Consider the following 518,365-nt stretch of genomic DNA (forward strand, 5'->3'; position numbering starts at 1 on the left):
ATCCCAATTCAATATAGATTTTTTTTACACTTCACACTGCTGCTCAATATGTATTTTGCTTACCCATTTATTTGTGATGCATTTTCAAAAAACATATACAACATGAAACTACGTATTTTTGCAAAAAATGTAAAACTCCCCAGTGAACAAAATATTTCCAAACAATCTGAATTTGAGGATTTTGTTTTGGCAAGGACTAATGCAGTTATGCAGTGGCTACCATGTAGTCAATATGACTATGTCGGTGCCAATATGAATGAAATCACTGGCAAGTGCAAACTTATTGTTTTTTTTTTCTCTTGAGATGAGTTTTTTACTTCTTACAATTTTCAAGAATTTATATTTTGCAGGATACATAATGTATCTTTTAATAATTTTTTGCAGGCTTCAAATAAAATGTGTTTGGGAAGGAAACATGTACACTACCGAGTAGGTAATATATCATACAATATGGCACCAAATTAAATAAAAAGGAATCATTAAATAAAAAAAGATTAGTTGAGAATAGGATTCCAGAGTAAAATCCCAGACCATAATTAAATGATGATTCAATTTAGTTTTCCAGGGGAAAGTTTTTAATTGAAGGCAAATCTTAATGCTACAGTATATAATCACATTCTAGACAATTCTGTGCTTCCCCAACAGGGGAAGGCCCTTTTCTATTTCAGCATGACAATGCCTCCACACAGACAGTCCTGACCTCAAACCCATCCAACACTTTTGGAATCAATTGGAAAGCCAACTAGGAGCCAGGCCAAATCGCCCAATCATTGCCCGACTTCACTAATGCTCTTCTGGCTGAATGGAAGCAAATCCCTGCAGCAATGCCCCATCATCTACTATAAAGCCTTCCCAGAAGGGTGCAGGTTGTTATAGCAGCAAAGGGTGGACCAAACCTATATTAATGCCCAGAATTTTGGATGAGATGTTGGATGTCAGGCGTCCACATACATTTGGCCATGTAGTGTACAGTTATTCTATTCCAGTCTGAATCCCTGCTGGCATGAAGGGTGACGTTGAAGCATTTATTATTTAAACTGGACACTAATATGATACCAAAAAGGTTGTATGTTGTGCCTAATTCTTTCCAGACATATATGTTGTGGATTGATGGAAAAATACAAAAATGTGATTTTTGGATAACCACCATTGAAATGCAGGAATCCCAATGTGATTTGGCAAACTGTCTTTTTATGAATTTATACATACACATTAACATAATGGGAGATAATGGACTACAATTTGGCATAATAGAGTAACTAGCTGTTAGGGGTATATTTTTAGTAGCTGACTGAAACAAAGGCATTTGGTTGAATGCCAGTACATTCATGTAGATCAACAGCCATTAAAGATGCACCCCTATACACACAGCACAGATGAAAAAGCCATGTCCAAAACGGCTTACATGCCTACTATTGAGTATATAAGTTCAGTACACTGGGTGAGAAAGTAGTTAAGGAGGCAAATATTTCTCTAAATGTAGTGTATTTAAAATCCCCGGATGATTATTTCTGGGCTTTTGCTGAGTGTATTCGAGAGCACACTTTGCAGGACGTAAACCATACTTTTTAGGAGGTCACACAGAGAGGAAGAGGTGGAGCCATTTTTGGGTCCCCTGAATCAGAGAGGAAGAAGCAGCCTTTTTATTACAAGGGCAGAGTATCTTATGACACTTCTGCAGTGTCACTGGAAAATGGTATGGAGGATATTTTTTACACACTGCCCATTATGTACTAAAAAAACATCATAACAACAAAAATGTAGCAATTATGAAAAGGGAACCCAATTAAATGTATATATTTTTATTTCACATTTATTTCACATTTCACACCAATCTTTTTTATTGTTTTGCTCCAGTGGAGGTTTTTTTTAAACCTAGCCTTGCAAGCCAGTCTTATAACTCTCCACATTAAACCTGGTGAAAGCAGTGCAGTTCAGACCAATAAACCCGCCCACTTCTTGGGTCTTAAGTGTCACATGCATGACTTCCAGCACTTCACAGGTCACATGGTCTACAGCAGATTAGACGTTCAAGACTGTAAAAACAATGAGCACAATACATTTTAAACTATGAGAAGAGTATTCAATAAGAACGACAGAGTTCATGTCCGTGGCTCATGGATCATTGTCTCCACTGATCAGAGTGATGTGGCTGGTTTAGGGTCCCACTTCGCAGCCAGAGTCATTCATCACCTACAACGTAAGCACAACATGGCTATCATTACATAACTGCGGTAAAAATTCACTTTGAAAATTCCCTTCCCATACAAGGCGGCTTCCATTTTTATGGAGAAAGAGTAACACCACATAGAAGTCTACAATGGAAATTAAGGCAGGGAAGCCCTGTGTAAGAGTGGTGGAGTCACCCAATTAAGTGACTTTATGTGAGTTTCTAAATTATTTTCAATCACTACATGTAGTTAATAAAGTAGTCGTGCAAATATTGAGGCACTATATGATGTCACTATATGATAGCACTTTTGAGTAAATCAAAATTGTTGCCGAAATTGTTTAACTCATTCTGGACTGGCAGGGTCAAGGAAAGTTAGCCAGGCAGTGCAGTACTTACATCATACAAGGGCATGTGTATGTAGTCACCGCCTTGTCACCTGACAGCCAAAAAAAAAAAGTTTCATTAGAAGAGAGATCTGCCTTTTCCACTTGGTCACAAAATCAAAACATTTATCTGCATCAAACATTGTCAGCATGGTCATTGCACATTGTCAGCACGGTCATTGCTTGCTACTGCAAATTCCTGTTTGAATTTGAATGGAATCTCAAGGCACTAAAGTGTGGAGGGGGTGTAAGCTCCTACTGATTGACTATTGGGTCATCATAGGATAAACCGAATGAGATTTTTAAAAATTGATGTGCACCAGAAGGTATTATACAAGCATCCTACAGTAACTTCTGTTTACCAATATCTTCATCCAGGAATGTAATTAAGTTGTAGAGGTTTAGAGATAGACATTGGTGGTATCTTACGATTGTTGTAGTAGTCATATATTTTCACCACAGCAGGCATCAAGTTGTGCATTCGTATGTCTTCATTTATTTTCAGAGAGAACAGCATGGGCTTCTTCTTCTCCATCTGTGAGGATAGCAAACATTTGGCATGAAGACATTACAACATTTACGTCATGTTTATCCCAGCATCTAAAAACCTGCAGTCTTAATATAATACATTTAGACAACTGGATACACTATTGTGTGGCCATTAATCCCAGTAGACCATATTGCCTCTCATTCTCTTAGGTGGTGTTACCTCATCCAGATAGATGATCACATGATCTCTGTCCTGGTCAACACGCCTCACATTGAGATTATTTTTTAGCTGCAGTAATGGGACAAAGAAACAGTTATTACTCATTTGCACGTGAGAGGACTTAATATAATACTTGACTGAGACTTCACTAAGGAATAAATGTCCAGGTAGAAATCAAAAACAGCAACAAAACTGCATCAGTGAGGGTTTCCGGTGGTTATGTAATGACATGCAACACATTTTCCTGCCAGGCTTCAGGTCACTCAAGGACTGATACCCTGAGAAGGCAAAGTTGATGTCAATCATTACTTAATTACTTAATGGTGATCATATTCACATAAAGCTTTTCTTTCCTAAAGAGGGGTGTTTCTTTCAAGGGGACAGCATAAGCTTATTTATAATAATTAAAAAACAATTACAGTAGGGTTCCAGCAGCTTTACTGCTTTGACCTCTAAAAATGATCTTTTTATGAACAAGGTAATACTGACTTGAAACTTGATATGTTGGGCCATTGCAGTAGGCTTTAGACTCCAAAGGAAAAGTTATGATGGCTAAGTAATAACCAGTCATCGCAGTATGAACTGTACATTGCTAATTACCATACATTTTTCTTGCTATATCATAAAAGACATGGCCTCACTGAGGGAACACTGAAAGTGACCCGACATTTTAGATTTTAGATGGATCCAGCATGCTGATATATAGAGGGAGAGTTAGACTTCCATTTTTTTAAATGGATGACTCATTTCTTTGTAATGCTCACTTTTTAAAATCAGTGATAAGAAAGAAAAGAATCTAAGTAACGTATAATCTGGAGCTTGAAAAGGTGTATTAGTTTATGAAACGTCTGGGCTCATATCATCCTGTTTTGTTGAGCAGTTGGTCTGTAACTCTATCTCTGAAGTTCTAGTGGATATGGACACACATAATATTATAGGATTAAAGAGTGACAAAACATTTCTGGAGGTATACAGACCTGCATGAGTGATCTTTCATCCACAATGAACCCAGACAGGAGGCGGATGTCGATGATCACCATGTTGCTGTTCTCCCACATACCGTCGTATCTACCGCAAAAGTAAAATCTGTTAATTCTCTCTCTCTCTCTCTCTCTCTCTCTCTCTCTCTCTCTCTCTCTCTCTCTCTCAGATTAGTACATACTATGTTGGTAGCAGGCCCTCTTTCTTTTTTCTCTCTTGCTATCGCTCTCTCTCTCTCTCTCTCTCTCTCTACTCCTTCTCCTCTCTCTGAAAAAAACAGAAGCGAACCTCACCTGGCATGCACAAAAACTGTCAGCGATGTCTTGTTTGCACTGTTGCAGACCCCTGTTGCATTGGCACTGATGGTGAAAGAGGAGAAGTCTGGAGGAGGTGGGATGCTGAACTGTAGCGCGATCTGAAAGAAAGAGAAAGACATTTGAGGAAGACAGAAATGATTGGAACATCTTTGTGTCACAGCAGTTACAGAAATAAACCGACCACATATAAACAGTTTCCTGATTTTCAATCATGAGTTTGATGTATAGCAATAGTGATCTGGACCCAAAAGCCATTTACAGTAGCTGAGATCAGGATTTCCAGACCTCTAACTGTTACCCCACACTCCAGTACCACAGGTGGCATTGGGCACAGTAGTGATAATAGCAGAGTTACCGCTACTACAGAATCCAGTGCTGACCTGCACAAATGCACAAGCCTCGCCGTTGGCCTTAATGTTGTAGACTCCAGGCACCTCCTGCAGCTGCTCCTCCTGGTACAGCAGTCTGTTGTGCTCATCCACATGGAACTGACTTTTATATCCACCAGGAGAGGTCACCGTCACTGTGCTGGCACCTCCCTTACTGAAGGTGGCAGCAGCATACAGCGTCAGAGCCTGCAGAGCCACCACTGTGTCCTAATGAGTGAGAAGGAGAAAAGAGAGGGAGGAGAGGAGAGAGAGAAAAAGAAACAAGAGAGGAAAAGATAAATACAATGACAACCTGAGCAAGAAATTACAAATGAGAACACATTTTCTCAAACAAGGGATGTCATGCAGTGTAATTATGCAGAATTTTGATTCAGAATTGAAATAAAGTGTGAAATAAATAAAGAAAAAAAGATGGAGGACCTGTGTGGAGGAGAACCCGCCATAAGGGTTCTGCTGGTGTGCCAGCCAGCGAACAATGGAGGTGGCGTAGCCCAAGTCAAAGTCAGAAAGGGGAGGCCCAGAGAGGAGGGCTAGGAGCACGTAGGAGGTCATCTCCACTGCTAGAGAGCCTTCTCCAGAAGCCCCAGCATTCTCCCAGTGACGGCCTTGTCCTAAAACAGTGGGGAACGGATCAGAACACATCTGTCTATTTGTCCATTTACCCACAGGTTTTGCCTCTTGAATTCATAGCGGTGTACAGAAACATACTGGCACATGTTATAGAATACTCCAATTACATTACAGCCATTTAGCAGATTCAGATCCAGAGCAACTTACACAACAAATACATAGCATTTATATTGTATGTGTTTATTTATTATACAGCTGGATATGTACTGAAGCAATGCAGGTTAAGTACCTTTCTCAAGGGTACAATGGCTGTGTCCTACTCGGGAATTGAACCTGTGACCTTTAGGTTACAAGACCAGTTCCTAGCTCATTATACTACACTGCCGCACTGCCCATTTTCAATATGATTACAGTTTCTAGATTCATGCTTAGCTTTATAAAGCAATGGAACTGAATCACGGTAAGACTATCCTGTGCAAATTCCGATTTGCCAACTGACATATCATCTAACGAAAATGTTTAAGACATTCCTGGAGAGTCACTGCATTAGACATACCTGAAGACAGCTGTAAGGACTGACAACTCTGAACACTTTAGAAATAAGCACCTGTATCTGACAGGGAAACATTGAAGAGCTTCCAGTCCTAATTAATTAAACCTAATTAAACGCCAACCTGTGGTGCTGGAAACTATCAAACATGAGGGTAAGGGGCAGATACCTGTGATTATGGCCACTTTGTCCAGACGGTCAATGAGATGAGCCCTCGTAACACTGTCTCCAGCCAGGGTGAAGGTGTAGGAGAGCAGGGCAGTGGCGTAGGTGCTGTTGATCTGATCTGAGGCCTGTCTCAGACATGCCAGACTCCTGTGCACCATGGGATCCTTACACACAAAAGAGAGGAGCTCTATATTAAAACATATACATCTATGGAAGAATTTCAAGTTTGATAAAATTGTAAAAAATGTACTGTTATGTACAGCATGTCCATTACCATATTCAATTCTCCCTATATTTCACTGAACATGTTTAATAAAATCTGGGCTTGAAATGAAAACCCACTCAGCAATGAACTGCAGGTTAAACTTGCTTTTGTTGGGTTTTGTTAAATACTCAGCAACATGACACAACAAATCCAGACAATCTCAAGGAGCTAACTGTAGCTCCATATTCCTTCCCTGTTTGACGTTTCAACACAGACTCTGGTAGCCAGATGGTTCCCCAAGATTTTCACAGCTAAGTAGACACACAACACAAGGAGAACAGAAACAAGCACGGAACTGTCCAGGCCCACGGCGCAACTCAATTCCGCAGACACATTTTAGCTGGCACCACCTGTGCATGGGTCCTGCTAAACGAAGCTCCACCTGTGCATGCGTCCAACTAAACGTCCATGAGTGAGTGAGTGAGTGAGTGACCACAATTTGCCACGCATAGCCCACGGTGGCAGTCCTGCCTGTGCGCCGTGGGAAAAACAGAAACTGGTTAAAATTGGTTAGGAATGCACAGGGTTAAATTTGTCGCCAACGTTTTTTTAAATTGAACTTTTGATACCTAATGGTCATGCTTGTTTACTAGATTCCTGCTGGTTAATTACTTGTGATCACGCGTGTTTTTTTTTTTTGGTTTTTGACCTTTTACGCATTTAAGTTGTTACATTGTTGTAAATTGATGTCTAGGTTGGTATGGTCATAAGAGAAACTAAAAAGTTTAAAGGTCCTTCTGGGTGAGAGTTGGAGCCGTAGAGACTTGGAAGAAGGATGGAGAAGGTTAGTGATACTTAAGGGTGGGCAAATGCGCAGCCGAATATCTACAATTCAGAGGACAGACAGTACTCGTACCCTGGAGAGACCCTACCAGAAGATCGACTCAGGCGTTTCTCAAAGGATTGTCTCCAACGCTGGAATCTCCAAATTCTTCCTCACCAATTCTCTGGAGAACTGTGTGGGCAGCCGTGAGTACGATGACCACAGGTGCTCCAACGCCACGGAGAAGAGCGCCAACGGGTTTTATTTTAATGGACATTTGTGCACACTTTTTATTTTGTGATTATGTTGGGATAACCGTGCATTAGGGAAGTATTTTGTTAATTGGTAACGAAGGCTTCATGAAGTAAAATTTCTTCTAACACCTACTCATGGGTTTTCTGATTTGTGGGTTTTGTGATTTCTATGGGGGCTCGTGTGTGTTGTTTTAATATCACCAGAGTTAACTACATGGTAACGTATTGCTATAGGGCAGCTCATAGTGAATTGAACATCTACATTGCTAGCCCAGGCCTCTAGACATGAGTCATAACCAGAGTTTGGATGTCGCTGTCTCAAGTCTATCCAGGGAAAAATTTAAATAGTAGTTAAAAAATTTGTTCTTTACCTCTGCTGGTACAGAGTCCCGCGAGGCAGGTGTTACAACTGTATCATCTCAGATAGGATGTTGTGTAACTGCTCTGAATGTATTCTGTATGCCCACAGCAATTTCTTAAATAATTACGTTGAGAGTTTGGAAAAAGGAAATTTAAATTTGTAGCAGTCAACGATTATGAAGTTTGGAAATGCTTCAAACATGAACCATCACCTTGGTAAAAATCTTCCACGGTGAGAAGACATATCAGATTCTTTAGCTTTGCCATTCTGGACAAGTACGAACACCAAAACAAAACAGAATTTCTTTTCAAATTTCTTCAGCTGGATAAGCAATGTATTTGGCTACATATAAAAATGCCAAATGTATCTATACAGTATTATTACTTTTAAGACATAAGAACCAAAGTTTCTCATTGCTGATTTCTCTCCCAGGGGTGTCACGCTGGTGTGTGTGTTTGTCACACACCAGCGTGACACCCCTGGGAGGGAGATGTGGAAGTTCCGGGAATGGACTGTTGTTTTCCGCATGGAGAGAGAGTGCTCACACACAAACATGAAATTAAACAAACAAACACAAGGCAAAAACAATGAACTTGAACAAAAACTAAAATAACAAAAACAAAAGAAAATTAAACTGAGCGGCACCTTTTCAGTTCTCGCTCATAGCTGACCCACTTTTCAGCAGACCAGCTCCTCCAGCTTTTCAGCGGTGGTTCACTTTTGTTTTGTGCTCTGACAAACACGCAATCAAAAACTAAATAATGAAACGCGTTCTCGATGTGAGCTCCCGGCCTGGCCCAAAACATTGGAGAGGAACACACTTTTAAGCACCAGGGCTGATTAGTTAAGGTAACCCAGGTGTGTGCTCTCTCCACTAGCCGGTGCAGCCGAGACCAATCCGCTTCTCTGGCGGACTGAATGCTGAAGTGTTGTTTATTGGTCAAAATTGTTAATACAAATGGGGTACTTCAGAAATAAGCAGTATCAGAGGAGAACAAGAAGAACAGAAAGATATTACATTGAAGATGGCAATCCAGATTGGCTCAGCCAGTGAAAATGCAATGCACTTTGGGAAATAGAGTGTTTCAGGAGGGAAGGGTGTGGCAAGCTGAGTGAGAACAGGTAGGTAGCTCAAATTATTGCAGAGCAGACGGCGGTTTCTCAGCTGGTACAGATTGGTGATAATGTGGACTACCTTTGGTCCACGTTTGCTGGAAGGTACTCACAGTGCTTTCAGTGCCCAGCTCAAGGAGAGCAGCTGTGACATAGGCTGTCAACATCACCTCATCACTGACTCCACCCTGTAAGTGGACACAGAACGTACCATTGCAAAGACTGCGGTAATGATATTCTGATCATTGAGTCAGCAAGAGCACATCCTCATGGGGAGAAAGCTAAAATATCAGATTTCTCTCATCTATGTGCTACTGTATTTGTTTGCAGATGTACCAATGAGTCTGTGCACATGTGCGTGATACTGTGCACATGATTGTGTGTGCGTGTGTGTGTACATTTATGTGTATTCACTTTCAGCTCACCTTCATTCCATTGTTAAAGAGTTTCCCCACAGACTTTATGCAGCCATCTTCTTGTTGCTGAACACTGAGCCATACCTTGGCACTGGTGATGTATTTCGGGTCAATAAAGATATATCGCGTTGCACCTCCAAAAGACTTCATCACAAAAGCAGTGAGCCTGGACACACAGATACAGAACAGCAGATGTCAACTCTAAATTATCATACTAGGGTGGGAGATATGTGTGAGTCTGTGCGTTTTCTAGCCAGTCAGAGCTTCTTAACTATGTCATGGATATAGATGGGTGTAAACCTCTCCTCCATCTGGCTTGCTGTTGTTACCGTAACATTGTGTGTGAACGTGTGTGTGTGTGCGTACATGAGTTTTGTTATTTGTTATCTGCATTGATCAATCACTGAAATTATATAATATAATAACCTGGGAAGCAAGCTATCAAAGTTTTCTAGCCGACCTGACAATGGCAAGCAATCTAATAGTAATCTAAAAGTACACAACGTGCACATATAAAAAAACATGCATGCATAAAAAGCATATGTGCATGAACATGCATGATACAGAATGCATGATCTTTTGTCTGTATGCATATGTTTGTGTTGTCTGTGTAGCACTGTGGGCTAAATCTATGTGAATGAGAGCCTCTGAAAATGCAGAGAAAACTCCTGAAAAGGCTAATAAAGTATTCAATTCAACATATACTCACTCACTAATTCAGGCACATAAACTGGCACATGTATTCACATAAAAACATGTTCACGTAAAGTGTTAATTCTTATAATTTTGTAGTGACTGGTGGTCAAAATATTTTATCATACACCAAATCCATTCTAAACTAAGCTACACACCCAAACACTGGCATGGTTTGGTCGGGAGTGTAGCACTAGGGGCAAATCTTACAACAGGGCTGTCCAACCCTTCTCCTGGAGATCTACCATCCTGTAGGTTCAACAGCAAGATATCGTTCAACAGCAAGATATCTTGTTGAAATGCCAATTAGTAAAATCAGGTATGCCAAATTATGGTTGAAATAAAAACCTACAGGATTGCATTTCACATGTACCTGCTGTGCCACTTTCATGATACATGCACCCCCATCCAGCACTTATTGTACTTTGTATCATTATCTTGATGTTGTAGCTTGTCATGCCTCCTAGTTTGACTTAGCATAGGTTAGGTCAGAGTAATGTTTACTGTGTGAACTGGACTTAATGTGGTCACGGCTTTGAATAACTTTTACAAAATGAGTATAGTACCTTATTGGACCTGTGTTTTGTAGCTGCTCCAATGACCTTTGGTATGGACTTATTTACGTCGCTTTGGATAAAAGCTTCTGCCAATTGAATGTAATGTAATTTGAATACTTTGCGGAAATGTTGAACACAACAGCACTAATTGAAAATAGCATGTAGAGGAGCAATTGCAGAATGAAAACACATTGAAAGGATATTGCTGCAAAAATGCCAGCATGAAATGGTACACAATATCACATTTTTTTATGTGATTAAGGATTACAGCTTTATAAACATGCGCGCACACACATGCACACCCATGTGTACACCATGTGCACATATGTGCTTAATCACACACAAAATTGCACATGCATACTTATACTCTAATGGTGGTTGCTGTGTCTATGCACAGGTGAACTGCAGTGATGGGACTCCCTCCTCAGTGTGAGGCTGAGGAGGGAAACAGAGTGAACACTCAGACTGACCAGGTGTTCCCTGAAGAGTCCCTCTGTCCAAAGGCGCTATAGGAGCCGTCGTTGTGCTTGTACTTCAGCTCTCGCTGATATCCTGCAGGAAACAGTGATTACAGAGAAGCTGGAACCCCTCTTTTCTATACAACTGCTACAGAGAACATAAACCATCAAGCTTCATCTTTGTGTATTTGCAATTTGGGCAAATTTTTAAGTTGGATACCGTGGTGATCGCTCCCCCATCTACTGGTCAGCCAATGAGATATCTGCTCTACTGCCCAACCCTGCCCCTCTCACCACTCTCCAGGAAGGTAATGGCCTTGCTCTTGATCTCTGGTGTCAGCTGCTCTGTGGTCTCCAGGTACCTGAGGATATAGATGTTGGGAGCAAAACGCAGCATGTTCTGCTCTCCACAGCCAAATGGCATAGCCAACAGGCTGTCAAGATTCCTCATGGCACGCCCCATCAAGTCACCTGTCAGAGGGGGTAGACACCTGATCAACACATATACCCAAATCAAGCCCAACAAACAATCCTGCTTCAACCTCAACACACACACACAGTTACATAACTGTATAACCAACAAGCTAACAGTAATTTAAAAAAATCAAAATGGCCATTAAAAGGCAACAAAAAAGTTATTCTCAGAGAATAAATGTGAAAAGTATGAGATTTAAAATGCCATTTGGGAACAGAAGGATGGGAGAGTTTGCTCACCCAGGACTGAAATTGAGGCCTTGGCAGAACCGGTCACAAAAACCTCTGGCAGCTCCAGAGCAATGTCCTCCTCCACAGCTCCCCCTGGTGGACAGAGAGACAACAGACAGGGAGGAAGAATATAAAAACCACACCCAGCTTCGCTGTCATCACTGTACTGTAGTCTCCCAAGAAACAATCCCACATAGCAGCCAGGTTATTTTCTTAATTAAGGGGATGATTCCATTGAAGAGTAAAACAGTTTTGCCAAAATATATTTTAAAAAACTATTCAAGGCTCAATTTTTATTTTGGTTTGTAAAAAAATATATATATTTCTAAGAGCAAAAAGTTTAATTTCACACTAAAACACTACTTATATATAAACCTTGCATGCACCAAACTTTTAATTGATGCTTATTTTCTAATAGTATATATTTATGCAATATGTTTACATGAAAAATGTACAATTTGTTCCATTTGATGCTTTTCTATTTGTAGGAGGGAGGAAAGGGGAGACCTTGAGGACACAGCAGTGCGTTGTGACTGATGGTCTGTTCTGTTCCCTCAGGCTGAAAAAGAGAGAGATCAGGACATTCAGAGAATCAGCCCACATCATAAACACACCCTGCCTAAAACCTCAACATAATACGGTACTCGTCACACTGCTGTACTTGTCCATACATGGTAAAACATGAAATAGTAAATATGCAGACTACAATTTTCATATCAGAATATATGCAATATTTCCACATATAAATGTATATTCTAGAATAATAATGTAATATGCAATATGACGCATGTACGAAGAATGAAGAAAAAATGGTAGTACCGAAAGGAAACCCACACAGACATGAAGAAAACATGTAAACTCCACACAGAAAGGCCCAGGCCTGGATTCAAAGCCAGAACCTTTGTTCCTCCAACAACAAGCGAACTAATCATGGTTCCCTATGTATGGTATGCTTCATTTGACTTATCTAACCTGGTAGTTCAATTATTTAAAGAAATGCAATTTCTAAACTTTTGTGGTTGCAAAACTTCCTGCCTTTTTGGAGGTAATGTTATTCATTTTATCATGCACACGACCATGGTTTGTCAGTTCTTTAATAAATATATGGCTGTGTGGTTTCTCACCTCCACAAGCAGTGTACGGACAACGGTGTCGATTTGTCCCCTCTCAGGCACGGTGACCACCTCATTGCCACACAGCTCCTCAGTGCTCAGGGCTTCTGCACTCACTGTAATGTTCACCCGACCTTAGAGTGCAAAGGCAGAGCCTCACTTAAAAACACATTTTTTGTCACCTCTCAATCAACTTAAACCACAGAGGCAAACTGTGCAGAGAATTTATGGCAGAAATAGTCTTAAAATATAAAAGTCTCAAATCAAAGAGCAAAAATCTGTTAAATACTGTGACAAATATAACTCTGACTGTACATTCACAGAGTGTATATGGTTCCACAATATGCCATGCTCGGGGGGGGGGGGGGGGGTGGCTTGTGGCTGTGCAAGTGGGTTACTCTGACTCACCCAAAGTGGTTGCCGTGACGACCCAGGTGAAGGTCTCACTCTCCTCGCCACAGAGACATCGCCTGTACTGGCAGCCATCGCTCGGCTGGCCTGTGAACTGTGCCGACTCTCTCAGGCTGACATGCACCTGATGAACAGAAAACAAACATACTGTAAGAACAGAAGACCTGATGATGAAAATGGCCTGTCCTGTCTAGAGTCTCAAGCACCATGGCTCATTTTGAATAACTAAAGTGTCTCTGCTGCCCAAAGGTCACCTACAATGCCCCTTAGTCTGCAGACAAAATTCAAGACACTATGAAAGTAGCAGGTCACAGAATTTTATGTTTTACATATTCACTTTCATTATTCTGGTGCCCCTTGTGTGCCAGGATTACCTACTTCTGAATCCTATTCAAAAGTTTCAGAATACTATTTGCTGCATCATCATTTAGTAGCTACTAGTAAAGCTACATTCTGCCAGAATGATTGATACTGTTCTGTTGGCTGTAGATTTCTTGCTAAACCACTAATGAAAAAAATAAGTCATGATGGGGTATTTTCATCAACTCATTCATATATGAAGAATATATCAGACAATTAGCTAGAATATACCAGAAAATCTGGCTTGTAATCTACCTGCCTAATTAACCACAATTACTAGCCAATAAGTGTCTTAGAGGCATATAGAGTGGTTGGTTTATTAATGTTTTACATAAAATATGATATAACACAGTGCAATTTTCAATTATCCACACAATAGCTTTCTTGGTGGTCACATTCAGTCCCCAGGCCCTCACCTACGGTTTTCAGTTTTCTTTTCTTCTTTATTGGTCCCAATACTTATGCTGACTTTGAATAAGGGTATTTGACTCATTGAATGGCATTGTTGTAATATAGCTAAATGTGTTTTAAAAAACACATAAATGCAGACATTGTGAATTTTGTCTGATAGTCTTTGTTTGTTTTGAAATTCCAGTATGATTGGCACAGAAAAAAACAACCAATTTGACACAGCTGTCCCAATACTTAACCACTCAATGTTTACATTCTTTACTGATTTTTGGTTGGGACCACAGCAGACCGTGGTATAGCCATGGCTGTGCAGCGAGCAGTGCCTCACCATGATGCACTTGGAGAGGTAGTTGAAGACTGTGGCCTTCAGTGGGAAGACCTCTTCACGGATGACGGAGTACGGTAGTGTCAGGCTCACAAAGAAGGGCTGGAAGGCTGTGAGGCTTGTGCTGGTGGCCAGGCCGAATCCTGCTGGAGAGGTGCAGAACCCGCTTGCTGCCCATTTGGTAATAGTGTCTGGGACGGTCTGCTCCACTGTTACTCTGCCTGAATCTCTGCAAGAAGGGGGAAGAAGAAGGGGGCACAGGAAATTCAGACTACAGTCTACAGTGTAACCAGAGCCCAAAAAGCCATTCTCTCTTAAGGTATACCTGAAGGATTGATTCAGTTAGATGGAAAATGTACAATTCACCCATAATTATAGATACCTATAATGTGATAACACTACTCATCAAATGAAGTACTTAATAGGACGGAATACATAAGCATAAGAGTGGCTCAGAGTTGAAAGCACAAGACACTATTTGGATATATTGTATATCTTGGGGTCAATCTGGCTAAATGCTCTTCAGGAGGGCTCCTTTGTTTACACACCCTATTGATACCAGGTCCCAAATCCAGGTCTCAGGGAAGAATGTGCGAATGATTTCTTTGGGTGTCTGCTGGTCTTCTTCATGTGGTGATATATACGAAGGCACTGGCTCTGTGGACAAATTTCCACAAAGGGACAAAAAATTGTTAAAGACACTTTCTTAGCTACAAATGAATTGAATGCAATGAAGCACAATGTTTTTAAAATGTTTAATAAAAAAAAAAAAACTTTTTTTTTTTTTTTTTAGATCTGCACATACAGGGAACTAAAAAAAAAACACTGAAAAATCATACCGCCTCTGCAGGGTCTAGGCTCTTGCATGTCTAAGTTGGTCACAAGCTTAATTCCAACTGCCTGAAACCCAAAGATAAAAGAAATCAGCCATCACCACTCCATCCACACTGAGATAACCATGTCTCCATGGCAGAACATAGGAAATGAGGCTTATCGTTGTAACCCAATGTTTTCCAGTGACAGTTCACTGAGTAAATCTACACTGTAGTTTATGAATGCACATACACTGTAGTTTATGTATTATATATTGTTTAAGTTACTTGCTGTGATTTGGAGCTCCACCATGACAAACTGCTAATTGCCTGATTGCCTCCACCTGCCTGAGCCCCTGTAATCCTGAGCAGACTTTTGTGGCTAGGGCCACTAAAGTAAAACAACTCTGTAACAACTTTGTAACTAGCAAGATGTAGGGTCCAGCCACAAAAATCTGCTCAGCATCAGACTTGTGGTTTTACAACAAACAGTTGAAAGTTCTCATCTGACTATGTGTACTGTCAGAGTTCTGTATCTCAAATAAAGATAAAAGCAATTAATTAATTAAGGTTAGGAATCACTACACAGCTAGATTGGCAGTATCACCTTTAACACTAGGTTCTTACCTGAAACATACTTTTGGCATCAGTTTTAATATAGAAATATGGGGGAATACTTCGTTTTCTTCGTTGTATGGTTGATGGTGGAATCATTGTAAGAGTGCAGGGAGGCTCTGGATCCATAACCTCATATGGATATTCAGTCAGTCTTGAGATGGGTAGTTCATCGTAGACCTGGGGGGGTGGGGGGGGGGGGGGCAAGACAGACAGACAAAGATGTTCCTGTCCTCATGTCTCCAGTATTGGCTCAGAGGCTCTGTCATTAGCTACCTGGGACCCAACAGGCCTTGTTTCACTCAGGGTTTGTTTCTTGGTCAGATTTCTGTGGTTTTACCTCCTCCCCATAACAAACCTGGCACACGTTGTCATCAACAGGATATACATCATACCTCCGATCAGCACTCGCTCTTCTGCAGTGCTACTGTATATGCCCTGTTATGTGGAAAACTGCCACTAATTTGTGGAAAAGCAGTAAATGTTGCACCCGGAGTGCTGTTTTGTGGGTGCAGTTGGAAAAGGGTTGACGCATGATTCTTCAATTAAAAGTTTCAGCAAAACAAGGGGAGTATTTTTACATAAATAAAAATCCCAAATTATGGGAAATGTACCAGGCCATGGCTGTGATTGGGCAGGGCTGCTCAGGGTCTCAGCTAACCTTCTGTGCATTCAGCTCCTTGTCTGGTCTCATCAGGAGGACGCTCTGGTCGATGGCCCTCAGGGAGCAAAGCGACCCCGGCTTGGCCTGCACCTGCAGGAACGCCTTTTCCCCAGGGAGCTCCTGGGAGGAGGAGAACTGGAGGGACACCTGAAACAAAAGCATTTGACCATGCACATTTAAACTCTTAAATGGTGTTGAGCTCTTCATTAGAATCTACATTTCCTTCAGCTCTAAAACAGAAGAAATGGGAAACTACCTTACTTTCATTGAAATGGTATGTTAGAGAAGTTTCTGTTTAGTTTCCATCCTGGATTTTTCACTGAGGCTGCTTTGATAAGGGTTAACATTGACAAGTTGATAATCATACAGCTAATTTAGCACAAAAATACAGATGGCAGTGACTGTACTACCTCTCAGTGAAATCTAGGCACGGTGACAACAAACTTCCTGAAACTAAATTCCCAAAATTTATCAGTTTATATTTATATGTTATGGTCTTTTACTGAAGTAGTAAAAAATGTAATACTAAATAAATACATTTGTGTAAATGGACTGCATTTATACAGCACATTTTCCAGCAACAACTGCACAAAGTATTTTACAATGAGTGCCTCTCATTCACCCATTCACACACCAATGGCAATCAAGGCAGCCATGCAAGGTGCAAACCAGCTTGTTGGGAGCAATAGGGAATTAGGTGTCTTGCTCAAGGATACTTTGACACACTCAGAAGACCAGGAATTGAACCAACAACCTTCCAGTTGTCCGTCAATCACTCCACATCCTGAGCTAATGTCACAAAAGTATGCTGAAGTATGCTGAATTTACTAGGAAAGTAGCAGCAGGGCTACTTAACTACACATTGCCATAGCTGCGACCATTGTGTTGGCTCCCTGTTAAATCCAGCAATTGAATGTAAGGTGTTGCTTACAACATGTAGCCTAAATGGCTTAATGGACCTGAACCTTTTTACTCACAGAATGTGAATGGATCTTATGTTCCCAGTCACACTCTGTGTGACCTGATTTCTTTATGGTCCCCACTTATCCTACAGACCAGGCGCAATTTACCTTGTTCTTGAAGCATAACTGGATGGGAAAGTTGAAGCTGTCAGCCACAACCTCTCCATTAGGCAGCACTGTGTACACCACCACCTGGGCATAAGGGGCCAGATCCTCAGTCTGGTGCAGGGAGAAAGACAACTCCCCTCTCTTCACTGGAACAAAAATGAACAAAACATCACAATCTCAACATCTCAGCTTGGCACTGTGAGATGTTTGTCACTGGCGGCATGATGTGAGAATGTGAGAATGTTTTACAATTTCCTGCTTTGAGTATCTCAGAAATTAACCTGTGAAATTTGATTGTTCTCCGTAGGGTATACAATCTTCACCATGCAGCCTCACTGGCAAATGCCCATGCTGCACAATGCTCCCTTTGGATGACACCTGGGTGACAGGAGAAGGGTCATCTGAAGTTAGTTAAACAAAGGAATGAAAATGACAAAATAAATTTAAATGTGAATTCCAAAATATTCATCTGAAATGGGCATTCAGCCTTGTTGTGGTCCTTGTATTATTGCTTACAATACAATGCTAATGAGGAATAAGAAAAGCAAAGTATTGTCCATTTTTGGCAGAAATCAGCTTTCGTACTTTGAATCTTTTTCTCTCCATTCTAGGGTGCTTGCCCAGGAACAGTGCTTTCCAAAATGTTTCACACTTCTGATAAATATGAGCAAAGAATGTGGTATAAAATAAACAATACAGGTAATGAGCTATACTGGACATTCTAAAATAGAAATATAACATTCTTATAAACTAATGCAATTGCTGAGAGAAAAGATTTTCCCCCAATAAGATACAGTAGGTGTCACAATTCATAGCCGTTTTCAGTTCTTGGACGCTCCCTTTGAAAGGATACAACTACACTGAATTGAAGAGGGCTGTCTATAAGTGCAGACCAAAGGATCTGAGGAATCTTGAAAAAATTCTGGATGGAGAAATGGTCAGGGATTCCCCCAAGTATATGCACCACATAAGTCACTGTTCCTTCTAAACATCTCCCCGTTGAAGAGATCAGTTCAAATAGACTAACAAAATTGGATACTATGAAATATAACCTACAGAAGACTGGATATACAGAAGATATTGACGGTTCATTGGTTTCCCTGACTCAACTCCCTAAACTCGATTCACACCATTATTAATTGCATCTTCATGGCCATTTTGGCTTACTAATGTTCTGTAGCTCATGAACATGTTCTTGATCATGCACAGCAGCCATCTGAAAAGAATATGGGTTCAACAACATCCTGCTTGATGGGAGATGAGAACTTACCAGGAAGAAAAAGTCCAGAAATTTCTTTTCACAAAGCCCTGCCTCCTCTGCATGGATAATGCAATTTGCCTGGACCTGGATGTCCTTATCACAGGGAATTGGTCCTTTGTCCTGTTTTATCTGCAGGAAGCTCTTGCTTTTTGAGTGGAATGCATAGGCTGTATGGAAAGCAGTCATATATTTGGGTTTGCTGTCATCTGGTCTGAGTGGGTCATACTCATCATCCCACACATCAAAACAATGTGCCTGTGTTCAGCAAAGGAGGAGAAGACAATTCATTTACAATTCATTTACAAACGGCTGTTTTACAACAAACCACCTGGACATAGTTTCTTGTAACCTGGAATGCAATGGAAGATAAGGCTACCACTGAATGATATGCCATTTTGAAATCCAGTTATATATACATATACCTGTGCACACACACACACACACACGCACACACACACACAAACACACACACATATATATATGTGTGTGTGTGTGAGTGTCTATATGAAGTGGAAATTTGTAAGAGCAAGCAAGCTGAGAGAGAGAGAGAGAGAATAACCTGACCTCAAGAAGGATGTAATTTGTGTCCACTTCACTGGTGTCCAACGAGAAGTTGGCCACACCCTCAATGTCAAGAGTCAATATCCAATTTTTAGTTGTTGATCCATATCGCATGTTGAGGTAGATAAACTTATTGGCCACTAAGAAGGAGTCTGCCGCTTTCATGATGATCTGAAACAAGCAACAGGTGTGTGACTCCCAGTGATGTGAGTCTCTGTTCTCCTTGGATACATCACTCCAACCACAAAGGCTGCATGGCTCTCCTCTCATTTAACAGATCTGACTTCATGCCTCACCATATAGAAATGCTACACACATTCTTTTGAAGGGGAAAATGTTATCTGATCAAAATCTAGAATTAAATGTGCAAAAGCTATGACTAGCCAACCATCCTGCAATGTACTTGCATTCAATCTATACTTTAGCCCACACAGTTCTACAGGAGCACTTGTGCAGAATGGTGATCCATCTTGCACTGACAACCGTTGGTAGCCTGTGGGCACCTATAGGCATTGTGAAGAACAATTCTTGCAGCAGTGTCTTTAATTCATTCCTAACAGAGGTAAGCTGAAGCCAGATCTGACTCCATAGTTGGCTAAAGTCGGAGTCCATTTTCAAGTCAGCTATGTCTAGACTACGTGACATGACCTGTTTTCATAGTATCATAGTCTTTAACATTAACTTTAATGACTGAGCCATATACAGTTTGATTGTTTTAAATCAGGTGTGCAATGCCTCTGATTCCACACATACTGGTCTGTGATTTACCTTTCCTGTGAAGTCTATTTTTTGTTTGAAAGTTGATGAAACATCTTCAAACTCAATCGAAATGATGGTTGTGGTGAACTTCATTCTCCCGTTGCCCTTCGAAATGACACCTAAAAACAATCACAAGTGTCACAACAGTCGAGAGGACAAGATTATGTCTTTTGGGTTTTTCATTGTTTTGCTAATATGGTTTGGCAAACTGCTTAGATGTCTGCCATAGTAATGGGGACCCAGTGAAGTTAATTAAGGCATAGAATACAGGATAGATTTTGTTTGATTTTCTATTTTGTCCAGTCACTTTTTTGCTGTGGCGGGACTTTGACATTCTATAAGATTTAACTTGCACAAAACAGTTACATTTTTTTTTTTTTCATGATTCAACTAATGTGTATCTGCAAAAAAGCCCTTGCTATGTGCTGTTAACAAGGTGAAATGACTCCAGTGGGCCAAGCACCATCAACACTGGGCAGGAAAAGACAGATACATATCCTTTTAGACCAGCTGCTTGTAGTTTCCATTTCACTGTTGTCAGGGAGATTAGTTTCCCCGTGGAGGTCAGAACAGCTGAGACACTGACCCACTTCAAGCGACAACTGAAGACTCACCTCTTCAGGCTGCACCTCTCCTCATCCCTCCCTACCTCCCTGTAATCTCTAATTTAGCTTAGGGTTGTAACTAGGTAGCTGTTTCATAGGTGACTTAGTTAATGCACTCGTCTTTACTGCTTGTATTTTTACATAGACTGCGTTGTTGCTGTTCTCGTTTGTGTTAGTGTCTATCAGTTTAACCTACAGGGTCCAAGTTGAACTTTGCGGCTGTTCCCTGCACTTGGAACGGTACTTCTCTCTAGGGTTTTCAACACACTTGTTCCTGGTTATGGTTATACACTTTGTTGTACGTCGCTCTGGATAAGAGTGTCTGCCAAATGCCTGTAATGTAATGTAATGTGTCTCCCTAGTTGCAGGTACTTCCTGAGTTCTTCCTGTAGTTGTGGTGCAGTTTTACAATAGTTTCTTTTGCTGGACACCACTGAAGATATTTGTCATCTGCCCCTGGGGTCATTTTGCCATTTTGCCAACAGTATTTGTTTTTTTGTTGCCCTGAAGACGAAAACATTTTATTTACTTTCAAAGATGGAGGTTATGCAGAGGTTTTGTGCAGGACAGAGTATAAGAAACCTAAGGAAAAGCAATCAGATTAACAAAATTACTCACCTGTTCCATCTTCCTCCATGGCACTCTCCACAATAAAGTGGCCACCATGATCAAGCAAAGTCAGATTAAAGGTACTCATGTCGATATTCTTTGCAGCACATCCAAACAAGTCAGTCTGTTTCAAACAACCACAAAATGTCAGAGGTCAGAGAAGAAGGGGTGGGGTTTACACATTCTTTAGACCTTCAGGAACTTACATTTTATTTAAAGTGACAATCTCAAAGATTTCAGTTTCGTTCTCTATGGCGGTGCCAATGGCGAGAAGCGGTAATTGCAGGTGTGTTTTTGGACCTCACTTCCCATAGATCCAACCGAATCCAACCAGTGTTGCCTGTGTGACGTCAGTCAGTTGGAACGCCAACTATAACACTTACTATTTACTGAATAAAAAATGGTTGTTATAAAAGTAACGTTATGTACATACTCATTCGTTGTCTAACATTAGGCTAACTCAAGATGTCTTTACACTGCCGAGCCGGGTTAAAATGGCGTAGCAAACCTGGGGTAGAATTAGTGATGATCAATTTCTGCAAACGTTCTTTATCCACCTTTTGCCCGGTATGAACATCTTTACACTGCAGAGAAGAATTTGCGGGATTCGCTGTGGCTCGTGCAATTATGTATCTCGTGCACAATAAGCAGTCTTTTTTGTGAATGATTGTTGTGTGGTATTTTTGAAACAACTGCCTTGCAAAATGTTACCCCTGGTGTTTCTGGTTTTGCTAGCTAAGCTGTTCGAGAATAAAGCTGAGCTGGGTGTTAAATTAGCAATCAGAACAAGAAGAATAAAACAAAAACAAAGGAGATTTCAAAAAGGGCATAAAGGCTGAAGGAACATATGAGGAAGTGTAATAAAATAACAATGCTAATCCATACTGCCGTATTCTTTTATTTAGTTTTCTCCTGCATGAAGTCTTCAGAAATCAGACCCGGCTCTGCTCCACATACCCCGGCTTTATTCTGATCATTATAATATATTGATGAACTCAATGGCGATGTAAATAACGGTAACGTTAAGGCCAGTTCAGATCAATGATTCGCAACGAGGCGAAACGGTTTTAGATGTTTAGAATGTTGCAGAGAAAATTGCAGCGGAGTGAACTGGCTAGTAGCAGAGCCATTGCCTGCCCTTAAAAGACCGTCCTTGTCAAATCGCCAAGTGCAGTTTTAGAACGTTTACAATCAGACGTCTTGGAATTTTGCAAGTTGCACCCAGTCTCGTTGCGAATCATTGATCTGAACTGGCCTTAAGTTAGCTACACTGCAACGTTGCAACAAGGTAGCATTGCATTCGAGAGACGGTTTGCGAGGCCGGTACCGGGCGGTAGCGTTAGCTAGCGTTTGTTTTCTAATTGTTAGCCGACATTAGATTGTATTAATTACATTAGCTAGCTTGCTAACGCAACGTTACCTGATATGAGAGATGGATACTGTGCGCAACATTGTCTAAACTAATGTTGTCTTTCTTGACATGGTCCGGTAGCTAGCGTTAGCTGCGCAAAGTTACATTGTCATTAAATGTAATACGAAATCTACATCAACAAATAATATGATCTCTCATGTTACACAAAAACTTTTTAGGGTTCCATAACTCCCCCAACCCCCCCCTTTCTCTGTTATTGTAACGCATGCAGACACCGGAAAAAACAGTACGCCGCTCACACACAATTGAGTTGAAGAGCGACCCTGTTGTGTTAGTTCCGCCTACCCTGTCTGGTGGACCAACCACTGATGGGTGATGAAAAATGCGTCACTAACTGTGCGCCGCTTGTGATTTTTTCCCGGGAATGTCGCCACAGACACCAAGTTTTTTAATCATGAATTATGATAATAATAATAGTATAAATTAATATAAAAATAGGCTCAGTCACCATTGTGTTACCCAAAGCAGCGATAGATAGTGACTTAAAAGACATTTATTTTAATGAAAATCTTTGAGATTATTACTTTAAGGTACCTCAACTTTATTTTTCACTTAATATACACTATTTCTGCTGTCAAAGCAGCCTTCACAGGGCATTATGCTTTGAAACACCTGACCTCTAGGTTATTACAGTTGTGTTGTTTTTACTACAGATAACAAATGACTGAAATACAAAATAAATGTGTAGATTGTTATTATTATTATTATTATTATTATTATTATTATTATTATTATTATTATTATTAATAATAATAATAATAATAATAAGAATAATAATAATAATATTAATAATAGTAATAATAATAATAATAATAATAATTATTATTATTATTATTATTAGTGTTATTGTTATTGTTGTAATTATTATTATTAGTAGTCGTAGTAGTAGTAGTAATAGTAGTAGTAGAAGTAGTAGCAGTAGTAGATTGCGAAGAATGGGAAAACCCCTCTCAAAAGGTAAAGAGATGTGAGAGATCAGAAGCAGTCAATAAAAGTTGCCCCCCTACCCTACCCGAATCAACATTTCTGTCTGGTCAACAATTCTCTTTGGTCAGTTCTGTTTGGATTAATTTTTGGGAAATTTTATTAAATTCCAGCCAGTACTGACATTATGTTGGGCTTTAAATAGCCTCCAGACGTATTTCAAAACCTAAAAAAAATTCTATATCAAATAATAATTTATTTTAATAATATGGTTTCTCGACTAAACAATGTTCAATAAAATACTGAAAATGGCTCAACAGCATCTCTACACCTATGGAATGGGCTCCTTTGGTAATAAGTGGAATGAAGTTCCGACCTCAGGACTGCATCCTAAAACTGCACAGTCTGCCATGTTTACCACATAGCTTCTACTGTAATTTGCATATCTTTTCATAGTGGACCATGATAGGTCGGACATATTTGTTATATCACAAATTTGCTTATATGTGCATGTTTCCAACTCAGGGAAGTATAAAAAGCTCTCTGTCTACAGTGGAAGAATGTGAAAAAGGCACTCTGTTGACAAGTACCATACAAAAATCAATCTATACAGTGGAAGTCATGCTTCCAAGAGGAGTGAACTATTTTAAAAAACACATTTGAGTGGAGGGGGTCTTTAAATTGCAATATATATATATATATATGTATATATATATATATATATATATATATATATATATATACATATATATAAACATACATACATACATGTGTGTGTGTGTGTGTGATAAATGACAACTTGATAATTGATAATTACATTTTTCTGACATTGTGTCAATGTACACAGTTGAGAAGTGCGTTTGAGTGGAGGACTATTGGCAGTTTGAGTGGAGGACTATTGAAGCACTAATATCTATATCGAAGATATTGTGTTCTCCAAAGATTTGGCATCCTTTTATGATCTCGAACCAATGTGTGACGCTGTCCTCACCTTCATTGTGTACATCATGCATACACTTGGACCCTGTGCAATTGGAAGTGGATCCCTGAAGTAGCTCTCAGGCTTAACGCACACCTTCGTGCTCACTGAGCCCTGGACACGTTTCCCATAGGTGTACCTGAGCAGAAACATGTAGCCAGTGACTTCAGACTCAACAGAAACAGTTAATACAGATCGACAAACCTGTTAAAAGGCACGTTGTGTAGTTGTGTGAGGAACCACATTCCAGGGAAAGCATCCGTTTTATGTGTGGCACCAAGAATTTACAAAAGCTTATTTATAAGAGCATTGGACTGGCGTGGTTGTTGCATCCACCTAAACACATTCCTTTTGGGGATATTTTCAAACACACGTGACAACTCGTGCTCTGGAGTCAATAATAAAAGAATCTAACAAAGAGCTGCTGAAGTACTGTTCAAAAAAGCCCTTATTAAAAACAAATCCTACATGATGCATACATTAAATTTCCTACAGGTGCAGGATGTCTTCAGATATCCTGCAGGAAACTCCTACAGGAATTAAATCCCTGCAAATTTCCTACAGCTGATAGGAATGCTGTGGGAACATACTGTAATGATGAGAAGTCATGCAGGTAACTCCTGCACGAATTAAAAGAGATATACGTGATTTTAGGAAATCCTACAGGAAAGATCACAGTCCTGGGGACTTATGAATCCCCACCTATAGGAATTTTACACTCCTGCATAATTCCTGCAACACACCTCCACAATTCCTTCACAAATGGCTATAATTCTTGAAAGAATTTTTAGGGAAGAGGCTATATGGCAACCTCCCAATCCAACTGAACTGGTTTTTAGAGGATTGGATGTTGGCTTGCTTACACACCCTTTTTAATACTCACATCTGTTTTATTGAAACAAGCATCTGAACCTCACTGCATACAACTTCACTTACTTCCCACAAATCTTTACTTCTGCTTCATTGTCCAGAGTGGATATAACATCAGGGAGTTGTACTGTAACTTCAAACTTTGGCAGCACTGCAGTAAAACAAACATACAAAAACAGCCATCAGGGATTACAAATTATTTATATAACAGGGACTGTTTATATATTATTTATATTTATTTTACTTCTTTCAATATTTTGAGCAGAGTAGACGGTAGTACAGCAAATCCCTGGACTTAAAACTCTATAAATGGTACAAGACTGTCTGGATGCTGGGACTGCATTAGGATTGTTTTGGGATGCTGGCCACACATTAGACATCATGGTCACTCTTTGTGAATATATCAGTGAATATATCAACATGAACACAAAAGCTCAGGGGCTGTGCAAAAAATGTGTTATGACCATATTCCCTGATCTCGAAGGTCTGGAAGCTTTCTTGGCTCCTTTGATTCCAGGTTGTGATCTTATATACACCCAGTGTCGCTTCAAGAGTCGTGGGGAAGGACAGGTCCAGAATTTCATTGTTGGTGGACTGGTTCAACCACTGGGCAATACGATTAGATTCAGGGTCCTGAGGAAAGTAGAGAGATCATTTGGTTATAATTAACATCATATTATTTTCATTCATTTAAATCGCATGACTCATAAAATTATAATAATAAAATCTTTTCATCTATGTACACAAAAACAAGTATGGAATAAATATTTGTCACAAAAGAATGTCTTCAGAGATACGCACAGTATACACTTAGGGTCTAAATTACTAAGACATTTAGCATGTACAAAACCTTTCAGCACACGTAAAACCAATGATATGACCAATGATTGGTCATAGTATTTCTTTTGCACCTGTCTTTGGTTATGTTATTGGTTTTGCATGTGCTAAAGATCTTAGTAATAATCTTAGTGTAACCCAAGAATTTTGCTGTAAAATGCTCTCATTTTCAGAGCGTCTCACCATTAATGCCACAGTCCGGTACTGCAAAAGAAAAACAAGAAAGATTTTTACAGATTAAACACCATTTCCCGTTTCTCTCATATTTTGTGTCACCACCAAACAGAAGCTTTCATATTCTATCATTATTCCTTTATTTGAATGATTTTTGTAATTTGCAAACAAATTGTGATCCAACTAGATTTGTTGATATTAACTGGTATAAATAGTAGCCTCACAAGGCAATAGCAAGACAACAAAGCCATTAATAACATTTTCATATCTTACAATACAGCCAAAATTCAACGATAGAAATTGAACAGTCAGATTGTAATAAATCATCATCAGTGGCCTGCCTTTCCTCTCTAAATCAATGAAAACATAATTGCTTCAACAACACTACAGTCTCAGTAACACTGACAGCTTGGAAAAACAGGGACATTTATAAATTCACTAATTGCACATTGTCACCCTCCAAGTTGACCCCACTTTGGCACAATCCAGATTTCATTACAAATAAAAACACTTTTTTATTTGACACATGGAAACAAAAAGGAATCATGCACCTAGATCACGTCTTTCAAAACCACAGCTTGTTAACATTTCAAGAATTGATCCACAAATATGGTTTCAGTACAGAAAACTTCTTACAACACTTGCAAAGTAAATATGCCCTGCTAAACAAAATATATTTAATAAATAAACCTCTCTAACCCCCGGAATATATCCAGAGATCTAAAAAGATATGTCCAGATGGATGTTTCATCTACCACTTAAACACCCAAACTTAACTTAACTTAACTATCACCAAGAAGGTAATTTTCTCAACTAGTAGAGCAGAAATTCTCTATAACTACATAACAAACATAATGATCTCTTACCACTTCATTGTGAGGCAAAAAGCTGGAATCCAGGGAGACAATATGAAACTTGACTGCAGTAAAAACAAAAATATTGAGTTATTTTGTGTAGATTTTTTCACATCTGCATCAAATAATGAAAGCATAAAATACAAATGATTAACATATGATATAAAATTGAAATATATTCTTCAAGTGATTTGTTGTTTAACTTCAATGCTTAAAATATAAACAAAACATTACTTATTTATATACAGTAAATAGGTATATAATAAGACACTCTTTCAATGCAGAATATCTGATATTGCATTTGTTCTTCCTACAATTGTATGAGCCATTCTGACATAATCTGAATTGTTTTCTGGTGATAAACCACTTGAATATTACACCTCCATTACTGGTGCAGTTTTAACAGTTTCATAATATGACATAACATGTTGCTTCATAACATTCATCTTAAAGGTATGGCTGAACATTACTGGTCTGTCCTGGTTTGTAGATGGGCTTGTCTGTCTGTATGATGGTAAGAAAGGAGCTTGGTTTGATCAGGATTTCAGTCTTCTTGCTCAGAGCTGTTTTTGCCCCGAGCACTATGGTGCAAATGGTTGCCACAGTATCAACGACTACAATGGGAACCTGGGGTCAAGAAGAAACATGAAGAAAGTAATTGAAGGTATTATCAACCTGCAGTGTACATTATGCTATGCTGTCACATTACGTTTCAGAAACAAACAAATGTAAAATTTGCAAGAGTCAAGCCTGTGTGTTTAAAAACAAAAATATCAATATACAATAACTAGTATCTCGTATATTATGTGTTGAAATGTGTGTTTAGTGGACAGGTCATAACTGATGTTTTATATACAGTAATTGACTGAAAAACAATAATATTAAGCTTAGGAATTGGTAGCCCCCCCCCCCCCCCCCCCCCCCCCCCCCCCCCCCCCCCCCCCCCCCCCCCCCCCCCCCCCCCCCCCCCCCCCCCCCCCCCCCCCCCCCCCCCCCCCCCCCCCCCCCCCCCCCCCCCCATTGAAATATGTTAAAGCAGAGAACCTGGAACTGTGCACAGCCGTAATAGTTTGATCTGGCCTCCAATATAGTTGTACTTTTGCCACCTGGCATTTTCAAGGTAACCTCCACATTGCATGCTTCCTTTGTTGAATTTGTTCCATGATTAATTAGGACACACAGTGTCTCAGTGCTGCCTCCTACTGCTGTGGAGGTTACTGTAACCAGGTAGAATCTTCAAGGAGAAGGAAGAATAAAAAACTGAAGTAAATGGAATTATTACAGCCATGCCAACACACATGTGGAACTTCCCATGATGTGCTATTAACACACAGAAACTTTAACTTCAGAGGAAACAAAAAGATTTACAGTGACAATGGAGTCATCAGAAACTTCTGTAGATACAGTGGTACACAGTATTTCCATTTTTGATTTTGTCATTGACCTATATTTTATGTTTCCTGGACTTCCCGTTTTCCATGTACACATTCTATCGTGATGAATAATCCAAGCCTACTGAGGTTCAAGATATGAAAACACAGCAAGGTAACAGTATTACACTGGCTTTAGCCCCAAGCTATGGTTTAAAGACTAAATACATGAGTGTATGGGGTAAGAATTGCATATTTTGGACTGAAGCACAGTGTTTTTGTATGTTTCCGTAAACATAGTCTGTGCATATCTACGGAAAGTGATACAGAGCATATTGAATGAAATGACTAAAACCATTTTTATTATTACTGAGTAATAAGATGCTACACATTGTTGCTAGCATTATCCCTCCTGGCTCAAACCATTTGCTTTGGGAAAAGAAAGAAAATGTACAACTGAATAACAAGCACATTTTATGCAGTTATTATCTCCGCCTGGCAGAGTGTGTGCGTGTGTGTGTGTGTTTGTGTATCTGTCCGCAGCTAATCTCTAACCGGCCGGTAGGGGCCGCAAGTGATCAACAAGTGCTTCGCCTGGCGGAGATCTGCACTCTACTGAGTGCACTCTTCTAGTTATGTATGAGCTTTATATGATGACAATGTATAACCTTTGTGACAATTTTTTGATCTTAGCTTAGTAACATATACTCCATGAGACACAATTCCATTTTCATTCATCTATGTTCCCCAGATTTTAAAAAATGTAATAAAAAGGAATCACATCTGATTCACAACTGCCATCTAATTTAGCAATGCTCACCAGCAATGTTAAATGTTAAAACAAGAACAGTGCCTTAATTTCAGCAAAGGAGTGGGAAAAAAACCACACTTACGGTTCATCTGGACCTCTGGAGTTTGATGTCTGCAGCAGCACACAGGCAATTAGCAGCAGCCCCAGCATAGTGAGGAGTGAAATCAGCAACAAAGGGAAAATTCAATGTACACCAAATTGTCTCCCCCTCTTTCAGTTAGGTAAATATCTTGAAAGAGAACTATTTATACTGAAACAATAAGGTCCAGCCCTCTCATGATCTTGTCCACTGCCACTCCCATCTCCCATTCTGCAATCCTTTTCTACCTCCAAATATGGGAGAAATTCCTGTCACTCCTCCCACAGAAAGTAATTAGGAACACATTGGATATTCTGCAGAAAGCAGAGATAAGACACATTTTACAAACCCAAATCAGAAAAGGTAGGGACGGTATGTTAAATTAAAATTAAAACTGAAGACAGTGATTTGTAAATCTTTGACCTGTATTACATTGAAAACAATACAACAGCACATTATTCGATGTTTTACCTCATGAAATGAATTGTTTTTTTCAAAATAAACACATTTCAATTTTGATTCTTGCGACATATTTCAAAAAAAGTTGGGACAGTACAGCATTGTTGCAGGCCTGAATGGCAGGAATGGATGTATATTTACAAATGAAATGAAGTTGACCAGACAAAACATGAAATATCTTGTGTTCATGCTGTCTGCAATGAAATACAAGGCAAAGTAAATTTAGAAATCACTGCTTTCTTTTTTTATTTGCATTTTCCAAACCGTCCGAACTTCTTCCGAGTTGGGTTTTTACCGGCCTGGCAGTCCTAAGTAACTGTGTAATATGGTCTGGAAATTTTAATTTTAAGATTATATCAAATACAATTCAATACATTTATTGTATTGAATTGTACCACTCTAAGCTCCTGATGGATCAAGCTATACACATTTTCAGGTGGCATAATCATGATTATCCAGTCTCCCCACAACCTGACTGAAGACCATAGCTGACCTTACTTGTTATGTACAAACTCATAAGCTACACAATGACTTGCCAAAAAACATTACAGCTGGTTTAAGGTTAGGGGGGATATGTCCAGTAAAAGTACTAGTCCCTTGTGCAGTGACTCAGCCTGTTAGTCCAGAGATTAATTATTTGTCCTTGGTGATATAGGAGGTCATTTTTATCATTAGTCCTGTCACGCAGTTTTGAAGGCTGCAGATTTAGTGCTTATCGTTTGGCTGTGGTTGCTGCATGTGTTTAGGTGAGGAGTATCTTCAAAACCCGGTGTGTGTTTATGTATGAGAATGTTCTAACGTAAGTCTTATGTGATTATCTTATATATTTGTGTGTGTGCATGTGAGAGAGAGAGTAAAAGAGAGACAGCGAAAGCTTGCAACAGCCAGTGATGTAACAACAGTAAGCAGTAATCTGAGACTTCACAAGGTCCCTGTGAATAATCAATGGCTGAATAAAATGGTATTTGCTACAATAGTTTTTAAACTGCATTATCATCAATTGACAGATAATCTGTTTTCTAGAGGAAAAAGCAGAAAACCTGAAGCTAATTATGTAAAGTTATTAATGAAACTGACTTTTGAAAAAATGTCAACATATCAAAGTTTAAAATGTCCAAAGTTCACTGGATAAATCCAAATCCCTTTAGATCATATGACTGATGGTCATTGTTGGCCTATGGAAAGTAACAGGTGTCGCATATCAACAGTAACCAGGGTAGGGATATTGAGGTCTTCCGATCTAGCAATAATGCTGTTCATAGTTAACTTCTTGGTAGATGCAAATAATTACACCTGTTGCACAGATGTAAACAATGAAGAGAGTAAGAAGACAAAAAAAACATCCAGTACTGTACAACTGCACTGTTGCCACAGAAGTATTCTTGCAACACGTTGATAGTTTGTGCTTTTTCATAGCAACCTATTTTTATGCCACACTGTGGAATTGAATGAAGTTGGGTGAATGCGTCCAATAGATGCCATTCAAACTGATCATTTGATGCACTTGATATGAACATCTCATGTAATGCCTACAAATGGCTATCCTCATACCATTACTACTGAAATCCATATGCCCCAACTAGTTTGCTTCCTAATAATATTTCCCTCTTATGCATATTATGGCATCTAACTTTATATTGTAAGATAAATGTACTGATTACTAGTATTGGCTGTCATTCTGATGATATAGTGTCAGCACTGCTTGTTGCCTAGACCTTTATGTATGTACTTATGTAAGTCCTTCTGAATAAAAGCATCTGCTGAATACAAAAATGTAAATGTAAAACTATAGGAATGAGTGTGCTGAACTGATACAATCTTATTTTCTGTGATGCCTGCTTGAGACTGGGATATCTTTCTCTGATACCAGCTTCAAGGCCTGATAAAGATGGCACCGAAGCAAACAATAACTCCGTCATGTAGGCAGGCTCAAGACCACAACAAACAGCTTCATGCACAGCCCTTCTCAGTTCTGACCTGTCTAAAAGCTATATATTTCCCCTTCCTGGTCTCACATCTTTAGATGGTAAAAAACGGATATAACATAGTTAGGTGTATTTAATTCACCAAGGGTATTATTATCTCTCCTGATATGTTACTCCTGCAATGAATTAACATAATTTGCATGATTAAATCCTGCTTACCTAATTCCAATTTAGGACAGTGGTGGCATGTCACAGTTCATTCAAAATGAGGCTCTCTTGTGTAATAGCATACTCACCGTATCCTTTGGTGTCTTAGAAACCTTACAACTCAGACACCTCTAGCATCTCTCAAATATGCCACAAATACTATCCAAACATTTGTCTCTCCGAGGCTGGATGGTTGTAATTCTTTACCATTTGCATTTTCCCCCTCTGCAATTTGTCCAGAATGTTCGAGGAAGGATGTCAGTTACAGCTGAGGCCAAAAGTTTACATACACCTAGGCTAAAGATATTCAAACTCAGTTTTTCACAACTCCGCACGTTTCATGTTACCATACATTTCTTTTGGCAAGTCAAATAGAGCATCTACTTTGTTCACATCATTTTAAAACAATTGATTAGAGACAGATATATTTCAGCTTTAATTCACTATATCAGAATTCCAGTGGGTCAAAAGTTTACATACACCAAGTTGATTGCCTCTTTAAAAAGTCTGGAAGATTCCAGAAATTGCTGTAATGACTATTTAGAAGCTTCTGATTGGCCAATTGTCATTATTAGGTTATTAGGCTAATTTGGAGTTAATTAGCACCGGTGGCTGTATTTAAGGGCCTACCTTCAGAGCCACTGCATTTTTTACCCTTGATACCATGGGGAAAATCCAAGCAACTCAGCCAAGACATCAAAAAAATTGTGGACCTCCACAAGTCTGGTTCCTCCTTAGGAGCAATTTCTAAGCAACTGAAGTTACCACAAGCATCTGGGCAAAAAATCGTATGCAAATATAAAAATCTTGGAACCACACAGACACTGCATCGTTCAGGAAGGAGGCACAAATTAACTCCCAGGGCTTAATGAACTTTGGTCCGAAAGGTTCAACTGAACCCCAAGACAACAACAAAGAAACTGGCGAAGGAGTTGGAGGCATCATGTACTAAAGTATCTACATCCACCATTAAGACAATCCTACATCACCATGGCCTGAAAGGCTGGCGCGCAAGGAAGAGGCCCCTACTCCAAGACTGGCATAAAAAAACCAGAATGAAGTTTGCAGGTGATCACCAGGACAAAGACCTAGCCTTTTGAAGGAGTGTTCTTTGGTCAGATAAAACAAAAATTGAACTGTTTGGCCATAATAATCAATGCAGTGTATGGAGGAAAAAGGGTGAAGAACATCCGAAGAACACCATCCCAACTGTGAAGCACGGGGGAGGCAGCATCATTTATTTATTTAATGTTTATTTGATAGGGACAGATACATTTAAACACAGATTATTGTCAAACAATATCCAATGCAATGTATCACAGAATTTATAGCATATGCTAATTTCCGATCATGTTGTGGGTGTGTTTTTCTGGAAAAGGGACTGGTGCACATCATGAAGAAGGAGGATTATCTAGAATTTCTGAAGCAACACTTCAAGACATCAGCTAGAAAGTTCAAACTTGGTCACAACTGGGTCTTCCAGCAGGACAATGATCCTAAGCATACCTCCAAAGTTGTAACAAAATGGCTTAAAGACAACAAAGTGAAAGTATTGGAGTGGCCATCACAAAGCCCTGACCTGAATCCCATAGAAAATTTGTGGACTGAACTGAAAAAGCGTGTCCAAGAAAGGAGGCCCACAAACCTGACTGAGTTACACCAGTTGGGTCAGGAGGAATGGGCAAAAATTCCGCCAAAGTATTGTGAGAAGCTAGTGGAAGGCTACCGCAAGTGTTTGATTCAAGTTAAGTAATTAAAAGACAATGCCACCAAATACTAACAAAGTGTATGTAAACTGTTGACCCACTGAAAATCTGATACAGCACATAAAAAGCTGAAATAAATATGTCTCTTATCCATTATCTTGAAATTACCTCTAATAAATCTCTAAAGAAAACTGTAATGCCTCTAATAATAAGTAGATACACAAATTGACTTAACACAGGAAATGTATGGTAACATGAAATGTGTGGAGTTGTGAAAAATTGAGTTGAATGTCTTCAGCCTAGGTGTATGTAAACTTTTGGCCTCAACTGTACTACTAAAAAATCATAGATATTCTTCCCTCTTTTCACAGGCACCAATCAAAATTCTGCCCCTTATCTACAGTTATATCCTCTAAATGGACCACCCCCACGATAGCTGAGTAATCTTTTTAGACCATTTGTTCATGATCTGTCTTCCAGCTTGTGCTCAGAATTTAAAAAGCTTAGCAAAAAGCTTAGTTCATCCCCTTCTGTGGAAACTATTCCCTATGATTCCTTAACTAATAGGCTCTGTGGTGCTATTTTTTAATTAACCAGTAGAGGACAGTATAATTCCAACCGTAAACCAGTGAGGGCCAGAACTGAGGCCAAATCCCATACTACTGATACAGAAAATGAAAAGGAAAAAAAGAAGAAAAAAAAGTGTGTCTATGTGTGTGTGTGTAGGGGTTGACATGATGTTATTATTGGATAATGCTCACAAGCTCGAGGAGTTTGCATATAAAAAGAACCCACCATTGTGTGCATATAAAAACAACACACACAGACAAAGCTATTCCCTATGTAATGGAGAGATTTATTATAAACTGAAAGTATATTATAGTTAAAAAAACTTTTCGCTTTTATGAGAGTATACTTGCAATTAGTTTTTTTCTCCTTCTTATGTGCTTTCATGTGCTAATTCAAAGTGCAGGTTTTGTATGATAGTTATTACTATACTGCAATTGTAGTTTACGTATACTTATAAAAAGTATACTACAACTTAGATTTTACTCTAGTATACTCTGGACTTTTTTTACCATAGGGGCACCCTAGTAGTTCATGAGACCTTCAGTTTTTCATCCAAAGGGGCATCCCAATAGAACATTTCCTTGCTTCATTTTTGTGCTAAGGTCACAAGGAACTTGGGGCAAAAACTAAGCATTTCTCTATCATAGGGACACCAGAGGGGCACTTATTGGACACTTATTGGGCAAAAATTAAGCATGCAAATGTCTCATTAGAATGCTTCTTCAGATGAAATTAGTGATGGTCTCTTGTGCTACTAGGAAGCCCCCATGGTAGGAAAAAAAAACACCCTTCATTTTTGCCCAGAGGTCATGGCATTGGGGCATTTGAGCTGCTCAAGTGCCCCTCTGGTGTGAAATCAGGGCAAAAAAAAGGTCAAAAGGTACTTGGGACATAAGTGTGTGTTTCCTAACATAGGGGCACCCTAATAACTTGGCTGTTGTGCTAGCACCCTAGACTGACACTTGTTTAAAGTGTGTGTGTGTGTGTGTGTGTGTGTGTGTGTGTGTGCATGTGTGTGCGTGGCACGTACCAGTCGCACCATCAGAGAGAGAGAGAGAGAGAGAGAGAGAGACTGTGTGTGACTAATACACACCCAACTCTCAATCCAGGAAGGGCCCCACATTGGTGCATGCAGAGGAGGTGCCCTTTTTTGCCAGTGCCTGGAAATGTCAGTGGGTCACGATTTAATTTCAGATTATGTTCATTTTTATGATTACTTTTGCTCCTAAAATAGGGGGGGGGGGGGGGGGGGGGGTGGTTCTACTCATGAAAACTTCTGCATTAAAAAGTATGGAAATTGAAAAACTGAAGTATGAAATTGAAGGTCAAAACAGTGAATTACATGTCAAAGCAACATTTCATATGCATTCAGTATTTAAGCATATTTCCTAGTGTCATGTTAATAATGATGAGACAGATTTCTGCCATGATAAATTTCTGTATCGAGTCCAAATACAGGCTGTCTTGGAGACAACGGTGAACTCTTGAGGAAAACAGTGATGAAATGGTGATGTAACTGTAACTAATACGCCATACGTTCAACATGTGCTCTCTGTCTCTCAGTTGCGCGTGCACACACGCACTACTATGTACTATTCATTAAGGTTGTTGAATCTTTCTAGTTATCGATTTCATGAACTGTATTGAACAATGCATCACCTTATTGACATATGGAATAAAGAAATAAAAACATTTATACATCCACTTGCTACTTGTATGATTCCAGTGATTACTGCTGACAGTTGTGAGGAACACTCCCATTTACCTTATGAATGCTGACCTGCTTCTTCTAATGAGTATATTCATTGCTTCACGATTTTGCTGGTAAAAAAATAAAATAAAATAAAAAAAACGAGGCAAATGTTTTCATTGTGTTTTGGTTGGCGAATCTGCTTTATAATTATGTATAGCCTATATGCCACACGAAACTAATATTTCCACGGAATTGTTTTTTTTTTTTTTTTACAGATGTCTTTTTAAAATAGCCTAATAAGGCTATTTATCTAAAATGTTTTAGTTGGTTCGCAGATTTGAAAGAAGGCAATTCAACTGTTATATTCTGAGGATATATGATCACAAGTTAATGTAAAGATCAATTAAATAGCCTACGCAGCTAACGGTCTTTGCAAAACGCTCGGAAGCACGAAAAACAGGTTTGGCATAAGTGTCCAGTTTGAGGGACGTATATTTTAATACTCGGATTGATAAAAATTCAAGGACTGTTCCAGGACTTCTGGAAAATATAATTGCCACATCATAAACTGTTAATCAGACAGACTGCGCACTGTTTTTATACGAAACTGTTCGTGTTATTACGGACTCCATAGTTAAAACAGAAGTGCTGTAATTAAATAGTTCAATGTCGGTACAACGATGAATAAGCAGCATTATTTCTTAACTTTTAAACAACAGTTCAAAACAAACTGAAAACCCCGTAGGCCTACGCCACAAATAATGCAGTGTACAATCTTCCAGATGGTGCGACTGGTACGTGCCAATCTTTTTTGAAATTTTTCGTCTCATGAACGTTTCCCACAAGCTTACGAATCAATGTTTTGTTGTTGTTTTTCCACAGAAGTCACCATATTTCCATATAGAAACGTGGACTTGGACGACTCCTGACAAATGTGATAACAAGGCGTGGGCGATGTTACTCTGTACGCGCAAACAGGGGCCTCATTGGACCAATTAAAGCTATTCGTGGAGAAGACAGATATTTCCTCAGAGACGCTGAACTTCGGAAAGCCGGCTTGGTCTACGTTACTACCCCGGTCAGAGGGATTGCGTCAGGTCAAACACAATTCTCAGCTCCCCTGGATAGATACCCATGAAATCGAGGCCTCCGAAACCGCGGTTTGGTTCACTCCGAGTAGTGGACTACGTCAACAGCAACAGCTTAACAGTTATGTGAACAGGAACTCGTTGTAAAATAATAGGCTACTGCTGCTGAATGGTATTTAAAAAAACGGTAGAAACCCTATACTTAAAGCACTTACAGTAGGAAAAAAGACTAAGCATTTCTAAGAAAAAATTTCAGACAAACGCGATAGTCGTAATTAGGCTGCTAAAATGTAAGGCAAATTAATGTTTTGAATGCTTAAGTTTGTAATATTTTAATCACACTTAGCTTTTTCCAAATGTATTTTATGATGCAACCTGTAACCAAAACATCGTGTGTGACTGTGAAGAAAAAAACCGATGTGTTAAAAACAACACAAGGTGGATTTAAAAAAAAAAATTAAACCTCCATGTCTAGTTAATGATAACACATTTTGTGTTACTTTCAACACTGCCTGCGCAAGTCTCCCTTTGTAACACCTAAATTGTATAGGCTATTTGTAACACAAAAGTAGTAACTTTGACACAAAATGTGTTGGAAAGTAACACAAAAGTAGTAACACTTGCGCTATCCAAGTGCGTTGGATATTAACACAGCCTTTTGAGAGAGAGAGAGAGAGAGAGAAAGAGAGAGAGAGTGTGAGAGAGAGAGACGCCGTAAATCCCATAGCAACAGCAACCACAAAAACAAGTCTAAAATAGCGGGCAGTGTTCGTTATTACTATAGCAACAGGAAGACATGGCTGCTTCAATCAGCTTTTGGATTTTGCTTGAAGTAAAAATATGGTATTCTTTGGAAAGCCACCAGAGGTCGGTTAGGCTTGCGATAATGTGACAACGTGACACTGAATCCCTCCTGCCAGGACATAACACGGACATTACGTTTAGTCTGTGAACTGAGGACGTATTATAATTCAAGTTATGTGTAGGAAATAAAAGCACAATTTTTCTGTACAGTAATATTTTATTGCCCCCACCATCACCTCCTCACAGCCAGGTCAACTATAACCAGGGAATCTGATTAATATTTTATGGGTGCAGGAAACTGGATTCAAATGGTGGTTATATTGCCCAGAAGTGAGAATAGATTGTGTCCTTATTATTTCTTTCAAGTTTGTAACCCAATTATAACAATTAAATTACAATAAAACACTATAAGATTATCATAACCTGTTCAACAGATAAAGACTGTGGGTGTGTATCCTGCGCTTTTTAATATTCATATCCGTAAGACACCTCACATGTAAACAATTCTTCGTCGCTGGGCTAGAGCAGCTTGTCTACTGCAATAACCTTAGACTACCAGACAACACAAGAAAAGCACTTAGTATAAGCCAGGCTTTACCTTCGTGTAGTTAAACCTGCAGATCATTCAATGTGTAATAAGGTAACAGAGCTACTGTTCATTAACATTAGACACAATAACAATCTCAAACTCCTGACATTACATCCGATTAAAGAAAGGCTTTAAATCAACATATTAAGCTGGAAACTATTTAGTTAAGGCTAGCCAATGGCAATCCATGACGTGTCTGCCTATTTTGTGACCACCGGGAGTATCAATAGTAGCAACAGTTGGGAGATAAATGGTGGGAAAGCAGTGCACCATACACCATCTTTTTTTGCAAAGCCACATTGCTTTTGTAGATAGTTGGTTAAGTCCTCATGAAAATAGGAACTGCAAATATTAACTGTTGGGGCTATTGTAATATCGCAGTACCTATGGGCCTCCAGAAATGAAACCAATTTCTTGTGGGTCTCTCAGTTTTTTGGAAAATAAAAAATGTAATGGTTTTTCTTAGGCTGCTTAGGCATTTCCAATGTAGCCTGCTTCCACAAAAGTGGAAAGAGCATCAATTAAATATTACAAGTAGAAAGGATTTCACGGTCGTAGCATTTTATGAGGACATTGTATGCAAGTCACCGCGCCAATCAAAAACCTGGGGTTTATCAATGGAGGAAGGGAAAGCAATCCTGTAAAACCTTACTGACAAATGGTGAATTATTCTTTCACCAAACAATAACATAGTGGTGAAGATGCCAATTTTATTTAGAACTTAATATAATTTGGTTGCTAATGGCTAACACTTCAACCCTCCATCCCATTCTAGCATGAGCATGCTTTCTGTTGTGATATCAATAGTGATGCCAATTATATAAATTCAATTAAATATGGCTTTTATTTATATTCTTGGAGGCAATTAAGAATGACAGTAACTGAGAATAAAATAGATTCCAGCCCTGTTAATATAATCTAATCTTATTAGAATATATTTGTAGGGAAAGCTGCATATCCTATCCATCTTAGTTCCTTGCTAAAATCATTTCACAAACAATAATGTAATAGACTGTCATTAGAGGATAAATTATTGGTAAAAATGCAGCTGTACAAAAGCATCACCTTCTTGTAAGCGTAACATAGTTTATCATTTAGCAGGAAAGGGTATAGTCTTGTTGGTAACATTACCGTTCCCCAACAAAATGAACTGCTAGATTCAAACCAGTTGCTGGCAGAACATTATTTGGGCAAAATTATTTGGCTTCTAAACTGGAAAATTCTCATTTGAGCACAACTGATTAACAGTAGATGGTTCCAGACCACACAAAACAAGTGAACGGACTAATGGGAAAAAAATAAACGTAATATGCTCAAACCATCCCAGGATGTCAGTGCAGTCATTGAAGTAGAATATTATTTCAGGCTATTATGGTATTTTTGAAATTGCTTTGTGAAAATACTATCACATTTTTAAAAATCAGTAAGGGATCTTGGTCCTAAAACTTCTCACTTCTCCTCTCCACACTTGGGATATTTACTTGAAACACGTGGTCAGAAAACAGTAAACAAAAATCACAGGGACGAGAGCCAATCGAATACTCCTGCCCAGCCAATAGAAAATCGACTGCCTCACAACTCCATCCAATCTGAAGATGCCAGAAGAGATGATGCAACGAGACTGCAACCACCATCACGCATGTTCTGATTGCAATATTGTGTCCTTCCTCGTTGTTTGTAAATAAGTAGTCCTTTACAGCGAAATCCACAAGGGAGCAACTCAACGTTGTTTAATGAAAATTAAATAATACCGGTAAAATCATATTGTGCCCTGTAACCTCAAAAAACGCAGCGCGCGGTAAATAGTAGTAGTTACATTAGCTGTCTGCTTTCAACGAGCTAACCGCTAACCGAATCTACACCCGTACGACTTTAAAAAACGACTTCTGTGTATTACTGAGCATTATTTTAGCAAAAGCATCGTAAAATATAATCCTGTGGTCCCGCTCTTTGGTGAATCCTTCCTATATAATATCAGGAGACTACCCGATAACAGCAGCTCATGGTCCTAACAGAAATCCAGAACATGTAGCAATCACGACACTAACGCATGAGACAAACTTTTGCAGTGATGAGTGGCGGAGGGATATCGGTGTGTCTCTCCCTGGTCTCTCCATTCCGCGCGTTACGTAGTTGGTTGCTGGGTGTGGGAGGGGATAGATTCGTCTTTCAATGAACTTTCCGACAGTACTGAAAACAGTCTCAATCTGAGTGGAGCGTTGTTGCCGAACTGTCCCTGAATGGGAAAGATGGCTTTTTAAACTGTCTGTTATGAACTCTACGAACACCGTGCATTGCATTTGCAACGCACCCAAACGACACATAATTCCGACAATAATGGCGTAAGTGTATTTTCTTGTTTTATGTTGTTAACTGCTAAAAGGTTATCGTTAAGTAGCTATGGCAGTGACAGCAACGCAGCTAGCTTGCTGTATGGCTTAAAGTTAACTAGTTATTTTAAAGTTACTTTGAAAGAAGCTAGTCAGGTAGCCTCTAGCTGCTGACTGTAAATCATTTAAGGTAACTTACTTGTTTCAAAGAAACAGTGTGGCAATAGCAATACACTGCTGCTAGTTAGACTAGTTAAGTAACGTTAATGTTAATTCTCTTGGCAACTGTTTCCTTGTAGTTTGCAATAGGTTTTTTTTTTAACTGACATAAAAAGTAACGACCGGCGTTGAAAGTTTAGTTGGGATTTAGTTGGCTAACGGTAGTTTGCTATTGTTTTGGTTTTGTTGTTGTCGTTTGACCATGTTTGGCTTTATTAGCTAGCTGACGTTATTTAGCAGCATTTCTTTTGTTTTTTGATCGAGGAACTACTACCAGCGCGCACACTTGGTAGATGGTTAAGTAGTGTCATGCTTGTGATTGCTGTTGCGATTTTGTCAGCCTATTAGTAATAATTTAATAATTAGTAATTTAATAATAGTGATTTAATAATAATTACCTAGTTGTCTAATGAGACATGAAATTGCAGTTAGCCATGTAATTACAAGTTAAGTCTGTGATTCCATACCAAGCTACCGCGAGGCTGCAATTCCGTTAATTTTTTTGCTGCGGTAATTGTCGGTGTGGCAATTATTAATTGGATACGATTCAGCATATTATGATGTAAGTATACGTAACAGTGCTGTCTAGCTAGATTTTAATGCTATCGTAGTGTTGTAGAAGTAATAGGATGGATAATTATTATTTCTGTGTATATGATAGCTAATTGCTCTATGTTTGGAAGGCTGAATATTGCAACTATTTTGAATATATATTTTTTATTCCAGCTTGTATTGTTGACAAGAGGTAAACGTGTTTATATCTCTTTTGCTCGTGTTGTTTTACTTAATTATCCTACTTGACGAGTACATATACAGTATTGACCTTAGGTTTAGATGTTTCTTGGTTGCATTTATCTTGTGTATATTGGTGTATGGTCACATGGAGGACACAAACAGAATGATGTCTGCTTAAGCTTGGCAGGGGTAGGAAAACTAAGTAATTAAAAAGCTGCATGATCCACTGTTATAAACTTACCTTAAGTTCTAATAACTCTGTTGCTTATATTATACAATGGTTTGGTATAACTTTTCTTAAGAAGTCCTGTTTAATCTCATGGACTCGGAAATATGTAAACCAATGATGTACACTTTTTCTCATGAAACTCTGTGACACATCCTTAATTCAAAGAGCAGGTCATATTTAAATGTGGAATTATTTATCCACATCTTGGAGGACTGATACTCACTGACTGTATTTATCCACATAAGTGCTAAAAGCTCAATGTAAATAATGAAGTGCTCTGTAACTGCTGGTAATTTAAGTCCGAGAGGACGTCTGGCTTAATGCACAGTGGATCACACCGTGTCACACTTGGGAGTCTCATTGGCTTCTCTCATTGGAATAAGAGGCTTATATGGAGCCAGTGGGATGATTGAATGGAAACCTTGGCAATACAGTGTAACTGAAAGGAAGAATCTAATTCCTTTAATTCGTTCAGATAAATTAATTAACAAATAATTATGGGAGAGGATTTGCATTTCTGCAAATCCGGCCTTTGTTGCAGCTGCTGATGGATATATTTTGGAGGATTTATGTGATTTTTTCTGAGGGGTTTGTCACTGTTTTACAGTTGGTATGATAGGATGGGTTTATTGTTTCAAATTTTCTGGAGTCTGGTATTTAAACATTGGTAAACTGGGACCCATCTCTCGCAGGTCTCACACAGCTCACCCAGCTCTGTCCTTTGTGGCTCATCCTTCTAATCATCAAACTCCACGTACATTTGGACTTTTGAATCGAAACCGAAGAAACGATGGCGGCATCGGTTCCCCTCTGGAAGACCCGCCTCGTCTGCCCGGTAGACCCCCTCGCTCTCTCTCCCCCACAGGCGAATCGCAGCCAACCACAAGGGCGGAGGGAGGAGGAGCCAGAGAAGAGACATCGCTTAATTGGTAAGTTGCGATGAAGATTTTTTATTTTCCCCTGTTCCAGGTGGGAACCGCACTGCAGCATACTCATTCTCCTCGTACTGTGAGTAAAACCCTTTTTTTGTAATCCATGCAGTGTCACAATATGTATTCTGTTTATTTTGCTTCGTTTCCCATTTAGTTTTGTTGCAGGAGTCATCACATTTGTAAATTTGATTGAAAATATGTACATTTCTTGAAGGCAAACTTCAAGAACGTATTTGGTGAAATAATGGTTGAATTAGCCAAATTATTCTGTTGGTAGAATCAGCAGGAAGGTCTTGTTACGCACTGTTTAAAAATATATGAAAATGCTGTTTGAGAAGTATGTTCAATGTGTGTAACCATTGCTTCATTTTCTACATCTGTTGCAGGTAATGGTCTCACTGACTGGATGGGGGAAGAAGTGGATTTCGCCTTGTATTTCCCTGTCCCGCACTCCTCTCCGTCCCCTAATTCGTCCCTTCCCCCATCACCCCTCCAACAGGACATCCAGGTACCCTCCGACCTGGAGGTCATGACCTCTCTGCTGCAAGAGGAGCTTGCTCAGCTTGAGGATTACTTCCTGTCCGATTCTCTTTCAGAAAAACCTTTGAAATTGGGAAAATATGACAAAGTTTCTCCAGCTGCGGGTCCACAGTCGTACTACCAGTTACCGTATGCGTCGTACACCAACTCCGGCCAATCAGAATCAAACCCACTTCTTGTTACCCTGGCAACTGGAGAACTCGACCTGCTAAGCTTCTGTGGTGGCCCCATTGGCAGATCTAAAACGCCAAGACACACCCCTTATGGTTGCAGCCGCCCTAACAGCAATGGTCGAAAGAGATTTTGTGATGGGGTAAGATTTGGAGAGGCAGTTGAGAGCAGTATCTGGAATTCCAAAGGAAGTAATTCAGTGAACCCCGAGGTAGCAGTTACTAGCGGCTACTACTGCGTAGAGGATGAAAAGGCAGTTGGGAAGGGGTGCCGTTTTGGTAGCATGGTCGAGATCAGAAAATGCGGCATACTTACAAAGGAGGAAAAATCTTACTGTTACACAGAAGTTGGTGAGAAGATTTGCGGGGGTTACACCTTTGGGGATCAGTCACCTGACATCCATCACAAGAAAGAGGAGCGGTTGGCTTATGGTGGGCAGGATGTGCAGAAGATTATCAGCAACAACAATGGCATGGCGATGGAGGCATTTTGTGGCGATAGGTGCACCAACATGGCACAGACCGTTGGCTGGAAAACAGAGATGGAGGAGGGCAGTTTTCTCCATGTTGGTGTGGGCGGAGCTCACCACAGCTTCCTGGGTGGAGTAGATGAACCACTGAAAACAGGAGGTCTGGAAACAGGGTGCCAGCATAGTAGCTTTTCCAATTTTCTGGAAGACCAAAGTTCAGAGTGCCTGTCTGGGGGAGAAGGTGAGGGGCAGGATTTGGGATCTGCTGGGCATGTAGCAGCCTTGGGGCTGACGGAAGGTCACTCTGGTGCTACATTTGCACAAGAGGTCGGTCTGGAAGGTCATGGACATGGACACCAGAGGCAGAAGAAGAGAGACCAGAACAAAACAGCTGCTCACAGGTAAACACTTCTTGGGGTGGAGGGGGACAGGGGGGATGGGGGGACGGGGGGGGGGGGGGGGGGGGCGGGGGGGGCATTGTGATAACCGAGAGCTACACCTACAATTTTTGTGATAAATTCTGGAAGGGCTGAATCTGGCACTTCTGATAAACTGCATTGCTCAAACTTTTCCCATCCTTGCTCATGGTGTTTGCAAGAGACAGAATCTCCAGAATCACTAGTGGGAACCATACCATAGCCTGAGCTCCAAAGGTGCAGTTGGGAATATGTTCCCTTGTATCTATCTTATTTAATCTTTCTCTTGTTCTGCTAAAATAACGAGGAGGCCAGAATTCATTGTTTAATAACCAGCAACTCAGAAATATGGGCCCTCACCGTTTACTCACTGCCTTCTGTATTTTGGGCCCTTCAGGTATCGTCAGCGCAAGCGGGCGGAGTTGGACTCGCTCGAGGAACAGCTTCATGGCCTGGAGGGCCGGAACCGCGAGCTCCGGGACAAGGCCGAGTCGGTGGAGCGCGAAATCCAGTACGTCAAAGACCTCCTCATCGAGGTCTACAAGGCTCGCAGCCAGCGCCTGAAACAGGACGCCAGCCCATGACGGCAGCTTCACGCAAACATGGAAACCAACGGGAGACAGGGAAAATAGTGGTGGAAATATGGGGGTTAGAAGGTAGTGGCATGCTGTAGACGATTTTTTTTTTTTCTTAGTTTGAATTTAGTAGTGCCAGCCAGATGCATACTTTGTATCTTGGCACTGAATGTATGTCCTGAGTATGCTGTTGAAGTGGAAGCTTTTATAATATCTATGTACTGCCTGCCCAGCACTGTGAAGCAATGATATTTTTAGAACAAATGTATTGTACATAGCCTCTTATTTGGGTGACAATCAGTGAAGTCAGGTTCTCGCCTGACCCAACTTTCAGCACAGTAGCACTATTCGACTGGTAGCTGGGTGAATGATACAGACAATCTGCTTTAAATATGCAGGGTTATGGGAGTGTCTCATCTCATCTACTGTATGGCTTGGGATTGTTTGTTGAAATATATTACATGTTCTTTATAGACATATATAGCATGCTCTGTTTTTCAGTCTACAAATCATGCTGTACGTTTATATTGTATATCAGTGTAGGATGTAAAAAAATAAATAAATAGTACCATCATATGAAATGTATTTTTGGTGAAAGTGTCATATTCAAAGATGCTTCTGTAATTTTCCATATGTACAGACGCAATGTAGTTGATCTCTCTCATTTAGTGGTTTGGCTGTATAATTTCTGTGATGTATTTGACTTTCTTCTCCCCTGAATGCCACCAGCAAATATCCACAGATATGTGGGGCACTTATCCATGAAGTTTATATATTGTATTAGTAATCAATTCATGTCTTGACTGAAGGTGTATAGTATATATATATTTTTTCCTTTTAATTTTATCCTGGATGTCAATTGTGATTCTACTAGTGAATGGATGTACATGCTAAATCAGTTAAAGTTTCCTGCATTTAATGTGTTTTAAGTAGCACAGCTTTTAAAAAGTATTTTAGGACGGGAATGCTACTGTTTACGGGTGTTGTCAGACCATTGTTTTATATGATTAAATGTCCTAAAATAAGCACATTGTGTTCCATAAGTTTCTTAATTATTGACCTTTTAATCAACACAATGTATTGTCATTGATTGCACTGGGCAGACGTTATTATTTACTTTTTAAAACGTTTAAAACGTTATTATTTAAAACATTTTAAAACATTTTTTTTACCTCAGAAATGCTAATTCATTTGGGTGATATCATTAGCACATCATCTTATGCCGCAATTTCTAAACAAAGACGGAAGAAAATCAAAAGTATTTTCCAAAATGGAAAATCAAAATAAAGTGAAATAGGCTACAGTAATAAGAATTGCTAAGATTTATGCTTCAATGTATTTCACTTTTAATTATTTGTCTAACTTGGAATGCCGCATGGTGCACTAAGTGATTATGACTAATAGCGATTAATATTACTACATATTTAATTTATTTAATTTATTAAATTAATAATAATAAATAAATAGTAATTAGGACTAATAGCGAAGCCATTGAATATGGCTAGTGCGCTAGTGCGCCTTGAAACACGTGGCAGTGCACAATCGTCAGTTTAAAAAATTCTAATATGCAATACGTTCAGTTGCTATTTTAACGTTGTGCTTCAGATCTGGGTGTATGGTAACACTTCAGCTACATTTTATTTTATATTGCAGAATTATTACGTGAAATGCCAGATCATAGTTCCTTTTATTCTGTATCGAACATCTGCTTTTTTGTACCCAAATAAAGTGACTTGTCAGAAATATTTCTTTAAATCTTCTATTTTTTTTATTTTACTGTGGAGTACTACTTACTAATAATGGTGGATTACACTACTGGACTTGCGAGCTCGATTCAGACAACGACAAATAACTTTAATGTCATTTGAACATTTCCTGTCATTTCAAATGATGTGAAAAGAAAACTAATGGAGCTTAGAATGATATAGTTAATTACAATTGTTATTTGTAACTTTTATAATAATAATGATAATAATAAAAATAACAAAATACAATTAATTGTCGGGTTCTTATGAAACACCAATGATCTTGGACGATAAATTCCTTTGCAGAGGAACCCTTTCGCATGGCAGTTCCTGTGGTTCCTGTGTCGACTTCATTCTTAGGAATTGCTACCGATTGAAAATAAAGTAATTTACAACTTTTTGAATTACAATCTTTTGCAACATAGATTTGGCATATATTATTATTTCATATAATTATAACCGAACCGAAGCTTTCCTAAATGCATCAGGAATGCGTTTTTGAATTCAACAAGCTGGTTTCAACTTTCATCCCCCCATAAACATGAAATAGAGGTGTATCGATTTTCGAGGTCGAATGATGTCACTTCATATATCAGCCTGACGTTCAAGTTGGAGAGCGTATCACCGAACATTATGTGCATTTAAAATGAAATGATCTAAGAACCACAACCTACTAAAGTTAAATTTCTGGAAACCTGTTGATTCGTCCGACTTAATTCAGCGTTATTAGGCCTACTTGGCACGGTCCTGCCAATGGATTGTTTTTAAAGTTTTAAAGGTTGAAATATTTAAATAGGAAGTACGTTATATGTCAAATCATAAAGACATTTTTCTTGTTGAGGCAATATAAATATATTTATGTGATGATGAAACTACTGGATTTGTCAGTTTTGACCACTTATCCTAATCGTATTTTATCAGCACAAGAGCACATATAAAATATTTCAGCGTGTTTCTCTGGCCATATTTTATCTAAAAATGGATATTAGTACATTAGTAATCAATTTACCTTTTATGCTACTTATAAGATTTTGCTTAATCAGATATGATCTATCACTAAATTTGTACGCCAACGTGAAATCGTGTATAAGGGAATAAACAAATATCTGGTAACGTAATAGTTAGGCTACCAGGGAACTTATATTTGATAATTTAATAGCGTTATTTCGTAAAAGATTTATCCTCCAGTGTACATCACAGAACGCTTAAACTTGCTCAGGCGGCGATATGGAGCAGGCAATTTCAAATGAATTTCCGCTATTAACATTTCCTAATAAACTGGCGTATGTCCGGCATTTGTCTACACCAAATACAGCTTTAGAAATAAATTCGTGCCGTCTGTTTCATGTGAGATACAGGCTAGTTCTGTCCAACACAACAGCTATTTAACAGTACATACTAAAATGTTTAGTGTTAAATCAAGTCTTACAGAGTAGCCTACATATGGTCTCTTATGGACCATATACTCCGTTGGAGTTGAAGTAGCACAGGGCATTTCACTGTGCAATATAAACCAAGTTTTCGCGAACACGATTCCATTGATGTCACGTGTCAGGCCGTAGTTTAGTCTATTTAAAAATGGAAACTTTTTTTCTAAAGTAATAATTTCCCCACGTAGCACAGTAAATGAAAGCTGGACTAATTAAAAAGTCCCGAGGTTAGAAGATGGGACACTTATTCATAGCATGCAGACACTTTTCTAACAATTTGGCGTTAAGAGGGTACATTATCACACAACAGACATAAAAGGTGTTTAAGAAAATAAACAAGCATTTACAATTCAGAGGTTGTAATTGTGGCTGGAAATAAAAGTAGTTCACAAAGGGGGACAAAGTTTTACTACGATTCCTATCAAGACTGAGCGCAAAATGGATGAAGCAAATCACAGGCAAATCCCCAAATTCTGAGGAAAACCTACCTGTCTGTCCTAAATCTTGGAAGAAATTCCACCTTCCTGCAGGACAATGAATGAAATCACAAGGAAAAAACAATACTGCAGTGGCACAAGATACTGGCTGAGATTTGATTGTTCTTAACTTTGAAATGACAAGTAAATTTGCAAATAAAATTACACTTCCTCATAAAATCAGGGAGTGAATACTTATACGATACACCTGTTTTATTTTTTTTAAATTTACTTTGCAGTTTTTGCTGACATTTAATTCAATTCACCCGGAGTTCTATATACAAGTTACAAATTAATAAAAAGAGTCAAAATGGACAGGCCATGTTTTATTCAGACAGGTAGAAAGCAAGAACAAAAACAGAACAAATCACAGGCAAGAAGGTGCCATGGTAGGGAATCAGACTTAAGAATTGGCTGACCTGCAGACTGTGCCACACGTCTTGCCACAAATAACCTTTTATCCAGTAGTTATGGGGACAGCCAACCACACTTAACGAACAGATGAAATATAATACACTCACAATAATTAATAAAAGTTGCCGGTAGAATGCTCTGCATTTTGCAAAATCTAAGCACCTGCAATAACTAGTTCGGTAATAACTGGGTTCCGATTCCAGACCAGAGAGCTAAAGCTTTAGCTTTATATAAATTCCTATATAAAAACAGCAAAAAAAACAAACAAAAAAAAAAACAAAAAAATACAACTAAATAAATAAAAATGAAGTGGGTTTGTGATGGACCATAACTCTTTTAATAGGTATGCATACAGCACACAGTGATAACTAGTTATAATGTTAAATGCATCTACACAAGGTGTTTTATCAAAAATAAGATGACAGAAGTACTGGCAGGTGAAATTGCAGCAGTGTAACAGAATGGTAAGGGAACTGGGCTTGCTATGCACTGGTTGTAAGCTAGCTTGGGTGCTTCCACTGTATCCTTGAGCAAGGTACTCCACCAGAATAGTAAATATCCAGCTGTAGAAATAGATTATACGTCAATAGAATGTAAGCTGTGTGAGTTGCTCCAGATAAAAGCATCTGCTAAATGCCTAAAATGTAAATTAAATACTGCAAATTACAAAGTAAATATGTTACATAAGATAACAAGGCAGAATGAACTTATATTAGAAAATCTGATTGCTCTCAGAGGTATGGTTTTCTATATGCTTACAGCCTTGGATCCAAAGGCTTCCTTACAGTAAGGAATTAAGCAAAGCCAGCTGTGTGCATACAGTCTCTTGAGCATACCATTGCAATGGAGATTTTTAATGAGATAAAGCTAACCCCGAATGCTTTGGAATTCTGGTAATGAGTCATTTTTAAACTGACTCATCTCAACCTTGTTTTAAAATCACACACACATATTTATATACATACATATGTTTGTGCATGTGTTTAAATTTTATTTGATGCCAGTTTTAGAATTTAAATTACTTATGTTTGATAGAAACATGAAAAACTGCAGAGAATGGAAGACCAAGTGAGAAAACAACGGTTTATTCTTAAGAACACAGAGTTTCAACCTATAAATACAATAAAACACTTCCCACATTTTCACAAAACGGTTCCATCATCTCAGGCCCAATCTCATCACAAAGTAATTGGTCTCAGAGTAAAAAGTAGGCAGGACATGTTTTAGCATACTAATAAAATGTAATGAGTTAGTGAATCTCGGCAATGGATTGTACGCATTGGAAAAAATGTATATCTGTTTAAACTTGTCACACATCTGAATACAAAACATAAGGCGGTAGGACTGCATGGTCCAGAGTGTCTTAGTCATCCACGCATTAGTGTCTCCAATACCCCTGGAATGGAGGTCAGAGATGGTCATCTGAGCACTTCTAATCTGACAACTGAATGAGGAGCTTGCCTCCGCTGTGAGCTCACTGGGGCCGGAGTTTGTTCATCAGTCTGTTGTACTGACATGCTGAAGATGTGTACTGGGAAATGTGTTGCAGTTTCTCCTCAGCGTCCATAGACAGCAGAGCCTAAGCCACAAATAAGGGAAGAAGTGAGAGGGGCATTAGAGTACAATAAAAAACACAAATATTTTAATAATATAAACACTGAACAGAGAAGGAAGTGCAATCTGATTGTAGGTTCTCTCCCCTTGGATGCCATCTAGTGGTATAATGCACTACAGATTTCTCTAGAAACGGAAGACATACAGATGGTGCTGGAGAAATTATTGTCGTGGTGTTTCTACTGAGACAAGTTTATATGTATGAGTATAAGAATCAGCAGAAGGAAATTTAGAGTTGTATAATGGTAATAATGATGTAATAATGATCATGATGTTCTAACTTCTAGCTTTGCTTTAGCTTGTGTGCAAACAAGTCCTATTCAAACAAATATGGTCTTTGATCCAGTTACAAAACACACACACACACAAACATACTATTCACTAAGGCTGTTGATCTTTTTGGTTAACGATTTGGTGATGAATCGAAAACTCAGAATGTCACCTGCTTTGCTATATGCCTCATCTGTGAACTCCAGGTGTGTCAGCGTGCCTTTAAACTATGGATTATTCCTTACTCAAAGGAAATCTGACATTTCAGGGGTCAGATAAGGCCTCACAGAACAGGCTCTGGATGGACAACTCCCTCCTGCTTTATCTCTCTGAGCGCGATACGGTAACAGGAATTAAGAAGTGACGTCAGTCTAAGCACACACCAAGGACGGTTGTGGTGTACATAAGGGAGACCTGAGGCCAGTGACTGACAACAATTTCCCTGTATGGTCCTGCGGATCAGTCTGAATTAAGATCTGCTGGTGCCGCTCTATCTCTGCAATTCACACAACAAACATATGACGACTAATGAATTGCAGTCAAGGGGGAGTGTCATCACCGTATTTGTTCAGTATCAGGATCAGGAAAACGCCCAAGCAGACCTGAAAGCCAGACCTGTTATTTTAGAAAAGTCTAAATGACCTTTCGTTGGAGCTAGATTTTGTTTCCTGGTCAGCGTACGAACGCACCTGCAATGCCAAAAGAACCCCTTACCTGCCGCAGTAGCTCCTGCTGACTGAAGAGGCAGAGGCTGGTGAGAGCTGCCTGCCGCACGGCATTCTGGGAGTCCACACAGGCGACCTGGAGGAGCAGGCTGGGGGCGTCACACTGCAGCAGCGAGGCTCCTCCCCCTCTGATGCCCGCCATGTTTCCCAGAGCAGCGCAGCAGTGTCGGCGAATCAGAGGGTCCGGATCCCTGAGGAGGGGCAGCAGGACCGGGGCCGCCTCCTGCGCAGACTCCGTCCACCGACCGACCTCCTGCTCACCGCAAGCCTTTGACTGTGCGGCCGGATGCTCTCGGCCTGGCACGGCGGACGGCCTTTTCTTATCCACGTTCACCTTCCCTTCGACAGTAAAACAACCGCCGCCTTCTTTAGCGGGCTCAGAGCCGTCGCGGGAGCAGGCTTGAGCCACGAGCCCCAGCCAGTTGCCCACGGCCCGGCAGGCGGCCCTCCGCACGGCCAGGCTGGGGTCGTGCAGCAGGCCACTCGCGTCCTGGAAGAGCGGCAGCAGCAGCGGGTCGCAGCGGGGCACCAGCGGGTTGACGTTTCCCAGCAGGCTGCAGGCGGCGGCCCTCACCCGGTCGTCCGGGTGGGCAAGGGCCGACCTCAGCAGGGACGGGTCCACGTAGAGGACGGAAAAGGGCGGGAGGAGCGAGAAGCGGGCCGTCTGGGAGACCAGCGAGAGGAGCTCCACCGCCGAGCCGGACAGCGCCTCCGACTGCAGGAAGGCGGCCAGGAGGGAGCTGGCCGTCCGGCCCGGCGTCAGGCCCGGTGTCGGGCCAGTCTCGCCGCCTCCCCGCTCGCTGGCGCTCTGGGGCTTGTCGCCGTCGTCGTCCTGTCCCCCGGGCGGCAGGAAGAAGCCGCAGGCCTCCGTGGCGGAGGCGAAGCAAGGGACCGAGCGCCCAGGGTCGTAGAGCAGGAGGTGGCAGAGCAGAGACAGGGGGAGCTCCAGCAGACAGAGAGGGAGAACCAGTACAAGCTGGAGAATGAGATTCACAACATTTATTGCATTGTTAAAGCTCGGCATGCCTCTGCCTTTTTTATCATCACATAAGTGACTAACAAAAGTGGTGGATACAAAGGTTTGTTTTCAAGGCCGATTCCTTTTTTTTCCCCACAGGATCACTCAATAAATATGAGGAAAAAAGACATTTCTACTCACAATAACAATGGAAATGATATCGACTGTCTTTTTTAAATAAAATATAGAAAATCTAAGTAATACTCACATTTCCTACAGATGATAGGCTGTATTCAATCAAGACAAACTGCAGTTTAATTGTGAATTTACTCATTTGCAACTAGTTTTGTTTTTTGTAGCTTATGACCTAAAAGGAATTAAAATTTGCTATTCAAAGTTAAATGGTCCTGAGGTTTGAGAGAATTTCAGCCTGTATTTTTAAAATTATGGATCAGAACAGGGTCTCCATGTCCAGTTATCTGTATCCGTTAAGAGGGCCGCTTCTCAGAAAAGGCTACAGAATACTAATGAAAATACACACCTGCTGCAGACGTGAGACAATGTCACAACTGTGATATGATTGGAGGATTTTCGCCATTGTTTCATCAGGCACCTCAAGGGCGAATGGGAAGCACAGCAGGTGGCAGCTCATCATTGATAGGCTGTTTGGGCTTGGGTCACTCCACGGGTGTGATAATGTCTCTTCTGTGGCCATTTCCTTCTCTGAGGCACTTTGGGAAAACAATAACAAAGACATCTTAAGTGTCTTTAGTCCATACTCTGCACCACCAGTTTATTCATAGCAGCCAGTAAATACATCTCCTCCGACATACAAAACGCAAGTTATGATAAAAATAGAGGTTACTGACCAATCAGCTGTGAGGAGGTGGCTTAGGGCAGGCAGGGATTTTGTGTTACTATTGGAAAACAGAGGAACGCAGCTGTATGGCTGTCTGATGAAGACAAACAGAGCCAGGGAAAGAAAGATTTGCAGACCTACAGGAGGAGAGAAATTTTTTAAAAATAATTACATTTTAGAAGATTTTACCCCATATAGAATCAAACATGAAAGTATTTTATTCCATACCACTGAGTGATAAAAAATCCTTGTTGGGTGGCATCTCCTCCAATGTAACACCAACTCTGAACCAGAGGAGCTGCCAGAGGCTAGAATCCAGAAACTCTGAGACTGAGCAATTTTCACGCTGCAGAATCACACGAGACCACAATTACATATTTTAAAGCATGTGCCATTAAAGATTACAACCCTATTAAAGACTTTAACCCTTCAGTGCACACATCTTCTGGGGGTAATTTTTCACTACCTGACATATAACAGACTATGGAATGTATAAATTCTTCATATGTCCTAAGTTTGTTGTATCACACCAGCCTAAAGTTTACCATTCGCTCCATTTCAGTCGACCCCCCCCCAGTATTAATTACACTATTTCTGTATTTATTTTCCATTTATTTGGAAAGTCCTTCAAATATCAAGAAGTGTTTTAAAATGAAATTAATTTTAATCATATATAATTGCAGGCATGTATTTATTCATGAAACTGCAATGTATAAGAATGTATATATCATATTACAAATATACTGATATATAGTTTCTTCAAAAACTATCAAATACGTTATGTGGCCTTGCTAATGGTGAATCAACTTAACATTTATTTATTTATTTTTGCCAGTTCCTGGAACTTGCCTCAGAAACAGCCTGAAGGAGCAGTGCCAGGAGGCCATCCCAAAGTCCCCAGCCTTCAGGTAGACAGATACGGTTCTGAAAAAGATTGGGAAACGGGCCTACTGAGCAGCTAATAACAAGAAAAGAGCCCTTGCAGCACTCCTGTTCACCCACTGAAGGGCCTTTTTTTGGTCAGAGACAGAATTTCCCTGCTCATGATTTGTGAGTATTCTGGTACAAAATGGCTGCTGCACCAGTTGATTGCTTCACATTGGCGGTGGCTGAGGTGAGCTTCGCTATAGAGGTTGATCAACATATAGAAAACTCAACCAATCTCCCTATAGCCATGGTAGTGAGAAGGTACTGCATGTTAATGCCACTTAGTTTTCCATTTAATATAATACAAAAAATATCAAAACTGTGCAGGCACACAGTAATTATTTTTAAAATTATTGGCACTCAAGCAAGGAATTACTGGTTAACTAGCTAGCTAGCAAATTTTCACCTATCCACAGTGAGGTGAAATGTGGAATTCTCTGCAACTGCACCAATAAAAGTGCGATTTTTTAACAGACAAATGTTGGACTGTCTCTTACACAGAAACTGTTAATAAAATTGCACTTTAAAAAAAAAAAGATCTTTCAAGGATGTGGGATGTAGGATGTTGGACATTTGTCACTTTCTGTGAGTTCTCCAGGACTTTCCAGGATGCAAAAATGTTCAAGGATAAATGCTAACATTACACGATGATACACATTTTCCAGGCCTTGGCCTTAAATATGGTGTTCTGAAATGCTCATACACACATACCTCCACCGAACTGTGCAGAGCAGCCTCCATTGCGGCTATGAATTTGTCAGCACAAATATCCACAGAAACTCCACGGTAAACGAACAGGGCCAGCACAGATGCAGCCTGAGGCTGGGAAACAGACAGACTCCAGCTTAGGCTGCTGACAGGGAGGAGCGTTCTTAACCGGCACAGTACAGATGCACACCAAAGGCAGGGTTATAGTTAGGGAGCTTGGGGGGAAATTACATGCCCTTACAATACAGTCACTCATGTTAGTGTAGATACTCACTACGATAGGAGCCATGTCAAGGTGGAAAAGAATACTGAGTAAGGTCTTGGCACGTTCTTCTAAACTGTGGCAAGGAGACAGAGAAGGGGTTACTACACAACTCTAAGGGAATACCACAACATTCTACAGCGACTAACAGGTACAGTGCACCTATTCAAAATGTCTTGCCACCGGGGCACTTGCAATGTGTGCAATGTCAGTTTATATATTCCAAATGCATACCTCATTTAAACATTTTACTGGGTGTAACTATTACTGCTATGTAGCCCCTTCCTGGCTCAGTGCTCTAGCTACAACACCACAACACTGTGCTATCTTTTGATAAAGCTTTCAGCCAAACAAAACCGCAATTTGTACAAATTCTACCTTTTTCCAGCTGCTTCCCACTTATAATGTCTTTCCCAGTAGAGTAGCAGTGCTGAAATCACGTCTCCTAGTACTGCTACACACCACGGTTGCTGAGGAGGAAATGGGGATCAATGAGGACCAAACCAAGATCCTACAGCAAGTCCACACTTTTTTGGGGAATTACTCCGCTCCTGTACATCAGTGCGGGGACTTTAAATTGTTTGCGTGGGGAAACAATTAAAAAATTTTCACAGTTAAAATCTAAAATCAGGTTTACCAAGACGTACAACATGGGGAACACATATATGCCTGGGGTGGTGAGGGTGAGTGAAAGAAATGTGGTTTAATTTGTTATTTATACTTTTTAATTTTTTACCACCTTCACAACTGAATTCTCCATGATTTCCTCAATCAGGTCAAACAGGAAGTGAGGCAGTTCCATTTTCAGGGCCATACTCATGGACTCCTCCGCATCCACTTTCCGAGCCAGCAGGTTGCTAAGCACTTTCAGAGGCTGACGGATTCGACACGCCCCTTCCAGCACACCATCCAATAGCTGATGAGGGAAAGAACAGTGTAATGCCTCATTACCACTGAGGTGAGTTCAAACCCAGTTTCCATCTGCCCCAGTCTATTTGAACTAGTGTTGGAAATCACAGTGTAGTAGCATTTCACAACTGCACCTTGATCAGAAGCAAAATTTTACTTCAAGATTTTTTTTTCCAGAGACCTTTTGCCTTTTTTCTCTTTTATCGATCTAATATCCTCCATAGTTAGGCTGCACTTTAAAACCATTCATTTCAACAAAGTCCTGAAAATTAATGGGAATGAATTGGGAGCTGGACAACCAGGAAAAACAACAATGCCATTAACAATCAGCAGGGACAGCTGATGTTGCTAGTTTTCACACTATGCAAATACAATAGGGTAGACCACACAAAATTACTTGTGTTATACCAAAGTGAAATATCCCTTTTAAAACAGGCTAAAATAAGTTTCTGATTGAAAATTAACTGTTGCAAGATGGCAGCATTTATTTCATTCGATCTGGGAACATCGCCTTATCTATCCTTTCCACAGAACTTATGGTTAGTTGCATATAACATCAACCAATTTAAGGCCTATAAGACGGATACGATTTATGCTTGGAATGAGTAAAAACACAGATCATTATTTTTCATCTTGTTCTTCAGTAATACCGTCATTTTCTTTTGTTTTTGCAGGGAGACATATCCACACATATAGCTGGATATTTACCACAGCTTCAAGTAGTGTAACTTTCTCAAGTTCATTAACAGTGCCCAGAACTAAGCATCAAACATCAAACATGCAACTTTCTGGTTCTAAGCCTGATTTCTTAAACCACCCGGGCACCCTCTTACTAAAACAATGTATATAAACATTAACATAATTCAAAGGTCTAGTCAATGGGCAATTTGGGCATGAACACTCCTGGACAAACAACTGAAGTCAAAACGGTTTTGCACCTGAGCTCTGGAAGCAAGTAACCTCTCCCTGAGACGATCCAAGACAGCTTGATCCAAGCCTACAGAGGTCTGATTCTCTGGGTTTGTGGTCTGGACCAAATGCATCCACTCCTCATCACTATCAATATCCTGCACATAAATAAATATGGAAATAATGTGGGAAAAATGAATTTAAAACACTTCTCAGACATCTGTTTTACAGGTTTTTCAGCACAGTCAAACACACACACACTCACAGGCATCTAACCACGCAAACTTTAAAGTACAATATTAGAGAAGATGGAAAACAACCTTATATGTTATACAATTAAAGAAAGAGGGGCTGGTGCATTCTGGGAGGTTCAATTTGAATTGAGATGACTACATTACACCTGCCCTAAAGATTAGATAAACGGCTGCTGTACATTTTGACTGTGCCAAGCATTTAAAAGGTTTTAAGCGCAAACACTGACCTCATTCTCGAGCCTAACAGAACCCAGACTACAGCGGGCCAGGGGCTGCTGCTTCAGGACCTGTCTGGGCCCAATTTCCACAGAGGGAAACTCTTGTGCATAATCTCTGCTGATGGGACCCATCCTGGAAGGCACAATGTGAGTGCATTCACTTATATAGACAGAAGAATTGACCCGCATATGACCGGTAACACTGAAAGAATGAATTTTTTCTTTTAAATTACATTTTGTGTTGCAGTTTAGCAAGGATCATTATACATATACAGTACTGTGCAAAAGTCTTAGGCACCCTAGATTTTTAAATATAATATATAGTATATATTTTGTCTTATGTGTTTATTTTTTGTTTTCTGCACTAGTGTGTCAGTAGAAAAGAGCAATTTTGAGATTACCAAACATGAATTTTCCAAAAAATGAAAATTTACAGATACATTTTTTATTTTGTTAAATAAAGTAATATTTTAAGTAATAGACTTCTTTCCAGATAAAAACTTGATCCAGGGTCTCTGGGATTACCTGGACAGCCAAAAGCAAGCGAAATAGCCAAAATCTGCAGAAGAACTGTGGCAAGTATTCCAAAATGCTTGGAACAACCTACCAGCCGATTTTCTTATAAAACTGACAGACAGTGTACCTAAGAGAATTGATGTAGTTTTTAAGGGCGAAGGGTGGTCACACCAAACACTGATTTTATTTAGTTTTTAATTATTTACTGCTCTTTATATTATTTTTTCGATATTTAGAACCTTTGACTTCATTATTTTTGAAAGCATCTTAGCTGTATAGCATTTTTTTACAGCTGCCCAAGACTTTTGCACAGTACTGTACATGTTAGTCACCATGTATATACGGTACCTACATATGACTGTGTATATGTATACACCCATTGCATACTGGTTCTGTTATTTCACAACAGCCAGTTTCATTTTTGTGTTCTCCTGTCTAGAGTCCCTGGAGTACTATTTAAACATCCAAAGAAAGTATCCAAATACATATTTATGTATGACCTGTACCTGTCTTCCCGGGTCTTAGATGGCTGTGGGTGGTTTGGGAGGGACAGAATGACTGATGGTTTCACTGCATCTTTATCCACAATATTTGGGGACGATGCTGACCAATCCTCAGAAGGCACACTTCCATCTGCAGCAGTTCTCAGAAGTGCCTTGTCGGAACGATCTCCCTTTTCACCACCCAAATGCGTACTTGTTGCAAATTCCTATGAAGTGCAATGGCATTAACCAGTAAACAATGTTACTTGAACACAGCAGTGTGATTATGGTTCTAAAGCATCAGTGGCATAAAGACTTAGTACATAGGAGTCTACCTCCACATCTTGCAAGCTAACACAAAGATGGACACTAAGAAACATCATGTCACAGAAGGTGTCAAAAAACGGTCCATGAGTTTCATGCAATTCATGCCTTCACAACAGGGTCCAAAATTTACACCTGCCAAGTGTAAATCACACAAGCCAAGACTAAGATCCAAGACAGTCTTTAAGAAGAAAAGCCTATCCTTTGCCTATTAATGATCTTGTGTACACTAAATCCTTAAGTGTTCTGTTTCTCATTTAAAATGGTTATTACAGTAGGGAATGGTTATTTTGTTTAGTGAATTGATTGAAAATTACACAGGTGACCACCTAAGATGAGAGCGTAATTTCATTACTTTGGCTCGAAAAAAAATACGTCCAGCTGGTAATTTTGTAAATCTACCCACCACCCTGACAGCTAAGCCAAAAAGTTCATTTGAACCCTGCTTCACACATTTCCAGGAATTCTGAATCTAGCCAAACCAATGCTTGAACCACAATTTAGCTGAACAAGAACAGACTTAGATGAAAGCCCATTCCAGGTTCCGTCCTTTCTGGGCTGTACCTGTTTGCTGGCCTTGTCTTTGCCTCTCAGCTCCATGGCTTTGCGCAATAACTTGCCCTCGCCACAGCGGGGCACTGCTTTCTCCTTGGTCTGCTTCAGTTTCAGAGCCTGCTGGTCCAGGCTAGGAATCACAGTCAGGGGGCTGTCAGAGCTGCTGTCTGATAAAACTGCCAAAAGGAACCAACAGGAAGCCCAGAAAAAAACCACACATAAACAAGATCAAAAACAGGAAACAAAAAAACAAAAACAAATAGGGGCCTATTCAGACTTGAGTTATGTGCACTATGCAAAGTAAAATTAAATCGATAATTCAGAGCTTGAGGTTTAAAGGGTGCATAAGTAAAAGGAAGATAGATGAGATTTATATTTGGGGTTCTCCTCACTCTGACTTGCTCATACTCTGACTTAAACATAAAAAATGCTCAAAAATCTGCCTAAATCTGCCAAGTCTGAAGTCTGTAATGCATTTTTCCTATTAAATTGGAAGGGCCAACTGGCTGAATAAGAACCAAGAGTGGTAAGTCTGCCAACAGCCAAAAAAAAGACATAGGAACTTATCCATAACCTTACTGTGCACAAAGCATTGATCTAGCACAAATAGTTTCTTTGTAGTATGATTCATGAGAATGTAATCCAGTTCAAATGATAAAAACTTCACCTAAAACTCCATCAGCTACGAATGGATGCTCTAAGAGGTCTGGCCAAGACAGTCTCTTCTGGGGGTCTTTTGTCAGCAAGCCTTTTAGGAAATTCTGTCAATGAAAATAACACACTCTTAAAACACCACACACACACGCACACAGTGCCCGTCATGTTTTCTTTTTTTTTTCTGTACAATTTGCTCTGTACAATTTCATATACACTTTCAATAGACTTTGGTTTCACCATGGAGAAATTACAGCACCTTTCATACATAGCGCTGCATAAAAGGGGCCATTTCAGGGCACTATAAGGTTTGGTACAAAATTTTGTTTGGCTTCACTGAGTGCCAGGTGTGATAAATTTATTAAACAAAAATTATTCTGCCAAAATAACAGATAATTCGCTGTCTCCAGCTAATGGGAATGGGTTATTCAGATAATATCTGATAGTTAATTCTGCATTCTGTCTCTCCTATTTACAGCTCACCAGCTGCCATGTGAGATGAGATTGCATACCTATTGCCACTGCTTAGCTTATGCCTTACTTTCTGCGATGTGTCATCCCTTTTCACCACATGCATGCTGGCACTGCAGAAGTTGCTTTGAATCACAGCGTCTTCCTCACGAATAAATAAGATTGTATGTTGCTCTACTGTACCGTGCAGGCCTGGCTCATGGTTTCTGGCCACTTGACTGGATCTTTGACAATCAGCTGAACCAGCTGAAAGATGGAGTTGGTGTAGAACGGCGGTGCTCCGGTGTGCAGCTCATAGAGGATGCACCCCAGGGACCACAGGTCAGCTGTGTGGTCGTACGGCTTCTCCTCCACCAGCTCTGGAGACATGTAGAGAGGAGTGCCCTTGATGGAGGTCAGAACGAGTGTGGAAACACTCATGGCACGGGCAAACCTGCGACAGGACGGGACCAGCCAGAACGCCAAGCAGTTAAGAAAAATCACAAAACAGCATACCTACAAAATCTGAATGTGCCATTATGTCATTTAAACAATAAATCATAAATAATAAGCAGGGTCCCAGGTTTTATCAGATTTGCCTATTCTATGACTTTTTAATAACTGCAAAATGGAATAAATGTACGTTCAATTTATTTCTGCAATAATTAAAATTATTGTTAAATGTGGCCACGCTGATCACAGAAATTCAGGTTGAACACTTTTTCACACATTTTTATCAGAACATGTTTGTGGCTGTCAGAGCAAACACATGCCAGTGATCTTAGGAAAGAGCTCCATTTTGACAAAGCAAATACTCAGGTTAATCACAGAGACAAGTGCACGGAGGTCTATTTTCATGGCAGAAAAAGCACAGTAGGACAGAAGCATTTCCCTCCATAGGAGATGGATATTATGAGAGCAGTGGGTGTGCGTCATGTGTCAACTTCTGTGCAGCTGGATATAAATCATTCCTGGTCACCAGTATTTATTTCTCTCAGCCACCTCTCTCCGAGAAGCAATAGCAAATGGTAAGAATGAACAATACAGAAAAACATGTGAGGCATCCCAACTTCTCCACTATATTATACTAGAAGCTTTCAAGAAATTTTGAATAGATTCACACACCATTGGCTGGTTATGCACCATATAAGCTATATATACAAACGTCATTTCACATGACTTTACAGTATTATAAGATTTCTACTGATTTGTACTTACAGCCTATATAAACACTTCTGGTATATAATCTGAAGTATTTTTAAAGGATCTGCTATGAAATGCCTGGGAACCTTGTCTTATGCAGAATGCTCACAAAAACCCCATTGATTCTTGAGACATACCCAAAATCACACAGCTTCACGACTCCACCTTTTCCCAAAAGTATGTTCTGTGGTTTCATATCCCGATGAAGTATACGATGAGAATGCAAATAGTACAAGGCCGAGACAAGCTGGTAAGCTATCTCACGCACCTAAACAAAATGACAACACAGACTTTGAGAGACACATTTAGGGGGAGAATTTCAAAATGGTGATCAATAAGGATGAGCCTTATTAGACTTATTGCAACTTTGAACCATGGAAAAGACAGAAAATACCAATCTTATTCTTGTGCGGTGCATGTGGTGACACTGGGATAGCCAAATAGGTTACCAAGTAGAAAAAGAGGTATGAAAGTCACAACCTACCTGTGTTTCAGGCAAATTTCCATCATCCTCCAGAATTTGAAAGAGCTCTCCTTCTGCATACTCCGTCACAACAACAACCTGTTACAAATGTGAATCATCAGGGGTTCCGAAGTGCATTTGATTTGATACTTGTATCCAAACTGTAAAAATGTTTACAAAAACATAGACAAAAATGCAATCTTGCCACTTGTCAACTATTTTCCCGAGATGTAAAGTGCACCCAAAACTGTATTACCTCTCTTTCAGTCTCAAAGCTGTCTAGTAACAGAACAATGTTGGGATGTCTCAGTCCTCTCATGATGTCAATCTCTCTCTTCAGACTACGCAGTTCCTTCTCTGACCGGCCCACCTTCGGAATGAACTTGAGGGCCACAACCTAAGAATACAGCAAGGCCATTATAGCAATCTGATTTAGCGCAACCGAATCAAAGGTTAACATGTTAAATGCATGCACAACTAGCTACCGTACAATAGTACAGTATTACAGTTAGTGCTAACATTACTAATATTACTAAACATGGCTAAAATTCTTGGTAAAGGTAGCTATATTTAAGTTAATTTCACCAAAATACTGTTTACAATGCGCAGACGTATTATTAGCTATTGTCATATTCATTATGATCAATATTGCTAACTAACAATTATGTATCAAACTCCACAGCCTCCACCTCCAGCACTTGCAATAATTTGCCCTACCTGGCCACTGAACTTCTTGCGTCCTTTGTAGACACGCCCAAACGACCCTTCTCCTATCATCTCCAACACATGGTAAGTATCCATTGTGGTAGCTGGGTAGTAACGAATCTTTACCTAACTAACAAGAAAATAAATGTTACCTTCAGCTTGCCTGCTACATACGCCGCTAGCTACATGTACAAACAAAAACAAAAGGAGACACTCGGTTGATTAACAAATAACTGGATACTTTATGAAATATAACAGATGTGTTTGGATGAGACACGGTTAGTAACCATAGCTCAGCTTGGTGAAGTCAATTCCAGAGAGCTAAAAAGCTAGCATAGCAATAACAGCTCGTTAGATTACACAAACTCTTGGTTGAGAAATTCGCCTAACCAGTCAGCTGCCGAGTGAACATTAAAAAAAAACAACTTGGCTAAGTTACCTGGTCAGCTAGTTAATAAGCAAACTGAACGAATACTCAGCAAATTATAGTCTAGTTTGAGCCCGATTGCTTAACCTAGAATGTTAGCTAGCTAAACACAAGTGCTTTGTGGTACTAGCAATATAGCAATATAGCTAACTACCAACGTCAAGCTAGTTAATGTTAACAAATGTATATTTATCCAAGCGACTGTAGCTAAAGTTAGGGTAATTGATAGTCAGCTGTTTTAAACAGGTAATTTAACAGACCGAATTCATATATTTATTCCACGAGTAGCGTGTATGTAATTAAAAGATTCTCGAAAATCGAAGTTTACATCTCATCCATCGTTGTGAGATTGCTAGTAGATTAGTCCACTTCGGCATACTGGCTAACTTCACTGTTTTGAGAATCAAAAACCGCCTAGCAACTCACTGGTACATAGTGGAAAGCCTTGCGAGAAAATATAAGAGAAAATTGAAGAATTATTTAACGTCTTCATAGTATTATTGAAAAGTGCAAATATATTATTTGTAAGTCACAGATGTTCGTTCTCTTTTTTAATTCACAGTGTTATTTTTTTTTAAACTAGAAAATAAGCTCAGGCAATTCACAGGATAACTAAAACTGTTTTTTTTTCTACCGATGGCCCTTAACTTAACAACCAATTTTGTGTCTTAGCAACGGCCAAGTGGAGGAAAAGCCGTTAATCGACGATAGAAATTGCATTGTTTTAATGCAGACTGTGTGTGAAATTTAATCATTGAGTAAAACCTTTGTCAGACCTTTACCAAAGAGCATATAGACCTATGAGAAAAAAAGCATAAAGGAATTAATTTTATAAATTCATGCGCAAATCGAGCAAACAAAGAAATTGTTGATCTATATATATATATATATATATATATATATATATATATATATATATAATAAAATAGATAATGGATGGGTAATGGATGGAAGGGCCATAGACTACCTTGCATTAAAACCAGATATTGCATTTGGATGAGAAACTTAAACCATGCAACCAATTCAGAAATTTGTGGGAAATCGAGGTACATTGTTTGTCTCTACAATGTTTGCACGCTGCATTTCTATAATCAAGGGTTAAAACTGCGTGACAGTTAGGTTTAAAGACTACAGAAAATGTATAAATTCTAGAAGTAACGTTACATATACAAAACACAAGATGGCAGCATTTTACTATGGGCTAGCGCAGGGGTTCCCAAACTCGGTCCTGCCCCCCGTGTGTTCAGAAACCCAATAGGAGCCTATTCATTTACCTCGACTTTTATTTGATCCAAAAGTGTGACCTCTTTTTATGTATTTGTTTGTAATGTAGCACGAAATATGTCTTGGAAAATAGTGGCAAAAGTCAGGGTCAGTGCAACGTTCTTGATAAATCACAGGAAACCGAAAAAGCAGCACAAATTGGATTGTTTATTTGTTTGTCTTTAATCTTTAAATGCTCGTTTCTCAGTACGTTTTGGGCTGTTGTTCACTTTCAAACATCATAACTTTACCTCAGATTTAGGTATCAGAAAATTGAGAAGAATAATGTCCTCTGATAATGTCCAGAAAATTTTTCATTTTCTTTTTGAATCGGATCACATGAAAAAATTATTTGCACATATGTTGAAACATTTCATTTTAATGAAAAACCTTTTAAAATTGTTCATATTCAAAGGTAGGCTAAATCAGTTTCTTTCAACTGCCTTTCCTAAGGCTATGCCAAATATTTATCTTCAAATGGCTCTATTTTTTATTCCCCTGTAAAGCTTTGCCTGGTATTTTTTGACCAGTTAATATCAAATGTTGCAAATATCTAGAATATGAATATTAATTGTTTGAATGGATTGATTCTGGTAAACAAGAAGCAAGTTCTGGGAAATGTATTTTGCAAGAAAGAAACATACCGATCTACAAAACCGATGACACTGAAATATACCTTGGACATTATGGATTTTCAATTTCATTTTAATACATATTTTTATGCATGTTCCAGGGATTTAGATATGCTTCTTCCCTTGTCTACTCTGCACACAAAATTTATGAAACAAACAATAAAAGACTTGCATCCTAGGTTAACACTGCCATCTAGTGTTTGATTGTGACATACTATTTTAAAACAGATATTTCTTATATTCATTTTCAATTGGGTGATACATAAGAACTTGGAAAACAGCTTTAATGTTAATCACGAGATCTGAATGACATTTCTTCATGCACCTGTTTCTGTCCCCATTTGTTAATCTTACATTATCTGTTTGAAAGAAATTACACAAGAAGTCAGTTGACATTGAGTTTCTGGGACAGATAGGCTTCTAAAAAATTAAAATCCAGCAAAAACATTGCTGAGAAGGGCACTACACTTGCAGTTGATATACACGTCTAAGACACCAGTAGGTGGAGTATGACCATTCAGGCCAGTGCCACTGGTTAGCAAAGAATAATGTCCTCTGAACAGAGTGATAAACAGACATGTCATACTCATGTGGACTGTTGTCAGATTAGTGTTGGAGTGCACTATTCTGTCTCAATGCCCTATACTTAATTTTGATTAATAGTAATACATTTAGATAGCCATTATAAAACCCATGTAATATACAGAAGAATAACATTTGACTTTATTAATTATTATTTCTACACAACATAAAATGGAATACATACATGCCCTTGAATCATTTTCAAGAAGCTACTTTTTTATTTAATTTTTTCTGGGCCGCAACAGCGGGGCCTGCCCTACAAACGCGAATGTCTGTAAGTGACTGACTGACTGAGCGATGAAGTTACACCATTGGTCGGCCGAGTTATGAAGTTACACCATTGGTCGGCCGGATCACGTGTGTTAGGTCCAGCCATATGCTTGGTTTTAACCTGGTATTGTTTACAATTTCCATAGGTTGCAGAGCATGAAAACACATAAGGCACATCAAAACAGAATAATGATCCTCCAAGATATGCACCCAAATGCTCCACTTTGCCATTCAGTTCCAAACTGGTCCCAAGGTTAGGGTACTGAGTGTATGACTGATCTTTTTGTCTCTGTGAAGGATGGAAAACAGGCCATGTGAGATGAACTGAAGATGGATGTTTCCTTCAGAGGATCCCTTACAGAAATGTTTACTTGAAATCAAAACGTTTCCAAAGCTGCTTGTAGACTGTGTGTAACTCGAACATTGTTCATATCTCTGAATCCTTAATTGTTCCCATGAGCAAATTTACTTTCTCTCATGTCCACTATTGCATTCTCTCTCTCTCTCTCTCTCTCTCTCTCTCACACACACACACACCATTCAGAACCTTAACTTTCAAAATAAACAGCCTGGGTAAATACAATAAATGTCCATCCCCCCATCTGATTGGATGGGACAGAGCGGACAGGCTACAGATCAATGTTCAAGCTGTCCACTGTAGAGGGAACTCAGTAGACTCTTCGGATCTCATATGGTGGCCAAGAGCTGCTACCGTCATCTTTGGCCCAGTTAAGAGTGTCACTGGGGACTGGAGCCCCCTCTGAGTCCTCTGTGGAAAGTGGAGCCATTTTGGGTGTCAGGTCGCCAGTGACTGCCATATAAGAGGTACATGGCATGTAGCCTGTGGTAGAGTATGGTGTGGGGTAGTGTGCATCATCCAGTGAATGGAGGGTGTAGGGCTGGGTGCCAGACAGGGCAGAGCTGCGGGCTGAGGCCCGGTAGTGAGTGGGGCTCCCAGACTCTGTACTGAATAGAGGGGGTGGGGGTGGGGCCGCAGCTGCAGCTAGCCCATCAGAGCACAGGACTTCAGTCTGATTCCCAGTGTCTGTGGTGTTCTGCTCCCAGGAGTCTTTCTGCAGGGGGAGAATAGACCAGTGAGAAAGCAGAACACAGTGTTTCCCTTTATGGGGAGCAGACCTATGAGAGAGGCAGCACATAGAGGCTATAACTTTTCCACTTGCCCAGGATATGTCATACTAGGGGACTAGGGGTTTCAGAATGAGTGGAGATATCTATTGATTGAAGAGAATCCACGTTTACCTTGTGACATTTTATGACACAATTATCGTTTGCGCCTGGGTTGAAATTAATTTCAGGTAGAGAAACTGCATAGTTTGGTTTAAATTTGCTTTTATCATTTCTAAAGCATTAAAAAGGGAGCCATACCAAAAAATAATGTGAAGTCTCTCCGGAGAAGGGCGGCAAGAGAGAGGGCAGTGCCGATGGAGGAAAGAGAGAGCTCCCTCCAGTGGAGAATGGCGCACTCCGATAGTCTCCGAGGGCCTCGGCATAGTACCCGTCCATGTAAGAAGGGTATCCCGTCACAGATGAAGGGTCACACGAAAGGGATTTTGAACCCAGAGTCGCGGCGTAAGCCTCGGCTGGGAACGATTTGCCCGGGTGGCTGAACTCCACATCCGAGATAAATGGCCTCCTCATGCCATAGTAACCAGGAAGCATGTGGGTTCCTGCAGCAGATAATTAAAAACAAAAACATACTTTCATCCATCCCTCATTTTCATTGTATGTTTTTCAAAATTGACTACTATGTCTCCTACACACAAGTAAAGCATTTACAATTTTTTTAGAATTTAAAAGAAATAAAATTCCTAATTTATGTTTTGTGTGATGCTCTTACCTGGCATTTGAACAAAGGCAGACTGAGGAGGACTCATTCCACCCTGTTACAAAAAAGAAAAGAAAAATAGACTGTCATTTGCATTCTCCTTCCAATAACCCCTGTTATTCAATAACTACCCATAATTCCCTGGTTAGACATAAGTCCTCCTGTAGATTCTTTAGTCATAGCTTCACCCCCACCTTGTCAAACAAGATTTAACTGAGCTCACTTATACAATACTAACCCAAGACATTTATGCAAGGTGGGCACATGCAGGCATTGCTATTTGCATGAAGTTGCAGCAAGGTGCTTCCATCTGCATTACTGTAATATTAACGTTTGCGCTAGGATTTTTTTTTATTACTCACAAATGTGTACAGAAGCATTTCAGTTTGTCAGATGGATGATTGCAGTTGTGCCATATAATGGGACGACATAGCTCAGGAGGTAAGAGCGGTTGTCTGGCAGATGGAGGGTTGCTGGTTAGATCCCCTGCCCTGGGCATGTTGAAATGTCCCTGAGCAAGACACCTAACCCCTAATTGCTCTGGTGAATGCGAAGCATCAATTGTAAAGTGCTTTGGATAATAGCGCTATATAAATGCAGTCCATTTACCATTATATATATATATACACACATACATAATGGTACAACTGTAATTCTCTGTAATATATATACATATATATATATATATTGAATGTGCGCATGATGGACAGGGTGTTTAACGACATGTAACAACATAATCTTGCTTTTTTTCACTTTAAATGCTATTTTAAAACATCTTCATTAAATATACAAATGTTGCCAAAATATTCTTTGCTTAACAGGATTTTATTTATTTAATTTATTTATTTATTTATTCGACAGGGACAATACACATTGATCAACATCACTATTATGTGATGTAAATGCGCCAGATTTAGCTAGATCGCTAATTTCCATGAATTAGGTATAAAAAGAAATTTATATCAGCACGTATTCTCTGTGTTCGTAGAATATTTGTAACAAAAGAAGCTGTCATGATTCTACATCAATAGTTATGACAATTCTAAGGGCCCTGACTGACAGGGGCCCTCAAAAAATATTAGAACATAGAATTTTCTGGGGTGGTGGGCCCCAACGTAAAATCTATTCATAGGGCCCAAACCCTTGATGGCATCCCTCGCCTGGAAAAGTTTTTATTTTCTGGACTTTTCCATTTTAAATGGGTTGACATGGACATCTAATCTATGCATCAGAGATGTCCACATTAACCCATTATAGTCTAATGCTATGTTTTTTTGACAATCTGTTTTCATCTTGGCTATTCATTATGATTGGCACATAACCAAACTGAGAGGAAAAAGATGCAAGGTGGTGATGAAATACATTGATAGTTTTTGCATTAGAACATATATATTACTCCACCTGGAATACAAAACAAAGATTGAGAGCTACTGGGGAAAAGACAAAGACATAGATATGTAGGAAATGGGAAAACAACAGAGGGAGAGAGGAAGGGAGAGAGAAAGAGACTGAGAAATAGATGACAGGCTCCCTGCACTTTGCATATTGCAAATGTGACAGGGCTGATACCCAGGCAGGTTTGGTTGGAAGGCAAGCAAAACCTGTGGGTTTGATTTGAATGAAATTTGTCAGTGCCAAGACTTCCCTCTGTGGCCTACGTGTGCCCCCAGCTCTTCTCTGAAGGCTCCATAGGGAAATAAGGCTGTTAAAACTAATATGTATTCTGAGATCAACCCAGTGACTGATGAGTGTGGAGGGGGGCGGGGGGCGGGGGGCGGGGGGGGTTGGAGAGTGTGACAAATCATTCAGGAGATAAACTCTCTGAGGCCTCTCTGAGGTCGGTCGTTCAGGGGCATACAGCTACTTTACAGAGATACCCCCGCCCCCAGCCTCCCCTCTTCATCTGGGTGGAAGGATGGATGGTGTAGGGAACTTAGAGACCATATAGGGCAGATAAGCCTTTGCTTTGCCCAGTTGACCCTTTTAAACAAATTCATTGCTTGAGCTATTTTTATAAATAAATACTAAGCAATGGCATTCATAGATCCAGTTACATATGCCCATTAAGTTTATATATATATATATATATATATATATATATATATATATCCTTTATTTAACCAGGTAAAAGTCTCATTGAGATTAAAATCTCTTTATCAAGAGTGACCTGGCAAAGAAAGCAGCATAAACATTGTTACAACAATAACACAAGAATACAAACAGACAAATAGAACCATCATACAATAGAAATAAGTGAACACAATATCCAGTTAAAATGCAATACAAGGTCAAGGACATAAACAGGTACAATTTTCTAAAACAATTTCATTTTCCTGACAATTTAACTGAAAAAAAACATGTACAGATAATGAACCTAGGTACTCTTTGTGTCTTTAATGAAAGGAGTTCTAGCTCTGTTCAATGAAGAATAATATTGAATAATAACTTCTGATGTATGTCAGAGATATACAACACCACAGTACACACTCTCTGCACTGCCACAAGGGTCCAATGACGAACAGTTTGACATCCTGCCACCCATTTAAACAGTTGGTTTGGTTTAAATGAATTAAATCTGCAACAGAAAATATCCAATCCAAAAAATGCTACTTGTCCACTTTACAAAAGTAATGTGTGGACATTTTATTATGTATATTTATTCGCTACTTTTTCTTATTATTAATTAGCATAACATGAGCTCCAAGTTAGACACATGATATGCATTTATAAAGTTATATTAAAGCAGTGCAGGTTAAGTACCTTGCTCAAGGGTACAGCAGTTCTGCCCTGTCTGGGATGTGAACCTACAACTTTGAAAAGCCCAGTTTTCTCACCAATATACGGCCACTGTCTTCATTTCTTTCACAATAGGAAGCATCCCAATATGATCAGAGCCCTACCAGCTACTCGGCACACTCCGTAAGACTGCAAATTTGTCAGATGAACAATCATTTCACACACTCTACCTGAGCAAAGACAGGTGGATAAGCTCAGGGAGCTGATTATTGACCATGTTATGCTCACTGATTAACAGTGTTGTTGGTAGTGGATCGGATAGGTACTCCCCACCTAGCCTTTTGGAGACAACTCAGAACAAGGGACTTGGAATGACTCAAAGGGCCCAGCAACACTTTCTTTACACATGGGCTCTTATCAAAAAGAGATTGTTTCAGGTGGATGAATGTTGGTAGCATGAGGAGGGGGACAATGATCAGCACACCGCCCTGCACCCCCCCCCCCCCCCCCCCCCCACATCCCTAAGCGTCATCCCATTGTTTGTATGTCCTAGGGCTGTTTATTTGAATTTTTTTATTTATTATGCTACCACTTTGGTCTGCTAGGATTAGATATTTTTAGAAAAGGCACTTCTCAACTTACCACTGAGATGGTCAAAGATAACAAGGCTTAGTCATTAAAGGAACATAATGCAGCAGGGATTTTAAAAAGCAAATCTTATACTTTAGCTCTTCATTTTGAGATTTTTCGCAGACAATAGCCTTTTGCTTTAGAGGAGTGTACAGCCAGCATGGACATGCCTTCAGCCATTGAGTAGCCTTAGCCACTGGTTGTGCTCCAGGCATACACACTTCAAAACGAGAGAGGATTATGTCCATGACACTAGAGCATATGAAAGTTTCATAATACTGACAAGTCATCCAGTCCATCAAGGCTCATCATTTTGCCTACAGTCAATACTGTCAAGCATGGTCCTGCAAACTAGAAGGGTCTCTTATTCTCCTGACAGTCCTGCCAGACTATTTAATTTATTAAAAACTCTCTGTGGAAAAAAATCTTTCTTTCAAATCGAAAAGCTATTTAAAAATAATTTCCAATCATATCCTCTTATTCTGCTGACAGTAAGAGTCAGCCCTTAAAAGTAAAAAAAGAAAAAAGTTTAATCAAATCCCCCTGAATCTCATTGAATCTTCTCTGAGAACTGTGTTTTTGATACAGGAAATGTGGTCTGTTTTTCTTTTCTTTTTAGTATTTTTTATATATTTTCATAGCTGAACAAACCACATGAGAAAGACATCATGACATTTTTTTCCTTAAACATTAGACAATGACACCTGTCGGTCAAGATGAATGGGACCAACAATGACCACACTGTGTTACATAGGGAGGAGGGCAAGATGTCTGTTTTTTATTGCAATGCAATATTTATTCTTAAACAGTATTTTTGTTATATATCTCAACCTGTTTACATCAACATGACATCCTGATAGACTTAGAATGACAATTAAACGCAAGTATTTTTTCAATATACCCTATTTCTCAAACTCTATTTTATTAGCCCCCATAAAATAACCCTGCTTGAAAATGTTATTATAGAATGTGTGTTCAATTTAATCTGACAAGCACCTGCGTAATTCTGAAATGTATCAAATTTAATGTTGAACTTGATAGGTATAGTAAGTAAATTTTGAAAGTGTCGGCTACAAACAGGGCCGGTTCTAGGCATAAACAACATATGCGGTTGCATAGGGCGGTATCCGTTTGGGGGTGGGTGCATCTAACAAAAGAAAAAAAAAAGAATTATTTAAAAAAAATGCACACATTGTGCCCATGATAATTGCCAGTGTCCCCCGTTCTGCAATTCCGCAATTGCTATCTTCAACCCTCCCCGCCCCCAGTCTGCAGTCGCTATAGCCCACCGACACCCACCCTTCCCTGTTCCAAAATCCCAACTAGGGAAGCCGAAAGCCTATAGCCGTGCCTGGCTACAAATGACTTACACTACTTTCAAATGTTTAACTTTATGTAAATAAGGAAGATAAGAAGTCCCAACATTGATCCCTGGGAGGGCCTATGTGCTGCACGCATCCTATTCTACCCTGAAGCCAATTTTGAAACCACTTCAAGATAGCTCATTTAACTCTGTTTGAATTCATTTTGATAATGATTCCCTTATACAGTACAGTAATACCAAATATTTCCAATCCAGTTTTAGTCTTAATACTGCATAGTTTCTTTAAAGAAGAGTTGTTGGTAAATTTAAAATCATGGAGCTTGAACGATCAATTATTCAGTTAAGTGTAACTAAAGTTAAACTGCATAAAAACAAGAATTCAATATCACATGTTCTGAATGGATATCAATAAATACAAGTTGAAAATAGCCATTAAAATGACAGATGGTAAAATTAAACCAAGTTGCACTACTTTCCACAACATTTCCTCACACAAACTAGACAAGCAACCAAGCAAGCTTAAGCACTTATTGTTTGGCCATATAGTACTGTATTCAAATTGTACTGTATGATGTTAAATGAACTGAGATTCAACAGAACTCCATAACTATATACAATATTTCTAGCAGTACTTATACCTCTGACATTTTGGTTATTTCTTTATGAAACACACACGCACAAGAGCCATTACTAACACTGCTTTGTTGTTGCAGTACCATATGCATTTACAAGACATTTGTATGGTCATAGGTACACATGCTACTACAGAAATATTTTGGTTCATTCAAAATCATTAACAAACCCATGTCCTAACCTTTCATCAAGTTGCTAAACACAACCGTAAACTTGCCTCAACCCTCAGACTTACCGTTTTCCTAACCCTAACGCTAGCTGAACCCCAATTTGAGCCCGAAACCATAATTGAAGCCATTGGAACCTTTGAAAACATCAGAAAACCCATTTAAAATTGATGGAAAACAAGGAAAAAATCATGAAAACTATAATATAAATGCAAAATAATATGTCTGAGGTCGATTAAAAAACAAAAATGTTATCCCTAAAAAATATGCATTTATTAGACATTTTGTATGGTCATAGGTACACATGCTAACAGAGAAATTTTTTGATTCATTCAAAATCATTAACAAACCCATTTCCTAACCTGTCTTCAAGCTGCTAAACACAACCGTAAACTTGCCTCAACCCTCAAGCATAACGTTTCCCTAACCCTAACCCTAAGCCTAACCCTAGCTGAACCCTAGTTTGAGCCCTAAACCCTAATTGAAGCCATTGCTACCGTTGAAAACATCAGACAACCCATTTAAACTTGATGGAAAACAAGGTAAATATCATGAATATTATAATAAAAATGCAAAATAATATGTTTGAGCTCATTTAAAAAACAAAAATGTTTTCCCTAAAAAATATGCTGAACTCACATTATATCTGGATCCACTTGTCTGTCTTGATCTTTTCTCTGCCAGGAGGTCTTTCACTGTATGTTTCACCCTGACTCCTTGATAGACCCTTTTGGAATATTCTGCAAAGAAAGCATGTTTTTATTAGGCATATTTCTGAAATTGTTATCTTCAGGTTAGATGGCTCCTTAACACTAAAAGTAATAGAAAGGCTAATGTGATGCAAAAAAAGTCATAAACAAAATATTTTCTGTTGTAATTCACCTTCAAATTCCAAACTCAACTCTAGTATGGTGTCTATAACAGAGATTGCCATTCACCTCCCATTTCTTAAAGTAAATGAGGTCTCCCTAACAACTGCAGACACATTCCACACTTTCTCATCTTTTGGATGGAACAATAATAGCACCATAACCAGAAGGAAATATTACGATAAATGATCACTTTCTATCATGCATTTGGGAGACCCAGATTCAATTTGATATAAATTGTATACAATGGCATTTTATGTAGTGCATACTACTCTCTTCAATGCACATATATTAATGATCATAAGCAAATGAGGCTCCACATCTGTTTACCAATGTGTGTTAGTCACTACTGAAGCCAATGAAAGCTACTGCTTGAAAATTGAGGAAGTAAAAAAATGAGCACAACTCCTGCCACTATAAAGAACTGATATGATTCAAGGGGTCAGTTGGTGTTAAATTTTGTTGTAAGATTAATTTGAGCTAAGACAGCAATATACTGTAGGTCAAAGGTCATAGCATTTCAAAGAAGGTAATCACTTCCATGTCCGTGGTTGGCTATATAAACTCTATACAAGTTTAGAATGTTGTATAAAAAATAACACATGCACATGTTTTTCATCATGCTGACTAAAGTGGTGAATGGGACAGTTCCAGAGCTGTGTCTTGTAGTAGGTAAACAATAAAAAAGCAAAAGCTTATGCTCCCCAACGTGTAAAAACCAGAAGTATATGCTCCCCAATGTGTTTATTTATTAGGGGGAGTAATTCTGAATGCATTATTGTACTTTTTGATATACCATATCCTGTGTCTTAAGCCAAATTCTAAACTTTGAGTATATTCAGTGCTTTGTGTTTTACATAGGTTTCTGTAGAGCAGGTTCTCCAATTTATTTGCCCAGAAAATGATCGATTTTGATCAGGCTGGCTGTCATAGAGGGGTTGGGCTTTGGAAACAGAAGGTTGCATGTTTGATTAGATCAGATGGGGAATCTCCATGTTTTACCCTATAGACAAGGCACTTAACTTGTAAAACAAACAAATCATGTAACAGCATGAGTTTGAGTATTATAAGCATGAAAAAGAAGACTTCACAACAATCACAGCAAGCAAAACAGAATAAAAGAAAACCAGGAGGAAATTTGAAATTTCTGTTGAAGAAATTTGGGCACTGAGCCATGGTCAAGGGTATACCAACTGTACCACAATTTAATAGTAAAGACCATTAATCAGTAAGTTCACTCTTCTGACTAAGTGATATGCCACTGAATGGACTAAAGGTGTGTATGGCACATATAGGTAACTAAAGAAGCCTACTTGGTGATTACAAATTGAGAAGAAAAAATATCAAAAGGAAAAAGAACTGAGACAACAGGCAATGGATAAATGCACAGTAGGTAGATTGGTGTTTGACAATATACTGCAATTGTGAAAATGCCCTGAATATATACACAATAAAGGTCAACAATATCACAGCTTTCTAATAATAATAATAATAATAATAATAATTGACCTTTTGTTATCTTCTGAATGTTTATTTCAAATAAAATATGTGTAACAAAACATGCAGAACTGCAAGTAATTTACTATAAAATCTGGATTATTATAAAATCAACCAAATTTTAAGGCTACCCTCCAAAACAATTTTACATAAGACTAATGATAACTTCCATCACACTACCATATTCATAGTGACTAACAGTGATGTACAAAAAAGAGACAATTTAGCCAATAGCCTACATGCGTCTGTGTCTAGCCATAGATCCACACGTTCAAAAGATTAATCGGTTTCGTGTATTAATGCGCATAGCCTACTGTTCAAGTACTGAAAGTTTTAATCCCCATCTCGTGTTCCCATTTATTACTGTATATAAAATATGCAATGCGTAGGGTACTTTCTTCCTGACCCTCGTAGGTTGGAATAGAATGAAAATGGAAACAAAGGTATTTTAGTGAATTTGGGGAGAAAAAAACTCCTAGTAGGCTATCAGAGTTTAACACCCAGCCTAACCGAGCGGTGGGTGCCCGTGCTGCAGAAAGGGGGGTATTCAAATACAGAACAAACTGCGACTGTCAGCACGTTAATGAAAACAATACATGCAGTGTCTAGGACTTAAAACAATCGGCAGGAAAACTCTTAACTGCGTTTCAAAATAAGATAACATTTAACACAAATTAATGTGTTCGGCAAAATACTGTTAGCTTTTACCCTGCAGCTGTTTTCTTTGTTTGAACCGTTCAACACAGTTGAAACGACATTACTGTCAATTCCCATACAAGATGAGCAGCACATTATCTACATATGTGCCATAGCTGTCGCTGTAGATATAAAGTCTGTTTAAAGTAGCGCTGCCCTGTGATGCATATCCGTGAAAAAGAGGTACTAAATGAAATCAGTTTCATCCATTGAAAGGGCCTCATATATTTGCACTTGTTGTACGTCGCTCTGGATAAGAGCGTCTGCTAAATGCCTATAATGTAATAATGTAATATATTTGTAATTTCATGCAATGGGATTTCAGTTTCTTTCCTGAACTGAAATGGAACTGACCCCAACCCTGCAACCTAGCTATCTTCCAACGACGTTGGAATACATTATATGTTGTTTTTTCACCCTGGGTTGATTTTGCTATAACGTTTAAAACAATATTCTTGGGTAGCATACATCATTTAAAAAGGGACAGGCATCATTTGCCATTTAGTATTCGATAGAAAATTGCATGCAACAAAAAAGCGTTATGTAAAACACCCTACTCTTTTCATGATCATGAATGTGGTTTCAGATTAGTGGCTACAAGATTCCAGTGAAGATTTAAATCAAATTATCGTATCACAAGCATTGGAAATCACAAAAATATCAATTAACCTGCGTTTTGACAATAGTCAGTGATTTATCGTTGTCTGTCTCATAGCCTATTAACAGTTTATTTTGTGACAGCGTATAGCACCAGCCTTAATACCTTTGTATTCTTGTTCTTTTCTGAAGGTGTTTAAGCCTATTGTTTTCACTGTTTGTAACAAATATAAAAAGGGAGTTACAAGGCATTCTCAAAATCTTCGAAATTGTTTTTACCTCCTGTAAAGATTCACTGGGACATTGACGTTATCAAGACCATTGTCAACGGTTCAGCAAACATTCTGAGAATTGTTGTGCTGTCGAGCACTGTTGCCTTCTAAAACCTTCCAGCTGTTGAACTGTCCGTTCTGTCCACAACAGCAATTGTAAAAAAGTACAATTTCTCGAACGCGTTTACTTGACCTTCGAGCCGCTTTATATCTACAAACAGTGTTTACACGAAAAGATCATCTTACCAGTTTCCATAGCACTCTCAACGTTTTTGAAGTTAACCCGTTTGGTGGTGTGCGTAGGCCAAGTTATACTTCCCGAAAATAAAAATAAAACGTCATTATTATACCGAAAACAGAAAAAGAAGCTCTGAATTTCTTCAGAATCCTTTGCAATTATATACCTCTCCAAATCTTACCGTAGAAGTGACCTTCGTCCATTTGTTTAAATGCAAATAATTGGCAGGACGTTTCTATATAATTTGCATCAACATTCTAGATTAGAAGAGAGAAGTTGCCGCCGCTGTTCATGCGGAGCCATGTATAATTTGAGATTATTATTATTATTATTATTATTATTAGTAGTAGTAGTAGTAGTAGTCGTGGTGGCAGCAGCGTCCTAATAGTATTATCATTGTGTTCAGAATTGCAGTAAGCTATTATCACGAAAACCATAAATGTCTACCATAGCCTACCATTCAAAGTGTTATACTAGCCTACTAGCATAAAAAGTATTAAGCTAGACAGACCTCAAGACGTGGGAATAAGTAGCACTGACAATGTCTTGGCATTCAGGCAAATTCAATTTCAGTTCAGTCAATTCAGGAAATTAATTTAAGTTCATCTTAAGCTTTTCAATTGATAAATTGAATTTCATATAATTTCTGGATTGGCTAAATGAATATGAAATTGATCCCAACCCTGTACCCAATACATCACATTCTGTAAAAGCTTGATCATGCTGGCTGAAGTTTTAGCAACGAAAAGGTACCAAAAAGCAAAAAATTCTGATTGCACCTTTGGAGCCAGTCACTAACTCTACGTAGAAACATCATGCAAAAACATATTTTTATTGTTTACGTTCATCGTGATGCATCGTGATGCATAATAGCCTTTTCATACCCTATTCTGCACACCATAAGTGTTGGAATGTGTAGGACTGGCATAAATACATTCAAGACAACTTATTTTCTCTTCTTTTGACTGAGAATGCTAAATCTATTCCTGAGATTAGCAGCGTATCTTGGCCTATCATGGCTGACAGTTGAATGTAAGAACACCAAGAAATATGAATAATGTTCTTTTGTGAACACAATTTGTATGGCCTCTTATTTTGCACATTGGCTCCAAGCCTTTTCCATGAACATTCTGTAGATCATTTGAGCTCTTGGTGGGTTTTCAAGAGCACCTAATAGTAGGTGGAAAACTGTTGCAATGGGCACAATTGCTTTTCTTCTCATTATAGCATGTGATTAAATACCTTTTTAAGGATATTTAAAACACTCTCCTGCATATTTAAAGAACACTATTTAATCTGGACAGACTTCATAAGTGTGGGAGTAGTTCCTTCTATTCACATTTGACAGGAAACAATTGTGAAGTTCAAAATTCGATACTGTACTATTCCGCAATGGTTTGTTCATATTCTGAAGACTGTGGGACGACATGCCTTGAAGGTGGAAAAAATGGTAATTGGTCATGAAAAATTGGCTGTGTACCAAATTTCCACCGGTTTGAGTTATATACAAGGCGTTCGTGGGGTTGTCTTGGGATTATTGTTATAATAATAATGTGGCAACTGAATTTCCTTAGAGCATTATCATCACTGACATCCTAGTCTTAAAATTGTTTTTTGTTGTTGACAATTATTTTAGAGAAAATAAAATAATACTTTGATATCAAAGACATATGCAATGCAAATGCATCTTACAGAGAGATGTTCTGCCTAAAGCAGTTCAGGACCTGTTTCACCAGTTTACCTTCTACTCCACAATATATGTACTCCTTTTCTCACTGACTGCACTGTACATTACCTGGAATAAATTACAGCTAGTTATTTATATAACATATACATTGTAACATTGTTATTTTCGTACAGAAATTAAAGACACTAGTACAGATTATTTTTCCTGCTTTTTAAAATTTTACCATAGTAAAATACATAATCTTGTATTATTTGAGTAATGTAAATGTGATTTGAAATGAAATTTCTACGGATCTTACACCAGGCTGGTGGTGGAGGAGGCTAAGAGATTTACTAGGCATGAAGCTGGGAGCCAGGGTATCTGCATACTGTTATATAATTATGAAAATGCTACAGCCTACATAATACTTGGATATAATTAGTATTTATCTGAGAAAGTGAGAATTTACCTGGATTAATTATAAAAACTAGTATTCCTTTTCGCATAGCATTCTTAGATGATGTCTTAAGAGGTGGCCTGTACTTCTAAGGAAGTGACAGAATGTATTCCTATGTGTATTGTCATCTGGGGTGTCTGCTATTACAGAGTAACATAGATTATTATTCTTTTGGAATTAACACTAAAATATATAGTGGCATGGAATTAACTGAATTTTAATACTGGATTTTTGAATCACTTTTATTTTTTAATTACGTTTATTTTAGTTCTTTATAGTTTATAAACTAGATTCTTCTTTTTATAAGAAAGTATAAATATCCATGAATGATGTGAATTCCATTCACTTTAAGAAAAACATGATCAACTGAGACATGAAAGCTAAATTATTTTATTAAGGTTTCATGTGAGTTCACATGTTTGGCTGTCCGTTAACCTTCTTAGGAAACATAGTAAATAGAACGATTAACCTTAAAATACACATCAGATGCCCATTTTATGTCTGAGATCAGAACCCTATCTCTGTCCTTGTCTTGAGGCCCTTAGCAACGACACATGTATTTCCCTTGCAAATGATTCAGGCTGACAATTGCCTTACTCCTGAACCCCTGGTTTTTTAGGCAAATGCTCATCACTTATTTTTATTTTAAAAATTTTTTCAACTACTACTAAAATATACGGTACATATTGCCATGCATTGACAATATGGAGACCTGAACTCATGGAACCAAGGTGCAGTTGAACAAGGGGCTGACTCACTTCATTGAATCGCTTAATTTCAACACATACCTGCCAAAGAGCCCTTTCAATATGTATTTGCCTTTCTCACTGCTTTGTTGTCCTGTTCAAGGTTTACAGGATCACGTTGAAGGCAGCCATGGTGAAATGAACAGGACCAAATGAACCAAACCTAAGCATTCATTTAAATTTTAGAATCAGATGCTTGGTTGAAACAAAAGCTGACACCCACACTAGCCCTTTCTGGATAAGATTGGGGATCCCTGCTCTAAAATAATGAAAGCACCTAATCAAGAAAAAATAACAGCTTGTTAAAATTCTGGGATTGCAATTGTGGCTGGAATGAAAACCAGCGTACACAGGGGCCCCCAGGAACAAGTTTGACAACCACTGCATTAAAATGTACATAAGAGTGTATAGTTTTCAGACAGTTCATTTAGTCTTTACTTTCAACGTATAATTTTCAGAGGGTAAAAAACAACACATGTACATTTAAAGCTGAAGTTATCATGAGAAATGCCCAATGTGTTCTCACTCTCAGTGTGAAAAACAAGAAAAACCATTATTCAAAAAGCCTTTAAATCACAATGCTGCCGCTGAGTTTTCTTAAACAAGTGGCTGGTTTCATTGACAGTGCTACTTATCCATTCCCCAAAAAATGGGCAGTTTAAGATATGAAGATTTTAGGAGTGGGTAAAAGACCATAAAGTAATGTATCATTTCACATAATTGTGTACTGCATGATCCAAAATCAAATATGCTGCAGCTTTTCAGACAAAAGGACAATACTGCTCTCTGCTGGAAATAATTACTCAGTGCATTGATGTCCAGGGTTGCTGGAGTCTATCCCAGCGTGCATTGGGTGAGAGGCAGGAAAACACCCTGGACAGGCCACCAATCTATCAGAGGGCACACACACCATTCTCTCACACATTCATACCTGCTATGGGCAATTTAGAGTCTCCAATCAGCCTACCTTTGGACTTTGGACTGTAAGAGGAAACCGGAGTATCCGGAGGAATACGTGGAGAACATGCAAACTCCACACAGAAAGGCCTAGATATCAATACTTTTAATGGTAGGCCTAGATTTTACCAGTTTGAATTAATGTCTTCTAGATTGTGCTTTGTATTTGTGAGTAACTTACCATTTTTGTATGTTGAAAACATGTTTTTCATCAGATATAATTTCTTTTTTTGTACTGTATTTGTTATGAGTAAGTGATAATCGTAATTCGTATATAAATGTAGACTATGAAAGACATGCATAAACATAATGAAAATACACATAGGCCTACATTATGAAAAAAACGCATACATGCAGACATGGATTCAATCATTCTTCCTTTACACAAATAACAAATAAATTAAATGTATGTCATATTTTCAAATAGAATTGTTTTAATGGGCTATTGTACACACCAGACCAACTCATTGTAACCTGGCGTGAAGAAGTGATTATCTTGCGCCAGTTTCTATATGAGCGGTTAATGTTACCTACCTATTTTGAGTTTTATTTTTCAGGCGTCTGTGTGGTAACTTTATACACTCGGTTTGTCGTTTTGTTAGCAAGGTAGCTAACTTGGTGAAAATGCTGAAAGCAGAACTGTCTAAAGTGTGGGTGTATTTTATTTGGATTTTGGATTGTGTCAGAAGGATGAAATAAAATACAAATAATGTTTAGGTGTTCTGATCAAAACTAATCTTTGCCACACAGTCTAACAATACAAATAAATAAAAACCATGGCAGCCATTTCTGTTTTAATTCATTTATGTTGAATAAGCTAGCTGTGGCATGACATCTCATTTTCAACATATTCCAATTAAGCGTTTTCTCTTTAAATCTTGTAATGCTACCAATGGCTGTGTAAATGATGATTCAGGCTACCAGTTTGTTTCCTCTTGTTTTCTCATATGGTACTTCTGCCAGCTAGAGGTCGTGATAGTCTCTTTGCCATGCCCCTTCTCAAACCATTATCCCTTTAGCACCAATTCAGTAATCTAAAGTGATGAAGTAATTGCCACTAATTAAACAAAGATTGACTGATAGCAATGTTAACAAGCAACACCCACCTGTTAAAGACAACTGAAAGTAATAAATAGTCATATGGGTGACGAGTCTGGGGGGGTGTGCACTGTGCGGAAGAGCTCCTAGGCTCGATGAACTCCCACTGGACCCAGTGTAAGAAAGACAGCGGAAGACAGAGACAGAAAAACAGAGAGATACAGAGAGGGAGAAAGAGGGGTAGGGAGGTGGGGCACGTAAATGAGAAGGAAAGAAAGAACAGGTGCAGTGAGGATTCTTACTGGGAATAACCAGAAGAGAAGTATTTGAGGCATTGTCCCTCTCCTGAACCTCAACTTTCCTAGCTCCATTTCACAAGCTGAGGGCCACACACTCCTAAGTAAAAGTTGGTCTTAGCAACATTGTAATAGATTTTAAGAGGAAGCTCTCAGCTAGGAGCTTTTAGTGCCCTAGGAGAAGTCTTGGGAATACGACACCAGTAAGTAAGCATCAAAAAAAGCCTGATCTTAGCCCTATTTCTTTCCTACTTACTGCCTATTCTTCTAACTAAGCTTAATAAAATGAGTGAACATCTTTTCAAAACTCTGTTTTACTGCAGTCTGGGAAAGAAAAAAAAAGCTAGGAGTTCTATATACTGTACACTAAAGTATCCAGACGAAGGTCTGGTGCTGTTTTTCATAGTTTGGGTTAAGTGAGGCGGACTGGAGAGTTTAGGACCCAAATGCAGACGGAAACTGAGGTAATAATAAAACAGATTTATTTCAGGGATAAGCACACTCGTGGTCAGTTTAACAGGCAAACGTTTGTGATCCAGTAAATCAAGCAGCGGAGCAACAGTACAAAAGGAATAACAGTTTCGTAATCGAAGTCCAGGCAAAGTCCGTAATCCCGTAAATCAGGTAATGGAGCAACAGTCCAAAGGGTGCAGAAGCAGGTCCGTAGTCCAGTAACAGACGAAGGTCAGTGTACAGGGCAGTCCAAGGCAAAGGTACACAAATGGCAGGCGAAGAATCAGGGTCAAAAAAAAAAAAACAACGAGACAGGCTGGTCAGGAAACGGGCAGGCAGAAACGGGGTTGGGAAACAGGCAAGGATCAAACGAACAGGGAAAACAGAACTAGCAGGTACAAACGCTTGACTGGCTCAGTAAACTGGGGCAACAATCTCACACTGAGTGACTGGTGAACAGAGAATTTAAACAGTGGAAACAGGTGCACACAATTACTGCAACGGGTGAAGGCATGCAAATGCCTTCTGAGTGAGACACCGGCAACAGCTGAGAAATGTCAGTGACAAACCACGGCTCCAAAAAATCGTAGAGAAATAGGAGATCTACGAGGTGAAGGCGAGGCAGGTGACGTAACACTAAGCCCCTTAGTTCCAATGAAGGCAAATCTTAATGTTACAGCATGCAACCACATTCACGACAATTCTGTGCTTCCTGAACAGTTTGGAGAAGGCCCTTTCCTGTTTCAGCATGGCAATGCCCCCGGCCACACAGCGAGGTCCAAGTAGAAATGGCTTGGTCGAGAACAGTGTGGAAGAACTTGAATGGCCTGCGCAGAGGTGTGATCTCAACCCCATCCAGCACCTCTGGGATCAATAGGAAAGCCAACTGCAAGCCAGGGCTAAACACCCAATCAGTGCCCGACCTGACTGCTCTTCTGGCTGAATTTAAGTAAATCCCTGCAGCAATGTGCCAACATCTAGTATAAAGCCTTCCCAGAAGAGTGGAGGTTGTTACAGCAGCAAAGGTTGGAGCAACACCATATTAATGTCCATAATTTTGAGATGTTGGATGTACTTTTGGCCATGTAGTGTATCACTGTACTACTGGCGATAGTAGTGTTACTGCTGCCATCATTCCTACTATAACCAGTACAGCTCTGCATTTATCTACATACTGTAGCTCCAGACTACTGCTAAAGCAAATGTCCTCTTTAGTTCTCTCAATGTCTTCCATTTTTATGTGATTTGGTCAGTTACTGTATTTTACTGAGCCAAATAATATTTTTAAAACCTTAAACTGCTGTGAATCCAGTGCTGTCTGAGGCTATCTTGCCTGTTCTTTGTTCATTTAGCACTGTAACAATTGCAGCTTATTTCATCACCAGAAGTGGGAATAGAGAGCAGGAGGAAGGTTCACCTCTACAGGCTGAAATGCAAACCTCAGTACAAAATACTACATTAATAAACTGAGCATGTCAAGCTTCACAGAGAAGAAGTAGTTCCATTGTCAGTAGTTTTCCTACCTATGCCACAAATTAAAGCAATTTTCAACACTTTTAACGTGACATATAATCCCAAATACAAGGACCCATAAAAATGTGACAATAGCCAATCAAAGGTTTCAAGCACTTTAAAGTATCTCAAAAATGTATTTTCATGGATTATCAAGTCTTAATTGTTTTCTGAATCCCAGGACTTTCAAGGATCGTCAAGTGTTGGAACATTACATTCTGTTGAAGGGAAACCTAATCATACTCGGTAATAGGGGTGGGGGGAGATTATTTGCATTTGTATTTTGTTCAACCAAAAATTATTTGTATCTGCATTTTGATAAAAACTATAAGTGGGCGTGATTTTTACCATAATAATCGCTGGCACTGTTATTGTTGAGATATTAAAGTAATAAAGTCATGGTTTTTATTACAATTTACAATTTCATCAATGATAATCCAGTTTAACAACAGGTAATTTGCTTGTTTAAGAAACAATGACCAACATGTTATGTAGCCATAACAGGCTTTTATAACACTGAGATTAACAAATAGTCAAATAAAGTCAAACATTGGCAAATATTTTTTTAAATAAATTTAAACATAGTCACTGTACACATAGTTATTCTGAACTGCATATTTTATGAACTGCATGAACCCCACCATCACACCTACCTGAGGGACACTGAAGGGACAACAGTTTATGATTGCCAGCTATATAACATATAGGTTATTGCTTTTTAAAGTTTTTTAAAAAGCTAATTACCAATTGTTGCTAACTGTTAAAGTGGATTATTATTGATGTCATTATAAAACCCTGACTTTAATGCTTTACTATCTCAACAATAGCAGTGTCAGTGATTATAACTGTAAAAATCAATTTATCGAGTTCACCGTAGGCCTATATTTTCATTTCCACGTCTTCGCTGGTTTGAGCCGTCATTAATTTAACGGAAGTGAAAAGCCCATGGCAAGACCTGTGGGATGCATCATATGTGTGATGGACTGTTCTAGGATATAATGGGTTATTATTATCTAGTGAAAAACGTGTTTTCAGCACACAAAAATGCCAGGTTACTCACACATACAAAGCACTGTCTATAAGCCATTACTTCAAATCTAGGCCTGCCATTAAAAGTATTGATATCAAAATTGTGCCAAGTTACATGAAACAATGCTCAGTTTTTGCTCAGCACACACCCTACACACATGTACCAGATCTACCCCCAAGATAAACACATAGACCTTTGACAAACATGCAAAAAGGCTTAGTTCATGAAAGATTAAAATTGCAGTAGCAGTACAGTAGCAGACAGATCCTTTGCTATTGTCTGTACAATTGATTCAATATTACTTTAAAGAACTAGCCAATTATAAATAATTGATCAGGTGTGGCATACTGTTTAGAGAACTAGGCTACAATCCAACAGTTGAAAACTCCTTTTGCACTTAACCTGAACTGCTACAGGAAAAAAAATATATGTAATCTGTTCTTGTAGGATGAGTAATTGATGGTCCAACCACTACAGGTGGCCTTTTATCCTTCCCAGGTAGATTGAAAAGAGGTCTCTGGGTTCATGTGATAAAAATAAAACTTTTGTTTGAAACCTCCACTGTTTTGATTTGTTTTTTTTTAACCAAGCGAAAAATGATTGAGACTGTTGTGTGATCACTGATAATTATACTGTGAATAGCTGTAACAATAACACAACCAATGAACTTTAAAGAAGGAAATAATCAATTCTGGAATAGGAATTATGCACCTTGGCATAGAACAAATATGTTGAATTAGGGATAATTGATCACCACACATCAGTTAATGACTGTGTCTAATAATTCTTCAGTCTACCAGCTGGGATCTTTCAGCTGGTAGATGGCAACCTCAACAGTCCATAGAGGCATCATGCACTGGATTAAAATTACCATCCTGCAGCAATGATACATCAGTGTATTGAACAAGTAATATAGTCAATGAAGACAGGGCGGTAGCTTGAGATATGTTTGAGTGACCCTCTGCTGAGGTCACTCCACTGGATACTGGTCGCTGCCAGGATCAGGTTCAAAGTCCTGACTCTCACCTACACTACAGCCAACAGGACGGCCCCCTGCCTTGCACCCCCCCTGCCATCCGGGTAAAGGGTTCTCGCTTGTCCCTACCACCGAGCTTCTCCACCCTAGCTCCCCATTGGTGGAACAAACTCCCTGTCCCCCTACAAACCACTCCCTCATTGCCCATCTTCCACCATGATCTGAAGACGCATCTCTTCAGACTATACCTGGACTAACTAACTATCACCACTGTGCAGATCAGTTCTATCAGTTAAATTCCCCTCTTTCATGCTGCACATGTACCTCTTGTGCCATTAATGTTACATGTACCTTCATCCAGCACGTATTGTGCCTTGTATCATTCTCTTGATGTTGTAGCTTGTAATGCCTCCTAGTTTGACTAAGCATAGGGTAGGTCAGAGTAATGTTCACTGTATGAACTAGACTTAATGTGTTCATGGCTATGAATAACTGTACAAAATGAGTATTGTACCTTATCAAACCTGTGTTTTGTAGTTGTTCCAATGGCGTTCGGTATGCACTTATTGTACGTCACTTTGGATAAAAGCATCTGCCATATAATTGTAATGTAAATCAATGTAATGTTTGGTGCATATATATTGGCTAAAACTCAACTCTCCTTGTCTGTGACCACATCGAATATGGTAAATAATTTTTTCTTTGGGATTAAAATAGACTCCTGTGCCTGGAGAGAAGAATATTTGATGCACCCATTGTTGCTTTAATTTTAATGATTCTTTCTTCATAAGATGTATTTCTTGTAGCATTTCAATTTCATGGCCAACTGACTGCAGGTGAGCTAAGATTTCAAAGCTTTTTACAAGATGTTGGATTACATTTATGTTCCATGAAATTACCTTAATTACAGTTGATGTCATTTATGGCACATAATTGAACAAAAAATAAAAAACAATTCCAAACATTTCCATATTACTTATTGTTAAACACCTGTACTAAAATAAGGAAAAATACAGCAGGGAGAAACAAACAATACAAATTAAAATGCCACAAAATTGCAGGAGATTAATGATTACCAATCCCAAAATGAGAATCTGGTTTATCTCCAGTTCGTGATAGTCGGGTGTAAGCACCAAGGGGTAACTATGTGACATGAATGTCCTAACATTTCTGTTGTAATTGTAATATTCATTACATAAAATATTTTACCATACATTAATTACACAATGGTGTATAATAAAAATACAAATACTGTTGAATTATATTATAGTTAATGTATTCTACCATTACTTTTGCCACAAAGTAATTATTTAAATGTTGTTCAAACTATTTATATGTTTTTAATGTGAAATTCAGGAGCTGCTTTTGTTTTGCCTAGTGAATTTAGCATTAGTGCATTTGTTTAGCACAGAAGTGGATAGTCACCCCAGATCTCACAAGGGATAAAGGTTAAACTAGTGTGATATGTGCTTGCCCTTTGAGTTACAGAAAAGGTATCCAAATATTTGCAAGTGCTTATTTTCTCCAGGTTTACAGTATGTTTAAAACCCTCAGATCGAGCAATCAATATTTACCTGGCTTTCAGAGATGAGAGGTGCCAACATTCTCTCTTCAATAAACAGACATTTCTACTTTAAAAACATAAAATCGGATTGGATTCAATTTGTATTTTTAAAAGTGAGTACAATTTCACTGTCTTTTACCTCTGCAAGTTAAATAAAATTCTCTGTACACAGGAATAACTGTACGAATACCTAACAGGTGGGGAGGGGTGTGGGAGTGTCTCTGTCATGAGGTGGGTGAGGTAGCCATTTCCCTTTGGGTATAAATCATGCTCTTTCACAGTTATTTCTCTATGTCCTGTCTGACAGAGAGGACCGTATGAGACACACTAAGTGTGCGCATATTGGTTGATTATTTTCTGATCTTCCCCCCTCAGTATGCTGGGGCTGCTGCTAATTGCCTGTGTGCTGCTGCATGCTGCAAAATCCAGACAGCCAGATGAACCGTAAGTGTAGCAGTGTGGTTTCTTTTGACTGGTTCTGCTGGTGCACATTTCTCATTAACTTAAATTAAGGGACAAAGTTCACTGTTAATCAGAGTGTGAATTGAATTTGTCTTTCTTTTATGTTTATTAGAGCATTATTCTTGATTGAAACCCAAGTTATAGATAAGTGTTGCAGAAGAGGTAAGATTATTTGGATCAATATATCAGATATGTGTAAATCAGACGAGGAACCAAAGCAAAATATTTTACTGCAGTTTTTTATTTTTTGAGAGCAAATGTGTTTTCTTCTTCCACTAATGCTCAGAATTTGACTTCTCAAATGTGTCTCTTTTATGGGTAAATATGTAATTCCATGAACTCCATCTTCATTACCTTTTTTCTTTCCTTTAAAGGATGTATCTTGTGACAGTGACCTCCCAAACAACAGGGGGGAGCACAGAGACAATCTGTGCCCACATTGTCCTCCGGAAGGGACCACTCTCTTTTATGCTTACCCTGGAAATAGGTGCCAGTAGCACCACTCTCTTGGAGGAATTAGTCACAGCAGAGTTCCATCGCTGTGTGAAGTTCCAGGTTAGCTGATATTACATTTTTCATTTCTATGGTTACCACCTCTTTGTTTAAACTTTTTTTGTAAGCTGCAGAAGAGATATGTAAAACTACAGAATATACCAGAACCTACAGAATATAATGTTCTAAAATGAATGCACACAGAATATAAAGTTCTAAAATAAATGTGTAGATATGGATCTCAAGTTTCTCTTGTGTGGTCTTGAGGGCTGTAGCAGAACATATGCTATTATTGCAGTACAGCACCACATGCCTGTCTCTAGGCACTCTGGTCAGCGTGACAGAAATTAACCTCATGGTTACAATTGTGGCACCGCACTGGGCATGACGGTGCAGGCCGGGCGGCACAGAAATACACAGACTGCAGGTTTGGGGAAAAATAGCCCAACAGGGCCTTTTATTTAACAAAAATTAAGCACAAAAACAAAACCATACTCAACAACTAAAGTTTCTTGTCTAAATTAAATTAAAGTAAAGTAACTGAAATTAGGGGTAACGACAACTGGGAGACAGCTGAGGGGATCCCTCTTCAAAGCAGGAAGAGGGATGTGATCCTGCGTCTCCACCGGATTCTGAAAGATAGGAAAAAGTTACAAACAGGTATTAACAGCTCTGCTGCAGCCCAAAAACTCCTCTCCTCAAGGGAAACAAAGGCCTCCTTTTAAACTCCCAGCCAATTTCCCTGGAGTGGCGACAGCTGTGTCGCCTCATTGATTTCAGGTGCGTTGAGTGCAAAGGAGGGAGTTGGGGAATTTCCAGGTTGCCGCTCTCCAGGGTCCTGTGGCTGGGCTTCATAGAGTGGCGCTGTCCTGGGTCCTGAACAGCTGGCCTGGTGGCAGGTTTGAGCTGATGCATATAAGGCTGGGAGGGGCACTGCGGGGTCATGCCCCGATCCACGCCACACAATGTACATCTTGATTTTCTGACTGTAGACTTCAAACTCTACAGTATAAATCCTGACTATGGTAGTTCCAACTGTGAATGCACCCCTCTGGAATGCTACATACATGGCAGAGTATCACCTAAGGGGAGGATTTCAGTCATTAGAACTGTGTAAGAGAAACTCCTCTGATTTAATAACAACACAGAGTTGGAACTGACTTCATGCTCTTGTGGGAGAGTGAATGGGTAACTGTGCTTTTCTGAACCGACAGGGGATATTGTAGTGATAACATGGTCTTGCACATTTCAATATAGGGCATTACAAAAAGTAAATGAATCAAAATAACGCGAAGGTTGTTGTTTTTAGCACTGTTATTTCACCTGTGAGTGAGTTCTTTTTTATTTACTTAAAGGGGACACCTACAATGAACATTGACAGCTTCTGGGGCAGCACCCAATGCATTGTACTCATGTTTATAGCTAAAGTTCAATTACAACAATAGCCCCTTGATTCTAAATTTGGAGTGCTTCAAAGATTAATCAGGGAAAATATATAGCCAGGATATAAGCAGGAAAAGTCTGGTCCAGGAATCTGGGATAAATGGGTTAGGGAATGACCCTCTCATTACATTCCTCCTCTGTCAATTCCAGGTTCCTCCTGTTAACACTGAAACCGTGGCAACCATTCAAGCCTCTATCAAGGGGGAAGAAACATCTCTGAGCAAAAAGACCAAAATCCTGATCAAACCAAGCTCCTCCCTCACCATCATACAGACAGACAAGCCCATCTACAAACCAGGGCAAACCGGTAATTTTCAACCATCCACTTCCTGGATCATAGTTCATAAATGACTATTGAGAATGTAACAGCCATTAGCAGCCATACAAGTGGTCACCAGCAAATTAGTTAATTGATGCCTCTCTGCAAGAGTATGATTCATATGAGAAACAAAAAATATAACGATAGGATTTCAAGTTATATGATTCACAAAATACAGTATGATTGCTTTGTAGAGAGCTTGAGACAAGCAATATACTTTCGTATTTTGACTCCCAACTGCTAACCTTTTATTATTTTTATTGATCTTTTTTTTTTTTTTTTTGCTGCAGTCAAGTTCCGTATTGTCTCCCTGGATTCCAGCTTTTTGCTTCATGAGGAAATGGTAAGAGTTCATTATGTGTGTTAACAGAAAACACAGGGAGACACTGATGTTAATGTGTAAACAGTAAGTTCAGGATTTCTTGTATTTGTGATAACAAATTAATGTGTTGTAAGTATTTAACTATACTGTATGAGAATGCCACAAGGGACATACCTGGCAGAAAGGATGAGCTCCTTTGTAGAGGTGAAACAAAGAGAGAAGCAAGCATTTGTGTCCGGTCTGTGACTGCTGTGACTGACTTTTCTTCTGTTTTCCTTTTCAGTACCAGACTGTTGAGTTGCAGGTATGGAACCCTGAATACAGGAACAATTTGCATGGGTTGCTCACTCCACATGGGAAATTATATATAAATTAGTTTGACTGTTCATCCATCACTATCTCTCCTTGAAAGTCTGTACCTTAATACTGTACCTCTGTCCTTCTTTTACAGGACCCTAATTCAAATCGCATTGCCCAGTGGTTGAACCAGTCAATCACCACTGGAATTCTGGACCTGTCCCACCCCACAACACTTGAGGCCAAGCAAGGCATCTACACCATCTCAGCCTGGACAAAGAGGGGCATTAAGACCACCCAGACTTTTGAAATCATTGAATATGGTAACGATGTGTTTTTGTGGTCACAGAGATGTTTTATGTTGAATCAGATGTAATGAGGATACTATCAGAATCTGTGTGTCTGATTCAGCAAAAAACCTTGTGCCTTTAAGGCCATGGTCCTTCTTATGAGAATTTTGTGTAAAATGCAAAACATGCAGAAATACTTGGACCACCACTGAGGCATATGTTTGTTTGTTTTTGATTTTAGTTCTGCCAAAGTTTGAGGTTACAGTCCACCTCCCTCATGTCATATTTGACAGAAAAACACCAGTAAATATTTGTGGGAAGTAAGTAAGAGAAGCTGTATCTGCTTATACTAAGATGAAATTTTCTCTCATCTGTTGCAGTAGGAATGTGATCTTAGTCAATGGCTGTGTGTTTTTGATCAGGTACACCTATGGGAAGCCTGTCCTGGGTTCAGTGAAGGCAAAGGTGTGCCGCAAGATTCTGACTCACCGCTGGTCGCATTATGACCGTGCTGTTTGCATGGAATACACTATGAGGGTGAGGAAACAATGATGCAGGTGCAGCACCACTGATTTCACCAAACAACCTGGTGGTCGGGGGTTCAAATGGTGCAATATCAGAGTGAAAACCCCTGTCAAAGCTGTTAACTGGCTCCAATAAAACATTCCAAACAGTAATGAAAACAAAAAAGTACATTAAGGCAACAGTGCATATATAATGCAGTCCATAAGTATTCGGACAGTGAAACTATTTTTTTGTTGAATTTGAAGTGAAGCAATGAATATGATGTTAAAATGCAAACTATTAGCTTTAATGAAGCAATCCTGTAACAAAGTTATTTATTTATTTTATTTTTTTGGAGGACTACAAAACGTGCAGGTGCCTGATTGACCAGAACAGTTGCTATTGTTCAGTAAGAGGGGAAATAATAATGTCAACTGAAATCATCCATAGTACAGCTAGTTATCATTTGTTCAGTTTTCATACCATGTTTCTACCTATTTAGCCAGTACTAGCATGGATAACCAACTAGTAACTTTTAACCTGGTTCTTACGATTATGCTTTGGATATTGCTGACCCCTACCATTGTTTACCCTAGACTGACAAGACTGGATGTGCAACAAACATCAATGCAACAAGCATTTTATCTGCCGATAGAATTTATCAAAGCCTTACTGTGGAGTGTACAATGGAGGAAGATGGAACAGGTGGGAATGTTTGTGATTTTTTCTTTTACTATTCATTTTTATTTTGATCTAAAAGCATTCTCTCAGAGAAAAATCATCTTTCATCAAAATGAATCCCTAGCAACTGTCTGGATGAACACATCAATTTCACAAAAGGAAATGAAACATGTACTGAAATAACTATGAGAAGTACAAAACAAATTTTGAAATTCTGTTTGAGTTGTTACTTGCAGTGAACAGAAATACTTTCAAGGAAGGAATTTGCTTTCCTTGATTTTTTGATATTTCAGCTTCTGTGTTTTTTTTGTTTGTTTGTTTGTTTTTGTTCATTGGCCCAGATGGTATATGTGTGTGATGAAGGACATTTTAGACAAAAACGTTATAATATATATTTTTTTTAAACCCAGAGTAAACTTTTCCTTATAAAAAAAATTACAGAATAATTGCATCCTGCATACAAACGTATTGGCAGTGTTTTTATTTTTATTTAATTTTTTATTTTTAGAAATGGCTTTAAAATTATTTTAAATTAATGGCAGTGAAGGGCTGAGTTTTTGCACAATAATTCAGGATTTTCTGTGCAATGATATTTTGGTCTCAGACAGCAACTTGACAATAACCATCTGGTTTTATTAGGTGTTGTTTTGAAAGGCTCTGGCAGTACGAAGTTCATCCCAGATAAAATTTATATAGCGTTTCAAGACACTCCTTCAACTTTCAAGCCTGGAATAAACTATGACGGAAAGGTAACCACCCTCTTTTTCCCAAGGTTCATTTTCGGAGGTGCGGTGATACCATACAATGCCATACTACGCTACGTTTTCTCTTATAAATTAAAAACTGAAATGGGTCACATTGATATGAAACATAATAGGAGAGTTGAAAGGGTGTTCCACCTTAAAAATAAGAATCTTCGAGACTCGCATATTTTGTTAAAATATGTCCCCAAGGTAAATTTTAACATGAGCCATGTAATTGCACCAGGCAAATGTATTCCAATGGGGGGAATAAACTTAAGCTCAAAACTACATGTTTGAATTCCCTTACACTAGCAAAATGATTGCTTGCAAACATCAACAAGTAACATATTTTGTATACAATTGAAAAATACTACATTTTTAAATTTCAAAACACTTTAATTTATTCTTGCTTATGATTTTTCCTTTATTTATTTTTCCACTTTACAAATTTGAATTTGTCAATGCTTATGGCATTGAATTTGTGCAAAATCCTCAGCTTGCATAATGGAACGATGACTACAAAATTTAGTTTCTTGTTTTACCAGAAGTGTACACAAACTGGCTTTCATAGTCATGATGTTGTTTTGATATTGTATTGGTGTACAGTTAGTGCAGTAATCTTAAATTACAGCTTTAACTTGGCATGCTTTTATGGAGAATGTCTGGAAGGTTCCAATGTTTGCAGTGTAACAGGTTTAAACTATTCACTGAATAAATTGTATTTGTGTAGAATCCACAATGCGACTCTGAGAGTCACATTACTGATTTCACAGTAGAAATTACTGGCAGAAAAGCAATGAGTGGTACATGCCCACATGTGCAAGAGAAGAGTCATTACTGGGCTTTTGAGTTTGTTTCAGTTTGATGGCTGTTGCAGTAAAGCACTTGCTGAAATTCATTTGTCATACTTTTCAGATCATTTTGAAAGGTGCCCGCTCCTCTATTGCCAACAAGACCATCCTCCTCCACGGACCCGGGGCTGCTAATTGGTCATTGACTTCTGACAGTGAGGGTGTGGCCCACTTTTCACTAGATACCAGCTCTTGGTTCGATACAAGTGTAGACCTACATGTAAGACTCCCCTCCCTTTATTTTTGCCTTATATGTTTTTCCTGCTGTGTGATTGATGCCAGCTCAGTCACCCTCACACATTTCAGGGCTGAAGACAAGGTTGTGTGAGTGGGCCCACACAGTGACATAAATAAATTCCTATTCATAAACTGTAAAACACAAATGGAAAAAATGACTGTGATATTTCCCATTGACTTTCCATGAACAGTGGTCTGAAGCCACGGAAGCACAGTTTTTTTACCGCCATGTTGTAGGTGCTTTTTTGTACCGTCACCTATCAAGCAATCACTGTGGGCATAATAAGTAAGCTCATTCATGAGACACAAAATCATACATAGCAACAAGGTTGCTCTTTCTCTTAGCTTAAGCGTTCTTAAAAATTTTGTGAATAGATTTTAAGAAGCTGTTTGCTGGGAGCTTTTAGTACCCCCGAGGAGAAGTCTTAGTGTTAGGATAAAATGTTTTGTGAATACACCCCAGGAACTGAGCTTCAAAAACTAAGCCTGATCTTGGCCCGTGGCTCCAATTACATATAAATCAGCCATATAATTATGAACTCTTTTAACTTTTCAAAGTTGTTATATATTTCCTGGTGTCTGATGAGAGTATCAAATCATTTCTTTCTCTTTTATTGATGAAAGGACTGTTAAAAAATTTTTATGAACATGATACCTAAGTCAAATGTGCCCACCACACATTCAGTTAATGACCTTGTGTAACATTTTAATTGTTGAGCTAAAAACTGTATTGATGAGATTGCACCTCTTAAGGCCAGGTTATCTCTGGAAAGTAAAAAGCTCCTTGGAAAAAAAAGTATAGTTGTACAACATCAAAAGCACAAAACACGCTTGTTGTTACGTCCCCTCCTCTTTTCAATGTCCAATTTTGCAATTGATGGTAATGTTGAATCACGGTTCTAGTTACTGGCTTCATTTAGGCCAACCATTCCGCAAATACGGAATGTCCCTTATGACGAGTGGTTTTTGCTTCACAACGGTCAAATAGAACTACCAACCAGTTTTTTAATAACAACGGTCCAAATAGAACTACCAACAAGAGTTTTGCTTGACAACAGTAAAATAATATGCCCAAATGGCCATGGAAGAATATTTCAATTTCAGGTGATTAAGTCGATAAAAATCAATAAATATTAAAGTAACCATATATAGTCATTGTTGGTAACCTGTTGTGTAAGTGGAATAAACCCCTCTGGGCTGACCCGTTATTGAAAAATAATGTACTTCGGGGGTGGTTAAGCGACCTTGGTTTAGCTTTGGCCGCATCACCACCCTGTCCTACATTATTTTACAATAACGGGACAGCCCATTGTGGTTTGTCTCTCGTCAGTCTCGTGTTTTCGCAAGTGCACAAAAAACGCTGTTATTAAACCTTTGTTGAAAAAGAGATATCTACATTCTTCAGATATCAGCAATAAACTAATTTCAAATGGCTAATTTGACAAGGCGCAGCACGGTGCAGTGGGTAGCACTGTTGCCTCACAAGCTGCAAGGTGGAGGTTGGTTTGAATCCTAGCCTTTTTGTGTGGAGTTTGCTAAAATCATAAATAATCTTAGGATGTACACAGACTCAAATAAGCTTTCTATTCTTGTACTTCTTGATCTTAGTGCTGCATTTGTCACTGTTGATCACTTAATATTGTTGAATATTTTAGAAAAGTGGGTCTCAACTGGTTCACGTTCTCAACTGGTTCAGGACCTACCTACAGGACAGGAATTATTTTATTTCTATTGACATCTGTTTCTGAAAAAGTCAATATTTCATGCGGACTTCCGCAGGGTTCAATCCTAGGCCCTCTCCTATTTAACTATAACATGAATGATATATAAATGATTGAATGTCCCATAATTTTCTACAGCTAAAAAAGATAAAACTGAGGTGATTATTTTTGGTAGTACAGCTAAGAAGAAGAAATTAAGGCTCATTTTGATCCTTTGTCTCTAAAGTATAAGGATCAAGCCAGAAATCTTTGTGTCATTGTGGATGCCAACCTTAATTTTAACAGCTATATCAATAGTGTCACAGGATCAACTTTTTATCACCCAAAGAAATCTGGTGCAACTTTTGTTACCAGTAGGTTGTACTACTCCAAAGGCCTCTTCTCTAGTTTCCCCCAGAAAACTATAGGATGACTCCAGCTCATCCAGAATGCTGCAGCGAGAATTATGACGGGATACTAGGGAAATTTATCACTTTACATCTGTGCTAAGATCGCTGCATTGGCTTCCTGTATCCAAAAGAATTGATTTTAAGATTTTATTCCTTGTTTATACAGCATTGAATGGCCTGGCTCCACAGTATATTTCTGACCTGCTTGTGGGTTATGAACCAACCAGGTCTCTGAGGTCATCTGGCACCGCTCTTTTAGTAGTCCCTAGGGCAAAATCTAGATCAGCTGAAGCTGTTTTCTGCTATTATGTGCCCAGATGCTGGAACAGCCTTCCTGATTACTTAAGATGGTCTCCAACTCTTGCTGTTTTTAAGAGTGGGCTCAAATTATTCATTTTTTTCCATGAGCTTTCACTTGTGTGCTTTCTTTTCTATGTATGGCTTATGCATTTTCTCACTTTTTTCTTTTTATTTCATATATATGTGCAGTACATACAAGAATGTGTTTGCTTATCTATGTATACTTTATGCATTTTTTCACTTTGTTTTTTTCACTTTATTTTATATATGCATATATGCATGTTTGCATTTTGTGTAAAGCGCACTAGATTTACATGTGAATGAAATGTGATATAGAAATAAACTTGAAATTGAAACATTGAAATGTCCTCTTTTTCTTTCTGCCTCATTGAATACAGGCCCATTGTAAAGAGGGTGGACCCAGTATGTGCTCTGCAGGCCATTTTGTCTTTTTATTTTTTTCAAAGAGCATGAGCTATCTGAGCATCCAGCATGCAAAAGAACCGCTTCCTTGTGATCAGGACGGCCAGGTCCTGGCACGCTACATCATCCGAGGGGAGGAGCTTAAGGAGAAGAAGACTCTAGACTTTTTCTACTTGGTGAGTTCTTCTCTGGCTTTTTAATTTTGGTGAGGCCTAATTATGGCATTCATTTACCCTCCAAATTTACACTGCCAGATTCACATATACAGTTTTGCTTTCTGAACTTGAAGGAGTTCATCAGGCTGAAAGAGTTTAATTGGTTTAGCTTTGCAGATCTCCTCCAGATAGAAGATGTTTTGATATTGATATTACATAACTGCCCACCTCCAGTTCAGCTGACTCCAGCTTACCCCTCTCCTGTCACCCAGGTGTTGTCCAAAGGGAGCGTTGTGCAGCACGGGCATTCTAAAGTGACGCTGAATGCAGAAGAAGGTGACATACTCTTGAGAAATGATTGCTCTTCTCAGCTGCTTTATATTTCTAAGATGCTCAAAGAAGAACTTGGCCACTATGCCCCCATATCATGTTATGATGTGTAATACTGTGTCAGAGGCAAACATCTTACAGATAGAAACAGCCCATTTCATTTTTGTTCCAGTTAAGAGAGGGGAGTTGTCTTTCTCCCTGCAGCAGACTGAAGATCTGGCCCCTTATGCCCAGGTGGTGGTGTACACAGTGCTGCCTAATCGAGAGGTTGTAGCAGACAATTTCAACTTTCCCATCCAGTTGTGCTTCAAGAACAAGGTAAACTCCACCTGATTTCCAGTGAGAACCATCACACTCTTTAACAGGTCCACAGAAAGCATTCCATGGTTAGAACTCTCAGGACACCCTTGAAAAAGAGATGGAAACCTCTGTGCTACTCAGCTGGTAAAATAAAGGAGAAATAAATAAATAAATAAATTAAAATAAAAGAACATGAATATCCCAGAACAGCACACATTTTTATAAACCACACCATAAGATCAACCTTACTGTGTTTACCATTCACTATTTACTTAGACTCTAGGGAGAGAAGGGACAAGGAGGCTGTGTAATAAAGTGAACAGTGTGGGTGGGTGATGTGTGTAACCCATATGGCTGCCAAGACTAAGTGATTTATTTCCCATCTTTTCCTTTTTTGCCCTTATTTTGAATAACCAATTGTGCCTTTCACTGTCTAGTGGTATCTGAAGCATCTGGTGCCCTTAATGTAAATGCTGAAGTGTATACACTCATGCAAGGCACAAATTGCAAGCCAGTTTTATACCCTGCAGTCCAGATAGGTGTGTTTCTAACCGGTAGAGCATGTGGGCACCTGGAAACTCATGTAACCGCAAGCCAAGGGCTCTGCACAACTTAGACCTACCATACACCTGCCAGATCAAACCTGAGACTATAGGCCCCAGATTGAGCTTCTTTACAGCCTGAGCCACTCAGGAACCTACTTTCTCAACAGTGAGCAACATTTCAAAGTGTGGTAACCTATCAGCAGGTTGTTTTGCTTACCATCTTTCACCAATTTGGTTTACCTTTACTGTGAGAGGAGGAAGCAACACAGGAAATGGTACTGTGTCTCACTCAGTAAGTGCTCTCCGAAGCTACAACCGCACAACATGGCAGAAAGGCCAGCAAGGTATACTGCATGGTTTTGTGTAATGTCCCTTCTTGCTTACTCTGTTTTTATTTTGTTTCAGGTGTCCCTCCAGTTCTCCTCCTCCCAGGAGCTCCCTGGGGAAAAAGCGTTCCTGCAGGTACAGGCCAAGCCGGGGTCACTGTGCTCCCTGAGGGCCATCGACCAGAGCGTCCTCCTGATGAGACCAGACAAGGAGCTGAGTGCACAGAAGGTTAGCAGAGACCCTGAGCTGCCCGACCCAATCACAGCCATGGGTGGATACATTACAGAAAGGAATGTGTACTTTGTGATTTTAACCTTGTGTGGGAGTGTTGATTCAGCTTGTGCAACAGAGACAGAGACAGTATTTTCATATGGTCAAGGGTACTATCCTGTCCTCACTTTCTCTTTCACCTATTTTTTTTAACTTTGTAACAGTGTTTTGTAATCCCATGTGGGATGGGCTACTTGAGTTGCATGCCACATAAATAAATAAATAAATAAATAAATAAATAAATAAATAAATAAATAAATAAATAAATAAATAAATACTCATTATCACTAATTTTTTTCCTCGTATACACTGTCTCATCTTGATACTAAAAAGTAATAGCTTACCATTTATAACATGTTTACATACATATTTAAAGCATTAACAAGCCCTCCGCGTACTTTGTAAAGATATGCTAGCAATGTTCAACCATGAGCTATGGAGAGCGTTTGCACAGAGGGCACATTTGCATCACGTGAGACGTTTTTTAATTGATTCATTTTAAAATTACTAAAAATCATTGGAAATGATTTGATATTATTTGGTCCTTTTTTGCCAAGCAGCTTGTGGCTCTCTACCGTTTTGATTATGCCCCCTCCTTCCTCACATTCCCACTTAAATATTTCTATTTCTGAACTTTTTCAGGTCTATGAGAAGTTGCCTGTCCAAAAGTTGTCTCTATATCAACATATTATCCAAGACAGTGATCCCGCTCCATGCCTTCCCCCTTGCCCGTTAGAAGCAGTTTGGTACCGTCTACTCCCACATCCATTTTTTGCTCAGGGCCAATATGATGAGGTCTACGACATCTTTAGGGTATGCATCTTGAATCATGCCACATATTGGCTTCCTAAGGACACTCATAGCTGAACTACAGTTTCATGGTGCTTTTGGTTTGGAATTTGAATGTATATACTACCTGCAGCTTTTTACATAGTGGATCAAATTAAGTGGTATTGTATTGCTAAAACATCACATCCATAATTTAAAAAACAAATTGTAATCTCAAGTTCCAAGCCACAAGGTTAGTGCTGCTCTCTACTGAAGAGTTCCCATTGTACAGATTGTATGGCTCCCTTGTGTGTGCATGTTGCATTCAGAGGTAAACTGATAATTGGTTTGACTTATTGTGGCAAACGATATGTGTCTGAGGTTGTTCAAAAAATTCCCCACCTATGTAGGTGGATAATACATGAAATGTAATCTGTGTAAATCACCTTAAATAAAGGTGCTGAGTAAATAATTTAAAATGCCATCCTATTAGAGTCTGCCTAGCAGACATGATTTTTGCCTGGGATTTTTGCCTTTGCATTGATTTTTGCCTCAATGTAGTGATGAACATTTCAACTTTTCATATTTTAAAGGAAGTTGGTGTTAAGGCCCTGACAAACTCAGACATGAAAAAACCTGTTCCATGCTTTGAAATGCGGCATAGACTTTGGGGACCGATTGGTGGGGGACGTATAGGTATGGTGATCTTTTCTTTGCTTTTGCTGCTGAAGTACTGTACAACTTAAAATCAAACTGCAAATCAAATGTATTTTGATTTTTTTCTTTACCTTGAATTCACCGGGGGACAAATTGAAACACCTAGTCTCACTATTGGACAACACTGATGTTATCCACTACTGCAAATCACTCGAGAGTGTCCATGTAATGTCATAACAACAGGACGCTACATTTCAAGGGATTACAAGAGAATAAATAAACTTCATTTGTATGTGAACCCTCAGTTACACATGAAGATGCTTGTCCTGGACCATTAAACCAGAAATGATTGCACCCCCATCATTAGGACCTTACTGGCTCTGCCTGCATTAGAAGCCAAAAGTTTTTCTCAAGTGCCTGAAGTGGCATTTCCTGCTAGGGCAGTTGATTGCGTCACAGCTTTGGTCAAATACAGACTGTGTCAGTGCCAGCTTAGTGTGTGACGCATAACTGGACACTCAATGCTCTGGTTGATCAGGAGAATTCATTTTATCATTAATTGACAACTTTGTCAATTTAACAATACCCTGGCACAGTAGCTGAAACAGAAAACAGTCAGTTGCTTACATGTGTTTTGGATGCAAGTGCTTGTGTGATGGTTTCCTGAATTAGAAGAGGGTGTTGCAACAATGACATTGGGCCACGTGTAATGTCTGTGTTCAATTTTTTTTGTTCATTTTTGTAAGATTTTGATGCTTTTGTAGATGGTTATGGAACATATTACTGCATGGGGTATGCATGAAAAAGGGCTTTTAATCATGCTTGCTTTAGTAATTAATATAGTTTAATTTGCTGAAAATTTGTTTAGATTATTACTATTTTTATTTTGCATGTGTTCCTTTCTTTATTTTATTTTGTTCTCTGGACACTGGGCAGATTGAATTGTTAATGGAGAAAGGCTTCTGTTCCCAGTTATGCATTCAGCAGCAAAAGAAGTAGTTCCAGATGTAGGAGCAAAACAACCACCCAAGGAGACCATTCGCACATTGTTCCCCGAGACCTGGATCTGGGAGCTGGTACCGGTGGGGTGTGTATCACTGACCAAGGGACCCATCCTAGAGAGCATTTAGCCACACAAAGGATAGATAGATACAGTGGTATCTTGTGACAGTAATGGTCCAGGGAGATGCTTAGTGGTGATTTTTGTTTTTGGGTGTCATACTGTAGGAGTAATTGATCCCAAAATAATCTGAACGCATTTTCTGAGACCACATCAGCCAGTCCACAGCACATAATTCTGCAAAGTTAACTGAAAGCATTGGGAGACATTCTGATTAGATTCCCTTGTGGTGTGAGATAATGTTATAATGAGAACATCCTCAGCCTAATAACTTGTTTATTGTTCTAAGCAAGTTTTGTCAAAGTCAGAATGACAGACAGATAAAAGTTTGAGGCATGTCATATACAATCTCACTAGTAACATCCCATGGTAGTTTATGTTTTGTGTCCATCACATCTAAGAATGTTATTAATGTAAATAGTATGTGCTGGGAAAACGCACTCTAAATTTCTTTTGATAGCTGATTGATAAGTATCTTAAATTTAGCGCAATTTCACTAATTTTTAAGTCATCTGGATATTTAATGCTATTTACAATATCAGCTGATCTATATGCTGTAAGCTATCATTTACTTAACAGGGTTGAAGGTAAGCGTGGTCCGTCTGTGCTGTAGTCTGCATTTCTTGATGGGCTGTGCCCCCTTCTCCTTCCCCCTTCTTACAGAGATTCAGGCAGAGTAACAGTGGAGCAGACCGTCCCAGACACTATTACCAAATGGGCAGCAAGCGGGTTCTGCACCTCTCCAGCAGGATTCGGCCTGGCCACCAGCACAAGCCTCACGGCCTTCCAGCCCTTCTTTGTGAGCCTGACACTACCGTACTCCGTCATCCGTGAAGAGGTGTTCCCACTGAAGGCCACGGTCTTCAACTACCTCTCCAAGTGCATCATGGTGAGGCACTGCTCGCTGCACAGCCATGGTTATACCACGGTCTGCTGTGGTTCCGAACAAAAATCAGTAAAGAATGTCTCTATCTAAACAGTGAGTGGTTAAGTATTGAAAGCATATATATGTATTCCAATGTTGGTTAAATCTCAGGTGATTGCTAATGATAGGGGTAATTAACCAAATAAGTCAATTGAATATTTCTCACAGAAATTAAAGACAAATCATGTTACTTAGCAAAGACATATATTCATTTTTACACTAATATGTTCACTAGATGCGTAAAAACCGACAAGCATAATACCTTATACACAAAGTAGATTAAAAAAAACATTATTTCAGCAAATTCAAATGTTCCATATGGCCATCAGTGATTTTATAAGCCTCTGTAGAGAAGAAGGCATCATTATCTTGCAGTCTTAGAGAGTTGTGTCAGCCTCCATGTATTGATATTATATTATTATATTGAATCATATCATTAATTTGATTCAGGTCACCATATCACTTCCACCTTTCTGGTCTGTGGTGCCTGAAATGGGGGAGACTATGTATAAAATGTGCTGTGTCTGCATGGGTTTCTTCGGGGTACTCCGGTTTCCCACAGTCCAAAGACATGCAGGCTTGGTTAATTGGAGAGTCTGAATTGCCCCTGTGATTGAATGGTGTGTTTGCCCTATGACGGACTGGCAAACTGTCCAGGCTGTATTCCTGTCTCTCGTGCAATGCATGCTGGGATAGGTCAAGTACGCCCCTGAGACCCTGACCAGAATGAGCAGATATAGATAATGGACGGATGGATGAAACACAGTTTTGCAGTTTCAACAACAACTAAATCTAACTTGCCAATCTTAGTTTACCAAAGTCAAATGAAACAAAGCAGGTACTGATAATGGATGGATGGATCTGTCAGCAGGCCAAGAACTGCCACTGGTGAAAAAGAGAGACAGTGGGGGAAATGTGGCTTAGATGGGCTAATGAACTGTTCTCATCATCAATTCCCCTTCTTACTGTAAGTGGTTTTCCTGTTTCGCAGGTGCATGTCAGCCTGAGAGAGTCGGCACAGTTTACAGGCCAGCCGTGCGATGGCTGCCAGTACAGGCGATGTCTCTGTGGCGAGGAGAGTGAGACCTTCACCTGGGTCGTCACGGCAACCACTTTGGGTGAGTCACAGTGCCCCCTCTGCATGGCACATTATGGGCTCTACACTGGGCTTAGTGTTTACTTATGAAAATAATAATTAAAACATTCCTGGTTAAAAAATATATTATCTCTGAAGCCAATATAATATTATTGTGTGTTGGATAGGTTTGGACTATAACTGAGAAGTACCCAGATTTTTTTTTTTTCATTTTAGACCTCCTATCCTCTGGCAGCTTTTCATGAGGCTCTGTCTTTGCACTCTAAGGTCGGGTGAACATTACAGTGAGTGCAGAAGCCCTGAGCACTGAGGAGCTGTGTGGCAATGAGGTGGTCACCGTGCCTGAGAGGGGACAAATCGATACCGTTGTCCGTACACTGCTTGTGGAGGTGAGAAACCACACGACCATATATTTATTAAAGAACTGACAACCCATGGGTGTAATGTGTTCCCAAAAGAATAACACTATCTCCACTTTCCAGTAAGTCTAAAGGTTGTGTATGGCAACCAAAAGTAAAATAAATAAAAAAATGATTGTGCTACCAAGTTAAATCAGTCAAATTAAATTGGTCACATTAATGGGGAGCCATGGGGTATCTTGTAGTAGTGGGTATAAAATATATAGAAAATGTGGTAATCATTAAAATTAGAATTATTACTAGCTATCAAGTAGCTATCAAGCTAGCTATAGAACCTTTTTAGTTGCTTCCTTGCTAGCAGGGTATGTCCATTACTGTGTCCATTAGCTTTTCAGCAAGAGAGACCAACTCTCAAGGCAAAACTGGAAAAAATAAATGAGATTGGATTACTTAAATAAAAATAATTAATTTAGCAAACTGGTAAACTGCATCCACCAGTGTGCTAGATGACAGTAAACTAAACTAACACTAAACTAACCATCCATGTTCACATTCCTTCCTGATTCTCCCCATATTAGATCAATGTAGCAAACTGAGTGCTACCGCTCGTTTGAGAGATGAGAGAGAGACAAGTTCTTTTTCAGGACGCGACTGCGTCTTTTTATTTTCCGGCCGCCACGCGGCTTTCTGTTCGCAATACACAATACACAAGGTATATGTTACAATTCACGGCTGACTGCCCGTCAGCTCTTCTTCCTCCTCCAGTTCTCCCGCTTCTCTCTCTGTCGAGCCGCTTTTAAACGTCCAGGCTCACTGTCGAGGTAATCAGCACATTGTCAATCAATCAAACAATTAACTATCCGTGCTGATTAATAAACCTCAACAGCCGTGGCGCAGAGTTCCGAGAGCCGCCCCGCCCACTCTCTCTCTGCAGCCAACGCAAAACCACGCCCACCCTACCACATACCCCCACCGCCCGACTTAGGCCGGGGAGCCATCCGGCCGATGACCGACCCCCCCCCCCACCCCCTTCGGGACGAGAGAGGAAGTCCGCCACCACCATCTGCGCCCCCGGCCTATGAACCACCTTAAAATTAAAGGGTTGTAGAGCCAGATACCACCGGGTGATTCGCGGGTTGGTATCCTTCATGCGGTGGAGCCATTGGAGGGGAGCGTGGTCCGAACAGAGGGTGAATGGGCGACCCAGCAGGTAGTAGCGCAGGGACCCGACCGCCCACCGGATGGCGAGGCACTCCTTTTCTACCGTGCTGTACCTCGCCTCCCGCTGGGATAGTTTGCGGCTGAGGTACAGCACCGGGCGGTCGACTCCCTCCACCTGCTGGGTCAAAACAGCCCCCAGCCCTCTGTCCGATGCGTCGGTCTGCAGGATAAAAGGAAGAGAGAAATTAGGGGTGAACAAGAGCGGCTCCCCGCAGAGGGCTTCCTTTACCCTCTCAAACGCTCGCTGGCACGGCTCCGTCCACTGGACCGGATCTGAGGCACCTTTGCGAGTTAAATCAGTCAAGGGGCTGGTCAGCTGTGAAAACGCCGGAATAAACCGTCTATAGTAGCCGGCCAACCCCAAGAACCTCCTTACCTCTTTTTTCGTCTTGGGTCGTGGACAGGTCGCAATCGCCGCGGTTTTATCCACCAGAGGTCGCACCTGTCCACTTCCCAAGTGGTACCCCAAATACCGTACCTCCGCTCGGCCAATCGCACACTTCTTTGGGTTAGCCGTGAGCCCCGCCTGCCTCAAGGACTCGAGCACCGCCCCCACATGCCGCATATGCTGTGCCCAGCTGCTACTGTGGATGATAACATCATCCAGATAGGCAGCAGCATACGCAGCATGCGGACGCAGCAGCCGATCCATCAGGCGCTGGAAGGTGGCTGGGGCCCCGAATAACCCAAACGGAAGTGTTCGGAATTGGTACAAACCGTCCGGAGCGGAGAAAGCCGATTTCTCTTTGGACTTTGCAGACAAGGGAATCTGCCAATAGCCCTTAGTCAGATCCAGTGTCGAGAAAAAACGAGCCGTGCCCAGCCGATCCAGGAGTTCGTCGACCCTAGGCATAGGATAGGCATCAAAATGTGACACAGCATTCACTTTCCTATAATCCACACAGAACCGAATAGAGCCATCCGGCTTACTTACCAGCACGATGGGGCTATTCCAGGCACTGTGGGACTCCTCTATTACACCCAACTCCAGCATGGCCTTTATTTCTGCCTGCACCAATTTCTTTTTGTGCTCCGGCAGTCTATAGGGGCGGGAACGTACCGTTACTCCCGGGGGGGTGTCGATATGGTGGTGTATGAGGTTCGTGCGTCCTGGTAGGGTAGAAAACACATCCGCAAACCGTTTTTGCAACATGGCAAGGTCTGCTCTCTGACTTGGCGAGAGGTGGCTATCTGAAAGGGGTGGGGTCTGATTGATTGAATTTACTACCTCCGGCCCCAGCTCGTCCCTCTCCTGATCCACCGTTACCAGAGAAACAGCCACCACCTCTTTCCAGGCTTTTAATAAATTGAGGTGATAAATCTGTTTCGCTCCCTCTCTATCAGCACGCTCCACCTCATAGTCAACCTCCCCAACTCGTCGTGTGACCACGAAGGGCCCTTGCCACTTGGCGAGTAATTTTGTACTGGAGGTTGGAAGTAATACCAGGACTTTATCTCCCGGCGAGAATTGACGTAGTTTCGTCCCTCTATTGTAGTGCCTCTGCTGACGTTCCTGAGCCTCGAGCAAATTCTCCCGTGACAACCGACCCAGTGTATGGAGTTTTGCTCGCAGGTCCATAACGTATTGCAACTCATTTTTGCTGGGGCTTGGACCGTCCTCCCAGCTTTCTTTAACTAGGTCCAATATTCCCCGAGGTTTTCTACCGAATAACAGTTCAAAGGGAGAAAATCCCGTGGAGGCCTGGGGAACCTCCCGCACTGCAAATAATAGAGGGACTAACCACTTATCCCAATTTCGGCTATCGTCGTGAATGAGCTTTCGAATCATGGACTTCAGAGTTCTATTAAACCGCTCCACAAGCCCATCTGTTTGGGGATGGTATACACTGGTTCTAATAGAGCGGACGCCCAGTAATCCGTATAGCTCATTTAGTGTACGTGACATAAACGAAGTGCCCTGATCAGTCAGAATCTCTTTCGGGATTCCGACCCGGGAGATAATTTGAAACAGAGCTTGCGCAACACTCTTAGCTGAAATATTGCGCAACGGCACTGCTTCGGGATACCGGGTCGCATAATCCACCAAGACCAACACGAAACGGTATCCCTGGGTGCTCCGTTCAAATGGCCCGATGAGGTCCATAGCAATTCGGTCAAAGGGAACCTCTATTAAGGGTAGTGGGCGCAACGGCGCTTTTGGGGTGGCCGGGGGGTTCACTAATTGACATTCGGGACAGGACGCACACCACCGACGTACGTCCGCCCAAATGCCCGGCCAGTAAAACCGAGCCATTATTCGGTGTAGTGACTTATCATACCCTAAGTGCCCCGCCATGGGGTTGTAATGAGCCGCCTGGAAAACCATTTCCCGGCGGTTTCTGGGTACCAACAACTGGGTCGTTTCTTCACCGGTCTGAGCGTCACGACACACTCGATACAACCTGTCCCTAATAATAGAAAAATAAGGGTGAGAGAGTACTGCATCGGGGCGCACCTGCTGACCATCAATCCGCATCACTTGGTCATAGGCAAAGCGTAAGGTGTCGTCCCGAGACTGCTCAAGTGGGAAATCCTCCGCGGGTTGGAATACAGGACCCCGGGGAGTCTCAACCGGAGGCTCGCCTGGGTCCCTCCCCGCCCCGGCCGTGTCGGACGGCCCTGCGTCACCACCGTCAAAAGCACACACGTCACACTTCCCTATCGGTCGTGATCGCAACCCCAGTATGTTTCTAGAGATCTCCCTAAACCCCGCCCAATCAGTACCCAAGATTAGGGAATGCGCAAGCCGGGAGCTAACCGCAGCCTTCACAATATGCGTTTTTCCCTGGTAACAAATTTCCACGGGTACTACCGGATACTTGTGCACATCTCCATGCACACACCGAATGGAAACCCAGGGTGCCTTTACCAATGCCTCGGTTCGAACCAGGTTTTGCTGGATCAGGGACTGCATAGCCCCTGAATCCAACAGCGCCCGGTGTTCACTCCCTTGCACCCTTACCGGGATGCAGTACGCTCCCTCCTGATCGGGAGCGGAAGTGGGCGGCCCGACCACCCGGACCACCTGCCCCACTTCCATAAGTGGACAATCGCGGCGCAGGTGACCCAGCTGTCCGCACCGCCAACACCCCGGTCCGAGCGTCTGAGGCGCCCTCTGCGAGCCGGAGCCCCCCGCCACTGAGCCTGGACCTGGAGAGGGAATCGGAAAAAAGGGGGGATTAGTTTGAGGCAAGGGAGGGGGCAGAGCCCGGGGGACAGGGAAGGGGCCAGCACGAGGAGGGGGTCTCCTCCTAGGCGCCGGTTCCGGCCGTGCTTGCTGCTGGGCGCTGGGGTATAGCACTAAGTGGTCCTCCGCCAGGGTAACCGCCCCCTCTAGGTTGGTCGGGCGATGGCAGCGCACCCAATTGGCCGTTCCCTCCGGCAACCCTTCCAGGAACTGTTCCAGTATAACCTGCTCCACCACGCCCCCGGCGGACCGGGTCTCTGGTTGCAGCCAACGCCGGGCCATGTGGGTTAGCCTTTGGGCGTATGCGAAGGGACGGTCCTCCGCCACCAGTTTCGCTGTCCGGAACCGGCGCCGGTAATCCTCCGGGCTGCAGCCCAGTCGGTCCAGGATCGCCCTCTTCACAATCTTGTAATCCGCCCGGGCTCCGGGCGGCAGTCCATGAGCCGCCTGCTGGGCTTCCCCAGTTAAAAGGGGCAGGAGGTGTACAACCCACTCCTCGTGGGGCCACTGACACGCCTCCGCTGCCACCTCAAAACTTTCCACGAAGGCCTGGATGTCATCGTCGGCGGTCATTTTTGGTATGTGGATCCGGAGAGGGGATCGGGACGGCGGGTCCCGGGAGCTGGTTTCCCCGGCGGCAGCCAGCTGTCGCAGCGCCTGGGTCTGGAGGGAGGCTTGTGCACGCAGAGCCTCCATCTGCTCTGCGTGTACGGCCGCCTGCCGCTCCTGCATCTGGGCCATCCCCTCCAGCATCCTCGCCAGTGCTACGAGAGGCTGCGCCGTCTCGCTCCGGTTTGGGTCCATCTCTGACCTTCTCTCTCTCTCTCTTCCTGCCGTCTCCCCGTACGGGCCACCACTGTAGCAAACTGAGTGCTACCGCTCGTTTGAGAGATGAGAGAGAGACAAGTTCTTTTTCAGGACGCGACTGCGTCTTTTTATTTTCCGGCCGCCACGCGGCTTTCTGTTCGCAATACACAATACACAAGGTATATGTTACAATTCACGGCTGACTGCCCGTCAGCTCTTCTTCCTCCTCCAGTTCTCCCGCTTCTCTCTCTGTCGAGCCGCTTTTAAACGTCCAGGCTCACTGTCGAGGTAATCAGCACATTGTCAATCAATCAAACAATTAACTATTCGTGCTGATTAATAAACCCCAACAGCCGTGGCGCAGAGTTCCGAGAGCCGCCCCGCCCACTCTCTCTCTGCAGCCAACGCAAAACCACGCCCACCCTACCACAATCAACTAATTGTTTTTATAGAAATTCAATTGTACAATTAGTCACTGAAAGTTAAAACACAATTATTTTTATTTCAACATTTCACAATCATTTTCACTTCCAAATAATAGGTTTAGATGATCTGGGCTTCTTTGAGGTAAAATTGTATCTCAATATGATGCCGTTGAATACTTTTAACATGGAGAACAAAACCTTAACAATGAAGCAGGTACTATCATAACCGATAGGAATGATCGAAAATAATTTGAAATGACCCATGCTGAAAAAGCCTGAATGATCTTTGTACTAAAACTTAATACAATCCACTTTTAAAGATGTATTTTGCTTTTTTAATAAGATTTTTACCTGCAAATGTTGTAAAGATTATTCAACAATATACATTTATGTGTGAAAAATATTGCGGAGTGACATGAAAAGGATATATTTACTATTTCATATTTTACCATGTTTGGAACTGTACAGCTATGTTATAGAGTACAGTATTATGTTGAGGTTTTAGGCAGGGTGTGTTTATGATGTGGGCTGATTCTCTGAATGTCCTGATCTCTCTCTTTTTCAGCCTGAGGGCACAGAACAGACCATCAGTCACAACGCACTGCTGTGTCCTCAAGGTCTCCCCTTTCCTCTGTCCTACAAATAGAAAAGCATCAATGCAAAAATGGAACCAATCAAGAACACATTTACATTTTTCATGTATATGAACAGTGTTTTACTGTGAATTTAACTTAATGTAACTTTTTTCTTTTTTTCAAAAAAAATTAGAAGTAAATGAAAACGCTTTTTATTATTATTATTATTATTATTATTATTATTTAACAATTTTACTCTTCAATGGAATCATCCCCTTAATAAGGAATATTACCAGCTGTGTGGGATTGTTTCTCAGTACAGTACAGTGATGACAGAAAAGTTGTGTGTGGTTCTTGAATCTTCCTCCCTGTTGGTTGTCTCTCTGTCCAGACAGACCTGTGGAGAAGGCCGTTTCCCTGGAGCTGCCAGAGGTTTTTGTGGATGGTTCTGCCAAGGCTTCTGTCTCAGTCCTGGGTGAGTAAATTCTCTCCTCCTTCTGGATATTTTATATGTGAAATCAAGACCAACTTAATGTCCACATTCAGCTCTGTCTGACCAGTTCACTCAGAATTATGGGAGTAAAGGATTCCAGTCCTCCTATGTGTCTAGGAGGCAGTTCTGTGATATCGATAAAACTGCTGTTGATGAGTGTGGAAGCAGGTATGTTTTCTCAAATTCCTATTATTTTACTGCAAAAGAAAGTCATGAAATGAAATCATTACTGCTAAGAGAAGCTGGAATTTGAGGTTTAGTTGCTGCATGATTATTAGTTAGATCAGCAAATGTTTTGAATATGAAATGGGGATTTTTCTGATTTTCTTTTAGCTTAGAAAAGTAAGTAGACCTTGAATTGGAGAGAGAATGCTTATAGGCACCAAAGCTCTCTTTCCATGCTAGGTGATATACCTGCAGTTTAGTGGAACGCCACTTGCTTAAACAACTGTTTAAGAGCCCATGTATGTTCAGTATACCAAGGTGCAAGTCTCTTCTCAATAACTGTTTTACTTTATAATGGGGCAGCTACATCATGGGTTTTATGTAGTGCAAATGCCAATCCCTCGGCTAGATCATTGATAGACAAGGAGGAAGCTGAAACATCTAAATCAAAGTACTCCAAAATGGTTTTAATAAAGTTTGTAGCTGTGGTAGTAGTAATAGTGTGACCTAAGTACATCTTAGGTTCAGATGTTATGGGGTGAGCCAAGTGTATGTGGGTGGATTACAACATCAGGAGACTATGACCTTAACAGATATTGTGCTGCACAGTTGAGTATTTCCTTAATATTTGAATTTAAAGCTGATTATATTTGCTCATGACTGACACCCATCCATGTGAAATAGAATGTTTCATCATACTTGAAGTGTAATTCCTTATTCACCATGTATGCAAAAGTATAAAATAATGCACCTCCACAGAATAATTTATTGTAACATTTGGTTTTGGTAATCATGTGACATCATGGCCATAACATTTTCATTACAAAATTGGTTTATGATAAGGGACTAATGATAAGTGGCTAATTTGGTTTGTGGGTATGGGCACCATGCTCTGGTGCATAGATGAGCCCCACAGTCTTGGACTGTGGCCGGTAGACTTGGCGGGGGGGCAAAGCACTACAGCTGATTACATTGCCCAGTGTCAGGGTCTGGGCCCTGGTCTGGAATCAAGCAGCGGCCGCTGTGGTAAGCGCTCTTGGCTGTAACTACAAGACCAGGCTAGAGCTAGATGAACCCAGCTGTAGAGATGGCACAAAAATAGAAAATCTAAAAGGTTTTACTTGGCATAAAAAGGGTAATGAAAAAGGAAACTAAAAAAAAAAACCAAACAAAGGTTCAGAAACTGCATAAATAAATCCCAATACAAAGCCAAGGCAACTTGAGAAATAAGCAGCAAGCAACACAATGGCTTGAACTCATGCCAAGGCTGAGCAGGCTGAACGCAATATAAGCACCTTATAAGCACAGGTTATTCAAGCACACAAACAATTAGCAAGCCAAGATAAGAATGATCATTCCTGGTAGCCTGCAATCTCATTAAACTCTGGTGGGGATGACTTCCCCTGGTGGACAGCAGGATAAAAAAAACCCAACATAGGTGGGTTCAGTCGCTCCGCACTCATCTGGTGACCCTGAAAAAAATAGGTTTCGATAATCAGTAAATTAATTCCACTAAACAATCAAAGTCTAAGGATCATAACAACAGAAGATTTAGTAGTTTAGTATGTAACATATAAGTTGTAATTTTGATTCCCAGGTTGGACTTTATTGTTGTGCTTTTGAGCAAGGTACTTAACCTGATTTGTTTAACCTAACCTGCTTCAGTAGACAGTGCAAAAACGTGGTAACAGTAAAGTGAAATTTGTTACTTTTGCAATATACTTAAGTCATCTGGATTTGAGATCAAAAGATGAATATGAGACAAAATTACAGACAAGCGGCTTTTATTTCATGGTATTTACATACATGTTTTATCATTTTATAGAAACAGTTGTTTTTATGTAGAGTCCCCCCCCCCCATTTAAGTTGTTTCTGTAAAATCATGAAACACATATTCTTGTAAATACCATGAAAAAAAAAATCACTCTGCTGTTACTGTTATTACTGTTATACTAACTGCATTATCCTGCTGTATAATAGTAAAAGGTGTTGGTGGTGAATCACACTCAAGTAGAAAACCCTTTTGTCTGTAATCATTGTAGATTAGATGAAAATATGCCTTGGCTTTATTTAATAATATCGGGTGCCGCATGCCATTTTCAAAAAGTCTCCCTTTCATTGACTTTGAATGGCCAAATTGAGTTTGAAATCATTGTCAGTTTGTTGACTATTCTGTTGGGTATGTGACAAGCAAACCAAAGCTAAGGCTTTAAGATAGCTAGCTGTGTGTGTGTGTGTGTGTGTGTGTGTGTGTGTGTGTGTGTGTAGGAGTTTTTGTGGACATATGGATGTGTGTGTTTTTTGTATGTGTGTGCGTGTGTTTGTTGTGGGTATGTGGATGTGGGTATGAGAGAGTGTGTGTTGAGGTTGAAGCAGGATTGTTTGTTGGGCTTGATTTGGGTATATGTGTTTACCAGGTGTCTACCCCCTCTGACAGGTGACTTGATGGGGCGTGCCTTAAAGAATCTGGACAGACTGCTGGCTATGCCATTTGGCTGTGGAGAGCAGAACATGGTGCTTTTTGCCCCCAACATCTATATCCTCAGGTACCTGGAGATCACAGAGCAGCTGACACCAGAGATCAAGAGCAAAACCATTACCTTCCTGGAGAGTGGTGAGAGGGGCTGGGTTGGGCAGTAGAGCAGATATCTCATTGGCTGACTAGAAGATAGGGGAGTGATTACCATGGAATCCAACTTATGAATTTCCTCTAATTTCTTTATTACCATCCAAACACATGAACATGCAAAGATGAAGCTTGATTGTTTATGTTCTCTGTAGCGGTGTAGAAAAGAGGGGTTCCAGCTTCTCTGTAATCACGGTTTCCTGCAGGATATCAGCGAGAGCTGAACTACAAGCACAATGACGGCTCCTATAGCGCCTTTGGACAGAGGGACGCTTCAGGGAACACCTGGTCAGTCTTCACACTGAGGAGGGAGGCCCATCACTGCAGTTCACCTTTGCACAGACACAGCAACCACCATTACAGTATCTGCATGTGCAATTTTGTGTGTGATTACTATGGGGTTTTGATTGTCTCAGAAATCATAAAAAAAATAATATCAACCTCACGCAAATGAAATGAAATTCACAAATATTTTTTGTGTTTTACAAAATAATTGATTCACCAGTATGTTTTTGCACTCACAAACAAAACTCTTCCAAAACAGATAAATGTAATAATAAATGTTAATTTCTTGACACTCATAACTTCAAACAAATGTGCAAACTTATCCATAATTTTTTCTTCACTAAGTCTACTCTAGGCGACCAGATTTTAAGACATGCTTTTGCTGACAGCCACATTACTTAGACCAGTTACAGCACATACAAGCTCACTTCAATGAATGAAGAGCTAATAATAAAACACTGACAAATACATACACACACACACACACACACACACACATAATGGTACAGTAACAGCAGCAAGCCAGATGGAGTAAAGGTTTACACAAAGCTATATCCATAACATAGTTAAGAAGCACTAACTGGCTAGAATCCACACACAAAAGCACACACATATCTCCCACTCTAGCACAAGGATTTAGAGCTGACATCTGCTGTTCTGTATCTGTGTGTCCAGGCTCACTGCTTTTGTGATGAAGTCTTTTGGAGGTGCAACTCGATACATCTTTATTGACCCAGAATACATCACCAGTGCCAAAGTATGGCTCAACCATCAGCAACAAGAAGATGGCTGCATAAAGTCTGTGGGGAAACTTTTTGACAATGGAATGAAGGTGAGCTGAAAGTGAATACACAGGAATTTACACACGTGTGAGCGCAAACACACACACACACAATCACATATAACCATGTGCACACCTATAGTATCACACACACACACACACACAATTGCACAGCACACACAGTATCACACACGTATGCTCATTGGTATGGTGAAGAATGCTCTCTTACATATTTTAGCTCTCCCCCCGAATGTGAACATAATTATTCTTGCTGTCTTCAAGGATCTTTGAATATTTTTGCTTCTGCACTGTCACACTTACAGTAGCTTCTCTGCTTGTCTCCAGTACTCCCCATGCATTGCAATGGTATGTTCTGTGTCTACTTACAGGGTGGAGTCAGTGATGAGGTGATGTTGACAGCCTATATTACAGCTGCTCTCCTTGAGCTGGGCACTTACAGCACTGTGAGTACCCTCCAGCTAACCTGGACCGATGGGAGTCCATATTATCGCCAATCTGTACCAGCTAAGAAACCGCCGTCTGCTTTGCAATTATTTGAGTTTTGCAAGTGCTCAAATTAGCTTGAGTAAGTGCATTGCATTTTCACTGGCTGGGTCAATCAGAATTGCCATCTTTAATGTAATATCTTTTTGTTCTTTTCATTCTCCTCTGATTATTTCAGAAGTGTCTTGTTTATATAACCAATTGGGACCAATAAACAGCACAAAATCATGACAAAACTAGAAACTTTGGTTGTTATGACTTCAAAATAATGGTACTGTATGGATACATTTGGGATTGCTATGTATAGCCAACTACATTGTTTATCCAGCTGGAGACATCTGAAAAAAAATTGCATTCCGAGCAGTTACACAACATCCTATCCTTAGCTGTGATTTAAAATCTTGGAGAATCAACTGGCTACCAGAGTCTGTGTTGAAACCTCAATCAGGGAAGGAATATGGAGTTACACTTAGCTCCATGGGAGTACTGTGGATTTGTTTTGCCATGTCGCTGAGTACTGAACAAAACCAAAACAAAACAAAAGCAACTGAATCCAACAAAAGCAACTTTAACCAGCAGTTCATGACTGAGTTGTTCAAGCCAAGATTTTATTAAACACATTCAGTGAAATATAGGTAAAACTGAATATGGTAATAAACATGCTGTACATACAAGTACATATTGTACTATTTTATCAGACTTCATATTCTTCCACATATTTATACATTTTAATATAGAGCTCCTCTCTTTTGTGTGTCAGGATCCCATGGTGCACAGGAGTCTGGCATGTCTGAGACAGGCCTCAGATCAGATCAACAGCACCTACGCCACTGCCCTGCTCTCCTACACCTTCACCCTGGCTGGAGACAGTGTTATGAGGGCTCGTCTCATTGACCGTCTGGACAAAGTGGCCATAATCACAGGTATCTGCCCCTTACTCTCATGCTTGATAGTTTCCAGCACCACAGGTCCTGTTTAAATAGGACTGGAAGGTCTTCATTGTTTCACTGTCAGAGACAGGTGCACCTTGAAAACTGCAGCTTATTTCTAAAGTGTTCAGAGTTCTTCACAGGAAGGTTTAACCCTGATAATATTTAAATGACTTTACATAAGGAGTATACTATCAATCAATCAATCAATCTTTATTTGTTTAGCTCATTTTGTGCAACTGAATGCAATGCAATGTGCTTTAAATTGTAAAAAATCTGTAAAAAATATATAAAAGTGACATAGGCAATAAGACAAATAAAAATCAGTAAAACAACAAAAGTATTTAAAACGTTGATGAATAAATAAATAAATCTTTTTTTTTTGCTATAACATGTGACAGTATGTTTCTGAATACTCCTATGAATTCAAGGGGTGAAATGTGTGGGTAAATAGAAAGATGTGTTCTTACCTGTGCCTGCTTTTTAGAACAAGGCCGTCACTGGGAGAAAGCTGGGGCTTCTGGAAAAGGCTCTCTAGCAGTGGAGATGACCTCCTACGTGCTCCTAGCCCTCCTCTCTGGGCCTCCCCTTTCTGACTTTGACTTGGGCTACGCCACCTCCATTGTTCACTGGCTGACACACCAGCAGAACCCCCACGGCGGGTTCTCCTCCACACAGGTTCTCTATCGGTTTGCTCTTTGTTTCTCTTTAACTTTCTATTGTACATCTCTTTCTTCTTGTTTTGTAAGCTACCATCTCTCTTTCCATCCTTTTCCTTTTTTCCCTCTCTCCTCTCGTCCCTCTCTTTTCTCCTTCTCACTCATTAGGACACAGTGGTGGCTCTGCAGGCTCTGACGCTGTACGCTACTGCCACCTTCAGTAAGGGAGGTGCCAGCACAGTGACGGTGACCTCTACTGGTGGATATAAAAGTCAGTTCCATGTGGATGAGCACAACAGACTGCTGTACCAGGAGGAGCAGCTGCAGGAGGTGCCTGGAGTCTACAACATTAAGGCCAACGGCGAGACTTGTGCATTTGTGCAGGTCAGCACTGGATTCTGTAGTAGCGGTAACTCTGCTATTATCACTACTGTGCCCAATGCCACCTGTGGTACTGGAGTGTGGGGGCAGATAAAGATCAGAGGTCTGGAAATCCTGATCTGTAAATGGCTTTTGGGTCCAGATCAATATTGCCATACATCAAACTCATGATTGAAAATCAGGAAACTGTTAATATGTGGTCTGTTTTGTTTCTGTAGTTACTGTGATACAAACATGTTCCAGTCATTTCTGTCCTCGTCAAATGTCTTTCTCTCTCTTTCAGATTACTCTGCAGTACAACATCCCCCCTCCCCCAGACTTCTCCTCTTTCACCATCAGTGCCAATGCGACAGGGGTCTGCAGCAGTGCAAACAAGACATCCCTGACAGTTTTTGTGCATGTTAGGTGGGGTTTGTTTCTGTTTTTACAGTGATCCTACCAGGTAGTGTGGGTTACAGGTACTGCAGTCTTTAATGCTTGACTTTAGACCATAAAGCCAGCTCCTGGCTGAACAGTGATATGGACAAAATGTATGTAATCTACTGTTGGAAAGCAACCAGTAATATTATGAGCAGTATATGCTGAAGCTTGCTCTATATAAAGATCTTTGGTTGGATGACACACCTCACACACTATTTGTATTAATAAAATATACCCGCTTTCATAACACAGAGAAAATTCATGGTTTGCTAATGCCTGGAATAAAATAAAACAGTATGATAAATAATATTTGCAGCTTCTTGGCATTTAAATAAATTATAACCTTATGATGTATGCATATCTCCTGTCCACAATATGGTGTTATTTAATGTTTTGATTAAGCTAAATATTGAAATAAAGGCTTAATATCACATTAACTTCACATATATGGTTGTCACAATTGCTTTATTATCATTATTATTATTATTATTATTACTATTACTACTACTAATACTAATAATTATATGAATAGCAGTAATCATGTAATAATGAATCATAAGAACAATTAGAACAATAAGAATAATTAAATTGAGTCATTTTAATAAATTTTTCTGAAATGTATACATTTCCAAGCACCTGCCTCAGCCTTGTTTTCCAAAGTGAGAGAGAAAAGAAACAGAGCTCTATTTGTTCAACAGGTACAATGGTGGGCGAGAGGAAACCAACATGGTGATCATCAGTATCCGTCTCCTGTCAGGATTCCTCCTGGATAAAAGCTCACTCATACAGGTGAGCAAAGCCTCCAGACATGGCAGAATATCTTTTTCAAAATAAAAGGAATATATATTTTAAGGGGCTATTTTCTTTGCAACACTTTGAAATATTGCTTGTTTACTTTAGTGTGAGACATGAGAGAATATGTGTATGAATTCCTTTGGTGTTATTATGTATTATGTGTATTATGTGTCATTATTTGTTGTCATTGAGGGTGTTTATTTATCTGAAACTTCCATAGTCTACATAAATAGGCATAATTGCAGTTCTTCACCAATAAAAGCAAATCATTGTTCATGTGTTGGCTACTATTTGTGTGATTATACTATTCTTCTTAGTGAAGGCCAGCTGTTGCACAGATGCAGTTTATACCATTCCAGAGGATATTGTAGGGGTTAGAGTCACAGACAATTTCAAGGTTAAATGAAGTTTTGAGGGGTATGTTTTTTCAGTTGTGCCTGGATGACAATCCTCATGTGCATGTCAGGAAATCTTTAGAGAAGAGGGCAAAAATACAAATTGACCTACGTTTAGGGTTTTATTATTTGGCCACAAAAAGAAGTATTCAATTATTAAAATAATAAATTTAATTTTATTAAATACTGTCCTTTAATATGTATCATTTCTGCAGCTGAAAGCTGATCCTAGTGTGAAGCGTGTTGAAAAGGAAGAAGGTCATGTGATCATCTATCTGGATGAGGTAAGAGTACAACCCAAAACAGTTTGCGCGGAGCAGCGAGGTCTATTCAACTGATAGTGTTATCTTTGAAGGTTCAACAATCATTCTCAGCTAAGGCTGCTGGGTGGCTCATCCTGTTAAGGAACTGTGATAGTGCAACTGTGTGCCTCACAGTCTGGTTTTGAATGCAGACCATGTCAGTGGTGACTGTGGCTGGCATCCCAGCAGGGTGATAATTGGTGCAAGTGTCATCAGAGGAGGGGAGGGTTTCAGTTGGTCTATAGCATTTCATCACAGTCTAGTGAACCCCTGTGGCCCCCCTGAAATAAAGTTTCTTCCTCTGACTTAGTCTATATGTCTATATGAGACTGACTTACAAAGTGCAATGTGCTAAGAAGTTACAGCTGACATCACATGCTTCAGAGGAGACCACATCCTTGTCTGTGCTCTCCCTGATGAATAGCTGAGGTTTTATCAGTGAGTGCTATAATTGGCTGTTCCAAAGTGGAAGAAACAGAAGAAAAGGGTGAAATGCATAATGAACATTCCCAGGGTGTACTGTAGTTATGCTTTTCACCAAGGCACCCTGAATTATTTCAGTAAATTAATAACTATAATTGTGTATAATAGTTACAGTGTGTGTAACCTATAATTATCGGTATTGTATAATTATGGTAATATGGGAAATCCAAACTAAAAAAAAGAATCTGAAGAAATGGGTGAACGCTGGTGTAGAATCAGATTTGACCCACTACACCTGAATGAAGGTGTCTGCTGTGCAAATAAACTATATAAAGTGGAAAGACGAGGAATGCCAATAAAGTTTGTAACCAGGTTTCAAACCTATTCCTTGCAAAAATGATGTTGTCCAAAATATACATTTTTTATTTTGCCTTTTTTCTGAATTAATATGGGTTTATCTAAATTTTACTCATTCTCATAGCTAAAATTTCAGATGGTGAGCTGCTGATCTTTTTTAGCCAACCAAGTACTTGTAGTTCAGACATTAAAGGAAGGCACAGCTAGCACATTTTATGTAGACAGATTGCAGGTGACCATATGAACAGACAAGGTGAACAATGTTAAACAATGATGCGGGAGATACCACTCCTCCGACTGAAACTCTTTCCCTGGGCAAAGCTATGGAGGATTATGCATCTCCACTAGGGATGGCTGATCCACAGTTGGTCCTTACTTTCTTCTCATTCAATCAGGAGGACTTAAGTCCCTCATGTAATTCTAATAAAGTCTGTCACATCCCAGTAATTAATTCAAAAACATTGGAAGATATTAATCCAGGGATCAGTATACCCCCTAACGCTGTCTGCTGTGAGAAAAACATGGCATAACAATGTACGTACAGTATTACTGAAATTCCAAGTTTTTGCCTTCCCAATAGCTGAAGAAAATGGCGCCCATGTCGTACTTTCTGGTCATTGTGGAGGACATACCGGTGAGGAACCTGAAGCCTGCAGTGGTCAAAGTTTATGACTACTATGATAAAAGTAAGATAACAGAACTTGCTCACTCTATTCTAAATATTTCCTAATTTAGTCCAGAATTTCTCCATTCAGGATAAAGATATTACTCAACTCAAAATTAATTAGTCTGTCCCCTATGATGTACTATGGCCGAGGTAGGCAATGAGGGCCATAACTGTTTCTGGCTTTTATTTATACCCTTTGACATTTTACCCACATTTCTTGATAAGGCAGTAAATATCCGCAATATTTTAAGTTTTAAGTGTCCAGCAAATTTGAGTCTTGCTAGACCTTTGTAATTAATGTGATTTTTTTATTTCTATGACAGAGAATGTTTAATTTTAGCTGGTTTTTATTGATCATGTTTGAAGCAGCTCTCAGTATTTGTGTTTTGTCATGCAGAAAGGTTTCTTTACTAATGCAAGGTTTCCCCTGTCAGGTGATGAAGCGGTGAGTGAGTACAGCTCCCCCTGTGCACAGAGTAAGTACTGCACTACCATTACATTACATTACATTACAGGCATTTAGCAGACGCTCTTATCCAGAGTGACTTACACAACTTTTTTTTTTACATAGCACTTTACATTGTATCCATTTATACAGCTGGATATATACTGAAGCAATGCAGGTTAAGTACCTTGCTCAAGGGTACAACGGCAGTGTCCTTACCCAGGAATCGAACCTGCTACCTTTCGGTTACAAGCGCAGTTCCTTACCCACTGTGCCACACTCCGTCCTACCAGCGAGCAACCTTCCGTCAACATTTCCCTGATTGTGCAAAATAATCTGCTTTTAGTCCAGCTGCCGTCATCTGTCGTACTTCAATATGTCAGTGCTGCATCCACTACTTTACATTGTGCGTAAATACAGTTCCCTCCAAAAGTATGGGAACGGGAGAGCAAAATTGCATAATATACGTAAGGCATTTGGATTTGAGATCAAAAGATAAATACGGGTGCAATATAAAAGTGCAGACAACCAGCTTTTATTTCATTGTATTGTGTTTTTGTGTTGAGCCCCCCCATTTTCAGCTGTGCAAAAATAAGTTAAAAGATGAATGATGGGTGCTCAGTTGTTGCCTTTTGCATAGATTGTTCCCATATAAAAGAGGAGTGAGTAGCTGGTCTTGGTGTTGTGATAATCCATGCAACAGGAAAACACCTGAGCAAATCAATAACTGTCAGTCATCCGTTAACTTACTTTTGCACAGCTGAAAATGGGGGGGACAGTTGTTTTAATGAAATTGTAAAGCATATGTGTGTGTAAATACCATAAAATAAATTCAGTTATTTTAATTAATTCAAATGCATATAGCGAAAAAAAAAAATTTCACTCTACCATTCCCATACTTTTGAAGCGCACTGTATTTATACCACAAACTGGATGAATACTTTATATTGAATACACAAGCATATGTATCATGTACTGCACAATAAAAATGTTAATACACAAATTGAACATACTAGCTATTTTAACAATGATCACTGTCACCTCTCCAGAACAACTAATTTGTTTTCTGTTTTATTTTCATTTTTTGAACAACCCCAATCTTTTCCTATCATGCTGTGCAAGAAATGTAACACTAGGCTGTCATGAAATGTCCCGTCAATGTAGGAACTATATTTCTTGGCGGATGTACAATTGCCCAAGTGTTATTATTTGCACTTGGTCACCATTTTATTTTTTGTATATTTGCAATTTAATATGATTTATGGTAAGTGCCATGGTCTAAGTGCAATAAACCTCTCCAGGCCATGTGGTTCTCATGATATATAAGCACATTGTTGTGTTTATGTTGCAGGTGATGACTTAAACCAGCTGTGAAAGGTGGAGATTGGACCAGCCACATCACTTTTTTTCAATATACATCTCTTCAGATTCCACCTTAATTTAATTATCATAATTTTAATTAAGTGAATGTAATGTTACACTTAGAATGAACCTTTGAGGAAATTATGTGTCAACACCTCACAACAATTTGCTTGGTTTCCAAACATTTGGAACATTATCCATTAATAAAATAGAAATTACATTTTAACTGCAGTCGCTGTGATCTGTAGTTAATGATTTGATTAATCAAGCAATCTTTTATCCACACGCTCAGGGCTGGTGTGGCAGAGACAAACACAAACTGGTGTTTTCCAAATGAGCATTTGAACAGATTAGCCTGCTCACTATGTGGGGCTGGGCAGTGTGAGGATTTTCTGTGTTGGTTTGTTTTTTGTGTTTCTGTTGGGAATCTTCTCCCGTGTGGAACCAAGCTGGGAAAGGTGCAGTGATACACTGAGGACCACTTTCCCATTGAAAAGGTTTTATTTCGATGTGCTAAGGGATTCTCGCCACGGTGCCACGACAAGCGTTCCGTATGAATCTCAACGAGACAGCCACAAGTGACACAGAAAGTAACTTAATTGTTCAAACTATCAGTATATCATAGTCTACAGTGCTCACAGTCAGTGGTCTTCATATAACTCACTTTTTCTCAACCGTAAGACAAAGACTTAGAGAATATATGACATCTTTCAGTCAACTTTACAGAGACATGATATGACATGAGAGGATTTGGCTAAATTAGATGATGTTTAAACCTGTTGCTGCCTCACATTCCTCCAGTACTGCACTGCTATTTAGCAGTATTCAGAATTAAGAATACATGTTTCAGTCAAGAAGAGGACCCTGTGCAATCTTCAGCCAAGAGTCGTTGATACAGTTATTTTCTTTTTGAGGTATTGCATAAACACTGAAAAAACAAATAACTTCAGCCAGCATTTTCACAAAATTCCACTGTCAAATCCCTGGGATAAACAAATACATAAAATTCACATTAATGAAAATAATATTTATATATTTCATAGAGGAACATTTAACTTTCTGAGTTCATTCTATCAGAACAATGCCCACAAACTTTACTCTTCCCCGTAAAATCCGTCCACTGAAGAAGCAGTCCTGGCAGTGATTGCTGTGAGGGGTAATGAGGATTTCTCTCTCAGACTTTTTTTTGGGGATTTGCTTCTTTGTTGTGTTCCTGTGCACATTTTTGTGTGTGTTCACCTGACACTATTACCACACTGAGAAAAAAGTAATGAGAATTTAACTATGCAAAATCACTATATCACTGTCACTTTCACAGAATTTCACTTAAGAGTTTAAACCCTTTCCACAATATAAAGCCCCAAACTATATAGCCCCAAATGGGTATTTTTTCCTCTGCCTCCTCCTCCTCCTCCTCCTCCTCCTCCTCATTCTTCTTCCTGGCCACAAACAAAACATCTCCCCATTGGACATTTAGCTACACAAGGCAATCAAACATCACATTCACATGCAAAATGGACTTGTATATCTTTAACCACTGCAGCTGCTTTGCTGGTGGCTCACTGGTAATGCGCTTGCCTATGCAACCTTTGAGGCCCGGGATCAAATCCCACCTAAGGCTCAGGCAAGTCTCTAATTTGTTACACAAGCTTATTTGCTCATTAATAATTGCCTATTACTTTAAAACTATTGCTTCTGCGACTGTATAATCCTTGTGGGAACTCATTTACATACCTGAAATTTATTCTCTATCATTTCACATCCAAACTCCACATAGTATAATTTCATGACTGTGGATGAGCCTTGTTTGTCTCTCAGTCAGCACAACACAGAATACAGATGGTGTCTGAAGGGATGGAAATCTAGGTTGACATGTTTTGACATAAATGCACTAGGTTAACTATATTTACCACTAATTTGCTCAGTTTTTACCCTGATATAGGCTGCCTATGTCCTAGCCAGCTAGAAAACTATTGCATTGCAAAAAGGCTTAGTTCATGAAAGATTAAATTTGTTTTCAAATAGAAGAAAATTTTAAATTATCTGGTAAAAAACATTTGGTAATACCAGTATCTTAGAGTTGCTGGTACAGTAGCTAACAGAAGGCTAACTCCTTTTTCACTTAACCTGAACTGCTAAGTACAGTATATATGTAATCTTTTCTTGTAGGATGAGTAATTGATGGCCCAACCACTACAGGTGGCCTTGAATGTTTAAATTGAAAATGAGTTCCTAGGTTCATGTTTAATGCTAAATTAAATGATAAATTCCTCAATCCTTTGTTTTATTAGAGACAAACGTATCATCTCCTAATAGCACGTTATTAAACCTCCACTGTTTTGATTTAAGTTCTTTTTTCAGAGAAAAAATAATACAATACTGCAAAATAATATAAATAGTGTTGAGTTGTAGTATATTATATATTATAATTAATGTATCCTACCCTTACTTTTACCACAAAGTAATTATTTAAATGTTGTTCACAATATTTATATGTTTTTAATATGAAATTCAGGAGCTGCTTCTGTTTTGCCTAGTGAATTTAGCATTAGTGCATTTGTTTAGCACAGAAGTGGATAGTCACCCCAGATCTCACAAGGGATGAAGGTTAAACTAATGTGATATGTGCTTGCCCTTTGAGTTACAGGAAAGGTATCCAAATATTTGCAAGTGCTTATTTTCTCCAGGTTTACAGTATGCAGTCAATATTTACCTGGCTTTCAGAGATGAGAGGTGCCAACATTCTCTCTTCAATAAACAAACATTTCTACTTTAAAAACATAAAATCAATTGGATTCAATTTGTATTTTTAAAAGTGAGTACAAATTCACTCTTCACTGCATAAGAGTGACTGGTTCCATTCAGCACAAACTAAACACTGTGTGGGACTGCAAGGTAAATTCTCTGTACACAGGAATAACTGTAAGAATTTTTTTACAGGTGCGGAGGCGGGGGGGGGGGGGGGGGGGGGGAGCAGGGCTGGCCCGTGGCATAAACGGTCTATGCGGTTGTTTAGGGCCACAACTGCTGGAGGGGGGGGGGGGGGGGGGGGGGGCCTTGACCACGAGGGGGGGGCCACACGATCCAATGTTTATCTAAAGTAAATAACGTTATTTTTGCAATTACGTTATTCATCCCCTAGGATTTTACCATGCGAACGCCCCCCCCCCTCCCAGCTCGAAGAGATTTGCTTAGGGCCGCCCCTGGGAGGGAGTGTCTCTGTCATGAGTGGTTGGCATTTCCCTGGGTATAAATCATGCTCTTTCACAGTTATTTCTCTATGTCCTGTCTGACTGAGAGGCCCGTATGAGACACACTAAGTGTGCGCATATTGGTTGATTTTTTCTGATCTTCTCCCCTCAGTATGCTGGGGCTGCTGCTAATTGCCTGTGTGCTGCTGCATGCTGCAAAATCCAGACAGCCAGATGAACCGTAAGTGTAGCAGTGTGGTTTCTTTTGGCTGGTTCTGCTGGTGCACATTTCTCATTAACTTAAATTAAGGGATATTACATTATCACTTAATTAAGTTCACTGTTAATCAGAGTATGAATTGAATTTGTCTTTCTTTTATGTTCATTAGAGCATTATTCTTGATTGAAAGCCAAGTTATAGATAAGTGTTGCAGAAGAGGTAAGATTATTTGGATCAATATGTCAGATATGTTTAAATCAGACGAGGAACCAAAGCAAAATATTTTACTGCAGTTTTTTATTTTTTGAGAGAAAATGTGTTTTCTTCTTCCACTAATGCTCAGGATTTGACTTCTCAAATTTGTCTCTTTTATGGGTAAATATGTAATTCCATCTTCATCTTCATTACCTTTTTTCTTTCCTTTAAAGAATGTATCTTGTGACAGTGACCTCCCAAACAACAGGGGGGAGCACAGAGACAATCTGTGCCCACATTGTCCTCCGGAAGGGACCACTCTCTTTTATGCTTACCCTGGAAATAGGTGCCAGTAGCACCACTCTCTTGGAGGAATTAGTCACGGCAGAGTTCCATCGCTGTGTGAAGTTCCAGGTAAGCTGATATTACATTTTTCATTTCTATGGTTACCACCTCTTTGTTTAAACTTTTTTTGTAAGCTGCAGAAGAGATATGTAAAACTACAGAATATACCAGAACCTACAGAATATAATGTTCTAAAATGAATGCACACAGAATATAAAGTTCTAAAATAAATGTGTAGATATGGATCTCAAGTTTCTCTTGTGTGGTCTTGAGGGCTATAGCAGAACATATGCTATTATTGCAGTACAGCACCACATGCCTGTCTCTAGGCACTCTGGTCAGCGTGACAGAAATTAACCTCATGGTTACAATTGTGGCACCGCACTGGGCATGACGGTGCAGGCCGGGCGGCACAGAAATACACAGACTGCAGGTTTGGGGAAAAATAGCCCAACAGGGCCTTTTATTTAACAAAAATTAAGCACAAAAACAAAACCATACTCAACAACTAAAGTTTCTTGTCTAAATTAAATTAAAGTAAAGTAACTGAAATTAGGGGTAACGACAACTGGGAGACAGCTGAGGGGATCCCTCTTCAAAGCAGGAAGAGGGATGTGATCCTGCGTCTCCACCGGATTCTGAAAGATAGGAAAAAGTTACAAACAGGTATTAACAGCTCTGCTGCAGCCCAAAAACCCCTCTCCTCAAGGGAAACAAAGGCCTCCTTTTAAACTCCCAGCCAATTTCCCTGGAGTGGCGGCAGCTGTGTCGCCTCATTGATTTCAGGTGCGTTGAGTGCAAAGGAGGGAGTTGGGGAATTTCCAGGTTGCCGCTCTCCAGGGTCCTGTGGCTGGGCTTCATAGAGTGGCGCTGTCCTGGGTCCTGAACAGCTGGCCTGGTGGCAGGTTTGAGCTGATGCATATAAGGCTGGGAGGGGCACTGCGGGGTCATGCCCCGATCCACGCCACACAATGTACACCTTGATTTTCTGACTGTAGACTTCAAACTCTACAGTATAAATCCTGACTATGGTAGTTCCAACTGTGAATGCACCCCTCTGGAATGCTACATACATGGCAGAGTATCACCTAAGGGGAGGATTTCAGTCATTAGAACTGTGTAAGAGAAACTCCTCTGATTTAATAAAAACACAGAGTTGGAACTGACTTCATGCTCTTGTGGGAGAGTGAATGGGTAACTGTGCTGTTCTGAACCGACAGGGGATATTGTAGTGATAACATGGTCTTGCACATTTCAATATAGGGCATTACAAAAAGTAAATGAATCAAAATAACGCGAAGGTTGTTGTTTTTAGCACTGTTATTTCACCTGTGAGTGAGTTCTTTTTTATTTACTTAAAGGGGACACCTACAAAGAACATTGACAGCTTCTGGGGCAGCACCCAATGCATTGTACTCATGTTTATAGCTAAAGTTCATTTACAACAATAGCCCCTTGATTCTAAATTTGGAGTGCTTCAAAGATTAATCAGGGAAAATATATAGCCAGGATATAAGCAGGAAAAGTCTGGTCCAGGTATCTGGGATAAATGGGTTAGGGAATGACCCTCTCATTACATTCCTCCTCTGTCAAGTCCAGGTTCCTCCTGTTAACACTGAAACCGTGGCAACCATTCAAGCCTCTATCAAGGGGGAAGAAACATCTCTGAGCAAAAAAACCAAAATCCTGATCAAACCAAGCTCCTCCCTCACCATCATACAGACAGACAAGCCCATCTACAAACCAGGGCAAACCGGTAATTTTCAACCATCCACTTCCTGGATCATAGTTCATAAATGACTATTGAGAATGTAACAGCCATTAGCAGCCATACAAGTGGTCACCAGCAAATTAGTTAATTGATGCCTCTCTGCAAGAGTATGATTCATATGAGAAACAAAAAATATAACGATAGGATTTCAAGTTATATGATTCACAAAATACAGTATGATTGCTTTGTAGAGAGCTTGAGACAAGCAATATACTTTCGTATTTTGACTCCCAACTGCTGACCTTTTATTATTTTTATTGATCTTTTTTCTTTTTTTTTTGCTGCAGTCAAGTTCCGTATTGTCTCCCTGGATTCCAGCTTTTTGCTTCATGAGGAAATGGTAAGAGTTCATTATGTGTGTTAACAGAAAACACAGGGAGACACTGATGTTAATGTGTAAACAGTAAGTTCAGGATTTCTTGTATTTGTGATAACAAATTAATGTGTTGTAAGTATTTAACTATACTGTATGAGAATGCCACAAGGGACATACCTGCCGGAAAGGATGAGCTCCTTTGTAGAGGTGAAACAAAGAGAGAAGCAAGCATTGCTGTGACTGACTTTTCTTCTGTTTTCCTTTTCAGTACCAGACTGTTGAGTTGCAGGTATGGAACCCTGAATACAGGAACAATTTGCATGGGTTGCTCACTCCACATGGGAAATTATATATAAATTAGTTTGACTGTTCATCCATCACTATCTCTCCTTGAAAGTCTGTACCTTAATACTGTACCTCTGTCCTTCTTTTACAGGACCCTAATTCAAATCGCATTGCCCAGTGGTTGAACCAGTCAATCACCACTGGAATTCTGGACCTGTCCCACCCCACAACACTTGAGGCCAAGCAAGGCATCTACACCATCTCAGCCTGGACAAAGAGGGGCATTAAGACCACCCAGACATTTGAAATCATTGAATATGGTAACGATGTGTTTATGTTGTCACAGAGATGTTTTATGTTGAATCAGATGTAATGAGGATACTATCAGAATCTGTGTGTCTGATTCAGCAAAAAACCTTGTGCCTTTAAGGCCATGGTCCTTCTTATGAGAATTTTGTGTAAAATGCAAAACATGCAGAGGTACTTGGACACCACTGAGGCATATGTTTGTTTGTTTTTGATTTTAGTTCTGCCAAAGTTTGAGGTTACAGTCCACCTCCCTCATGTCATATTTGACAGAAAAACACCAGTAAATATTTGTGGGAAGTAAGTAAGAGAAGCTGTATCTGCTTAGACTAAGATGAAATTTTCTCTCATCTGTTGCAGTAGGAATGTGATCTTAGTCAATGGCTGTGTGTTTTTGACCAGGTACACCTATGGGAAGCCTGTCCTGGGTTCAGTGAAGGCAAAGGTGTGCCGCAAGATTCTGACTCGCTGGTCGCGTTATGACCGTGCTGTTTGCATGGAATACACTATGAGGGTGAGGAAACAATGATGCAGGTGCAGCACCACTGATTTCACCAAACAACCTGGTGGTCGGGGGTTCAAATGGTGCAATATCAGAGTGAAAACCCCTGTCAAAGCTGTTAACTGGCTCCAATAAAACATTCCAAACAGTAATGAAAACAAAAAAGTACATTAAGGCAACAGTGCATATATAATTCAGTCCATAAGTATTCGGACAGTGAAACTATTTTTTTGTTGAATTTGGAGTAAAGCAATGAATATGATGTTAAAATGCAAACTATTAGCTTTAATGAAGCAATCCTGTAACAAAGTTATTTATTTATTTATTTATTTTTGTAGGACTACAAAACGTGCAGGTGCCTGATTGACCAGAACAGTTGCTATTGTTCAGTAAGAGGGGAAATAATTATATCAACTGAAATCATCCATAGTACAGCTAGATATCTTTTGTTCAGTTTTCATGCCATGTTTCTACCTATTTAGCCAGTACTAGCATGAATAACCAACTAGTAACTTTTAACCTGGCTCTTACGATTATGCTCTGGATATTGCTGACCCCTACCATTGTTTAACCTAGACTGACAAGACTGGATGTGCAACAAACATCAATGCAACAAGCATTTTATCTGCCGATAGAATTTATCAAAGCCTTACTGTGGAGTGTGAAATGGAGGAAGATGGAACAGGTGGGAATGTTTGTGATTTTTTCTTTTACTATTCATTTTTATTTTGATCTAAAAGCATTCTCTCAGAGAAAAATCATCTTTCATCAAAATGAATCCCTAGCAACTGTCTGGATGAACAATCAATCAATTTCACAAAAGGAAATGAAACCTGTACTGAAATAACTATGAGAAGTACATTCTGTTTGAGTTGTTACTTGCAGTGAACAGAAATACTTTCAAGGAAGGAATTTGCTTCCCTTGATTTTTTGATATTTCATCTTCTGTGTTTTTTTGTTTGTTTGTTTGTTTTTGTTTTTGTTCATTGGCCCAGATGGTATTTGTATGTGATGAAGGATTTTTTAGACAAAAATGCAATAATATATATTTTTTTAAAACCCAGAGTAAACTTTTCCTTATAAATAAAATTGCAGAATAATTGCATCCTGCATACAAATGTATTGGCAGTGTTTTTATTTTTATTTTATTTTTTATTTTTAGAAATGGCTTTAAAATTATTTTAAATTAATGGCAGTGAAGGGCTGAGTTTTTGCGCAATAATTCAGGATTTTCTGTGCAATGATATTTTGGTGTCAGACAGCAACTTGACAATAACCATCTGGTTTTATTAGGTGTTGTTTTGAAAGGCTCTGGCAGTACGAAGTTCATCCCAGATAAAATTTATATAGCGTTTCAAGACACTCCTTCAACTTTCAAGCCTGGAATAAACTATGACGGAAAGGTAACCACCCTCTTTTTCCCAAGGTTCATTTTCGGAGGTGCGGTGATACCATACAATGCCATACTACGCTACGTTTTCTCTTATAAATTAAAAACTGAAATGGGTCACATTGATATGAAACATAATAGGAGAGTTGAAAGGGTGTTCCACCTTAAAAATAAGAATCTTCGAGACTCGCATATTTTGTTAAAATATGTCCCCAAGGTAAATTTTAACATGAGCCATGTAATTGCACCAGGCAAATGTATTCCAATGGGGGGAATAAACTTAAGCTCAAAACTACATGTTTGAATTCCCTTACACTAGCAAAATGATTGCTTGCAAACATCAACAAGTAACATATTTTGTATACAATTGAAAAATACTACATTTTTAAATTTCAAAACACTTTAATTTATTCTTGCTTATGATTTTTCCTTTATTTATTTTTCCACTTTACAAATTTGAATTTGTCAATGCTTATGGCAGTGAATTTGTGCAAAATCCTCAGCTTGCATAATGGAACGATGACTACAAAATTTAGTTTCTTGTTTTACCAGAAGTGTACACAAACTGGCTTTCATAGTCATGATGTTGTTTTGATATTGTATTGGTGTACAGTTAGTGCAGTAATCTTAAATTACAGCTTTAACTTGGCATGCTTTTATGGAGAATGTCTGGAAGGTTCCAATGTTTGCAGTGTAACAGGTTTAAACTATTCACTGAATAAATTGTATTTGTGTAGAATCCACAATGCGACTCTGAGAGTCACATTACTGATTTCACAGTAGAAATTACTGGCAGAAAAGCAATGAGTGGTACATGCCCACATGTGCAAGAGAAGAGTCATTACTGGGCTTTTGAGTTTGTTTCAGTTTGATGGCTGTTGCAGTAAAGCACTTGCTGAAATTCATTTGTCATACTTTTCAGATCATTTTGAAAGGTGCCCGCTCCTCTATTGCCAACAAGACCATCCTCCTCCACGGACCCGGGGCTGCTAATTGGACATTGACTTCTGACAGTGAGGGTGTGGCCCACTTTTCACTAGATACCAGCTCTTGGTTGGATACACGTGTAGACCTACATGTAAGACTCCCCTCCCTTTATTTTTGCCTTATATGTTTTTCCTGCTGTGTGATTGATGCCAGCTCAGTCACCCTCACACATTTCAGGGCTGAAGACAAGGTTGTGTGAGTGGGCCCACACAGTGACATAAATAAATTCCTATTCATAAACTGTAAAACACAAATGGACAAAATGACTGTGATATTTCCCATTGACTTTCCATGAACAGTGGTCTGAAGCCACGGAAGCACAGTTTTTGTACCGCCTTGTTGTAGGTGTTTTTTGTACCGTCACCTATCAAGCAATCACTGTGGGCATAATAAGTAAGCTAATTCATGAGACACAAAATCATACATAGCAACAAGGTTGCTCTTTCTCTTAGCTTAAGCGTTCTTAAAAATTTTGTGAATAGATTTTAAGAAGCTGTTTGCTGGGAGCTTTTAGTACCCCCGAGGAGAAGTCTTAGTGTTAGGATAAAATGTTTTGTGAATACACCCCAGGAACTGAGCTTCAAAAACTAAGCCTGATCTTGGCCCGTGGCTCCAATTACATATAAATCAGCCATATAATTATGAACTCTTTTAACTTTTCAAAGTTGTTATATATTTCCTGGTGTCTGATGAGAGTATCAAATCATTTCTTTCTCTTTTATTGATGAAAGGACTGTTAAAAAAATTTTATGAACATGATACCTAAGTCAAATGTGCCCACCACACATTCAGTTAATGACCTTGTGTAACATTTTAATTGTTGAGCTAAAAACTGTATTGATGAGATTGCACCTCTTAAGGCCAGGTTATCTCTGGAAAGTAAAAAGCTCCTTGGAAAAAAAAGTATAGTTGTACAACATCAAAAGCACAAAACACGCTTGTTGTTACGTCCCCTCCTCTTTTCAATGTCCAATTTTGCAATTGATGATAATGTTGAATCACGGTTCTAGTTACTGGCTTCATTTAGGCCAACCATTCCGCAAATACGGAATGTCCCTTATGACGAGAGGTTTTTGCTTCACAACGGTCAAATAGAACTACCAACCAGTTTTTTAATAACAACGGTCCAAATAGAACTACCAACAAGAGTTTTGCTTGACAACAGTAAAATAATATGCCCAAATGGCCATGGAAGAATATTTCAATTTCAGGTGATTAAGTCGTTAAAAATCAATAAATATTAAAGTAACCATATATAGTCATTGTTGGTAACCTGTTGTGTAAGTGGAATAAACCCCTCCGGGCTGACCCGTTATTGAAAAATAATGTACTTCGGGGGTGGTTAAGCGACCTTGGTTTAGCTTTGGCCGCATCACCACCCTGTCCTACATTATTTTCCAATAACGGGACAGCCCATTGTGGTTTGTCTCTCGTCAGTCTCGTGTTTTCGCAAGTGCACAAAAAACGCTGTTATTAAACCTTTGTTGAAAAAGAGATATCTACATTCTTCAGATATCAGCAATAAACTAATTTCAAATGGCTAATTTGACAAGGCGCAGCACGGTGCAGTGGGTAGCACTGTTGCCTCACAAGCTGCAAGATGGAGGTTGGTTTGAATCCTAGCCTTTTTGTGCGTAGTTTGCTAAAATCATAAATAATCTTAGGATGTACACAGACTCAAATAAGCTTTCTATTCTTGTACTTCTTGATCTTAGTGCTGCATTTGTCACTGTTGATCACTTAATATTGTTGAATATTTTAGAAAAGTGGGTCTCAACTGGTTCACGTTCTCAACTGGTTCAGGACCTACCTACAGGACAGGAATTATTTTATTTCTATTGACATCTGTTTCTGAAAAAGTCAATATTTCATGCGGACTTCCGCAGGGTTCAATCCTAGGCCCTCTCCTATTTAACTATAACATGAATGATATATAAATGATTGAATGTCCCATAATTTTTTACAACTAAACAAAGATAAAACTGAGGTGATTATTTTTGGTAGTACAGCTAAGAAGAAGAAATTAAGGCTCATTTTGATCCTTTGTCTCTAAAGTATAAGGATCAAGCCAGAAATCTTTGTGTCATTGTGGATGCCAACCTTAATTTTAACAGCTATATCAATAGCGTCACAGGATCAACTTTTTATCACCCAAAGAAATCTGGTGCAACTTTTGTTACCAGTAGGTTGTACTACTCCAAAGGCCTCTTCTCTAGTTTCCCCCACAAAACTATAGGATGACTCCAGCTCATCCAGAATGCTGCAGCGAGAATTATGACGGGATACTAGGGAAATTTATCACTTTACATCTGTGCTAAGATCGCTGCATTGGCTTCCTGTATCCAAAAGAATTGATTTTAAGATTTTATTCCTTGTTTATACAGCATTGAATGGCCTGGCTCCACAGTATATTTCTGACCTGCTTGTGGGTTATGAACCAACCAGGTCTCTGAGGTCATCTGGCACCGCTCTTTTAGTAGTCCCTAGGGCAAAATCTAGATCAGCTGAAGCTGTTTTCTGCTATTATGTGCCCAGATGCTGGAACAGCCTTCCTGATTACTTAAGATGGTCTCCAACTCTTGCTGTTTTTAAGAGTGGGCTCAAATTATTCATTTTTTTCCATGAGCTTTCACTTGTGTGCTTTCTTTTCTATGTATGGCTTATGCATTTTCTCACTTTTTTCTTTTTATTTCATATATATGTGCAGTACATACAAGAATGTGTTTGCTTATCTATGTATACTTTATGCATTTTTTCACTTTGTTTTTTTCACTTTATTTTATATATGCATATATGCATGTTTGCATTTTGTGTAAAGCGCACTAGATTTACATGTGAATGAAATGTGATATAGAAATAAACTTGAAATTGAAACATTGAAATGTCCTCTTTTTCTTTCTGCCTCATTGAATACAGGCCCATTGTAAAGAGGGTGGACCCAGTATGTGCTCTGCAGGCCATTTTGTCTTTTTATTTTTTTCAAAGAGCATGAGCTATCTGAGCATCCAGCATGCAAAAGAACCGCTTCCTTGTGATCAGGACGGCCAGGTCCTGGCACGCTACATCATCCGAGGGGAGGAGCTTAAGGAGAAGAAGACTCTAGACTTTTTCTACTTGGTGAGTTCTTCTCTGGCTTTTTAATTTTGGTGAGGCCTAATTATGGCATTCATTTACCCTCCAAATTTACACTGCCAGATTCACATATACAGTTTTGCTTTCTGAACTTGAAGGAGTTCATCAGGCTGAAAGAGTTTAATTGGTTTAGCTTTGCAGATCTCCTCCAGATAGAAGATGTTTTGATATTGATATTACATAACTGCCCACCTCCAGTTCAGCTGACTCCAGCTTACCCCTCTCCTGTCACCCAGGTGTTGTCCAAAGGGAGCGTTGTGCAGCACGGGCATTCTAAAGTGACGCTGAATGCAGAAGAAGGTGACATACTCTTGAGAAATGATTGCTCTTCTCAGCTGCTTTATATTTCTAAGATGCTCAAAGAAGAACTTGGCCACTATGCCCCCATATCATGTTATGATGTGTAATACTGTGTCAGAGGCAAACATCTTACAGATAGAAACAGCCCATTTCATTTTTGTTCCAGTTAAGAGAGGGGAGTTGTCTTTCTCCCTGCAGCAGACTGAAGATCTGGCCCCTTATGCCCAGGTGGTGGTGTACACAGTGCTGCCTAATCGAGAGGTTGTAGCAGACAATTTCAACTTTCCCATCCAGTTGTGCTTCAAGAACAAGGTAAACTCCACCTGATTTCCAGTGAGAACCATCACACTCTTTAACAGGTCCACAGAAAGCATTCCATGGTTAGAACTCTCAGGACACCCTTGAAAAAGAGATGGAAACCTCTGTGCTACTCAGCTGGTAAAATAAAGGAGAAATAAATAAATTAATTAATTAAAATAAAAGAACATGAATATCCCAGAACAGCACACATTTTTATAAACCACACCATAAGATCAACCTTACTGTGTTTACCATTCACTATTTACTTAGACTCTAGGGAGAGAAGGGACAAGGAGGCTGTGTAATAAAGTGAACAGTGTGGGTGGGCGATGTGTGTAACCCATATGGCTGCCAAGACTAAGTGATTTATTTCCCATCTTTTCCTTTTTTGCCCTTATTTTGAATAACCAATTGTGCCTTTCACTGTCTAGTGGTATCTGAAGCATCTGGTGCCCTTAATGTAAATGCTGAAGTGTATACACTCATGCAAGGCACAAATTGCAAGCCAGTTTTATACCCTGCAGTCCAGATAGGTGTGTTTCTAACCGGTAGAGCATGTGGGCACCTGGAAACTCATGTAACCGCAAGCCAAGGGCTCTGCACAACTTAGACCTACCATACACCTGCCAGATCAAACCTGAGACTATAGGCCCCAGATTGAGCTTCTTTACAGCCTGAGCCACTCAGGAACCTACTTTCTCAACAGTGAGCAACATTTCAAAGTGTGGTAACCTATCAGCAGGTTGTTTTGCTTACCATCTTTCACCAATTTGGTTTACCTTTACTGTGAGAGGAGGAAGCAACACAGGAAATGGTACTGTGTCTCACTCAGTAAGTGCTCTCCGAAGCTACAACCGCACAACATGGCAGAAAGGCCAGCAAGGTATACTGCATGGTTTTGTGTAATGTCCCTTCTTGCTTACTCTGTTTTTATTTTGTTTCAGGTGTCCCTCCAGTTCTCCTCCTCCCAGGAGCTCCCTGGGGAAAAAGCGTTCCTGCAGGTACAGGCCAAGCCGGGGTCACTGTGCTCCCTGAGGGCCATCGACCAGAGCGTCCTCCTGATGAGACCAGACAAGGAGCTGAGTGCACAGAAGGTTAGCAGAGACCCTGAGCTGCCCGACCCAATCACAGCCATGGGTGGATACATTACAGAAAGGAATGTGTACTTTGTGATTTTAACCTTGTGTGGGAGTGTTGATTTAGCTTGTGCAACAGAGACAGAGACAGTATTTTCATATGGTCAAGGGTACTATCCTGTCCTCACTTTCTCTTTCACCTATTTTTTTTTACTTTGTAACAGTGTTTTGTAATCCCATGTGGGATGGGCTACTTGAGTTGCATGCCACATAAATAAATAAATAAATAAATAAATAAATAAATAAATAAATAAATAAATAAATAAATAAATACTCATTATCACTAATTTTTTTCCTCGTATACACTGTCTCATCTTGATACTAAAAAGTAACAGCTTACCATTTATAACATGTTTACATACATATTTAAAGCATTAACAAGCCCTCCGCGTACTTTGTAAAGATATGCTAGCAATGTTCAACCATGAGCTATGGAGAGCGTTTGCACAGAGGGCACATTTGCATCACGTGAGACGTTTTTTAATTGATTCATTTTAAAATTACTAAAAATCATTGGAAATTATTTGATATTATTTGGTCCTTTTTTGCCAAGCAGCTTGTGGCTCTCTACCGTTTTGATTATGCCCCCTCCTTCCTCACATTCCCACTTAAATATTTCTATTTCTGAACTTTTTCAGGTCTATGAGAAGTTGCCTGTCCAAAAGTTGTCTCTATATCAACATATTATCCAAGACAGTGATCCCGCTCCATGCCTTCCCCCTTGCCCGTTAGAAGCAGTTTGGTACCGTCTACTCCCACGACCATTTTATGCTCATGGCCAATATGATGAGGTCTACCACATCTTTAGGGTATGCATCTTGAATCATGCCACATATTGGCTTCCTAAGGACACTCATAGCTGAACTACAGTTTCATGGTGCTTTTGGTTTGGAATTTGAATGTATATACTACCTGCAGCTTTTTACATAGTTGATCAAATTAAGTGGTATTGTATTGCTAAAACATCACATCCATAGTTTAAAAAACAAATTGTAATCTCAAGTTCCAAGCCACAAGGTTAGTGCTGCTCTCTACTGAAGAGTTCCCATTGTACAGATTGTATGGCTCCCTTGTGTGTGCATGTTGCATTCAGAGGTAAACTGATAATTGGTTTGACTTATTGTGGCAAACGATATGTGTCTGAGGTTGTTCAAAAAATTCCCCACCTATGTAGGTGGATAATACATGAAATGTAATCTGTGTAAATCACCTTAAATAAAGGTGCTGAGTAAATAATTTAAAATGCCATCCTATTAGAGTCTGCCTAGCAGACATGATTTTTGCCTGGGTCAATGTAGTGATGAACATTTCAACTTTTCATATTTTAAAGGAAGTTGGTGTTAAGGCCCTGACAAACTCAGACATGAAAAAACCTGTTCCATGCTTTGAAATGCGGCATAACCTTTGGGGACCGATTGGTGGGGGACGTATAGGTATGGTGATCTTTTCTTTGCTTTTGCTGCTGAAGTACTGTACAACTTAAAATCAAACTGCAAATCAAATGTATTTTGATTTTTTTCTTTACCTTGAATTCACCGGGGGACAAATTGAAACACCTAGTCTCACTATTGAACAACACTGATGTTATCCACTACTGCAAATCACTCGAGAGTGTCCATGTAATGTCATAACAACAGGACGCTGCATTTCAAGGGATTACAAGAGAATAAATAAACTTCATCTGTATGTGAACCCTCAGTCACACATGAAGATGGCTGTCCTGGACCATTAAACCAGAGAGGATTGCACCCCCATCATTAGGACCTTACTGGCTCTGCCTGCGTTAGAAGCCAAAAGTTTTTCTCAAGCGCCTGAAGTGGCATTTCCTGCTGGGGCAGTTGATTGCGTCACAGCTTTGGTCAAATTCAGACTGTGTCAGTGCCAGCTTAGTGTGTGACGCATAACTGGCCACTCAATGCTCTGGTTGATCAGGAGAATTCATTTTATCATTAATTGACAACTTTGTCAATTTAACAATACCCTGGCACAGTAGCTGAAACAAATAACAGTCAGTTGCTTACATGTGTTTTGGATGCAAGTGCTTGTGTGATGGTTTCCTGAATTAGAGGAGGGTGTTGCAACAATGACATTGGGCCACGTGTAATGTCTGTGTTCAATTTTCGTTCGATTTTTTTTGTTCATTTTTGTAAGATTTTGATGCTTTTGGAGATGGTTATGGAACATATTACTGCATGGGGTATGCATGAAAAAGGGCTTTTAATCATGCTTTCTTGCTTTAGTAATTAATATAGTTTAATTTGCTGAAATTTTTTTTAGATTATTACTTTTTTTTTATTTTGCATGTGTTCCTTTCTTTATTTTATTTTTGTTCTCTGGACACTGGGCAGATTGAATTGTTAATGGAGAAAGGCTTCTGTTCCCAGCTATGAGTTTAGGACCAAATGAACTAATTCCAGATGTAGGAGCAAAACAACCACCCAAGGAGACCATTCGCACGTTGTTCCCCGAGACCTGGATCTGGGAGCTGGTACCGGTGGGGTGTGTATCACTGACCAAGGGACCCATCCTAGAGAGCATTTACCCACACAAAGGATAGATAGATACACCCTAGGATAAATATCTGACTTGGGCTATCGACTCTCCACCATTTACTCTTTATTTATTTATTTAAACTCTTCTTGTTATAGATCTGACTAACTACAGTATTACCAACAAGTGTTACAAAATAGTACCCTTTTCAATTATGAACATAAGACTGAAAATGTGATGATTTTGTATGTGTCACCTGATGCCCCACCAAAGCTATTTTTGCTTAAAATTTGGTATGCATTTGGTATGGTATGTATTTTCTCTCATAACAAATAAAACACACAATTTGCACATTTCACACACAAGATATGTTTATAAGTAGACTGATTTCATGTGAAGCCCAAAAATTGTACTATTAGATGCAATGAAGTGAAACCAGTAAAACGAAGCTCAGATTAATGACTCCAATTCTTCTTTCAATTAGAGTAGAAAAACTTGAAATGCAGTACTAGAAAAATGTCAGTGGAGATAAAAAAAGGACACTTGTGACAGTAATGGCCCAGGGAGATACTTAGTGGTGATTTTTGTTTTTGGGTGTCATACTGTAGGAGTAATTGATCCCAAAATAATCTGAACGCATTTTCTGAGACCACATCAGCCAGTCCACAGCACATAATTCTGCAAAGTTAACTGAAAGCATTGGGAGACATTCTGATTAGATTCCCTTGTGGTGTGAGATAATGTTATAATGAGAATATCCTCCGCCTAATAACTTGTTTATTGTTCTAAGCACGTTTTGTCAAAGTCAGAATGACAGACAGATAAAAGTTTGAGGCATGTCATATACAATCTCACTAGTAACATCCCCTGGTAGTTTATGTTTTGTGTCCATCACATCTAAGAATGTTATTAATGTAAATAGTATGTGCTGGGAAAACGCACTCTAAATTTCTTTTGATAGCTGATTGATAAGTATCTTAAATTTAGCGCAATTTCACTAATTTTTAAGTCATCTGGATATTTAATGCTATTTACAATATCAGCTGATCTATATGCTGTAAGCTATCATTTACTTAACAGGGTTGAAGGTAAGCGTGGTCCGTCTGTTCTGTAGTCTGCATTTCTTGATGGGCTGTGCCCCCTTCTCCTTCCCCCTTCTTACAGAGATTCAGGCAGAGTAACAGTGGAGCAGACCGTCCCAGACACTATTACCAAATGGGCAGCAAGCGGGTTCTGCACCTCTCCAGCAGGATTCGGCCTGGCCACCAGCACAAGCCTCACAGCCTTCCAGCCCTTCTTTGTGAGCCTGACACTACCGTACTCCGTCATCCGCGAAGAGGTGTTCCCACTGAAGGCCACGGTCTTCAACTACCTCTCCAAGTGCATCATGGTGAGCCACTGCTCGCTGCACAGCCATGGCTATACCACGGTCTGCTGTGGTTCCGACCAAAAATCAGTAAAGAATGTCTCTATCTAAAGAGTGAGTGGTTAAGTATTGAAAGCATATATATGTATTCCAATGTTGGTTAAATCTCAGGTGATTGCTAATGATAGGGGTAATAAACCAAATAAGTCAATTGAATATTTCTCACAGAAATTAAAGAAAAATCATGTTACTTAGAAAAGACATATATTCATTTTTACACTAATATGTTCACTAGATGTGTAAAAACTGACAAGCATAATACCTGATACACAAAGTGGATTTAAAAAAAACATTATTTCAGCAAATTCAAATGTTCCATGTGGCCATCTGTGATTTTATAAGCCTCTGTAGAGAAGGAGGCATCATTATCTTGCAGTCTTAGAGAGTTGTGTCAGCCTCCATGTATTGATATTATATTATTATATTGAATCATATCATTAATTTGATTCAGGTTCCATATCACTTCCACCTTTCTGGTCTGTGGTGCCTGAAATGGGGGGGACTATGTATAAAATGTGCTGTGTCTGCATGGGTTTCTTCGGGGTACTCCGGTTTCCCACAGTCCAAAGACATGCAGGCTTGGTTAATTGGAGATTCTGAATTGCCCCTGTCATTGAATTGTGTGTTTGCCCTATGACGGACTGGCAAACTGTCCAGGCTGTATTCCTGTCTCTCGCGCAATGCATGCTGGGATAGGTCAAGTACCCCCTGCGACCCTGACCAGAATGAGCAGGTATAGATAATGGACGGATGGATGAAGCAGTTTCAACAACAACTAAATCTAACTTGCCAATCTTAGTTTACCAAAGTCAAATGAAACAAAGCAGGTACTGATAATGGATGGATGGATCTGTCAGCAGGCCAAGAACTGCCACTGGTGAAAAAGAGAGACAGTGGGGGAAATGTGGCTTAGATGGGCTAATGAACTGTTCTCATCATCAATTCCCCTTCTTACTGTAAGTGGTTTTCCTGTTTCTCAGGTGCATGTCAGCCTGAGAGAGTCGGCACAGTTCACAGGCCAGCCGTGCGATGGCTGCCAGTACAGGCGATGTCTCTGTGGCGAGGAGAGTGAGACCTTCACCTGGGTCGTCACGGCAACCACTTTGGGTGAGTCACAGTGCCCCCTCTGCATGGCACATTATGGGCTCTACACTGGGCTTAGTGTTTACTTATGAAAATAATAATTAAAACATTCTTGGTTAAAAAATATATTATCTCTAAAGCCAATATAATATCATTGTGTGTTGGATAGGTTTGGACTATAACTGAGAAGTACCCAGATTTTTTTTTAATGATTTTTTTTCATTTTAGACCTCCTATCCTCTGGCAGCTTTTCATGAGGCTCTGTCTTTGCACTCTAAGGTCGGGTGAACATTACAGTGAGTGCAGAAGCCCTGAGCACTGAGGAGCTGTGTGGCAATGAGGTGGTCACCGTGCCTGAGAGGGGACAAATCGACACCGTTGTCCGTACACTGCTTGTGGAGGTGAGAAACCACACGGCCATATATTTATTAAAGAACTGACAACCCATGGGTTTAATGCGTTCCCAAAAGAATAACACTATCTCCACTTTCCAGTAAGTCTAAAGGTTGTGTATGGCAACCAAAAGTAAAATAAATAAAAAAATGATTGTGCTACCAAGTTAAATCAGTCAAATTAAATTGGTCACATTAATGGGGAGCCATGGGGTATCTTGTAGTAGTGGGTATAAAATATATAGAAAATGTGGTAATCATTAAAATTAGAATTATTACTAGCTATCAAGTAGCTATCAAGCTAGCTATAGAACCTTTTTAGTTGCTTCCTTGCTAGCAAGCTGTGTCCATTACTGTGTCCATTAGCTTTTCAGCAAGAGAGACCAACTCTCAAGGCAAAACTGGAAAAAATAAATGAGATTGGATTACTTAAATAAAAATAATTAATTTAGCAAACTGGTAAACTGCATCCACCAGTGTGCTAGATGACAGTAAACTAAACTAACACTAAACTAACCATCCATGTTCACATTCCTTCCTGATTCTCCCCATATTAGATCAACTAATTGTTTTTATAGAAATTCAATTGTACAATTAGTCACTGAAAGTTAAAACACAATTATTTTTATTTCAACATTTCAACTTTCACAATCATTTTCACTTCCAAATAATAGGTTTAGATGATCTGGGCTTCTTTGAGGTAAAATTATATCTCAATATGATGCCATTGAATACTTTTAACATGGAGAAAAAAACCTTAACAATGAAGCAGGTACTATCATAACCGATAGGAATGATCGAAAATAATTTGAAATGACCCATGCTGAAAAAGCCTGAATGATCTTTGTACTAAAACTTAATACAATCCACTTTTAAAGATGTATTTTGCTTTTTTAATAAGATTTTTACCTGCAAATGTTGTAAAGATTATTCAACAATATACATTTATGTGTGAAAAATATTGCGGAGTGACATGAAACGTGTATATTTACCATTTCATATTTTACCATGTTTGGAACTGTACAGCTATGTTATAGAGTACAGTATTATGTTGAGGTTTTAGACAGGGTGTGTTTATGATGTGGGCTGATTCTCTAAATGTCCTGATCTCTCTCTTTTTCAGCCTGAGGGCACAGAACAGACCATCAGTCACAACGCACTGCTGTGTCCTCAAGGTCTCCCCTTTCCTCTCTCCTACAAATAGAAAAGCATCAATGCAATAATGGAACAAATCAAGAACACATTTACATTTTTCATCTATATGAAAATTTAACATGATTATATAGTGTTTATATAAAAAAATAAGCATCAGTTAATCGTTTGGTGCATGCAATCTTAATTTATAGGAAGTGTTTTACTGTAAATTTAACTTAATGTAACTTTTTTCTTTTTTTCAAAAAAAATTTGAAGTTAATGAAAACGCTTTATATTATTATTATTATTATTATTATTATTATTTAACAATTTTACTCTTCAATGGAATCATCCCCTTAATAAGGAATATTACCAGCTGTGTGGGATTGTTTCTCAGTACAGTACAGTGATGACAGAAAAGTTGTGTGTGGTTCTTGAATCTTCCTCCCTGTTGGTTGTCTCTCTGTCCAGACGGACCTGTGGAGAAGGCCGTTTCCCTGGAGCTGCCAGAGGTTTTTGTGGATGGTTCTGCCAAGGCTTCTGTCTCAGTTCTGGGTGAGTAAATTCTCTCCTCCTTCTGGATATTTTATATGTGAAATCAAGACCAACTTAATGTCCACATTCAGCTCTGTCTGACCAGTTCACTCAGAATTATGGGAGTAAAGGATTCCAGTCCTCCTATGTGTCTAGCAGGCAGTTCTGTGATATCGATAAAACTGCTGTTGATGAGTGTGGAAGCAGGTATGTTTTCTCAAATTCCTATTATTTTACTGCAAAAGAAAGTCATGAAATGAAATCATTACTGCTAAGAGAAGCTGGAATTTGAGGTTTAGTTGCTGCATGATTATTAGTTAGATCAGCAAATGTTTTGAATATGAAATGGGGATTATTCTGATTTTCTTTTAGCTTAGAAAAGTAAGTAGACCTTGAATTGGAGAGAGAATGCTTATAGGCACCAAAGCTCTCTTTCCATGCTAGGTGATATACCTGCAGTTTAGTGGAACGCCACTTGCTTAAACAACTGTTTAAGAGCCCGTGTATGTTCAGTATACCAAGGTGCAAGTCTCTTCTCAATAACTGTTTTACTTTATAATGGAGCAGCTACATCATGGGTTTTATGTAGTGCAAATGCCAATCCCTCGGCTAGATCATTGATAGACATGGAGGAAGCTGAAACATCTTAATCAAAGTACTCCAAAATGGTTTTAATAAAGTTTGTAGCTGTGGTAGTAGTAATAGTGTGACCTAAGTACATCTTAGGTTCAGATGTTATGGGGTGAGCCAAGTGTATGTGGGTGGATTACAACATCAGGAGACTATGACCTTAACAGATATTGTGCTGCACAGTTGAGTATTTCCTTAATATTTGAATTTAAAGCTGATTATATTTGCTCATGACTGACACCCATCCATGTGAAATAGAATGTTTCATCATACTTGAAGTGTAATTCCTTATTCACCATGTATGCAAAAGTATAAAATAATGCACCTCCACAGAATAATTTATTGTAACATTTGGTTTTGGTAATCATGTGACATCATGGCCATAACATTTTCATTACAAAATTGGTTTATGATAAGGGACTAATGATAAGTGGCTAATTTGGTTTGTGGGTATGGGCACCATGCTCTGGTGCATAGATGAGCCCCACAGTCTTGGACTGTGGCCGGTAGACTTGGCGGGGGGGCAAAGCACTACAGCTGATTACATTGCCCAGTGTCAGGGTCTGGGCCCTGGTCTGGAATCAAGCAGCGACCGCTGCGGTAAGCGCTCTTGGCTGTAACTACAAGACCAGGCTAGAGCTAGATGAACCCAGCTGTAGAGATGGCACAAAAATAGAAAATCTAAAAGGTTTTACTTGGCATAAAAGTAGTAATGAAAAAGGAAACTAAAAAAAAAACCAACAAAGGTTCAGAAACTGCATAAATAAATCCCAATACAAAGCCAAGGCAACTTGAGAAATAAGCAGCAAGCAACACAATGGCTTGAACTCATGCCAAGGCTGAGCAGGCTGAACGCAATATAAGCACCTTATAAGCACAGGTTATTCAAGCACACGAACAATTAGCAAGCCAAGATAAGAATGATCATTCCTGGTAGCCTGCAATCTCATTAAACTCTGGTGGGGATGACTTCCCCTGGTGGACAGCAGGATAAAAAAACCTGACATAGGTGGGTTCAGTCGCTCCGCACTCATCTGGTGACCCTGAAAAAAATAGGTTTCGATAATCAGTAAATTAATTCCACTAAACAATCAAAGTCTAAGGATCATAACAACAGAAGATTTAGTAGTTTAGTATGTAACATATAAGTTGTAATTTTGATTCCCAGGTTGGACTTTATTGTTGTGCTTTTGAGCAAGGTACTTAACCTGATTTGCTTAACCTAACCTGCTTAGACAGTGCAAAAACGTGGTAACAGTAAAGTGAAATTTGTTACATTTGCAATATACTTAAGTCATCTGGATTTGAGATCAAAAGATGAATATGAGACAAAATTACAGACAAGCGGCTTTTATTTCATGGTATTTACATACATGTTTTATCATTTTATAGAAACAGTTGTTTTTATGTAGAGTCCCCCCCCCCCATTTAAGTTGTTTCTGTAAAATCATGAAACACATATTCTTGTAAATACCATGAAAAAAAAATCACTCTGCTGTTACTGTTATTACTGTTATACTAACTGCATTATCCTGCTCTATAATAGTAAAAGGTGTTGGTGGTGAATCACACTCAAGTAGAAAACCCTTTTGTCTGTAATCATTGTAGATTAGATGAAAATATGCCTTGGCTTTATTTAATAATATCGGGTGCCGCATGCCATTTTCGAAAAGTCTCCCTTTCATTGACTTTGAATGGCCAAATTGAGTTTGAAATCATTGTCAGTTTGTTGACTATTCTGTTGGGTATGTGACAAGCAAACCAAAGCTAAGGCTTTAAGATAGCTAGCTGTGTGTGTGTGTGTGCGTGTCTGCGTGTGTGCATGTGTAGGAGTTTTTGGATGTGTGTGTGTGTGTTTTTTGTATGTGTGTGCGTGTGTGTTTGTTGTGGGTATGTGGATGTGGGTATGAGAGAGTGTGTGTTGAGGTTGAAGCAGGATTGTTTGTTGGGCTTGATTTGGGTATATGTGTTTACCAGGTGTCTACCCCCTCTGACAGGTGACTTGATGGGGCGTGCCTTAAAGAATCTGGACAGACTGCTGGCTATGCCATTTGGCTGTGGAGAGCAGAACATGGTGCTTTTTGCCCCCAACATCTATATCCTCAGGTACCTGGAGTCCACAGAGCAGCTGACACCAGAGATCAAGAGCAAGGCCATTACCTTCCTGGAGAGTGGTGAGAGGGGCAGGACTGGGCAGTAGAGCAGATATCTCATTGGCTGACTAGTAGATAGGGGAGTGATCACCACGGTATCCAACTTAAAAATTTGCCCAAATTGCAAATACACAAAGATGAAGCTTGATGGTTTATGTTCTCTGTAGCAGTTGTATAGAAAAGAGGGGTTCCAGCTTCTCTGTAATCACTGTTTCCTGCAGGATATCAGCGAGAGCTGAACTACAAGCACAATGACGGCTCCTATAGCGCCTTTGGACAGAGGGACTCTTCAGGGAACACCTGGTCAGTCTGAGTGTTCACTCTGCCTCCCTCCTCAGCTTCACACTGAGGAGGGAGGCCCATCACTGCAGTTCACCTGTGCACAGACACAGCAACCACCATTACAGTATCTGCACGTGCAATTTTGTGTGTAATTACTATGGGGTTTTGATTGTCTCAGAAATCATAAAAAAAATAATATCAACCTCACGCAAATGAAATGAAATTCACAAATATTTTTTGTGTTTTACAAAATAATTGATTCACCAGTATGTTTTTGCACTCAGAAACAAAACTCTTCCAAAACAGATACATGTAATAATAAATGTTAATTTCTTGACACTCATAACTTCAAACAAATGTGCAAACTTATCCATAATTTTTTCTTCACTAAGTCTACTCTAGGCGACCAGATTTTAAGACATGCTTTTGCTGACAGCCACATTACTTAGACCAGTTACAGCACATACAAGCTCACTTCAATGAATGAAGAGCTAATAATAAAACACTGACAAATACACACACACACACACACACACACATACACACACACATAATGTTACAGTAACAGCAGCAAGCCAGATGGAGTAAAGGTTTACACAAAGCTATATCCATAACATAGTTAAGACATAGTTAAGCACTAACTGGCTAGAATCCACACACAAAAGCACACACATATCTCCCACCTTAGCACAAGGATTTAGGGCTGACATCTGCTGTTCTGTATCTGTGTGTCCAGGCTCACTGCTTTTGTGATGAAGTCTTTTGGAGGTGCAACTCGATACATCTTTATTGACCCAAAATACATCACCAGTGCCAAAGTATGGCTCAACCATCAGCAACAAGAAGATGGCTGCATAAAGTCTGTGGGGAAACTCTTTCACAATGGAATGAAGGTGAGCTGAAAGTGAATACACAGGAACGTACACACATGTGAGCGCAAACACACACACACAATCACATATAAGCATGTGCATACATATAGTATCTCTCTCACACACACACACACACACACACACACACAATTGCACTGCACACACAGTATCACACACGTATGCTCATTGGTATGGTGAAGAATGCTCTCTTACATATTTTAGCTCTCCCCGAATGTGAACATAATTATTCTTGCTGTCTTCAAGGATCTTTGAATATTTTTGCTTCTGCACTATCACACTTACAGTATCTTCTCTGCTTGTCTCCAGTACTCCCCATGCATTGCAATGGTATGTTCTGTGTCTACTTACAGGGTGGAGTCAGTGATGAGGTGATGTTGACAGCCTATATTACAGCTGCTCTCCTTGAGCTGGGCACTAACAGCACTGTGAGTACCCTCCAGCTAACCTGGACCGATGGGAGTCCATATTATCACCAATCTCTACCAGCTAAGAAACCGCCATCTGCTTTGCAATTATTTGAGTTTTGCAAGTGCTCAAATTAGCTTGAGTAAGTGCATTGCATTTTCACTGGCTGGGTCAATCAGAATTGCCATCTTTAATGTAATATCTTTTTGTTCTTTTCATTCTCCTCTGATTATTTCAGAAGTGTCTTGTTTATATAACCAATTGGGACCAATAAACAGCACAAAATCATGACAAAACTAGAAACTTTGGTTGTTATGACTTCAAAATAATGGTACTGTATGGATACATTTGGGATTGCTATGTATAGCCAACTACATTGTTTATCCAGCTGGAGACATCTGAAAAAAAATTGCATTCCGAGCAGTTACACAACATCCTATCCTTAGCTGTGATTTAAAATCTTGGAGAATCAACTGGCTACCAGAGTCTGTGTTGAAACCTCAATCAGGGAAGGAATATGGAGTTACACTTAGCTCCATGGGAGTACTGTGGATTTGTTTTGCCATGTCGCTGAGTACTGAACAAAACCAAAACAAAACAAAAGCAACTGAATCCAACAAAAGCAACTTTAACCAGCAGTTCATGACTGAGTTGTTCAAGCCAAGATTTTATTAAACACATTCAGTGAAATATAGGTAAAACTGAATATGGTAATAAACATGCTGTACATACAAGTACATATTGTACTATTTTATCAGACTTCATATTCTTCCACATATTTATACATTTTAATATAGAGCTCCTCTCTTTTGTGTATAAGGATCCCATGGTGCACAGAAGTCTGGCATGTCTGAGACAGGCCTCAGATCAGATCAACAGCACCTACGCCACTGCCCTGCTCTCCTACACCTTCACCCTGGCTGGAGACAGTGTTATGAGGGCTCATCTCATTGACCGTCTGGACAAAGTGGCCATAATCACAGGTAGCTGCCCCTTACTCTCATGCTTGATAGTTTCCAGCACCACAGGTCCTGTTTAAATAGGACTGGAAGCTCTTCATTGTTTCACTGTCAGAGACAGGTGCACCTTGAAAACTGCAGCTTATTTCTAAAGTGTTCAGAGTTTTTCACAGGAAGGTTTTACCCTGATAATATTTAAATGACTTTACATAAGGAGTATATTATCAATCAGTCAATCAATCTTTATTTGTTTAGCTCATTTTGTGCAACTGAATGCAATGCAATGTGCTTTAAATTGTAAAACATCTATAAAAAATCAATAAAAGTGACATAGGCAATAAGACAAAAGTATATTAAACAGTGTTATAAAAGAATGACTGCAAATAAATATGTTGATGAATAAATAAATAAATCTTTTTTTTTTGCTATAACATGTGACAGTATGTTTCTGAATACTTCTATGAATTCAAGGGGTGAAATGTGTGGGTAAATAGAAAGATGTGTTCTTACCTGTGCCTGCTTTTTAGAACAAGGCCGTCACTGGGAGAATGCTGGGGCTTCTGGAAAAGGCTCTCTAGCAGTGGAGATGACCTCCTACGTGCTCCTAGCCCTCCGCTCTGGGCCTCCCCTTTCTGACTTTGACTTGGGCTACGCCACCTCCATTGTTCACTGGCTGACACACCAGCAGAACCCTTATGGCGGGTTCTCCTCCACACAGGTTCTCTATTGGTTTACTCTTTGTTTCTCTTTCACTCTCTATTGTACATCTCTTTCTTCTTGTTTTGTAAGCTACCATCTCTCTTTCTATCCTTTTCCTTTTTTCCCTCTCTCCTCTCGTCCCTCTCTTTTTTCCTTCTCGCTCATTAGGACACAGTGGTGGCTCTGCAGGCTCTGACGCTGTACGCTGCTGCCACCTTCAGGAAGGGAGGTGCCAGCACAGTGACGGTGACCTCTACTGGTGGATATAAAAGTCAGTTCCATGTGGATGAGCACAACAGACTGCTGTACCAGGAGGAGCAGCTGCAGGAGGTGCCTGGAGTCTACAACATTAAGGCCAACGGCGAGGCTTGTGCATTTGTGCAGGTCAGCACTGGATTCTGTAGTAGCGGTAACTCTGCTATTATCACTACTGTGCCCAATGCCACCTGTGGTACTGGAGTGTGGGGGCAGATAAAGATCAGAGGACTGGAAATTCTGATCTGTAAATGGCTTTTGGGTCCAGATCAATATTGCCATACATCAAACTCATGATTGAAAATCAGGAAACTGTTAATATGTGGTCTGTTTTGTTTCTGTAGTTACTGTGATACAAACATGTTCCAGTCATTTCTGTCCTCGTCAAATGTCTTTCTCTCTCTTTCAGATTACTCTGCAGTACAACATCCCCCCTCCCCCAGACTTCTCCTCTTTCACCATCAGTGCCAATGCGACAGGGGTCGGCAGCAGTGCAAACAAGACATCCCTGACAGTTTTTGTGCATGTTAGGTGGGGTTTGTTTCTGTTTTTACAGTGATCCTACCAGGTAGTGTGGGTTACAGGTACTGCAGTCCTTAATGCTTGACTTTAGACCATAAAGCCAGCTCCAGGCTGAACAATGATATGGACAAAATGTATGTAATCTACTGTTGGAAAGCAACCAGTAATATTATGAGCAGTATATGCTGAAGCTCTATATAAAGATCTTTGGTTGGATGACACACCTCACACACTATTTGTATTAATAAAATATACCCGCTTTCATAACACAGAAAAAAATCATGGTTTGCTAATGCCTGGAATAAAATAAAACAGTATGATAAATAATATTTGCAGCTTCTTGGCATTTAAATAAATTATAACCTTATGATGTATGCATATCTCCTGTCCACAATATGGTGTTATTTAATGTTTTGATTAAGCTAAATATTGAAATAAAGGCTTAATATAACATTAACATCACATATATGGTTGTCACAATTGCTTTATTATCATTATTATTATTATTATTATTACTATTACTACTACTAATACTAATAGCAGTAATCATGTAATAATGAATCATAACAACAATTAGAACAATAAGAATAATTAAATGGAGTCATTATAATACATTTTTCTGAAATGTATACATTTCCAAGCTGCTGCCTCAGCCCTGTTTTCCAAAGTGAGAGAGAAAAGAAACAGAGCTCTATTTGTTCAACAGGTACAATGGTGGGCGAGAGGAAACCAACATGGTGATCATCAGTATCCGTCTCCTGTCAGGATTCCTCCTGGATAAAAGCTCACTCATACAGGTGAGCAAACCCTCCAGACATGGCAGAATATCTTTTTCAAAATAAAAGGAATATATATTTTAAGGGGCTATTTTCTTTGCAACACTTTGAAATATTGCTTGTTTACTTTAGTGTGAGACATGAGAGAATATGTGTATGAATTCCTTTGGTGTTATTATGCATTATGTGTATTATGTGTCATTATTTGTTGTCATTGAGGGTGTTTATTTATCTGAAACTTCCATAGTCTACATAAATAGGCATAATTGCAGTTCTTCACCAATAAAAGCAAATCATTGTTCATGTGTTGGCTACTATTTGTGTGATTATACTATTCTTCTTAGTGAAGGCCAGCTGTTGCACAGATGCAGTTTATACCATTCCTGAGGATATTGTAGGGGTTAGAGTCACAGACAATTTCAAGGTTAAATGAAGTTTTGAGGGGTATGTTTTTTCAGTTGTGCCTGGATGACAATTCTCATGTGCATGTCAGGAAATCTTTAGAGAAGAGGGCAAAAATACAAAATGACCTACGTTTAGGGTTTTATTATTTGGCCGCAAAAAGAAGTATTCAATTATTAAAATAATAAATGTAATTTTATTAAATACTGTCCTTTAATATGTATCATTTCTGCAGCTGAAAGCTGATCCCAGTGTGAAGCGTGTTGAAAAGGAAGAAGGTCATGTGATCATCTATCTGGATGAGGTAAGAGTACAACGCAAAACAATTTGTGCGGAGCAGCGAGGTCTATTCAACTGATAGTGTTATCTTTGAAGGTTCAACAATCATTCTCAGCTAAGGCTGCTGGGTGGCTCATCCTGTTAAGGAACTGTGATAGTGCAACTGTGTGCCTCACAGTCTGGTTTTGAATACAGACCATGTCAGTGGTGACTGTGGCTGGCATCTCAGCAGGGTGATAATTGGTGCAAGTGTCATCAGAGGAGGGGAGGGTTTCAGTTGGTCTATAGCATTTCATCACAGTCTAGTGAACCCCAGTGGCCCCCCTGAAATAAAGTTTCTTCCTCTGACTCGTGTCTATATGAGACTGACTTACAAAATGCAATGTGCTAAGAAGTTACAGCTGACATCACATGCTTCAGAGGAGTCCACGTTCTTGTCTGTGCTCTCCCTGATGAATAGCTGAGGTTTTATCAGTGAGTGCTATAATTGGCCATTCCAAAGTGGAAGAAAAGGAAGAAAAGGGTGAAATGCATAATAAACATTCCCAGGGTGTACTGTAGTTATGCCTTTCACCAAGGCACCCTGAATTATTTCAGTAAATTAATAACAATAATTGTGTATAATAGTTACAGTGTGTGTAACCTATAATTATCGGTATGGTATAATTATGGTAATGTGGGAAATCCAAACTAAGAAGAAAAAGAATCTGAAGAAATGGGTAAACCCTGGTGTAGAATCAGTTTGGCCCACTACACCTGAATGAAGGTGTCTGCTGTGCAAATTAACTATATAAAGTGGAAAAACGAGGAATGCCAATAAAGTTTGTAACCAGGTTTCAAACCTATTCCTTGCAAAAATGATGTTGTCCAAAATATACATTTTTTATTTTGCCTTTTTTCTGAATTAATTTGGGTTTATCTAAATTTTACTCATTCTCATAGTTAAAATTTCAGATGGTGAGCTGGTGATCTTTTTCAGCCAACCAAGTACTTGTGGTTCAGACATTAAAGGAAGGCACAGCTAGCACATTTTATGTAGACAGATTGCAGGTGACCATATGAACAGACAAGGTGAACAATGTTAAACAATGATGCGGGAGATACCACTCCTCCAACTGAAACTCTTTCCCTGGGCAAAGCTATGGAGGATTATGCATCTCCACTAGGGATGGCTGATCCACAGGGTCTGATCCATACTTTCTTCACATTCAAGGACGTAACTTATGTCCCTCATGTCAGTAATTCTAATAAAGTCTGTCATATCCCAGTAATCAATAAATCCCCCTACACTGTCTGCTGGAAGAAAAACGTGGCATAACAATGTGCAGTATTACTGAAATTCCAAGTTTTTGCCTTCCCAATAGCTGAAGAAAATGGCGCCCATGTCATACGTTCTGGTCATTGTGGAGGACGTACCAGTGAGGAACCTGAAGCCTGCAGTGGTCAAGGTTTATGACTACTATGATAAAAGTAAGATAATATAACTTGCTCACTCTATTGTAAATAGATTTAGTCAAACATTTCTCCAGTCAGGATAATGCAATATGGCCGAGGAAGGCAACGAGGACCTTAACTGTTTCTGGCTTACTTGCCAACTTCTGGCCTTACATACCCTCTAGCATTTTACCCACATTTCTTGATAAGGCAGTAAATATCTGCAATATTTCATGTTTTTTTAAATGTCCAGAAAATTTGAGTCTTGCTAGACCTTTGTAATTGATGTGATTTTTTTATTTCTATGACAGAGAATGTTTAATTTTACCTGGTTTTTATTGATCACGTCAAAGCAGCTCTCAATATTTGTGTTTTGTCATGCAGAAAGGTTTCTTTACTAATGTAAGGTTTTCCTTGTCAGGTGATGAAGCAGTGAGTGAGTACAGCTCCCCCTGTGCACAGAGTAAGTACTGCACTACCAGTTAGCAACTTTCCATCGACGTTTCCCTGCTTGTGCAAAATAACCTCCAACATCATATCATATACAGCTCCTTTTAGTTCCAAGTGCTGTCATCTGTAGTACTTCAATATGTCAGTGCTACATCCACTACTTAAATTGTGTCTAAATACAGTTCCCTCCAAAAGTATGGGAATGGGAGAGCATTACATTACAGGCATTTAGCAGACGCTCTTATCCAGAGCAACTTACACAACTTTTTACATTGTATCCATTTATACAGCTGGATACATACTGAAGCAATGCAGATTTAAGTACCTCGCTCAAGGGTACAACGGCAGTGTCCTTACCCGGGAATCGAACCTGCGACCTTTCGGTTACAAGCCCAGTTCCTTACCCACTGTGCTACACTCCGCCCTACTAGAGAGCAAGATTTTGCATTTTACTTAAGGCATTTGCAATATAAAAGTGCAGCTTTTATTTTGTTGTAATGTGTTTTTGCGTTGAGCCCCCACATTTTCAGCTGTGTAAAGTAAGTTAACGGATGAATGTTGAGTGCTTGGGTGTTGCCTTTTGCATAGAGTGTTCACATATAAAAGAGCAGTGAGTATCTAGTCTTAGTTTTATGATAATCCATGCAGAAGGAAAACACCTGAGCAAGTCAAACTGTCAGTCATCCATTAACTTACTCTTGCACAGCTGAAAATGAAATAAAAGCAGTTTTTTTAAAATTATCTCAAAAGCATATAGCGAAAAAAAAATGTCACTCTACCATTCCCATACTTTTGAATGGCACTGTATTTATACCACAAATTGGATGAATACGTTATATTGAATACACAAGCATATGTATCATGTACTGCACAATAACAATCCTTCTCACTTCAAGGTTCATGTTAATACACAAATTAAACATACCAGCTATTTTAACAATAATCACTGTCACCTCTCCAGAACAATTGATTTGTTTTCTGTTTTATTTTGATTTTTTGAACAACCCCAGTCTTTTCCTATCATGCTGTACAAGAAATGTAACACTAGGCTGTCATGAAATGTCCTGTCAATGTAGGAACTATATTTCTTGGCGGATGTACAAATGTTATTATTTTCACTTGGTCACCATTTTATTTTTTGTACATTTGCAATTTAATATGATTTATGGTAAGTGCCATGGTCTAAGTGCAATAACCTCTCCAGGCCACGTGGTTCTCATGATATATAAGCACATTGTTGTGTTTATGTTGCAGGTGATGACTTAAACCAGCTGTGAAAGGTGGAGATTGGACCAGCCACATCACTTTTTTTCAATACACATCTCTTCAGATTCCACGTTAATTTAATTATCATAATTTTAATTAAGTGAATGTAATGTTACATTTAGAATGAACCTTTGAGGAAATGATGTGTTGTGTCAACACCTCACAACAATTTGCTTGGTTTCCAAACATTTGGAACATTATCCATTAATAAAATAGAAATTACATTTTAACTGCAGTTGCCGTCTTTTATTCACACGCTCAGGGCTGGTTTGGCAGAGACGAACACAAACTGGTCTTTTCCAAAAGAGCATTTGAACAGGTTAGCCTGATCACTATGAGGGGCTAGGCAGTGTGAGGATTTTCTGTGTTGGTTTGTTTTTTGTGTTGGTATGTCATAGCCTACAGTGCTTATAGTCAGTGGTCCTCACATAATTCTCTTTTTCTCAACCATAACACGAAGAACATATCAAGTCTTTCAGTTAACTTTTCAGAGACACGAGAGGATTTGGCCAAATTAGATGATGGTTAAACCTGTTGCTGCAGCACATTCCTCCAGTACTGCACTGCTAATTCAGTGTACATGTTTCAGTCAAGAAGAGGACCTTGTGAAATCCTCAGCGAAGAGTCACTGATTCAGTGTTTTTTGTGTACTACATACACACGGAAAATACAAATAACTTCAGCCAGCATTTCCACAAAGTTCCACAGTCAAATCCCTGGGATAAACAAATACATAAAATTCACATTAACAGAAAATATTTTCAAAAAGGAACATTTGACTTTCTGAGTTCATTCGATCAGAACAATGTCCACAAACTTTACTCTTCCCCATAAAATCTGTCCACTGAAGAAGTAGTCAGGGGACTGTTGCTGTGAGGGGTAATGAGGATTTCTCTCTCAGACTTTTTTTGGGTTGTTGCTTCTTTGTTGTGTTCCTGTGCACATTTTTGTGTGTGTTCACCTGACACTATTATTCAAATTCACGACACAGTAAACCCAGTAATTTATGCTTTTCCCATTGGTGCCGTGTTTAAAAACTAAAATGGGAAATGGACTCCTTCCTGAGCTGTTTTCTTGCTTTGAAGGATTTTATTGTCCTTGTTTCTAATATGCTGTAATGTTTGTGTTCTCCAGTAAAAAATAAATAAATAAATAAATGCACTGCCAGGTTATATTTCTCCTTCTCCTTTCGCCTTTCTGTGTGGAGTTTGCATGTTCTCCCTTATGTGCATGTGGGTTTTCTCCGGGCACTCCGGTTTCCTCCCACAGTCCAAAAGACATGCAGGTAGGCTAATTGGAGACTCTAACTTGCCCATAGATATGAATGTGTTAGTGAATGGTGTGTGTGCCGTGCGATAGATTGGTGGCCTGTCCAGGGTGTATTCCTGCCTCTCGCCTCATTGCACGCTGGGATAGGCTCCAGCACCTCCCCATGCTCAGGATAAGCGGGTATAGATAATGGATAGATGGATGGATGGATGGATGTATCACACAAGTAATGAGAATTCAACTATGCAAAATGTACAAGTCACTTTCACAGAATTTCACTTAAGAGTTTAAACCCTTTCCACTATGTACTAAGTCCCAAACTATAATGCCCCAAATGGGATTTCGCATTTTGTCCTCCTCCTTCTTCTTCTTCTTCTTCTTCTTCCTGGCCACAAACAAAACATCTCCCCATTGGACATTTAGCTACACTAGCCAATCAAAACATCACATTCACATGCAAAATGGACATGTATATCTTTAACCAAAATAATTTGCAGCCACTGCAGCTGCTTTGCTGGTGGCTCACTGGTAATGCCCTTGCCTATGCAACCTTTGAGGTGCAGGATCAAATCCCACCTAAGGCTCAGGCAAGTCTCTAATTTGTTACACAAGCTTATTTGCTCATTAATAATTGCCTATTACTTTAAAACTATTACTTTTACGACTGTTTAATCCTTGTGGCAACTCATTTACATTCCTGAAATTTATTTTCTATCATTTCATGTCCACATAGTATAATTTCATGACTGTGGATGAGCCTTGTTTGTCTCTTAGTGAGCACAACACAAAATACAGATGGTATCTAAAGGTTTTCTGGAGGGAAGGAAATCTAGGTTGACATGTTTTGACATAAATGCACTAGGTTAACTATATATGTGATATGTGCTTGCCCTTTGTGTTACAGGAAAGGTATCCAAATATTTGCAAGTGCTTATTTTCTCCAGGTTTGCAGTATGTTTAAAACCCTCAGATCGAGCAGTCAATATTTACCTGGCTTTCAGAGATGAGAGGTGCCAACATTCTCTCTTCAATAAACAAACATTTCTACTTTAAAAACATAAAATCGGATTGGATTCAATTTGTATTTTTAAAAGTGAGTACAAATTCACTCTTCACTGTATAAGAGTGACTGGTTCCTTCACAAATTAAACATTCAGCACAAACTAAACACTGTGTGGGACTGCAAGGTAAATAAAATTCTCTGTACACAGGACTAACTGTAAGAATTTCAGGTGTGGAGGCGGGGGGGCGGGGGGGGGGGGGGGGGGGGGGGGGGGGGGGGGGGGATGGAGCAGGGCTGGCCCGTGGCATAAACAGTCTATGCGGTTGTTTAGGGCCACAACCGCTGGGGGGGGGGCACTTGACCACGAGGGGGGGGGGCCACACGATCCAATGTTTATCTAAAGTAAATAACGTTATTTTTGCAATTACGTTATTAATCCCCTAGGATTTTACCATTTAACCCCTCGCTCGGAGAGATTTGCTTAGGGCCGATCCTGGGGGGGAGTGTCTCTGTCATGAGTGGTTGGCATTTCCCTGGGTATAAATCATGCTCTTTCACAGTTATTTCTCTATGTCCTGTCTGACAGAGAGTGTCAGTGTGCGCATATTGGTTGATTTTTTCTGATCTTCTTCCCTCAGTATGCTGGGGCTGCTGCTAATTGCCTGTGTGCTGCTGCATGCTGCAAAATCCAGACAGCCAGATGAACCGTAAGTGTAGCAGTGTGGTTTCTTTTGGCTGGTTCTGCTGGTGCACATTTCTCATTAACTTAAATTAAGGGATATTACATTATCACTTAATTAGGTTCACTGTTAATCAGAGTATGAATTGAATTTGTCTTTCTTTTATGTTCATTAGAGCATTATTCTTGATTGAAACCCAAGTTATAGATAAGTGTCGCAGAAGAGCTAAGAGCTATTTGGATCAATATTTCAGATATATTTAAATCAGTTGAGGAACCAAAATATTTTACTGCATTTTTTATTTTTTGAGAGAAAATGATTCCTTCTTCCACTAAAGCTCAGGATTTGACTTCTCAAATGTGTCCCTTTTATGGGTGAATATGTAATTCTATGAACTCCATGTTCATTGCCTTTTTTCTTTCCTTTAAAGAATATATCTTGTGACAGTGACCTCCCAAACAACAGGGGGCAGCACAGAGACAATCTGTGCCCACATTGTTCTCCAGAAGGGACCACTCTCTTTTATGCTTACCCTGGAAATAGGTGCCAGTAACACCACTCTCTTGGAGGAATTAGTCACGGCAGAGTTCCATCGCTGTGTGAAGTTCCAGGTTAGCTGATTTTACATTGTTCATTGCTATGGTTACCACCGCTTTGTTTAAACTTTCTTTGTCAGCTGTAGAAGAGATATGTAAAGCTACAGAATATAACAGAACCTACAGACTATAATGTCCAAATGTGTAGATATGGATCTCAATTTTCTGTTGTGTGGCCTAGAGGGCTGTTAGCAAACATACACTATTATTGGTAAGTACAGCACTACAGGCCTGTTTGAAGGCAGTCTGGTCAGCGTGATAGAAATTAACCTCATGGTTACAATGTACGCCTTTATTTGCTGACTTTAGACTTCAAACTCTACAGTATGAATCCTGAATATAGTAGTTCCAACTGTGAATGCACCCCTCTGGAATGTTACATAAGTGGCCAGAATATCACCCAGGGAGGGAGGATTTTAGTCATTAGAACTAAAGAGAAACTAAGAAAAACTCTGATTTAATAATAACACAGAGTTGGAGCTGGCTTCATGCTTTTGTAGGAAAGTGCATGGGTGACTGTGCTTTCCTCAATCGACCAAGGATATAGTAGTGATCATATGGTCTTGGGCATTTCAAGATAGGGCATTACAAAAAATAAATAGATCAAAATAACACGAAGGTTGCTGTTTTTAGCACTGCTGTTTCACCTGTGCATGAGTTCTTTTTTATTTACATAAAAGGGACACCTACAAAGAACATTGACAGTTTCTGGGGCAGTGCCCAATGCGTTGTACTCATATTTATAGCGTTAAGTTAATTTACAACATTAGTCCCTTTATTCTAAATTTTGTGTGCTTTCAAAGGTCAATCAGGGAAAATGAAGCCAGAATATAAGCAGGAAAAGTCTGGTCCAGGAATCTGGGATAAATGAGTTAGAGAGTGAACCTCTCATTACATTCCTCCTCGGTCAATTCCAGGTTCCTCCTGTTAACACTGAAACCGTGGCAACCGCTCATGCCTCTATCAAGGGAGAAGAAATGTCTCTGAGCAAGAAGACCAAAATCCTGATCAAACCAAGCTCCTCCATCACCATCATACAGACAGACAAGCCCATCTACAAACCAGGGCAAACCAGTAATTTTCAACCATCCACTTATCCAATTATGTCTCTTCCTTGATCACAGTTCATAAATGACTGTTAAGAATGCAACAGCCACTGGCAGCCATAAAAGAGGTCAACAGCAAATGAGTTAACTGACTCCTCTACGCAAGATCATGATTAATTTGAGAGTTAAGAAATACGACAATAGGATTTCAAGCCATAAGATTCAAGAAATACAGTTTGATTGCTTTGTAGAGAGATTGAGTTAGGCAATATACTTTTGTATTTTGACTTCCTACTGCTGAACTGTTATAATTTTTTTTTTTTTTTGCTGCAGTCAAGTTCCGTATTGTCTCTCTGGATTCCAGCTTCTTGCTTCATGAGGAAATGGTAAGAGATCATTATGTGTGTCAACAGAAAACACAGGGAGACACTGATGTTAATGTGTAAACAGTAAGTTCAGAATTTCTTGTATTTGTGATAATGTAAATGAATGTGTTATAAGCCTATTTAACCATATTGTATAAGAATACCAGTCTCAGAGATTTTCAATTGCATTTCTGAAAGAATATGAAGGGGAGAGGCGCGGGGAAGGGGGGGGGGGGTCTGGGTGAGGATGGGGGGGGGGGGGGGGGGGGGGGGGGTCAAGAAGGGGGTTTTGTAGCAGATTGTTAAGTTCATTTTGACATCCCAACCTGTTGTTGACCAATGAATGACTAAAATCTACAACAAGGGACATACCTGGCAGAAAGGATGAGCTCCCTTGTAGAGGTAAAACAAAGAGTGAAGCAAGCATTTGTGTCCAGTCTGTGACTGACTTTTTTCTGTTTTGCTTTTCAGTACCAGACTGTTGAGTTGCAGGTATGGAACCCTGAATACAGGAACAATTTGCATGGGTTGCTCACTCCACATGGGAAATCATATATAAATCAGTCTGACTGTTCATCCATCACTGTCTCTCTTTGAAAATTCAGTCTGTACCTCAATACTGTACCTCTTCTTTTACAGGACCCTAATTCAAATCGCATTGCCCAGTGGTTGAACCAGTCAATCACCACTGGAATTCTGGACCTGTCCCATCCCACAACACTTGAGGCCAAGCACGGCATCTACACCATCTCAGCCTGGACAAAGAGGGGCATTAAGACCACCCAGACTTTTGAAATCATTGAATATGGTAATGAGGTGTTTTTGTGGTCACAGAGATGTTTTATGCTGAATCAGATGTGATGAGGATACCATCGGAATCTGTGTATCTGATTCAGCAAAAAAACTTATGCCTTTAAGGCTATGGTCCTTTTTCTGAGAATTTTGGGTAAAATGCAAAATATGCCCTTTACATAAATACTTGGGCGCCACTGAAGCTTATTTTAGTTTGTTTTTGATTTATTTTAGTTCTGCCGAAGTTTGAGGTTACAGTCCACCTCCCTCATGTCATATTTGACAGAAAAGCACCAGTAAAGATTTGTGGGAAGTAAGTAAGAGAAGCTGTATCTGCTTAGTCTAAGATGAAATTTTCTCTCATCTGTTGCAGTAGGAGTGTGATCTTAGTTAATGGCTTTGTGTTTTTGACCAGGTACACCTATGGGAAGCCTGTCCTGGGTTCAGTGAAGGCAAAGGTGTGCAGCAAGTCTCCGACGTACCACTGGTCATATTCTGCTGTTTGCATGGAATACACTATGAGGGTGAGGAAACAGTGATGGAGGTGCAGCACCAGTGGATGTGAAGGCATACCTTTCTAATAAATTGAACCGGTGGTCTTATATTACACCCAATATATTCCCTAAAATGGTCAGATTTCATGATATGTGTCACGCATTTAGACATGAATTAACTGCATACAGGAATTTATTATCCATGAGAGATGGGTCACTCATGCCCATTCACACATGATTTCACCAAACAACCTGGTGGTTGGGGGGTCAAGTGGTGCAATATCAGAGTGAAAACCCCTGTCAAAGCTGTTAACTGGCTCCAATAAAACATTCCAAACAGTAATGAAAACAAAAAAGTACATTAAGGCAACAGTGCATATATAATGCAGTCCATAAGTATTCGGACAGTGAAACTATTTTTTGTTGAATTTGAAGTGAAACAATGAATATGATGTTAAAATGCAAACTATTAGCTTTAATGAAGCAATCCTGTAACAAAGTTATTTATTTATTTTATTTTTTTGGAGGACTACACAACGTGCAGATGCCTGATTGACCAGAACAGTTGCTATTGTTCAGTAAGAGGGGAAATAATTATATCAACTGAAATCATCCATAGTACAGCTAGTTATCATTTGTTCAGTTTACATGCCATGTGGCTACCTATTTAGCCAGTACTAGCATGGATAACCAACTAGTAACTTTTAACCTGGCTCTTACGATTATGCTTTGGATATTGCTGACCCCTACCATTGTTTAACCTAGACTGACAAGACTGGATGTGCAACAAACATCATCAATGCGACAAGCATTGTATCTGCCGAAAGCCTTACTGTGGAGTGTGAAATGGAGGAAGATGGAACAGGTGGGAATGTTTGTGATTCTTTCTTTTACTATTCATTTTTATTTTGATCTAAAACCATTCTCTCAGAGAAAAAAAAGATCTTTCATCAAAATGAATCCCTAGCAACTGTCTGGATGAACACATCAATTTCACAAAAGGAAATAAAACATGTACTGAAATAACTATGAGTACAAAACAAATTCAGAAATTCTGTTTGAGTTGTTACTTGCAGTGAACAGAAATACTTTCAAGGAAGAAATTTGCTTTCCTTGATTTTTTGACATTTCAGCTTCTGTGTTTTTGTTTGTTTGTTTGTTTGTTTTTGTTTTTGTTCATTGGCCCAGATGGTATTTGTATGTGATGAAGGATTTTTTAGACAGAAATGCAATAATATATATATTTTTAAAACCCAGAGTAAACTTTTCCTTATAAATAAAATTGCAGAATACTTGCATCCTGCATACAAATGTATTGGCAGTGTTTTTAATTTTAATTTTTAGAAATGGCTTTAAAATTATTTTAAAATAATGGCAGCGATGGGCTGAGTTTTTGCGCAATAATTCAGGATTTTCTGTGCAATGATATTTTGGTGTCAGACAGCAACTGGACAATAACCATCTGGTTTTATTAGGTGTTGTTTTGAAAGGCTCTGGCAGTACAAAGTTCATCCCAGATAAACTGAAAAACAACAACAAACAAAAAATTAAAATAGATTTTCAAGACACTCCTTCAACTTTCAAGCCTGGAATAAACTGTGACGGAAAGGTAACCACCCTCTTTTTCCCAAGGTTCATTTTCGGAGGTGCGGTGATACCATACAATGCCATAATACACTACGTTTTCTCTTATAAATTAAAAACTAATGATTTTTCCTTTGTTCCACTTTACAAATTTCAATTTGTCAATGCTTATGGCATTGAATTGGTGCAAAATCTTCAGCTTGCATAATGGAACGATGACCACAAAATTTAGTTTCTTATTTTACCAGAAGTGTGCACAAACTGGCTTTCATAGTCATGATGTTGTTTTGACAGTGTATTGGTGTACAGTTAGTGCAGTAATCTTTTGTAAGTAGACAATTAATATATTTTGTACCTGATAAGAAATTACAGCTTTAACTTGGCATGCCTTTATGGAGAATGTCTGGAAGGTTCCAATGTTTGCAGTGTAACAGTTTTAAACTATTCACTGAATAAATTGTGTTTGTGTAGAATCCACAATGCGACTCTGAGAGTCACATTACTGATTTAAAAATTACTGGCAGGAAAGCAATGAGTGATACATGCCCACATATGCAAGAGAAGAGTCATTACTGGGCTTTTGAGTTTGTTTCAGTTTGATGGCTGTTGCAGTAAAGCACTTGCTGAAATTCATTTGTCATACTTTTCAGATCATTGTGAAAGGTGCCCCCTCCTCTATTGCCAACAAGACCATCCTCCTCCACGGACCCGGGGCTGCTAATTGGACATTGACTTCTGACGATGAGGGTGTGGCCCACTTTTCACTAGATACCAGCTCTTGGTTGGATACAAGTGTCCGCCTACATGTAAGACCCCCTTCCCCTCCATTTATTTTTGCCTTATATGTTTTTTCCTGCTGTGTGATTGATGCCAGCTCAGTCACCCTCACACACTTCAGGGCTGAGGACAGGTTGTGTGAGTGGGCCCACACAGTGACATAAATAAATTCCTATTCATAAACTGTAAAACACAAATGGACAAAATGACTGTGATATTTCCCATTGACTTTCCATGAACAGTGGTCTGAAGCCACGGAAGCACAGTTTTTGTACCGCCTTGTCGTAGGTGTTTTTTGTACCGTCACCTATCAAGCAATCACTGTGGGCATAATAAGTAAGCTCATTCATGAGACACAAAATCATACATAGCAACAAGGTTGCTCTTTCTCTTAGCTTAAGCGTTCTTAAAAATTTTGTGAATAGATTTTAAGAAGCTGTTTGCTGGGAGCTTTTAGTGCCCCTGAGGAGAAGTCTTAGTGGTAAGATAAAATGTTTTGTGAATACACCCAGGGAACCAAGCTTAAAGAACTAAGCCTGATCTTGGCCCGTGGCTCCAATTGCATATAAATCAGCCATATAATTATTAACTCTTTTAACTTGTTTTCAAAGTTGTTATATATTTCCTGGTGTCTGATGAGAGTATCAAATCATTTCTTTCTCTTTTATTGATGAAAGGACTGTTAAATTTTTTATGAACATGATACCTAAGTCAAATGTGCCCACCACACATTCAGTTAATGATCTTGTGTAACATTTTAATTGTTGAGCTAAAAACCGTATTGATGAGATTGCACCTCTTAAGGCCAGGTTATCTCTGGAAATGGCATTGATGGCAATGTTGAATCACGGTTCTAGTTACTGGCTTCATTTAGGCCAACCATTCCGTAAATACGGAATGTCCCTTATTTGGACAATAGAATAGTTGTTCCGTATTTAGCTCATGGCTATGGGACACATTTTCATCCGTATCTTTGAACGATTGCATTTGTAGTAACCGTTGTTTTGAATACAATTCAATAGTTAGCTAGCTAGCTAGTTGGGATAATAAGCATGCTGTGAAACCATTCTGACCTAAAACCCAGACAAGTGACGGCAAACCGATCATGAAGCTAGCTGGCATTCAAATCTGGTTTCAGAGAGTCTTAGAAAGACGCCATGTCTACACTGCGTGACCAAACTATTTTAAAAAGACGGGTGCCAGGGAGGTGAATTTGACTGAGTTAAGATTTCATACAGTTTTCTTAAATAATGTAATGACAAAATTGACCAAAATTGGTGCAAATTGAGAAGGAACTATTTTTTCTCGATAGAATCATTGTTTTCATAGAAATAACAACGAGAGGTTTTTGCTTAACAACGGTCAAATAGAACTACCAACCAGTTTTTTAATAACAACGGTCAAAATAGAACTACCAGCAAGAGTTTTGCTTGACAACAGTAAAATAATATGCCCAAACGGCCATGGAAGAATATTTCAATTTCAAGTGATTAAGTTGATAAAAATCAATAAATATTAAAGTAACCATATATAGTCATTGTTGGTAACCCGTTATATAAGTGGAATAAACCCCTCCGGGCTGACCCGTTATTGAAAAATAATGTACTTTATGGGTGGTTAAGCAACCTTGGTTTCGCGTTGGCCGCATCACCACCCCGTCCTACATTATTTTCCAATAACAGGACAGCCCATTGTGGTTTGTCTCTCGTCAGTCTGGTGTTTTCGCAAGTGCACAAAAAACGCTGTTATTAAACCTTTGTTGAAAAAGAGTTATCTAGATTCTTCAGATATCAGTAATAAACTGATTTCAAATGACTAATTTAACAAGGCGCAGCATGGTGCAGTGGGTAGCACTGTTGCCTCACAAGGTGCAAGATGGAGGTTTGTTTGAATCCTAGCCTTTTTGTGTGGAGTTTGCTAAAATCATGAATAATCTTAGGATGTACACAGACTCATATAAGTTTTCTATTCTTATACTTCTTGATCTTAGTGCTGCATTTGTCACTGTCGATCACATAATATTGTTGAATATTCTAGAAAAGTGGGTCTCAACTGGTTCATGTTCTCAACTGGTTCAGGACCTACCTACAGGACAGGAATTATTTTATTTCTATTGACATCTGTTTCTGAAAAAGTCAATATTTCATGCAGACTTCCACAGAGTTCAATCCTAGGCCCTCTCCTATTTAACGATAACATGAATGATATATAAATGATTGAATGTCCCATAATTTTCTACAGCTAAACAAAGATAAAACTGAGGTGATAATTATTGGTAGTACAGCTAAGAAGAAGAAATTAAGGTTCATTTTGATCCTTTGTCTCTACAGTATAAGGATCAAGCCAGAAATCTTTGTGTCATTGTGGATGCCAACCTTAATTTTAACAGCTATATCAATAGCGTCACAGGATCAACTTTTTATCACCCAAAAAAATCTGGTGCAACTTTTGTTACCAGTAGGTTGTACTACTCCAAAGGCCTCTTCTCTAGTCTCCCCCAGAAAACTATAAGATGACTCCAGCTCATCCAGAATGCTGCAGCGAGAATTATGACGGGATACTAGGGAAATTTATCACTTTACATCTGTGCTAAGATCGCTGCATTGGCTTCCTGTATCCAAAAGAATTGATTTAAATATTTTATTCCTTGTTTATACAGCATTGAATGGCCTGGCTCCACAGTATATTTCTGACCTGCTTGTGGGTTATGAACCAACCAGGTCTCTGAGGTCATCTGGCACGGCTCTTTTAGTAGTCCCTAGGGCAAAATCTAGTTATTATGTGCCCAGATGCTGGAACAGCCTTCCTGATTACTTAAGATGGTCTCCAACTCTTGCTGTTTTTAAGAGTGGGCTCAAATTATTCATTTTTTTCCATGAGCTTTCACTTGTGTGCTTCCTTTTCTATGTATGGCTTATGCATTTTCTCACTTTTTTCTTTTTATTTCATATATATGTGCAGTATATACAAGAGTGTGTTTGCTTATCTGTGTATACTTTATGCATTTTTTCACTTTGTTTTTTTCACTTTATTTTATATATGCATATATGCATGTTTGCATTTTGTGTAAAGCACACTAGATTTACATGTGAATGAAATGTGATATAGAAATAAACTTGAAATTGAAACATTGAAATGTCCTCTTTTTCTTTCTGCCTCATTGAATACAGGCCCATTGTAAAGAGGAGTCAACGGGTGGACGCAGCATGTGCTCTGTATATCATACAGCCCGTATATTTTATTCAAAGAGCATGAGCTTTCTGAGCATCCAGCATGCAAAAGAACCGCTTCCTTGTGATCAGGACGGCCAGGTCCTGGCACGCTACATCATCCGAGGGGAGGAGCTTAAGGAGAAGAAGACTCTAGACTTTTTCTACTTGGTGAGTTCTTCTCTGGCTTTTTAATTTTGGTGAGGCCTAATTACGGCATTCATTTACCCTCATAATTTACACTGCCAGATTCACATATACAGTTTTGCTTTCTAAACGTGAAGGAGTTCATCAGGCTGAAAGAGTTTAATTGGTTTAGCTTTGCAGATCTCCTCCAGATAGAAGATGTTTTGATATTGATATTACATAACTGCCCACCTCCAGTTCAGCTAACTCCAGCTTACTCCTCTCCTGTCACCCAGGTGTTGTCCAAAGGGAGCATTGTGCAGTACGGGCATTCTAAAGTGACGCTGAATGCAGAAGAAGGTGACGATACTCTTGAGAAATGATTGCTCTTCTCAGCTGCATTATATTTCTAAGATGTTCAAAGAAGAACTTGGCCACTATGCCCCCATATCATGTTATGATGTGTAATACTGTGTCAGAGGCAAACATCTTACAGATAGAAACAGCCCATTTCATTTTTGTTCCAGTTAAGAGAGGGGAGTTGTCTTTCTCCCTGCAGCAGACTGAAGATCTGGCCCCTTATGCCCAGGTGGTGGTGTACACAGTGCTGCCTAATGGAGAGGTTGTGGCTGACAATTTCAACTTTCCCGTCCAGTTGTGCTTCAAGAACAAGGTAAACTCCACCTGATTTCAAGTGAGAACCATCACACAACCATTTAACAGGTCCACAGAAAGCATTCCATGGTTAGAACTCCCAGGACACCTTTGAAAAAGAGATGGAAACCTCAGTGCTACTCAGCTGGTAAAATAAAGGAGAAATAAATAAATTAAAATAAAAGAACATGAATATCCCAGAACAGCACACATTTTTATAAACCACACCATAAGATCAACCTTACTGTGTTTACCATTCACTATTTACTTAGACTCTAGGGAGAGAAAGGGACAAGGAGGCTGTGTAATAAAGTGAACAGTGTGGGTGGGCGATGTGTGTAACCCATATGGCTGCCAAGACTAAGTGATTTATTTCCCATCTTTTCCTTTTTTGCCTTTATTTTGAATAACCAATTGTGCCCTTCACTGTCTAGTGGTATCTGAAGCATCTGGTGCCCTTAAGGTAAATGCTGAAGTGTATACACTCATGCAAGGCACAAATTGCAAGCCAGTTTTATACCCTGCAGTCCAGATAGGTGTGTTTCTAACCGGTAGAGCATGTGGGCACCTGGAAACTCATGTAACCGCAAGCCAAGGGCTCTGCACAACTTAGACCTACCATACACCTGCCAGATCAAACCTGAGACTATAGGCCCCAGACTGAGCTTCTTTACAGCCTGAGCCACTCAGGAACCTACTTTCTCAACAGTGAGCAACCTTTCAAAGTGTGGTAACCTATCAGCAGGTTGTTTTGCTTACCATCTTTCACCAGTTTGGTTTACCTTTACTGTGAGAGGAGGAAGCAACACAGGAAGTGGTATTGTGTCTCACTCAGTAAGTGCTCTCCGAAGCTACAACCGCACAACATGGCAGAAAGGCCAGCAAGGTATAATGTATGGTTTTGTGTAATGTCCCTTCTTGCTTACTCTGTTTTTATTTTGTTTCAGGTGTCCCTCCAGTTCTCTTCCTCCCAGGAGCTCCCTGGGGAAAAGGTGTTCCTGCAGGTACAGGCCAAGCCAGGGTCACTGTGCTCCCTGAGGGCCATCGACCAGAGCGTCCTCCTGATGAGACCAGACAAGGAGCTGAGTGCACAGAAGGTTAGCAGAGACCCTGAGCAGCCCGACCCAATCACAGCCATGGGTGAATACATTTCAGAAAGGAATGTGTACTTTGTGATTTTAACCTTGTGTGGGAGTGTTGATTTAGCTTGTCCAACAGAGACAGAGACAGTATTTTCATATGGTCAAGGGTACTATCCTGTCCTCACTTTCTCTTTCACCTATTTTTTTTTTACTTTGTAACAGTGTTTTGTAATCCCATGTGGGATGGGCTACTTGAGTGGCATGCCACATAAATAAATAAATAAATAAATAAATAAATAAATAAATAAATAAATAAATAAATAAATAAATACTCATTATCACTCATTTTTTTCCTCGTATACACTGTCTCATCTTGATACAAAAAAAGTAGTAGCTTACCATTTATAACATGTTTACATACATATTTAAAGCATTAACAAGCCCTCCGTGTACTTTGTAAAGATATGCTAGCAATGTTCAACCATGAGCTATGGAGAACGTTTGCACAGAGGGCACATTTGCATCATGTTAGACGTTTTTTAATTGATTCATTTTAAAATTACTAAAAATCATTGGAAATGATTTGATATTATTTGGTCCTTTTTTGCCAAGCAGCTTATGGCTCTCTACCATTTTGATTATGCCCCCTCCTTTCTCACATTCCCACTTAAATATTTCTATTTCTGAACTTTTTCAGGTCTATGAGAAGTTGCCTGTCCAAAAGTTGTCTGAATATCTACATATTATCCAGGACAGTGATCCCGCTCCATGCCTTCGCCCTCGCCCATCAGAAGCAGATTGGTTCCATATACTCCCAGAACCATTTTATCATCATCGCCATAATGATGAGGTCTACGACATCTTTAGGGTATGCATCTTGAATAATGCCTCATGTTGGCTTCCTGAGGACACTCATAGCTGAATTTCAGTTTCATGGTGCTTTTGGTTTGGAATTTGAATGTATTTACTACCTGCAGCTTTTTGCTTAGTGGATCAAATTAAGTGGTATTGTATTGCTAAAAAATCACATCCATAATTTAAAAAAACAAATTGTAATCTCAAGTTCCAAGCCACAAGGTTAGTGCTGCTCTCTACTGAAGAGTTCCCATTGTACAGATTGTATGGCTCCCTTGTGTGTGCATGTTGTATTCAGAGGTAAACTGATAATTGGTTTGACTTGTTGTGGCAAACTATGTGTCTGAGGTTGTTCAAAAATTCCCCACCTATGTAGGTGGATAATACATGAAATGTAATCTGTGTAAATCACCTTAAATAAAGGTGCTGAGTAAATAATGTAAAATGCCATCCTATTAGAGTCTGCCTAGCAGACATGATTTTTGTCTGGGTCAATGTAGTGATGAACATTTCAACTTTTCATATTTTAAAGGAAATTGGTGTTAAGGCCTTGACAAACTCAGACATGAAAAAACCTGTTCCATGCTTTCCCATGGGGGATGGCCGTTGGGAACCAATTGATATGCCAGGTATAGGTCTGGTGACCTTTCCCTTGCTTTTTCTGCTGAACTACTGTACAACTTAAAATCAAACTGCAAATCAAATGTATTTATCAGTTTTTCTTTACCTTGAATTCACCGAGGGACAAATTGAAACACCTAGTCTCACTATTGGACAACACTGATGTTATCCACTACTGCACATCACTCGGGAGTGTCCATGTAATGTCATAACAACAGGACGCTACATTTCAAGGGATTACAAGAGAATAAATAAACTTCATCTGTATGTGAGCTTTCAGTTACACATGAAGATGGCTGTCCTGGACCATTAAGCCAGAGAGGATTGCACCCCCATCATTAGGACCTTACTGGCTCTGCCTGTGTTAGAAGCGAGAAGTTTTTCTCAAGCGCCTGAAGTGGCATTTCCTGCTGGGGCAGTTGATTGCGTCACAGCTTTGGTCAAATTCAGACTGTGTCAGTGCCAGCTTAGTGTGTGACGCATAACTGGCCACTCAATGCTCTGGTTGATCAGGAGAATTCATTTTATCATTAATTGACAACTTTGTCAATTTAACAATACCCTGGCACAGTAGCTGAAACAAATAACAGTCAGTTGCTTACATGTGTTTTGGATGCAAGTGCTTGTGTGATGGTTTTCTGAATTAGAAGAGGGTGTTGCAACAATGACATTGGGCCACGTGTAATGTCTGTGTTCAATTTTCGTTCGATTTTTTTTGTTCATTTTTATAAGATTTTGATGCTTTTGTAGATGGTTATGGAACATATTACTGCATGGGGTATGCATGAAAAAAGGTCTTTTAATCATGCTTTCTTGCTTTAGTAATTAATATAGTTTAATTTGCTGAAAATTTGTTTAGATTATTACTATTTTTTTATTTTGCATGTGTTCCTTTCTTTATTTTATTTTGTTCTCTGGACACTGGGCAGATCTGATTATTCCACCTGTGCTATTGGCACGAAGAGTAGCATTTCGAGGTGAAGGAGCAAAACAACCACCCAAGGAGACCATTCGCACGTTCTTCCCCGAGACCTGGATCTGGGAGCTGGTACCGGTGGGGTGTGTATCACTGACCAAGGGACCCATCCTAGAGAGCATTTAGCCACACAAAGGATAGATAGATACACCCTAGGATAAATATCTGACTATCCACCATTTACTCTTTATTTATTTATTTATTTAAACTCTTCTTGTTATAGATCTGACTAACTACAGTATTACCAACAAGTGTTACAAAATAGTACCTTTTTCAATTATGAACATAAGATTGAAAATGTGATGATTTTGTATGTGTCACCTGATGCCCCACCAAAGCTATTTTTGCTTAAAATTTGGTATGCATTTGGTATGGTATGTATTTTCTCTCATAACAAATAAAACACACAATTTGCACATTTCACACACAAGATATGTTTATAAGTAGACTGATTTCATGTGAAGCCCAAAAATTGTACTATTAGATGCAATGAAGTGAAACCAGCAAAACGAAGCTCAGATTAATGACTCCAATTCTTCTTTCAATTAGAGTAGAAAAACTTGAAATGCAGTACTAGAAAAATGTCAGTGGAGATAAAAAAAGGACACTTGTGACAGTAATGGCCCAGGGAGATGCTTAGTGGTGATTTTTGTTTTTGGGTGTCATACTGTAGGAGTGATCCCAAAATAATCTGAACGCATTTTCTGAGACCACATCAGCCAGTCCACAGCACATAATTCTGCAAAGTTAACTGAAAGCATTGGGAGACATTCTGATTAGATTCCCTTGTGGTGTGAGATAATGTTATAATGAGAACATCCTCAACCTAATAACTTGTTTATTGTTCTAAGCACGTTTTGTCAAAGTCAGAATGACAGACAGATAAATGTTTGAGGCATGTCATATACAATCTCACTAGTAATATCCCCTGGTAGTTCATGTTTTGTGTCCATCACATCACATTATTAATGTAAATAGTATGTGTTGGGAAAACGCACTCTAAATTTCTTTTGATAGCTGATTGATAAGTATCTTAGATTTAGCGCAATTTCACTAATTTTCAAGTCATCTGGATATTTCATGCTATTTACAATATCAGCTGATTTATATGCTGTAAGCTACAATAATGGATCATTTACTTAACAGGGTTGAAGGTAAGCGTGGTCTGTCTGTGCTGTAGTCTGCATTTCTTGATGGGCTGTGCCCCCTTCTCCTTCTCCCTTCTTACAGAGATTCAGGCAGAGTAACAGTGGAGCAGACCGTCCCAGACACTATTACCAAATGGGCAGCAAGCGGGTTCTGCACCTCTCCAGCAGGATTCGGCCTGGCCACCAGCACAAGCCTCACGGCCTTCCAGCCCTTCTTTGTGAGCCTGACACTACCGTACTCCATCATCCGTGAAGAGGTGTTCCCACTGAAGGCCACGGTCTTCAACTACCTCTCCAAGTGCATCATGGTGAGGCACTGCTCGCTGCACAGCCATGGTTATACCATGGTCTGCTGTGGTTCCAACCAAAAATCAGTAAAGAATGTATTTATCTAAACATTGAGTGGTTAAGTATTGGAAGCATATATATGTATTCCAATGTTGGTTAAATCTCAGGTGATTGCTAATGATAGGGGTAATAAACCAAATAAGTCAATTGAATATTTCTCACAGAAATTAAAGACAAATCATGTTACTTATAAAGACATATATTCATTTTTACACTAATATGTTCACTAGATGCGTAAAAACCGACAAGCATAATACCTGATACACAAAGTGGATTAAAAAAAACATTACTTCAGCAAATTCAAATGTTCCATGTGGCGATCAGTGATTTTATAAGCCTCTGTAGAGAAGGAGGCATCATTATCTTGCAGTCTTAGAGAGTTGTGTCAGCCTCCATGTATTGATATTATATTATTATATTGAATCATATCATTAATTTGATTCAGGTTCCATATCACTTCCACCTTTCTGGTCTGTGGTGCCTGAAATGGGGGGGACTATGTATAAAACGTGCTGTGTCTGTATGGGTTTCTTCGGGGTACTCCGGTTTCCCACAGTCCAAAGACATGCTTGGTTAATTGGAGAGTCTGAATTGCCCCTGTGGTTGAATGGTGTGTTTGCCCTATGACGGACTGGCAAACTGTCCAGGCTGTATTCCTGTCTCTCGCGCAATGCATGCTGGGGTAGGTCAAGTACCCCCTGCGACCCTGACCAGAATGAGCAGGTATAGATAATGGACGGATGGATGAAACACAGTTTTGCAGTTTCAACAACAACTAAATCTAACTTGCCAATCTTAGTTTACCAAAGTCAAATGAAACAAAGCAGGTACTGATAATGGATGGATGGATCTGTCAGCAAGCCAAGAACTGCCACTGGTGAAAAAGAGAGACAGTGGGGGAAATGTGGCTTAGATGGGCTAATGAACTGTTCTCATCATCAATTCCCCTTCTTACTGTAAGTGGTTTTCCTGTTTCGCAGGTGCATGTCAGCCTGAGAGAGTCGGCACAGTTCACAGGCCAGCCGTGCGACGGCTGCCAGTACAGGCGATGTCTCTGTGGCGAGGAGAGTGAGACCTTCACCTGGGTCGTCACGGCAACCACTTTGGGTGAGTCACAGTGCCCCCTCAGCATGGCACATTATGGGCTCTACACTGGGCTTAGTGTTTACTTATGAAAATAATAATTAAAACATTCTTGGTTAAAAAATATATTATCTCTAAAGCCAATGTAATATTATTGTGTGTTGGATAGGTTTGGACTATAACTGAGAAGTACCCAGATTTTTTTTAAATGATTTTTTATCATTTTAGGACTCCTATCCTCTGGCAGCTTTTCATGTGGCTCTGTCTTTGCACTCTAAGGTCGGGTGAACATTACAGTAAGTGCAGAAGCCCTGAGCACTGAGGAGCTGTGTGGCAATGAGGTGGTCACCGTGCCTGAGAGGGGACAAATCGACACCGTTGTCCGTACACTGCTTGTGGAGGTGAGAAACCACATGGCCATATATTTATTAAAGAACTGACAACCCATGGGTGTAATGTGTTCCCAAAAGAATAACACCACTTTCTAATCTCCACTTTCCAGTAAGTTTAAAGGTTGTGTATGGCAACCAAAAGTAAAAAAAAAAAAAAATGATTGTGCTACCAAGTTAAATCAGTCAAATTAATTTGGTCACATTAATGGGGAGCCATGAGGTATCTTGTAGTAGTGGGTATAAAATATATAGACAATGTGGTAATCATTAAAATAGGAATTATTACTAGCTATCAAGTAGCTATCAAGATAGCTATAGAACCTTCTTAGTTGCTTCCTTGCTAGCAAGCTGTGTCCATTACTGTGTCCATTAGCTTTTCAGCAAGAGAGACCAACTCTCAAGGCAAAACTGGAAAAAATAAATGAGATTGGATTACTTAAATAAAAATAATGAATTTAGCAAACTGGTAAACTGCATCCACCAGTGTGCTAGATGACAGTAAACTAAACTAACACTAAACTAACCATCCATGTTCACATTCCTTCCTGATTCTCCCCATATTAGATCAACTAATTGTTTTTATAGAAATTCAATTGTACAGTTAGTCACTGAAACTTAAAACACAATTATTTTTATTTCAACATTTCAACTTTCACAATCATTTTCACTTCCAAATAATAGGTTTAGATAATCTGGGCTTCTTTGAGGTAAAATTGTATCTCGATATGATGCCGTTGAATACTTTTAACATGGAGAACAAAACCTTAAGAATGAAGCAGGCACTATCATAACTGATAGGAATGATCGAAAATAATTTGAAATGACCCATGCTGAAAAAGCCGGAATGATCTTTGTACTAAAACTTATTACAATCCACTTTTAAAGATGTATTTTGCTTTTTTAATATGAGTTTTACATGCAAATGTTGTAAAGATTATTCAACAATATACATTTATATGTGAAAAATATTGCGGAGTGACATGAAAAGTGTATATTTACTATTTCATATTTTACCATGTTTGGAACTGTACAGCTATGTTATAGAGTACAGTATTATGTTGAGGTTTTAGACAGGGTGTGTTTATGATGTGGGCTGATTCTCTGAATGTCCTGATCTCTCTCTTTTTCAGCCTGAGGGCACAGAACAGACCATCAGTCACAACGCACTGCTGTGTCCTCAAGGTCTCCCCTTTCCTCTCTCCTACAAATAGAAAAGCATCAATGCAAAAATGGAACCAATCAAGAACACATTTACATTTTTCATGTATATGAAAATTTAACATGATGATATAGTGTTTATATAAAAAATAAGCATCAGTTAATAGTTTGGTGCATGCAATTTTAATTTATAGGAAGTGTTTTACTGTGAATTTAACTTAATGTAACTTTTTTCTTTTTTTCAAAAAAAATTAGAAGTAAATGAAAACGCTTTTTATTATTATTATTATTATTATTATTATTATTATTATTATTATTTAACAATTTTACTCTTCAATGGAATCATCCCCTTAATAAGGAATATTACCAGCTGTGTGGGATTGTTTCTCAGTACAGTACAGTGATGACAGAAAAGTTGTGTGTGGTTCTTGAATCTTCCTCCCTGTTGGTTGTCTCTCTGTTCAGGCAGACCTGTGGAGAAGGCCATTTCCCTGGAGCTGCCAGAGGTTTTTGTGGATGGTTCTGCCAAGGCTTCTGTCTCAGTCCTGGGTGAGTAAATTCTCTCCTCCTTCTGGATATTTTATATGTGAAATCAAGACCAATTTAATGTCCACATTCAGCTCTGTCTGACCAGTTCACTCAGAATTGTGGGAGTAAAGGATTCCAGTCCTCCTATGTGTCTAGGAGGCAGTTCTGTGATATCGATAAAACTGCTGTTGATGAGTGTGGAAGCAGGTGTGTTTTCTCTAATTCCTATTATTTTACTGCAAAAGAAAGTCATGAAATGAAATCATTACTGCTAAGAGAAGCTGGAATTTGAGCTTTAGTTGCTGCATGATTATTGGTTAGATCAGCAAATGTTTTGAATAGGAAATGGGGATTATTCTGATTTTTTTTTAGCTTTGAAAAGTAAGTAGACCTTGAATTGGAGAGAGAATGCTTATAGGCACCAAGGCTCTCTTTCCATGCTAGGTGATATACCTTCAGTTTAGTGGAACGCCACTTACGTTCCAGTTGACAAAACTGTTTAAGAGTCCATGTATGTTCAGTATACCAAGGTGCAAGTCTCTTCTCAATAACTGTTTTACTTTAAAATGGAGCAGCTGCATCAAGGGTTTTATGTAGTGCAAATGCCAATCCCTCGGCTAGATCATTGATAGACAAGGAGGAAGCTGAAACATCTAAATCAAAGTACTCCAAAATGGTTTTAATAAAGTTTGTAGCTGTGGTAGTAGTAATAGTGTGACCTAAGTACATCTTAGGTTCAGATGTTATGGGGTGAGCCAAGTGTATGTGGGTGGATTACAACATCAGGAGACTACGACCTTAACAGATATTGTGCTGCACAGTTGAGTATTTCCTTAATATTTGAATTTAAAGCTGATTATATTTGCTCATGACTGACACCCATCCATGTGAAATAGAATGTTTCTTCACATTTGAAGTGTAATTCCTTATTCACCATGTATGCAAAAGTATAAAATAATGCACATCCACAGAATAATTTATTGTAACATTTGGTTTTGGTAATCATGTGACATCATGGCCATAACATTTTCATTACAAAATTGGTTTATGATAAGGGACTAATGATAATTTGGTTTGTGGGTATGGGCACCATGCTCTGGTGCATAGATGAGCCCCACAGTCTTGGACTGTGGCCGGTAGACTTGGCGGGGGGGCAAAGCACTACAGCTGATTACATTGCCCAGTGTCAGGGTCTGGGCCCTGGTCTTGAATCAAGCAGCGGCCGCTGCGGTAAGCGCTCTTGGCTGTAACTACAAGACCAGGCTAGAGCTAGATGAACCCAGCTGTAGAGATGGCACAAAAATAGAAAATCTAAAAGGTTTTACTTGGCATAAAAGTAGTAATGAAAAAGGAAACTAAAAAAAAAACCAACAAAGGTTCAGAAACTGCATAAATAAATCCCAATACAAAGCCAAGGCAACTTGAGAAATAAGCAGCAAGCAACACAATGGCTTGAACTCATGCCAAGGCTGAGCAGGCTGAACGCAATATAAGCACCTTATAAGCACAGGTTATTCAAGCACACGAACAATTAGCAAGCCAAGATAAGAATGATCATTCCTGGTAGCCTGCAATCTCATTAAACTCTGGTGGGGATGACTTCCCCTGGTGGACAGCAGGATAAAAAAACCTGACATAGGTGGGTTCAGTCGCTCCGCACTCATCTGGTGACCCTGAAAAAAATAGGTTTCGATAATCAGTAAATTAATTCCACTAAACAATCAAAGTCTAAGGATCATAACAACAGAAGATTTAGTAGTTTAGTATGTAACATATAAGTTGTAATTTTGATTCCCAGGTTGGACTTTATTGTTGTGCTTTTGAGCAAGGTACTTAACCTGATTTGCTTAACCTAACCTGCTTCAGTAGACAGTGCAAAAACGTGGTAACAGTAAAGTGAAATTTGTTACTTTTGCAATATACTTAAGTCATCTGGATTTGAGATCAAAAGATGAATATGAGACAAAATTACAGACAAGCGGCTTTTATTTCATGGTATTTACATACATGTTTTATCATTTTATAGAAACAGTTGTTTTTATGTAGAGTCCCCCCCCCCCCCCCCCCCCCCCCATTTAAGTTGTTTCTGTAAAATCATGAAACACATATTCTTGTAAATACCATGAAAAAAAAATCACTCTGCTGTTACTGTTATTACTGTTATACTAACTGCATTATCCTGCTGTATAATAGTAAAAGGTGTTGGTGGTGAATCACACTCAAGTAGAAAACCCTTTTGTCTGTAATCATTGTAGATTAGATGAAAATATGCCTTGGCTTTATTTAATAATATCGGGTGCCGCATGCCATTTTCGAAAAGTCTCCCTTTCATTGACTTTGAATGGCCAAATTGAGTTTGAAATCATTGTCAGTTTGTTGACTATTCTGTTGGGTATGTGACAAGCAAACCAAAGCTAAGGCTTTAAGATAGCTAGCTGTGTGTGTGTGTGTGTGTGCGTGTGTGCATGTGTAGGAGTTTTTGGATGTGTGTGTGTTTTTTGTATGTGTGTGCGTGTGTGTTTGTTGTGGGTATGTGGATGTGGGTATGAGAGAGTGTGTGTTGAGGTTGAAGCAGGATTGTTTGTTGGGCTTGATTTGGGTATATGTGTTTACCAGGTGTCTACCCCCTCTGACAGGTGACTTGATGGGGCGTGCCTTAAAGAATCTGGACAGACTGCTGGCTATGCCATTTGGCTGTGGAGAGCAGAACATGGTGCTTTTTGCCCCCAACATCTATATCCTCAGGTACCTGGAGACCACAGAGCAGCTGACACCAGAGATCAAGAGCAAAGCCATTACCTTCCTGGAGAGTGGTGAGAGGGGCAGGGTTGGGCAGTAGAGCAGATATCTCATTGGCTGACTAGTAGATTGGGGAGTGATCACCACGGAATCCAACTTATGAATTTCCTCTAATTTCTTTATCACCATCCAAACACATGAACATGCAAAGATGAAGCTTGATTGTTTATGTTCTCTGTAGCGGTGTAGAAAAGAGGGGTTCCAGCTTCTCTGTAATCACTGTTTCCTGCAGGATATCAGCGAGAGCTGAACTACAAGCACAATGACGGCTCCTATAGCGCCTTTGGACAGAGGGACTCTTCAGGGAACACCTGGTCAGTCTGAGTGTTCACTCTGCCTCCCTCCTCAGCTTCACACTGAGGAGGGAGGCCCATCACTGCAGTTCACCTGTGCACAGACACAGCAACCACCATTACAGTATCTGCATGTGCAATTTTGTGTGTGATTATTATGGGGTTTTGATTGTCTCAGAAATCATAAAAAAAATAATATCAACCTCACGCAAATGAAATGAAATTCACAAATATTTTTTGTGTTTTACAAAATAATTGATTCACCAGTATGTTTTTGCACTCACAAACAAAACTCTTCCAAAACAGATACATGTAATAATAAATGTTAATTTCTTGACACTCATAACTTCAAACAAATGTGCAAATTTATCCATAATTTTTTCTTCACTAAGTCTACTCTAGGCGACCAGATTTTAAGACATGCTTTTGCTGACAGCCACATTACTTAGACCAGTTACAGCACATACAAGCTCACTTCAATTAATGAAGAGCTAATAATAAAACACTGACAAATACACACACACACACACACACACACACATACACACACACATAATGTTACAGTAACAGCAGCAAGCCAGATGGAGTAAAGGTTTACACAAAGCTATATCCATAACATAGTTAAGACATAGTTAAGCACTAACTGGCTAGAATCCACACACAAAAGCACACACATATCTCCCACCTTAGCACAAGGATTTAGGGCTGACATCTGCTGTTCTGTATCTGTGTGTCCAGGCTCACTGCTTTTGTGATGAAGTCTTTTGGAGGTGCAACTCGATACATCTTTATTGACCCAAAATACATCACCAGTGCCAAAGTATGGCTCAACCATCAGCAACAAGAAGATGGCTGCATAAAGTCTGTGGGGAAACTCTTTCACAATGGAATGAAGGTGAGCTGAAAGTGAATACACAGGAATTTACACACATGCGAGCGCAAACACACACACACACACACACACACACACACAATTGCACTGCACACACAGTATCACACACGTATGCTCATTGGTATGGTGAAGAATGCTCTCTTACATATTTTAGCTCTCCCCCGAATGTGAACATAATTATTCTTGCTGTCTTCAAGGATCTTTGAATATTTTTGCTTCTGCATTGTCACACTTACAGTAGCTTCTCTGCTTGTCTCCAGTACTCCCCATGCATTGCAATGGTATGTTCTGTGTCTACTTACAGGGTGGAGTCAGTGATGAGGTGATGTTGACAGCCTATATTACAGCTGCTCTCCTTGAGCTGGGCACTAACAGCACTGTGAGTACCCTCCAGCTAACCTGGACCAATGGGAGTCCATATTATCACCAATCTGTACCAGCTTAGAAACCGCCGTCTGCTTTGCAATTATTTGAGTTTTGCAAGTGCTCAAATTAGCTTGAGTAAGTGCATTGCATTTTCACTGGCTGGGTCAATCGGAATTGCCATCTTTAATGTAATATCTTTTTGTTCTTTTCATTCTCCTCTGATTATTTCAAAAGTGTCTTGTTTATATAACCAATTTGGACCAATAATCAGCACAAAATCATGACAAAACTAGAAACTTTGGTTGTTATGACTTCAAAATAATGGTACTGTATGGATACATTTGGGATTGCTATGTATAGCCAACTACATTGTTTATTCAGCTGGAGACATCTGAAAAGAAATTGCATTCAGAGCAGTTACACAACATCCTATCCTTAGCTGTGATTTAAAATCTTGGAGAATCAACTGGCTACCAGAGTCTGTGTTGAAACCTCAATCAGGGAAGGAATATGGAGTTACAGTTAGCTCCATGGGAGTACTGTGGATTTGTTTTGCCATTTCGCTGAGTACTGAACAAAACCAAAACAAAACAAAAGCAACTGAATCCAACAAAAGCAACTTTAACCAGCAGTTCATGACTGAGTTGTTCAAGCCAAGATTTTATTAAACACATTCATTGAAATATAGGTAAAACTGAATATGGTAATAAACATGCTGTACATAAAAGTACATATTTTACTATTTTATCAGAATTCATATTCTTCCACATATTTATACATTTTAATATAGAGCTCCTCTCTTTTGTGTGTAAGGATCCCATGGTGCACAGGAGTCTGGCATGTCTGAGACAGGCCTCAGATCAGATCAACAGCACCTACGCCACTGCCCTGCTCTCCTACACCTTCACCCTGGCTGGAGACAGTGTTATGAGGGCTCGTCTCATTGACCGTCTGGACAAAGTGGCCATAATCACAGGTATCTGCCCCTTACTCTCATGCTTGATAGTTTCCAGCACCACAGGTCCTGTTTCATTAGGACTGGAAGCTCTTCACTGTTTCACTGTCAGAGACAGGTGCAACTTGAAAACTGCAGCTTATTTCTAAAGTGTTCAGAGTTTTTCACAGGAAGGTTTTACCCTGATAATATTTAAATGACTTTACATAAGGAGTATACTATCAATCAATCAATCTTTATTTGTTTAGCTCATTTTGTGCAACTGAATGCAATGCAATGTGCTTTAAATTGTAAAAAATCAATAAAGATCAATAAAAGTAACATAGGACAAATAAGACAAATAAAAATCAATAAAACAACAAAAGTATATAAAAAAGTGTTATAAAAGAATGACTGCAAATAAATACGTTGATGAATGAATAAATAAATAAATCTTTTTTTTTGCTATAACATGTGACAGTATGTTTCTGAATACTTCTATGAATTCAAGGGGTGAAATGTGTGGGTAAATAGAAAGATGTGTTCTTACCTGTGCCTGCTTTTTAGAACAAGGCCGTCACTGGGAGAATGCTGGGGCTTCTGGAAAAGGCTCTCTAGCAGTGGAGATGACCTCCTACGTGCTCCTAGCCCTCCTCTCTGGGCCTCCCCTTTCTGACTTTGACTTGGGCTATGCCACCTCCATTGTTCGCTGGCTGACACACCAGCAGAACCCCCACGGCGGGTTCTCCTCCACACAGGTTCTCTATCGGTTTGCTCTTTGTTTCTCTTTAACTTTCTATTGTACATCTCTTTCTTCTTGTGTTGTAAGCTACCATCTCTCTTTCCATCCTTTTCCTTTTTTCCCTCTCTCCTCTCGTCCCTCTCTTTTCTCCTTCTCGCTCATTAGGACACAGTGGTGGCTCTGCAGGCTCTGACGCTGTACGCTACTGCCACCTTCAGTAAGGGAGGTGCCAGCACAGTGACGGTGACCTCTACTGGTGGATATAAAAGTCAGTTCCATGTGGATGAGCACAACAGACTGCTGTACCAGGAGGAGCAGCTGCAGGAGGTGCCTGGAGTCTACAACATTAAGGCCAACGGCGAGACTTGTGCATTTGTGCAGGTCAGCACTGGATTCTGTAGTAGCGGTAACTCTGCTATTATCACTACTGCGCCCAATGCCACCTGTGGTACTGGAGTGTGGGGGCAGATAAAGATCAGAGGTCTGGAAATCCTGATCTGTAGATGGCTTTTGGGTCCAGATCAATATTGCCATACATCAAACTCATGATTGAAAATCAGGAAACTGTTAATATGTGGTCTTTCTCTCTCTTTCAGATTACTCTGCAGTACAACATCCCCCCTCCCCCAGACTTCTCCTCTTTCACCATCAGTGCCAATGCGACAGGGGTCTGCAGCAGTGCAAACAAGACATCCCTGACAGTTTCTGTGCATGTTAGGTGGGGTTTGTTTCTGTTTTTACAGTGAACTTACCAGGTAGTGTGGGTTACAGGTACTGCAGTCCTTAATGCTTGACTTTAGACCATAAAGCCAGCTCCAGGCTGAACAATGATATGGACAAAATGTATGTAATCTACTGTTGGAAAGCAACCAGTAATATTATGAGCAGTATATGCTGAAGCTTGCTCTATATAAAGATCTTTGGTTGGATGACACACCTCACACACTATTTGTATTAATAAAATATACCTGCTTTCATAACACAGAAAAAATTAATGGTTTGCTAATGCCTGGAATGGCAGAATTTCCATATAATAAAAAAAAAACAGTATGATAAATAATATTTGCAGCTTCTTGGCATTTAAATAAATTATAACCTTATGATGTATGCATATCTCCTGTCCACAATATGGTGTTATTTAATGTTTTGATTAAGCTAAATATTGAAATAAAGGCTTAATAAAACATTAACGTCACATATATGGTTGTCACAATTGCTTTATTATCATTATTATTATTATTATTATTATTACTATTACTACTACTAATAATAATAATAATTATATGAATAGCAGTAATCATAATAATGAATCATAACAACAATTAGAACAATAAGAATAATTAAATGGAGTCATTATAATACATTTTTCTGAAATGTATACATTTCCAAGCTGCTGCCTCAGCCCTGTTTTCCAAAGTGGGAGAGAAAAGAAACAGAGCTCTATTTGTTCAACAGGTACAATGGTGGGCGAGAGGAAACCAACATGGTGATCATCAGTATCCGTCTCCTGTCAGGATTCCTCCTGGATAAAAGCTCACTCATACAGGTGAGCAAACCCTCCAGACATGGCAGAATATCTTTTTCAAAATAAAAGGAATATATATTTTAAGGGGCTATTTTCTTTGCAACACTTTGAAATATTGCTTGTTTACTTTAGTGTGAGACATGAGAGAATATGTGTATGAATTCCTTTGGTGTTATTATGTATTATGTGTATTATGTGTCATTATTTGTTGTCATTGAGGGTGTTTATTTATCTGAAACTTCCATAGTCTACATAAATAGGCATAATTGCAGTTCTTCACCAATAAAAGCAAATCATTGTTCATGTGTTGGCTACTATTTGTGTGATTATACTATTCTTCTTAGTGATGGCCAGCTGTTTCACAGATGCAGTTTGTACCATTCCTGAGGATATTGTAGGGGTTAGAGTCACAGACAGTTTCAAGGTTAAATGAAGTTTTGAGGGGTTTTTTCAGTTGTGCCTGGATGACAATCCTCATGTGCATGTCAGGAAATCTTTAGAGAAGAGGGCAAAAATACAAAATGACCTACGTTTAAGGTTTTATTATTTGGCCACAAAAAGAAGTATTCAATTATTAAAATAATAAATGTAATTTTATTAAATACTGTCCTTTAATATGTATCATTTCTGCAGCTGAAAGCTGATCCCAGTGTGAAGCGTGTTGAAAAGGAAGAAGATCATGTGATCATCTATCTGGATGAGGTAAGAGTACAACCCAAAACAGTTTGCGCGGAGCAGCGAGGTCTATTCAACTGATAGTGTCATCTTTGAAGGTTCAACCATCATTCTTAGCTAAGGCTGGCTCATCCTGTTAAGGAACTGTGATAGTGCAACTGTGTGCCTCTCAGTCTGGTTTTGAATACAGACCATGTCAGTGGTGACTGTGGCTGGCATCCCAGCAGGGTGATAATTGGTGCAAGTGTCATCAGAGGAGGGGAGGGTTTCAGTTGGTCTATAGCATTTCATCACAGTCTAGTGAACCCCAGTGGCCCCCCTGAAATAAAGTTTCTTCCTCTGACTCGTGTCTATATGAGACTGACTTACAAAATGAAATGTGCTAAGAAGTTACAGCTGACATCACATGCTTCAGAGGAGTCCACGTTCTTGTCTGTGCTCTCCCTGATGAGCTAAGTTTTTATCAGTAAGTGCGATAATTGGCCATTCCAAAGTGGAAGAAACAGAAGAAAAGGGTGAAATGCATAATAAACATTCACAGGGTGTACTGTAGTTATGCCTTTCACCAAGGCACCCTGAATTATTTCAGTAAATGAATAACTTTTTAATTGTAGATAATAGTTACAGTGTGTGTAACCTATAATTATCGGTATGGTATAATTATGGTAATATGGGAAATCCAAAATAAAAAAAAGAATCTGAAGAAATGGGTGAACGCTGGTGTAGAATCAGTTTGGCCCACTACACCTGAATGAAGGTGTCTGCTGTGCAAATTAACTATATAAAGTGGAAAAACTAGGAATGCCAATAAAGTTTGTAACCAGGTTTCAAACCTATTCCTTGCAAAAATGATGTTGTCCAAAATATACATTTTTTATTTTGCCTTTTTTCTGAATGAATATGGGTTTATCAAAATTTTACTCATTCTCATAGCTAAAATCTCAGATGGTGAGCTGCTGATCTTTTTTAGCCAACCATGTAAATGGTAAATGGACTGCATTTATATAGCGCTTTTATCCAAAGCGCTTTACAATTGATGCCTCTCATTCGCCAGAGCAGTTAGGGGTTAGGTGTCTTGCTCAAGGACACTTCGACATGCCCAGGGCGGGGTTTGAACCGGCAACCCTCCAACTGCCAGACAATCGGTCTTACCTCCTGAGCTATGTCGCCCCTAATGTTAAACAATGATGCGGGAGATACCACTCCTCCGACTGAAACTTTTTACCTGGGCAAAGCTATGGAGGATTATGCATCTCCACTAGGGATGGCTGATCCACAGTTGGTCCTTACTTTCTTCACGTTCAAGGACGTAACTTATGTCCCTCATGTCAGTAATTCTAATAAAGTCTGTCATATCCCAGTAATCAATAAATCCCCCTACACTGTCTGCTGGAAGAAAAACGTGGCATAACAATGTGCAGTATTACTGAAATTCCAAGTTTTTGCCTTCTCAATAGCTGAAGAAAATGGCGCCCATGTCATACGTTCTGGTCATTGTGGAGGACATACCAGTGAGGAACCTGAAGCCTGCAGTGGTCAAAGTTTATGACTACTATGATAAAAGTAAGATAATATAACTTGCTCACTCTATTGTAAATAGATTTAGTCAAGCATTTCTCCAGTCAGCATAAAGAAATTGCTCACCTCAAAATGAATTAGTCTGTCCCCTATGATGCACTATGGCCGAGGTAGGCAACGAGGACCTTAACTGTTTCTGGCTTACTTGCCAACTTCTGGCCTTACATACCCTCTGGCATTTTACCCACATTTCTTGATAAGGCAGTAAATATCTGCAATATTTCATGTTTTCTTAAATGTCCAGAAATTTTGAGTCTTGCTAGACCTTTGTAATTGATGTGATTTTTTTATTTCTATGACAGAGAATGTTTAATTTTAGCTGGTTTTTATTGATCACGTCAAAGCAGCTCTCAATATTTGTGTTTTGTCATGCAGAAAGGTTTCTTTACTAATGCAAGGTTTTCCTTGTCAGGTGATGAAGCGGTGAGTGAGTACAGCTCCCCCTGTGCACAGAGTAAGTACTGCACTACCAGTTAGCAACTTTCCATCGACGTTTCCCTGCTTGTGCAAAATAACCTCCAACATCATATCATATACAGCTGCTTTTAGTTCCATGTGCTGTCATCTGTAGTACTTCAATATGTCAGTGCTACATCCACTACTTAAATTGTGTCTAAATACAGTTCCCTCCAAAAGTATGGGAATGGGAGAGCAAGATTTTGCATTATACTTAAGGCATTTGCAATATAAAAGTGCAGACAACCAGCTTTTATTTCGTTGTAATGTGTCTTTGCGTTGAGTCCCCCCATTTTCAAAAGTAAGTTAACGGATGAATGTTGAGTGCTCGGGAGTTGCCTTTTGCATAGAGTGTTCACATATAAAAGAGCAGTGAGTATCTAGTCTGAGCTTTATGATAATCCATGCAGAAGGAAAACACCTGAGCAAGTCAAACTGTCAGTCATCCATTAACTTACTTTTGCACAGCTGAAAATGAAATAAAAGCAGTTTTTTAAAATTATCTCAAATGCATATAGCGAAAAAATTAACTCTACCATTCCCATACTTTTTAATGGCACTGTATTTATACCACAAATTGGATGAATACGTTATGTCCTGTCCTTATGAAATGTCCTGTCAATGTAGGAACTATATTTCTTGGTGGATGTACAAGTGTTATTATTTTCACTTGGTCACCATTTTATTTTTTGTACATTTGCAATTTAATATGATTTATGGTACGTGCCATGGTCTAAGTGCAATAAACCTCTCCAGGCCATGTGGTTCTCATGATATATAAGCACATTGTTGTGTTTATGTTGCAGGTGATGACTTAAACCAGCTGTGAAAGGTGGAGATTGGACCAGCCACATTACTCTTTTTTTCAATACACATCTCTTCAGATTCCTCCTTCATTTAATTCTCATCATTTTAATTAAGTGGTAATGGAATATTACATTTAGAATGAACCTTTGAGGAAATCATCTGTTGTGTCAACAACTCATCACAATTTGCTTGGCTTCCAAACATTTGGGACATTATCCATTAATAAAATAGAAATGACATTTTAATGGCAGTCGCTGTGATCTGTAGTTAATGATTTGATTAATCAAGCAATCTTTTATTCACACGCTCAGGGCTGGTGTGGCAGAGACTAACACAAACTGGTGTTTTCCAAAGGAGCATTTGAACAGATTAGCCTGCTCACTATGTGGGGCTGGGCAGTGTGAGGATTTTTTGTGTTGGTTTGTTTTTTGTGTTTCTGTTGGGAATCTTCTCCCGTGTGGAACCAAGCCGGGAAAGGTGCAGTGATACACTGAGGACCACTTTCCCATTGAAAAGGTTTTATTTCGATGCGCAAAGGGATTCTCGCCACGGTGCCACGACAAGCGTTCCGTACAAATCTCAACGAGACAGTCACAAGTGACACAGAAAGTAACTTAATTGTTCAAACTATCAGTTTATCATAGTCTACAGTGTCACAGTCAGTGGTCTTCAAATAATTCTCTTTTTCTCAATCGTAAGACAAAGACTTAGAAAATATATGACATCTTTCAGTCAACTTTACAGAGACATGATATGACATGAGAGGATTTGGCTAAATTAGATGATGGTTAAACCTGTTGCTGCCTCACATTCCTCCAGTACTGCACTGCTATTTAGCAGTATTCAGAATTCAGAATACATGTTTCAGTCAAGAAGAGGACCCTGTACAATCCTCAGCCAAGAGTCGTTGATACAGTTATTTTCTTTTTGAGGTATTGCATAAACACTGAAAAAACAAATAACTTCAGCCAGCATATTCACAAAATTCCACTGTCAAATCCCTGGGATAAACAAATACATAAAACTCACATTAATGAAAATAATATTTATATATTTCATAGAGGAACATTTAACTTTCTGAGTTCATTCTATCAGAACAATGTCCACAAACTTAACTCTTCCCCGTAAAATCCGTCCACTGAAGAAGCAGTCCTGGCAGTGATTGCTGTGAGGGGTAATGAGGATTTCTCTCTCAGACTTTTTTTTTGGGATTTGCTTCTTTGTTGTGTTCCTGTGCACATTTGTGTGTGTGTTCACCAGACACTATTACCACACTGAGAAAAAAGTAATGAGAATTTAACTATGCAAAATCACTATATCACTGTCACTTTCACAGAATTTCACTTAAGAGTTTAAACCCTTTCCACAATATAAAGCCCCAAACTATATAGCCCCAAATGGGTATTTTTTCCTCTGCCTCCTCCTCCTCCTCCTCCTTCTCCTCCTCCTCCTCATTCTTCTTCCTGGCCACAAACAAAACATCTCCCCATTGGACATTTAGCTACACAAGGCAATCAAACATCACATTCACATGCAAAATGGACTTGTATATCTTTAACCACTGCAGCTGCTTTGCTGGTGGCTCACTGGTAATGCGCTTGCCTATGCAACCTTTGAGGCCTGGGATCAAATCCCACCTAAGGCTCAGGCAAGTCTCTAATTTGTTACACAAGCTTATTTGCTCATTAATAATTGCCTATTACTTTAAAACTATTGCTTCTGCGACTGTATAATCCTTGTGGGAACTCATTTACATACCTGAAATTTATTCTCTATCATTTCACATCCAAACTCCACATAGTATAATTTCATGACTGTGGATGAGCCTTGTTTGTCTCTCAGTCAGCACAACACAGAATACAAACGGTATCTGAAGGGTGTCTGAAGGGGTGGAAATCTAGGTTGACATGTTTTGACATAAATGCACTAGGTTAACTATATTTACCACTAATTTGCTCAGTTTTTACCCTGATATAGGCTGCCTATGTCCTAGCCAGCTAGAAAACTATTACATTGCAAAAAGGCTTAGTTCATGAAAGATTAAATTTGATTTCAAATAGAAGAAAATGTTTAATTATCTGGTAAAAAAAAAGCTTGGTAATACCAGTATCTTAGAGTTGCTGGTACAGTAGCTAACAGAAGGAATAACTCCTTTTGCACTTAACCTGAACTGCTACATACAGTATATATGTAATCTTTTCCTGTAGGATGAGTAATTGATGGCCCAACCACTACAGGTGGCCTTGAATGTTTAAATTGAAAAGGAGTTTCTAGGTTCATGTTTAATGCATGATAAATTCCGCAATCCTTTGTTTTATTAGAGACAAACGTATCATCTCCTAATAGCAAGTTATTAATCCTCCACTGTTTTGATTTAAGTTCTGTTTTTCAGAGAAAAAAATAATACAATACTGCAAAATAATACAAATAGTGTTGAGTTGTAGTATATTATATATTATAATTAATGTATCCTACCCTTACTTTTACCACAAAGTAATTATTTAAATGTTGTTCACAATATTTATATGTTTTTAATGTGAAATTCAGGAGCTGCTTCTGTTTTGCCTAGTGAATTCAGCATTAGTGCATTTGTTTAGCATAGATGTGAACAGCCACCCCAGATCTCACAAGGGATAAAGATTAAACTAGTGTGATATGTGCTTGCCCTTTGTGTTACAGGAAAGGTATCCAAATATTTGCAAGTGCTTATTTTCTCCAGGTTTACAGTATGTTGAAAACCCTCAGAGCAGTCAATATTTACCTGGCTTTCAGAGATGAGAGGTGCCAACATTCTCTCTTCAATAAACAAACATTTCTACTTTAAAAACATAAAATCAATTGGATTCAATTTGTATTTTTAAAAGTGAGTACAAATTCACTCTTCACTGCATAAGAGTGACTGGTTCCTTCACAAATTAAACATTCAACACAAACTAAACACTGTGTGGGACTGCAAGGTAAATAAAATTATCTGTAAGAAAAAGAATTTCTTACAGGTGCGGAGGCGGGGGGGGGGGAGCAGGGCTGGCCCGTGGCATAAACGGTCTATGCGGTTGTTTAGGGCCACAACCGCTGGGGGGGGCCACTTGACCACGAGGGGGGGGCCACACGATCCAATGTTTATCTAAAGTAAATAACGTTATTTTTGCAATTACGTTATTCATCCCCTAGGATTTTACCATGCGAACGCCCCCCCCCCCCCCCCCTTGTGAGGGGTAGAAGAGATTTGCTTAGGGCCGTCCCTGGGGGGGAGTGTCTCTGTCATGAGTGGGTGAGGTAGCCATTTCTCTTTGGGTATAAATCATGCTCTTTCACAGTTATTTCTCTATGTCCTGTCTGACAGAGAGGCCCGTATGAGACACACTAAGTGTGCGCATATTGGTTGATTATTTTCTGATCTCCTCCCCTCAGTATGCTGGGGCTGCTGCTAATTGCCTGTGTGTTGCTGCATGCTGCAAAATCCAGACAGCCAGATGAACCGTAAGTGTAGCAGTGTGGTTTCTTTTGACTGGTTCTGCTGGTGCACATTTCTCATTAACTTAAATTAAGGGATATTACATTATCACTTAATTAAGTTCACTGTTAATCAGAGTATGAATTGAATTTGTCTTTCTTTTATGTTCATTAGAGCATTATTCTTGATTGAAACCCAAGTTATAGATAAGTGTCGCAGGAGAGCTATTTGGATCAATATTTCAGATATATTTGAATCAGTCGAGGAACCAAAATATTTTACTGCATTTTTTATTTTTTGAGAGAAAATGTTTTCTTCTTCCATTAAAGCTCAGGATTTGACTTCTCAAAGGTGTCCCTTTTATGGGTGAATATGTAATTCTATGAACTCCATGTTCATTGCCTTTTTTCTTTCTTTTAAAGAATATATCTTGTGACAGTGACCTCCCAAACAAAAGGGGGGAGCACAGAGACAATCTGTGCCCACATTGTTCTCCAGAAGGAACCACTCTCTTTTATGCTTACCCTGGAAATAGGTGCCAGTAGCACCACTCTATTGGAGGAATTAATCACGGCAGAGTTCCATCGCTGTGTGAAGTTCCAGGTTAGCTGATTTTACATTGTTCATTGCCATGGTTACCACCACTTTGTTTAAACTTTCTTTGTCTGCTGCAGAAGAGATATGTGAAACTACAGAATATACCAGAACCTATAGAATATAATGTTCTCAAATAAATGTGTAAATATGGATGTCAGTTTTCTCTTGTGTGGCCTTGAGGGCTGTTAGCAAACATACACTATTATTGGTAAGTACAGCACTACAGGCCTGTTTGAAGGCAGTCTGTTCAGCGTGACAGAAATTAACCTCATGGTTACAATGTGCGCCTTGATTTGCTGACTGTAGACTTCAAACTCTACAGTATGAATCCTGAATATGGTAGTTCCAACTGTGAATGCACCCCTCTGGAATGTTACATAAGTGGCCAGAATATCACCCATGGAGGGAGGATTTTAGTCATTAGAACTAAAGAGAAACTAAGAAAAACTCTGATTTAATAACAACACAGAGTTGGAGCTGGCTTCATGCTTTTGTAGGAAAGCGCATGGGTGACTGTGCTTTCCTCAATCGACCGAGGGTATAGTAGTGATCACATGGTCTGGGCATTTCAAGATAGGGCATTACAAAAAATAAATAGATCAAAATCACACAAAGGTTGCCATTTTTAGCTCTGCTATTTCACCTGTGATTGAGTTTTTTTTAATTTTATTTCAAAGGGACAAGTACAAAGAACATTTTCAACAGTTTCTGGGGCAGTGTCCATTGCATTACAAATATTTATAGCTAAAGTTAATTTACAACATTAGTCCCTTGGTTCTAAATTTTGAGTCCTCAATTCAAATATGGGAAAATAAAATCAGAATATAAGCAGGAAAAGTCTGGTCCTGGAATCTGGGATGAATGGGTTAGGGAATGACCCTCTCATTACATTCCTCCTCTGTCAATTCCAGGTTCCTCCTGTTGTCACTGAAACAACGGCAACTATTCAAGCCTCTATCAAGGGGGAAGAAACGTGTCTGAGCAAGAAGACCAAAATCCTGATCAAACCAAGCTCTTCCCTCACCATCATACAGACAGACAAGCCCATCTACAAACCAGGGCAAACCAGTAATTTTCAACCATCCACTTATCCAATTATGACACTTCCTGGATCGCAGTTCATAAATGACTGTTACAAATGCAACAGCCACTGTCAGCCATGAAAGCGGTCACCTGCAAATGAGTTAATTTGAGCCTCTACACAAGATTATGATTAATTTGAGAGACAAATAATAAAACAATATAATTTCAAGCTATATGATTCCAGAAATACAGTATGACTGCTTTGTAGAGAGATTGAGTTAAGCAATATACTTTTGTATTTTTACTCCCTACTGCTGAACGATTAACTGTTTTTTTTTTGTTTGTTTTTTTTTGCTGCAGTCAAGTTCCGTATTGTCTCTCTGGATTCCAGCTTCTTGCTTCATGAGCAAATGGTAAGAGATCATTTTGGACTGCTGAGCGTACACTGATCTCATTTTTGTGATAAAACAAATGAATGTGCTTAAAATAAGTCTATTTAACTCTATTGTATAAGAATGGTAGTCTCAGAAATTTTGAATTGCCTTCCTGAAAGAATGTGAAGGAGAGAGTTGGGGGGCTGAAAGAATGTGAAGGAGAGAGTTGGGGGGTGGGGGGCTGGGGAAGGGAGTTTTGAAGCAGATTGTCAATCAGATTGTAATTAAAGCCGCGTTTCCACCAAAAGTACCGGGAACTACTTTACCAGGCACTAAAAGGTTCCTTCAGCCCATGGTTGTCTGCGTTTCCACCGCGGTATAAAGTCCCGCGAAGATTAGGCAAATTAGCCCACTGACGTATGAAAAAGCGACATTGTCGTCGGTCCATCTGTCATATGATTTCTTCTGTAACCCCATAGGCCTACTACCACCGAAGTAGCCTACATTATTTTCTAATAACCGGGACAGCCCGGAGGGGTTTATTCCACTTATATACAACGGGTTACCAACAATGACTATATATGGTTACTTTTGTATTTATTGATTTTTATCGATTTAATCACCTGGAATTGAAATATTCTTCTGCAGCCGTTTGGGCATATTTTACCGTTGTCAAGCAAAACTGTCGTTGGTAGTTGAACTTGGACCGTTGTTATGCAACAAATAGGATATAACAGGCCAATAGTCAGATTGTAACTGTTTTATATATCCTCTCAAACACATTAATTATGTTTTTATGCGAACATTCGCTTTCATGTCTTGACATCCGAAGCGACAGAATGCATTCACATTTCCAATATAACTGGCAATAACAGCAGAAAACATGCACACGTTGTAAACAATTTGCTGTTTGATTACTTTCTCATCATCAATTCTATATAGGCTAATCGCAAAATGACAAGAATAGAATGAAAACCCGGCTTGAAAATTTTAATTAGTAGTGGTAGCTACAGCCACCGTTTGCTTTCCTTCGAAGTTACTGCTAGCCGAGCAGCGAAGTGTGCCTTCCAGATGCGAACCATGCACCATAAATTAGTCCATAGTCTTCCTGGTCTTTTTGTGGAATTGAAGAATGGCAGAGTAAAATTACGGCAGTCTGAAAAAGCTAAAGGTACGATTACTAGAATTAACCTGTTATTTTACCCTGACAAAAAGTGCGGAAGGTGATTTCCAGTTTGCTTTTACTGTATCACCAATGTGAATTATGCAGAACTACCGCATACCTCACATAACTGTATCAAACTTTTTGAGTCAATTACAACGGGCTAACAAAGAAAATCCGGAAGAAAATATTCAGCAACCGAATTAATCCATTTGAATGTTTTGGTACGTAATATGCTGTCCCAGAACGAATGCTTAGCATTTTATAAAACGAATACTACATCAAGAAAAGAACAGAAGAGCACACATTATAATTCCAAGACATTGGCAGGCTATAACCAAAAGTAGGCTACTGCGCCGCATAACATACAAGTTTGATTTGAAGTTATTATGAAAATAAATCGGTTTGCGCCTGCAGATTTTTAAACATGGCGCCTGAAAATAAACACAAAAAAATGCTGCGAGTACTCGACCAATCAGAAATGTTCAGCGCTGCAAGCTCCACCCAAAAGGTTCCTGTACTTTCGGAAAGTACTACCCCCCGAGCAGGAACTTTTTTTTTAAAGCCCCCGGAACTAAATTTAGACCCTAGTTCGTTAGACATATATAATTTGATCACAACCTGTTGTTGGCCAATCAATGACTAAAAGGACTTACCTGGCAGAAACAGGGAGCTTTCTTGTAGTGGTAAAACACAGAGAGAGAAACGAGCATTTGTGTTTAGTCTGTGACTCCTCTTGGAGAAACAATGTGACATTTCTTCTATTTTTTTCTTTTCAGTACCAGACTGTTGAGTTGCAGGTATGGCACCCCGAATACAGGAGCAATTTGCATGGGTCCCTCTCTCCACATGGGAAATTATATAGAAATGAGTCTGTCTGTTCATCCATCACTGTCTCTCCTTGGGAAAAGTTAGTCTGTGCCTCAATACTGTACCTCTGTCCTTATTTTACAGGACCCTAATTCAAATCGCATTGCCCAGTGGTTGAACCAGTCAGTCACCACTGGAATTATGGACCTGTCCCACCCCACGACACCTGAGGCCAAGCAAGGCATCTACACCATCTCAGCCTGGACAAAGAGGGGCATTATGACCATCCAGACTTTTGAGATCATTGAATATGGTATGTAAGAATGTATTTATGTAGCCATAGAAAAGTTTTATTGAATCAGATATACAGATTCAGATAGTGTCCTCACTATAACATCCCCATAACCTCATTGTATATTTCTAAAAAATTGTGTTTTTATGTTGCTAAAAATGTATGTCGGCCATGGTCCTTTTTCAGAGAATTTTGTACATGTGTAAAATGCTTTACAGAAATATTTGGACACCACTGAGACCTGTTTTTGTTTGTTTCGGATTTTAGTTCTGCCAAAGTTTGAGGTTACAGTCCACCTCCCTGATGCCATATTTTCTCAAGATAGAGAAGTAACGGTAAAGATTTGTGGGAAGTGAGTAAGAGAAGCTTATCTGCTTAGTCTAAGATTACATTTTCTGTGTTCTGTTCTCTAATCTGTTGCAGTGGGAGTGTGATCTTAGTCAATGTGTTTTTGACCAGGTACACCTATGGGAAGCCTGTCCTGGGTTCAGTGAAGGCAGAGGTGTGCCGCAAGTTTCCAGCTTTCTACGGGGCATATTTTGGCTCTGGTGTTTGCATGACATACACTATGAGGGTGAGGGAACAATGACACATGATCCTGCAACAACATTGGATATGATGTCATACCTTTCTTAGAATTTGAGCCTCTGGTGCTGTATTGGATTCAGAATACTCCCTACAATGGTCAGATTTCATCTGTCATACATCTTTACATGAAGTAACTGCATACAGAAATGTATCATCTTTAAAAGATGGGTGTGGGTGGCACGGTGGTGCAGTGGGTAGCACTGTCGCCTCACAGCAAGAAGATTGTGGGTTCGAATCTTGTTTTGGGGCCTTTCTGCGTGGAGTTTGCCTCTTCTCCCCGTGTCCGCGTGGGTTTCCTCCGGGTACTCCGGTTTCCTCCCACATTCCAAAGACATGCAGGTAGGCTAATTGGAGACTCTAAATTCCCCGTAGGAATGTGTCTGTGAGTGAAAGGTGTGCCCTGTGATAGATTGGCGGCCTGTCCAGGGTTTATTCCTGCCTCTCGCCAAATGCACACTGGGATAGGCTCCAGCACTCCCCGCAACCCTGCTCAGGATAAAGGGGTATAGATAATGGATGTATGGGATGGATAAAAGACGGGTAACTCATGCCCATTCCCATATGATTTCACCAAACAACCTGGTGGTCGGGGGTTCAAATGGTGCAATATCAGAGTGAAAACCCCTGTCAAAGCTGTTAACTGGCTCCAATAAAACATTCCAAACAGTAGTGAAAACAAAAAAGTACATTAAGGCAACAGTGCACATATAGTGCAGTCCATAAGTATACACATTTTTTGTTAGATATGAATTGGAAACAATGCATTTGATGTTAAAGTGTTGACTGTCAGCCTTCATTTCTGGGCATTTACATCCCACCCCCCTCGACCACCCTGAGTAGCCAGTTCTGTACGTCACTGTGGGGCCACCTGCCCATCTATCATGCTACCGTCAAATCATGTCTGATTAAATCAAAGTAGAACCTGCCCCTCTGGGGCAAACAAATGTGACTGGTATTACAACAAAAACATATAGCGCCAAAGGCTGGTACTTGCTTTTGCTGATTAATTAGGCCTAATGAAGAGAAATTATCTGAGTAGTCCACAAAAAAGGCAGCTGAGATAAGATAAGATAATATATACTTTTATGGGGTAATTTGTCCTCTGCATTTCACCCATCCTAGTTATTTAGGAGCAGCTAAAACAAAATGCAGAGCTGGCCACTGCTAAGTACGTGGTTTATTTCTCAAGATGATGAGTAAAATTCTCTTAGTGGTGCCCAAAAACACTGGCCGCCCCAGTGGTGCAGTGGGTAGCACTCTTGCCTCATAGCAAGTAGGTCCTTGGTTTGGATCCCAGTCCAAAGGCATGCAGGTTAGGTTAAGTGGTCTAAATTGCTCGTACATTTGAGTGTGTGAATGAATGGTGTGTCCTGCGATGGACTGGTGAACTCTCCAGGGTTCCATTCTGGGATGGACTAGCAAACTTTCCATTCTGGGGTAGGCTCCAGCACCTCCCGTGACCCTGACCAGGAATAAGCGGGTTTAGATAATGGATAAAAAACATAATCTGACCCAGCTAAAGCAAAAATACCAAAAATGGTGTCATTATTCTGACCACATCTACTGACGAAATGCAGCCGTTTCAGTTGTCCAATAACTTTTGTTCCTCCAAAGTATGGCAGTATTGTATTACACTATGTGATTACATTCTCATCATGCACCACCAATCCTATTTTTCCATTTTTATTTTTTTGTTTTTTCTTGAGGACTGTACAACTAGCAGGTGCCTGATTAACCAGAACAGTTGCTATTGTTCAGTGAGATAAATAAATATGGGGAATAAATATGTCAACTAGAATCATCCCTCATATGGTACACTACGTTCTTTTGATTATGATTATGCTCTGGATATTGCTGACCCCTGCCATTGTTGAACCTAGACTGATAAGACCGGATGTGCAACAAACATCATCAATGCAACAAGCTTTTTACCTGCCCAAAATCCTCATCAAAGCCTTACTGTGGAGTGTGAGATGGAGGAAGATGGAACAGGTGGGAATGTTTGTCATTTTATATTCATCTATTAATTTTTAGAAAGAATTGAATAAGCATTCTTTCAGAGGCAAACCATCTTTCATCAACATTAATCCCTAGCAACTGTCTGGATGAACACACCACTTTCACAAAAAGAAATAAAACCTGTATTCAAATGAGTATAAAAATAAAAAGTAGTATAAGAGAATATAGAAGTATAAAAATTAGTAGTATAAAGACATATAAAAAACATTGTGAATTGTCACTTGCATTGAACATAAATAGGAATACTTTTTTTTTTCAGTTTCAGCGTTGTTTTTTTAATTGGCCTAGACAGTATTTGTGTGTGATGAAGGACATTTTAGACAAAAAAAGAAAAAATAAATATATCTTTTTAAACTCCAGAGTAAATATTTCCTTTTAAATTAAATTTCAGACTAATTTAATCCTGCATGCAAGTGGTTTTGGCAGTGTTTAAAAAATATTTTGTGAAGAAATGGCTTGAAAATTTCTTTAAAATAATTGCAGCAAAGAGCTGAGTTTGTTTTACACAGCAGTTCAGCATTTTCTGTGCAGTGATACTTTGTTGCCAGATAGCAACAGGGCAATAACCGTCAGTTTCTTTTTAGGTGTTGTTTTGAAAGGGTCTGGCAGTACACAGATCGTCAGAGGTGAAATCAGTCTAGAATTCCAAGATACTCCTTCAACTTTCAAGCAAGGAATAAACTATGATGGAAAGGTAACTGCCCTCTTTATCATTTTTGGAAGTGCAGAGATACTATACAAGGCATATGTACACAACTTTTTTCTCTTGGAAATTTCTCTTATAAATTTATTTTTCCAATTTCCACCCAATTTTGGAATGGCTAATCATCTGCAACCGCCGCCACATTTATGTTGGAAACCACACTGTGATTTGGGAGATCGTAGAGATCTTCTGCAAAGCCTGCAGTGTCACTAGATTATTCTTTTCATACCACAGACGAAAGCTAGACTTACTTAGGACAGAATTGGAGGAATACCTTTCATATGCAGCCTTAGCTTGGTGTCCATGGCCCACTGTCAAACAAATAGGGGTGGCCAGATACCAAGGAACGCATATCCCTTACCAACTGAATCCTCCCATAACCTGGGCAATACAATGGAGCTATAGAGTTATTGGCTTAAGTTGGCACTTGCACTGCCCAAATTCAATCCAAGGCCATGAGGCTTATCCATGTACCATGACACCTTAACCGAATGAGGCAGCACCCCCTCCATAATAGACCACTGATCAAAATATAGCCACAATATCATATTTGTATACAAAGCATACACAGATATTCCACAATAGAGCTGAGGGTAAGAACACTCCATAATTCATGACCCTAAAGGAGTAAATATCATGAAATTCCAGTAATTCAGGTACATTAAAACATAAAAGGAGAGTTGAAAAGGTGTTCCACCCAAAAAAAAAAATGTTCATGTTTCTCTACTTGCATATTTTTTTAAAAATATGCCCCAAGGTGAGTTTTAACATGAGCCATGTGATTGAGCCACAAACACAATTGACTCCAATAGGCAAAAAAAGCTTAAAACTACACATTTAAATCCCCTTACTTTAGCAAGATGATTGCTTGCAAACATGAAATGCATGTTTTTTATTTTTTATTTTAATTATTTATTCCAAATTGCTTTTTTTCTATACAGTTAAAAATGTATTTATTTTATTTCACGACACTTTATTTTACACTTGCTTATGATTTTGTTTATTAGTTTCGTAAATTTGTCAATGCTTACGATGTTAAATTGGTGAAAAATCAATGGCTTGCATAATGGAACAAAATTTCTCATTTTGTTTATTTGACCAGAAATTGGCACAAACTAACTTTCATAGGCATATTTTTGTCTACAATACAAACTCTCACTGCCTGTTGGTGCGCAATTGGTACAGTAATCTTTTTCTGACAATGAATACATTTTGTACCTGATAAGAAATTACAGATTTAACTGGGTATGGCTTTTTACGGAATGTCTGGAAGGTTCCTCTGTTGCAGTGTAACTGTCTATTTAATAAACTGCATTTGTGCAGAATCCATATCAGATTAATATGTTTCTGAGCATCACATTTCTGATTTCACAGTAAAACATACAGGCAGAAAACAATGAGTGATACATGTGCAGGAGAAGTACTTTTACTGGGTTTTTGTGTTTGTTTCAGTTGTTTCAATGTAATGTAATGTTTCAGAGTTTATTTGTATATTTTTCAGATCATTATAAAAGGCCCCCCCTCCTCTATTGCCAACAAGACCATCTTCCTTCATGGACCACAGGCTTCTATGTGGACATTGACTTCTGACAGTGAGGGTGTGGCCCACTTTTCACTAGATACCAGTTCTTGGTTGGAAGAATATGTCCAGCTACAGGTAAGACCCCCTTACTTTCTCCTTATTTTTGCCTTATATGTTTTTTTGATGCCAGCTCAGTCACCCTCACACATTTCAGGGCTGAAGACAGGTTGTGTGAGTGGGCCCACACAGTGACATGAATTCATTCCTATTCATAGACTGTAAAACACAAATGGACAAAGTGACTGTGATGTCTCCCTTTGACTTTCCATGGGCTTGCAAACAGTGTTTGAAACCACAGGTTTTTGAATTGCAGTTCTTGTACCGCCATGTTGTAGAAATTCAAGCCAGAGATTGCACAGTAGGGAAAAGGGGGGACCCTTATTTTTTTGATTTAATCTTTATTTACCCAGGGTACGTTCGCTGAAAACGGATGCTCTTTTGCAGCAACACCCTGCTTCACACTCATACACATTCCCACCTGGGAACTGCCCAGTACAACCACAATCCTCTATTGTTGGCCACTGAGCAGCTCCAATGGAGAGAGAGAACTTTTTTTAGCCAATTTAAATCAGGGGATGATTAGGTGGCATGTTTTTGCAAGAGCCAGATCTGGGATTTTAGCCAGGACACCGGGGAACCCCCTACTCTTTGGAATCGTGTCATGGGATCTTTAATGACCGCAGTGAGTCAGGACCTCGGTTTAACGTCTCATCCGAAAGACGGCATCTCCTACAGCACAGTGTCCCCGTCACTGCACTGGGGCATTGTGGTTTAATTGACCAGAGGGAAGATTGTCCCCTGCTGGCAAACCAACACCACTTCTAGAAGCAACTCAGTATTCCCTGGTGGTCTGCCATCCAAGTACTAACCACGCCCACACTTGCTTAGCTTCAGCCAGTTGGCAGGAGCAGAGTGTGTGGTGGTATGGCTGCTGGCAAATATATGGTCATGAATTCTAGAACAAGTCCAGATCATCCACTAAGTGCATGAAATACCGTCCCCTTCAGTGACGTGCAGCTACTAGGCATTGATGCAAACTGTCTGTGATTAGTCCACATAATATAAAAATACACGGGGAGACATTAGATGAAGGAAAAACATCTATTGCAAATATATGCACCTTGTGGGCAGAAAATCAATTTGGCTTCAGATTTTTACCATATCGGTACAATTGACTTAGACCGAAATGAGCGGCTGACAGAACTAAGCCAGAGGCTGTATACACAATACAGTCTAAAAGTAGCTCCTCATTTTCTGTTTTAGAAGAAACTCTTGAAAATATTGGGTGTGTCAGTATTAACTTTAGGACTCAGTTTTTAGTTTAAAAATAATTAATAAAGAATTGCTAAAACAATCTCCTGAATCTATGAAACATTAGTGGTAGTCAAGAGTACTTCTAAGTCATGAAAGCCAAATCACAACAGTCATAAATTGGCTGCTGCCAGTGATCCACCTTGTAATCAGGTCATGTTTTATAAACATTTAAAAACATGAAGCTTTTAAACGGGTATCTCCTCAATTGTGAGGGTCGTACGGTTACAGTAGAATGGACAGAAGTGGGAAAACCACATTTATGTATAAGCATATATGCTCCACTTTTTTTGGCTTTTAAACTGATCCCAACTCCCAATTTCTCTTTAATAATGTCCTTCATTTCATGAACAATTTGGACAAGAAGTCTAACAGTTTGGTTTTCATTTTTATTTGCAAGGCAATGTAGCATCACACTTGTTGCTGTCTGCCGTGGTCAATCTAGCCAAATGATTAAAAGGCTGTTTAAATTCATATACGCTAATTATTTAACAAGGTGCCATACGTGTAAGAGGCTGACCTGTCACCTATCAAGCAATTACAGTGGGCACAATAAGTAAAGTCATTCATGAAACAGAAAATTATCCAAGGCAACAAGGTCAACCACGATCTATGTCTTAGCTTAAGAGTTCTCCATGTTCCTAAGAAAAAGTTGGTTTCAGTGAGGAGTATTCAATTGGAGATTGCAGCAATGCCTTAGACAATCAAACACCTGGTAGACAATCAATCACTCAGGGTTCGATTAGCTCTCCCTGGTGTAGAACGTAGAGCCGAGCATGGCGGCACACATTGTTATGGTTTGAAATAAAGCATTTATTACCGACACCAAAGTGTCTGAGTGAATACATTTCACTCAGCAGCTTTGTAAATAAGTTTTAAGGGGAAAATCTAAGCTAGGATGTTTTAGTGCCCTTTAGGAGAAGTCTTAGTGATAAGATTAAAAGTTTTGTAAATACGGCGCCAGGAATTTAGCTTCAAAAACAAAGGCTGTTCTTGACACCTTGCTCCCATTGCAAATAAACTTTAAAAAAATAATAATAATAACTTTAAAGTGAATTTTTAAATATATTTCCTGGCCTCTTATGGCAGTATTGTTGTTGTGAACAAAGAATGTTCAGATGGGTGCTTGCAAATCAAGGTTTTGTGAGTAAACGTCTTTTTCTTCTTCTGCCTCTCTGAATACAGGCACATTGCAACAAGGAGTCAGCACAAATGGGGTTTGTCTTTGGTGCATACGATAGGTGCTATGCATCCCATACAGCCTATTTATTTTATTCAAAGAGCATGAGCTTTCTGAGCATCCAGCATGCAAAAGAACCGCTTCCTTGTGATCAGGACGGCCAGGTCCTGGCACGCTACATCATCCGAGGGCAGGAGCTTAAGAAGAAGAAGACACTAGACTTTTTCTATTTGGTGAGTTCTTGTCTGCTTTTAGTTTTGGTGAGGCCATTAAGACTAATTCATCCCTTTCTGATGGGGGCGCTTAGGGCCGAATCATAGCTTGCACTGCCAGATTCACATATCCAGTTTTGCTTTCTGAACTTGAAGGAGTTCATCAGGCTGAAACAATTTAATTGGTTTAGCTTTGCAGACCTCCTCCAGATAGAAGATGTTTTGATATTGACATTACACAACTGCCCACCTCCAGTTCAGCTGACTCCAGCTTACCCCTCTCCTGTCACCCAGGTGTTGTCCAAAGGGAGCATTGTGCAGTACGGGCATTCTGAAGTGACGCTGAATGCAGAAGAAGGTGACGTACTTCTTCGGAGGACGGAGTGTGGCACAGTGGGTAAGGAACTGCGCTTGTAACCGAAAGGTCGCAGGTTCGATTCCTGGGTAAGGACACTGCCGTTGTACCCTTGAGCAAGGTACTTAACCTGCATTGCTTCAGTATATATCCAGCTGTATAAATGGATACAATGTAAAGTGCTAAGTAAAAGTTGTGTAAGTCGCTCTGGATAAGAGCGTCTGCTAAATGCCTGTAATGTAACATACTCTTGAGAAATGATTGCTCTTCTCAGCTACATTATATTTCTAAGACGTTCAAAGAAGAACTTGGCCACTATGCCCCCATATCATGTTATGACGTGTAATACTGTGTCAGAGGCAAACATCTTACAGATAGAAACAGCCCATTTCATTTTTGTTCCAGTTAAGAGAGGGGAGTTCTCTTTCTCCCTGCAGCAGACTGAAGATCTGGCCCCTTATGCCCAGGTGGTGGTGTACACAGTGCTGCCTAATGGAGAGGTTGTGGCTGACAATTTCAACTTTCCCGTCCAGTTGTGCTTCAAGAACAAGGTAAACTCCACCTGATTTCAAGTGAGAACCATCACACAACCATTTAACAGGTCCACAGAAAGCATTCCATGGTTAGAACTCCCAGGACACCCTTGAAAAAGAGATGGAAACCTCAGTGCTACTCAGCTGGTAAAATAAAGGAGAAATAAATAAATTAAAATAAAAGAACATGAATATCCCAGAACAGCACACATTTTTATAAACCACACCATAAGATCAACCTTACTGTGTTTACCATTCACTATTTACTTAGACTCTAGGGAGAGAAAGGGACAAGGAGGCTGTGTAATAAAGTGAACAGTGTGGGTGGGCGATGTGTGCAACCCATATGGCTGCCAAGACTAAGTGATTTATTTCCCATCTTTTCCTTTTTTTCCCTTATTTTGAATAACCAATTGTGCCTTTCACTGTCTAGTGGTATCTGAAGCATCTGGTGCCCTTAAGGTAAATGCTGAAGTGTATACACTCATGCAAGGCACAAATTGCAAGCCAGTTTTATACCCTGCAGTCCAGATAGGTGTGTTTCTAACCGGTAGAGCATGTGGGCACCTGGAAACTCATGTAACCGCAAGCCAAGGGCTCTGCACAACTTAGACCTACCATACACCTGCCAGATCAAACCTGAGACTATAGGCCCCAGATTGAGCTTCTTTACAGCCTGAGCCACTCAGGAACCTACTTTCTCAACAGTGAGCAACCTTTCAAAGTGTGGTAACCTATCAGCAGGTTGTTTTGCTTACCATCTTTCACCAGTTTGGTTTACCTTTACTGTGAGAGGAGGAAGCAACACAGGAAATGGTATTGTGTCTCACTCAGTAAGTGCTCTCCTAAGCTACAACCGCACAACATGGCAGAAAGGCCAGCAAGGTATACTGTATGGTTTTGTGTAATGTCCCTTCTTGCTTACTCTGTTTTTATTTTGTTTCAGGTGTCCCTCCAGTTCTCCTCCTCCCAGGAGCTCCCTGGGGAAAAGGCGTTCCTGCAGGTACAGGCCAAGCCGGGGTCACTGTGCTCCCTGAGGGCCATCGACCAGAGCGTCCTCCTGATGAGACCAGAGAAGGAGCTGAATGCACAGAAGGTTAGCAGAGACCCTGAGCAGCCCGACCCAATCACAGCCATGGGTGGATACATTTCAGAAAGGAATGTGTACTTTGTGTTTTTAACCTTGTGTGGGAGTGTTGATTTAGCTTGTGCAACAGAGACAAAGACAATATTTTCATATGGTCAAGGGTACTGTCCTGTCCTCACTTTCTCTTTCACCTATTTTTTTTGCCTTGTAACAGTGTTTTGTAATCCCATGTGGGATGGGCTACTTGAGTGGCATGACACATAAATAAATACTCACTATCACTCATTCTTTCTCTCATATGCTCTCTCTCTCTCTCTCCCTCTCTCTCTCTCTCTCTCTCTCTCTCTCTCTCTCACACACACACACACAAACACACACACAAACATTAGCAGTAATTATGAAGGTCAAGTTTTAAATGGCTGCCTCAGTCATGAATGTTAAATGCGATCCACCCCAGAGGAAAAGCACTTTATTGTTTTAAAGGTACAGTGTGTAGGATTAGTGGCATCTAGCAGTGAGGTTGCATATTGCAACCAACTGAAACCCCCCCTCCCCTCACCCCTCCCTTTCCAACGACGTAGGAGAAGCTACAGTGGCCTGTAAGTTCCAAAAATTATGTCATCGTCTACGACAGCATCGAGTAGCCGAGTGTCAAGTGATGAGGTGCCTTGATAGATTTATAAATTGTATTTAGTTATTTTATTTAGTCTGTATAACTATAGGTCATAGCTTACAAGTAGATAGCGCTTTATTGCTAATGGTAGCTAATGTTAGCTGCTTTGCATGGTAAATCATAGGAAGACATGATGTGTCACAAAAACTATTACACTACTAACGCTTACATTACAGTGTGAAATATCCTCATTATAAAATACCACTAACCTATTTAAAGACACTCAATTTAAAAAATAACGCATATAACTGAAATATTTTGAGCAGTAAAGCAATGATGAAATCTTATCTGTTTTCAATAGATAGAGACAGAGACAGTAAATCAATGATATTTTTTTAATCCGCTTCTGTCTTACACCAGAAAACGATGTCAGCTAGGTCTATCAGCAAACATGGCTTAGCTATGCCCAGAAGTCCTCAGTAATAATAGTATTTGGCATTACGCAAAGCTATTTTGGAAGGTACCCAGGCATCACAAATGCACGTATATTTCACAAACGGATTGTCCAAGACAATATATGGCCACTCAGTCTCTTCTTTCTTCTTCTTTGTCTTCCAACCGGTGCATTTCATCGCACCAATAAAAAAACGCAGAATGCCCTCTCTAGAGCCGTTTGTCTGTTCGGGCTACTGTAGAAACATGGCGGTGCATCATGGCGGCCCCCGTGGAAGAGGACCTGCTCCCTATGTAGATAGAAAGGGCTCATTCTAAGGTAACATTAACACAACGATTCTTATTTTCATGGGATTATACACTAATTAAAACATATTTATGAATATTATATTCCATTTCTGCCAAGTCCGTTCCGATAGATGCCACTAAATTCTACACACTGCACCTTTAAGTAACTAACACCTTCGAAATTAGTAGTTTACCATTTATAACATGTTTAGCCTACATACCTATTTAAAGCATTAACAATCCCTCCATGTACTTTGTGAAGCTGTGCTACATTGAGCTATGGAGAGCATTTGCACAGAGAGGACATTTGCATTGTGTGAGAAGTTTTTTAATTGATTCATTTTAGATTTTTTGCTTATGCCTCCTCCTTCCTCACATTCCAATTTTAATTTCTCTATTTCTGAACTCCTTCAGGTCTATGAGACGTTGCCTGTCCAAAAGTTATTTGGGTATCCATATGCTGTCCAGGACAGTGATCCCCCTCCCTGCCTTTCCCCATTCACATTTACATCACACCCAGGGCAGAGGTTTCACCCAATCCCACAACCAGGTTTTCTTGGAGTCCAAACTGATGATGTCTTTGCCATCTTTCGGGTATGTATCTTGAATCATGCCTCATGTTGGGCACCTAAGGACACCCATAGCTGAACAACAGCTCACAGTGGTTTTGGTTTGGAATTTGGATGAATTTACTACCTGCAGCTTTTTGCTCTGTGGGTCAAATTAAGTGTCATTGTATTGCTAAAACAAAATCATGAAAAATTGTAAGCTCAGGTTGCAAGTCACAAGCGTGGTGCTGCTGTCTATTCAAGAGTTCCCACTCTGTGCAGATTGTATGGCTGCCTTGTGTTTGCATGTTTTATATAAATGTAAACTGATAATTGATTTGATTTTTTGTAGCAAACTATATGTGTCTGAATCTGAGGCTGTTCAAAAAATCCTCAGCTATGTAGGTGAATAATACATGAAATGTAATCTGTGTAAATCACCTTAAATAAAGGTGCTGAGTAAATAATGTAAAATGCCATCCTATTAGAGTCTGCCTAGCAGACATGATTTTTGTCTGGGTCAATGTAGTGATGAACATTTCAACTTTTCATATTTTAAAGGCAGTTGGTGTAAAGGCCCTGACAAACTCAAACATGAAAAAACCTGTTCCATGCTTTCAATATGGCGGACCGATGGGTTTGCCAGGTTTAGGTATGGTGACTTTTTCTTTGCTTTTGATGCCGAAGTACTGTAGAACCTAAGAACAAACTGCAAATCAAATGTATTTTTCAGTTTTTCTTTACCTTGAAATTCACCGGGGGACAAATTGAAACACCTAGTCTCACCATTGGACAATACTGATGTTCTCCATTACTGTACATCACTCTAAAGTGTCCCCTAAGTGATTATAATGTAATGTCATGACAACAGGATACTACATTTTAAGGGATTACAAGAGAATAAAACTTGATTTCAGACTCACAGAAGCAGATCTGTATGTGAACCCTCAGTCACACATGAAGATGGCTGTCCTGCACTAAGCCAGAGAGGATTGCACCCCCTTCATTAGGACCTTACTGGCTCTGCCTGTGTTAGACGCAAAAAGTCTTTCTCAAGCACTTGAAGTGGCATTTCCCGCTGTGGCAGTGGATGGCACGGCACAAATTCAGACTGTGCCAGTGCCAACTGAGTGTGTGACGCGTGACTGGTCACCCAGTGACCAGGAGAATTCATTTTAATCATCAACTGATGACTTCTTCAATTTAACACTACCCTTGCACAGTAGCTGAAACAGAAAACAGTCATTTGCTTGCGTTATGGACACAAGTGCTCATGTAAAGGTTTTCAGATTTATAGGAGAACGTTGCAGCAATGGCATTGGCCCACACGTACTGGAATGACTTATGGCTAAATAAAACAATTTTGTGTCAGATTTTTGTTTACATTCATTTGTTCATTTTTTGAAGATTTTGTTGGTTTTTGAGATGGTTATGAAAAGAGGGCTTTCAATCATGCTTTCTTGTTTTAGAGATGAGATGATGAGACCAAATAATATTTTTATTGGCTGAAATTTTTTTTGATTTTTAAAAATATTTTGTATGTGTTTATTTCTTTATTTTCTTTTCTTTTCTGGACACTGGGCAAATTGAATAGTTAATGGAGATAGACTTCTGTTCCTGGCTGCAGGATTTGGGCAAGGAGGAGGAGCAGGAGTGGGAGGATTCTCAGGAGGAGCAGCAGGAATACCAGCAAGAGGAGCGGCAAAAATAATGCCGCAATTAGTAGGGTCAGCAGGACCATTGAGTGGATCGGCAGTACAAGCAATACTACCACCCAAGGAAACCATTCGCACATTCTTCCCTGAGACCTGGATCTGGGAGCTGGTACCGGTGGGGTGTGTATCACTGACCAAGGGACCCATCCTAAAGAGCATTTAGCCACACAAAGGCTAGATAGATACACCCTAGGATAAATATCTGACTTTTGCCTTGAGCTATCAACTATCCACCATTTACTCTTTATTTATTTATTTAAACTCTTCTTGCTATAGATCTGACAAACTACAGTATTACCAACAAGTGTTACGAAATGTTGAATAGTACCTTTTTCAAATATGAACATAAAACTGAAAATGTGATGATTTTGTATGTGCAACCTGATGCCCTACCAAAGCACCAAAGCTATTTTTTCTGAAGATTTGGTATGTATTTGCTCCTCTCTCACAACAATAAAACCAGTAAAAACCAGTAAAAAGAAGCTCAGATTAATGACTTTAATTCTTCTTTCAATGAGAGTAGAAAAACTTGAAATGTGGTACTTAAATGTCAGTGAACATAAAAAAGGAGTCTTGTGACAATAATGGCCCAGAGAGATGCTTAGTGAGTCAAAGGTTTTGTTTTTGGGTGTCATACTGTAGGAGAAATTGATCCCAAAATAATCTTAACTTTTCTGAGACCACATCAGCCAGTCCACAGCACATATTTCGGCAAAGCTAACTCAAAGCATTGGGGACATGCTGATTAGATTCCCTTATTGTGTGAGATAATGTTATAATGAGAACATTCTCAGTCTTGTTTATTGTTCTAAGCAGGTTTTGTCAAAGTCAGAATGACAGACAGATAGATGTTCCAGGTATGTCATATACAATCTCACTAGTAGAATCCCTTTGTAGTTATGTTTTGTGTCAATCACATTTAAGAATGTTATGAGTATAAATAGTATATGTTGGGAAAATGTACGCTAAATGTCCTTTAATGCTCTGGTAACCAAAAAGCTGATTGATCGTTGATTGATAACTATCATAGACTATCATAGATAGCAGAAATTCACCAATTTTTAAGTCATCTGGATATTTCATATCAGCTGATCTATATGCTGTAAGCTACAATAATGGATCATTTACTTAACAGGGTTGAAGGTAAGCGTGGTCTGTCTGTGCTGTAGTCTGCATTTCTTGATGGGCTGTGCCCCCTTCTCCTTCCCCCTTCTTACAGAGATTCAGGCAGAGTAACAGTGGAGCAGACCGTCCCAGACACTATTACCAAATGGGGAGCAAGCGGGTTCTGCACCTCTCCAGCAGGATTCGGCCTGGCCACCAGCACAAGCCTCACGGCCTTCCAGCCCTTCTTTGTGAGCCTGACACTACCGTACTCCGTCATCCGTGAAGAGGTGTTCCCACTGAAGGCCACGGTCTTCAACTACCTCTCCAAGTGCATCATGGTGAGACACTGCTCGCTGCACAGCCATGGCTATACCACGGTTTGCTGTGGTTCCGAACAAAAATCAGTAAAGAATGTCTCTATCTAAACAGTGAGTGGTTAAGTATTGAAAGTACAGATATGTTCCCCAATGATGGTTAAATCTGAGGTGATTACTGCCAATAGGAGTGTCAACCAACTAAAAAGTAATTTCAGTATTTCTCACAAAAACATGTACAAAGACATGTACAAAATAGGTTACTTAGCAAAAACATATAATACACCGCGCTTGGTAGCAGTGTATGTTTGGGTTTGTCAGCTCTCTCATGTAAAACAGCAATTTTTGAATCTCAGCTGTTTTAAAACCAATCTCAATGCCATTTCACAGGTGAACTACAATCGCTATGGACTCGCCAAGTACCGATTTTGGCATAGCTACATTATTTTGTTGTGGATATCCCTAAAAATTTATCATACAAAATTCAGACGTTTTTATGCAAACATAACTCAGTTTAAACCCAACGGATCCTGACACAAGACCCGTCATCGTATCAGTCATTTTGAGACATATGGTCAATTTGCCCATAGTCAGACACTTGGCTAAGCCCGGACACGCTACTTTGTGGCGTATGTCCCATTTTTAGTCTTGGAGAGCTGTGTCAATTTCACTTCCTGTTTTCTGAGGCTTTCGGCAAATGCAAACATTTCTCTTAAAACGTTTTTTGTGATTAATTTATTATTGAAATTATTTCCACTAAGAAGTTGACACATATAAAGGAATTTAAAAATGTAAAAGCATAATACCTGATACACAAAGTGGATTTTTAAAAATAACATTATTTCAGAAATTCTAAAAGTTCAATGTGGCCATCAGTGATTTTATAAGCCTCGGGTAGAGGAAGAGACGCGTATTAGCTTTTAGTCTTGGAGTGCTGTGTCAGCATCCATGCATTGATACATTATATCATTAACTGGATCCAGATTCCATATCACTTCCCCCTTTCTGGTCTGTGGTCTAACTAGCAAGGTATAATGAAGCAGTTTGAGAAAAATATCTTTAACTCTTTCAGAATACAACTTTTACTAGATACTAACAGCTATATGGATATACTGTAAAATTGGTATATCTTTCATGAGTGGATATGTTAGAATGATAACTAAAAATTCAAAAGTTGATCAAGATAAACTTATTTGCTTAACTGGTAACAAGTTCTGCATTTATTGACTAGAAGAAGAAACACTTGCTAACTAGTTGCTTACGGCTAATTTACCAGCTAACTAGATGGTTCTCTTTTCACAGTGACACTGGGTGGTTTTAATTACCTTTTTTTTAAGTGGGGAAATTTATAAAGATATCAATATATATATAATCAGAAGATTCTCTGCATATGGTGCGCTCCATAACATTTGGGACAATGCCATATTTTTTCTTTATTTTTCTTGACGGAACTTTTTATACAAACCCCCCTCCCCCCATTTCAGGGCAGAATAATATTTCGGACAAATGGTTTCACGGCTGTTCCTGATTAGTCCTGGTGTGTTCAATTGCCCCTTTAGTGCAAGTATAAGAGAGCTTTAAGTATCTAGTCTTGATTCTAGGCTTTTTATTACCTTTGGAGACTGTTATTGTGAGAAGAAGGACCAGAATTGTGCCAATGGAAGTCACAGAAGCTATTATGAGGCTCAGAAATAGGAGAAAAAAAAACGGTCAGAGACACAGGCCAAACCTTAGGAAAAAATAAACTGTTTGGAACATCATTAAGAACTAGAAAGATTACAATTCCTGAAGAAATAGTGTGGGCTTGCTTCAAATTCCAACTGGCACTGTCCTCAAGCCTCCTGCATTTCAATGAGGGTGCATAGCTCAGAAGAAGCACAAAACCGTCCAGACCCATGGCGAACCATAGTGTTGCATATACGGCTGGGGATTGGCAAGTAGCGATTATGTTCCAGGGATTATTCATATCCTAAAAGTGTCTTGAGTAAAACTTGGCTAACTATATAGCTAGCTAGCTATGTCATGTCCTCACCTCTGTATCGTTATTTGTTGTCCTCCGTGTGTCCATACATCTGTATCGGTGGCTGTATCATCCTTGTGTCCATACATCTTTATCGGTGGTTGTAGCTGTGTGTCATTAGCTCCTACGCATGCGTGCAGGATAGCATCCATACGCGCTAACTAGGTTAACTAAAGTAGGCAAAATGATAACATGTTAGGGTTAGTTAAAGTAACATTAGTCAATAAAGCTGTGCTTAAAAATCTCGTGCCGTTGGAAGTGCGTCCTACTAAACGTCCATGAGTGAGTGAATGACCACCTGCGCATGCGTCCTACTAAACGTCCATGAGTGAGTGAGTGACCACCTGCGCATGCATCCTACTAAATCGTTCCACTAAACATCCATGAGTGACCCTCTATGGAGTGACCACAAAAATTGCTCACAAAAAGTTGAATATTTCAAAATGTTTAGAATATTTCTAAAAATCTGAATACAAGCAACAATGTCTGGAACTAGCCGGTTATTTTGGTGTAAAACATTTTAATGCAAAAAACTGTAGGAGCTAGAAAAATTGGCTGGAAAGTGCAGATAATAAAAAAATATGAAAGATAGCAAGAGTGGGATTGTCAAAGCAATCCAGAGCACTACTGAGCTCAGTAAGGGCCTGGCATCCAAAGGAAGACCTCTACAGTTGATGACCAAAGAATTCTGAAACTGGTCATGGTTTTATATCAAAAAGAAAGAGTAATCAGATTCTATAAAATCCCGAGAACTGGGAAATAGAAACAGAATAATCAGACAAAATTGAATACTTTATAAATAATATTTAAAAAGCAAGGGTGGCCAAAAGGAATGCTCTTAAGATACAAAAATCACTTGCAGTTAAAGGCTTTTTCATCAACATAACAGAAAAGAAAAGGGAATACATTAAGCATATTAAAATACAAAAAGGGTCTTCTTTATAAAATTAAAGTTATACTGGAGATGTTCTCAACAGATTGATGAGAGATTCACTGGGGATTAGGTTGCAAACACTATCTAAACATCTTTAAATTATATTCATATTGATTAAGGAAACTACAGGTCTGCTCATGTTACTCAGCACTCTCATGTTAAATTTTATAATGTATAATTAGGGTCAAGTTCTCATCACTTCTAGAAATAAGACACATGGACCATCCAGCAAAGAAAATAAACATGTGAGATATACTCTTCTGTGCAATAGAAAATTTAAATTTAAATTTTAATAAATTGTGTTGCTGTAGAAATTTCAGATGAAGATCTGTCAGCAGGAAGAAGAGAACTGCCACTGGTGAAACAGAGAGACAGTGGGTGAAATGTGGCATAAATGGACTAATGGACTGTTTTCATCATCAATTCCCCTTCTTACTGTAAGTGGTTTTCCTGTTTCTCAGGTGCATGTCAGCCTGAAAGAGTCGGCACAGTTCACAGGCCAGCCGTGCGACGGCTGCCAGTACAGGCGATGTCTCTGTGGCGAGGAGAGCGAGACCTTCACCTGGGTCGTCACGGCAACCACTTTGGGTGAGTCACAGTGCCCCCTCTGCATGGCACATTATGGACTCTACACTGGGCTTAGTGTTTACTTGAAAATAATAAATAAATCCTTCTTGGTTAAAAAATATTATCCATAAAGACAATGAACTATCACTGGGTGTTGGATTGGTTGTGACTATCACTGAGAATTACACTGATTTTAGTTTGCTTTTTCCTTCATTTAAGACCATGCATTGCCCCCCCCCCCCCCCCCAAAGACAGAGACTTTTCCCCCATCCTCTGGTAGCTTTTCATGAGGCTCTGTCTTTGCATTCTAAGGTCGGGTGAACATTACAGTAAGTGCAGAAGCCCTGAGCACTGAGGAGCTGTGTGGCAATGAGGTGGTCATCTTGCCTGAGAGGGGACAAATCGACACCGTTGTCCGTACACTGCTTGTGGAGGTGAGACAACTCACAGCCATCTATTTGTTATTAAAAAACTGACAAAATATGGTGAGCATGTGTTCCCAAAAGAATAACACTACCTCCACTTTTCAGTAAGATGAAAAGTTGTGTAATGCACACACAAGTTTGAAAATTGCATTTGTTTTATATAATACACAAACACATCGAGCCTGACAGTATTTCTGATGATGCATATGGATAAAATATGTTAATTGCTGTATCCATTAACATTATGTCACCCATTTAGTTCAGATATAAAATTGGTGATAACGTGCCTCTTCTCTTCCAGTTTTACATTGCAAAAATGTTCCCATCAACACAAATATGCTCCTTCTTAAAAGAGAATACTAGCTAATACATAGGCAAAATCCATCTAACACTTTAGGACTGAAGTGAAATAGGCCCAATACTGGAAACTGTGACATCCAGAACATCTTACATAAGCCCTTTTGTGGCTAGCTACACTTAGCTAGTATTAGCTAGTATTTCCTTTTAAGAAGGAGCATATTCGTGTAGATGGCACCACTTTTATGTGAATCCGGAAGAGCCATACACTGTGAGAAATAGGCTCCAGCAGCCCCCGCGACCCTGCCCAAGTTAAGCGGGTGTAGGTAATCGATGGATGGATAGGTTATTTCTGGAAGCTGAAACGCAGTTACTCTTACTTTTAATTTCATTGAATATTTTTCAACTTTCACATTCATTTTCGCTTCCAAATACGAGGTTTAGATAAGCAGGATTTATTTGAGGCAAAATGAAACTGTATCTTGATATGCCACATAGACGCTGTTGAATAGTTCTAAGAACAATTTTTTTTCTATGGAGAAAAAAAACCACTGGAACAAAAAAACTGGTGAAGCAGGTGTGAAAATATTATCAGAACAGACAGGAATGGTGGAAAATAAGATGGAATTAAGACCCAGGTTGAAAAAACCAGAATAATTATTTAACTGAAACTTAATACAATCCCCCTTTAAAGATGTATTTTACTATTTTAATATGAGTTTTACATGCAAATGTTGTAAAGATTATTCAACAATATACATTTATATGTGAAAAATATTGCGGAGTGACATGAAAAGTGTATATTTACTATTTCATATTTTACCATGTTTGGAACTGTACAGCTATGTTATAGAGTACAGTATTATGTTGAGGTTTTAGACAGGGTGTGTTTATGATGTGGGCTGATTCTCTAAATGTCCTGATCTCTCTCTTTTTCAGCCTGAGGGCACAGAACAGACCATCAGTCACAACGCACTGCTGTGTCCTCAAGGTCTCCCCTTTCCTCTCTCCTACAAATAGAAAAGCATCAATGCAAAAATGTAACAAATCAAGAACGCATTTACATTTTACATATAATATGTTTCTAAACATATAGCCAGAAAATATGTTGTTTATGTCTATCATTTAAAAGTTTTGTGCATGCAAGTTTTATTTTTAACGTGTTTTACAGTTTCCTGTTTCTCAGGAGACTACAGTGATGAAAGAAAAGCTGTGTGTGGTTCTTGATTGTTCCTCCCTGTCTGTTGTCTCTCTGTCCACCAGAGGGAGCTGTGGAAAAGGTCATTTCTCTGGAGCTGCCAGAGGTTTTTGTGGAGGGTTCTGCCAAGGCCTCACTTTCAGTCTTAGGTGAGCGAACTCTCCCCTCCTTCTGGGTATTTTACTTGAAATCAAGACCTACTTAAGAATGTCCACATTCAGCTCTGTCTGACCAGCAACAAAATAAAAGCATCAGGTAATTGTAATACTTGAAATCTTAGATAAACTTCATATATTTGCCAAATATGATCTAAACATATGATCCTTACAGTTGTGAAGACTTACGGTGAAGCCACACTATACGCGGCCCCTCCATTCACTTTGAATGAGAGGTGGCGGCCAGACCCCGCAATGCATGTTGGGATTGTCGGCGGCGCGGCGAGGGCGAGAGGCGGCGAGGCCGCAGGGGAGATGGCAAAAATTCAACTTTGACCCCCTCGCCGCGTCTGATTTGATCTAATGATCCGTCAAGTAAATTGTCCCTATTTTTTTTCTAATTTTAGTTCGACATTCTATCGTTCCACAATGGAGGACCTAACTCGTAATTTCCGTATCGGGTTTCCCGACTTAATAAAATCTCTTACAGAGACATTGATAAGAGGAACGCAGTGTGGAGAAAAGTCTCTAGAATTGTCGGTGGCTCTACAACGTAGTTATCGCCGTTAGCTACTATCACTGTCCAGTCTGAATAAAAATCATTTTTGCAGTAACCTAGCTCTGAAAAATGTTAATAAGCTACCTAGCTAGGCTGTCTAATGTCTAGCTATAGTAAGTAACAACCAACAATAACAAAAAAAACATCTTCTTAATGTATTAGTTGCTAGTTGTTTGTTTCTACCAGCCACCTAGCTAGCTAACCAGATATATAACTTTGAAGGCATTAGCTGGCTAATTAGCCAGACAATGTTTTTGTTGTTGGTTTTACTCACTAGCTAGACATTAGACAGCATAGCTAGGCAGCTGACTAACATCTTTCAGATCTAGGTTACTGCAAAAATTAGCTATTTTTATTCAGACAGGACAATGAATATGAAACATTACATTAAACCCGGTCAACATTTAACAAACACAACTGTCTGTCAAAAATAGGCGACACGCCCATAAACAGCCGATTGTGGGGACGCGGCTATTCAGTTGTGTAAGTGATAAGCAAACCAAAGCTAAGGCTTTAAGATAGCTAGCTGCGTTGTGTGTGTTTGTTGGCGTTGTGAGTATATGGATGTGGGTGTGAGAGTGTGTTGAGGTTGAAGCAGGATTGTTTGTTGGGCTTGATTTGGATATATGTGTTGACCAGGTGTCTACCCCCTCTGACAGGTGACTTGATGGGGCGTGCCATGAGGAATCTGGACAGCCTGTTGGCGATGCCATATGGCTGTGGAGAGCAGAACATGCTGCTTTTTGCCCCCAACATCTATATCCTCAGGTACCTGGAGACCACAGAGCAGCTGACACCAGAGATCAAGAGCAAGGCCATTACCTTCCTGGAGAGTGGTGAGAGGGGCAGGGTTGGGCTGTAGAGCAGGTATCTCATTGGCTGACTAGTAGATGGGGGAGTGATCACCACGGAATCCAACTTATGAATTTCCTCTAATTTCTTTATCACCATCCAAACACATGAACATGCAAAGATGAAGCTTGATTGTTTATGTTCTCTGTAGTGGTTGTGTAGAAAAGAGGGGTTCCAGCTTCTCTGTAATCACGGTTTCCTGCAGGATATCAGCGAGAGCTGAACTACAAGCACAACGACGGCTCCTATAGCGCCTTTGGACAGAGGGACGCTTCAGGGAACACCTGGTCAGTCTGAGTGTTCACTCTGCCTCCCTCCTCAGCTTCACACTGAGGAGGGAGGCCCATCACTGCAGTTCACCTGTGCACAGACACAGCAACCACCATTACAGTATCTGCATGTGCAATTTTGTGTGTGATTACTGTGGGGTTATGATTGTCTCAGAAATCATTAAAAAATAATATCAACCCTACGCAAATGAAACAAATATTTTTTGTGTTTTACAAAATAATTGATTCACAAATATGTTTTTGTACTCACAAACAAAACTATTTCCAAACAGACAAATGTAACAATAAATGTTCATTTCTTGACACGCATTATCCTTTTGGAAAAGATTTACCAATGCATGGGCATTCATTTAACAATGCCTCAATGGATATTTATGCACGGCGTAGCGCTAATGTAATCGTTTGAATTCATATATGGATTTTTGAGACATTCCTCACAGCAAGATGTGCAAATATATCCATTAAAAGTTTTTTTCCCCTGATTCTACTCTAGCTGATCAGATTTTAAAACATGCTTTTGCTAATGCCAACATTGCTCCAATCACAGCAGGTACATGCTCACTTCAATGAATGAGTAATTAATATTAAAAAACTCACACACACACACACACGTGCGCGTGCGTGCGTGCACGTGCACACACAGACACTCACACAGTGTTACAGTAACAACAGCATGCCTGATGGAGGAGAGGTTTATATCTATAACACAGTTATTGTAAAAAGCACTAACTGGCTAGAAACCACACACAAAATGTCACATATCTCCCACCCTAGCGCAGGGATTTAGAGCTGACATCTGCTGTTCTGTATCTGTGTGTCCAGGCTCACTGCTTTTGTGATGAAGTCTTTTGGAGGCGCAACTCGATACATATTTATTGACCCAAAATACATCACCAGTGCCAAAGTATGGCTCAGCCTTCAGCAACAAGAAGATGGCTGCATAAAGTCTGTGGGGAAACTCTTTCACAATGGAATGAAGGTGAGCTGAAAGTGAATACACAGGAACGTACACACATGCGAGCACAAACACACACACACACAATCACATATAAGCATGTGCATACATATATTATCTCACAAACACACACACACACACACACAATCACATATAAGCATGTGCACACGTAGTATCTCACACACACACACACACACAGTTGCACTGGACACACAGTATCACACACATGTGCTTATTGGCATACCTGCAAACAAAAACACACATACATGGAAGAATGCTCTCCCCCCGGGGGATGTGAACATAATTATTCTTGCTGTCTTCAAGCATCTTTGCATATTGTTGCTTCTGCACTGTCACACTTACAGTATCTTCTCTGCTTGTCTCCAGTACTCCCCAGGCATTGCAATGGTATGTTCTGTGTCTACTTACAGGGTGGAGTCAGTGATGAGGTGATGTTGACAGCCTATGTTACAGCTGCTCTCCTTGAGCTGGGCACTAACAGCACTGTGAGTACACTCCAGTTAACCTGAACCAAAGGGAGTCCATATTATCATAAATCTGTACCAGCTAAGAAACCACCATCTGCTTTGCAAAAATATGAGCTACCTACCTGTTCTCACTCACCTTGCCACACCGTTCCCTCCTGGAACAGTCATGGCTCTATTTGCCACAGTGCATTGCATTTTCACTGGCTGGACCAATCAGAATTTCCATCTTTAATGTAATATCTTTTTGTTCTTTTCATTCTCCTCTGATATGGCTTATTTGAAAAGTGCCTCGTTTATATAACCAATTTGGACCAATAAAAAGCACAAAATCATGACAACACTAGCAATGAGAAACTTTGGTTTTTATGACTTCAAAATAATGGTACTGTATGAATACATTTGGGATTGCTATATGTAGCCAATTACATTGTTTATCCAGCTGGAGACATCTGAAAAGAAATTGCATTCAGAGCAGTTACACAACATCCTATCAGATATTATGTGGTGTTGTTTTTTTCCTTTCCTCTGTTTGTTAAAACTGAAAATGGTAATGAACAAGTAGGCTATATATTTTACAATTTTATCAAACTTCTGTGAATTATTTCATAGATTTATATATTTTAATATAGAGCTCCTCTCTTTTGTGTGTAAATGGTAATAAATGGACTGCATTTATATAGCGCTTTTATCCAAAGTGCTTTACAATTGATGCCTCTCATTCACCCATTCACACACACACACTCACACACCAACGGTGAAAGGGTGCCATGCAAGGTACCAATCAGCTCATTGAGAGCAATTAGGAGTTAGGTGCCTTGCTCAAAGACACTTCGACACACCCAGGGCGAGGGATCCGGCAACCCTCCGACTGCCAGACAACCGGTCTTACCTCCTGACCTATGTCGCCCCTGGTATGTCAGGATCCCATGGTGAACAGGAGTCTGGCATGTCTGAGACAGGCCTCAGATCAGATCAGCAGCACCTACGCCACTGCTCTGCTCTCCTACACCTTCACCCTGGCTGGAGACAGTGTTATGAGGGCTCGTCTCATTGACCGTCTGGACAAAGTGGCCATAATCACAGGTATCTGCCCCTTACTCTCATGCTTGATAGTTTCCAGCACCACAGGTTCTGTTTAATTAGGACTGGAAGCTCTTCACTGTTTCACTGTCAGAGACAGGTGCACCTTGAAAACTGCAGCTTATTTCTAAAGTGTTCAGAGTTATCAGTTCTTACAATTGTGTTCAGGTATGTCTAGAGCAGTGGATCTCCAGGAATATCTTAAACATCCCTTAGATGATATATCAGTTGGCTTATAGGAAAAATCAAGGATAACAAAAGCTTTCTGTATACAACTGGAAAGTGCGGGCAATCTGGACATCTAATGTGATCCATTTTACTTCAGATTTGCACAAGAATGTCTTACCCTGATTCAGTTTCCATTGCTTTATAAGTGTAACTGTAAATTCTAGTAACTGTAATAATATTGAAAAGAATTTTACATGAGGAGTATACTATCAATCAGTCAATTAATCTTTACTTATAGCTCATTTTGTGCAACTGAATGCAATACAATGCACTTTAAATTGTAAAAAAAAAAAAAAAAAATCTATAAAAATCAATAAAAGCAACACAAGCAATAAGACAAATAAAAATCAATAAAACTGTGTTATAAAAGAATGGCAGAGACAACAAATAAATAAGTAGATAAATAAGTAGATGAATAAATAAATACATTTTTTACTATAACATGTGACAGTATGTTTCTGAATACTGCTATGAATTCAAGGGGTGAAATGTGTGGGTAAATAGAAAGATGTGTTCTTACCTGTGCCTGCTTTCTAGAACAAGGCCGTCACTGGAAGAGAGTTGGGGCTTCTGGAGAAGGCTCTCTAGCAGTGGAGATGACCTCCTACGTGCTCCTAGCCCTCCTCTCTGGGCCTCCCCTTTCTGACTTTGACTTGGGCTACGCCACCTCCATTGTTCGCTGGCTGGCAAACCAGCAGAACCCTTATGGCGGGTTCTCCTCCACACAGGTTCTCCATCTTTTTTCTTTGTTTCTCTTGTTCTTTCTGTTGTAAATCTCAGTTTTGTAAGCCATCACCTCTCTTTCCATCCTTTTCCTTTTTTCCCTCTCTCCTCTCGTCCCTCTCTTTTCTCCTTCTCGCTCATTAGAACACAGTGGTGGCTCTGCAGGCTCTGACGCTGTACGCTGCTGCCACCTTCAGGAAGGGAGGTGCCAGCACAGTGACGGTGACCTCTACTGGTGGATATAAAAGTCAGTTCCATGTGGATGAGCACAACAGACTGCTGTACCAGGAGGAGCAGCTGCAGGAGGTGCCTGGAGTCTACAACATTAAGGCCAACGGCGAGGCTTGTGCATTTGTGCAGGTCAGCACTGGATTCTGTAGTAGCGGTAACTCTGCTATTATCACTACTGTGCCCAATGCCACCTGTGGTACTGGAGTGTGGGGTAACAGTTAGAGGTCTGGAAATCCTGATCTCAGCTACTGTAAATGGCTTTTGGGTCCAGATCACTATTGCTGTACATCAAACTCATGATTTAAAATCAGGAAACTGTTAATATGTGGTCTGTTTTGTTTCTGTAGTTACTGTGATACAAACATGATCCAGTCATTTCTGTCTTCCTCAAATGTCTTTCTCTCTCTTTCAGATCGCTCTGCAGTACAACATCCCCCCTCCTCCAGACTTCTCCTCATTCACCATCAGTGCCAATGCGACAGGGGTCTGCAACAGTGCAAGGAAGACATCCCTGACAGTTTTTGTGCATGTTAGGTGGGGTTTGTTTCTGTTTTTGCAGTGATCCTACCAGGTAGTGTGTGTTACAGGTGCTGTAATCCTTAAAGCTTGACTTTAGACCATAAAGCCAGCCAGATCCAGGCTGAACAGTGCATCTGATATGGACAAAATGTATGCAATCTACTGTTGGAAAACAACCAGTAATATTACGAGCAGTATATGCTGAAGCTTGCTCTATATAAGGGTTTTTGGTTGGATGACACACCTCACACACTATTTGTATTAATAAAATATACCTACTTTCATAACACAGAAAAGAATGCATGGTTTGCTAATGACCAGAATGGCAGAATCTTATTATAATAAAAAAACAGTATAGTAACAAATATTTGCAGCTGCTTGGTATTGAAATATATTATAACCTTGTATGTGTATGTATACTTATCTCTTTTCCATAAAATGCTGCTATCTACTGTTGTTCATTCAGGTAAATATTCAAATAAATGCTCTATAAAACATTTAGTTTTACATACATGATTGTCAGAATTGTATTATTATTATTATTATTATTATTATTATTATTGTTATCATAAGTAGAAGTATTAGTAGAAGCAGTAGTTGTAGTAGTACTACTACTACTACTAATAATAATAATAATAATAAGAATATGAATAGTCGGAGTCATATGATAATCATAACAACAACGATATGAATCATAAGAATAATGAAAAAATAGTCATAATAATAAATTATTCTAAAATGAATACATTTCCAAGCTGTTGCCGGGTTTTCCAAAGTGAGAGAGAAAAGAAACAGCTCTATTTGTTCAACAGGTACAATGGTGGGCGAGAGGAAACCAACATGGTGATCATCAGTATCCGTCTCCTGTCAGGATTCCTCCTGGATAAAAGCTCACTCATACAGGTGAGCAAATTGTCCATACATGGCAGAATATCTCCTTCAAAATATAAGGAATATATATTTTAAAGGAGTATTTTCTTTGCATCACATTGAAATATTGCTTGTTTACCTATTGTGAGAATATGTGTAAGAATTCCTTTGGTGTTATTATTTGTTGTCACTTGAGGGTGTTTATTTATCTGAAACTCCCATAGTTTCTATAAATAGGCATGCATGAAGTTCTTCACTAAAAAAAGCAAATCATTGTTCATGTGTTGGCTACTACTTGTGTGATTATACAATTCTTCTGAGTGAAGGCCAGCTGTTGCACAGATGCAGTTTATACCATTCCAAGAGAATATCGTAAGAGTGAGAGTTACAGACAGTTTCCATATTAAATTAAGTTTTGAGGGGTATGTTTTCTCAGTTGTGCCTGGTTGAAATTTGGATGACGTTTCCCATGTTTTTTTAGAAGAGGAAGATACAGAGGGCAGAAATACAAAATGACCCAATTTAGGGATTTATTATGTGGCCACAAGAAGTATCCAGACTCTGCCTGTTTGAGGGGTGGATTGCGATCAACAGTTTTTGTATGTGATGAAGGACATTTGAGATATTTAGAGATATCTTACGCAGCCTGTCTTGCTGACTTTACAATGGTTGCTTTCAGGCATTCAAGGGTTTGTTACCTAAAGTACTAAAATCCGCTTCAAGTAATCAAGTAGCAGCTTGAACATTTACGTTATAATAATAAATGTAATTGAATTAAATATTATCTTGTAATATATCCATAATTTCTTCAGCTGAAAGCTCATCCCAGTGTGAAGCGTGTTGAAGAGGAAGAAGGTCATGTGATCATTTACCTGGATGAGGTAAGAGTACAACCCCAAACAGTTCTACTGATACTGCCCTTTTTTGAAGGTTCTGTTAACATGTCCCAGGTAAGGCTGCTGGGTGGCTCATCCTGTTAAGGCACTCTTCTAATGGAACCATGTGCCTACCAGGCTAGTATTGAATGCAGACCACGTCACTGGTGACTGTAGCTGGCAGCTCATCAGGGTGATAAACGATTTGTGCTAGTGTCATCGAAGGAGGGGAGGGATTCAGTTGACCTTTCAGGTCTATAGAATTTAATCGCGCTCTAGTGAAACCCACTGGCTGAATGAAAGACCATAGTCTGCCTACTGAGTTGCAAATGAAGTTTCTTCCTCTGGCACATGTCTATGTGAGCCAAATTTACAAATTGCAAAGTGATAAGAAGTTGCGGCTGACATCACATGCTTCAGAGGAGAGCATGTTCTTGTCTGTGCTCCCCCTGATGAGTAGCTGAGGTTTTATCAGTGAGTGCTATGATTGGCCATTCCAAAGTGGAAGAAAAGGGTGAAATGCATAAAGAAAACATTCCCAGGGTGTACTTGTATTATCATCAAGGTACCCTGAATTATAATGCACTGCTCTATAAATATGAATAATAATTACAGAACGTGTAACCTATAAAAGGTTCACTGTTGATGTAGGAAATCCAAAATAAGAAGAAACAAAATCTGAAAAAAATGGTTCAAACACAGTTTGGAATCATATTTGTCCCATTACACCAGAATGAAAGCATCTGCTGTGCAAATAAACAATATTTAAACATGTGAACAAACGAGGAATGCCAATCAAGTTTGTAACCGAGTTTCAAACGTATTCACACAAATTTTATATATATATAAAAATATATATTTTATATTTTTTAAATATATTTTTCTTTTTTTATATTTTTCTTTTTTTCTGAGTGAATCTGGGGGTTTACCAAAATGTGCTCAGTGTCATAACTACAATTTCAGATTGTAAGAAACCCAAATACACCAAATGGCACATTGAGGTCACCAACAGGAAGAAACCAAACTCATCATGTTGAAATCACCAACTGCAAGAAACCCCTCTGAAAAGCAAACAGCGGAAATATCTGAGTCTCGTGTAGTCTTACCTGGTGCTACTGGAATGGGATTAATTCAATTTATTTCATCCCGATTATCTGACTGCAAAATAGTGTTTTAACCTTTACTCACTGCTAACAGTTAAGCATAGATGGAGGAGACTGCTGTCCTCCAGCAGTGTTTCTCTTCATGGATCACTATCTAACGCGGACATGTCTTTGGCTTGTGTAGCCACCATAAATACAATTGCATATCCTGTTACAACACTAGTGTTTAGGTGAGTGACTACAGGGTGCTAATATCCTGGGTACCTGGGTGTATGTTAAGACCTTAAAACTACTAGGTGTGCAGTGGTCAGAGTCAAAGAGGAATGCCAGGTTAAAATGAATGCAGTTGAATGAAATGAATGAGTGTTTAGTAAAAATGATAATATGCAATGGCGTAAAATGTGAGTGGTTTGGCTATACGTGTGATGCATAGGAGACCGTGTTAACGTCTGTACATATGTACAAGGAAAAACCCCAGGTGATCAAATAAAAACACAATCATGGCAACAGTACAACAATGAATCCTGCTTGTACCATCTCTGTAAGCATGTTTCCCATGACTTCGGCTTTCCAACAATACAAAACCTGATTACACAGTATTATGGAACACCTAAGTTTTTCATTATGCTGATCCAATTGGATGTTTTGCAATTGAGCATCATCTCTTAATCACTCTCGCTGACTCCCTGTCAGCACAGTAAACAGTCTTTTGGGGTCTGATAAGAGGAATACTTCTGTGAACTGCCCTACAAGATGGTGAGCTGCTGGTCTTTTTTGCCTCAAAAATCAGCCAACTGAGAAAATGTAGTTGCTGCATTGAAGGAAGGCACAGCTAGCACAGCTTATGTAGACAGATTGCAGGTGGCCATATGAATAGACAAGTTGAAAAATGTTGAACGATGATGTAGGAGAGACCACACCATTAACTCAAACTCTTTCCCTGGGCAAAGCTATGAAGGGTTATGCGTCTCCACAAGGGATGGCTGGCCCACAGTTGGCCCTTACTTTCTCCACATTCAATCAAGAGGTCTCAACTTAAGTCCCTCATGTCAGTAATTCTAAAAAAAGTCTGTCATATCCCAGTAATTCATTTGACAAAATTAGGAAATTTATTGATCCAGGGCATTGGCATGGCATAACAATGTACGTACAGTATTACTGAAATTCCAAGTTTTTGCCTTCCCAATAGCTGAAGAAAATGGCGCCCATGTCGTACTTTCTGGTCATTGTGGAGGACATACCAGTGAGGAACCTGAAGCCTGCAGTGGTCAAGGTTTATGACTACTATGATAAAAGTAAGATAACTTGCTCACTCTTCTGTATATCTCTCCAAATTATTTCAGAATTTCTCCATTCTCTATAAAGAAACCACTCAACTCAAAATTCATTAGTGTACCCTCAATGTTGCACTATGACAGAGGTGGGCAATAAGGTCCATAACTGTATCTGGCTTACTTTTGGACTTTTATACGTTTATACCCTCTCACACATTTTACCCACATTTCTTGATAAGCGCACAAATTATACCTAAAGACTGTTTTTTGTGTCCCTTTTTACTATGACCTATTCTACAAGTGAATCAGTGTTGGTGTACAGCCAATTAGCTCATTTAGCCAGGGTAACTGCAGAAGCAAAAACCTGCATACACACTGCACTATGGCATACATCAAAATGTTTACCATATAGTTCAAATATACCTCATTAAAGGTGTGCATGCACTATATTTTATGTTTTTTATAATGTCCAGCAAATATACAACACATATAATTAAAAGATTTCTATATTACTGGCATGTTGAATTTCAGCTGACTTTTTATTGATCATGTTTGAAGCAGCTCTCAATATTTGTGTTTTGTCATGCAGAAAGGTTTCTTTACTAATGCAAGGTTTTCCTTGTCAGGTGATGAAGCGGTGAGTGAGTACAGCTCCCCCTGTGCACAGAGTAAGTACTGCACTACCAGCGACCAACTTTCCATCAATGTTTCACTATGGCAAGCCCTTTAACATTTAATATCTTCGCTTGATTGTCCATAATTACAGTGTAGATATCCTTTACAAATGCATTTTGACTAGTCATAATTACAATGTGACCAGTCAGAATGATAATTCAGGATATCTGCAATTATAATCTGACTAGTAAGAACGACCTTCGGTGTGTATTTATTGCATGCCGCTTTGGATAAAAGTTTGCCGAAGAAAATATATCGTAAATGTAATGTCTTGCAAACCAAGTGTGATCAATTTTGGTTGAAGAAATAGCGTTGGCTATTCGCGCAAAAATGTAAGAAAATGACATGAAGTGGAAAGCGATGGTGAAACAGTCGTCTTTTTGCAGACAGTAACTCATCTGTACTTATAGTTAACAGCTCCTTTTCACGTACGGCCCGCAGCATTGAAAACCCTAAGACGCTTGACTCTGGTTCTGGGGCCTCGTTTATAAAAATGTTCTTAGATTTATTCCGACAGTGTGCTTACGTTCAATTCATAAAAGATACTGAGCATAAAAAACCTTGCTTACAGAGGTTCTAAGAAGCCCATTTGTAACTTACCCACCTGTGATCTAGAAATCTCAAATTAACTTAAAATTGACGGTACCTCAACGTGCCTTACAATCCGCGATTTCCCCTTATATAATGCTGGCACGAATGAGGGTTTAGTCAGGAATAACCATGGACCAAAAGTGAAAAGCAAACTTTTTGGAAGACGAGATCACGGCAAGGGTAGAGGAGATTGAAGACAGGCAACACGTATTATTCAGTGGACTAAATAGTGGGTTGACAAACAAAGCCAAGCAGGTAGCTTGGGGGTGTGTTGCTGCTGCAGTGAACAAGGTGGGGCAGCAAGACAGAACTGTGGCTGATCTGAAAAATAAATGGTCTGATCTTAAACTGCAAGGGGGAAAAATAGCCATAAATAACCAGCAGGAAAATCACTTGCATCATGTCTAGACTTTGTGTAGAGATAAGATCATTTCCACGTCAAAGTAAGGTTTTAGAAATAACTACTTATGGTTTTCTGCTTAAGTCATACTTAAGATCAAAATTGATCGTAAGTCTGTTTTATAAATGAGGCCCCTGGTCTAACATGCTGGTCCCTGTGTTAGTAGAACAAAGACTTTCTTGTAACAAGGGGCACGTTTTTGATACCTACAACTGCATTTTGACGAGTCAGAATTGTAATTGAAGATAACTATAAATGCATTTCGACTAGTCATAATATTAATTGATATCTCCAAAGTAAGTGTCTCCTTTTAAGATATCCTAATTTTGTAGATATCTTAAAAGGACTTTTGACTAGTAGTAATTCAAATTCAAGATATTCAGTCATAAGATATCTACAGTTGTATTTTGACTAGGAATATCTTCAGATATTTAAAAGACTATTTAGATATCTTAAATCATGAGAAATCAAATATATCTTTATTTGAAATTATGACTAGTCAGAACTAATGTGGCGATATCTCAAATCTGTGCTATGACTAGTCATAATTTAAATGGAGATATCTGGAAAACGTTTTAGGTAGTCAAAACTGAATTGTAGATATCTTTAATCAGAGGTTCCATACAACTTAATGGCAAAAGTAAATTCAATCTTACTAGTAAAACTCTAATTAAAGAGATACCTTAAATTAGCATTTTAACAAGTCAAGTTTTAAATAAGAGATCTTAAATTAGCGTTTTTACTAGTTATAAATGAATAACAGATATCTGCAATGTGATTCTGGTCACGCTATTACTGTAAATGTTAAAAGGCCTTGCCATAGTTCACTGCCTGAGCAAAATAATCTGCAAAGTCATATGCAATTGCTTTATGTCCCGAGTACTGTCGTCTGTAGCACTTCAAATGTCAGTGCTGCATCCACTGCTCTATATTGTGCATAAATACAGTTCCCTCCAAAAGTATGGGAACAGGAGAGTGAAATTTGTTATTTTTGCAATATACTTAAAGCATTTGGATTTGAGATCAAAAGATGAATCTGAGACAAAGGTACAGGCAACACAGCTTTTATTCATAGTATTTAAATCATATTTGTTTTATAATTTTACAGAAACAGTTGTTTTTATGTTGAGTCCCCTCATTTTCCAGCTATGCAAAAGTAAGGTGAACAGATGTCAGGTACCCAGGTGTTGCCTTTTGCATAAATTGGAGACATATAAAAGAGCAGTGAGTATCTAGTCTTGGTTTTATGAGTGAATAATCCACACAAAAGGAAAACACCTGAGAAACAGTTAACTGTAAGTCATTCGTTAACTTCCTTTTGCACAACTGAAAATGGGGGGACTTCACACAACAATACCTGTTTCCGTAAAATGGTAAAACATATATGCATGTAAATACCATGAACATAAATAGTAACACTCACTGTTCTTATTTTCTCCCTTCCTCCTTGCGTATGTGTATGGTTTTAAACTTGTGTTTTTGGTGTCTTTGTTTTTGCTGCTGAATTGTAAAGCACTTTGAGCTGCATTCTGTGCATGAAAGGTACAATATAAATAATGTTCATTCATTCATTCATGAAATTAAAGCTGTTTTTTATACTTTTATCTTTGTTTTTTATACTTATGCTTTGTTCTCAAATGGCTTAAGTATATAGAAATAATAACAAATTTCACTCAACCAGTCCCATACTTCTGAAGGGCACTGTATTTATACCACAACTTACATTAATACTTTATTTTGAATAGACAAGCATATGTATTGTTCCGCACAGTAAAAATTATTCTTAATTCAAGGTTCATGTTAATACACACATTACACATACTAGGATCAATGTTACTTCTCCAGAACTACTGGTTTGTTCAAATTTACAAATTTATGTAGTTTCAGAATATCTTTCCCGTTTTATTTTCATATTTTGAACAACCCGTCTTTTTTCCTATCTGCTGTACAAGAAATGTAGCACTACGCTGCCATGAAATGTCCTGTCAATGTAGGAAATATATTTTTGGTGAATGTACAAATGCCCAAATGTTATCATTTGCACTTGATAACTATTTTTTTGAATATTTGCAATTTAATATGATTTATGGTAAGTGCCATGGTCTAAGTGCAATGAACCACTCAGGCCATGTGGTTCTCATGATATATAAGCACATTGTTGTGTTTATGTTGCAGGTGATGACTTAAACCAGCTGTGAAAGGTGGAGATTGGACCAGCCACATCACTCACATTACGCATCTCTTCAAATTCCTCTTATATTTAATGCTCATAATTTTAATTAAGTGATAATGTGATATTAAATATAGAATTAACCTTTAAGAAAATGATGTGTTGTGTAAACACCTCATCACAATTTGCTTGGCTTCCAAATATTTGGGACATTATCCATTAATAAAACAGAAATTACATTTTAACAGCAGTTGTGATCTGTAATTAATAATTTGGTTAACCAAGCACAAACTCTGAGGACACAGTTGTTTTTTCCTTTTGTGAAGTTATAAGCAATCTTTTATTCACACGCTCAGGGCTGGTGTGGCAAAGACAAACACAAACTGGTGTTTTCCAAAGGAGCATTTGAACAGGTTAGCCTGATCACTATATGGGGCTGGGCAGTGTGAGGACTTTCTGTGTTGGCTGGTGCTTGCTATGCTATATCATAGTCTACAGTGCTGCTCATGTAACTCTCTTTTTCTCAACCATAACACAAAGAACATATCAAGTCTTTCAGTTAACTTTACAGAGACATGAGAGGATTTTGCTAAATTAGATGATGGTTAAACCTGTTGCTGCAGCACATTCCTCCAGTACTGCACTGCTATTTAGCAGTAGTCAGAATTCAGAATACATGTTTCAGTCAAGAAGAGGACCCTGTGAAATCCTCAGCCAAGAGTCACTGATTCCGTGGGGTACCACATACACACGGAAAATACGGGTAATTCCAGCAAGCATTTCCACAAAGTTCCACAGTCAAATCCCTGGGATAAACAAATACATAAAAGGCACATTAACGAAAATAATATTTTCAAAGAGGAACATTTTTTACTTTCTCAGTTCATTCGATCAGAACAATGTCCACAAACTTTACTCTTCCCCATAAAATCCGTCCTCTGAAGGAACAGTCCTGGCAGTGATTGCAGGGAGGGGTAATGAGGATTTCTCTCTGACTTTTTTTGGGTGAAGTAGTTGCTTCTTTGTTGTGTACCTGTGCACATTTTTGTGTGTGTTCACCTGACACTATTATTAAAATTCACAACACAGTAAACCCAGTAATTCATGCTTTTCCCATTGGTGCCAGTTTTAAAAACTAAAATGGGAAATTGACTCCTTCCTGAGCTGTTTTCTTGCTTTGAAGGATTTTATTGTCCTTATTTCTAATATGCTGTAATGTTTGTGTTCTCCAGTAAAAAAAAAAATTATAATACAAATTCAATACGAAAGATTAAAAATTATTGATTACAGTCAAAATTATGTAAATTTCCTGTACTGTTTACAAATGGCACCATAGATCTCTTTCAAACATGTCCCCAAATGCACTGCCAGTTTATATTTCTGCTAGATCTTAGTTTTAAGTGTTAAAAAACATGTTTAAATAATTAATGAACAACAAACTCAAAAAAGAAAATACTGTTATTCAGATATCGGTCCTTGTTAGTAAAGGACAGTTGCCCAGATAAAATCTCTAAATTGGCATTTACAACAGGGCCTTGCATCAGGGCCACAAAACCACAAGTCAAAAGGTTTTAAATTACTGTTTTTCTTCCAGAACTCCCTTTTTGATCCAAGCAGAAAACAGGTTAAAAAAATCACAGATAAATGATAAAAAAGATATAAAACTGACTGAATATAAAGGCTGTATTTCCCAAAACCCGGAGTTTCCTGTACTGCTGGCCATAAATTATGGGGCCCCAGTCATTTGACAGTCTTGTCTCTGATTGTGGCACAGGAGTGTTCACTTTCAGTTCATAAATTGCGTGTAGCCTTCGGCTCCTGTAACTATGACGTCCATCCAGACCCTCATGGCTTCTGGGGAGGGTGCCACCATGTAGTAGAGTCGGTCGTGCGTCTTCACACAGAAGGTCAGAGAGGGGTTGGGACTCTGAAAGCAAAAAGAGAGGTGTGGCTTTTACCAGAGACTGTACTCAGACAAATGTTAGGAGCATTCAACTACGCAAAATGGACACGTTTTTAAGAATCTTACTTAAGAGTTTAAACCCTTTCCTGTTAACTGTGTTATTCACAAGTTGTGAAGAAACCCTCAACAAACACTGAAAACACTGAGGAAAAACTGCTGATATTGACTGAATTAGCTATGCGCGCAGACAAAATTTACTGTAGGCACGATGTCAGTGTTCTGTTCAAATATTTTGCCCCACAAAAACCTCCCTCACAGTGAGTTAGGGAAGTAGCTAAGTGAACATAAGATGGATAAAGCAATGACAGCCATTCACTTTCCACAGGAGTCACATATAACCTTGGTTTGTATCATTAATTCACTTGGTTTTCTGGGCTTGTTTTTGTTTGGACAAAGTACCAGGCAGTTACCATTGCTTACTTCACTGTATTTGTTGTCATAAGCCATTTGACCACCCTTTTGTTGTTGTGTTCCTTATAAAGTTGATGGAATGCTCCATTCCATGCTTCATTCAAATTCAACTGAAGAAGAACCAGTTTGCCATTGTTGTCTGCATAGTTGAATGCACCTAAACTGGCTTCTTTCACGATCACAAAGCCATCCAAAAAAGCCAATGGCATTTGCATTCACCAAAGTGTAGCACAGTTATCAATGTTGTGCGGCAAGACCATACCCACTTATGACTGCATTCAGCAAGACCCTTCAACACGCATGCTTTTATCTGAGACTCTTCAACAGGCACAAATCTTCAGTCACAGTCCCAAAATACCAGCTCAATGCAACCAGACACAGAAAACTATATGCTAAATTTATCTAAATGAGCATATAAACTATACAATACTGCAGGCAAAACTGCAAAACAGAACCCTGAATGCACAGAGCTGAATTAAAGAAATGTAAATGCTTTAATTAAGTGCCTTCTACTTACACAAAGGATTTACAGTCAGAGGCAAAGACTTTTAAATTTAAAAGCAACAATTTAAAAAAACAACCAAAGCTTTTAATTAAGTAATAACACCAATTAGGACTTCTTCAGAAGCTGGTAAGGGCAAACACAAAAGCCACACGAGTTGATAAGCATTCAGGACAGACCTCTCTCTGAAACTGAGGAGGCAGGAGCTCAGAGAGTTTCTGGAGGAAATGGATAAGAGAGTCAAATGACACCACGCACAATCATACACACACTTCCTCACACACTGATACAAACTCGCACACACTCTAACTCACACAAACCCACATGCACTCATACACAGACAACAACACATAAATATTAACAAACACATTTAAAATCACACACACTCACACTAACTTGCATGCATCCAGGCAGAATATGTTTGTTGCCATTTAACCACTCCTTGTTTTTTTGCAGGAATTAACCACATGAGGCTGATAAATAAGTATGAGAATCATGAGCAGTCCAAAATGTGAAACCTACATTTTTTAACACATCAAATTTAAATATGACTGCATGTGTCTACTTCTTGCCAAATCCATATGCACGAATCTCTCATCAAAGATTTCCTTTCATTGATGTCTGGACCCTGAGTTTGTCCAATAACCACAGGAATATGTAGACTGGTGCAAGTCAATACAGTATGTCCTGCTAAACTATAACAAGGTGTATGAGCACTACATCCTCATAATATTGAAGTTGTGAGACCCTTAGGCTAGCACAGCACTGTTAGAGCAGTAAGAAAAATGAAGAATGTGATCTTCGACAATAATACCCTGACCAACACAGCTCTATAGTCAAGTTATTCTTACTGGCACAAAGGACGTGCTCGCAAAATCATCTGCCCTATGATAGGTTCATATACACAGATCTATGTAATGGCTTAGAATGTAGGCAGAGGTAACTGCTTTGTACGCTTCCAGTCAGTGGTACATACATTGACCAATTTCAGGTTGAAAAATCCTTTCTTTGAGGTCAGCCAGGAACAGTACAGAAAAGACAAGGGGGCCAATGACATGGAGAGAAAGATGGAAAGAAAGATGTGAAAGATGAAACAGAAAGATAAAAGAAAATCTAAAGAAACCAAATACATGGAAAGTTTTATCCGCTTTACATGAATGATGTTAAATTAAAAAAAGTTCAAATATAAATTACCTTTACATTGTATTACAACATGTAAATGTTGGTTGTATTGCTATTAAAATGTTATTAAAAATAGTAAACAAACTATTTTATATATTGGAAATGTTTAAATGTACTAATATATAGCATGCATTTTAATATGCAAAATATATTAATATACATGTAAAATATAAAATATTTATATTGTCATATTTTTGCATATGCATATTCATGTTTTTGGGACATATGAAATGTATTTTATATACATAATGTCCATATACACTCCAAAATTACTCACACCCTTGATTAATATGAGCAAAACAAAAATGTTTTTTTTAATTAAAAAACAATGCAGGTAAATCAGCTATATTGTATGTTCAAAATCTACGTTCAGACTACACTTCCATTCCAACAGAAAGGGTTTCCAGAAAAAAAAACCTCTATTGAGGGAAATCAAATAAATAATACATCTGTCTTAGCTAAACTTGGGACCTTTGAATTGAACTGGGTGTTATGGTCAGATGAGACCAAACATGAGTCCTGCACACTAGTGGTGGGTTCAGAGCTTGAAGAAAGATCAGGGCTCAACAATAAACCTTACAGACTGCCCATTCCTTAATATTTGTACCAACTAACTCAGTTGGTTTCACATAGGCTATTTACTCGCAATAGAAACAGCTATTTACTGAATTATAGTTAACATTTTTTTTTTTTAATGGTAGCGATCTGGCCAACTCATCTTTCTTTATTTATTGCTAGCAAGCTAACTCAGCAAATAAGAGAACCAGCTAACTAGAAATCAGCTGACTATATTATTACGGCTATAATTTTATCCTCGGTTAACCTGCAAGTGTTTTGTCTTGAAATTCAAAATCCCTAGGCAAAGGACAAGCCATCCATGATTTCCAACATTTCACATCTGTAGTTGGTCTACACCACAAATAAAGATGTAGCTCATCCATAATTTGGTGATGGCGATTGCTTTTCATATTTAAGAAAGGACTACATTTTCTTCTTACCAGTGCTTTAGAATGACTTTTTGACACTCTTTAATGCAAATAGTTGGTATAATCTCCTTAATAAAGTTATTTATTTTGGCAGCTGGGCCAATGGAAATATGCCTGGGGCAAGAAAAACACAGACCTACTGGCCCGACTGTGGAAAAGAACATTACACCCATGATGAAATATGGTGACGGATCTTTGATGTCATGGTGCTGATTTCATGGGGCATCCACTGGTCGAAGGTCCATGGAATTCCAAAGGTTATGACTTCCAACAAGATCCCTCAGCCAGGAAGCTCAAACTTGGCCACAAATTGATATTTCAACATGACAATAATACCAAGCATACCTCAAAATGAACCAAGAAATGGTTTACTGACCACAAAATTATTGTTTTGCAATAGTCATCTCAGTCTCCAGAATTGAAAAGGGACATCCACAAGCACAAACAGAAGAATCCTGACTGAATGATCTGAGGGGTGTGAATCATTTTGGAGGGCACTGTACGTGTGTGTGTGTGTGTGTGTGTATAAAAATAACAGAATTTGAAAACCAATGAATAGAGTCATTATTCAAGGGTAAAAAGAGCACATTAAGTCTTGGTACCTTTGTTGCACTGCGCAGGTGGTCATAGTAAACTTCCTCGATAGCCTGGAAATAGATTACCCCTTTCAGCTTGGTCTCATGTTTATCTGGAAAGAGAGGGAGAGAAATTACATGCAAACCTTCACCAATGGAAAGACCCATTAATATATGAAATCCTATTGGGAATGTATGGACTTGTATGTATGAAAGCAGAAAGTAGTTACTTTAATACCAGGCACAAAGGACAGCAACAAGACCTATTCCAGGTCTGAAGCAGATGATGTATGGAGACAGATTTAAGCCATTTCATATTTTTAGAGTAACTATTTATAATTTATAAGTGCTTAATAACATTACATTTTTCAGCCAACTGTTAAAATCTACAGTTCCCTTTTAAAAGTAATGTAAATAAAAGGTTATTTATTGTATAAGAGACAGGCTGGTGAGCTAGAATGAGCTGAATGTTACAGATTCAAGTGAAAATACAAATGCATTTAATAAAAAGAGGTAACAAATTCCCTGTTTTCAGTAATAATTTTTTGAGTACATTTTCCATAGAACGAAATGTCTATAAACATCTAAAATGGAGTCACACTTCAAACTGATTTTTAATATTTCTTCTACTTGCTGCCTATTCTCTCTACTAAGCTTAATAAAAATGAGTAAACATCCTTTCAAAACTCTGTTTCACTGCAATCTGGGAAGCCAAGGTAGGAGTTCTATAATCACCATACTGCCACCATTTCTACTATAACCAGTGCAGCTCTGTATTTATCTACATAGTTCCAGACTACTGCTAAAGTGAATGTCCATTGTAGGTCCGTTTTAAAAAATAAAAAAAATATTTAAAATATTTTCCCCCATTGTTCATTCAGCACCTTAACCATTGCAGCTTATTTTCATCACCAGCAATAGGAATAGCAACATGGAGGAAGGTTCACCTCTACAGGCAGAAATGCAAACCTTAGTACAAAATACTACATTAATAAACTGAGCATGTCAAGCTTCACAGAGAGGAAGTAGTCCTATTGCCAGAAGGATTCCTAGCTATGCCACAAATTTAAGCAAGTTTAACACTTATAAAGTGAAATAACCCCAAATTCAAGGACCGATAAAAATGTAACAAGCGAATAAAAGAATAACGTAAAAAAAAATTACAACACAAGGGGTACATTAAAAGCAGAAAAAATGGGCAAGGCCATTGGCTATATTCAAAACTAACTTGATTGGTCACCTGATTTCTTTCTTGCACCATAGGGCCAATATTCATTAATTGCAAGGTTTAATTAGCACAAACCCTGAAGCCAAGAGAATCATGCAAAAATGGCCCTACCTACGTAATAGGAGAATGTCCTCTTGAGGCGATCAAAGACGAACCAGCGCTTCTTCCAAGACTTGATCTTCCCACCCATCTTTACTAGGTAACCCTTGCACATCTTCTCTGTCAGGATCACATGGTAGCAAGCGTCCACATTGTGTCCAGATGACTCAATGTGAGCACGCAGGTCAAATTCCTCCTTCCGGATGGGCAGGTAGCGTGTCATGGGACGGGCCTGGGGGGGTTCCACAGCATCCTGTTATGACCTTTCCGAACGTCCACATTTTACCATCCCTATCATAAGCTAGCAAGAAACTGCGCAAATCTGGCGAGAACTCTTTCTTGTTTATTACTAAATGATACGATAAGATAAGGCTGGGTGAAGAAGTTATACTCTACCTGTGTTTTTACTGGGTCAGCAAGCACAGAGTGGAAGCTGAAGACCCAACCAGTAAACTGTCATAAGTATTACTCATATATATTACTAAGTGCAAGTTGTCCGAATGGCTCACATTCAACACAGGCATGCCAGTGGAAGCAAGACTGGTGAATGGAGTGGACATAGTAAACCACTTAATCAAATGCAGGTCTGACTATGTGTTTCACTAAGTCTACTCCCTTTACCAGTCTACAACAGCATGCATGCGCAGTGTGTATACCATTCTAATGTGTGCCATTTCTGGTGTGAGAACAAAAAATGGGTACAAACTGAAGAAGGACATAGACTATGCACACTGGGTGTGGGTCTGACACTGACCTGAGAGAACTGCTTCTCCCTCATTTTCACCTCCTTCTCCACCAGACGCTCCCTGTGCACCGTCTCCTCCTGGAGGCGCTTCTCGGCCTCCTCCCGCCGCCTGCGCTCCTCCTCCAGCATCTGCTTGCGGGCATGTGCCTCCTTCTCCTGGTGGTGGGGGTAGGGGGGAGGTAGGGAGTGAGATGGCATGGAAGGGAGAGACAGAATGTGGAAGGGAGAGGGGAAGGGAATGAGAGTAACAGGGAAAAGAAGGGGAAAGGAAAGGGCAGGTTGCATCCCTTACAGTACATCTTATCCCATTCTACCCCTCCCCTCACTCCACACATACATACACTTACCAATATTGCTTTCAGTCACACATCAAATTATATATGCCAATTATTATGCTTTCTATGGCACTATATACATATACTGTATGAAAATCTCTTATTGTATTTAATAAAATATACTCTGCAGCACATGCATAAATACAAAATAAACAAAATCCATTCATACTTCCAAAAATACAGCTAAATACAAAAGTATTGGGATGGTGGTGGCAAACTGGTTGTTTTACCTCTGTACTAATCAAATTTGTGTTTCAATGCAAACAATGACTATGAGCCAAAATTCACACTGTCTACATTTAATTCATGACTTTAAAAAAGTTTTTTAAAAGTTGCTGCTCCTGCCGTCACTGGTTAAATAAATACAGTTTCAGATGCAGCCATACAGGCCCAAGCCATCACACTGCCTCCACAATGATTGACTGATGAAGCAGTATTTCGAGGGTCCAGAGTACTCCTGCAATATTCTGCAATAGCTCCAATTCATTTTATCTTTTCTTTCATCCTCAAAATATCTTCCTTGATCGTGATACACCATTATCTGGCCCTCATCTGCAGTATTCTTGTCTTGCTTATAAAGCAGACTCTACAAATGCTTCTGAAATATATATCCCATGCCCAGACTCTCAAGGATTTTCATTTATAAATAATTAGAATAAATAATAGAGTAGAGAGTCATATGTCCCAATACTTATGCTAACATGGAATAGGGGAATTTGACTCAATGAATGACATTGTTGTACAGAAATGTAGTTCAATCTCTGCTTAAAAAACATGAAATAAATGCGGACATTGTGAATTTTGCCTCAGTCATCATTTGCCTTAAAACAAAAATTAGATTTGTACAGAGGGAAAACAGCCCATATGGCTAAGTTCACATTAAAAGCCTTAAGAGTCAATTCCTATTTTTTGTCTGGATCCAGTAATTTTCCATTGACTGCTCACATTCATGTTTGTAAGTGACCGATATCTGACATATGTGTGAACAGACCTCCACCCTGAAAGAACCCACATGTGTGCATTAACAACAACCACATGCGTTCTCATATCTATTCAATGCATTTTTCCACATTTTTCTCTTTATTTTATAAATGTGTATATGGAAGTGTGTTTGCTTTCCTGTGTATATTTTATGCATATGTTTTCACTTTTCTTTTTTTTATATGTATATATATATATATATATATATATATATCCAAGCGTGCATTTTTGTATAAAGTAGGCAACTCAATAGTAGGCAAGTTAGCTGTTTTGGACATGGCCCATGATTCTTTGCTGTGGATATCGGATGACGCTTCATTAGCTGTTGAGGGTGAAAAGGCGGAGGAAGGCCAAAGGAGTGATGATGATAGTGATCTGCACCTGGGCAGGGAAGTCTGACATTAAAAAGACACATGAAATCCAACAGTTCTCACTGTGGTCACATGGAACATATGGATGTGGCTCAAACATAGCCTTTAACACAACTGTCCCAATGCTTTTGAATTTAACTGTGTGTTCTAAATACGCAAGCCACGTGAAGACAAACAATTCATATAGATATATTTAAAATTTCTTATTTTACCATTAAATTGACCACTTTTCATATTTGACATTCACGTACAGGTACACTGCACATACACAGTTAAAGGGGAAGTCTGGTCAAAACTCAAAACTTCATTTTGACTGTGAACTGTTGACATCAGAGACCTATCGTGGGCTGCAATGGTACATACATCTTTTGTTTCTGTCTCAGTTTTCTTTCAATACTTATTGTCTGGCTTTCAAAAATATGAAACAGATACAGGAAAAACTCAGTCGTTTGCATGTTAAAAGCATTTTTCTATATGAGGTGTCTCCAAGGGATTGGTGACATAAAAATACGGGGTAAAAAAGCTTTTGACAGAGTTCTGCTCTTCTGTGTTGATTCCGGTGAAATATCTACCCTGTGGTGACGGCACTAACTGCAGGCCGAGGGGTGAGGCTCTAGGTGGGTGGGTGTCCTCAATTTTGACTGGACTTGCCCTTTAAGAGCTGGCACAATTAAGTGTGAGTTATCCAGAGCAACCTACTGTCAGGTTCAGACTCACTCGACACTCGATCAGCCGGGCCTTCTCCAGCTGAGCCTCCTTCAGCATCCTCTCCATTTCCTCCAGCTTAAGGGCGTCCATCCCACTGGCGCTGCAACCACACAGAAGGGTTAGCGGGGTGCAGGACCCAAGCCTCCAGCTCCTGGCTGGGGAAACCAAGTGGGGCCAGGACCAGACTCTAGGGACCTGATCTGAGTCAAGCTGAGCTGTGCTGTGATAATCTGAGCAGTCTTTAGCCATGCTGTGTCTCTGAGTTCATAGTTTGGGTGTCCTGCGTCATCAAGTAATATAACTCATAGGAGAGACAACTCAGACACCCCAGGTTTGTATACAGAAGACTTTCGGTAGATTATTCAACTATTCATCCATTATTCAAGGATGTTTCCTTTGATGTTTGTGGTGGAGAGAGTGGACAGAGAGAAAACCGGTACATTCCTATGATTACACAAATTACATTGTCTGTTTCTCAAAGGTGATAATCTGAAAACTAGATATCCAACAGACGTGTGTACACATGTAGCTGCACGTACATGTGTGCATGCTTGTGTCTGTCATTAAACAGCTTCACACCATCTTAGCATAAATCCTGTTAATTCTAAACAGATTCTATTATCTCTTTCTTACTGAAAGACCAGGTAGATATAATGCGAATATTAACAACCAGCCTTCACCGTGTAGTATAAAAACACTTCTTACCACGTTTCTGTTGTATTTTTTAAGAAACTACTTTATCAGGAATTTGCTGTGTGATTGACAACTGATATCAGAGTACAGACCTTGGTTCTTGTGATAACTCACCGGAAGTAAGGAACTACTATAATTTATAAGGAAGTGCAGTGACTCCATCTGCTACATATCCGCCTCTGAAGTGAAGAGCTGCTGTGGAACAGGGTGAGCGTCGTGCTCTCACCTGGACATGTTGTCAGGGGAACAGGCAGAGTTGTTTCCGGTGGAAACGTTGGTGTCCATGCTGTCCGAGCTCTCCAGACTGAGGGTGTCGTAGGGTCGCTCCCCTGAAGGGGGTGGCTGGTGGTGCAGGATGGAGTGATGCACCATGGAAGGGCTGGTGGATGGGAAAGGGACATGAAGCTGGGTCTGGGAGCCGTGCAGCGCCTCCCACTGGCTCTGTGCCTCCACCGCGGCCTTCTGCTTGAGCTCTGCCAGCCGACGCCTCTGCTCATCAATGACCTGCTGACCTGTGGGGTCAATGGAGAGAACGATGAGTCCACATACAGACAGCAATACTGAGGAAAACCTCTATATCAGGAGTGCAGGAAACAGGACACGCACGCACGCACGCACGCACGCACGCACGCACGCACGCTCGCACGCACACACACACACCAAGCCTGATATCTGGGAAACTTTCACACACTTGCACACACCTACACACATGTACACATGCCCAGGTGCACATACTGGCATCTGTTATGCATGTATGCACACATAAATACACAAGTCTGCACAGACATACGTGCTACACAGCCAAACAGAAACACAGAGAAAGACACACTCACACTGGTACATACACATATACACACACTTTCACATGTACTTTCACACATACACATATACACACACTTTCACATGGACTTTCACACACACACACACACATATATACACAAACATACACACACACATGCATACACACATATACATACACGCGTACGCACACAAAAACACATACGCACACACAGGCACACACATACATATTTTTACACGTAGGCTTCACAATAGAACCTCCTCTGAAACAACCATATGCAGAAACAGACCTAAATACAGGAGTGAGCCATACCCACAAAGTAAAGGAAAACACACAAACCATCCTTGCAGCTACAATTTTTGACCATCACTAAATATAAGTCGTTTAACTGCATTTTACCAATCTTAGAAGAAAGCAAAAACTGTACTTTTTCAGAACTTCATTATAATATGACACATCTGATATATTATAGTCTCACATCTCAGAAGCTGGTCCACAGAAAACATACAATAAATCACATAAATCATTTAATAACATATTAATTTCTTTCCTCTTATGGTTTACAATTAGATTCATATGCTCAACATTTACCCTTCCATATGGACAGAAAAATGAAGTGAGATGTTGATGGACAGAAAAAGAGAGAAAGAGCAGTGTCCAGGATGTCAGAAATGCCCTGCTGTCTTCCTACCAAGAAACCAGGCTCTCTACTTATCTCATTATGCAGTGAAAACAAAAGGACACACCAAACCAGTTGTGAGCATCTACCTGTGGGGCTGCTGTTGCTGCGGCAACGCTCAAAAACTGGGGATGAGGACTCTGTGAGACAGAGCAGGGTGGCAGGGACAGAGATGGAGGACAGAAGTTAAAACGACAGGATAGAAAACAGAAGAGAGAGGTCTACCTTTGAAGAGAGAATCAGTCTAGTGGCTTTCTATAACCTGCAGTAGATTTTTTCTTTTAAAGAACCACAAAAAAACATCATATATCTTCAATGAAAAGTGCCGAATTTCACATTTTTTAATCGACTGCAACATATATTAAAATTGCGTTGATTGTAATTTTTCCCTATATCAATTTCAGTAACTGCATCCTATTAAAGGAAAGCCATGCTACACTGTAACACTCAAACCTGTGTATGACTACATTTTGGAATTCCTGCACTGTAAAATGTTTAGTGTTAAGTCAACTGTTACATGTGGTCCCTATTGGGCTCACATGTACTCTCTTGAGTTGAATTAACACTGGACATTTTCTGTGTATCCAGACTATGTTATAGTATCCATCTGCAGTGCAGTATCATATGATGCTTTGATTTCTGCATGTTTTATATTTGGTTACTCCTTCCATGCCCTGCAAAATGTTTTTCGACCAGTAAACAAGTTGAAGACAGCATAGATGCTGGATGCTCATGGACGGGGCACAGAGTAGGGAGTGCTGCATGATGGGATGGGAGGCCCAGAGAGAGGAGGAGAGGTAAGCCCGACCTTTCTGCTGCAGTGCCAGCTGCCTTTTGGTCTCAATGTCCTGCAGTGTGGCCGCCAGGTTTCGAGGCAGACTGCCTGTGTTGCTGTGGTTCATCAGAGGACTCTGGGTAACCACAGAACAAGAGAGGGTGACACAGAACGTTAGCATTACTCCCCACGGACAAATTGAGGTAATCGCCATGAAACCTCCAAGTATTGCATTTTGTGGTAATCGCTAAAATAAAAACATCCCCTCTCTTCCTGTGGATGAAAGGAACCCAGACATTATGTCCCTTTGTGCGCTACAGGTATGGGTACACAAATGAGACATATTAGGAACTGGCTGACATTAGGGCTGCATGATATATCGAATCACGCTATTTAAAAGTGTAATAGGAATAACCACTGCCATGGGGTGCATAGGGAATATTTCATCTTTTTAAAAATCTTTAATTTTACCTGATGTGGTAGTAAACAACCAAATGTCAGAGGCCACGTCAAATGCTTCCGGGGAAATAAAAAACACCACTGATATCTGCTGGGTGCTGATAAGTGAGCCAGTCAGCAACAAGGCCTTGCAGCTTCCATCTGATCAGTAACGTTTTTCATCCCGGAAGCATTTCACGTGACGTTTAAAAACCGCAATTCAGTACATCGTACTTAGACCAGACCCAAGTGCCTTAAATCTCCTGAGAGGCCAAGAGTTTGCGGGTGGCAGGAGGGAGGGAAATAACTGTGCCAGCGGTGTGCCGTACCTTGGATGGCGTGTTGCGCCCCAGCGTCGCCGTGCTGAACTGAGGAGACGACCCGGCGCTGGCCTTGGAGCGGAGCCCTGTCTGCCCGCCGTCGCCGCTGTCCAGCCTGGAGCGGAACACCTGTGCGTGCGGTCGCAGGGGTCAGAGGTCAGGGGTCACAGCCCAAAGGCTATACGAAGACTTGTTCATTCAACTTCTGTTTATCATGCACCGTGAACCAATCAGGTCCATCACTGCACCAGTATACCACCACTTTTACCAGGGAAAAATGTCCGTCATCTCACAACCTGATCTTCCAGTCCAGCATCACAAACTTTTTATTGGATTCTAATGAATGACAAAGACCAAATTTTAAAACACAATTGTTCAGTTGATTACCCCCTCTGTGCTAAACCATTAAATTTGCTAGGCTAAATTAAATACACAAATTTAAAAACAGACGCTGTGAACATAACACGCGGCAATAACAAATCACACACGGTTTAAAAGTCAGGGGAGATGTGAAAACACCATTTGTATGTGAGGCCTTTTCTAAAGAACTACATTGCCTGGGACGTGTCCTTATAACACCTGCACCATGGAAAGGAAAGTGATGGTCAGTCAGAAAAACAGAGCTGAGCTGGAGGAAAAGAATGAGGAAGAAAAGGAGAGCAGGCTCTCTCGTTACCTGCGCTGGCCGCCGGCCCGAGAGAGATTTAGCTGGGAGAGGGGGAGGGCAGGGCTGGCCAGCCTCCCCAGCAGCCATGACCTCATGGTACCAGCGCTCTAAATCCACAGCGGGGATCTGAGGCCTAGTCCAGTCAGGCTGCAATATGAGAGGAGTGGAGCATCCCAAAAGAGGAGGGCAGAGAGCATGATCGAACAGGAGGAAGGAAGCGAACAGCAAAGGGGCGGAGACAGAAGAAGAGAAAGAGGACAGAAACACAAGCTTGGTCAACAAGGATAATAAAAATGCACTTATTACAGTGAGGAATGGCAGAGAATTCTCAGGATTCATCAAAATAATAACATACTGTAGTTTGTTATGCTTATGCAGGATGCAGTTGTCTATCATGCATGTTTTCTTTCAGTAAAGGAAGCAGAGTACATTAAACTCAAAGACAAGTACAATATTACTGTTCCTATATGTCCAAATGTGCTAGGCCTGATGATGTGATCCAGTAACAGTAAATAAATCTACGACCTGATTTGCATTATACTATGCTGAGTAGCTTCTTCATACAAGTAATATAATTAATAATGTACTACAAATCATTAAAAATGATTTACCCAACCATGACAAATGGCAGCATTCACAGGTTAATCGTTTACCTTTTATATTATGTTTTATGCAAACATTTTAAAAACAATTGGATTCAAAAAGAGGCATGGATTCAACCAGCATTGATAACTTTCTATAAATGGACTTCATAAAAGGTATGTACTCCTTCATATGCAGTACATAGCACCTTCATAAGCACAATATTGACATTCAAAAATGATTTTGTCTTGTTAAATAAAAACAGACAGACTTGAAGTATTAGAGAATAATGTGGTTAACAAATGAGACCTATTAGATTGCCGGCTAGTGTGCAGCAGTAATGTTGTGAAGCAATGCATTGTGGGATAATAAAAATAAATCATGGTCAGTGGAAAACCAACCATTTGAGTGTAACAGCGTGCATCACTCAGAATTCAATACACTCACAACCCAGTGCTCAGAAACTACAGTGCACTTGAATAAAGCACTCGCTGAATAAAACACACATTAAATAAATATCTTTATTACTTGTACCACAGAGTGTTTTGTATGTTTCTGAAATCAAGAAAATTATTTGGCAATGGTGCAACAATTTTCTTCCTGTATACATCTGAGTTGAGGGTGATGCAAATTCAGCAGGTGGACGAAACAGAAGGCTCTCACAGGTAAGAGGAAGGGGATGATGGGAATGGGGGAAACACACCTCAACTGAGAGAGAAAGGGAGGAGCCATGTGGTGTGGTGTGGCAGGAGAAGGTGGAGTCTGCAACTACAGACTGGAATGATTGAACGGGAGAGGTGGGGGAAGGGTCGACCTTCGGCATCCCGAAGATCTGGTTTAATTGGCTGACAGTGACGTACTCCTTCCACAGAGAGAGAGGGAGGGAGAGAGAGAGAGAAAAAGAAAGAGAGAGAGGAAGAAAGAGAGAGAGGGGAGCAAGGATAGTGTAGGAACAGAAAGCAGAAGACAGCAGCAAGAGCAAGAGAAAGAGGGACATAATTGTTAACAGAAGGTGATTAGCTGCTGCAAATGAAGCTTGTTAAACCATGTTAATACCATGTTTGGTGGGAAATACAGTTAAAAAAATTATTAAGATATTAATAATTCACTATCATAGAATGCAGCTATAAATACACTATATTCTGCTTCTATATACTTGTGCATATATACTCTATGACAAAATCTGGAAAAATGAACTAGTCTAAGAATTAATAAACCAAAGTGATATACACCAGTTCTAGATCTCCCACCCTACACCGGGTTAACTTTAAGTTTAATAGTAGTACTTGACATCCAAATTGGCAAATCACTACAATATATTTTGATGTAAACGGGAATTTTTCCTGCAACAACAAACAGTTGTCAATATTCTTGCCTTGGTATAGAGAACTACATCAATACAAACCTGCAAATATTGATAAATACTGCTTTACTGTATGCAGTATTTATAGTGCCACAGCCCTCTCACACAGTACATGACCTAATACAGTAAAACCCCTGAGACAGGAATGCATCAGGAACTGAGATCATTCAGAACTCATTCAGAAATGTTTGGAATGTTGGAATGGTGATACTAAAATAAAACTTTAAGTATTTGAATAATTTATTGATTTGAATAGTATAATTATTGAAACCTTTTCTAAAATTAGGCAACTGTTATATTGTGTCTCCAGTTAATAGACAACAATCAGACCAGTTGTAATGAGATAATGATGTCTGTCTATATTCTGCTTTCCAGTGAAACCTTTTGACATCTTCTGTGAGCCATTTTATTTAAATTTTAATGTGACATTTTATAACAAACACTGTTGGAACAATTTTCCCAAATCATATTCTTTAGCAACACAGACTCCTTTGTCTAACTGTTACAGTATTTTCAGTGTTTATTGAGGAAAATAGCAACTGCTCCATTTTTTTTCAGTGCTTGCCTTTTTGTATCAGCAGTAAAAAAGGACATGGATAAGCAGTAATTAGTGTATGAATGCAACTTATGGTCTGACAAGCATTCCATGGACTGGTCCATCCATAACTCTTGAGGTTCACATCCCTGAGGTTTTACTGCACGTCAACTCACAGTTTTACTCTCTTTCAGAAGTAAAGTGGACAGCTGAGCAGCCGCAAGGCAATAGGCCCACAGGCCAAGGCCATGGCTCAATAAGCATGCGTGCATAGTCTAAAACTTTTAGAGGAGGCATGTAGAGAAATGAGTGGCCAGAGACTAGACGAGGAAGGAGAGAACAAAGACAGAGTGAAAGATAGATGGAGAGCTAGAGAAGAAGAAAGAATACATTGAAAGAGAACAAGAAGCAAAGAGAGAGAAAAGAAAAACAGAGAAAGAGAGGCAGGGTACCTCGCTGGGTGCAACTGGAGCTATGGCAAGCGAGAGGCAATGAGGAGCAGAGGTGGCCATGGGGTTGTCGGGGCAACCGTTCCCGCACAGCTTATAGACGTCAGAAAGCTTCAAGTACTCCTGAGAGCCAACGCCCAGCACAGCACAAATGGGACAAGAGGCCATCAGTTCATTCCCAAGCACAGCCCCACCATAGCCACAAGCATTCACCACTCCAACCAGACGCACAGAATCACGCACACACACCCCTCCCTCACATACATGCCTCAAACCCAGCCAGGACAGTTCACACCATGCACACACATACACACACACACACATGCACATATCATTCCAACAGACACACCGTTCCTACCAAATCTAGCCCCAAGGTAAGCACATAGACCTTTGACAAACATGCAAACTGGCTTAGCTTATGAAAAACTGAAATTCATTTCAAAAGAAACTAAAAATGTCAATAATCTGGAATATAAGACGAAACAATACTAGTACCTTAAATTTGCTGGTACAGTGGCTAAGTAACAGTAATGGCTGTTGAGGACAGATCCTTTGTTATTGTCTGTACAATTGATTCAATATTAACTTAAAGAACTAGTAAATTAGAATTAATTCATCATACTTTGTCTTTTGCAATTAATGATACACCACTAAAACAGGTGTGGCATACTGCCTAGAGAACTAGGCTAATATCCAACAACTGGAAACTCCTAGCTGTACCTGTATAAATGTAAAAAATGTATAACCCTATTAATAAAACCTTGGTAAACTTGACTGATATCATCAAGTATTTGTTCTAAACTTTCGAGAGGAGGCATTATATTGGTTTTAATCACAACTGGAAAGAAAAAAAAAAACAATGTGGCACTTTTTCAAATTCCAAACATGTATAACAAGAAATACAGAGGAGAGGCAGTATCCATGTGTGACCAAACGTCAAACAAGCAAGCTTCACTCAACCACCATTCACTCAAAGTAAAACACACTTGAAGCACTCACTGTGACCAGTGCGTGTGAGTAAATCTCCATGGTTTTATCATAAACCTCTGAAAATGTACAGGTGCTGTACACAAGAAGCAGCCTAGGCTCTCAATCCTTAGGTGTCTCACCCCATGATCATTATTAACCTTTATTTAACCAGCTATGCCTAGAGATTGGTTTTCGGTTGCAACATGGGAAGTGTATTTTTGCAGGGAATGTGGGAGTTTTACATCCAAACAACTGTAGTTGGGACAGATGTACAAGGTTTGGGAATTTTAACAGGGTACAGGAGTTAACACCCCTAACTGAAAAGTTCCATGATAGATTTAATGACCACAGACAGGCAGGACCTCAGTTTCATATCTCATCCAATGGACAAAACCTTCTGCAGCACAGTGTCCCCATCATCACACTGAGGCACTGAATTGTACTTGGGCCAGTGGAAACAGCGTCTCCTATGGGCTCATCTGCACCACTTCTTTAGCAACCTGGCTTTCCTCGAAGGCCTACCATGAAAAATGCTAACCAAGTCCAACCCCACTTAGCATCAACTGCGTGATGTCATTAAGTCTATAGGGTGGTCATAAAGATTAATACAAGGCCATGCCAAACTGAATAGCAGTTCTACTTTCATGTTGCTTTGATTCTGCCGCAGTAGTAATGCAGTAGCAGAGCAGGGTCATTCCAGAATGTAAGTCCTCTGGCTGCATGCACTGACTGTTAGTCTGATTACCTCTTCAGGGTTGATGGGATATATCTGAGGGGGGGAAGCATGTAAATAGGAAGCAGTGGGTCGGCAGAGGGAACTCTGGGTAAAGGAATCCTCTAGCAGGTCAGGCTCGCTGATGTGAAGAAGGTCCTGTTTTGAAGTTCACAAAGTCAGGGGCTGTCTGAATAAAACTTGTTCCTCCACTATGGAATAGTGGGCATCTCTCTCTCAATAATAAAAAGTATAGCCCACACTCTTCTCACATGGCACCTTTCTCTCATTTATAAAGACGGACCTTCATCAAGTCAGAATGGATTGCTCTCCGGCAAAATTGACTTCATCATATGAATACACATGATGACCGGGGTTTCTCAGTTTATGCCTTGCTACAAACAAACTGATCCATGCAGCTCTAACACGGGCCAACGAAGGTTAGACGAAGGTGACAGAATGTTATCGTAAGTTTTATTACTTGAGTGAAGTTCACGATAATCCTTTAAATTTATTTGCACAATTTTGTCAGTCCTTGCTTGTGAAATTTGCCAATGAGTGTAATCCCAGGTGTGGACCACAGGGAGCAACAGAGGAAAATTCCCTCACCTCCTTCATAGTGGTGGTGCTCTTGGGGAAGCCTCTCCCCCCAGTCAGGCTAAGGTATCTCTTCTCTAGGGCAGCCAGCCTCTCCTTCTCCTGTAACGCAGGGGATATCAAGGTCAGTGAGGGTCCGGTAGAAATGAGGGGGCAGTGAGAAGAAAGTGAGACATCAATCAAAGGTGAGGGTGTGGGTTTTTGTGGCCTGACAAACTCAAGATAATCATGTGAGATTAATGACTCATGAATGTAGTGATGTAATGATTTATAGTCTTGTTTTTTGCCACTAATCAATAAAACAATGATGCAATTAAAAGCTAAAGAATATGATCGTGAGGACTGCCTTTTCAAATACGATAGAATAAAATACAATAAAGTATTGTGCAGAACAATAAAGCATTTCTTCTGCTTTCCTTAAGGGGAAATTCTATTGTTGACCAGGACAGTGAGTACAAGAAATCATAGCTTACACTAACACCTAATGCAGACCATTTTTGGATGGGATTGTACATGAAAACTCAAGAGAATGTGCGAGGTCCTTGGACTCACAGAAGATGTGACTGGACTGAAATCAATGTTAAGTATAGGGGAGTGGGATGGTGTAGGGAGAGTCCAGGAGGGGAGCACCTTGTGAAGCAGCTGCAGGGTTAGGTTCCTGTCCTTGGCCAGTCTCTCACGCTCCTGGGCTGCCTGCAATCCTAGCTGGTTGGCCTGGCTTTCCAGGGCTGCCACTTTCTCCTGAGCATCATGTCGGGATAAAATAATTTCAGGATCATTTCAGAATAAACGCTCACATCCATGGATCTCTATAATGTGCTGCAGTGTACAATTCTGTAATTCTGAGTATTCGGCAGAAGTGGTCAAACTTTATTATTTACCCCACAGATAGTGTTAGAATATATTCAGTAAAAAGTACATTAAACTATGACTTTTTTTGCTCTTTTTTTTTTTTGCTATCTTGATTGTTTGGATCACTTGGGTCAAGAAGTAACTGCTGAAAATTATAACAAAGAGATATTTGTGTTAGCATGTCACATTAAGCAAAAATGAAAATAAATCTTAGTATAACTCCAGTGAAAAAAAAATCAAGTGAGGTAGCCAACTTGTTAGAATTATCAGTATAGTGACATTTCTTGACAATTCCCCAACCTATGCATATTTCCCAAGACTTTTTCCATGACTTTTCTTGGATGAAAATGCACTTGAGGGATTTTTGAAGGGGGCCGTTGGAAAGCCTGAAAGAGAGCCCAGCGCCGTGATAAGCGCACCTTCCGCTTGGACACGCTCCTGTGGTACTCGGCCCGCTCCTGCAGCAGCTGCTGGCTCATGGTCTCCCTCTCCTCCTCCAGACTGCTCTCTTTCTCCAGCTGCTGGAACTCCAGGTCCTCAAAGCGCTTAGTGGCAGACTCCAGGGCCTCCACCTCCTGCAAACAGCCCAGGACCGGGGGAGGCGGGTCACCACAGAGCCCCGCCTCCAACAACCACCCCCCACTCCCACAAACACCCAAGGAATATTGATGTGGGGGGTGCAAACAGCACAACCCCCTACATGCCCACCGCACTCAAAAAGAGACTGGTGTCACCCCAGACCACCATACAATCTTCTGTAGAGAAAGAGTGGACAAACCCAGCCCATATCCATACCCACATCTGTGGGTGAAGAGGTAACTTACATTTACCAAAGTTCCCTCGTGAACCCTCTTTCAAAAAAAACAGCTGCAGTCATTGTACTGTGCTAACCTACCAGACCTAACAAGCCATGATGAGTTGGACGGCTTGTTCTCATACGTGTATATTATTCTTACATTATTCTGCTATATCTGTGTAGATGACTTGACTTTTGGACAGGTCCATGGGTTGGCCTCAAGGCCACTGATGAAATCCGACCGTCACGGGGGAGAAATTGTGACGTAGTCTGGACAACTGCACACAAGTAGGAAGTCTGACAGAGAACTATGAAGTATAACTGTGAAGGAATGCAAAAATAATTTATTAAACTCTGTGGTAACCGACAACTATTTATAAACACCAGAGGTCAGCACAGCTCCAACTTGAGAATGCACACAAAACTTCTTAGAGAAGTAACAACCCAATCAGAAGCATGGCAGTAAAAAAAAAAAAACCCCAGGAGTTTCTTTTAGCACTGAATTTGCACACTCTTTGAAGGGATGCAAAAATATTTTATTAAACTCTGTGGTAACCGACAACTATTTATAAACACTAGAGGTCAGCATAGCTCCAACTTGAGAATGCAGACAAAACATCTTAGAGAAGTAACAACCCGGTCAGAAGCATGGAAGTAAAAGAAAATACCCAGGAGTTTCTTTTAGCACTGAATACGCACATGCTTTCATCTTTCAGGTGAGTGGCCATAAATCTCAAAGTACTTTCAATCCAAAGAGTAAAAATAGAAGGAATAGAAAAAGGTACTAAATTGATTCAGTTAGCGACCAAGTTAATAGATTAGTAAATGGAGTTAGAAGGAGTAATGACAATCAACAAAAACAAGAGCAAATGGTAATGGTACATGCAGAGCTCAGAAACCTGCACTGTTATCTTAGTGCTTCTCCCATAATGAACCAATGTTCCCTGCACTTTGAGCTATCTTTACCCTTTGAGGCAGAGGTGAGAGAAGAAAGGGTGTGAAGAAATCCAGCAGCCTGATGCACTACATTTTGTTTGGTGATTTTGCTTTGACTTTAATGTGGTCACAGCAACCCAAACATAACGGGTTAAAAAATCAGTCATTTAAACAGAACCATGGGTTCCATGGCTGTGCTAATGCAACACTCAGAAGGAGCACTTCAGCTAATGCACTAGGGCTCTTTCTGTAGCCAGTTAACTTGAAAACAGAGATTATGATCTAGTTTTTATATTCCTTCCGGTTCAAACATTTGGGTTCACGATGGAAAAACTTTCTTTTTATTATGCTCTCAGTTCACACTCCAGGCAAAAAGGAATTACCGTACTGAGAAAGAATTTAAAACCACTGGGCATATTTAAAAATCCTGACTCAGAGGAAACCTTGACTCATCTGATTATTACCTTGTGCTAAAAGTTTAATAGTTCTTGGAGCTTTAAGACACCTCAGATCCAGTATATTTTAAACTAAATGTCATGACTGCTGTACAGTCATGATTCATATAAGTTTTGTGTAAAATAATCTTTGTGTGATTTTGGTCTTTTATTCTATGAAGCTGCTGCTGTATTAGGACCAGGTCTCAGTGGTACTAAGTCTATAAGATGGTACATAATTAGGGAGGGGATTGTGCATCAGGCTCCACCCAGACACTCACATCACAGGCAGCTGAGAAAGCCCAGTATGTGCAGTGCAGGGTGAGGCAGGCAGAAGAGCTATTTTCTGGGTGGAGACTGACCCTTTTGAGCTGTTCCTGTAACTGCTCCCTCAGGGATTCGGGGCAGTTGTGCAGCTGGCTCCTCAACTCATTGGACCCGTCCAGGAGCCGTGCCAGGGCCTCCCGCTCGCCCACCACCTTTGCTCTCTCCTATAAACACACACGCGCGCACACACACCCACACAAACACAAACACAAACACACACACACACACACACACACGCACGCGCACACATAAACACAAACACACACATGCACACACATACAAGCAGACATACCCACACACATGCACAGACACACACACAGATGTACACACATATACACACAAACAGCACACACCCACACACATCCATATAAACATATGCACACACACACACACACACACGCACACACACACACACAGGCGCACACACACACACACATACACACACATACACACCAACCAGGGAGGAGGGGAAGAGGAGAAAAAAAATACAACTCAAATTCACACCATGCAGTAGTTTTGGTTAGAGAGGAGAGTCCAAACATGGAGGGGGCAGAGTGAGGGCTGAGGAGGAGTTTCTGATTGTCCATGGCTCCTAGGAAGATTTTAGAAGAACAATTAAACCCAGGGAGGTTTTTTGAATACGCATATCATAAATCAGCTTTGTAAGGAGGTTATGCCTGTGTGTCTAGAAATGTAGGTCCCATGCAAGCCTATATTCCTGGGATATATTTTCTAAGATTATTTGACTTTCTCTTGACTGTCTCTAAACTTACGACAAAAATCAATTCAACAAGCATGTTAAAAGATAATTGTGTTAATACTGACATTTAGACTATTGGCATGTTTGGATCCACCACCAGGCCAGAGCAGATCAGATCAGTACATACAGTACTGTCACTGCTTTTTGTATTCAAGTGTAAGAGACAACTTTTTTGTGTTTTAAATGTACATATATATATATATATATATATATATATATATATATATATATATATATAGTAAAGTGTCTATGGGTTGGGTAAAAGCGCTATATAAATAAAATCTATTATTATTATTATTATTATTATTATTATTATTATTATTAACTGTTGTTGGATTTTCACAAATGAGTGCTGAGCAAAGTTTTCTCCTACCCCAAACAAACGTGCTTTTAGTATGCATATGTTTTCCCTTTTCAGCATCTTGAGAATTCCTGTAATCCAATTTTGAAATTCAGTTTATTAAAGATATTTTCTCATTTGGCAAATAGACAATTTACAACAGCAATCATCTTTTCAAAATACCAGACACCACTTCATTTCAATTAACTCAATTTCATAAGTATTATATGAAATTAAATGAAACAACAGGCTTCAATTTTGTTCTAAAACAAACCAGTTTATCCACAGGGGCTGTTATGAATTTAATTATTTTAAAACCTACTACAAAACAAACATCAGATTTATGGGAGGCACGTGCCTCAGGGGGAGAGATAATTTAAAACATGTTGAGATCTCAGTGACACAGACAGGTGTGGGAAATATTCCGTGTACATGGCAGGAACCCATGGCGCCACAGGGTGCTGCCCGTTAACGGGGACGGTCTTAAGATCCGATGAGAGGGCCAGTAACAATAGCCACATTGTTACTGGATGACAGCCGGCCGTATCTGCATAGCTGCATTGGTTTCAGTACCATATATGTAACATCGTATGGTTTCTACTACAGTAAGTATTCAGTCATAAGGACAAAATGCAGTATAAAATGATGTAAGATAGGACGTCTAAATGTTGGCGGTAGGACAGGGGTTGGCAACCAAAAATGCGAGAAGAGCCATTGTGTCAGAAATCCATTTCAACAAAAATCTCAAGACCATGGGAACATCAATGTAGGATTTTAACACAGGCTGGACATCTGTCTCTTTCATAGGTTATAATGTGCTATTATGCTATGCCTTGAATGCCGTTTTAAGGTAATTATGCCTATTGTGAAGGTAAAGGTAATGCTTATGCTTAAGCAATCTACAGCTCAAACAAGAACGAATATCTATATACTTCAACTGTTGAACAGATGAGCTGATCGCGCAATTCAGCAATCCTTTCATGACGACCGATGGGGCTTGTGGTGGAGCGAAACCTTTTTGAAGCTCTGACAAGAGCAGGCTTCCAGGGATTATATGCTCTTAGCGACTATCAACCCACATATAACCAGTTTTAAGCATCAAACAAAGACAGCATTTATTGGGAAACACAAGGGAAGGTCATGACAAAACAATATGCTAAAATCTATACAACACAAAGAGATATGGCACGCAGACACAAAAAGTTATTAAGAATTTAACTAACATAAAAACACTCCAAATACAACAGGACACACATTTCCTATCTCTGACAGTCTTTGCAGATAACGGCATCTTAGAGGTGTTCCAATACTTTGCTAAAACATCCGCGAATATAGTTGGCATCACTGACTGGCTTTCCGTGCTTGATCATGTCTTGAGATGCCACAAAATTAGCAGCAACAGTGTTATCTGAAGACTTACTCTGCTCTGCTTTAAACTAGCTCAGTTAATGTCGCTTTCCTTGCATGTCTGACGGGATACGTTTTAGTGAAAGTAAAACGGTTTTTGCAAAATGTCTTTCAACATTAGGCATCTTGTTACAAATTAAGCACACTGGGAAGCCAGCTAGACTGGATATGAATGCAAACAAGTCCATTCATCCTTGAATTCTCATCTGTAATCTTGCTCTTTTTTTTTTTGCCATTTCACCAGATTTTTTGTTTGGCTTTCCATACCTACCATCTGACAACAGTGTTGGGAATAACAGTTCCGCTTGAAGGGATTGTTTCTATGATTACTGCCGCAAAGCACACAGTTCTCTATGGCGGTAAGGTCATCAGGAACCAGTACCCACAGCAAATGTGTGAAAATGTAAACATGAAAAACGACGCATTGAGAGCAGTGTCTTCTACTGTTGAGGATGATGGTAAGTGATGAGAGGATCTTTTTACTACGCTGTATTTACTATTACTTTATTCCATTTTTTTCATTTCTAATTTGGCCTTGGAGCAGCAAAGGGACGGTCAAAGAGCCGCATGCGGTTCGCGATCCGCAAGCTTCCAACCCCCAAAGTAGGAGAACGCATTACTTATGGAAAGTTATTTTCATGAGGCATCAATTTAACTGTAAGTCTTATATTCAGATCCGCAGCAAATAAAGGCATCCAAATACCAAACTGACACTGAACCAAAGGTTACTATGCAGCGCTGTGTTTTAACCCTCTAATCTTAGCCAGTGGCAGCTGCTGAGCTGAAAATTGACAGTGTGGAGAACTTTCCCTTAAACTGATTATTGGTTTCAACCTGTTTTCAGTCATTTTCCTCGATTGACAATACAGCTGTTAACTCACAAAATACTCATTAGCACCATATAAAGCCTATTCTACTCAATTAGGCTATTAGGTAAGTAATAAAATCATTTTTATTTGCATATCGAAACCTGAAGAACAGTTTGCGTTAGATAGCCCTTATTGCAGGTTGTGCTGAAAGTCAACGTGGTGATTAACAGTGATGTATCCTTCTTCATTAAGTGTATTTATTGATTAAAACTTAAAGTTTTTTTTCCGCCCCATCTATTTTCAGATTACCAGCCGCCACCAATTGAGCCCTGGCCTACAAAGCACCACAGCAGTCAAACCCAGTTCCACAGTGGAAACTCAGCATCTTACCCGTATACAGTACCAAGGCTACCCTCTCCGTGGAAAAATAAGGAGAGGTCACCAGGCCAGAGAGAGGACCCTCACAGTGAGAACAGTCGAGGGTTAAAGAATTAGTAAAAGCTGGTTAGTAAAGCCAAGAATAGAATCCCAAGTAAGGCAGAAATGGACAAAAAGAGAGATGTAAAGGGACTATGAAACTACTGAACAGCTCACAAAAAGCCACCTATGTACACTACCTATGACAGCCACCTTCACCTAATACACCACCACTCACCTCGTATTTGGAAGACAAATCCAAAAGGTAAAAGCGGACAGATAGAAAGCTTTGTTCATGGCCCACAGCACATGGACAGAACAGACAGAGATTTGAAAGAGGGGTATGTTCACTGGGGTTTTATAAGGACAATCTGCAGTAGTTTCACCCAGATATCAAAAAAATCTAACACAGCAAAATCAGCATAGTAAACTGGGCTTTACTGTGCAAGGACACTTCATGGACCAGACCGCTGTTAAACCACTCTGCGACCAGCAGTAACCGAGCAAATACAGAGCAGCTGTTTAAAAGGAATTAAGACCAACTACAACACATTAAGGACAGCAGAACAAAACTCAGCTTCCAGAAATTTTCTCAGAAGCAGATTCAACACACAAAACTGAACTGCACACTTTAAGTAAATATTATAATTACAGCATAATTAGCATTTGATAATTTGCATTTTAATATATTAACTATTTCACTCCATCTTCTGCTTCGCCACACAGAGACAACTCGCAACATCATATTTTTTTGTGTGCAGAAAAGAGATGTTGACTGCTTTCTTTTAGAAAGCCCATTTAACTTGTAAGAGTATTGCCTCTTTTTGGTCTTGCAAAGTGCTACCTTAATGAGGCTTTAAATTATAGATAGGAATACACATCAACTCATAGCTCTGGACTGAACAGAGTTCATGAACTGAAAAAAATACATTTTGATTATACATAACATATTTACAGACATTCATAAATATGGTGTTTCCACTAAAGCAACACCAATGACCTTTCTTTTAATATTTCTTTACCTGGAGAAAAGTGTGAGAAAACCTGGAAAACGTGTTGGCAGTATCCATGCCTGGAGGTCAGCTGAAACACAACTGTGCAAAGGGCCAAGTTTGGTGTGTCGGACAGAGTGTATGACTGAGAGCATTAGTGAGATTGTTATAGAGTCTGTGTGTAAGGTCTGTGTGTGTGTGTGTGTGTGTGTGTGTGTGTGAGTGTATGTTAATGTGCAATCTTGTGTACGTTGTCTTATCCGTGATATTACTAGAGATCGTGTATGAAATGTGTGTGTATGTATATACATGTTAATGTGCATCCATATGTATGTTGTCTCCATCCCTGATACGGTGTTCTCCAGCTTAGTAAGCCTATAAAAACGTTTTTGGCGTGTGTCAGTCACCTTGTCTTTCTTCCTCTGGATGGCGCTCTCCAGCTCTCTGAGCTTGTCCTGCAGCTGTGCGATGATTTCCATCTCTGCCTCCATCTGCTCCAGCTCGGCCTGCCTCTCTCCCTGCAGCAGTGCCCGCTCCATCTCAGCCTGTGGTGCGGACACACACTGATCAATGCCATGCCCACACTTACTTACATGGCACACGTTGGCCACTGCGATAGCTGCTTTCCCCAAAGCAATGAGCTTTGCATAAGGGTACAACAGTTTGGTTCAACACAAGATTCAAACCCAAGGTGGAACTCGTGAGTGAGGCTCAATTAACCTAAAAATAGAACTATCGCTGTGTAATCAACAATTTTCCGATTTGAAATAATCAGTGTTTTTGTATGAAGAGCAATATTTTCTACCAGTATGGTAGTAACTCTACCAGTTGCGAAGTTTTCAAATCCATTTTTCCAACACAACAACCCTGTGCAGTTCCGAGCACTTGACCACCACCAAGCCAGTCCTGTATTTCTCATGATTCAAATACTTGAATTACTTTGCTCCGCCCAGTTCTGCTCTGTTTTCCTGGTGTTGACTCACCTCCTGCCGTGACTCCTGTATCTGCTGTTCCAGCTCTGTGACACGGGTTTTCAGTTCATCGACACGGGCCAGGATTCTGACCCTCTCCTCCTCCAGGTAGCCCAGCTCCTGTTGCCCGGCGACAGGGCCAGCTGAGTCCTCGTGCTGCCAAGAGGGAAGTTATACTCAGGAGAGAAAACTCAATTTCATACTCTCTGCATTTTCCACATGTATCATCCCTTATGATGAGGCAGCTTATGCTGAATAATTATAGGGTATACACTTTTAATGCAACATCCGTAATATTCCACATACGAGAGTGTATCAATTATTGCTACCCTAATTTGATGCTATATTAAATATATTCTTCATTTGCATATAGTGCACAAATTAGAGAATATAAGTAATACATTTTCAAATACAGAATATGCCACACACTTATATACTGGAAAATACTGAAAAATATATTTCTTAAGAAATAGACTTCATATTTTGCCATACTTTATTTATTTAAAGTATGGCGATCACTGCATCAGTCTGTGATCACTGCATCACAGTCTGTGATCACAGCATCACGGTCTAAGATCACTGCATCACGGTCTAAGATCACAGCATCACGGTCTGTGATCACTGCATCACGGTCTAAGATCACAGCATCACGGTCTGTGATCACTGCATCACGGTCTATGATCACTGCATCACGGTCTGTGATCAGTGCATATTCGACAAAGCTCACCTCCTGATGTGTGCTCTCTGTGCTGCTGCACTCCTCCTTAAGGTTCTCCTCATCGCTCTCCCTCTGCCTCTGGGGCCCACGGAGGGACACGCCAGCCCCCGCCGTCTCTGCAGCTGGCCTCCGGCCGCCGCCCTCCCCACGGCCCGTCCCGGGGAAGCCCAGGCGGCCAGCCTCTCCCCCACCGGGCATGTCCCCCTTGTTGTACTCCGCACACAGACTCAGGATGGTCTCCAGTCTCTGTCGCTCCTGAGACACACAGTGAGGATAACAGGCAGATATACGTGAATGCCTTAGGGGGTCCGCATTGAGAATCAGTCACAGGCTGCAACGAAAATCTATCTGATTCCAGTGGGAGGCAACCTGATTTCAACAAGTCAGATTTGAGCAGGAAGTAATCAGACAGCAGCGATAAGTCGTGGCATCAGGGACAGGAAGCCAGCGGTGGCAGGCCCCATCCTTAAATGATTTCTTCCCTTAATGTCTCAGGGGCTACCGGGGGAACAGTGTTTCAGAGCTTCATGCACCAACAGACAAGACTAAGTAAACAGGACTGACAAAGAGGAAGAGAAGCTCCCCAAACTGATGCCTCCCGCAGATGCCCTTCCAGCCTGAGGGACTTGGCGGAGGAAGTGTGGAAATGCCTGGCTCTCTCTGAACGCTGTCTTCTCAACACGGAGCCCACCTTCAAAGCCTCGCATCACAGCCTCAACAGACATCTAGTCACAAATCTCAACTAAACAGAAACTAACTACCCTTATGGTGTTTTCTAAATAACTTCAACTCTCAAGGGAGCTTCTCTGACATCACATAGCTTTAATGACTGTTCTGGGGGGAGGGGTGGGGGGTTGGGGGTTATGTACAAATGGCCAGCAGGACCTTTGACACTGGCAGACTGCACATTGGTCCACGGCAGCAGACTTGCTGAAAGCCCCAGAACAACTGAAATAACAACATGCATCCTTTTGTTCTAGTTTGTCTACCATTAACCACCCCGTCCCACACACATACACAGACACACAAACAGGAGTAGCAGATGTTTGCCTGACCACCCTAAATCAAAGTAACCCCCCACCACAGCAATTACACCCCACACAAATATTTCATCGACCTCTGCTGACCTTTCACCCCTGTAAGACAGCTACAGTCCCCCACTGACTGCATGTCCCTGATGAGAAAGTCTCATGTGTCAAAGTCTCTGGTTGCAAAATATTGGGATTAATATTATTTTTGAATACAAAACACTTCTTATGTTAGGAAATATAGTCAATACTGCCAATATACCATATAAATGTAGTTTTATGCACAGATATATTTAGAATATGTTATATAACCATCACAATATGCAAAAGCTATAATAACAGACAAATTTCACAATGTACATCTATTTCCACATATATTTACACAGTTTATTTCCTCTATGAACATTTAGCCTGCGATTCCTTCACCGCTCTTGAGTGTGAGATCTTGTGAATGAGATGATGAAGACGAGTGAAAGGCAGTGCAAAGCAATGCAAACTGTGTACAGTGTGTTTGTACAGTGCTGCCGCTGTGTGTGGCTCTGTGCCCCTCCCATTAACCAGCCCTGTAATCACACTCACCGTATTACTGTGAGCCACCGTATACATCAGAGCAGATAACAAGGCCCCTGACACCGCTCAGACATGCACACGCGCACGCACACACTTACTCACTCCTGCACAGTGCCCTCCTAAATTTTGCCATCCTAATAAAGACAAGCAAAAAAAGGCTGTATAAGTAACCAATGCAGGTATGCTTAATGTTCTATGCTTAAAAAAAGAGAGGCTAGGTGTTAAAATTACTGTCATCCCTGTGTGCAGTACTATCACATATCCTCCATTTGCAAAGGTTAAAACTACTCTTGTCTTCTGTGGTGTTTCATGAGATTGGTGAGCATATTTGTTCGCATACCGGATGTTTGGCCATTCCTCCACATAATCAGTCTGTTGCACGTTGTGACGAGCTCTAACCGCGCTTGCCCCCTGGGCCGATGCAAAATTACATGTCTGAAATCAGAGACAACCGCACTCGCCGCACTTTCGAACCCTCCACTCTCTCCCCAGACACTATCCGCATGCAGACAGCATGCATGCATCACCGTCCAAACTCACACGATTTCACTCTTAGCTTCTCAGGTTTAATCACAGGGCACAGTCAGTGCTGCTTTGTAGTTGAGCCACCCCTCCCCCCCCCCCATCCCCATAAGACAGTAGTTCCTATGCTGTTCTATGCTTCCACTAGAGACAATAGAGAACACACTACAGAAGACTACTCAACACACCACAGCAAACCAAACTTAACACAGTTCAGGCTAACAGTATCCTATTCAACGTTCTATAGCAAACTAATACAGTCCTACTGAGCACCCAACTACAAATATAAACCTACTCAATACAACACACACTAACCTACACAACACATCACAGGAAATTAATACTGACCCACTCAACACACCACAGCAGAATAATATTGAATAACTCAACATTCTGCAGAAAACCAAAACTGTTCTATTCAATACATTACAGAACTTCAACACTGATGAACTCAAAGAACCCCTAACACAAACAAAATAAAGTTAAAAAGAGAAAGGGTTATATTGAAAGCCACACACTCACATGCATTTTGGCTCTCCTGAAAGGAAAAATGAATGTCCACACCAGAGAAAGGTCACTTGCTCTATGTGCTGTACACTGAAGTAGCCACACACAGAAACCAAATGACGAACCGCAGCCATGAGACATGCCCCGCCTCCCACTTTGCTTCTTGGTCTCCACCCCACCCCCTGGTCTCGCCACACCGATGACACAATTCAAGATAGAAAGTAAGGCAAATAAGCAAACATGCCTTATCTCCAGCACTTCATAATAAACTCCACACACCTTGCTGAATTATTTACAACTTCCTGCATTCCTTCCATATTCATCGGTCTCTTATGAAGTAAAAAGCATGAGTCTGCTTTGGTCTTGTTTTTAGTTCAAACTGCTTTTCCCACCAAAACAAAATGCACTAGATATTGGCAAATGTGAAATCCACAAACTAGAAAACAAATTTTGTCATTTTCAAAAAACAGGAGGACATATTCACATGTATTTAATACAACAAATCACTATAAATGACCTTGTACAATGTACACCATATAGTCCGCCTACTGTACATTATAGTGCTTACATCTCCATACAAAAGTGGCAATAATGGATCTTCTGAAATATCATAAATACACTTTGATTATGTTTAAAAAACAGACAGTGCTAAAAGCCCAAACGCTGCACCAATTATCACTGGCTCACTGGCCTGCCATCATTCCTGCTACCGCTGATGTTCCCTCCGGCATTAACATAGAAAGGAAGCAAACGCAAATCAAAGAGAATAAAAACATATATAGCCCTGTGGTTATCACACAAGAGAGCCTGCCCTGGCCAGTCGGTGGCCTGCAGCCTGTCAGTGCTGTGCCTGCTGTTGATAAAGTGCGCTGCCCTGCAGGGCTGGGGCACATGCTTCAGAGTGCAGTGCACGCGTGGCATGTCCGTGCTCTCCCAGGCCAACAGAGCAGGAGGCAGCGATGATGATACAGGCCTACGCATAGCGTAAGGCATCCCACATTCAGAGAAAAGAAAACAGTCAAGGATAAAAACTGGTTAAAAAGGAGCTGAGAATAAGACCTTGTAATGCTGAGAGACAAGAGGAGTCCTACTACTGTTTCCATAGTAACAAGACTGAATTGCTAGAACACAATAGGAAAATGGTAATATTTTATCAATCTCATTAAGGCTTCATAATGCCTGCATCAGCTCTCAGTAATGGCTATATGCCCTGATTTGAGCAACAAATAACAATTATTAAGGGTGTATAACGACTGACAACTTATAATAGTTAAACTTATGAAGCATGTAATGGTGAACATTACGATACAACTGGCAGATACAAATATAAAACCCTCGCAATTGCTGCCTGTACTATATCTTACATCACCGACCTCCATCAGGTTATGTTCATGTTGATCTTGATTTGGTTGTCATACCACACATATTTGTCCTTAACATAGGAAGAGCTACCACATCGTGGACTTTGATGTAGTCTTGATGCAGTTTTTTCACTTTCACACAACACTGCTCAGAATTTCTTTGGAATCCATTCTCCTTCATTTTATTCATGGTCCCGGAACTGTCCTGAGAAACCAAAGAAAATGTTGACCATCCAAAATTTTAAAAGTTGAAATGGGGGGTGGGGGGGGGCTATGTATAAAAACCGCTGCAATTTCTACATAGTGACACCAAAATGTATAAGAATACCATTTAACAGCCAAGAATCTGCACTTTAACGACACGTGAACTGTTTGATTACAAGTCTAAAAATGTTAAATACACAAAAATATCTTTGTCTCAAACATTACAGAGCGCACCGTATGACAGCTGCATAAATAAAATTCATAGTGAAAAGTACCATGGCAAACACAAACAACATTCCTAGCAATGAAGCGGTTTTGGTGCTTGCATTACTGTAGTAGGCTATGCTAATTTTTAGAATACTTTTGAGCTGCTCAGATTTAAAAACAGCTGTCTCGGCATCACTGTTCAACGCATCATTCAGGCTACTCGCATGATCACGTTTGCATCCCCGCTTCCTCCAGTGTCCTCATGAGGGCAGACCTAACCTGACCTACGCCTAGGCTACTCAAGGACAGAAGTTTTGGGTTTGCTCTTTGTTAGCCTCCCTCTCCGGAGACTGCGTGTCAGCAAGCGTGTGCATCTCGTAGACCCCCCTCCGCTCCTCCCCACAGAAAAAACAAAGTATAGAAAACATCGGAGAAAACCTGTGGTTTTCTGGATTCTGCATTTTTATGCAGAAAAAATGCAAAAATTAATTGTGCTCTATAAACACAGATATTCCAAGATCTTTTTTAAGATTACAATGGATGATGATAAAATAATTACTCCTGTTTCTTCGAGCCAGTCGTCTTTCGGTGTCTGACATTTGTGTTGTTTATTGATCATAATATTTACACAGCCGTTGGTAGCATTGTGAGATTCATCATTTGAAAGAAGAATTAAAAATGAGACGCCACGCTCTAACCAGCTTGCTTTCCATGAGTAAACCCCTTAAAGCTCACTTGAAATCAAGGGCTTTTTGTAAGAATCCCTGTCTTAAATAAATTATCTCCAAAACTATACACAGTACATACATGGTTCAAAGTTTGAAATAAAGTACCAAAATCTGTACCAAAATGATGAAATCCCCTGATCCTAAGGGAGCCTCTCTCAGTAAGCATACATATATAAATATGTATACAGTAAGCATACATATAATAAAGATAATTTTGTGTAAAATTTTGTGTAAGCAGTAAAATCCTGGTTCAAATGGTGTTCTCAACAGAAATGAAAAGTTCGCTTGGAAGTGGCCCGAGACCACCTCTTTGAGTCGAACCAGAGAGCTGTTTCGTCCACACTACTAGGGCTCGATTAACGATCCGAACCAAGGGGGTAAATACCCCGGGGTCCAATTCAAATGGACTAAATATGGTTGGTGTGAAAGCAACATAATATTATGAGGCATTATGAGCTAGTTAAAAGGGGAAAGCTTAGTTCTAGGTGAACACTGGTTAAAATAAGACAGGAACAATAACATGTCTGTCCAGACACATTGCTTATTTTTGTATGTTTGAGACAGTATTGCAACAGGGTGTCGCAAGACTAACTCCACTATGCCAGCTCAAGAAAATAGCAGAAACTGAATGTTTTACATTCCACTGATGTTAATCTGTTACAGCCATGGTCAAGAGTCTCCTCAGTCCACGGGTTTAATGAGTAACTATGCTGCCAGTTCAAGTAGAGGGGAGGGCGAGGTATATTAGCTAAGAAACCCTAGGTGTGATCACTTCCTCTCCAGTCCGCCCCTGTAGTTCAGACTTTCCTGGAGGGGTGTGGCCAATCAGAGGTCCAAGGTCCTTAGGCCACACCCCCAGGAAATGACACTCCTAGTCTGAACTGGCACTAAGGTCTGTGTAATATCTCTGCCTTTGTCCTTTCACTTTCTGTCCAATGAGTAATTCATTCACCAGTAATGCTTCTCCCATCTGACCTCTCCCTCTCTTTCCTAATGACTGCTATGGTCATTAATGATTTTAGCCTGGCCATAGCAGAACTTTAACACTTGGTTAAATACCTGTGTCATGTGTAGTTAAAACACCAGCAAAGAACACCTAAAGGGAAGCCTATACACAGAATTATTTATTGCCACATGGCAATGTGCCGACTGTGACCTCTTTGGCTTTATGGAGTGGGCAACTCAGTGATACACAGTTTGTTACTTGTGTTTCTCCCTCTTTAACAACTGGCTCTGAAAGACCCTGTGTCTTCCGCTTCACTGTGCTTTCTAATTCCGTAAGACTTCGTAAACAAATGTTTAATTCATCTTCTAATCCCCGAGACCTTGTTCTCTAATCTCAGGAGGGCAAGTACAGCGGAAAACAGAAACACTTCTGAGAAGTCAGAACACAGCCTTTAAACATATCTAGCAAGATGTGAGAGAAGCCCTCCAGCATCCTAACCTTGTGAGCCTGTGTGAACACTGTGCTTCTGCATCTACATCTGCACAAACACCTACCAGCTATATCTGCTTCCCTGAGCCTTCTCACAAAGTTAAGGTAAACATTCCCTATGTGACAATTTGTCCTTTTTAGTAGATGCTCTTTGAAGCTTTAAGCTGTAAGCAAAATTGCATTGCAATACTTACATTTTTAACACACTTAAAATGTCATTGGCTTGAATCCTCAATAGTGTTTTGTCATCATAATGATACCTCATAACCAAATGAGGATCGCAACAGTATGTACAGGTATTTTCATTCCTGTAAAATTGTGTGTCAGTGAGTGTGCCAGAAAATTCTGCGTGAATGAGAAAATGTCCCTCACAGACCTGGCTGACAGTGAAATGAATGACTGCGAAGTCAACTGTCTCCTGAAACAACCCACAGATACAATAGCTAAAGGAAAGAACAACACAACCGTACAATACAACCGTCCTGTAGGTTCTTAAGAAAAATAACACATTTTGTCTGAAGCAACGAGTAAAGCACAGGCAACGGATTATGCAACATATGCAACAAATTAAGTTCTGTCTCACTGACACTGCTACTGACCGGTGAAAAACCCAGAGGTGAGGCCAAGCATTTGAATATTAACCCACCCTTGGGAGCAAATCCTCCAATTTTCCCTCCAGAGTAAATCACAATATGATGCTCACATACAGCACATAACTGAAGACACAAGAGAACCCCCCCTTCTCCCTTAGAATTCTGGGCTCATATGTGAACCGGGCCACAGACAGGGGCCAGACGACTTCTGGCCTTTTGCACTAATGTTCCGAAGCCTGGCTTTTCAGTGGGCCATCTCGGCGAAGGTTTGCTGGGAACCGGGTGTGTATGCAAAGGCAACAAGAATGAAGGAATTTCACATACTGGAAAGCCCATGGGAGCATGCTTGGGACCTCTGAATTCTCTGTGAGAAATTTCTCTATTCGGTTTTCTCATACTCGGGGCGGTCAGCTGTTCTGTTTCATGAGGCCTTTTCATTAATATTTTTCAACAGAGATGTATTCAGTTTAGTGCTATTTTCTCCCTTAACACTGACCACTGCTGGCACCGGATATCTGTAAAATGCAAGTTTAAGAGGGTGACAGACCTTTGTGAAAGTGTATCTGCACGTCCCCATTAGTCAGTTGCAAAAAAACTGAATGTATCCGAGTTACACATATTTTCATGTGCAACAACTTCAACTAAAGTTCAGATAAAGGCAGTGAGATGAGGGGTGAGGTTGAACACCACCAAAGGCTTTCCATTGATCAATATTTTATATTTGCTACAATGACAAGAAGTATAGCACTTTTTATTTAATTCAAAGTTCTCCATAATATTAAGTCTTCGGAAGGTTGCAAGATTAAAATACACTGGAATGGCATCTCCTACTCAGCATTCCCGAAAGACATGTCAATATATAACATTACAATTACACAAGCACCAAATCACCACCATATATATATATAATTCATAAATGTTTAAATGCATTGTTTTTATTTCAGATGTCATTCAATATCCCTTATTACCTGTAAGTGTTAATGCCAAGTACTGACATTTTTCATGTAAGCAATTCTATTCAGGTTCATTGCAAAAAATATATATATATTTATAAATGATTTATCAATTTTTATAGTACATTCTATTCTAGTGTGGTCTATCATATTTGTATATTATATTAACCTCCTCTGGATAAAACAAATATGGATATCCCACAAAACTGCCAAATCTCTATAGTAACCATCCCCAGGACAACAAGAACCTTACGAATACAATAACACCATAAAAAAAGGGTTTATAAGGGTATGAGAGCCAGCAGGAGAAGTCCATGCGATACTAATAGCATGCAAAATGTTTGACACGTGTTAATATTAGAATCTCCCCTGGTTACCTTCTGGAGGTCAGCCAGGTTGTTCAGGGAAGCTGGCCTCTTCAGGACCAGGCTTTGGAAGTGAACCGCAGCCTTGTCCCTGGATTGTCCCACCCTGCGCTGCACTGTCCCCATCCTGTCAGACAGACAGTCCTCGGCAAGAACTCAGTTCCATTCGTCTCAGACTGACCTCTGTTCCACACGGTCTCTTTACAGCACCTTCTATTTTAATTTATCATCATTTTATAGTGCTTCAGCGCAAGCCTTTCCCTGTGCCTGTGCTGTTTCCAGCTTACTAACATATTCCCTTTGAGCTAGGAGTTCTTATGCCTAGAGGGGAGGGGCTTTGACAACAAGGGGTGGAGTCACTGCTAACAAAATAGGGTGCAACATTTCTAATAGGGTGGGGTAGTTAACTGGCTCTCAAGCAAGCAAATCTTCCTGATGCTTACAAGAAAGTAAAGTATATCAGTATATGGTAAAATATGCTGTACTTAATTAATAACTCAAAATAAAGTTGCAATTTTTAAAATATGTCCCAAAATATATAAAATACATTTTTATATACAGTAAATACATAAAAATATTCTGGCCACTTCTGGATATGACTTTTTTTTAAATACTGCATTTTCATGCTGCTTAATACCACATTAAATTACAAAAATGGCACACACTAAAAAAATTATCATTTTATGTGAAGTTGGGTCTATACATTCTATGAAACTGATTTTTCATTTTAACATATATAATGCTAATTTTATTCAAGAGAAAAAAAGGTGGCCTCCTGCCAAAAAATAGGACCCCTGGTGATACAGCCCCCTCTAGTGTACATGTACTGAACGTGCAGCGAAGGGAAGTTCCACCCAGCTACAGTCACAAAGGCTGGTAAGGCTGACTTTCAGATAATCACCACCGGCCTGATGCATCTGGACTCACACTTTGAATATTAACAGGCTATTAAAAGCACTTTTCGTCCATGCCAGTTAGCCAGTCAGCAAAACGGCAAAAATGAAGCATCTTAATCTGAACCCAGATGAAGGATTAACTGCTCTGTGGTGGTATGACTGCATGTAGACTACGTGGGCCTGTCCGGGTAAAACGGAAGCAGGGAAGAGCGGCACAGCGTGCGGTGTTGACAGCATGGCAGGCAGAGGCAGAAATCGGTGAGTTTTGCTAGTACTCATCTTCCATCCCGCAACAGCTTCTCACAACTGAGTGGAAGTAAAATCATTCGATGACCTGGATTACAGGTTTGAGATTGAATGCATGAGGAAGCAAAAGAGTTCTCTCCCTTTACTCTCTCTCTCTCTTTGTCTCTATTTCTCTCTCTCTCATTATCTCGGTGTAGTCTATAGCTATGAAGGATCTCACTGAAGAGATCAGTGTAATCTGGTCCAAGCTGTCAATTCAACACCCACACACCACCCTCTAATCCATAAATGTATGACTTAGGCACACACGCATGTACGTGCACACATATACACACACGCACGCGCGTGCGTGCACACACACACACACACACACACACACACAGCCAAGAGCAGATGCCATCAGTCAGTGCAGAGTCAAACAACGGCAACAGAAGTACACATATATAAAAATCCTTAAAGGATCATGTATGGAGGCTCAAAGGCCCTTTCTTTAATCAGGTAGCTCAAATGCAGGGCTCTGCTTGCTTCTGTACACATACACTTACCCCCCTTGCAGGTGCAAGATGACGGCATTCAAACTAAAAAAATGTATGTCTACGGCTGGGCTCTTGGGAGAATGTTAGGAGAGGTAGAGCCTGTGTCCAAAACATTTGATAGACCAATCAATTCCTAGGCGTAGGTCTTGTGGAAAGCAATTTGTGCACCAGCACAGGTACTAATTTTGGGTAATTTTGAGACTCAGACAGCAGCTCTGACATAAGAATGATGTCACAGGGCAGAATGGCGGCCGGGTGTGTCATGCGCCATGGCGGGAGAAGACAGACAGCAGACTGAGCACAGGTCACTGAAAAGGGGAGGATCGGCAGGGAAACTGAAGAAAAGCTGACCTGTGAGGCAGGTGTGTAATAACCATACCTGGGGTCTCAAACGATCAGGGAAAGCTGTCTGAAATAATGCCTAATGTTTAGCTGTTGTGTTTAGGTGGGTATTGTCCTGGTCTGCTCCAAGAGCACCAAGCACCAACAGGACGAGCATGTCTGACCCAAAAGGGCAACTTGTGTCATTCCCATCTCCTACCAGTTATACTGACACCCAGTGACACCCGCTTTATAACAGCTACATTGGCCCCTGTTTTATACCAACCATTTTGGAGGATACCAGTCATCTTTAACACAGATTTCATGAGTCATCCCCTAAACTTATACAGCGATGCACAGCGTCTCCACACTGGCCTGAACACCGTGTGTAATCCATTAGTAAATCTTTCACCAACTAGCCTCCATTCCTGAGGAACCCATTGTCAAAGTCAATCAGTCATTTGTTTTAATGCAGGTATTTATAAATACCTAGTCAAGACCCACTCTTATTTGTTCACCATTTGGCCCTCGAGTTGCCACGTGAGACAGGGGTACAGTATAAGCTTATTTTTAATGTATTGTGTTCAACTGCAGATTTTTCATCCCACAGCTTCTCCTGTCAGTGATAATGCGTACTGAACTGAAGGACATACACTGTGTAAATCTGTACACTCTCCGTCATGCATACATGCATCTTATATGTCTGCCATGACCCTGAGTCTTCTATCTGTGTCCTATTCTGACCTATAAGCACATGCAAACATGCAAACAAATTCATACACACAACACATATCACAAAAACCCTACTGACTAATGCATGTCACAACACAAATCCAATGGCACACGCTTCTCACATATGCATACTGTACATGCACACAAACGCGCACGCGCACACACACTTGCACGCGCACGTACACGCGCAAATCACATAAAAACACTACTGACATGCATACATACACGCACATGCACATACACACACATAAATCTCACATAAATGCACACTTAGACACACAACGCCTACACCGAAGAACATTCAGCAAATCCTCTCCAGCCTCTTGCTTCCAAACATCCAAAAATAAACCCAGAGCAAATAAATCTTCTCTCCGTGCGCGTCTGTCAGCCTGTCAGCCGAACACAATACCGGGAGGCACAGCTCTCCCACAATGCATCAGCCCTCCTTCCCCGTTTCTATTTCCCGCGGAACAAAGCGGCGACCGCGGCGCGGCGCGGCGAGGAAAACCTAAAGCTCCTCATTTCCCGGCCGACGCGCGGGGGGAGGTCTGGCCGAACGCTTCTCTCTCCGGAGACGTGTAATCTGCGAGCGAGCGCCGCGCTTACAGCTGCGTCCGCGGCGTGCGGTACGGAAACCCTGATGTCACCTGGTGTCTCCGGGGGGAGAGAGAGAGAGAGCCGCGAGGCGGGCAGGAGGCGAAAGGACCGGCGCGGGGCTCGCTGTCTGACGCGACTCCGCCAGACTCACCGCACGCCGCGCACCGGGCGACGCCTGCCAACACCTGCCGAGCGCATCGCCCCAGCAACCGTGCAAAACTCCAAGCCTGGCGGCAGGTGGGGAATGGAAGGAGTCCGTTGAATTATTTATCATTTTTGAGCCAAGCTCTGCCAAGACATAAAACAGGGCTTACCTGTAAACTGAATCTTTGAGCACATCAGGTACAGTCCATACGTATATGAATACGTGTATGTGTCACATACAGTAATGTTCCCTCCTTCATTCCCGGAAAGAGAAAGAGAGAAAGAGAGGATGACGGAGAAAGAGGCCTGCTTGTTTGGCGTGTTTGTGTGTTTTCTGCTCTGGCCCGGCGGGAGGCACACAAACAAACAGCCTCCGGCGCTTCCCGGCTCCTGAAATAGCTGTGAGCCAACGGCGCGGGGCGACAGACAGCTGCCGGGCGGAGCTCCAATCAGGAGGGAGCTTCGGGCGACCGAGTCGGGCTCTCGCTCGGGCCGCTGTGTAAATATAGCGGCCCGGGCAGACCCGCTTTCCGCCCGGTAACCCCCCCCTCGACTCCCTCTGGAATCCGCGCCGGCGTCTGGCTCAGCGCCGGCTTTCGCGCCGGCAAGCCGATACGGGATTAGAGCGCCAGAGCGGATTCGGGCTGGATTCGTACCGGCCCAGAGGCCCTCTACGGGGAGAGCGGTCGGGGGCCAGCATCAGGAAGAGGGGTCTGAGTGTGTCTGAGGAAAGCGGCAACCAAGACGTGCCCGTCACCCAGCACACTTACAATATTTTTGAATTTAATAAATTATATTTGCTCTCCCATGGAAAAGGCAAAGTGGAAGGGACCACCAATTTTAAGGAAGCTGACGAGCTTCTCTGGCCAGCACATTGTGGTGAAAAGACCATCTAGGATTTGTGAGTGTGCAGGTCTGAGCTCTGTATGCGCGTGAGCTCTGGTTTCGCCTCGTTGGGCTGAAGGAAAGTTTTTTTTTTTTTAAAGCGGCCCACAGCAGCCAGCGGGCTGCTCCATTTAGCTGAGAGACAGGATACACCACACGTTGAATTCCCCAACCGGGGATAAGGAATAGCAAATACAGTACACCATGTCACCATGGAAACCCAGCGCCTTCCGACACAGTGAAATTGCTGCGAGAGATCCCTATTTCTGGAGCCGATATTCTGATAGTTGCGCCTGAAGGTGACGAGATTCTCTCTCTGCTCTCGCTGAATCTTGCTCAAAGTGCTCTGGATGTGTTTCCATTATGAACAGTAATGCGGCAAAACACAGAACATTCATAGTTGGCACGGCAACATGGACAGCACTGGACCCCCCCCCCACTCACAGTAAGGACCCAGACGCTGACGCCTGGATGGGGAAAAACACAGCTGACAGCCTCCTGTGCAACCGTCTCTGATTGAAATTTGACTGCGTTTCCAGTAGCTTAAAAGCCCAAAAGTAGATAGTAAATAGTGCACCATTTTAAAACGGTCTCTGGTTTAAATTCTACTCATTCCGCTAAGTTTCCAGTTGCTTAAAAAGGTAATAAATTATGGTGGTTCAATGTGACAGACTGCCACTTTGCATTCTACAGCCCATCTGAACGCATACTAAAATTCCACAGCACAGCTACATGTAGGCCTACCTCACCTTCATTTTGCCACATGGGAAAGCCTACATCGAAGGACTTTGTCAGCGAAACATTTGTGCACGGTGCAAATCTTAAACAGACACACTCAAAGCAACAAACAGATCGCACCAGCTAAGACTGTGCAGAGGGCTTCTGTAATCTCATCCCATTCAGTGTGTCTTTCAACAATAAAATAAATAAAAAGAAAGATAATAACATCCTTCCTTATTCATACTGAGAATGCTATAATGACAAGGTAAAGGTAAGCATGCTTTCTGAAGCCAAAGGCTAGCCGCAATGTGTCACTGCGGATTGAGGGCTTAAAATAGAAAGACATTCCAAAAAACTAAATTTGCCCTCTCGATAACCCCTCCCTACCCATGCAGTGAATTATGGGAAACGGGCAGCTGTGGTTCCTGGCTTCCCTTGATCGGGCAGATAAGGACTCAGAAGCCCAATGCTGGACACTCACCAGTCTCTCCATCTCCTGCTCCCTTAGCCGCTCCTCGCGTTGCCGCCGGTGATACTCCAGCAGCTCGTCCTCGTTGTCGCTGATCTCCGTGATGCTGTTCTTGCGCTCCCGCATGCCGGGGTGGGGGTGTCTGGGCTCCCCGGAGCCTCCTGGCAACTTCCTGTGGCCCCGGGGGCTGGCGAGGGGGGAGGAGCTGGACAGGGAGCCCAGGCTGTAGGCGGGGGAGAGGGCGTTCCCGTAGCCGGCCTTTCGCCCGCCCCCGCCGTCCGCCAGCAGCCCCGAGGTGGGGGAGGGGCTGCGGGCTCGAACCCCCCTGGCCCCGAACGGCTCGTCCAGCGGGGAGCCGGCCCTGCGCCGGAGCCGCGGGCTCTCGGGGACCGGTTTGCCCGGGGGTCTGTCCGCTGCCCGCGAGGCGGGGGGCGGGGTCCCGGGGAGGGCGCCCGGGAGCACGGGCACTCCCCTGCGGGACATGGAAGGGCTGAGGGGGGGCAGCTCCCGCATGCTGCTGCCCCCCTCCTGGCTCCTGCGGGCCAGGCGGGGGCTCTCCGGGGGCTGCAGCGAGCGCGGGGGCTGCTGGGGGAGACCCCCGCCCTGGACGATGTGGACGATGGGGTCCAGGGGGGGCTGGAAGGCTCGGGGGGTCTGGGAGAGCTGTCTGGAGGGGCTGGAGGCCAGGGAGCGGTCGACGGGGCCCGGGTCTCGGAAGGGGCTGGACGGGCGATCCTGGAGGCCCGCTTTCACTCTGGGACTGGAGTGCAACGGGGAAGGGGACGTGGTAGGAAATTTGGGGGTATGCCTGGGGCTTCGAGAGGACGCCGTGTCCCCTGTGGGAACAGACACTGAGACCAACGGCACCCCCTGGGGAGGCCTGGGACTGTCTGAGCCCCTCCCCCCAGCTCCGTCCTGACCGGTACCCCGACAACCCTGGGCGGGGCTCGGGGGTGTATCCAGGAGCCCCTTCCTCTGAACTCGGGGGCTTTCTGGAACTTTCTGTCCGCCGTTGCCGGTCGCGTAGCTGGGCAACGCAGTCCGTGGCTGGGCCACGGGCGGCTGGGTGGCGTGGTTGTAGCTGGAGGATCGTGTGGGCACCGGGGGCAGCGACAGGCCCTGGTCCGGGCAGCTGGCGGGAGAGGGGCTGGTGTAGCTGCCACTGCTGGCTGCCGACGGGGACGAGAGAGGGGAGAAGGGCGGGGAGGCGTTCTCATAGCTGGAGCCGACGGACATGGCCCCCGGGCTAGTGGGCGGGGTCAGCAGGTACCCACCGCCTCCGTTCACCACGGGGGAGCCCGGGGATTGAGAGACGGGGTGTCCCGTGGGTTTCCTAGATTCTAAGGAGGATGAGGGCTGGGAGTCGTCCATCACCAGGGAGTCCATGATGTCCTGCAGGTCCTTCTCTATGGAGCTGACCAGGGCGCTGTGCTCAGGGTGGGGGGCTCTGCTGTAGGGAGCTGGGTGTGTCTCTGCCAGCCCTGTCTGGTGGTTCCCATTGACCAGGCTATCTGAGTCTGTGGAAGAGAGGCATAGGTTATCACACACACATACACATGCACTATACACGATCGCAGACACGCATACACATGTACTAGTCACACACACATACACATGTGCACACACAGAATCACAGGTACGCATACATATGTACAATTCTGCACACAAAGAAATATGTAATTGCACACTTATGCATGCACAGTCACACGTGCAAAAGCATGATCACAGAAACACATATACATACGCAAAATTCCACATGCATGCAAAAAGAAATCGAAAAGCACATATGCATGATCACACATACATGGACACACAGTCACACATGCAACCATGCATGATTACAGGCACATGCATGTGATCAATTATGTGGACACACATGTACAACACACACACAGTCCCACATAAAATCAAACATGTGCACAATTATACACACATACACATACACAAAAGTACACACAAATACACACCCCTGATAACGGACAGTTATGGACAAATATTCACACACAGAGACATACACATATGCACGCTAAAATAGTCGCACAAAATCATTCACATGAATTAATACAGACACACACAAATGCACAGTTACATACACACGCACACACACAGGCATACATGCACCCAGGGGAGCTAACAGTGCACTGCTCAGAGCAAGGTCAAACATGCTACACGTTGTACACACATAAAAAACAAAAGCATTGGTCTATTTTGAGCTACAGCCTACCAGAAGAAAAATTTTACTACATCTTACTGGAAAATTCAACAAAATATTTGGTTCTACTTCCATACGAAGCATTTTCTCTAATGACTGATCCCATAAGCTCCTGCAAGAGTAAAGACCAACAGTCATTTTTTGCTTGTTTTTCAGTTGTGCTATAATCCTGGGCTAATCTGCGGACGCTGCTAAAATTAAATCCGCAGCCCGCCTTCCAATTATATCCAGTACAATTTCCCATTCGGAAATGCTGGGCAGCACATAATGGCTGAGCGGGACGTGGGGCCAGAGGCATGGGAGAGAAGGCCTTGAGCAGATAAGGGTGAGAATCAAAGCAATAGTTCAGCCGAATTACGGCATGACTCACACCAACGCAAAACAGTACGATATCAGTGAGTTTGATCTTAATGTCTGACCCCTTACTCTGAGACACAAGACTCCAACTGACAGCGAGAGACCAACGATATCAGCCCTGCTTCGTCAGTAAGGATTTAATCAATAAACCAACTAATAAATTGGTGAATCAATCCATCAATCTACCAAGCAAGGAAACAGGTTTATCTGAAGAAACATTTGAAATAATGTGTTATCTGAAGATGATCGTATAGTGCGAACACTGTCACACGACTACACCAATAATATTGTTATCATTTACTGAATCATTAAAATCCTTCAACATATCGATAGTTTCGCACGGACAGTAATCGATCAGTCTTATCTGACGTGCTGTCAAAAACAATGTGCCACAGGGGTCCAGGATAATCATACAAAGCAATCAATGAGACTGCTGCCATCGATTAAACCCTTCAGATCACGCAACACATCCAGTTTCAAGATAAAAATCAATGGCCACGAGGGAAGCTTTGGGCCAGGGTCTAGGAATGCAAGAGTTGCATTTTTAAGTTCACAGTCAAAGTACCAGCACTAAATTCCATGTTTTGAGGAGTTCCAAGAAGTGCCACATCTATGCAAAAAAACACCAACGATCAGCAAAACAAGGATGTGTCCACGTGTTCTACAGAGGACATCATTTAAATACTAGGTTATCCGAGACTATTCGAAACAGTATTAGCCACCATCTTTTGTATCAAACGCTGAATTACTATATGCTTTATAGGCATAATGTAACAATAAACAAACCGAGGTGGGTCAAGTGATTAAAACTGTAAGATTTATAAAATAAAAATCTCACAACCTTGAAAACTGTGCCCCAGTTACAAAACGGGATTCACAAATAATTCATACGCTGCTCAGAAAAGAACTAGGCTAACGTGCATCCCTTTCCAGTGGACCAACATCATTCTCGGTTCTATTTCATTATTATTCGGTTTTTTGTAACAGAGTGCTGTCACTATGATTGAGAGACACATTAGTAACATCATTATAACCAGTATGAGTGTTCGGAGTCGGTGACAAACACGTTGTATTTCAAAGATTCAAACCGTGTTCGGTTTAAATAAGCGATTGTCATTTACAATGACACGGTCTTGTAGGCAATTGGTTAATTTTATAGCATGTTTAGGCAACATACGGCGTGTAGCTGGCTCTGTGACATGCATCTGTAATGTACATTTGCAGCGTAATTTACAAACGAAAAAAAAAACGGAAAACGTTACCAACAAAAACAATAAAACAACTGTACGGCTGATGTGCCAATCACACTGTTTTGATTTAGCCACAACGAAAAGCGCGAATTTAATCGGTACTTACGGACGGGGATAAGCTTTTGAGAAAGCCGGTATGAAATGGCTTACGCGCCAGCTCTGAGGGAGACGCCTGAATTTAGCATTCCGACCTCAATGACCGGCTGAGTCGTACCCAGCACTTGGCACCTCCAGGCGCGGCTCAACAGCGCTGCCACCGTGGACGTCCAGCTGCTCTCCGTGTGCCAGGCACCGCTGCCCGCTCACACATCCCCCTCCCTCCTCTGTCCACGGTGCTGGTTTGACTGACCGTGAGCTTCTTGGAGGCGGGAACAATTTCTGTATTCCCGGTTTCTTTTAAAGAGCCCTGCGATATAGGCTAGGCTACATTTTCCTCCTTTGTCACTATGCACTGTTGAAGGCTGAAGCGTCCATGTCATTTCGAAAAATAAAACCGAAAAACTCCAGAGAACGGACAATAAGATACACTCTTAAATTTATTATCATTTTACGGTAAAACAAAAAGATCTGGATTATTCGTATCTTGGCGCTCGTTTGCGCAATTTTTTTGAACAAACATACAGTATACGCGCACACGCCCAAATCTACTGATATACCGAATGCAGTCCCAGCGTGTGCAAACGGAACAAACAGTTGTCCAGCGCCTTCTTACCAAAGCATTCACTGTGACACACAGAAAGCATACGTGCGAATTATTATTATTTCAGACGGAACATGTTTTGTGTCCTGGCCCTGGGATACTGTAACCAAGGCTGCACCAAAGTTGATATTTACCAGAAGCGTACACAGGGAAAATAAATTAAGATTTGCGATTACCCAGGCATGGTGAAGAAACAGTGACAGAGAAAACGAGCATGTGAACCCAATGAAAGGCGAAATACGAGATAGCAAGTGAGTGTTAAAAATAGGGACGATGAAGACACTTGTCAAATAAAAACTGACTCCGCGTGGCCTACAAAACTGTTCTGGGACATGAAGAAGAGGGGTTCTGTTAACGCTCCCAGATTCTAGCACTTCCCAGCGCACATATATTTGCAATAAATCAAACAATTAGCTCTTGAGTGTGAGCTAAAGGGTCGGGTTTTGCCAATAAAAAGACTCTTATATGACATAAAACAGTAAGGCTAATATAAATTAATATAATTTTTTTGTTATTTTATTTGAAGCCATTTCATGCACTTTGGATGTTGTGATCTTGAGTGTGCTTGTTAATCGTATGTGAAGGTTGACATGACATTGAATGTGGAATTTATGGGGTTCAGGATACAAATGACAATGAGATCGGAGCTAACAGCAGAGACACAGTGCATCCATATGAGAGATACTCCCACTGAAGTGGAATCCAGACTACCATAGTGGAGGAAGAAAGATGTGCTTAAGAGGATAGAAAAAATGTAACCCCTGTTAGGTAATGCTTGAAAGCCAGCCATTGCTTTGCAAAACAATCAGCTATATCCAGATCATTTTTTCAAAACAGAAAAAATGACAAGAGCCCAAAATAAATGAATATTCAACAAACATTAACACTGGCAAATAACATCAGGGTTCATGCCAGCCACCCAGCCAGCTGTCTGACTGCTAGTCTGCAAAGCTGTTGAAAAACACAACTCACCCTGAATAGTTCTTCAACGCATGCAATTTAACCACCTAACTTGGTAAACTTGCTTTTGTAAAGGGACATGAGTCCCACTATGTGCTCTTGTACATGTGCATTCCCTCCCAGATTCTAGCACAGCACATGATCAGGATAAACACAGGGGGAACCCAAAGTTATGTCAGCCACACACACGTATTTCACCCAATATGCACTTTGTCTTTGATCATTAATCACAATGTACAGGTTTCCTATAACATACCCTTGCCGTCAGCTAGTCTGGACCATGCTATGTCTGCACTCTACTGGATCATATTCTCTCTCTCTTCATAAAAACAAGCCTTATAACTACACACACCAGGCACTCTTGCTGCAGGCAATTCTGTAATTAAACAGTATGTCATATAGCTAGGTGCTCATGTTTTCTTTATCCTCAAGCTAATAGTATTGGGTGTGTGTGTGTGTGTGTGTTGGGAGGGAGGGGGGGTTTGGAGTGTAAACTATACCAAGGCCATACAGGTTGTAACCACCACACTGACAAAAAAAAACCCTGCTGGACTTTCAGACAGAGCATATTCTAATATTCTATTCTCAGAGATATTATAACAATTTGAATATTATAAGGTACCTGAGTGGTGTATGTATAAATATGTGCTGTACCTGTACAAAGCCCATATTATAAGGTACCTGTGTGGTGTACATGTACATATGTGCTGTACCTGTATGGAGCCTGTGTTTGCCGCTGGTACCCTGGTCGCCTCCTGCCATCATGCTTTTCATCCTGAGAGCCTCTTCGGGGTGGTTGAAGCGAAAAAAGGTAGACTGGCCAAAGCAGAGCATGCACCCTGTGCACAGAGAGGAGGGCTGTTAGGTTTGCTGGGACACGTGCATGTGAAACACAAGGGACCACAAAGGCTCATCCAGCAGAGGAAATAAAAGCAGAAAATACAAAGAATCATCTCTTCTCTCCTCCATCCCAACATTGCATGTGTGCGTGTGTGTGTTTGTATGTGAGCTACAGTATGAGAACCTTGCCATTTTACAATTTTTATGTGAAGTGGACCATCCATGAAATAGTACAGAGGAAAAACCTAAAGAAAAAGTAATAAAAAACATTCCCTGGAGATATGCTCTTATCTACCTCCTCATACACATCAGCCTATGCTGGAACAGTGCCCCTCCAGGCTCCTTTTTCCCTAAAAAGCTCCGTCTGACAGCCTCTGAGAGCTGAGGGACGGGGAGGAGGAGACGCTGGGCCTTTCTGCAGGATGCCTGGGTGATGTGTATTCTGCTGGGAATGCAGTGACACCCTGAGGTCAGCGACCCTCACCGGTGATTGACAGGGCCCACACAGTAATACATCCCACACTGCAAACACGAAGCATCCCATATCTAACCACACTGGGCGCCGTGGCTACCGCCACTGACCTCAGAGCCCACGAGGAAACACACATCAGTGCGCAAGCACATATGACATGTACGCAAGCTAAATACACAACCTGCTAGGTTATCTGCATATATATCATTAATTTGATCTTATTATAGCACTTTTACAGCTGTAATTGTATATGTGCCTTGAACACCTGACTTAGCAAATCTACGAAATCAGGTAATTTCCCTCTTTATTGGCTGAGAGAACAAACACTCCATTAAAGGAAATTAATTTTTCTCGCTTACTGTTGTGCACAAAAGAAAAATGATTCATTCAGTTTTTTTGACCATATTAACATTTAGACTTCACAAGGTAACATAACAACATGACAATTAATGGCAACATAGTGACTGTGCAAGTCATTTATTTCTGTTAATATGTGTTGGGGGGCCTCAATACCTGAATTCAGTGAATTCAAAAGGAACTGACTCCAACCCTGCATGCACCTGAAAAATGACACCACAGAGAAACTAAGGCTGTACATGTGGGGAAGAGAGGTTCTAGGGTGTGGGTGAGTCTAGGGTGCATTTCCTCTGGGACACAGTGGTTGTGTATATTCCTCACTCGTGACCCATGAGTCAGGTGCGAATGTCATACTTTTGTTAGTACGTGCTGAAGGGGCTCACTTCCAGAACAGTGAATTCAAATGGACTTGAGCCCAACCCTTGCTCTGGCACAGCAAACAGAAACATGCACCTGTCATTTTACTGGACACAGTGGGTGTGTGTATTCCTCAAGCGGGAGTACGGCACACAGGCCAAGCCATCCTTCATTACACTGTCTGCCCTGCTAAAGGAGGCGTGGCCGAGTCAGCTGGGCTCAGTGGGGAGAGAAGAGAAACCAGAGACTACTTCAGGCACCCTGTGTCTGACTGTGAACTCAGCTTAAACCTGCCAGCAGTGCTCGCTTCTGTTTCAGTGGCCATTCAAATCATGACTTAAATCAAAAACGGAAACCATCTGAAGAATATAAATTTACATTAAACTGTAATCACTTAGCAGATGCTCTTATCCAGAGTGGCACAAATTAGTGGAGAACATCAGTGTTACTCTCCAGTGCAGCATCACAAAAATGGCACAGGGGCCCATTTAAAATGTCAAATGCCAACCTAACAAATAACAATTTTTACTGTAACATAATTAAGTACCACAGATAACAAATCTTTGCACAGCTATACCTATAGCATTATCCAAAAGGAAATGCAAATAAAGAAAGACCTGACAGATCAGAGTCCATTTTCATGCAATCAGTAAGGATGTTTGCTGGAATATTAAAAAATGTGGTCCGTGACATGTATTTTTAGGATGAGTCATAAAACCCATACGAGTTATTCAACAAATGGTACATTGTAATTAAAAGGCTAGTTTTTACAGCTTCCTGAATGCGCAAATGATGGAAGCAATCTCATCCCGGACTCCTGAAGAGCGTGCCATCTCACACGCACACACTGTCTCTGGCTTTGGGAAAGGTCGCATGGAAAATTCTCAGCCAGATCAGCCATGTTGTGAAAACAAAGTGCCAGATGCCCTTTTCTTCTGCTCAGAGGAAGAGCATGATTACATCACGGATCCTGGCTGGAGACAGTGTGTACAGAACACATGGCCCGGCACGGCTGCATCACTGGGCAACACCGCAGCTGCCACCACTGCCGCCACTGCTGCTGCTAGCAAGCAGAAGTTAAAATTTTCACGCCTTTGACAAAGAATCCATTTTCAAACTCAACAATAGAGCTACTACAACGGACAATTTCTTAAATGCCAAGATGACACCATTTGGGTTCGTAAGGCATGTAGGTATTTTTTGTTAGCTCTTCTTATTAAATGTGTGGCTATAACAGTTTAGGCAGGGAAAACCACATGCAAAACGCAATCTACAAAGTCACCACAAATTGCAGACCTGAAGTGTTTTCACACACACATATGACTGCATACCACCAGTAACATTATAACAGGGGACGCCAGTTCAGATTCTTGGGCAGGTATGCACGCAGGTTTTTGTTTACATCAAAAACTCTGCCCAAATTAGCTAGTTAGGTGTATAATTACTTAACTGTATACTCCAACGCCAGTTCACTAGAACACAGTGAAATATTTTATACAGAGATACAAAAACAGTTGTCATTCATGAGCTTGTCAAGAAATTTAGCTAGTGTCAGACCATGTAAATGATTAGGTTAATTACATAATTAAGAGAAGAAGTTGGTATAAAATTAGAAATAGATATAGCCCTACTTGCCGTCCCCTGTATTACAGTATAACAAGGCTTCATCAAAAGAGGCGGAGTTATAACCCACATTTGACAGCTGCCATTTGAGAAATTAAAATGTTGAAACTTTCGCTGAACAACAGTGAAGAGAGCGAACAGAGTGTTTGGAGAGGGCTGAAGCATAAACCATTTGAATGGGATAAATGGACAGGTCTCCTTTTAATAGGGCTCCAAATAACTTGTATGACTATGATTGTCAATTCAGTTGAGTGGTCAGTTTCAGAGGATGGCCTCTGCTGTACAGATGCGAGGCACACAGTGAGAATATGCAATGGAGGGGTGGATACTGAAGCGGTGTGAGATGGTTGTGGTTGAGTACTATTGACCAACCACACCTGCAAAAATCCTCATAAATTCCTGCATCCTGTCATATTGCTTTGTACTTGTGTTGACTCTTTATCAGTCACGCCCTTGTGAGAAGCTTGTTGTAGGTCAGTCTGTGACAATGATTGACATCATTATGACTGAAACCACACAACCTTATTGTTTTCTCAACACTCCTGACCTCATTCCTAGTACAGAGTCTTCACTGCATATTCTCTTTATCTGAAAATAGAAATTTAAGTATGTGAAATTGATTACTTGCAATTGATTGTTTCCAGCAAGTATTAGCCAGGATTAAGTTAGGTGGCTTGAATCATTGCTTAAAATAGGAGCTACACAAGATCATGATCCAGCAGAATAAGTATCTGTGGTTCATTAGCAAAGCCTGACCCTGGAATTTTGGCCAACACATCAGTGTCAATATGAATCTAGTTAGTCTCATAAATATTGATCCTGACATGGGAAGATATTGAAATAAGATATTATGCATTTACTCCTCTCTGATGGGATGTACTGGTTCTTTAGTACTATCAACATTAAGTCTGTAATGCGCTTGGTTGTGCTAGAAGAACCTTTTATATTTTATTTTACCAAACAATCCCTAAAGTGGAGCACAGCTATCGCATGCCAGTGGACCAAGCACATGGTTGACTTCCCGAACACAGCCGAAGGGACACCTCCACATCGATGAGAGATTTTCTCCCAGCCAATCGGGATCCCTTAATTCCTGCCATCACTCTGCTTCCCAGCCATCCCTTTAATTTGTTTACACTGCATAACTCACTGTAATGGACTGTCACCAGCTTGGAGGCACTGGACTGACCATGGATTCATGGGTGGAAGGTGTTAACAGTCTTCCACAGACAACACGTAGTATCCTAACACTAACACATCCCTAAAAGCAGCCTTGTCTTGTAACTGAGTCATGGGTATAATTCATTTGCAGCAATAAATCACATCCTACATGTCCACTTCACAAGGACTTGAGAGTTGCACAGAAATGCCATAAATCTAAATCCCAGAGTGAATCCCATGCAACATCGCCCTCCAAGAACAAAGACCAATTCAGAGTCATAAAAATATAATTTTATAAACAACAGTTCAGTTGTAGATGTGGCAATTGTTACAGTATATTTAGCATTTACTGACAGTGCAGATACAACCACTTTGTCCTGTTTACTTGCCTGTGTCTCTTTTTCATGCAGCTTCCCTCAGGCATTCATCTCAATGGTATGATGGCACACTTTTCATTGAATCAGTGCTACTGTTTTCATGCAACAGCCTCAATAAGAGTCGCATATTAATGGCCCACAACCATAGCCTATTAACCTGGAGCTGAAAAACCTAGATCTGTCCGCTTCCAAGCAGGCTGGTTAGGCATCAGCAGATATCCCATGGCTGTGATGTGATTATCATCCATCTGGCTTTTGTCTCCACAGGTTAGCTAAGACCAGAGGCTATCTCTGATTAGCCTTGTCCCACCGTGCTTCTTCCCGGCCGTCACCCCATCCTACCCAGGCCTGGCAGTTCAGCCTTAGCCAGGCCAAGCAAACTCACCCCCACAGGGATCATAACATATCCTGCCTACCACCTTCCCCCACTGCAGTGACACAAACCACTTTTGAGCACTCCACCCTGTCTCCCAGTCTCTTTGGTCTTCAGATACCATCACTGAAGGGAAATGTGCTGACTCAGGAAGATGATGGTGAGATTGAGTCAGACGAAAGGGTGCCAGGGGATTGGGGGGGGGGGGGGGGGGGGGTGTATCTATTTATTTATCCCCTTGGTATTTTTTTTCCTTCAATTACAAAGACACTTGAATAGTTTGCCTGGACAGGGGATTGGCAACAGAACATTTTTTTGTGGGTGGCCAGTTTGAAAAAGTCCTGCTGCTTCCTCTGTACCACGAAGGAAGAATTTCCTGTGTTGCCACCACTTGAGAAAATAAGCTGTCTAGTCATATAAACTATAGCTGCATGTCTACCCAAAAAATTAAACAAATAATAAACATGCTAACAACACAGCACATATTAGAAACATATACTACCATATACCCTACATCAGTTGTTGCCACTATAATAAAAAAAAAATTAAACTCAAACAATACATATATCAACACAGGAGAGCAATTATCATGCAGGGTACATTTAAAATGAGAACTTTTGATATGGACAGAATACAGCGAATGTTCAAATACAGAAAATTCACTCACTAACACTTGTTTGTATGCTCTTGTACTCAGTTACAAGCCTTGTGAGTACCATGTGTCGTGGTACAAACATATCCCATATTGTGACTTTAAAAAAAAAAATTTAAAAAAACATTAAGTTGACCCTTGCATTTTATGGGTCCTGCCCTCTATGCTCATACACCTTCCTTTCACAGGAACCTAAATTCCCAACTGAGATTTATATCACCATATTACATTAAATTAATATTTTTCACTTTGCATGCTTTCAGTATATTGCTGTTCTACCATATTCTTAACCATGTAAAAACCCTCATCACCTGCGTGGCATCCGTTCAAGTGCAGCAGATTATTTGAAGTGACATGGTATATCTCGACGTGTGTATCAAATGATATGTTATTCAAATTTAGATAACATTTTATGTTAAAGAATCGTTCCCCTCGCTCGCTGCATCCCATTCGCTGAGCGGGGACCTCGGCTCCATTCAGCAGGAAGGACCCCCATTCAATCAGCCCCCAGCTGTTTATGGCGGGACGTCAGCCAGCGCGTGAATGAAATATGACACCGGGCCCATTTCATAATTAAAATTCATGAGCTCGTTTACGAGAGGACAAGCTTAAGCAGGGGAAAGACAAAAGAGTTCAGCAGGGAACATCAGTCGGGAGTCAACCTCTGGAGAGATGGGGCCGGCCCCAAACACTCTCAGCGCATTGGCTCCGGTGATAATTAGTTAATTCGTTGCCCGGTAAGAGTGGTTTTGTGTTAAAAAGCTTGGACGTCTCCTCCTGCACATCCATGGCTGTACAAGTAACATTTGAAGTCAGAGTGAGAGGCCTTTTTATTAATGAAAATTGAAAGAGCATGCATTTCAATTCACTGTATGCATGGCTCAGCTACAAGCAATGACTACTGGCATAAATCACAGGCATTTACAACACACATACCCAAAAATAAGCATTCACAAAAGCAGCACATAGCCTACATACACACACACACACACAAAGAATCGACTAACTAAAAGATACACAGTAGATACACAACCAACAAAATGAAAATTCAGGCCACATATTTTTTGAACAATCTCTACCTAGCGAGTTACTTCAGTAAATGAATAGGTTTCAGGATCAAATCCCAGGTGGTGCACGGCCATAGCACCCTTGAGCAATGTACTTAACCTGATTGCTCCTACAAATATCCAGCTATATAACTGGATGGAATGTAAAAATGTAAGCAGTGCAAGTTACCCCAAATACAGGAAGCTGACAAGTGACCGAACAATGCAATGTATTGATTGCCTCACTTAATAATATGCAGGAGAGCTAGAGGGGACAAAGGTTGGCTGCAACACCTTAAATCACTCTAATCAGAGCAAAGCTAGACCCTGCTCACCTCTGTTCTGTATGCCGTGTTGTTAGTTGGAAGGATGGTGGTAATGTTCTGTTCTATAACACACTGGCCAAACACACTTCTAAGTGAAAACTCAATGATTGTAAATGTCCCTGTCTGTATCTGAGGTTCATTTATTTATTTATTTTTTTGGTTTGTAGCAGGTGGGTTATCATCCCATATCTGGGGCAGCAGAGGCAGACAGAAGCTGTTATATGAGTCTCAGAGTGCAGGCGAGAAAAAAAGCCCCCAGCATTATACCCATGAGTTAGAGGCACCCTCTAAAGCAGGAAACCTCTAAAACAAAAGGATGCCTAAAGGTATGCAGGCAGTTGCCTGGGCGTCTCTGTGTTTTACTGCTAGGAGAGAGGCCTGACAGAGAAGAAGCCCGTTTAATTACCCCGCCCTCCTGACGGCAGTGCCTATCCAACAGAGAAACCTTGATGTTGCCAGGAGATTCTGCGGTGCACGAGCCATCCTTTCAGCACTTCCTGCTCCTAGTGCTCCTGACGCTCAGCCCCTGGGGTAATCTGCTGACTTTACATCCTTAAGACCGCATTCACAATTACATTTACATATAGGCACCCAGAGGGACTTTCATAAATAAAACTGTGTTCACTGAATACCTTCACTAAAAGCACAATATAAAAGCACCTTTCAACTGACACAAAAGGATTGATGCATTCTTCGGTGCAAGTTGATATTGCCTCAACAGGTTTTGTATGGCACAAGAAAGGCTTCTAAATATAGGTGATATTTTGCTTAGAATGCCTTGTGTCTAGATCATATTTTATTAAAGTTTAAAATAAGAAAAGAAATGCATATGCTTACCTGACACCAACTTTATACAGAAGACAATGTAAATACTTATAAATGTATGCAACTTAAGTATAATGTTGTGTGTGCAATTTGAATTGATATGGCTAAGCTTCAGAGTCTCAGACTTCATACAATACAAACATTAAGCCCCCGGACTACAAAAGGATCTTTTAAAACATTTCATGTAACTTTGATTTGACTGTGCTTGGGAAGAGCTGCTGGCTGTGTCTTTTCTTAGTGTGTTTAATATTTTGTGGTTCAGCCCCGCCTTGTCTTTTACTGATAATGCAGGAAATGGGGATAGGCAGAGATAATAGTGCTGGCATCCACATCCCATAAGGCATTTTTGTCAGCTTCCTGTTAATCTGTTATCTGAACCCCCCTTATTAAAGATGGTGGATAATCCTATGGACTCAATAACTTGAAATAATACACAAGACAAAAATGTGCCATCCAATTTTTGTTTTAGAATATATGTTTATAAATTTAGTAATCTGTTGGGTAAAACAATTTATGATTAAACTCAAATCACAGAAATATTTGTGAAATAGGCCTATTGCCTATTTTGAAAGCACAAGTAAACTTAGTAGCACATGTAACTAGGAAATTGTCAGTGTTCTCAAAATATTGATTTGTTTTGGCCATGTCCACACACACACAAACAATCCTTACTAATTAGTGTCAGAAATCAATCAAGCAAGCAATATACATGTGATCTGTTCTATGGACAAATAAATACATCAAACACCATTGTAGAATGAAAATAATGATAAGACTGACACTGTAAATTTTACTCAAAGCAGTAATAGCCTGCATCCAGTCAGCATTCCTAGAAGCCTAAACAAAATTCACCAATTGACAACCATATTCACTTTTCTCAACCTACACGTAGGCTATTACAATCTTTTCTGGAGTTATTACGTGTCATCCAGAAAGAGAACCTTTCTACAACTGCAATGTTTATATGCGGATGCATATCAATGTTTGAACACAAACACGCCGTTGACCGGAAAAAATATTTACAGCTAGAAAAACACTTTCACGAGACAGATGTTCACAGATACGACCCTAAAACAGATGGCAGCCTTCAAATACGGAGCGCAGATGTAGCCGCAAACACTCTCCAGACTCACGGAGAGAGGACTGAACTTAGAACTTCTATTGACAATTTTTTCAGCATAGTCAGGGGGTAAGGAAATATTCTATAATCATTACAATGGCAACACAGTCTACTTTTAAAGTCCTGCCGTGATTCATGAATGGACCAACGAAAGGCTGACAAGACCTTCACAAATATAAGGCTAACATACGAGCAACTGAGAAGAAAATATAGTAACACATACAGGCTATCTGGCATAGCAGCAGAGCTTGGTCACACCGTGCTGGCCAAGAATAGATGCGTACGGATACGGTTAGCCTATGACAGTGCAGCTGAAAAAGGAACAGTGACTGATTTGTCATGGTTAGGGCGATATCTAGCAAAATCCACCCATTGGTAGATGGAGAGGGTGACGATTAACAAATGTGACTGTTACTTCTGGGACTTAACACGATAGTATGGATTTGTGTTTGTTTCCTATTTGTTCACAACTCCGCACAAAAATTGCATATTTTTAAAACAACCAGTGCCATGACAACATAAGCATATTTAATATTCATTTCTATGGGCAAATAAGTAAATATTAGTCATGTGCTTTCCTCGCAGCACAAAAGATATCAGGAAACTTCTGATCTGACAGCCATATACCGCGCGTGCAGTTGCTATTCGACATCTCCGACAGTATATCAGTTGAACTTAGGCTGTGAATGTGAACCTGAGAGAAGAGCAATATGCATAAGATCCCGCACGACGTCCATACTCTCATTCTGTTTGTCAGTCTTGTTCTCTCGATATTCAACCAAGGGACTTTTCGAAGTAGCAAAATGTAGGCTACCCCGAATCACTTTCCAAAAAGCCGTTGCATTGTCTTGTATCTGTATTTTCAGAAATGTATGTAGGCTAAAGCTAAATTTGTGTCCATTGATCGTCGTTGAGCTGGTCGGACAACGAAACTCGGAATAGACCTACCGGGACAATTACTTCGCTTACTGTACATTTAACTTATGCAGTGTGCGCGCTGGTTGCGGAGCAGCCTACTGTGAAGGGCAGACTGCTTCTTTGTGTTCACTGTGGCTTTTATTGGGCTATCGCTATAAGCAGCCAAATGTTTCTAATCTAGGAAATCAAATGATAGGCCTACAGAAATGGTAAATAGCATAAAGACACTTACTTTCAAATCCAAGGAGTTCGAGTCGTAGAGTCCTTCGCTATCATTGTATCCGTGCTTTCAATGTCGAGAGCGTCGTCTGTTTTCCTTATTAGAGACTAATTGTTGCGGGTTGGTGTGTGCCGGCTGTGCGTGCCCTGCAGATGTCTTTGTGATGATAATAACGCTATTCACTATTCTCCCACGAACTAGCCTACTGCTGTTGCACAAAAGCGAGCAGATGTCCACCTGGCTAATTGTAATAGGCTACACCCCTCAAAACACCATTCAACCGCAAAATACAGCTCTGGCTCTCCGATTAAGCTGGGGTAGCCTAAATATCCACACGATAGCAACCAATAAAAATACGCTACGAACAGCCCATAATGTATTTACATTACTAACTGTTCTCTCATTCACGATTAGTCTGAGAAATACGTATCCTTATTCACCCTAAGTTCAATGTAAATATATAGGCTACAAGTAACCTCACCTCATTGATTTGCCAGGTTACAATCACGACACCGACTATTTAAGAAATCAGTTTCGACAAACCTTTGAGGGCAAGTAGCCAAGGCTACATGTGTCTGCTGTAAACACAAGTGGGCTAGTCTAGTTCAGAAAGACAGTGAACACGCGGTTGGAGCCCAGGTAAAGAAATAGCCTAGGCGGTCTCACAAGTCACTTGAAAGGCTACTGATTTTTCGGCAGGAGAACGAGACAGATTGGAGTTCGAGCTGGGAAGACAGCCGCGGCCGGTTCCGGGGACAGGGCTGCCATGTAGGCTACCACCTCTCGCGTTATGGAAAGCGCAATCGAACTGTGAAGAAGGGGGGGGGGGGGTCTCTCTCTCTTAGTCAGATTGCGTTTCAGGTCGCTTCCATCAAATATGCTTCTCCATGTTCAGTGTCATACTGTATCCCACCGACAACACCGGCATCTGTAGGCTTTCCGCTACTATACAGTAATCTTTCGCACAGGCTCGAAGACTCTGTTAGCTCTAGGTTCTTAAGAGTTGTCTAATTAAAATCGAATGTTAGCCAAAACAGCCTACATGTTTCCTAACAAACTACGTAGGCCTACTAAGTATTGACAGAAATATTTTCACTGTATACTGTGCCTTTACTATATAATGTGTTTTGTGTTTACTCACTTTCCCTTTGTGCAGATTTTCTCTTCACCATAAGAAACGCATGTTCAGTTGGATTCCGTTCAGATAAATAACTTGGCCAGTCAAGAAATTTTCCAGTTTTTGGCTTTGAAAAACTTCTTTGTTGCCTTTGCAGTATGTTTGGAATCATTGTTTTGCTGTAGGATGGAGCACCATCCAATGAGTTGGGAGGCATTTCGTTGAACTTGAGCATATAAGACGCTTCTGTACGCTTCAGAATTAATTCTGCTGCTGCTAGCAGCACTTACATCATCAAAGAAGACAAGTGAACCAATACCTGTGGCAGCCATACATTCCCAAACCATAACACAACACCCCCACCACCATGTTTCACATCTTGGGCAGTTCCTTTTGACTGCTACACTTCGCTCTGCCACTGCCATTCCGATACAAGAGAATCTTGGTTTTATCACACAAAAAAAGTCATTTTTAAGGTAGGGGCTTGGGCATCAAACTTGTTTCTGTCACACGTCGTGAGTGCTTGACCACAATATGCCTGCTTCAGTCAGCATTTTCAAACATTTCAAGCAGCTGTATCAACCAAAATGCTCAAATCTGAGTGAAATATTTATACTTTGCACTGAGGTTACACCAAATATGTTGGTGGAACAATTCTCTGGTGTGAATTGGTGCAATTTCTGTTCCCTTGAGATTATTGATTATTGATTAGATGTCAAGGTTGCTCAAATCTAACAGGTAAGTAAGTAAATCTATACTGGAGGTCCAGCACCCTTCAGGTGCTACACAAGAGAGACAGCTGTAGTACTAGTTATGGAACACGTATGCTGTACATGTGTGTCAAGGTCAGTCGGAGCTGTTCTACTAAAAATTATGAACACATTACAGATCCGCCTCAATTTGATGCCTAGTCTAAATTTTTTTGCTTGGTGCACTCCATTCAAATTAAAACAGATCTATCTGCTAGTTGTATGATTTTCTAAGAAAAACCCTTGGTGCCCTTGAAACCTTCTTTTACAATTTTGGGGTGTTTTTAGTTCATCTTTATTAAAAAGGCTATGGAACACCTTAAATAGCCTGAGGAAATAGTGCCCCAGCAAGAGGAGCCTCCAACTTCTTTTTTGTTTGTACGCGTCAGAGAGGGGAGGCCGAAGTGGTTGGTGCCCCTCGAACCAGCTGCTGCATCACATCTAAAATCGGCCCTCAGCTCCAGTGGCCGTTAACCTCAGGGGTAGCAACAGCAAGATGGGGATATTTTTGTGAGGGGAAATAAAAATAGCAGAGCGGGCTGCTCAGATTTCAGAGAGAATCCAGGTTCAAGAGCAGGGAAGATGGGCCATTTCCTGGATGGGGCTTAGGTTACACTGTGGGCATGTACAGCTTTGCTTTATCCCTTATGAAACATCATATATGTCCAAATATAAAAGGAAGGGTATGAGCAATATGTTCTGAATATGTATTGAATACATACACTGAACATATTTCAATTCAATCAACCACATATAGTACCTCCCGTTTGATGGTTCCAGTCTATTTAAGAATGCATTCCAGGTCGCCATTGGGAACCAGCATATGCACTGATGTCCTCCAGACAGTTTGGGGGATGTTGATGACATTTTCAACCCAAAACTAGTGATATATGTTATCACAAGGAAGATGCCCCCATGCCCTTCAAGCCAGTTAAATTTTGTTAATTTTTCCTTTCTTTTTTAAAATATTCATTTGTTACTTTTTTTCTCTGCCCTTTTAAATATATCAACAAATATGTCATATGTTACTACAATTATTCTACATATGTGGTAATTTGTACAGGGAATTATTAGTCTTTATGCATGCGCACCTAACATTGTGTAATGGGAGGGTATTTATATTTGTCCCGGTGCGATCCTTGCATTTGTTTTTTGACTCTGCGAAAGACATTGTAGATGCTGAAATGACAGTCTCCCTGCAAACAGTGCCTTTTGCTCGAAGCTCAGTGTGCATTCCTTATTTCAGGCTAGTCCCTGAGAAATTGTCCAGGGAAGGAGTCCTTCCCTGTACTTCTGATATATGTTCTATTGAACATTGCAAGTCCAGACCTGTTGTCCCCAAACATGGTCCTTACTGAGCTGTGAAACGCCTCTTTGTCTTAATTGGTGTACACCCCAGAGACACTAAGACAGCGACCTGACATCATTGTTAAATATTAGCAGACTACATGTGGAGTCACATTGACCGGTGGTACCTCCCTATTTTACAATCCTGTCAGATGATTGTAGAGTACTGTTTCTCTCTATAGTACCATGCACACACCGTCATATGTAAATACACCAACTCAATTGTGTACACCCTCTGTGGAACAGTAAAGTCTTGCTTTGATAAGTGGCTTTGTTGCAGTTATGGATGCATTATCTGACCCCTTACTGGAGTCTTATCTCTTTTTTTAGCACATATCAGGGGCTCTGATATACTTATTAAGAGGAATGGGTAATATAACTGACTTTATTAAGGCATACCACTCACTATACACATACTCATATGGCAGAGGAAAGCCATGTCGAACAGTTACTGTAAAGTTTTAATGTAGAATATCTTCTATAATATATTCAGATATTAAATAATTTAAAGCATAATTTTTAAATTCATGCAATTTTTATGTATACTGTGGATATGGCCATTGTATTCTGGAAATGAAATTAAACTCCAAATTGTGACATAGCTACAATGTAACTGAGAATGGGTTTAAGGGGATTTTGCAGTAGCATGATTATTCTGAGCATGCTCACTTTTGCCATCTGACTGGCTATTAAAACAGTTTGTCGTATTTAATGGACAAAGAGCTGATGCTCTGCTCTCTGTTTTTCTTTGCAGTGTTTAATATGTTAAACTTCTAAAAGAAGAACCCTCTTCCTGGTTCACTGGGGTAAGTGTAATTAGATTTATGATCCTTGCCTTGCCCCTGATATATAATGTAATTCCATTGAAGATTTAGTATGGCTCCATTTGAATTTGAATGTAGAGCTATCTCAGTCAGCCACCCCAAAAATAATCAATGTGATGTCCAAACAATGCACCCAAGAGGCATCGCCATGATGCTTTAAAATTGCAAAAGGTCTGAAATCTCAAAGACTTTACCTCAGGATAGAAAACAATATTGAATGGGTTACAAGACACTATTCCAGACCAGTCAGTATTAGTGTGTCTCTGTCGTTCTGAGCTGAGCTGAGCTGATTTTCTTGCAAATTCATATGGATGTTGCAAGAGCTTGAAGTTATTCATCTATCAACATTGTCTGATGAATATTCATTTATGGGACATTGTGCAATGGCTTTAAATGGCAGCTTAGCGTTGATCCTGAGGTAGTTCTATACAACAGCATTGCTTTGGACTGATTGGCATTATTGCAATGGGAAGCGATGAGTATGTGGTAATTCCCAAATTACATACACTAATGCATATATTCTATTGTGTGAAGTAAGAATAACATTGCCTTTCAGTTAGTCAAAAAGGTATTTAGGAATTTTTCCATTTGCATTGACACAAAGTATTACTGGTTATATTATAGTGTCTGAAACATACAATGTACTTTTTGTGATTGATTTATAAATATGCATGCCTTATATTCTGGATTTCATGTCTAACTGCATATTGAGGTGCTACTTCTCTTACAGGGTGAACTGGCCCTGTACCCTTCACTTGACTCCCTCACTGCCTGTGATGTGCCATGCAATAGCAGAGCATCAGACAGACCATTAATGACAGGAACAGTCATGGAGTCATGCAGGCTATCCCAGGGTATCTATTTTCTGATACTGACCTGCAGGCTTAGATAGCTCCAACTGCACTGATATATTAAATTTCATTATGAACAAGAATATCTGACAAATCAAAATGTCTCACATAGATATGTACGAAGATGCATTAAACATGGATGGTTCATACTTGAAAATACAGCCATAACGAGGGAAATTTTTAGACATTTGCAAATGCATGCACATGCTGTTGTTGTTTTTTTAAGTTTAACTTAATTATATTTAACATTTCATTTCAGAGAATGTATTAATCTGTGGTGACAAAAATACACAAAATAAATATAAAAGCAATCTAAATTTATGCCACATGTAGAAAAATATGTGCATTTCACATTTTTGGAAAGCAGCATCCCACATTGACATCTCTTTGTCACATGATTTTTGTTAGGGTAGGGAGCAGGCAAGGCAGGGTTCTAGGTTCTGTACCTTGTGACAGCCGGACCGGTTTGGTGACAGGGACACCGTCGATGGAGCAGAGGTGCCCACAGGGGTGAAGGCTGATGACCCCTCCCCGGTTCTCAATGTAGCAGTGCTGAGCCACGACGCCGGGGCCCTGCATGCTAATGTCAGTGTTGTCATGGCCCAGAGTGGTCCTTCCTGGAACAAAAAGCCATTCCCACCGCAGCATGAGAAATAGGAGTCAAGCCTCCCATCCCTGCTGCAATGCAAACACCACCTTCCGCTCGGACTCCTCCTGACCTAAAATCACATGCTAAATGTGGTCCCCAGCTTGACTAATTAAAATCCTGTGGAGACTTCAAAGCCCAAAGAAAGCTCTTGGTTTCGTTATTTGATACATGCTACTGTAATCCCCAAAGGAACCTCTCTTAACTGTTTCCCTCTGGGGAGGGTCAATCTAGGTAAAATGTTTGGTCAGACAAGTGCCTATAAATCTTCCTTGGGGGGCTATTAGAGTTGTGGCACGCAAGGCATGTCTAACTACATCTAACCCTGGACGGACAATGTTCTTCATGCAATTTCAAGTTGTTGCTGGCACCTCCATACATGTTACAGCAGCAAATATTTCTTGTTTAAAAGGTAAAATATCTCAGAAGAACAGTGGCCTTATGTGGTTTTGTTTTAGGAAACAGAGAATATCAACCCAGCTGCCCAATCATGTGTTTTCAGCATGGGCGGAACTGACTATGTGAGACTATGTAACAGTTAAGCAGTGAAGGTCAATCTGTCAAGGTGCATCCACCATGCTTTACAAGAGTGGGGCAAAAAAACAGAGGGACATGACTACCCCTGTCTGCCCCCAATGCTATTTCTCATGCAGCCTGAAACCCAAGATTACAGAAGGCAAATAGGTCTTGGAATGCCACCGCAGGAAGTGCCGAAGTCTTTTCATCCAAGGGACCTCAAAATTTCCCTTTGCCTCCCATACATACACAAACACACACGTGCGTGTCTGCAAGCACACACGCATGCACAACTACAAATTAAGTCTTTGTCATACCTACCTGCCTGAAAAAGTAACCTCCTTAAATGCCCAAAAATATAATTGAACCTACAGACACAAATGTGTGTGTGTATGTGTGTGTCTGTGTGAGAGACAGACAGACAGACAGACAGAGGAAGAGACAAAGAGAGAGGGAGAGAGAGAGTATGTGTGCTGGGCAGGTGACGGTTGTGATAGCTGCCTTGGGGGGATTGGGGTTGCCAGATATCATAAAGCCCTGCTGCTGTGTCTTGTGCAGAAATAGGGGTGGTGACAAGGTCAGGTGACAGCCTTTTTCACTCACAGTGCAGGGTTCAGGGACTGCACTGTGTCAGGGCTGTTGTAGCTCACAGACACGGGAGGCCGGCGTTTCCTAAGAATGGCCACACCCCCACAGTGCAGGGCCACAGCCCAGATCCAGCTCCGCTGCAGACAGATGATGTCATTCTCTTACTTTGTATTCAGTGCTTCCAGAACTGACGTACTACTGCATGCATATTTATTTATTTAACTTTTTTTTTTAACTTGATGTCATTGCCCTCTATTTGTCATTCTTAGGCTGATGAGATATGGCAGCATGCGGTCAAAAGCACAAAGCTCATGGCCAGCAGAAGCACTTTCAATTAACTTATTTGTTCTAAAACATTTTCGCTCGTACAAAGTGCTTTTATTGCTTATTTGTGCTTTTTGTGTTCATGTTTTATTAAAAATAAAAAAACTCCAGACATGTGCAACATAAAGCTCATAATAATCACAGCAATAAGCAATGAGGACAATGCCAGTCTTAGTTTAATGGATTTATCAAATCCATTTATTTATGGCATTAAAGGATCCCAAAACCAGCATATGAAACTACACTATGGTCCCTAATTCACCCTTGGATTCACATTCTCTGGCATATTCAGCCCTGAAAAATATTGATTGTGCATGTACTATATTTAGAAGCAATTTATTTTGGCAATTTACCACATGTAAATAATATATGTAGTTCACTGTTGCCTTTGTAGAGATGTGTTGGGACTTTAGAGGGAGCTGAGGATTGATTAATCTGCCTGAAATGCACTTCTGTGTGACCTTTATGTTGCTCACCTTCAGGGAGGGGTAGCAGGGTGATGGCTGTGCTGAGACGGCCACTTCCCAGGCTGACCAGATGGGGGCGCTCTGCTTGGACCTTCAGCCCCTTCCCTGTCTCAATCAGATCCAGTGGGGTGCTCTGTGATGGGGAAGGAAATCAGGCTCATCACATCACACTTCACCAAATGGAGTGCCGAGACGCTCCTTTAGATGAAAAAGTAACCACATTGCCCTCCAAAGAAAATACATGGAAATCAATGGGAAGACTTGTCATCATCAGACTTGTGATGCGTTACAAACACACAAACCCTTCCCCCTCCCCCATAAAAATTGCAGATATGATCCGAAAAGTTAAATTCTCACAAAAATGGCCTTTTATCTGTTTGCAGTCACATGCAGTCGCAAAGCATGTTACCAGTGTCAAAATGAAAAGTACTAGCACAATCAAGCAGGATGGAAAAAATCCACAGAAGAAGAGACCCAGTGAATACTTTGCAATGAGAGATTCCAGGGGTGGAGGAGCCCCAAAGAAGCAGTTTATTATTGAGATTCATTTAGGCAGAAGCCATTCATTTTGCGCATGTAGTAAATGACCACAGCTCTCTCAGTGCACCAACACAATGGCTATTACATGGCCCATTTCCCCCTGTTTCAGCCTCTGCTCCTCACACGGACTCACGTGGGTCGCCGGCCCCAGGGGCCAGTTTGCATTTCGTGGGATCTGTTGCCCTGGAGGTGAGCTCTAGCTCAAGTGTGCCCCCTACCCCTATCCCAGAGCAGTGTGGTTTTGACAGATCATCACAGGGGGGAGGTCCTCATTGCAGAGGAATGTGGAATGTGCACACAGGAAGACCCAGTGTGCTGAGTGTATGTGTGTCTGGATGAGCAGCCATGCATGTGTTTCTGCTTGGGTATGAACACGGGAATCAGAAACTTTAAATTTCTCTCCAACGTAATATTTGGTTGAAACTTAAGAGAATGAAATTCATTTCTCGTCCGTTTTTCTTCACAGTTGTTATGCATTCACATTATATTAATTTCGCCTACCAGACTCCTTTATCGCAAGCAGCTTACATACCTTACATTTTTCATAGACTACCCATTTATGCAGCCGGATATTTACTGGAGTGCCCAGGGGTATCTGTGGGATTTGAACCTGCAGCCTGGGTCACAAGCTCAGTTCCCTTATTACCATACTGCACGGTCACCCTGTTCCGATGTTCAGTTCTGCACTCTGATGCACACTATCTGTACATGCATTACACTAGTTATTCATACAAGCAGAGGGGCAGCGGGCACCATATGATTATTACAGTTGCTTTTTGGCTGTTTTTATGGCAGGAGATATGTTAAAACCAACACAAAGGACTTGTTCCTTCCATAACTCACAAGCTTCCATAAGTTGCCTTTCTGAAGAACTGGCAAATTGTTAAAGCATCCTCTCCAATGGTTGACTGCCCATTAGCAAGAGACAAATAGGATTACAAGTATCCCTTTAGTCTAATCAGATACAGTAGGAACTGTAGAACTAAGAGGATTGAATTTAGCATTAAGGCCCCCATTACATGAATGGTGGCAACTGAGAAGCTATCGGTAGATCCATAAAATGACCTTTCACCTCTGACTTTGAGGCAAGATCAAAGATATCAGATTTACCAATGCAGTCCATGCGCTGTGTTTTTGATGTCTTCTCTCCAAATCTTTCCCTCAGATAGCTCACCAGCTGCTCAAGCAAGTTTTCACTACCGTGCAAAAAAGACTAAATTTAAAGTCATTTGTCATCTAGGCAACATTAAGAGTTTGGTGTTGTCATTGAGGTTCTTGAAAAGAAGATATGTAGGAAACAATAGTGACAGTGCTTCCATTTTAACACATCATCGGTTATAACATAAGGACATGAGTTGAAAGTACAGCAAGTGAAAAATTACATGTATGTCAAAATGCAGAGCTGTTATTTCAAGCCATGAAAATGTACTGTGAAAAAATATAATATATACTACCAGTAATATATACCTATTTATATATTTTGTAATAATATAAATAATATTTAGTAAGGGAACACACATACACACATATTACATATACATTCTACATATGTGTGTAGAATGTCACTATAAAAAATAAGTCCCTCTCTCAGGACTTGTCCCCCATTCCCAGCTGGATGTCTGTTTTATCCCACAGTTCCCTGGTGCTCTTCCTCTGTTTGCATATCTGACCCTCTGCATCCCTCTGCCCAGATGTGGGAAGGTGCAGGAGATTCTGCCGCTCAGGAATTCAAGGTGATAACCTTTGACCCCTTGTAACATCTTGTCACACCCTGCTGTGAATAGATGAGGGCTCCTGATATGAGAATTATAAGAATTGACATATTTTTAAATATATTTCAGTATCTATGGTAATAGCAAGATATTTATTCTTTTTATTTCTTATTTTATATCTTTCATTGAGGTGAGCTCTGCAGGACTGAGCTCAGGCTCCACAGCTGAAACACTGCAATGTAGCCGTTGGAGGCTAAACTCCAATGCATTTCAGTTGATTTTAGCCTGCTTATCTTCAGTAGGCATCTGTTGCCATTTGCGGTTGGTAGCCCTTGTTGCTAGTGGCTGAACTTTCACAATGGCTTTCATCATTGTCTTCCAGGACTCCTTCTTTTTCCCTGAATTGTTGAAGCACGTTTTTTGAACTTCTGACATTTTCTGAGTTTCCTGTTTCTGCAGTGGGATTGTTGTCCCTTGCCTGCATTCAATGAATATTTGTCCCCAACATTTATTTACACATTTAGCATTATCTTTGTTTCTTAGCATACGATTTGACAAATTAATTTTGGTGATCCCCGCACTTGCTAAACTGTGTTTGTGGAAAATAAAATCTAACACTTGCCTTTATCTTTTTGTCAGAGTTCAGTAAAAAATAATCCAGGCACTTGTAGTGCATTGTGAAATGCTAAACTTGGAGATAATTCCATATTTGTGGATTTTGTGAGTTCCATTGTTGGAGAGTCACTGGAGGACCTTGAAATGTACAAATTGCTGACACAACTGACAAGAGAGTAAATGGGATTTGAGAATCAATTCAATAGAAATGAATGCCTTGAAATACCTAGCTGTTTAGACAACTGAATAGTCAATACCATCTTTCACTTGTTGTGAATCAAAGTCTTTTAAAAAAAAAAGTCTGATGAATAATTTATTTTCTGAAAGAAAACTAATGGCAAGCAGCATTTTTGTTCACCAGCCTCAAAATCTGTTACTGTTAACCTTCACCAGTCAGAACCTTCTGAAAAATCCTTTATGTCGCTGTTTATTTCCAGAGCCGAAAATTTGGAACTCATAATGTAAGGAGTGGGAAGCATCACCAGTGGTGTATAAAAGCTCCACAGGCCAACGCTCTAGAAGACTCACCTGCAACAGCTGGTGGGTCTGTCGTCCACGCTCTGGCAGGTTCCTGTTCATGTCTGCAGCGTTGTCAATCAAATTCTCTGATGCATGAAGATCCTGAAGGAGACAAAGCACCCCCGGATAAACAGGTCTTCTCAAGAGTCATGTTGGTGTCAAAACTGCAAATAATTTGACGTCACTATTCAATGGTATATATGAGCTCATAAAACACACACCTTTAACATCTTAGGATTAATGGCTAATGAAATATTGACCTATGACCATGTTTCAGTTATTTCCCAGAATGTCATCAGTGATAATTCAATTTACACTCATTAAACATAACCCCATAAACCATTATTTTGCTTGACAGTTGCCTTTCTGCATTACTGTATCAGTGATGTAAGTGACGTTGGATGTTAATTGTGTAACTAGTAATAACGACTCCTTAAACAGGAAAAAACATATACATTTGTAAAGGAGATAAACAAGCTGCTTTCTGAAAGATTGCACTCAAATATTTACAGGGAGAGCTTGAATCCCTGTTTGCAAGCCACCTGGATTTGTGTAAAAGTGCAAAGAGGAAGATCATCTGTGCTCATTGGACCCATTTTACCTCCATGTGGTATCCACCAACACAACTGTCCACAATAACCCTTTTTATCCATTGCATCACTAACCACAGCACCTGGAAATGTGCTTCCTGTAGGATATTGCCAGCGAAATGGCTAATTTAAGGTACCACTGATAACATTGAGATTATTCAGCATCATTGATAACATTTTGAATGTCAAGACAGATTTCCATGGACAATGATGACCTGAGTTTGTTGTGTGCGTCAGCAATTTGGTGTATTGGAAAACAGAGCATCTGCATGAGTCATGCTGAGTCAGCATGCGCATGCACGTGCGCGTGCGCGCACACACACACACACACACTGGCCACTGTGTATGCTGTTGAAATACATATTCTCCTACCCTTGTGGACGGCATTGATCCCACATTCACCCCTAGCATCGGACACATTTGTGCACACTACAAAATCTACATGTAACCCTTGTTGAGTATCTTCTTACTTTTTATCATTACATTACATTTATTTGGCAGACGCTTTTATCCAAAGCAACGTACAATAAGTGCATACCGAAGGTCACTGGACCAGCTACAAAACACAGGTTGGATAAGGAACAATACTCATTTTGTACTGTTATTCATGGCCATGAACACACAGTTCACACAGTAAACATTACTGACCTAACCTATGCTAAGTCAAACTTCATATTGAGCTTCTTTTTTGTTTTTGTCTTTATATTTTTTACTTCATTTTGCTTACCTTAGTCATCTAATTCCTTTATTGTTAGCCCTTTTTGTCTTTCTTTGCTTTGACTGTTTTAATTCATGTATTTTGTGAAGTACCTCATTGGATAGGTCCTTTACAAAGACATTATTTTATTACACAGAGAGTGCAATATATCTGTGAAGACACTGCAGTGTTTAATGGGTTGATGGGATCACAGAGTATTGCAAAATTTTGAATATGATCAAATAATAAAATATATTCACTCTGTGACTATTACATCCTTGAAGACTTTATTAGATACCACATTTCAATGCAGTAGACTGGATAAAAGTGAAAAATATTAGTGAAATATAAATATGCTATATATTAGCCAAAATGTCCCTACCCACTCATGAAAAACAGTCAGGAACAACCCAGTTATTTAAAATATTATCCAAAGTCTCCAATATGAATGTTCTATAAAATAAATTGTCTGGCATTGACGTGGTCTGCTTTACTGAGCCGTCTGGGTTTCAGTCCATCTGCAGCAGAGCGCAGATGATAGAGTGACTCACAGCAATGCTCCACACTCTTATAACCCGAGAGCCCCAAGATGGAGAGCCATAACTCTGTATAAATCAAGACCACACTGCCTTGCATTCAGCAACCGTGTCCTGAAAGGCCGCATTCATAATGTTTTCTGGAAAACATTTGGTTGCATGTACCAATGATTTTATTTATCAGGCTTGTGAGGGCTGGTCACTGTCTGAAGGCATGTAGTCGCATTCAACAGAACACCTTCCTGGATTTGAATCTGTGTACACTGGTGGGCCATTTTTTACCAAGCAACCTAAATAATGAGGTGGAACAACAGTGAACGAGCATCCCAAGGTGGCCATCCCAACAGCCGCTAGAGTTGTGAAATCAAGAAATCCTTTCCCATAACACCCATCTGCAAGCCCAGACTCCCCCCACCCCCAGATTCCAGAGAAATATGTGATTCAAAGACCGGAAATCTCTGCTGTTCAGCACCAGTGTTTCAAGAGTATGCACACAATGAACCGTGGCGCATGATTGCAAGTCCTAGCATGAGGGGGACACAGGGCTAGTAACCGTCTGCCATTCCCTGTCAATGTGCCTGATTATTCCTGAAGTCACCTTGTCCCCCCTGGTGTTGCTAACAGTGGCAGAAATAGACATGGTAGGGTGGTTACAGTGACCCTTCCCTTTTTAGACAAAATCTCACAAATGCATTAGGCCAAATACCTCTCTGTGGGTGGTGCTAAGAGCTATATTGCAGGTGAAGACATACAGTATATCATTTGGCTAAGAGGCTAAGAATGATCTTATGCATGAAAAAAGAGGGAAAAAAAGCTTATTTCTCTTCTTCTAATTATTATTATTATTATTATTATTATTATTATTATTATTATTGTTATTGTTATTATTATTAGCCAATGGGTTTGAACCTCTGTTGTTATTTTAATATTCCTGTGGCTACATTTTTGTATGTTTCAGTGTCTACAAAGCAGTCCAATCTGCTTAGTATACACACAGCAAAATGTTCAGTGAAAATTTGCTCCGGCAGAGTACTTTTAACTTCAGTAAAGTACACATGATCCCTACTGGACTCATATAAACTCTGTTAGAGTTGATTTAATGCTGAATTTTACACTGTAACTGTTAGCCGCGCTACATGCTGATCACCTTCACAAATGTTACAAAGCATTGCCTGTGAAACAACACCATCTACTGAAACTTAGACTAAGGTCCTTTGTGCAGAATTACAACTGAAGGGTAAAAGTCACATGTTATCAATTCACCAACGAGAACCAACCATACTGTAGTGCAGTCTTTGGATTAATTCAGACAAGCTTGTGATTGCCACACATGATTTCCCCCACCCATATTTGGGGTTCATGAAGCAGTGTCATCTGGACAAAAACCAAAACTTAATTGCCAAGACGGACCTCCTGTCTATGCAACAAACCCCCTCCCTCCTCCCCATTTTCAGAAGTAGTGGTTGAGAGTCAGGAAGAGGCGTTTCTATAAAGAAAGACACAAAGTCGACCCACAAACAAGCATACTGGATAGGAGTGTCACAGTTTTTCTGAGGATTTTTTTTCACAAAACATTTTTTATCGTTCTTTCAACACTTCGGGCAGTGAAGCAAACATACGGCAATTAAAAGAAGACAAAGCAATAAAAACACACTTTTCATGGTTCTCAAAATACATATAATGATGGGAGGGTGACTAATCCCAACCACCACCAATAAGCAACACCCACACGGGTGATGCAAAGGACCTGCCACAGCACACAATGCCTCCCTTGTTGGATGACTCTGAAAGTAAATCTGCACTTACTGTTGGAAAATGCAGTGCTCAGTTCACGCCACACGGTTTAACTACCACTTTCTTCTGTCTTACACTGTGGAAAGCCGGTATCTGGGCCATGTAAGAGCGGGGAGACATCGCCATCGCTGGGGAAACTGAAAAGCTATCTGGGCCCGCAAGACCCCTGTGCTTCTCCTCCGCAGTCTTGACGATCAGCTGCCGGTGACAGCGCAAAGCCCAGGGCTTCCCTGTCATTAAGCTAACGATCCCAGGTCCCACCCACCCGCTGAAAGACAAAAGTCAAGCGTGATCAAAGGCTTCCCCCCTCACTCGTCATCGGCCCCAACGTCCATTGAGATGCACAGGTTAGGCCATTTATTACAGGATGGGGGGAACAAAGAGAAGCGTTCAATTAGAGAGTGATGGAGGAGAGACTGTTGGGCTGCAAATAACAGGACTGTAGAAACCATCTGCTCTCTGGTCTGTCTAACAACCGCGGTCTGATTACGTCATGTGAAACATTGTCCCATTGAATAATATGCTACTAATGTATGTATTTCATCCAGAAAATTTTTTTTTGAACGTGGTATTCTTGGTTTGAAATACCGTAACTTGTTAATCTTGAAAGGTTTTCAGTTGCTCTTATTTGCAAAGTAGGCTGTCCTCATGGGTCTAACTTATTGGGGGGATGTCAGCTCTTTAGGGAATGTCATTCATCACTACTCTTACGAATGGCAATGGTACTGGAAGCCAAGCAACTCCCTCCTCCCCTATATACACAAGCACACACTTTTGAAATGATAACTACACCTTTGGTTGACTGCGCAAGCATGAAACAGGTGCCATGTTGACACAGACATTCTGAGGGGCAGGAAAATCAAACAGTAAAGATTTTCGGTGAGCAGAGCCCTGCCGAGTTATTCCTGTTTATGAGCTGTGCAGTGGAAAGGTCTAATTTATGGTGGAGGAGTGGAAGAGGAGAGGCCCCGCACGGTGTGAGCCTCTGGGAGGAGTCTCATCTGGGCACTTCCTGCCCAGACGGCACATTGTGACTGGAACAAAAGGTGTTTTCCCATTTGGATTTTTAAAAAATATTTTTTTGGGCAGTGTGGGCCAAGGCGTCATGCTGGTGATGGTGATGACGTGGTGTTGCTATTTATAAACAGCTGTTACACAGCAGCTGTTTGAGTCCCTGCTAACAGTTTCTTCTGTTTTTGTGTGTTGAGCTGCACATGTGTCTTCCTGACTTGTGTCTGTGTGAGTCCGGTTTGAGAAGCACAGTGTGTTAAGCTTCTCAAACATACATAGCTCAGGAGGTAAGAGCGGTTGTCTGGCAGTCGGAGGGTTGCCGGTTCGATTCCCCGCCCTGGGTGTGTCGAAGTGTCCCTGAGCAAGACACCTAACCCCTAATTGCTCCCAACGAGCTGATTGGTACCTTGCATGGCAGCCTTTTACCGTTGGTGAATGGGTGAATGAGAGGCATCAATTGTAAAGCGCTTTGGATAAAAGCGCTATATAAATGTAGTCTATTTACTATTTACCATAAGCTCATTGGCTGACATCACATACTTTGGTTGCGAGCACATGCTGTTCTGCCAGCTCCCAAATCACAATGGTGGTTGCAATGGACACTGCAGCAGTAGCCTGATTGGGCAGTCCAAATTGGTCAGAAAACGAAAAAAGGCGGAGTCTTCCTATTTAAAGACCCTACGCAGTCAAAAAAATCATTTTTTTATAGTTAATAATACAAAAAGAAACAAAGAGAAATTAATATTAAGCATAATCTATTCCTTTGAGAACTTCCTTTGTAGACCACTTCTTAGTGGGCTGCCAATCAGAAATGAACATGAAGTAAATATTCATATAGAAAGGACACGCCATGTCCAACCTCCAGCTCTGCTGTTTAGAAATGACATCGTTAACAGAGTTCAGATTTTTTTTTTAATTCTGAATTTAGATTTTAAAATATTCGGGCAGTTATTTTGTGAGTTTTCTGCTGATAAACTGACAATACTCTGAAGCCAATGAGCTGAAATCTAATGGGTGGCCATCCATTTTCAATTAATGAATGCCTGAACGATTGGCTGGAATGTTCTAGGACCAAGCGTGCAAACTTATTAAGAGAGAGAAACAAAAACGCATCCAGTTAATTATTATGGAAGCATTACATGACAAAGAAACAGGGCGGCTTTCTGGAACGAACTGTGAGAAAACAGAGAGAGAGAGAGCATAGGGGAGCAGAGAAGGAGGGAATATGGAACAGATGACTAACAAACAAAAAGAGACATTAACAAAGGGGTGGGTCACAGGATGTTTGTATGTGAGCTCCCTACGAGGCCTCGAAAGCAGGGATGTTTCCCGTGTTCTGAGGCCTAGGCTAGGACCCGCCTCCCTGGGCAGTGAAAATAGCCACTCTCCCAACCTTGTTGGGAAACTTCTGTTCTTTGTCCGCCCTCCAGGAAATGGTCCAAGTGATCCTGACAGGTTGACAAAACTCCAAAGGAGACTAAAACCACAAACAAACTGGCTGCCGGCCGGACAGAGACCCAAAACACAATGATCTCTTCATTCGCTGAATGGAAATTACAAGCCTTCCTATGGTTCTTAGGTCATGGATCAACATGATTCTGACTAATCGGGAATCACAACAGAACTGTCTTTGGGGGATTTTTGGTCCACCCACGTTGCTTTCGCACATGCAGATGGACTGAAAAACCAAGCACTGACTTTTACTCCGCATCAAATCGGTTGTAGCTATGGAACAAGTGACTGCATCTAGCTTCCACAGAAAGATACATTGCACAAAGAGCTTCTCTTCTGGGATAAACAAACCCATAGCCAATTTGGTTGGTATCTATAGAGACCTTGGAGGATCATAGTCAAAGTAGGAATGTAAACAATATTCACACTGCATAGTGGTTCACATTTACATTTTACATTTATGCATGTAGCAGACACCTTCGCCCAGAGTGACTTACAAGGATTACATTTTTAGATATAATCCATACAGCTGGATATTTAATGAAACAATTCAGGTTAAGCAGCTTGCTCAAGGATACAGCTGCGTCAGTCTTTGAGTTCCAAGCCCAGTTCCCTGACCAATGAGCCCAGTTCCCTAACCAAAAGCCATTCTAGGTTTTACCGGATGAAGCTGATCATCATGAGACAGGTTGTGGATTCCATTCAGTACGCTCACCTCAGCCTCAAGCATTATGAGAACTTGAATGAGGCTGAAGGCACAAGTATCCCCAAAAAAAAACGCACTCTCTCCCCTTGAGAGTGTAATGCACACTTGAGAAATAATAACGATAATTTAAATTGCACAATTTCTTTGGCGCTAGCAGTGAGTTTCCCTGGTCAGTGAGTTGACAGAAGATGTTTTACAGTTCACAGTATTTGTGATCCTTTTTTGTTTGGCACCCATTCAAATATTCCACTGCTGCGGGGAAAACAACCACATTCTTGAAAATCTAATCATTAACCAAAGTGGTCTTATTAATGCATGGCTGCTTCAGGTGCTTTCGGTAAGTCCAACCAGAAATCAACCAGAAGTATCTACAAAGTGCTAAGAACTCAGTACTGTGCCGCTCAGAAACCAGTAACTGATGTCCTTTTCTTGGTTTCAACTGAGTAAAGGTGCCTCCGCTGACCTCCAAGCATTTTTGAAAAACACACAGCTCCAGCCATCGAAAAAATCACTGTCTTGCTAGTTCCCCAGTTTACTGCATTAAACATGAGCAGAGAGATGTTCAGCCAGCTATTGTAAAATGCTCAGTTCTCAGGCTTGAAATCCACTCTGTGGGATGAGTCATTCTTTCTTTGGCCCCAATTCTATGCAGTATTGGACAATGGAACAGCCGCTGGCAACACATTGTATGAGAACATGTGGATGATGTGTGTCGAGGGGTTGGGGTGAGTGGGGAGATGCCATGAGCACAATATTCCAGCAGCAAGTTTTGCTCAAATGTTCCGTTGTCTTTGGCCGTTCCTTTCCCAAAGACGCAGAACTCAACAGGAATTCCAGCCCACGGCAGCACAAAGAACTCTTTTCAGCGGCAGTAATCCCAGCAGAGGAGTGTGGGGGTGGAGGGGGGGGGTCTGGGCTCTTACCCAGAATCCTCCTCTCCTCCACTGAGGGCAAATCTGCTACCCACAAAATACTTTGACACATAGCCTGCACTGCAAAAGACCAACCACTGCTCCACACAGTCCGAAACACCACACAGATCCTCATTCACCCTGAACCTATCGCAGCTCCTGAGAGAATAACCTGGAACGTTCATCAACCTTGCATACTAAAGCCATTGACCCCATTGCAAAAATAACATAACCCACTTGTGAAATCATGTTCAGAACACAACATGCTGAAATTTAATGCTTACATGTATTTATAAAATAAAAGTAGGATATAAAATAATAACATTGATTTTGATGTTGAGTCTTATCTATAAAAGCCTCGTATTCCAGTAGTACTGTTCTATAAATGAATTTTAACCTCACCGCCATATCAAAATGTATTTAATGAAAATTTTAATTAATTTTGTTAAGTTAATGTTTTGGTCCCAAACAAGCCTATTTTTTTCTTATGTTTGACATCAATGGCAATGGCAATACAGTATATTAAATATTGATGTCTTGCCATAATCACTTTCCCATTCATGTCCAGTTTAACTGATGTTGTTTAACAGTAACTGAAAGGTAGTATAAAGTCACATGCAGGGACAAGTGTGTATCTATTACTCACCCCATGCAAAAGGGTAAAAAAAACATCAGTCAAACCTTACACCCGTGATAAAACACCTCAGCCACAAGCACCTCAGCAAAAACCTCCTTATCTTTTGCCTTGTTCTCTTTGTCTTTCCCATTACCTCTCTGATGATGTGAATCTTGGTTTTCAGAAAGGAGGCCAGGAGCAGTCTCACACTGGGGTCCAGCTGGGCAGGACAGAGGGGTGTGCCCATCATATGCGTCAATCTGTTCCAGGTAAGAGCACGGCACCCATGGCTGGTATAGCCAGCAATGACAGCTGGAAGCCTGCTGTTTCCCTTGGTGTAGAGCAGAATCCAGATGGAAAAGAAATGGTTCACTCTACTGGCATTAGAGCGACTCCTGTATGAGTCAAGTAGCCAATCTGAGCATCCCTTTCAGTGTCAGCTGACCCTGGGTGAAGATGCCAGGCGGTTACCAAAAGTCCCTCTTCTTCTTTGGTGCACGACTGCAAGTGAAGAGGCAGAGACCAAAGGTCTGTGCTTAAATCTGAGGACCAAAACATTAATCTCCAGCCTCTTTCACAATCCCAGACGCTGAGACTGAGAGAACGCCAAGTTTTTTAGAAGCGCTACAGCCAAAATCAGCCAAGCAGCAAGTGGAGGCGGGGAAGGCAACAGACAGGCCCCCCCCACTTCAGTTCCCCTGCTCACTTTTCACACTCTCTGATAGCAGTGCCCTGGTGACCCATGGCCCAATAGTCACCGGTTTTTCTCTTTTCCTCTCTGTCGCTGTTCTTCTGTCACCTTTCCAGGACAACTACTAAATATGGAGATTGTTCAGAAGCTGGTGTCACCTGACAGTGCCTTCAGAACTCTTACTGTGAGGACTGGCCGCCAGATCTTAAGTATTCTTACAGAGAGAGGTTGGGTTGTCTGCAATCTTTTTTCTGCAATGTGAATGTGTGTGTGTGTGTGTGTGTGTGTGTATGCTTGGAGGAAGCAGTGGAAACTCCTTGTGGAAATCAGCCCAATGACCTCCTTTCTCCTGAAGATTAGTCTTCATCTCTCTGTTTCATCTATTGATCATAAATCTGTCTATCTGTGCCTCTATCTCTCTTTCACTGTCTGTCTGTTATGGTGTGCAATGGAAGCTTTATCCATTGTGTCTACATCAATGGCCAGTGGATAACTTTGACTTTGAAGGAGAGCTTTGGTGCACCGCCATGCCTTCTGTAAATGGTAAAGATTATGTCAGCACCTCACGCCGCCAGTCATGAATAACACATGACAACACATCTGGAAACAACACCAGTCTGTCTAGACTGATACGGGTACCAGTTCAGCTGCAGACGACAGAAGTACTCCTCAGCTGACTGATATCCAGCTGTGATTCAACTGCAGCAGAAGCAAAGCTAAGGTACCCCAAACATCTTTGGCATGGAGTAAAGGAAAAGGAAATCATTTAGTATCAAACACTGGGACTATGCCCCAGTGATTTCTAGTGAAGAAACACAGTACAAGTGGCATAATGAAAGATGCAGTAACCAAGAACCTGGGAGTGCGCCATCCACTGAGGCACTTGCACTTATTGCAATAAATCAACCCTGAACTGCACCAGTGTCCCATGTGTCCAATGATGAGACACATAATTGGACACATCATCACCCAAAGGACAGAGGGTCTCAGTCATTTTATCAGCCTCATTACCACCCAACAGTGACTCTGCTGGCTGACTGGGCATGGTCTGCCTGCATCGGCTGCTCTAGCTCCTTCCTGTGCCATTGCTGAGGCAGGTCAGATACTCAGCCGGCTGCACGTCTGGGACATTAAAGCAATGGGAAGAACAGAAAGCAGGCTGTAACCGCATGTTCCCTCTTTCACTGTCATTCCTCTGCTATTTCTTTCAGCACTTTCCACTCTAAGCTGGCGAAGACAGAACTTCTGCTGGAAACAGTACACAGGCTCTGTTCTAAAAAAAAAAAAAAAGAATTGCCAATGCACACTACAGGGTGCACAACCAAATCATACTGGTTTCAGCAATCGTTAGGCTTGTTTTAGGATATTTCAGGGCACACCAATGTAAAAAGGCAGTGTGGATTGACTGTGGCTGGCAATCCCGAAGGAAGAAGAGACTGGTCCTTGTCCTCAACCTTGAGGGTTTCAGTCATTGGGTTTGGCCTCATATCACAGCACAAGAGAGAATCCTCTGGTTATTCCACACTTTCCTACATTGACAGGGGAGACTGCATGTATGAGATAGGTCTGCAAAAAACCAAGCATCGCAAACAAGGAGGAGATAAGCATACTGGTGTAGGAAATGGTTAATTAAACAGGAAGCGAGTGCGAGCTTGCAGAATGTAGGATTTTTAGAGCCACTGAGGGAGGCAGCCCAGTATTCTGTGTGATGGTCTGTTATGCAGGAAACTGGGGAAGATCTGGGGTGGAGGGGAAAGTGGGACCCCTGGCACAGGAGTGAAAGGCCGAGTGTCTCCAGAGCCGTCCCCTCAGCTTTGGGAATAAAGGACGAGCCTGCAGGGAACAAAGGTCCCATTATGAAGGCTGAGGTCACCGGGACGCTTATTTGCAGCTGGGCCTCGAAAGTTCATCTGATCACGTAGCACACCCCTCTCCCTCTCTCCCTCTCCCCCTCTCCCCCTCTCCCCCTCTCCCTCTCTCCCTCTCTCTCTCAGTAGCGCTCTGTGTTCTGGGGTGTTCTGGGGGACTAACATTCAGGGAGAGAGTTACAGGTGTATCCCTCTCTGTATCCCTCTCCCGGGCCCATCCCTGAATACCAGCCCATCTGAGACATGTCAACACAAAGACGTGCACAAATACTGCAATATAAGGAGCATAAGACTCAATATCAAAGCATATGACTTCTGTAATTTTAAGTATGCTTTGTAAAAGAATTTTTTTAACAATATTTGCTTCTATGTATACAAAATAAGGGTATAGATTTGTTTCTGAATACACATATATTCCCGCTGTATATATGAGTGTAAGAGATTATGTGTAAGAGGCTGCACCTGTGTCCATATGCTACCATAATGTCCAGGGCTAAAGCATTTGGCCTGCTTTTGAGGCTGAAGATTCTTTCCTTAGCAAAAAAGAAAGAGTGCAAAAAGAACATTGCACCAAAAATAAGGAGAACGAAAGACTAAACAGAAATGATATAGCAAAAACAGAGGTCTCTGTCCAAAGAGGGCCCAAAAACATGACAATCATCAAAAGCACCCCACCACTGTGGTATCTTCTCCAGTGGAAACCAGACAGTGATGAATCTGACAGTCTGTAGGTAATGTCTGTGGTTTGTTTCGATCTGCCTCCATACACTGAGATATAGCATGTAGTGAATGCCTTTATTGACAGATGGCATGCTTGGCTTGGCAGAGAGGAATGACTATTCCAAATATGACAGGTCAAAAAATAAATTACTGTAGACTGTCGACTCAAGATTGAATCTTCAAATTGCATAGAAATGCATAATTAATCTTTGCCTCATCCTGTCAGACATAAACTGATTTCATTCCTGTCCATCACAACAAAGACAGCTCACGCATGCTTACAGCTGCCAGAAGGCAGGCCTCTGTTTGACATTTAAAAGTCTGACCAGCCGATGGTGCTGTTTGACACAAAAAAGCTAATCCAGTGTGCAAATGCACCAGTTGAAATGAAAGAACAGTGAAAGGAACATTACCTGCCGATATGTCTCTAATCTTTGGTGGAAAGAGAGGGTGCATGGCTACCAGTTGCCATTGATGACAGAAGAAACGAACGGTAGATATCCCACAGGAGAGAGAAGAAAGGGGTGTTCTCAGGTCACTCAAAGTCCAGCAAATCTTTTCTCAGATCATTCCACTCTGCGGATAGTGCAAGAGTTCAGAGTGGAGGCAAGCAGATGTGACTCAAATCCAGAGCCAGTTCTCTCGTCCTCTCTAACCCTCTGCCCTCTCTCACTTCCTTTCTAGTTCTCCTCTCCTATCCACTCCTCTCGCTCTCTCCCCTCTCTCATTCTCTATCTCCCTCCCTCCCCTCTCTCATTCTCTCTCTCACGCTTTTGCTCACTCGGTCTCTCTCTCTCTCTCCCCCACAAGACAGTCTTTATTCCCAGCTGAAGAGGTCTTCAGTTGTTCTGAAGCACACAGCTCTAAACCTGCTCTAAACCTGTGCCAGCAGATGATTTTTCCTTTAGACAAAGAGGGAAAAAATGAATGTATATTATCTGCAGAGGCTGAACTATCTGCAGAAGACTTCCTGGAAGAGTGCCATCGCCCCTGGTCCATCCCTCAGGATGACTTGCATGTGTTGTTAGTATGGTTTTACTGCTGTTTACTTCTCAGTTTCTATTTTACAAAAACCATGAAGTGTTCATGTCCTGCCACTTAAAATTTCAGAGTGACTGTTTCTCCTTAATCTGTTTATTCAGCCCATAAACTCTTCTCTCACTTTCCCTCTCTTCTTTTCCTCCTCCCAAGTAACTCTCCGCCCATCTAAATTAATATTATAACAAATATGAAATAAATTGATTGTGTTTATGGTGCCATTAAAGATTAAATAAGAAAAAAAAAAAAACAGAAAATACCACAAATGCAGATCCTTTGGATTATTATTATTGTTATTATATTTTTTCATGAAAGGGGAAATTACTTGCTGTTGTCTAGGGCCATACATTTTCTACTGCTCCGATTGGTTAAGGTTTAATGGTTTGTAGCAGTACTTTGGGCTTGAGGACAATGACAGTCTGTCTTCTGTCATGCATGGCTCTGTCTCAGTTTCACATGGGAAGTGCATTTCTGTTCTCTCCATTAAACTTAACCATCATAAACATGATACAAGACCCTCACAGAGTGAACTGGGACCTGAAGCATATCTATGTGAGATATGAAGCACTCGTGAATCACTCCTGAACCACATCTGAATGAGACTCAGAGCACTCATGAATCACACCTGAAGCACACGTGGAAGCACAGCTAAGAGAGATCTACAGCACACCTCAATAAAGTATGCATCTTTGAATGAGACCTGAAACAGCTGAAACAACACCTGAGTGAAATATGAAGCCTGCCACAACTAATTATGATTTTGAATCAGTATTATTTGGAATCACAACCACAGTCAGAGGATTTGTGTCTTACCTTTGGGAGGTACATAGCACAGGTTGAACAAAGTTTATGTCCAATTTATAGCCTGTATAACTGTATTTTCTAATGAACTACGGCCTTAAATTACATCTATGAAAAAGTAACAAGAACAACAACTACAACAACAACAACAATAATAAACACCAACAAATAACAATAAATAATAAGAATAATGAAATGTTATTATTATTATTCATATGATATACAGTATATATATTATATATATAAGACTGAATTGTATGCAGAATTTTGCATTTGAATTATGTGTAATGGCAGAATTAACTTATATTTGCTATATTTTTCATTGGAGTATAAATTCTCTTTCAGACAGTTTGTCTGTGCAAGGTTGGCAGAGTCCTGACAGCGCAGGGGGAGAACTGCTGTTCCCTCCATTTTAGGAATAAGCCCTCAGCACAGGAGCTTGCGGTCATATCTGTAGTTTTCCAAAAGCCATGCAAAGCCTCATCAGCAAACTCTCACAGCTGGACCACAGGGGGGCAGGGGGAGAGGAACAGACAATCTACTGCTTCTCTTTCATCTTTAACAGGAAGAACATTCCTCCACCACCCACCCCACCTTAAATTTTAACAGCTAACAACCTCCAGGGGCCAAATAAATTGACATATCCGTTAAAAACACAAGATGTGTAAGGTAAAAACACTGGCTGGTCTGAGCCAGTCAAACTAAAAAAAAAAGGCAAGCTTGTATCTGGAGGGTTTTTGGTCAGTAGCTGGAAATGAATGAAGGTATGGAACACAGCTAAAAGCAGACGTGATAGTAATTAAGATAATGTAATATAAAAGAAGGGGGCGGGGGTTCATGTGTCCTGACACTCACTTTGAACTGTATTCATTTCAGAGATGAGAGCGAGAAGCAAACCGTCACCTCTCACTGCCAAAATCTAAATAGTTCCATACTTCTGTTCATATGGATTCAATAGACCCTTGGTTTACCTTAAGTTGCTATAGTGCTTTTGTTACTTCAGAGCCAGGCCTTTGATACATGTGGAAATCTCCCACCAGTGTTTTACATAGTCTCTGCTCCCTGGAGGAGAGCAAGTATGCAAGTGTGTGCACAAATATGAATGAGTACAGACACACATTTTCGTAAGTGTATGCTTGTAACTATGTGTGTATGTGTGCATATCAGTGATTTTGCATTTTTATGTGGATGTATAATTGCCTGTGTGCATGTAGCCATGGCAACCCAAGAAAGCATTAAGTTTTTAGGAAGCAGAGAGGATTTCATTGCTGGAAAGACAAAGAGGCCAAGAGATTCTGTGAGGAAAGCTGAGCTTTTTCAGCTGTAACAAATGCTGCCTGCGTCTCCAGCTCCACCTGAGCAAATGGTACCCTGCAAGTAGGGTATGCTTTGGAAAATATCAGTATTATTTTCCAGTCAGAGCCTCAACAGCCCAAAATTCCTCAATGTTGGGGACTAACCCTTTTTTCTGAAACGAACCTCATTTGCCTACGGATCAGTTTTCCAAACAAACGTCACTCCTGGCATTCAGGCACCTGCTGACACAATGAAATTTGTGGTGCAACTCTACTGGCCTCTTGTGGCCAATGCATAATTATCTGCATGTCAAATGAATGAGCCTCTGTGTCCTTCATTTGAGAGGTAAAATCTGCAGAGGCGGTTTCTCAAAACAGACAACATAAAAATCTTTTCAGTCAAACACAGTTCAGCAATTGAGTTTAAGACAGAAAATTTTTTAAAATGTTCAGTTCAAACTGTTGCTGCCAAGTAACTAAAACTCAGCTTTTAAAGCAAAAAAAAAATTAAAAATGTAAAAAACTGTTTCAGTTGAATGAGAACCAATAGAATTTAGAACGCAAATGACAATGAGATGTATACAATTTGATGTACTGACCATCTCGTTATACCCACTTTATTAACTACTCAAACTCATGCATGTCATTATAACATCATAGGTATAGTTCCAATGGTTATGAATATTGGAAAATATAAAAATATACCCAGTAAAATATGTTTTAAATCTTACGGATCAATGATAATACCTTTCCATGCCCATGCAATGCCATTTCCAATTTACATAAGACATTAGAGTTAATAACAGCTGCCAATCTGTTGAAAAGCCATACACAGTACAGCCAGTACTGAGTTCATACTCAGCTGAAACAGTACATGTGATAATGTTGCATTCTTAGCCAGTATATCTGGCTGGTGCTCATGACAAGTGCCATCAAAGTGTATGCCCACTGGCCTGGGAGACAGAGTTTTCCTGTGCCCTCATAAGACCACTGTTTACTATGTCAAGGAGAGGAAATTCAACAGGATGGCTCTGAATAGTCAATTTCCTCTAACATGGCTTTTGATGACCAACCAGGGGTCATCCTTCAAGTGGCAATGGCTTTATTAGGGGCCAATAGGGCAGTTAGGCAGAGTGGTAGAAGGAGAAGAGGAATTTCACCATAGTCCCTTCTGCATACAGTGCATGTGGACAAGCTGAAGAGGGCCCTTTGAAGAAAATATCCTGTTTGCCTCTCACACATAGGTGTACTGGGGGAGGTGATGGCAGTTTGTTTCAAAATGAAGGTCATCAGACAGTTACATTTTAAACATTTTTGCTCAGAACCAATGAATGCTTTGCTGAGGACCTCAGCAATACTCACAGAAGACCCATTCAAGACATAAATATTTATATATGTTCATTTCTAATGTTTTTTTTCTTTGTTTTCTCTGTATTCCATAGCCTTGAATAAGGGTGTCCATTAAATAGACAAGTGTAGAATGTGGAGGCGGTGTTTTTGATAGGCTTACGCGTAGAACAGACCTGGGTGTGGGTTATGGTTTTCACCAGACTTGGTGAAATAAATCAGTGTCCAACACACTCACACTCCCTGGCCTTGCTCAGCTGGTAGGTGAAGCTAAACCCAATGGCCCCCTGCTAACAATCCCCACACCCCAAAAAATAAATACAGAAATAAATAAATAAATCTCCACACAATACCTAAACTAGGCCACAAACAGACACAGAATGAAGACCTGCACTGGCATCCCTCCCTCCCCTCCCCTCCTGTCCTGTCCTACAGCCGCATGGGCAGGGGCGACAAGCCCAGCAAAGACTCGTTTCAGGGCTAAGCGCTCACTCCTGTAAATGAGCTCTTTATGAAAGCTAAGCTACGTAGCATAACCACGTAACCACTGCCCTGCCCTGTTCCAAGGAAAACTTCTCTCCAGAGCCCGTTCTCTCAGTGGGTAAAAAAAACCAATGAATATGGTGCTTGAAATCTATCACCAGAACAAACAGTGCCACACAGTCTGGGCTGTGTGAGCGATGGATCCAGGCCAGCCTGTCTGCATTCTTCAACAAGTGGGGCATTTGCGTGCAATTCAGAAACAGGAAGCAAAATTAATATTTAGTTGTATATAATCGGAAGCAGGTGCCAAAGATTCTGATAGTGTTAAGATATAAGTACTAAAATTATATCTTTGAAAGCAGATTCTTGAAATTTGGATGAGAAAATGTACGGAAGACTTCTAAAGTTTTGCTAAATGTATAATGTTACCATTATCATTTTAGATTCAGAGGACTACATTGGGAAATAGGTTTGTAGAGTGTTAAAATGTACTTGATGCCAAGCTTCCTTTTATAAAAAATTTAGTTCTGATATCCAAAGGCGCGCTTTAAAATGTCTGAGAAAACCTACCTTAAATCTGACCTTCTTAAGCGTCATTTTGAGTTACAGTTGCGAAGGCCCCTCTTCTTTCACCTCAGAACTCCACGACACACTCGCGCACATTCATCGGCCACAGCTACAGCATCCACGAGTTTATGACATTCTCTGTGCTCTCACAACTGCAGTAAAAGGCCCTTCACAATCCAGGCTGTTGTTTCAGATCGTCTACTCCAACATTCCCACAGAGAAAGGCTAAATCCAGCGCTATCTGCTAAAATGAACGAACTGAAGCCCAAAATCCAGCACAGCAGTGAAAGTGATACAGCGTCCGGATAATTCTGTTACTCACACCCTACCCTCTCCGGTCTCACACTTTCATATGGCTCAGTACTTCAGTGCCTGTCCATTCATTCGTTAAATAAAACACACCCATTCCTCACAGGTCTAACACCTCCCCCTGCCCCCCCACTCCCTCCTACCCCAACCCCAAATAAGGACATCCCACTTTCAACAGGATGCTGTACTGTCAAAATCTCACGAGAACAGCTAGCCCATCTGTTTGGGTGCTATAGGTTCTCCTATAAGAATGTACAATCTTATTTAATTTTATTTTTAATCTTCTATATTCATATTTTAAAACACCCCCTCACCCCCACCCCACACACACACACAAGCATTACAACTTATTTCTTCTCGTTACAACAGATACCACAATTACAGCAAACTAGGTTGGGGTAGAATTAATCTTTTCTTGTTCACATATACACACTCACTCAACACCCCTTCCCCCAGGATCCCCCCCCCCCCCAATGCTCCTCTCTTTAATCCCACACAACTCCAGACCCCCACCCCCCCACCCCCCACTCCCCCCAACATGTCAGCACAAAAATCCCTTTATAGATGTACTTATGAACAAAAAAAAAAAGATTGAATCACATCTGACATAGATTCAGATGCAATTCTTTATCACCCCCCCAACAGAAACATGACCTAGAATACTGGGCATGGAGGAGCAGTACAATAGAATATTGACAGCATGCCAGTGTTCCAAAAACGTTCAGGTAAGAAGAGCTAGATTGTCATAGTGCCAGGGCATTAATACCTGGGTTTTTACTAAGACCTTGTCTGTGTTCTACTTCAGAAGCACAGTTCACGCCACTAAGCTCAGTGATAAAGCCACACGTTAAGAAAGCAAATGGTCATCTGTATATTTATGGATCAATTAATGAATAATGATCATTAGTTCACCATGAAACATCACCTAAAAAAACATATATGGTGATATTCGCAGCGATGGCTTTCAAAAAAAAAAAAAAAAAAAAAAAAGACATTCACAAGTTTAAATATTCCCAGGTAGGTCACTGCTTTCCCAGCCTTCAGACCACTCAAGCAGGCTCTCTGGAAAAGAGATTCAGCTGAGGACGGATGGTTCTGTCCAAAAACAGGCAGAAATAAAACTACAGGTGGCGCCAAAGATTGATCCAGCCCAGTGTCAATATGTAGTGTTATGTCTGAGGCATCAAAAACATCCTGTGCCAATCCTATCCCATTTACGATTGTGTCCACCTACTCAAAGAAATAATCTAGTGTTCAATAGATAATAGTATTTATTATTATTATTATTATTATTATTATTATTAATAATTAATTAATGGATGTGACTTCCGCAACCTCACCCATTTGTGTCAATAGATGTAATGTCCCCATATAATCGTAATCCTAACCCCAAAATAAAACACTACACATATTTCTAACTACAATTCAGAACCAAACCCCAAACCCAGCTGTAGCTCTATACCCATTTATCCAAGGCTCACCATCTAGTCCCGACCCAAATGAAAAACACTAATTGTAACGGCACTTGAAGAGCATGGCAAGAAAGGGGTCAAATCCCTGACCAGGGTATGCTTGAAGAGTCACCTTTCTGAACAGCTCTACCATAGTTATCTGCAGGCAGCAAATTGGCCCAGACCCCCAGTTAAAGGCCAGGGCCTGCATTCATAAAATGTTGGTAGAGTGCTGATCTAGGATCAGTTTAGCCTTGTAGCTCTAAATAGTTCGGCTAGATACGGACAGGGGACACCTGGTCCTAGATCAGTATTCATACTCTCAGGCACTTCATTAATACAGGCCCAGGTCCATGAGCCTATGGTCCGTGTGAGATGGGGCAGAGGCTTACTCACCAACCTCCGCCTCTTGGCAACAAAGAAAATGGTCATAAATATAACTAATAACAAGAACAGCCCTGAAGCAGCTCTGTGAATGGCACAGAAATAAATGGAACCATTGTTAACAATCCCAGATTCAGGCTCCATATAATTGGCGGACATGGGGATATGGATCATGGCAGTGCCAGCACTAACACTGGAGAGGGGCTCTTCAGCAGCAATACTGCCCCCTGCTGCCCATGCATTGCACACTTTCTGAAAAAGACAGCTTTTTACATTTTTAAGGGGATAGTTCACTGTCTCGATTTCAAAAACATCATTTCAGTTATAGTGCATGCTTTTGGTTAGTCCAGGGAAATGAAGTATATTCCAAACAGTTACAGAAGTTTCTGGCGACCTACTGGGTTTACAATGGCAGACGCCGGGTTCGGGGTCGAAAGCAAGAAAATACACCTTAAGCAACTAAGACCAAAGTTTGTGACAGAGTGCTACATGAGAAAGCATCAGATCAGGATCAGATGCAGTTTATCAATGGCTGAACGGGTGCTGTAAATTAAGCCACACACCTGGCAGGGACAGAACTTTCAGGGACAGAAGTGTCATCTATAGCATTCTTTATCTCAATTCCAGTGCAGCTATTCAGTCATCTATGGGAGTATCCACCAACATTCATGGCTCCTCAGGTATCAGCAGCTGTAACGATTTCTGTAAATTTACAGATTTAGAGAAATCAAAATGCACATTTCAGTGTAGCACAGTGGGTAAGGAACTGGGCTTGTAACCGAAAGGTCGCAGGTTTGATTCCCGGGTAAGACACTGCCGTTGTACCCTTGAGCAAGGTACTTAACCGAAATTGCTTCAGTATATATCCAGCTGTATAAATGGAAACAATGTAAAAATGCTATGTAAAAGTTCTGTAAGTCGCTCTGGATAAGAGCGTCTGCTAAATGCCTGTAATGTAATGTAATGTAATGTAATGCTCCACTTCCAATTTACGGTGTGCCTAACCACCTTTTTAAACCCCCCTTTCCTTTCTCTCTCAAATTGGGATGCCTAAAACTATTTCTGGCCCTGTCCCATTGCTGCACTCTCTTGTGAAAATATGTGAGCAAAGACTACCACGCTCACAGCACAGTCCTCACTCTGGAGTCCACCAGCAGAGCGTTACGCCACAGGACTGGACTAATTACGCAACTGTTGCAGACAGTTCCGGATCAACCAGGATATAGCTGGAGGGGACCATCCCTCCCTTTACATTTAGCTATGGCTAACTGCGGGCAGCCCCACCAGCAGGGTGAACACTGCAATCTGGACCACGGAACATGAAGTCCAGCTTCCACCACAGCGACTGTGCGGCTCGGCCAGCGGGTTGTGGAGTCAAAAGGAGAAGGGGCTTTGGAGGACACCCAGGCTAGCCTGCGCACTCCTGAACAGACAGAATGGGAAGGACCTACAACTAAAACTGGACTTTCCAAACTGGAGGGAAAAAAAGTGGATAAAAATATTACTTTTCATCCCTCTCCCTCTTTTCATTTTTAACTAAATAAGTTTTATGAACTGTCTGAACCCCCCCCCCCCCCCCCCACCCCGTCTCACGACATGATTGTTATCCCACAGAGGCATTTAATCATAAAAGATGCTACCATAAGCTCGTTTTATGCTTTGTGTACTTGATGATGGTGTTGTATTATCATCTAAACTAACTATTTATAACGATTATTTACCTTTAGTTCGTTCATTTTATGAAACGATAGAAGTTATAGAAGCAAAATATCAAAAAATTTCAAAATTGGCACCCTGAACGGACGGTGGTGCCTCCCGTTAAACTGCTTTAGAATGCTGGATTGCGTAGCGCATTGATTTTAGAACTGTTAAAAGGCCGAGGTGTGCCTTTACTGAGAAATAACTTGTTGCGAGGTAAAAAAAAAAAAATTTAATTTAAAAAACCTGGACTGGAATTTTAAAAAAACTGGACTGGAAGAAAAAAAAACCTGGACTGGAATTTAAAAAAAACTGGACTGGAAGGAAAAAAAAACCTGGACTGGAATTTTAAAAAAAACTGGACTGGAAGAAAAAAAAAACCTGGACTGGAATTTAAAAAAAAACTGGACTGGAAGGAAAAAAAAAACCTGGACTGGAATTTAAAAAAAAACTGGACTGGAAGAAAAAAAAAAACCTGGACTGGAATTTTAAAAAAACTGGACTGGAAGAAAAAAAAAACCTGGACTGGAATTTTAAAAAAAACTGGACTGGAAGAAAAAAAAGCTGGACTAGAAGAAAAAAAAAAGCTGGACTGGAAGAAAAAAAAACCTGGACTAATCTTACCCTGGCTCTATATTTTGGACGGTGCAGTGGCATGTGCCCTTTTAGAATGTCTAATGTTGATAAAAACGGAATGTCATTGCTTAAAGTGATTTGTTAACTTCGTTTTGTTAACGGTGTTATGCATTTTTGTGAACGATTGTGTTCATAGTAAGCACTGTTTTGAAGACAATTCAATAGTCAGCTAGTCAGCTTTTTTCCCCGAATCCAAATAATAACGAGCAACTTCGGGTAGAAGAAATATCTGTTTCCATCGCATTATTCGTGCTTTCCCAAATACAGCATTCGGATTCGGATAAATCCTTAGTCTCTACTGAACCTCATTTAATGATTTGATAATACTGTTCCTGCAAAATAAGATGAAGCAAAAGGAGCATAGTTAGAAAAAGGTTTGCAGACTTGGCCAAGTTTTATAATACACTTTAATTGATTAAAGTTTACACTGGAATGTTATCTGTAATCACCTCTGGTGTATTTCCATACAGGGTTACAAAAGTTTCAAATTTACTTTCCACCTCCCTTCTTCTTCCCCACCCACAATCCAAACCCCACAAAATTTAGAGAATACAAACAAAAAACCCTAATATTTCATTTTCTCTTTTTCAATCTAGATTAACATTCAGGGCTAAAGTAATTTCTACACACACAGACCAAATGATTCTGGCCTGAAGGCCACAGACATTCTCTGGCAGGTAGGGGGGTGGCTAGGAGTTGCGTGGGGAGAGGGAGCATGGCTTGTCAGGAAGAGCCTTGGCTATTGGAGGGTCACAGGGTTCAGATTGCTTTCATAGCTCCTCCTACTCATGCCATTACCTCTATCAGCTGAGGGCTAACACATGGCCTTACCATACTGGAACCAATGTGACCGGTTGGTTAAATTCCCTTCCAAGAGCACACTGATTTTATCTCTTGAGAAGCAGTGATGTATAGAACAGTAGTCAATCAATCTTTGGGGAGAGTGTGGTAACAGTAGGGAGGCAAAGTGAGAAAGGGTTGAAAACTATCCTTTAGAACACAACAAAAAACAGCAATTCTATTTCCAGCGCTGTAGTTCCACAGTAACAACTGAAAGGGTCAATTCAGGTTACAGAGCAAGACATGTGGTTCGCATTACACTGAACTGTGAGAGCAGGGACCACATGTTAAATACGATGCATTTTTAAAATCCTACTGCGTTTCCATGGGGAGTCTTTACACTGTAACAGACCTTAAGATCCTTAAAAACACCGAATCACATATTATCCGTATCCCCATTATCCCCACCGTATCCCCATTTTAACCAATCAAACCACATCGGCTGATGACCAGACAGACAGCTATGGAGACCGTGAGCAGTGAAGATTAAACTGACTCAAGTGGCAAACGGCCAGCTCCCACAGCCTGACTTGGGACCGGGTGAGAAACTGGGTTTCGCTGAGAAGGTGTCGGACGCGACAGATGCCGACAACCAAGTGTCGCATGGCGGCGTTGCTTGCTAATGAGTTCCCTGTTCGGAGGACTGCAGTTTTTGCAAAAAAAAAAGTCAACCCAACAGTCTCGGGCAGTTTCTGATCTTAAAACTTTTGGCTTCAGGAGAAGAACCAAAACAGAACGAGTGCGGAAACTTGGCGGCCCGGTAGGAACCCGCCGCTTTTACAGGCGCATAATGCAGCCTGCAGCCCACTGACAGGGAGGCCGCAGCACAGGTGTGTGGAACAGTGATGAACACACAGCGGATGATGCGTTTAGAGGGCGTCAGCCAAACCAGTGGCACAAATACCTAAGGACTCTTTCCAATCTCTTGCTGTGATCTCAGTATCACACACTAAATATGAACTGGACTGATACGGTAACACAACCCCTAAGCCCCTCAGTACAGAGCAAGGTTAACCCTGCCTTAAGGTCAATCGCAGGCAACTGAGGTGAGAGACGACGTTTCGGCAATTTTTGGTTGTGTTCCAACAGCGGGAGTTGCCCTCGCCTGAGCCCAGACAGCCTTTCCTAACGACTCTCGTACAACTGGGTTGCCTGGTTTGAGAGGCTGTGGGCGTGGTCATGATTATGAAGAATTCCGACGAGGAGCAAAAGTTGCGGAACAAGAGGAAATATGGCAAATGTAGACAGGGCCATCATGCTTAAGGAGCACAAACTGTGAGTCCCACCGCCCCCCCCCCCCCCCCACCCCCCCACCCCCCCACCCCCCAATTCCCCTGTGCTTCCTATTTAAGGATGACACGTGGGATTTCAATCTGTACCCGAGCCCCTTTGGCCTCACTCCCAGCCACTCCCTTCCCCAGCCTCCCCAGGTTACCTTTCTTTGTTTTGTTTTGCAATTCCCCCTTTGCTGATGCAGCACATCTCCACACAACCCTGTTCATTCTCTATACATGAATATATTTATAGTTTTCTTTTCTCATATAAAGGTATAAATACGCCATGGTGATGAGGGGGCCTTTGATGGGCAGAGTGTCCCATTGATGTACTTTATCAGAATAGGCGGACAGGCTGACAGTAATTTCTTCCGTTTTTTTTTGTTTTTCCTGCTATATATTTTCATTTTCATTTTTCCCCTTGCGTCATCATTTATTTCTTTATAGAATCTCGTATTTGTCGACCACGAATGCCGTCTCCATGGAGAACCTCACAGGGCTGTCCCCGTCTACCTGAGACACTTTGGCGACCTGGGAAGACAAACAGAAAAAAGATTACATTGTGTTTTGTACACACACGTCAGGCACACACGTCACGCACATACATCTCTCACACGTCACGCCCACACATCTCTCACACGTCACACACACACACGTCACGCCCACACATCTCTCACACGTCACACACACACACGTCACGCCCACACATCTCTCACACGTCTCACACACACACACGTCACGCCCACACATCTCTCACACGTCACACACACACACGTCACGCCCACACATCTCTCACACGTCACACACACACACGTCACGCCCACACATCTCTCACACGTCACACACACACACGTCACGCCCACACATCTCTCACACGTCACACACACACACGTCACTTGCCTGTATGTCGCAGAAGTTGCTCTTCGAGACGAAAGAGACATTGACAGGGAAGAAGTCGCTGGGCTGGCCGGCCACACTGAACTCCAGGCTGCCCGTCTTATTCTTGACATCAATGACCGGCAAGCACCACTCCAGAATGTTCCGCCGGCTGTCGTGGCGATACTCGCCGTCGAGGTCTCCGATCACTGGCGCTCCAACCCCTGAACTGCAGGGGGCGATAAGAGGAACAGAAGCGCGTTTGGCTCAGGAATACAAAGCCAGCTTAGGCGCTCTTCAGGTAACTTCACTAATGCAGTACTTTTAAATCTGTGGGGCTTCAGAGATGTTGAAGAAGTTTGCTCCACACACGTGTGAAAACCCAGGTTTTATACACTACGTAGGCAACACAAACGCTGCACTCCATAATCCATAATCATCTCTGAGGCTACAATTTAATGAGGAGTGAATTACAGACAATGCATTCACTCATTAAATGGTTCTTAGCAGGCATAAAATAAACTCTGCCGCCTATATTCATCACGATATGGCGTTTCCACAATACTGGGACACATTTCATATTGCCATTGTTTTGCATCATGAAATCTGAAGAAACAATTTTTGTCTTAAGCCAAGTTCTTAGGATCTGAAAGACAAATAGTCCCTGATAGGCCGGGCTCCTTCAGTGATGTCACACGTGCATGTACTCACGGAACAGGGATGGCGATGATGACATCATTGAGCTCCAGCCCCTCCTCCTGCAGCTCATATTCTATGTTCACATCGCAGCCGGTGCTGCTCTCCGAAGGCCAGCAGTTTACTACAGGAAAGAGCAGAAAAACACACTTGTTACAGGAGCGGACAAACCTGCAGGCGCAGGTAAACTTCAGCAGGGAAAAACAAGTGAAGTCACCCGCATCCCCAGTCGAGGTGTACAGCCATGAGACCCAACCTACATCAACACCTGCACCTCTGATCAAGCTAAACTGCTGGGAGAGCAGGAACATCAACTCTAGAGGGTCCAATATCACAGAACGCACTAAACTATCATTAATTCCACTAGTTCAGCGGCATTGTTTAAAACAAGCCCACATACAAAAGACTGTCTGGACTGCGCATCTGAAATGGGTCCTTCACACGCTGTGCTGAAATTGCACAGTAAATGAGTGTGGTCTGCTGACCCTGCTTTGTGTAGAATGCACACAGCTAGCCTCTGAACTGCCCATAAGCGTATGGGGATGGAACACTTCCTCTTCAATTACAAATGCTCCATCCCACTGCACCGCAAACCACAGCTTTAGCAGAGCAACTTCCCCCTGACCTGTCAGCTAAAGAACATGGAATTTATTGCAGGCAGCAGTACAGAGCATGGCCCTACCTCTGTACCCATGAGAAAGGTACTCCAGCAAGGTTTCTGCAGCAGATGTTCAGCTGTACAACCGGTCCCTTAAAACGTCTCTACCGGATAATGCTTTAGTAATATTAGAAGCGAGCAGCTCCTGACTGCTTTTTTTGGTGTGTCATTTCTATTATGATTTTCAGCCGTTGTTTGCTGTCAGACAGTGTCCAGAGAGGCCCAGGTCCACGCCCCAGAGCGAGTCAGTGTGTGTGGTGTGTGTGCCTGTGCGTGTGTGTTGTCTGTGTGTGCCTGTTCGAGTGTGTGTGTGTGTGTGCGTGCATGTGCCGTTTCAGTGAGATGGGCTAAGGCTGGGTTTTGTACACAGGCAGGCCTTGCTAGAGTGTGTGGAGAGCTCACTTGTGAGTGGTATGAGGGACTCGTCCGTGGTCTGTAGTCTCCACTTGAGCACACCCACATCGTTGTTCAGAGGGAAGGACTTGTCTGGGTTCTTCAGGCCAATCACAGAGTCAGCAGTGAAGAGCTTCTTGTCCACGTTGGGGTGAGTCTGTTGGGATCAGTGGGAGGAGAGATGAGGTTGGCAGACCATGACTGAACAAAACTGAACTCTACTAAGTACCACCCCCTTCCCCTGTTCCACCAATGCCGGGCCTCTGGCCCCTCCCACCTGCAGCTGGACGCCCTTCTTGTCATTGTTGTTGACGTACACACGAATCCTTCCATTCTTCTCGTCGGACACCCTGAGGGTGATCATGCCCAGCACCTCCATGTTCTGCAGGCCCCCATCACGCCCACAGGTCAAAGATATCTTCTCCTCCAACCGCATGTGCACGCTGGGACAACAGTCACGCACAACCAATTAGCTTCAGCAACCTCAGATCACATTCACCGGGCAAAATAGTTTCACAGCAACCTCAGTCACATTTGCAGCTTCATAAACCTCATTCATATCTGCACAACCAAATAGCTACAGCAACCTCAGTCACATTCACGCAACCAGACAGCTACAGCAATCTCAGTCACATTTGCATGACCAAACCATTTGTCCAGCCTCAAAAGGTGCAGAGCTATCCTGTGTAACCAGGAATCGGTTAATTTTCTCAATCACTGTGGGAGCCTTCTTTTATTAGCCCTAACCAATTAATAATGCAAAAATAAATCAAACCTGCATTATGTTAAATTCTGATTCACCACAAAATTACAGGACATGTTTTTAACAACCCTGTGTGCAGTTTCGTAGCACTGTTACAGACAGACTGGTTGGAAGGACATCTAGCACACTCTAGATCCATGTTTATATGGGATACTGTGAGCATGTTGTTAACAGCTGTGTGAAACACTGGTCTTTCGAGTACCTCTCTACATTGACCGGAGGAGGCAGGGATTTGGACGCCTCTGAGGGCCTCTTTCCTGTGCTGGGCAGGATGATATTCTCCCCTTCTGACTTCAGCTTGTCCACAAAGTCATCCACCTCCTTCCCTCGGGCTCCCAGTTTCAGAGCCTTGCTGGGGCCACTGGGCCTGTGGGAGGGCACATATGACCAACAGATCACAACAGGAACATTAAGGCTGCAGTACATAATGATTTAGCATTATGGCATTAACCTTTCTGTGATAACGCTTTGGAAACAAGCTTCCGAAACCACTCTTCAGCTTGAAATTAGGGTGAGTGAAATGGCATGGAGATATTCGAGAGCTGCTCAATATTACATATTGCACATACACACTGTATAATATTACACGCAAAATCAAAAAAGCACAACTGTGTTAAACCTGCTGTGTGAGACCAGCAATACTGACCCATAAGAGGGCTTCCGAAAAATTATATTGAATTATATTTTTCCAAAACTTTTCATTGCAGGGGCATATAACACAGTTTACCACTTACAGTAAGTTGTGCACTGCACACTGTCACAAATAGACATCCTAATTGTAGTGGTTTGAAGAAAAGTATGACAATGAAAAATAGTCCTTCAAAATCTTACAATTATTATACTACTTACACCGTATATAAGCGTACAAGCATATATCCGCAGTTTAATTACACTGCCGAAAGTATAATTATAATAAATATGAGACACATATTGCTTATACTGCAATTATACTGAATTTGAGACGTTACAATAAGCAAGTTAACATACACACATTATACTTGCAGCTGAAAATTAGTCATCACTGGTTTGAGTAATGGCCTTAGTATAAGCTACTTAAAATTTTGTTAGCACTATTGGCATAATGACATAGCTAGACATGATGGTAAAAGACCTAGCTACAGTTAAAATAGAAGTAGTGACAAAAGTAGTGACGCTTCCGTATCACCGTTACAGACAGAGCTACGTTTCCACAGCATGTTACAGACAGAGCTACGTTTCCACAGCACTGTTACAGACAGAGCTGCGTTTCCACGGCGCCGTTACAGACAGAGCTACGTTTCCACAGCACTGTTACAGACAGAACTACGTTTCCACGGCGCCGTTACAGACAGAACTGCGTTTCCACGGCTTTTACAGACAGAGCTACGTTTCCACAGCACTGTTACAGACAGAACTGCGTTTCCACGGCGCCGTTACAGACAGAACTGCGTTTCCACGGCGCCGTTACAGACAGAACTGCGTTTCCACAGCACTGTTACAGACAGAGCTACGTTTCCATGGCGCCGTTACAGACAGAACTGCGTTTCCACGGCGCCGTTACAGACAGAGCTACGTTTCCACAGCACCGTTACAGACAGAGCTGCGTTTCCATAGCACTGTAACAGAGACAGCTGCACACCGACCTAGCAGGTGCAGGTGCCACCTTGGGCTTCTCGGGCTCCATGAGAGCATCTGTGATGATGGTGGCCGAGTTGCTGCTGGTCATGCCGGAGCTGCCAAAGCCCCCAAAGCCGGGCGCTTTCTTTCCAGAACGTTCTGCGTCGCGGCGCGCCTGCTGCAACTCCTTCGCCTTCCGCCGCATCTCCGCCTTCGCCTCGCGCTCCTGGGTCTGGGGTGGGAGGGGGGACAGTAATCAATTCTCTCATAGAGGCGGTTTTAAAATATTCTTTCCTTTGACACTGAGATAGGACTTTTTATCAACTGTGTACGCTAACAATAGAGCCCAGTGGTGATGATGGTTTGTACAGTTAAGATAAAAAAATCTTCATGGGATAGTACATGTGTGCATCTGTGTTTTTACAGTACTGTACTAAAGGTCAGAGATCACCCTTTTATTTACTCCAATGAAAACAGCCACCAAGTGCAAGTTATTTGTCAGAAAATATATATATAGCAGGAAACATATATTTAACACAAAATTACACAAAAACCTCCAAAACAATACACAATATCAAATCTTTCAGCATTTACTGTGTCCATCCCTTAGCCTTTATTACAGCTTCCATTCTTTTCGGGAGACTTGCTTTGAGTTTTTCAAAGAAATCTGCAGGGATATTTTTCCATGCTTGTTGCAAACACAAAGTTCATTCACAGAAGTTTGTTGCACAGTATGCCAAGATGCTAAGATGAGTTTTATATAAAAGCAATCTCAGACTTTCCTCAAAATAGCCTCCTTCGGCTTTAATTACAATTAAATTCATTACTGGAAGTCTATCCAATCATTTTGCAAAATTGGAGTTACAAGGGTGGGAGGGAGGCAGAATTAAGTTGAGTGAAATCTTATCTACCTTAACTTTTTTTAAACCCCAGGTAGCCTAATACCTTTAGTCTGTAGTGCAAGTAAAATAGGCACTAAAGTTGCAAGAAATATGGCAAAGAAGGCGGTGTTAGGCTTAGATGCACGGGGCCAAGTAAATACTGTGGCATGAAGGCCATTCGCAGTGAGAAATTGCAAAGAAGCTTAAGATTCCCAGGTGCAGTGTTCAGTACACACACAAAAGGTTCCAGCTGATGGGCAGTAATGTTAACAGGAGAAGACCAGGAAGATGAAAAGGCAGAAAACAAATATCTTGTGTTGTCTAGCACGAGAAACCATCGTAAAACTGCATCACAACTACAGGAAGAACTCAATGCCACTAGATAAAAACCAGTTCACCAGACTACAGTGAAATGGCAAAGACGATCCGCTGGTCTGGACGTGTATCTGTGAAAAAGACCTAGCTATGTGGTGTTAACAAGAAGACCCCAGTGGGTCAAGCACCATCAACACTGGACCAAAAAGATTGGAAAAAGGCAGATGCACATCATTTTACACCAGCAAATCATAGTTTCATTGTAGTCAGGGGAACTGCTTTCTGTAGTTGTGGTGCACTTTTACAATGTTTCTTTTGCTAGATACAAGATATTTGTCTATTGCCTCTTGATATCCCTGGTCTCCTATTAACATTACTGCCTGCCAGCTAGACCCTTCCGAGTGGGTACTGAAGACTGCACCTGGAAATCTTAAGCTTCTTTGCAATTTCTCGGAGGGAATAACCTTGCCACAATATGTTTACTTGGCCCCGCACATCTAAGCCTAACACCACACACTTTGGTTTGTCATTCAATAAATATGCACACACATCATGCTTTAACAAAAAACTTATTTTCACTGTGAAGGCCTCGTTCTTGAGACAATACTGTTTACTGTAATTTTTTTAAGTCAGTACACAGGTTCCCCTCCAGGTACCTCCCATTATCCCTCCTCCTATACAAACATGAGCAAAATTACCCACAGGCCGACTCCCACAACTGTCTGTTTGCTTAATGAGTTCTTTCTGACAGTTTAATTTGGAGCCTTCAAGGCAATTGATTCTTAAGCTCTCTAGTGACACTGGGCACCCTGCAGATCAGTGCTGGGCCCTGGAGGCTTACCTCTCTGACGGCACGGAACACCTTCTCCTCATGGGAGTCCATCTCTGTGAAGGTACGGATCTGGGCCAGGTTGACGTTCTCCCTGTAGCCCAGGGCCACGATCTCGTCAAAGGCAAAGATGAGGTCAAAGCAGTGCTCCGAGATCTCGCTCTCCTCCAGGACCCTGCAGTACTCGGGGATCTGTGAAAGGGAACATCGATTCTTTACTGTGACAAATCTAGAAGCATTTTTGCTCGGATGGACCCCAACCCGACCCCTGACCCCAGCCTACTCCCCAGCTCAGCTCGTACCACACGAGAGAAGAGCCGCAGGGTCTCCAGGTCCTCCAGGATGTTGCTGTTCTTGGTGGTGATGAGCACCATGTAGAGCTTCTCCAGGGGCTGGTAGACGTAGCGGACGCTCTCCGTCTCCACGAAGGTGTGCTGCTTGCCCGTGTTCATCAGCTTGGGGAAGGCGGCCAGCAGGCCCTCAATGCGTGTCCGGGTCATCTCCACAAACTGCCGCGACACGATGGCCTTGCCCGCCTTGGTGCACACAGCCGCTGCCAACAGCACCTAGATGTGGGGGAGGAGTGCATGCAAATGTAAGACTTGTCAAAAAATGTGTTCCAATATAGAGACAGGGCAATACCAATGTCAACAGACCAACAACAACAACAACCTGAAATTCCACAGCCCCTTACACACAAGGCCGTAGTTCACCCAATACAGTCTAAAAGAAAACTAGAAATACCGCCTTGCGGTTGTATGCCTCCACCAACCAGCAGCCAGTATGGATATAAAATGTCATCACTTCATCATTTTATCATTTCATTATTCATTTTATTAGACATTTGTGTGAAATTTTGTCATAATTAGTATGAATTCTTGAGTTATGGCCAAAAACATGTTTTGTGAGGTCACAGTGACCTTGACCTTTGACCATCAAAATCTAATCAGTTCATCCTTGAGTCCAAGTGGACGATTGTGCCAAATTTTAAGAAATTCCCTCAAGGCGTTCCTGAGATACCGCGTTCACGAGTATCGGGACGGACGGACGGACAACCCGAAAACATAATGCCTCCAGCCACAGCTGTGCCGTCGCAAAGGCATAAAAACATGTTGCAAAAACCAGCTTAGGATGCGCCCCAGTAACATTTTAGGATTACAGCACGCTCCTTAGAATAGCCTATGCCCTCCACTGCATTTCTGCATTTTTTTTCAACTGCCTAAACAAATTCATGAGAACTCCCTCGGGAAAATCACCATCGTGACAGATAAAATCTTGACCAGTTCAAGCATAGCTGCAGAGATGGCAGGTCACCCGCTTTAATCATTTGGGACTTTGTCATAGAGGAGACCAGAGGTTCCATCCTCAGAGCACAGTGAGTTCCTGTCTGAACACCAGCACACAAAACTGGCGGCTACTTATAACTGGGCAAATCAACTAGGACATGTACTAACAGTAACACGTAGCCAAATGTTTTCCTCAATCATTCAGTTTTAATGTTCAGCCAAAATGACCCAACTGCACTTGCACTGTCATTGCCATTTCTTTTGCAACAATTTTTTTAAATTATTCTTTTTACATAATTCTATTTTCCTTTCTTGTTTAACTGCCAGAAATGCATAGGAATAGTCCTTAAAATAGCATTTGCAGTGCTACTGGCCAATTATTTTCACACTGTGATCATTCTGATATTTTTTAAGAAACTATTCTGGATTTTGTCCTCAGCTGACATCTTTTCACATTAATCAGTCCACTTAATTCCCCTTATTATCACCATACAGCCAGATCTTACCATTTCAATCTGATATTTACTTTTCTGCTTTTTTCGCAATCACTTCTGCTTTACAGACGGCATACACAAGAGTGGGCTACCAAAATATTACATTTGATAAATGCTTACCTTTAACATTGCATAATTCAGAACACAAGAAACAAAAATAAGGGCAAACGCTGCACCCCCAGTACCACCCCATACCAGTCACTCCTACAAGCCTCTGCACATGTGCTGCAGAGGTAGCAGGTTTGCCATGTAGCATTCTCCAAGCAGCATAGGACTGGATGTATAAGTCAATTAATTGACACCAGACAGTGCACACCAGCTATATGGCACAGTTTTTGGGACCCATTTGTCCATGTGTTGCACAGTACAATGAAGCTCATGTGTACATTACATGTCCTAGTGAACCTGTTTTTACAGGAATCCATTACTTTTTGGAATCCCATTTTGGTTCCACTGCCCAAATTGCCCGTGTACAGACCGAAAAAAACAAGAATAGAGAGAATATAAATCAAACATTTCACACTTAATTAAACATATATATATATACAATAAATATGAGGATCAAAAAAGACACAATACACCATTTGGACAGATGTACAATAAAATGCATGATTTGTGTAAGCGTGTTCATTTGTGTTAAAAAAATAAATAGGACGCCAGTATGTACTAAAGACAGTTTAGATTTGCGATGCTTTCTGTGGTGAATGAGGACACAGTTTTCACTAATGCCTTTGAAATACCACAAATTATTATGTAAAAAAAAAAGTATCCAAATAGGCAAATATCGATTCCTAAACAATGATACCTAATGACAAACTATATACAACGTTACGGCTCATAAAAAGCACGTGCAGGCAACATAAATAAACAGTTAAGTAACTTAGTCATAACAGGCTTGGCAAAATTTTAAAAACGAACAGTATGCATTCAACGCAGAAATGTCGAAAAGGTGTTATTTTCTCTGTCTAAAATAAAAATAAAAAACAGGACCGTGTTCAACACTATCACACCAGATTTAGGCATTCCATAATTCCTAAAACAGGCATTTAGCCTACTTCAACACTAACCTGAGGATGCAGGTTAACGCAACTTACTGCCCATTGCAGAAGTGTTAGGGACAATGGCATTGAAAACAAAAGTAAACTAACGTCATTCTGATAGTCATTGTTTGCATAAATAAATGAGCACAAAGGAAATATATCCCTTAATGCATATAAATTAAGCATCTTTACACAAAATACACAGAATCAGATAACGTAACTAGTTAAGCAACCCATTTTATCGTCTGCGTACAAACAGGAGACAATGACATACGCTACGAGCTAGCTAGCTAAATACCCGACTGGATAGTTAGCTTGCCGGCTAAATTAAGTTGAAGCGAAAACTCATATCTAACCAACAATAAATTGGTGCCACATCAGCTCGTCTAATGATACTACAGTACTTCTGCCGAATTTGCTCACCTTACCTGACTGTCATTCACTAGCTAGATTAGCAACAAATATAGTTGAGCTACAGCTAGCTGACTTAAATACTACTAGCTAGTAAGGTAACCACACCGGATGGTGGACACGTCTTACAATCTCATCATAACTAGCTTGCTAGATCCAACTGGCTTGCCAGTAAAAGAAAATCGCTTCCAATAAATAAACTGTACTCGCCAGTTGATCCAAACCAGCACACATACGTTTAATCACCAATATTCCAAATCACCCACAAACACAGAACGATACGTTTCTAGTTTCATTTTCCAGAAAGGCCCGCGGCTTGTTGATAATACCCATAGCACAGACCAACAGGCTAGCTTGCTAACGTCATTAGCTTACTAGCTAGCTAGCTACTAGATTCTCTGACAACAGAAATCTACTCGTACCTCATATTATAAGCCACACAACAATAATGAAACTACGAATTACAACAAGACTAAGAACTAACACAGAATAGCAACGCATCCTTAAACAACCGAATAAACAAGCTACAGTGCCCGATCGCAAAAACATCATATTGAAGCAGGAGAAATTTTGTTTTTATTTCGCTCGATGGAACCTCCAACACTGCAACCGGAACAAGATAGCTGCTTTGGTATTTTTTCACGACTTACACGATCATGCAAAAAATAAACCTGCGCTCACCATTTTCGGTCTGTGTGGTCGTTTGCGTGCTTAAGATTCCGACTGTGACAGTCCCGTATGGTATCCGTTTCTTTATGCCAATGTTTTTTAAATGATTATGCAGCCTCTGTCGAGTGTCTCCCTGACCGAAGCTTCAATATGGCAGCTGGGTACAGCCACGTCTCCAACCGGAAGTAGCTACTCTATGAGTCAAAGGGCAGGACTGAGTGAGAAATTGAACATGTGGAACGGGAAGCTGGGACTCGTATGTATGTACAGCTCACCGGATCATTTCTATTCTAATGTCTAACGCTTCCACATTCTAACATTGTACAACCGACGCTTGAATTTGGAAAAATCAAATATTAGTCAGCTACCACTGAGCCTGTCTCCGTTTAACCACAACAAATTTGCCCCATCAGCACTTGGATTTAAATGTCTATAAGCCACTACTACTGGGAATCAAAATTTATATTGGGCTGAGGCAAAACAACAGAAGTACCAATGCGATATAGATAACGTAGTGTAGAGATGTGATTTTTCTCCATGACAGATCTCCCAAAGTATACTCACTCTGACTATTATGGCATTTTCTAATACCTATCCACCACCTACAGCAGTTTGTATTAAGCATCTCACAGTATGAATGTCTGTGTGAATGGCACACATCAACCCTTCATTACTGCACACAAACTTTATTTGGAAAGGCCCAAGCAATGTTGCATGCCTACATTTATATACAGATGAGTTGTGATGTCTAACTCTCCCCTCAACCTTGATGCCATTCAGGTGATGTATTGGACTGTGGTGTGAAATGGTGTCAGTGAGCAGCATGTTCCACATTCCTTCATACAGAGGCAGAGACAAAAGAGATACAGAAGTTACCAACCACCTCGCTATTCCATATTCACTTTGTTAACCATTGATCATTCACTTCACTAATATACTACACCTGCTACCTCCTTCTATCGTACTAATTGGATTGTTTGTGCAGTTCAATAGAAAAACCTTTCCTTTTCCTGTCTCTCCCCCATCTCATCTCTTTTCATTGCTCACTAGGGCCTTTGTTCCCAGGTTGTTTCCATGTCCTATCTTCCTCATCCCCCTTCCCCCCAAATAGTTGGTGAAGAAGACAAAGCCTTATTTTCTCACTTAATTATAGGTTTTAATTATGAAAAAGTAGACAAAGGACTCAGCATAACTGCCTAGCAACCTGATGTGTAACCAGTTGTTGCAACATTAAATGATGCCATCCTGACCAACAAGAGTAATAGAATTTAAAGGGTTTGTATAAAATCCCCTGAAAAAGATTTTATATTTGAGATGATTAGCATCCTGACCAGAACTCTGAGCTCTGTTCAGTTGTTATCCTCTCCCAAGAGCTTGCATTAAAATTGCTTGAGAACTGCATTTCTGAATCTGCCTGGTGTTTTCCTTCAGCCATCACCTGAGCTGTCTCTCGCTCGCGGCAGTGTGGCACAGTGGGTAAGGAACTGGGCTTGCAACCAAAAAAGGTTAGATTCCTGGGTAGGGAACTGCCGTTGTTCCCTTGAGCAAGGTACTTAACCTGCATTGCTTCAGTACATCCAGCTGTATAAATGGATACAATGTAAAAAATGCTATGTACAAGTTGTGTAAGTCGCTCTGGATAAGAGCATCTGCTAAATGTCTGTAATGTAATGTTTTGAAGATGCCAATATTATTATTATTATTATTATTATTAATAACAATAATAATAATAACAATTTATTTATTTTAACCAGTGGGAGAGTACAATAAGCTACGAAAGGACTAATTTGGTCAGGTGAATGTCTGGTCAAAATGTCTGTGTTGCTTTTTAACCACAAGGGGGGAGCGTTGGCCTCAGCCACACCTTCCCTTCAAAGGTATCGCCATTATTTAGTCATGAAATATCAGGAGCAGAGCACTGCCTTCAAATGTAACATTTGGATTCAGTTGTTAAATGGTAGTGTCATACTGCAAAATAAATAAATAAATAAAATAAAAAGTTTGTGCCTTCGATAGGTAGACTACTTTAAAACCAGGAGAATAAACACAGTTCCACTGGTGGACTGGTCCCTAACTGCAGTGAACGATGACTGTCCACTGTAGGTTCTAGCAAACTTCTTACCTGCTATTGATCAGAGGGAGACATTGCTTAGACATACCACTTCTGCCAGATTTCATCTCGGATACTGAGCATCATTGAGCATCTGTTTTATTACAAATGCCAAATCAGTGACCCATAATTGTTCCCCTGCAATGGGCTGGATTGACGTAATTAGATCGTTGCTGATCCATTCCTTGATATTTTCCATATATAAAGGCATTATAGGGAAACTACTTTTCCTTATCCTGTGTTCTCATTTAATCTGTGATATTTTTTTAAATGTTGGCCTAAATATAGGCTTCTTTAGTCGGAACATAAGTAACCATGCACAAGGGCGTTTAAATGGGAATAATAGCACGCTTTCCCATGGCAAATTCTCGGCCAGCACAAGAATAAAATTTGTCAGATATTTTCCGTGGCTGGAGAGTGTGCTTTGTTGGGCCTGAGTACAAGTGGAGAGTAGAGTTTCATTTCCTGATGCACTGGACTGGATTGCTGTATTTACAGAGCACCCCCCTCCCCCCTTCTTTTTAATTGCACAGCTCTTCCTAACTGACACAGCATTATATGAATGGGCACTCCTCTTTTATCAGCACTAGCCAGGGGGCTGTGGTGGGGGCGGGGGGAAAAACTCTGTAAGGACACATGGCAAGACAACCGCGCTCTAGGCAGGCGCCTGCCACTGTCTTTCACGCACACAACGGTCTCTCATAGCTCGGCCTCTGGTACAGCCAAGTGCAGCTTCCGCTGTTAACAAAACCTTTTTACTCTCAGGGCACTATGGAGGACAGCCTGAATCAGTACATTGGGGTAAGCAAGTTGTGTTTTGTGTCTCTCTAGAGTCAGTACCAGTGGCAGGCAAAGCCTATGAGCAGGTTTTATATTCTTTTAATGAATTTTTAATGTTTGTTTTTTTGTACAGGAGGGAAACGGGGAGCTCCATCGGGTCATTCGGATTGGCACCAGAAAGAGCGAGGTACAACAACAAAAGCTTCAATTCACTCATTCTAGCTGTCATAGTTGTCTAGTCTGTCATGCTATCATAATTCAGTGTGGTGAGAATAAACTGTGATCCTGTATTTTACTGTTGAAGGAGGCAGCAAGGATATACTGATGAGTTTGATAGTCTAAGAATGCACACAGATAGCAGTTATTTCAGAATAAACCAAGGTAACTGATTAGTGAGTCCCTGGAAATAATATCAGTGAAAAAAGAAAACATTTTTGAAAATGTTTTCTTTCTGATTATTCATGAACATGACTGTCGTTTAAAGTGAGCATGAGAAATGTTGTACTTTGGTCTTATGATTCTTTTCTGTGTTCTTATATTCATTCATTTTTCTACATTCATCACTCTGTGTGTTTTCATTTTGATGGAAGTGTTTGTGTTATTATTGATTTATCTTATTTTCTCAAAGCAAAAGATTTGCTGTTTGTGTTCTCATGAAGCTGTAACAACAGTTATTTTTTCAATTGTTTTGGAAGAATTTATTTTGATCGTAACGATCTACAAATGTACCCGAAGGTCCTGAAATTGAAATGAGGTGTCCTGATATTTTATTTTAACTTACAAAAACATTTTGTTTAATTTGACACCTCCCTGTAGAGACACAGTGTATTAAAAAGTACAGTTGGTACTTTCAAGACATTAGAGGGAGTGGCTGCGTGTAAAGATCAGATTAGAAAGTGTTCTTGTTCTGTCTCTCAGGAGATAGTCAAGAGCGCATGAGACCGTCTGCCTCGGATATCACACTCAAAGTTAAAACATTGATCCATCTGACACTGCAGCTGTGAAGTGAGGCACAGTATATTCTTTCATTTTTATATTTTATTTTTTCTATCCCCTTATTATTTCATGTTCTTCTGGTTTGGAATGGCAAGTTGTATTTTTAGGCCTGTCCCTTTGCTGCAGAATCATCTGTCAATCCAGAGAATGGAAATATGTGTTTTTTCAAGTTCATTTCGCTACTCAGCACAGTCTGCAATCTGTCATCCTAGATCACTGTCACTGCGCCATTTCAACACCGTGTGCAGCTGGAGCAGGCAGATTGCAGGTGTTTGATTGGCTAGGGGACTCGCTTTTTAGTACCTTTACTGCCGGGCAGTACCCAGCCAGCCAAATCCTTCCTTCCCTGGCCAATTGATATGCCTTGCAGGACTGCTGGCACAGTTGGCACTGGCAGGATGCGTGACCTGAAAACCCCTTATTGTTGGCATATCCATTGCATTGGTTTGATTATTCATTCATTCATGTATTTCAGCTTGCTCGCATTCAGACAGACAGTGTGGCTGAAAAGCTCAAGGAGTTGTATCCTGATGTTGAACTGAAGATAGGTGAGAATCACTGAGCTCAGTACACGAGAGTGCCACCTTGAGGTAGTAAAGGAATAAGCATAGGTAATTCAATGCAGGTGTCTCTCAGGTAAGCTTGCAGATTGATTTTATATGGCCAGAAATGCTCGGTTGATATGGACATCTACCATCCTGTCTCATCACCAATGTGCCCCTCTCTCTTTTCATTGTCAAGAGAAAGTGCGTTTGTCTCACTGTAACATACACTCCCCAGAAATCACCCTCTGTGTGTGGGTGTGTGTGTGTGTGTGTGCGTGCAAGTGTAAGACCGCCTGTGTCATCTACACTGTAGCTGGCTGCCAATGAGAAGTAGTGAAAGAGATGTGAAAGAGATACTCTCTCAATGGGAATATAAAGACTGCTTTTATTTTCTGGGCCACATTTTTTCACTTGTGCTTGTACAGAATCAGCCTTGTGGCCTGTAAGGCTGTGGAAACAAATAGAGCGCTCATGTTAAATGAAATAGAATTTTAAAATATTTAAACTTTTCTTTTCCCAGTCCCCATGTCTACGATAGGAGACAAAATCTTGGACACAGCTTTGTCAAAGGTAGGCCTGTGAGGATAAACTTTAAATTCAATACAGTATATTTATTTACCTCAAATAAAAATGCAAAATATGTATTAGTTTTTTGTTCAAATTGAATCATTCGTGTTCAAATGCTGTTTAAATATTAAATACTGAAATATAATGAATGTGAAATTTGTTTCTACCTTCCTTTGCCATTAACAAAAAAATGGCTGTTTGATTTGTCAGTTTCAGACAAGGTTAAGTAAAGGGTTAGGTTTCCTCATTCCAGTGTGCCAATGTAGTAAAAGAGGGTCGGTCAGAGTGAGTATATGCACTCAGCCTGAACACCAAATTATTTTTAAAATGGGGAATGGAACATGCAGTGTCGGTACACAAGAGTGAACAGTAGCATTCCATTTTCAAGTGTCTTTTGTCTGAGCAGTTTACATTTTGCTTGTTTCAGATTGGAGAGAAAAGTCTTTTCACAAAGGAGCTGGAAAACGCTCTTCAAAGAAATGAGTAAGTTTCCTAGGCTGCAGCATTATGGTTTCTCCCAGATAGTATCATATTTTGTAATGTTTCAACACAGATGCTCTATTTTCCAGTAAGATACACAATATCATGTCACATTGAACATTCTGTTGTAAAGTTGACCAGAGCTGAATATCTGATCACTGTGTTGAATATCTGTGCTGAGCCTCTTAGAAAGTGATCCTACCTTGGTATGATGCAGGATTATGTAGCCCAGAATGCTAGTGCCCTCTGAGGTGCTGCAGTGCTATGGTTATCCTCATGGAATAGCATGTGCTAATATACTGTAATAGCACCATTACATTGCAGACTTATGGACCATGAAGTAATGAATCATAATTCGTTTTTAAAAAGAAAAGGAAAATTCTGCTTACAGTTCAGATATCTAATACTGTATGATAAAATAAGTTGCAGATAAGTCATTTATTTGGTTGATGGACATTTGATGTTATTGTCCCACTGCTGTAAATTATCCTGCATTACTGTGAGCTTGGTTTGCATGTTTCATGGCAGTTTGTGTTTTTTTTTTTACAGGCTAAATATTTCTGTTTTCATATTTCTGCTTTATTTGACAAAATTCTTAAACTGTACATTCAGATGCCTACAGTGTTTACATGAAACTGTGTGTGTGTGTGTGTGCATATGTGTGTGTGTGTGCGTGCATGCATATGTATGTGTGCGTGTGTGTGCCCACCCTCTGCAGGGTTGACCTCGTAGTGCACTCACTGAAGGATCTTCCCACAGCACTGCCTGAGGGCTTCACCATTGGAGCTGTACTTAAGTGAGTATCTCTGGCCGGAGACAGACATACACTTTAACTTCTAACCTATTGGAATTTACAAGTTACTTTCCTACTTCTCTCTATCTATCTAACAAATGTAAGTGCTGTAAGCTTGTCTTTAACATATTAAATAGACTGTTTCCATTACCTGTATCTTATGCTAATTGTTTTCCAATTTTAGATATTAAATGTGTTATAAACTGAAAAGGGTAACACTCAGTTAAATTTGGTATTTAAAATTAAGGACATTCAGCATTCTGGTTAATTAGAGTATGGGAGTTAGCTGGCTTGATGAGGTAATTGTGAATGGGTAACTTGCTGTTGAACAATAGGAAAACTGTTCGGGTTCATTTGTCTAGAGAGAAGCTGGAATTGTGCCACTAGTGTGCTGTCTGAATGGGACCTGATGTTAACACATACTCATGAATTTTAGAGCATGTAGTTGTGAAGAGTGGTACATATTTATCCTCAGAATTGTTCTGGAAAATGGGTGCAGTAATAACAGTTTACCACAAGATGGCATGTTTTGTTAAATAAAGTGAGGGTCAGCAAAATGTGACAGTACTTGTTAAATGCAATTAAGATCTGGTAAAGTTTTTACAGTATTTTTGCATGAGTTCATCTTTGGAATTAAAGGAGTCTGGTTCCCTAATTGAACATTAGTAATTGTTAGGAATCAGACATTACTATAAAGAACAGCCTGATTTTGAAATTTATTTCCATATATTTTTGCAATGTATTTTTCTTAGGCGTGAAAACCCTCATGATGCAGTTGTCTTACATCCGAAGTATGCAGGACAAACCCTGGACACACTGCCAGAGAAGAGGTGAGAGGATCCTGTGGAGGCTGAGGGAGACCAGTGGTGGTTGTTGGACTATGACAGTCAGCACAAGTGTAATAATATTCAAGACAGGAAATGGAGGCCTGACACCCAAATTCTGATCCCCCTCTGTCTCCCTGCAGCGTGATTGGCACCAGTTCACTCCGCCGAGCAGCTCAGCTGAAGAAAAGATTCCCTCACCTGGAGTTTAATGACATTGTATCTTTTAAAAGCACTGCTCTTTCTGGTACTTTCTGTGGACTCAGGTGAGGTCTATGGTTTCAGTCTTTGTGGAGGTCCTGCTGGTTGAGGGCTTCTAAGCTGTTTGCTGTGGGTTCCTGCTCTGCGCAGCTGTTAGCCACCTGGGCTCTGTTCAGCACCCATACAAGCTTGCTTTCCTGTGGCTTAGCCCTGTGAAGGAAAAGCACAAGCAACAATAAAGGCTGTGAACCGTTAAAACATGTGTGTAGACGCAGGAAACTCGTCAATGTGGTTTTTTGTACACCTGTGTGTTAGTTTGTGTGCACATTTGCGTATCTGTGTGCAAAATATCTTATCTGTGTATCTGTGTGTACAATATCATATCTTTTCTTACAATATCTTATATCTGTGTCTGTGCCTCTGTGTGTGCGTGTGTTTACGTGTGTGTGACTGCATGTGTGCGTGTGTGTCTGTGGCCATAGTGTTCATTTATGCATGTCTGTGTGTGCGCCTATACCTTGGTGTGTGCTTTTGTGTATGTCCACGTGTACAGTGTGAATGTGTGTTCAGCATGCATGTGTGTAGTCTGCTGCCTTAACCTGGCTCTCTCAGAGAGGGAACCTGAACACGCGACTAAAGAAACTGGATGAGAAGGAAGAGTTTGCCGCCATTATCCTGGCTGCAGCTGGACTGCGTCGTATGGGCTGGGAGAGCCGCATCAGTCAGGTGCCCCCTCAAACCCACTCCCATAACACACTCAGGGCTTCAGTCTCAGCACTGGCACAATAGCACCTCCTCTGGTCAACCATGCACCTGCAGTCTTCTGGCACCAGTGGTGCTGAAATGACCTCTGAAGCCCATGTGGTGCACATGCTTGAGAGAGCTCTTTCTTGCTGCTTGCTGCTTGCTGCTCAGACAGCCCTTTGAATATGTCAGGGCCTTCCAAATTGTAAGGAAAGAAAAAAATCTAGGATATAAATTGGTTTGAAACGTAATTGTGGCATTCGGTCCAGCGGTGAACCGGATTGGTCTTGGCAGCGTCGGCTAATAGAACACACCTGGGTTGCGTTAGCTCTCTCCACCAGCCAGCCCAGCTAAGACCAATCCGGTTCACCACCAGACCGATTGCCACAGTAATGTAGATGGTAGTTCAGGAAAACAAATGTTAAGTGGACACATTCATATGGTCATGTAGGACTGTGTCAGAGCAGCCCCTAAGCCTCCCCTGTCTGTGTTGTTTTTTTGCAGGTCTTGGGCCCTGATGATTGCATGTATGCCGTTGGGCAGGTGGGTTCATCTTTGATGCTTGAACAAAGCATGCCAGTCCGGTAGAAAGCACAAATCCTTCTTGGCCAGGAGGAAACCCATAAGCCTGCTGCACAGTGGGGGTGGGCAATTCAGAAGATTCTAAACACCAGTGGCCAGTAATGCCCACAATTTGGAGAATGCTGCAACTACCGCCTGCCAGAATCTGAGAATAATTTGATAATATAAATGGAAATATGTTCTCAGAAAATAAAAGGCAGTTGGAAAAAATAAAAGGCGTTGAAAAGGCAAATAATAATTGAAAATGAAGGAGCAAACAGTTGCAATAAGTGAACGTTGATTGCGTCAGTTGGTGGAAAAGCTGATGTTTACAAAGCACTGTCAGAACGTATACAACAGGCTTACACAGAAGAAATGTCCCCTCATGCAAAACAGATAAAAACTAAAGTATATAATTACCCAGGTGTGTCTACAAAGAGAGACAATGTGTTTCAGCTATTGTGGGTCTTTAGGTAAACACCGACAGATCCTTCGGGCTGGGAGTAGTCAATGTTTTGCTTGTTTGAACGTGCCTGTTGGTAAACCTGTTGGGTAAAATAAGTGGGTGCCACTTATAAATTTCTTTCTGCCATAATGCAGTGTGTTGACCTGCTTTTCTCCCTTGAATGTTAACAGGGAAGTGAAACTTTGTGTTGTGGTTATTGAAAGCCAGTGCCAGCTGTTATTGTAGTGCCAGCTTCAAATGTGTTGTTCTTATCAAAAGCTAGCGGCAGCTGCATTGTGCTGGTGACACTGCTCTCTGTCTCAGGGGGCACTGGCAGTGGAGGTGAGGGCGCAGGACCGGGACATTGTGGAGATGGTGTCTGTGCTGCACCACTTGGACACCGTACTGCGCTGCATCGCAGAGAGGGCCTTCCTCAAACACCTGGCAAGTTTGCCTGAGCCTCCCCTGCAGGCCCCGCACACACCTAGAAACACACACACACACACACACACACACACACAGACAGATACTCATATACTACCATGCTAATACACTTTCACTCTCAATCTCACATAAACACACCTAACATTCCTATATTCCTATATAATCCTAAAACTACTGTTTTTAGTGTTTGATTGCGTTCTTAATCATTTTGTTTTTCATTGTGCTGATGTTTCATTGTAAAGGTGTTGTAAAGGGTACAGTTTGGATACATTACCAAATGAAGGATGGTTAGAATTCTGCTCTCTTTCTCTCAGGAAGGTGGCTGCAGTGTGCCAGTTGCTGTTCACACTGAAGTTAAGGACTTCGAGGTAATGGGCTGGGGTGGAAAGGCCTAAATACTTCTTTGGAGACTATAAATCTAGCATCTCAAAAATAACCTCTTTCTCTGTAGTTGTATTAATACAGTCCAGAATAGGTGTACTTGTATGTGTTAACCCTCCTAATTACAGTATAATACAGAACAGTATAGTATGATGAAAGGATTATGACAGGATGTGCAATGTTAATGATCAGGGATACACCTTCTCATTAATATTCATAAACTGCAATTTTGCACCAGACTGCACTGTGTTTGTAGACCCATGTGTCTGTTTGCACTGTCTTTGTAGACCCCTGTTTCAGACTGTTGTCAGTGTCAATGGAACTGTATAGAATTGCTGTGTGTTTGCACTGTTTGTGTGACTGACTGACTGACACTGCTATGCTTTATTCCAGCTCTACCTCACTGGTGCCGTGTACAGTCTTGATGGTTCTGACAGTCTGAAAGAGACCATGTGGACCAGTGTGACTCCAGCCAATCAGGTACAGCCCTAACAGACAGTGAATTTGATACTATATGTGAGCGTGGTAAAGGAGGCAGGGCTTAGGCCTGAATCCAGGGTGGAGGACTGAGGTTGCATACAAGTCCAACCTGAATTTATGAAGTAAATACCAGCAGTATTAAAGGATATGTCAGTACATAAACTATGGATGTTAGAGTGGGGTTCAGAAGGGCATCTGAGTTATATATTGGACAATTTGAATAATTAATGTAGGGATTAGTGATTCTAGGTAATCACATGAGGGGGAAAAGCTTATTTTTAGGATAGGACAGAAAATCCATCCATCCATTATCTATACCCGCTTATCCTGGGCTGGGTCGCAGGGGGTGCTGGAGCCTATCCCAGCATGCACTGGGCGAGAGGCAGGAATATACCCTGGACAGGTCGCCAATCTATCACAGGGCACACTCACCATTCTCTCACACACTCTCATATCTATGGGCAATTTAGAGTCTCCAATTAGCCTACCTGCATGTCTTTGGACTGTGGGAGGAAACTGGAGTACACGGAGGAATCGGACAGAAGATGAGATATATAAATTTTGTAAGCATAGCAGTGTATTTCAGCATGTCTATATGGTTTGTGAGCCCTCCACCCATGTCTAACCCCCGTAATAGAGCTTTGATTTGCGTGTGATTGTTGATTTGAGGCTAGTATTCAAGCTCAGTCCTAGTGTGAAATTATTTAATCAGTAATTGAAGCTGCTCTTTGTGTCAGGTGGAGGAGGAGGCGGCTAGTGAGGGGGTCCAGCGTGTGGGGGTCACCGCCCGCAACGTTTCAGGAGCGGCCCAGGAGGCTGCGGAGAAGCTGGGGGTGGATCTGGCCATGCTGCTGCTGGAGAGGGGAGCGGGAGAGATCCTGACGGTGGCCCGCCAGCACAACGAGGCTCAGTAACTGAGGCCCACACCTGCTTCATGCTCGCATGACTTCTTGTCCAGCGGGTGTAGGCAGAGGGAGGCTGCCAGTGTGGAGCTTCGCCACCCATCCGTGTGACCGTACCCCCACCACTCCCCTCTCCGAGTGACATTAGCAACACACTGACCACCTTCTGATCAGCCAAACAAATTTCACTGATCCGTCTCTGATCAGCCAGTTGCATCACTGACTAGACAGATTCTTTCGGATCAGCTAAAAACTGACACAAAACATTAGTGACAATTCTCAGAGGAAATTACAAGAGCAGAGTTTTAGTATCTGCAATGGAGTCCCATCTAAGCATGGATCTCTCAGTGTAAAAATTACTTTTCTGAGATGAATACTATGGAAAATGGAGCTTAAGATGGTTGTATTCGTTTTCTGTTTTGGGGGCACATCTGATATTTAAAGATGGAAGCAACTATATACCAGCACAGCATTAAACATGTGTTAGACCAGAAAGAACTAACCAGCAGATGCATCTTCTGCCCCAGAGGCACAGACCTGAAGGAAATGCTTATATATGGTTGGAATGCTCATATTTTAAGTGCTTTATATTTACATTCCATGTTTTGCAAAAGACAGTGCAGTCTGCTGGTTTTTTTGCACATTTATTAAAATCTCTGGTTACACCACATTCTCCGCAAATCAGATGGATAGATGTGTAAATGTTCAGAGCACTTGCAAGCACAGCTGCTCAAGGTATTGATGCATCATTAGCTACATTTTGAAGTTATGCCATGTTTACTCAAACTAAAGCAAAAATAAAAAGCACACCCCCAATCACTCAAGCAGATATGTGCCTTGAAAATAAGGTTTTTGTGTATAGCCCACATCTACAGTTGCTGTCTTACAAGGTTGAAATTAAGAAAGCACTATCATTATTGGGGAGGAGTTACTGTCACGTGTGTATTTTTGAATAAAAGAGTGTTCCCTTACAATTTGTATGTGCTGTACACTTTATACATAACGTATATTGCTTGTTAGCAGCTGCAAACGCAGTGGAGTCGTTTCACACCTGTAGCCTAAATCTTGCGTGCTGCAACATGAAAAATCTTTGGCTTTTGGCAGAGGAAAAGGACCAAAGCAATGCAAAGTGTTTGCTGAATTGAGTGCGTTTCCCTTCTTAACTTACCACGGTTCTTTGATCTGAACGGTCGCTTTTGCAAAGCCAAAAGCTAGCTAACCCAGTGCCCATCCATGACAAGAGGTGCAGCGCCATGCTCTAGTCTAGCAAATTATGGCAATCTTGTCGGCAGGAAATCTCACATCATAAATTGAACATGTTTGGATTGGATGTCCACCACTTGAAATCAGACCTAACGTTACACACTGGCTTGAGTCTTGAGATGGCAAAAGGAACATAGGGCCAGCACCAGATTAGATAGATTTAGGAAAGCCCAGAACCTTCCGAAATATGGTACACCAACTTCAGTTTTAAAAAAAAAGCTGTTCTGGGTTTTTAAAACTCAGCGTGATTACCATTACACACCCTTGACATGGCTCGAGTTTGAAGGAGTTTAAATGTAAATCAGCGCCCAAGTCTGATTTAAATCTATCCACTACGTATTGACTCGATTAGATGGTCACGTTAGCTGCTATGCGACTTTAATACAATGGAATGAATCTTGGGTAAAACACCGGAACAGATCAGAATCAAACCGGAACTAGCCATATTCAGTTGCAAACGTATTGTGCACATTCACCAAACCTTACCGCCGGCTAGATAAGCTACAATGAAACACAGTTCAGTCCACAGGAACCTGCAACTACAATTTATTGCGGCAAACCCCAGTCACACTGCACACACAACCACAACCTGTAGATTACAATCATGGAATTTGTCTTCAGAAGTGAACGTTTGGGCGGCCCTTAAAAGGGCCTTTGGGTATTTGAAGAAACTCTGTAGCCTCGTTCATCGAGAGCTCAATATTCTTGAGACTGCTGAGATCCCTTCTTTCCCGCCTTGCCGCCGCTGGGAGCAGCCTGCCCGGTCTTCTTGGGCAACAGAACAGCCTGAATGTTCGGTAGAACGCCTCCTTGGGCGATGGTCACACCACCGAGCAGTTTGTTCAGCTCTTCGTCGTTGCGGACAGCAAGCTGCAAGTGACGGGGGATGATGCGGGTCTTCTTGTTGTCTCTTGCCGCGTTGCCAGCCAACTCGAGGATCTCAGCAGTGAGATACTCTAGTACAGCAGCCAAATAAACAGGCGCTCCAGCACCTACTCGTTCGGCGTAGTTACCTTTCCTCAGCAGCCGGTGAACACGGCCCACAGGAAACTGAAGACCAGCGCGGGAGCTACGGGTCTTAGCCTTAGCACGAGCCTTTCCAGTTTTGCCTCTTCCAGACATGTTGAAATAGTTACGATTTTGTTGCTTTGCAAAGAGTCGGTGAATCTATGTGAGATAATGTCCGAGTGTGTTGGAGCGGGGGTTTATATTTTCTCGTCGTCACTAACACGCCTGAACCCGCCTTCCATTTCCATTGGATGCCAGACTGGGTAAAAGCAGTTTATTGGCTGCAAGAATTGGGAACCAACACATTTCCTCGGGCCATTGGCTGCTGAATGCCGTGCATAATTAAGATAGAATTACACACCAACCAGATAGGTCCTTACCACGACCAGGCGTGATTGGATGAGTTGTTCAATCTCTGCTGTGGGTGCACAGTAGTTCTGTCTATCAAATTTGAGCGGTCCTCGTTGGCCAATTAAAATCATTCCCTCAAAAAATTTAAAAGAAATTTTTGGCGCAAATTCAACCACGCTGAGCCAGAGATATTGGCTGAGCTCGTATATATTGCGTTAGTTTCGGTTCAATTGAATGTTTTTGTATAAGACCGGAGAATCCGTCTATTTATTTTCCACTATATCTAGAGTCGGAGTGGAACGATAAGGAATGCATATGGTGCCATTTTGTTTAACAGCCAAGGAAGAGATCAGGGTGAATTTATGAATTCCACAAACCAATTTTATTCCATTATGTTAATTGCAACCACGCAAACTGTGCACAATCCACCATTTAATCTAACAGTGTCTACGAACACTAATGCGGAGGGAAGGCTTTTTCTTTCCACAGTCACCCTAAACTACTGCATTAATTATAAAACTTTAATGGCGAATTTAGGCTACTGGAGAAACAGCAAAAACGTATCGAAATTCACCTTGTAACAAATCGTAAAACAAATTAAGATATTTTATATATAACTAAACTATATAGATAACTAGTTAAACTTCCTGCGGGCATTCCCCTGCAACTTTGTTTGCAGATAATTATCTGCACAAAATCCATCATTTTCAAAAATCGTAAAAGAAATTCATTATATTGGCCACACATGCCAATACAGTTGCAGGAACTAAATCAAATCCTCCACTCAAGTAAAAATTGCTAGCCTACCTTGCAACAAAATGGTTTCAAATATGATGATGAAATAAGCAACAGTATTGCCTTTTGAAAAAAGAATTTATTTTCAAATAAATTAACAAGAAAACGAGTCAATTATTAGATCAAGTTGGTTCCAAATATCTGAAGACATTTTTGTGTTTTTACAATTGTAGATGTCCTTGTTGAAGCTTAAATCTCTTAAAAGTTGAATTAATCTTGATTCACTTTTTATTTTTTTATTTTTACAAGACTCAATAAAACATACAGATTATCTAGGCTACTGTGCTGTTTAAGGAAACAATTGCCCAGAGCAACAAGATGGAAGTCCAAGCCAGGGAATCAAGACCTAGCATGGTGTGTTCCTCTGGAATGTCCCAGTGCTCCACCCCCACCAACAAAAGTAACTGGGGATGGAATGTGTGAGACCTCTGTGGGCAAAGTAAAAGGGGATATGGAGACAGCATGCTGACAAAAGAGATTCAAACTTCTGACGACTGCAACTCTCAGCAGGCCACAGCAATTATGCAGACAGTCAATATGGATAATTTTATGATAACATATGAAAACAGATATCCTTTATGATAAACCTACATTGCAGTGTACTCCAAACAGTTTTATACAGTTCTGTGGCTCAAAACCATGCCTGAACCATGCCCCCCCCCCCCCCCTACAACTGCTTCCCTTCACCACACTAGCAGTGCAGCCGTTTAAATGACAAGATCCACAAAATTATGGTATCGCACTTGTTCTTTTCTTTTTTGCATTAAAAAAAATGTCCCCAGCATATACAAGATCTCATCAGGATGCTTTAAATACACATACAATATACACAGTTGTGGTGTGTGAGGTTGTGCGGGAAGGGAGGGGAGTTCAGGAGCATAGAAGTGAAAAACTTCATTCTCAACCTATACATAACTTAAGGAAGCACCACATTTAAGAAAAAATGAATGTAATACAAATAAAAAAATCTAGAATTTATATTGCATACATACAAGTATACATGTGTACATAGCCAGCCTACCCTGTCTTTAATATATTGTATGTACACAATTAAATATGTGGTATACATAATAAACAGTTGGTAAATCAGGACTTTGGTAGCATTTGTGAACATGGTACAGCTGAATCTGATATTTTAATGAGCCTGTTATTTAAAGAGATCACATCAGGGCACAGACACAAGGACTGCACAAGTCAAAATGACAGACTTACAGCCTGTACAATACATGTATACAGGAGCAAACAGTAGGAAGAAACTACTGCCAGGAGTGGCTGAGTCTAGTCTGTTGTAGGGTTTTTTTGTTTGTAGAAGAAGCACTGTATTGCTTCCCGAAAGATATGTCAATTCCTTGTGTTTCAATTCACTCAAATATTAATTAAATTTAAAAAAAAAAAAACATTATTTTACAGCAATTCTCTACAGCCGGTTTGATATGCAATATTACAAATTAGTATATTATATATACTACTTACAGTATAGGACTTTCTATCTGAGATTTGAAAGAATAGAGTTTATAGTATGCGGTGACTTTCAAAACTTCATTTGCACATAACCATATAAATACACGCATACACACACGCACGCGCGCAAACACACAAGCTGTTTTTATATAATAATAATAATAATAATAATAATAAATAAACTGCCACCATTACTAAGGGTAAAGAAGTCCAATAAGTAATCAGCCCCACAACTGTTAGACAATGAGGCTTCATCATCTTCAGAGCTGCATATCTCAGTACAATAGGCCAGAGTACAAAGCATGTACAGACCACACTGAGAACAGGGATATCATTTAGTGTACAAGGGAACAGAGTATACTGTACATCAAGCTAGTCATATCAACAAAAATAAGGGTTCCAGAACTGTAAACAAATAAATAAAGTTCCAAAGTGCAGCCATCAAAAAAAATAAATAACCTTCCCTCTTAGGAAGCCTAACGGTCCCACCATTGCCCTCTAGTGTTCAGCAGTTCATACAACTCACACTCCAGTACATCGGCATTTACATCATTCACCCCATTAAGCTTGTTCCGCAAAAGCATCACATTTATCCTCATAAATAAAAAAGGACTGTAACCATCAAATGTCTTTCCACAGAGATGGCCATCAACATTCACCCATTTCACTCATATGCTGAGATGACACTGCCCCTCTGCCGGCGGCCATGTTGTACAGTGATGCCACTCTGAGCAGCGCGAGAGACTTAGAGAGAGACAGCCAGGAAAAGGGGTGATCTATGGCTGTCCGAAGAGAAAAAAACAAGGATTTCCTGTACTTTTAAAAGCAATGCCTTTAAAGCAGATTTTTCCTCCACAATGCTGCACCGGGCTCTCTTGTTATCTAAACGAAATGCAATGGAAGAAATTTCAGGCCTCCTGCAGAATAAAAAGTGCTCTGTTGCTCTGCTATACCCCTTCCCCTCTCTACATATTTTAGTGCAATTTAACAGGTCTTCTCCTAAATCTAATTTACGATGGCACTTTCACTTTGAAAATTCCAACATTGCTCTCTGATGCCCATCTGCAACAGAGAACAGTGCCAAATCATTTTAGCAAATAGGTTGTATGTGTCAATTCAAATTTCACCAGCAAAAAGCTACTAATTTGTGGTTAACTGCATGTAATGTTTCACACAAGGAGATTTTCCAAGCAAATGGCTTTGTGATATGGAGGTAGGTTGCATTTTAGCAAAACAATGTGCATAACCTTCATTTTTCGATTGCATTTCAGCAGAGTTTTGTAAGGAACACAATGTTATCACAAAGGTACATGTAAACTTTCAGTTCATCTTTCAGATGGTATTTGTATACTTTTTAGAATGATGTACCGCTATAATTTAAAAGTGGACGGCTCATATTAATGCACCAAAGTAGCAGAAAATTCAATTACAATATGCTAGCAAAGTCTTAAATTGATAGCAATGCTAGCTTGCTAAAATTTCAATAATTGTTGTGACCTTAGCATAGGAAGTTGTGCAACTGTTTACAGACTGTTGTAAGGGGAAAAAAGTGCCAGCACAGGATTTCGGTTATCTTTCACATTAAACCCACAAGTACAGTTGTGGGAAGGGGGCCATTGATTTTGCCGGGAGCTGGTGCAATGTGAATAGGACTTTGGGAAAGTAGTCTTCCTGCTGACCGTGCACATCCCTGCACATTGATTTCCACAGCCCCAGTGTACTCTGTCCGAAGTTCTCGCACAGTTGGGCCATGTGGGTTGCTGTGTTTGGTGGGCTGGACAACCGCACCCGTCACAAACTGCGGGCCGATCCCACATCTCTCCCGCCAGCATTCTCAACAGCCCCCCAGTCCTCTCCGCATTCAGTTCTCGGACGTGCCTGCCCCTCCATTGCTGCTCGCTTTCCCCTTGGACTTGGAACGGAAGGAAAAGCGTTTGATCAGGCGGCGAGAGAAGCTTCCGGACTTCTTGTGCACGGCGGAGCCGTTGCCCAGGTTGGAGACATCCTCGTGCGATTGGCTGAGACAAGGGTCCTTCTGCCGATGTCTCCGGCGAAACAGCAGCTTGGTTCCACTGCGGAGGAAGCCCACTGTGAAAAAGACGAAGGCGGGGTTAGAGGAAAGAGATCAAAAAGGAGCAACAACAAAGGCGAAGGCGGGGTCAGAATATAGAGAAATAAAGTATTGTACAGACACATCCCTGTCAGAAACAAGGCAAGTTCCATCATAAATTGCTGACAGAACTGCTAACTGCTAACAGAACTGTTAATCTTCCATGTAGAGGCTCACCTTTATGGTCTTTGAGACTGCGGGTCTCCAGTGCCCCTGTAGAGCCTGTTTCCGACTCCACGTCATCCACAGAGGGCCTTTCTGAGATGTCAGAGGGTGTGGTCTCGTCGGGGTCATGCTGCACGGGCCCGTGGGAGCTGGCGCCATAGTGGTTGAGGGCTCCCGGGGAGCGGTCCTCCAGCAGGGCAGCGTCCATGGACGCAGCGTAGCCAATCGACAGTGCTGCATCATCCTCCGCTATGGGGACCTGAGAGACAGCAAGGTGTGGCCCAATCACCAACCCACACGGTAGCCATCATTAAGCCAGAGAGGGAGATAACCCATTTGTCAGCTGTTGATAAACCCTGAGATTCAACCAACTGATTGACTTCTCTGACTGACCTCTCCAAACTCCACTGGGCCATTGACCTATCCATCAGCTCACACATCATCACAGAAATGATACCTATATAACCACTCACCAGAAGCCAGCATGAAATTCATACAGGCACTTGTAAAACAGATACAGCAAAAGAGACTACTCCACAGCAGAGCGCTAATGACAGAGAACTGTGCTAATGACTATAACCTCTGACCTTTGACACCCCAGATATTATGAGCGTGCTCCTCTTAGTGGGCGTCTTCTTTACTGCCTTGCTGGAGGACTCAGTCAGCTGTCTAATAGCAGTCTCGGCCACAGGGTCCAGCCCGTTGGAAAGGTGACTGTCCGCTGTGAGCACAGGCGCACACAAAAGCCATTAGAAAACACCTAGTGTTCAGTGTTTTTCACATTTCACACTGGAGACACTTGTGGTGAAACCAGATCAAACCGCTCAAGGAAGAGGGGCTCTCCACAGAGAATAATGTACCCGTGTGATACGTAACCCAGTGAAACAGATTAGAATATGTTAAGTAGTTATTGAGGGAACAAAAGACTGTTTTTAAGCAAGACTTTATCTGGTACTTTTCAAAGTGGTGACTACAACAAAGATGGTTCTTCCGATTTAAAATTTAATGCACATAAATACACATTCTAACGTGGTCTGGTCTCAAGAATTCAATCTGGTTAAACCCATGATTATTTCTACCAAACCTTTGAACCTGTTTGAACAGAGCTAGTCAACCTGCCAAACTGTAATTGGTATGTAATATTCAGTTTCGGTGGTTCACACTTGCACTGGCAGGGAGCAATCTTTTCTAAGGAGTATAAGGGAAACTGGCCATATGATTTACTGAGTGTCCTCAAATGTTCTTGTATGTTGATTTGTCCTGAAAACAATGGGGGTGTCACAAACTCATTTACATCTCTGCAGGCTACAGCCATTTGAACTGAGCATTAGCATGAGTGATCACTGTTCCCATGAAAGGGAAGTGATCAGATTGCTATGGGCCATCCATCATGGACGGTCCTGCAAAGTACAAAAACGCAGCTAGTGCAACTTTTCTTGGTATTTGCCCTGCTTTTGCCCAGTGTAATTGTGTACTCTGATCATCAATTGCATTACATTGGAAACTGTGAACACAGTAATTTCTCACAAGTTAAAATTCCTACAGAAAGGAGTTGAGAATAGGGATCTACACAAAAACTGAGGTTTTTCATCCTTCATCTATGGGCTGACTGCCAGCGCCTAAAAAAGCCTGATAAGAGTCAATCAGCACCAAAAACCACCAACCACAAGCACACCCCTTTACAGCCACATTCCTGAACTTACAGCTGAGGGTCGGACTGACGCTGCTTGAGTAACTGTCTGTGAGGAGAGTCGATTTCTTCTCTGTGACCTCCACCTTGGACGGAGAGCAAGTGGGAGACTCTGCAAGGTGGGGGTGGGGGCAGGGGTGCATAAAAAGAGAGGGAGTGGAATCACACGTTCACAAAACCACGCTGAACTCAACTAAAGAAACCCCAACAACCAATGCTCAGTCCTGACCTAGTTTGCGGTCCAGTTTGGGTCGCGACTGAATAGTAGTCACTGTGGTGACGATGGTACCGTCAGGCATGATGGTGCGGTCCATCTCCACTTTTTTGGTTGGGGTGAGTGAGGAGCGCAGGCCAGCAGATCCCTGACCTCCGCGGGGGTCGCCTGGCTCCAGAAACAGCAGCTGTGATGGAGTGGGGGACAAGAGGAAGTCTTTCAGTCTCCACAGGGGATTCTGAGAGCTCATTCCCAGTATCAACAATAATCTTTCATCCAGTGCTTGACGTGGAAAAAAATAAGTGCTCGTACTCATGAGTAAAACGTAGGAGCCCCAGAACGTTGCATCTTTAAGCCAAGCTAACATGTGGAACAGATTCACTGTAGCTGCCAACATTTACAGAAATAACACTGGGGCAAGAAAGAAGTAACGTTGAAGCGGGAAAGAGGGAAATGGTAAAGCAGCAGCACACAAAACTCCAGAACCTACATCTGGAGCTACCTAAGGCAACAATGTGCAGTCTGGGTAATGAAGTCTATTTGTATGAATTCAATAGGTGACTTCAAGTACTACTTGCATCTTATATTACAATAAGTTACAAGACATCAACCTAGTAAATGGAGGGGGTATCTATGGCATAAGAGCAGGAGGCAGCAGGATGAATGTTTGTTTGCCACAGAGTTGTTGGGAGGGTAGAGTAGGTCATTCATCAGGCTATCATTTTATTCACAATTTTTTTTTGCTCTCCAATTGAAACGGCAAATAAAAGTTGTAGGCCCAAGTCAAGCAGATCTACATAGTAAAAAGACAAATATGTTGCATTCAGAAGCAATTCACTGCTGGAAATGCAGGCCTTCCAGTTGTGTTCCAACTGTCACTCACCTCAAAGATTACAGTGCCAGTGGATGACAAACCTTGCCCTGGATTGACTGAAAGCACGTGTCGCCCAATAGGACTCCTTTGTGGCAGGTCCAGGGGAAGGGAGGCGTGGCCAGGAAGGAACTCTGCCAGCAAAAAAACAAGCCAGCCATTAAAGACAAGCTGTTGTCAGAGGGCTCCCCCCTGCCAGCAAACAGCTTTTATGAAATAGAAGAATGCCTTACGTTCCCCTTTGCTGTTGCGCTCCACCAGTCTAATTCGAAGTTCCTTGGTATCCTGGCCCAGATTCCTAAAACAATAAAAGCATCAGTTAAACAGGCCTGAATCCCTGCCCTACGGTCAGCCAATCGCATAGTGCCGTGAAAAAGTACTGCCCCTTCCTGATTTCATCTATTATAGCATATTTGTCACACTCAATAGTTTCAGATCATTAGACAAAATGTAGCATTAGACAAAGCAAACCAGAGTAAACACAAAACACATTTTAAAAATAATTTTTTTATTTATTTAATGAAAAAAGTTACCAAACAGTGATATCACCAAAAAGCAATTTACCCCTTAAACTTAATAACTGGTAGAACCAACTTTAGCAACAACAACAGCAACAAAATGCTTCCTATAATTTCATATCAGTCTTTCATATCGCTGTGAAGGAATTTTAGCCCACTGTTCTTTGCAGAACTGCTTTAATTCAGACAAATTGGTAGATTTTCAAGCGTGAACTGCTCGTTTCAGGTCCTACTACAGCACCTCTATCGGGTTCAAGTCAGGACTATGACTAGGCCAGTCCAACTTTAATTTAGTTTTTTTTCAGCCATTCAGATGAGGACTTGCTTTTGTATTTTGGATCATTGCCTTGCTGCATAACCTAATGACGCTAATGACTGACAACTGGACATTCTCCTTAAAAACTTTCTGGTACAGAGCAGAATTCATAGTTCCTTCAATAATGGCAAGTTGTCCAGGTCCCGAAGTAGCCAAGCATCCCCACACCATCACACTACCACCACCGTGTTTGACTGTTGGTATGATGTTCTTCCTGTGTAATGCTGTATTTGCTTTGCGCCAGACATAATGGGAACTGTGTCATCCAAAAACTTCCACTTTTGACTCATCTGTCCATAGAAAATTATCCCAAAAGTCCTGGGGATCATGTAGGCACTTTTTTTTTTTTGACAAATGTGAGACGAGTATTGATGTTTCTCTTGGTTAGAAGTGGTTTCCACTGTGCTACTCTCCCATTTTTGCCCAGTCTCCTTCTTATTGTGCAGTCATGAACACTGGCCTTAACTGAGGCTAGAGAGGCCTGCAGGTCTTTGGATGCTCTCCTGGGATCTTTTGTGACTTCCTGGATGAGTTAATTGCTGTGCTCTAGGAGAAATTCTGGCACGCTGGCCACTCCTGGGAAGATTCACCACTGTTCCGTGTTTTCCATTTGGAGATAATGGCTCTCACAGTGGTTCGGTGGGGTCCCAGAGCCTTAGAAATATCTTTCTAAGCTTATAAATTTAACAACTTTTTGTCTCATCTCTTCTTAAATTTCAATATGGTTCAATGAGTCAGGATTAGATTCGACAGGGCGATGTTCAATCAGCTGAATTTAAATTTGGCAAACTGGTTGACTGAGTAACTAAGGGGGCAATTACCTTTTCACATGGGTGATATGGGTGTTTGATAACTTTTTTTATTAAATAAATGAAATCGTTTCAAAACTTTATTTTGTGTTTACTCGGTTTCCCTTTGTCTAATATTATATTTTGTCTAAAGATCTGAAACCATTCAGTGTGACAAATATGCAATAATAGAGGAAATCAGGAAGGGGCAAATATTTTTTCACACCACTGTAGGCAGTGAGGCGGGCCTTCTTACAGCGTGATGTCCTCGCTCCATTCAAGCTCCGCCCCTGAGCTGGATGGTGGGGGCAGGAAGCGGGTCCTCCTCTCCTGAGTGGGTGGGATCAGATCAAGTGCACAGCACAGCTCCATCCATCCCGATTGGGTACCTGAGGGGGTGCATGGTCACAGTCATAAACTCAGTACTGGTGTGCTTCCAGGAAAAAAACACTAAAGCACCACGCAGTGAACACTCACGTGCTTTCACGTTTGCCGCTCGGAGCTGTCGTACTAGAAGCCTCTGCACAGGGGTCCCCAGAGAAGGGGAACTCATGCCCCGAATCAGCCTTTCTCCTGAGGTCTGTGGTAGGAGAGAGATCCAGAGGTTCTGCACACGGGATTCTCTACCTGCTTCCTTCCACTAGTTATCACACACCTGACACATGCTGCACATTTGGTGCATCTGCTGTCGACCTGCTTAGCTTAATTATCCACTAAAACCGATAGATTTCCTCCAAGATATTTACCTTTAGTAACCACTAGGGGGACCAAGAGCAGCATTTTCACTCTTTCCACTTCATTAGCACATACAAGATTGCTAAAGTGCTAATTATTTACACCACACTTTTGTTGAGAGTCTGGGTTTGTGTGCTGTCTCTCACCACAGGGCTGGACACACAGGCCTTCAGGTTGACAATCATGGCAGGCTGCGTGCTGAACAAGGTGTCCTCCACCAGCTCCGCGATCGTGTTCACGTCCACTTGTTCATTGCCCCCATCATTTGCCTGGGTGAGAAACACCAGAAAAGGATAGATGGACATGTTAGCTTCAGAAGGAAACCATTAAGTCTGATTACTGAACTACAGGTACCAAAGCCCCATGCACACTCGCAGAGAGGCAAATCTATGTTGCAAAATGTTTTAAAATTATAATACCAGCAACAATCACACACTGGATGGTTGCTCCATTTATCAGCGTGACATTCCATCCTGGCGCCTGAGCTCTGTGCCGTGTGGCACCAGGTCTGGTCTTTCTCACCTCTCTCTGCATTCTGCAGGGTTTAACGGACAGATCAAGCAAGGGCTGCTGGGAGAACGTCCAGGACACCAGCAAACCCTCTTCCTCCACTTCCTCCAGACACACCACCAACTGGATAGAGAGAGGGAGAGGGGAAGAGTCGGTCAGAAATACTGTCTTTCCTGTTTATTAACATTCCTGTTTTGCACAACGTTACTCCAAGGGACAAACTTTGCCCAACATCACCAAAATTCCACCTTTCTCCTGCAATACTGTACATACCTCTCTCTGTCTCCATACCAAAACACTGCCTACTACACTTAAGTCATTCACAACTGTATTGCTAATCTTTGTATTTTTTCTGAAATTGGGCAATATCTACTATATATGATGCTCATTTCCTCTGCTGTGTACATTTATAGAAATATGTATGAATGAAAACATTCATATTTACGGTTGCACTGTAATACATTTAATCATGATGTGATTTATGCGTATCTGGTTTAATTTTTTTGTAATAAAGGATACATCTTGATGTGAAATGTTCAATGTATATGAGATTTAAAGGGATTCTGAATAACTTTTAAAGAATACTCTCAGACTTCATGAATTAAAAAAATTATTTGAATCAAAGTTGCTAAACTAGCGTCAGCAAAACCAAATGGCACACATAACTTAAATGGAACTGTCTCTCCATGAAATACCCCCCAAAAAATACAAAAACACCGCCTATGCACATCACTAGGACAGCAACAAAGGGGAAGGCCTAAGAAAGCCTGTGCATGAAGAGCAGGAAATGAGCTAGCCAAAATGGGCTTAATCTGCAGTGAGGCATGAAAACACAGCAAAACTCTCTGGCATGACACAGACTTGTCACAGGTGTATGCACCACAGGGACAGAACATGAAAATCAGAAGCAGGTAAGTTCTATTAAAAACAAAGGCCTGAAGCTTGGTGCTACTGGAGTATCACACAGATGCAAACTCATCGATGCAAATCCCTTTCGTTCGTCTTACCTGGACCTGCGCTGGAGCAATGGTGACTTGGTACGTATCCATGGAAACTGCTGCAGGTGACTGCTGAGTGACACTCACAGGGAATGTTACCGTGTCAACTTCACAGCTGCACTGTAAAACCTGGGGGAGGGAGGTACACACAATATATACATACTATAGGAACAAAGAAAATATGAAAATACTATAATAAAATGAGTTATTTTAAAAGGCAAATGAAATGAACAATAACAATCCAATAATAACAATTATTATAGTAATGATATTTTTGTAGTAACAACAATGGCATACTAAAATAAAATGCTTGAGGAAACAAAACATTATTTGGGATTTTTAACAAGTCCGCTCTTATTTCAATTGAAATGCTCCATTGGCATTGCCTAGGAGTGCTAGGACCCACCGTATATGCTGGCTACCATTCTAATCAGGTTTGACAGAGTTCAATGAATAATGACCTGTGCTGGGAAACATTTTATGTCTTATTGGAATCAGAGATACATTAAGTCCACCTAATCCTCCACTTATATAGTTTTGCCCCTGATGAGTGGAGAAGGGTCCCTTACAATTTCTTCAAATGCAAATGACTCACTTATAATTACAGGACCCATTGTCTATTCTCAGCATGGAAACGTACCAGCTGCTTACGCAGAACATTGAGGGGGTGGAGACGGGGGGAGGCAATGATGTCGCAACGCGGGAGGAACTCAACCAGTTTCTCAGCATAGGATCCCAGTGTTTCCCGTACATTGACTTTATTTGGGTGGCCTGTATTTACTTTTTTGTTTCTGTAAACGAGCACTCGCCGACCCCCTGTCAACAGTGTCTAGTTTACCGTAATGCATATCCACCCGTCCATTATCTATGCCTGCTTATCCTGAGCAGGGTCACAGAAGGTGGTGGAGCCTACCCTGGCGTGCGTTGCTTTTCCCCCAGGTGATATGGGTGTTAGGTAACTTTTTTCATTAAATAAATTAAATCATTTAAAAAATGTGTTTTGTTACATATATACATATTACATACGAATCGGAATTTACAATTAATTAATTATTATCAATAATAAATAATCACCACTTAAAAGAACTCCACTTAACAGTTGGGTACATTGAGGTACTTTGAACTGCCACATTTGCATAACAAATAATGATTACCACAATTTATATTGGCGTTATCAGTACACTTCAATTGATGACGTTTACATCATTTGAGACAACAATTGTTTGCAAACAAGACAATACTGAGATGACAATGACAATTGTCTTTTGAAAAGGCATGACATGGCAGTCAAACTGCATTTAAATGTGGTCAGCTCTGCCATGCTTTAAGGACTCTGGCAACAGCTTTAAAGAACACAATGTTTGCTGGGTCAGCACTCGCATTTAAGCCAGCACTTTAATTTTACTCGTTATTTAGGGAGGGTCGGAGGGGCGAACAGCCACTACCCCTCGCTGAAATTTGGCTCGCTCAGTTCTGGGACAACCCTTGTATAAGATGGCGACTCTCGTGAATGCGCAACATGAGTGTTAGTGAGATTCGGAGGTGAATTGGGACCGGGCCGAACACTGGTCACCATTTTACAGTACCCACACTCACCATGTTGTGTGCTGATTGTTCTGTGCAGGTCACATGACTGATCAAGGCAGTTGATGGGAGCTGGAGGCTATCATCAAAGGTGATCTGGATTGAGCTCTGTAAAAAAGGGTGAAACTCAGTGTAACAGCATATCAAACCTTTACAAATACAGGTAACCTACTGTCCAGGAACACTGGAGTAGAAATTAGACTTCTACACTTGTTTCACAAACAGCTCCCTCTTCAACAAATGGGCCTGAATCACTACAAGGGAATTTGCATTGTCAAGCAGATTAAAAGGACACTAAGTGCAAGCTTTTATAGCACCATCAGAACAACTTGCATCATCTATTTCTCTAGAATGATTCAGCACTGCTCACAGAAAACACCATAGCTTAGTATACAGCCAATTAACAGGATAATAAACATAGCTTTACAGTTTTTTGCTACAGGTTACTGAAGCAATTCTGGTTAGTAATAATGGCAGGATCAAACCAAAGGAAGTACATTTCTCTAACGATTATGCTACACACCCTTTCTAGGCATCTTCCCAAAGAGCGATATCAGTGCTTCACCCAAGATTAGAAGCAATACTAAAAGGCTTTTCACCTGCTTCTACTTAATGGCCACAGTGATCGGATGCCACTGGAAGACTGAGAAAAAAATGGGGACTAAGATAAGAATATCATCTGGCTGGCTCATCCTGTTAAGGCCCACAAGTCCACCTCTTGTGCTGTACATGAAGTGTCTTCCTCTGACTCATGTCTGTGCAAAACAGACTCTCACACTGTGGTGCGATACGAAACGGCGTCTGACATCACAAGTTTCGGAGGATAGAGCACAGACTCGTCTTCACTCTTCTTAATGAGCAAAGACTGCAGCTGTAAGTGTGATGAATATTTGAACATTCCAATTTGGGGACGAAATTGGGGTGGATAAAGAAATGTATAAAATTAGAAAAAAACATCCCTTTTCACCACCTCACTGTACTTGGATCAGTGCATAAGAATCTTTTAGAGGGGTTGGCTGACAAGCCTTCTCTGCAAATTCATTGTACCTAGGTCAGTGGATTAGGAAGTCTGGCCGACCGGGTAGTCTAACTGCATATGGGTCATCAGATTATTAGGCTGGGTTCACTGGACAGTTTTAAATGGATGGAGCTCAGCATACTGGAGTACTTTAATCCCAGTAACAACATGTGCTCCTCATCTTCTTACAGCTTCAACATGGTCAGTGCATCCATGCATGCGCCAAGGATTTGTGGACATGGAAAATACATAATTCTTGCACACTCAAATCACAGTCCTTGAGGGCTAAGAACAGCTGGTTTTCCACTCTCCTTTTACCTGGGAGTCAGGCGTGAAGAGTCTGGTATCATTAATTGTTGGTAGCATTAATTGTTCAGTTAATTAGCAAGAACAAAAGAAAACCAGGGGTCAGATTTGATGATGCAGATTTGAGTATCTATGCTCTAACCCAGGATTGCCCAACCCTGTTCCTGGAGATCTGCCATCCAGTAGTAGTCATTTCTACCCTAACAAAGCACACCTCATTCAACAACCAGAGATCTCACTGAGTTGCTAATTGGTAGAATCAGGTGTGCCAAATTAGGGTTGAAATGAAAACCTACAGGATGGTGGATTGCCAGGAACAGGGTCAGGCAACTTGTTCTAACCTCTTCTAAAATATGTTCTTTACTTCCTACAACAGGAACACCAAGCTGACCAAAACTAAAACAGTCTGTCCAAATTAAACTATACCAGCTGATTAAAAGACTTTACCTTGAATGTATCATACCCTCAGTTTCCTTTTTAAACAACAGAATATGATTACAAACTTACCTCAAACACTGAGGCTTTGCATTGCCTGAACACGGGACAAAACAATTACAGAACACAGGGTACTTCACATCCCAAAATAATGGTTGGCATGAGAACCAATTTAATCTGAGTAAAATGCCTGCACATCAAAATGGATCAAACAGACCCTGGGATAACATTCTGGTATTTAGTGCAAGTTTCACTTTGTTACTGGCTAAATCAAAAATAAATAAATAAAAATCAAATTGCTTTAACAAATATTTCTTTTAACTCAAGCTGACCCAAAGAGATCCCGTTTACATATTATTCTAATGGGTCTTCACAGATGTAGTTCACTGTGAACCACATCTTTGCACACAACATGCAAAATACAGAACTGTTGATTTGCATGGACAATTTGTGTGCAGTACACACACTGGAGGGGTTCTGCGAGTCCCCATTATTTGGATTTTATCAAAATTCCTGAGCTGGGACCATACAGCATCATTAAAATCTATTTTCTCATTCGATTTCATTATTCAGATATGCCTTCCAAATCTGTTCAGCACACAGCACTGAAAACGTCAAGGAACATCTGCAGGGACATTTGCATATGTAAAAATACCCTATAATTACATCCTGCTATGCGTCCACATAATGATAACCGAGACACACCGGCATACACGCTTGCAAGCACTCACACTTGCACCGGCTAAATAAACCTCACGCTCACACAGACACATGGACACACACTCGCACACACAGAATGTAAAGTTGTTGTACCCGTTTGACTGCACGACTAAAAAACAATAATCGAACAGGTGATATTCAAAAACCATGCGGCTAGAATTTCCAGCCAAGGGAACCAGCCAGTGCTTGAATGACTGAGGAATATTATTTCCATAGCCTTGCTTCGCAACTGCATGTCTGGCCTGACACCTCATTTGGTGATGATAGTATATGCACCAAGTCAGAGAACCATCAAAAGCAGTTGCCGATTCATACGCTCAATCAATAAGCGGCAGGCTTTTCCTGTTACGTAAGAGGATGGGGGGGGGGGGGGGGGGTGGGTGAGGGGGAGGACTGTACATGATTATCTCCGTCAGGCGCACGGTCGTCACAAACCGTGCTGAAGCCTGGCTGCTGCTTCAGCTGGCAGGGAACGCCCCTGCTCTTGGGGTCGATTCTTTCAGCAGTAGCCAAAAAGACTGATGGATGTTCTGAATAACACACCGGCGTGCGAGAAAAGTGTGCATATACTGAGCTGTGCCTGGGGGTAGCTCGCTCGTACATAAGCCCGTGTTTACATTCCTTTAAATCCAGCCAATTAGCATAGCGCACCATGCAGCGTGTGTTTCAGCAAAGGACAGGTGTTTGCATGTGAAGATAAGTGCGTATATGCATCCGCGCGCGCCCACGTCATAATCATGTGAGCGTGTGTGCAGTCCTGCAAGCGTCTTAAGCGCTTTGGTCAGAGATGTGTATGCGTGTGTGTGTGTGTGTGTGCCTGTGTTCATGTGTGCAAATGTGCCTATGTGTGTTCGTGTGTGTGTGTGTGTTTGTGTTCACGTGTGCCTGTGTGTGTTCGTGTGTGTGTGCTCATGTGCGTGTGCGTGATCGCACGCGCGCGCGCGCGCACACACACACGCACGTATCCCAGCTGTGCCGCTCTGCCTTCTGCCAAAGCCTGGATTACGGGCAGGGAAATCTCCTTAGCGACCTGCCCGTCAGCGGTCGCCCGCAGCTGCAGCGCGCCCTCCCCAGCGCGGGACGTCCCAGCGGCCCGCGACCATATTGATCACATTGGAAGATAATGACAGCAATTAAAGGCTCAGCGAGGACATCCTTTCCCATTCCAGTGCAAGGGGGGCGGGGGTGATGGAGAGGCGCCTGTTCCGGAACCTCTCGACATTTCTGCTCAAATCCGAGCGCACGATTCCCTGAAAAGCACACTGCTGAGTACCCCTGAAAACAGGACCGAATCGCGCAAAGTTTTCTCCCTCTCTCCCAAAGCAATGTGATTAAAAAGCGCAGTGCAGAATTGCGTGGGGATTACCACGTGCTCACACAGCTCTATTTTTGCCTCTTTCAGGACAGAGCAGCCACTCTAAGTGGGGTACCAGCCTCTGCTCCCGAGCCCTGGTACCGCGGGCCCCCTGCCAGGCAGTCAGACGCTGGCGCTCGCAGCTCGGGGGCCCCTGGTGCCCGGGCCCGAAGGGGCCCGGCATTTCCATATCCAGCATGGATGTCTGCTGCCAGGGGTGACGCTCTGGCACGCGGTCACGTGCGCTCGCAGAGGAGCAGCCCGCTCCCCTCTACTGTCGGTACGCATCTGTTCACACTCTGCGCCCGTGGGAGGCCCCTGGTGCTCCGGGGGAAAGTGGTGGCAGGTGGAGAGGAGCGTGGGGAGAGCCTGGCACGGAGCTCGCAACCAGCTCCACACAGTACAGTGCAGTAACACTGCAGCTCTGGACACGGTGCTGATGCCCTGCAGGGTGCTCTCCCATGCTTTAGCTGTTTGACAGCTCTGACACCGTGCATAAGTGTGCTTGGCAGAAGTGTGGTCTCTGATACTCTAATAGTGTGACTGGGGGCAGTGTGGTCTCTCATACTCTGATAGTGTGTCTGGCAGCAGTGTGTTGAGCTGCAGTGTGTACCATGTCGTCTGACAACAGTGAGTCCATTAGCATAGCATATCAGCTTTATTGTTGCGGCCTTGTAAAAGTTTCAGGGGGGCGGTGGGCACATTTTGAAAAGGCTGATGTACAGACAGCCAACAGTATACATATATGGACAAGAGAGAGATAAATATGGAGACAGATATCTCTAAGAGTCCTCCATGCCATAGCATAGTAAAATCATCATGATTAAGGCAAAAATGAGTATGCAGTCAGACAGCATTCCACGACCGGTTTATCTTTACTCTAATTAAAGCCCTGCGCTTAGTGATCCTGCTCGTAGTATTGTTTTGACGCAGTCGCTGCCCTGCAGTTGGCAGTGAAGACAAAAGCGTGGCGCGAGCGCAAGTACGCTGAGACAGGGTGTAAAACAAACCCAGCAGGAAGTGGCACAGGGCGCACAGGGGAGGGTCGCCATCGGGTAACTCAGCTAGCAGCATTCCAGGGCGGACAGGCCGGCCCGGTTTGGCAGGTTCTCTTTCACAGAGAGGCCGCGTGAGCGCACGCCAGCGGCCCAGGAGCGGAGGCGCCCCGCGATCGCTGGGAACACGGCGCAGCGCTGACCCGCAGGGAAATCGACGCCCGCGTTTTTTTTTTTGTCTGGGGCATGCATTCCACAGGATGTGGGAGCGCCTGCACAGCACGCTAGTGTGAGATCTGTCAAAGACATCAAAGCACGGACGTGTAAGAAACGCAGAAGTAAACAACATTTGCCTGCATGTAACAGGTGACCCAAGTGGGATTATGGGTCATTACTTCCCTGCTTCGATGCAGTGTTTATGTTGTTGTTACAGGAACAAGGAACCTGAGTACAGTGGAAGTGGAGGGCTGAAGCTTTTGACAGTGTGTATGTGTGTACACACCTCTGAGTCACTGAGTACATGCGTACCCACATTAAGTGTGCTTGAGTTTAGGTGTGTGTGTGTGTGTGTGTGTGTGTGTGTGTGTGTGTGTGCAAACTAAACAGGAATATTAGCTGACTTCTGGTGTGTCGATTTGGCAGGGATCCACACCACAAATTAAACATCACGCTGGAAAATAGCTTTGTCAACCGCGGTTGTGCAGGACATGCAAGCTGTCAACATATTTTAAGCAACAAAGGACAGCATTCTCCACTACTCACAATATGAACTAGCCTAGATGTTTCTGGGCTGCTGAAGTGGCACAACAACTGGCTGGAAAGACTGAGAGACATAAATGGTGTATCCCTGCCACTATATGTGGGTCACGCAGACAGAATAAAAATGTTTCGGCTATTTTGGTGACAATGTGGGCCTGACCACATGAGCCCAAGGTGAAGTGCAGCGATTGTCAGTGTACAATTTCATGAATTCACCAGCCTCCATACCCTGTAACATACGAGATCTCCTTACAGCAGTAACCCTGGTTACTGAGGAAAATGCAGACTGACGGCCGACTCTTTTGCGTGCGCACGCGCAAGCACACACACACACACAGTAACACAGTTGTATCCCTGATGTCTTTCCCTTGAGCTCATATGCTCATCGCACAAACAGCATGAGTAATCAAGGTAACCCTGAGAACCCAGCCGGTCTGAATTTTAAACAGAGGGAAGTACATACAGCACGCAAACGGCAACACATTATCCACCACCCAAAGGGACAGCGACGTGAGGCTACCAAACGAATCCCACATCGCAGCCTCCAAACGCTCCGGTGCTGAGCACAGGAGCTGGGTCATTCAAGTGCTCTTGCACAAATCCTGCTGTATAAAACAGACCCAGAAATGAGTGGAACTCCCAAGTGCTGCAAATTGCCTCAGATTACAGTGCTGAACCCTGGCTAAGCTAATGCTAAAATAATACCGTCCCTCAAAATGTGACTCCAGGAATATGGAAAAGTATGAGTGAAGCTGCCGCTCTAGTTTCATGCCATTTTGACATATTTAATTACATTACATTAAATTTATTTGGCAGATGCTTTTACCCAAAAAGACATACAATAAGTGCATACCAAAGGTCACCGGTACAACATTTCTTAACCCTAGTTTTTATCGTCCTCCCGGTTTGGAATGTGGAACTGTCCTCGCAGGCTCATCTGATTGTTTCGACATCCTCTGTCAAATTGGGAAAGAGAGCAGCAGCAGCACGCACTCTCCTCTGAAGTGCTAACAGCCTGTGCTTCCTTTCTCTACAACCCTCCAGCTGAGCTGCACAGTCATTGCATCAGAAGAGTATACTTCATGTGCAGCTGGCCCAGGCAGCCTGCAGGCACACAAACTGAAACTCTTACAATGAGGACAATACAACTGATTGAAACGATACCTGCATGGCTAACATTAGGGCCAATTACATGCCGCTTAGCATTGTCAAGGCCAGTGTTTCATACCAGCCTGTGGGGCACAGTTCGTCCAAACACCAAAATCAAGTCTGAGAAGGACGGCAAAAATGGACCAGCCCAGCAGCAAGGTTAGAAAAGGGGCATTTACTGGATAGGCACAAAATGAAAAGCCAGACATCAGCGCCCCAGCAAATTGCACTTCTATACAAAAAGTGTGACACCCTGGGGGAATGCAAGCCCTTGATAGCCACTGTCAGTGTCAATTGTTTTAGCATCATTCAATGATGAAATATATCACCACAGACAGACTAACAGACACATGAACACACACATGCACACACACTTGCATGGGCACACGCACACACACACAGTGTTTACTGCACATATGAATTAAGGAGTAAGAAGATAGCTGATAAGCTAGCATGGAAGCATGGATTAAGGCTAGACACTACAACTGTGGTTTAAAATCCCAGTTGTATCGGTTACGAGCAAGCTTAGGTTTGTTTGCTGTAAGCCAAATAAACCAAAAATCATGTCAACTGCTTTGAAAGAAGACATCTGCCAATTTCTGCCAAAGTGCATCACTGGTATCAACACTGTACACGCACTACAAATACCCACATTTAGACTCATCAGTACCCTTACATTTATCAGCTGCATCTGTTCAGAATAGTACACCAGATAAGACAAGGGTCTTACAACATTATTGGAAGGCTGCCAAAACATTGTGAGAACACTGCATGTTTGAGGGGATGCACACGTGATTCTAGGTTATGTTTTAAGTGAGAGTAGTAGCCAACAGTAAAGTCAGTGATTATTCCAGAGTCCTGGGACCCGTTACAATGCTATGATTAGCAGATGGTTTGATGGTTACACTAGGACCAGCTTCAGTCCCTCTCATCATAGCACTCCAACTCCCACACCTCAACTGTCAAGTGCCTTGGAGTAATTACTTGTGCCCACACACAACACATGTGTGTGATATGGCAAAACCAACTGACAACCTGTAATGTTGTGTACAGCCGAAAGCTTTTCCACTGATTGACTTTACACTTTAGACTTTAGACAAAAATCTGATGTTCTCCACTTTTCTAAGTTACTCGTCTGGATAGAAGCATCTGCTAAGAGTTATACGACAACTTTTGAAATTGATTTTTTTTCTTGAAAAGTCTGCAAACTTTCCACCTGAAAAGGACTTGGAACCGAGCCATCAGAGAGAATTTAGAGGAAACTACACTCCTTCCTACACTCAATACATGGACATTTCAAATAGGCCTTCGATGTACATGTTAGTTCACCGAACGAGCTAACCAATTGTAACTCACCCCATCTCTAAAAGCTTGCTCGTTGAGTGCCCGGACCCACGCCCGCAGCCAATTCTCCCTGAAGGACCGGAAGGAGAAGAGCGACGACAGCAATCCTTTCACTCCTGCCCCTGAATCACCCCCGCCCCCGTTGCGCCCAAACCTCAACTTCAACAACGTGCCCCATACGCCTCCTGCGCGGATCTGGTGAGACAAGCTCTCCGGCAGCGACCAAGCAGTTTCGTCATGCTCCCGGTGGCGCACACTCCGGCTCCGTGAACGTAGTATGGCCCGCGAGTACTGTACCAGCCAGGCTAGCACAATGAGCAAGGAAGCGAGGAACAGGGTGACCTGAAGCAGCCAATTAATGTCTTGTAGAGTCATCGCAGATATCAGATTTTATCCGACGAGTTTCCAAAGCTCCAGGTTGTTCTGTGACATGTTTAGAGAAAAGGCAAGTTTACAGTTAGGGTTGACAGATCCAATAAGCTTGCTGCCTCAAGTGCTATTTGCAAAAAAAAAAAAAAAAAAAAAAAAAACACACACACATTGACAATGATGGCAAGAGAGCCGAGTTAATTTCACATCTTTAAACGCATGTGTCCAGTTGTTTCAAAAAGAGCTACCTAGCGGAGCAGCATCATATCGCATTTTTATGCACAACTTCTGAAACAGAAAATATTTTTTGACCTCCTATGACTACATAACGCGTCTTTCAGGCTAACTACCAAGCCAGATATAACGCATTACATTTTACAATCAAGCAAATGCAATTGGCGTAGAATGGGTATGCTTTTGTCCATTTGAGTGGAACTAAAATAAAGTCGGGTTTTACGCATTAGAAATGACCGCTTAGCGTCCCATTGCATATCCTACACATAGCAGGAGAAGCACAAGTAATACAGCACATCATAGCTCAAAACCGAAATAGTCATGAAAACAGAAAAAGACCCTATTCTTTTTCTCCCTTTCTCTCTCTCTCCCTGTTCACAGAACAGACCTGCTATAGATTTTGATGGTGTAACGTCTGGAGTTTCGCAAACTGCCGACGGCTAGCTACAACAAGAATCGGTCCAGGTTCATGTTAGCTACTTCGTTTAGTGACATTCGCTCCAGTATAACGCGTTATCCTACAATATACTGGGTCAATGTGTGCCCTGTGGTGATATTTTAAATACTGTAGCTATTTGCGTTTTTATAATCTCTTCTCAGTACGGAAAATTCGTTAATTCGATAATTTAGCTTGCGAGCAAATAAATGTATCCAATAAATGTAAATATAGGCTAAATTAAACAACTCTCATAATTTAGCTATCTAACGTTATTGTAGGCTATCCATATACTACCAACAACACCTCTAACGACAACGTTGGTGTAAAATAATAAATGTTTACCATTATATACACAGTTAATACGCAATTTAAAAATGAAATATTACCAGTTCTTCTTGAAAGATCCTTTCCGCTACCACAAGTTGGTGGTAAAGCTAACATTGACATCAAGACATTCGTAGCTTTCGCTGGCTTGCTAGCTAATAATATAACTAGCTATCTACAGCTAGCTGGCTACATTGTATCAGAAATCCGAAATACATTTTTTTGTTCCTCGTTGCAGCAACCACATGCTTCCGTAGCGCTTTTCAGCGAGATGTAATGACCCTGTATTTTGTCTTAAATGTTTTCCTATTTACTCCGGGTAAAAAATAACAATTGCTTGTCTTTTATCGGCTGATCGTCCCCGTCTACACTAGTCCCGGAATAGGTATTACAGTCCCCCCTCCTTGCTATACCAACAGCGCCACAGTCGGTAAAGAGCAGAACAGACGAACTCTCGAATTGCAGAACGGCGCGCACGTTACACACAGTTAAAGAGGCATGCTTTTTCAAACATTTTATTTTATTTTATTTTATCTTTCACAGATTACAAAATGCCATACATGCTTTGAACCAATAAATGTTTTTAAAATCTTTTTTTTTCTGACAAGAAGAGCAGTACCGTGCATGTTTCTTTTCGCAGCAGCTGGCAGACACCTGGTGGCTGGAATCATAAAATAAATGAATAAATAAAGGTCGTTTTGATGTTCAGCTTTTTTAACATTCTTTTTACAACACAAAAATGTTGTAATGTAGATTACTGTTCACTGTAATTAAGGTCAAGTAATTGTTGAATTAAAAGATTGGCATTGGCATGTAAATGTACAGATGACATTTTTGTCCTAAGATCTTTTATCAAATCCTGACCAGCGCTGACAAGGGGAGGGCGGTGCAAGATTCATTATAGCATCACCCTGGGAGGGAGGGTTGAAGTCAACTGGGTCCTATATACTGTGCACTAGCAACGCCTCTGGTGAGTCAGCCTGCGGTGATCTGACTGTGCCAATTGCACCATCCTCCAGTAAAGAAGCTGCAGTTGGCACTCTTGTATTGTAGTGTGTGTAGCTTTAAGTTCACTTTCTTTTCTTTCTTTTTTTTTTACCATGATTTAGTTTTATATACACACATTATTAGACTGTTTTTGTGTGCAGTGAACAATATGAAGTATATTTACATATGTTTCTCCTCACTTTACAATTAGGGCATTGAGAGTTTCTTCACAAATAACATTTAATCTTATTTTTGATTGGAATTATTTCCATTGGAATATGCAACCTGAGAATTATAGAACATCCAGCACAATATAAAAATTGATATCTGTGTTTATAATTGTAATACATGCTATTAAAGTAATCTGTTCATATGTACATCTTCTGGACACATAGCACCACTGTAATTACTTCTTTCTGGAGTTAATTGGAATATATTGTCTGGCTTTAGGCCACAAATCCCAATATTCCCTGATAGCATCCATTGTAATCCATTAGGTCATCAATTCATAACTTCTGTAAATATCCCAAATTTCTTTAATTGGAAATAAAACCTGTCTGGGCCACTCAGAAACAGAAACAAAAACTTAAATAATATTTTTAAAAACCACAGAATGTGAACTATGACTTAATGCCACACAGTCCTGTTCAGCCTTCATTACGGAGAGCAGATTTGTGCTGCACGTCTCTCCAGTGGTGCTCTCCACTAACAGGATTCTGATGTGTTAATTAAGTGTTTATTTGAATAGTTCATCTTTCATTATTTCTTTGTTAAATAAAATACAATGTAGGGGATGAAATGATACTGTTCATTAAACAAATTTTGTTAACACGTCTCCCTTGAAAGCATTTAGGGCCGCACATAAGCTTAATGAGCCACTGATTACTCTGAACCAACTTATCTGAATATGGTATTCCTTGTTTCTAAAAGGAGTTCAAATCTGCATTAATTCATTTACAGCAGGTTGTAAAATATAAAGACAAATATTATGTGCACAGGCAGTAAAAATGTGGATTTAAAATTAGCGCCACTTGGTCTGCGTCATCCTCTCGAATTCCTGTTCTCTGCAACTCCTTGCTCTTCCACAGGGTGTTCACACATTAATCCCATAATTAATTATTTCATGGCGTAAGATCACAAATATGTGATTACAATGTTCTCAACTGAACATTTTAATGCTGATCACTACTGTAATCGAAAGCAATGGTGTTCTAGAACACTAACTAAGAATGTTGAAAAAACATTTCAGAAAACATTCCAAAAAAAGGGTGCATCATGGCATTTGCAACACTTCCCTAAAAGAAACCAAAATACATGCACATGTGTGTTTGAGAGAAAGAAACAAATTGGTAACCCTATAACGGCCACAACACCTATATCCAACCATTTTTTTCAGGGAGGACTTAAAGGAAATAACTGTCATGTGAGGCCATAACCAGCATAGCACTTAGGTAAGAAGTAAAACAGCTAACTGAGAGCTTGAAACAAATTTAGAATCCCATGCAAAAGGTTGGTCCCTAGTACTACATCTGACAAAAACATTCTTGGTTCACAATAGATTGAGGAACCACTCGATGGCTGATAGATGGCTAATTTTATACAGTCTCTGCAGTTTATGAGAACAGTTGGCCAGCTGACTTTGCTTTCACTGGCTTATGATAGTGGTATTACGTTAAATTAATATATTTTGCATCTGTCAGGTTTACAACCATTGCCAGAAGGGAAGGTAAGGAGATTATTCTAGCCCGACTAATGGATTACTGTTAGCAAGGTAAAATGTGCACCTCTCCTCATGTAGTATAGAGCTATGTAGTAAAACTGATCAAATAATAACTGTGCAATACATTGCAATGTTATTAACAGATGCCCAGGTAGCAGAGATGGATTTCGAAGCACTAACTCTTGGTCTTGGGTGAAAAATAAAAAGTATCCAGATTAAACCCATGGACACTGTTCTTTAAAGCCAATTAACTTTTAGTAAAGCACAAAAGCCAATTTTACATTTTTTTTCACAACACAGTTTCAGAGACTTCCAAAGTCTGAAAAATATGACTACTGGAAAAGGTAGCAACTTCATAAGTCTCTCAGGCAAATATTTAATTTTAATAAACTGTTTATTTTAATTTTTAATTTTAATTGAGTAATTAGTTTTAGACCAGCTGGTCATTCTTTTCAATGAAGGTGGTCTAAAATTATTTTTTTCCAGCTGATGGCATGAACTTCATATATCCAATTTTTCAGGGCAAAATGAAATGCAGTCCTCCCACTTATGAAATGCAGAATTACACCTAGTATCTTAATTCATATTCTCCTACTCCCAGGTGTTGAGAGGAAATCGAACCTTGGGCGTAAACAGGACCGTGTACAATATGAGTTGTGAAGGCTCATTGTTTTCGGGTTTTATTTTTCAAAAACAGTCCGGGAATTTAGTGTTTATTTTGAATATTTTTTAAAAGGGTGAAAATCGGTTGGAAAAACAGCCTAATGCAAAAATCCAACTGAAAATCTGATCATAAAAAATAACGCAAATATCAGGCTGAAAATTAGATTTTAATTCCAAACATGAGTAACTTGCTTTTCATCGTACATCAGCAGCTTGTTCGCGCTTTCTTCCAGTTTTTCTCTCCACTTTCTATTGCTGCAAGCTTGTTCCGAGCCGTCCTGCAAGCTTGGCTAAATGAATCACCAATTACAGCGCTCGAGGACCGTCCACCACTGAGGATTGTAAATGAGGAGTCGTAGACTGTCAGTAGCTATATCAAAACTAAAATAAAGAACGGTTAAACGGTGCGCACAAGGAGCAAAGGTTAGCAAATCAGCTTTCCATGTCACACAGATAGGTACACAATAAATATAAACATTACGTACAATGAAATTGTTAGCAGCAATGCACTGACAGTTCAGCCCCGTTATGACAGTGCTGCTCACTTCCACTGACAGCAGATTAGGCTTCTCTGATTTACGCTGAGCGATAACATTATGCGGTAATATTTCCTTTATTATTCCTTATATCATGTATCATTCATACATCCCTGGACTGTATATTGGAGTCCCTGCTGTCGACATCTCGATGAGGTAAGAGATCTCCGACTCCAAAAGTGGTCATTAATAGCAGGGAGTAGTCTGTGTTATAGTCTGTGTTCAGTCTGATACAGACCGTGCAAATACAAGTAAATACAACTGACGCGTTCTCTCAATGGGTTTTCTATGGAAACTTGCTTTCTGAATTAAAAACTTGACGGAATTTAGCAACAGTATCTAAGGAACGCGAGACTTAGAACGGGCCTGACAGAGGGCCAATTTCGCCACAAGAGGTCACTGTTTACCTAATCTCACACGAACAAGAATAAACTTTTTTGATGCATGGCAACAAAATCCACGTGAAAATCTGTTTAAACCATTATTTTTAATGGTTTAAACCGACCAGCTCCTTTAAATAAATCCTGGCAGTTCTCGGTGAAAATCATTAAAACCGTAAACAATTAACCTTAAACGTGAGTAATGGGCTTTTGATCCACCTAACAATTTAAGTATGTTTTCACTGGTGTCCACAAGACAATAACATTAGGCACAAAATGTAACAAATTATTTTCAACACTTTATTTAGCTTAAATACGTCAAGAGCTCAGGTGGCTCAGTCAGAAATATTGCTTGCCAATGGAAGAGACATCTTTTAGCCCTGGCTATGTCATCACGTAATTATGACTGGTAGTCTACAGTGGAGATGCTCAATTAGCTCCACCAGTAGGAGGGTTGGTTGCGGTTGGCCAGGGTTTCTTGGGCTGCTGTTGGTACTATTTTTGTGGGTGTAGGTTTGTTAGCATAGTAGTAACTTCAGAAGCAAAATTGACTTGAAAAATGGAAATAAGCAAGAAAGAGATATTCTGAATCAGTTTTTAGTATAGCTACATTCCCACTGAGCCAGCCTGTAACACAAATACAGTCATCCACAAGGGTGTGTACATGGATACAGAAACTACATAATTTGAAGCATTAAACTATAGCTCCATTTGGCTACATAGTGTTGAAACAATTGAACAGTTCACTAGTATATCTGGTATAATCCAAAAAATGTAAATTTATTGGGTGCTCACTGGACTATTCATCCAAAAACTTGCCCAATCAGCTACTTGTTTTCACTTACTGCAATCCATCGAGTTGCCACAAATAAAGCACTGGAGGACTATGCAGACTGCAGCTGCCTGAATAACATGACCTGATATTGTGCAGTACTGCAAGGAACCCTGTGCCACACTAAACCTCATTTCCTCCATGTCCAATTGTGCATTGAAAAGCCCATTCTAAATGAAAAACATTGTTATTATTATTATTATTATTATTGTTGTTGTTGTTGTTGTTGTTATGACAACTAAAAATTCAGTGACCTTATAGACTTCAGCCAAGATGACAGAAAATGCAGAAGGGCAATGAAATTTCTAAATTTCCTTACCTATTGGTTTATACAAGGTAGCTTGTTTTTTTACTATTTTAATGCCATCCGTGTGATGCATCTACAAACCACCTCTGGTTCCTCGTTTCCTTTAATATTTCAGGTTCTTTGTGATCTCGGAACTCACCAGTATTCTCTTTCGTATTAATGATTTTCCAGACAGTTTATTTTGGATAGCCTACGGTTTGACTTTTATGTATTTTAATTTTGTTTTTTCTTTCTTTCTTATTTCTCAGCTTCATAATGGTTTCCTTGACTTTCACTGGCACAACTCTGGTCTAATGGAAGGTGAGTTGTGCTAATAAACCATTTAGAGAGGCACACTGAATCTCAGATATGAGGTCCATTGAGTTTTTCATTGTCATTGTTTTAGAATAATATATTAAAAGCATTATCATTCATTTATTGTCTCGCATAGAGTTCTGTGGGATATACAAGACTAGAAGAACCACAGTGTGGCTCGCACACAAACATGACGACTTCCGTTAAAGTACATCTACTTAAGACTTCCGTCTGATACAGTGTAGTCTCGCATGTTCGTAAGCTGACCTAGTGCGGAAAGATCTCTTCTGCTGAATTGTAACGACCAAACAGAAATCCTGTATAGGAGCAACATATACGTTTCAATTCTTTCTGTTTTCTTAGTACCAAATGGCTAACATTGACACGGACGGAAGTTGACGTGGAACTAAGACACGTCCGTCGGTTCGACTAGGAACAGGGGCATTTTGAAATGTTTTCTTTCGTAGCATGATATAGCTAAACGTTAGTTAACATTATGTTGGAAACGCGATGTGGGAATAATTGAAATAACAGCTAGTTAAGGGCTCTTTGCTTGGTAACTAGATGGTAGCATTAGCGCAACAGTACTACCAATATAGGCAACTAGCTCTAGCTAAATTAACTAGCTATCGTTAGCTAGCTGTTTTGACAAAGTTTCGAGGGGACATTGACAGTTCCGTTTCGCTATCTCATTTGCGACAGTCTGCAAAGTATGTAGGTTTTAGTCAAGTAACAGTAGCTTGACAAATAAAATGGCGGGGTTATTGTCACCGGTGTTTATTGTTTAAACGGTAACTTAAACTAGTTTAACCAGTTAGTTTAGTCTAGCTATGTTAGTTTGATTGCCGTCTAGCATACGCGGCTTAATTCAGGGGAAATCTAGATCAACGTAATTTACCTGCTACAGTCAAGGTACGAGTCATACCTACGGGTTGAAGCCATATATATGGCGTGTTCTGTGGCTTCTCGTTAATGCACAAAGTATTTGGTCGTCTACATACAAATTACTTAAATGTGAGGTAGCATGCGGTTTTTTCAAGCCTATAAGAGGTTAATGGTTCAGTATTGTCTTGTCAAGAAGATAGCTGGCGAAGGTCCTCGTGATTTGTCTTTCATATAAGCCTCTAAGCGGCTTTTGCGTGTCAGTTTCTGTTTTTTTTTAAGTCTCAGTTAAATGAGAAAATGTCTCCCATTCCAATCCTCCCGCTTCTGATCAACTTCTGCATGTCGGCCCTGGGATGTGCAGCCACGATTAAACTCATTCCTGCCTTCAAAGACCATTTTATTTCGGCCGGATTGTATGGCAAGGATCTGAACAAAACCGATAAGAAGGAGATGTGAGTTGGATCACTTTCTAATGAGTTCCGTAATGGGACGGTCTTTATGATGTAATCAGATACACTATGGAAGCTGTGGCATACATGATATGACTGGCAGGGTACGAAACCTACCCAACATATTCTAACTTGTGTGTACTGCTTTGTCTTTCTCCCTACTTTCAGTCCAGAGTCTCAGGGTGTGATCTGTGGCACAGTTTTCCTCATCATCCTCTTCTGCTTCATCCCTGTACCTTTTCTCAGCTGCTTCGTGGGGGAGCAGTGCAAGGGCTTCCCGCATGATGAGGTGAGAGGACTGTTGCCATCAATCTGGGTGCAGTGTCCTCCCATGGCTAGAGTGGAGTAATCACAAATGTTCTGTAATATTTGATTTGCTACTCAGGTTTTGCCATTGTTGTGACTTTTGATTTCCTCCTCTGTTGTGGTTATAGACAGCATCAGCATTTAATTCTGTTGATCTGCTATTAACATCTGATTTTGTCATTGTTGATCTTGCCTGAAATTAATTCCCCTGGTTGTGTTGTTGCCCTTGGGCAGTTTGTGCAGCTGATTGGCGCACTGCTGGCCATTTGTTGTATGATCTTCCTGGGCTTTGCTGATGATGTACTGAACTTGCGCTGGCGCCACAAGCTGCTGCTCCCCACCGTGGCCTCCCTGCCTCTGCTGATGGTCTACTTCACAAACTTTGGTAACACTGTCATTGTGGTGCCCAAGCCCTTCCGAGTCTTACTTGGAATGCACCTTGATATGGGTAAGTTCACCATGGCGACACATTGTGATTGCCCACTCAGCTTGAAGTGCTTTGTTGAGTTGTGGTTATCATAAAATTGAAATGCTGGTTGTATTTGAGAATTCATTGCGTAGAAATTGACTTTTATTTTTGATGTGCAAACAAATAATCTGCAGGATTAAGTATTCTTTTTCTTTGATATATTTTCAAAATGCATATGATTAGTTTGCGAAGCAGATTCTTAAAAATGTGGGTAAGTGGTTTAGCATTCTGTTCCTATAGGGATCCTCTACTATGTTTACATGGGCATGCTAGCAGTGTTCTGCACCAATGCCATCAACATCTTGGCGGGCATCAATGGCATCGAATCTGGACAGGCTCTCTTCATCTCTGGCTCCATCATAATCTTCAACCTGCTGGAGCTGAATGGTGGGTGCAGTCGTCTCTCTGGCTCAGCATTATTGGTTTGTACATTAGTTCTTATGCAAGAACTAGAAAGCCCTTATGCTCAGATTCAGTACTTTAACTTCATGTATGAATCTCACAGTATTTTTATGGTGTAAGTAGCTGTGGGGCCCAACCTCACAGTTTGGGAACTACTTGCGTAGGCTAAGATTATTTATTGTTACTGTAAAGACATGCACCTCTTGTACTGTTTCAGGAGACTTCCGAGATGACCACGTTTTTTCCCTGTACTTCATGATCCCATTCTTCTTTACCACTTTAGCGCTCTTCTACCACAACTGGTAGGTTTCTCAGCCGTCCCATGTGGAACTTCCCTCCTAGGGAAATTGGGGATACATAAACTGACCAGCTCAAATTGGGGGGCTCCAGAATGGCTGGGTCAGTGTGAAACCACTGACTCAAACTAGCTGTGCTAGGCATTGTTTTAGTCTTAGGGTGTGTCACTAATCTATTATGACTGAATCCACAGTGACTGGACACTGGCAGAGTAGAGAAAGCTTAATTCAGTCAGGGTACTTCTGGTAGTCTGGCTACCACAATTTTAAGTCTCAAAGCTGCTTACTATATCCCTACAAATCACCTGTTGCTACTGAGAAAGTTTCCTCATCTCTGATCAGTGCTAGCTGTTCTGTTTTACACTATGCCCTGTAGCCTGGTAAACAGTCAAGCAAGTGGATGAGTAGACAACACATTTCAGTTGCAGTGCTTTCCTGCCTGGGTTCATGGTGGCATAATGGGTTGGGGAAACACAGCACACTTAGGGAATATAAATGACATGCCCAAACTGAAAAATGTTTGTGTATTGTTTGTTTTACTGGGATCAGTTTTCAACAGATGTCGGAGTGAATCATGTTAAACTGGAATGTTTTTTGCCATTTTACCTCAGGTACCCCTCTGCAGTGTTTGTGGGTGACACATTCTGCTACTTTGCGGGTATGACCTTTGCTGTGGTGGGGATTCTGGGACACTTCAGCAAGACCATGCTGCTCTTCTTCATCCCCCAGGTGCTCAACTTCTTGTATTCGCTCCCTCAGCTCTTCCACGTGGTGCCCTGCCCCCGACACCGCTTGCCCAGGTATTACTAATGCTGTTATCTTTGTGACTTCTCTAGCCACCCTTAAAGATGTAGATATCATTTTAAAATTTGGGAGTTTAATTCATGTTGTCCCTTTCTTTTTGAACTGACTTGTGAAGACTGAACCCTGAAACAGGGAAGCTGGGGATGAGCTACTCGAAGTTCAAAAGTAAAGATCTTTCCAAATTGGGAAACCTCATTTTGAAGGTAAGCTTGAGTGCTCATGGGTTGGCTGATCTGTGTCTCATTTTTTCACTCTTGTCCTGTTAAAAATGTCCCTTTTCATTAATTCATTTCAATTATATTTCCATGTTTAATTGTAATTTGCAATTAGCATATTAGTGTATATCAACAATAAATACCCAGGAATGGCCTTTTTTAGGCCTAATTTGTGTACTGGGGGTTTGAATTAGTTTTTTTATTTTAGTTTTTCATGGTTGCTGGAAAACTACTGTTGGCTAGATAATTGTTGCTACCTGCTTGGAACTGGACCACAGCTTCACTCCCCCTGTTTAATGCAGTTTGCTTTCTCACCGGCACAGCTCAGGGGAGAACTGAACCAAAGTTGTCTTAATCGATCTGAAGTAAAGGTCCATAGATAAATTTGGTTGTGGATATTTGGTTCACAAATATTTTCACAACTAACTACCAACCCAACCTGGGAGGGGGAAATGCTGCATCTTCCGGTTGAAAAAAAGTCCTCCAGACAAACCAAGTGTGAAAACCACCTTAAGAGTATGGCAGAGGACCGAGGGGGGTTTAAGCAGCTTCTGTAGCAGTTCCTAATTTCCCCTGTAGGTGGCAGAGTCACTGTGGCTCGTGGAGGTGCGAAGGGGCCACGAAGGAGATGGTGAGTTTGTGGAGTGCAACAACATGACCCTCATCAATTTTGTGCTGAAGATTCTGGGACCAACGCATGAGCGGAACCTCACCACCATCATGCTTCTAATACAGGTGCAGTATGGGCTATTGTATTAAAACATAGAAAAGAAAGATGTGATTTTTTTAAGGCAGCCTTTGATCTGCTAAATAGGAATTTCTTGTATCTTGAGTGTTTTTGTGTTTCTCACTAATGTTTCTCACTCACCAATGCCCTCCTCCCTAACATTTTGACTTCCATATAGATGCTGGGGAGCATTGTGGCATTTGGGATCCGCTATCATCTGGTGCGCCTCTTCTATGACGTCTAGATGCCGACAGCGATAAGAATGCCAAAAAGACTGAAGGGATGATCATTCTCAAATTATTTCTTTTACTTAAAAAAAACAAAACAAAAAAAACAAAAAGAATATTCTGTTAATTAACTGTGAAACTGAATCTCAATTGTTACTGTCTGCAGCATCTGTGTCCCACATACAATTCAACAGAAGAAATATGAACATCAGTTTTCTTAACATGTCTACCTTCATCATATTGATACCATGAATCCACTTTTTAGAAGACTGGATGCTGGAACTGTTTAAATCTTCCCTTGCCCAAACAAGATTGTACTGAGGGACACAGATTTATGTCTGGAGGGCTCTGAAATGTTTAAGAATTAAGAAGAGAACAGTTTACTTGTGAAATAATTATCATGCTACCTAAACATGCTGCCTGAAGGATACTTTTGACAACAGAGTGGTGTAATTCCAATGTGCAAATAGATGTTGCACAGTAAAGTTCTGTCTGTAAGTTACAACAGGTCAGTAAGGAAATCTGTTTTTGGAATGTGTTCTAAAACTGTTTGTAGGAAGGGAGATTTTTTGAAAGTGATTTCTGTTGTATGCGAGTCTGTCAAGTGGGATCTGATGGATGAAATCAGTAGTCTCTAAGTGGTGGCAGGACACTGTTACCTAGCAGTTAAGAGAGCATTGCAGTTCAGCGCGCTAGAAGAAACTAAAGGAAGCAAAACACTGATATGCAAATTATTCCAAGGAGGATGTCAGATTCACTCTTCTAATTAATGATACAATATTGCAAGTGTGGGGTGGGGTCAGATTGTTTTGTGGCAAAGAACAGAAACACAAATTTAAAAATCAAAGTACTTATGTCATGCACATACATTGTATATTTTCAGACTAAATTAAAGACCGGTAATATGCTGTCTCTTCTTGCTATTACTAGTAGGCTAGTGAAAGCATCATATTAACTCAAATGCTAATTTTCAATTGAATCTGTAGGTTTTATTATGATCCCCTTCGTCTTCCAATTTGAAATGCCAGTTGGATTCATCAACACTCACTGCTGCAATCTCCACTACTGAGAGTGCAGACATGCATCTGCTCTTCACCGATGCCATGTCTTATCACACTGCAGTTTGCTTTTCCTGCTGGTGTACACAAAAGTCAGATGAAACCACTTTATATGGTGGTTCATTACATATTAACTTTTTGTATGTCACATATGTGATTGTACTTGTGATGGCATTTCACAAAAGATGCATAAAAATAACCTCTGTGAAATCAAACTTAAGATCTGTAGTTGTAACAGTGCCAGATCTCAATGTCATTCTGAGGAACTGACTACAGCATAAAGACACAAGAGCATTTTGTTATTCACTGTGGTGAGCAGAGAAAAATGTCCCCTTAGAATAACCAGGCACCGTGAGGTATATCCATATAAGAAATAACATTTATTTCTGCAGAAAGTGTCCAGCACTTACAAGACCAACAAGACGAAACTGAAGAAAACGACCAATCCTTGCTAATAAGCAAAAAGTGTTTTACCAATAACATACATAATTCTATGTCTGATTGGTATATGGTTAATACATAAGCATATAGATTTAACAAAGTAAATGATTGGTTGTGTCTAGTCATATAGCATGAATACTGAATAACCACACAGTGACCTCTTAGTCTTAAACACGCTTTAAATTGGAAGTAATTGTTTGGTCTTTGTCCATCAGTTGCTTTCAGGATCCTGGGCGTACATGGCCTCATAGCCAGTTTTTATAGGAATGTTTGAACAATCTGATGAACATTTTAGAATTCACCACTGTACATTGCATTTATCTGGCAGATGCTTTTATCCAAAGTGACATACAATAAGTGCATACTGAAGGTCATTGGAACAACTACAAAACACAGCTACAGTACTCATTATGTAGTTATCCATAACTATGAACACATTGGACCTCATTGACCCAACATTTCTTAAATTATTCTCACTTTTGTTCTTAAAAAGGTTCCTACAAAAAAACAATTAAATTCATGACATGTGCAGACCTTTGTTTTTGTGCGTATCCCAGGTATATGAGATGATGAATTCTGGTTGTTTGTAAATTGTATGTGCAATCCTGTTCATGTGTTTTGCATAAGGAAACAGCCATGAACAAATACAGATAAGAAAGAAAATTATGAATGCCAAAATGTTCTTGGGAACGTTCTTGCATGCAGTTTACGATCAAATGTGATCGTACATGTTTTGTGAATGAGGCCCATTAAGTCCAGTTCACACAGCAAGCATAGGCTAGGTCAGAAAGTTATGGTAAGTCGAACTAGGAGACATGACGATGAGCTGCAACATCAAGATAATACAAGTGCAGTATAAGTGCTGGATGGAGATACAAGTGTAACGAAGTGCTACAGGAACAAATTAGAAGGATCTGAGTGATAAGTGATCTGATAGGAACGATCCTAGATTGTGAGTGCCCTGCAGAGTAGTGATAGCTAGTCCAGATACAGTTTGAAGAGATGCTTCTTCAGACCAAGGCAGAAGATGGGCAATGACCAAGTGGTTCGGAGAGGAACGGGGAGTTCGTTCCACCACTGGTGAGCTAGGGTGGAGAAGCTCTGTGGTTGGGACGAGCGAGAACCATCCTCCAGATGGCAAGGGGTGCAAGTCACCCGGCTGCAGCACAGCAGGGTTGAATCATGTCCTGTAGGTAGGAGGGGACTGTCCTGTCAGCTGCAGTGTAGGCCAGGGTCAGGACTTTGGACCTGATCCTGGCGGTGACCGGTAGCTAGGAATCACCTGATCCTTGACAGTGACCACAAGTCAAGTGTCAGCTTTAGGGAAATTAGATGACCAAACACTACTCGCTCATGCCGATGTGGGCATTGCAAGTTAAATGCACTGAATTTGGCAACAAGCTTCTAAGGATGTCTTTATTTGCCTTTAACATATAACTTCCATTGTCAGACACCAATAGAGTCACATTTTCAAAATATTACAATTCAATAAGAATTTCTTATTGCTATCCACAACTGAGGAGTAATTCAAGGCAGTTAGGGTCACAGTCAGTAAGGAGAACTTTCAGATAAGTTGTGAGAGATTTCCCTTGAAGAACAAATAAAATATGTGAAACATAATTGTCTTTGCCATCTGTTGAATTGGCCATGACCACAGATATGTTGTCAGTTGTTTCAATCAGTTCTTTAAATCTTCTACTTTAAAGGTAGTATACTTCTGTCGAAGCTGTTGAGCTGTCAGAATCACTCTCCACCCCCATTTATTACATGCTAGTTTAAAAATGCATGCAATTTGGGACTGTCCACTTTTTCCAGTGGAATATTTGGACTTAAGAACGCATCTGTTAAATCTTGAATGACAATTATGTCACCGCTCAAGGGTGTCTTTTCTTCTGTTGACAGATGATTCCCCCTTGGTGTTGATCTCAGACATAAATTCTATGTACGGTCTATTGTTTATAGATAAATTGCAAGTTGTGCATAAATTCAGGCCGTCAGTATGCAGTGTACCAGGTGAATACTGCTTCACTCATTCGCTCAGACATGCTTTTCGTAGCATATAAGACCACCCATGTTAACTTTCCTTCCTCCTAATATAATATCAACTAATTGTTTTTATAAATGTCTCAATTAAAAACTCAATTGTATGATTAGTCACTTGACTGTGCAGCTGATGTGTTTATGGGGACCCCTGGAGGTTGTGCTAGTAGCTCTGGGTAAGAGTGTTGAAACAAACACGTTGGAGGGGAACACTTTATTCAAGCATGTGAGTGAATGGAGAACAAAGCTCTTTTAGAGTGGACACCTAAGGAATCAAGATGGGTAGGGACTGCAGGCAATTGTATAAACATATCAAGTGTAGAATCAGTTCTTGCAGCAATCTGACCATGACACCCAAGTTAACATGTTTACTCTTTTTAAAGGCATACTATGCAGGATTTCTTAGCGTATGTTTACAATCAAACATATCTGTCTTGAGGTGGTTTCTATTGAACATCACGTCGACAGTGGGCGTCAGAGTGGTATACGCAGTCGTTGGCACTCGGTTTCCTTAATTTACGCAATAAGCGGATTCTACTGTAGTTAATTTAGCGTGTCTACGGTTGCACGTAAACTTGAAAGCAGTCAAAAGTTAAAAAACTTAAAATTCAATATCATGAACAACAAAATTTTACCAATAAATCCATTGACCGTCTCTTATTGTTTTCAGGTTGTTGTTTTTAGGCACAATTTCTCCTATGGGTGGCTTGAAAAAAACACTTAAGCCAGTCCGCCTAAGACATTTCAACAAAGGAAGAACCCTGCAAGCAACACTATTATAAAATAGAGTTGTTTTCTGACCCCAGTGCATGCTGAAATACAGTATATTGACCTCAGGTATTCAATAATATGGGCATTCGGAAATTCCAGTGTATAACAGCAAATGGAAAAAGTTCTGCAAACTTATAGTCAAATACATTGTTTTGTCAGACATCAAGGCTCTTCTCCACCCTGGTATTAATGGAAGATGCTTTCCTATGAGTTTTAAGGTGCTGCTTTAGGTTAAAAGATTTAGTAAAGCACTTCCCACACTGGGAGCAAACAAATGGCCGTTCACCTGTATGAGTCCGCAGATGTAGTGTCAGAGTACTTGACCGACTGTAGCTCTTCCCACACTGAGAGCAGCGGAAAGGTCGCTCCCCAGAATGGCTCTGTTGGTGCTGTATCAGGTTGCTGGACTGACTGAAACTCTTCCCGCACTGGTAGCAAAGGTACGGCCGCTCGCCAGAGTGAATTCGCTTGTGTCTCGTCAAGTCTGAGGGTGATTTGAAGCTTTTTTCACACTGGAAACAGTGGTAAGGGCTTTCCCCTGTATGAGTTCGCTCATGTCGAGTTAGCTGTATCGCTTGCCTGAAGCTCTTCCCACAATAGCAGCACTGGAATGGGCGCTCCCCAGAGTGAATCGATTGGTGCTGCTTCAAAGTAAACGGCAGGCTGAAACTCATCCCACACTGGGAGCAGTTGTACGGTCTCTCCCCTGTGTGAATATGTTGGTGTCTCTTCAGGTCTGATGGAGAAGTGAAGCTCTTCCCACATGGGGAGCAAGAATACAACTGCTCTCCATGATAAGACTGCAGGTGTTCTGTGAGCAGGGATTCCAGCTCAAAACTCTTCCCACACAGGGGACAAGGGTGCTGCTGCTCACCTATGTGAATTTGCATATGGTTTTTCAGGAGTGAGGGATATCTGAAACTGTCACCACACACAGAGCATTTGTAGGTCCCTGCAGTGCCTGCATCGGACTGTGTTGGAGTGGGGTGTGTCTTAATGGGTGAGGGGTGTTGATCTGTCCTACTGACAGGCAGTGGGTTCCCTTCTTGGTTTACTCCAAACTTTAGACTCCTGCTGTGCTCTTCTGGGTGAGCCTCCTTAATGTGTTGCTGAAGGTTCACTCCTTCCGTGTGAACAAATGGGCAATGGGAGCAGACAAAGATCTGAGATGGCAGCTCACCAGTCTGCCCTGAGAAACACAGGAGACAAACAGGTATATGGGGAACTCTAAAAGTGAAGTAATCATTTACTGTAATGGTTACTTGCATTACACTAGCCTTAGACTTTAACAGGTTCTTATATAGTAGCTATAAATAATTTTACAAGTTAATAATCAATAATCAAACCAGACTCAACAGAATATCAAAAGAACATTTTTCCATTTTCCAAAAGAAGTAGCATAATACAACACAAAATACAGTAAGAACTTGTCTATAGTTGACAAATGCTAGCAAACATGCTAATATAGCATTCTCAAAAACATTACAGACTAAGAATGTAACGAACGTGTACTGATTGTATATCCATGTTGTGTTTCTCTGTACGGAAGTTATGTGATAATGTTGGTTGAAGAAAGCAGACAACTGGATGCTAATGAACCTTCTACCGCCACCAACACAAAAAGCTCATACGCACCAATGGAATGCCGTTCGCTGTCCAACAACTCCTCCTGTCCCTTGGTCATCCCGCCTGGCACATGGCTGGGTTTCGGGTCCTGTCCCAGGTGCTCGGCCCAGCTCCTGCGGATTCTCTCTTTGTCAGCGGGGGTCAGCAGCAGAGAGCCTGGGTGCTTCTGCCGGATGTGCCGCTTGATGGTGCTGACCTGAAGGGTGACCAGTGAGCTGCTGCACACCATGCAGTTCATCCGGTTCTGTTGCGGGTCAAAGTCCATCAGATATTCTCTGTGCCAGTACTGCTGGTAGCTGCGCCTGCGTTTCTGGACCTGGTCCGTCTGCGAGGTGCCTTGGGGTGGGCGATCAGAACAGGAGGATGGGGTGGCAGGACTGCTGGAGGCCTCACAGAGGGGCATGACCCAGTCCTCTTCATCTCTGTCCGCACAGTGACTATTCTCCCCTTGGGTACAACATGCAGATCAGAGACAGAACAAAACTCATTAGCTCCAAATTACAATACCTGCCAGTGGCCCATAAGCGGATCCCCTTTCAAAATTCACAGCATCTTAGCGGCTTTTGCGCAACGATTTTTCAATTTAAAAAAACTAAAAGTGGACACTCCACTTAATGCCAATTTTAAATATCCACGGAAACATTTCCTGATTAAATTGTAATACGTACCTGCATTTTGAGATCCATTGGAGGATTCAGGACAGGCACTGTAAGAGAATGACAAAGCCACAAAATTACTGTCAACACAAACTGATGAGGAGACACAATACTCCAAAGCTGAAACTCTTACTCTCTCTCTGATGAATCCAAAAGTGATTTCTTTCTCTTCCGGGTCTTGACCTTTCTCCTCTGCTTCAGTGATCTCTCTTTCCTTGCTGGCAAGAGCTCTTCCTGTTTCCATGTAGCTACCAATGTCTGGACCCCAACACTGGTAATGGAGTGGGGAGGTAAAACTAAAGGAACTGAAGAATCTGTTATTCTGAGTTGACGGACTAGTAATCTAGGCTGTTTCAACAGACAGGAAGTGACCTGAAGTGACAGGTCATCCCCTTCCTGTTTCATACAACCTACTTTTCCACAATTATCTAGCCCTCTGTCAGTTTGCAACCTTTGGTTGGTAACTTCCAGCTCATATGTTTCATCTCTCTCTTGTTCTTGGTCCCTCCACAGTCCCTTGACTTCTTCATTTCTCACACCATCCTCACTCTGCCACTCCCATTCTTCCTCCTTCTTTATTTTGAATAAAATGTCTTTTTCCTCCCAGCCCATCCCAAGATCAGTTTTCCTTTCCTCTGTGTCTTCAGTTCTCTTCAGACCTGATCTCAACTCCACTCCTGAATAATCTGTGCCATCCTGCAGAGATTCTTCTTTCATCTCTAAACCCAAAGAGGTGTGGCCTGAGAAGTTTCCACAGATTCTAATTGGCTATTACAGTCAGTCAGTTCCACCATACTTCTAAAGGGATGGAGACAGAAAGGAAAGGTTTTTGTTGACCTTGAATGGAGTTGTTAAGAGTTGGAGAGAGGAAGAAGTGGGGAGGGAGAATTCATTTTTATTTTTAAAATCCAAATTAATGTTGTTTGTGGCATGTCCATATTGAAAAACTATGAGAATAAGAACTTTTCGCTATTTTATTTCGTGAATTTTCGAAATATTGCTCTGACGTTTTACATCCATTGAATCGGAAAAGCAGACGTCCTAGCCAATTAATTAAACACTGCCAAAACACTTTCATGGATACCTACATCCTATTTTAGAATACAGCCAAACAGCGACAACCTTTAGATGTGCAGATGTGAAACGCACATACCCCATGTGCACAGCCAAACAATTAAAAATTCAGTAATTCATCTTCAGAGCAAAATGTTCAGAAGGAATATGGCTGTAATACGTCCGCAGAGAATGTAACATTAGTGACAGAAGGCGGACTGTTCTTAGCGAATGGAATCCACAAAGTAATTTACTTCGTATCTAGTTAAGTTACTAGGCCTAAAATTTCGTTTTTAAGAATAGGTCGTTCATTTTGAAGCTCCCATCTCAAACATTTTTTATTATTCTGAGAGTGCTTTTAACGATTATACTCACCCCGTTTTACAGTTGGACCGTCGCTAAATTCACTGATAAAACAAAATTGAAGAACTGATACTGCTTAAAGAAATAAACATCGACAATTCACTATAGCTGACTACCGAGTGCAGCTAAATTAGAGACGATGGCTACTAGTTAATACCAAGCTGGCTTTCCGCAGCTGTCAAATTCCTTCGGATAGCAGGTATAGTACTTGCTGTTTGGTACTGTAACTAAGAAAATTCTCTCCTGCAGTCTTCTTCTTATAGTGATTTTCCGGGAGTGTATACGGTAACACGCGTAGTTCTTCTTCTTCTTCTCAGGGTTTTATGGCGGTTTGCAAACTAGTGCATTACCGCCACCTACTGTATGCATTGTCATCTAATTTTAGTTCTCAACAATAACCCAACCCTCCCATACCTGAACCACAATTCTTTATTATTTCCCTATATTCCTGGCGTATGATTCCCTCCAAACCCTTTCGCCAAAATTCCCGGTATTTCGTCCCCCTTCACACCCGTCCAGTTCTATTCTGTTCTGTTCTTTCCTCTCAGTTCCCGTTTCTGCCCTCACTCTCTTCGTTGCTTCCGCATGTTATTTTATTCTGCACTTGTGTTCTTTCCGCCTCACTTTCCCTCTTCCGTCTTTCACACTGATTTGCTCCCATTTCATGATTTCCCCCATAGTGAAAACATATTGCCTTGTCTTTAGACATTGTGCAATCCTCATCTGAACACCCATCTTTCCCACACCTTCTACACCTGTGAACCCTTTTTCTACAAACTGCTGCCACGTGTCCATAGTCCTGACACCAATAACACCTCAGTGGAACCCCCTCAAATGCCCTCACCCTGTAACAAACATAATCTAAATAAATCCTCTCTGGTAGTTCTCCCTAAAATTCTAGCAGTACTGCACCACTTTCTTGTTCATTACCCTCCCTATAGCTTTTCATTCGCCTTGCCCCGAAAACTCCCTCCACCTCCAAGAAACAATCAACATCTACTGACAACGGGACCCCACTAATAACACCTTTCCGTAGTGCTCTTTCTCTCATTAAAAAACTAACGACTTTTGTCAAACCAAATCTTTTGATTTTAAGCGCTTTATCCCTCAGTCTCTTCAACTGACACTCCATGATTACAATTCCCCCCCTGGTTGCCCTCACTGCTCTAACTTCCCCAATCTCCTTCTTCACAAGTCTCCCCATTTCATGGACTTCATTAAAAACGCCATTTGCTTCCCATCCAGACCTGGGCTTCACATCCACCTTCATTCCAACTACATATTTCTTATCCTTATCCTCATTTTCAATTCCATTTTTCCTTTTCTTATTTCCTCCTTCCACCACTTCGCACTCCATTTCTTCATGCAATCAATCGCCCCCCACGTGTAGTTCTGCCCTCCACTGGTCAAAGCAATAACAGCTCGCATCTTGGTTCACATCATTAAATCCGGGAGTATAGGCCAGTTTCGTCTAAAAGCTGTATAACTTTTCTTTCAATGAGCTGGTGGTTCTCATGTTGGCCAAGGATAGATTTAAGAGAAAAGACAGAAATTCCTGAATGTGATAGATCTTTAAAGAATTTGCACTTGCTTTGCCCTTTCATGTAGTACACAACCTCAAAGATGGCCAGATGTTCCTCCCTACAATTACAGCACTTGGGGGTTATGGCTTTCTACCCCTTAACCTCATGATTTTGCCCCAATGTAATGCATGTACAAATGCTGCAAGCAACACTATTATAAGATAGAGTGCTTTTCTTACCCCAGTGCATGCTGAAATGCAGTATATTGACCTCAGGTATTCAATAATAATACGGGAATTCGGAAATGCCGGTGTATAATAGCAAATGGAAAAAGTTCTGCAAACTTATAAATACACAAGCTCATTTATTTTGATGTGGATTATACATCATATTTTGTACATCCCTGCTGTTCCACAGGTAGAGGTCACACAATATGGCTCAGCTCATCTTACAAGTCTGAGGTCAAATACATTGTTTTGTCAGGCATCAAGGCTCTTCTCCACCCTGGTATTAATGGAAGATGCTTTCCTATGAGTTTTAAGGTGCTGCTTTAGGTTAAAAGATTTAGTAAAGCACTTCCCACACTGGGAGCAAACGAATGGCCGTTCACCTGTATGAGTCCGCAGATGTAGTGTCAGAGTACTTGACCGACTGTAGCTCTTCCCACACTGGGAGCAGCGGAAAGGGCGCTCCCCAGAATGGCTCTGTTGGTGCTGTATCAGGTTGCTGGACTGACTGAAACTCTTCCCGCACTGGTAGCAAAGGTACGGCCGCTCGCCAGAGTGAATTCGCTTGTGTCTCGTCAGGTCTGAGGGTGATTTGAAGCTTTTTTCACATTGGAAACAGTGGTAAGGGCTTTCCCCTGTATGAGTTCGCTCATGTCGAGTTAGCTGTATCGCTCGCCTGAAACTCTTCGCACAATAGCGGCACTGGAATGGGCGCTCCCCAGAGTGAATCGATTGGTGCTGCTTCAAAGTAAACGGCAGGCTGAAACTCATCCCACACTGGGAGCAGTTGTACGGTCTCTCCCCTGTGTGAATATGTTGGTGTCTCTTCAGGTCTGATGGAGAAGTGAAGCTCTTCCCACATGGGGAGCAAGAATACAGCTGCTCTCCATGATAAGATTGCAGGTGTTCTGTGAGCAGGGATTCCAGCTCAAAACTCTTCCCACACAGGGGACAAGGGTGCCGCTGCTCACCTGTGTGAATCTGCATATGATTTTTCAGAAGTGAGGGATATCTGAAACTGTCACCACACACAGAGCATTTGTAGGTCCCTGCAGTGCCTGTATGGGACTGTGTTGGAGTGGGGTGTGTCGTAATGGGTGAGGGGTGTTGATCTGTCCTGCTGACAAGCAGTGGGTTCCCTTCTTGGTTTACTCCAAACTTTAGACTCCTGCTGTGCTCTCCAGGGTGAGCCTCCTTAATGTGTTGCTGAAGGTTCACTTCTTCCGTGTGAACAAATGGACAATGGGAGCAGACAAAGATCTGAGATGGCAGCTCACCAGCCTGCCCTGAAAAACACAGGAGACAAACAGGTATAAGGGGAAGTTTTCAATAAGAACTGACTGTCCACAGAAACACTGCAGATATGCTGACAATTACATATTAAACACCACATGAAAACTCCATATTATGGAGTTCTAAGCTGAAAATCCATGTAGCTGTATTTATATCCATATCATGGATGTAAATACAGCGACAGAAATACAGTGTTACCTGAAAAAAATATCAAGGAACGGGGGTCATCTGGAAGTAATCATTTACTGTAATGGTTACTTGCATTACACTAACCTTAGCCTTAAACAGGCTCTTATATAGGAGTTATAAATCATTTTACTTAAGTTAATAATAAATAATCAAACCAGATATAACCTGGATCTCAACATAAAAATTTTTCCAACCCATTTTCCAAAAGAAGTAGCATAATACGACATTAAATACAGTAAGAACCTAGAGTTGACAAATGCTAGCAAAAATGCTAATATTGCATTCTCAAAAACATTACAGACTATGAATGTAGCCAACGTATACTGATTTTATATCAATGTTGTGTTTCTCTGTACGCAAGTTATGTGATAATGTTGTTTGAAAAAAGCAGACACAACAGGGTGCAAAATAAGGGCTGCAGACATTTATTGCTAATGTGGTGAACCTTCTACCGCCACCAACACAAAAAGCTCATACGCACCAATGGAATGCCGTTCGCTGTCCAACAACTCCTCCTGTCCCTTGGTCATCCCGCCTGGCACATGGCTGGGTTTCGGGTCCTGTCCCAGGTGCTCGGCCCAGCTCCTGCGGATTCTCTCTTTGTCAGCGGGGGTCAGCAGCAGAGAGCCTGGGTGCTTCTGCCGGATGTGCCGCTTGATGGTGCTGACCTGAAGGGTGACCAGTGAGCTGCTGCACACCATGCAGTTCATCCGGTTCTGTTGCGGGTCAAAGTCCATCAGATATTCTCTGTGCCAGTACTGCTGGTAGCTGCGCCTGCGTTTCTGGACCTGGTCCGTCTGCGAGGTGCCTTGGGGTGGGCGATCAGAACAGGAGGATGGGGTGGCAGGACTGCTGGAGGCCTCACAGAGGGGCATGACCCAGCCCTCTTCATCTCTGTCCGTACAGTGACTATTCTCCCCTTGGGTACAACATGCAGATCAGAGACAGAACAAAACTCATTAGCCCCAAATTACAACACCTGCCAGTGGCCCATAAACGGATCCCCTTTTAAAATTCACAGCATCTTAGCAGTTTCTGCGCAACACTCAGGCTTGACACAGACTCATTCTACCCTTGCTTAACTTAGAGCTCTTCTTGGCCAACTCATTGGCTGATTAAATTGTAATACTTGCCAGCATTCTGAGATCCATTGGAGGGTTCAGGAGAGGCACTGTAAAAAATAACAAAGCCACAAAATTACTGTCAATACAAACTGATGAGGAGAAACAATACTCTAAAGCTGAAACTCTTACTCTTTCTCTGATGAATCCAAACGTGATTTCTTTCTCTTCCGGGTCTTGACCTTTCTCTTTTGCTTCAGTGATCTCTCTTTCCTCATTGGTAAAAGCTCTTCCTGTTTCTGTGTAGCTACCAATGTCTGGACCCCAAAACTGGTAATGGATTTGGGAGGTGAAACTAAAGGAACTAAAAAATCTGTTATATTGTGTTGATGGATTAGTACTCTTGGCTGTTTCAACAGACAGGAAGTTATCTGAAGTGACAGGTCATCCCCTTCCTGTTTCATAAAATCTACTTTTCCATCATTCTCCAGTCCTCCATCAGTTTGGAGCTTTTGGCCAGTTACTTCTGGCTCAAATTTTTCATCTCTCTCTTGTTCTTGGTCCCTCCACAGTCCCTTGACTTCTTCATTTCTCACACCATCCTCACTCTGCCACTCCCATTCTTCCTCCTTCTTTATTTTGGATAGAATGTCTCTTTCCTGCCAGCTCATTCCATTTTCAGGTTTCCTTTCCTGTGTGTCTTCAGTTCTCTGCAGATCTGATCGCAGCTCCACTCCTGAATAATCTGTGCCATCCTGCAGAGATTCTTCTTTCATCTCTACACCCAAAGAGGTGTGGCCTGAGAAGTTTCCACAGATTCTAATTGGCTATTACAGTCAGTCAGTTCCACCCCACTTCTAAAGGGATGGAGAGACAGAAAGGAAAGGTTTCTGTTGATCTTGAGTGCAGGAGTTGGAGGAGTTGTTAGAGTTGGAGAGAGAGAGAGAGAAAAAGGGGAGAGGGAGAATTCATGTTTATTTAAAAGAATCCAAATTAAATGAGAATGAACATTGTTTAAAAATGTATTGTTGTTGTTTGTGGTGTTTCCATATTGCAAAACTATGTCAATAAATACTTTTTGCTATTTGAGGTGAATTTTCATAATATTGCTCTGACGTTCTAGGCTACATCTACGGAATAGTAATACATATGGAAATTTTTTTAATGAATACTGAATTCAAATCTTAAGCAAATCACTGACAACAGACAACACTAGCCCTCGTCACTACCCTCTGAATGGACATTGGATTGCTGCTCTTTCCGTGATTATTAGCCTATATTACAGGAGCAGTAGACGTCCTAACACATTAAATGAACACTGCCAAAACACTTTTATGGATACCGACATTCTACTTTAGACTATTTTAAACAGCAACAACCCTTAGAACTGCAAATGTTAAAAGTACATAGCTACCACGTGTGCACAGCCAAAAACAATGATGCAGCCCCGTTATAAATTCAGCAATTAATGATGCGCACAGAGAATTTAACGTAGTGACAGTATGCCAATTGACTTGTCTTAGGTAATGTTGGTAAAGCAATATATCTCGTATCTAGTTAAGTAATAGGTCTAACATTTTGTTTTGAAAAATAAGTCGAGCTATTTTGAACCTCCCAACTCAAGCATTTTTCTTATTCCGAGAGTGCTTTTAACAAATATAACTCACCCCATTTTCCTGTGGGGCCGTCGCTAATTTCGCTGATTCAACAAAATGGAAGAACCGGTAGCGCTGAAATGTATGAACAGTGATAGTTCACTGTTTGACTACCGAGTGTAACTAAGTCAGGGACGAAGGCTATTAGTTAATACAAAGCTGGCTTTCCGCGGATGTTTAATTCCTTCGGATAGCTGTTTGACATAGCAAGTCAGTAAATTCTCTCGCGCAGTCAACCAACTAACCCCCGGGTGTTTCGAGATTTCCGGTTGAAGTTTTTCAAAGTAAAAGTGTTTGTGACATCTGATTTACACATTATAGAATAATATACGTCACATCTATATATAATTTAATAATGCAGGTTAATTTCTGTAGGTGCCGTAGTTCACAATGTTATTAATAAACAATGTTGTCAATTCACAATATGAAAAACAAAGCCATATGTAAATATTACACTATAAAGTATAAAACTGGTTGCTTAGTATGACAATCACATCAAATTTACACCATGCAGATTATTGATGGTCTTTTTCCTGTGGCCTGAGTATCATAAAATGCAATATTTCCAAATATTTGCCAAATGTAATTGTTCTGACTGAAAAAAATTCATGCAAAGTTCATAAAGGAAAGAAACACATGTACACAGGTCCCAAGACCAAGTATTTAACATCAACAACCTAATGGTGCCAACATTCCCGCACACAGGACATGCCCAGAAACGTCTTTTTTCTTCTTGGAGTTATATGGCCATTAGTAACCAACATTTCGAAGCATTACCACCACCAACTGGAAAGGAGTGTGGATCAGGATGCTGTCTGCCTAATGCCCAGAAACTCCTCTGGGGAGAACATTTTGTTTACTTCAGGCCAGGGTTGTCCAATCTTATCTGAAAAGTGGCGGTATGGGGGCAAGTTCTGTTTTAGCACAGCACTGAAACACCTGATTCTACATATCAATCTCTTGATTGAAGACCACAATGAATTAATTAGTGGAATCGGGTGGCGTAGTGTTGATATAAAATAATAATCTGCTCCCACACTAGCCCTTTTCAAATGAGACTAGGCCATGATTTTGCAGATTGGACACCACGTAGACTCCTTTTTTAAGGTCCACACAATTGATCCAAGCCTACCACTTTTATTTTGGTGAGAAAAAATGAAAACAACTTGAAAGTGTTCACCGGAAATTCTGTCCCGGAAGTCTAGTTTTTGCTGGATTCTCGGAGCTGCTCTCTGTCTTCAAACTCGTGGATTTTTAGGACTGCTAACTAGAAAATTAGCGTCAAAATAATTAAAAGGATTCAGAGGAGAGCTCGTAGTTTTACATGCCTTTATATTACTGCATATCTCCTGAACAGCTGTAACTGGATAATGAAGAATACGACTGCCGAATTAGGTTACCGGATGGATGGCTGTTCATGGAAAGTAGAGGTACATTGGTAACTTAGCTAACTAGTTGGTTTTCTGCCTTATATTGTTCTCTGTAGTGAGAAATCCGCTGTAAGGACACATTTTAACCATCACGCACGCCTCAACCCAATCATCAAATGAAGTTATGCCTCCAAGCAAACGTTCACGTAGAGAGGATGCCGAGGTTGAGCTTGTTTGCGAGTGGGAATCGTGTCAAGATACATTCAGTAGGATGCAGGAATTCTGCGAACATGTGGAAAAACATCTTCAAGCCCTGCGACTGGAAGATGAGGATCCCGAAACCCTGGGTGAGAATGATGGGCAGTTATCGGTAACATTGTTAAGTATTAATGTCCACAATATGTTTAAATGATTTCGTGCACGTATTCAATCTGTGTTTGTTTCATGACAGATTGTAAGAAAAAGTGGTGTACTGAATTGTGACCATGTTGACTGGCCGATTCCGGCTAAATAATAGTGTGTATAAATTGCAGGTTAATGGCAAGTTGTTAAAAATACAACTCAGCCATTGTGTGCTAATAGAGGATAGATAGTATTGAAAACCTGCATGTGTCCTTTTACTTTTATTTGGCAATATTTAATGTTACACAGTGCTACGGTTTATAAAGGCGTGGAAGGGAGTACTGCAATAAATCCTTTAAGCAAACACCATGTGTGAATGGCTTTAGGTGTGGATGGTTCAGTCTGCTGCGTAGGCTGATGCCCTTTGCTTGCACGCATGCATGTTTGCGTTTGCAGCTGAGGAGCAGAGCTGCTTGTGGCAGGAGTGTGGCTTCTGCTCAGTGGAGGGTCCAGGGGAGCTTCTGAGGCACGTGTACTTCCACTGTTACCACACCAAGCTGAAGCAGTGGGGGCAGAACGTGCTGCAGAGCCAGCCTGAGCTGGGCTCTTGCGTGCTGGGCCTCCAGAACCGAAACATCGTCCCCGACATCACCGACAACTTTGTCTGCCAGTGGGAGAACTGCGAGGTGAGTGAGAGAGAGAGTGCTCTGCCTGCGCACCATCAATTTCAATATTTTATTACAAAATTTGTATTTGTCCTGGCTGATTAGCTCTGCGTTTATACCATCAGCACCATGTCTAAAAGGTCTGTAGGACTGTCCCATAGTCTTCATCATTCCCTGGTAGCATACCACACTGTGACAATTATATTGTAATTGTATACCATAATCTGGGTGTTCAGTGGGGTTGTCATGGCAGCCTCTTCCTTTTTGTGCCTCAGACCTCACTGGATAACCCGGAGTGGTTTTACCGACATGTGGAGATGCACGGAATGTGCATGGACATGAAGTCCAACGGCAAAGAGGAAAGCGTGGTGCGCTGTGGGTGGAAGGGTAAGGGAGCAGGAGTTTGGTGCTCTGTGGCGGGTTGGGGGTGGGGCGCGGGGCACGAGGGTGCTGTTTTGGGGCTGAGACGGCATGGCGCACTGTAGCTGAGGAGTGGTGGTGACTGAGTAGCAGCAGTGTGGTGTACTGGTGTGGGTGAGTATTGGTAGGCAGGTAGGTAGTTGAAGTATGAGGTAAGTTATTAAGAGAGCCTAGGTGAGAAACAAACAGGTTGGCCATTTCCATATTCAGACAAAATCTGTGAAAGGAGACGAGCTGCTTTTTATATTGTTGGGAGATTAATTGTATCCTTCAGTGTAAAATTTTGGTCTGGAGTGGGCACAAAAGGCTCAACATTTCAGTACAGATTATAAACGAAACAGGAGAAAGGAATGACAGGTTACCTCTCAGTCATATGAACTGGGATGACCGTGAAGCTGACGGGCCAATTCTGTTTTGTGTCGTAGACTGTGAGGCGACCTTCAAGGCCCGCTTCAAGCTGCGTGAGCACCTGCGCAGCCACACGCAGGAGAAGGTGGTGGCCTGTCCCACCTGCGGGGGCATGTTTGCCAACAACACCAAGTTCTTTGACCACATCCGCCGGCAGACCACCATTGAGGGTGAGACGTGTGTGTGTGTGTGTGTGTGTGGAGGAGGGCGGGAGGGTAGGGTAGGGGAGGGGAGGGGGTGAAAGACCTCACGCTTTTTGCAATTGTGTCTTGTGATGCCAAAAAGGCAGGCTTTCAAGCAAAAATGGCTATAGGCTGTGATTAGTGCAAATGAAAGGTTTGGTGTCTAGGCTGAAAACAACTGGATCAAATTACATGGAAAGGTACTTAGACAATTTATTAATTCCCAAAGGCAAATAAATAAATAATGTTTTGGGTTGAACTCAGCAAGGGGAAAAAAATAACAACTGGTGCACTTCAGTCAATGTCTCAAAACACTTAATGGAAAACAGAGTGGAGATTTTGAAGAGTGTTTGTTAAGCTTCGGCAAATCTCCCATTAGCCCCTCTTCCAAATATTCCTTGCCAGTTGAATGTGTTCACTGTGTACCTACCTCTCTGATTTACACACGCTTGCCTGTGTGTGTGTGTGTGTGTGTGTCTGTATGTCTGTCTGTATGTCTGTCTGTCTGCCAGGCCAGCGGTTCCAGTGCTCTCACTGCTCCAAGCGATTCGCCACGGAGCGACTACTGCGGGACCACATGAGGAACCACGGTTAGTCCCCATTTTTCTTCCATCTATAAGCCCTTATTTTATTGGCCCCAAATTTTTATGTAAGGCCACAAGCAAATGTTTTTCAATGGGTGAATGGAAAATGGCAATTCAAGTCACATTTACTCTAAACTGCATTGATTGAGGACTGTAGCTTTGATCACTTGATGGCATGTGATCATGTCCAGAATGGCTGAACCTTTGGTTGCCTAGCAACCCAACAAAACACCGACCATCATGAGCCATCCTCCTTGATGGGCGGAGACAGAATTTTCATCACTTATGAGTACAGATGGGTATTACTTTTCTCCATTGAGATTCCTGTGGTTTTTCGCATCCATATGCATTTACATTTCAAGAGCCACTGGTGCCAATATAAGAATGGGTTTTTATGCTTCCTGAAAAATGACTTTCTTAAAAGCAAACCCCAGAGAAAGTGTTCATTGCACAGACCATGTATTCACTTTGTGGCCCAGTTGGATTTGCAAGTGCTTTGTACTTGTCTCCTGTGTCCTTGAGGACTGGTTGTTCATAGAATTGCCTTATGTGCCTTTTTTAAGGGTGATGGCTTGCAGAATTTTGAGTGCTAAGAAGTTAGCATAGCTCTCCCTCTCTCCTCTCTCTGTTCAGTGAACCATTATAAATGCCCACTGTGTGACATGACCTGTCCATCTCCCTCCTCTCTGCGTAACCACATCAAGTTCCGCCACAGCAACGAGAAGCCTTACAGCTGTGAATACTGTGAATACAGGTAGGGCTACTGTGGGGCATTTGTACAGCTATGAGTATAAGTAGGAGCACTGTGGGGTATTTATACAGCTGTGAGTATAAGTAGGAGCTCTGTGGGGCATTTGTACAGCTATGAGGATAGGTAGGGCTAGTGTGGGGTACTTGTGCAGCTGTGAATATAGGTAGGGTTATTATGGGGCATTCATACAGCTGTGAGTATAGGTAGGGCTACTTGTGGGGCATTTGTGTAGTTGCATGTATAAGTAGGGCTACTGGGGGGCATTTGTACAGCTGTGAGTATACGGTAAGTAGGGCTACTGTGTGGCATTTGTACAGCTGTGAGTATACGGTAAGCAGGGCTACTGTGTGGCATTTGAACAGCTGTTGGTATGGGTACTAGCAGCTTTATAGTTATGGTTTGCCAATACGGGTTGGGTACCTGCAAAAACTCAATGCAACATTATGTTGAAGTAGTTCTACTGCAGGGTAGGTGTGTGGGTGTGAATACTGTCCATATAGGCCTGTTGTGCGGTGGGGGTACAGTTTGTTTTCAAGAGTGTACAGGCAGTAGATAAAATACAAACAGGCTCCTCTTCAAATGAGATTTGTAATTTGTCTGTATAAATCACAGCTCACTGCATTGACCTCCCTGTGTCTGCATCTCCTCAGCTGCAAGAACCTGATCGACCTGCGCAAGCATCTAGACACCCACAGCAGCGAACCGACATACCGCTGTGACGTGTTTGAGTGTGACTACTCCACACGCTCCCTGCACTCAATCAAGAGCCATTACAAGAAGGTTCATGAGGTGAGAGAGGGAAAAAGAAGGAAGATGGAAGCGAGGAGGGGGGGGGGGGGGGGGGGGGGGGAGTCATTTGTTAATGCAAAAAAGTATTCATTTCAACAACTCAGCAGCAAAGAATTCAGTTTCCTGAACCTTTGAATGTGCTTCCATGTCTATGTTATTCTCATTACTTTCTTTTTAGTGTAACTAGTAAATTACTTTCTATTTTTATTGATAATAATATGCTATTGTTAATATTTTGTTTCAGGGAGATTTCATTCCCCGTTACAAGTGCCATGTGTGTGACCAGTGCTTTACCAGGGGCAACAATCTCACCTCCCACCTTCGTAAGAAGCACCACTTTAAATGGCCCTCAGGGCACCCCAGATTCAGGTACGCTCTCTGTTTACCCCAGATTCTAGTACACTCTATGTGCACCCCAGATTCTAGTACACTCTATGTGCACCCCAGATTCTAGTACACTCTCTATGTGCACCTCAGGTTCAGGTATACTTTCTCTGTCTACCCCAGATTCAAGTACAATCCCTCTGTTTACCCCAGATTCTAGTACACTCTCTGTGTACTCCAGATTCAGGTACAATCCCTCTGTTCACCACAGATTCAGGTACACTCTCTCCCTGCACCCCCAGTTCAGGTACACCCTTTTCATGTACCCCAGATTCAGTTATGCTCACACTGTTTTTTTCCACAGCCAGTATCTCTGTATGGGCAGATATTAGTGCCAGAAAAGAATGGAATGGAAATTAAATAACTCAATTTAATTTAACTCAATAATTGGAATTTGTAATGTTTAACTGAATTATCCTATTTAAAAATTGGAATTCAAATTGCATAACTTTCCATTTCAGTATTTAAAATTTAATGTAATGGTTTGAAGTTAAATTTGGTATTTAATTCAATTTAAAGTTAAAAATTCAAGTTCATTATGCTTTCAAATTTCTTACAATTCTCTTACTGTTGTCTGTAACACGTCTGTGTAACGAGAGGTAGCAAAGAAGTAAAAATACGCTCTGACCTTAATATATTAATGTATTTTCTAAAACTTACTGTTGACGGAGGGCTCTTCCCAGTTTTGCAGGTTGGAACCCCAGAGAAAAAGTTCTGAAACTGTGGTCCTGACTTATATTAACACCTTCCCCTCCCTTCCCCAATCTCCCTATCTCCCTCTTTCTCCTTCTCTCTCTCAGGTACAAGGAACATGAGGATGGCTTCATGCGGCTGCAGCTGATTCGCTACGAGAGTGTGGAGCTGACGGAGCAGCTAATGGAGAGGCAGGAGGGCGGGGACAGGGGAGGTGCTGAGGACAGAGGACTGGGCGGGGACACCGAGGCGTCTCAGACCGACTGCCCCGCGCAGGGGGCGGCAGCGGCCAATGGGGGCGGAGGGGAGGTGGGGGTGGCGGAGCTGAGAGGCATCGTGCTGGACGGCGTGCAGGCCGACGGGTCGGGGGCGGGGGGGAGCGGCCTGGGACCCGTCATTCACGTGGAGAGCGGGACCAACGAGCAGGGCGAGAAGGTTTTCTACGTGCTGACCAGCGCCGGTCCATCCCAAGAGCTGATCCTCCCCTCCGCCCCCGAGGACGGGGGGGGCAGGGCGGACAGCGTCATGATGCAGCTGCAGGACACTGCCCAGCAGCTGGGCATGGAGGTGGTTTAGCCCCGCCCCAATCCCCTCCCCACACCCATCGCTTCCCCTGCCAGTGTCCCTAGATCTGAGATCAAAAAGGGCAGTGTGCACTAAGCTAGAAGTTGTCCAGTTTACACAGGTTAACAGACCTCCACCATGATGAGCGCACTCACAGAACAGAGGGATTGGAAAAACCAGTGGTTTCCTCCTTCGCTTCTTTCTGCTTAGGCCTTTCATGAAGAAATTTGTTTGTTTATTTCTATCCAGGGCAACACAAGCGTTGCATAACTCCCGTTTTACACATCTGTTTACACACAAATATATTGTGAGTAAATCCGTGGTGATTTTGGTTGAGTGAAATGTCGTACCGCCTTCTGCTGTGTCATGATTTTACTCGGTCATATACATGGTACGATACGAGAGGTGTGTCTGCTAAAAGCACAGAAATGACTGGCTTTAGACAAAGCAAGGGGGCATTTGCTGTATTTTTAAATGCAACCTTTTTTTAAAAAAATAAAATAAAACTGGCTGTGTTTGTACAGAAGTATTTTTTTATGTTGGTGAGGAATTATGTTGCTGTATATTGGCCTGTCAGTGTGTCCTAAATGGATGTCAGTCAGGTCTCCTATTGGACTCAATGCAGGAAAATACTGAAACTTTTTTTGTTTTATTTTATTTGAAATTAAGGGTGTAAAAAATAGTGTCTGAAATAGAGTGCTCCCCCTGGATCATGCAAGTCCCTTATACAAATTTAGAATAAAAAAAAAAAAAAACCTACAGAGCTTTATTTGATAATATACGCACATTGGTTGTATATCGACTTGTCTGTGGAAAAACCTTTATACTGTGTAAAACATTTCTTTTTCATATCTTGATTCTCATGCAAAGCTTATGTTTTATTCTGCTGTGGTTGAACAGCCAATGGAACGGTATCCCTCACCTAGACTGAGGAAATAAATGTGACTGATATGTAATGGTGAAACCATAGTTTCACCACTAGATGGCACAAGGGGACATTATTAATTGTGCCCCTTGGCAGTGCCTAGTGTTGGGTTTTGGTTTTTAGTTGTATGGGAGCTGATTATCATAATCAGGGCTGACAATTATGTTTTCCAGGTAACTTTGTTTAAACTGCAACGAAAGAGTCAGCAGTGATGGATGCTGCTGTTCTGTCAGGACAGTGATTGATTGGAAGCGCCCTTGGAGTGAAAAGCTGGTCTGCAGCCTGGGCTGTGATTGGTGACCCATGCTGTGTGGTGTTTGATATTGCAGTTACCACTCTCAGCCACAAGAAGGCACATGGGCTGTTTTCCCTGCCAGTTTTGAGCATTCAGTCATCCTGTTGCAGTGTACTGTGAGTTTGAGGAGGAGTGGGGAATAAATTATTGCTCTGAAAATTTTTTTGGATCTTGATTTCTTTCTTTTTGGGGGATGGGGGGGCATCACTACACAGCCCCCCTTATCAACTGGGAGGGGGAGGGTGGGTATTAAAAAAAAAAAAAAAAAATGACAAGCATTTACATTTTTGAAGAGGCAGGATTTCCATTTATTCCATTACAGAGGCAATTGTATTCTGATCTGCATTTTCATCACTAACAAAAAGGAAATTGTATGGAGACCATGTTACATTTCTTGACTAAATAAAGCTCTCACTGTAAAAGGTGGATCTGCATGCAATATACACAAGGCTATCCGTAAAGAAACTCACTGGTGCTTTGTGTTTATTGCGTGCTTGGTCTGAAATTACATGTTGGTTAGTTAGAACTGGAAGTGCATCCTTGAACTGGGCCTATCTGGGCTAAGCATTTTCCTGGGTCTGGCTGGCTTAAACATTCGGGACATTCAACACTAATTGCACCATAACAAAGTTATGTTCCTCTTGTGTGACTTAATTTTGGAAAGAAGAGAAAGGGTCACAAAACTTGTCACTTTTCTGTAAAAGCCTCCAGCTCGTGTTCAGTATTCTCTCTTGATATGGGCCAAGTGGTGAGTTTCAGGATGATGTGGTCATTTGCTTTTGGGACATAACACCCAACTCCTGCATAGAGGGGAAAAGTTATTTGCCAACCACAAGTAATAGCAAAGCTGTTATGCACACAATAGAACAGTCAATACTGACTATGGTAGTGTAACCTTATGAAATGTGGGGACCTCCAATGCTACCTTCCCCAATGATATTGTGTACCTATGAGTCCTGATTTTATTTCAAGCATAACATTCATATTTCATTTCATCATTTTAGATTATGGTAAAATAGTTGAAATGGTTCAGTTTGCAATTTTAATACTGACCCATGCTTATTCTAACCGTGGTGCCAGAAGATTCCACCAGCACTTCCCAGTAGGTCTGGTCAGTACTTGCCACACCATTCACACTCTCTAGGAAAAGTCCATAGTCTGGGTCCTCACTGACCGTAAACCTGCAGAGACACGCGATTGCATCAAACTAAACTCCACACAAATTCAATATATGTTTATAATTTTATAAAAATGTGTTGAATCCCAAGTAAACAGGTGACTGAAAACAGGTGTTAACTCTTGCTCAGGTGTTTTCTTTTGCAAGGAGTGTGCACACATAAAAGAGCAGTGAGTGGCTAGTCTTGGTTTTAGCCTTTGTTTTCATCTGTGGAGGTTGCGGTAGGAGTCAGATTTATACACCAATGACCAGAAGACTAACCTTGGCTGAAAAACAACTGATGTGTAAGCTGAGAGGACAGAAGAATTTATTAAGAAGGATAGCATAGCATGGGTATATCAAATACAGAAGTTTGGAAAGTCTTCAAAAACCATGGGTGGACCCAGAAATAAACACCATACAGGTCTGCCACGAAAGACAACTGCAGTTGACAACAGACAAATCATAATAGCTGTGAACAAACAGCCTGACACAATGATCAGTGACATCACCAGCAGTGGAGACAGGGCAGGGGTGAAAATCTCACAAGGCACCATAACACTTTGAGCGCTGAATTAGGCTACACTGCAAGATGCAAACCTCTCATCAGCAGCAAGAATTGAAAGGCCAGAATAAAATTCACCAAGTAATACAGAGCCAGACGAGTTCTAGAATAAAGTTTTATGGACAAAGATGGAAAGCCAAAAGTATGGAGAAATAAAAGAACAGCCCGTGATGCAAAGCCCTCCCTCCCTCATCTGTGAAAATTGGAGAAGGTGTTGTTATGGCTTGGACATGTATTGATCCTTCTGGAACAGGTTCAGTCATCTTTATTGCTGATGTAAAAGAAGATGGCAGCCATAGGATGAATTAGGAAGTATACAGACAGTTTTTGTCTGCGTACACACATAGGAATTCCTTCACCCTCATTGGCTGCCACTTCATCTTGCAGCAAGACAATGACCCAAAACACACTGCCTACACAACCAAAGCATTCATCAATGGGAAAACATGGAAAATTTTAAATCCTGATTTAAATCCAATTAGGCTTGCATTTCAATTTCCAAAGAGGAGACTGAAGCCCCCTGAAACAAAGATAAACTGAAAGCAGCTGGCAGCTACCGGCTGCAATGAAGGCCTAGAAAGGCATTTCCAAAGAAGACACCAAACGTTTGGTGATGTCAACAGGCCATAGACTTGATGCAGTTATTGTATTTATTGGCTATGCAACCAAATATTAGACTTTATTGCTTTGATTTACTTTTAAGTTCATCTGTTAACTTACTTTTGCAGCTATAAATAGGGGGTCTTAACATAGCAACAGCTGTTTCTGTAAAATGGTAAAACATGTGAATGTAAATACCATGAAAGCTAAAAGCTGATTGTGCTTTTGGCTCATATTCTTCTTTTGATTTCAAATCCAAATGCACAGTACTGGCGCATATTATGGAAACACTGCATTTATAAACACATTTTGACAATATTTTGCAACAATTTATCTTTTGTCATAGTATAGTACGTCATATGTAGTAAATGCAATAACAACATGAAGAAATAACGATAAAAATCAAATAATTAGCATTTGTGTTAAACAAGTAATAATCATTACACCTTCCTATATGTATAAGTTCATACCAACGTAATTGAGCAGTCTAATGTATCTTACTAGTGGACATTTTATAATCAGCTTAAACATGTATTTCTTTGCGAAGTATTTTTCTACATAAATTGATAATATTCATGCTTTTTACAGACGAAAATGTCTCTGAGAAACTACAACAGAAGAAAGGGCACAAATAAAAGTTTTAAGAGTTCTAAACTTCTTCTTTAAGAACAGTGTTTCCATAATTTGTGTCAGCACTGAACATAGCAAAATTAAATGATTTTACTCTACCATTACCATATTTTTGGAGCGCACAGTATCTTATTTTGTATCAAACTGTACATTTCAGCACACCTTTTCTTTTTGGCTGGACCGCAACAGCGGGGCCAGCCCTACAAACGCGAATGTCTCTGACTGACTGACTGACTGACTGACTGAGTGATAAAGTTACACTGCTCGTGTCTGTGATGTTGGCCGGTTCGGTCCAGCCATATGCTAGGTTTTAACCTGGTCTTGTTTTCAACAGATTCTATGTTGAGGCCATACATACAGTACATATTTTTTTCATTGGAGAAAAGCCTATAACTCTCATTCTCATTCAGCCATTCAGTATCCCAGATGCTTTGCACTATAAGGTAACCTGCCAAACTCAAAAAACAAACAAACAAACTGATCACCAATGTTTTAGTATCTTTCCACTACCAAACACAGAACACAATGCACTTAGTATTGTTCGACCACCAAACATAGAACAGAATGCACTTAGTATTGTTTCACCACCAAACACAGAACACAATATATCGAATGGCACAAACTTGAAGTGGTCTTGGGTCTGCTGCAATCTTCGCATGGCGCCTAAAAGGACACCTCCCTCCACCACCGTGGTGTAATACATCAGCGCAGGGATGTCGGAGTGGCTGTCCACCACAGAAAGCCTGATGGGCAATGCCCTAAGAGGATCTACGTAGAACATCAAAATCAGATTCACAGAGCAAAGGGTATACTGTGGAGCAGCTTGATATGTATGATATTGCTTTTTTTCTCATGTCAAAGCCAGTATACATAAATACATAAATATAATCTCAAGAACTGATCTCAAGAACCATATATATGTTACTTTGCTGGAACCTACACTACAAGCAACATTCAATAAAGATACATTTTTTAGAAAATAGTTTCACTGCAAAATGTTTTCATCCAAGACACTTAAAAAATAATAAAAATAAAGTCTTAAGAGGATATATCAACTGATTTTTTTTTTCACATTAATTAAATGCTTTGCAGACATGTACAGTATGCCTACTTCCACCTAAATATGATGATAAAAGTGATATTGTGTCTGGTAACCCAGGGAAAAAGCATAAAATATCTAAGGTGAGACATCCTACCTCCATATGTCATAAGTCCTGAATCCAGCACCAGCAGCACCGTGGAGAGGAGAATGATCGCTCTTACAATCATTCTGACTGTGCCAGAACCTCTGACTTCTGTAGCTTATAATAACACCTTTTCTTATTTAATAACCTTAAATACGATTTGTGCAGTGCCTCTCAAAGATCTCAGTTGACTTTTTCACGGTCTTTTATACCCGAAAGACAAAATGGCCTCTAGGACATGCATTCCAGTACTGGGTGCCAGAAGCCATTGTTTTGTCTGTTACATCACTGAATCAACAAGACAGTTTATCTCAGGTATTGCGTGGAAACCTTTCTCACTGTTCTCTGTGATAAATGAAGGCTGAGATCAAGCGATGTTTGCCGTGGTTGTTTTCAAAAGTACTTGGGCCTTTTAAAGGAAATATGGATGTCTTTTTTTAGTGTTCTTATCTTTTAATCTGTATTTTTTCCTTTTTTGTTCAAGCTTGAAAGTGATGAAATACCAACATGACCAGTATCTGTGTAAAGACAAAATGAAATAATATTGACACAAGTTTCATAAAATGAAAAAAGACTGATTACATTGCCAAGAGTTCTGACCCAGTGCCCCTCGCAGAGATATGAAAAGTGATATGGCAAATAAAATGTAGTAAAATGTGGTTCACTCATCCTTGCATAATCACCTTGGGGTCACTTATGTAATGAATACCTTGAAAAAACCTTGTTCAAAGAAAAATAAATGGCCTTTTGGATTTTTCCTACCGTTGTCTTTTTATTCTAAAGTTTGCTTATTATTTTCTAGAATATGTGATCAAGACAAATGTATCAAACCGTACAGGAGTGCTACTATAAACACGTTGTTTTTCCTCTTAACATTCAGTACAGTTTTTGAACTAATATTCTGTATTAACTTTTCTATACTTGTCATATTAAGTCAATTCCAAACTATGTACGCTATGATGCATAGAATGCATCATGGAAAAGTAGTTTGAGAGATAAAACAGTGTACATGAGGACACTGATATTTATAGACACTGTTTTTTTAATATTTTTATAAACTGTATGAGTAAATATGGAGCTCAATGAGTCATTCCATGTAAAACTCAGCAGTGCATCCCACGAGGTTTTGATTTGATGATTTAATTTAAGCCTCAGCGTCCCAGAAAAATATAAATCATCACTTCATGGAAAATATACAATCGAGATTCAATACTAAACGCTTGGTAAGTTTTTAATGAACAATAAATTAGGTTATATTACGCAGCTTTACTAGCAATCTTAAAGTGCAATTTTAGGTTTGTAATTATTGCAGGTACCATTTAAAAGTGGGAATGGTTTACTATGCCAATAGTATGTTTTGTTCAAGTCAAACAACCACATGGGGTCGTTAGAGTGCTACCTTAGAAACACACTTCAGGCACTTAATATCATTATGGGGCACTGGTAAAGAGGACATCGATACTGAATACAAAATGCAGAAATCCTTTCCACTATTCAGTCCTCGGAGTCTTGGGCTTGCCTATTCACAGGTTTTCCTGCTCCAAAATCGATATGACCAAATAGGCTACTGCTGTGTAATACGACCCTTAGGTTTCACTGCGGATCTCTGCATTCTTCAGCAGAGGCTGTTCCTTCTGTGTCCATAATGTCACGCTTTGGCTCAACGTGAACAAAACAGGCAACTCACCGTGCGTCAATAGCCCGCTCTTCAATGTACGTGCTTGTTCAAGCAATATGTATGACCTAGGCTACCGTAGGCCAAGCAAGGATAGGTCCCTCATACCTAAACGTCGGTTGGAATCTTGAACGAAGTGAAAAAAGAGACTGGCTCGCGAGGCTAGTTGGAATCTCACGTGCGTAGGTATGATATAGGCTTAGAAATGGTCCCTCCCCTCCCACCTCTCACTGGAGCTAATGTTCGACTGTAAGTGTACGTTCGACTGTAGGCAGACATCATCCGCGTTGACATAGAACAATTTCAGTGCACACACTTGCACCAACCCGTTAAGATTTAGTCCTGTGTGGAATACCTGCGTTGGCAAGTTATTTCTAACCGCATTTTCTAAATATATGTCGGAAAGTGCAACACTTTTATTTATAAATCAGTCATTTTATTTACCTAAAAACGGTTTGTAAAACAAAAATAGTAGTCATAGTAGTAATACCAGTCACCACGAAAATATCGATTATAAAAGGCCAACGTTTTTCCTAGCGTATGTAATCCAATGTAAAATTTGTGCCCTTTGCCTGCTTTATGCATTGGACATATATCAAATTAATTTTATTCCTTGATAATCTTATTTACAGCCAACTCGAAGCTGTTCCCGTTATTATTGATAAAAGGAAGGCCGTTATCAAGTCCATGGCATCGCAAGCTGCAGTTCAATATACACAGCTGCCTTGCCTATAGACAACGAAGGACAACCAGTCTTCGCTAGTTTTCGGCGATTTACATCAAACATGCTAACATAACCGTGCGATTATAATCCTTTCTTAGTGCACCACAAAAGTTCAGATGTGCTTTAGAAGGTCCAGGAATGTTTGGGGATCTGTTCACAAGTGATGCTGGGCGTCGGTTGAACGCTAGTAACCCCGACTGTTTCACCGAAAATAACCCTGCCACTGCAGCATCAGCAGCAGCATCAGTGTGGAGGAGCGCGCGACACAGGTGCAGGCCTTAAAGTGAACGTGCACCTCGAAACGAGCAGTCTTTGAGAACAGGCACCATTCTGTATTAAAATTATATTTACATCCCTTGTCGCAATCACCTAGATGCAGCACATCGCATCATGAGGTGTTTTTAATGAGCCATAATAATTTCCAGGAATTGTCACATGTCACTGTGCTACCATATTTTATCTCATACATATACAAATAATAATAAATATGTTTATACAGGTATTGTACTGAATGTTAACAGAGATAACGTTTCCTCTTAGCCTCTTTCTAGACTCCCTCAGTCTCATTCTAGCAGGGGGGCGGGGGTGTATGACGAGACATTTGTCCATTGGCACCATGCCATTTCTGATAAAAGCAACCAGTCTTCCCGTCACTCTTTATTTGCGCCTGAGACTTTTTGCGCGCCTCGGCGCGTGCGTGTGCTGTACAAAAGTATCTCCATGCTCCTTTCGGTCACATTATTTGCTGTCCTCTGTAGCCTACCCCGTGTGTCCAGCTCTGAATTCTGAATAACCTGATTGATCTCGGAGTTTAATGTGTTTAGTGTTATACTATATAGGCTACTTTTTAAACTTTGCCTGATTGATGGTTCATTCAACATAAGCCCTGTTAATTCGAGTCGACTTGCAGGGTGGTGCAAAGGAGAGGCCCCTCGACAGCACAGACCTGTCACTCATCAGTTATCCTCCGGAAGCCAGCATCCTCTAACCCCAGCATATGGGCAATTGACTTTCTTCTTATACGAATATGTGACGAATGACCTCGCTCAAAAGCTCGGGTTTCGGCAAAACCCCTCAGCCCCCCATGTTTATATCGGACTGTATGAACTGGAAGAGAACTGTGTTAACTCTTTCATTTCTGTCCAACACTGCAGTGTTCTGCGGCGAGGCGCGTGCGGGACAGTTTAATGACGAGTGAAGTGAAAGGGGAAGCGAGAGTATGTAGATGTGAATGAACTTTTTAATTAAATTTTACTTAATATTGTTTGTCAGTGTTTATGAATTTATCCCCTGTTACGTTGAATGCCAAGCCAACGGTTCTGTCAGAATGCAGCGACAATAAATAAAAACAAGCACGGGCTCTTTAACGTCCATATTCAGAACGTGCCTTCTGCAGACATATCTCTTCAGAAAACCGGCCAGTTACGCCCTGTACCGGAGACGGGCTGGTGCGAGAGATACAACTGCGAAACCAATATAACACGACTGAGTTCTAACTAGGTCTAATCAGGGATATTAAATACTGATTGACACATATACTGTGTTGTTCAAATGTTAATGAATCAACTGTAATACAGCTGTTTATTTTATTTTACTTTATTTACTAATGTAAGATAGCTGCCTCTGCAATTTACTTGCCCCGATTTGCTGAAAGGAATGAACTATCGAGGTGTCATCAAGATGCTGCATTTGTTGAATTATTAATTACAGAAAATTCTTTCTTCGGTCCCACATTTAAATTTTTTTTCCCGAACTGTCGTATGTCGGCGGACAGGGATATGCACCGTATGCTGGAAGACCCACGGGAGGACAAGTGTACGCTTTCCACATTATTCTCGTGCGGAGCGTCGTAGACATGGATCCCCGTGCGCAGTAAATTGCTCGACCTCTCACAGGACCTGTGCAGTTTCACTTTTTACGCCTTCGTTGTAATCTAGTGTTTCTTTTACTGTCAAGCGCGGAGGAATGAATCGGACCTGGCTCTAAAAAGGGGACAGAGCTGACGCATACGGGGTATCTCGGTTGCTCTCCACGAAACAATCAAAGGTAGGCGATGCTAGTCTTTGTATAATTTTTTTACCATTACGACCAGGGTTTCTAACTCTATTTTGAAAACCCTATAACATTTAAATATATGCTTTGAAACAGCAGGTCCTTTAATGAACAATGTTACTAGAAAAATCTGTTCTGGATAGAAATATGCTAGTTTCTTGACTAAACATTTTGATAACCTGTAATGAATGCACCATTGCTACTTTTACAGCAATCAAATCACGCCAAGGACACTGCTTTACCGTAACAAGTGTCGCCACTGCAAAGAAATTGGATTATTTGCACTTCATGAGCAATGCTTGCGTACCAGGGGGTTTGGATTGGATAATTGCAGGGGCGGGAGTTGATTTATTTCCTTATGACCACTCCTGGCGCGTGTGATTAAATAATTAGATTGAGTTCCTTTGGTTTGCATGCCGCTCGTGCTGAAATTGAACGGTCGCCACCTTTATCTATAACTGCTAGATTTCAGTCATTTGTTTTTCCTAGCCTTATAAATGTGTAGTCCGCCCTATTAATACATATACTGAGTTAGTTCAATGCATTGGGTGGACACATCATTCCTCGGAACAAAGGCAGTGAATTTTCGATTGTGGTAAAAAGTAATAGACGGTGGTCGATTTTTACAACAGTGTTGATTTTGGTATTGTTATGCAGCTGTTGCCACGGTCATCTGGATTATTTAGATTTTCAGCAATTTCATTTAGTGTAACTATACATTGATACAGATTAAGTATAACCCCATTGATGCAGATTATACTATTATATATAAAATTATGTGGCTGACATAAAATGATCCACTAATGGAAAATGCATCTATAAAATCCATAAGTTTGAAAAATTACTTGACGGTTGTGAAGATGGAGTTCTGTGAAACAGAAATGAAGTCATGATGTCGAGTGGCCATGTGTGGATTGATGACTATCCAGTGGAGATAGATTTCTCCCTGTTTTCCTTCCTGCAGTGCTTATTCCAGAGTTTACGCCCTTACAGAGTTATACGTTTTCTCATGGAGAACCCAATCTGTGGTGTGTCTGTGATGCAGTCCCGTCCCCTCCCTCACTTCCACGAGTCTGCAGGTGTCGTTTTTACTCAATTCTTCCAGAGTAAAGACTAAATCCACTCATTCTCTGCTGAAAATGCACTTCGGTTGACTGGGGGAAAAAGGTATGTGCTTTCCTTGGAGCACTGTTTCATTTCCACTTGAAGAACGTTTCAGTCAACAAGTTGTGTTTATTGAGGTCTGTGTGAGTGAACTGGGGACTACACATTGTTTTTAATGTTGCGTGCATGCATACACCATCCAGAGGCTGTGTTGTTCTGGGAGTAGGATGGGTCAGCAGTATAGTCCAAATAATTCCTGTTCTGGAAGGTTTGTTTGTTGGGAGGTGAGTATTGGGCTCATTACATAATGCAGTTGTAGCATCTGTCAATACCAGTGTATTTATGCACAAGAGTCATGGACAACAAACAAGTGGCACCGTCTGAAATTTGTCACACTGTTTGATTGTAATATGTTGAAGGAGGCAGTGAGTAAATAGATGAATTCAGTGGGAAAATAAGATTGAGTCAAGGAGTTCTATTAATAAGTATTATATATTATATATACTGGTTGCTTTTAGTGTTCTTTACATCATTTTAAAATTACTTCTGTGATGTTGTTTCGAACAAGTTTTTAACGTGAGACTGTTACTGAATTTTCGAGCACAGCCTGTCTAGCATGTGACATTCCATCCCTATACATGGCCAGAATTCTGAAACACATTGTAGCCACTAGCCTTTCATAGCGGAAGGAGGCTTGGCCACTGGACGGCTTTTGTGCCCTTCCCTTGCTGGCTCTGTACTGCACACAAACCTTACTACACACCCAGCATACTCCTGCCTGCTCTGGAATAAATGCCGGGGGGGGGGGGGGTTAGTGCATCTGGTTCAGTGTAGCTTCCACTCCAGCTAGATCAATTTATAATCCAACAAAATGGGCAAAGTATGTTTGCTCTCAAAATTTGCCTTTGGTTGCCAATAGAGGACTTAGAGGAAATGTTGCATTTTTCTTATGATTAAGGTCTGAGGGTTCTGCTGTTTTTCCTGTGTGAGAGTCTTGTTTTCCCCCACCCAACAGCAAACAGTTCACATTGTATCTTCCTAAATCTAACTATATGGCCTTCCATTGACATGTTTCTCTGATCAACCACAGTTTGTCTCATTAATTCTATCACTTTAACCCTTGAGTAATTTTTTTTCTCCTGCTGAATAAGCATTGGTCATCCTGGCTTTAACTCAGGTGACATACTATTGTGAAGAGTAAATATATAAATATTACATATCACATCGGATATGCTATGTAAATTGTACATCCTATGTGACGTGCTATGTGCATATTTATTCTTTACTATAGAATATTGAGTGATTGATGGATGAATTTGTCATTGGTGCCATGCCAATATGCAGACAATATTCCTCCAGGCTGGCTTGGGCCCAGGCCTTTTGTAATAATTGTGACAGTGGATGACAGTGGTTTTGGTTGGAGAGGCAGAGAAAAGCCGGCCTGGTTGCGCATGAGGCCTGTCTCCTGTAATCCTTCTCATGTTTCCTCCTCCTGCAGTAACTTGTGTGGCTTTCTTCCCTTTGGCTCGGGGGGATTCTCTGCTATCCAGACGTTTCTCTGATTCAGCACAATGGCGCATCTCAGATGAAACAGGATCTGCCTCACAACAACATCAGAGTTATAGACAACGCACTGCAAATTCCCTTCTTTCTGTAGAGAGGAAAAGTACCTGCATTTTATGTATGTGTATATATATATATATATATATATATATATAATATTATTTAATTTGTCACATGGCTATATATATATATATATATATATATAGCCGTGTGACAAATTAAAGGAAAAACCTGAATGAATAAATGAATGGAGAAACATAACAACTGCGGATGCTTCCATACAGGTGTACTGCAAGATGAAATTAAGTAATTAACATCCTATCATGCTCTGTGGCATGTATAAAAATGCTGAGTAGGCTGAGTTGACCTCGATTTTGGATCAAGATGGAAAGAAGAAGAGATCTTATTGACTTTGAAAGAGGATTCATTACTGGGGCACAGATGACAGGAGCTTCAGTCACAAAGACTGTGCCAAATAAGTTTTTACTATTACTTCTGAAGCTACTATCAGTACTACTATGATTCATAGTAATATACAATAATACAATGACATTGTATATAATATGCAAGCTAGAGTAATGAGTCTTGTGGCAGCCATGTTGTTCCTCAATTGATCAAATTTGTCTGGGCATATGACCCAGAGTTTTTCAAAACATGCTGTTTTGTCTCATTCTTAAGGAAAAGCGATTTGAATCAATATGTTAGGACCAGCTTATGTAAATTATAGCAATTATGGGGCTTTATTGGGCCTAATCAGATTTGACTCATCAGCCACTTTTTGCAGGGGAAGAGGCAGGAGACCAAAGAGAGTGAATAATAACTAGGATCATTCTGATCTTTCAACACTTAAAAAAGAGGTGTTGTCTGGGACCTGGTGTTGTGGTGTGTGCTGCGAAAGTGGCACGTCTCTGGTTTGTGTCAATATTTGGAGAGTACTGAGCACTGTCTCTGTCAGTGAATTCACGGGGGGGGGGGGGGGGGGGGTGTCTTATGAAGCATTCATACCTTTTTATTAGCTGTGCCCTCCAAAGTTATGGGAACCATAGAGTGAAATTTGTTATTTTGGCTGTATAATTAAGGAATTTGGATTTCAGATCAAATGATGAATATGAGACAAAATGTTTAGACAATGTTTATTTCATGGTATTTACATGCGTAGCCTATATGTTTTACCTTTTTTACCTGTATAGTACACAAACTATACAGACCATTAGACGCCTGTGAAATCCTGTATGTTTAGAACAGTGCCGTGGTCACCTCTGGCTTTTTCTGGTGGGTGGTGCCAACATACAGTCTGTGATATCCTATATGTATATACGTATACTTATTCAGCCTTTATTTTTTTAATGGTATAAATAGCTGCAATCTAAAAATTGAAATGCCTTTTTTGGATGGTGAGTTAAGTAATGCATGGTGCAGCACAATACGGCAGTGCAGGTGGTGGTGCATTTCTGAAACTAGAAATTATCTACTGCTCTTCCACCTTACCTGGGCAATGCTACAGCCAATGATGTGCTGCTCTGCAGTGAACATGGCCACAGTTCGTATTGGCTTTGTCAGGATAGCAGATTACATGTTCCATGACAACCCTGAAAACCACTCTTTTAGCTTGATGCACCATTTGACAGATACTACAATAAAATATGTGAAATGCACTTGTTTTTATCTTTTGGACTCTATCAGGTATGGCTTTTCTATTCCAAAGAGAGGTGTTCTAAATATAAGATGTCAGTCAAATTTTTGTTCCCTGTGTCTGTTTCTGGATCATGAAATTGCCACTTGTTTTCTGCTACAGATCAATAATGTAGATGCCATAACGTGAGGGGAGTCTACAATCTGTGTGAGCAATAAACACAACAAAACATGCTCTCTTTCTAGCTGACTGAATTGGGCAACAGCTGCCTTTTTGTCAGTTCAGCACCCACAGGGCACTTTTAACACGCTCCCTTACCGTGTCGCAGGGGCTAAGTAGGCTGCTGTGCAAAACTGTTTTTGCTCAATAGAGTGTCCCTGTTGTGTCTGATATGACAGGCCAGTCTGTGAATTCCCCTTGGTGCAGACTGGCGTTTGACCACAGTGGGGCACTTGTGCCCCTGTGTCCTGTCGGCATCTGTGCCCTTGGCGCCCGTCTGAGACGCCCAGAGAGTGCTTGTTATGGTCACAAATCCCTATTTAGATCATCTGAAAATTGGAATGCTCCTGCCATTTAAAAAGAGCATCTGTATATTTGAAGTGTCAGATGTAGTGTGGATGTTGTGTGTCTATCGTATGGGTGTTGCGATAATTGTGTGTAGGTGTTTTCTGGATAATGTGTGGACATAAGACATTTTTCTTATATATGAAACCTCAAGGGGGATTATCATAGTTTTAGTTCTGAATAGATATTCAGAATTAATGAAGGATAATTGTACACTATCTGATTACTCTGTATGTGTGTGCACGCGTGTATGCATGTATGTACACAATCCATCATGTCATTTTCCATTTATGCTTAGAAGAACAATCCATGACTTGGGTCACAATTAAATAAAACACTCAATAACTATCACTGCTACCCCAGCACTGTGGTGCCAGGATTACAAATGACTACAGCCATTCATAATTACTGTGCCCCATTTACTCACTGGTCATCCAGAAATCTACTAGTGGAAAAGAAATGGCCTCTTTATAAAAGACCACTCCTGCTGTTTTTCAGGTAGAATTCTAGTTTTCTTTCATTGTGACTTTAGACTCTTATCTTGGTTCTGTTTTTCTTTATCTTGATGCTTCATCACTGTTCTGCTTCAGGAGTGCTCTGGGTTTTGGTAGCTTTTGAGCTGTGGACTGTGTGTATCTAGCCTTTATAGCTTTGTAAGAAACTATGAAACCATATAAACTATATATTAGTGCATCTGGTAAATACATAAATTATAATATTATCCACCAGATGCAGGGGAAACAAGAGCATATGATCAGTTTATCATTTTGTGGTTGTACAGATTTCCTGTTCTGTTCACCTACCTCAGATAGGAATCTGGGGTGCGTGACAGGAATATATTTCTAAAATTAGGCAAAAATGAACATCAAAACCTCATACGCAGACCTGGGAATAAAAGTAAAATGTCAAAATTATAAATATATATTTTTGATATAAAAAATTGAATGAATTATTCAACAGCATGAATGATCAGCAATATGTGATGAGGATCAGCGGCTCCAAGTATGTGGCCATGGTCCTCTCCTGAAAAAAAGACAGCTTGTCCCCTTCAAGTAAGGGGGGAGCAATTGATCTTAAGCATATCGGGGTCTTATTCACAAGTGAGGGCAAAATGGGATTCAGAGATTGATCGCTGTCTCGGTGTGGGCATTGTATTGGATAGTGGTGGACGGCTGCCGAAAGAAAAAACTACAGTATATCCTTGCTTGTACTTTTCAGTTCATTATTACTTGGAGCAATAGCCAGGTTAAGGTACCATCTTTGCAATTATTATTCAAGATTATGAACAAAAAATGTATATGTAAAGATGGCTTGGAAATGTGAACTTTTCAAGTTGGTTTTGCACAAAATTTAGCAACCAATTAAATCTGGTAGCTAACTACCATATTATATAGCAGCTGGTTAGCTGGCAAATTTGAGTGGTAGCTGTATAGACTGTATAGCTACCTAGCCTATAGCTACCTAGCCTGCTAGTTAGCCTATCTTCAACCAATGTTTAATCTCATAAGAATATATAGAATAGCTACTTTGCCAGGAAACAGGCTAAAATTAGTATCAACTACAAAATTTGGGCAAATAGAATATAGTTTATCATTATTTACTTGTCGAGTTGAAATAGTGCCATCAGTTCCCCGTTGCTATCTAGTTTTCAGCATCTTGGGAAAGCTACGCTGATGTTGATGCTCTCTTGGTGCATGCATAAATTGGAATTTATTACATTGGATTATCTTTGACAACTTTAGTATTGGCTCAGATGCTGAGGACACTAGGGAGCAGGTTGCTTGCTTGTGCTGTCTGCCATAATGAATGTTAGTGCCAACAAGATTTCAGAGGCTTCTGGCACACCCCTGCTGTAGTGATGTCATTTTGCTTGTAAACAATGGGCCTCATTCACAAAACTTTTCTGAAAGTATTCTTAATTTTGTTATTAAAAATGCACCTGTGAAAAAACAATATGAGATTCATGACACATGTGCAGACCTTTATTTTTGGGCATATCCCAGGAGTATGAGATGATGAATGCTGAATGTTTGTAAATTTTATCTGCAATCCTGTTCATGTGATTTGCATAAGGAAACAGCCATGAACAAATACAGATTTAAAAAAAAGATGAATGCCGAAATGTTCTTGGAGACGTTCTTACACACAGTGATTGTACACGTTTCGTGAATGAGGCCCAATGATTGGTAAAAACCGAGGACATTAACATGATCTGAGGTTCTGAATTTTGCAGTTAGCTACAGATTTATTATGATCATTTAGCAATATTTGATTTTTAAAAAGTTGCATAACTTTACCTTTTAGCAAGTGTTTTTGTGACTTTTAAAACATAGCATGCTTAAAAATCTAAATAAAACCAAAAATATTTGAACTCTTTAAAAGGTTCAGTGCTAAAGACAGAGTTCCTTTGAATCCAGGCTATTTATCTGGTGATATTGTCCTGCTTACAGGATCAAATGTGTAGTTCTACTTTTTTTTTTTTTTTTGCAGTAGCATCCCCCAAAACTTTACTTGGTTGTTCTCAGCTGTTTTAGCGTCCAAGAAGGAAGAAAACAAAATTAGTTGTCCCTCTCTCCCCTCTCTTGAGGACGCTGGTATGGCCGAGAAGTCCATGGAACCCGGATCTGTCAGCATCTCCATGGAGGAGACCGTTCGCAATGGGGGTGCACCGGAGCCGCCCCTGCTGACGCACCTGAAGAAGGTGGAGAATCACATCACAGAGGCGCAGCGCTTCTCCCACCTCCCTCGACGCTCCACTGTGGACCTGGAGTTCACTGAGCTCTCCTACTCCATCCGAGAGGGCCCCTGCTGGCGCAGGAGAGGTAGGGCATCCGTTTTTCACTTTCTCCTTTTCTTTTCACTGTCCTCCTCTCTCCTCGTCTCCTTAAATTTCCTTCTACCTAATCCTCCCCCACCCCCATCCTGCGAGAACCCTACTGTAAGTGCTGTTAGTTTGGGATTGGCTCTCTTGGGGGTGTCTGCAGTAAGGGTTGATGAAACAGGCAGCACTGCCCACTCTCAGAGCAAGTGAGCTAAGTATAGAAGGCTAGCTTTGTGATCTTTAATAAAGCACTTTTAGTTGAAATGAGGACATGAATATGCTTTCATATGGTTTTCAGCCAAACAGAGACATACATGCACACACACACACACACACACACACACACACACACATATATATGTAGCAGAGAAAGAATACACACATTGAAAATGTCGATATTTACTGTTTTTACATATTTATTCATGTTTATATGTATATAGGCTACTAAATACTCATCATGCACTAAAATGAACCATATTGAAGAATGTTACATGATCTATACACGTACACAGACAAACACACACATGAAAGCATGCATACATCAGCAGTTGATTTTTGTGGGCAGGCTGTTGGGAAATAAGGTTTACAGTGTAGAGATTATGTCATTTTCAGAGGTTATGTGTGTCTGTCTGTCAGTCTGTCTCACTCGCTATGACTTATGAAATGTGTGGATTTGGATGATATCTATGGGGCAATGAAGGCATGATGAGATTATAGGGCCGCTGAGAGGGTGGTGGGGCTGTGCACCCTATTTATGTCCTGTTAGTTTTTTGTTCCCCCCTTTCTGAATATGATCAAAACATCCAAGACTCTGGTCTGATGGCAAACTAGCTTGTCAACACTGACCTTGGGTTCAGCCTCTGTTTGGTCCCCATCTCTGCTCCACCCTGCAAACTGCAGCCTTTCTGAGTTATTTACCATCAGTGTAGTGCGCTGTACCCTTCCCTGCTGTGACTCAGAGACAGAGCAGGCTTTGGACAGAACAGGCACGTGCCACGTAATTTATTGCCCACCGTATTACAGCAACGCTTCGTGAAGTGCATACGTCATCTGAAACTCGTTGTCTTAATTAAAAAAGGGGCTTGATGCCTTTTCTTCCATTTTCTCTCTCTCTCTATCATGATATCTGTCTTTCTTTCAATAGTATCCCTGACAGTATTCAGCTTTATTCAGTAGATTACATTTTCCTCTTGGGGCCAGTTTTGAAAACAATTTAACTGATAATATATTTTATCTTTTTATTCTTTATGACCTCACATAGTGCATTCACAGCAGCATACAAGGTTTACACAATAAAAGTATGAGACAATATGTTATGAATAATTAACACCTATTCATATTTACTTATATTATCTGTATTTTATTGTTTTTGGATTGCTTCTAGAAAACGCACTTTGTTCAGCACTTTTTGCTAAGCCTCGTATGATTGTGTGATACTGTATATTAAGAATATGGAAATTGTGTGATTTTTCATACAGTAATTACACTATATACATATATTATTGGACATGCTTTATATTATATAGTATTATGCAATATATTGGGCCAGATGTATGTACATAAAACTTACAGCACAAAATGCGGCCTGTCAAGTGTATGTTGACATAGTCTGTGTGAAATTAACATCTTATTTACCCAGGCTACTGCTAATTATGCAATCAGCGAATGGGAGTGCCTACTAATCACATTTTACATAAGAAGCAAAGCTTAAAATGCACAGCTCAAAAACACCTGTTCAGTGTGTTGAATATCTTTAATGGATGTGGGGAGATTGATGTACTGTATCATCTGGTGCTGTCCAGCACTACGGATAGGTCAGGACAAAATACAAACTGTGATATTCCAGCTGTGGAACATCAGGACAGGAGCTGTTCCTCGGAAGCTTCACCATGCGCAGCGCCAAGCGTTGGCTGGAGTGGTGTAAAGCACACCGCCATTGGATTCTGGAGCAGTGGAAATGTGTTCACTGGAGTGATGAATCACGCTTTACTATCCTCCAGTCTGAAAGACAAGCTTGGGTTTGATGAATGCCAGAACGCTTCCAGCCCGAATGCATAATGCCAATTGTAAAGTTTGGTGGAGGAGGAATAATGGTCTGGGGCTGTTTTTCATGGTTCGGGCATGGCCCCTCAGTGTCAGTGAAGGGAAATCTTAGTGCTACAGCATGCAATGACTTTCAATGAGAATTGTGTGCTTCCAACTTTTTATCAACAGTTTGTGGAAGGTGCTTTTCTATTTTAGCATCACAATGCCACCGTGCACAAACCAAGGTCCATGAAGAAATGGTTTGCCAAGTTTGGTGTGGAAGAACTTGACTGGCCTGCACAGAGCCCTGACCTCAGCCCCATTGAACACCTTTGAATTGGAATGCCGGCTGTGAACCAGGCCTAATTGCCCAACGTCAGTGCCTGACCTCAGTAATGCTGTTCGCGGCTGAATGAAAGCGAATCCCTGCAGCCATGTTCCAAAATCTAGCGGAAAGTCTTCCCAGAAGTGCCAACTCCATATTAATGCCCTTGGTTTTGGAATAAGATTGTGAGGTCGGGCACTGATTAGATGATTAGGCCTAGCTCAATTAGCTTACCAATTGATCCCAAAGGTGTTGGATGGGGTTGAGGTCAGGCCTGTGCAGGCCAGTCAAGTTGTTCCACACTGTTCTCAAAAAAACATTTCTATATGGACCTTGCTGCGTTTCTGGGGGTATTGCCATGCTGAAACAGGAAAGGGCCATTGACAAAAATGGTTGGGCAAGCACAGAATTGTCTGCAATGTGATTGTTTGCTGTAGCATTAAGATTTTCCTTCAGTGGAACTAAGGGGCCTAACCCAAACTATGTAAAACAGCCCCAGACCAAGGGATCTCCAGATTGGTCATGTAGTGTACGATAAAGCTGTAATGTTAGTTATTGATAAGCAGGTTTCAGTAGAGAAAGGACGCAGTGGTCACGCTAGCCAATGAAATGCTGCATCTTTGCTCTCTAGGACATTTCAATATCTGCATTTTTTTTTCATCAATTCACTGCGTTCTGATAAAAATAACTATTTTTACCCTAATGTGCCAACTCAGAATAACACTAATAACAAAATAAATCTATGGTATTCATAATTTTATTGTGACACTTGTAGGCTAACAGAAGCAGGATGGGATGAAAAAAAGTTCTGATCAGAAAGAATTCTTACCACACAGGTTAATATATATATATATATATATATATATATATATATATATATATATATATATATATATATATATATATATTAAAACCCAAGGAGTGATTTATGTTTTAATTTACTCATGTTCAGCAAGCTTGCTAAAGCATGACGTCTCATTTTCGACTTTTCATCTTATGTGCTTTCTCTTTGGACCTCGCTATGGTACCAACAAGAGTTTAAATATTGTAATTAATAAACAACACAGATGTGAGACCGAAAGATTAGCTGAAAGAAACAGGAGTGATTATTTTGTTGTGGTTCAAGTCTGGGTCATTGCCCCTTGTAAAAAAAGGCCTTGGAATATCTGCATTTATAAAATGCAACATTAATTTTTCCCTGTGTTCTAGCTCTTTGTCTCTGTGTAAATGCAGAATTCTGCATTAATGTGACCACTGAACACAACTATTAGTTATTTATAAGAAAGCGTTGGTACAAATATTGATAATCAAGCTGTGTTGTTCATTATTGATAAGCAAGCATCAGTACAGAAATGATCAAGTTGTAGCATAGTTTCCAGGATGGTAAAAAAAACAACTTTCTCTTTCCCCCAGATAAGATTTGCTTTGGATGCTCACCCGATTGGGCAAGTGACATATCAATCAACTGGCCCAAACCAATCTCATTGTAGCCCTGGACCAGCAGAAACTCCTCATTGTCGAGCCCTGTTTTCTGCAAAAAAAATTTCTAATATAACTATCAAAATCTATTCTCTGCTGGTATGGATGATATAGCCAAATGCATTTCGTGGCACATTATTTCTACCAGTATACCATTTATATTATTTATATCGCCCACCTCTAACATACATGACATACATACTGTACTTCCAGCCCCATGCACTTGTTTGGTACACAAGATGCTTGTTTCTGATTTTTCGCAAAATACTTAGTAAATCTGGCCAATTGTGTCAGTTTTATATTTATATACAGTATATCTTGCATATAAATTTTAATACACATTTTTCCAATTTCTGTCATTTGTTCTGATGTTGATATATACCTTGTTTTTCATCTGAAAATTCACATTTGCTACTTCTTGTTTTGAAGATTAAGTGTCTGCTTGTGTACCTCATTTTTACTCTGACTTAGAGTAACCCCTTGCAACCCCACCCTCTTTGCTTCTGCACCTGTTTTGCTTTGTGACATCATAACCTTGAGCCACAACCAGAGGCTTGTTCCAGGGAAACATTACATCATCACCTCCCTCACCTCCAGCTAACACATCAGTGCTGAGGCGAGGTGAGAAGCTGTGGAGTGCGTTCACTCGGCAGACTTTAGTCATGGCAGGATTGCGTTTCATCGGCACTTTCTCCAGAGTGCCTGAGCTGCTGCTTCCTGCTCCAGTGGGGGCTATGCAGGTGGGTGGACTGTGGACCTCTGAGGATGAGAGCTCATAAGCTCAGCTTCCTTTCATCTGCAAAATGGAAAAAAACAGACCCGCTCCTGTCTACTTAAAGGAAAAAACAGAATGGTGAAGGGAGCCATCTGGCTGAATCTCTCCCCCTCCTCAGTGCTAAAACCACTTCTCTCTATTGCTCCCTCTTTCCTTTCGTCATATTCCGATGCTCCCCATCGTTCATCATTTGTTTATTCCCTCTCTCTCTCCCTCCCTCCCTCTCTCTTAAATTTAGAAGCAGGCTTTTTGATCGTAGTGTGAGAGTCCCCCTGTTTGCGAGCGGAGCCCTCTCTGTCTCTGGTCTTCGAGGTCACCTTGACAGCTTGGTGGCACGTGCTCTTGTTAACCCTTCTGTGGCCTCCGTGCCTGAAGGCAAGCAAGCAGCAGACTAGAGGCACTGCCTCAGCACAGCAGATCCACATTGGACAGTTACCAGGGGTCAGATCTTTCATTCATGCTCCCCAGCCACTGACCGTCTCTACTGCCACCAAAGAGACAAAGCCAATCTGTGTGCTTGTGGAGGATGAACATCATGTCTGATGCATCTGTAGTTAAAAGCAATAGAAGGTCAGAAAAGCAAGTGGACTATGAAAGCTTGAAGTCGCTCTTCATCCTATTCCAACACTACAAGATTATGAGGGACGTACGGATTGCAATCAGATTCTTGGGGAGTCAGTGACGGTGTGCTCTGCTCATAACATTATGAGTACAGTATAGATCAGTGCCTGAATTAAGGGCTTTGACCACTATGGGTGAGGTGGGTGATGGTACAGGAGTACAGTGTAAATACCCTTTAAATCCTCCGAGTGGAGGTCATGCAATGGTGTTTAAGACCCCATTGTACTGTAACACAGATTGAACCTTCCCTTTCAGATCAGGAAAGGTCACTGTACTGATGGTAATCCATAAATGTATGTTGAATTCAGAAGGAAGATCAATCTGCCAGAGGAAGAGACAGGCCGGGCCAAATGGTCCAGTCTTTAGGTTTGTAGATATCGAACTGCGCTTAGTGCTGCCATCAATAGAACTCAGACTGGTAATGCCTTTCCCTCACACGTGGCATTAATGCATCTCTATCGCTTGTGTTCAAGAGGTGCAGGTGTGTCCCATTTGAAAGTGCAGATCTTGAGATCATATCTTGTCTTCGCCTGGGATTAGTTGGTGCTATTGGGGAAACAAGCATTTCCTTTTAAAAAGATCTGCTCAAATATGTGCTGTTTTTGTACACAACTGTAAACAACAACTGTATGTCAAAACATACATTACAGTTCATGAATTTAATTACTGACACTTTCATATGCATACATTATAATATAGACATTGAACTTTTAAAAATACAGAGAACCTCTGCGTAACCACCCTCATTGGGAAAAGGGAGGAGGTGGAAACCCGCAAAAAATTTAATTAAGCACAGCAGTTCTGCTTATTCTATTAAAGTGTGAATATGCAAAGATGTATTAATTCAACAAACCATTTTGTTCACATTTGTTCTGGTTTTTAGACTGTGGTGAACATAGACAATCAATTTCATATGGTGGGAGAGGTCTAGTAGCTGTAGCTTGCCCAAGAGCACAAGTATAGACGTACCGTTAATGTACTACTTGTGTCAAAGTGGAACCACAGTCTTTGCCAGGTTGTCAGTCTTGACATTAAGATTTAAATGAGGTTGTTAAAATATCCGGCAAGTTGATTACATTGGAGGTGTATATGCGGGAGTTTACTGCACATTATATCTCCTAAGTTATTGTTTAGCGGAAATGCTTTTACGTTTTCTTAAGCAGTCAACATGTGGAAAAAGACACTGACACTTGGCAGACTGCCCTTCAAAAGTTGTAAACACATTTTATTCCCTTTCTCTGCCCAATTTGGAATCATTCTTTATGCATCACTGCTTCTGTGATTCAAATTCATTTTTGAATCATTGCTGGGCTACTTGCGCCTGTGTAAGGGCCACTACAGTTGAAATGTGAGCAGTTTTACAATGCAGTCGAATGCAAGTCTGAAGTAAAACTAGCAAAATAGTGCAGATTGGAGGAGAGGCATTTCTCTCACAGAGGACAACTGGTGAGCTAGCCTGTGGGTGTTTTGTGCATTGAGACTATTATCTGTCTAGGCTGCATTAACATCAAAGCTGCTAAGCGGCAGCAACCTGAAGAGTCCTGGATGACTTAAATCCACCCTATCCCCAGTAGGACAAAACTAATTATATCCTGTCACTGCAGACTTCCCGTTATAGTTGACTAATGGCGTAGCCTATGCCTGAACCTGGAATGTCTGCTGCGGGGCCACAAGGTTAGCAGATGAGCCGCTGAGAAGTGCTTTCTGTGGACAGGACAGGACTCACTCCAGGACCAGATTGGAGGTTATTTATAAGGAAGTATTGATTATTGCTTTTCCATTCAACTTTCTGTATTGTAAACTATTTGTGATACGTACTGGACACGTGGGTTTGAGCTTAAACACTTGTGTCCTTCACATTTCTGAAGGTGAACCCTTTGACCATTTATCCACACACCCTGGACACCTACCAATGATTGCAGAAAATAATTTCCTGTGAAAAAGGGTGCAACATTTCATTTCAGTGTGACAGTGGCTGATGGATTGGGGTGATAAGTCAAGGACATTTTTTTTATCATAGTACTATGGATTTCAAGCCTGGACATAGTCATGTCCTGATATGATTACATTAGCGACAGCATGTGGACTGGGAGGTTCTGCACCCCAGCTACTGTGCAAAGTTAGAATGCCAGACAAGTGCATTTTCCTTGGTGTGTTTGCCTTCCCGTGTACCGCTCGTGGGCGGTTATGTTCAACCTGTCATTGGATTCTAAAATATCCCATTTATAGCCTGAGGGAGGCGATGGGAGGCTGGGCGGAGCGTACAGGGGGAGCTGGCCTTGGGCCGGTAACGAAGCGGGTCGGGGGCCTACCGACTCTCAAGGCCGGCGCAGCCTGCGGACTGCCAGGAAATGCGAGGAGGAGATGGCTGAGGTCATCAATAATGGAGCAGATAAAATGAAACGCACAGGAAAAAGGGCTTAATGGATAGGAGGGGCCTCGGCCGCCGTGGCTGCTGTGCGGCGCGGCGGCTTGCTGGAGCTGTAGCTGCCGTCCCCGCGGCCTCGTGTGCCGCTGAACACAGGCACGACTGCACACATGGTCCTTTTGCAGGCGCACGTGCGTCAGAGTGTTCTGCGTGCTTGAAGCGCGGGGAAAGACACCATTTTATAGCCGTTCTTTTGTGTTTTTTTATTTGATCTTATTGTCTGTGAGGTAATGGGACAAAGTAGCGATGCAGTTTGGGTGGGAAAAAGAAGAGGAGCCATCTGCAATGCAGAATAAATTCTTCTGGGTGGTGTTAATTACGCAGTGCTTAAAATGCAGCTTGAGAGGGTCTTCGTAAGTGGAAAAAAACGAATATTGAGGTCTCAGCAATTATTGGGGTATGAGAGTGTTAGTGCTATTCTCTGTTTGGCTCTTAGAACATGCTCAAAATCACGGCAAGCAGAAACATGGCAGGATATCGGAGGGATTGTGGGCGTAGGTCAAAGACTACCAGCTTCCATCTGTCTGTGTGGAGGGACTTCTGCTTGGAAAACACAGTGTCTTTCCTGAGTCTCAAATGTACGTATTAAATCTTACAAATTTAGAATAATTATATAACAGGTATTTTCCGGGCAATCACTCATTGAAAGAAAGAAGGGGCTTCCTTGGTGTCTGGGCCAAATTTTCCATCTGGCACACACTCAGGCTAACCACCCAGTCAGGCACCATTTTAGTCCACTAAATGAACACCTCCATCACCAACTGCGCTTGTGTGTGGGGGGGGGGGGTATTCTGGTGCAAATATTTGTGCCATCACCCTGTCTACACACTGCTGTATAATCTAGCTGGGTGTTGCACACTCTTTCTCCATCCATTATCTATACCCGCTTATTCTGAGCAGGGTACACTCTTTCTCCTGCTATGTAAATAAAATAAACAGGTCAATGCTAATGGGTCCACGGGAGACTGTAGGTGGAATCATTAGGTCAGGCGTGTGCCGTTTCTGAGCTGAATCTGTCTCGGTATTTCTCTAATTGAAGCCTTTGCTTGAAGTCACCAGGTGTTCCAGGTGTAAATCAGCACCTAATTGAAAGGTAACCAGCAGGACGTTTGGCCTCCCGGCCTGGGGGTAAGCTTCCAGTTCCTGGCAGAAATACAGACAGAGCCATTAGATTTGAGAAGGCTTGTTAGAAACACAGGGGTGTAGGACAGGCATGGGAAGCTCGCCCCAAAAATGGCCTGAAGGGGAGTGGAGTCATGCAGGGTAGAGATTCACCTCTCATTTAGCCACCGAATTACAGCCGAAAAAGGTGAGATAATATCCAAACGTTTGCAACACGTGTGGTTTGTTCAATTTGTCTTTTGTCTTTTATTCCAAAGCTGATTGATTTTTCCTTCAGCATATCTATGCCATGGCAGGCACCTCATAGAATCTGTCTGTGAAAAATTAAATGAAACAATTGGGAGCTCGAGTTTCACAAAAAATGAGTGTAGTAAATGAATACGGTAGTGAGTGACATTATCACTTGCTCCTTTAATGCAAACTGCTGAGAGGTGGAAGGATTTGATTGGCTAAGGGTGATTTGGGAAAGTGGCAGAGCTAGTGGAGGGCAGGAAATGGGAGGAGCCACTTGGTTAACGATTCACCTCAGTTCCAAAACATCTTACTTTTGCATAATTTACATCAAAAAAATTTTCAGTCTCACAATGGAACTACTTAACTCTTGAATATCTTTATCAAGAAACAAGCCTTATCTTGAGTGAGGAAGGAACGCGGAGTATGTTGTCTCCATGGTGATTAATGGTGGGTGTGGTCCTGGTGGTATGTCTGAGTGCAGTGATGATGTTGCAGTGCTCACTGGGAGTGTTTGGTCACTCTAGAAACAGGAATAGTGCACAGGGGTAATAAATCTTTCCTGCCGGGTGAACTGCTGACATCATTGAAGTGATTCATACCTACACCAGCATTCCTGCTTGCGTCTCTTTCTTCTTGCAGCAATAGGGACCTGTGGGTAGGGGGTGGGTCTTTTCAAATATGGAAAGGCCCACCTCAGAAAATATGACAAAATATATGACTAAATATGCCCTCATTCATTTTTATTCAGAGCTACTTACAATGCCAACTTACATTTTTGCATCTAATCTTATATATAATATAGTATTTTATATGTACATACACATAGCAGCAAAAGAAAACACCACAAGACAGATAACCGACCTTACACAGCTATACTACAACATTTTCCCAAAAGCAAATTCAAAGATAGAAAGAAAGGTTGGATAAAGGGGTCCAGCTGCAGTCTAAAAAATTGGATGTTCAGTCTGCATCAGATTGCAGTGGGAAGCTCATTCCACCACCAGGGGGCCAGAGCAGACAGGAGAGAGTCTGATGATCTTTCGAAGATATAACGGAGCTGTCCCTTTAGCTGCAAGATAGGCCAGCACCAGTGTTTTTATGCAGTTTGATGAGAGCTGATATAGGTGTCCAGTGGAGGGAGATAAGAAGGGGAGTGACATGCCTGAGCCTGGGAGGTTGTAGATCAGACAAGCAGGCAGCATTCTGGATGCGCTGCACTATTCTGTTGGTGGAGGCAGAGAGGCCAGCTAGGACTGAGTAACAGTAGTTGGGAGTTGACCACCACCTGGACTAAGATCTTTGTGGAGCAGGCGGTGAGAAAGGGATGTTGTACAGGAAGAATTTTCGCATTCAACACATGGCTGTGATTTTCTCACAGAAGGACATTTTTTGTCCAGTACCACTCCAATATTCTTAGATGAAGAGGGTGACACTGTGGTGCCCACCAGGGTGCGAGAGCACTAAAGCAAGGGGGAGGACTTGGCTAGAAAGCACAGCATTACAGTTTTGCCCCTGTTGAGCTTTAGGTGATGATTTGCCCTCCAGATGTTTTGTATGCAAACTGCGATGTGCCCCAAGATCAGTGTGTCAAAGGGCGGTAGTAAAAGAGATTTTGCATATAGTACTATCAAATACAAAACAGCATTAAAATATACAGCAGAGGCCAAAATTATTAAGCCGTCTGTGTTTTAAAAAAAAATTTAGGTAGAGTAGAATTCAGTTAATTTATGAGTGTTTATTGAATAACAAACCAAAGCACAAACATTTTTTTCAAGTTCTGCCTACAATAACATGAAAGAATGAAGATGAGTTTTACTTAAAATCAATCATAGACATAAACATAGACATGACTTCCCTCAAAATTGCCTCATTTGACTTTAATTACAGTTATACAAATTATTGAAAGTCTATCCAATCATTTTGCAAAGTGGGAGGTGGAGGGGTGGGAGGGAGGTGGGGGGGGGGTTAGTTAAATTGACTGAAATCGTATTTAAATATGGCAAAGAAGAAGGAGTTATGCACAGATGTTCAGAGCTAAGTAAGCATATTATGGAAAGGTTATTCCCAGCAAGAAATTGCAAAGAAGCTTAAGATTTCCAGGTGCAGCATTCAGTGCACATTCAGAAGGGTCCAGCTGATGGGCAGTAACTTTGTCTCCCATAATGCTTTCCCTTTCATATTGATGAAATTTCCTCAATTGGACCATTCTAAGGCCACCGGCAGGGGTGTCCAATGATACCTGTTGCCCCGACCTACACAATTTAATATCCTTGTACTGGACGCACAGGGATAAAATCAATCTACCTTACACCAGGCTGGCCAGTGGAGGATGGGCTCCCCCTCTATAGCCAGGTTTTCGCCCCACTGGGAATTTTTACCTAATGTACTTGCTATTTTGGGGGTTACAGTCGGTCTGGTGTTTGCTCTGTTTGCTCTTTTTGCTTTGTCTCCTGCCTTGTTACTCTGTACAGCATCGTTGTGACAGTTCTTTGTAAAAAAAGAGCTATACGAATTTTAAAAACTGAATTATACCTGCACTAAGGAAGCAACTGAAGATACCTGACTAATACGCATTATGTTGCCATGAAATGGCGGGCTATATGTAAAAAGTGTGGTCAAGTATGGTGAAATTTGTATGTATGTATAAAAATACCCTTTAATTAAACTGCATTTTAACCACTTGTTTGATTACAAATAAAAAATTGTTGTACACAGAGCCAAAATAATTAATTAACATTATAAACCATAAGAGCGTATGTTTAGTATTATTTGCCACTTAATCCATGCAGCTAATACAGAATGCAGCTGGAAGACTTACTACTGTATTCCCAAGTGTGCTCATGTCACATTCCTCCTCGTCTCACCTCATTGGCTGTCTGTTACCACTTGCATTAAATTTAAAGCCTTGGTACTAGCCTGTAAGGCAGTTAATGCAACAGCTCCGCCATACCTCCAATCAATCTTCGACCCCTACACTCTGGTCACATGTCTCCCTGTAACACTCATACCCGTTGCATAGTTCATGGTAAAGTCAGCAGGGTCGTATAATGGGTAAGGAACTGGTCTTGTAACGGTCACAGGTTCGATTCGTGGATAAGACACTGCCATTGCACCCTTGAGCAAAGTACTTAACTTGCATTGTTCCAGTATATATCCCGCTGTAAAAATGGATGCAATGTAAATATAAAAAGTTGTGTTGGTCGCTCTGGATTAGAGTGTCTACTAACTGCCTGTAATGTAATGTATTTATTTATTACATTTTTAAAATATTTTTTGATTTTCTTCTTAGGGTTCTTCTTGATATAATCAGATTTGTATTTTGGTTTTTGGTTTGTATAATTAGTTTGCTTTGATTGCTTTAGTGATGTTGCATATACTCACTGGTCTGGGAATACAAAATGACTCATAAATGAGGGGAAAGCACTTGTGTTCTTGTAAACTACACTGGATTAGAACACCGACTAAATGAATGTACAAATATACATATACATATACATACATACATACATACATACATACATACATCCATTGCAGATTGGGACTTTGCCTTGAGTTGCACCACCATCAGGTGCATATATATCACGAGTACTAGTATGTATATATAGCCGGGTTGCAAACCTAGCCTCAGCATCACAAAAACCTGCGGTGGGGCTCATAATGTACAACAGGACACCAGCTTGCTGCACCCAGGGTTTGTATAAGGGGCCTGGGCTTGTTATTCTCCTGTATGCTGTATAATGGCTGCAAATGGGGGTTGGCAGGTTGACACAGACAGCTGAGGAAGCGTCTGCTGTAATTACGCAACCTGAGCCCCCAGGAACCGTGGATGACCAGCATTGCATCTTGGGCCTGGGTGTGCACGTGGTCATATTGCTCAGCTTAATGCTGGCAAATACATTTTGAAATAAGAGCACGCCAGAAGCCGCTTGTGCGCGCACAAAGTGATCAGCTGAATGTAAGTTTGCAGTTCTCCACAGCCTTAATGACGGCATGTTTAAAAACGCTGTGTAGGCAAAGTGTAGAGGAAGGTTAATAGACAGGCAAGCCTCTAATGCTGTCTAATGTTCAGCCGTTAGCCTCCCCTTGTAGTGCGTTGGAGATAACAATTCATCTTTTTATATTGATCACCACTACTCCATCTCTGTCTCTCCACCCCCCGCTTCTCATTCTCTCTTTCTGAAATGTCGTGTGGTTAAAATTTGCAGGCAGTGTACATCTTTCGCTTGCATGACCATGGAATGTGGCTTTGTGTGTCTCTCAAAACTTGTGGTTTCAGAGTGGCAGGCACTCAGAAAAACAGGGACGTGTCTAGAATATATCTTAATTACATTTATCTGAAATACTTTTTTCAATCATGTTTCTATATTTTGCCATCTGTATTTGAAAGATTAATGAGAAGGCTTGCATGTACATCAGCACTTAGTATTCGTCATATCAGATGGAAACAAATGTAACCCATCACCTTTTATTTTTGGCCTGAACAAAATGATAAACTGAAATAATTATTTTGTGTTTAGGTAACACAGTTATTATATTTCATGAAAAATGCTAAAGATTAATGCACAAGAAATCTGTTTGCCCAGTATATTATGCATTGCTGCACAGTGGTGAATTGCTGTCCTTGGGTTTGTACTGAGTTTTGTGTCCTGACAGGTATGGAAAACTGTATGGTATCAGTATGGTATATCATTGCATGCCCTCCGTTCACAGGCTATAAGGCCTTGCTGAAGTGTCTGTCAGGGAAGTTCTGCAGCCGGGAGCTGATTGGCATCATGGGGCCCTCTGGAGCTGGAAAATCTACTCTGATGAACATACTGGCAGGATACAGGTGAGAGAGAGAGAAAGAGAGAGGGGGGGAGGGAGAGAGAGAGAGAGAGAGAATGCTATCTGAATATTTCTCTTCTTCAGTTTGTATTACACAGTAAACCTCAGGCAAACCTCTGACATTTCTGGACAGAATCCTGGACTGAATTATCTTGTTACCCAGGCTGTCAAATCTTTTTTTCTTGTTGTCAGTGACAATAGGTGATTGAAGGGTGAAGGTCACTGCAAAAATAGGCTACCATAGCTGGTTAGCTGGGTGGATTTGTTGGTAGGAGGCCAGAAAAAAAGGTGAGGGGGTGATTAGGGCAAGAGAGGGAGAAAAGAAAAGAGTTGACAGATGACAGTTAAAAAGGAGGGGATGTGATATGGAGGTGGAATGTGAGCACAGTCACTATGGAAACCCAGTACAAAATCATTGATTTTGTAAAGGGTAGTGCTGTGTCAGGGGAGGGGCAGAATTACGGGCCGACTGGCACTCTTTCCCTTGGGACAGGGAGACGGGGATGAAGGGCCAGATCCTGGTGAATGGGAAGCCCCGGGAACTCCGCACTTTCCGGAAGATGTCCTGCTACATCATGCAGGATGACATGCTGCTGCCGCACCTCACAACGCGGGAGGCCATGATGGTGAGGTCAAAAGTCACACCCGCTGAGGGGAGTGGGGTTCAGTGTGCAGTTTCACTTGGAGCTCTTACCTCCAAAAAATACTGTATGGAAGTGGTCAGTCAGCCTTGTGACCGCTAAGTTTAGGAGTAAATACAAGGACATGTACAGCCGTGCTGTTCTGGTAATAGATCCCAGCCCTATTGGAATGTTTTGATTTCAGATGGGTGGGTGCTGTTCTGAGCAGGGGTAAGATCTTGGGTAAGATCAAGCTACCTCACTTAAATGGCCAACATTTTCTGGTAGCACCGTGCATTCTGATTAGTTGTTTAAATGCTGGCTGTGCTGTGGCTTTTGATGAATGCCAAGGAAGCATATTTAAATTAAAATGGAACAGAAGCAAAAGCGCAAAAGCATGCCAGATAATCACTGGGAGGCACTGCCCGGCAAGAAAGGCACTGCCCTCTACTGGTGACTAAAGCTACTGCCTCTTTTCTGTTCACCTTTCTTTTTCAAGCCTTATGAAACTGAAGTTGTTACAACTGGTCGGCTGTAATTTAATCATTGATCTGGTGGGAAAACAATGGCAGCTGGCTGATTGATGGGAGCAGAAATTGTTACTCCGGTGTAAGTTAACTCGGTTAAGTGTGCTGATGGGGTGTCCTCTGTTTGTTCAGGTCTCTGCAAACCTGAAGCTGAGTGAGAACATAGATGTGAAGAAGGAGCTGGTGAGTGGAGAGCACACAGTCACAGTACCAGTCAGCTCAGCCATCTGTGAAGAAGCACAGTGCAAATATGTCATTAATTAATGAGAGACCATCACCAGTGTTTCTAAATGTGGGTAATACATGTGTTGGTGTGTGCTTGTGTATGTGTGTGTGCCTGTTTTCCAGGTTGATGAGATTCTCACAGCCCTGGGACTCCAGGAATGTGCTCACACTCGAACCATCTCTCTGTCGGGGGGCCAGTGCAAGCGCCTTGCCATCGCTCAGGAGCTGGTCAACAACCCGCCCGTCATGTTTTTCGACGAGCCCACCAGGTGCGAAACTGAAACCCTTTGTCAAACTGCATTGTCACCTGGCTTTGCCCCTGAGCGCAAGGCTAGCTGTGCTGGGAGCGTTTCGCATGACGTTTCCATATAACGAACTCTCGCCTGCTTTTACGCCCTACCACTTTTCCACCGAGTGGGGCCTGTATGCGTCCGCTGACAGTGTCTCCTGTCCTCTGTGTCTTTGTGCTGGCGCGCGGCAGTGGCCTGGACAGTGCCTCCTGCTTCCAGGTGGTCTCCCTCATGAAGTCTTTGGCCCTGGGTGGGAGGACCATCATCTGCACCATCCACCAGCCTAGCGCCAAACTTTTCGAGATGTTCGACAAGGTGAAATACCATCCTGCCTCATCTTCCTCTGGTCAAGGGGCACCAGGAGGTCAGGGAGGCCCAATGACTGAAGGAGTGTGCTGGTTTTGCGGTGTGAGGGTGTAGTCAGAACCACCAGGTGGTTCAGGTTCAAATCCAGCCAAGGGCATGCTATTTTTGTAGAATCAGGTTTGCCAAATTACGGTTGAAATGAAAACCTACAGGATGGTAAATCTCCAGGAACAGGGTTGGGAACTACAGGAATAGAACTTCACCAGGATTTAGGCTGGTTTCTTTAGACTACATTCCATGACTGTGTTTGTATCAATCATTATCAAATGATTGATTTGCTTGATTAAGTTACAGGCCTTTGTGTACAGATGTCTATTGTATCGTTGTGACCACTTTGAGGCCTAGCTTATTAGCTGTATGTCAAGCATGCTTCTTTCAGGTGGCTGGTGATGACTATACTATTTATCTACTTTAGATAAATGTTTATGGTTTCACAGTTGCCTTACTTGTTGGAAACTGGAATATGATTAGGATTAAGGATAGTTCCTTGAGATTGTCCCATAAGATTACACACAACACTGACTGAACCTAAAGAGAAATGGTGACTGCATGTTGGGTGAGCGGGCGAATCATCCACCACTTGTAATGACTTGGCTTTTTCTACATGTACTCTCTGAGTTTAGTGCACTGTTGTCAGAATATGTGTTTTCATGCCTGGCATGCAGCTGGTGAGCAGGACTAATGGTGCTGGATATTAAACAGCCTCTTGGGAAGTGTGGGGTACATTGTGTGAGTCTCGCCATGCTCCTTGTGTTCCATGGCAGCTATACATCCTGAGCCAGGGCCAGTGCATCTATAAGGGGACTGTCCCATGCCTGATCCCTTACCTGAAGAACCTGGGTCTGCACTGTCCCACTTACCACAACCCTGCTGATTTCAGTGAGTTTCTGCAGCGTGTGTGTGTATGTGTGTGTGTGTGTTTGTATGTGTGTGTGTGTGTGTGTGTGTGTGTGTACCTGTATGTGTATGTGCGTATGCTGGATTACTGGCTCTAAAAGTGTTAACTGTTTTTTTTCCGTAGCTCCTGTACTTTGCTTTGTAAGTTTATCTGTATAGGAGTGTCTGCTAAATGAATGTAATGTGCTGTAATGTGATGTACTGCTCTCCTTGCTTCCTCCACAGTCATTGAGGTGGCGTCCGGTGAGTATGGAGACCTGAACCCTACCCTGTTTGAGGCCGTGCAGGGGGGCATGTGTGCTCTCGAGTCCAAGAAGAACTCCAGCGACAAGAATGACCCCGCCTCTTCCTGTCCATCACAGCCCCACAGCGTGAGTGCCACCCTGGAACATTCACATGTAGACACACACACGCGCACACACACACACACACGCACACACACACACACACACACATGTACACTTACATACACACACACACATTTGCACACGTGACAAAAATGTGCTCACACACTAGAAAGCTACATAGATTCTCACTGCAGTTTATTGCCCAGTGAAGTCGAAACTGCCTGATGTGCTTTGATCTCTGTGTGAAAATATAATGGAAACCAACGCCCCCTAGTGCTGTATTGAAGCAAAACCAAAAACCTGCTTAGAAAAAATGTAATTGAATAGATCAAGAAAGCAAGAGCAAGAGAAAGAAAGACTCAGAACTGTCATCTATCTCTCAAACACAGTCAACATTTTAGGATGCTTCAATTAATGTAGGATGATCAATAGTACTCTAATAGTACTGCACTTCATTTATTGTAGTTTTAAAAAATCTCTGTTCCTGTCTGTCTGTGTGTACAGGATTATGGGCTTATTGAGAAACATACCTTTGCCACCAGCACCTTCACCCAGTTCTGCATCCTGTTTAAGAGGACCTTCATCTCCATATGCAGGGACACGGTATGCCAGCAATGATGTACTAACTGTCTTGGAGCTGAAGTGTACGCACCCTTCTGATACCCTCCCTCCTACAGTCCACACAGTACTACAGGAGAACTAGCGGTACTTGGAGGAGAGGTGTCTCACTGACCTCTCACTGAGGACAGCTGGTTGCTTGTGGGTGCATGACATATCGGTGGGGAAAATAATGTAGTGGCAACCCAGAGAACTCCACCCCGAACAACTTAAAGCCACCCTGCCCCGGTGTGGGTGAGGCCAACTGTGTCCCACCAGTATAGACTCTCAGAGAGCTGTGCAGCTGTACCTAGAATTCAATGAAATGAAATTAAAGTTTGTTCAGAAAATCTGAAAATATTTGTGAGAACAATGCCTGCACTGTTGAATGAATGAATAAATTGATGAAATAATGAATAGATGACAGATTAATGAAATAAAAAGGCTCCACTGTGACTGTGTGTGTGTGCGTGTGTGTGTTCGGTCTCTCTGGTTTCCAGGTGTTGACGCATCTCAGAGTGATGTCACACATCTGTATCGGGGTGTTGATTGGCCTGCTGTACCTCAACATTGGGAATGATGCCAACAAAGCCTTCAACAACACTGGCTTCCTCTTCTTCTCCATGCTCTTCCTCATGTTTGCTGCCCTGATGCCCACTGTCCTCACCTGTAAGCAGAGGGAAGGGGATTGAAGATGTGAATGATGTGTTGGCTTCTGTACTTATGATCATGGTGTTTAACCAAACGTGCTTCTTAGAGCACCTATTATCTACAGACGGTCAGCTGCTGTGTTCCTTCTCTGTTTTTTATTCATACCAGAGTTGGGCACGTATGGGTGCAGGCTTTTGTTCTATCCTCTTTTTAAAACACCTGATTCAACTGTCAACTAATCATTGTTATTAATGAAAATCATAATTGAACATAACTGAGTCTTATACCCACACTATCCCTTTTTGGATAGGGTTGGGGACACAGTGGTCTAAGAGGTGTTTTTTAACTGGTGTCAGGAGTTTCTGGTGCTATATTACAGTTTATAAAGATTCAAAAAAAGACATAAGGATAACTTTTCTAAATAGCGAATATCACAAAGGCCACCAAGTCAACTTCTAAATGAAGAAGTTATAGATGTATGAATATGACATATTGTAGATATTGTATTTCATAACAAGTTTTATACTCCTTGTGACTCCTTATCACTGTAGAAGTGAACTGTATCTTCTTGTGAGACAGCAAGATGGCATGATATTTTAAGCTTCATAGTTTTTGCTAGCCTGTTTTATGATTGCCTGGCCTTTGTGGGTTTCTCTGTGTCCTACAGTCCCTCTAGAGATGTCAGTGTTTCTGAGGGAACACCTGAATTACTGGTACAGCCTGAAGGCCTACTACCTAGCCAAAACCACAGCAGACATTCCCTTCCAGGTGAGCGAGACTATATTACTACCGTGTGTGTGATTGGCTGTGATGAGGCAAAAGTGGAGACTCAATGAACCTCAGTTTACTCACCGAACATGCTGACTGACATGAATGCATTTTGGCTGTCATGCAGTCATCAGTGTATAAGGTATGATAAATGGATAGGCGTCTCCGGGTCTGCACTTGAGTGGTTCACATCCTCCCTTTCTGGTAGAAATCTAACAGGTCTAGTGTAATTTGTTATTCAAAGGCTGTTTGCAAATAAATTGCCTCATGGCTGTGTTCTGGGGCAAATTTTGTTCTCCATTTGCGTTTTCCTTCGGGACACATCATTCATCGACGTGACATTTCATTGTTATGCTGATGATACACAGTTGTGTCTGCCCATAAATCCCAATGATTTTAGCAGGCTGACTTTTATTTGACTGTTTGACTGATCAAAAACTCAATGTCTCAAAACTTTCTTCAACATAAAACCGAGGTGCCTTTTTGGTTCGAAGCACCTCTCGGGGAGGCTTGAGCAGTCCTAGGGGTCTGGGCTCTTGTGTGGTTCTGCTGATGTTGGTGATGAGCCTCGTGAGCAACCTTAGTTACTTGGGCTCTGTAATTAAACCATCTGTCTGAAATCCTGGTGTTATTTTTGACTCTGCTTTTACATTTGAGGGAGGAAGCGCGAGCAGTTGTTAAATCTTGTTTCTGTTGGCTCCAGGTCATTTCTAAGATTAGAACTTTTTTCACAGTCCCAGATTTGGAAAAGGTGTTTCATGCTTTCATCACCTCTAGATTGGACTATTGCAATTCCCTACATTCCATACTAAACCAGAAGGCCCTTATATGCCTCCAGTTAGTCCAAAGTGCAATTGCAAGGCTTTTAACTAGAACCAAAATTTGAGCACATTACTCCTGTAGATTTACACTGGCTTGGTGTTAAATTTCTTGATTTAAAACTTTATTGATAACATACAAAGCCTGGGTCTAGCCCCTTCTTGTAAATCTGAGCTTTTAGTCCCCTACCTGCAGTCACACAGCCTTAGGTCCGAGGGCAGAGCTCTAACGTCTGTTCCAAAGTCTGAGTTGAAATGGAAAGGTAATGTGGCTTTTGCTGTCAGAGCCTCTGGTCTCTGGAACAGACTTCCAGACTCTGTTTGAATGGCAGAATCAGTCTCATCAATTAAATCTCAATCAAAACACAATTTTGTGGTCTCGCTTTTAACGGATTATCTTTAACTGATTCTTAAAAATCTTTAAGCTGATATGAACCGGGTTATGATGTAGTGAGAGAAAGCGTGATCGTTATCCAGGCCTCAGGGGTCCAGACGAATGGTTTAGCTCTACAGTGCCCCCTGGTGAACTGTGTGCTCCGCTCTCTCTTCACGCCCTCCCCAGGTTATCTGTCCCATCATGTACTGCAGCATTGTGTACTGGATGACAGAACAGCCCCCTGAGGCGGGAAGGTACCTGCTCTTCATGGCACTGTCCACCTCCACCGCCCTGGTGGCTCAGTCCCTGGGCCTCCTGATCGGGGCGGCTTCCACTTCCCTCCAGGTACATACGGTGCACCTGACGGGTGTGAGCAGGGTCCCATTACAGTAGCGTTACAACATTAACGTGCTAATAATTGTGCTGTACTCTACTTACATAGCATTACAACGACAACACGTTTTACTATTATGTGTCACACTAAAACAAGATCATGACAACGTCCATTACAATAGTGTGCTTATTACAACAGCAGTGTGTTCTTATATTACATGAGCTAACAACAGCATTACCATTTATGGCAACAACGGAGCTTTGTAACATATCTTTTACAAGACTTAGATCAAAAGCAATACTGGAATTAAATTATCTATTAATTATTTGCTTAAGATAGGAAACATAAGGTATAGTGTATTGTCAATGATAAATTAGTTAAACTGTGAATCAGTGAATACAAATATTGAAGGGTGAATGCAATAAGTGAACACAATGTTTCTGGACCACTGTCTTATCATAATTGGTTTAAAAGTTGTTAAACTTTTGGTCATCCCCAGGGTTGACTCAGTTCAGCAGTAGAAGGCTTCTTTTGCAGAATGAGTCAGTCCTCCTCGTTCGCTCCCACTTTGTGTTTGATATCCGTATTGATGTGGGTGCTGATCTGTCTGTCTTCATGTCGTTCTGCCCGCGTCCCGTAGGTGGCCACGTTTGTGGGGCCCGTCACTGCCATCCCCGTGCTCCTGTTCTCTGGATTCTTCGTCAACTTTGACACCATTCCTAAGTACCTTCAGTGGAGCTCCTATGTTTCCTACGTCAGGTGGGTCCCGCCAGCCTGGTCACAGTTAGAACTGGCCAATCGGGTGAATGTTGCAGTCAGTTTGAGGCATGGAATGCTGTGTTGCTCATTAATTTATTTGTTCATCCACCTTTTTTATTTTCTCCCAATGTGCAATATTGTATTTGTATACCCTTGCAAAAACCATTGAGACTATTGGAGAGTGCAGGCAAGCGCTTGCTTCCGTCTGAAACCTGCTGGAGACTTCCTGAGCCAGATAGAAAAGAACAAAACAGCCTTGACAGTTTGGCTACATCACAGAAATGTGATTTTCTTAGGATATTGTAGGGTACCTTTTAAGGGGAAAAATAAAATTAGTAAACTGATCACAGATCAGTTGGTGATATAATTATTGCGCAATCATAAATAAAGAAATAAGTACAAAAAGTATCGATTTTGTACAATGAAGCCCTCGCTTACTGCAGCATGTTCCATTGTTACCCATATATTGTTGTGTCTTGTTCTCTGACTTAACCCCAAGAGTGTCCTCTAAATGCTTTCCTGCTCTCCTCCCTTCAGGTACGGGTTTGAGGGTGTCATCCTGTCCATTTATGGGATGAACCGCTCGGAGCTGGACTGCCCAGGGAAGGACTGCAAGTTCCAGAAGCCAGAGGAAGTTCTGCAGCTGCTGGATGTGGAGGATGCCAAGCTCTACATGGACTTCATCATCCTGGGCATCTTCTTCCTTGTTTTGAGGCTGGCTACCTACCTGGTTCTCCGCTACAAGGTCAAGTCAGAGCGATAGGTTCCAAGTGCCCCCACTCCCCCCCACACGATACAGTCAAAAAAATAAACTAAGATCAAACACGCACATACACACAAGGGTCCTGCTAACCTGCACAACAAATACACAACAAATAAGGCTCCAAAACTACTTCATACCTTTATAAAACAGAATACCAGGAAGGTGTCCGAAGGGTAAATTCCCTTTTGTTGGTTTCATTTTAGGTTTTAGGATGTCTGCATGGTTAATACAATACCAGTTTGTAGCAATAGAAATAGATCATAACCTCAGAAAGGGCCTCTCAATTCTAAGCTATGACTCCCACTACCACTGCAAATTGGGCTGTAGTAAGGGAGTGGAACCTCTGTGGAACTAGCCCGCAGATAGGCCTGTAACAAGAAACCTGTAACAGAATGTTCAATTGTTTACACAGAATGTTGATATCAAACAGAATGCTTGTGTTAGCATGTTGCTATCTACCAGAATGTTTGCATTGAGTGTTGATATCAAAGAGATTGTTTACATGAAATATATCTATGACTCCCTTTGCACCTGGCATTAACATGCATCTTGGGTGATCGGATTGGATAAAATACAGGTGTAAATGCGCCCGGGGCGCATTCAGGTAGGATTGTGATTCGATCACCCAAACCACTTCTGGAGGTGGTCCGGGATGCATTGAGAAAACACATTGAACACAAGTGTTAATGCAAATGCATTTTTAAAACACACGCAACTATGTAAGCAGAAATACGTGGCTTCATGGATGGCCACCATTATCGTTAAAGCGACCCTTTTTTGTTTTACAAATAACAGTAACATTAGCCCGCAACAAGTCAGTTATAATATCTTTCAAAGGACTTGAACACTTGGGAGAGGAGGACATCTCATTTGAGCGGGAAGTGAAATTAGATTGTGATCTGACCTCAATGCAGACAGTAGAGACACACTAACGCCAGGTGTAAATTTAAACCAGCTAAATCAGATACAATCTGAATACGAGGCTCATGTTAATGACTGGTGTAAAGGAGATCTATGATTCTACACGCAACAAATAATATTAAGTCTTACATTTGGAGGGCCACATGGACGTCTTGAGGGGACACAATAATTAGCCAATTAGAATTTCCCTCCAAAATGTTAGGCTCTGTATTACTTGCAAAACCCAATCATTACCTCTTCACTGATGTAATGGATGGAACGCATAATGTACTTGAACTTAAACATAATTTTCAGGTCTTCATTATATTTGTCTTAGCCTGTTAGAACAGTAAATTCTCCATGTCTGAGTTTTAGTTCCTCAATAGTGAAAATGACTTTTAAAAATTATTAAATGTATTTTCTAAATGTTATAATTATTGATCAATTTAAATTAGATGTAAATTTCATTTGAAAAAATATAGTTCAGAATTTGTGTTTTATCATTTAGATTTTGAAGTTAATTTTATGTTTGCATCTTGCACAGTCCACAAGTACTGTTATTGATGTTCTTAAAATAAATCCCAGTTAAACAACAGTATATATATGCACCCAAAGAGACAACCCAAACTGCTGGGGGATTTCACATTCCCAGACTCGACTGAAACAAGGGGATTTGTAGGCAGGCGCCCCCAGCCACCATAGCTGCAATCTGCCACTCCCCGCTCCTGTACACCCCAGCTATTAGACCTCCTATTAATGCAGCACAGATTCCTCCAAACATGGCCCAGCAGAGCATTGCTGCTCCAAGATCTATGAGGACAGACGGGCCATAAAGGTCAGAGGCTGATCACTGCTACTTTAAAAAATGAAAGTTTGGTTTGGCCTCCACACTGAAAACTCTGTATAGCAAACATGTTGGGTCCTCTGCAGCCAAGAGAAACTATAATTCCTAAAACATGTAAGGCAGTATCTTGCGTTGCCGTGCGGACCCTTCATTCATCAGAGAGAAATGCTTTAACAGTATAGACTGTGCTTTTACCAAGCAACTAGCAAAATAATAAACCATCAGTAATAAAAACAGGGAGGAAAAAAACTGACTTTTGGCTCTGTACCTTGCATTGCTTGAGCAGAGTCTTCCCAGCATGCTTTATGCTCATGTGGAGACTGGTCCACCCACATGGGATCTTCCGCTAAACCTGTAACTAATACAGGAGGCCCACCTTTCCTGAAGGTCAGCCAGAGGTAAAGCCTCTGTCCAACACTCTGCTGTGATGGAATCGAATGGTGTCTTTTCTAGAACAGATTCCTCTTTCTCTTGCCTATCGTTATTGACCATTTTTTCTGACTTTTGAATATTTCTGATGCTTCTTGTCATGAGATCCACTGAGATGATTGAATGAAGACACTGAGTGTTGAAGACAATGGAGGAAAAGAGACAGTGATCCTACGTTTGTGAAATGAAACTTGGCTCTCTGTGGCCTTGGGAGGATGCATCCAGTCTTTTACCACTTGGTTCTTTGTGAATCAAGTTGGCTTCTGTATCACTAAGGATACCAGTCACGGGCAGTCACTGGAGACAACATCAGTATCTGCTCAAACCTAAAACCTTGGACTTAAACTTATTTAATTTGCATTTAAAAAAGAAACAACCACCAATAAGAAACTATTATGTTGCATTGTGATGGATCAGTCTTAGAAGTAGACATGCTCTTGTAAAAGTAACTGAAGTAGAAAGCTGCAAATCCTTACAGATTGTGTCAAATTTAGAGATCGAAAATGTAGTAGAAGTGGATATCCTGTGTGCATTTACTTCACAGTGGTGGTACAGAACCCTGGAGATCTCAGTTCCACTCGTATTTGGGCTGATCAACAGTGATTGTTGACTCCTAGAACTTAAAGGTACTGTAAAGGAATGTAAGCTTGTAATCTTTTATTTAATTTTTTATTCTGTGTGATTGTGCACTTTTGCAAAGACTGGCAAATGTATATATGTGAAGAACAGCAAGTGTTGCCTGAAACAAATAAGTTAGACAGATTGTGTGTGCCACTCCTGTTAACTGTAGATTCCTCAACCTGCATTGTTTGCACCCAAACCTTTACCCATTGCACACTAACCCTTTGTTGAAGTACCCTATACTACAATGTACCCAGAACATATTTTGTTCTACTAAACTTTATTGCTATGAAAAGAAATCCGATTCAATCTATGCTAATTACTATTCCTTATTATAATTCAAATAATTAATCTCTATATACAATTGTACAGTGGTTGTGTTATGCTGTAAAAATGTACATAGGCACCATTTTTGATGTATGTTTCTTGAATTTAGCTTTTATTACTTTTTTCCTTTAATGATACTGTAAAATGGAGTAAACTGCTGACAAGGGTTGGTTTACCCCAACATCAGAGATGCAGTGAAATATCCTTGAAGTACACAGTAGAAACTGTTTGCATTTTGTGTCATTTTGCTTTGCATATACATTTCATCCTGTCAACAAAAAAAGCTAAATAACTGATTGATGAAAGATATGCAATATAATGCATCATGATGTTGTCTTCTGTTTTTTGATGACTGGGTCATTGAGCTACTTGACTCTTGAAATTCAAATTATAGTTTTTTCCCCCTTCCACTTTATGACACTGCCAGGGTACAAAGTAAAAGAAGTAATATATCTGGTTATTCTATCTTTTTCTTTATGTCTCTGCTTGTTCTGCCCACATGTATGAATTTTAAAAGAAGCAGTGGACATCACATTTTTAACCCATCCAAATTATCTCTTCTTAGATTTGCCACAGCACGAAAAAGCTATACATTTATAAATCTGCCTAGTGCACTCATAAATCAACCCTGTCCACCTAGCTAACAAACACAGGGTCAGCTATCTATAGCTGTATTTATTTAAATTTTATTTTTCTTGTGGCCTTAATAGGATTCTAGGTAACATACTTTTGTCCTTTTGCACTCATTGTTTTGCTGCTAAATGTCACTTGGAAGGTGAAATGAAGTATTGTGTTCAATATTTAACATTTGAAGTGAATTGATTGAATGGATAGATTGTGGATCAGCTATCATCTTCCTCAGATAAATGAAAACAAAACATTTTTCTGTGTACAGGCATTTTCAGTTCTGGCATATAGAAGCTGAAAATCAGTCTGTCCATATGCAAGCGAGACAGATGGCCTATGTCTGTTTGTTATCTCCAAGAATAATCCATTGCTTGTGCAATAAAAGTAAGAGTGTAGCAGTAGTTCCTTGGTATGTCATAAGGTATCAGCGTATTCCTCAGTTATTTAAAAAAATATATGTGAATATGACTCTACCCTTTTCTGTATGTAAAATATAAAGATGTTTGACTCAATCTGGAAAAATGTGACATGCAGAGGTTTGCACTATGATGTAGTGCCAGATTGGTAAAGAGGAGACAGAGATCTGCAGAGATTCACAGCTCTGGGCCGGTAGGCACACCGTCTACTGCTTAGATCCAGCTCAGCTCTTAATAGATTCATTTTAATCCACCTTCTTGAACAATTGCCTGGATTTGACATGTCATGTTTATGTTCTGCAAGCTCCCTGTGAAACAACTGGGCTGTTGGAAATGATCTGGTGTCAATGTAAAGAAACAGTGATTCACTCGTGCTCCTTTAAATATGTTTGTAATGCGGATGGGTATCCTGCCCGGTTGCTTGTGAGTAGTTCTGACAGTGTCTCTAAGGAATTGAAGAACCAACTATTAAGCTTCATTGAGACAGCTTTAACCCGGATGTGTTTAATTAGCAGACGCGTGTTGAATGAACCCCTTGGCAGAGCCTGCGCAGTTTCATTAACACTGACACACATCCTGCAGCTCATCCCTTTTGAAAGCAATTTGAAGCAGATAAACAGGGAAGAGCTGTTAAGCTCCAGCCTGTGTTCAGTTAGCCCAGTCAAACATAATGAATGAACAGCAGCTAAGACGATTACACACAGAAATAGCCGCAGGACCAGAGCTTGTAAATACTTCTGTAGAAGGCCTGTTTGTGAATTGCATCTGTTATAAAGCCATTATAAGGGTATTACACTATTGCCATAGCCATTTGTCACCATAATGCAGAGTGATACATCACAATGGTTTTTTTTTTTTTTTGCATTATACTGCACCAGCTTGTACTCATTTAAATAATTACTTTCTCTGTCCCCTCTCTTACCCTGCATCTTAACAGCTGAGGCCATCTTGGAATTTATGCTGCTCTTTTTAAGGAGCTCCTCCTTTCAATTTAGTAGAAATATAGATATGCAGAATATGCATGTTTCATTTTCTAGCTATTTCACACAGAATGCATGTACAGATAGACCTGTGTTGAATATCAGTGTCTGCAGCTGGTTATGCAACACCAGTTTCAGACGGGATTGTCATGTGACTGAACTAAACAAACTGCCATTCAGAAGGTTGAGGCATGTTATGACAAACTGCAGATCTCTCTGGACTGGAACTGGTAGTCATATTTAGGAAGGCTTGGTCATGCAGTGGTGTTTCGCTTCCATACTTGTGCACCTCTTCCTCACATCCGTAATACCTTGTCTGACCCTTGAGTGTGTGTGAGTGTGTGTGTGTGTGTGTTCTGACGAGATAATCTTTCAATCACCTGAAATAAAAACGCTGGCCAGTCAACACAACCATAAACTTTATGGTTTATAATGTAATACGGCTATACAAATAAATGAAAGGAATTGCAAGGAATTGTTTACAGGGTATTTACCTCAGGGCCAGATTCAGTTGTCTCCATGGGGATAGTTCACAAAGCAGGATTACTAGGTTAGCTGGATAACTTCACTGAGTAAAACTCAGAGCAGCTCTTTTTACTTCAGTCCATGTTTCAGATTTGAGAAGGTTCCGTTAGTGCAGTTATCTGGCTAACTAATTAATCTTGATACATGAAATCAGGCCTAGGTCAGTGGCCTGTGATTTCAATGGGTATAGGGACGTTATCAAGCCGCTGAACACTTAGCCCCTCCTGTGGCTCCCATCCAGTGAAGCTCCCTATTGTATTTTATCTCCCAAGTTGATGCACCCAAAGTGCCCGGTCAGCAATTTTTGTTTGTTTGTTCTGTATATCAAGACACTCAATTCATCCTGTCTTGATGGGAAGTGGCATCCAAGGTTTCTTAACATGAAATATAAAGAGACATGGTCCAACGCTACAGTCCAATCACAAGCTGCATGCTTAGATGCTGAGGCAGCATGCAAGAGCCTAGTCATCCAATAAAGGTGTGTTATGCTGTTTCTACGATTAATTCAAGAGGCCAGTGTTCCAGATTTAAATTTCATATTGAACGGGAAAAGCAGCTTCTATTAAGTTCTGAAAAACCCCAATGCATTTACAAGGACCCCACCACCCTTTCTGCATTTACTGCATGTATTTTCAAGTATTTAAACCAGAAGATTTGGTATTACCCTTATTGATTCAATTTCTTTGGAGGGGAGGGTAAGGATAATAGAAGCATTGTAATAGAAGCAACTAGTATGACTACAAAACCACTGAAATACTCTCACTTCTACTGCCAGAAGACCATCCCCCTCTGACAGTGATTCAGTAACTGTCTTACCTGGAGGACTCAGAAAGACAGTTGACATTTTTATTGACTGTCTAACCCATAAGAACTTCGCTTTTGACCAATGTATTTGAAACTCCAAAAGATTTTGTACATGTGAGATGATTCAGTACTTTTAAGTGCCACCAAGCAAGTTTGTTTACCTGATATTCTATGGGACAGTCCTCAGAAATATAAAAATGTAAAATCCAAAATTTAAGAAATACAGTTTTAGTTTGTCAAGGATATTGTTCAAATATTAAAGAATATATATTAAAGATATATTGTCAACAATATATTGCATGGAATTGATAATATGAAAGTGGAAATAAGTGATATATTGTGAAGCATATTATGCAATATATTTTTTGCATATATTAAATATATTTGCCTAATATTTTGGATTTCATATTTTACCTCTTGCTGTATGTGTGTGTAAGAGATAGATAGATAGATAGATAGATAGATAGATAGATAGATACATGTGGGTGTATGCCTGTTTGTGTCATAGAAATATGAAGGGGTATGTGAAAGAAAATTGTGTGTGTGTGTGTGTGTGTGTGTGTATCCGTGTCATGTCCACTGGTGTCAGCACACCAACATTTTGACTGGTACACCCAAAAATCAGAGGTTCCCCCTGGGCCACAAACTCCCATACTCCTGTGTACTCACCCGGTTCTCCCATGATTGGAACTCTGGTCTAATCTCTTACCCTCATTATTCTCTTGATTATTTTCTCTTACCCTCATTATTCTCTTGATTATTTTGTTTCCAATGCTCAGTCTCCATTTCTTAGCTGCTTACGTGAAATTTATCTGTACTGATATCTGTTCAAATGATCCCAATAAAAGGATTTATACTGACCATACAGTTATGGACATTTATTGCTAGATCTGATTGCTATGTTTAATGTATTACTATGTGTCTGATTACCTGCTCATACCAATTACTTTCAGGTACAGAATTGATCCATTTGGAAAGAATTGAAAACTATCTGTCCTAAGCAGCACAACACTTCCAAATGGATTAAATTGTTATATTTTGATATTATTCTCGCTGTTTATTATTTTTGTCTATTTTTTTTCTTGCCTCCATTTTGAAATTCCCAAACCGTGTGTTGTTTGTGAGCATGCATGTTCACTGCAATGCCCTCAGTCTATTCAGTATGGCGTTGATGAACACACTTGTCCCCTGAATGTATTTATTCTGCATCACTAATGGCGCCACCCTGCTGTTGAGCCAGAGAACTGCACTTTCTCCACTGCTGACCCAGGAAGACTGCAGGTGCCCCATAAACCAGAAGGCACCTGGGTGTGCAGGGCACTGATGCCTAATGTGATGATGCTGCCAACAGAAACATTCCTTCTCTGGGCAAGGTAAAGCCAGTTATACTTCACCCCTTGAGACTTCCAGCTACAGTCGGCAATAGTGTGGTCTGTATTTGATCCAAAGTGTGGGGGCATCTCCGCACATTTTTGACTGTTTATTTTTTATTGTGGTTGAAAGTGCAGCTTTGTATTTCACACAGAGATCTTTCTCTATATGTAACCCTTGGGATGCACACAACTTGACATGGTTCTTTTTGCTGGGTTCTTAATTCACTTTCCTCTGTCATAAATTTTCCAAAGACAGATAGAGCAATTCCAAGTATTATAAAGCATTATCATTGCTATTCTTTATTGCGATATGATGTGTCTGCATGTGTTGTTGTATGTGCATATGTATTCGCACAGTGGAATATTCAGTGTGAATTCAGATCTGACACAGTTTATGAGCCCAGTAGGGATCAAAGGTGCCCTATCAGACGAAAATGTACTCTGATAGGCACTGGAAGTTTTATAGCTGTATCTGCATGCGGAAATGTGTGTGAACATGTGTACAATGCATGTATGTGTATGCATGCCCACAAATAGCATGTATTTTCATGCTAGGGGAAATCGTCAAATCATCACAAGGTTTTCTTTTCTTGTTGAAGTATTGTGTGGAGCAGAGAGCCAGCCAAGGGAGCTCTCTCACAGTTTCATAATCTTCTCTTGTGATAATACAATTATGCGTGACAGTAAAATTTTACAAGAGGGTGGACTGGCTTCCTCGCTGAGAACAGAGTTTCACACTTCAGATTAAACATTAAACCCAAACGCCATCCCTCACGAAGGAGGGAGGGAGGGAGAGAGGGAGGAGTTGCAGAGGGCAGATAAAACACTCTTTAAATCCCACTCTGCACTGCAGCTCACGCCTCTAAACAGCCTCTCCACTCCAAGCACCTGGGACTAAGGATATGAAAGAGAACACAGGTAACACTGTCAGTGCTGCTATCTTTTTAAGATCTCTCAATCTTAAAAATGTAATTCCAGAATATCATGCAGTGGTTGAATATGTGTATTGTGGGTACTATAGTGTATGCTATATACATATATGAAATATACATATCATTTCATTTGATACAGTTTTATAGCTAACATTTTACATTGATTATCCCATGTTGACATGATTTTGGTTTTCGGAATGTCAGAGAGAGGAAGTTCTTTGAGAGGATACACCTTGCCTTGTGTTCCCCTTCCACCTGACAGACCAGGTCCCCTCTGTCCCTCATCCTGAGATGTGTTTATTTTTTTATGGCTTTTAAGCAAACAAAAGACCAACTTTTACCTTTATCCAGTCTCAACTGGAAACAGAAAAACTGCTGAAGAGTAGAACTTTGACTGTGAGAGACTCATGCCAATGGTCATGTCAAACTCCAGAATACATCTTTAAAACACTCTGTTCATATCAGCTGTGGTCTGGAAGTAAGGAATGTATGACAGGGATGGAAGAGGAGTGAAGGGAGTAAGGAATGGGGGACGGATGGACCTGGGGTGAAGGAGGAAGAGAGTGAGGAAGGGAGGAATGGGAAAAGGAGGGAACATAGGGATGGATAGAGAATGGAAAGGGGGAAAAGGGGAATGAGATGGAGGGAGGAATAGAAGGAAGGAAAGAATTGAAGGAATGAGGAATGGAGGGAGGAATGGAAGGAGAAAATGGAAGGAAAATGAGGACTGAATATTTTTGAAATCCTATAGTATCCTTCATTATTTTAGTTTTTTTAATTTGAGTTTACATTGTGGTCTTGAAAGTGTGTCCTGTCTGAAAGGCTCAATGTGTCCTTGCTAAACACTGATTTCCAATCTAAGTCTATCTGTTGTAATATTGTTGTGTTCCTACAGTATGGTGTTGTGCAGTTCTGTACATGCTGCTTTACTTCTTGTACTACTGTTGTTATCTTTTATAAAGTTCAAAACAAAACATGGAATAGCTTTTTATTTCTGGATTGACCACATTTACTTGTACTGCTACTTAAATACATTTAATATCAGGTATTTTAAGTAATATTTAAACTGGTGAATTTTGGTTCAGTTTCACTTGAATCATTTTCCAGTATAGTATCTTTACTTTTACATAAGTAAGGCTTTTGGGTACTTTTTCCAACACTGCATATTTCCTAGTGACTGTATTAAGATAACATTTATCTCAGAATTAGTCGTTTTTTCCACTGCTTTTCAAACACAGAGAATACAATGCTTCAACAAAATAAAATCTACTCAAACATTGACATTAAGCTGATATCTCTTCTGTACACTTAGCTACTCATACAATCTCAGCTTTACTTTTGTTGGTTCCAGACAGCTGTCTGTTTTCAGGCTTTCTGTTGGGAACAGTTTAAACCGTACATCAGCTATGGGAAAATAAAAAAGCATCATATTTCTTACAAATCTTCATTAGGTTGATCACATTCAATTAACTGACAATGACAGTACAAGGTGGGTGTCTAGGACCAAGGTTGGGGGAAGATATACTGTATGTTTTAAATCATTTTTTATCCCAGATTTTTCTATATTCCTCCAATATAGACCACCTACTTGTATTAGTTGGCCTGTTTGTTTGTTTCATTGCTGCAACACCAAATGTGGGAGACAAAGCAGCCAATCACATGCTCTCCTCCAAAATGCATTCTGTCGGCTGCTGCTCTGCAGCCCGCCAGTTGAACTGTGCTGCAAATGTCGAATTAGAGCACTCCATACACAGGTGGTGCAGGTTACCTGCAGGTGGCCAGTGAACCAGAGTCCGTCTAGTCCGATGAGTGAGAGACAATCACACTGACTGAATCCCGCCTTCTCTGCTGAGGTGGAATGCCCAGGGTTCAGGAAGTAAAAGTCTTACCATGTGTTTCTCTCGCTCAGCCAGCTGATTTCACGAATTAGTTCTACCTCCTGGCTGAACAACTGTGCTAATTAGCAAATCCAGGTGATTGGAACAAAATGATGTGGAGGACTTTTACTTTCTGAAACGAAATTTTCCACCTCTGCCTCCCGGTATGACGCTACATCCTTTGCACTCCTTGTCTAGGAGATACTAGTACATAACAAAAGGTTCTAGTGCTGCCTGTGCTGTTATGCCATCTATGGATATTCTCTGTATTCTTTTATAAATGTCCACGATGAGGCAGTGAATCAGGACACTAAGCTCCAGCAAAGTCAGATGCAGAGCTTTACTTGAGAGCACAGCGAGCTGAATATCTGGTCAGTGTATGAAATATCTGTGGCACCCTTAGTGCTGTTTGCAGAGTTCCACAGTTTCTAAGCAGAGGGGGTAGACGGAAAGGCTCAGATGTTGGTTTCGTGATTGCGGCCAGCACATCTCCCATTGGGGTTGTAACATTTATAGCACGGATAAGTAAACAGCCTGCTGTGTGTGAGTTTTAATCATGGCTTTGTTGACTCACGCATCGGTTTGAAACATCCTGCCTCACAATTAAGAGAATGATGTCACTGGACATATAGTTAACATAGATGCACAGGTACTGACCACTTTCCTGCGATGAAGAGTAGCATTCCACAAACACTTTTATTAGATACAGTGATGGCATCAGACGGATATTCTGGCATGGTGAGTTGATCTCGAAAAATAGTCAGCAGGTTTTAAAAAAAAATTAATCACAAGAAGTCATTTTATTTCTATGGTGAGAACAAATTATTTAGAACTGTATTCACACTTAGGCCTTATTCAGAAGGGATTAGTTTTACCCAAGGATGTCCTGTAATTGGAAATATTACCTATTACTGTGATTTTAATCCTGTCAGAACCTGTCATGTTGGTAATTTTTAAATTTCCCAGACTGAATTATTAATATTTTTTTTGGAGAGGGTAGTAGGTAACTGAGGTCCTCTGGTAATAGTAGTCCTGTGTGAGTAGACATTTCAGTAATTTTAGAATGTGATTTATTTTTCCGCACCTTTCTCCACGTGTGGCATGACAATGGTCTCTGTAGCGGAGATTCTTTTGGAGTTGTCTTTTTGGAAGCCATGTCATTTCTAGTCTGGTGCCGTGAAATGTGCCACGTTTTTTAGCTCCCGGAAGTTGCAATATATAACATCCGGGTCAGGGGTGGGGTGGGGTTATTGTGCATTTTTTAAACCCGTGAGAACACTGCTGGAATCACTTACGTAATAACTAGAAAATACATTACAGGACCTCCTTGGGTAAAACATAAAATCCCATCGGAATACAGAGTGGTGTTTTAGGCTACAACTGTACATCTCTCATAAAATCACACCACTATATATTTGTCTAGTTTCATTCATAGGACAACTCCAAAAAAAAAAAAACTATAAAGAGATGTCTCATCATATGTATCAAGTATTCAGCACATCAGATTCTGAGACTTCACACCTGACCCTGTTATGGCTTTACTTCTACCTTGAGCTTTCCATTAGAATGCATGACGAAACATTAAAGGGAAAGAGTGGCTCCATTCTTCAGATAACTTGGTCACTTCAAAAATAATCTTGTTGAGAAGGATATTGTGATCATAACAGGGTGAGGTTATAACAGGGTTAATGTTGATATTGTATTAAAGTTCTTTTGAATTTGGGCCAAATTTGGGAATCTGTGTTTATTTATATGGATAAAATTTACAGTTTTATTACAAACATTTGTTTCATTTGTCTGACCAGTGACAGATGCTGATATTTAAAATGTATCATGTTAGGTCTGAAGAAAAGCTAGCCTTTTCAGGCTCTTATAATTGATATAATTGTTGATAGTTGGAACAGTCTACCTTTTGACTGGATAGGCTATTATGAAAAAATGTATGCTGTACAAGCACGTGTCAGAGTACAGCTGCACCAAATGACCTCTGCCTGTACAGAAACCGCATGAATTATTGCACTTTGGAATCGACTTGATTATTACCAAGATATTGTACGATCTACACATACTCCCCAGTATTTGTCTATATATACACCCAAATATTTGCAAGAAGTAACCTAACCTAATTCTATTTGAATCTATTTGATATTAGGTATCCTATAAGGCTCTCACATTGTAGCTTTTTAGCTTTACTCTAGAAAGTGATTGTGAAACAGTCTTATCTGTTTTGGTACTTTTAGATATCCTTGTAATTTTGCACTACGTGTTGTTTGCCTGTTGTCTGTGAATGTTTCTTTGGACAAAATAATCTTCCAGATAAGTACATTTCATTGTAATACAGTTTATGTAATAATAATAATAATAATCATCATCATCATAATCATAATCATAATCATAATCATAATCATAATATTAATTGTGTTTTTGCTGTTATGCTTGGATGCATGTTGTGCTCATCTTGCTCATTTTAAACAAACAATACAAAAAACAAACAAAAAAAGGCTTTAAAAGACTCCAGGAGACACTGAGGAGTGCAGTGCCCTCAGAGCAACACTACCTCCTTTTCTCATTTTCCCTTATTTCCCCTGACTTCCCAGATCTCCCAAACAGGTTTTCAGGTCATGTTCTTCTGTACATTCCCCCGAGCGAATAAATGAAATGGAGCACACTTGCCAGCTTTCGGTGTGACGCAAACCTGTCTAACCTGTTTTCTCACGTTACTCTTACTGCAGGATATGGGGATATCATGGAGCTAACAGAGTAAGTCACTATATGGTTCTTACTTTTAAAGCTCTCTATTCGGCATCAGACTCCCTTCTTCTCACAAGTCTCTCAAAGGTACTTGCATTCCAGCCAATCATGGGCGAAGTTCTGGCGAAGTCTCTCCCCTGGAGTTTGTGAGATTGCCTTGCGTTTTTCTTTGCGCTGATAAGACTTCACATGGCCTGACAAGTGCTCGTCTCTCTCGCTTGTCATAGAGAAAAACATTGCGTCACTCCCAGGCATATCCTCATGAAAATGTAGCTTTTCATCCAAGGTTAAGTCCGAACGCGAAAGAACATAACGTTAAAAATAAGTCAAAACAAACTTCTGTCAGTTATTGACATGTTCCTACATTTAATTTCCTATAGATTGTAGACATATATTGTAATGCTGAAAATTGTACAATATATCAGATCTCTAAACAGTTGTGAAATATATTTAAACTCTGTTAAGTCCCAAATTAGAACTTGTTTTTTTAATTCTCCTTGACAGGAAATTCACTTTCAATCCAAAAGAGGGGATTGACAATCCAGCTCTGGTCATCTCAGATGATACAGGTTCGGTTCCCTCTCTCTCTTTTTCACTTCCTCTTGAAGATGTTGAGGAATGCATGAAAAGCAGCCATTGTTTTTGATTTAATCCCTTTAAAATATGCTATCAATTGATAGTAATCGGTTTTGTTTTTATATTCCTTACTAACGTGCCGGGGACCCGAAGTATATTTTCCTATTTATTATATATATATATTTGTTTTTATGTATATTTTTCAAATCACAGGCGTGATTGTTTTTGTTTTGTTTCTGAAAAAAGCCCAGTTGCTATCTTTTGGAAGCATAGTCTTTTCTAACATAACTAAATCAATGATGCATTAGTATTCAGTTCAGTCTTGGGTTTCCTTTCTTGAAGCTGTTCAAATTGAAAGAGGATCTTTTACAAGGACACTGCAGCAGTGTTTTTTTTCCTAACAAATTGAGGCAGCACACCAGCTCTTGTGTGTGTGCTCATCCTGTAATGAAATGCTGATGTGCCCCTGCCCCTCCCCCCTCCCCCCTCCCCCTCCCCCACCCACAGCACCTGCTCCAGGGCTCGAGGTACGTTTGTGTGTGCTTAAACGCAAGGAGGGAGAGAGTTTTGGGTTCCACCTGCGCATTGAGAGGGGCTGCCGGGGTCATGTGATCAGGCAGGTGGAGCCGTGGGGCTTGGCCGAGCGTGCAGGGCTGAGGGACGGCGACCGACTGCTAGAGGTCAACGAGAACTTTGTAGATGAGCTCGAGCACATACAGGTGAGCGAGAAACCCCCTGGATCTGTCTCTGTTCACTGCACCTGAATCTGTGCTCTGTGCCTGATCTGTGCTCAGTGCCAGTGTCTGATCTGTGCTCAGTGCCTGTGTCTGATCTGTGCTCAGTGCCAGTGTCTGAACTGTGCTCAGTGCCAGTGTCTGATCTGTGCTCAGTGCCTGGGTCTGATCTGTGCTCAGTGCCAGTGTCTGATCTGTGCTCAGTGCCAGTGTCTGATCTGTGCTCAGTGCCAGTGTCTGATCTGTGCTCAGTGCCAGTGTCTGATCTGTGCTCAGTGCCTGTGTCTGATCTGTGCTCAGTGTATGCTGCTGTCCCTGTCTCTGTGTCTCAGGTTGCTCAGAAAATCCAGGTGGGGGGGCCTCAGCTGTGTCTGCTGGTGCTGGGAGGAGATGAGTATGACCAGGCCGTGTCAGAGGGCCTGGATCTCCGGGCCCTGGCCAGGGGCCAACGCGGGCAGGACTGCGCCCGGCCCCGGCTTTGCCACATCACCAGGGACCCCGGAACTGGCATGGGCTTCAACATCGTTACTGTCGAGGGTACGAGGCTAGGGTGCCAACTCATTAACTCAGTAACGCAGCTACTTATACCATACACAGGCAGTGCCTAACTGCACGTGGCATAACCCTGGAACAGAGAGCCACACTCACTGATCATACAGAGATGGCATCTCTGTCTGCCTGTATGAGCTGTGTCAATTAGTGCTGCATAGTATGCACTCTCCTTACCTGAGGGAGGGCATTGCAGAGATGGTATGGGCCTAAAATCGCAAGTGCAAATTCCTAATTTATTTGTTAAAAAATAGTTTGCCCCACCCGGAGTGAATTCTCTCTGTCCATAGACCGATATAGTGTGAACACATCCTTTCATCTAATGCTGTCACTATCTGTATGATTCATACATTTCTTCTGCTTAAACTAAAATTTAACTGACAAGTTTCTCTGTAACATACTTATTGTGCCCCTTTCAGGATTCCTCTGATTATAGCTTTGTGTTAAATTAAAAAGCTGAGCTGTTGATTGGTTCATGGCATGTGCTGATGCTGAATGGGTGTGGTTTTCAGGAGAGAAAGGCAAGTACTCTGTGAGCACAGTGGCCGGGGGTCCTGCAGAGCGAGCAGGGGTCAGGAGGGGGGACCACCTTGTGTGGATCAACGGTGCCATAGCATCAGAACTCACACAGTCTGCAATCAACAAGATGGTAGGCCGAAACCGCTGAGACTCCCTCAGTGTGTTCAGCGCCCGACTCTAAACGAGTGTCATTAATGAGTCAATGAATACATCATTTATAAATGAGTAATACATCAGTTCATTCATTCATAACTTAATTTCTTTATCTAGCTACAACCCTCCAGTTACAAGCCGAGTTCGTTAAGCATTCACCTTACCCCTGCCCCAACATGTCCCCCTCAGGTGAAGAGGTGTGGAAACCATTTGACCGTGCTGGTGATTGACAGCGAGAGCGAGAGGAGCTACGCCCGTCGGCGGATGCCCATCCTGCCAGCCATGGCTGGAGCCCACAACCTGCCGCACTGCCCCCTGAGGCTCCACCTGCAGCAGGGGCCTGACGGGTATGGCTTCCTGCTCAGACAAGAGAAGTCAGCTTCGGGGCGAATCGGTGAGTAACACCGATGAGTAACGCGCAATTGCACAAACACACATTGATACACACTGCATTTCTGCACACACAGAGAAGACACGTCACGTCTACACACAAGCACACGCACAAACTCACACGCTGCCTGCGTGTCCAGACCACAGGCTGCGTGAAATAGACTCCGGCAGCCCGGCGGAGCTGGTGGGGATGCAGGATGGGGACGCGCTATTGGCCGTGAACGGGGAGGTGGTGGAGAGCATGGAGCACGATGACATCGTCCACAGAATCCGGCAGAGTGGGCAACAGGTCACCCTCACCGTCATCCATGCTCAGGGAAGGAACTTCTTCACTCAGGTGGGCGGCTAGATGGGAGGGGGGCAATGGGGAGAAGTCATATTCAGTACACAACCCAGATCTGAGATCTGATAAATATATACGCAACATCCTTATGGGTTAAGCAGCAGGAAAGCAAAGCTAGCAACATCTTGGCTTTGAAACTTCATTAAGCAGTATATTCACACCAATAATTATTTGGTTGTTTGATTTCTGCCATAGAGCTTAGGACAGTTTGGGTTCTGCATCACCTTGGAATAACAACATTCTCATCTCATTCAGATTGACAAGCAAAGGAAGCCTTAAATGGCCTTAAACCTATATGCTGTACTATGCCTTATAATTTAGTGGGCATGAATACTGAAAAGCAAGGAATTGCTTTCTTTTTCGAGAAATGAGCATACACATTCCACCACTTTCAAATCAAGTTTATTTATATTCACAAAACGTTTGTCACAATATGCTTTACAGCAGACCTTGGCTCATTTTGCTCTGACACCAATGCATTATTATTTAAGAAAAAAAGGGCATTGCAGCCAGTTCAGTGAGGTAAACGTGTTTAGGAGACAGGAAATGATTTATTGAAGAAAATCAGGTGTTACAAACAAAACTGTCATTGTGACATCAACCTTTGTTCTTAGTTATTAAGCAGATGATTAGCTTTCAGTGTAGATAAGGGCTACGACTAAAGGTAAGGAACAATGTATTGCATTCTAAATGAAAAGTCAATTGCACGTTGGTACTAGACACATATTATGCAACACTGTCATCTTTGGTAAAGTACGTTGTGAGAGGTTCATTTGTATTTTTCTCCTTTTCAAGTTGGGGCTGTCTCCTCTACTTTATCACGTGCATGAAAAAGAACAGACGAATACAACAGTGCCCTCTGCTGGTTCACCAAAGGAAGAACAGGCTGACTTACCCTGTCCACGCCTGTGCGTCTTTGAAAGAGGGCCCACTGGGTTTGGCTTCCACTTGGGCTGCTTTGAGCAAGAGCCAGGAACCTTCATAGGCCAGGTGCTGCTCCTAGTCTTTGGGTGTCCTGTTTCAACACACTATACCAGTCACAAGTACTTAGCACTCAATAATCGCATTCTCCATTTGCAAGATAGGGAATCAGCTGTAATCTTTGATCTTTGAGAAGGAAAAAGTATTATTCACATGTATGAAATGTCCATATATGCATCTGCACAGTGTTATCACACCTCCAACTTACGGCCAAAAATAAGAAATAGCTATGCATAGTTTAAGAAGTCATCTACTTTATTTACACGCAAGTAAAATGCTTCTTATCCATGTTAATATATACAAAGTATTTGGCCTGTACCGCTAGGAAGCAGTCATTGAGGAAGTGCTAGCATGCTGAAGGTGTAATACAGAGTTTAATGATGAAGTTTAATCTCCTGTCCTCTAGGTGGCGGAAGGGGGACCAGGACAGAATGCTGGTCTCTTTCAAGGTGATGTAGTGGTGGAAGTAAATGGACAGAATGTGGAGGAGGAATTTCTGGAGGATGTGGTCCTTATGGTGAAGGAAGGAGGGAGGTCTCTTAGTATGCTGGTGGTGGACAGGCCTGGGTACAAGAGGCTGAAACAGACTGGCACACTTATTACTCCAAGCCTCATTCCACATTTTATTAAGGTAAAATATGCAACATGCACGCACAAATAGACACAAACATGCACACACAAACATGCGTACACAAACACATTCATGCTAATATGCAAGCAGGCAGACACACACACACACACACACACACACACACACTCACAGACTTGTCCTCTCACATATTTACATGAATTCAAGCCCTCATGCACTCGCATAAACACATGCACATACAGGATAGTGGACAATAGTACTAGAATATTACACAGACATGGTCAGAAGGTAATACTAATAGCAATATAAAATAAAGTAACATACTGTATACAGGGGACATAACATACATAATTAACATACAGTGATGTGAAAAAGTATTTTCTCTATTTTTAAATAAAATAATCGGCTACAGTAGGTGCAGGCATATGAGAACATTCCAATAACATAACACATATACAAAAAAAGTATTTGAATTCCCTTGTCTCCCTGCCCAACCACTGAGCTGTCTGACTTTTAACCAGGCTCTGATCATTTCAGCGAACATTACAAGGCATTCCAACTTCAGAAAAGTCTATCGATAGCTAGATTCAGGATGGAACCAAAAAAGCGAACGATTTGTTCAGACACATCTCGTTCATCCAGTGGAGTGGAGATAGCATGACAGATTAATTTAAACCATGAGTGCTAAACTGTTGCAACGTATTGTTCTGACAGCAAACACAACTAGATAATGTACCCAGTTACAAAAACTCAAAATAGTTGTTATTCTCAATCCCTGAAAGAGTTTTGATCATCGTTCATTTCGTACTGCCACACCCCACTCCTCCCACTTCCCACGCCCCTGAACGTAATTGGGTAAAGCAAGATGCTGTGACCAAACCAGAAACAAGCCATTCATACTTAAAAACCTACCAGTTAGTCTGAATAAGCAGTTCTACAAATGAGAGTGGGCTAAGATTCCTCTACAGCAACGTGAAAGACTGATATCAAATTATAGGAAGTGATTGGTTGCAGTTATTGCTGCTAAAGGCAGTGCAACCAGTTAGTAAGTTCAAATGGCTATTATTTTTTCACATGGGTGATATGGGTGTTTGATAATTTTTTTTTCAAAAATGTAAAAATGTGTTTTGTGTTTACTCAGATTCCCTTCGTTGAAAAATTTGAAGCCATTCAGTGTGACAAATATACAATAATAGAGGACATCAAGAAGGGGCAAATACTTTTTCATGGCACTGTAAACATTTGCACACTCATTTAATAACTAGCTAATAGTACACAATGGCCTTGTGTATATGCTTTAGCTGTATTCAGGTCAGAAATGAAGAAAAGGACAGCATAAAAAAGGTGTTTTCCAAAGAGAACACCTGGGGTGATAAATTGCACAACAACAGAGAATCGAAATTGGCCCACAGCTGCGTAAATACAGATCTTTAACTCAAAGTCAAATGTATTTTCAATGTTTACTGTTTCGTGCTGTAATGCTGATCATGTGGTCAAGTCAGCGGAAGTCTATTTCAAAACAAATAAAAATGTTGTTGCCTAGCAACCGGATAATTCCAACCCACATCCTCCTGCTGTTCACTTACCACAGCAAAAATTCTGCACTGCCATGATGTCCCCCTAGATGGGCAGAGAGGAGTTTCTGTCCCTGGTGCAAGCAAGCTGTACTCACAGAAGAAAGTCAAGCACACAGTTAATGCACATCAGCTTGAGAAACATTATCAGTACAATATTTAATTGTTAATGGATTTGATTAATATATTGTTTCCTCTTTTCTCTTCTAAGGATGAAAAAACCACAGATGTTTCTGTGATGTGACAAAACATCAGCGACCTCAAAATGAGCCGTTTTATTTAGAAAATTACAATGATGAAGTAAGCCACATTACTTGTTCATTTGGTGCTGAGAGAGAATGTTCCAGGGAATGCAGCAGAAGACAAAGCACTGGTCATGACGCTGCCAGTCTTGCAGAAACTGCAAGAGACCCATTCTGAATGAATGCAAATTAAGGCACTTTTCCTGTGAGGGGAACAGGAACTGCACACCTTAAAGAGTTTTTTTTCGAGACAGTATAGTCTTATATGTGTGCTTGTGTATACTTACGTGCATGTGTATTTATGCTTGCGTGTATGCACCTGTATCTATGTGTGTGTGTGTGTGTGTGTGTGCGCATGTGTTCGTGTGAGATCTTGTGTCATACTGCTGGACACCAAATGAAAGACAGCAACCCGCTAGCTACCTTCTTAATCCTGCACAGAACCTATGCCATGGCATTTCAGCCACCATCTGAGCCTTACAGTCCACAGAGACACTGTTAAAGCTCCTGAATTATACCTTGGACCCCCATGTATATGACATCCTACTGATGATCATGTGACAGAATATATGAGAATGCAAGAAAAAGAACCAAGGTAGAAAAACAAGAAACAAGCAGCAGATTATTTCACAGTTCAAACTTTTAGGAACCCAAGTAAAGCCAGACTTAGCACACATTTATAAAATTAATAAATACCATATGAAGCAACAGCATTTGTGAATGATCTAACTCATTAATGACCAGTGTTAATGATAAATTAAAAACAAGCAGTATGCTATATATATAATCACAAAAGAATTGTCTTTATCTGTATTTATTCACAATGTGACATGTCATCTATGTTGATTCAGATGTACTGGATAAATATAATATATGCAAATAAAATATATTTAATACATTTTTATTCCATTTGTTTATATAATGATTTAATTTATAATGATTTTTTTTTTTCAATGAAATACAGTTTTGTTGTTGAAATGCTTTTAGGAATGTAAAAGAAGCAAGATAGTATATACTTTTTGGGTCATCTGAATGATTATTTGAAAAACAGTAGGCAACACGTAGATTCCATATCATATCGAAAGTACACAGTAACATGTTGGCTTGACTGCAAAGCGACCAATTTTTATCAGGAATTACATCATAAACAACAGCAACAACAGCAAGAAACTGCCCATAATACATTCAAATTGAAGTCATATAGACTTGACTAAAATTAAAATGAACTTAAAGTGCTCCAGTCAATGGAATTTTTCAATGCTCCATTTAGAAAATGTTTTAATGTTAGGAATAATTTCGGAACATTGAGAGGTATTGGACTGCTCTGATTCTATGGCCTTAGAGAGTCTGTCCCGGTCTTAGGGAGTGGAGTTGCACCAGACTTTTATTTTTCTAAAGTTCCAATGGCATCTTTACTTGGCACTCAGTCATAAAAAATGGGCTGGGATTATGTCCCTGAAATATGAGAACATGAGCTCTTTTTGCATTGTTATGGTCTGAGCAAATGTCATGGAAACAAGTAGTTTCAAGACTTAGTAGTTCCTGTAGGCTCTTTCAGCTAACGAAACACTATTGATTACCAAAACCAAAATGTTTACTCATAGACCTAGATGTCTCTTTGTCTCAAATACTGAAGTTAATCTGGTAATGCAAGTTCACATTTAAATGTGAAAATGTCTGTCACTCAGTCAAGAGAGACAGGGAAAGGGTACTTAGAGATAAGTGCTCAAAACAAAACACAAAACAAGGAATTAATTTGTAAGCTATGTAACTTAGGCATGAGGGCCTTAATAAAACATAAAACTAAGATGATGCAAGACCAGCCTGCAGTAGGCTGTCAAACTTCCTACCATCTGCTCTGTGCACACCTAACTAAATCAAACCAAATCCTAAAAAAGGCACCACTGCCCTTTATAGTCTATATCAAGGGGTTTCAACTTCTGCTGATTCAGGGATCCCCACTCAGGCTAAAAGGCATCCAAAGGACCCACCATCATAGTTATATTTTTAAGAAATATCATATTTTCAAATATTTTCCCAAATCTATTATATTGTCATTATATCAAGTCTGACTAGAGACACCCTACAGTACCTTCAAGGAACCCCAAGGGTCTATGGACCCTAAGTTGAAAACACGCATTTTAAAAATGATTCACGTAAGTGCAAAAGAGGCTCACCTGATCATGACACCATAAGACAATGCACATGCATGATATCCATAACAGTATTTACGGCAAGTCATAGGTAACTGTACTGAAATGCCTGTATAGTCGCTACTTGTGATTCTTATTTATGAGTTATGAGTTAGTAGCTGCATCTGTGCGTTTTCACCTTGTACAAATATTCAATTTTTATAACATTAATGGATTAATTACATCAGATTAGGTAAATTAGGTTACCCTCAACCATCAGGGTTTGCTTGCTCTGTGGAGCCTTCATCAACTCTTAGGCACTGAGGAAAAGCACTGCTGAGCAGATGAGGGACGAAAGGATGAGAATGGAGTAGTGTTTTTTTGCCAGGAATATGGCATAACACTGTAGAACATCTGTACACTGTACACACTGAACACTGTACAAACCTAACATTTTCTGATGGGTGCAGAGAGGAGTTCCCCTATTGGCTAATAGAAACAACTTAGTTTCCCAGGACTCTCATCAAGTGATTTTAAGAGTGATTTGGGGCTTCAATGTGCTGCACAGGCTGCTTCTAGCTAAGATTCAGCTTCCGCTCTTGTGTGAAATTAAATTAGATTGATGTACGCTTTATGTTCTATTGGGGAAATGGCTATGGTCCGGAGAAACTCCATACAGTTGTTTGAAGTTAATATGTTAATTCATAAATAGTTTTTAGATGCTAGTCGCTAGTTAAATGTCACGACTGTGACAGAAATGCCAGCCAACTGGGTCTCTAAAGCTTAGCTTCTATCACTGTTCATTGAGCTCTATCGAGGTCGAAACCACTCTGTCTAGCATTAGTTGACCACATTGAAGCCTTAGATTGTGTTTTCTCATACGGATGTCCCTTATATCGTAGATATAAATAATAAAAACTAGACACACTCAGGTTTTTAAAACGGATTTGTAGATGAGTGTTAATCATAAAGTGAAATACTCAAAGAGCGACAGTTGTGTGGGCAGTTGTATTGTTTTTAACTCAGGCAGTTCACTAGATAACACATTTTGTGGGTCCTGTGTAGCGGAGGTGACATTCAGTCGAGGCAGGCTGGACAAGACGGTCTGGGGTTGAAAAAAATAATCTAGAAAACATGGCACAAGCAGTACAGAAATTGGTGGCTAAGGCTCCACAATTAGTCGGCGGTAAGTCTTACCTTTTCGAAATAAAAAATAGTCCAAGTCCAGAACCGTGAGATGTCTGCTGTTAGTGTTAGCGTTTGAATTGAATGGCGTAGCAAGCCTTCTAGCTAACTTAACTACAGTTAGCTAGGTCGGTTTAGACTTTACATTTAAATTATCTAGCAGTTTAGTCGGAATGGCAACGATTTTGTGGATTGAAACACTTATTTTTTGGCTTCAGGAAGCTCAGTGCGTGAATGCACAAATTATTCGAATGCACCTTACTTGGCTAGTTATTGGACAAGAATTACATGGTCTCGAAGTAGTTAGCTTGATTGCTAACTTTTGCATGACCGTGAACGGATACAGCATACAATACCAATTTATTTTATAGCCAGCCAGCTAGCTAGCTAGCTAGCTAGCTACGTGTTTGCATTAGATATCGCTATCGTTGATTACGGTTCATTTGGCATTTTCCGTGGGCTTAATGAACTATTACGTAACCTTTGGCTTTAATTAACATGTGTCCTTAGCCAATTATTTGGCTGCAGTATTTAAAGCAATTGCTCTTATCCAACAAATGTCATATTCCGATAAACACATGTGTAGCTTCCCTAATGAAAGGATGATATACCTACACGTGTAACGTTATACATGGGCTTCTATTGCAGCTGCAGTCTCCTACTCCAAACCCCGGCTAGCTACTTTCTGGCGCTATGCCCGCGTGGAGCTGGTGCCTCCTTCCCCAGCAGAGATTCCCAAGGCCGTTGAAAGTGCCTTGGGGATTGTCAAGAGCTTCCAAACAGGTCGCCTTGGTCAGACCACAGTTAGGGTGGGTGTGAAGTAAAATGCACAGTGGTATTCATGCTAGTTGGAAGCTTTGGTAGCAAGCTTTCACCTTTCCTAAAGTAAATGTTTTTATTATTTGTTAAACAAAATAAAATGTATTGATGATTAATTTCAAATAAGTGTTTCCATTCTGGTAGCTGTGTTTTATTTGATGTTGATATTCAAATGAGAACATCTCTAGGTTTACTTTGTTTTTGCAATGGCAATTTATGTTGATGTGGTGCTTCCCAGGATGCTTTGAGGAACGGACTCGTCGCCACAGAAGTGCTGATGTGGTTCTACATCGGAGAGATCATTGGCAAAGGAGGCATCATTGGATACAATGTGTAGACTGTCCTAAATCATAGACTGTCCTGTGGTGTCTTTTTCCCCCTTGAGCACCTGTAAATGCTCTTTGCCTCCTGTTCCAAACATGTTTTGGGATCTAATAAATGTCTGTTGTTTAAAAGTAACACTGTGTTGTTTCAAATCTCCAGCATTTCCTGTGGGCTACACATACTGTATGTAAACAAGCTTGGCAGTGAAGACCACAGTTTCACTGTGATGCAGTGCTTTTGCAACTCTGTCCTGGGGATCCACTGTGTATGCAGGCTTTTTTCACAGCTACTGTGTATATACAGACGGGTGACATATTAAAGGAAAAACCTGAATAAATGAGTGGAGAAACAACATGTAGATGTACTGCCTGATACAATTAAGCAATTATGCTCTGGCATGTATAAAAATGCTTGGCAGACCCAGTTGATCTAGATTTTGGATCAAAATGGCAAGAGGAAAAGATCTAAGTGACTTTGAAAGAGGGTTCATTATGGGGGCACAGATGGCAGGAGCTTCAGTCACAAAGACTGCTCAACTGGCTAGTGTTTCAATAGGAACAGTGACTAAAATGAAATATGCATTTAGATCTATGGGCAAGACATTAGTAAATAGGGTCGGAAATTGTGGTTGAAAGTGCACATTTCAATGACCGTGATGCTTGTGCAATATGTAAGGAAAAACAGAATAGCAACTCTTCCTCAGGTGACTGAGAATGTCAATGCAGGATGTGCAATAACTTAGTATTGATTTGCTGTGACCCTTCCCTCTAAGGAGACAAGTGGACCCAAACCATGCCAGGAAAATGCCCCCTACAGCATAATAGAGCCATCAGACCCCCTCACTGTAGGAGGTTTAGCATTGAGGCCTGTACCGTTCTCTTGGTGTATGGCACACATGCACTCGTGCTCTTGTCGAAAATATGAAGGATGACCTTCATATTAATTGGGTTATGTAGTATACTTTTTCTCCCACCTCTTTAGACCAGTGCCTATGGTTTTTGCACCACTGAACTTAAATATGCATTTGTCTTTGTAATGAGGGGTTTATGCACTGCAGTCCTACATTATCCCTCTCTAAGTAGTCGTCCACAGACTGTTCTTGCTGACACGGTCTGATCACATCCTGCGTTGACATTCTCAGTCAACTGCAGAAAAGTTGTTCTACTGTTTTTCCTTATTACACTAATGCACAAACATGGTCATCGAATGTGCTTTCAGCCACAATTTCCAACCCTTTTCACTGATGTCTTTCCAATAGATCTAAAGGCAGATGTCATTTTAGTCACTGTTCCTACTGAAACACTAGCCAGTTGTGCAGTCTTTGTGAGTGAAGCTCCTGCCACCCATGCTGCAATAATGAAACCTTTCATAGTCACAGATCTTTTCTAATTGCCATCTTGATCCAAAATCGAGGATTTTCAGTATAAGGAGGACAGTGTTCTCACCTGTCATAATTAGATAATTTTTCTGTCTGTCTAGAATTTTATCAGTTTAAATAATGTAATCTTTCTAAAGGAACCATTTTTCATAGCCATTTTAATAGAATAAAAAAAATTGCCAGTACAGACACTGAATATTCCTCTCTTTAATTCTCATTTCCCATGCTACATAACTCAATTAAATTTCATACTATGATTCAAGTACCATTTGAGTAGGTTTTCATCAGACTGTATCACCAGTATCATGTTTGTGTTTAATTGTTTTGCTGGGTTTTTGCTCAATATATAATATTGATCTTCTGTAACAGCTCCCTGTAACATATTGTCTTTGAGATGACAGCAGCTAGAGCCAGAACTTGGGTCACAGTATCAGTTGCTTTCCATAAACTGTCAGGAGAACCTTACTGCGACTCTGCCTGGTACTGTCTCTCTCCGGCCTCAACCCGGTTATTTAAGCCCTTCTGAAACAAGAACACGTAAAAAAAAAAAATACTGTGCATTTCCCACACGGATGATGCATCGACCAGCCATTTTGTGCCTAAACTCTTGGCACACATCAGGTAAAATGGACAGGGATGTATATACTTTAGATATTTAATATTTGAGGTGATTAGATGGCCAAACTGGGAGTTTGCCTAAATAGTGGGGAAACCCCTACTCTTTCTGAGAAGTGTCAAGAAAATTGAATGGGCCTTGGTTTAACAACTTATTCAAAGAATGGATAGAGATTTTTTTACATTTTGTAATTACTCATTGGGTGGCCTGAAGAGCTTTATTTCCTTGACTAAAAAAATGTTAACACAATCAGCAGCGGTGTTCTAATACCAACCTGTTGATCAATAGTGCTATGAGATAAAATGGAGCTGAGACAAAAAGTCTGCCATCTTACGCTGCCAGACTAGACTAGATAACAGCTGCTCTGGTGCTCTATGCAAATTCACTGACTTCTTGGGTGAAATCCTGACCCTCTGTTTGAGTGACAGTTTGCAAAAACAGGCCTTGTGGCAGTATTTTGTTGTAGTTTCTCAAATATTTCCCAATGCATATAAATGGTAAATGGACTGCATTTATATAGCGCTTTTATCCAAAGCGCTTTACAATTGATGCCTCTCATTCGCCAGAGCAGTTAGGAGTTAGGTGTCTTGCTCAAGGACACTTCGACATGCCCAGGGCGGGGTTTGAACCGGCAACCCTCCGACTGCCAGACAATCGGTCTTACCTCCTGAGCTATGTCGCCCCGACATTGCAATTGCATATACACATACAATTTACTTCGTAGCTGTAGGGAAATTTGCCAGCAGCCGGACTAAAAGGATTAAGGATAGCTTATAGCCGAACGCACCTAACATGATGTAGACCTACTTACAAAACATAACAGACACATGCAAAATAAATCCAAGGTCCCTACCCAGTATTGCTAAACCAAAATTAATTTCTGCCAGTGAGGAGTCAATCTTCATACACGTCATAATGGGCGAGGATACAATGTGATGGTATTTTCTGTAAACCAGTAAAAACTCCAAAGAAAACCAGAATGATTTGGTAAAATTAATTAGCTGCGTAGCTGTGCAAAATATGAGGTTCGTGAATCCTCTTACATTCCAGAGTACTGAAAATTATTTAGTTTTTTTTTTTTTTAAAGGAAGAACAGCATTTGCTTCCAATAAAAGGTCTTATAAATCAAGATAACCTCAGACAGGTAGCTTTCACTTTAGTTAAGTTTGAATAAATAAATATGCCAAATATTTATTTTGTCACATGAAAAAATACAGGTGCTCTACGCTTACACCCAGAAAAAGCCACTTAATTTTTTTATTCTGATTCGCAATTACTATGTTCCCACGATTAATTATACTAGACGCCATTGTCCAACACAAGGTGCAGCACTGCAAAAAAAACGACATTGTAGAGGTACCGAGTATTCCCAATAATGGGATGTGTGTAATACATGACCACAATAAATAAGCAGCAGTTTTAGATTAAAAGCAAAGCTCAGAGCTGCATAGCGCTTGGAGAAATAATTCCCTTAGAGAGAGAGGGAGAGGGAGAGGGAGAGGGAGGGGGAGGGGGAGGGGGAGGGGGGGGGGGTATCATTTGGGATGCAGAAATACAACTACAGTCATATGGGCAGTGTACACCTGCACATTCAGATAGTTGAAGAATATACTGAAATAAACTGCAGCAAGTAACGTAGACTACCACCGGGTCATACAACTACGGAACACAAACACACAGACGCTTCCTATATAAGATAAAAACTGTGAAGTCGTAGAATGATACTTGGCTGGCTATTTATACTACATTGGGCCATATATTTTCTATTTTGTTGGCTAGCTAGTGAACGGGTTTCGGTTTAATGATATTGTTAAGTTAGCTGTCTGGCTGTAAGGCTACACAGCAAGAAAGCGACAATGAGTCATTTTCCATTTCCGCACACCACTGAAGTCCTCCACGTTTTTCCTTCTGTCTTGTCTCCCTGGTAGCAAGTTTGGAATGTGGTCTTCTTGGTGCTTGTATTTGTAGCTAATCGTTTAGCATTAATCCTGGGTCCAGCCCCGGACTCTGGGTTAGAAATAACTCATACGATCTCGATGATGATATTGTACAAAATGCTGTATCCGGGTTCTATGTATTCCCAGCCCCGCAACATGAATACATCGTAACTTAGCTGTGAGTGGCTAATTGTTGTTTGTTGAAAATACAGGTTTAGGGCCGCGCCCCCTCAGCACTCTGATCTCAGGGCAGGCAAGCACAGTGTAAAATGGCGCACAGCTGTCGGTGGCGGTTCCCCGCTCGGCCCGGTGGGATCAACAACGCGGGCAGCGGGAGAAGAGCGGGCCGGATACGGGTCACTGCCTCTCTCCGAACTGGCACCGGATCCCACCCGAACACATACGGCCTTGGGCCGGGCTTTGATGCTGCGTTGCAAGTCTCGGCTGCCATCGGCAACAACCTGCAGAAATTTCGGGATGTTTTTGGGGAGGAAAGTGGCTCTAGCAGCGGGGAGGTAAGATGACCAAAAGAGACAGTGGCAGGATGGGCGACTTATAGCTGGCTTAACTGCGTTTCACTATAAACACTGACTAGCAGTCATTTGAGATGTCCAGCCAACTTTAGTCGAGTGGCTGGTCATACATAGACAGTTATAGTTCTTATCTGTGTACCTCACTTGCCACTATTTTTTCACCGTGATTCATGCTGGGACGTAGCTAGTTAGCTATTCTTTGTGCAAAATGATTAAATTCCGGCTATTTAGAAGTTATTATAGAAAGTCCTGTTAATGAACAATTATTATAGCTTGCACCACATTGTACTGATGGTTATTAAACATGTACAACAGAAGTTTTAGTGCTTGCACAAGGTAGCTTACTAGCAAGCTAGTTTGCTTGCTAGCTTATTGAGATGTAGCGCGCTAACTACTGACTGGTAGGGTGCATCAGCGTTCCACATTTTGCAGCTAGCTATAATGTTAGTAGCAAGCTAGCGAGGAAAGGGTCGCAAAAATATAAAAATACTTTGAAAAGGTACTGTCGAGGTGACTCAACGTTATACTGATTCCAATTTTCTCGGTGAGCTAGGAATGATGTTGCTATTTTCTATTTGTAACTGCGTGTCGCCAGTTTTCGCAGTGAGCTCGTCCCCAGCAGCAGCATTGGTGACTGATTGAAAACAAACCATGTCACCGTCGGACTCGCGCAGTAATTCAAGCCTATGGCCACTTTCCATGGTACAATGAAACAAATGAAATAGGGGAAAAATGTTATTTTCAATTTCTCACAATTAAAACAATTGAGCATGACTGACTAAATGAAATTAGTGAATAGTTGCTTGTTAGCTGGTTGTGTAGCCATCAAGCTTGCAAGCTATGTACGTAGCCAGCAATTTAGCTAGCTAGCTATATCAGATGCTTTGTACTTAAAATATACGAAACGCGAGATAGTGGTTTTGTTATCTTTTTGCTCCCCGAGTATCCAGCTGTATTTGTGGAGAAGCGGGTTGAGGTATACGTTTTGCGTCTTTCTTCAACCGATTAACATTATTTATATTATTCTGTGATTTAAGGGTATCTTGCTAGCCAGTTAGCATTGAAAATATCAATCACATTTTCGCTGGGTAGCAGTACGACTCGTGTACCCCATGCTACACTCCCTGTTTTAGCGCAGCACGCCTACTTCCCTCTGCTTCACGAGCTGTCTGCGTAGTACGGTACTAACGCCTGTGAAATTGGAGGTGGACATTTTTTTTCTCTTCATAATAGAGTGCGTAGTTCCAAAATTAATTCGAAAACGTGGTTTCATCGAATTGCATACGTTAGGATATGAACTGAAATTAATAGTTTAGGTTTAATCTATGCAATATAGACTGTTAAAACGAAGTAATACGCTACAGCTTTTGCTATAATAACAGCGCATCTTATGACAAGCTCAAAAGGGGGCGGGGAGGGTACATTCGTCTCTCCGTTTCATAATACTGTAGCTACTGTTCTTAAGCACGCGTACAAGGCAGAGTAAATCGCGAGCACGATGCTGTCTGTTTTTGTTACTGGCGTCATTGAATTAAAAAAGCAAACCCCATCCCCCTGAGTTAAAGAAAATATTCATGGACCAATGCAGATGTGGACTGTAAACCAACTTTTTTACTTAATACGGGAGAAGATGTATAATTTACGAATTGTTTTGGATTTTGTGTTGACTGCAGAGGCGCAAAAATGTGCCTTAAATTGGATGGGAACATTTGTCGTCCCGTGTTTTCAGTGACTAATTAATATACAGCACCGGGTTAATCAGATTAGAGGCATGCCCTCGCATCTATTCAGTAGTCTGTTTGACCAGAGATGCTCAAGGAAGCGAGGATTGCTTACAGGGAAAGTAGCTAATGCATATTTATAATGCAGTTATTGTGAGAGATGATGCCTACCGTCTTTGAATTGTATGTATGGAGATATTGACATAAAATTCCAGTCAGATGTAGGAGTAGCTCATATAAATACAAATAAATGCATTTCCCTGGAACACTGATTACTGCTTGTAGGAAAAATATGAATATTGGAAGTCTTGTATTTTAGTTTTTAATGAAACATGGTGCGGTTCATTTTATGCATTGTCATATATTTTTGATTTTGAGAATATTTCCAAAAATGTTTTTCATTCCTTTTTTTAAGATGGTAAAGCTTAGGTGAAAAGTGCAGTGCCTCACACTGACCAGCGGGTTGTGCTGTTGAGTCACTTGCCACCTCCTCTGAGCACAGCAGATGGGCCGGGTGACGTTCAGTTTGCAGCCAGGTGAACTGTGGTGGAAGTGCGGAGGTTATGTATAGTGGTGATGTGTCATTTAGCTACTCCCAAGGGTGAGGGAGAGGGCTTTGCAGAAACACTTTTCTCTGTCTGTCTTTGAAGAAACACCACAGATTTAAATATAGGAAATAACAATCATGGATGCACATGCTCTGTTCACAGAGGCCATCAATCCAAATTCCACAGTAGAGCTGGCAGCCTGTAGAACTTGCAGATGCTGAATTCTGAGGCAATGTGCTTTGCCAGGGAAGGACCATTTTGGCTTCTGGTGACCTGCTCACTGGGTAGCTTTATGGGCGAGTGTGCGACACAAACATGTTTAGACAGAACATATTAATGGGCAGAGCAGGTCCCCTCGGAACCAAAGCACTTGAGGCTGCTCCATTTATTTGTTTTCGTATTTAGGCTAGTTGTTTGAGTTTAGCAGCAGGAATGGAAGGGTTAAATGGGTAAGTGTTTCAGTTGAACTTGCGCTGAGACATTTTTTAAAACCTGCTTTGATGCCAATTTATTACATTTTCTGCCTTAAGATAGTTCTAAAGTATATAGAGAGGGAGAGATTGAGGCCAAATGGGTTGATGAGTAATGCCTGGCAAACTATGCATTTGAGTATTTGGTTGCTTCATTTTAGAAGCCAGAAAACCTTCTGTAAAGTTATTGCAGATGGCTCTAAAGTGAGAATACTCTTCACAAGCTTGGTCAGACTGCAGTCGGACTGATAAGCAGTCCACAGACCCTGAAAACCTGTTACCTCCCAAGTTTCTGTGAGATTACAGTAACAGTACTGTAGGTCTCCCCAGTGTGAAAAAGCTCTGCTGAATGGGTTTGCCAGCTTAATTGGACAATGAGGGTAGCCCATATCTACAGCAGTGCAAGGCCAGGGAGTGGGAGTAGAGGTTCAGATCAGGCCATTATGCATGATGAAAAAAAAACTACTAAGTATTTCTCTTTATGTTAGAAAATATCCCCACCTACTCATGTGGAAAAGGCCCCAATCAACTGACAGCTGAATAAATCGCACAACAATTAGCACTTTGCTACACTGATTCTTCTTCTTCTTTTTCCATAAATGCTATGGCAAATAAAAGGGAAGCGGTCCAGCAGGTGCTAGCCTTATTTATGCAGAAGGGGGAGCCCCCAGCCCCTCCCACTCCGCAATCCACCCCCCACCCCCCCCTTCTCCCCCAGACGGCATGTGGATCTTAGCGGGAAGCTTTGTGTCTGCTTTCAGGAAGAGCAGGCGTCTGAACGCACACAGGCATGGATATCAAAGGGTGAGGAGGGGACCCCACTCCCCCGGGGGTCTGCGTTGGGAGGAGAATTAGTTACACACCCGCCTGTCCCGTGGCTTTATTCTTTTCTCTCTCACTCTCTCTTGCTCTCTCGCTCTCTCTCTCTCTCTCTCTCTCTCTCTCGCTCTCTCTCTCTTGCTCTCTCTCACAGAGTTGTACACACACACTCTGTACTACAGCTTCACCTGTGCTGTGGTGCTCTCTTGCATGGCTTAGAACCTCAGCTGTTGGTGTCTCGCATTAGAGCTTTTGGGAGTTTGGTACTCATTATGTTTTCCTAAAGTCTTAAGTGAATTTAATAATAGTAATAATGATAATAATAATACATAGCCTCTTGTTAATAATAATCTAAGGCAAAAAGTTGCTCAAGTTTGCAGTAAGAGTTCAGATTCTGTGTTTGGAAACATGAGGCTGGCGCAGAGATGGCACTCCCAACAGCTGACTTCATTAATATTAAACCAGTGTGGGTGTGTCTAGCATGCAGATTTGCTTTCTGGTACAAGTTGCTGTGGCTTTGTGTTCAGCCTGCTGTACACCACAGGACTTTTTAACATGGGTATTGATTATTCAGCTGGTGAAGGTGAGTCATAATAGCAGGTCAACTGTTGAAGTTGGGCTGAGACACCACACCGGTTTTAAATGGGAGAATCCTTCAGTGTGATGACCACTGAGCTGGGCAACAGTGTGGGGGCTGTTATCTGACATCAAGTGACAATGCCCTCCAAGATTGATTACGAATGGGTAAAGCGCTGGTCAGTAGCCAATGTACATGGGTAAACATGGATTGATGACGTCTCCACAGAACCTGACACGTTCTGTGTGGGGGGAAAAAACTCAATAAACATCACTTACAATGGTGGCTGTTGTCGGAGAACGACTTCATGCTCTGACAGTCTGACACCTACCCGTTTATTAAGCAGTGCACAGAGGTCTTGAACCTAAATGATTCCCCTCCCCCCCGTTAATCAGTGTACTTTGCTATCACCACCACTTTTAGCACGGTTGCATCGCTCTCCGTCCCCCTGCTTGCTGTGCTACGGGCATGAATGTTCTGTAAATTGGGTAGCACCCTTGCATAAACTTTCTGGCTCAAAGCGGAGGCGCATATTTTTCGGTGTAAGCCTGGGGAGTGGAATGGAATTTGAATGCTCTGAGCCACAGGTGGTGCGGTGTGATGCGTGTGTGGGAGCGGGCATCAAACACAAGTCCCCGAGGGCCACATTTGCCATTTGCTTGCAGTGGCTGAGGATTTTGGCACCCGGCGAGTGAGCGGAGCAAGATCACCATAGCAACACGCTCAACGTGGCAAGGCGGGAAAGGGATCTTCCCGGAGGGGGGTTGTACTTCCCGTGATCCCACTGACTGGCGTTTCCTCCTCTCGGAAGGCCCTGCGTTTTATAGAGATGGTGACATCATCGCTCGGTATGGATGACCTCACCCTGATTGAAATTCCGGGAAAGAATGACCCCTGCGTGGCGTTATCGTGAATCGAGGGCCGTGCCACCGGTTGATGCCGCGGGTGCTGCTCTCCTCTGCCCCACTCGGGATAATGGTTTCCACCAGCAGGAGGGGCAGAAAGAGCAGGTATCTCATCCGTGGGTTTTGAATCACGACTATCCAGTTGCCATTGGTCGAAATTGCACTGCTTGGTTACATGTCACGTTTCTAGGCAATTATGCCTTGTCCCTTGTGTGATTTGTATATTTAAAATAAAACATCACATTACGTGTGGAAGAATAAGTCTTTGTCTTCTTCAGTGGCCAGCTGAATCTGTTATCTCTTGTGCTCTTCACCTTCCTGTTAAGGCTTGTAGGAGTGAAAGATAGGACACAGAATCAAGCTGGGCACAAAGGCCCCTTTAGTGAGCAGTGGAAAAGGATGGGAGAAGGAGGAGATAAGGGAGAAGGAAGGGCACTGCTATAGTTCTGCAAAACAGTGATGTGTTCTGTAAAATGAGGAAGCCATCAGTTGTAGTTTATTATTAGTCAAGTGAGTGATCAATGATTAACAGTGAATATGTAATAGCATGCATAGATGTGTGTGTTTATTGTGTGTGTGTGTGTGTGTGGGAGATGGTTGCTAACTTCTGTTTCTCCTTTGCCTTTTCCTGGTTGTGCGGGAATGTGTGAAACATGTTTTTCACTGACACCATCTCACCACAGTCCAGCATCTCTCCTGCCAGGCACCAAGCTGGAGTGGAGAGTTTATTATGAGAATTCATGCACTGAAGTTCTAGAATACATGTCATGCACCTCTTCAAATGAATCCTGTGAATGGTAGCGAAGGGTTAATGTGTGTCATTCACACAGACATGCAAACCATGCTAAAACAAGCACCCTTAAGTGGTGTGGGTAGATAATAGAAACACCGATTAGTCAGAATGAGCATTCGGGGGGAGATATGTTAGCATTTCAGTCATAGGGAGAATCACGTCCCTGCATACATCTATGCATCTATGTCTTCTGAAGCCCGCGATACATTTAATGTTTCAGGATTGTTTGAATGAAATAAGGATTAGTAGCAACGTGTCACTGGGCTGCCCCTTATTGGATGCCAGTTCTCGGACACGCAAGGGACAGCACTTCATGTCATCTCGACTGTTGCCTTCCAGCGGTTTAAAGTAACAGCACGGGTCCTGGAATTCCCCCTGCAATTATGACTTTGGTGCGAAGAGAGATGAGTCGTGCTGAAAGCCCCTGCCTTAATCCACGGCTTTCCCTTTCAGCCGCGGCGTCTCCGAGAAGCCTTTCCGCTGAATGTCAAGCGCGGGGAATCTGGCGAGATTTAGAATGCTGCACAATGACAGCGGGGCCTGGCTGAGCGTTTAACGGACCCGCTGCTCGCTCCACTTTGTGGTCGAGGTGTCTTGTGGGGAAGGCTAACGGTCGGTTTCACGCCTGCACGGGCCGTGCGGAGGTACAGTCCTCGGTTTTGAGTTGAGTACCTGCTCCGGCTGCGTTAGACAGCGTTAGCCTTTATTCTGAGAGTTCCCCTGCTCTTATTTTCTCCTCCCTGCCGTCGGCCCTCCGGCTCCAGGAATGTCCACCTCCAGTCATGTTTATAACCGGTGAATTTGGCTCGGCTTGCGGGGTCACGAGGTCCCATTCCCCGCCAGCCGCTGCTTCAAGGGGCGGGTCAGGTGTGCAAATGAGTCAGCCCACCCCCTCTCCCGGACCGAAAGAGAAAGAAGAGGAATAGATTTGAACTGTTTCCCCCATGCGACAGCTCTTCTCATTCGGATGGATTTAAGGTTTGCCATTGTCGAATTCAGTTCTGTTCAGTAGGCATACAAAAACGGGAAGCCAGTGCCCTATAGCCCTTAATGGGTAGCAGATGAAAGTAACTTATTACGCAATATTTAAACCTGGAAGTCTTATTGAAGTAGAGCTATTTGGCATGAGAGACCTGGGGAACGTAAGTGTTCTACTTAGAGGAGGATGAACGTGTGCTTGTAGCCTCAAAAGAGCCATTGTTCTTGCACTGTATCTCCCTAAGTGATGGTATTAGTGAAATAGGTAACATAATACCCTGTGACACCACAACAAGGAACTTCATTTCAGGCTTGAAGGCCGAAGTTGTGTGTGCTTGGAACATCACAGTCTGTAATAATGTAACGGGCCCACCAGAACTGCAGCGGTTCTGAAGGTCTCATATCCAGGTGGGTTTCAGGCTGGGTCACTCATACCAGAACAGTGCTGGCTGGGTTTCTCTTATTCACTTTGGCTCGGAATGGATCTCTCTCATTCCAAATGGTGCTCAGTGGGTCAGTGCTATCTCCCCCCTCCCCCCAAAAAAAAAGATCTTTATCCACTCTGGATGGATCTCTGTGATCCAGAGCATCTCAGAATGGCTGGAGAGCTAAATCTACGGCAGCCCTAGATCTCCTGCTTGTCCATCACCCCAGAATGCGAGAGGGAGAGGATCTGCCTGTGGGCCTGGACTCACATCTGAAATGGGACATCAAGGGCAGTGTGTGCCAGCTGTTGGGTGCTGGAGGTGCATCTTGATTCTCCTTCAGAACGAGGATCTGGCAGCGCACAGTGAAAAATGCATCTAGTTTTTTCGGAATTCATGCAAAGACATGTTTGAACTTGCTGCTGTGCTCTCCGCACCAGCGGGACCTTGCGTGTGGTTGACTCGGTGCTGGGGGTGCCAAACTAGTGTTCAGCCTGCTCTTAGAGCTGTGTGCGTGTGTGTGTTTGTGTGTGCGTGTGTGTGTGCGTGTGCGCGCATGCACGTATGTAGTGTGTGTAGATGCCACACATTTGCAGGCTGTTGATCTTACGTGAAGGGGACTGTTTGATCTCCCCATCGGTGTTCTTGAGGGGCTTGCCTTCTGGTCTCACACTCCAAAGGCAGTGACTTCACAGGCATGTGTGTGGGTGTGTCTGTGTGCGCGTGCATCTTCACACATGTGCGCAGGGTTGTGTGTTCTCCACACGGAGTGACCCTGTGTGTGTGTGTGTTGGTTGGTTTATACCTACCATGTGTGTTGGTGTTTTAGCCCTGTGTGTGTATTGTACTGCTTGTTTGTTCAGTATAAAGTATGTAGTGTAGCTGTCATACCTGCACTACTTTTGGGCAGCTGTTGGAGGCAGCTATAAATAAATCATGAAGCAGTTGAATCTGGAATAAAAGGACAAGCTGCCAGCCTGTCGCTGCACATGTAACAAAGGCCTCTCTCTCTCTCCCTCCCTCCCTCCCTCCCTCCCTCCCTCCCTCCCTCCTTCCCTCCCTCCCTCCCTCCCTCTCTCTCTCTCTCTCTCTCTCTCTCTCTCTCTCTCTCTCTCTCTCTCTCTCTCTCTCTCTCTCTCTCTCTCTCTCACTCACTCACTCACTCACTCACTCACTCACTCACTCACTCACTCACTCACTCACTCACTCACTCACTCACTCTCTCACTCTCTCACTCTCTCACTCTCTCACTCTCTCACTCACTCACTCACTCACTCTCACTCACTCACTCTCTCACACTCTCCCACACCCCCTTCTCCTTCCCTCCCTCCTCTTTAATCTGTTTGTAAGAAATGCAGCCCCGCTGCTGTTAAGCAGTGAAGGGGCGGCGCTGGTGCTGGCGTGAGGTCATTGTGTTAACTTCAGTGTCCGGGTTGGCCTGCTCGCGGTGGGCAGCTGAGAGCCTGTGGATCTGACGCATTGAGTGCCCAGGCCTTTTACACGGGTTCTGGCCCACCGCCCTGTCACAGTGCCAGGGGAGAACCAATGAGCTCTGTGCTGTCCATACTTGTTACACAGCTATCGTTCTTTTGAAATTGTTAGAGTTATTAAAGATGTCGGTTATTGGACATTTTTTTAAATGTGAAGATGAGTGCTTCTTTTCCCCCCCTCACATTCATATGGGCAACATTTGTTCTACAGCAGAGAAGAGAACAGTGACTTGCATCACTTGTGGGGAAGAACTACACATAGGGAGCGTGAGCTGAGCCAAGCTGTGCTGTGCCGGGCGTGGGCAGAGTTAGCCGCCACTGTACTGAGGCCTGTTTCCTTTGCGAACACAAACAGAGCTGAGCACTGGTTCTGCCTTCTCACTGTACTGAGATCAGCTGGAAACAGGCCTTGGAGGTGGAGGGTGAGGTAGGGGAGTGTGAGGGGCAGGGCCATAGATGGACAGGGCTTGTGGTTGTGCAGTGGGTGGGCCTAGGTTAAGGAGAGGAATAGGTTGGGCAGGGCAGGGCTGGAGTGTCTGCGGAAAGGGGCGTGGCTGGACGGGGGTTCGTCTGTGTCTCGCTCTTCCTTCGCTCCTGAAGAGTAGCATGGTTCCAGTTACCGCCAGCTGAAGCTCCGCTGGTCGCCGCGGCGCTCCAGCCCGCCGGAATGCAGGGCAGCTGCGGTCAGAAGCCACACGGCGCTGTGGAGCGCGCAGAGCGCTAAGATTTCATTTGCTTTTACGTCCTTTCCCTGCTGTCCCTCCCATCGTTTGTGCTGTGGGTGGGCACCTTACCCCAGCCGCGTGTTTGAAATGGCAGTGGCTACAAAAGGGCTTGAGAACTCCTCCTCACTGCCCTGCCCTGGAAGTCTGTACCGTGGAGGCGAAGACACTGGTCAGCTACCAGTGTTTAGTCTCAACTGGGAGTGAAACATGACAGCCGCATACAAGACTTTGATCCGAGCCTTCTGCTGTGTGTGTGCAAGTGGTATGCATGTGTGCGTGTGTCTGTGTGTGTGTGTGTGTGAGAGAGAGAGAGAGAGAGAGGAGGTGGGGGGGGGTGTGTTATTAATTCTGCATGTCAGAGTAGAAACTGCTTGTATAGTGCAGTGATAGTGTAAATCTTGAGCCTTCACCACTTTGCACACGATGCACAGTGCATTAAATCAGATTTGGGGATTTATCATTATCAAATTTATGTTTGTGTGTCCACATTTGGCCTCGGGGGGCAGAGAATTCAGCCCCAGCACGCTGCGGGAAGCCCTGAGCATGGAGGAGGCTCTCATTAGCCGGGTGGGAGTCGTGCACTGATTAGCACTGCTCAAGTGCTTGATAATTGGCTTCAGCATCATCAGTTCTCAGGAGGAAGCCACTCAAAAGTTTGGCTTGTTCAAGACTGTGGTTAGTCAACTTGTATCAGATTAATCACCCTGCATATAGTATGCTGTCCCGGAACATTCCATGGTGCTCTTCTGTAAATGGGGGAGATGGAACCAGATATGTCAGAGATGGTTTTATGTCTGGGTTTTTAAATAATGTTTTGATTTTATTTTTCAGTACAGTTCCTGGTTGTTTGGTTTCAGGCGGAGTGCTCGCTGTAATCTTAAGCCTCCCATCCCTGGAGTGCATCTGTATGACACACAAAGCTCAGAAAATCTGACGCGAGTGTTTATTCCAGCGAGCTCAGCGTTTATCAAAGCAGGTGAATGAAGTGAGACAGGAATGGAGCTTTGCAAACTAGGCCCGAACAGCTGTATTTATTTTAATTTTCTTTTAACTTATACTGAAGGCAAGTTTACTTGCATGGTTTTTTTTTTTCTTTTCATTTTTCGAAGGTGGGTATTTTTAGTACCATGACAGATTGAATTTGGCAGCGAGCGGCGAATGCACCTGAGGTGGAAATGAAATACCTGTAGGAGGACAGCAGGCTGCAGTGAATTAATCAAATCAGCAGCGGTCTTTTTCCACAAGACGAAGGGAGGAGAACGGGACGCCTTCCACTGGTGAGCCACATATCGGCACTCAGGACAGATGCAACCTAGACTGCCACCTCTACCCCGCCTTCACCCCTGAATAAAATGCCTTTAGACGCAGATGTCCACTGAAGATCTGTGGAGTTGTGGTCTCTCTTCCGCTCTGTGCTTGAATTACTTTAATGTGAGACGCTGATTGGTTTGGAGGTCTGGTCGGCACCTGTGCGCCTATGCTTCTGGGGTTTGCTAGTGCCTCTTGGGCAGCTGAGGAGGGTCTGTTGTGGGTAGCCTAATTTAAGAGCCTGAGACTTGGGTTTGGCCTGCGTTCATATGTGGGTGTGCGCATTCACTTGCATTTGGAGTCTGATCTTCAGCAGCCGTAGGAATTGTTGTGGGTCAGATTTGCTGTGATGTGGGCTAAGGGGTGGTGCATGGTAGTTTATTTGATGTGGGGGTTTAGATGGTGTGGTAGTGCAGCATGTGGCTTATAGTATACTGGTTTGAGGGTAGTTTAATATGCAGGTTCGTACAGTGGTTTAATGGAAGGTAGTTTTGTATCGCCGTTAGTGAAGTGGTTGCAAAGTAGTGTGGCACGGGGGTTAGTGCAGCGGTTGTGTGGAAGGTAGTTCAATATGGGGAAATACTGTGGTAAAGTGTAAGGTACAGTCAGCTCCATATTTCTTGGGTCTAATGGCTTCGCATGTGTTTCTGATTAGTCAGGTCTGTTCAGTTTCTTCCTTAGTGCTCCATTTACCATTTACCAGGTATAAGAGAGCTGTCATTATTTTGACCTAATTCTGTGGTTTCTGATTGCCTTTGGAGTCTGTTATTGGTGTTTGTCAACATGAGGTCTAGAGTTGTGTGCCAATGAAAGTCAAGGAAGCCATTATGAAATGAAAAGTATTTAAAAATAAACAGTCAGAGACTTAGGTCAAACCTTAGGCTTACCAAAATTAACTGTTTCGAGCATCATTAAGAAGAAAGAGAGCCATGTTAAGCTCACTAATGGCAAAGAGCCCGGTAGACTGAGGAAGACTTCTACAGTGGAAGATTGAAGAATTGTCACCATAATGAATAAAACCCTCCAAACACTTGTCTTGGCAGCTCGGAAACACTCTTCAGGAGGTAGGCGTGGATCTGTCAGTGACAATCAGAAGTTTTCACAAGCAGAACTACAGAGGCTATACTGCAAGGTGCAAACCACTAGTTAGCTGTAAAAACAGGGTGTCCTGGTCAGTTTGCTAAAAAGTACCTAAAAGAGCCAGCAAAGTTCTGGAAAAAGATCTTGTGGAGAGAGAAGACTCAGATTCAATTCTGCTATAGTGATGGCAAGAATTAGTGTGGAGGCCAAAAGAAACAGCCCAAGATCCAAAGCACCCGTCCCCCCATATCTGTGTGAAATGGTGGTGGGGGGTGTTATCGTTTGGACATGTGTGGCTGACACAGATACTGGCTCACTTGTCTTCATTGGTGATGTAACTACTGATAGTAGCAGCAGAATTAATTCTGAAGTGTACAGAAGCATCTTATCTGCTCAGGTTCAGCCAGATGCCTCTAAATTCATTGGACGGCACTTCATCGTACAGTGTGACTGATCGCAGACATACTGCTAAAGCAACAAAGGTGTATTTCAAAGCCAAAAACTGGAAAATTCTTGACTGGGCAATTTATTCACCCAGTCTGAATCCAAATTGCACTTGGGTTTCTTATGCTGAAGAGGAAACTTAAGGCAACTAGCCCCCAAAACAAGCAGGAGTTTAAAATGTCTGCAGTACAGGCCTAGCAGAGCATCACTTGAGAAGATACTCAGCACCTGGTGATGTCTGTGGTCACAGACTTCAAGCAGTCATTACATCCCAAGGATGTAATGTGACTACTTTGATTTACATAACATTAATATGTCCCACACATTGTAGTGTCCTGAAATGGGGCACTTGAAATTGGTTTCACCATGTGGAAATTGTAATTTCTACATGGTGAAACCAAAGTGTATAAAAATACCCTTAAATTGAACCTGGGAATATCAACTTTAACCATGTGGATTGTTTGGTTACAAATCTAAAATTGTGGAGTACAAACATTATGGAGCTCATTGTGAAATTTGTCATGGGGGTTAGAATAGCGGTTGAGTGGACAGTAGCCTGATTTGAGGGGTACTGTCATTGCTCAGTGGAAGCTAGTTTGCTGTAAGAGGGGTAGGATTGTGGTGGAGTGGTAGTTAATGTGTTTAGTGGTGAGAATCTTGCCACGGGGGTTAATCTCGTAATTGAGTGGGCTAAAACGAGAGTCGTGGGAAGATTGTTTTAGTAGCCCGTTGAAATGGTGTAAAAGTGGCAAACAGTTTGCTTGTGGAAACAGACGGCCATCGTGTGTACGTTCAAATGACACATCCAAGGTTTATTGGTTGGCCACAGGGACTGTTCTCTCCCAGAACAATGCATCGGCCCACAGACGCTGAGCACATAATTCTAGCATCTAGCCATGTGTTTCCTTTCTGTGGCTAGCGCTAAGCTCACCCCTTCTATGCAACAGAAGGCACAGCCAGAAGGCTGGCTGTGTGTTTGTAAAACTCTTTGGTGGAGGAGGGGAGGGGAGGACCGCGTGTGACTCTTTGGGGGCCTGCGCGCGTCTGAAGCCTTTTGTTAGCTTTAATCAGCCTGAGCTGGTGGTTACAGGCCACAGGAGTGAGCTGCCTTTGATCTTCACAGTGGGGTTCAGCCAGTTGCTTACAGTTTTTTCTTTAAATTTGGTTAATGTGAGAAGTGAGTGAAAGATGTGAGCTCCCAAGGAGGTTACCCCAAAATCCCCCCCCCCCCCCGTTCCCCCCACCTGGTCTGTCCCCTGCCCTTCAGTCCTCCAGCAGCTGTTGCTCGGCTGTGTGATGTCAGTGTTGCTGTCGCATCCTGAGCATCTGCTCCAACTGGGTCTGAAAAGAGGTGCTGCAAGGGCATATTATTTTTAAGGTCAATTTGTTTGCTCTTGGTGGATGAACACAAATTAGTCCATCTTAGTGCATACAGTGTTCTATTTAGTCCATTTTCCAATTTGTGTAATGATTTTTTTTCATTGTACCGCGGTAGAAAATTTTATTTTCTTTTTTGGTTTTAAACAGGAAGCCTTATCAACAACATCCTTATCTTTGGGATCTTGCTTTGTTCAGCTTAGTCAAAGGATACAGAAACCAATGACATGTGACTGATCGTATTGATAGAATGAAGGCCGTTGAATTCATACGTACACAGATGAGAGCGTTTTATTTGGTAATATTTTTATTCAAAAATATCAATTCTCATTGATTCAAGTGTGTCAAGTTCTTCTACTCAGAATATAGAAAAAGGAAAAACAAAAAAGCGATCTCAGTGGGGAATTGTGAAGAAACTTAGCCTATGTTTTTTTTTAACTTATTCTAAGTTTAAGTGAAATCGTAAGCACGGGAGACGACGAATGAACAGAAATAAGTAATAATAACATTGACCTGTTCTTTCGCTGAACCTTGTGCTAGTGCTCTTAACTGAAGGCTGTGAGGAAAGTGTGTCTGGTGGAGGGTGGCAATCTTAAACTACTTGAGCACTGAGAAGCCCACTCGATGCACGCACTGCGGACGCGAGGGCAAGGGCGATCGAACACGGCCGAAAGCCTCTCCACTTGGGCGGAACTGAGCTGCACGGGGTCCTCCGACGACTGTAGCGAGGATCTCGGCGGGGTCTCTGAGTGAGCGGGGTCTCGTCAGGCCGTGGGCGAGCTCATGAAGGCAGACTGGACGGGGGCGGTGGGGGGGGGTTTGCTTTCTGCTTTGCGCGAGACCCGTGCTCTACGAGCGGCGAAGCTTCGAGCTGCAGCGTTGAGGCAGGCCAGCTTTCCATCTCAGATCCGGCTCGTCGCTGCTGTTTGGTCTGTTGGCTGGCTTGTGCTTGAACTGTAGGGTGAAGGGGTTTGTAATACATTTCAGCCTTTTGGGCTAAAGATGGTCTTTAATCCCGTCCATTGTGTGTTAATACGATAAATGAAATCCGGCCTGATTAAACAAAGGTTGGTAGTTTGTTTTTTTTTTTTTTTTTTTTTAAAAAGAACATTTTCAACTCTCTCTACATATACTGTGAAGTATTTAGCTTCAATAACCGACTGTAACATAGTTCTTAATCAGACAACATTGGGGCATGTGGTTTCAAATGTGATTGTATATACACACTGGGGGCGACATAGCTCAGGAGGTAAGACCGATTGCCTGGCAGTTCAAACCCCGCCCTGGGCGTGTCGAAGTGTCCTAGAGCAATACACCTAACCCCTAACTGCTCTGGCGAATGAGAGGCATCAATTGTAAAGCGCTTTGGATAAAAGCGCTATATAAATGCAGTCCATTTACCATTCACACTGATATTGATTAATTTCTATTCTCTTAAGGCACTGCACTTATATTACTCATTGATACTGTGACACCATGGTTACGGTTGAATTTTTCATACCATCACAGAGGCATGCTGTGATGTGCCTTGCAGCAAGCGACCGCAGACAATTAATTGGGCTTTTTGAAGCCAGCAGCACTGGTTAGCCGTCCTACCCGGAGTAGCTTTTGAGAAAAGTTTGGAGGACAGTCTGCAATTTGCATGAGAAGGCGTTTCATGGCTGAAATTTCACCGATGATGACGGAAAATCATGTTGCCTGTCCCCACTCTAATTGCTGAAGTTGGCTGTTTGCCCTTTATGCAGAAAAGATGCACTGGAGGCCAGAACACAGGAACATTGCGGTGATGCTGTGATGGGAAATCAAGCTACTGGGGCCTCATTCTGCTGAGGGCTTGTCTTTGGTCCATTGACCGGCAGTGCCGTGTGTAATCTCATCCTGAACGTTCCACTGACTGTGGAGAGCCAAGGTTAAATGCACGACTAGCCAATGCATTCCTCAGGGTGGAAGGGTTTTAGTGGGTAGGGTGTTCCTTTCCTTATCCTGCGTTAGCATCTCCCCATGCAAGCGGGTGGGCTGGCATCCAGCTGGCTACGTGAGTTTCAGAGATCTTACTTGTGCTCTCCTGTAGTAATATTGGGTGGTACAGTGACAGGGCGGTCCAGTGGATTCCACTGGGCATTTCACAACAGGGAAGTGGATATAGAGGATACACCGTTGATGACAAATGAAAGAAGCCATGATACTGCACATGCCAAACATATGCCAGCATGGGAAATTGTGTCACAAGTGGTGACGCATGTAGAATATGGCCGTGTATGTGGAACACGGCGGTGCTGTCCCATTTTAGTGGCGTTTAGCGCCAGTTAACACGCCACTGTGGTTTTGTGACCTAGACTTTTCTGAGACTTGCTGCGCCCGCCTACACTCTGGACAAGAAATGCGGTGATTGAGTGGCACGGCCAGGAGGCCCCGGCAGTAGTGAATGTTTGTCTACAGTGCACAGCTCTGGAGGCTCAGTCGCTAGGCAGGTCTTCAGCGATGAAGTTTGCGTTTTCAGCTTTGAGTGCATACACAGTCCTGTTGACGTCGGGTGGAGGGGGAGAACTCCACCGCCAAAGAGTGAAACGAAAAAGGATTTGCCACAAGTAGCTGACGCCTGACCAAAACCCCGGGCCGAGGTTAAACTGGCACTCCCTGCATGCGGGCAGGCAGACCGAATGAGTTGTCCAGCCGCTGCTTCTAATACCTCGCTCCAGACGACTTAATCTTCCGCTGAAAACTGTCCCCTCAAAAAAAAAAAAAAAAAAATCTCCCTTTACGTCCGTCCTTAGCTCTTTACCGCCATCTCGTCGGGGGCGGTAGGTCAGGTGATTGAGACGCGGGTCGCCGGGGTCCTGCGGCGAGGGCGAGGATGAGGGGGCGGCTCGGCGGTCGTTTAAAACCGCGAGAAAGATGACGGGAACAATAGCCCCTGCGACCGCGGGGTCCTACGGCGGTGGTGAGTCGCGCGAGCGGCCAGACCTTCGCCACAGCCCCCCCCCCCCCCCCCCCCCCCCCCAGATTATGTCAGATGTGAGTGAGTCAGAGGGTTACGCGCGAGGCCAATCTCCCACAGACCACCGCAGGGGGTTTAGCCCCCCCCCCCACCCCCCCCTTTCTGACGGAGCGTTTTCTGGCAATGAGGTGACTCACCGTTGCTCGGGAAACCGTACCCCATCTGCAACCGCTGTCAAACGGCCCAAAACAGAGGGGCGGGGGGGGGGGGGGGGGGGAATGAAAGGCCCAGATTCTGAGACGCTTTCTGTGCGGTCCTTTAATTTTCCCTCTGGATCAGCGGTTCGCGTGGCTTGAGCCCAGTGTTTTTAACGCAGCGCTGATGTTCCATCCCGGTGTCTTTCCCCTGTTTTCTGTTGCCGTAGGAGGAGCCATTCTGTGGATTCCGAACGCAGAGCGGAAACAGAAGATCACAGAGCGCCACCAGGCCCACCGCAGGTACGCAGCTCCGCCTCAGCGCTTTGGACTCGCAAACCCACCAGGCTGCTCGCTTTGCGGATTGATTACAGATGCCGTCTGCTTGAGCTTTTATAAACCTTTGTAAAAGCAGCAGCTTCTGAAAGTGCACGTCGGGGACTGGGAAACTGGGAGCGGGAGGCGTTTTAAGCACTTTCCTTTTGTGCATTTGATAGCTTAACTGCGCTTGGAAAGCAATTCGTCGACATGTTTCTGTTTCCTTTTTTCCAGCCAAGTCTGCACAGGAGAAGAAGCCCCGGGGCCGCCCCCCCAGGGCGCTGACCGCACAGAGATCCCCCTCCGCACCCCCCGCCACCTCCACCTATGGCAAACCCGAGGGTGGGGGCCGGCCCCCGGAGAAAGTCAAGCGGCCCCCCGGGAGGCCCCCGGGGTCCGGGGACAAGAGGAGAGGCCGCCCCCCGGCGTCGGCCGGGCAACGGAGCCAGGCGGGGGCCGAGGGCAAGGACGGGGCCCAGGGGCCCGGGCCGGGGCCCGGCGAGGAGGAGAAGGGCCGGAAGGCGTCGCGGCGGACGCCCCTGGGGTCCGTGCAGCAGCAGCAGCCGCCGCAGGGCTGGGCCAAGCTTCCCCGGGAGCCCAGAGCGGGCCGCGTCTCCGCCATCTCCAAAGCCAAGCGCCTGCGCTCCGTCAAGCTCAAGTCGCAGCTCAAAGCGGCGGTGGCGGCCGCCGCCGGCGTGAGGAAGGGGGTCCCGGGCCCCGCGGGGCAGCGGCGGAGGAGGGGCCGCCCCCCTTCGGTGGAGCGGCTCAAAGCGGAGGCCGCTGCTGCCGCCGCCGCCGCCGCCGCTGCTGCCGCCAGTCATGGCTCCGCCTCCTCGGTAGCCCCGCCCCCCATCGCAGAAGCCAAGCAGAAGGCCTTCAGGCTGCGGCGGGACAGAGACCCCGGCCCGGCCCCGCCGCTCCAGGCCGCGGCATCGCTGGCCGCGGACGCGGTCGCCGCCTCGGACCCTCAGCTGGCCCCGCCCGCCGCCCTGCCCGAGCCCGCCTCCGTCCGGCCCAGCAGGCCGGTGGGGGTGCGGCAGAGCCCGCGGCGCATCAAGCCGGTGCGCGTGGTCCCGCCCTCCAAGCGCACGGACGCCACCATCGCCAAGCAGCTTCTGCAGCGCGCCAAGAAGGGGGCGCAGAAGAAGCTGCTGGAGAAAGAAGGGGCGTCGGCGGCGGGCGGGGCGGCGGGACAGGGCGGGGCCGCCGGGGAGGCGGGCGGGCGGCGGAGGAGGCGGACGCAGCTGAAGAACATCCGGCAGTTCATCATGCCGGTGGTGAGCACCGTCTCCCTGCGAATCATAAAGACCCCCAAGCGCTTCATCGAGGACGAGGCCAGTTTCGGGGCGCCCCCTCCCCACCTCAAAATGCCCCGGCTGGAGGCGCCCCCCTCCGCCGCGGCCTCCCAGGCCTCCGCCGCCCCCTCGGCCCCCTCCGCGCCCGCCCCCCTCGGGGCGCCCGTCTCCGCGGGGCCCGCGGCCCCCCCGGGCAGCCCCCCCCTGCCCCCTCCCGCGGCCGGCGGCGGCCCCCCGGCGGCGGGCCTGCTGCACGGCGGCAGCTGCAACAACAGCACCAGCAACGGGCGCTTCAGCAGCAGCGCGGCCTCCTGCGGCTCCAGCGCGCCCTCCCAGCACTCCTCCCAGCTCTCCTCCGGGGACTCCTCGCGCTCCTCCAGCCCCAGCCTGGACTCCTCCTGCGACTCGCAGGCCTCGGAGCGCACGCAGGCCGCCTCCGACGAGCCCGACGCCTCGCCCTCCTCCCCGGGCGAGCAGGAGGAGGGGCTGCTGCGCGCCTCGCGGCCCCCGTCCCCCCCGTCCGAGCCCGAGCACGCCGCGCTGATGGTGGAGCGGGGCAGGCGAGGGAGGCGGGGCCACGGCGGGGCGGGGCCGGCCGACGGCAGGAAGAAGTCCGTCATCGGTCCGGGGGTGCTGCTGCCGCCGTCCTCCCGGCCGGGGTCCCAGCCGGCCTCTTCCACCGCCTCCTCCTCCTCGTCCCCCCCGCCCCCGCCCCTCCTGGCCCCCCCGCAGCCCGCCCCGTCCTCGGCCTCGGCCATCAGCGAGCACCACCCGCACTCGGCCTGGCTCATCCCGTCCCACCCCATCGCCCCCTTCATCCCCGCCCCCGTGCTCTCGCCCCTGCAGGAGAAGCGCCCCTCCATCCTGCGGGAGCCCACCTTCCGTTGGACCTCCGCGTCCCGCTCCGAGCAGCGCTACTTCTCTTCCGCCAAGTACGCCAAGGAGGGCCTGATCCGCAAGCCCGTCTTCGACAACTTCCGCCCGCCCCCGCTGACCGCCGAGGACGTGGGGCTGCTGCCCCCGGGCGCCGGGGCGGGGGCGGGAGGGGGGGGCGCCTCGGCGGGGTTCCCCGCCCCGAGCGGCGCGACCTCGGCGGGCACCAGGCTGTTCTCGCCCCTGCACCACCCCTCGCACCCCCACTCCCACTCGCACCGCCTCCCCTCGTCCCGCTTCGAGACGCCCCTCCACAAGCGCAGCCCCCTGCTCCGCGCGCCCCAGTTCACCCCCAGCGAGGCGCACTCCCGCATCTTCGAGTCCGTCACCATGGCGTCGCCGGCGACCGGCGCGGGCTCCGCCTCCTCCCTGCGCTCGGCGGCCGCGGCGGGGGTCCGGACGGGGCGGCGCAGCGGCAGGAGGCACCGGGTGCTGGGGCCCCCCAGGGGCCAGCCCAGGTCCCCCTCTCACTCCATGACCACCCGGAGCAGCCAGGCGGGCAAGGCCCCCTCCGAACTCTCCCCCCTGTCGGCCCACGCCTCCGCCGGCTCCAGCCCGCTGGCGGGCGTGGCAGTCAGTGCCTTAACTCCCCCCACCTTCAGCACCTTCCCGCCTGGGTCTCTGGGCTTCCCGCCGGAGGGCCCGGCGGACTCCTACCAGCCCGGCGGCACCGCCAGAAGGGCCGCCACCGGCCTGGGCGTGGGCGGGGACTCCTCCTCTTCCTCCTCCCCGCTCTTCCCTCTCTTCGGCGCCGGGGGAGGGAGGGAGCGGTCCTCCTCGGCCTCCAGAGACGTCGCTCCCAGGGAGAGGGACAGGGAGCCGGAAAGAGTGAAAGAACGCGAAAAGGAAAACAAGAAGGAGGGCCGGAAAGAGCGGGAACGGAGGGGGAAGGGCGCCGCCCTGGAGTGCGCCTCCGGAACCGCGCCTGGACTCTTCGCCGCGGACGGGAAGGAGGGCGAGGGCTCCCTGGCGCCCGTCGCCCCAAAAAAGCATCCTGGCCGCAAGAAGTCCCTGCCCGTGGACCCGGGTGCAGAGGTCACCCCTACGCTGCCAACTGTGGACGGGACTGCCCTCCAGGCAGCCGCCACCGGCACCGCGCCCAAAGGCCGCCACCACAAAAAGGGTCGGCTGGCGGACAGGGGCCAGGAGGCGGAGGCCGCGGACAGGGAGAAGGAGCGGGAGAAGGAGCGGGCGGGAGGCCTGGCCGCCCAGTCCAGGCAGGACGGCGCCCCGCGGAAGCCTCCCTCCGTCACCTCGCTGACCTCCATGCTGGCCCAGGCCGAGAAGCAGCAGGTGGCCGACAAGCGCGTGGCGGGGCTGCTCAAGAAGGCCAAAGACCAGCTCTTCAAGATCGAGAAGAACAAGTACCAGAAGAGCGCAGAGCAGCCCAAAGCGCAGGTTAGCACAGCCCTTTTCAGCAGAAGGATATGGGATCGCTTCCCTTTATGGGAACATATATAAATATAAGTGTATGTGTGTATTGTGTAAATATACCCAGTGTCTGGTCATGTCTCTGGGGGTTGCAGGCTTCCTTTACGAATTAAAAGGGTTTGCGACAAAGTAATATTTATGAACACTTTATTTAAGACTATGTTCATTTGTCCAGTTACTTTGGGTGCTGTAAAATTACTACAACACATATCGGCATATCAATATGGATGTAAAGGTCTTCAAATCAAAGCTGTCACTCTCCACTTTATCCTCATATTCATCGTTTCGTTTCACATCCAGTGTGCTGGAGGTCAGAGCCAGAATTGTCACTGTCCAAATATTTACGGAATGCACTGCACACTGTCGCAAATGTAAAACATGCAGATTTTAAATCGAGTTGGAGGAAGTGCCTTTAAGTTGTAATTATGTGGGTGTCCGGGTCATAAGTTTAGGTAAGTGGCCATAGTGCCGATGGGAGCAGATTTACTGGAAAACCATCATTCTTCAGTATGTGGCCATTTCCAGGCAGCAGGCCCCGCCCCTCTGAGTCAGCTCGGGGGGGTTGGCCTTGGACTGCGTGTCGCGCAGTCATATGGAAAAAGGACCATTCCGAAAGGTCTAGCTCTGTGAAACTGAAACACGATAGTCCTGGAATGAGCTGTTTTACAGGCTATTGAAAGAAACACATTTGTTTTTCACACTTGTTTTTTTTCCCCCCTCCAAGTAACACTGCTTATGCATACCAGTGCCCTGACCCACATCTTGTAAAACCTGGCCTGGCAGAGAAGGAGAGGAACTGACTGTTGATGGTTTAATAATGTGCTTATAAACCTCTGTGCGTTAGTACTGTTGTTTCGACATCTGCATTTGTTAAACACCCAGGTTGTGATATATAGCTCTCCCCCTGAGAGCCATTCCCAGTTAAATAGCGCGATGGAGATGTTTGGTGGGCGCAGAAGAGGTGTTCTGAACGTCGGGTGTGTTTTTTTTATGGCGGGGGCAGGGCCAGGAGAGCGGTGGCGCAGAGGGCGTGGCCAGAGGCCCACGCATCAAGCACGTGTGCCGCCGGGCCGCCGTGGCCTTGGGGCGCAACCGGGCCGTCTTCCCCGACGACATGCCCACCCTCAGTGCCTTGCCCTGGGAGGAGAGGGAGAAGATCCTGTCTTCCATGGGGAACGACGGTGAGGGAGGGCGAGCGAGAGCGTGACTCATGCATTACTCAGCCAGCGTTACCTAAGCTTCACTCTTACATACTTGGCCCAACGTTATCGAACCTTCCTTACTGACCTAAGATTACTTGTAGCATTCCACTTGCATTACTAACCTAACATTACCTGAGCATTCCACTTAGCATTCCGCTTACATTACTGGCCTAACGTTACCTGAGTATTCCTCTGAAATTACTGACCTGTTATGTGAATGTTACTCTTATAGTACTGAACCATTGCCTGAATGTTACTCTTACAGTACTGAACCATTGCCTGAATGTTACTCTTACATTACTGAACCATTGCCTGAATGTTACTCTTACATTACTGAACCATTGCCTGAATGTTACTCTTACATTACTGAACCATTGCCTGAAAGTTACTCTTAGATTTCTGACCCAGCATTGCCTGAACATCTCTTGACCTTATACAAAACAGTGTAGCGATTGTGGGAGTGAGACATCATGAACCTCAAAGTGGATCGTGCACTCAGGTTATTGTTGTTTTGATGCCGCAATCAAATTTTGCTTCGGTGAGCAACGTCTTATGACTGATCCATGCAGGGGCTCCATTATGTGGTTGTGAAGACTCACACTCTCTACACGGGATGTTTAGCAAACAGCTGGTCAGTGTGAACGCGTCCTCCTTTCTCAACACAGACAAGTCGTCCGTGGCGGGTTCTGAGGAGGCGGAGCCCTCTGCCCCGCCCATCAAGCCCATCAAGCCTATCACGCGACACCGGACGCTGCAGGAGCCCCCGGCCAGGAAGGGGCGACGGTCTCGCCGCTGCGGGCAGTGCCCCGGCTGCCAGGTCCCCGAAGACTGCGGCGTGTGCACCAACTGCCTGGACAAGCCCAAATTTGGTGGGCGCAATATCAAGAAGCAGTGCTGCAAGTGAGTGAGAACAGACTGCCTCTGTGCCTTGGTTTTTATTTCTGTCGAGAATTTCCCTCCTCAAACTTCTCTGAAGTATTAAAATGCATGTACTGGTTGGAATATTCAAATAGACCAGGGGGTTCTATTTAGAGAGTGGTCTGCAGAATTTTGTTTGCTGTGAACTGCAGAATTTCAGTTAGACCTTTAACTGCAGCGTTTACGGTGGACACATGAAGAATGATGGTCTGTCTTTTTTTTGCTCCCTCAGGGTGAGGAAGTGCCAGAACTTGCAGTGGATGCCCTCAAAGGCATTTCTGCAGAAACACGCAAAAGGTGAGGTGTTCCTCTGACCGCACGCGTATGCCACACCATTTTTAATCCTTCAGCTGGGGTAAGGGTGGAGTTGAGCGTGACTTCTGCTTTGTCCTTTGTCCGCTGTCATCTCTCAAGCAGGTAAGAAAGACAAGAAGAAGCGAATGGCAGAAAAAAAGGAGGCGCATCAATCGGCCAAGAGCCAGCCCTCAGAGAGCGACCCAAAGCTAGCCCCGCCCCCTCAGAGGGACGAGCCTGCTCGCAAGAAGAGTGAAACCCCGCCTCCGAAGCACAACGAGGAGAAGCAGAAACCGCAGCAGCAGCAGCCGCCGCATCCCCCGACACCCAGCCCCTCCCCAAAGGACCCCCCTCAAGCCCCTAGCTCAGCCCCAGGGCAGGAGTCCAAGCAGCCTCAGGCGTCCCCTGGCGCCGCATCTCGAAAAGAGCGCAAAGTGCAGCAGACTGCCCCGCCCTCCTCCTCTTCGCCCCACCCCACCCCTTCCCCAGCCCAGCCTGCCAGCCAGCTGCAGCAGCCCCAGCAGAGCCTAGCACCTGCAAAAAAGGAAGCGGTCACGACCCACCCCCCAACTGAGTCCAAGACGAAGTCCCAGCAGAAGGGCACGGCCACGCCCGGGACAGTGACAGGTGAGAGCTTGCCTGTCCCACCTGGTTAGACTGCTGCCACTGGCCACTTAAATTATACATTCAAAGGCTGAGGTACTCTGGACTGCTTTACACAATCAGAAATCAGTTTATCGGAGGCTTTTGTTTACCCACTCTGAAGTATATTTAAAACCAAACTCTTGGTGCTGTATAGGTATGGGGCATGCCACCCCGCCAAGGCGTAACTTGGCAGGATGGCATGCCTGCCATCCCGGTTTGGGCTAGGTGGGGTCTTGGGCTTCAGTTAGTATCCCTAAATACAGTGAGCTTAACTGCAGTCATGGTGATGATGTTTGTTTGTGTTTGTGTGTTTTGTATGGGTATGTGTGTTTGTGGGTGTGTGCATTTGTAGGTGGGTGTATTTGTGTGTGGGTGCGTCTGTGTTTTTTGTGTATTTGTGGGTGTTCATGCTTTTTTTTTGTTTGTTTTTGTGTGTGTGTGCTTGTGTGTTTATGTTCATGTTTGTGGGTGTGTGTGTGTGTGCGTTTGTTTATGTTCATGTTTGTGGGTGTGTGTGTTCTTGTGTGTTTGTGTTTATGTTCATGTTTGTGGGTGTTTGCGTTCTTGTGTGTTTATGTTTATGTTCATGTTTGTGGGTGTGTGTGTTCTTGTGTGTTTATGTTTGTGGGTGTTTGTGTTTATGTTCAGGTTTGTGGGTGTGTGTGTTCTTATGTTTGTGTTCTTGTATGTTTATGTTCATGTTTGTGGGTGGGTGGGTGTGTGTTCTTGTGTGTTTGTGTTTATGTTCATGTTTGTGGGTGTGTGTGTGTGTGTTCTGGGGTGTTTGTGTTTATGTTCACGTTTGTGGGTGTGTGTGTTCTTGTGTTTATGTTCATGTTTGTGGGTGTGTGTGTTCTGGGGTGTTTGTGTTTATGTTCAAGGTTGTGGGTGTGTGTGTTCTTCTGTGTTTATGTTTATGTTCATGTTTGTGGGTGTGTGTGTTCTTGTGTGTTTGTGTTTATGTTCAAGGTTGTGGGTGTGTGTGTTCTTCTGTGTTTATGTTTATGTTCATGTTTGTGGGTGTGTGGTCTTTCAGCCATCGAAGCCAAACAGAAGAAACCGACTCGGTGTGCGCTGGCCCCTAAACAGAAACCCAAAGACAAGGTAAGCCCCATAGCACTGGCCTCCCAGTGTCTCCACCTCCCGCTCAGGGCAGTCTGCTTTCAACACTGGAGAGTAATGAGCTCTCTCTCCTCTGTCAGACTGGGAGTCCTGTTTCTATCTTCTCTCCATTCCTGTCGTTATTTCAGTTTGTTTCATCATCTTTCTCGCTGTCTCTGTGTCTCTCATGTCTCATTTCTTTCCCCTCTCCTTTTTCCTCCTTCTCGCTGTACTTTTTCCTCCCATTACTTTTCCTCCCATTACATTATCTCCCTCTACTTTTCTCTTCCCTCTTTCTTTCACTCTTAAATCTCCCTGCCTCCTGCTGGTTCTCTTCTATCTCTCTCTTTGTTTGATCTTCCGATTGCTTCTCTCAATCTCCCTCTGTCTCTGCTCTCAGGAAAAGTCGGCTCCCTCCAGAACAGAGAGCAGTACTTTAAACTTGCTCAGCACTCCCTCTAGTGGAGGGAACGGAAAGCAGAAGGCCCCCTTTGACGGAGTGCATCGGATCAGAGTGGACTTCAAAGAGGACCATGACATTGGGAACGTGTGGGAGATGGGCGGGCTCAGCGTCCTGACCTCTGTGCCAATCACCCCGCGCGTCATCTGCTTCCTCTGCGCGAGCAGCGGCCAGGTGGAGGTGAGCACCGTCGTCGTTTGCGTATGGCTTACGGAACGTTTAAGGGCAGTGGTCCACGTTCCTGACCAGCTGCTGTCTCACAGGTTATTAAACTCGTATGTAGAATGCCAACAACCTTTCAAAGAGTAGCACAGTTTTTTAACAATCTCCCTTTCTTCCTCTACCCAGTTTGTAATTGCCAGTTTTGCCTCTTGAGAAATTGGTCTATTTTGAAAAATGCAATAAAAAAAAAAGTAAATTTCAAATGTGTTCTTAGGTGGCTTGACCCTTGACCCTTAACTCCTGCCTTCTCCCCCCCCAGTTTGTATTCTGCCAGGTGTGCTGCGAACCCTTCCATCTTTTCTGCCTTGAGGAGACAGAGCGCCCCCTGCAGGAGCAGTGGGAGAACTGGTGTTGCCGGCGCTGCCGTTACTGCCATGTGTGTGGCCGGCAGCATCAGAACAGCAAGGTAAGGCACGCCCCTTCCTCATTTTTTAGGAACTGCCTGGCCCTTCGGAAGACTGGTGCATGTGGGGGAGTTGGGGTCATTCGAAAGCTGGAACACTAGAGAATGTTTTGAAAAGGAGCTGATGGGAGTTGTAGTCCAGAGCTTTTCAAACAAGATTAAAATCTCAGGGCATGGGACTTCACTTCCCGTAATGACATTCTGTTCTGTGAACTTTTTGTGAAGTCCTGCCTTTTGAATGCACCAATGGTGTGCACACCTTTTGGAAGATTCCTTGTTAAGGCTTTTTGCACTTTGGTTTCCCCTACACAGCAACTTCTGGAGTGTGACAAGTGCCGAAACAGCTATCACCCAGAGTGCCTGGGACCCAACCACCCCACCAGACCCACCAAGAAGAAGAGAGTCTGGGTAGGTGATGAAGGGAGTCTGGATGGACAGATTGTGTTTTGGTGATTTTACTGAGCGGTGTGTGACATGGAGAGACAGGTGTTTTTGTGACTATCGGTGAGTCTGGGGTCCACTGTTGAAGGGGCAGTTCGCCCAAAAATGAAATAAAGCCTCGACGGAACCCTTTAACCATTTATCTCTGTACCCCCGAACCCCCAGATCTGCACCAAGTGCGTTCGCTGCAAAAGCTGCGGCACCACCACCCCAGGAAAGGCCTGGAACGCTCAGTGGTCACACGACTTCTCCCTGTGCCATGACTGTGCCAAACTTTTTGAAAAAGGTGAGAGGCCAGGCGGCACGGGGGCGGGATTGTGGGCGGGCCACAAGGGCGGGCGGTGGGGGGAGCGGCACCTCCTCCTGACGCGACAGCCATTTAAACAGTGCCTGGTCTTCCTCAGGTAACTTCTGCCCGCTGTGCAAGAAGTGCTACGATGACGACGACTACGAGAGCAAGATGATGCAGTGTGCGAGGTGCGACCGCTGGGTCCACGCCAAGTGTGAGCAACTGACAGGTGAGCGACATCACACCTGTGGGCGTGACCTTGTCCATCAGAAGGGACAGGGCTACTGGTGAGGTGTGCCTGGAATTGCCTTCTTCCCAAAATACAAAGCCATAATCAGTAAATCAGTCAGCGTTAAAATATCGCAGTCATAGTAATTCCATCGCGATTGAAATGCTGGAGTTAAGTTTTAGATCACTATACCAACATGGGTCTGGGTATTAAGAAATATTAATAAATCTTGAGTACAACTCAGATATTGTATTGTTATCAGTGAACAGAATAGGAGAATTCTAATCCACTTGTCTTTTTTGCACTCTTGGCTTCTTAGCAACTACAGGAGTATTTCTGAGAGAGTGATAAATGGCTGTTGAAGATCTTCATATTCGTTGCTTGGCTGTTGCCTGTTGATAGCTGTTATCACCTTTAAGTGTGATTGAGAGCTTGAGAGTCTGCTTCCTGTTCCATTCTCAGACGAGATGTACGAGATCCTGTCCAACCTGCCGGAGAGCGTGGCCTACACCTGCACCAGCTGCACGGAGCGCCCCCCGGCGGAGTGGAGGACCGCCTTGGAGAAGGAGCTGCAGGGTTCCGTGCGGCAGGTCCTGACCGCGCTGCTCAACTCCCGCACCTCCACCCACCTGCTGCGCTACAGACAGGTGAGTGTACTCCACCCGCCGAGATGGGGAGATGGCTTTTGAGTTTCGCTGAGTTTTCGCCCCTGTCCTGCAGGCCGTGATGAAGCCCCCAGAGCTGAACCCGGAGCCTGAGGAGAGCCTGCCCTCCCGCCGCTCCCCCGAGGGGCCCGACCCACCTGTCCTGACAGAGGTGACCCCGCCCAATGACTCCCCCCTGGACCTGGAGTCCGTGAAGAGGAAGATGGATATGGGGAGGTACAAGGCGGTGGTACGTCTGTCCTCCGCCTCTCCCGGTGTCTGGTTTCAGTATTGAACACTTTCTTAGCAACATTAACCGAAACTCTGATGTGAGATAAGTCTGTCCAGCTTCCAAGGAGCTGCTTTTCTGAAAAACTACAGCTATGTTACTACTTCTGGTGAATTGTGTGGGTGGGGCCCTTATTGGAGTTGGTTAGTCAAGCAAAGTAAAGCATCAAACCGAAGTGTGCAAAATCCAATCAAAAGTCAAGGCACAAATCTAGCAAACTAACTTCCCTTTCCGGACACTCAAGGGGTTTAATTGTGTATCTTTGTGACTCCCCCATAGCTGGAGTTCAGCGACGATATCGTGAAGATCATACAGATGGCGATCAACACTGACGGAGGACAACCGGAGAGCAGGAAGGCCAACAGCATGGTCAAGTCCTTCTTCATCCGGGTGAGTCCCGGATGACCCCTGCCCCTCCCCCACCCACCCCCCGCTCTCCTCCGGTAACACTTTCTCACCCTACCCTGCCCTGTGCCCCTCTTTTTCAGCAAATGGAGCGCGTCTTCCCCTGGTTTAAAGTGAAGGAGTCCAGGTTCTGGGAGCCGCACAAAGGCTCTTCCAGGTGAGTGCCTCCTGCGCTGAGCCGCACGTGAGCGACGCAGCACTTCCGCCGACCTCCCTCTGCCCTCGCAACCCTGCCGCCGCAACCTTGCGCCCGCAACCCTGCCCCCACGACCCTGCGCCCGCTCTGCACTCCTGCGCCAGTCACACATCTTTACCCAGACTGCACTTGAGCATGTCACCACTGCCTTTACTTAGTCTTATGTTTCGTCTGGATTTGATTGTGGTTTGATAGACGCATTTGCAGATGAAAAGCGATTTAAAAAAATGCGCAGCTGCTCCTTTACTGCATTGCACAGTAGTTCCCTCAGTGGTCTACACTGCACTGGTGCCTCAGAGCTACACTGTGCTGACCCCCCACGCCTGCTGCTGGGGAGGGTGAAGCACTGCACCAGATTTCTCTCGCCATATTCTGCACACTGTGGTAGACACCGCTCCTGTGTTCCTTCACTGCCTGTCAGGCCGCGTCGTCTCTAGCGTTTGTCAGCGAGGAGCGCTTTTGAACGAGAAGGAGCAACTTCTTAAATATACACAGGGTTAAGGGCCATTCTGGATATCGTTGTTGTCCGCTGACCGATACGTTCGGTCGCAACCACGATTTAACATCACTGTTTTAAAAGTGCGACTGAGCGTTTTTAACAGCCAGCTTACCTGCCTGCCGCCGCCCCTGACGCCGCATCGCTGCCCCCGTGCTGCAGCGCAGCGAGAGAGAGAGTCCCTCCGCTCGCTCGCTCTCTCTCTGGCCCTGTGCCACGGTTTGAGCGGCCCGCGGTGTCCTCTTACAGGCGGCAGCGGTCGCCCTGCGGTCGCCTTGCCTTGTCAGCTCGAAACAAAAGGAGACAAGGCGTTGTTGCCCGACTCGCCGTTTGGGGTTACGCGTCACGGTTCACAAGGCGCGCCTTCGTTCCCGCGGAACTAAAGAGATAATTGAAATGGACTGGGTGGGCGAGAGGATCGCGTTTCGTGGAATGTTTTAAAGAGTCTGTTTGCATTTGCGGTCAGACTGTACGTCTGTATTGTTTTTATCAAAGGTTGTTATCAAAAAAAAAAAACATAGAAATAAATGAAAAACGCACCATTAAGTCTGACTCTTAATCTGTTCATTCCCTGACAAACAAGACAATGTTTGTCAAATAGTGAAATTTTTCTTTGGATAATAAATGGGAAAGAGCATGTTTTTGTTGACATTGTTAATGTATAATTCAGCTGTGGTTTCATAAATCCCATGTATTGTCCCCTCACGTTTCGTAAGGAAGGAACTTCCCTAAAAGAGGTATTCATTTCTTTCATGAAACAAACCTGTCTTGGTTCCGAGACCAACTCCACAGCAACGTAGCTGCACACAAACCCCCGAATGCATTTAGCCCTGTTTCTCTTCTTTTCTTCTATCTTTTGTTGGTTTCCTCTCTTTTCAGTCTGTCTCAGACGGAGAGGTTCATTTCCTTCAGATCGGATTAAGTGGTGGTTCTCGAACTTTAGTCTCAAGGCCCCATAAAATTACCATTACTATACCATGGATTTATGTAGATGTAGTAGTATTTAATACAGTAAACATTTAATAATTACTCTATTACAGTATGGTTAGTGGTGGTGTACATCATGGAAAAAATGCTCTGCATTTCTCAGTTTTGCTTCAGTGATGAGGCTCTTGCCGTAATGACCCCTGTCTCATTGCCCAGCAGTGGACTGCTTCCCAACGCCGTGCTGCCCCCCTCCCTGGACCACAACTACGCCCAGTGGCAGGAGAGGGACGAGATGGCTCGGGCCGAGCAGCCCCCCCTCACCAAGAAGATCATCCCCGCACCCCGCCCCAAGGCCCCCGGCGAACCGGACTGCCCCTCCACCCCGCCCCCCGTGCACATAGACGGTGAGACGCAGGGCACGCCTCTCTCTGAGGAACCACTCTTGTCATTCGGCAGGTTGGGAACCAGTGATGCGATTGGTCAGTCCGGTCAGACATCAAGAAAATATTGTCAGGGTTGTGTGTTCAGATACTATTCTTGAGACCGTGTTGGATGTTGGATCAGCGCTAAATGCTGCCCCCCCCCCCCCCCCATCTCCTGCAGGCCCAGACCTCACCCGTGAGGACAGCCCCGAGCTCTCGCCCCCTCCAGACGTGAGCGATAACCGCCAGTGTGCCCTGTGCCTCAAGTACGGCGACGACAACACCAATGTGAGTGCACCCCACCCACCCCCCCAAATCCTGACCCCTGTCTGGAGGAACTGGTCTGTCACAGCACATGCTGTGCCTCCACCTGCTTAGTCACATGGTCCTGTACGGTATTATTTTATAGTGTGTGTATACCTATATATATATTGAAATTGGCCAGGAAAGAAATTCAACTAACATTTAGAGAGAATTTACATGTCAAATTTGAATTGAAAAGCTGTAAAATGAGTATCTGTGTCTGCCTGCACACACATCCTTGCGTGTGTGTTTTGCTCGCGTCTGTTTACATGTACTTTGTGTGTGTGTGTGTTTCTCAGGACAGCGGGAGACTCCTGTATATCGGGCAGAACGAGTGGACCCACGTGAACTGCGCGCTGTGGTCGGCCGAGGTGTTTGAGGATGACGACGGCTCGCTGAAGAACGTCCACATGGCCGTGATTCGCGGGAAGCAGCTGGTAAGGAGGGAGGAGGGGTGGTGGACTCCCAGAAGGCTTTGGGGTTGAGAAGGGCGTGGAGCTGACTGCGTGCGTCTCGCTCCCCAGCGCTGCGAGCACTGCCAGAGGTCTGGGGCCACAGTGGGCTGCTGTCTGTCCACCTGCACCAGCAACTACCACTTCATGTGCGCCCGGCTGCGCCACTGCGTCTTCCTGGAGGACAAGAAGGTGTACTGCCAACGGCACCGTGACCTCATCAAGGGAGAGGTGAGGAGAGCCCCTCCCCCAAAATCCACCTCAGAAATGTCTCCCAACCGTCGGCCCACTCCTTTACAGACCTCACTGAACTCCACCCTGCCCGTTCTCAAAACAACCCCGCTCGCTCCCCTCACAAACCGCAAACCAACCGCACTCTACCCCCTCACAAACTGCACCTGACTGTTCCTCACCACACTCAAATCACAAAGTGCACCCAACCACAACAAACTCCACCCACCCCCTCGCGAACCACACCCAGACCACCTAACGCCCGACCCAGAATGGGAAGCTTAATAGTCTGTTAATCGAATTGCTGACCTACCCTGGGCCTCCTGCAGGTGATGTCAGAGTCTGGGTTTGAGGTGACACGGAGAATCCTGGTGGATTTTGAAGGGATCAGCCTACGGAGGAAGTTTCTGAGTGGCGTAGAGCCAGAGAACATCCACATGATGATTGGTACGTGTCCCGCCCTGTGTCTGCAAATCACACATCTTGTCATACCCCCCTATCCTACTATAAGTACTTTATTGTGGTCTGTCCGGCAGTGTGACCTAGTTGAAATTAAAACAGTTTTTGAAAATTAGATGTCCGCTTGCCACGTTTCCCAGCAGTTAAAGTGTTTGTTTATCTGGCAGGCAGAAGTGTTATGTCTGCGGTGTCATTTTGTTTTGAGAAAATATAATCGCTTTTTGTTTTAGAGTGGGTAGATGCTGGTTCACAGTGATGATATTAAAAACAGCAGCCCGTGATTTCACTGGACCTCAAGGGGAAACGGGTCCTTAAACTCTGTACAAAAGCAGTGTTTTCTTTGGTTGTTGTTGTTGACCTCAGTTGGTGACCTCACCAGCTTTAGTTTGTGACCCTTGTGTATTGTGCTCGATGCAGGCTCCATGACCATTGACTGCCTTGGAATCCTGACTGAGCTCTCAGACTGTGAACGCAAACTCTTCCCCATTGGTTACCAGTAAGCTGTTCGCACCCTGCTTATTCTCGCTCGCATACATAACTGTGTGTGTGTGTTTTTGGCATGAATGTGCATTGGGCACATGTGTACTAGGCATGTATCCAGCATCTGTCTAAAGGAGCATGTAAAAATTAAATTTGTACACATACATTTTGAGTAGGGAAGGCCAGGATCCTGGACACAGTTAACTAGTTTTGATGTGTATGCTGGACTCTTACTGGCGCTCCTGCTATATTTCTTTTTTTACTGCAGTCCCTTCGGTTGGGTTTTATTTGTTTTGTAGCTAAGCTTAATTGCCTTGGCCTTGCTTTGACCGGTTACACAGTTTCATTTATTTTTTTATACACTGAGTTTTGAAGACTTTACTTAGAACATTTGTAACCATGACAGGAACTCTCTGATCTTTGAATGCACACACCATTTGTTTTCCTTGTAATTGCTTGTACGTTCAGAGGCATTTGGCATCGTTCAACACTGTGTGTAATCTTGTCAGGTGCTCGAGGGTGTACTGGAGCACTCTGGATGCCCGTAAGCGGTGTGTGTACACCTGCAAGATCCTGGTGTGCTGCCCCCCAGTGGTGGAGGCTGACATCAACAGCACTATGGAGCACGAGGACAACAGCACCATCACCCACAGCCCCCCCTCGTTTTCAGGTATGCCATGCTTTGAGCACCCAGACACATTAAAGGCATAGATCTGTAGTTACATTTCTGCCATTAGGCAGACTCACATTAAAGTTTTATATACTGTATCAGGGCTTGACACTTCCATTAGCCCAGTTGCCAAAATAAATATAGCCTTTTTTAAGGAAGTTGTACTATATACTATATACATTAAAATGTGTCAGAATGGAAATCTGCAACGCTTGTTAAATAAATGTAGTCCTGTCCTTTATTAAATATAAAAATTTGCCCAATTATGTACATACTTCATCTTTCTGAGTGGTTTTGACCCATTGCAGATGTGAGATGTTGGAAATCATGGATGACTTCTTTGCCTCAGGTTTTAGAATTTCGAGCCGAGTTTAACCGAGGATAAAACAATTATGGCAGTAATAATGTGGTCAGCTAATATGTAGTTAGTTCGTTCTCTTAGTCATTGACAGTTTCCTCCCATTTTTTAGGTCCTCCCTTTTCCGTTACCTCCCTTTTCCGTTACCACATGTCGGTTCTCATGTCATTGCTGTAAAAGTGGCTCAGGTGGGAAATGAGTAGACTGGTGTGAGGCTGAACGACACCGGTTTCTTCCCCACAGAAAAGGAAATGTCACCACTGCCCGAGTCCCCCTCAGTCCGCCCCTCTAAAAGCCAGCCCACCCCTACCACGCCAAGGACCAAGGCAGCCCCCCGCAGCCGGCACCCCAGTTACCCCCCATGCCAGAGGTCCCCTGGCTCCAGACCCCTCCCTTCCACAGGTAGTCATGGCACATCTGTATTGTTATTATTATTATTGTTGTTGGACTTATTATTAGTATTATTATCATTACTCTGAGTTTTGCTTTACTAAATCCCAGCTGATCATTCATAAGTACATTCTAACTGCTTTCTGACTGTCCTGAGCCATCCTTTCACTTTCTGTTTGTGTCGCACATAGGAGGTCTCTCCAGCTCGCCGCATGAGATCGTCACTGTGGGGGACCCCCTGCTGACTCCTGGTCTGAGGAGCATTGGGTCCCGCCGCCACAGCACCTCCTCCCTCTCCCCGCAGCCTCCCCGTCAGCGTGCCCCCTCCCCACAGAGGGGCCGCATGGGTGCCTTCTCCTCGGCCCCTTCCCTGTCCACGGCCTACCGAGGCTTGAGCGTGTGGGACACCACAGCTGAGAAGGAGAAGGCGAGCGGGAGGGAAGCCAAACAAAGCCGGACGCTGAGCCCGACCTCCCAGCCCAAAAACCAGGGCGGGGTTCCGGAGAAGCGGGCAGAGGGCGCCACCCGTCCAGCGGGAGGGCAAGTGGAGAGGCCTGCATCTCGGGCGTCGGAGACGCTGCCGGCTCTGGCTGGGAGCAGCCAAGTGTCCCCGCCGCTGGCCACGGCAGTGCTGTCCGGACACCAGAGGGGTGGCAGCGGCAGCGTGAAGGCCGAAAAGGGGAAGCTGAACATCAAAGAGCTCCCTGCTGGCACTGGCCTAGCGTCCCGCCACCCCACTGCCACCCTGCCCAAGGACGCCAGTGGCAGCGACCCGGCGAAGGAGCCCAATCCAAGCCTGGTGCCAGGTTCCAAAGACCCGGTGAACCCTGGTTCCCCTCAGCAGGTGTTAGGCCTTCCTCCCCCGCACCACAAAAGTGTGGGGAGGAAGGCCCAAGAGCTTCGGGTGGGACAGGCTGCACCCACTGTCACAAAGCCGCTTAGGACGTCCGGAGCCTCTGCCATCACCACGGACGCTGCTGCTAAGCCCGCTGCTAAATCCGCCTCCCAGGTGGCCATGTCCTCTGTGACCGGCCGCGGAATCTCTGCCCTCAAAGAGACTCGCTCCAAAGTCCGAACACCAGGCGTCAGGGAGTCCGGGAAAGAGAGGGGGAAGGCTCCTCAGAACAGCGTCGCCCAGATGGACGTGCCTGACGGTGACACCAAAGGTCCTGGCGCACTGGAGCCGGGGGAGGTGGGAAAGCCAACGTGGGACGTGCCTCTGAAAGCCAGGGAGAGATTTTCCAGCCCTGAGAGGAAGAACAGCACCACCCCGGAGGAGGCGCTCGGCAGGTTCGGTTTTGTGAAAGGTCAGAGGTCATCGCATGCCCCCTCTGAAATAACGCGTAAGGATTCCTCGTCAAGGGACAGGAAACGCACGATCAAGGTAACCCTGACCCCCCTCAAAATGGATTCCAATGGAACCAAGACGGCCAGCACCTCCGGGACGGCCATGTCAGCTTCACTCTCGCCTGCCGGCCTCGGCTCCAAGAAGAAGGCCTCTCGCTCACCACTCTTCGACCAGCGTGGAGTTTGGGACAGCTCGGAGTCAGACGGGCCGACCCTCCCAGAGGAGGACCCGGAGAAGGGCCTTTTCTCTCCGCACCCCGACGGGGAGGACGGGGAGGGGCACGGAGTGGAAGAAGGAGGGGAGCACTCTCTGGAGGACGGCAGCAGTGCAGACAAACACCACGAGGGCGACGGTGATAGCGCCGGGTCGGCCAAGCGACGCTACCCCCGACGCAGCGCCAGGGCGCGCTCAAACATGTTCTTCGGCCTGACTCCCTTCTACGGCGTGCGGTCCTACGGAGAGGAGGACCTCCCCTTCTGCAGCGGAGGGGAGGGCTCTGGGAAGAGGCGGGCCGGTGGCGGGACGGGGAAGCGCTCTGCCCAGGGTCAGGTCGACGGGGCCGACGACACCAGCACCACCTCCTCGGGGGAGAGCGGAGAGGAGGAGGAGGGTGGGGTCGGCCAGTGCGCTGAGGACGCTTACTACTACAACTTCACCCGCACAATCATCAGCCCCACCGCCGGCAGCGTCCTCCCCATGGGCGGGATGCAGCGGTGCCTCATGGGAAGAGGGTCCCAACTTCATAGGTTCCTGAAAGAAGATAGGAGGGATGAGGAGCGGGAAGGGGCGGGGGGAGCCCGGCGGGAGCTGGGACGTCCCAGGATCGGGCAGTTGGACGGGGTGGACGACGGCTCGGAGAGCGATGCCAGTGTCAGCACCGCCGCCACCACCACCACCTCCACCACAGCCACCGCAGGCTCCACCTCTTCCAACAAGGGCGGTGGCAAGAGGAAGGGGCGGGAGGCGCGGGCGGAGAAGCTTGACCTGGACTCGGGGAAAGAGGCAGAGAACAGTGGCGGAGGGGGCGGAGCTAGCAACAGTCGTGATGCCAGGAAGAGCCAGAAAGAGAACAGCCTGCCTCTGGGAGGCGTGAAATCCCAAGGGCAGGACCCTCTGGAGGCCCAGCTCTCCCTCAATACCGACCTGCTCAAGTCGGACTCCGACAATACCAACAGCGATGACTGTGGCAACATCCTGCCTTCCGACATCATGGAATTTGTGCTCAACACACCCTCCATGCAGGCCCTGGGCCAGCAGCCGGAGGCCTCCTCGTCTGAGCTCCTGTCCCTGGAGGAGGGCTTCGGCCTGGATGCTAATCGGGGAAAGGATATCGGCCTCTTTGAGGACTTCCCCCAGCCCCTGCCCAGCGCAGAGCCAGGCGAGAGCGGCGTGAACACGTCCATCACTGGGGAGGAGCCATACGGCATCCCCCTGGAGCTGCCCTCGGACTTGTCCGTGCTCACCACCCGCAGCCCCTCGGTGACCAATCAGAACCACAGTGCCCTGATCGCAGAACCTGCTGAACGTCCCATCCTCTCCATGCCCGCCAGTGACTCCTCCGTGGAGAAAGGGGTGGAAAAGCAGAGGGGAGGAGTCAGCGTTTCCACGGAGACACAGCAGGGAGCCACCGTGGGCGGGGAATCCCAGGTGACAGAGGGTCACATGACACCGGAGCACTTCATCCCCGACCGCATGACGAGCCCTCCTGTTGGCCAGGTGGTGGAGCCGAGCGGCCAGGATCTGGCGCGGACTTCCGGGACACCCGGGCTCCCTGGCTCGCCATCGGTGCCCCTCCAGGGGCAGAAGTACCTGACCGCGCCTGTGGAGAGCTCCACCCCTGCCCAGGTGCCCAGCACTGCGGTCCAAACCGCTGCCACCCACCTGAAGCCGGGCCCGGAGAAGCTGATCGTGCTGAACCAGCACATGCAGCCACTCTACGTCCTGCAGACCCTCCCCAACGGCGTCACGCAGGAGATCCAGATCGGCACCACCGGAGCCATGGACACCAGTTCGATGGCACTGGCAGCGGGCATTGGCACCGGCGTACCAGTCTCCAGTGCAATGTTCCCAGCTGGCGGTAAAGGACTGGTCACCATGTCTCACCACCCCCAAATCCACACCTTCCCTGGAGTCACGCAGGCCGGCTTCCAGTCTGCTATTCCCAGTAGCACCTCCGGCCTCATCATCGGCGTCCACTCCCAGGACTCCCACGGCGAGCTGGCACCCGGTACCACAATAGTCTCCAGCGCCTCGACAACGCCCCCCTCCTCAGCAATCCCCACCTCTGTGCACGGCAAGAAGCGGCCACTGTCCCGGCTCCTGCCACGCAAGCCCAAGAAGCTGGCCCGGTCCGGAAGCCAGCCTGTGCTGACACCCGCCGAGGTGCCGCCCAACGTGACTCTTATAAACTTCTCGCCTACCCAGATCCCCGCGGGCATTCCCGCACAGTCGGGTCTGGTGGGGCTGGGAGCCGTCACCTCGGTGACCGCCGCCTCCCAGCGCAAAGTTCCCAACATCATCAAGCGACCCAAACCGGGGGTAGTGTACTTCGAGCCCGCCCCCATCCAGGGCCTGTCAGCCCCTCCCGTGCAAGCGGGTGTCCTGGGCCAGGAACCCCCAAAGCACCTGGTGCCTTGCACCGTGTCCGGGCTGCACCCCAACCAGTCTGTGCTGAACGTGGTTCCCATGGGGCCCGGCTCGGTGTCCTTGAGCTCCCCGGCGGGTCTCCTGGGCCCTGCCGATATGACGGGGTCCATTGGGGGCCTGCTGCTGAAAGCCAGCCAGCAGAGCCTGGCCCTGCCCGAGCAGCAGGTGGTCCTGCAGGCCGGCGGCCCCGCCCAGACCCCCAGCACCACTGGCATCTGCATGCTGCCCCCGGGCCAGACCATAAGCATGTCGGTCGGCCAGCAGCCGGGCCAGCAGGGCGCCGCCTACCATCTCCAGCCCCGCCCGCCGGCTCGAGCGCCTGCCGACAAGCCCCCGACCCCGGATCGCGGTCCCGCCGGTTCCGTGGGGCAGGACGCCGGCAGGTCTCGTGTGGCGGGCGGCTCGGCCCAAAGCTCACGCACCACCCCCATCTCCCGGGGCTCGGAGCAGCTGAGCAGCGGCGGGGCTCTGGCTCCGCCCTCCGGCAGGGGGAAGCCCAAAGCCAAGCGCACCCAGCGCAGCCCTGACAAGGCCAGCGGGAAGAAACACAAGCTCCGGCGTTCAGACAGCCCCCTCAACACTCACGACAAGCAGAGCCGAACATCCCCCTCCCCTGGGTAAGACACAGCCACATGCCGCACTAAAATGTACACAGTCTGGGCACCGGGTTGAACAAATACTGTGAGGAACTAGTACACAACATTCAATTCAGCTAATACAAACTATATAAAAATTAAGTTTTAGATTTTGTTTTGTGTATTCGTGAAAAGTTAACTCCGGGAAGATTTTGGACAGAGGAACCTGTAAAGCTATACTTTGACTACATAACACAAGGGCACGGTCTGTTTATGTTGAGAACTGCAAGAGCTGCTCAAGGCCTATTTTTGTCCGTATTAGGGTTGGAATGGCATGTGTGTGATCTTGTCTGCAGGCTCAGGGAAGCCTTCTCTCCTGACCTCATGGAGGTGGAGCCAACAGAAAGGGACCAGAAGACCGGGTGAGTTTCTTGGGAATTTCTGCAACATTCTGGCCTCAAGCTGCAGAGGCCGCCCTGTGCGTGGAGCACAATCAGAGTAAGGCTGTTTGACCCCCGTCCCTTTTTGTTTTGTCTTTTGTGCAGTGGGACCCCGGCCGCGGCGGCCATTCCCCCCGTTATTACCCCCAAGGTCACTGAGTCCAAACCCAAAGTCTCAGGTGAGTTCAGCTGGGCCCACTCGTGCACATCCCCTTTGTAGCTGTCTGCTCCCTGATTGGTGGAATAATTTGACATCACTTCCTGTTTCTAAACTCAACGGTCTCCTCTATGCCCTGTAGCACCAGGCATCCATCCTCAGAGTGAAGGGGGCGGGGCAAGCATCAGCGGGCAGCTGGAAAAAAGGAAGGACCCCTTGCTGGACAGGGAGCCCAAACGGGGGTTGATGTTTGAGATCTGCAGTGATGATGGTTTCCAGATCCGCAGCGAGAGCATCGAAGGTACGCCTCTGTCTGATTACCGCCTTTCTGTGTGCAGACTCTAATCCTTGCCTCTCCACTCCTTTTTTTGTGCTGTACCCATGTCCCCACACCCCTTGCCCCCCAGGTATGTGTCTCCTGTGGAAGTTTTCTCTACAGTTGTTGTGTCTCACACTTTCTCTGTCTCTGCCCTACAGAGGCCTGGAAATCTCTCACAGATAAAGTCCAGGAGGCTCGCTCTAATGCCAGACTGAAGGAGCTCTCCTTCGAAGGTCAGACCCCAGGTCTTATTCACACTTGCATCGAACGATTTCTGTGGTCCCTTCACTGCAAAATGCCCGATTGAACAATCCCCACCCCCTCTCCTCGCCCTCTTCTCAGGAGTCAGTGGGCTGCGTATGCTGGGCGTGATCCACGATGCAGTCCTCTTCCTCCTGGAGCAACTCCAGGGAGCCCGGCACTGCCGCCACTACCGCTTCCGATTCCACAAGCCCGAGCAGGCAGAGGAGCCGCCAATCAATCCCCACGGCTCCGCCCGGGCAGAGCTGCACCACAGGTAGGGCTGCCCCTCTGCTGCTGGGGGGGGGGGGGGGTCAGGTGGGGCGGGGGTCACTCAGTTCTGCTGTGGAAATGACTTCATTCCTGATCATGTCACTTTGCGTGTGCGCGTGCCCCCGTGCCCTTTTCTTCTCAGGCGATCTGTTTTCGACATGTTCAACTTCCTGGCATCCAAACACAGACAGCCCCCTGAATACAACCCCAATGATGAAGAGGAGGAAGAGGTGCAGCTGAAGTCTGCCAGGTGAGGCCCTGGCGGCTCATTCCTGCCGTTTCCTTGCCTCTCTGTGATGCATTCCTCTCCACTGTGCCCCAGTGAATGCTCCTCTCGTTTGCCTGTAATCCTGCTGTTGCCTGCGTCAGCGGTTCTCAAAGCTGGGCCTGCAAAGACACACCAGGGGGCTGTGAAAAATACATTTGTACAGTACGGTAATCTTGGCACTTTTACAGTTTACTGTTTAAAACGGATAGTACAAGCATTTTCTTCAAACTCTCCCATTTGCTAAAAGGGAAGAGATGACTGTTAAAATGAAAATGAAGCAGTTTTGATGAGTCTGGGTTCCTGGAGCACTGTGATGGCAGGCTTGCGGGTTTCATCAAAGAGGCACTGAAGGACTCCTCACTCACAGAGCGTCCAGAGTGTCAAAATAAATCCAAGAGTTTGTTCCAGCCAAAGAGAGAAGGTTACAGTTGACAGAAGCCATGCACTGAATGCCTTGCCTAAATGTCATGTGAATTGCAAAATGCCACATGATTGGGGAGGAATAGACACTTTCAGCAATGGAGATGTGCAATGTCACGGCACCTGACCTGTACGGTGTGTTGAATACTCTTGTAGCAGAGGTCAGCTATGGGGAAAGTGCAACCACTGAAATCACATCTCTGAAAACTTTTCGTAGAGATGGGTGCATGTCATGAAAAGCGGTTTCGTTTGGATGTGTGCAGGTTCTGCTTTGGAGAAGAATGAGCTCTGTGATTATCTCTAAGAGCACAGACGTAGGACATGAGGACTTGCAGGTTTTATTTTTTCCAGCCTAGCATGGATTGCTCATGCTTTTAATTTCCTGAATGGACTTAGCTTCTCGATTCGAGGGGCCTGCTGCACTATAAATGACGTGAGCGAGAAGATAAATGTGTTCAGGAGAATGTGAGTGAATCTCGTGATAAAAATGGGCTCCCGCCTTGCCGGACTGAGGGGAAATGCTTCGGTCGGTATTTTATTGAAATAAATTCTGCTGAATGCGACTGCGTTTGTGGTCCTTTTGCTGGTAACGTCATTGCAAGTGGCCTTAAGTGAAAAGGCAGATGAGACATTTTTGCACTCATCCAGCGATCGCGCTGTGAAAATCATCCTCCAACAGCAGACACCAGCGCAATTCTGGCCAGCTGTTGGACAAGAGCAAAGGAGCTGACCAGCAAGGCCAAGAGCATATTGCTGCCTCCTCTTGCAAAATATATTTGTGAGCTGTCATTCTTGGCTATGACTAGTCACAATATAGGGACCATCATAATATGGAAGAGGCCTTGAGGGGTCGCCTGTTATGACGTTCACCTTGGATAGACAAGCTCTGGTTTGTTTGGTTTTTTCTGGGCACTATACACGTTTGATTAAAGGGGGGGCCTGCCCTCAAAAGTTTGAGAACCGCTGACATGTTACCCGTCTGCCTTCCCATCTCCATTGCCTCCACTCTGCGTAACTTCCAGAATGTTCTGTGTGTGTTTAGACGGGCCACCAGCATGGACCTGCCTATGCCCATGAGGTTTCGGCACCTGAAGAAGGCTTCCAAGGAGGCGGTGGGGGTCTACAGGTATGCGCACACCTGCAGTCCCAGTGTTACGGGGCTGTGACCGCACGGTCAAAACCAAACGCCTCCCTGCACACGCGGAGGCACCGCCTCCGTGGCCCCGCAGCCGCCGCTGAGTCCAGCGGTCCTGCCGTCGAAACGGAACCAGGTCGCCCCACCTGACCACGCACTCTCCGCTTTGCCAGGTCGCCCATCCACGGTCGCGGTCTGTTCTGCAAGAGGAACATCGACGCTGGAGAGATGGTGATCGAGTACTCCGGCAACGTCATCCGCTCTGTCCTCACTGACAAACGGGAGAAGTACTACGACAGCAAGGTGAGAGAAGTGGGGGAGGGCCTGAGGCAGTATGAGGCTCCGTGTCTTTTCACAACACGAGCCTGAATGCTGCCCTCCTCTGGTCAGACCCCAGAGTTTGGACACTGCAGTCGCACACTGAATGCCTTCTCAGATCATAAAGTATTCATCAGGCTCTCCTGTTCTCATATGTGACAGTCCACCCATCTCCTCATTTAAAAAAGCCTTAAATATTGTATTTCTTTTTTTTCACTGTTTAGCAGACAATGTTACCTGATTGTTTCGGTTTTGATTTCTAGTTCATTGCCTAAATCACTGCTACTCCCTGTCAGCTCATGCATCTTTGTGTGATTTTTGAGCTCTGTTTCCCCACCCCTTCTCTGTGCCCCCCACCCCCACCCCCCCTCACGCAGGGCGTTGGCTGCTACATGTTCCGCATCGACGACTACGAGGTAGTGGACGCCACCGTGCACGGCAACGCGGCGCGCTTCATCAACCACTCCTGCGAGCCCAACTGCTACTCGCGCGTCATCAACATCGAGGGCCAGAAGCACATCGTCATCTTCGCCATGCGCAAGATCTACCGGGGGGAGGAGCTCACCTACGACTACAAGTTTCCCATTGAGGCGCTCGGCAACAAGCTACCCTGCAACTGCGGCGCCAAAAAGTGCCGCAAGTTCCTCAATTAGAGCCGACCCTCCCCCCCACCCTTCCGACTCCCTGTCTCCGCGCTCCACTCTCCCTTCTTTTACCTCCAGAGCTCGCCCGTTTCCATGGCACCACTCTTCCTTGAGTTTCTGTGGAGGGGATTAGCGCTGTGATGCCTCCTGCGCCGTGTGACCAGCTATGATGGCAGTCTGCAGCTGTAGTTGAACTGCGGAGGGGCAGGGAGGTCCTGGGTGTTTGCACTAGCTGAAGGCCTCTGTTTTGCGAAGGGGTGTGTTGCGGAAGGAAGCAAATTATTTATTATTGTGCCTCATGTTTTTACCGTTATATATTATATTTTTTATCTCATCGGGCTGAAAGACGAGTTTTAAAAGTTTCAAAAAAGGAAAAATGCACAAGGTGACAAGTTTTTATCACGGTAAGACTTCACTCGGGGGGTTTTTTCCCGTTCTGATTTATCTAATAAAACAAGTAAAATTTCAGCCCCTAATAGGAAGTCTTAGGATCTTGTCTAATACCTTACAGCTATACACATGGTACTGACTACTGAACCTCGAAAGAACTGACCTTTGCTGTTCAATTCAAATTGCGTAATAGAATACAAAATTAAGCAAACAAAAAAAGTACTTTTGTTACTTTGTCAGAAGCAAACCCCCCCCCCCCCCCCCCCCCCCCCCATTTTCCTTACAATATTTACACCAAAGTGCAATTTTTGAAGGGAAATGCAAGAACCCTTTCTTTTTTAGAGCAAAAAAATAAAAGAGACCAATTTGGTTGTAATAATCAGAGCCCTTGCTTCCCTGACAACCTCGGCCCTTCCGAAGCAGCTCAGTGTTTGAATGTACATTGCGGCCTGCAGAAAAAAGAGCCATGCCGGGTCTGTTTTAAGAAATAACGAAACTTCCATAGCTTCCGTTTTTTTCTGTCAAATATTTTGTAAATATATATCCTGTGTCAGCAGACTAACAGGTCTGGAGCAGTGTGTGTTTTAGACACTAGAGGGAGTGCCAGTCCAAGCTTCAGGCGTGTTTTATGGAATTCTGTAGATTTGCATAGTCATGCTGATGTTCATGGTGGTATCTTGTGCACGCATGCGAGTAAAGTGCAAGTAGCGCTCTAGGGGCTGCGAGGACAGGGCGTTGCTGGGCGGAGGTACTGGTGGACTTCACAGCTTTGGGACTGGGCTGTTTGACGTAGAAATATGAACAAACAACATTGTACAGTAGCAGAGCCAGATGGCTCACACCTGTTCACTTACCTCTTTGTATCTGCTGTTCAGATTGAGTGACAGACAGCGGGACATATGCTGTTAACACATATTGTCTATGTTTGTCCGTGTGTCTGTCTTACCCTATGGTCAGGAAATGTCAATCTTTAAGAAAGAAAATCGATTCAGTTACAGAAGAGGTCCAATTCATTACCTGTGATACTTTTTCCCTAGCGTTTCCACAAATCGACATTTGCAAAGATAAAAATTGAGACTACGTTGCTTAAATTCTTGTTGACTTGACTTGGACTGCATCATTGACCTTTCCCTGATTTCTACCATTCAGTCAAGGGAACGACGTTCATGCTTTATTTTTAAAAATGTAAATAATATGTATATTTTTCTATAATCGAGACAAAAAACGCACTTGCTGGTGAAAAAGCACTTAACGATGGTATTTATTTTTTTAATGAAACGAGTTGTATTTATTTTACTGGCGCCTATTTTGTAGGAAAGTGAACTGTTTACAAAGGCGAAAAGCTCGGTGTAGACTTTTTTAAATGTAGAGAGCTGCCTTATTTATTTTTAAAGAAATTCTGTTGTTCTTGCATATTTTGCAGCCTGAATGTCTTGGTTCCAAAGACTAAAGTTGTTATCCATCCCCATAGACTGCAGTCCACCAGTTGCTCGTGCTCATTTTTTAATTTTTTAATTTTATCAATGTTGGTTTGCCTCGCGCTGAAGTAGGAAGTCGTTTCGTACTGACAATTGTAACTGTAGATGAGGAAAAAAACATTTTAATGACTTGTGTTTGTATTTTGGCAGGCTTCTGTTTGTCGCAGCCTTTTGGCCAAACAGAACGGAAATGAAACATGCGTATAAGCCTTTAAATTCTCTGAACTTTATCTTTGGTCTGAAACGGCTAAAGCTCATTAGAGGAAATGGGAAGTAGGAGTGGAACCTGTTTCAAGCTAACTTTGTGAATTTGTATCCAGTCCAGTTTAAAGGTAGATGCATATTTATTTGTTAGGCACATTTATCGGACAGATCGTATTAGTTCTAGTACATTTGCAGCGCTGCGAATAGATGTTGTTGGTTACGCAACGATGCACATTACCCCTACACACAACCGGTTTCCACGGCGGGATCCAAGGCAACACGTGCACCTCTTCAGTCTCTCTCTGCTAATCGGTTTTCGAAGTTTGCAGAGGATCTGTAGGCTAAGGGAATTTTGAGCTCACATTTAACTAATAGAAACCCGTTCACATTGACATACCGTCTCGGTGGCTGTTTTCAGAACTTGTGCCTCCCGAGCAGAGAGGGCAGAGGAACCTTGTTCATACCGAGCAGCTGTTTTCTTATCCCCACCACCGTGGTATATTTTGTCTCAGCTATTGTAATGGTGTCTCTGTGAAAAAATGTGTGAAGCACTCCAGACCAAGGCTCATCTTGTAATGGTCACTGTTATGAGCTGAGTATTCTAAGTCAACTACTTTCTGTCTCTCCACTCAGTTCTATCGCTCGATATTGAATGTATTTTAAACAGTGAACGATGGGATGTTAAACATGCAAACAGTAATGTTATTTGTGAACGTGAATGACGTGTTAGAGGAACGGAACTTCACAGAGGGTTTTAGTTGCATACAGGGATAACAGACGGCTGTCATCGGAGGGTGACTAGATACCCAACTCGATGTAATGGAAACTGGATAACAGCAGCGATGCTGCTAATCATAGAAGGGCTTAGGTGGGAAAGGGGGGAGGGGACACAAGTGCTTTCATTTTTGGATCCGTTTTAATGCAATATTGAGGGACCTGTCCCCCCTTCACGATGGAGGGACCGTCTCCTGTTAGCTCTGGGTGTACAAATGGCAGATTTGATTCTGTCAAAAGGAAAAAAAATCCATTATAGTCTTTTATTCACCTTATCTTGTGATCCCCACAGCACCTGTACATCCCATAGTAACTCCATCTTAACTTTCTCTCTCTATATATATATATACACATACATATAAATAGCAACTTATACTTCAGTATCTACAAATTATTACAGAATGGGAAACATAGTTAGAGTAGCAAACAACTGCTTTACTAAGGCAAATTGCATCTTTTCAGTGTACACTCTAATGGTTTTTGTGTTACAGTATCAACTTAGATTGAGACTACCGTTGTGCAGCAGCTTGTATTTTATGGTCCCCAGTACCAGTTCTTCTGTGCCTGTGAGTGCTTCTTCTATGGGAGTGCTACAGTTTCTCTTTTGTTTTTTTTAAAAGGAACGATATTTATAGTATGAAAACTATATCTGTATAATGTGGTTGTGAACTTCTTGAGGTCAGCCATTTTGATTATTGTGTTTTTTATTGTGGTAGTGAATGTTTTTTTTTTGTTTGTTTGTTTGTTTTGTTTTGGTTTTTTTGTACATTTTTTACAGGGATTTTAGACCGCTTACTTGATGTGGTATAATTCTGTTAAATTTATGTAGGCCAGAGGGAGAAGCCTTTCCCCAGACCCCCCATGGTAAAACCTCCCACTAAATTTTCTTCTGGCTGTCCACATCTCCCCCTCTGCTCTTCTCCAACAGGAAACTTTGGTTTTATTGGTGTGGTGTCTTACGTAAGAAAATGATGATGATGATGATGATGGTCATGATATTAAAAGTAATTATAAATTTTGGTTTTATGCTTGTAATGTTAGTAATTTATTTTTTGCTACTTTTAATTAGTTGTCAGTTGAGTAGACGTCTTCTGTACTCTGCTTGAAGAGGGTGGATGTGTACGATTTTGGTAATATATTGTTTGTATACCAGTGCGGTCATCTAAAGTATTGGAGAGGGTTGGGGCTTGAGTGGGAGGCCTTGGGGGAGTTTGGAAAAGGGCCCCTTTTTTCTCTGGCCTTGAATTGAACACTCCCGTGTTTTGGTGTTTTCCATGTGGACTCCTATTCAATGCCTGAACTCCATCATGAAGACTATTGATGATGATGATAAAGATGATGATGATGATGGCTACATGTCCTTATGGGTCTCTGCAGTGTTCTTGTATTGCAAAAATGAAGGAAAGACCGTTATAACAAATAATAATTTTAAACCGTACTATAACTACTTAAGACTGAATGTAAAATAATGAAAAAAGAAAAAAATCTTTGTAAATACTTGTAAAAAGTAAAGTTTCTAATCATGTTTATTTTCTATGCACTTTTTTATTTAAGTGATAGTTTAAATAATAAACATATCCAGATCACCTTTTCTTCCAGTTGTTTTTATTGGTCTGTTTGAGATGCTCTACACATTGGAAGGCATAATTCTGGTTCTGTAAGTGTGTGCAAACCCATCTATGGATACATGCAGGTATGTGTTTGTCCATGTGGCATGTGTCTGTGTTACTGTCTGTTTCTGAAACTGGGATATGGAGCAGTCTTTGAAGGCTTGTGATGGGGTCCTTCTGAAAAGTAATATTTTTTCATCAAATAGTTAGTTCATATTTCCATATTTCCTAACATGGCTATCTTTGATGTACAAATAAACATTCTCTT

At 41.8% G+C, this 518,365-nt stretch overlaps 22 protein-coding genes and 2 long non-coding RNA genes across 54 annotated transcripts; 13 read left to right on the plus strand and 11 right to left on the minus strand.

Annotated features, from left to right (window-relative positions):
• Positions 1 to 1,912: 1,912 nt before the first annotated feature.
• On the minus strand, positions 1,913 to 40,838 carry LOC118235858 (alpha-2-macroglobulin-like). The gene is made up of 37 exons (XM_035433720.1): positions 40,833 to 40,838; positions 29,734 to 29,748; positions 28,515 to 28,704; positions 27,941 to 28,097; positions 27,483 to 27,535; positions 26,626 to 26,646; positions 26,070 to 26,238; positions 25,672 to 25,756; positions 24,748 to 24,874; positions 21,410 to 21,524; positions 20,196 to 20,305; positions 19,431 to 19,598; positions 18,876 to 19,121; positions 17,929 to 17,983; positions 17,606 to 17,751; positions 16,533 to 16,682; positions 15,884 to 16,051; positions 15,284 to 15,344; positions 14,993 to 15,101; positions 14,448 to 14,673; positions 13,346 to 13,472; positions 12,950 to 13,071; positions 12,333 to 12,384; positions 11,835 to 11,918; positions 11,415 to 11,591; positions 11,133 to 11,214; positions 9,422 to 9,578; positions 9,110 to 9,184; positions 6,242 to 6,404; positions 5,373 to 5,563; positions 4,944 to 5,159; positions 4,540 to 4,661; positions 4,243 to 4,333; positions 3,266 to 3,334; positions 2,986 to 3,091; positions 2,570 to 2,609; positions 1,913 to 2,193 (listed from the first exon to the last, which is right to left on the minus strand). Exons 3-37 carry the CDS (start codon positions 28,581 to 28,583, stop codon positions 2,190 to 2,192), a joined length of 4,113 nt encoding a protein of 1,370 aa, XP_035289611.1. The 5' UTR covers positions 28,584 to 28,704; positions 29,734 to 29,748; positions 40,833 to 40,838; the 3' UTR covers positions 1,913 to 2,189.
• Positions 40,839 to 40,891: 53 nt separating this feature from the next.
• Positions 40,892 to 46,412, plus strand: LOC118236546. Its single transcript, XM_035435022.1, has 4 exons — positions 40,892 to 41,113; positions 42,977 to 43,213; positions 43,603 to 44,797; positions 45,210 to 46,412. Exons 2-4 carry the CDS (start codon positions 43,075 to 43,077, stop codon positions 45,394 to 45,396), a joined length of 1,521 nt encoding a protein of 506 aa, XP_035290913.1. The 5' UTR covers positions 40,892 to 41,113; positions 42,977 to 43,074; the 3' UTR covers positions 45,397 to 46,412.
• Positions 46,413 to 50,521: 4,109 nt separating this feature from the next.
• stk36 (serine/threonine kinase 36 (fused homolog, Drosophila)) lies at positions 50,522 to 64,269 on the minus strand. 3 transcript variants are annotated; one of them, XM_035435282.1, is made up of 21 exons: positions 64,173 to 64,269; positions 63,430 to 63,547; positions 62,969 to 63,109; positions 62,734 to 62,811; positions 62,387 to 62,517; positions 61,251 to 61,500; positions 60,610 to 60,703; positions 59,952 to 60,118; positions 59,088 to 59,290; positions 58,075 to 58,198; positions 57,623 to 57,751; positions 56,515 to 56,691; positions 56,154 to 56,245; positions 55,788 to 55,851; positions 55,517 to 55,627; positions 54,728 to 54,802; positions 54,107 to 54,224; positions 53,889 to 54,015; positions 53,561 to 53,750; positions 52,051 to 53,037; positions 50,522 to 51,031 (listed from the first exon to the last, which is right to left on the minus strand). In XM_035435282.1, exons 2-21 carry the CDS (start codon positions 63,511 to 63,513, stop codon positions 50,927 to 50,929), a joined length of 3,447 nt encoding a protein of 1,148 aa, XP_035291173.1. In that variant the 5' UTR covers positions 63,514 to 63,547; positions 64,173 to 64,269; the 3' UTR covers positions 50,522 to 50,926. The 3 variants fall into 3 exon arrangements, with proteins under 3 accessions (XP_035291173.1, XP_035291175.1, XP_035291174.1); XM_035435284.1 differs by having other exon boundaries at positions 64,105 to 64,249; XM_035435283.1 differs by having other exon boundaries at positions 63,857 to 64,245.
• A 2,370-nt stretch (positions 64,270 to 66,639) lies between these two features.
• LOC118236497 (uncharacterized protein C11orf53 homolog) lies at positions 66,640 to 78,166 on the minus strand. The gene is made up of 5 exons (XM_035434934.1): positions 78,105 to 78,166; positions 74,567 to 74,667; positions 68,450 to 68,492; positions 67,978 to 68,279; positions 66,640 to 67,664 (listed from the first exon to the last, which is right to left on the minus strand). The coding sequence occupies exons 1-5, from the start codon at positions 78,112 to 78,114 to the stop codon at positions 67,260 to 67,262; spliced, it is 861 nt and encodes a 286-aa protein (XP_035290825.1). The 5' UTR covers positions 78,115 to 78,166; the 3' UTR covers positions 66,640 to 67,259.
• Positions 78,167 to 89,057: 10,891 nt separating this feature from the next.
• LOC118235667 (alpha-2-macroglobulin-like) lies at positions 89,058 to 123,552 on the plus strand. Its single transcript, XM_035433261.1, has 36 exons — positions 89,058 to 89,235; positions 89,628 to 89,808; positions 91,339 to 91,495; positions 91,798 to 91,850; positions 92,113 to 92,133; positions 92,281 to 92,449; positions 92,658 to 92,736; positions 92,839 to 92,953; positions 93,517 to 93,625; positions 94,241 to 94,350; positions 95,260 to 95,415; positions 98,241 to 98,441; positions 98,693 to 98,756; positions 98,923 to 99,068; positions 100,001 to 100,150; positions 100,835 to 101,005; positions 101,554 to 101,656; positions 102,590 to 102,704; positions 103,401 to 103,626; positions 104,654 to 104,780; positions 105,026 to 105,147; positions 111,323 to 111,374; positions 111,724 to 111,807; positions 114,428 to 114,604; positions 114,823 to 114,904; positions 115,577 to 115,733; positions 116,072 to 116,146; positions 116,947 to 117,109; positions 117,603 to 117,793; positions 117,943 to 118,158; positions 118,439 to 118,560; positions 119,274 to 119,364; positions 119,981 to 120,049; positions 121,428 to 121,533; positions 121,949 to 121,990; positions 123,311 to 123,552. The coding sequence occupies exons 1-36, from the start codon at positions 89,168 to 89,170 to the stop codon at positions 123,331 to 123,333; spliced, it is 4,293 nt and encodes a 1,430-aa protein (XP_035289152.1). The 5' UTR covers positions 89,058 to 89,167; the 3' UTR covers positions 123,334 to 123,552.
• LOC118235668 (neurotrophin receptor-interacting factor 2-like) lies at positions 105,835 to 109,828 on the minus strand. Of its 3 annotated transcripts, none has more exons than XM_035433265.1 (2): positions 109,301 to 109,828; positions 105,835 to 105,930 (listed from the first exon to the last, which is right to left on the minus strand). In XM_035433265.1, exons 1-2 carry the CDS (start codon positions 109,805 to 109,807, stop codon positions 105,928 to 105,930), a joined length of 510 nt encoding a protein of 169 aa, XP_035289156.1. In that variant the 5' UTR covers positions 109,808 to 109,828; the 3' UTR covers positions 105,835 to 105,927. The 3 variants fall into 3 exon arrangements, with proteins under 3 accessions (XP_035289156.1, XP_035289154.1, XP_035289155.1); XM_035433263.1 differs by lacking the exon at positions 105,835 to 105,930 and adding an exon at positions 106,733 to 107,448; XM_035433264.1 differs by lacking the exon at positions 105,835 to 105,930 and adding an exon at positions 108,111 to 108,746.
• Positions 123,553 to 126,580: 3,028 nt separating the features above from the next.
• LOC118235669 (alpha-2-macroglobulin-like) lies at positions 126,581 to 156,391 on the plus strand. Its single transcript, XM_035433266.1, has 36 exons — positions 126,581 to 126,753; positions 127,161 to 127,341; positions 128,872 to 129,028; positions 129,331 to 129,383; positions 129,628 to 129,648; positions 129,796 to 129,964; positions 130,172 to 130,250; positions 130,353 to 130,464; positions 131,029 to 131,137; positions 131,746 to 131,855; positions 132,765 to 132,920; positions 135,746 to 135,946; positions 136,198 to 136,261; positions 136,428 to 136,573; positions 137,506 to 137,655; positions 138,336 to 138,506; positions 139,028 to 139,130; positions 140,082 to 140,196; positions 141,352 to 141,577; positions 142,594 to 142,720; positions 142,976 to 143,097; positions 144,212 to 144,263; positions 144,694 to 144,777; positions 147,384 to 147,560; positions 147,761 to 147,842; positions 148,558 to 148,714; positions 149,065 to 149,139; positions 149,940 to 150,102; positions 150,606 to 150,796; positions 150,946 to 151,161; positions 151,442 to 151,563; positions 152,261 to 152,351; positions 152,968 to 153,036; positions 154,376 to 154,481; positions 154,867 to 154,908; positions 156,150 to 156,391. Exons 1-36 carry the CDS (start codon positions 126,686 to 126,688, stop codon positions 156,170 to 156,172), a joined length of 4,290 nt encoding a protein of 1,429 aa, XP_035289157.1. The 5' UTR covers positions 126,581 to 126,685; the 3' UTR covers positions 156,173 to 156,391.
• A 2,606-nt stretch (positions 156,392 to 158,997) lies between these two features.
• LOC118235666 (alpha-2-macroglobulin-like) lies at positions 158,998 to 188,264 on the plus strand. Its single transcript, XM_035433260.1, has 36 exons — positions 158,998 to 159,140; positions 159,544 to 159,724; positions 160,627 to 160,783; positions 161,089 to 161,141; positions 161,592 to 161,612; positions 161,760 to 161,928; positions 162,147 to 162,225; positions 162,328 to 162,436; positions 163,172 to 163,271; positions 163,882 to 164,015; positions 164,641 to 164,796; positions 167,938 to 168,147; positions 168,399 to 168,462; positions 168,630 to 168,775; positions 169,704 to 169,853; positions 170,536 to 170,706; positions 171,226 to 171,322; positions 172,244 to 172,373; positions 173,521 to 173,746; positions 174,767 to 174,893; positions 175,149 to 175,270; positions 176,392 to 176,443; positions 176,885 to 176,968; positions 179,584 to 179,760; positions 179,979 to 180,060; positions 180,778 to 180,934; positions 181,236 to 181,310; positions 182,111 to 182,273; positions 182,799 to 182,989; positions 183,139 to 183,354; positions 183,570 to 183,691; positions 184,429 to 184,519; positions 185,132 to 185,200; positions 186,631 to 186,736; positions 187,164 to 187,205; positions 188,014 to 188,264. Exons 1-36 carry the CDS (start codon positions 159,073 to 159,075, stop codon positions 188,034 to 188,036), a joined length of 4,320 nt encoding a protein of 1,439 aa, XP_035289151.1. The 5' UTR covers positions 158,998 to 159,072; the 3' UTR covers positions 188,037 to 188,264.
• Positions 188,265 to 191,322: 3,058 nt separating this feature from the next.
• LOC118235665 (alpha-2-macroglobulin-like) lies at positions 191,323 to 230,058 on the plus strand. 2 transcript variants are annotated; one of them, XM_035433258.1, is made up of 36 exons: positions 191,323 to 191,494; positions 191,891 to 192,071; positions 192,977 to 193,133; positions 193,449 to 193,501; positions 195,404 to 195,424; positions 195,579 to 195,747; positions 195,994 to 196,078; positions 196,186 to 196,300; positions 198,195 to 198,306; positions 198,918 to 199,027; positions 200,538 to 200,693; positions 203,115 to 203,342; positions 203,616 to 203,718; positions 204,082 to 204,227; positions 205,156 to 205,305; positions 207,065 to 207,244; positions 207,760 to 207,850; positions 208,826 to 209,033; positions 210,133 to 210,358; positions 213,750 to 213,876; positions 214,168 to 214,289; positions 215,517 to 215,568; positions 215,841 to 215,924; positions 217,149 to 217,325; positions 217,547 to 217,628; positions 218,454 to 218,610; positions 219,018 to 219,092; positions 219,995 to 220,157; positions 220,920 to 221,110; positions 221,250 to 221,465; positions 221,749 to 221,870; positions 222,668 to 222,758; positions 223,538 to 223,606; positions 225,893 to 225,998; positions 226,604 to 226,645; positions 229,819 to 230,058. In XM_035433258.1, the coding sequence occupies exons 1-36, from the start codon at positions 191,427 to 191,429 to the stop codon at positions 229,839 to 229,841; spliced, it is 4,458 nt and encodes a 1,485-aa protein (XP_035289149.1). In that variant the 5' UTR covers positions 191,323 to 191,426; the 3' UTR covers positions 229,842 to 230,058. The 2 variants fall into 2 exon arrangements, with proteins under 2 accessions (XP_035289149.1, XP_035289150.1); XM_035433259.1 differs by having other exon boundaries at positions 203,616 to 203,679.
• A 922-nt stretch (positions 230,059 to 230,980) lies between these two features.
• Positions 230,981 to 312,517, minus strand: phldb1a (pleckstrin homology-like domain, family B, member 1a). 19 transcript variants are annotated; one of them, XM_035433251.1, is made up of 27 exons: positions 312,222 to 312,517; positions 300,226 to 300,318; positions 296,840 to 296,963; positions 294,736 to 294,906; positions 279,448 to 279,573; positions 273,268 to 274,772; positions 259,246 to 259,491; positions 258,531 to 258,674; positions 257,955 to 258,092; positions 252,858 to 252,986; positions 250,749 to 250,904; positions 250,108 to 250,218; positions 249,490 to 249,579; positions 248,914 to 249,039; positions 245,556 to 245,714; positions 244,280 to 244,417; positions 243,613 to 243,732; positions 242,879 to 242,981; positions 242,160 to 242,210; positions 240,819 to 241,104; positions 239,891 to 239,999; positions 237,514 to 237,660; positions 236,772 to 236,991; positions 235,460 to 235,545; positions 233,666 to 233,695; positions 232,869 to 232,907; positions 230,981 to 231,740 (listed from the first exon to the last, which is right to left on the minus strand). In XM_035433251.1, exons 2-27 carry the CDS (start codon positions 300,274 to 300,276, stop codon positions 231,600 to 231,602), a joined length of 4,746 nt encoding a protein of 1,581 aa, XP_035289142.1. In that variant the 5' UTR covers positions 300,277 to 300,318; positions 312,222 to 312,517; the 3' UTR covers positions 230,981 to 231,599. The 19 variants fall into 19 exon arrangements, 17 of the variants coding, with proteins under 17 accessions (XP_035289142.1, XP_035289131.1, XP_035289139.1 ...); XM_035433240.1 differs by lacking the exons at positions 248,914 to 249,039; positions 312,222 to 312,517 and adding exons at positions 247,203 to 247,322; positions 308,684 to 309,074; XM_035433248.1 differs by lacking the exon at positions 312,222 to 312,517 and adding an exon at positions 308,684 to 309,074 and having other exon boundaries at positions 248,914 to 248,937.
• Positions 293,368 to 294,778, plus strand: LOC118235670. Its single transcript, XR_004766900.1, has 3 exons — positions 293,368 to 293,420; positions 294,169 to 294,292; positions 294,698 to 294,778. It is a non-coding gene; the product is annotated as an uncharacterized LOC118235670 (long non-coding RNA).
• Positions 312,518 to 324,268: 11,751 nt separating the features above from the next.
• On the minus strand, positions 324,269 to 335,022 carry arcn1a (archain 1a). The gene is made up of 10 exons (XM_035434088.1): positions 334,851 to 335,022; positions 331,241 to 331,504; positions 330,951 to 331,130; positions 328,940 to 329,145; positions 327,520 to 327,684; positions 326,832 to 326,997; positions 326,564 to 326,711; positions 325,519 to 325,627; positions 324,832 to 325,036; positions 324,269 to 324,462 (listed from the first exon to the last, which is right to left on the minus strand). Exons 1-10 carry the CDS (start codon positions 334,851 to 334,853, stop codon positions 324,373 to 324,375), a joined length of 1,536 nt encoding a protein of 511 aa, XP_035289979.1. The 5' UTR covers positions 334,854 to 335,022; the 3' UTR covers positions 324,269 to 324,372.
• A 2,547-nt stretch (positions 335,023 to 337,569) lies between these two features.
• hmbsa (hydroxymethylbilane synthase a) lies at positions 337,570 to 347,060 on the plus strand. Of its 3 annotated transcripts, XM_035433001.1 has the most exons (15): positions 337,716 to 337,749; positions 337,862 to 337,915; positions 338,647 to 338,733; positions 339,200 to 339,272; positions 339,790 to 339,839; positions 340,264 to 340,319; positions 341,035 to 341,112; positions 341,862 to 341,939; positions 342,077 to 342,152; positions 342,747 to 342,860; positions 343,383 to 343,421; positions 344,209 to 344,328; positions 344,643 to 344,696; positions 345,103 to 345,189; positions 345,927 to 347,060. In XM_035433001.1, the coding sequence occupies exons 5-15, from the start codon at positions 339,795 to 339,797 to the stop codon at positions 346,101 to 346,103; spliced, it is 924 nt and encodes a 307-aa protein (XP_035288892.1). In that variant the 5' UTR covers positions 337,716 to 337,749; positions 337,862 to 337,915; positions 338,647 to 338,733; positions 339,200 to 339,272; positions 339,790 to 339,794; the 3' UTR covers positions 346,104 to 347,060. The 3 variants fall into 3 exon arrangements, with proteins under 3 accessions (XP_035288891.1, XP_035288893.1, XP_035288892.1); XM_035433000.1 differs by lacking the exon at positions 338,647 to 338,733 and having other exon boundaries at positions 337,570 to 337,749; XM_035433002.1 differs by lacking the exons at positions 338,647 to 338,733; positions 339,200 to 339,272 and having other exon boundaries at positions 337,572 to 337,749.
• An 823-nt stretch (positions 347,061 to 347,883) lies between these two features.
• LOC118235553 (histone H2AX) lies at positions 347,884 to 348,590 on the minus strand. The gene has a single exon (XM_035433004.1). It carries the CDS (start codon positions 348,474 to 348,476, stop codon positions 348,051 to 348,053), a length of 426 nt encoding a protein of 141 aa, XP_035288895.1. The 5' UTR covers positions 348,477 to 348,590; the 3' UTR covers positions 347,884 to 348,050.
• A 977-nt stretch (positions 348,591 to 349,567) lies between these two features.
• c2cd2l (c2cd2 like) lies at positions 349,568 to 371,324 on the minus strand. Its single transcript, XM_035432999.1, has 15 exons — positions 370,977 to 371,324; positions 369,561 to 369,971; positions 361,481 to 361,576; positions 359,894 to 360,013; positions 358,899 to 359,009; positions 358,523 to 358,645; positions 358,119 to 358,221; positions 357,898 to 358,030; positions 356,253 to 356,317; positions 356,032 to 356,153; positions 355,164 to 355,335; positions 354,948 to 355,046; positions 353,832 to 353,965; positions 353,257 to 353,503; positions 349,568 to 353,057 (listed from the first exon to the last, which is right to left on the minus strand). The coding sequence occupies exons 2-15, from the start codon at positions 369,921 to 369,923 to the stop codon at positions 352,831 to 352,833; spliced, it is 2,115 nt and encodes a 704-aa protein (XP_035288890.1). The 5' UTR covers positions 369,924 to 369,971; positions 370,977 to 371,324; the 3' UTR covers positions 349,568 to 352,830.
• Positions 371,325 to 376,847: 5,523 nt separating this feature from the next.
• On the plus strand, positions 376,848 to 382,325 carry dpagt1 (dolichyl-phosphate (UDP-N-acetylglucosamine) N-acetylglucosaminephosphotransferase 1 (GlcNAc-1-P transferase)). The gene is made up of 9 exons (XM_035435098.1): positions 376,848 to 377,970; positions 378,136 to 378,256; positions 378,508 to 378,721; positions 378,983 to 379,129; positions 379,362 to 379,446; positions 380,052 to 380,240; positions 380,360 to 380,447; positions 381,039 to 381,194; positions 381,365 to 382,325. The coding sequence occupies exons 1-9, from the start codon at positions 377,816 to 377,818 to the stop codon at positions 381,428 to 381,430; spliced, it is 1,221 nt and encodes a 406-aa protein (XP_035290989.1). The 5' UTR covers positions 376,848 to 377,815; the 3' UTR covers positions 381,431 to 382,325.
• Positions 382,326 to 384,314: 1,989 nt separating this feature from the next.
• Positions 384,315 to 391,193, minus strand: LOC118235853 (zinc finger protein 2 homolog). 3 transcript variants are annotated; one of them, XM_035433711.1, is made up of 5 exons: positions 389,434 to 391,193; positions 388,139 to 388,803; positions 388,018 to 388,055; positions 387,359 to 387,796; positions 384,315 to 386,912 (listed from the first exon to the last, which is right to left on the minus strand). In XM_035433711.1, the coding sequence occupies exons 2-5, from the start codon at positions 388,720 to 388,722 to the stop codon at positions 385,879 to 385,881; spliced, it is 2,094 nt and encodes a 697-aa protein (XP_035289602.1). In that variant the 5' UTR covers positions 388,723 to 388,803; positions 389,434 to 391,193; the 3' UTR covers positions 384,315 to 385,878. The 3 variants fall into 3 exon arrangements, with proteins under 3 accessions (XP_035289602.1, XP_035289605.1, XP_035289606.1); XM_035433714.1 differs by having other exon boundaries at positions 388,139 to 388,842; XM_035433715.1 differs by having other exon boundaries at positions 388,018 to 388,276.
• A 95-nt stretch (positions 391,194 to 391,288) lies between these two features.
• On the minus strand, positions 391,289 to 395,628 carry LOC118235854 (zinc finger protein 2-like). The gene is made up of 5 exons (XM_035433716.1): positions 395,382 to 395,628; positions 393,907 to 394,612; positions 393,787 to 393,824; positions 393,135 to 393,572; positions 391,289 to 392,457 (listed from the first exon to the last, which is right to left on the minus strand). Exons 2-5 carry the CDS (start codon positions 394,488 to 394,490, stop codon positions 391,424 to 391,426), a joined length of 2,094 nt encoding a protein of 697 aa, XP_035289607.1. The 5' UTR covers positions 394,491 to 394,612; positions 395,382 to 395,628; the 3' UTR covers positions 391,289 to 391,423.
• An 803-nt stretch (positions 395,629 to 396,431) lies between these two features.
• On the plus strand, positions 396,432 to 403,903 carry hinfp (histone H4 transcription factor). The gene is made up of 9 exons (XM_035435350.1): positions 396,432 to 397,086; positions 397,538 to 397,767; positions 398,022 to 398,133; positions 398,592 to 398,744; positions 399,269 to 399,346; positions 399,974 to 400,094; positions 400,742 to 400,880; positions 401,125 to 401,249; positions 402,065 to 403,903. Exons 1-9 carry the CDS (start codon positions 396,924 to 396,926, stop codon positions 402,531 to 402,533), a joined length of 1,590 nt encoding a protein of 529 aa, XP_035291241.1. The 5' UTR covers positions 396,432 to 396,923; the 3' UTR covers positions 402,534 to 403,903.
• Positions 403,904 to 411,686: 7,783 nt separating this feature from the next.
• Positions 411,687 to 449,521, plus strand: abcg4a (ATP-binding cassette, sub-family G (WHITE), member 4a). The gene is made up of 15 exons (XM_035434260.1): positions 411,687 to 412,321; positions 419,779 to 420,013; positions 433,732 to 433,849; positions 434,339 to 434,471; positions 435,125 to 435,175; positions 435,341 to 435,486; positions 435,699 to 435,822; positions 436,638 to 436,752; positions 436,996 to 437,141; positions 437,622 to 437,720; positions 438,215 to 438,383; positions 439,033 to 439,133; positions 440,514 to 440,672; positions 441,302 to 441,420; positions 441,958 to 449,521. The coding sequence occupies exons 2-15, from the start codon at positions 419,788 to 419,790 to the stop codon at positions 442,181 to 442,183; spliced, it is 1,932 nt and encodes a 643-aa protein (XP_035290151.1). The 5' UTR covers positions 411,687 to 412,321; positions 419,779 to 419,787; the 3' UTR covers positions 442,184 to 449,521.
• Positions 449,522 to 450,487: 966 nt separating this feature from the next.
• pdzd3b (PDZ domain containing 3b) lies at positions 450,488 to 463,113 on the plus strand. Of its 2 annotated transcripts, none has more exons than XM_035434262.1 (11): positions 450,488 to 450,947; positions 455,571 to 455,598; positions 456,094 to 456,158; positions 456,673 to 456,884; positions 457,232 to 457,436; positions 457,961 to 458,097; positions 458,310 to 458,514; positions 458,651 to 458,847; positions 459,649 to 459,843; positions 460,241 to 460,465; positions 462,015 to 462,092. In XM_035434262.1, exons 1-11 carry the CDS (start codon positions 450,932 to 450,934, stop codon positions 462,045 to 462,047), a joined length of 1,518 nt encoding a protein of 505 aa, XP_035290153.1. In that variant the 5' UTR covers positions 450,488 to 450,931; the 3' UTR covers positions 462,048 to 462,092. The 2 variants fall into 2 exon arrangements, with proteins under 2 accessions (XP_035290153.1, XP_035290152.1); XM_035434261.1 differs by lacking the exon at positions 462,015 to 462,092 and adding an exon at positions 462,209 to 463,113 and having other exon boundaries at positions 450,494 to 450,947.
• Positions 458,396 to 465,642, minus strand: LOC118236152. Its single transcript, XR_004766997.1, has 6 exons — positions 465,569 to 465,642; positions 462,312 to 462,397; positions 462,010 to 462,085; positions 459,749 to 459,881; positions 458,632 to 458,855; positions 458,396 to 458,477 (listed from the first exon to the last, which is right to left on the minus strand). It is a non-coding gene; the product is annotated as an uncharacterized LOC118236152 (long non-coding RNA).
• atp5l (ATP synthase, H+ transporting, mitochondrial F0 complex, subunit g) lies at positions 465,403 to 466,834 on the plus strand. Its single transcript, XM_035434264.1, has 3 exons — positions 465,403 to 465,557; positions 466,205 to 466,365; positions 466,614 to 466,834. The coding sequence occupies exons 1-3, from the start codon at positions 465,506 to 465,508 to the stop codon at positions 466,710 to 466,712; spliced, it is 312 nt and encodes a 103-aa protein (XP_035290155.1). The 5' UTR covers positions 465,403 to 465,505; the 3' UTR covers positions 466,713 to 466,834.
• A 4,007-nt stretch (positions 466,835 to 470,841) lies between these two features.
• Positions 470,842 to 518,073, plus strand: LOC118236776 (histone-lysine N-methyltransferase 2A-like). 3 transcript variants are annotated; one of them, XM_035435397.1, is made up of 35 exons: positions 470,842 to 471,145; positions 488,186 to 488,258; positions 488,508 to 491,899; positions 492,936 to 493,113; positions 493,800 to 494,034; positions 494,285 to 494,349; positions 494,467 to 494,973; positions 496,028 to 496,095; positions 496,493 to 496,732; positions 497,034 to 497,180; positions 497,490 to 497,585; positions 497,784 to 497,904; positions 498,023 to 498,136; positions 498,599 to 498,783; positions 498,857 to 499,030; positions 499,349 to 499,459; positions 499,558 to 499,631; positions 501,310 to 501,497; positions 501,697 to 501,803; positions 502,118 to 502,255; positions 502,343 to 502,501; positions 502,831 to 502,948; positions 503,378 to 503,456; positions 503,950 to 504,110; positions 504,712 to 504,870; positions 505,050 to 509,469; positions 509,784 to 509,849; positions 509,973 to 510,046; positions 510,167 to 510,325; positions 510,502 to 510,576; positions 510,686 to 510,860; positions 510,999 to 511,106; positions 512,587 to 512,670; positions 512,853 to 512,982; positions 513,375 to 518,073. In XM_035435397.1, exons 1-35 carry the CDS (start codon positions 470,900 to 470,902, stop codon positions 513,648 to 513,650), a joined length of 12,702 nt encoding a protein of 4,233 aa, XP_035291288.1. In that variant the 5' UTR covers positions 470,842 to 470,899; the 3' UTR covers positions 513,651 to 518,073. The 3 variants fall into 3 exon arrangements, with proteins under 3 accessions (XP_035291288.1, XP_035291290.1, XP_035291289.1); XM_035435399.1 differs by having other exon boundaries at positions 501,313 to 501,497; XM_035435398.1 differs by having other exon boundaries at positions 470,843 to 471,145; positions 494,470 to 494,973.
• The last annotated feature ends 292 nt before the right edge of the window (positions 518,074 to 518,365 follow it).

This window comes from Anguilla anguilla, chromosome 9 (assembly GCF_013347855.1).
Source record: "Anguilla anguilla isolate fAngAng1 chromosome 9, fAngAng1.pri, whole genome shotgun sequence".
In the NCBI taxonomy this organism is placed as follows: Eukaryota; Metazoa; Chordata; class Actinopteri; order Anguilliformes; family Anguillidae; genus Anguilla; species Anguilla anguilla.

Excerpts from the sequence above, each read along its gene's own strand:
- LOC118235666 (XM_035433260.1), top strand. The coding sequence starts at position 159,073 with ATGCTGGGGCTGCTGCTAATTGCCTGTGTGCTGCTGCATGCTGCAAAA. Across the intron at positions 160,784-161,088 it reads CTACAAACCAGGGCAAACCA|TCAAGTTCCGTATTGTCTCT; the intron begins GTAATTTTCAAC and ends TTTTTGCTGCAG. Across the intron at positions 169,854-170,535 it reads AGGAGCTGAGTGCACAGAAG|GTCTATGAGAAGTTGCCTGT; the intron begins GTTAGCAGAGAC and ends GAACTTTTTCAG.
- abcg4a (XM_035434260.1), top strand. The coding sequence starts at position 419,788 with ATGGCCGAGAAGTCCATGGAACCCGGATCTGTCAGCATCTCCATGGAG. Across the intron at positions 437,142-437,621 it reads GTCCATCACAGCCCCACAGC|GATTATGGGCTTATTGAGAA; the intron begins GTGAGTGCCACC and ends CTGTGTGTACAG. Across the intron at positions 440,673-441,301 it reads CGGCTTCCACTTCCCTCCAG|GTGGCCACGTTTGTGGGGCC; the intron begins GTACATACGGTG and ends CGCGTCCCGTAG.
- hmbsa (XM_035433000.1), top strand. The coding sequence starts at position 337,720 with ATGGAGGACAGCCTGAATCAGTACATTGGG. Across the intron at positions 342,861-343,382 it reads GGGAGAGCCGCATCAGTCAG|GTCTTGGGCCCTGATGATTG; the intron begins GTGCCCCCTCAA and ends GTTTTTTTGCAG. Across the intron at positions 344,329-344,642 it reads GGGCCTTCCTCAAACACCTG|GAAGGTGGCTGCAGTGTGCC; the intron begins GCAAGTTTGCCT and ends TCTTTCTCTCAG.
- LOC118235668 (XM_035433263.1), bottom strand. The coding sequence starts at position 109,807 with ATGGCCCGGCGTTGGCTGCAACCAGAGACCCGGTCCGCCGGGGGCGTG. Across the intron at positions 107,449-109,300 it reads AGGGAGCGTACTGCATCCCG|GACGCACGAACCTCATACAC; the intron begins GTAAGGGTGCAA and ends CTACCCTACCAG.
- hinfp (XM_035435350.1), top strand. The coding sequence starts at position 396,924 with ATGCCTCCAAGCAAACGTTCACGTAGAGAGGATGCCGAGGTTGAGCTT. Across the intron at positions 399,347-399,973 it reads GGACCACATGAGGAACCACG|TGAACCATTATAAATGCCCA; the intron begins GTTAGTCCCCAT and ends CTCTCTGTTCAG. Across the intron at positions 401,250-402,064 it reads TCAGGGCACCCCAGATTCAG|GTACAAGGAACATGAGGATG; the intron begins GTACGCTCTCTG and ends TCTCTCTCTCAG.
- LOC118236776 (XM_035435397.1), top strand. The coding sequence starts at position 470,900 with ATGGCGCACAGCTGTCGGTGGCGGTTCCCCGCTCGGCCCGGTGGGATC. Across the intron at positions 510,577-510,685 it reads GAAGGAGCTCTCCTTCGAAG|GAGTCAGTGGGCTGCGTATG; the intron begins GTCAGACCCCAG and ends CCCTCTTCTCAG. Across the intron at positions 512,983-513,374 it reads AGAAGTACTACGACAGCAAG|GGCGTTGGCTGCTACATGTT; the intron begins GTGAGAGAAGTG and ends CCCCTCACGCAG.
- LOC118236497 (XM_035434934.1), bottom strand. Across the intron at positions 68,493-74,566 it reads CAAGTGGATCCAGATATAAT|GGTGGAATGAGTCCTCCTCA; the intron begins GTGAGTTCAGCA and ends TTTTTGTAACAG. Across the intron at positions 68,280-68,449 it reads TGCCTTTGTTCAAATGCCAG|GAACCCACATGCTTCCTGGT; the intron begins GTAAGAGCATCA and ends TATCTGCTGCAG.
- LOC118236546 (XM_035435022.1), top strand. The coding sequence starts at position 43,075 with ATGGCGGCATCGGTTCCCCTCTGGAAGACCCGCCTCGTCTGCCCGGTA. Across the intron at positions 43,214-43,602 it reads GAAGAGACATCGCTTAATTG|GTAATGGTCTCACTGACTGG; the intron begins GTAAGTTGCGAT and ends CATCTGTTGCAG. Across the intron at positions 44,798-45,209 it reads AACAAAACAGCTGCTCACAG|GTATCGTCAGCGCAAGCGGG; the intron begins GTAAACACTTCT and ends TGGGCCCTTCAG.
- atp5l (XM_035434264.1), top strand. The coding sequence starts at position 465,506 with ATGGCACAAGCAGTACAGAAATTGGTGGCTAAGGCTCCACAATTAGTC. Across the intron at positions 465,558-466,204 it reads GGCTCCACAATTAGTCGGCG|CTGCAGTCTCCTACTCCAAA; the intron begins GTAAGTCTTACC and ends CTTCTATTGCAG. Across the intron at positions 466,366-466,613 it reads TTGGTCAGACCACAGTTAGG|GATGCTTTGAGGAACGGACT; the intron begins GTGGGTGTGAAG and ends GGTGCTTCCCAG.
- dpagt1 (XM_035435098.1), top strand. The coding sequence starts at position 377,816 with ATGTCTCCCATTCCAATCCTCCCGCTTCTGATCAACTTCTGCATGTCG. Across the intron at positions 380,241-380,359 it reads CCCCGACACCGCTTGCCCAG|ACTGAACCCTGAAACAGGGA; the intron begins GTATTACTAATG and ends TGACTTGTGAAG. Across the intron at positions 381,195-381,364 it reads CCATCATGCTTCTAATACAG|ATGCTGGGGAGCATTGTGGC; the intron begins GTGCAGTATGGG and ends ACTTCCATATAG.
- c2cd2l (XM_035432999.1), bottom strand. The coding sequence starts at position 369,923 with ATGACTCTACAAGACATTAATTGGCTGCTTCAGGTCACCCTGTTCCTC. Across the intron at positions 360,014-361,480 it reads AACAATCAGCACACAACATG|GTTTTACAGTGCAGCTGTGA; the intron begins GTGAGTGTGGGT and ends TCCCTCCCCCAG. Across the intron at positions 358,222-358,522 it reads CCTGTGTGTCCAGCCCTGTG|ACCTCAGGAGAAAGGCTGAT; the intron begins GTGAGAGACAGC and ends CTCCTACCACAG.
- LOC118235853 (XM_035433711.1), bottom strand. The coding sequence starts at position 388,722 with ATGAAAGAAGAATCTCTGCAGGATGGCACAGATTATTCAGGAGTGGAG. Across the intron at positions 388,056-388,138 it reads TTGGATTCATCAGAGAGAGA|TGCCTGTCCTGAATCCTCCA; the intron begins GTAAGAGTTTCA and ends ATTCTCTTACAG. Across the intron at positions 387,797-388,017 it reads CAATGGATCTCAAAATGCAG|GGGAGAATAGTCACTGTGCG; the intron begins GTACGTATTACA and ends GTTGTACCCAAG.
- LOC118235854 (XM_035433716.1), bottom strand. The coding sequence starts at position 394,490 with ATGAAAGAAGAATCTCTGCAGGATGGCACAGATTATTCAGGAGTGGAG. Across the intron at positions 393,573-393,786 it reads CAATGGATCTCAGAATGCTG|GGGAGAATAGTCACTGTACG; the intron begins GCAAGTATTACA and ends GTTGTACCCAAG. Across the intron at positions 392,458-393,134 it reads CAGCGAACGGCATTCCATTG|GGCAGGCTGGTGAGCTGCCA; the intron begins GTGCGTATGAGC and ends TGTGTTTTTCAG.
- LOC118235667 (XM_035433261.1), top strand. The coding sequence starts at position 89,168 with ATGCTGGGGCTGCTGCTAATTGCCTGTGTGCTGCTGCATGCTGCAAAA. Across the intron at positions 92,134-92,280 it reads ACCAGACTGTTGAGTTGCAG|GACCCTAATTCAAATCGCAT; the intron begins GTATGGAACCCT and ends CTTCTTTTACAG. Across the intron at positions 103,627-104,653 it reads ACCTCTCCAAGTGCATCATG|GTGCATGTCAGCCTGAGAGA; the intron begins GTGAGGCACTGC and ends CCTGTTTCGCAG.
- arcn1a (XM_035434088.1), bottom strand. Across the intron at positions 326,998-327,519 it reads CCTCCGGTCAATGTAGAGAG|CGTGCACATGCGGTTGGAGG; the intron begins GTACTCGAAAGA and ends CTGTTGTCCCAG. Across the intron at positions 325,628-326,563 it reads GTCCCTCATACCACTCACAA|TAAACTGCTGGCCTTCGGAG; the intron begins GTGAGCTCTCCA and ends TCTTTCCTGTAG.
- LOC118235665 (XM_035433258.1), top strand. The coding sequence starts at position 191,427 with ATGCTGGGGCTGCTGCTAATTGCCTGTGTGTTGCTGCATGCTGCAAAA. Across the intron at positions 193,134-193,448 it reads CTACAAACCAGGGCAAACCA|TCAAGTTCCGTATTGTCTCT; the intron begins GTAATTTTCAAC and ends TTTTTGCTGCAG. Across the intron at positions 207,851-208,825 it reads GATGGGTTTGCCAGGTTTAG|GATTTGGGCAAGGAGGAGGA; the intron begins GTATGGTGACTT and ends TCCTGGCTGCAG.
- pdzd3b (XM_035434262.1), top strand. Across the intron at positions 458,515-458,650 it reads GTCAGCTTCGGGGCGAATCG|ACCACAGGCTGCGTGAAATA; the intron begins GTGAGTAACACC and ends CTGCGTGTCCAG. Across the intron at positions 459,844-460,240 it reads CAGGAACCTTCATAGGCCAG|GTGGCGGAAGGGGGACCAGG; the intron begins GTGCTGCTCCTA and ends CCTGTCCTCTAG.
- LOC118235858 (XM_035433720.1), bottom strand. The coding sequence starts at position 28,583 with ATGCCAGGTGGCAAAAGTACAACTATATTGGAGGCCAGATCAAACTAT. Across the intron at positions 11,592-11,834 it reads GGCCTCAATTTCAGTCCTGG|GTGACTTGATGGGGCGTGCC; the intron begins GTGAGCAAACTC and ends CCCCTCTGACAG. Across the intron at positions 3,335-4,242 it reads ATGAAAGATCACTCATGCAG|CTAAAAAATAATCTCAATGT; the intron begins GTCTGTATACCT and ends CCATTACTGCAG.
- LOC118235669 (XM_035433266.1), top strand. The coding sequence starts at position 126,686 with ATGCTGGGGCTGCTGCTAATTGCCTGTGTGCTGCTGCATGCTGCAAAA. Across the intron at positions 131,138-131,745 it reads AATGGAGGAAGATGGAACAG|GTGTTGTTTTGAAAGGCTCT; the intron begins GTGGGAATGTTT and ends TGGTTTTATTAG. Across the intron at positions 143,098-144,211 it reads TCCGTACACTGCTTGTGGAG|CCTGAGGGCACAGAACAGAC; the intron begins GTGAGAAACCAC and ends TCTCTTTTTCAG.
- LOC118235553 (XM_035433004.1), bottom strand. The coding sequence starts at position 348,476 with ATGTCTGGAAGAGGCAAAACTGGAAAGGCTCGTGCTAAGGCTAAGACC.
- stk36 (XM_035435282.1), bottom strand. The coding sequence starts at position 63,513 with ATGGATACTTACCATGTGTTGGAGATGATAGGAGAAGGGTCGTTTGGG. Across the intron at positions 56,692-57,622 it reads TACTTGCTTCCAGAGCTCAG|CTATTGGATGGTGTGCTGGA; the intron begins GTGCAAAACCGT and ends TTCCCTCATCAG. Across the intron at positions 53,038-53,560 it reads TTGTCTCACGTCTGCAGCAG|CTTGTACTGGTTCTCCCTCT; the intron begins GTGTGTATTTTC and ends CTCATTCTCCAG.
- phldb1a (XM_035433239.1), bottom strand. The coding sequence starts at position 308,779 with ATGATGGGCACACCCCTCTGTCCTGCCCAGCTGGACCCCAGTGTGAGA. Across the intron at positions 242,982-243,612 it reads GGCGCAACACGCCATCCAAG|AGTCCTCTGATGAACCACAG; the intron begins GTACGGCACACC and ends GTGGTTACCCAG. Across the intron at positions 235,546-236,771 it reads GACATTCTCCTATTACGTAG|ATAAACATGAGACCAAGCTG; the intron begins GTAGGGCCATTT and ends CTCTCTTTCCAG.